Source organism: Hemiscyllium ocellatum, chromosome 45 (genome assembly GCF_020745735.1).
Source record: "Hemiscyllium ocellatum isolate sHemOce1 chromosome 45, sHemOce1.pat.X.cur, whole genome shotgun sequence".
Classification (NCBI taxonomy): domain Eukaryota; kingdom Metazoa; phylum Chordata; class Chondrichthyes; order Orectolobiformes; family Hemiscylliidae; genus Hemiscyllium; species Hemiscyllium ocellatum.
In genome coordinates, this window is record NC_083445.1 from 6,499,365 (window position 1) to 7,076,080 (window position 576,716).

General features: G+C 44.2%; 7 protein-coding genes across 7 annotated transcripts in view; 3 read left to right on the forward strand and 4 right to left on the reverse strand.

Annotated features, from left to right (window-relative positions):
• Positions 1-58,835: 58,835 nt before the first annotated feature.
• Positions 58,836-75,513, reverse strand: LOC132836023 (keratin, type I cytoskeletal 10-like). The gene is made up of 8 exons (XM_060855222.1): positions 74,891-75,513; positions 73,140-73,222; positions 71,865-72,021; positions 71,091-71,252; positions 67,024-67,149; positions 64,257-64,477; positions 62,804-62,865; positions 58,836-59,148 (listed from the first exon to the last, which is right to left on the reverse strand). Exons 1-8 carry the CDS (start codon positions 75,365-75,367, stop codon positions 59,123-59,125), a joined length of 1,314 nt encoding a protein of 437 aa, XP_060711205.1. The 5' UTR covers positions 75,368-75,513; the 3' UTR covers positions 58,836-59,122.
• A 67,212-nt stretch (positions 75,514-142,725) lies between these two features.
• Positions 142,726-196,296, forward strand: LOC132835852 (nuclear receptor subfamily 5 group A member 2-like). The gene is made up of 9 exons (XM_060854948.1): positions 142,726-142,777; positions 154,972-155,087; positions 160,761-160,902; positions 167,114-167,763; positions 185,249-185,368; positions 187,692-187,839; positions 188,080-188,314; positions 191,601-191,744; positions 196,254-196,296. Exons 1-9 carry the CDS (start codon positions 142,765-142,767, stop codon positions 196,294-196,296), a joined length of 1,611 nt encoding a protein of 536 aa, XP_060710931.1. The 5' UTR covers positions 142,726-142,764.
• A 2,868-nt stretch (positions 196,297-199,164) lies between these two features.
• Positions 199,165-341,699, reverse strand: LOC132835853 (complement C3-like). Its single transcript, XM_060854949.1, is given in 41 exon segments — positions 199,165-199,182; positions 202,618-202,714; positions 203,659-203,794; positions 209,340-209,423; positions 212,299-212,385; positions 213,774-213,863; positions 216,019-216,124; positions 217,703-217,792; positions 221,998-222,085; positions 224,745-224,796; positions 228,496-228,586; positions 231,658-231,717; positions 234,004-234,162; positions 237,018-237,187; positions 239,074-239,224; positions 240,662-240,751; positions 242,345-242,507; positions 245,100-245,175; positions 248,473-248,676; positions 250,438-250,524; positions 251,573-251,639; positions 263,133-263,345; positions 268,600-268,739; positions 271,004-271,089; positions 276,374-276,482; positions 278,792-279,043; positions 292,263-292,334; positions 292,697-292,826; positions 294,254-294,418; positions 298,768-298,971; positions 306,611-306,823; positions 313,193-313,339; positions 313,460-313,575; positions 316,667-316,787; positions 317,616-317,718; positions 317,802-317,889; positions 319,755-319,837; positions 323,927-324,002; positions 326,622-326,784; positions 329,986-330,175; positions 341,572-341,699. Coding segments are annotated over 41 exon segments (4,965 nt in total).
• A 10,632-nt stretch (positions 341,700-352,331) lies between these two features.
• LOC132835854 (complement C3-like) lies at positions 352,332-471,728 on the reverse strand. The gene is made up of 42 exons (XM_060854950.1): positions 471,700-471,728; positions 469,898-470,087; positions 461,747-461,909; positions 460,191-460,261; positions 458,026-458,120; positions 454,493-454,575; positions 451,552-451,639; positions 451,366-451,468; positions 450,279-450,399; positions 448,143-448,258; positions 447,902-448,048; positions 444,381-444,593; positions 441,139-441,342; positions 439,558-439,722; positions 437,998-438,127; positions 436,554-436,625; positions 434,083-434,280; positions 431,464-431,572; positions 427,718-427,803; positions 424,555-424,694; positions 421,747-421,959; positions 421,043-421,097; positions 420,504-420,512; positions 417,519-417,605; positions 412,861-413,064; positions 411,474-411,549; positions 408,599-408,758; positions 407,321-407,416; positions 403,565-403,715; positions 395,488-395,657; positions 391,838-391,996; positions 387,652-387,711; positions 385,214-385,304; positions 379,656-379,707; positions 377,547-377,634; positions 372,083-372,172; positions 369,743-369,848; positions 368,937-369,026; positions 361,802-361,888; positions 359,652-359,735; positions 355,243-355,378; positions 352,332-352,473 (listed from the first exon to the last, which is right to left on the reverse strand). The coding sequence occupies exons 1-42, from the start codon at positions 471,726-471,728 to the stop codon at positions 352,332-352,334; spliced, it is 4,929 nt and encodes a 1,642-aa protein (XP_060710933.1).
• Positions 471,729-486,432: 14,704 nt separating this feature from the next.
• LOC132835923 (retinol dehydrogenase 8-like) lies at positions 486,433-509,340 on the forward strand. Its single transcript, XM_060855034.1, has 6 exons — positions 486,433-486,562; positions 495,913-496,074; positions 501,977-502,156; positions 504,704-504,797; positions 505,441-505,624; positions 509,113-509,340. Exons 1-6 carry the CDS (start codon positions 486,457-486,459, stop codon positions 509,338-509,340), a joined length of 954 nt encoding a protein of 317 aa, XP_060711017.1. The 5' UTR covers positions 486,433-486,456.
• A 14,117-nt stretch (positions 509,341-523,457) lies between these two features.
• LOC132835856 (retinol dehydrogenase 8-like) lies at positions 523,458-536,176 on the forward strand. Its single transcript, XM_060854951.1, has 6 exons — positions 523,458-523,554; positions 528,831-528,992; positions 530,320-530,499; positions 530,641-530,734; positions 532,716-532,899; positions 535,949-536,176. The coding sequence occupies exons 1-6, from the start codon at positions 523,458-523,460 to the stop codon at positions 536,174-536,176; spliced, it is 945 nt and encodes a 314-aa protein (XP_060710934.1).
• A 7,060-nt stretch (positions 536,177-543,236) lies between these two features.
• The window catches only part of LOC132835959 (protein GPR108-like), a 48,299-nt gene continuing 14,819 nt past the window's right edge, over positions 543,237-576,716 (reverse strand). Inside the window, exons 6-18 of the mRNA XM_060855112.1 lie at positions 571,767-571,849; positions 570,089-570,154; positions 569,895-570,005; positions 568,748-568,881; positions 566,957-567,032; positions 565,440-565,513; positions 564,741-564,858; positions 560,466-560,596; positions 558,747-558,790; positions 556,644-556,693; positions 554,274-554,357; positions 550,940-551,061; positions 543,237-545,931 (exon numbers count right to left, since the gene is read on the reverse strand). Of these exons, the coding sequence (XP_060711095.1) occupies positions 545,844-545,931; positions 550,940-551,061; positions 554,274-554,357; positions 556,644-556,693; positions 558,747-558,790; positions 560,466-560,596; positions 564,741-564,858; positions 565,440-565,513; positions 566,957-567,032; positions 568,748-568,881; positions 569,895-570,005; positions 570,089-570,154; positions 571,767-571,849 (1,181 nt within the window). The 3' untranslated portion in view covers positions 543,237-545,843. The remainder of the gene's footprint in view (positions 545,932-550,939; positions 551,062-554,273; positions 554,358-556,643; positions 556,694-558,746; positions 558,791-560,465; positions 560,597-564,740; positions 564,859-565,439; positions 565,514-566,956; positions 567,033-568,747; positions 568,882-569,894; positions 570,006-570,088; positions 570,155-571,766; positions 571,850-576,716) is intronic.

Below are 576,716 nucleotides of genomic sequence, written 5' to 3' on the forward strand. Positions count from 1 at the left end.
CCAGACCCTGACCCTAACACCTACCTCAAACTTAATCCTGACTCTGACCCCAAACCTGACACTGACCCTTTCACTGAGGCTGTACCTAAACCTGACCCTAAGCTGAACCCTTATCCTAACCCTAACTCTGACCCTAATCCTGAACGTGACCCTAACTCTTACACTAACCCCAAAACTGACCCTGATTTTAACCCTGACTCCAACCTTAATCCTGACCCTGACCTTTACCCAACCCTTACCATCACCCTGACCCAACCCTAATGTTGACTCTGACCCAGACCCCTAAAGCTGGCCCATTAACTCTTAGCTTAACCCCAAAACTGACCCTGATTTTAACCCTTACCCTGAACCTAACCCCAATCCTGACGCTGATCCTGACCTCAACCCTAACTCTGACCCAGACACTGACAAACCCTGACCCGAAACCTGACCCTGACCCTGACTCTAATCTTAAGCCTAAACCTTACCCTAACCCTAAACCTAGCCCTAAGCCTATCCATAAACCTAACCCTAAACCTGATCCAGACTCTAGCCAAAAAATGGATTTATCAACCTAACCCCAAATTCAATTCTAATCCCTCACCCAAACCCCTTTCCCAACCTGACCCTAATGCTGACCCTGGAGATAAATAACCCTGACATTAAACATAAATCTGAGCCAGAACATGACACTACACTTGACCCCAACCCAAACCCTGACCCTGACCCTAACCCTAACCTTAAGCTTAAACCTATTCGTGGCCCTAAATGTAACTTTGACTCTGACCATCACACGAAACCCTATCCCAGCTTTAACCCTAACCCTAACACAAACCCTAATCCTAACCCTGACCTTGACCTTGACACTAACCCTAACCCTACCCTTGATCCTGACCCAGAACCTGACATGAACACCTACCTCAACCTTAATCCTGACCCTAACCCTGACACTAACCTGACCCTCACCCTTGCACTAACCCGATCCTGACCATGACCCCAACCCTAACCCTCACCCTAATTGTATCAACTCCAATGCTAACCCTTACCCCAACCCTAACCCTAAACCATAATCCTAACACTAGCCCTAATCCTAACCCTAAACCTAAACCTAACCCTAACTATGCAAAGATGTGCGGGTCAGGTGAATTGGCCATGCTAAATTGCCCGTAGTGTTAGGTAATGGGTAAATGTAGGGGTATGGGTGGGTTGCGCTTCGACGGGTCGGTGTAGACTTATTGGGCCGAAGGGCCTGTTTCCACACTGTAGGGAATCTAATCTAATCTAACGCAAACCCAAACCCTGACCACGGCCCTGACATTAACTCTCACCCTGACCCTGAACCAGACCTTAACCCTGACTCTAAATTAACCCTTACCCTCACCCCAAAACTGACCCTGATTTTAACCCTGAATCTGACTCTAAGCTTGACCCTGACCTTAACCCCTATCCTGACCCTGACCCTGACCCTGATTCCAACCCTAACCCTGACCCTAATCCTGGCCTTGATTCTAACCCTAACCTTAACCTTGACCCTGACCTTGATCTTAACCCTGACCCTAACCCTGGGCCCGACCAAATATTTGATGACCTGATGTATAAGACATCAACAATTGTAGTTGATTCACTTTGTCCAAAACCATGACTGATAAACGGAACTATTTGCTGACCAGTCAGTACCTCTCAGTTCAGAGCCCACATTTGAATTCTGCATTGGTGAAAATCAACAGCACGTTTGGCCTGTAACTTTGAACCAGACGACAGCGCAATAGGTGCAGCAGATACATGGGAACACCAGCCCCTGTAAGCTCCCCTCCAATCCACCCATCATCCGACTTGGAAATATATTGCCGTACCTTCAGTGTCATGATTGGATATCACTAAATATGAGTTCCCAGATTAGGGCTGGTAATCTGGTCCAATCAGGAAGTCCAGCCTGACAGATAGAAACATGAGTCTACGCGGGAGTCCTCCCCCTCTCTCTCGGGGATCTGGGCTGGAGGGTGCTGCACGCAGCAGTCCCCTGCAACCGCAGATTGCGGTGGTTCACGGACTCCCAGCCCAACTGCCTGTTCTGTGGCGCTGTGGAGTCCGTGGACCATGTGTATATTGGGTGTGGGCGTTTGCACTCCCTTTTTGATTTTCTGAAAAACCTCCTCCTCTGCTTTTGGTTGCACTTCAGTCCCACGCTCCTGATCTTCGGGCACCCGGTACGGAGGAGGGAGGGCAGGTCTGAAGACCTCCTCGTGGGTTTGCTCCTGGGCCTGGCCAAACTGGCCATAAATAGGTCCAGGCAGCGGGCCATGGAGGGGGTCATTAGGGCCGACTGCCTGCCCCTCTTACACGGTTACGTTAGGGCCCGGGTGTCCTTGGAGAAGGAGCACGCGGTGTCCACCAACGCCCTGGAGTTGTTCAGGGAGAGGTGGGCGCCACAGGGAGTGGAGTGCATCATTTCCCCCTCCAACTCTATTTTGATTTAATCCCTGCCCTCCCCTCCACTGTTTGATCACACAGCATTGCCCTTTGATGTGAAGGGCACTGCTTGTCACTGGCCACCCGGGTGCTTTCCTATCTTCCTGGTGGTGGAAATTGAATAAAGATTCGTGCACTTTGTGTCTCTCACTAAAAAGAAAAAAAAAGAAAAAAAAGAAAAAAGATAAAAAAAGAAACAGGAATCTCCAGGCTTCTTGTACGCAGATCGAGGAGGCTTGGATTCCAGCATCTGCGGTTTGTTTGTCTCTGTAAGCAAACCCAGGCAGTGGGCTATGGAGGAGGTCATCTCTGCTGGCTACCTGCCCCTCTTTCTGTGGTTACGTCCGTGCCTGGGTCTCCTTGGAGAAGGACCATGCAGTGTCCACCAACCCTCTCGACGTGGCTAGGGAGAGGTGGGCACTGTGGGGAGTTCAGTGGTGTATTTCCCCTCCAACTTTAGTTTGATTTAATCCCTAACCTTCCCGTTCGCTTTGATTTTTACATAAGCATTGCCCATTCTCGGTGGGCTTCGCTTGTTACTGGTTCCCTGGCCATGTGAGTGTTACCTCCTGGTGGTGGGAAGACAGGACACGAAAGAAAAATAAAATAAACAGGTTTCTCCTCACTCTAGGGACTGGCTCTGAACTGGCTGGCCAGGCTGTGAATGTGAAAATAAATGGTGACTTGAAATACTGGAGTTATTTCAGAAAATATTTGCCTCAATAAGCTGCACAACGTAGTTTGTAGATGATTCAACTTCGATTTCAAGAAAATGGAGCTGGGGGCAAAAATATGTTCAAGGAGTTTGGAAAGAGCTGTCAAGTTGGAGAGGGGGCTGTATTTTCAAAAGAGGGGGATCAGGGGTGAATTATTTTGAAGAATGCAGGTTGATGATGTTAAAGGGGACAATACCAGGCGAGAGAGCACCGTTTAGGTGCATGCAATGATCCCACAGCACGACTGCGAAGGAAAGCTGGTGTGTTTCCAAGGCAGGCTTGACCAATATCTCCCCATCAGCCCAGCGAGCGTCACTGACGCCGGTCACCTGCTCATTGTCACCTTGCTGCTTATGCACAGATTGGCTGCTGTGTTTTCCTGTGTCACATCAGTGGCCACATTTCAAGAGCGCTTCACTGTTGGAGAAAATGCCTGAGATCGGTAAGGGATTCTGGATCAGTGGTGCTGGAAGAGCAGCTGCTCCTCGGATGCTGCCTGAACTGCTGTGTTCTTCCAGCACCACTAATCCAGAATCTGGTTTCCAGCATCTGCAGTCGTTGTTTTTACCCCTTAGATCAGTAAGGTTTGAGTCAGCTGATAATCTGCACAAAACAGGCCAATTTGAAGATATAGTCTGTGAAGAAATGTGAGATTCTGCTGATTTCTGTCTGGAATTTCATTGTTTGCTGCTGTTGCTGCTGGTTTTCAGGCTTGTCAGGCCTGAGTTCTACTTGAGAGTCTTTTTGCTAATTTTTAAATGTAAATAAAACACCCATCACCCATTGTGTATTGCTACTATCTTGTTAATATGGATTCTGTTTACTTAAGCATCTCTGGTGGGTTTATTTTCAGCTGAATTAATATTTACAATGTCCAGTATTTCTGGGAACAGCCTGTGTTTGGAGCACTACAGTGCAGAAAGTCTGTGGTCATGTGACAGCATCCGTGTAATGATTGGAACAGGGTTGGCCAGGTGGACCTCATAGAATGTGAGTTCCATGATTGGGGCTGTCAACCAGTCCAATCAGGGAGCCCTGGCTGACAGATATTAACAGGAAATTCAGAGTCTCCTCAGTTTAGGGGACTGACTCTGTGCTGGCTGGTGCTATAGTCAGTGTGTTACTAGTAGTTTCTGCTTCCCTTTAGTTTTGGAAACCTGATTCCTGAACTGGCTGAATTATTTAGCCAGTTTGTTAACTGGCATTCCTATCAGTGAGGACTGATTGTTAAACTCCTGATGCACATAACGTGTTTCAGGTGTAACTCAGTTCTCATTAGGGGATTGTTGTTTCACTGGCTGGTTACAGCCTGTGTGTTTCTCATTTCACTCTTTTCGAGAAAAGGATAATGTTAGTTTTGTGGTAGGACTTAGCCCTTGGACTGTAGTTTTCTTTGTTTTTTGTATGTGTCTTCACTGTTTTATTGGTGTTTGGACTGAGCCTTGTGGAAGACATACATTTTACCAGAGGAGCTGTTCCTGTGGGGAGGCCTAGCCCTGGGACTGGGCCTCTGAAGACTGAACATCTGGGAAGTGAGCATTGCTGTAACCTGGAGTCTGGGAGAAGACCTTGCCTTCAGAAGTGGATCAAACCCCTGTGAGTTAACGGCACCTGTACTATGTACTGTGTTCCTGTGAGTGGGCCTGGCTCTCCAAGGCTGGGCCAGGACTCCATGGAGACTGAACACCTGTGGGGTGTGGGGTGTGCATTTGCTGCCTTCAGGAGTGGACTCTGCAGTTTGGAGTGGACTCCATTTTGGACAATGCACCTCAAAAACTGGAGTGGACTCCATTTTGGACAATGCACCTCAAAGACTGGAGTGGACTCCATTCCTGGGAATGGACTCTATATTTTGAAGACTCTATTTGGACTGTGTAGCAGAAAGGGCTGTGTGTTTTTTGGTAACTAACTGCGTATTGTGGTGTTTGTTGGGTCTATCACCTGCACTGTCTTGTGTGTCCCTGGGTCTGGCAGGCCTTACTGTGAGCTGCGAGGCTCATGGGTCGCCCTGAAAGCTGTCACCCCGAGAGCCAGAGGGTGGGTAGGCCATCCTGTGTACCTGAAGGTTGGTAGGCTGTCCCAAAAGCCAGAGGGGGTGTAGGCCACCCTGATGCCAGTCGCCCTGAGAGCCAGGTGGTGGGTAGGCCTTTCTGAGCGCTGTCATCCTGAGAAGGGGTAATCGGGATAGGCTGTCCTACAGATGGTTGGAAGGTGTCAGAGCAGCCGAGAGCCAGAAGGTGCCTAGGGGCAGGCTGAGATCCGGAAGGCTTGTGGGCTACCCTACATGCTGTCGTCCCAGAGAAGAGGACGGGCTGTCCTAGAGGTGGTCGAAAGGTGTGCCAGGATAGCCCACTGGCCAATGGCGCATCGGGGTGGGTGAGAGCCCAATGGTACATAGGGGCAGACCGAGAGCCAGAAGGCGGGTAGCCGTCCTCAGCGCTGTCACCCCGGGCAGGTACCGGGGCGGGCTGCCCCAGAGGTGGTCAAAAGGTGTGTCAGGGCAGACCGAGAACTGGAAGGGGCATGGGGTGGACCGAGAGCCGGAAGATGCATAGGGGCGGGCTGCCTTAGAATGACCGGAAGGTGGGAGGGACAGGAGCTTGCTGGGTCTGTATTGTCTGCACTTTCCAATGTAACAGGATTGTCTCATGTACAAATGTCATTGTCACTGTCTTTTCATATGTGGAACTGTCCCCATCTCCCTGTAAACTGGTGAACGGTAGGGTTTGGGGCCTGGCTTTGCTGTTCCTCTCCCTTGTAAAATTGCTGCTGTATACAGCTGTAAATGTTAAGTTTTCCTTTTTGTAAACTGTTTTGTAATAAAATAAAAACACATAAACTGGAACGTGGGGTAGTACAGTGGCTCAGTGGTTAGCACTGCTGCCTCACAGTGCTAGGGACCTGGAAAAAAAACAGGAAGGTCAGAGGTTCTGTTCACTCTGAGAGCTGGCTCTGTGTTGGCTGGGTCAGTGGAGATGACTTAGGGTGTGCAGTGAGAGAGGGGCTCACTGAAATCCTTGTAGAGGGAGGAAGAGAGTTTCTTCAAGGAAGGCATCCTTGCAAGAGGATTCGCAGTAGGTTAAAATCTTCGACGATAAATTTAACCTACTGCGAATCCTCTTGCAAGGATGCCTTCCTTGAAGAAGTTCTCTTCCTCCCTCTACAAGATCTGCAGTCCTCATTTTCTCCTTGGCTGGGTCAGTGTTGTGTACTACACATGTGTAAATAAGGGATGATCTAATGACTGGATATCAGCCTCTGTGGAGTTATGCCAACCTGGGGTACTTTACTCCTTGCTTGTTGAGCTTTTAAAGCGACTTATTCCAGCGATGGTCAAAACAACATCCACCTCTGAACCTGTCCCCACATGGAGGCAACAATTCAACCTCAAAATGTCCATAAGGACCTTCAACTTTTACAGATGCACCACTGGGAGCGTACAGTCTGCGTACATCACGGTCTGGTACAGTAACTGCTCTGCCCAGGATTGTAAGAAACTACAGAAGGTGGTGTACACAGCCCAGACCAACACAGAACCAACTCCCATCCACGGACTCTGCTTACACTGGAGAAGGCCTGCTAACATCACCAAAGACCCTTAGCAACCCGCTAATGCTCTCTTCCAACCTCTTCCGTCAGGCAGAAGATACAGAAGGAGAAAGTGAGGACTGCAGACGTTGGAGATCAGAATCTGGAATGTGGTGTTGGAAAAGCACAGCAGGAATGCTAATGCCCTAAACGTCGATTCTCCTGCTCCTCAGAAGAAACTGAAGTTTGAACACGTGCACCAACAGATTCAAGAACAGCTTCTTCCCCACTGTTTGTAGTCTACTGAATGGACTGTTCAACCTCAAATAATGTTAATCTTGCTTTGTACATGTCCTGAGCAGTGTAACCTTGAATGCCTTGCTCTGTCTAAGCTCCCTATATTGTTGTTTGCTATGTTCTGCCTGTAACGTTCACAAAACAAACAACGTTTTTCACTGTACTTAGGTACACGGGACTACAATAAGTCAAAACAAATCAAGTCGGAGACTGGTTCATGAAGGGTTAACCATCAGCTCCATGTAGAAAGCAGTTTGGAGTGTATCCACTTGAAGGTGGAGTGAGAGAGAGAGATTATCACTTAGCCAATCCATGGAGCTTTTAAGTTGCACGTGCAGCCTGAGGCCTACAGCCTGTGGGGCCATCAATAACCTGAGAAGGAACAGCAAGAAGGTACTTGTTGACATATTTGTTATCCTTATCCTTTTGTTCGAATGGGAATTCTTACCCTACCTTCAGGGAGTTCAAGGTTGTGAAGTTTGAAACATAATAGTTTACTAAGTGCAGCTGAATTACAGTTTTCACAGATAAATCCAATAAGTGTCTTTATTTCGTGAAGTAAAAAGGTCTTTGAACTATGGTCACTGCGATGTTAGCGAGGTTAGTAATCCAAAAGATGGATTGTCCCAATTTACTTTAGCCAGTTGTCAAGCTCAGTTGAATTGATCTGACTGGAAAAGGCATTTATTGTATGAAAACCTCTCCGGTTGACTTAAGGTGAAGTTGTCATTGTCCCATAGAGCTACTCTCCCATGAGAGAGAGCGCTGACTGGTGGTGGTTTAACCTGAAGGTCACTGCACCTGAGACATTGAGGCTCAGTATCCTCAGCTGTTAAATCAAACCCACGTATTACAAACCAGCTGTCCAATCACTCAGGAGCTTGGGAAGCTGTTAATTCCTAATTGTTTTCTGCAGGGCCAATCAGAGTCAACTTTCCAACCAATCAACGTCCTGTTCTCTTCCAGAATAATTTGGTTCGAACGTTGGTGCTTTTGCATTTGTTGTGAAGAGTACAAAGCATCAACTTCACCAAGATATCTCTATTTTTCAGCAAAGACATTAATGTGATAGTGAGCAGATGATCTGAATTTGTACAATGTGCTTTATAAATGGAAGTTTTTTTTCTTTTTGGGATGAGGGAAATTGGATGGTACACCAAGCTAACTCTGTATTTTATAATCATGTCCACAGTGCTCTTAACACTGAACAGCTCTGAGAGATAGCACCTTAGACAATGCAAGCAGGCTGGAGGACATAGAATTAAGGCTTAGGGAAAGGTGTATTAAGGCATTGTTTAGAAGCCTTTCACAACATGTGGTAATGTCTTGGGACTCCGTGTCTGAGGTTGATAGAAGCAGAGATGATTTATTTATTTAATCAAGCTGTTCAGAGATGTTATTACACACATTTGCATCAGGTGGAACTTGAACGTGGACCTCCTGGCTCAGAGATAGGGGCATTATCAGAAGAGGAAGTGAATGATTCAAAATGTGAATTAGATGGGCACGTGAAGGAGATAAAGTAACGGAGTGTGGAAATGGGACTGGCTGGAGTTTACTACTCCTCGTTTCGTAACATCCAGTGAGGTGGCAGGAGTTGGACAGTCGGGTGTTTGAGAATTAATTTTACTGGAATCGATGGGTGTTTTGCCTGTCTCACAACTTTGGCTCCAAGCCAACGGCAAATGTTTCCAAGCCAGCAGGAGGAACATGTTCGGACCCCGAGGAGGACTACCCACACCACCCTCTCTTACAGCTTCCCGGAACGATATTATTCCTCTGGTGAAGCCATTGTCCAATCCTGAGGGAATTTCTGGCCTGGATTCATGCCTTCGGGACATTACTTTAGAATGCACTCCTGAATAGAAATGGCCATAGGCTGGATCTTTCTTCTCGGAAAGGTGGACACGAAAGGATCATGTTGGTGTCAGGAGGAAAGGAAACTCTGATGGCGATGGCCACACTTGTGGGTGATTTTCCACCCAGAAGCCAGAGTGTGGGGCTAGCGTGCCCTAGTGTTCTGAAGCCTGATGGGCACAGACTCAGTGAAAACAAATATAATTTAAGAACCTTTTCAAGATACTTCTATTCATATTGTGGACTTTGAGTGAGTCAAGTACTTTTTAAAATTTTGTCGTCCTATGCTCAACTTTTTTTTAAATCCGTCTATTCTGTAACAAACACTTACTCAGTACTGGGTACCAGATATTTTATGATGTCAAAGCAGTGACATTACAAACTTTTCACTGCACTCGCTCGGGTGCACGTGACATTACAGGCTATTCTAATCTATACAGAAGCTGCTGAGAAATTCATATTCATTGATACACACTGTGTTTCTCTTGGAAGCATATGTTCTGTCCAGAGAGAGAAACAGACAGACCGACATTTGCACGTTTAGTAACCAAAGGCCCCGCTCCCTCTCTAGGGTGAGCGAGACATGGTTCAACTGGGAGTGCAGTTGTCTTGCAGGCTGGAGCTCGGCACCAAGGCTGTGATCCCAGAACAGTACTGAAAGAGTGCTACCTTGTCAGAGCATAAGGGTAAATCTTTAAACAGGTCTGATTTGGTTTCTCAAATGAACGTTGAAGACTCTATATCAGAAATCAAAGAGAAACTGGGGATATCACCTTAACTTTTATGTGACAGCCATTATCTGATGAAGGGTAATTGGACTTGAAACATTAAGTCTGCTTTTGTCTCTTGATAGATTCCCTATAGTGTGGAAACAGGCCCTTCTGCCCAACAAGTCCATACCGACCCTCCAAAGAGTAACCCATCCGGACCCATTTTACTCTGATTAATGCAGAGTAATTTAGCATGGCCAACCCACCCTAACCTGCACATCTTTGGACTGTGGGAGGAAACCAGAGCACCCAGAGGCAACCTACGCAGACACGGGGAGAATGTGCAAACTCCACACAGACAATCACCCGAGGCTGGAATCGAACCTGGGTCCCTGGTGCTGTGAGGCAGCAGTGCTAACTACTGAGCCACTGTGCCATCCCCAAGTGCCAGACCTGCTGAGTTTATCCAGCAGGTTCTGTTTCTGTCACTAAAACAAACAATCTGGTTAGTATCAGAATGTGACAGCTTGCTGAGCATGTATTGGCTCTGTCGTGTTTTGTGTATGACAATAGCAACTGCACTTAAAATGACTTCATTAGCTGTAAACTGAGATTGTAAAAGGATTTATATAAATGTGACACTTCCTCTTCACCCAATGCCACTAGAACATTATTTACTTCCTTTCTCTATTGCCCATTTATCCAGCTTTCCCTCCAATACATCGCCACTAATCACCTCAGTGGCACCTTGTGTTAACAAATTCCAAAGTCTCACCATTCTCAGGAAACAGAGATACTTCCTGAATCCCTTTTCAAATTTATCAGTGAGCTAAATTGCTAGCCCATGCTTTCAGCCCCACACAGAGTGGAAATGTGGGCAGGAGTTCTGTAACAAACACTTAAAGTATCTGGTACCCAGTACCGAGTATGATGTCAAAGTGGTGACATTACTCAGATATTGAGATGTTTCACTTGCATCACATTAGAGTAATGCCCCTAAGTTATCAGTTTAAATCTGAAGGGGAAGAAGCCAGCATTTTGAATCATCAACGTTATGATTCATATGAGAGTGCAACCAACTGACATATTATAATCAAGTATGGATTTACGATCCTTTGGAAAGGAACCAGGTTTTGAATGCAGCACGTGTTATGGTAATCAGGAATGCACTGCCTGGTGGATGCAGATGCAATTAGTAGCATTCACTAGGAATCGGATCTCATTCTGTCATGGGCCAGCATTTATTGCCAACGCCTAGTTGCCCAGAGAAGGTGGTGGTGATGTGCCTGGGTGAACCCATGCAGGCGATAAATAACTGGGCAGGAGAGATTCCCCTGATCAGAAGGAGAGAAACAGGAGGGTTATAGTGATTGGAACCAGATTAATCTTATTGGTCCAGGTTAACAACCCCATAGTCAATCAGGAAAGCCTTGCATGATCAATATTGAACAGGAGAGTTAGAAACCCCTCAGGTTTAAGGAGTGACTTCTGTGCTGAGTGGGCCACAGTCAGTGTTTTACTGCTGTTTTTTTTTGGGAGGGGGGAGAGAAATAAAGTTTATTAACTGTTTTGGACCCTGTTTTTGGCAATGGGCTCTGCATACTGGAGTGGATTTTATTTCTGACCATACACTTTGTATACTGGAGTGGACTCTGTTCCTGGGAATGGACCCTACATTTTGAAGACAACCATTTACGTTAATGGACTGTGTACCAGAAGGGATTCTGTTTGTCAATAATTGACTCTGTTTTGTTGGTTGTTGGATTTATCACCTGCACTGTCCTGTGTGTCAAACAGGACAGGCTCTCAGAGGTGACCGGAAGGTGGGTCAGGGCAGGCAGAGAACTGGAAGGGGTGTACAGGGTGGGCTACCTTAGAAGGTGGGAGAGATGGGTGGATTTCTGGGTGGTGTCTGTATTCTATACGCTATTTCTTAGCTGATTGGACTATCTTGTTTGTATGTATTTGTTTTTTGTTACTTTTGTGATGAGCTGAAAATGTGTTGCTGGTTAAAAGGCAGCAGGTCAGGCGGCATCCAAGGAACAGGGAATTCGACGTTTCGGGCATAAGCCCTTCATCAGGAACCATGCCTGAAACGTCGAATCTCCTGTTCCTTGGATGCTGCCTGACCTGCTGCGCTTTAACCAGCAACACATTTTCAGCTCTGATCTCCAGCATCTGCAGACCTCACTTTTTACTTTTGTGATGACTAAAGTGGGATTTGAGGCTTGTCCTCATTACTCAAATGGTTGAACAGTGGGTTTGGAATATGGCTTTGCTGCCCCTCCCTCTTGTAAATTGCTGTTATGCTGTATACAGCTATTTACATTAATTGTTTGTAAGCTGTACTGTTTAATAAAGTAAATATATATAACAAGAAAAATAACAACAGGAGAGTAGGAAAAAATATGTAACCAGGAGATTAGAATGGCCTCCGTTAAAGGAACAAGTATAACCAGAGGACTTAGAATCTTAGTTAAAGAATAAATATAAGAAGGAGATTTAGAACTTTCTTAGTTCAGAAAAATATATAAGCAGGAGATTGGGGTCAAACCTGAACTGAGATGGTTCCAAACTACCTGGCCACAGCTAATGTTCTGTGTGCTAGCAAATAAAGGGTGACTTGATGATGGGACCCAGCCTCTATGCAGTTGTCTCAAGGGATTGGCCTAGAAAATTGGCCAAATCGCCTCCTTCACCTCTAAGATTCCGTGAATGTGGGTTGGAGCAGAGAGCTCAGGGCAGACAGTCTTGGGCTGAAAGGCTTTTATTCTCTGTCCTGAGTCCGAAACTTGAAAGGATAACTAAAATCCGTGAATATTTTCTTCAACCAGTTGGAGGGAGTGATTTTGATACATAAGCTGAACCTGTCTTTTGATTCTCTAATGATGGCCAGAGGCATGACGCTTGTCTGTCATCAGCTTGCCTGAAGCTTGTGTAGTGTTGCAGATCTGCCCAAATTCAGCTGTCAGCTTTCCCCTTTTTATTGTGATTTATTTGGTTCAATGGTAACATCGCTCACAGGAACCTTCTATTATTCATTCATCCACACGTACAGATTTCACTAAAATGTTCAGGCACATTACCCACCTACAGGGAAAACAACAAGGTTACTATAAACTTTACAAAACTCAACGTCATTCAATACCCCAGGGAGACAATGAGAGGCATGCAATTTTCTGAGAGCATGATTAAGTTTGTTCATCTCAAAGAGAAATCATTTTAATTCCATTATCATTGGTAAAGGGTGTTACAACATTAGATACTTAGTTTGGAAACAGGCCCTTCGGCCCAACAAGTCCACACCAACCGCCAAAGCGCAACCCACCCAGATCCATTCCCCTACATTTATCCCGTCACCTAACACTACGGGCAATTTAGCATGGCCAATTCACCTAACCCACACATTTTTGGATTGTGGGAGGAAACCAGAGCACCTGGAGGAAACCCACGCAGACGCAGTCAGTCGCCTGAGGTGGGAATTGAACCTGGGTCTCTGATGCTGTGAGGCAGCAGTGCTAACCACTGTGCCACCGTGCTGCCCACATGGTGAGGGAGGATGAATTGGGTCCTTGCTTCTTCACCCTCTTGGTCAGGCATAACATTCTTTATAGTAGATAGCTACATCATTCTTTGATTAAAACATCCCACGAACCAAAATGAAATGGATACTTCTGGAAAGGTATCAACCAAACTTCAGAGACAGATTTCAGGGACTTATTTCAGTCATTTTGATGAACTTCAGTTCCATCTGCTCATTAGTCATTGACTTCATGAACTGGCTCAACCTATAGCTAGATAAGCACTTTGTAGCTCTCAAATCAGTGATTATTCCTCTTTTTTTGGGGGGGGGGAGATCCTTTTTCCGCTGTGACATTTCAAAGGTATTATAAACTGGATGATAGAAGCCAAAAAAACAAGGTTCCTTTTTCTTGTTTTTATTCTGTCACAGGATCTGGGCATTGCTGCTCATTCCTAATTGTCCTGAGGATAGTTCAAACCTTAAAAAAAATTCTATGGATCTTTATTTTAAGCTAATTGATTATTGTCTCATGTACCTAGTTACAGTGAAAAGTTTTGTTTTGTGGAGAGTACAGGCAGATCATACCATGCAAAGTGCATTAGGATAATAGAACAGAGCAAGGAATATAATGTTACAACTGCAGAAAGATGCACAAAAAACAAGATCGATATTAGACTTCTCATTTCAAGTCTAATAACAGCGGGGAGGAAGTTGTTCTATCTCTTGGCACACGTGTTTAAGCTTCTACATATTTGATCTGATGGAAGAGTGGGAGGGGGCTTTGATGTGAGCTGCCTTTTGAGGCAGTGGGTACTATTAGACTGAGCCAATGGATGAAAGGCTGTCTTATGTGGTGCACTGGACTGTATTCGCAACTCTCTGGAGTCACATGCCTGTCGGACCAGAGAAGGATGGCAGATTTCCTTACCTATAAGAAAATTAATGAAACACATTTCAAATTTCACCACCAGCTACAGTAAGATTCAAACCTCCAGCCCTAGATCATCAACCTAGCTTTCTACATTACAAGTCCAGTGACAACACCACTGCACCGGCACCATTGTAACCTGTTAGGCCAACAAGGGACTCTCTGTAATGTTCAGCAGCATTTCTCCCCATGACAGATTTTGAAGGCAACATTAGTGACGCTTTCAATTTTGTCTGATAAGTTTTGAATGATGGTTCCTGTATAATAGTTGGAGTATTATTTATAGTAGAATGAAGGGTATGTAGTTTAGTCTGATCTTGGAGTAGGAGAAAAAGCTGGTGCAACAGCGAGGGCCAAAGGGCCTGTTTTATTTTCCCAAGCATTGAAGTGTAACTAGGAATGCACTGTTATTGGAAGGAATATTGAATATATCTTATAAAGGATACAGTACAAGCAAAACAGGCTGATGCTGAAAGTTTCGCACATTTAAGAAGGTTCAAGTTTACAATATATATACTACCTCAAGGCTGAAGGGTTTAGATGAGTATAGGCTAACTACTGACCAAAGAGGACTAGATTAATTGAGGATATCTGGTCAGCATAGGTCATTTGGACTAAAGGGTCTGTTCCATGCGATACCACTTATTGACTCGCCAACTCTCTTACCTACAGTGGCTCAGTGGTTAGCACTGCTGCCTCACAGCACCAGGGACCTGGGTTCAACTGCCTCGGGCAACTGTCTGCGTGGAGTTTGCACAGTCTCACTGTGTCTGTGTGGGTTTGCTCTAGTTTCCTCCCACAGTCTAAAGATGTGCAGGTTAGGATGGATTGGCAATAATATTAGGTGCATTAGTCAGGGGTAAATGTAGGGGAATAGTTCTGGGTGGGTTGTTCTTTGGAGGGTTGGTGTGTGGATTTGTTGGGCTGAAGGGCTTGTTTCCACGCTGTAGGGAATCTAATCTAATCTACCGTCTAACTCAACCCTGCAAAATCTTTCACCTTAGTCGCAGTCTCCTCTGAGAGCTCCTATTGAACCTACATCTTCTACTGTCTGACAGTGATTTACAAACCCTGACTACTCAGCACATCAAGTAGATGTTTGTTGAGTCACCTCTGCTTCACTGGTCAAAGTCACCTTGCATCTGTGTCCTCCCTCCCTCACATTTTCAGCACTTCAGCCAGTTTCCTTATTGAGATCCTTCAATGATTTTAAACACCTCTGTCAAATCTCATGTCCCCCTCAGCTGTAGGGGAAATAAACCCAATCTATCCACATGACTGTGTCCCCAGTTCCATTTTAATTGCTATCTTCATCATGTTCACTTTACTTTTCAGACTTGCTATAAAATTACAGTCAGCGCTGAAAAATCTCCCACACCTCCTTCCTTGTCACACCATTATTCATGTTTGCAATAATTCTTTACTGGTACAGACATAGATGAAGATGGAGCCCTGATCAGATAAAATTGTAACACATTCTGTTTTTGATACACTTTATAAAGTGCTGATTGTGTGCTTGCTCTGCGATTAAAACAAGTCAAACTTCCTTGTCCTTTATCTCCCAGAATAAACACTTATTGCATATGTGACTCATGCCTCAGGCAGTTTGAGGGAAAACAATAGCTTTCCTGTTTCAATCTGCTTGGAACAGTAGACACTGGTTTCCTATCAGTGCTTTAAACTGGGCAGGATAGGCTGCAGATGCATATCCTTACAATGATGAGGAGGTCCCGGTGTTGGACTGGGGTGGATCAAGTTTAAGAAATCACACCACACCAGGTTATAGTCCAACAGGTTTATTTGGAAGCACTAGCTTTTGGAAAACTGCTCCTATGTCATTGGAAGAACCTGATGAAGGAGCGGCGCTCTGAAAGCTAGTGCTTCCAAATAAACCTGTTGGACTCTAAACTGGTGTTGTGGGATGTTTAACTTTATTTACAATGTTAAAGTCCAGTCCAGGTATGAGACATGACACTGGATGCTTGATGACTGGTCTGGATGCAAAGGGCTGAAGGGTCTCTTTTTCAGTGCTCTGTAATTGTAGTTGCTCATTCCATTAGTTAAGAACAAATGTATCTGTTGATTATTTTGGAGATTAATAAAAAGTTACTGTGGGTGATCTGTCAAAGTCAGCTGGACAAGTCTGCTTTGTTAAAACTTATTTTTGTGAAGCTTTAATCAGGAGACCCTGATGCCTTGATGTGATTTTGTTTTTTCAGGACTAATCATATTTTTTGGAATACCAATTGATTGTCACTTGTATTTATGAAAATACAGTGAGATGTGTATATGTCACTACAATTCGGTGCCATTTTAATTACAGAAATTATTTTAAAAATCAGTTCTATGACTAAATAATTTAAACAAAGTGAGGACAAAATTCATCATTTGTTTCCTGCACAGTAATCTGGGAGCAACTACGGGATTTAAATAAAAATTATTTCAATTTATTGACAGGTTGCGGGCATCACTGGTTAAGCTGCCATTATTGCCCGGAGGGCAGTTAACTGTTAACCATATTGCTGTGGGGTCTGGAGCCATGTGGATATCTAGACCAGGTAAGGATGGTAGTGTCCTTTCCTAAGGACCATTAGTGAAAGAGATGGGTTTTTTTTCCAATAATAGATTCATAGTCATTGTTAGACCCTCTAATTCCAGGTTTTCATTGGATTCCAATTCCACCACCTGGCCACAGTGGCCTTTGAAACCAGGCTCACAATGTGATGTGGGTCTCTAGATTAACAGTGCAGTGATAATACCACTAGGCCACGAAGGATGTCACTGCTGAAGGTGGTCCTGAGGCCATCTAAGGAAGGATTTCTGGATTGCACACTGCCACCACTCCAGCTGACACTGAAGTCACTGCACTGTCACCATAGCAAGGAAGGGCAGACTCAGACCCACCAAGTCACCGAAGTTGAAGCAGTCAAGTCACCGCCACATTGCTGCAAGGTCACGAGGAATCACCGTGTTGCCACCACTGAAACCGCCCCATCACCGTCAGGAGGAAAGGACCAGGCCCACTCACCATGGAGCCTTCCCTAAAGCTGCAGCCCACTATGGCCAAGAGGAATAGACATCCAGATCCATCAATTGGTAGATGGGACATGAGGAGAAGGCAGGAAAATTGGGGTGAGGGGCATATCAGCCACAATCGCATGGCAGAGTAATCTCAATGGGCCAAATGGCCTCTAACTCTGCTCCTATTTCTTAAGACCTCCCACTACCGCAGCCTCAGGAAAGAAAAAAGGGAGAACTTCAATACAAAAGAGAAATGGAAGAAGCAAAAGAAAAACAAGGAAGAATATGGCTGGCCAGGTAACTGGGAGCGTGTGGGCACAGAGCCCAAACACTTCCTACCCATGCCCCAACACCGCCATCTTACCTTGTGGCCATTCTCCAATTTTTTTTATTAAGGTGAGGCAAAAAGGGAGCGGATGTTGATGGATGTCACCCACCTCCTGTCCCTTCAGAGTCTACCCCAGACAGAACATGGCAGGACTGTCTTTGACTGTAAGTGCTCCCAGATTCTCTATGTCCCTTTCGATGATGTGAAGACATAAGAGATTGTAATTAATGAACCCTCGATACAGATTCCAAGACCATACATTGACCAGATGTACTCAGCTTGGGTGAACTCATAGGCAGTGTTTCATTCACAGATTTGTATGATGCACAATGGAGACTCTGGACCAGAGTATCCAAATTTTTCACCTTGACACTAAGGACACGCATGGCTAAATCTGTCCTTGAGTTCAAGCTGTGATTTTAAAGGAAGAAACCGAAATTAGGTGCCAAATTTGTTCCCCTTGAGCTAAAACAAATGACAATATTTCCACTGTTTTAATAAGTAGGTACACTCAAATTCCACTAACTTCTTTCACAGGATCTTGAGAAACATCCACACACTACTTAATGACTGGAGTGATAATCACAGACATGAATAAAACCCAAAATGGAATAATGTTGGTTGCGAAGGTCAACTCTGAACCATGAGCGGTCAGGCTTGAGTACTGCTGAGCTGTTGGGTAAATTGTGCTGGATTTACTTTGCAGTGTTACCTGAGGGTTGTATTTGGGAGTTCTGTCTGGTCTCTGCCTGGTGATCTCTCTCAGAAGATTCAATGTATGGGAGAAAGGGCCCTGATTAAAAGGCTCAGTGGGGAGTACCTAATTCTTCTGTGTTATTATGATAACACTGGCCCGATGGCAAGGTTTCAGTTTCAGGCCAGTTACATTCATTAATGACCAGATAATCTAGTGGCTTGTTTTTATTATTGCCATTGGAGTAACATGTTGGAAATCAATCCCCTGTTATTTCCTGGAGTTGTCGCAAATGTTAAAAATTTTATAAACAAATCCCTGTTCTCTCTATCTATCTATTAAACCTAGATTGATTTAAAAACTCAGACTAGGTTTCTGTACCAAACAAGAATTATTATTTCTTATGAAGCAATAAATTTCAGCTACAGGTAAACAATTTTGCTCTGTCCATCTGTAATGTTACTAGTTAAAACTCTAAATCTTTATAAGCTGTCCCTCTATACACACACACACACACTCACTCACACACACACACACACGTACTCACACACATATACATGCACACAGACACACACAGTCTAACATACACACAGACATATACACACTCTGACACATTCACATATACTCACGTGCTCTCGCGCAGGCTCTCACATTCTTGCTCTGTGTCTGTCCCTCTGTCACATTTGTGGAAGGGAAGACTGAGAAGGCATTTCAACGGTCTGTGTTCACTGGCTTCACTAAAGATGATTCCTTTGCCTGATCAGGACATGCTGTTTCTCAATCTTCTGTCTCCAGGTGTTTTGCCCTGTCTGCATGAAGCACAATGTTTGGTTCGCCTCTGACTTATTGACTAAGAGCAACTGCTGAGGGAAAATAAATTAATTTTCTTCATGCATTGTGGTGTTTTTTTTAACTGCAGAGACAGAGAGAAGGGACAATTCCTTCCCTTTCACAGGTTCCCCCAGCTTCTGCCTCATCCTTCACATCCACAAGCTATTCAGCTCCCTGCTGACCAATCACCTATTTGTTGGCAGGCAGAAGGCCTTTGTCATTAAAAACATTCACCAGACCAATTAGCTACTTGTTGCCAGCCGGATCTCTATTTCGACACATGGTTTGGGTCCAGCTCTTCTGCATGTAGACAGTTTGACAAACAGCAGTGTAAACAGCGCTGACAATGATGGCCAGGTAACTGGCCCCTTCTTCAAGGTACAACAACCTTTTCCACAATCCTCAGTCTTTAAAACAGTTGGTTTCTTATTTCAGTCTGCAATCAATAATGCAGAAATGTAAGAAAATTGCACAGTCTTCCTTGATAAACATTGACCAGGCCAGCAGAGCGAGCTCTCCCAGTTGATTAAACACATCGCCGTGGAATATTAAAGACCCTCAGGCCTCATAATAACCTCTCAGCTGAGGCCAGCACAGCTTCAGTTTAGGCACTGGGAGTGTCAGCCTGGACTTGATGTTCAATTTCACTCATTTTAGCCCAGATCATATAAACATTACATTTCAAAATAAAATGGCATGATCAATGGAGAACATGCATTAAACAGCATACAACCCTCAATGTACCAGGGCTCTTACCTAATCCTCAGGGTGCCTGGGCTGCTGGAGAACACACATTAGACTAAGGTTGGCACACAACCCTCAGTGCATTCAGGGGGCTGGTGGATAGACCTCAATATGCCAAGACATAGATCATACAGCATTACAGCACAATACAGGCCCTTCGAATCTCAATGTTGTGCCGACCTGTAAAGCCAATCTGAAGCCCATCTATCCTACACTATTCCATTATTATCCATAAGTTTATCCAATGACCATTTAAATGCCCTTAAAGTTGGCGAGTCTCCTACTGTTGCACACAGGTTGTTCCACATCCTTCCTACTCATCTGTCCTATATCTATCACCCCTCAGTTTAAAGCTATATCCCCTCGTGCTAGCCATCACCATCCAAGGAAAAAGGCCCTCACTCTTCTCCCTATCTAACCCTCTGATCATCATGTATGTCTCTGTTAAGTCACCTCTTAACCTTCTCTCTAACAAAAACAGCCTCAAATCCCTCAGCCTTTCCTCATAAGACCTTTCCTCTATAACGGACAACATTCTGGTAAATCTCTGAACCCTTTCCAAAGCTTCCACATCCTTCCTATAATGCTGTGACCAGAACTGTACGCAATACCCCAAGTGCGGCTGCACCAGAGTTTTGTACAGCTGCAGCATGACCTCATGTCTCTGAAACTCAATCCCTCTACCAATAAAATCTAGTACACTGTATGCCTTCTTAACAACCCTCTCAACCTGGGTGGCAGCTTTCAGGGATCTATGCATCTGGACACCAAGATCTCACTGCTCATCTACGCTACCAAGAATCTTACCAAAAATTAACCCAGCACCCTGTATTCCTGTTACTTCTTGCAAAGTGAGTCACCTCACTCTTTTCCAAATTAAACTCCATTTGCCACCCAGCTCTGCAGCTTATCTATGTCCCTCTTCAACCGGCAACATCCTTCAGCACTATCCACAACTCTACCGACCTTAGTGTCATCCGCAAATTTACCATCCTTCTATGCCCTCATCCAGGTCATTTATAAACATGACAAACAGCAGTGGCCCCAAAACAGATCCTTGCAGTACACCACTAGTAACTCAACACCAGGATGAACATTTCCCTTCAACCACCACACTCTGTCTTCTTTCAGCTAGCCAACTTCTGATCGAAACTACTAAATCACGCTGAATCCCATGCCTCCGTATTTTCCGCAAGAGCCTACCGTGGGGAACCTTATCAAATGCCTGACTGCAACTCATATACACCACATCAACCACTTTACCCTCATCCATCTGTTTGGTCACTTCCTCAAAGAACTCAATAAGGTTCGTGAGGCACAACCTACCCTTCACAAAACTGTGTTGACCATCCCTAATCAAATTATTCCTTTCAAGATGATTATAAATCCAACCTTTTATAATCCTTATAATAGGACCGGTATACAGTGCTCAATACACCAAGGCTGGTACACAGTCCTCAATGTGCCAAGGCTGGTAGACAACCCACAGTGTACCTAAACAGGTACATAACACTCCATGTGCCAATAAAAAAACTCATATTCTGCATTAAGACTTTGGCTTTCACGCAGGCTGTTCCATGCAAGAGTTTTGTATTTTCTCAAATTTGATGAGTGTACACATTGCTGGACCTCTGGATGAGATCATTCACATCTTTTTTTTAAGGTCCTGTCATAATAATATAAAGTGAAAAGGGATCAGTAAACCGAGCAAGAGGAGAGTGAGCACCACTGCTGCAACTCTCTGGAAGTGTTTCAAGAGGAGCCCTTTAAATTACAGTAGAACTCAAACGTCAAAACATGCAGTACACACTTTCCGAAAACAAGATTGTATCAAAAAGTTTGGCAAGAACCTTTTTAACACGACTTCAACTTGTATTTGCCTTCAGGCTGAATTGCTAAGTTCTAACCGACTTGCAGAATCGTGAAGTTTCTGTTCGACTGATTCAAAACATTCCCTAAACAATTGTCAGTGAGAAAGGCTGGCAACAGGTTCTCTGCAACCCCCTCCATTTGTAATGACCCCTTTGTCCTTTCCATGTCTCTGTGGTGGAGTTGTCTGTAAGTGGTTATGCATCGTTTCCCCTGAACTGGTTTGTTTCTGTGCCTGCGATACCACTCTTTTTAAGCATTTGTTTTGCAGGTTGCAAGGGAGTTCCCTCAGAAAGGGAAGGAACGGTATGGAACAAGGAACTGGAAATAGGTGCAGAAATACATCTAGTGGCTCGTTGGACTGGCTTCACTGTTAATTTTGCTTGGTTATGGATATGGGGACACAATAGGTACAGGCCATGATCAGCGTCAGGTGTACCTGCTGGAGAAAATTTTGTTATTTATTTGTTTTGTGGGATATGGGTGTGGCTGACTGGGAGCAGCATTTATTGCCCATCCCTAATTGCCCCTTGAGAAAGTGGGGGGTGAGCTGCCTTCTTGAACCATTGCAGTCCACCTGCTGTGGGTTGACCCACAATGCCCTTAGGGAGGGAATTCCAGGATTCTGACCCAGTGACACTGAAGGAGCAGCAATATATTTCCAAGTCAGGATGGTGAGGGGCTTGGAGGGGAACTTGCAGGGGGTGGTGCTCCCACATATCTGCTGCCCTCGTCCTTCTAGATGGAAATGGTTGTGGGTTTGGAAGGTGCTGTCTGAGTAGCCTTGGTGAATTTCTGCAGTGCATCTAGTACACACTGTTGTGACTGAGCGTGGGTGGGGGAGGGAGTGGGTGCTTGTGTCAATCAGGCGGGCTGCTTTGTCGATTGGATTGGTATTGGAAGATGCATGGAGTCACGCTGGTAAGTCACAGACTGACACCTGGATTCTGATAAGACAGGAGCTGAAGCAGAGGAGCAGCAACTGATAGATGTTGGTCGCAATGAAAGGAATTGTCAGTTTTGTAAATGGTTTGGCAAAATGAAGTACTTAGATGTGCCCTGGTGATGCCAAGGTACACAAGGCTGTGGGGAGAAAGTGAGGACTGCAAATGCTGGAGATCAGAGCTGAAAATGTGTTGCTGGAAAAGCGCAGCAGGTCAGGCAGCATCCAAGGAACAGGAGATTCGACGTTTCGGGCATAAGCCCTTCTTCAGGAAGGTCCACACAAGGCTGTGGATCAAGGGCGAGGAAACGGGACTAAGATAGTGAAGTTGTATTTGACTGGCACAGACGCAATGGGTTGAAGGGCTTTTTTTCTGTGTTGCATGACTCTATGATTCTAAAATTTCTGGCTAATTTGTCATCAGAGTATAAACCTCTCGGCAAGCTCACAGAGTCAAAGGGATGGGCAGCACGGAAACAGACCCTTCAGTCCAACTCGTCCCTGCTAATCAGATATTCCAACCTAATCTTGTCCCATTTGCCAGCATTTGGCCCATATCCCTCTAAACCCTTTCTATTCATATACCCATCCAGATGCCTTTTTAATGTTGCAACTATACCAGCCTCCATCTTGTCCTCAGCAGCTCATTCAATACATGCACCACCCTCTACATGAAAATGTTGCCCCTTAGATCCCTTTTATATCTTTCCCCTCTCACCATAAACCTACGCCCTCGAGTTCTGGGCTCCCCCACCCCAGGAAAACGATCTTGCCTATTCACCCTATCCATGCCTCTGATGATTTAATAAACCTCTATAAGATCACCACTCAGAGTCTCCAACTTTCCAGGGAAAACAGCCCCATTCAATACAGCCTTTCCTAGAGTATCAGAACGGATTAAAGAGCGGCTTTCTCTGGAATCAAACAACTGGGAATGACAACACTGGAGCTGAAGGGCCATGCTGTCAATGATGAAGTTACCTTGCAATGTGATACCAGTGAGAGAGGACTTGGTTTAACCCTTACCAAGGTGCATCCACACCTCCTCCCTTACTTCTCTCCAAGGCCCCAAGGGATCCTTCCATATCTGCCACAAATTCACCTGCACCTCCACACACATCATCTATTGCATCCGCTGCACCCGATGTGGCCTCCTCTATATTGGGGAGACGGGCCGCCTACTTGCGGAACGCTTCAGGGAACACCTCTGGGATGCCCGGACCAACCAACCCAACCACCCCGTGGCTCAACACTTTAACTCTCCCTCCCACTCCACCGAGGACATGCAGGTCCTTGGACTCCTCCATCGCCAGAATATAACAACACGACGGTTGAAGGAAGAGCGCCTCATCTTTCGCCTAGGAACCCTCCAACCACAAGGGATGAACTCAGATTTCTCCAGTTTCCTCATTCCCCCTCCCCCCACCTTGTCTCAGTCGATTCCCTCGAACTCAGCACCGCCCTCCTAACCTGCAAACTTCTTCCTGACCTCTCCGCCCCCACCCCACTCCGGCCTATCACCCTCACCTTGACCTCCTTCCACCTATCACATCTCCATCGCCCCTCCCCCAAGCCCCTCCTCCCTACCTTTTATCTTAGCCTGCTGGACACACTCCCCTCATTCCTGATGAAGGGCTCTGGCCCGAAACGTCGAATTTCCTGTTCCTTGGATGCTGCCTGACCTGCTGTGCTTTAACCAGCAACACATTTTCAGCTCTGATTTCCAGCATCTGCAGACCTCACTTTTTACCCTTAACCCTTACCAAGCCAGGACTTCCAGCTGTGTCTGTGGCTGGACTGAGAACACAAACTGAACAATTCAATTGGGTAAGCAGCTGGTGACTTTACTGGTGAGCGCTTTAACCAATACCTGCCTGGGAGCGACCAAGTCATGGCAGTGTCCAAACACAATCCTCTTCAAAGCATCTCCCCAGAGTTGCTGCAAGGCATCCTTTTTTCCCTTTATTCATCTACAGGATGCGGCTGTCACGGGTGAGGCAGCTTTTCCTGCCCCCATCCCTAATTGTGTTAAGGGTCAATCACATTTCTATGGGTCTGGAGTTACATGTAGGCCAGACCAGGTCAGGATGTCAGATTTCTTTCCCAAAAAGAGCAACCATCACTGTCTCTTAAATCCAAAATACTTTCAAATTCAACCATCTGCCATGGTGAGATTTGAACCCAGGTCCCCAAAACATTAGCTAGGTAATGGGATTAACAGTCCACTGATAACACCACTGGGCCGTTATCTCCCTCAGGCAAAATCAAGGACTGCAGATGCTGGAGCTCAGAGTTGAAGAGTGTGGTGCTGGAAAAGCACAGCAAGTCAGGCAGCATCCGAGGAGCAGGAGAGTCGACGTTTTGAGCATAAGCCCTTCATCAGGAACTTTGGAGACTGTGCTTTTCCAGCACTACACTCTTCGACTCATTATCATCCCTCACACTGCTTTATTCACAGAGATGTCGTCTGGGTATGACAGAGTGACAGAGTGCGAGAGAGAGTGAGAGAGAGAGATGCAAAATCTGCTAGTCTTTAGATTCGAATCGCAGCTTGACATGTTCTGGAAGTCATCAATCCAGTGCAGAAATGGAATCTGAAAGGCAAGTGTCTTTCTCAAATCAGGAAGACTGTGGGAAAAGCTTTGCTAACCCACGATAGGCCCATAAAAGCAAATTGGCCAAATAGTACAAGGACACCCAGAATTCCTGAGCAGCTCACGCATGGGTCAGACAGCACGCAGACAATGGAATACACTTTCAGCTCCCATGGACATGACAAGGGATCTCAAAGCCCTAAGGGCAGTTTCACCACCTAGCAACAGCAAAGCCACACAAAGAGCAGGACTGACAGACAGGCACCGCAGGACAATGGAAACACCTCACCACTTCAGAAAAGACTTTAACACCTACCTGTGAAGATGAATGGAACCATGATACTGTCAGGATGTTGCATTGTGTGAAGGAACAGGACTTTCATCCGATAAACTGGTTTCCAATTAGCATCCTTGCAACTAAATTATTCCATTTCTAGAAACACTGTATTTTCCCGTTTTTTAATCAGTGTCATTGTGCAGCATTACTATAAAACCAGTCTCATCCTCAGCTCTGGGAGGAGAAATCAAATTCTCTGTGCGGATTGTGAGTTCTGAGTCAGCTAGTCTGTTTTATCCTCCAGCGATATCACTTGCAATAAACTGTTTGTCAATTTCACTTGGAGCTGTGATTTGTGATCTCTAACGTACTGGGCAAATTTCTCTGACAAAGACTATGCAGCAAGGTGCAAATAGCCAAGTGTTGCAAGGAGAGGGGATGAAAGGAAGGGCAGAAAACCTCAAGGACACGTCTAGTCATTATGAGTATGGGACAGATACAGATGAAGTGATAGCCCAAGGTGGTATCTTGTACAGGGGTAATAGAGTCATTATCCCGAAGGGAGATGGAAGAAACAGATGCTGAGGCACATCCAGACCAGGCCCCGTGGCTCAACACTTTAACTCCCCCTCCCACTCCACCAAGGACATGCAGGTCCTTGGACTCCTCCATCGCCAGACCATAACAACACCACGGTTGGAGGAAGAGCGCCTCATCTTCCGCCTGGGAACCCTCCAACCACAAGGGATGAACTCAGATTTCTCCAGTTTCCTCATTTCCCCTCCCCCCACCTTGTCTCAGTCGATTCCCTTGAACTCAGCACTGCCCTCTTAACCTGCAATCTTCTTCCTGACCTCTCCGCCCCCACCCCACTCTGGCCTATCACCCTCACCTTGACCTCCTTCTACCTATCGCATGTCCATCACCCCTCCCCCAAGTCCTCCTCCCTACCTTTTATCTTAGCCTGCTGGACACACTTTCCTCATTCCTGAAGAAGGGCTTATGCCTGAAACGTCGATTCTCCTGTTCCTTGGATGCTGCCTGACCTGCTGAGCTTTTCCAGCAACACATTTTCAGCTCTGATCTCCAGCATCTGCAGTCCTCACTTTCTCCTTGAAGATTTTAACCTACTGCAAATCCTCTTGCAAGGATGCCTTCCTTGAAGAAGCTCTCTTCCTCCCTCTACAGGGATTTCAGTGAGTCCCTCTCTCACTGCACACCCCAGGTCATCTCCTCTGCCCAGAAGCTCTTCAGCCACGTTCTCAAACAGACTCGCTACCACAGCCATATCTCCTTCCTCAGCACCTGCCTGTGGAACCGACTGATCCCGCACAGACTCCGGACTACATTCCGACCAACAAAATTTGGACCAACCAGGACAACCAGTACCTACAACAAATCCGAAGCCTCCAGCAACAGACCTCCCTCCGGATCCTCCGCTCCACCCTTGCAGCCATGCGTCGCTACCTACATTCCCTGCAGTCAGCCCTACCCCAGCTCAGGACAACACTCTCACAAACTTGCAAAGGACCTCTACTGTTCTTCATCCACAGAAGAATCCATACACAAATTCACCTGCACCTCCACGCACATCATCTATTGCATCCGCTGCACCCGATGTGGCCTCCTCTATATTGAGGAGACTGGCCGCCTACTTGCGGAATGTTTCAGAGAACACCTCTGGGACACACGGACCAACCAACCCAACCACCCCGTGGCTCAATACTTTAACTCCCCCTCCCACTCCACCAAGGACATGCAGGTCCTTGGACTCCTCCATCGCCAGACCATAGCAACACGACGGTTGGAGGAAGAGCGCCTCATCTTCTGCCTAGGAACCCTCCAACCACAAGGGACGAACTCAGATTTCTCCAGTTTCCTTATTTCCCCTCCCCCCACCTTGTCTTAGTCGAATCCCTCGAACTCAGCACCGCCTTCCTAACCTGCAATCTTCTTCCTGACCTCTCCGCCCCCACCCCACTCCGGCCTATCACCCTCACCTCGACCTCCTTCCACCTATCACATCTCCATTGCCCCTCCCCCAAGTCCCTCCTCCCTACCTTTTATCTTAGCGTGCTGGACACACTTTCCTCATTCCTGAAGAAGGGCTTATGCCCGAAACATCGAATCTCCTGCTCCTTGGATGCTGCCTGACCTGCTGCGCTTTTCCAGCAACACATTTTCAGCACATCCAGACCAGTCAGGGAATCGAAAGATTCAGGTCTAGACTGAGGTGTGAGATGTACTCTGCTGGCAATGAGATTAAGGACCATACCAACCATGTTTGCGACAAATATCGAGCTCTGCAAGGTAAAAGGTGACGTCGCTGTAATAACTCAGGAAACTCAACTGCACAGGAATGTTGTTTCTTGGTGAACACTAAAACAACGCTACTACTCCTGCGTTAGCAGGTCCCAGCCGTGGGGCAGACACTTGTATGGATCCATCGCTGAGTCTGCCTTTTTTATTGTATCAGGAAGTACTCTTACACACACAACTGAGAGTTTCTTTCTCCCCATCTCCAAAACACCGTGACTTTTAAAAAAAGTTGTTAACTGTTCCCAGTAAATCACCACTGTAGCCAATTGGATATTTACCTGCAAAGCCCATTATGGATACTGTAAACCATTGGGGGCAGCATGGTGGCTCAGTGGTTGGCACTGCTGTCTCACAGCGCCAGGGACCGGGGTTCGATTCCAGCCACGGGTGACTGTCTGCATGGAGTTTGCACATTCTCTCTGTGTCTGCCTGGGTTTCCTCCCACAGTCCAAAGATGTGCAGGTTTGGGTGAATTGGCCATGTTCAATTGCCCATAGTGTTAGGTGTACTAGTCAGGGGTAAATGTAGGGAAATGAGTTTGGGTGGGTTACTCTTCAGAAGGTCGATGTGGACTTGTTGGGCTGAAGGGCATGTTTCCTCACTGTAGGTAATCTAATCTAATGAAAGTGAGGGAGGGAAGGGGGCTAAATCAAACTGGAGTTGGAGGGGAAGATAAAACACTGTATTCTGCTCCCCGACAAAGTTTGGTCTGCTTTATAAAGGTTTCAGGCAATGAGTTCCAGCAAGGCAAACCATTACCGGGGAACTCACACTCAATGATCTCCAGGAGGAGATTAATGAATAAATGTTTCCCCACAGGCCTTGTAAGGACCATAAAGCTGCCCTCTCATTAGAAAGCGATGACTGGTGGTGGTTTAACCTGAGGGTCACCATGCCTCAGACAAGGGGAGAGATGGGAAGAAGAGTCCTTCATGGTAATCTCAAGTCAGTGGGGGAATTGAACCAGAGCTGTTGACATTACTCTGCATCACAAACTAGCCAGCTAGGCCAGCCCATCCCCAAGCAACAGAAAGCATTGCCCATGACGTGCCAGTTTGGGGTGCACCTCTTCACTCTTACAGGAACTGATTAGGATTGGAACTTTGACCAATGGGCACCAAAGACTATCAGTGCACCTGTAGAAGGCCCAGTTCAGTTGCTATAGCATGAGTACTGCACACAGCATGGTATGTTCACTCTAACTATGGGGACAATGGTTCACTTGTTCAGTCATTGTGTGTGAGTGACAACAGTCCTCCGTTCACGAGTGAAGAATTCATAAGTAAATGATTAGGAAACTCAGCAGCACAACGCAGCGCCTCCACGCCATTTCCAGAGAAATGGAAAGGCAGAGGTGATTGCAAAAGAATCCTGAAAGAAAAACAAGCAAGTCTAGCACAGACTTGTACAAGGCAATCTTTGAGTGGAGGAAAGGCATGAGAAATAGACCTGTACGCTCCACACCCAAACCGCTCTTCAACGGCTAGTTAAACTAGATTAGATTACTTACAGTGTGGAAACAGGCCCTTTGGCCCAACAAGTCCACACCGACCCACCGAAGCGCAACCCACCCATACCCCTACATTTACCCCTTACCTAACACTACGGGCAATTTAGCATGGCCAATTCACCTGACCCGCACATCTTTGGACTGTGGGAGGAAACCGGAGCACCCGAAGGAAACCCACGCAGACACGGGGAGAACGTGCAAACTCCACACAGTCAGTCGCCTGAGGCGGGAATTGAACCCGGGTCTCAGGCCCTGTGAGGCAGCAGTGCTAACCACTGTGCCACCGTGCCGCCCACAACTACTTGGGCCATATATAATCCAAGCTGGGAGTAACAAAACAAAGCAGAAAGTCAAAGGTCAGTAAAACTGCCAAGTCACCGCTGGAGCTGAGCACTGGAGAGCCAGTTAAAGCACAAACATTCAATTGTCCCAACTAGAGTCAGTCCATGTGACAATGTGGGATGTGTGCTGAGCAGTGGGGTCACCACAATTGTATACGAGGGACATGATTGACCAGATATCTGTGGCCAGCAGCAAAAAACCAATGGTGGGTTGCCTCCCTCATGCTAGAGTCAAGGGTATACCAGACAGGGTGCAGGATGTTCGCAAGGGGAAGAAGGGCCAGCTGAAGGTCATTGTACACATTGGAACTAATGACATGGGAAAGGGAAAAGGATGAGATTCTGAAGGGAGAATATAGAAAGTTAGGCAGGAATTTAAATAGGAGGTCTTCGAGGGTAGTAATATCTGGTTTACTCCCAGTGCTCCAAGCTAGTGAGGGTAGGAATAGGAGGATAAAGCAGATGAATGTGTGACTGAGGAGCTGGTGTATGGGAGAAGGATTCACCATTTCTGGATCATTGGAATCTCTTCTGGAGTAGAAGTGACCAGTACAAAAAGGATGGATTGCACCTGAATTGGAAGGGGACTAATATATTGGCAGGGAGATTTGCTAGAGCTGCTCGGGAGGATTTAAAGTAGTAAGGTGGAGGGGGGGAGGCAGGGTGGGACCCAGGGAGATACTGAGGAAAGAGATCAATCTGAAACTGGTACAGTTGAGAAAAGAAACGACTCAAACAGTCAGGGCAGGCAGGTGCAAAACAGAGAACAAGGTAGGACTGATAAATTTAACTGCATTTATTTCAAATGCAAGGGGCCTAACGGAGAAGGCAGATTAACTCAGGGCATGGTTAGGAACATGGAACTGTATATCATAGCAATTACAGAAACATGGCTCAGAGATGGGCAGGACTGGCAGCTTAATGTTCCAGGATACAAATGCGACAGGAAGGACAGAAAGGGAGGCAAGAGAGGAGGGGGAGTGGCGTTTTTGATAAGGGATAGCATTACAGCTGTGCTGAGGGAGGATATTCCTGGAAATGCATCCAGGGAAGTTATTTGGGTGGAACTGAGAAATAAGAAAGGGAAGATCACCTAATAGTCAGCAGGAAATTGAGCAATAGATTTGTAAGGAGATTTCTGTAAGAATAATAGGGTGGTTATGGTAGGGGATTTTAACTTTCCAAGCATAGACTGGAACTGCCATAGTGTTAAGGGTATAGATGGAGAGGAATTTGTGTACAGGAAAATTTTCTGATTCAGTATGTGGATGTACCTTCTAAAGAAGGTGCAAATCTTGACCTACTCTTGGGAAATAAGGCAGGGCAGGTGACCGAGGTGTCAGTGGGGGGAGCATTTTGGGGCCAGTGACCATAATTCTATTCTTTTTAAAATAATGATGGAAAGGGATAGACCAGATCTAACAATTGAAGTTCTAAATTGGAGGACGGCTAATTTTGACGGCATCAGGCAAAAGCTGATTGGGGCCAGATGTTCCCGGGTAAAGGGATGGATGGAAAATGAGAAGCCTTAAGAAATGAGATAACGTGAGTCCAGAGACAGTATGTTCCCGTTAGGGTGAAAGGGAAGACTGGTAGGTATAGAGAATGCTGGATGATTGAAGAAATTGAGGGTTTGGTTAAGAAAAAGAAAGAAGCATATATCAGTTACAGACAGGAGAGATCGAGTGAATCCTTAGAAGAGTATAAAGGCAGTAGGAGTATACTTAAGAGGGAAATCAGGAGGGCAAAACGGGGACATGAGATAGCTTTGGCAAATAGGGTTAAGAAGAATCCAGAGGGTTTTTACAAATATATTAAGGACAAAAGGGTAACTAGGGAGAGAATAGGGCCCCTCAAAGATCAGCAAGGCCCACTTTGTGTGGAGCCACAGGAGATGGGGGAGATACTAAATGAGTATTTTGTATCAGTATTTACTGTGGAAAAGGATATGGAAGATACAGAAAGTGGGGAAATAGATGGTAACATCTTGAAAAGTGTCCACATTACAGAGGACGAAGTGCTGATGTCTTGAACCGCATAAAAGTGGATAAATCTCCGGGACCTGATCAGGTGTACCCTAGAACTCTGTGGGAAGCTAGGGGAGTGATTCCCGGGTCTCTTACTGGGATATTTGTATCATCGATAATCACAGGTGCAGTGCCAGAAGACTGCAGGTTGGCTAACGTGATGCCACTGTTTAAGAAAGGTGGTAAGGACAAGCCAGGAACTATAGACCGGTGAGCTTGACATTGGTGGTGAGCAAGTTGTTGGAGGGAATCCTGAGGGACAGCACATACATGTATTTGGAAAGGCAAGGATTGATTAGGGATAGTCAACATGGCTTTATGCGTGGGAAATCATGTCTCACAAACTTGATTGAATTTTTTGAAGAAGCAACAAGGAGGATTGATGAGGGCAGAGCATTAGACGTGATCTATATGGACTTCAGTAAGGCGTTCAACAATGTTTCTCATTGGAGTCTGGTCAGCAAGGTTAGATTTCATGGAATACAGGGAGAACTAGCCATTTGGACACAGACTGGCTCAAAGGTAGAAGACAGAGGGTGGTGGTGGAGGGTTGTTTTTCAAACTGGAGCCCTGTGACCAGTGGAGTGCCACAAGGATCGCTGCTGGGTCCAAATTATGTAAATGATTTGGATATGAACATTGGAGGTATAGTTAATAAGTTTGCAGATGACACCAAAATTGGAGGTGTAGTGGGCAGTGAAGAGGGTTACCTCAGATTACAATGGGATCTTGATCAGATGGGCCAATGGGCTGAGGAGTGGCAGATGGAGTTTAATTTAGATACATGCGAGGTGCTGCATTTTGGGAAAGCAAATCTTAGCAGGACTTATACACTTAATGGTAAGGTCCTGGGGAGAGTTGCTGAACAAAGAGACCTTGGAGTGCAGGTTCATAGTTCTTTGGAACTAGAGTCACATGTAGGTAGGATAGTGAAGAAGGCGTTTGGTATGCTTTCCTTTATTGATCAGAGTATTGAGTACGAGAATTGGGAGGTCATGTTGTGGCTGTACAGGACATTGGTTAGGTCACTTTTGGAATATTGTGTGCAATTCTTGTGAAACTTGAAAGGGTTCAGAAAAGATTTACAAAGATGTTGCCAGGATTGGAGGAATAGGCTGAACATGCTGGGGCTATTTTCCCTGGAGCATCGGAGGCTGAGGGGTGACCTTGTAGAGGTTTATAAAATCATGAGGGGGATGGATGGGGTAAATAGAGAAAGTCTTTTCCCTGTGGTGGGGGAGTCCAGAACTAGAGGCAGATTTAGCATGAGAGAGGAGATATGTAAAAGAGACCTAAGGGGCAACTTTTTCACACAGAGGGTGATGCTTGTATGGAATGGGCTGCCAGAGGAAGTGATGGAGGCGGGTACAATTGCAACATTTAAAAGGCACGTGGATGGGTATATGAATAGGAAGGGTTTGGAGGGATATGGGCTGGGTGCTGGCAGGTGGGACTAGATTGGGATAGGATATCTCGTTGGCATGGACGAGTGGGGGACCAAAGGGTTTGTTTCCGTGCAGTACATCTCTATGACTCTCTGGCTCTATATCCTCACACCCACAGGCCTCTACGTGCAACTAGCGAAACTGTGCCTTTACTGTGGGCAGCAGGGGACCAGGAGATGGGTTTCCGTGCTGGATATCTCTCTGACTATGGCCAGTGTGGTCTCACCACCTTGGTCAGGTAAGCGACAAGCATCAATCCCAGAGGTCCCTTGTCCCTCAGCAGCAACAACAAATCAGCAACTGTTCCCATGACAACAACAATCACCACGGGAGTGACAATCCCTTGAAAAGGAACCTCACTCCAGGAAGGAGCTGAGTTGAGCTTAAGAACCAGCGACAAACCGTTAGGAATTTATGTATATAATGCACGAACAGAGACTGATGAAAATGGAACTGATTAGAGTTAACATGCAGTGCTGGTAATGAATGATCAATTTCTTTCCCGCCTTGTATAACTTGTGTAACCACACATGGTGTGATTTCTCTTTAAAGTGAAAAGGCGGATATTTGGAGAAAGAGGACTGTACGTATGTTCTGCCTGGCTTGCCGTAGCCATGTGATCTCTACCTCTGCTGTAAGTGCCTTTTGTGTGCCACCCTTCAACAAAGGGTTTGTGAACAGACCAATCAGGAGCACAGGTAGGCCATTCAGCCCCTCGATCCTTGTCCATCATTCAATGAGATCAGAGTTGAACTGCATTTATAAGGCATCTGGATAGATATATGAATAGGAAGAGTTTAGAGGGATATGGATAAATGGGACTGGGTCAGATATCTGATCTGAGTTGGACTGAAGCATCTGTTTCTGTGCTGTATGACTCAATGATCCATATTCCTGGGTTCCCCTGATACCTTACACCCCTTGATTAACAAGAATCTATTCAGCACTGTCTTCAAAATATTCAAGGACTCTGTGGCTGTTAATTTTTCAGAGAGAGAATTCTAAAGCCTCATAACCCTCTGTGTGATTAAAGCGCTCCTCATCTCCATCTTCAATGGGCCACACCTAGTTCTGAATTCCTCCTTTAAAGTAATCTTCTTTCCATTTCCATTCCATCAAAACCCCTCAAGATGTATCGGTCACGTTGCCTGCTAAAAATCCAGGACATACGAGCCCAGTCTGTCCGACCTTGAAAGAAGGAATAATTTGGCAAGTGGAGTGATTTATTAAATTCCAACTGGATCAAGTAAAAGTTTGAGACTTGAACATAGAGTCTCAGGTAGACAGGGTAGTGAAGAAGTTATTTGGTACATTAGCCTTTATTGGTCAGCGCATTGAGTATAGGGGTTGGGAGGCAAAAGTTAGTACTGCAGATGCTGGAAATCAGAGTCTAGATTAGAGTGGTGCTGGAAAAGCACAGCAGGTCAGGCAGCAACCGAGGACCAGGAGAATCGACATTTCGGACAAAAGTCCTTCATCATTCCTGACCCGCTGTGCTTTTCCAGCACCACTCTAATCTTTTCGAGTTGGGAGGTCATGTTGTGGCTGTGCAGCACATTGCTTTGGCCACTTTTGGAATACTGCATGTAATTCTGGCTTCCCTGCTTTAGGAAGGATGTTTTTAACCACAAAATGGTGCAGAAAAGATTTACAAGGATACTTCCAGGATTGGAGGATTTGAGCTATAGGGAGAGGTTGAACAGGCTAGGGCTGTTTTCTCTGGAGCATCAGAGGCTGAGAGGTGACCTCATAGAGGTTTATAAAATCATGAGGGGCATGGATAGCGTAAATAGACAAGCTTTTTTCCCTGTGGTGGGTGAGTCCAGAACTGGAGGGCATAGGTTTAAGGTGAGGGGGAAAGATATAAAAGAGCTCTATTTTCTCACAGAGGGTGGTATGTATATGAAATGAACTGCCAGAGGAAATGGTGGAGGCTGGTAAAATTACACCATTTAAAAGGCATCTAGATGGGTACATGAATAGAGTTGAAGAGTGTGGAAAAGCTTATACTCAAAGCGTCGACCCTCCTGCTCCTCGGGCGCTGCCTGACCTGCTGTTCTTTTGCAGCACCACACTCTTCAACTCTGATCTCCAGCATCTTCAGTCCTCGCTTTCTCCAGGTACGTGAATAAGAAGGGTTTAGAGGGGTATGGGCCAAAGGCTGGCAAGTGGGACTAGATCAGTTTAAGATATCAAGTCGGCATGGACAAGTTGGGCCAATGTGTCTGTGTCCGTGCTAGACATCTCTATGACTCAAAATAAGAGACCGACTGTCAAGCTGAGGAGTAAGGGATTTGGTTTTGTTGTCAAAGGCTGAGTTATTTCGAGGAGTAGTCAGCAGAATTTTGAAGGTGAGGAGATGAGGGAGTGGAGAGGCGTGTGAGTTGCAATTAAACAAAAGAACCGAACCAAGTTGGCAACTGGAAAGGACTGCGTGCTGTCCTTTCATTGTCATCATTTACAAAGTAAATGACCCCTGAAGGTGTGTGGAAACCCACTGTAGTAAATGTGGATTGCCAACTCTATAACATTCCACCCAGGAGAAGCATCATTGTTAAACAAAAACATGGAAATGTCACAATGTTTCCTCCCTGTATCCCTCGAGTACCTTTATTGATTGTAAAGTTATCCAAATGTGCAGAGCCTTTGAAAGAAAGATGGAAACTCCCAAAACACTTTCATCCAGAGAGTTGACAATTCCAATTAAAATTTAATTTGAAAATTTCTTTTTCGATATGAAAAAGAAATAGACCTTTCAATTACATAGGTGGAGGTTTGTTCAATAAAGCCATCTTTATTAACCTCTCCCTTCAAGTTGGAGCCAAATTATATAATAGTCACTTGTTATCTAAATGTATCTTTGTCCTACAGTTTTAAACCGCACCTACTCAACACCCTTAGGAAATGTTAATAATTTGTCCAAATATTGACAGAGCTCCTGCCTGAAGCAATGTCAAGTCTTAACAGTTTTGTTGCAAAGTTTTTACAAGCTAAAAATTGCCTAAGTCTCTTCAAATTCAGTGTAGTGTTCCGATGGGAAAGCACATAGGTATGGAAATCCCGGTTAAATATTCTGAAAACTTCAATCACATCAAAGTTACAATACTACATTATTAATGCACTGCCTGGGAGAGTGATCGAGGCAGATTCCATCAGAGGTTTCAAAAAAGAGCTGGATATGTATTTGGAAAGGATGAAGATAAAGAGCTATGGAGATAGACTGTGAAATGGTGTGGCATGGTAATTCAGTGGTTAGCACTGCTGCCTCACAGTGTTGGGCACTTGGGTTTGATTCCAACCTTGGGCAACTGTTTATGTCGAGTTTGCATATTATCTGCAACAATGGAGCCCCCCAGGGCTGTGTACTCAGCCCATGACTGTGTCACGAAATACTAGACAATGCCATTTACAAGTTTGCTGTGACAACGCCATAGTTGGTTGAATCTCAGATGGCAATGAAACAGACAACAGACAAGAAGCGGAAGACCTGGAAAAATGGTGCACTGAGAACAACCTCGCTCTCAAAACCAAGGAACTCATTATTGACTCTCAGCGGGATGTTACTCATGCCCCCCGACACATTAACAGCACAGAGGTGGAATGAGTGGATAGTGTCAAGCTCCTGGGAGTGACCATCCACAACAAGCTTTCTTGGACTCTTCATGTGGACGCACTGGTTACAAAGGCCCAACAATATCTCTTCTTCATCTGGCAGCTGAGGGAATTTGACATGATGGCAAATACCCTTACCGACTTCTATAGGTATGCCATTGAGGGCATTCTGCTGGATGTATCACTATCTGGTTTGGCAACTGTACCATTCAAGATCGGGGATGGCTACAGAGAGTGGCGAACACAGCCTGGACAATCACAAAGGCCAACCTCCCATCTATAGAATCCATCTACCAGGCCCGCTGTCAAGGGAAGGTTGCCAGCATTCTCAAAGATCCACCCCACCCTGGTAATGCTTTTCTACAACCTCTACCATTGGGGAGAAGGTACAGAAGCCTGAACACACGCACCAGCCGGTTTCAAAACAGTTCCTACCCTACTGTTGTTAGAATACTGAATGGACTCACAAACTCTTAGCATTCACCTGTAGCTGTGTTTTTGTTTTTGCCGCTGTTTACCTATTATTTGTTTATCGATGCTACTTAACTCCGTGCTCTGCCCGTATTGCTCGCAAAACAAAGCTTTTCACTGTGCCTCAGTACACATGACAATAAATCCAATTCAATTCAATTCTGAGTGTTGAGAGGGATTTCCTTCTGCAATCCATAGCTGTGTAGGTTAGATGGATTGGCCTTGCTAAATTGCGTGTAGTATCAAGGGATATACAGGCTGGATGGGTTAGCCATGGGAAATGCAGGGATGGGTTGGGCCTGCGTGGGATACTTTTTGGGAAGTGGGGGCAAGTGTACTTGATGGGCCAAATGGCCTGCTTCCACACTATTGGGACTAGCTGGGTAGCTCTATTGGGAGCTGGAGTGAGTGTGAATTCATTATAGAGCCATGAACTAAAGTGTTATAATTAGGTGTTGCAGTAGGGAATATTTCCTCAGCTGCAGCTACAAGGTTGGTAAAGAGGAGGAGATGTGGGAGGAACTGGTCTTGTGCAGTCTGAACTGGGGTCCTCTTCCAAGCAAAATTAAATTAGATGGAGTTCTCCTTACTAGAAGCATAATTATTCAAATTATCACAGAACTCCTAACTACATATTTGAAAAGAAAGCAAGACCCCACCATTCGGTACCACTGGCCTGCACATGGTGGAGAGCCTACTGTGTGGTTCAAAATGGCTGCCATGGTTACTGAGCAACATGAGATAGACATTTGTGGTTCATCAATGGGGTCCATCCTTTGGGAAATGCTGAAGGTTTCCAGGCGGGAATTCAATTGGAAGAGATCGTGGTATGTATGTACAAGAACAGAATTGGTTATTGCTTCCAAGTTACAACATAAATCCCCTAGTGAGTTCAAGTACAAACATATCTTGGAGTCGAATTGCTTCCACAGAGTTGGCCACAATCCACAACAAGTGAGCACATTTCATTACGAGCGGTCAACTTGGTTTTGTTCCAGGTTTCCGTAAGGGAGGATAATTCAGAAGTATGTTTGTGTTTGACTTCAACACCTGACACATAAAATTGGCTAAATTGCAGATGAATAAATGTGAAGGTAACACAGAGGATATAAACCTTGAAGGATTTGTTTTTTATCAACTTTGGAGTGATGTCCTTTCAAGAGCTTGGAGGGAGTGAGAACTGCAGATGCTGGAGAGTCAGCAGGGATAAAGTGTGAAGCTGGAAAAGCATAGAAGGTCTGGCAGCATTGTAGAGTCATAGAGATGTACAGCATGGAAACAGACCCTTCAGTCCAACCCACCCATTCTGACCAGCACGTTTCAGGTCAGAATCTTTCATTAGGACTGGGGAGGGGGAAGGGGGCTGAGAAATAAATAGAAGGAGGGGGTAGGGGCTGGGTGAAAGGTGGTGGGATGGTGATAGTGGACACACGTAGGAGGCGATTGTGATTGGTCAGTGGGAAGGGTGGGACAGACAGGTGGGAAGGAAGATGGACAGGTAAGGTCAGGTTAAGGGGACGGTTGGAGAGGGAGGGCTGGGCCTGGGATGAGGTGGGGAAGGGGGGGTGTGCGGTTTGGGGAGGTTTGGAAACTGGTGAATTCAATGTTAAGGCCGTCCGGTTATAAACTCCTGAGGCGGAAGACGAGGTGTTCTTCCTGCAGTTTGTGTGTGGCCTTATGTTGACGGTGGAAGAAGCATTTTGAGATGGCATAAACTCTACTTTATCAGATTTCCAAGTCAGAAATAAGGGCTTATCATGAGGGATTATAGGAAACATCTTTCCACAGTGAGATGGTCTGGCATTGAACACAAACTGAGTATTCTGAGCTCTGATTGGGAGAAAGCGCCTGTCCATTATCTTTCTTTCTCAGCTTTTTGGAATCAATGTCCATTTGGGAGAGACAAAATGGCAATTGGATCTAACCACAAGCAACCCTAAAAGCATCTGTTTCAAACCACTTTTGCATGCTTCAGAACATCTGCAAGGGATGTTATTTCATTTCCCATCTGGAAGTGATGTGCAAGTGAGGGAAAAAGCTGTCTATCACTGACAGGCCTTTCAATAGTTGCAGAGCCTGTGATGAAGGCTGATACTCAAACAGAGCACGAAATCTTCCAGAGTCCACAAGAACGTAAAAGCCTGACACTCTCTGGAAGTCATCAAGGTGCATTTGCTGCGTGTTTATTGTTTTGAAGGTAAAGGTGTTGAGTCCGAAAGACTTACTCAAATCAACGAGCTGACGTCACACGTTGTAACTCACCATGTGCTGCAGGGGAGTGTTGGTGCAAGTGTGGTCTGAAAACATCAAGGACACCTTTATCACTGTAAGACTGTGATGGGCAGGCAGAGATGGCGGGATAGCCCAGGGTGGCATCTTGTACCAAGGAACGGAGAAGAGGTTGAAACACATAATTCAAGCTATCCAGATGTTGTATCTAGTCTGAGAAAGGCAAAAGAACTGGGCAGGCACATGAAATGAAGCTAATTTATATTACTTACAATGTGGAAACAGGCCCTTCAACCCAACAAGTCCACCCCCACATTTACCCCTGCACCTAACACTACAGGCAATTTAGCAAGGCCAATTCACCTCACCTGCATATTTTTGGACTGTGGGAGGAAACCCACTCAGACACAGGGAGAATGTGCAAACTCCACACAGACAGTTACCTGAGGGGGGAATTGAACCCAGGTCTCTGGCGCTGTGAGGTAGCAGTGCTAACCACCGTGCCGCCCACTAAGGCCAGTACTCATATGAATATCAAGTTAACAAACTGGAGAGCTGCTTCTGGTGTTTGTTACCCAAGATAGAGCCGTAGGCAAAGCCCAGAGTAGCCCTTTACACTCCCAGAGGAACTCATTACCTTGTCAGTTGAAGTCAATGATTACTCACAAGATCTTAGAGCACACTTTAAGTGCTGTGCTTTCCAGAAATTGTGGTGAGCCACAATAGCCCTCGATCCATGCGTGATTAATTCAGGCATATCATAACTCATTGGGTACTACGGCAGCATGCATTTCATCTCCACGTTATCCCCAAATCAAATCAAAAGGTGAAATTCCCAGAACTGCTCGAAAACAATAAAAGTTGAGCAAACGCAGCGCAGGCTTACACAAGGCAATCCTGGAGTGGGGAAAGGCATGTACTGAAAACCTGGAAAAGAATCTTGACTGACGGCTAATATAATGGCACACCCACACTGCTCATCAAATTGCTAAAAATTATGAGTGAAGCCAGTAGCGAACATGAGTAACAACATTAAGATAAAATGACAGGAGACCATATTTCACTCCAGATCATTGGCAGAGCTGGGAGTTAGAGAACCAATTAGCATACAGATATTCAATGTTCAGCACAGGAGTCAGCTTAAATGGGAATTTGGGACTTGTGCAGAGCAGTGATGTCCTCAACTGTAGCTGGTGAACATGATGACAAGCTATATTTGCAACCCACAGACATTTACATTGGGCTGGAAAAACAGTTCCTTCACTGCCGACAGACATGAGGAAGATGTGATATTGCCAACCGCACAGCGTATGGAGCAATCAATAGACCCTATGGTGCACCATTCCCCAACAAAGCCAACAAAGCAACAACAGTAGTTACAAAGGCAACAGCACTCACCACAGAGATGGATCATCATCCCTAGGAGTGATGAGTTACCAAAAGTGTTGCTAACAATAGCACAGAGGTGTACCATTGGAATTAAAATTACATATGCAACACAGAGACTGATGAAAGTGGGACTGTGTAGAATGGACACATGAATTTTGTTGGTGAATTGCAATTTTCATCATTGACTATGTATATTGGGTTCGTTTGAGCTGCATTTCATAACATGTGCATTTTTCTTTACAAAAAACAGGACATTTGAAGAATTGCATTCGTGGATTGTAGGGTATGGCTTGCCATAATCATTTAGTTTCTGCTGCAACTTGCTTTCATTGTAGTTTTGACGTTACGTAGGTCACATTAAACTTTCTGAATGGTTATAGTAAGACATGACTACATTTATTCTCTATTGTCCTTGCAATGAAAACCATGAATCCATTTTCCTTCCTAATTGCTTGTTGTACCTTCTCGCTAACGTGTAATACACATACAAGGATATATGGAAAGTGCATCAGGTCAACTGGTTTTCTTGATGTCAAGTCTGTTTTGTTGGATATTTGGTGTCCAGCTGCATTTCGTTTTGCAAGAACTGCTGCTGGGTTCTGTGGGAGTTCCTACAAGATCTCAAATTCTGTCAACATTTGGATTCTTAATTCTGCCACAGGTTGTAGGTACCGCTGTCGAAGTTAGCATTTATTGTCCAAGACTTGGTCAGCCATTGCACAGTCATAGAGTCATTGAGGTGTACACCATGAAGACAGGCCCTTCAGCCCAACTTGCCTATTTTGCACAGTTTGCACCCTTTAAACTAGTCCCATTTTCCTGCATTTGGTCCATATCCCTCCGTACCCATCCCATCCATATACCTGAGTATAGTGCTGGAAAAGCACAGCAGGTAAGGCAGCATCCAAGCAGCAGGAGAATCGATGTTTTGGGCATGAGCCCTTCTGATCTCCAGCACCTGCAGTCCTTATTTTCTCCATCCATGTACCTGTCTTACTGTTTCTTAAATGATGACATTGTACTCTTTTCCACTACTAACTCTCGAACCCATTCCAGACACTCACCACCCCCTGTGTGGAACAATTGCACCCTCTGGAGCCTTTTGTATCTTTCTCCTCTCCCCTCTCATCTTAAACCTATGCCCTCTAGTTTTAGTCTCCCCTACCCTGAGCAATAGCTGTTTGCTATCTGCCTGATCTATGGCCCTCATGAGTTTATAAACCTCTATAATGTCACCCCTCAGTCTCCTACGTTCCAGGGAAAAAAGTCCCAGCCTATCCAACCTATTCTTATTCAGCCACGTTGTTGTGGTCTGGAGTCATATGTATGCCTGACTGGGTAAAAGGAGCTTGGTTGATCAGATGGGTTTTTGTGACAATCAATGATCGCTATCGATTTTAAATTCGTTAATTGAACTAACACGCCACCAGCTGCAGTGAGGAGATTTGAACTTGCATCCCCAGGACAGTAGCCTGGATTACAAGCACCAATGGCATGACCCCTACACCACCAAGCGCTCAGCTTCAGCTCACTTCCATCGCTCTTTACTTAGTCATGTGACTATGGCATCAGTGTACTTTGTGAGTATCCATACTTCCATCATGATACAAAACTTTCATTATGGTGGAGGAGAGAATCAGATTGTTTTTAAGAACAGTGGGGTGACACAGTGGCACAGTGGTTAGCACTGCTGCCTCACAGGTTCGATTCCAGCCTCAGACAACTGTCTGTGTGGAGTTTGCACATTCTCCCCTGTGTTGTGTGGGTTTCCTCCCACAGTCCAAGGATGTGCAGGTTAGGTGGATTAGCCATGGTAAGCACAGGGTGACAGGGATTGGGTGGGATGCTCTTCAGAGGGTTGGTGTGGACCTGATAGGCTGAATGGCCAGCTTCCACACTTTTGGGATTCTCTAATTAATTGATAGGAAGCAGAGCTGGTTGATCAGATGCATAATGGGGGTCATTGCTGGCACCATTTATGTTCGAGAGCAAGTAATGCAATGTTCCCTTACACTGCAGTCACTGTGGGCCTAATGTTTCCTTCAAGCTACAGTGCAGTGTAAATTATCTCAATCTTTCCTCTGGGTAGTTTGAGATACTCGTGCTACCACTTTTAGTGATCTACCCAGAACAAGAGTACATCACTCATCACAAAAGAAGTAATTTAAAGGTCATTGTTAAAGCATTAGAAGCCTCCAGCATTACTGTAACACTTAGAAAAACTCTTCCACCCATGAAAGGAATGTATCTCTATTTATATATCACCTCTCAGGGCAGAAAACCATCCCAAAGCATTTTTACAGCTGTCAAGACAACTGTTGCTTATTGAGCCATGGCTCGTTGCATTATCAGAGCCACGAAAGACCTTAAATGTTGTCTTTAATATGTTTCTGGTAATCCTTTACCAGGCATGACATTATCCCATTTACAGTAATAGTTCATCCACTGCAAAGGCTAAGAAATTCTATTGACATTATTTCAAGGATATTGCAGTCACACTATACCCTGGATACTGTGTCCAAACCCCTTCAGAGTGACCATGATGGATAAATGGTGCACTAGTCCATCCCTTATCCACTTCTCAAGTCATAGAATCAGACAGCGCAGAAACAGACCCTTCGGTCCAACTCATCTACACTATCCAGATCCCAATCTGACCTAGTCCCATTTGCCAGCACTTGGCCCATATCCCTCTTAACCCTTCCTATTCGTCTATCCATTCAGATGCCTTTTAAATGTTGTCATTGTACCAGCCTCCACCACTTCCTCTGGCAGCTCATTCCATACACGCACCACTCTCTGTGTGAAAAAGTTACCCCTCAGGTCCTATTTAAATCTTTCCCCTGTCACCTTAAACCAACACCCTCTAGTTTTGGACTTTCCTACTCTGGGAAAAAGACCTTGTTTATTCATTCATCATTTTATAAACCTCTATAAGGTCATCCCCTGGCCTCTGATGCTCCAGGGAAAACAGTCCCAGCCTATGAAGCCTCTCCCTACCTGTCAAATCCACAAACCCTGGCAACATCTTTTCTGCACCCTTTCAAGTTTCACAACATCATGTCTATAGAAGGGTGACCAGAACTGTATGCAGTATTCTAAAAGTGGCCTAACCAATGACCTGTACAGCCACAACATGACCTCCCAACTCCTGTGCTCAATGCTCTGAACAATAAAGGCAAGTCTGCCAGAAGCTTGACGCATTTATCACTCTCCCTCTGTACAGATTCTCCCTTTCTCTGTCCTCTTTCTCTCTCTTTGTTCCTTTCTCTCTCTGTTTTTCTCTCTCTGTCTCTCTGACAGTTCAACCTCTGTCAACATCGAGCTTTGCAAAAATCGACAAGAGGAGCCATTAAGGAGCTGTGTACATGCCCTGAAGGTTACCACCTGTTCTTTTCCAGTTGCCAGGTAACCAGTATTTACAAACTTCAGTATAAAGCAATCTTCTACTTGTGTCCTACTGTTGAAAATGCTGAGAATGTGTTCGCAGTAGAACAACCCTTCGATGCAAAGGGCCAGGAACATAGCTTCTCTTTCAGTTCTTAATGAAGTTATTAATAACCAGTTCAACAAGGTGGTTAAGAAAGCACTTAGCGCACTTACCTTCAGTGCTCAGGCACTGAGTGTAGAAGTTTGGACGTCATGTTGAGGTTATACAGGACATCAGTGAGACCTTTTCTGAAATATTGTGCGCAGTTCTAGTCACTGTGTTATGGGAAGGATATTATGAAACTGGAGAGGGCTCAGGAAAGATTTAACAGGATGGTGGCCAGAATGGAGTTATAAAAGTAGACCAGATCTTTTTTACACTGGGACGTAGGAGGTTGAGGGGTGACCTTATTGAGGCCAGTAAAATCATGAGGGACATGGATAAGGTGAATGACAAGGGTCTTTTCCCTAGGGTGGGGGGTTTCAAAGCTTGGGGACATTATTTTTAAGGAGAAAGTGAGGACTGCAGATGCTGGAGATCAGAGCTGAAAATGTGTTGCTGGAAAAGTGCAGCAGGTCAGGCAGCATCCAAGGAACAGAAGAGTCGACGTTTCGGGCATGAGCCCGAAGAAGGGCTCCTGAAGAAGGGCTTATGCCCGAAACATCGACTCTCCTGCTCCTTGGATGCTGCCTGACCTGCTGTGCTTTTCCAGCAACACGTTTTCAGTGACGTTATTTTTAAGGTGAGAGAAGAAAGAATTAAAAAGGACATGTGGGGCAACCTTTTTATGCAGGGGGTGGTTTGTGTGTGGAATGAACTGCCAGAGGAAGCAGGTAGATTAGATTCCCTACACTATGGGAACAGGCTTGTCGGTCCAAGTAGGCCATACTAACCCTCCTAAGAGTAACCCAGGAAGCCCTGACTAATGCGCCTAACACTATGGGCAATTTAGCATGGCCAATCCACCCTAACCTCCACATCTTTTTGGACTTTGGGAAGAAACCCACACAGACACAGGGAGAATGTGCATACTTCACACAGACAGTCACCCGAGGCTAGAATTGAACCTGTGTCCCTGGCACTGTGAGGCAGTAGTGCTAACCACTGAGCCACCGTACCACCCAGTACAGTCACAAGGTTTAAAAGACATATGCATAAGGACACGAATAGGAAAGGTTTGGGGGGGCTATGGGCCAGGACCAGGCAGGTGGGACTAATTTAGTTTTGGATTATGTTCGGCATGGACTGGTTGGACCGGAGGGTCTGTTTCCATAAGACCATAAGACCATAAGACATAGGAGTGGAAGTAAGGCCATTCGGCCCATCGAGTCCACTCCGCCATTCAATCATGGCTGATGGGCATTTCAACTCCACTTACCCACATTCTCCCCGTAGCCCTTAATTCCTCGAGACAACAAGAATCTATCGATCTCTGCCTTGAAGACATTTAGCGTCCCGGCCTCCACTGCACTCTGCGGCAATGAATTCCACAGGCCCACTACTCTCTGGCTGAAGAAATGTCTCCGCATTTCTGTTCTGAATTTACCCCCTCTAATTCTAAGGCTGTGTCCACGGGTCCTATTCCCTGCTGGATGACTCTACAAAGGCATCACTAAGGCTAAAGGAAGCTGCCCACACCTCTTTCTAAAAGTAACACAGGAAATACAAAGTGATCCCATTCTCCCACAGCAACCGATGACAGGGATGAGCAGGGGATCAAGTGGAGAAGCCTGTGATTCAGAAGAATGAGACGTTGACTCATGAAATGGATAAAACGATGAGAGTCCAGTCGGGGAGAGGCCATTTTATTTTGCCCCAGTGTTCCAAACTAGGAGCCACCATCTTTAATGACAGGCTATTTAGGATTGAGATGAGAAGACCGTTCCTTACTCAATTGGTCGTAAATCTTTGGAATTCTCTGCAGCAAGTGGCTTTGAATTTTTCTTTCATTCACTCGTGGGATGTGGGTGTGGCTGGCTGGGCCTAGCATTTATTCCCCATTCCGTGAGAAGGTGGGGGGGGGTGAGCTGCCTTCTTGAATTCGTGCAGTTCCTTTGGTTTAATATAACCCACAATGCCGTTAGGGAAGGAGTTCCAGGATCTTGATCTAACTCCAGAATGCTCAATCCATGAGGAAATTCAAGACTGCGGTGGGTTTTGGTCACTAATGGAACCGAGGGATTGGGGATAAAGACAGGAGAGTGGGATTGTGTTGGAAGATTTTGAGGATCAAACAAATAGCCTACTGAATGCTTCCAATTCTGGCGTTCTTAAAATGAATCTTAGAATCACGTGGGGATAACTAATGGAAAGCTTTGCCTAACTGATGGCTGTCAATGGAGCAGGGCAACTTTTCGAAGTCCATTGGTCCGAACCCATTCTCAAGCTTTTATTGTTTTTTTTAACATTTATTGGTTTGATCTTGGGATGTGAGTAACAGCAGTGAGTTTATATTTGTTGCTCGCTAGTGGTCAGCCAATTTGTATGCAACTGAAAGTGTATTTTATCTCAGACAAGACTTGGGATTGTAGAATCCTTGACCTGGAGAAGATTAGTCAATCTGCTGAGTATTGGGCTTTTGCCCGAAACGTCGATTTTGCTGCTCGTTGGATGCTGCCTGAACTGCTGTGCTCTTCCAGCACCACTGATTCAGAATGAGTATTACTATGGCCTTGCAGCTTATTTTTCCAGTGCCTTTGAGAGGACTTTTGCCTTCAAGCCAGAGAAGCTCTGAAAAAGGAGCTGGAGGAGGCCATTCAGCCCTTCAAGCATGCTCTGCCATTCAATATGATCATGGCTGATCCTCCAACTCACCGTCGCCTTTCTACTTTCTGTCCATGCCTCTCGATGACTTTAAGACATTATCTACATCTCTGTCAAACGTATTCAGTGACTTGGCCACCACAGCCACCGTGGTAGAGAATTCTACAGGGTGACCCCGCTCTGAGTGAAAAAAATATTTCCTCAGCTCCATCCTAAATGGCTGACCCCATATCCAGAGACTCTGACCCCTGGTTCCAGACTCCCCGGCCAGGGGGAGAAACATCCTCCCTGCATCTTGTCTGCCCTTTTAGAATTGTATCCATTTCAGTCAGTCCGCCCTTATCCTTTTCCAACTCCAGCGAGTACAGACCTGATTGAAACAATCTCTCTTCATGGGATATTCCAGCCATCCCCCAGGTAGATTGTGGGTTCCATTCCAGAGGTCAGTTTCATCAGCCTTGTGACAAAATCCACAACTGATAAAACGTTCCTCGTGGAGCAAGCTGCAGGTAACACTGTTTGGCAGTTTTAGCTGATTCAAGGGCATGCCGAATTTGGCAACTGTAAACTTTCTCTCAAGGTTCACTGGTTTTTACTAAAATGGAAATGAGTGAGGAAATTGTATACTTTTCATCAAACAGGCAAAAACTCAATCATCATGAAAATCTCCACATGGAACATCACCCACGATACCTCATGGATATGTGTCTCCCTCCAAAAGATATTTCTTGCTTCACCACACTGACATTATCCTTCACCATCAGCTTCAAGAAGTCGAGTGGGATGGAATACTCCCCCTTCCCCTGGATGGGTGCAGCTCCAACAACACTCAAGAAGCTTGACACCATCCAACACAAAGCAACCCACTTGATTGGCGTCACATCCGCAAGCATCCACTCCCTCCACCACCGATGCTCAGTAGCAGCAGTGTGTCCCATCTACAAGATGCACTACAGAAATTCATTAAAAATCCTCAGACAGCACCTTCCAAACCCACGACCACTTCCCTCTAGAAGGACAAGGGCAGCAGATACATGGGAACATCAACCCCTGTGAGGATATGGGCCTCTGGGAGGTAGGACAAAATGGATAAAGGAGCTGCACAACATGGCTTCTGCATTGCTAAATTAGATTGCCCCAAATCCGACAGAAACAAGAAACCGCAGATTGATGTAATTCCAATTAAAAAAACAGAAATAATGGTTAATTCTAAATTACAGTTAGAGACAAAGTGGTTCCCTGTGCCTATGTGACCACCTGCAGCTAGTCTCTAAAGCAATATAAAAAACTAATCACACTTTACAAGCTGCGAATCTTTGTAAAGGTGACATAAACCATTATGACTTAATCAATATCATTGGTTCAAGCATCTACCCATGAAGTAATATCATATATTGATTGGCTGTACTATGTGATCATGCTCTATGTCATGATTAATAATGTATATAAACCTTATGCAAACTCTGTAGGGTTGTTGGATTCTTTTGATTGCCAAGAAGTTTTCCTACTTCTGGGTGAATCAGAGTCTGCCAACCTACCGCTGTAACATTCAATAAACGACTGGTTGCATGTTGGACGAAGAGTCGTTTACAGGTGTGTTCATTGACCGATCGCGGAACCCAGTGACCTACAGATCATCACCTGCAAGCTCCCATTCAAGCCACTCACCATCCCGACTTGGAAATATATTGTCGTTCCTTCATTGTCAAAATCCTGGAATTCCCTCCCTAAGGCCATTGTGAATTTCCTACAAATTGGAGTAGTTTAAGAAGGCAGCTTCATCACCCCCTTTTTCAAGACCAATGAGGGACAGGCAATAAATACTGCCCCAGTCACTAATGCCCGCAACATATGAATGAATGGAATTGGAGAATCCAACCTATGTACATTTCTATGCAGGAGACCTTGAGTTAGAGTATATTCTAAGTAATGTCCCGAAGGCATGAATCCAGGCTAGAAATCTCTTCAGAGTTGGACAATGGCTTCACCAGATGGATAATATCATTCTGAGAAACTGTAAGAGAGGGTGGCGTTAGTTTGGAACCAAAGTTCCAAACCACCCATTGATTCTACAAAAATTCATTCTCAAACGCCTAATTGTCCAACTCTGCCAACTCACTGGACGTTACTAAATGTGGAGTAGTAAACTCTGTCATAGGAGCACAACCTTTTGTCCCATGCGGGGCACCCTTGAAAGAGTTAACAACTACTCCAACACATCTTTCTCTAACCTCCCCTCAATCTCTGAGTCCCGCAAACCGTTAGAAGCATTCATTCAATTTCCATTGAAAAGTAAATATTGACTAACAATCCACCACCCTTCAGGGCAACACTTTTCCAATCATAACTACTCATCAAGTCATACAGCACAGAAACAGACAGTTCGGCCCAACCAGTCCATTCTGACCCTAATCCCAAACTAAACCTGTCCCACCTGCCTGCTCCTGGCCCATATCCTTCCAAGCCTTTCCTATTCATGTACTAATCCAAATATCTTTTAAACATTGTAACTGTACCCACATTCACCACTTCCTCAGGAAGTTTGTTCCACACATGAGCCACCCTCTGTACAAAAGATTTGTCTCTTATGTCTTTTTAAAATCCCTCTCCTCTCACCTTAAAAATGTGGCCCCTCGTCTTGAACTCCCCCAGCCAAGGGGAAAGACAACTACCATCAACTCTATCTGCACCTTTCTTATTTTATAAGCTTCACTCAAGTCATCTCTCAACCTCTTATGCTCCAATGAAGTAAGGTCCTAGCCTATCTAGCCTCTCCTTGTAACTCAAAAGCAACATCCTGGTAAATCTTCTCTGAAACTTCTCCAACTTAAATATTATCCCTATATTTCACTCTTCCATCTGTTGAGATTTGAATTTACGAACGACCCTGCTATTTCAGGTATTCTCCCAGGGATTCAGGCAATGTCTACAATTGCAAATGGAATCCTGTAACAAAAGTGGGAGTAGCTCAGCAGAGCTGGCAGCATCTGTGGAGAATCTGCATTTCAGATCTGGTTCAATCAGAACAGCGTGGAGCTGGGAAGTCTGTAGCTCCACCTACAATAACCTCATAGGGACTACAATGTAGGGGCAAGAGTGGGCCATTCAGCTCCTTGAGTCTATCCCCCCTTTCAATCAGCTCATGGCTGAGCCATGGCTGATTCCATACGGGTGGCACGGTGGCTCAGTGGTTAACACTGCTGCGTCACAGCACCAGGTTCCCAGGTTTGATTCCAGCCTCGGGTGACTGTCTGTGTGGAGTTTGCACATTCTCTCTGCATGGGTTTCCGCCGGGTGCTCCGGTTTCCTCCCACAGTCCAAAGATGTATAGGTCAGGTGAATTGGCCATGGGAAATTGCCTGCAGTGTTAGGTACATTAGTCAGAGGGAAATGGGTCTGGGTGGGTTACTCTTCGGCGGGTCGGTGTGGACTTGTTGGGCCAAAGGTCCTGTTTCCACACTGTAGGGAATCTAATCTAATATACTTGGTTAAAAATCACATACCAGGTTATAGTCCAACAGGTTTATTTGGAAGCACTAGCTTTCGGAGCGCTGCTCCTCAATCAGTCCAACACCAGCATCTCCAAATCATCCATGTACTTGCCTTTGCTTCACAAAAATTTACCTATCTCAGATTTAAAATTAACAACTGATCCAGCATCCACAGCTGTTTGTGCAAGAGAGTTCCAAACCTCTCCCACCCTTTTGTGTGTGGAAGTGCTTCCGAACATCTCTCCTGAACGGTCTGGCCCTAATTCTCAGACGATGCCCTTTCGTTCTAGAGTCTCCAACCATTGGAAGTAACTGCTGGTGCATATCTCAGGAGGTTATGGTGCTACCCTTAATTTTCCAATTCGCATTAATGTCACCTCAGCGCAGCGCCTCATGCCCTCAGGCCTGCTGTACGAACATGGTTTCCTTGTCTGCTGTCATCTTTCCCAACAAAGACGCCATAAGCACTGAGGCCTACTCTGCCTGCCAGATAGAGATGGGGATGTCCTGAGTTTGTTGTTTACTGAGAGAGAGAGAAAATGAGAGAGAGAGAGAGAGACAATGAGAGAGAGAGAGAGAGAGAGAGCTGTACTGCCTGCAGTAATCAGTCAGGGTATGGCTCACAGAGCATCACCATCCTCTTCCTCAATCACACACTCAGGCATGTTACAAAATCTCCCTGAGACTCGAACCAAGTAGCTGTGGGTGTGAGTAAACAAGTGTGTGCATGTGTGTGTACATGTGTGCACGGGTGCATGTGTGTGTGTGTGTGGTGCACCAACATCTGAATGAGGAGAAGCAGCAGGCCAGTCAGCCCGTCCAGCCGTCCCGTCATTCATTCAGATTGCGGTTAGACTTCTGATTCCACATTTCCCACCCACCCCTCGATAATCTTTCTTGCCCAACAACAGTCAATCCACCTCCACCTTAAAAGTACTCGATGATGGCGTGAGAGGGATTCCATGGGTGTAGGAATATATCTGTGAGTTTGAATTTTCAAACTCCTCTTGTGTTTTTAACTGCACCCCACCCCTCACCTCTTAAACCATGAAACTTCCTCTCTGTATGTCCACAGCCTTTCTCTATCTCCACACTGTCTCTCTATCTCCACAGCCTCACACAATCTCCATGGGCTCATTCTATCTCCATAGCCTCTATCTATCCCCACAGCGTCTCTCTCTATCCCCACAGCCTCTCTCTATCTCCACAGCCTCTGTCTATCTCCACAACCTCTCTCTATCCCCACAACCTCTCTCTATCTCCATAGACTCTCTCTCTCCCCACAGCCTCTCTCTATCTCCACAGCCTCTGTCTATCCCCACAGCCTCTCTCTATCCCCACAGCCTCTCTCTATCCCCACAACCTCTCTCTATCTCCACAGCCTCTCTCTATCTCCACAGCCTCTGTCTATCCCCACAGCCTCTGTCTATCCCCGCAGCCTCTCTCTATCTCCACAACCTCTCTCTATCCCCACAGCCTCTCTCTATCTCCACAGGCTCTGTCTATCCCCACAGCCTCTCTCTATCTCCACAACCTCTCTCTATCCCCACAACCTCTCTCTATCCCCACAGCCTCTCTCTATCTCCACAGCCTCTGTCTATCCCCACAGCCTCTGTCTATCCCCACAGCCTCTCTCTATCTCCACAGCCTCTCTCTCTATCTCCACAGCCTCTCTCTATCTCCGCAGCCTCTGTCTATCCCCACAGCCTCTCTCTATCCCCACAGCCTCTCTCTATCCCCACAGACTCTCTCTATCTCCACAGCCTCTCTCTATCCCCACAGCCTCTGTCTATCCCCACAGCCTCTGTCTATCCCCACAGCCTCTCTCTATCTCCACAGCCTCTCTCTCTATCTCCACAGACTCCATCTCCACAGCCTCTCTCTATCCCCACAGCCTCTCTCTATCCCCACAGACTCTCTCTATCTCCACAGCCTCTCCCTATCCCCACAGCCTCTGTCTATCCCCACAGCCTCTCTCTATCTCCACAGCCTCTCTCTATCCCCACAGCCTCTGTCTATCTCCCCGATCTCTCTCTCTATCTCCACAGCCTCTCTCTATCTCCACAGCCTTGCTCTATCTCCACAGCCTCTCTACCTCCATAGCCTCCTCCAACCCTGTATCCCACTGCTCCATTCTTGACCAGGTGGAGATTTCCCAATGCACCTTCCTATGGCTAGACTTCCAGATGGCCCAACCCCTGTGCTCCAGAACTCTCATCGCAAACCCGGCTCGTCCTTCCGGTCAATCCTTTCCCCTTTAAGGTGCTCTGTCCAACCTCATCTTTAGACAGGGTTTTGACCACCTGCCCTATCGCCTCCTTAACTAGTACGATGACGACCTACGACACTCGATGACACTCCCTTGAGTCATCTTGTGTTGCTCCAACGTGTTAAAGATACAGAGCAAATGTAAATTGATCCCTGCATGTGTAAACCTGCCTGTTTGTGCAAAACACATTTACTTAATGTATTGAAAGCTTCTGGGACAATTACCCTGTCAAATCATTTCTCAGGGTGAAGGGTATAAATCACTCCCAAAACAAAACATAGACAGGTTTGTGGAGAAAATAAATCATTTGCAGGGGTGTGCTGTGCAGGTGTGGGGTGGAGCTGAGACCAGTCCAAAGAAGGGATGGTCTTTCAGGGTGCAATTACTTATCCCTTTATTAAAACAGAGCTCTGCAATGACAGATATAATTGCTGAGTTTCAAAAGCAGGAGACAAGCAATTTAACTTGTTGGGCTTGTGTTTTGATCTCTTCACTTCAGGCTCTGTTTAAAAGCTACCAACAAGAACCTGACATTCCTTAACGTTCTTGAATTTTGAATCTTTCAGTGGAGTTGGAGGGGGGAACGTTCTATCGCTTATTTGGAGGGCAGAGGGCATTGAGGGTTGGCAAATAGTGGTTCAGTAACATGGCACAGCAAGAGACAACTCTTATCAGTGCACATATTGTCCACGTTTTAATCATGCTAGATTGAGAGTCCAAGGTCATCAACTTTATAAAAGCGCAAGGGGAGCACATGGATAGAATGAATAGCCAAGGTCTTTTCCCAAGGGCAGGTACTTTTAAACAAGAGAATGTTGGTTTAGGGTGAAAGGGAAAATATTTGAAAGGGACCTGAGGGACAATGTTTCACGCAGAGGGTGGTGCGTGTATGGAATGAGCTGCCAGAGGAAGTGGTGGAGGCTGGTACAGTTACAACATTTAAAAGGCATCTGGATGGGTATGTGAATAAGAAGGGTTTAGAGGGATATGGGCCAAATGCTGGTAAATGGGACTAGATGAATTTAGGATATCTGGTTGGCATGGACGGGTTGGAAAGAAGAGTCTGTTTCCATGCTGTAACCCTCTTAAGTTCCACGCTTTCTGTGAACTGTATTCTTTGTTGGATTCCTGATGAAGGGCTTATGCTCGAAACGTCGAATTCTCTATTCCTGAGATGCTGCCTAACCTGCTGTGCTTTGACCAGCAACACATTTGCAGCTGTGATCTCCAGCATCTGCAGACCTCATTTTTTACTCTCTCTCATACCCAGTCTAACAATGCGTCCCTATTAAAACTTTCAGCCAAATTTACAGAGCCCTGGCCTTAGATTTTTCTCAAATCTGAAATAAAAATAGAAATTGCTGGAGAAACGTAGCAGATACGGCAGCCTCCATGAAGAGAAAAACTGAGTTAACGTGGTGAAATTTCTTGTGAAGAAGACTTATACCGAACCCAAACTGTTCACTGTTTTTCCCTGTCTGCACAGATGCTGTCAGACCTGCCGAGTTTCTCCAGCACCTTCTGAGTTTGTTTCCCTATGTTGTCCGAGCCTCTGAGATCTCAGGTCTCCTCTGAATCTTATTTGTCTTGCCTCCCTAATGCCCGTCACTCCACCCTTGACCATTGAAGCTCTCTTGGCTCATTCCATTTTTAACAACAACATAAATCCACGTCATTCTTTGGTGCCCGTTTTAAAACAGGGTCATCATCCAGTCCAATTCATGAAATAAGGGTGAAGTTGATTATACACAGGATGTAAAACCCAGCCTGACAGCCAGGTGCAGTGCTGAGGGAGTGCTGCATTGGCAGAGGTGTTACCTTTGGGATGTGGCTGTAAATTCTGATTCTGTCTGCCTTCTCAGCATCACACCCCTTGGGAAGAAGAGGAGGAGGTTTCTCTCCAGCACAGTTGTGTCATTTATCCCTTCAATCAACATCGCAATGCAGCAGAATATCTGGTCAATATCGGCTTGAGGGAGTTTGCTGCCTGACAAAATGGCTGCCATGTTTCCTACATTACAGCAGAGACTAAGATACGTCGGACATAAGGTGCTTTAGAACATCCTCGGCTCATGCATTGAACCCTCCTTGGCATTGTTGGCCAGCACCAGGATTGAGCGGTGGAGGGCTGGGTATGAAACTGGCACGGGTACTGCCCACACTCCCCCACCCCCAGAAACCCCCCACCCCCAACATTCCTGAAGCTGGCGGAGAATCCAGTTCTGCCCCCCTGGGGACAGATTGTCACATGTGCTGAAGTGGCAAACCAGAACCACTGGGACAATCGCCAAGGGAACTGAGCGGAAACCTTTCCGACCAGAGACAGCAAGGTGTAGCTGAAACCAATAATATCGAGGCATTTAGGGGGAAGCAGCTGAGGGAGTAGGGAATAGGAACGTGTACACTGTAGTGAAATGAGGAAGGTTAAGAGGAACATTTAGCATTGGCATGAACGGGATAGAGTGGAGAGTGTGTCACTGGGAAAGCACAGCAGGTCAGGCAGCATCCGAGGAGCAGGAGAATCGACCTTTCAGGCCTCAGGAAGGGCTTAGCCCGGAATGCCAATTCTCCTGCTCCTCGGATGCTGCCTGACCTGCTGCGCTTTTCCAGCACCACACTCTCGACTCTGATCTCCAGTCCTCACTTTCTCCTGATGAACTGGATTGAGGTCTACATTCAAAGTAATCCTAACTTTGGAATTATTTAAAACGTGCTCTGGGAAATGGCGATCTACAATTGTCAATTTTACCACAACCATCTCATTTCTGGCAGCTCGTGACTTTAGCTTCATGCCTTTGCCAGGCGTAAGGATGATTCAGTGATCCAGATTAGACTGTGGTTAGCTACTCACACACATCTTCTCCATTATCTGATTGTAAATTCTGTAATTGTTGCCGCAATGTCACTTTGTAATGATGTGCCAGTTTATATTTATAGCCAGTTGGTTCTGTTAAAACATGCCTCACAGATAGTATACTCATCTGACAACGTGTCTGTTTTCATTGTCACTGTGCATAACCTAAACACTGATCACGTTAACAATGGCCAATCTTTTGCACTGTGTTGTTGGAAGTGTGCTACTTAACCTGTTGGTGCGAGTGCTTTAAACATTGTGCTTGGGTGAGTGAGGGGGTTGCTGTTTGGAACTGGTTTTGCCTTAAAGGCTCAACTTCAGCAGACACCGCACAAGACGATGCCAACATGTTCCTGACTATTGGCATCATCAGCATTCCTTAGATTCAAGATACACAGGGCCATGGGCTTTTAATGACAGATCTTTGTGACAAATTTTCAACCTGCAGATCTGTGAGCATATGAGGCAGGATTTCCCAGTGATCATGGGATCTGGAACGCAAGCTGTATATAGAAAATAAGGGCAGGAGTAGGCCATCCGGCCCTTCCAACCTGCCCCACCATTCAATATGATCATGGCTGCCTGTGCAATCTCAATATCCCACTCCCGCTTTCTCCCCATACCCCTTGATCCCTTTAGCTGCAATGGTTATGAACTGGCCCCAATGGCTTCCTGTGGGAGAGAATTCCACAAATTCCCAACTCTCCGCATGAAGAAATTCTTCCTCATCTCAGTGCTGAATGGCTTACCCCTTATTCTTAGACTGTGACCCCTAGTTCTGGACATTCCACAACATTCTTCCCACATCCAGCCTGTCCAGTCCCACCAGGATTTTATGTGCACACACCCAGGGAGCTTTTCCTCATTACAACCCAGATTGTGTGACAAATTATGAAACAGTGGGACAGACAGGGTCTAGACTTAGGGGGCCCTGGATGGTCGATTATTTTGAGGAATCCCGACAACAGCGTGGATTCAGCCAACTGAGTCCACACCAACCCTTCAAAGGGCACCCCACCACCTACCTACCTACCTACCTATTAACCCTGCATTTCCCATGGCTAACCCACCAAGTCTGTACATCCCTGAACACCATTGTCAATTTAGCATGGCCAATCCAGCCAGCTTGCACATCTTTGGACTGTGGGAGGAAACCCACGCAGACACGGGGAGGGTCGAATGTACAAATTCCACGCAGACAGTCACCCGAGGCTGGAATCGAACCCAGGTCCGCGGTGCTGTGAGGCAGCAGTGCTAACCGCTGAACCACTGTAAGCCACGTAAGAGGTTTTGATAGAGGGTAGGATTGGTATCTTCACACAGAGTAGCAGTTGTGGAATTCACTTCCAGAACTAGTTGGAGGCAGAAATGCCATCCATGTTCAAAATGAGATGACAAAAAGGTGTATGAAGAAAAATAGAGGAAAGAGTTTGGGAACACTATGTGAAACTGTAAAGCTCATTTGTATGCGCGGAAGTTAGAGGCACATGGTCCAGTTAAGCCAATAGTTTGTTACTGTGCTATAACTTTTATTTATTCATGTTGGAGAAATGGGAGCAAGAGGTGCTGCATTTTGGGAAAGCAAATCAGGGCATGTCTTTTTTTTAGATTACTTACAGTGTGGAAACAGGCCCTTCGGCCCAACAAGTCCACACCGACCCGCCAAAGCGCAACCCACCCATAGCCCTACCTAACACTACGGGCAATTTAGCATGGCCAATTCACCTGACCCGCACATCTTTGGGCTGTGGGAGGAAACCGGAGCACCCGAAGGAAACCCACGCAGACACGGGGAGAACGTGCAAACTCCACACAGTCAGTCGCCTGAGTCTTACACACTTAATGCTAAGGTCCTCGGGAGTGTTGCTGAACAAAGAGACCTTGGAGTGCAGGTTCATAGCTCCTTGAAAGTAGAGTCACAAGTAGATAATATAGTGAAGAAGGCATTTAGTATGCTTTCCTTGATTGATCAGAGTATTGAGTATTGGAGTTGGGAGGTTATATTGCAGCTGTATAGGACATTGGTAAGGCTACTTTTAGAATATTGTGTGCAATTCTGGTCTCCCACCTATTGGAAGGATGTTGTTAAACACGAAAGAGATCAGAAAAGATTTGTAATGATGTTGCCAGGGTTGGAGGATTTGAGCTACAGAGAAAGGCTAAAAAGGCTGGGGCTATTTTCCACAGAGCGTTGGAGGCTGAGGGGTGACCTTATAGGGATCTATAAAATCATGAGGGGCACAGATAGGATGAATAGACAAAGTCTTTTCTCCAGGTTTGATTAGTTTGATGCATTTCCCTACAGTGTGGGAAACCTTGGCTATTAATGAGTGGAGTCCAAAACTAAACTGAAACTAGATTTAAGGTGTGAGATTCAAAAGGGATCTGAGATCAACTTTTTCATGCAGAGGGTGACGGCTGTTTGGAATGAACTGCCAGCGAAAGAGGTGGAGGCTGGTACAATTGCAACATTTAAATGGCATTTGGATGGGTATATGAATAGTGAGGTATGGGCCAAATGCTGGCAGATGGGACTAATCAGTTTAGCATATCTGGTCTGCATGGATGAGTTGGACTGAAGGGTCTGTTTCTGTGCTGTACATCTCGATGACTCGAGAATCATGGCTGATCTTATCTGAACATTGACTCCATTGCCTGCCCATTCTGTATAATCTTTCCCCCCATCACTGATTGAAGATCTGTCTCCCCCTTACATTTGGTCAATGTCCCAACATCCACACACTCTGTGGGAGTGAATTCCAAAGGTTCGTGATCTTTTGAGAGATGCAGCTTCTCCTCATCTCTGTTTTAAACGTACTACCCCTAAAACTGTGGCCTCCCTTTCTAGATTGGCTCATGGGAGGAAGCATCCTGTCTATGCCTGTACAGAGGTTGTCTGACCCAGCGCTGAGTGAAATGAGGGCAAGGAGACATTGGAGGACTGGTGGGAATGTAAATTTAAGATATTGGATTGTGATATTCCCACAATGTCTCATTCTTGTTTTCAAATCCTGGCAATCTCTGCACCCTTTCCTTTCCCTCTCTTACCACCTCCAGCCCCATGATTCTCTGAAGTCTGCGTTTCCTAATCCCTGCCTCAAATGCATCTCCTTTGTTTCAACATGCCGTCACTGGGGACTGTCTTCAGTCACTTGGACTTCAAGCTCTGAAATATTGTCTCTAAGATCCACTTCTCTCTGCCCTCATTCAAACCAACCTGTCTGACACATTTCCATTCACTTCCTGTACTGTTTCCTGTGAGTGGGGCCTCAGTTTTGTTTCAGACCATGGCTGGATGTTTTATATCGAACATTAAAAAAAAAGGTATGGTTGAGAGAAGGTGGGTGTGTTGAAATAACGACGCTGACTCTGCCAAATGGGTTAAAGCCCGTTTTATTAATTCTTCCCCACCCTGTGCCATCAAGCGATTGCCCCACAGAGAGAACCACAGCGAAAGTAAAAACCCAAAATGGAAGATTCACATCCAAAGTGCGAGGGAAACACCGTTACAAAATACCGTTACATTTCCGAGCGGGTCAGTGGGTTTTGTCGAAACACCCAAAGACAAAAGTCAACAGTGCAATCCGTTATCCGAAATGGAAGAAAGGTTGAGTCATCAGAATTCCGGGAGAGTTGCCTTGGAATGGGCTGAAGCCTGGAGCTGTTAATACGATGTCACAGTGCGTGTTTCTGCAAAACAAGAAGAGGGAAACTCGTCAAAACTCCTCCCAGTCATGACTGGTAACTAGCTTGCAAACCGGGGCTGAATGAGGAAGGGATATCCTGGATGGTGGGGTCAAGAACCACTGGTGGTCAAGTCATCTCGCCTTTGCTTCTCCTCCCTTGTCAGCTCAATTACATGGATTTGGAGATGCCAGTGTTGGACTGGGGTGGACAAAGTTAAAAATCACACAACACCAGGTTATAGTCCAACAGGTTTAATTGGAAGCACTAGCTTTCGGAGCGACGCTCCTTCATCAGGTGATTGATCAGGCAATCACCTGATGAAGGAAGGTCGCTCCGAAAACTACGTGTGCTTCCAATTAAACCTGTTGGACTATTACCTGGTGTTGTGTGATTTTTAACAATTGCACGGAGACAGCTGGCAGTGCAAGAGGAGGGTTGAGATAGCGAGGACTTGCAGGTGCTGGAGAGTCAGAGTTGACAAAGAGTGGAGCTGGAAAAAGCGCAGCTTCCGAGGAGCAGGACAGTCGACGTTTCAAGCAGGACCTTTCATCAGGAAGGTATCCAGACCAGGCAATGCAGCAAACGGCTCTGACAACATTTCTCTCCCGTGTTTCCAAATCCCTCCAGAGTTTCATCAATCTATCCAATGTAATGTTGAATGCTAACATGGTATTGGGCCCGATTCTCATTCAGTTGAAATGCAGTGCACGACGGAGAGAAGAATTGTGCCCAGTGACTTTTTCCTCAACCACTAACCTCCAAAGAATAAATCTCCTTTACAGGATTGATGCTGTTTCTCTTGACCGTGTCACTTAAGGTTCTTATACGTGACAGATCTGTAACCATATGTCTATTATTATAAAAATACTGCTAATATTTATCCCTTTTGGTTCCACCTGAGTGGGAAAAACACTATTATTGCAATGATCTTGCATTGAAGAACTGCTTAATTGTGAAGCAAAATGAAAATATGGTGTAGAAGGCCATTGTTTGACCCAAGTGCTTGTGCCAGCACTATCAATCTAATGAGAACCACTTCCCTCACTGTTTCTCTATCACTTGTAACTCTAAGCCCAAGTGCCTTTTGTAAGTTATTGTTGTGTCTGTTCAGATAGAACAGTGCAGATCACAAGTGATTTAAAAAAAAACGGTCTCCTGTAATGTTCTTCTGAGGATCATTATCTTCATCTCTCAGCATCCTGGAAGGAGTTTCTCTCCACTTAATTTCTACAAACCCCTTCATGTTTCTTAAAAACTATGATTCAGCTCCCCCCGACGCCCCTCTTGCTCCAAAGAGAGAGACCTATTCCACTCAGGTTGACCGAGGTTGGCGTGGATTTCACTGGCAACCAGGCACCAGTGCATGCCATGCTCAGCTGACAGAGAAAAGGTGGGGGTTACAAGCTCCCCTTTTGTCAAGTGTCGAATCAACCTGAGACACTAACAACTCTCCAAGACCAGGGCCGCTGAGATAGAAGGGAGAATCAAAGCCAGGGTTTTCAACTAAAGAATGAGACCAGTTTGACGATACTGTTAATGAAGTTCCGACAATGAGTCATTGGACTCAAAGCGCTGATCTTTTGCCCCACAGATGCTGATAAACCCCACTGAGTTTCTCCAGCAATTTCTGTTTCCGATCTCCAGCATCCTCGGCTGTTACATTCCTGGAGCGATGTTTGAAGGATTGTTGATGATGGAAAACAAAGAAATGGCAGGTGAGTTGAGCAGGGATTTTTCATCAGTCTTCCAGTACCCGGGATACAGATAGCATCCCAGAGATAGGGATAATTCAGGAAATGGAAGGGAGATGGGAATTCAAGGAAAAATCACAAACCCCATGAACTTATATTCCTCAAGGGCTGGTGAAGTGACCTTATTGAGGTCATAGAGTCAGAGACTCATAGAGATGTACAGCACGGAAACAGACCCTTCGGTCCAACTTGTCTATGCCGACCAGATATCCCAACCCAATCTAGTCCCACCTGCCAGCACCCGGCCCATATCCCTCTAAACTTTCCTATTTATATGCCCATCCAGATGCCTTTTAAATGTTGCAATCATACCAGCCTCCGCCACTTCCTCTGGCAGCTCATTCCATACACGTACCACCCTCTGCATGAAAAAGTTGCCCCTTAGATCTCTTTTATATCTTTCCCCTCTCAACCTAAACCTATGCCCTAGTTTCCTTGCTTTATTTTATACTTGTTATCATATCCTCCCCTCCCCCATTCCACTCACTGTCCTTTCCAGTCCGGCAATGAGACACACCATTGTTCTGCCATTCTCACATTCCGATCACCTAATGTAAACTACTAACATCGTTTGTCCACCAGCACCCAACACCCACTACCCCCACCCTGACCACCACCACCCCACTGAACCAGAGCTCAAATGCTGTCCCTTCCACATGTCAGGTCAACTCTGATGAAGAGTCAGTTTCAACTCGAACCATTAGCTTGTTCTCTCTCCATGGATGCTGCCTGACTCCAGCATTTGTTGTTTCCACTAGCTGGTAACTAGGGATTGTAATTTCAAGATTGTCAGCGAGAGATCTAGGAGGAGAAACTGCTTTACTTAGGGCGTTGTTAGGATTTGCAAAGCAGTGCCAGGGAGAGTGGTGGAGGTGGATTCCGCAGGAGAGCAGGATATATTATAGAATCTCTACAGTGTGGAAGCAGGCCATTTGCCCCATCAGGTCCACACCAACCCTGTGAAGGATACCCACCCCCTCTACCCTATAACCCTGCATTTCTCTCTAACTTAGACACTATGGGCAATTTAGCATGGAGGAGAAAGTGAGGACTGCAGATGCTGGAGATCAGAGCTGAAAATGTGTTGCTGGAAAAGTGCAGCAGGTCAGGCAGCATCCAAGGAACAGGAGATTTGACGTTTCGGGCATAAGCCCTCCTTCTGAGAAGGACATTTTCAGGGCAATTTAGCATGACCAATGCAGGGAACCTGTGCACTGTGGGAGTAAACCCGCGCAGACACAGGACAATGTACAAACTCCACACAGGCAGCCACCCACGGCTGGAATTAAACCCAGGTCCCTAGCGCTGAGAGGCAGCAATGTTAACCACTGAGTCACCGTGCTGCCCAATGATATCAATGGGTTTTATGAAGGAATGAAATTTTCTGTTCAACTTACCTTCATTTCCACTGATTGTCCAGACCCACTTCGGAGACTGCAGCAGACCTACAAGTAATTGCCAGTCCCCCACTGACTGACTCATTCAACTAGTCTCATCATAGATCTGCTGTAATGTACACATTATCTTTGAGTCACCCTTCTATCTCAGCTGTTCTCGACTTGGAGAGGAGTTGTTCCTGTCTTCGGCTGCTCCTGCCCATTGCAAGAGGGAACAACTCTACTTCTTTGTTGGTGGGTTTGTAATCTGGATTGGTTTGGAGGGGTCGTTTTCTGGTGCACTGCAGTGGTGCTTTAGAGGGAGGGAGAGAGAACAACATCACCCTGTGATCTATACTTTGGAAAGAGGGAAGGCAATTTATTTAAAGGGGAGATCTTGAATCGGATTGATTCGTGTCTGTTTTTATACCTCAAATACAAATACAAGCCAGGCAAACCTTCCAAACAAGCATTTTCCATTCAGTATCACACCCAGTGTGTTATGGATGTTAATTTATAATGAGGACCTACCAGTTCTTATTGTTGTAGCTGTGGTGCCTCCTGATGTTTCTTTCGAGTCACTCCCGCTAAGACTGAAACAAAACCAGAAAATGGAACCAATTAGAAAATGTTGTGGCACTATTTTAAAGAGTAACACTTGTCACAGAATGCCAGAAGACTCCCAATTTATCATTCATCCATGTGAGAGCCATTGGAACTCAACTGTATAACATGGGGCTGGAGACTGTTACAGATCAGACTGTCAAGGAGGAGTGAGCCATCGAGTCTAGATAGCAGGAATCTACAGAACTTGGTGCTAAGGATCATTCACAAAGGACCATTCTACAGGAGGGTCTGAACATCTTGCAATCACAGGATGGAAGGTAACATCAGAAAGAATTGTGACATTTTTTAAACTGAGCGTCTGAGGCGATTGGATGGTGAAATGCATTTGATGTTATTTTTAAGTTCAATTAATTCACTCAAAGGATGAGGGCTGGACAGCATTCATTATTCATCCCAAATTGCCCGGAAGGCAGTTAAAATTACTGTCTGTCTGTGTCACACGTAGGCCAGACCAGGATAAGAACAGCAGATTTCCTTCCTTAAAGCATCAGCATACCAGATGGGCTTTTTTTTTGTAATTTGTGGTTTTATAGTCATCAACAGTGTATTAATTCCAGATTTTATTGTATTTATTTACTGTAATAGGATTTAAAGCCAGGTTTGCGATTTCTGAAAAGATTTGTAGCTCAGGTTGAGGTTCAGGTTGTAAGTTTGCTCACTGAGCTGGAAGGTTTGTTTTCAGACGTTTCGTCACCATACTAGGTAACATCATCAGTGAGCTTCCGGTGAAGCGCTGGTGTTATGTCTCACTTTTTATGCATGTGTCTCAGTCTTTTAAGACACATAAATAAAAAGTGGGACAAAACATCATCAGTGAGTCTCCGGTGAAGCGCTGATATTACGTCCCACTTTCTATTTGTGTGTCTTAACAGACCAAGACACATAAATAAAAAGAGGGCCATACCACCAGTGCTTCACCAGAGGCTGATTGATGATGTTACTTAGTATGATGACGAAACGTCTGAAAACAACCCTTCCAGCTCAGCGAGCTAACTTGTAACCTTAAAGCCAGGTCCCTGGATCATAACCTGGGCCCATGGTGGTAATGTCATTAAGTCACTGATTCCCCACATAGATTGGTCAGTCCAAAGATTTAGTGGGAGTGGCTTCTCTTTATTTGGAGAATACACCCGTTGGAATGAGGGAGAGAGGTGTGATCAGATAAAGGCATACGAATCTGGAATATGCCAGGTCACTCATTAAAAAGAAAGGTGCTAGGCCGCGTGGCAGAGTGGAACTTCTGTCTTCCATTCAGAGTCAGAGTAATATACACATTGCACCCCTGAGAGTTAACAAACAGCAAATCTATACACGAGCATTAGTGATGCCCCAGTGGACTTCAACACAGTGGCTTTACCAAACAGCTGATCCATCGAGGAGCTTCTTGTAATTCTCAATCTCAGCCTCAAGTCTCATCTTGATGTTCAGCAGAGTCGCATAATCTTTCACCTTCTGTTCGAGTTCAGACCTCAAGTTGGTCAGCTCCATCTCCGATCTGGAAACGGTCATCTTCAGGTTATCAAGTTTCCCACAATACGAATCATTGATATTCTGAATGTTGGCTTCCAAGAAAGCATTCTGCATATGGGGGTGGGGGGTGGGAAGATGGGGGGGAGAGGTGAGGTGGGGTAGGAAAGAGGCAAAATTGTGAATACTTTTTGAATGATATCCTCGAGGGTTCTGTCAGTCAAATACATTAATGTGGAGCCAAAGAGATTTCAATTCTCCAATAGCTTCCTGCCACCTCCCCCCTACCCTATCACCATCACCACCCTGTCTATGACCCATTGACAGTTTTGCAACTGACCCAACATACCTGTACCTCATGGAGGTGGGAGATGGGGGGATAGGTTGGACATTCAAGATCAGTGTCCAACACCACTCTTTCTCTGTTGGTCTTCAAAGAAGATGGAGGCACACAGAGTCTCGCACTTACAGTCGGAATGAAAATGTTCATGTCCATGCTGGGTTCATAACTCTCTGACTACATTAATCTCGCAGTCCTGGAGGCTACATAATTGCAAGTGAATATCTAAATGGGGCTTAAATGATAAGAGACCTTATCAAAACCCTTTCCAAAGTTCACGTGAAATATTTTGCCCTTGTCAACACTCTCGCATATCTCTGTCATAGATTCGCTACAGTGTGGCAGAAGGCCACTCGACCCATCAAATTCACACTAAACCTCTGAACAGCATCCCACCCACCCGCTCTATATTTCCCAAGGCTAGTCTATGTGGGCTGCACACTCTGGGCAACTTAACACAGCCAATCCACCCAAGCTGCACATCTTTGGATTCTTGGAGGAAACCCACACAGACTCAGGGAGAATGTACAAACTCCACACAGTCTGTCACCCGATGTAGGAATCGAACCTGGGTTCCTGGCGCTGTGAGGCAGCAGTGCTAGCCACTGAACCACTGCACCTCCTCAAGAAATTTTAATTGGTCAAGTATATTGTTCCTTGAATAAATCCCTGCTGACCGTCCCTTTTCAATCCATGGATTAATGGATTTCAAACCACATCAATAACACCCCTCCTTACAGTAAATAGACCATCCAGATATAAACTGCCCCTCAGAATTCTCTCTCACCACTTCCCACCACTGAGATCAGTCTAACTGTCCTGTGGTTTCTGGTTTATCCCTTCCTCCCTTTTCTCATAATGAGATGACATTGGCCATTCTCCCGCAACTAATCTTTGGCCAGAGATGGCTTGAACATTACTGCTAGGGTCTCTGTTCCGTCCTCCTTTACCTCTCTCAATAGCCCTCGCTCTTCCCTTCTTGAGTCCCTGCCATTTCACTCACACAATGATTTTAAGCAGTTGCTTGGCTCAGATAAAATTTGACTCGGCCCTTCTCCAGTTTAGAACTTTTATTCTCAGCCTAGACTTATCCATAACTATCCTAAGTCTAACTCGGTTATGATCACTGTCTCCAAAATGCTGCCCCACTGAAGTACGGTTAGAGACAATAGACAAACTGCAGACACTGGAATCCAAAATGGATAAGTAGGGGGCTGGAAGAACAGAGGAGAAAGTGAGGTCTGCAGATGCTGAGATCAGAGCTGAAATGTGTTGCTGGAAAAGCGCAGCAGGTCAGGCAGCATCCAAGGAACAGGAAATTCGACGTTTCGGTCATTCCTGAAGAAGGGCTTATGCCCGAAACATCGAATTTCCTGTTCCTTGGATGCTGCCTGACCTGCTGCGCTTTTCCAGCAACACATTTTCAGCGGCTGGAAGACCAGAGCAAGCCAACGTTTCAGGTGTAACCCTTCTTCAGGACTCGGGGTGGGTGAGGGATGAGTTACAGATAAAGAGAGAAGGAGGAAATGGAGGAGGGGGGAGAGTAGCAGAATGACGAGGTGGTGATAGGTGAACACAGGTAGTGGGTATGACCTGGTTGGTCAATGGGAGGGATGAATCCAGTTGGTATCACGGTGTGGAGGAGCCAGTGTTGGGCTGGGGTGGGCAAAGTCACTCGGCACAGCCTTATAGTCCAATGGGTTAATTTGAAATCACAAGCTTTTGGAAGAACTTCACCTGATGAAGGAGTAGCACGCCGAATGTTTGTGATTGCAAGTAAACCTGTTGGTCAGTGTTGTGTGACCTCTGACCTTGTTGGGCTTTCTGGGGATCTGAGAGCAAATATCTGCTTACTGTGTGACAATGGACCAACGAGCCTTCTCAGGAAGAGCGTGAGGACTGCAGATGCTGGTGATCAGAGTCAAAACGTGCAGCGCCAGAAGTTCGGATTCTAGTGTTTCGTCTCTCATCAGGTTTCAGTAAGGCAGCATTTTGGAGACAATGATCATAACTGAGGTAGACTGAGGATAGTTATGGACAAAGATAGGTTGGGAATATAAGTTCTAAATTGGAGAAGGGCCAATGCCCGAAACGTCGATTCTCCTGTTCCTCGGATGCTGCCTGACTGGCTGTGCTTTTCCAGAGCCATACTTTTTTGACAATGAGCCTTCGCAAAAGGCAAGAGGCTGCCTTCCGTCACAGTTCCAGGCATCCTGCTGTTTGGGTTAAATCTGAAGTCACAGCCGGCAACATCATGTACCAGTAGGTCGTCAGTTAAAATGAGAGGCACTGACTGAACCCTTCCATCCACACTTACCCCGCTGAGCAGAGAATTATACTCCGCCTCAAGGGCCTGAAGTTGCTTGTATAATTCCTTAATCTCAAGACTGGAGGCTTTCGCTGCCTCACTGACCTCTACAGTCTGCTTCGTCTGTGTTTCCACCTTGAAAACGGAGAAGAAAATTGTAGTCAAATACAGGCACAATGGTAGAGGTGAAATGAGATCTGAGGGGTGAATAGCTCATCCCCTGGGATTATATCCAGCCCCCAGGCTGCTGTGAAAACCCTGGTCTATTGACAATAACGTGGCTACATGGCTTTGAGTTGACGCCATCCAAGATCGAATGGAGACAGGGCATCAGCACAAAACAGCGGCTAAACTGGACAGTGCGTGCCTCACAGCAGAGATTAAATGCAACTTTAGAAATCAAAACAGCGAGACAGGTTTTGAGAGTGAAGGTTAATGTTTTCCAATGGCGGGATTTTCCCAATGACAGGACAGCAGTGACTGACAGAGATGGAATATAAGCGTTAAGTTGAGGTAAGGTCGCCATGGTCCTGCTCTCTCATTACGGAGAGATGACTCATGGGGTTTAACCTGAGGATCATTAAGCCTCAGGCTAGGCAAGAGGTTGAGTGTGTGCGTGTGAGTGTGTGCGTGTGAGTGTGTGAGTGTGTGTTTGTGTGTGTGTGAGAGTGTGTATGTGAGTGTGTGGGTGTGTAAGAGTGTGTGTGTCAGAGTGTGTGTGCGAGAGTGTGTGTGTATGTGTGTGTGTGAGAGTATGCGTGAGAGTGTATGTGTGAGTGTGTGTGTGTGTGTGTGAGAGTGAGTGTGTGTGTGAGTGTGTGTATGTGTGTGTGTGAGAGTATGTGTGAGACTATGTGTGAGTGTGTGTGTGTGAGTGTGTGTGTGAGAGTGTGTGTGTATGTTTGTGTGTGAGAGTATATGTGAGAGTATGCGTGAGAGTGTGTGTGAGTGTGTGCACGAGTGTGTGTGTGTGAGAGTGTGTGTGAGAGTGTGTGTGTGAGAGAGTGTGTGTGTGAGAGTGTATGTGTGAGAGTGTATGTGTGAGAGTGTGTGCGTGAGAGAGTGTGTGTGTGTGTGTGTGAGAGAGTGGGTGTGTGAGAGTGTGTGTGTATGTGTGTGTGTGAGAGTATGTGTGAGAGTATGTGCGAGAATATATGTGAGAATGTGTGTGTGAGAGAGTGTGTGTGTGAGAGTGTGTGTGTATGTGTGTGTGTGAGAGTATGTGCGAGAATATATGTGAGAGAGTGTGTGTGAGAGTGTGTGTGTGAGTGTGTGTGTGTGAGAGAGTGTGTGTGTGAGAGTGTGTGTGAGAGTGTGTGTATATGTGTGTGTGAGAGTATGTGTGAGAGTGTGTGTGTGAGAGTGTGTGTGTGTGTGAGAGGGTGTGTGTGTGAGAGTGTGTGTGTGAGAGTGTGTATGAAAGTTTGTGTGAGAGTGTGTGTATGTGTGTGAGTGTGAGAGAGAGTGTGAGTGAGTGTGACAAACAATCAAGGTGTTTTTAGTGTATAATTTCAGTTACATCACACTGTAAACTTTTGCTATAAATTCTGTATCTTACAATTGTGTCCTCCACAACCACCTGATGAAGGAGCAGCGCTCCGAAAGCTAGTGCTTCCAATTAAACCTGGTGTTGTGTGATTTTTAACTTTGTACACCCCAGTCCAACACCGGCATCTCTAAATCATGTGTGTGTGTGAGACAGAGTGTGTGGGTGTGTGTGTAAGACAGAGTGTAAGAGTGTGTTTGTGTGCATGTGTGATAGTGTGTGTGTGTGAGAGAGACAGTGTGTGTGAAAGAGAGAGTGTGTGAGAGGGTGTGTGCGTGACCCATTGTGTGAGTGAGTGTCCGTGTGTGTGTGTCCGTGTGTCCGTGTGTGTGTGTGTGTGTGTGTGTGTGTGTGTGTGTGTGTGTGTGAGAGAGAGAGTGTGTGTGTGAGACAGAATGTGTGTGTGTGAGACAGAGTGTGTGTGTGTGTGTGTGTGTGTGTGTGTGTGTGTGTGTTTCTTCTTAGGCATTAGTGGCTGTTGGGAGGTAAGCCCAACCCCAGCAAACTACAGCGAGGACCCCTTGGCAATTGGTAGACTCATCTCCAGACATCCCCAACAGTACCCTTCCACCGACACTCTCATTCGTTTGGTCGAACTGGTCCTCACCCTTAACAATTTCTCCTTTGAATCCTCCCACTTCCTCCAGACCAAAGGGGTAGCCATTGGCACACGTATGGGCCCCAGCTATGCCTTTCTCTTTGTTGGCTACGTAGAACAGTTGATCTTCCGTAATTATACCGGCACCACTCCCCACCTCTTCCTCCGCTACACAGATGACTGCATTGGCACCACCTCGTGCTCCCGCAAGGAGGTTGAGCAATTCATCAACTTCACCAACACTTTCCACCCTGACCTTAAATTTACCTGGACCATCCCTGACACTTCCCTCCCCTTCCTGGACCTCTCCATCTCCATTAATGACGACCGACTTGACACTGACATTTTTTACAAACCCACCGACTCCCACAGCTACCTGGATTACACCTCTTCCCGCCCTATCTCTTGCAAAAATGCCATCCCGTATTCCCAATTCCTCCGCCTCCGCCGTATCTGCTCCCAGGAGGACCAGTTCAACCATAGAACACACCTGAAGGCTTTCTTCTTTAGAGACCGCAATTTCCCTTCCCACGTGGTTAAAGATGTCCTCCAATGCATCTCGTCCACATCCCACACCTCCGCCCTCAGACCCCACCCTCCAACCGTAACGAGGACAGAACGCCCCTGGTGCTCACCTTCCACCCTACAAACCTTCGCATAAACAAATCATCGGCCGACATTTCCGCCTCCTCCAAAGAGACCCCACCACCAGGGATATATTTCCCTCCCCACCCCTTTCCGCCTTCCGCAAAGACCGTTCCCTGGTCCACGCCCCCCTACGACCCACCCTCCCATCCTGTCACTTTGCCGTGCCACCGCAAGAACTGTAAAACCTGTGCCCACACCTCCTCCCTCACCTCCATCCAAGGCCCCAAAGGAGCCTTCCACATCCATCAAAGTTTTACTTGAACATCCACTAATATCATTTATTGTATCCATTGCTCCCGATGCGGTCTCCTCTACATTGGGGAGACTTGGCGCCTCCTAGCAGAGTGCTTTAGGGAACATCTCCGGGATACCTGCACCAATCAACCACACCGCCCCGTGGCCCAACATTTCAACTCCTCCTCCCACTCTGCCGAGGACATGGAGGTCCTGGGCCTCCTTCACCGCCGCTCCCTCACCACCAGATGCCTGGAGGAAGAACGCCTCAACTTCCGCCTCGGAACACTGCAACCCCAGGGCATCAATGTGGACTTCAACAGCTTCCTAATTTCCCCTTCCCCCACCTCATCCTAGTTTCAAACTTCCAGCTCAGCACTGTTCCCATGACTTGTCCGGACTTGACCGACCTGCGTAGCTCCTTTTCCACCTATCCACTCCACCCTCTCCTCCCTGACCTATCACCTTCATCTCCTCCCCCACTCACCCATTGTACTCTATGCTACTCTCTCCCCACCCCCACCCTCCTCTAGCTTATCTCTCCACGCTTCAGGCTCACTGCCTTTATTCCTGATGAAGGGCTTTTGCCTGAAGCATCAATTTCACTGCTCGTTGGATGCTGCCTGAACTGCTGTGCTCTTCCAGCACCACTGATCCAGAATCTGGTTTCCAGCATCTGCAGTCATTGTTTTTACCTCAGCATTGACCATCCCGACGCTCGAATCCCCGGGCTAGCCTCACAAAAAGGAGCTCAACAGGCAGATTTACTGGAGTTGTTCACACCCTATTTCTGATCAGTCACTGGGAAAACCCATAGTGGCTGCAAATCCCTCCCAAATCCAATGGTCACTCTTTTCTGATAACCGTGGTCTCTAAAAGCGTGGTAAGATTCCCACCTTGAACTAACTTTGCAATTATTGGCTATCAAAATAAAACCTTCAACATTACATTGACCTAACTGTCTCCTCTCTCTGAGTTCAGTTTGGAAATGGAACTTGTCCCTTTCTGGATTCACGAGTTTACATGTACACTTTGTATGAAGATGCCCACCTGTAATTTGTACCAATCGTCAAGTTCACTTTGATTCTTCTTGCAGAGGGCATTATAGCTCTCCCTCATTTCATTCAGTTGCTTAGTAAGGTCAGCGCTGGCTTCAGCTGAAACATCCACAGTGACTGTACCAGCCACTTGCTTCCTCAGTTCAGCCATTTCCTAAAACCAAACACACACACCCATTAGGGACTTCTTCTCTTTGAGATATTTACGATGTTGATATCTATTGAAATCTTTCACACACACAATAAATCACATTTCAACGAGGGACTGAGCATGTGGCATCTTCCGTCAAGGAGACATTGTCCTCCATATTGAATGATCTCAAATTCATGGTTGGTCACTGACAGACCGAAGGGCAGCACGGTGGCTCAGTGGTTAGCACTGCTGACTCACAGCATCAGGGGCCTGGGTTCGATTCCAGCCTCGGGTGACTGTCTGTGTGGAGTTCTCCCCGTGTCTGTGTGGATTCCCTTGGGGTGCTCCAGTTTCCTCCCACAATCCAAAGTCATGCAGGGTAGGGTAAATGGCCCATAGTGTTCAGGAACGTGTTGGTTAGGTGCATTAGTCGGGGGGGGAATATAGAGTAATAGAGTAGGGGAATGCATCTGGATCGGTTATTCTTCAAAGGGTCAGTGTGGGCTTGTTGGGCCTAAGGGTCTGCTTCCACAGTGTAGGAATTCTAAGTTCAACTCTGTGACTCTTGGGCGTTGATGTTTGGGAGTGGACCCCTCAAGGAGTGAAAGAGATGGGTGATGGTGCCAAACTTACCTCTTCATGGTTCTTCTTCAGGTTCGCAAGGTCATCATTTGCTGCCGCTATATCACCTTCCAAAATGGAGTAATTCATTATATATTCCTCTTTCAGTGCCTTCAGGTCTGCAATGTCACATTCCACAGACTGCTTGATGCACAGCTCATTCTCAAATCTGGTTCGAAAATTAGGAAAGAAAAATAACTCGTGAACGTGATGGGTTCAATGGGCCGAAGGGCCTCTTCTGTATTGTATGATTCTGTGATGGATCCCACAAACAGCCAATCAGATCCATACGTGAGATATCAACACTGCCCACTCGTGGGAGCAGTACTGGCAAAACCTTGAGGCACTCGACCACGTTCAGAAGAAACAGTCACCAAGGCCTCCATGCTTTAAGAATGAACTGGCTGTTAATAATTCTGCTGGACCACTCTCTGAACACACGCCCACCTCCCATGCCCCTGCGGTTTGTTACTTTAATCGATTAAGATTGTGGATGAGCAGGCTCGGAGAAATCCTCAGTCCCTATGTGCAGTGAATAGGTAATACAGACCCAGTGATTGCTTTTGGTATGTTTCCAAATTGGAGGGAAAGCCACCGAGTTAAAACCCTGGACTGGCCTTGCTAACCATCATACGGACAGCACAGTGGCACAGTGGCTCAGTGGTTAGCACTGCTGCCTCACATCGCCAAGGACCTGGGTTCGATCCCAGCCTCGTTTGTGTGGAGCTTGCTCATTTGCCCCGTGTCTGCGTGGGGTTTCCTCCTACAGTCCAATAATGTGCAGGTCAGGTGGATTGGCCATGCTAAATTACCCATAGTGTTAGGTGCATTAGTCAGTGGGGAATGGGTCTGGGTGGGTTACTCTTCGGAGGTTCGGTGTGGCCTAGTTAGGCCAAGAGGCCTGTTTCCACCCTGTAAGGAATCTAATTTAATCAGTAAGTTAAAAATCACACAACACCAGGTTATAGTCCAACAGGTTTATTTGGAAGCACTAGCTTTCGGAGCGCTGCTCTTTCATCAGGTGATTGTGGAACAAGATTCTGCTCCGAAAGCTAGTGCTTCCAAATAAACCTGTTGGACTATGACCTGGTGTTGTGTGATGTTTAACTTTGTCCACCCCAGTCCGACACCAGCTCCTCCATATCGTAACCAACAGTAAGACACAGAAGGGACACCACAACCTTCTCAGAAGGCACAGAGGGTCGAACCACAAGTTGCCTGCAGAGCCGAGCTTTCTCTCCACATGGGTGCGACATTGTTCGATCGGTAGAAAACAGAGGTACGTACTTGGTTGTGAAGTCCTTTGCAGCCAGAGTTGCATTGTCAAGGTCGAGAGCCAGGCGAGCGTTCCCAAGGTGAAGTGCCAGTATCTAGAGTGAAGAGCACACAGGGTAGACCATGAGCACACAGGCATTCACCCAGGTACACTCAGATTGATGAATGAGTTGGATGCTGTTTTGATGGGTGTTTTGACGGGGCCTGTGTCCATTGAGACGGACTAGGCAGCCAGTTTTCCCACCTTCAAGCCTCAATGTGGCACCCGCGTTTTGGAAAAGCCCATTCCACCGTCCAGCGAAAGTGAAGAGGGCAGGCGCCAGAGACCAGAATCAAAAGTTGTGTTGCTGGAAAAGCACAGCAGGTCAGGCAGCATCCGAGGAGCAGGAGAGTCGACGTTTCAGGCATTAGCTCTTCACCAGGAATGAAGAGCTGGCGAAGGGCTTATGTCTGAAACATCGACTCTCCTGCTCCTCGGATGCTGCCTGACCGGCTGTGCTTTTCCAGCACCACACCTTTTTTGACTCCATTCTCCAGTGTCTCTGATGGTGCAATTGGGGGTTGGTTAGCTCAGGTGGCTGATTCACAGGGCTAAAGCAGCAGCAACCACCTGGGGTTCAATTCCCCCCACTGGCTGAGGTAACCATGAAGGACTGTCCTTCTCAACCCCTCCCCTCGCCTGAGGTGCAGTGACCCAGCTGTTTCTCCCAAATGGGAGGGAAGTCCCTTGGAACTTTAGCAACTGTAACTCATAGCTGAGTGAAACAACGTCCAGGAGTCTTGTCTATCACTATGTTCTTTCAAATGCTAATGTCAGCTTGAACACTGAGGTAGACAATACCTCTGAGATTTAGCTTTAATTTAGAGACGGATCGATAACATTATTACAAGCACTCATAATAATTAGCAAAACAGCTTCCAAATCAGGATAGGACACTCACAGTAAATTGGAATACTTTATCCCTTGAAGCTGTTGTTGATCAGGTTTCAACAGGATATCTCAACTGAACAGAATTTATAAGTTAATACTCTTAACTGAGTCCCTTATCCTGCCTGACAGCTCCCCAAGCCCAGTGTGAAAACAGGTTCCAGTTCCGCTGATGGTTATGTGACTCAAAACATTAACTCTGCTTTCTCTCTCCACAGATGCTGCCGCACCTGCTGAGTTTCTCCAGCGATTTCTCTGAAACGCAGCGCCAGGTCTTTTCAAGAGGTTTGCCTGTGGAACCGAATGAGTAAGGAAAGGCTTATGCCCGAAACGTTGAATCTCCTGCTCCTTGGATGCTGCCTGACCTGCTGCGCTTTTCCAGCAACACATTTTCAGAACCGAATGAGTTACAAGGCTCCTCAGCCATTGAGGGGAGTGGGAGGGGGGGGGTCACATACATTTAGACTGGCTCACGGTCCCACTACAATGACTGGTAGAGTGGGATTCAATTCCTGTTGCAGGAATCTAGAATGGCACTGTCTTTTACACTCGGTCTAGTTTCAATCCTGTTAGTTTCTCAGCAGGCAGGTGTGCCCCAAAAGTAGCTGAGGGGGGCATCCTTAACCTCATCACATTGGCATATTATCCTTCAGTGAAAACAGAGGGTCACATCCACTAACTGCACTGAGACTGAATCTGAATGACAGTGCACAGGCAGTACCGTTATCCACCTCTGCTGACCCTCCCCCACCCCCAGCATCTTCCGCGCTCAGCAAAGAATTAACGTGGTGGAAGATCGCACATCTCTGAACATGCAGCTCTGCTGTCCACTCACCTCCTCCCTCAGTGGCTTGATCACTGCATCGTAAGCAGCATAGTCAATGTCTGATATGGCCTTCCCAACTTGGAATTGTTTCAGCTGCATCTCTAGCTTGTTATTCTCCTCCTCCATATCCTTCACCTTCTGCAGGTACGTGCAAAGCCGGTCGTTTAATTTCATCATGGTCTCCTTCTCATTGCCAACGAGAACGCAGCCTGACATCCCTGAGGCTGACCTTCCTCCTGACCCTCCAAATGAACCTCCTGATGACCCCCCGAAGGAACCTCTTGCTAACCCTCCGGAGGAACCTCCTGCTAACCCTCCGGAGGAACCTCCTGCTAACCCCTCGAAGGAACTCATCCCCAGGCTCCTTCCTGCTCCAAAACGTTGGCTTGAACTTGTAAAGCTGGACCTAGAGACCATCTGACCCCCACCCACACCCTTTAAACCACCATGCGCTCCACCCAACGACATTGCTGATGGGCGAAACATGCTTAACTGCTTAAACCCGGGAAGTAAAACACTTATTGTCAACAGCACACAAACGTCTCCCCTCGTGACTTGCAGACTAGGCTACAACTTCACAAAAGTAGCTATGAGCCGGCTGGGAATAGCTCTGAGCATCCCATTCTCCAGCCTGTTGCTGCTGACTTTATAAGGCCAGTGTGTGTAACTGGCCCGCCCAGCTGAGCAAGTATTGGATTTTACTCATCTCCACCTCCATGATGATTGACACCAAAACGTTTAAACCTTCCCCCTTCTGTCAACCTAGCAACTGCTGACAGAGATAAATCCTTCCGTAGCAACAGTTCGTTTGAAATATTTACTGGAGTTTGGGGGAACAATCTCCTCTTGTTCAGAAATGAGAAGCACACTCTCTCCCTCCTGAACTGGGGAAGGGGAGCTGTAACTCCAGATGGAACATTACAGCGTGGTAATGTTCTGCCCTCGATAATCTGGGGAGGGGTGTCCCAGATGGAGTGCTGTGGATGTGGTTTCCAAATGGAATTAAACGGGGCGTTCGTTTCTAATGGTAACCTCAGCATTATGAGCCCCTAGAGGACGAGGTGGACTGCACCAGCAAGGGTGCAGAGGAGATTCGCCAGAATGTTACCCGGCCTGGAGGGATTCAGCCATAGAGAGAGGCCATTGGCTTTGCTGTCTGCAAAGCAGGGAAAGCTGGGGAGTGGGGGTAGAACCGAATTGGGACGTACAATTGGGACTTCTGAGGGATGTGGATAGGCTAGATAGGGAGACAGCATTTCTCTTAGTGGAAGAGTCAAAGATCACGGGTTATACTGTTCAGGTAAAAATCTGGAGGTTGAGAGGAGCTATCCAGAACTTACTTTATTCATTCATGGGCTGTAAGTATCGCTGACCATCAATTGCTCAACACTAATTTGCCCAGAGACAACTAAAGTTATAAAGTGACTGCATTGCTGTGGGTCTGGAGTCACAGACTGGTAAGGATAGCAGTTTCCTTCCCTGAAGGACATTAGTGAAACAGATGGGTTTTTCCGACAACTGACAACAGATTCATTAGATTCTTAATTCCATATTTTTAATTGGACGCAAATTCTACCATCTGATGCAACAGAGTTTGAACCCAGGTCTCCACTTACCTGGGTCTCTGGATTAACAGTCCAGCGATAATGCCGCAAGGCCATCACCTCCACCGTACGCTTAAAGGGGTGGTGGAGGTTCAAATGCTCGAGGTGTTCAGTACGGCACGGTGGCTCAGTGGTTAGCACTGCTGCCTCACAGCACCAGGGACCTGGGTTCGATTCCACCCTCGGGCGACTGTCTGTGTGGAGTTTGCACATTCTCCCCTTGTCTGCGTGGGTTTCCTCCCAGTCCAAAGATGTGCAGCTTAGGGTGGATTGGCCATGGGGATTACAGGGTAGAATGCTCTTTGGAGTGTTGGTGTGGACTTGAATGGGATGCAGTTGGGATTCTATGTATTCAGCTGAGAACCTAAAACTACATCACAAACAAGTCTGCAGGCCAAATGCTGGGAAATAAGGTTAGAATACCAGCACAGACATGATGGGCTGAGTAGCCTTTCTTCTGTGTTGTAAAGTGTCTGCGACTCTTATGAACAGTCATGATGTGGAGGTGCCGGTGTTGGAATGGGACGCATAAAGTTAAAAATCACACAACACCAGGTTATAGTCCAACAGGCTTATTTGGTTGCACCTGATGAAGAAGCAGTGCTCCGATAGCTAATGCTTCCAAACAAACCTGTTGGACTGTAACTTGGTGTTGTGGGATTTTTAATCTTATGACCAGCGCAGCTTCCTGCTGTCACTTGGACACTTGACTCAGGCTGAGGGTCACTGAAAGACAACAGGCTCAAGGTGAACTGAGCAAGACTCACAAGCCATCATAACAAACCCATCAACACTGCCCCCACTCTCCTCCTCTCTGAACTCAAGCCCACCTCATCTAACTTACTTGAACCCCTGTTCCTGGGCAGTTAAACTGCACAGGGGTTTGCAGACTCTATTTGCCTGTCCAAACTAGCTCCCTCTCCCCTTGTATCCTTCACCACTCCTCCATCCCTACTCAGAGCACGCCCAACTTCCTGGGTGGCCAAAAGCAGAGAGCTGAGAGAGAACGGGTGTTTGTTTTCACAGAAACTTTACAGCAGCTCATGCATAAGACTCCTCGGACCCACAGCTGTGTTCACTCCTTTTGCAATGTCCCAGCCCGCTCTGCAATCTGGTATTTCAGGTTATTCTGTTCCCCTTGCCGCTGCTGAAGGGGGAGCGTCTGTCTTGCACTCTTCCTCCAAGTTGTTCTTTCTCCTTCACCAGAACGGAGAGCTGAACCACCATGGAACAAGAAAAGTGCATTCCAAGCTGCTCTGCATTTGAAAGCAGAGAGCGCTGGAGAAACTCAGCAGATCTGGCAGCCTCTGTGGGGTAGAGAAACCGAGTTTCGAATCCAGTGACCCTTCTTTAGAACTGGAAGCAACTCGAATGTGGTGGTATTTGTGCTGTTGAAGGTGAGGTAGGGTAAGGTAGGGGATGAAGAAGTGCCCATTATATCGAGAGAGCAAGAATTGTAAAGCAATGGCCAACTGCTGTTGAAGATCACACCCTGAATGCTGAATGCATTCCTGGTTACAGTATTATTGAACAGATATAAAGGCATTGGAGAGGGTGCACAGAATACTTACGGTGATGTTCCCTAACTGATACGGAAAACGTGAGGGGCAATTCTTTTGCACAGAGAACGTTTTGTGTATGGAATGAACTTTCTGAGGAAGTGGTGGGAGTGGGTACAATTACAATGTTTAAAAGACATTTGGATAAGTACATGAATAGGAAAGGTCTGGAGGGGTATGGGCCAGGAGGAGGCAGTTGAGACTAGTTTAGTTTGGGATTAGGGTCAGCATGGGCTGTCTGGACCAAAGGGTCTGTTTCCATGCTGGATGACTCAATGACTATGACTTATTTGGAAGCCATGATGTGGAGGAGCCAGTGTTGGGCTGGGGTGGACAAAGTTAAAACTCACACAACACCAGGTCATAGTCCACTAGGTTTATTTGGAAGCACTAGCTTTTGGATTTTGTATTCACACACTCACGCATGCCCTCTCTCATACTCATGCTCTTTCTCAGACACACACCCACACACACCCACACCCACACTCACACACTCACACGCCCACCCTCTCACAGGCATATAGTTTGTCACAGTCATGCACACACACTCTCTCTCTCTGCCTCCCTCTGTCTCACACACACACACATATACACACTCTCTCTCTCCCTCCCTCCCTCATACACACACACACACACACACACACACACACACACACTCTCTCTCTCTCTCTCTCTCTCTCACTCCCTCACACACACACAACACACACGTACAAGTCTGTGGGATAAATTTGCATTTACAGATTTGTGTTTGCAGAAACATTCCATTTTGTTCAAAAAGCACACAATCTGCAGGCAGTCAGTCCACATGACATTTTATAAATTCCTACTTAGGAAATAGAACCTGTCTGACTCAAGGTTGGAATACAGACAGCGTCTAACCTTATACTTGGAATGCATTGTCTGAGTGGGAATGTCACCTTTTCTTTTATAAAACCTTAAATTATCTCAGGAATGTGAATTCAAAGAAGTTCTGAGATTTACATATTAATTAATCGAAACCTGCAGCCCCATTCTAAGTGATTAAAGACTGAGCAGCAATCTAGGTTTGTTCAATACATTGCCTCAGTTGTACGACACTTGAATCTTTTTCTATAAATTCTGTGTCCTGTGATCCTGCCCCACTAGCTACCTGATGAAGGAGCATGGCTCCGAAAGCTGGTACTTCCAAATGAACCTGTTGGACTATAACCCAGTGTTGTGTGATTTTTAACTTTTTGTGGAAGTGGTTCACTATCTGGGTCTTCTTTCTGCTTGTAAATCGAAGGCTGATGGAGTGACCTGTTAGAGGTCTTTGAAATAATGTAAGGTATTGACACGGTGGATAGAGAGAGAGAGAGAGAGAGAGAGAGAGAGAATATCTTCATTTGTGGGGATGCAGACAAAGAGAGATCTTCAACACAAGGTGGTCACCAGGAATTCTGGTCCAGAATTTGGGAGAAACGTCTTCATTCGGAGGGTGGTGAGGAGTGAAATCCACTCCCACTCCGAAGGGTTGAGGTGAATAGTTTCAAAAAAGAAAAAGAACTAAGAAAATGTACAGCCCAGGAACAGGCCCTTCGTCCCCTCCAAGCCTGTGCTGATCTAAATCCACTGTCTAAACCTAACGCCCAAATCCTAAGGATCTGTATCCCTCTGCTCCCCACCTACTCATTTACAACACACCGTAAATGAATCTACTGGGCCTGCCTCGACTACCTTTGTTGGCAATGTGTTCCAGGCGCCTACCACCCTGTGTGAAGTACTTGCCTTGTATACACCCCCTTAAACATTTCTCCTCTCACCTTGAATGCATGACCTCTCAATATTGAATCCTTCACCCTGGGAAAAACCTTGTCTCTATCCACACAGTCTATACCCTTCATGATATTGTAGACCTCAATCAGATCCCCCCCTCAATCTCCTTTTTTCTAATGAAAACAATCCTAACCTAGTCAACCTCTCTTCATAGCTAGCATCTTCCAAACCAGGCAACATCCTCATAAACCTTCTCCGCACCCTCTCCAAAGCGTCCACATCCTTTGGTAATGTGGCCATCAGAACTGTACACAGTATTCCAAATGCGGCTGAACCAAAGTCTTGTACAATTTTAACATGATCTGCCAGCTCCGATAATCAATACTCCATCCAATGAAGGCAAGCGTACCTTATGCCTTCTTGACCACTCTATTCACCTGTGCAGGTTTCAATAGATTTAAGGGAAAGCAAGGTAAGCTCATGAGGGTCAGAGGATTTCAGGAAAAAAAGACCAGGGTTGAAGGAGATAGAGAAAGATGGTAGATCTAAGTGAGGAAAGATGGGATGGACGAGTTCGGCTGCAATAGCCTGTCTCTGTCCTGTATATCCAATTAAATCTTATGTGAAAAATTGAATGTTAAAACAAACCATCAAATAAAGATTGACAGATTTCTAGAGGGGTATGTCGATTGTGTGGGAAAGTGGTGTTGAAGTTATGATCTACTTGCCTGGTGCAGCAGACTTGATGGGATGAATGGCCTTTCACTGTTCTGACCTTCCTGGGCTAAGGTGTACTGTTCATAGAGGGTAAGAACCCTCCATCAGCAAGCCCACACATCTGCATTGCCCAGTTGTCCCTGAGCCAATTTGCCCCTACACAGGGGAGGTTTAGTAGTGTTATTGCGAGATTATTAATCCAGAAACTCAAGTAATGTTCTGGGGACCGAGGTTCAAATTCAGACCTTGAGATTTAAATTAAAATTATCGGTGGAGGTGAGGAATAATCTGAAATTAAGAGATTACTAATGACCAGGAAATGATTTGCGAATGTTCTTTTGGGAAGGACACTGCCATCCTTACCTGGTCTAGCCTACATGTGACTCCCCACCCACAGCAACATGATTGACTCTTAACTGCCTTCTGGGCAATTAGGGATGGGCAATAAATGTGGCACCACAACTGTAAGAGCTGCATCCCCTCCTTGTCTTGTCTCTTCATGTGTCACGTTGCCGTATCCCCTGGCAGAAATCAGGACCAGGGAACCCTCAACTGGACCCAGCCCAAGGTGGGAATGGGAAATAACTACACAGCGGCTAATATCCTGTCACCAAGTTACCCTTTATTTACATGTGCATTACAGTACATGGGCTCTGACTGGCCAGCTCAGAGCCAGCCCGTAAAATAAGGAGAGTCGCTGAACCTTCTGTATTTTTTGTTGTTGTTTTTTTTATATTTAACCCCTGCACTACCGCCTAACTGCGGTAAGTGCTTATTTTTTCCCCAGCACCCACGGTGTGTGTGTGCAGGTGTGAGACACAGTGAGAGACACAAAGTGCACAAATCTTTATTTAATTTCCCCCACCAGAAGAAAGGAAACACCCGAGTGGCCTGTGACAAGCAGTGCCCTTCACATCAAAGGGCAATGCTGTGTGATCAAACCTTCTGTTCGTATCTGTCAACGGGGGCTCCCTAATTGGATCAGGTTAGAACATAGAACATAGAACATTAGAGCGCAGTACAGGCCCTTCTGCCCTTGATATTGTGCCGAATTGTGAAACCAATCTGAAACCCATCAATCCTACACTATTCCTTATTATCCATATGTTTACTCAATGACCATTTAAATATCCTTAAAGTTGGCGAGTCTACTGCTGGAGCAGATAGAGCCCTTACCACCCTCTGAGTAAAGAACCTACCTCTGACATCTGTCCTGTATCTATAACCCCTCAATTTTAACATTTTTTAGGTTAACAACCCTAATCTAGCATCTCATATAGTCAGAAAGACATAGAGACGTACAGCACAGAAATAGACCCTTCCGTCCAACTCGTCCATATACCCTAAATAAATCAGTCCCATTTGCCAGCATTTGGCCCATATCTGTCCAAACCCTTCCTATTCATATACCCATCCAGATGCCTTTTAAATGTTGTAACTGTACCAGCCTCCACCACTTCCTCAGGCAGCTCATTCCATACACATACTACCCTCTGCATGAAAAAGGTACCCCTTAGGTCCTTTTTATATCTTTCCCCTCTCAACTTAAACCTATGCCCTTCTAGTTCTGGACTCCCCCACCCCGGAGGAAAAGACATTGTCTATTTACCCTTTCACGCCCCTCATGATTTTATAAACCTCTATAAGGTCATCCCCTCAGCCTCCAATGCTCCAGGGAAAACAGTCCCAGCCTGCTCAGCCCCTCCCTGTCGCTCAAACATGGTCAAATGAGATCTCCCCCCCCCCAGAGGGGCAAAAAGATTGGGATTGAAGGGTATCCGCTAACCCAGAAGCAAAGCCTTAGAATTGAAGGTCAGGGGAGGGTTTGGCGGGATTGAAGGGGTTTGTCCATTGTTGGTTGGGAAGTAGCTAATTCTGCTTCAGGGTGTTACCTGATAAACAGCAAATCAAGTCTTGCCAAATGCCAATCACGTCCTGAGCCAAAAAGCTACCTACCAGAAGTGTTTGAAATGTTTACAAGCAACCAGCAAAACACTGCACTTGTATTCGTTAACACAGCAGTTTTTTTTGGAGCGAACGTCTTTCTCACGGCTGGTAATGTTGTTGAGAAATCTATCACTGGATTATCTTGCAAAAGTTTGGATCCAAATGGTTTGACTGAAGCCCAGAGAAGAAAAGCCCTTCAGGGTCGTTCAAACCTCCTTCCCTATCCCAGAGTAGTATCGAGCTGGATCACTGCATCAAGCTGCGGTGATTCAGTGGAAAACGTTCCCGGGGCATGGAGGGAGACACAACTTCCAATTTCCGCATGCAGGCAGAAGGTCCCAACACAATTTGCAACACCCTCTCGTTGAAGTGCACGCACTGCTGTCAACACCCAGCAGCCACATTGTGCACAGCAAGGTCCCACAGAGAGCCACATGATCTGTGCTGGCCATGTTGGCTGACGGATGGAAATTTTGGCCAGCAAGAATATTCCAGGCGCTCTCCTTCATGGTGGTGCTGTGGGATCTATCAGATGTGACGTTGGCTCAATCTCCTCATTGGGAAGGTCTCTGTGTGTGGGTCACTTGCCCACCCATCTGCATGTCAGCTGGGGGTGGGGTGTGAGCTGATTATGGTCTAGCTGTAACTCCCACCACACCCCTCCCTTTCAATGGAACCCTCTTCCCACAATTATGTGTGGTACAGTCAGACCAGAGCATTCATCATGTCAATGTGGTTTCCTTGACTAGCTTCACCCCACTCACAGTGGGCAGGGGTTGTTTTTCATTTTCCTAATACTGACCCCAGGAAAATTCACAAAAAACCTTCATCCAACGATATCTATTGACCACTGCTCTCATTTTTCTTTTGATCAGTTGATTTTAGAGTCATAGCGATGTCCAGCACAGAAACAGGCCCCTCAGTCCAACTCATCCATGCTGACCAGATGTTCCTAGGCTCAAGGATAGTCTATCCTTGATTTTTATCAGAGGTGTCATAAATGGGCCGGGGCTCTAATAAGTCTGGTCTGGTACAGAGAATAAAAGGATTTTGGGAGGTCTTTTGGTTATATGTAAACAGATGAGACTTCAGGCCAAAGTGGTCATGTTTTAGAAGTGACCTGTATAATGAAAAGGGGTCAGCTCTCTAGCTGAGCAGTTCAATCCAGAACTAGGTAGGAGTTCAACAGTGAGCTGTGCAGAAACACACTCTAGCTCTTTCTGCTCTTCAAGCTTCAACCTGTATACGTGTCCCACTTGTCCTGGTTTTTAAGGGGAGTTGCTTATTGGGACAGTTGTGTATATTCGGAACAGCGTAGTTAAGTCTAGTTTGGATAGACTGAGCTCCAAAGGGGTGCTTTATTCTGTTCTTTGTGTTACAGTGTGCAGTTTTATGAGTAAATTTTTGTCTGTTTTAACATCTAATAGTCAACCTAGCTACCTCACTCCAGGTAATTTTCACTGTATACTTACAAATAGCAAAGTATGGTCTCTGCCTGCTTTAAGAATGTTTTGAGTGGTCTGGCCTAGTCCATAACAACAGGTTGAAGAACATAGAATTGAAGAATATAGAATCCCTACAGTATGGAAACAGGCCATTTGGCCCATCAAATCCACACTGACCCTACAAAAAGTGTTCCACACAGACCCATTCCCCTACCCTATTACTCTACATTTCCCACAACTAACACACTGAAGTTTGATGAGGAAAACATCTGAAATTGAAAGCTTGCCTCGTGAAAGTTCAAACTGATTCTTGTAGCAATCCATCTGGTCAACTGTCCTTCCTTAGTGAGGGCAATCCACCAGCCTTGCCTGATCTGGCCGACACATGATTCTAGACCCACGTCAATAGCTCTCTGAAATAGCTGAGGAGTCCATACCGTTCCAGGGCAATTAGGGATAGGCAACAAGTCCTGGACTCAGCAGTGATACCATATCTCATGAAGGGATAAAGAAATAAATAACCTTCAACTCTTTTCCAAAACTATTCCTTTAGCTCTCTACACCTTCTCAATCTCCCTGAATGCATGCTTTCTGAATCACAGCTTCAGCCTAATTTTCTCCTCATTTCCTTTGGGTATGAACCATAAGATCCATAAGGCATAGGGGCAGAAATTAGGCCTTTCGGCCCATTGAGTCTGCTCCACCATTCAATCATGGCTGATAGGTTTTTCGACCACGTTCTCCCACTTTCATCCCACTCAAGAACCTATCTATCTACAGAATGATCCCTGGAATGGTAGGTCTAACATGCGAGGAACGGCTGAGGACCCTGGGATTGTATTCATTGCAGTTTAGAAGATTAAGGGGAGATTTAATAGAAACTTACAAGATAATACATTGCTTGGAAAGGGTGGACGCTAGGAAATTGTTTCCGTTAGGCGAGGAGACTAGGACCCATGGACACAGCTTTAGATTTAGAGGGGGTTCAATTCAGAACAGAAATACGGGGACATTTCTTCAGCCAGAGAGTAGCGGGCCTGTGGAATTCATTGCCGCAGAGTGCAGTGGAGGCCGGGACGCTAAATGTCTTCAAGGCAGAAATTGAAGATTCTTGTTGTCTCGAGGAATTAAGGGCTACGGAGAGGATGCGGGTAAGTGGAGTTGAAATGCCCATCAGCCATGATTGAATAGCGGAGTGGACTCGATGGGCCGAATGGCCTCACTTCCACTCCTATGTCTTACGGTCTTATGGTCTTATCTCTGTTTTACATATACTCAATGACCTGGTCTCCACAGCCCTCTGTAGCAACAAATCCCACAGATTCACCACACTGAACACACCACATTGAAGCACTGTCCTGTGATAAGTGGTTGTTTATCTTATTAGTACAGTAGCAGACACCAGCTGTAAATTCCTGTCCATCATGCTGACTTGGACTTGCCATGGGGCTCCTTCTCCTGCAGTTCTGTGGGAATACCTGCTCCAAATAGACTGCAGTAGTTCAAGAAAGCAGCTCACTGTCACCCTCTCAAGAACTATTGGGTCAATGGGCTGAAGAGTGGCAGATGGGATTTAGCTGGATTAATGCGAGGTATTGCATTTTGGTAAAACAAAGACAGGACTTACACAATTAAAAGTAAGGCCTTGGCTAGTGTTGTAGATCAGAGAGACCTTAGCGTTCAGGTGTAAATGACACCTGGATAAGGTACTTGAATAGGAAGGGTTTGGAGGGATATGGGCCAAGTGCTGGCAAATGGGACCAGATTAACTTAGGATATCTGATTGGTATGGACAAGTTGGACTGAACGGTCTGTTTCCGTGCTGTACTCTGTGACTCTGCACATCTTTGAAATTTCCATCGCATTTGCTTAGCATGGTTAAGAAGGCATTTGAGGCACTCTGAGTGCCTTCATTGCTCACTCCTTTGAGTGTAGGCATTGAGGTTGTACGGGATGTTGGTGTGGCCTCTTCTGGAGTATTATGTCCAGTTCTGTCTGCCCTGTTTTAGGAAAGATAATTTCAAGCTGGAGAGGGCTCAGAAAAGATTTACCAGGACGTTGCCGGGAATGGAGAGCTTGAGTTATCAGAAGAGGCTGAATAGGCTGGGACTTTTTCACTGAAGTGTAGAAGACTGAGGGCTGACCTTATAGAGATTTATAAAATCATGAGGGGTACAGATAAATTGAATATCAGGTGTCCTTTCCCTAGAAGGGGGGATTTCAAGACCTGGGGACATATTTTTAAAGGTGAGAGGAGAGGGATTTAAAAAAGACATGAGGGACAGGTTTTTTTTGTGCAGAGAGTGTGGTTCAGGAGTGGAGTGAGCTTCCAGAGGAAGGGGTTGGATGTGTCTGCAGTTGCAATATTTAAAAGACATCTAGATACGTACATGAACGTTTGGAGGGACATGGGCCAGGAATATGCAGGAGGGACTAGTTTAGTTTCAGGACATGGTCGGTGTGGACTGGCTGGTTTGTGGCCGTACTGCATGACTCCATGGCAATACAGATTAGGCAACAAAAAACCAGCTCAACCAGTGACACCCACATCTCAAGAAAGAACAACAAAAGCATGAGTATGCCCAATGGTTGACACTTCTCAAACCAAAATGCGATTAGAATCAATGACAGTTCAGTGCGGACATGTGCCAAATCCAAACACTGTTTAGCAAGGCAGGTAGAAACCTGGCCCGATATGTTAATGAATAAATTGGCTCTTACCCATTTTTTTTATCATAACAAATTTAGAATAACAGAGTTCTTCATAACCACAGCCTATTGATTGTATCAATCAAAGTCATGTCAGATTATAATAAGAAAGGAAGGGATAGGGTGGGGCACTCACTTATTGGCAGAACACCCTGGTGTTTGGTGACGGAGGGTGGGCTGACTCTGAGTGGGGACTAACTGTGAAAGGGCTGATAAACAAGGAACTACTTGGGTCCAAAAGGTTAAGTGAACGGTTAAATGATGCTGACCATGGAAACCTAACAGTGCAGGTAGAGGCCATTTGGCCCATCGAGTCTGCATCGACCCTCTAAAGAGCATCCCATGCAGACCAGACAACACCCCCTCCTCCACGCTATCCCTACATTTCCCATGGCTAACCCGCCTAGCCTATACATCCCTGGCCACTATGGACAAGTTAGTATGGCCAATCCACCGTCTTTGGACTGTAGGAGGAAACCGGAGCACACAGACATGGGAAGCATGTGCAAACTCCACACTGCTACACATAGAGTCATAGAGTCATAAAGTTATCCAGCACAAAAACAGCCCCTTTAGTCCAACTCATCCATGCTGATAAGATATCCTAAATTAATCTAGTCCCATTTGCCAGCATTTGGTCCATATCCCTCTAAACCCATCTAGATGCCTTTTAAATGCTGTAATTGTACCAGCCTCCACCACTTCCTCTTGTAGCTCAGTCCATACACGCAACACCATCTGTGTGAAAAAGTTGCCCCCTAGGTTCCTTTTAAATCTTTCCCCTCTCACTGTAGGACTATGCCCTCTAGTTTTAGATTTCCCTAATTTGGGGAAAGACCTCGTCTACTTACTCTATCCATTTTCCTCATGTGAAAAAGGACGTGCTCACTCAGCACGGGGTGTGATAATCTGGCCACATTGACGGGCAGGCGAATGGAGCATGCTCACTGAGTGGGTCCCTGCAGGTGTGAGACAGGAGTGGTGACGCCAGTCAGGTCTGGTCAGGTCTGAAAGGCTAAGGAAGTAGGTGAACATTGAAATGATTGAAAATGTGTTGCTGGTTAAAGCACAGCAGGTTAGGCAGCATCCAAGGAATAGATGCTGACCATAGGTCGCTGTATGGAATGCACTGCCAGCAGTGGTAGTAGAGTCAGATACATTAGGGACATTTAAGCAACTCTTGGATAGGCACATGGATGATAATAAAATGAAGTTCTTAGTTTGAACTTAGAGTAGGACAAAAGGTTGGCACAACATCAAGGGCCGAAGGGCCTGTACTGTGCTGTACTGTTCTGTGTTATATGTTCCACATCTAAAGCCATGTCCATTGTGGAGAGGAGGAATGGTAGAGGTGAAGCATGTGATTGTCATTCCCTCCAGAACATTGCAAACTGTGCTTTCTTTCAGTAGTTTCTTTTTCTGATAAGATTTATTTCTTTCTGAAGAAAGAGGTAGTGGGTAAAGATTATACCAGGCCATTGCAGCAAGCTCTGCGATTTAAAGTTACCTTCCTTCCAGAACAACATGAGTGAACTTTATCCTCCTGTGCAGTGTATGGTCAGTCTTCACCTCAGGTAACAGGAAAATGAAGCATCGGATATTGAGGAGCTGATTTACCTTCAATACCACTTCTGCCCCACATTGTGATCTCAAACTCTGAGGGTTCCTGTCCCCATCTCCCCACCCATTGGGGAACTGACATCTTGCCAAACTTGGCGTTTTGCTGTCATTCTTGTGTTCAGATGAGTCATCTATCTGGTTAGTTGTAATTGTATAAGAGTGAATCACAGAGACATCAAGTGCCAATGATAATCACTGCGATTAGACATTGCTGTTTAACCTACCCTATAATTTAATGTGTGTGGAAAATGAGGCAGGGGTATAATGTAACAGAGTCTGCTTTCAGCTCCATACATTGCCAAGAAAGCACTTTAATGGTCAGTGCAAACCCATTTATGAGAGTTTATATTTTCCTTCCTTCACAAAAGATTTGAATGTAACAGAGCTGGCCGTGCCCATCTGTGCCATTTATATGTTGCTTGTTTTGATTTCTTTCTATAAACAAATCTTAAGATGCTTTCACACATCAGAAATTAAAAGATACAGATGCGGTGAGGGTAGCCCAGTCATTGGACAGGCTCTTGTTGTATCAAGTAAGTTGATGGAAACCCTTCTAATAGCCATTTGAGTTGTAGAGTCATACAGCACAGACCCTTTGGCCCACTCATCCATGCCAACCAAGTTTCCCAAGTTAATCTGGTAGCATCCTCGTCAATCTTTTTTTTTTGCACCTTTTCCAATATAATAACATCCTTCCCTCAGTGGAGTTACTAGAGTGGTATGCAGTACTCCAAATGTGTCCTTACCGATATCTTGTACAGCCATAACATGATATCCCAACTCATGTACTCAATGTTCTGATCAATGAAAGCAAGTGTGTGCTAAACGCCTGATTCACTAACCTGTCTGCCTGCAGCGCCACTTTCGAGGCACTACATACATGTACCATGAGGTCTCTGTGTTTGACAACACTCCCCAGGGCCCGACCATTAATTGTGTAATCCTATCTTACTGTGCCGTACCAAAATGCAGCACTTTGCACTTCTCTAACTTAAACTCCATCAGCCATTCCTCGGCCCACTGACCCAGTTGATCAAGATTCCGTTGCACTTTTTGATAACCTTCTTCACTATACGCCATTCGCTAATTGTGGTGTCATCCACCAACTTACTAATCATGCCTCCTACATTCTTATCCAAATCGTTTATATAAATGACAAACAACGGTAGACCCAGCACCGATCGTTGAGGCACACCGCTGGTCACAAGCCTCTAATCTGAGAACCATCTTTCTACCACTGCCCTCTAACCCCTCCCGTCAAGTTGGGTGAACAAAGCCTGCCAAGAACCAGCCGTGTTGGAGGACAGCACGCCATGAACAAGCTGCCCAGCTGATCTCTCCAGTTTGGGAAAAGCGGACATGCTGCAGCAGTTCAGGGTGAAACCACTTGGTTTTTTTTAAAAGGAGTGATTGAAAGACATTTTCAGATTGCATTTCCTGAGCAAACTGTGTCAGAAGACTTTGAAGATAACTATGCCTAATTAGTGATTCGATCATACAGCCAGAAGTCTGAGTGAAAGATTCCGCAGCACTCAGCATTTTATTCTTTTGCCTTCAAGAATAAGCCATTGGCTGGAGTGTTTTTTTTTCTGGAGAAAAGCGATCTCTGCAAAGAAATCTGTTTTATTGTTGTCTTTTCATGAAGTGTGTGTGTGTGCGCGCGTGTGCATGTCTGTATGTGTGCATGTGTACATATGTATCTGTATGTGTGTGTGCAAGTCTGTATGTGTGCATGTGTACATATGTATCTGTATGTGTGTGTGCATGTGTGTAGGTGTGCATGTGTACATATGTATCTGTGTGTGTGAGGGTGCATGTGTGTGTGCATGTATGCACATGTGCATGCGTGCGTATGTATCTGTAAGAGTGTGCATGTAAGTGTGTGTACATATGCGTGAGGCTGCATGTGTGCGTGTGTGTGTACATGTGTGTATATGTGCATGTGTGCATATGTACCTGTATGTGTGTGTATGTATGCATGTTAGTACATGTCTGTGTGCATGTGTGAGCATGTATGTGCATGTGTGTCTGTGTGTATATGTGCATGTGTGTGTTCATACATGTGTGAAAACGCACACACATTGCAAACCCCAGTCATTAGAGTTTCTTTGAGTGATCAGATGGGCTGGTAGGCAGAGGAGTGGCAGAGGGAGTTTAATTTGTGTTGGCGGTGGACATGTGGCACTGTCGCTAGACTAGTGACCTCCTTCCACCTATCCCACCTCCATCGCCCCTCCCCCAAGTCCCTCCTCCCTACCTTTTATCTTAGCCTGCTTGGCTACTCTCTCTCATTCCTGATGAAGGGCTTATGCTCGAAACGTTGAATTCTCTATTCCTGAGATGCTGCCTGGCCTGCTGTGCTTTGACCAGCAACACATTTTCAGCTGTGATCTCCAGCATCTGCAGACCTCATTTTTTACTAGTAATCTAGAAACTCTGGTAATGTCCTGGGGACCCAGGTTCAAATACCCTCATGCAGATGGTGGAATTTGAATTCAATTTAAGAAATATATCTGGGGTTCAGAGTCTAATGATGAACATGAAACCATCGCCAACTGGAAAAATCCATCTGGTTCACTTTCGGGAAGGAAACTGCCATCCTTACCCGGTCTGACACCAGACCCACAGCAATGTGGTTGACTCTGAACTGCCCTCTGGGCAACTAGGGCTGGGCAATAAATATTGGGGCAGCCAGTGATGCACACATCCCATGAATCAATAAAAGAAAATTAGATAAATGTGAGTTGCTGCATTTTGGAAAGGCAAATCAGGATAGGACTTATACCCTTAATGGTAAGGTCCTGGAGAGTGTTGATGAACAAAGAGACCTTGTAGGACAGGTTCATAGCTCCTTGAAATTAGAGTCTCAGGTAGACAGGTTGGTGAAGCAGGTGTTTGGTACACTTACCCTTATTGGTCAGTCCATTGAGTATAAGGGTTGGAAGGTCATGTTGCCATTGGACGCAGTCCAGAGAAGGTTGACTCGGCTGATCCAGGGGATAGAGGGACTGTCTTGTAGGAGACGTTGAGTAGATTGGGGCCTGTACTCATCAGAGTTTAAGAGAATGAGAGGTGACCTCATTAATTCATGCAAGATTCTTGGGGGGGACGTAGGGTCGTGCGGAGCAAATGTTTCCCCTTGTGGGAGAGTCCAGGAGCACAGCTCATTATCTCATTTACAACAGAGATGAGGAGGAATTTCTACCTTCAGAGGGTGGTGAATGTGTGGAATTCTTTATCGTATGGGGGTCGGGAGAGCTCTCAAGACCGGGTCATTAGAGACTGAGAGAGAGAGAGCTTTTTAATCAGGAAGGGGAATCGGGGTTACGGGAGAAAGCAGAAATGTGAGGTTGAGGATTATCAGATCAGCCGTGCTCTCATTGAATGGCTGAGCAGTCTCGATGGGCTGAATGGCCCACACAACTCTAAAGTCTAATGTTCTCATAAAGTTATAGAGATGTACAGCAATGCAAACAGACCTTTCTGCAAAACTCATCCAAGCTGCCAGAGGAAGTGGTGGAGGCTGGTACAATTGCAACATTTAAAAGGCATTTAGATGAGTTTATGAATAGTAAGGGTTCGGAAGGATATGGGCCAAGTGCTGGCAAACGGGACTAGATTAATTCAGGCTATCTGATCGGCATGGAGTTCAATGAAAACTGTTTCCTTTTAAATATTTGAACACTTTTCTAACTCTGTAAACAATTGAACCCTTGGAGGGTGTGGAGGAGTGGAGAGAGAAAGGCTATTGGCACGGAGAGTTGAAAATCAGGAAGTAAAGATTTGAAAACTGGATAATAAAGAATCTCTTTGGATGTAGGATGACTGGGTGGGTCGAGGGTTGGAGCGACCCACAGCAAGAATGCAGGAGTTGGCTTAATCAATGGAGAAGTTAGAAGTGAGAGAAACACGCTAATAGCCACATAGACTATTGCCAAATAGTTTTACCAGCCATTCTCAAACTAACCTCGCACATGGCTAGCACTAGCCTGTCACTGAATTCACTTTTCACCAATGTTAAATTTATAGACTGTGAATGCCGTAATTAATTGTGGGCGGCACGGTGGCACAGTGGTTAGCACTGCTGCCTCACAGTGCCTGAGACCCGGGTTCAATTCCCGACTCAAGCGACTGACTGCGAGGAGTTTGCACGTTCTCCCCGTGTCTGCGTGGGTTTCCTCCGGGTGCTCTGGATTCCTCCTACAGTCCAAAGATGTGTGTGTCAGGTGAATTGGCCATGCTAAATTGCCCGGAGTGTTAGGTAAGGGGTAAATGTAGGGCTATGGGTGGGTTGCGCTTCGGCGGGTCGGGTGTGGACTTGTTGGGCCGAAGGGCCTGTTTCCACACTGTATGTCTAATCTAATCTAATTAAAGGACTGAGTTAAAAATCACACAACATCAGGTTATAGTCCAACAGGTTTATTTGGAAGCACTAGCTTTCTGAGCGCTGCTCCTTTGTCAGATGAAGGAGCAGCGCTCTGAAAGCTAGTGCTTTCAAATAAACCTGTTGAACTATAACCTGGTGTGGTGTGGTTTTTAACTCGGTCCATCCCAGTCCAACACCGGCACCTCCACATCTTAATTAAAGGAGATTTGTACCAACTGCAGATTCCAAACAAATAAATCCTGTTGGTGGCAAAGAATAGCAGGCATTACTGTTTGGTGTCAAATTAATGGGAGTCACAGAGTTATTTGGATAAAATTGTTTCATACTTTTTAATACAGAAGCAAATTGTTTGGCTCGTCTGCCTGGTGCTGACGTTTGTGTTATAACGGATATTGTGCGTACAAGATTTCTCATCTAACAGTGAGGTGAAAGAGGAATCACTGTCCTTAGGATGATTGTCTGATGATTGAGGGAAAAACAGTTGATCGCTCTTTACCTCACCTTATTAGTGTGGTAGCTCAGTGGTTAGCACTGCTGCCTCACAATGTCAGGGACCCAGGTTCGATTCCAGCCTCAGGCGACTGTCTATATGGAGTTTGCACATTCTCCCCTTCTCTGTGAGGGTTTGCTCTGGGTGCAGCAGTTTTCTCCCGCAATCCAAAAATGTGCAGGTTAGGGTGGATAGGCCACGATAAATTATCCATAGTGTCCTGGGATGTGCAGGTTAGGGGGTTGGCCATGGAAAATTGCCCATAGTGCCCAGGGATATGCAGATTTGGTGGGTTGGCCATGCTGAATTGAAGGGCTGTTCCTTGGATGCTGCCTGAATCTCCTGTTCCTTGGATGCTGCCTGACCTGCTGCACTTTTTCAGCAAAACATTTTCAGCTCTGATCTCCAGCATCTGCAGACCTCACTTTCTCCATGCTGAATTGTCCATAGTGTCCAGGGATTTACAGGTTAGGATGGATTGGCCATGCTAAATGGTCTGCCGTATCCAGGGATGTGCAGGTTAGGGTGGATTTGCCATGGGAAATTGTCCATAGTGTCCAGGGATATGCAGGTTAGGATGGATTAGCCATGCTAAATTGCAATAGTGTCCAGAGATGTGCAAGTTAGGGTAGATTGGCCATACTAAGTTACCCATAGTGTCCCTGGGATGTGCAGGTATGGATGGATTAGCCATGCTAAATTACCCATAGTGTCCTGGGATGTGCAGATTAGGGTGGGTTAGCCATGCTAAATTGTCCATACTGTCCAGGGGTGTGCAGGTTAGGAGGGTTGGCCATGCAAAATTGCCCTGCAGTGTCCAGGGGTGTGCAGGTTAGGATGGATTGGTCATGCTCCATGGTCTGCAGTATCCAGGGATATGCAGGTTAGGGTGGCATGGCCATGGGAAATTGTCCGTAGTGTCCAAGGATGTGCAGGTTAGTGTGGATTAGCCATACTAAATTGCAATAGCGTCCAGGGATGTGCAGGTTAGGGTAGATTGACCATGCTAAATGGTCTGCAGTGTCCAGGGATGTGCAGGTTAGGGTGGATTGGCCATGGGAAATTGTCTGTGGTGTCCAAGGATGTGCAGGCTGGATCGATTAGCCATGGTAAATGCAAGCTCAGGGTTGTGGATGAGATACTGGTCAGAGGGTTGGTGTGGACTCAATGGACCAAATGGCCTGCTTCCACACTGTAGGGATTCTCTAGCTTTCTCCTTCATGTGCTAATCCAGTTTTCCCTGAAATGCATCTCTGCTTCTTGCACCTCACGGTAGCGAGTTCTAAATTCTCTCCACTTAATGGGTGCTGAAGTGGTCACTGATAATTTTCTATTTATAGTCCCTTGTCCTGGTCTCGACCCAAGTGGCAACGTCTCCTCATTCGGGGTTGACATATTTTAAGGCTTCCTAAAGACCTGCTGCATCGTTAGTTGGTCAAATACATTTTTGTTGTAGTGAATACGCACCTCCAAAGTCCAGTGACTTGCTGGGTTTGATGTGATTATGCCTGAAGGAGGGGATGATCAGCACTGTTTCTGCCTCTCCTCAGTGTGTAGAGGTTGGCTGCACAGAAGTGCTGGCTTGTCCTAAACCCTTTTAACTAGGGCCACTCTTTCTGCATTATAAAGGTTCATCTCTTGACCAATACCATTACCTTGCATTTTATTGGCGGAACGTCCAGAAATGCGGAGGAGACAGGCCTGGAAGGGTTTGAGAATAAGGATTCTTGAAGTGACAGCCAAAGCCAGGCAGCGGGTTTAGTGTCAATATATGACTGGGCTCCACTGATCATTCACTAGTGTTACAACTGAGGTGGGACAATGTCCCATTGGGCTAAAGACTGTAACATAAAATTAAACTGGCTTTCCTAGTTACCAAGGTGACCTGGGTTTGAAACAAAAAAAAGATCTATCAGCTTGGTTTCTTAATAAATACTTTTAGGAAATATTACCAAAACTAAACTTAGTCAATCAATGTAGTTAAAAATCACACATCGGGTTATAGTCCAACAGGTTTATTTGGAATTACTAACTTTCGAAACACTGCTCCTTATCAGGTGATTGTGGAGCAGGATTATAAGACACAGAATTTATCACAAAATATTACAACGTCATGCAACTGAAATGATATATTAAATAAATCTAGATTGCTGTTTCACCTAGGTTTGTTCAATATATTATTTCAGTTGCATGACATTGTCATCTTTTTGCTGTAAAATTCTGTGTCTTATGATCCTGCTCCACAGCTACCTGATGAAGGAGCAGGACTCTGAAAGCCAATGCTTCCAAATAAACCTGTTGGACTATAACATGGTGTTGTGTGATTTTTAACTTTGTCCACCCCAGTCCAACACCAGCTCCTCCACATCATGTCAATCAATGTAATCCAAGATAATTCAATGTAATTTCAGTGATAGTCAGAAAGAAAAATATGTATCTTTCTAAATATCCCTAAAACACACACACGTGCAGACACACAAACACACACACACACACATATGCACATGCGCACACGCACAAACACACATACACGCACACACACGCACAAACACACACCCTCATATGCACATACACACGCATGCATATACACATGCAAATACAGAGACACCCACACTTCAGGAAGAGAGAACATTAAAACAGGTTGGTCTGCAGAGATTGTTATTCTGTGGAAAAACATCACTTTGTGTAGAGGAATGTCTCAGAGTATAACTGGACCTTGATCAGATGGGCCGATGGGCAGAGGAGTGGCAGATGGAGCTGAATATGGATAATTGCAAACTGTTGCATTTTGGTGAGAGAAACCAAGGCATGATTTCTATAGTTAAGGAAAGAGTCCTGGGGAGTATTTTCAAACAGAGAGACCTTGGGATGCAGGTACATAATAACTTGAAAGTGGCGTCACAAGTAGACAAGTTGGTGAAGAGGACATTTGGCACACTTATCTTCATTGATCAGAGCATTGATTATGACATTGGAATGTTATGTTATGGCTGTGCAAGACATTGGTAATGCCACATTTGGACTACAATTCTGATTGCCCTGTTATAGGAAGGAGGTTATTAAATTGGAAAGGGTGCGGAAAAGATTTACAAGGATGTTACCGAGACTGGAGCATTTGAGTTATAAGGAGAGTCTTTTCTGCCTGGAGCCTCGGAGGCTGAGGGGTGACCTTGAAGAGGTTGATAAAATCATGAGGGCATGGATAGGGTAAATAGGCAAGGTTTTCTTTTTTCAAGTGTAGGGGAGTCCCAAACGAAAGGACATAGGTTGAAGGTGAGAGACAACAAATTTAGAAGGGACCCGAGGAATAACATTTTCGCACAGAAGTTAGTGTGTGTATGGAAGAGCTGCCAGAGAAAGTGATGGATGCAGGTACATTTACAACATTTAAAAGACATTTGAAGGGGGATACATGAATAGGAAGAGGACTAAAGGGATATGGGGAAAGTACAGACGAAAGGAACAAGTTCAGTTTAGGAAACCTGGTTAGAATGGACGAGTCGGGCTGAAGGGTCTGTTCCTGTGTTGTTTGACTCTATGACTCTTGGACTCAAATGTTTATTGGAAGGGTTTGCTCCAAAGTAGATTGATAAAGCATCAACCTGTCCAACCCTGCTCAAAACCTAGCCTCAAAGCAAGGCGTTAACATCAGCGATGTGATTTCTTTGTGAATTTTCAAGGACCCCTGTAAAAGAAACCTCTCCAGGAATGTCAAAAAAACTCGAAATAGATTTCTTTTATTCCACAATCTTTTAAAACAGAGAGTAGAACTAGGGAAATGAGCCCTTCTCTTGCTTTTGAGCCCCTGCTGTAGATTTTTCCGCCTACTGAGGAATTCACGATGACTTCCACCAACACTCTGGTATTTCGTCCAGAGTGCCCCTGACTATCTTGCATTCCCACCTCTGTGTTAATTACAGGACAACTGCCCACCCAAGTGAACCAACAACCACAAAGCCTTATCTAGGCCTTAAACCCACAACACAAGCCTCGTGTCCAATGACTGGGCTACCCTCACCTCGTTTGTATCTTTTAATTTCTGATGTGTTCAAGCATCTTGAGATTTGTTTGTTCAAAACAAGCAACATATAAATGGCATGAATGGGCTCAGCCAGCTCGTTCTTTTGTCAAGGAAGGAAAATATAAACTCTCATAAATGGGTTTGCACTGACCATTAAAGTGCTTTCTTGGCAATGTGTAGAGCTGAAAGCAGAATCTGTTACATTATACCCCTGCCTCATTTTCCACACACATTAAATTATAGGGTAGGTTAAACAGCAATGTCTAATCGCAGTGATTATCATTGGCACTTGATGTCTCTGTGATTCACTCTTATACAATTACAACTAACCAGATTGATGACTCATCCGAACACTAGAATGACAACAAAACTCCAAGCTTGGCAAGATGTCAGTTCCCGATGGGTGGGGAGAGGGGACAGGAACCCTCAGAGTTTGAGATCACAATGTGGGGCAGAAGTGGTATTGAAGGTAAATCAGCTCCTCAATATCCGATGCTTCGTTTTCCTGTTACCTGAGGTGAAGACTGACCATACACTGCACAAGAAGATAAAATTCACTCATGTTATTCTGGAAGGAAGGTAACTTTAAATCGAAGAGCGTGCTGCAACGACCTGGTATAATGTTTACGCACTGCCTCTTTCTTCAGAAAGAAATAAATCTTATCAGAAAAAGTAACATTGAACTATCGAGTCATAAAGATGCACAGCATTGAAATATATTCTTCAGTCCAACTTGTCCATGCTGACCAGATAGTTTATATTATTCAAGTCCCACTTGCCAGCACCCGACCCACATCCCTTTAGATCCTCCTTATCCATATACCCAGCCTTTTAGGTGTTGTAACTGTAGCTGCTTCCACCACTTCCTCTGGCAGCTCATTCCATACACGTACCCCCCCTCTGCGTGAAAAAGTTGCCCTTTTAAATCTTTCCCCTTTCACCTTAAATCTCTGCCCTCTACTTTTGGACTCTTCTACCCTGATGAAAAGACCTTGTCTATTCACCCTATCCATGACCTTCATGATTTTATAAACCTCTATAAGGTCACCCCTCAGCCTCCAACACTCCAAGGAAAACAGCCCCAGCCTATTCAGCCTCTCCCCCTAGATCAGACCCTCCAACCCTGGCAGAGTTACAGTGATCCTTGGGGATTTCAATATGCAGATGGACAAGGAAAATCAGGTTGATGGTGTATTTCAAGAAAAGGAATTGGTGGAATGTCTACAAGATGCTTTTTGGAGCAACTTGTGGTGGAATCTACTTGGGAACAGGTAATACTGGATTTAGTGTTGTTCACTGAGGCAGACTTGATAAGGGAGCTTAAGGTGAAGGAACCCTTAGGAGGCAGTGATCATAATATGATTGAATTTACTGTGCAATGTGAGACGGAGGGAATAGTATCAGAGTTAACGGTATTACAGGCAACTACAGAAGCATGGGGGAGGACCTGGGTAGAATTGACTGGGAGAGGAACCCAGCAGGAAAGACAGTGGAACAGCAATGGCAGGAGTTTCTGGGAGTAATTCAGGAGACACAGCAGAGATTCATCCCGAGGAAAGAGAAGCATGATACAGGGAGGATGAGGCAACCATGGCTGCCTAGGGAAGTCAGGGATAGCATAAAGCAAAAAGAAAGCATATAATGTGGCAAAGGGCAATGGGTAACCAAAGGATTGGGAAGCTTACAAAGACCAACAGAGGGCAACAAAAAAAGAAATAAGGAGGGCAAAGATTAAGTATGAGGGTAAGCTAGTCAGTGATATAAAGGAAGACAGTAAGACTTTCTTTAGCTATATAAGGGACAAAAGAGAGGCAAACGTGGGCATTGGGCTGCTGCATAATGATGCTGGAAAGATAGTAGTGGGGAACAAAGAAATAGCTGAGGAACCGATTAATTACTTCAGGTCAGTCTTCACAGTGAAAGACACGAGTAATATCCAAAAACGTTCAGAGAGTGAGAGAGCAGAGCTGAGTAAGGTGGTCATCACCAAGGAGAAGGTGCTAGAAAAGCTGAATGGCCTGAATGCGGATAAATCACCTGGACCAGATGGACTACATCCTAGAGTTCTATGGGAGATAGTTGAGATAGTTGAGATAGTGGAGGTGTTAGTGGTCATTTTTCAGGAATCGCTCGAATCGGAGAGAGTCCCAGAGGACTGGAAAGTTGCAAAGTGACATCCCTGTTCAAAAAGGGAGTAAAGCAAAAGACGGAAACTTAGCGACAGATTAGGCTAACCTCGATATAATCTACCTGGATTTCAAGAAGGCCTTTAACAAGGTGCTGCACAGGAGGCTACTGAGTAAGTTAAGGGCCTGTGATGTTAGAGTTGAAAATGTGTTGCTGGTTAAAGCACAGCAGGTCAGGCAGCATCCAAGGAATAGGAAATTCGACGTTTCGGGCATAAGCCCTTCATCCTGATGAAGGGCTTATGCCCGAAACGTCGAATTTCCTATTCCTTGGATGCTGCCTGACCTGCTGTGCTTTAACCAGCAACACATTTTCAACTGTGATCTCCAGCATCTGCAGACCTCATTTTTTTACCCTGTGATGTTAGAGGCAAGGTGCTAGTGTGTACAGAAGCTTGGCTGTCTGGCAGAAAGCAGAGAGTGGGGATAAAAGGGTCTTTCTCAGGATGGCAGCCAGTGACAAGTGGTGTTCTGCAAGGCTCAGTGTTGGGACCACAACTTTTCACTTTATACATTAACAATCTAGATGAAGGAACTGAGGGCATTCTGACTAAGTTTGCAGATGATACAAAGATAGGTAGAGGGACAGGTAGGATTGAGGTGGTGGAGAGGTTGCAGAAGGATTTGGACAGGTTAGGAGAGTGGGCAAAGAAGTGACAGATGGAGTACAATGTGGGAAGGTGTGAGATCTTGCACTTTGGTAGAAAGAATAGAGACTCAAGGTAAACTTGCAGGTTGAGTCAGTAGTTAGGAAGGCAAATGTAATGATGGCATTTATTTTGAGAGGACTTGAATATAAAAGCAGGGATGTACTTCTGAGGATCAGTAAGGCCTTGGTCAGGCCACATTTGGAGTATCATGCACAGTTTTGGGCCCCATATCTCAGGAAGGATGCACCGGCCCTGGAGCGTGTTCAGAGAAGGTTCACAAGAATGGTCCGGGAATGAAAAGCTTAACATATGAGGAATGTCTGAGGACTCTGGGTTTAATACTTGATGGAGTTGAGAAGGATTAAGAGGGGATCTAACTGAAATACACACAATGCTGAATGGCCTGGACAGAGTGGATGTTGGGAAGATCTTTCCATTGGTAGGAGAGACTAGGACCTGAGGGCACAGCCTTAGAGTAAAGGGAAGACCCTTTAGAATGGAGATAAGGAGAAACTTCTTCAGCCAGAGAGTGGGGAATCAATGGACCTTATTGCCAGAGAGAGCTGTGCAGGCCAGGTCAGTGAGTATATTTAAGATGAGATAGATTGGTTCTGTGTATCAATGAGATCAAGGGCTTACGGAGAGAAAGTGGGAGAATGGGGTTGTGAAGCTTATAAGCTGTGATTAAATAGTGGAGCAGATTTGATGGGCTGAATGGCCTAATTTCTGTTTTGATGTCTTCTGGTCTTATGGCCTTACCCTTGTCAACCTTCTCTGAACCCTTTCGAGTTTCACAACATCCTTCCTATAGCAGGAAGGCCGGAACTGAACACAGTATTCCAAAAGTGGCCTCACCAATGTCCTGCACAGCTTTCCTGAGGTAAGGGTTAGAGTTAGGGTCTACTTCCTCCTGAGCGTTGTTTCCTGGCAATCGACGTTCACCTCCCGGGCATTCCAGTTCAGTTCGTTGCCTATTTAGCAACACGCGTTAAGTCCTGACGCACGTTATTTGCAATGTGACGCCATTGAGCTTGGCGAAGTGAGTGATGCTCAGCGTGAGGACTGGTCTGTAGGACGTGAAGGAATCCCCCACCACCTAGGCAAGCGCAACTCAACTCAAACAGCAGAGAGAAGGATCTACATTGGGGTCCAAACTCCAGAGCAGTAAACAAGTGCATACTTTGCTGTGGTGCTGAAGGAAGTCTGTCTGCAAACATGATTTGGAGATGCCGGTGTTGGACTGGGGTGTACAAAGTTAAAAATCACACAACACCAGGTTATAGTCCAACACGTTTAATTGGAAGCACACTAGCTTTCGGAGCGACGTTCCTTCATCACAATCACCTGATGAAGGAGTGTCGCTCTGAAAGTTAGTGCTTCCAATTAAACCTGTTGGACTATAACCTGGTGTTGTGTGATTTATAACCATCTGCAAACAGTGCAACTGATCTGTGAGTAACATTGCCCCTGCCCGCCATGGTGTGGTACAGCGCACAAGGTTTGAGAAGAACTTCCTTCTGAAATATTCAGCTCTGTTGCTCCCCTCCTGTCCCTGATACCTTTCCTCACTCAGTCAGTGCAACACCCACCCCCACCCCCCTCTAATTTAGCTGCTGTTGGGGTGCAAACACTAACAGAGCCTCATGTCAAAGCAGTTGTTCAAGATTCTTTTCACTTTATTGAGCGCGGATAAGGGAGTTCACCTGATGTTCTTGGTCAATTTTCCTTCCCTCGATCAACAGGCAATAGGACAAACGGGTCTGATGTGTCATACATCTCATTGTTTGGTACAAAGTTTTGTTATATGCAAAGTAGCTGTCACAACAAAACAGCCCTTCAAATGAATTCACTGTGTGTCAGGTATTCTGGAATGTTTCCAGAAAGATAGAAACAAGTAACCTCTTTGTCTCACCACCATGCGTTGTGAAACCACCCAGTTTCTCACAGAGAGGAGAAGGCCCAACCTCCACACTGTGAAAATGGCACTGACCCCAGTGGTCACCTGGGTCGGCTCTTGGGGCCCTGGTCTCCACTGGTTAAGGGGGTTAAGTCATCAGGTGTGAGGCACTCTCTCTGCTGTTATAGAGTCATAGAGTCATAAAGTCATGGGGATGTACAGCATGGAAACAGAACCTTCGGTCCAACCTGTCCATGCCGACCAGATATCCCAACCCAATCTAGTCCCACCTGCCAGCACCTGGCCCATATCCCTCCAAACCCTTTCTATTCATATACCCATTCAAATGCCTCTTAAGTGTTGCAATTGTACCAGCCTCCACCACATCCTCTGGCAGCTCATTCCATACACGTACCACAATCTGCGTGAAAAAGTTGCCCCTTAGGTCTCTTTTATATCTTTCCCCTCTCACCCGAAACCTATGCCCTCTAGTTCTGAACTCACCAATCCCAGGGAAAAGACTTTGTCTATTTATCCTATCCATGCCCCTCATAATTTTGTAAACCTCTATAAGGTCACCCCTCAGCCTCCAACGCTCCAGGGAAAACCTCCCCAGCACATTCAGCCCCTCCCTATAACTCTGGCAACATCCTTGTAAATCTTCTCTGAACCCTTTCAAGTTTCACAACATCTTTCTGATAGGAAGGAGACCAGAATTGCATGCAATATTCCAACAATGGCCTAACCAATGTCCTGTACAGCCGCAACATGACCTCCCGACTCCTGTACTCAGTACTCTGACCAATAAAGGAAAGCATACCATACGTCTTCTTCACTGTCCTATCTACCTGTGACTCCACTTTCAAGGAGCTATGAACCTGTACTCCAAGGTCTCCATGTTCAGCAACACTCCCTAGGACCTTACCATTAAGTGTATAAGTCCTGCTAAGATTTGCTTTCCCAAAATTCAGCACCTCACATTTATCTGAATTAAACTCCATCTGCCACTTCTCAGCCCATTGGCCCATCTGGTCCAGATCCTGTTGTAATCTGAGGTAACCTTCTTCGCTGTCCACTACACCTCCAATTTTGGTGTCATCTGCAAAGTTACTAACAGTACTCTTATGCTTGCATCCAAATCATTTATGACAAAACGTAAAGGACCCAGCACCGATCCTTGTGGCACTCCACTGGTCACAGGCCTCCAGTCTGTAAAACAACCTTTCACCACCACCTTCTGTCTTCTATCTTTGACCCAGTTCTGTATCCAAATGGCTAGTTTTCCCTTTATTCCATAAGATCTAACCTTGTTAATCAGTCTCCCATGGGAAACCTTGTCAAACGCCTTACTGAAGTCCATATAGATCACATCTACTGCTCTGCCCTCATCAATCTTCTTTGTTACTTCTTCAAAAAACTCAATCAAGTTTGTGAGACATGATTTTCCACACACACAGCCATGTTGACTACCCCTAATCAGTCCTTGCCTTTCCAAATATATGTACATCCTGTCCCTCAGGATTCCCTCCAACAACTTGCCCACCACCGAGGTTGGGCTCACTGGTCTATAGTTCCCTGGCTTGTCTTTACTACCTTTCTTAAACAGTGGCACCACGTTTGCCAACCTCCAGTCTTCCGGCACCTCACCTGTGACTATCGATGATACAAGTATCTCAGCAAGAGGCCCAGCAATCACTTCTGTTAGCTTCCCACAGAGTTCTCGGGTACACCTGATCAGATCCTGGGGATTTATCCACCTTTAACCATTTCAAGACATCCAGCACTTCCTCCTCTGTAATCTGGGCATTTTGCAAGATGTCACCATCTATTTCTCTACAGTCTATATCTTCCATATCCTTTTCCACAGTAAATACTGATGCAAAATATTTATTTAGTATCTCCCCCATTTTCTGTGGCTCCACACAAAGGCCGCCTTGCTGATCTTTGAGGGGCCCTATTCTCTCCCTAGTTACACTTTTGTCCTTAATATATTTGTAAAAACCCTTTGGATTCTCCTTAATCCTATTTGCCAAAGCTATCTCATGTTATACCTGGCTCTGGGCTGGCCCATTCCAGAACCTGCACTGTTGCAGTCACCCAAACCATCTTCCACTTCACCTGGAGGTGATAGAATCACAGAACCCCTACAGTGTAGAAACAGGCTATTTGGCCCATCAGGTCCACGCTGACCCTCTGAAGAGTATCCCACCCAGACCCATTGCCCTACAATTGCAACATTTAAAAGGCATCTGGATGAATAGGAAGGGTTTGGAGGGATATGGGCTGGGTGCTGGCAGGTGAGACTAGATTGAGTTGGGATATCTGGTTGGCATGGATGGGTTGGACCGAAGGGTGTGTTTCCATGCTGTACATCTCTATGTCTCTATTTGCCCCTGAGTACCGCACCTAACCTACACATCCCTGAACACTATGGGCAATTTAGCATGTCCAATCCACCCTAATCTGCACATCTTTGGACTCTGGGAGGAAACCTACGCAGACACAGGGAGAATGTACAAACTCCACACACACAGTTGCCTGAGGCTGGAATCGAACCTGGGTCCCTGGCGCTGTGAGGCAACAGTGCTAACCACTGAGACAACATACTGTCATAAGGTCAAGAATGGACTGTGCCTGCACCATGTACAAAGCTCCTGGATAAAGCAGGAGTGGGGGTGGTGAAGAAAGGACCCAACGTCACCCTCACCCTGATGGCCACCTTTGTGTGTGGCTGCATCAAGTTGTGCATCGAACCTCAGTACACAAACACCAAGTGTCTCTATGTACTGAGGTTCTACCTATCTCCGGTGTTGTGAAGGATGGGCCTGGCTTTGCTGTCGCGGAACACTCCAAGTTGTTGGCCGGTTATGTATCACCGTCCTTTGTAGAGACATTTCCAAAGGGAAACACCTTTGACTGCAGTCCATCAGGAAGTGGTCAGCACGTAGTGTCCTCAAGACCCTTTGGGAAAAGGATCCTGACGTGTGGTTCCCTGAGCAGACTGGCATATGGCATCGCCAGAACTTTCTAACAAGCACCAAGACGTCGTTCAACTGGTGGTGAGAAGGGCACTACTAGGGAGATCCTTCCCGGTCTGTTTGTGTCACCGCACGCTGCCCTCGAAGCGGCTGGATGGGGAGAATCTGTCACACATCTCCTGCAGGAATGTGCCTTTGCAATGGAACTCTAGAGGAATATACAATGGTTTGTGTCGAGGTTCGTCCCAAGCAGTTCTGTGACGCGGGACTCTGCGCTCTACGGTCTGTTTCCAGGGATGCACACCGAGACTAACTTGGACTGCTCCTGGAGGACCATCAACATGGTGAAAGATGCTCTTCGGTCTGTCCGAAACTTCCAGAGCAAGGCATTGACCCTGACCGAGTGTTTCAGACTGGCGCATTCCAAGGCCCAGGACTACGTGCTGAGGGATGCACTGAAGCTCAGGGCAGTTGCCGTCAAGGGACAGGTAGGAAAAACTATGGTCTGAGGTCTTCCTGCTGAAGGCAAATGGGGTCCGTTCAGTTATCAGACCCTCCTAGTACCTCAAATCCCTGTAAACAATATGCTGTATGAGTCAGAAATGCCTTCGTGTCTTTGGGAAAGTCAAACTCCAATGTGTGCTTGTTCTCAACATGCAAAGACTGCACAGAACTGAACTGCTCTAGTGACCGTGTGTGTCTATTTTATATCTGTTGGTGAGCAGATATTTCTTGTGGAATGCTGTCAAGGCTTGGTACATAGTTAATGAGGTAAGCTGTGCAGAATAGTGAATGCACAAATCCTACAAGAGCCCGGACAGTGAGAAAACATTCTTAAAACTCCCCGAAATTGACACTCTGCCGACATCCAGCAAATTTCAGCCCAATTTGTCTAACTTGCTGCTCGTTGGTCCTTGCTCTGAACAATTGGTTGTCATAACTCGCCATCATGATATTAACTAATTCAAAAGAAGGTCTTGGAACGTAAAGACACAGTTTTCCATCCTTCTGCACTATAACAGTCACCTTCACTAGATTCCTAACCACACCGGTTGGCGTTATGTATAAGGGAAATTGACCAATAGGCTTGTCTGTCAGCCCTTCTCGTTTTCCCATTGGTCAGATCCCATTAGTGAAACAGATCCTTCCTCCCACCCGGCCATCACAGCCAGGTGGGTGCCCAGGAAAGGCAGAACAAGGCTCGAAAAAATACACTGTCAAATTCTCCAACAGCCAACTCCAGCCTCATCCACATGGACTGAGTCTAATGAATAAAGGCACGCAACCCTCTGCACTGCCCACATCCCAAACTCTGCTCTTCAAACCTCGTATGGCCAGCCAGCCATTTCTTATCCCATTCCAACAAAACCACACACCAAGCGAGGAATCTTAGAGTCTTACAGCACAGTAACAGAGTCTTTGGCCCAACTCGCCCCTACCAGCTGCAGAGAAAACAGGCTCAGGCTTCACAATGGATGTCCGTCCTCTGCCCATTCACCGCAAGGCAAGCAGTGAGTCAATGTCGGCATCCACCTGGGGGAAAGCCCTACCATTACCCCCCCCCACTCCCTCTTCCAGCACCTTGACCTGCCCTGCCAACCATTTCCCTGAATGCCTCCAGTCGTACCACTGCCCAATGCTCACTCGTGTACCTCTGTGTGGAAGCTAAGCATTTGTACACAAGCCAGTTTGTGTGAGAGGTCCCTCTGTACCTGCCACCTCACTGTCTGCTGGCTTTGGTAACTGGAATACCCCCAACACTCAGAGAAACACATCGGTAGCTAGGAACTGCTCTGACAAGTGCTGTTGCAATCTGCCTGCTTTTACACAGTTCCAATGGACATTCTCACCATTATTTTGCTTATTTTCTACTCAAACTGTTCTGAAGTGTTATTATACCCCTCTAGAGCAGGTTTGGACTTCTGGCTCAGAGATTGGTACACTACCAGTGCACCACAAGACCACTCAGATACATCCCCCACATTGTCATTATTTGTTGCATCAACCTTTTCCATTATAGATATTTCCTAATTATTTTCTTATTGCACACGTCTGGAGCAGGTAGGACTCCTTCCTCAGAGATTCGGACACTGCACCACAAGACCACTCAGACACTTTTCCCTCCTCCACTATTATTTGTTGCATCAACCTTTTGCATTATAGATATTTTCTAATTATTTTCTTATTACACACCTTTGGGACAGGCAGGACTTGAACCCGGGCTTCCTGGTTCAGAGGTAGGGGCACTACCATTGTACTACAAGAACCCCTCCTCAAATTGTACTTTTTAAAAAAAAAATTAACTGGGTTCAAGTCCTATCTTGTCCAGAGTTGAAATAGACCCTTCGGTCCAACCAGTCCATGATGACAATAAGCTGGTCCCATCTGCTTGCTCCCAGCTGATATCGCTCCAAACCTTTCTCATTCATGAATTTACCCAAAAGTCTTTTAAATGTTGTAACTGTACCCGCACCCACACTTCCTCAGGAAGTTTATTTCACACACAAACCACTCTCTTGCGTGGTAAGGAAATTGCTCCTGCTGTCTTTTTTAAGTCTGACTCCTGTCACCTTAAAAATATTCCTCCTCATCTTGAAAACCACACCCTAGGGTAAAGGCGGTTGCCTCATCTGTATCCTGACGTTTCCTGATGAAGGGCTTTTTGCCCGAAACATCAATTTTACTGCTCCTCGGATGCTGCCTGAACTGCTGTGCTCTTCCAGCACCACTAATCCAGAATCATCTATGTCCCCTCATGATTATATAAACATCTATAACGTCACCCCCACCCTAAACCCTCCCAGTCTTCAGTGAAAACGTCCCAAACTATCTCTGATGTGGAAGTGCCGGTGTTGGCCTGGGATGTACAAAGTTAAAAATCACACAACACCAGGTTATAGTCCAACAGGTTTAATTGGAAGCATTAGCTTTCGGAGCGACGCTTCTTCATCAGGTGGTTGTGGAGGACACGATTGTAAGGCACAGAATATATAGCAAAAGTTTACAGTGTGATGTAACTGAAATTATACACTGAAAAATACCTTGGTTGTCTGTTGAGTCTTTCATCTGTTCGAATACCATGACAGTTTCACTTCTTTCATGTGTAAATCACAAAGTTTTTATAAAAGTCGCATTCTCAGATTAACTGTAACAATTGGTGATAGCTAGACAATATGTTGAAGGTGTTGGCCCCCTGTGTTCTCTGTCTGTGCCATGATGTTTAGATTGATTCTAATCTAAAAAGTGAGATAACAGAGTTTTACGTAAATTCATACAGTGTTTGAGCAAAGTACAATGTAACTCTGCAAGTACAAATTCACCCCACAAAATATATGCATATGTGTTCAGGTGTGTGTGTGTGTGTGTGTGTGTGTGTGTCTATCTGTCTGGGTTGAGGGGTTGTGAGCGTGAGAGAGAGTGTGTGTACGCGAGTGTAGAGTGTCTTAAGTCTGTGAGAGAGTGCATGTATGAGAGTGGGAGTGTGTATGTGTGTCTGGGGTGGAGGGTTGTGAGTGTCTGTGAGAGTGTGTGTGTGTGTGTGTGTGTGTGTGTGTGCGTGTGAGTGTAGAGTGGTCTAAGTCTCTGAGAGGATGCATATGTGAATGTGGGAGTGTGTGTGTATGTAAGGGTTTGTGTGAGTGTTTGTGTACGTCTTTGTGTAAGTAGCAATTTTCCTCCCAGCACCTCATCTCTGTCTGTCGCAGGGGTTCAAGAGGGTGACTGGCCCAGCACCATCTCGGGGGGGTCAAGGATACAAATCTGCAGATTTGAAAGCCTCAATCCCCCTCTGGCTATCATTCATTTTCAAAGATCATGGACAGTTCTTTCTATTTTATGGTTATATTTTTTGGATGTCAAACTATAAGCCACTCCTATTTGATTTGTTAATGTTCTTCTTTCAGATCTCTGTTATGACTTGTTCTGACACAACATTTGTCAATGAATCGTTCTCAATGTTACCTGTAGAGAGCCAAAAGCAAGATTTGTATCTTTTGGTCAGCCTGTATCAGGATTTAGTAAACACTCTGACGGTAATGAGCCTCAGAGTTAGCAATGGCTCACTGCACTCCTTTGCTGCCATAATAAACAGGATGCACCCAAGTGATTTAACTATCCGTAAAGAATTGTCAAACTGCTGTATACATTTTGAAAATTAACAGGACTTATCCACTTAATGGTAAGGTCCTAGGGAGTGTTGCTGAACAAAGAGACCTTGGAATGCAGGTTCACAGCTCCTTGAAAGTGGAGTTGCAGGTAGATAGGATAGTGAAGAAGGCGTTTAGTATGCTTTCCTCTATTGGTCAGAGAATTGAGTACAGGAGTTGGAAGGTCATGTTACGGCTGTACAGGATATTGTTAGGTCATTGTTGGAATATTGTGCGCAATTCTGGTCTCCTTCCTATCGGAAAGATGTTGCGAAACTTGAAAGGGTTCAGAAAAGATTCACAAGGATGTTGCCAGGGTTGGAGGATTTTAGCGACAGGGAGAGTTTGAATAGGCTGGGGCTGTTTTCCCTGGAGTGACAAGGCTGAGGGGTGACCTTGTAGAGGTTTATAAAGTCATGAGGGGCATGGATAGGGTAAATAGGCAATGTCATTTTCCTGGGGTGGGGGAGTCCAGAACTAAAGGGTATAGGTTTAGGGTGAGAGGGGAAAGATATAAAAGAGACCTAAAGGGGAACGTTTTCACGCAGAGGGTGGTACGTGTATGGAATGAGCTGCCAGAGGATGTGGTGGAGGCTGGTACAATTACAACATTTAAGAGGCATCTGGATGGGTATATGAATAGGAAGGGTTTGGTGGGATATGGGCCGGGTGCTGGCAGATGGGACTAGATTGGGTTGGGATATCTGGTCGGCATGGACAGATTGGACTGAAGGGTCTGTTTACGTGCTGTACGTCTCTATGACTCTATGACTCTACAACAGAAATTGCTGGAGAAACTCAGTTGGTCCATCTGCATTGGTGGAGAGAAAACAGAGTTAACATTTCCAGTCTGCTTACTCTTCATCTGTGCAGTTTTGAAGAAGGGTCACTGGACCCGAAATCCTAACTCTGCTTTCTCTCTCCACAGATACTCCCACACCTGCTGAGTTTCTCCAGCAATTTCTGTTCTTGTTCCAGATTACCAGCATCCATTTTAATTTACTTTACTGTACATGTTTAATGCATGACAATGCAGCTCTCTGATTCTATAAATACCAATTAACTCAAGAAAATCAAACAGCAGAATATAAGTTTAGCCTACTTTAAGAAAGCATTGGTCACTCTACCGAGACTATAGTTGTAGTCCTGTCTCCACGGTGATAGTAAAACATGGAGTAGTATGACTGAATATGGGGTGGAACTGATTCTGAACATGACTCTATTATTCTAAGCTTCTCAGAACTGTGAATCTCCTTTTCAACGGATTTCTTGGGATCTAGTGTTGAGAGACTCAACAGGGTGATGATCTGAAGGGTGATCCTTCCGCACTGTAAACGTTCCACGATTCTCCAATGTTACAATTAGATTCCCTGTTACCAACTCCGATCATGACAGCCCTATCCCAATAGCACCATCAGCATGAACGGTGAGTTAGTTAACAGGTTAGCTCTCATACCGTACTGTATCGGACTTAGAGTCAGCAGCATACAGCACGGAAGCAGACCCTTCAGTCCAACCAATCTATGCCGACCATAATCCAGAACTAAACGATTCCCACCGGCCTGCTCCTGGCCCATGTCCCTCCACAGCTTTCCTATTCATGTACTTATCCAAATGTCTTTTAAACATTGTAACTGTACCAAAGTCTACCACTTCCTCTGGAAGTTCATTCCACACACAAACCACCCCCCGAGTGAAATATTTACCCCATATCTTTTTTAAAGTTTTCTCCTCTCAACTTAAAAATATGCCTTCTAGTCTCTGAGGAAAAGACACCTGTCACTCGCCTTGTCTTTACCCCTAATAATTTTCTAAACTTCCATAAGGTCAACTCCCAAGCTCCAGTGAAAAAAGTCCCAGCCTATCCAGCCTCTCCTTATAACTCAAACCCTCCATACCCGGCAACATCCTGGTAAATCTCTCCTGAACCCTCTCCAGCTTGTTAATCTTCTTCCTGTAACTGGGTGACGAGAACTGGACATGGTATTCCAGAAGAGGCCTCACCATTGTCCTGTACCACCTCAACATAACATCCCAACTCTTATACTCAAAGGACTGAGCAATGGAGGCAAGTGTATTCTACACCTTCTTAACCACTCTGTCTATGTGTGGAAACTTCAAAGAATTATGTACTTGAACCCCAAGGTCTCTCTGTTCCACAGCACTACCCAAGGCCCTATTTTTAAGGTAGAGGTAGATAAATTGATAACAGTCTTGATGGGCTGAATGATCTGCTCCTGTTCTATTTTGTGAATAGAGTCATAGAGATGTGCAGCATGGAAACAGACCCTTCAGTCCAACTTGTCCATGCCGACCAGATATCCCAACCTAACTGAGGCACCATTTCCACTCAATTCCATCCAGCCCATAAAGGTTGTGGTGGCTCTGTATGGAATGATTCAGTCAGTCCCCATCTCCCATTCTAAACTTGTTTATATCCTTCAAATGCTTCAATTTTCTTTTGAGATTATGGATTTTCTCCACTTCCACCTCCCTGAGGTTGAATCACCCCCAGGTGATTTCCACTTCTGCCTAAAAATAATTCTTCCCATCGTCAGGTTCTGAAGAAGATAAAAATCACAGAACACCAGTTTGTAGTCTAACAGATTGACAGGTTATAGTCCTGGTGTTGTGTGAATTTTATCTCTTCACCCTTCAGGCTCTCTGCCTGTATTCCTGATGAAGGGCTTTTGCCTGAAATGTTGATTTTCCTGCTCCTCGGATGCTGCCTGAACTGCTGTGCTCTTCCAGCACCACTAATCCAGAAAATGGTTTCCAGCATCTGCAGGCATTGTTTTTACCGAGTTGATTTTTAACTTGGTGTCCAGGTCCAACAGCCTCACCTTCACATCTGAAAAAGAGGCAGATGGACTCAAAACATTAATTTTCTCTCTCTCTCTCTCTCTCTCTCTCTCTCTCTCTCTCCTGTTAAGGACCAGATGAAATCCTCTCAAAATATATGAAGAGGATAGTCTAATCCCTAACATTTTCTTCTCTTAAAGGTAATTGTAAGGTGCTGTGTGCCAGTTGCAATTTGATTGGTCAAACTATCAGGCTTGAAAAGAAACACTTTATTCATTAACTATATTTAAAACACAGCTAAAATAAAAACAAAAGAGAAGAATTGATTTAACTGTAACTCTGTTGAAATGCTTTACAAAATAATATATGTATTAACTACAACTAATTAACTGTTCCAATATAATAACATCCTATAAGCACACCCTTGGCAAAGGCATGGTCAGTAAAATACATTGTCTCACATGCAATTCTAACAACGGGAAGAGGACCCCAACTTTTAGCTATAGCAGAGAGAGGCATAAGAGCTTCCATATCCAGTTTGAAGCCTCCTGCAACTGCGGAAAGCTAAAACTAAATATCCTGCTTCTGTGGGAGCTTAGTCCCACCCACTCAGGCTGCTTCTATTGTTCCAACTTTGAAAAAACACCCCAAGGCCTCACAAACTGTTTATCTTATTGGCTTTGGAGCAGACTGCCCCACCCCTCTGTCTCAACCTCTCTTCGCAAAACAACCCAGATTAAAATATACTTCCTAAACCCATAGTATTGCCACACTCTGCGGATACTGCCAGACTGTGGGCGGCACGGTGGCACAGTGGTTAGCACTGCTGCCTCACAGCACCAGAGATGCGGGTTCAATTCCTGACTCAGGTGACAGACTGTGTGGAGTTTGCATGTTCTCCCCGTGTCTGCGTGGGTTTCCTCCGGGTGCTCCGGTTTCCTCCCACAATCCAAAGATATGCAGGTCAGGTGAATTGGCCAAGTTAAATTGCCTGTAGTGTTAGATAAGGGGTATATGTAGGGGTATGGGTGGGTTGCTCTTCGGCGGGTCAGTGTGGACTTGTTGGGCCGAAGGGCCTGTTTCCACACTGTAAGTAATCTAAAACCTGCAGAGTTTCTTCAGCAATCTCTGTTTTGGTGTTGGATATCCAATATCTGCAGTATTTTGTTTTTATTCCTCATATTGTCACTCTCCACCTGTTATTAAAGCTTTAAATCTGAGTCCTTGTAAGGAGAAAGTGAGGACTGCAGATGCTGGAGATCAGAGTTGAAAAGTGTGGCGCTGGAAAAGCACAGCAGGTCAGACAGCATCCGAGGAGCAGGAGTGTCGACGTTTTGAGCATAAGCTCTTCATCAGGAATGCGAGGGTGACACAAGGGGGCTGAGAGATAAATGGGAGGTGGGTGGGGCTGGGGGTTAGGTAGCTGGGAATGCTATAGGTAGATGAAGTGGGGGGTGATGGTAATAGATCGGAGAGGAGGGTGGAGCAGATAGGTGGGAAGGAAGATGGATAGGTAAGACAGGTTATAAAGCGGTGCTGTGTTGGAAGGTTGGATCTGGGGTAAGGTTGGGGAGGGGGGGTGGGAAATGAGGAAACTGGTGAAATCCACATTGATTTCGTGTGGGTGGAGGGTGCCAAGGTGGAAGATGAGGCGTTCTTCCTCCAAGCATCGGGTAGCTAGAGTTTGGTGGTGGAGGAGGCTCAGGACTTATATGCCCTTGGCGGAGTGGGAGGGGGAGTTGAAGTGTTCAGCCATGGGGTTGGTTTGTGTGGGTGTCCCAGAGATGTTCTCTGAAACATACCACAAGTTGGCGTCCTGTCTCCCCAATGTAGAGGAGACCACACCGAGAGCAACAGGCTTTGTATAATCCGCCAATCTTTGTCAGAACCAGCCGTGCTCCCAACTCCTCCCAAACAGCTCTCCCCTCCTTCAGTCTGAGGCTAACGCACCTCAGACAAATGCCTGTCAGTGTTTTGTGTGCCTCTGTCAAACCACTCTACAAAAAGAAGTGTTCCAAACTGAACTCCCACTGAATTCCGATCAACTTCCTTGACACCCTCTGAAGATGCTCAGATTCTTCCGAGCGTTTGGTGCCCAGGACTGAATGGAGCTCATAAAAATCCAGGAAAACTCCCCTTATCGGGTGCTCGACATCGCTTTACATAAACACACCATCCCGTAGCATTGTTTGTTTACGCTCTGAGTAAATCCCTGCCACCTTCAGAGCTCTATGCAAATAAACCAACAGAGCAGATTTCAACACATTTGTAAATCTGTGGTGATGGATAGGGACCATACCTATCCTTTGACAATCAAACAAAGAAAATAAAGTTTTTAGTGTCCACCCCCTGTCACTGTCTACTCCATTAAGTTAGTGCACATTTCATCCAACCTACTCTTGCCCAGGCATGCTGTTGAGTCACTGTCTTGAAATGTTCCTTTCATGAATATTTGGGATCTGGTTGTCGTGAGCAAGGCTAATATTTCTTGAACAATGGCATTGGCCAAGGCACCCAACGTGGAAGAGTTGAACAAGCAGATTTCTTCTTACTAATGGCTGGGGGTCTTGTCTCAGATTTGAGGGAACTGATTTTATTTCACTTCTCAGGTTACCCCAAGTCCTGTGCACACTGGCGTGGATTGTTTCGTTGGCTGAGGAATTGCAAGTGCTGCTGTACCCTGTATAGTGGTCCCCAAGCTTTACAATGGGAACGTCATTAATGAGGGAGCTGAGGGGAATTGGGCTTGCATTAACACAAGGGAGGTGCTCTTGCAGTGTGGTGCCCCTCCCTCTGAATCGGGAGTCCCATGCTGAAGAGATAGCATCTCTGAACCGGTTATTTAGGAACATATCTGCATCATCAAACCAACCTTGTGTCCCTCTCACTGTGAAAGCAGGTCAGGTATATGGTCCCAGGGATGTGTAGGCTAGCCGGATTCGCCAGAGAAAATGTGGGGTTAAAGGACTGAGGTTGGGATGCTCCTTGGAGGGTCGGTAGAGACTCAATGGGACGAATGGCCTCATTCTGCACTGTTAGGGATTCTCCCAGGATATCATTGTACAGCTTTACTCCTGGCCCATGATCAACTGGAATATAGAGTGCAGACAGTGGAGCTCCTTTGACCATATGTCATTGATGGTGTTGTCTCCCAGACACAGGGGAGATTTCCCCTGCTTATGGCCTCTCATGGTTAAGGAGCTTTGTTCTGACAGTCCAGCTGTGCGGACTCTCCTTCAGCACCGTTCCAGTCTCCCCTCCTGGCTCTCCAGCCCTCATCGGAGAGTTCCAGCTTCACACATGCCGCTCTCTCCACCTCACAACTGGCCAGAGACACAGACCCCATCAGGACCCAAAAGGACTAAATTCTCTCCTCCCTGTGCCTGTCACATGCTGTCAGAGGTCCCACCCCATTTCAGAAGCAGCTCAAAAGTGACCCCCTGCAGCAAACCTGTGGGCATCCGTCCTCATCAGGCAAGTGATGGATGGTGCTACCAACAACAGCACCTGCTCAGCGATAACCTGCTCAGTGAGGCCCAGTTTGGGTTCCGCACAGGGCCACTCAGCTCCTGACCTCATTCCAGCCTTGGTTCAAACGTGGACAGAAGAGCCGAATCCCAGAGGGGAGGGGAGAGGTTTGCAGATACAAGGCCGCTCAATTGATTGATTGAGTTATTGTTGTCATGTGCATGGAGTTACATTGAGAAGTATTGTTCAAAGTTTGTGAGAAGATTTGTAGCTCGGGTGCTCGTTGTTGTGGTTCTGTTCGCCGAGCTGGGAATTTGTGCTGCAGACGTTTCCTCCCCTGTCTTGGCTCCCAAGCACTGTGGATGTCACCTAGACTGGGGACGAAACGTCTGAGAAGTATTGTTTTGTATGCTACGCAGACATACAAAGTACATCAGGGCAGAGTGCACAATGCAGTGCTACAGCCGCAGAGAAAGCGCAGAGAGAGAGAGAGAGAGAGAGAGAGAGGGATCAGAATTAACATTCGGGAGTGTGATAACAGCAGGGAAGAAGCTGTTCTTGAATCTGTTGGTACGTGTTTTCAAATTTTTATATCATCCGCCCAACGGAAGAGAGTGTAACCGGAGTGGGAGGAGCCTTTGATGGTGTTGGTTGGTTTCCCGAGCCGGTGGGGAGTGTCGGTTTAATTTGAGAGGGTAAATTGCAGCTTGATTGAATTCCCCCCTGCCCAGCCAACACTCCAAGCAGCCTGACTGTTGTCAATGCTGGGGTGGGGGTACAGCTACTCAGCATGTCTGTTACTGGGACAGTCCTTACGATGACCAGCCACACATGTGCAAAATTCCACCACTCCACTGAGATCCTCAGACTGAAGTCTGCAGCCAGACTCCCAGCAGTCTTTAAATTCACAACACAAAACATGTCCTCGATACAGCGACATCTCATTTACAATGCTCAGCCTGGTCTAAGCAAGGGAGCAAATAATTCAGCTCAGTGTTTTCCCCTTTCTGAACAGCATGGCGGCTCAGTGGTTAGCACTGCTGCCTCTCAGCACCAGGGTCCCAGGTTCAATTCCAGCCTCAGGCGACTATCTGTGTGGAGTTTGCACATTCTCCCCGTGTCTGCGCGGGTTTGCTCCGGTTTCCTCCCACAGTCCGAAGATGTGCAGGTCAGGTGAATTGGTCATGCTAAAAAAAAATTGCCCATAGTGTTAGGTGCATTCGTCAGAGGGAGATGGGTCTGGGTGGGTTGCTCTTCGGAGGGTTGGTGTGGACTTGATGGGCTGAAGGGCCATGTTTCCACACTGTAGGGAATCTAATCTAATCAAAACAGCAGCAGTGCTGGTACAAACAGCAACAACACCATCTAGCTGTGCAGGAGAAATGGTGCAATGGAACAGGGAGCACCATTAGTACATCCACTTCAAGAAGGTAAACACACTGTCATAATTATAGACACCAGGGAGAGGAATTAGAACATACTGAGGAAGGGTCACTGGACCCAAAAAGTTAACTCTGATTTCTCTCCAGAGATGCTGCCAGACCTGCTGAGATTTCCCAGCAATTTCTGCCTTTGTTTCAGATTTCCAGCATCCACAATTCTTCTGTTTTTGATTGCCTGCTATGTTTCCTACGTTACATAGCGGCCACATTTCAAAAGTACTTTGTTGACTGCAGAATACTTTGAGACGTCCTGATGTTATGGGAGGTGCTACATCAATACAAATTCTACTCCCTTGAATTTTACTTCACCTTATAGAATTCACTACTCTCTTCCTCCCTTTCTCAACCATGCAAGAGTTATGTCCTGAGATTCTGCTTCCCTATAAATTGTGCTCCTTAGAATTTGTCCAAATGTTTCAATTGCATTTCACTTAGTTGTTTCAATAACTTCCATTCTGTTTACATGCTAACGGGACATGGGCATTGATGGCTGGGCCCAGAATTTATTGCCTGTCCCTAGTTGCCCCTTGGGAAGGTGTTCGTGAGCTGCCTTCTTGAACTGATGCAGTCTACCTGCTGTGGGTTGACCCACAGTGCCATTAGGGAGAGAGTTTCAGGATTTTGATCCAGAGACCGTGAAGGAACAGCGATACTTTTCCAAATCAGGATGGTAAGTGACTTGAAGGGGAACCTGAAGATCTTGCCTTGACTTTAATGTCAAACAACTTTTAAAAATAATATCTGATAGGTTGGAATTCAAAATAGCCCAAGAATCTTTTATTGGTCAGAGTACTGAGTACAGGAGTTGGGAGGTCATGTTGCGGCTGTACAGGACATTGGTTAGGCCACTGTTGGAATATTGCATGCAATTCTGGTCTCCTTCCTATTGGAAAGATTTTGTGAAACTTGAAAGGGTTCAGAAAAGATTTACAAGGATGTTGCCAGGGTTGAAGGATTAGAGTTATAGGGAGAGGCTGAACAGGCTGGAGATGTTTTCCCTGGAGCATCAGAGGCTGAGGGGTGACCTTATAGAGGTTTAAAAAATTATGAGGGGCATGGATAGAATTAAAAAGTCTTTTCCCTGGGGTGGGGGAGACCAGAACTAGAGGGCATAGGTTTAGGGTGAGAGGGGAAAGATATAAAAGAGATCAAAGGGGCAATTTTTTCATGCAGAGAGTGGTACGTGTATGGAATGAGCTGCCAGAGGATGTGGTGGAGGCTGGTACAATTGCAACATTTAAAAGGCATTTGGATGGGTATATGAATAGGAAGGGTTTGGAGGGATATGGGCCGGGTGCTGGCAGGTGGGACTAGATTGGGTTGGGATATCTGGTCGGCATGGACGGGTTGGACCAAAGGGTCTGTTTCCATGCTGCACATCTCCGTGACTCTATGACTCTACAATTTGATCATACCAATACTGAATTACAATACCATACAAAGCCAGTTGGTGCTACTGACAAGCAAGGGGTTGGAAACCTGTGTTATCCATTGTAAGAACGCAGATTGAGATCTTCAGGAGGGCAGTTAAAGTCTGGAGTCCCTTGTGGTGCAGTGGTAGTGTCCCTATCTCTTAGCCAGGAGATCGATTCTCAAGTCCCACCTTGTCTTGCACTGTGTAATAACAACAGCAAGTCGTGTAGAAAATATCTAGGAAAACTTTGTTCAAAAATTCACATTATGCAGTGAATTTACTTCCCTGATGCTAAATAAACACCATTATTGGTAATTTTTTTTGTTTCAAGTCTTAAAGTCGAGGCAATTGTTCCAAAATAAATGTAGGCTGCACCAATGCCATTTCTTCGCTTCAACACTGGTGTCATCTTGGCCTGGCAAATATCAGCACAATACGTGTCAGATCTAACCCTCACACTCGTGTCTTTACAGATGTTACTGTGTCCCCAACACATTCCAATGCTTTCAATCTGAATAAGATCCTTTCCTCTGATTTCCAGTCCAGGCCTATCCACATATGAGATTCCACTGATATCCAGTGGGAGCTGTACCAAATCCTTGACGGGACATTTTAATGGTTTAAAGGGGCATTTGCATCACATGTTAGGATGTATCAAGGACAAGCAGAATCTTCAATAAAGCGTTGACAGCACAGCTTCAATATTAAAGACACAATCCTGGTGAGATGGTGGTGTAGTGCATGGACCTAGTCACTTTAAATGAGTGAATGAATTAATTAATCAATCCATTAATTAATCAATCAATCAATTAATTAATGGTTTTATTGTCGTGTGTATTTTACCACAAGAAATACAATAAAATACAGTGAAAAGCTTTCATTTGTCACATGCAGAGGCACGGGCTAATGCACAGGGGACAGGGTCAAACTCCCACCTTTATAACTAGTCTCCAGTAACGGCGACTGTGAAACTATCCTCCAATGTTGCAAAGCCTACCTGGTTCACTCATAATCTTTAGGGAACAAGAACTCACCATTAGGGGTGGCATGGTGGCTCAGTGGTTAGCATTGCTGCCTCACAGCGTCAGGGGCCCAGGTTCGATTTCAGCCTTTCGTCTCCTAATTTAAACTATGAAAGACTTTACAAAGTGAACTATTACCTATTTCTTTGTTTTTCTACTATTCTATGAAGTAATGCTTAAGTTTTAAACTCTCATTTCTCCTGCTACTTTGTGTGTGAGCTTTCTTTGTACTGAGGTATCTAAGATGGCGCCACATGTGCGGATATTATACACTTTTCACTGCACTCCTCCACCTGAGTACATATGACAATAAAATCTAAAATCTAAAAATGTTGTAACATTGTCGAAATAAACTGCACAGTCAGGTAACTCACCTATGACATAGAACATAGAACATTACAAAGCAGTACAGGCCCTTCAGCCCTCGATGTTGCACTGACCAATCTGAAGCCCATCTAACCTACACGACTCCATTCTCTTCCATATGCCTTTCCAATGACCATTTAAATGCCTTTAAATTTGGTGAGTCTACTATCATTGCAGGCAATGCTTTCCACGCCCCTACAACTCTCTGAGTAAAGCAACTACCTCTGGCATCTGTCCTATATCTATCACTCGTCAATTTAAAGCTATGTCCTCTCGTGCTAGTCATCACCACATTAGGATAAAGGTTCTCACTGTCCAACCAATCTAACCCTCTGATTGCCTTATATGTCTCAATTAAGTCACCTCTCAACATTCCTCTCTTTAATGAAAACAGCCTCAGCTCCCTCAGCCTTTCCTCATAAGACCATCCCTCCATACCAGGCAACATCCCGGTAAATCTCCTTTGAATCCTTTCCAAAGCTTCCACGTCCTTCCTGTGATGCGGTGACCAGAATTGTACACAATACTCCAAGTGCAGCCGCACCAGAGTTTTGTACAGCTGCAGCATGACTCATGGCTCTGAAACACAAACCCTCTACCATCAAAAGCTAACACACCATATACCTTAGCAACCCTATCAACCTGGGTGACAACTTTGAGGGATCTATGTACATGGACACCGAGATCTCTCTGCTCATCTACACTATCAAGAATCTTCCCATTAGCCCAGTACTCCTCTTTCCTGTTACTATATACCGGCCACTGCAGCGGACAGCTACTGACAACCGGAAGCGGCAGATTCAAACCAGTATAAATGCCGGAGGAATCAGCACAGAAGCGCTTCACAGGAGGCTCCCAAGCACTGAAGATGTCACCTAGAAAGGGGACGAAACATTTGCAAGAAAAACTCCCAGCTCGGCGAACAGAACCACAACAACGAGCACCCGAGCTACAAATCTTCTCACAAACTTTCCTGTTACTCCTTCCAAGGTGAATCACCGCACACGTTTCCACGTTAAACTCCATTTGCCACCTCCCAGCCCAGCTCTGCAGCTTATCTATGTCCTCCTGTAGCCTGCAACAGCCTTTGGCACTATCCACAACTCCACCACCCTTACTGTCGTCCGCAAATTTACTAACCCATCTCTGTACGCCCTCATCCAGGCCGTTTATAAAAATGACAAATAGCAGTGGACCCAAAACAGACCCTTGCAGTACACCACTAGTAACTGAACTCCAAGATAAACATTTCCCATCAAACAGCACCCTCTGTCTTCCTTCAGCTAGCCAACTTCTAATCCAAACCATTAAATCGCTCTCAATTCCATGCCTCTCTGTTAAGGGGAACCTTATCAAACGCCTTCCTGAAATTGCCTTACAACTTGGCTGATCAGTCTTTGGAATGTATCTGGGACATTTGTAAACCCAAATGGTATCAGCCAACATTGACATTTGGTATCACAAAGCAGATATTTCTTTAGCTTTTGATGTTAGCAGTTCTCCCATTAAATTATCAAATTTAATAACAAATGAGGCAATGTGAGCTGTATTGTCTAACCAACAGGGAGCTGCTTTAGTGACTGCATTTGCCTTTCTGTAGGTAGGCTGTGCAAAATCTATCATCCATCACGGTTAGGAACTGACCCAATGCTTTGATTAGGTTCAGTAAAGAGGTTATCCCGAATGGTCCCGAATTTCTATTTCCACGGAGCTTGTTAGTCCGAGACGCAACCAATAAGGAGGTTGTTTCATGTGCTCTGGAGCTTGCACATCCACACTGTGCCCAGTTAAATTTTGTACATCAAGTGTATCATAGCAGATTTCCCCACACTCCCGAAGTCACCTTACCAGATCTTCTTGTTTTCGTTTCTCGAGATACAAGAACACCGTGTCCATCTGCTGCAGGTTTCCTGTATTAGTTGGTTCAAATTTGAGAAGCTAACTTTGTCTCCATCACCTTCTCCCTCACTCTTACTATCTCTGTCACCCCCTGGTACTGCCACCACCAGCCGCTCCTGCTCTCTCTCACCTCCTTCCCTGCGACAATGTCAGTTCAACACTTTGCCTTTTCCCTCCTCATTGTCCAAGGTCCCAAAGATACCTTTCAAGTGAAGCACCAATTACTTCCACGTCTTCCCATCTCATTGATTGGACTCGCTGTTGGCAGTGTGGTCTCCTCTCCATTAGTGAGACCAATCTGGACTGGGGTGTGCGTCTGTGTGGTGGTGGTACCTGTTTTGAGGAACATCCCCACCCTGTCCAGTTGCTTCTCAGTTCAATAAACCATTTTAAGATTAGATTACCCACAGAGTGGAAACAGGCCCTTCGATCCCACAAGACCACACCAACCCTCCAAAGAGTAACCCACCCAGACCAATTTACCCCTGACTAATGTATCTAACACGATGGGCAATTTAGCATGGCCAATTCACCTGACCCGCACATCTTTGGATTGTGGGAGGAAACCGGAGGAAACCCTCGCAGATACAGGGAGAATGTGCAAACTCCACATAGTCACCCGAGGCTGGAATTGAACCTGGGACCCTGATGCTGTGAGGCAGCAGTGCTAACCACTGAGCCACCATGCCACCCCATGCTGGTGTTTCACCCTGCTGGAATGTTCCAGTGAAGTTCACTGTGAGCTTAAGGGACAGTGTTTCATTTTACAGCCTTCAGGACTCAAGACCATAGATAGAGGACCAGAAATAGGCCATTTGGCCCATTAAGTTTGTTCCACCATATGATCATGGCTGATTTATTCCTCAATCCCGTTCTCCTGTCTTTTCCCATAACCCTTGCCCCCCTTACTGATCAAGAACTTGTCTATCTCTGTCTTAAACACACTCAATGACTTAACCTCTGTGGCAATGAGTTCCATAGAATCCCCACCCTCTGACTGAAGAAATTCCTCCTCATCTCAGTTCTAAAGGGTTGTCTCTTCACACTGAGGCTGTGCCCTCGGGTCCTGGTCTCTCCTACAAGCGGAAGCATCTTCTCCACGTCCACTCTCAGTATTCTGTTAGCTTCAATGAGATTCCCCTTCATCCTTCGAAAGTCCAGACCCAGAGTCCTCAACCCCTCCTCAAATGACAAGCTCTTTGTCCCCAGGACCATTCTTGTGGACCCCCTCTGACGTCAGTGCTTCATTCCTTAGATACGGGGCCCAGAACTGCTCGCAATATTCCAAATGCAGTCTGGCCTGAGCCTCGACATTGAACTGAGCAAGTGTAGAGGCACAACAGATAACACTCCCCCTTCCCCTCCCTCCACCTCAACCTCTTCTGAGAATGAGTTTGCTCTCAGCTATCCTCAGCTCTCATTGACACCTAGTTTCCATTGCGGTCACTCCTTCACCACCATCGGCACTCCCTTTGCCTTTTCCCTCTGGAGACCCTCACTCACTCCTCCTTCCCCTGCTGTTCACCACAAAAAAATGCACAAAACACGCACAGAACTTGTGGAGAGAAAGCAGAGTCAAGGTTTTGGGTCTGGGGTAAGTCTTCATCGGAACTGTTATTTCACAGAGGCCTATCCTGTCCCAGCCTGATTAGGAGGTGGCTCAAACTGCTCAGGACTGACAAGGCGCTGTTTTTATGTCTCTTCCCGCTGGTGAAGGGGCCTGGTCCCCAACTCAAATCCTCGAAAACATCGGTGTGAGGGGCTGAGGTGGGGGCAGAGGATTGGGGGTCGAAAACGGCTCTTGAATGATCTCACTTCAAACTTCATCCCTGAACAGAATCGTCACAGACATCTCCAGGAGCACCACCTCATTCCAAATGAAGTTCAAGGCCACGGGCTATTATGAAGTCGCTATCAACATGCGAACTTGGTTCAACTGGGAAGAAGTTGCTTTGTTGACCCTTATTGTCTGCTGTAAATCCTTCCAGATAACCGTGTCTGCACAGCCTGTCCTCCTGTCACTGATAAACTGAGGCAGCGACAAACTGCAATCCCTGGATGCTTATCCATGTCGTGATTCACCACAGGATGTAGTCTCTGGGTCATTGGGAAAGCAAAAACATCAGTGGCGAATACAAGGAAGGACTGCATTTTTTGAACCACAGGCAAAATGAGTGATGGAGAACGAGAGGCCAACTCATGACAGAATGGGTCAGCACCCTCAGTAATTAACGCACAGACTAACGGAGGGCATCGCATTTCTATAACTGTGGCATGGGCTATTGATATTGAAACACTCTGCTTTCACCTTGTTGGACGGAGCGACGTAGCATCTCCCTTGAGAAAAAAATGCCAGACTGTCTGTGTGGAGTTTACACATTCTCCCCGTGTCTGCGTGGGTTTCCTCCAGGTGCTCCAGTTTCCTCCCACAGTCCAAAAAATGTGCAGGTTAGAGTGGATTGGCCACACTAGATTGCCCACAGTGTTAGGTAAAGGGGTAAATGTAGGTGGATGGGTCTGGGTGGGTTATGCTTCGGTGGGTCGGTGTGACTTGTTGGGCTGAAGGGCCTGTTTCCACACTGTAAGTCATCTAATCTAAAAGAAAAATTCCCTGACAAAGGCCCACTTCCGTCAATGACCTGCCCCTGACATTCCTGATGAAGGGCTTATGCCCTAAACGTCGACTCTCCTGCTGCTCTGATGCTGCCTGACCCGCTGTGCTTTTCCAGCCCCACATTTTTCGACACTGTTTGTAAGTGGGCCCATTCTCTTACCCATTTCCCTTCTCGGGTAGCCCCTGAGGATTGAGGGGGCGACTGGCATCAACGTGGGTTCGATGTGGTCTGTATACCCTGCCACACGTGGAGTGGGAAGGGGTTCTGGAAGGGGTGGTTAGATGGCAAGGATGACAGGAGCAGTTCATATGCTTTTCTAACGACCCCTTGGCTACAGCTCTCAGTCCTCCTCAGTCCCAGGCCGGGAGTATCCCAGAATTGGTGAGCATGATCCGCTGGGAGTCTCCTGCAGGAGCCAACTTCTGGCCTGAGTTTACTGAGTCTGATGTCAGACAAAGGAATGACATGTAGTCCCTTCACAAAACAGGGTGCAGGTCTATGGCCAACATCAATGCTTTCCCAGCATGCTCTCTAAGTTGCTACCCTCTAGATGGATCTTGTGACCCATCCACGGTTGACGAGTGGTCTTTTCAGACACAAAGTTCCTCTTCATTGTCTCCTTAAATTCTTTCATTGCCTTCCCATTGTTGCTGTAAACATGGCCGATGAGATTCCCAGCATCCTCTGGGAAAAGAAGACAATGGCGGCCTATGCATCAGAATTTGCATCGGAAATAAGCTTTCCGTGATATTCCCAGTCCACTGGCCCAGAGAAATGCTGCAAGACATTTCTCCTCATCTTCGTCCTAAATAATCGACCCTTTTACCTTAAGCCCATGGCACGTCCTTTTGCACTCTCCAGCCTGGGAAGGCAGCCTCTTAGTGTTGAGCCCTCTCTCGATACAAAAGCAATTTTGAAGAAGGGTCACAGGATCTGAAACGTTAACTCTGCTTTCTCTCTTCGCAGATGCTGCCAGACCCACTGAGTTTCTCCAGCAATTTCTGTTTCTGTTTCTGATTTCCAGTGTCCACAGTTCTCCGTTCCTTTCTGTATATTAGGCAGGTGACCGTCACTTTACGTTCATGGAATCACGCAGTACAGAGGCGTCTGTACAAGTATGTACTGCTGGAAATACTCTAAATCTACACTTGTCCTGCACTCCCACACTAGGCCCATAACCTTGAGTGTTCGGCATTTCCAGTGTTCATCTTTGCACTCTGTCAAGGCTGTGAGATTACCCACCTCAACTACCCTCCTCAGGCAGATTCTGCCTCCTGTCTCACTTAGTTATCATGTTTCACGTGGACGTTGTTTTAAGTTGAGGGCCTGTTTCTTTGAAGAATATCACGTCCAGTTCAGTGGAGTTACCTTTCGGCCTGCCCAATCCTGCTTCCCTCCAGTGTTGCCTTCTCTGTCCCTTGCCCTCCCCTTGCCTCCCGCCTTCAGACATCTTACCTTGGACTCAGGGTCTGTCTTGAGGCCATTCCTTTCTCCTGGCGTCTGTTCTGTGCTGGGCACTGAGGGGATCCACCTAGTGACCACTGATAGTCACTGCAGGTGGAACCCAGCAGTGCCAACCAACATCTGCCACTAGATGGAGGTAGATCACAAGCTAAAAATAGAAGTACGTCTAAATTTAATTTAACCATTAGTAATGTGCCATTATTATGCAAGTTACAAGGGCCCAGTACTGTTCATATACAGTACAGCATTTTAACGTGTGATTTGCTTTAACCAGGATAGAAAATGTTTAAGGGAACCTAACTTCAGCTTTGACATTGATTCATATGGAAACCTCTGATTCATTTAAAGTTGTTACACTTAAAGTAGCAATTCTTAGACCGGGGGGACAATAGTGAGGAAAATAATTTTCAAGGCATCGCTTCACATTTCTTCTAAGCTGCACAGAGTGTAGACACATTTTACTCAATTTCTCCTCCTCTTTCATCCCTGGAACTAAGTTAATTTTTAATCTTTGTTTATCTCTTGCCCATGCTTTGCGACTGTCAGAATTCCAGAACTAACAGCCAGGAGGAATCAGCTGCTTGCGCACAATGATTGCTTTTAATTCCAAATAAGTATTTACCCATTCGACCAAAGGTTAATTAAGCAGATAGCGTTGGGAGCTAATCAACCCACTGCCTCTCAGTGGTGAATGATGGCTATTGTTCCACTGAGTGACGGGGGAAAAGTCAATACCTATCAGAACGATTATCTTGTGCTTAGCGAGATCACATCGCTGGTTAAAGACACCATCCAGCATCAGATGAGAACGTGCAACAGCAACTTGCATTTACATAGCACCTTTAAGACTGTGGAAGCGCCTGAAGGCACATCACAGGAGCCCCAGAGACAGATGAGCTTACCATACCCTCAACAGATCGTACAGCTGCTCTCTTCTTAAAGAGATTCGACCTGAGGGTCACCACGCCTCAGACGAGGGGGAGTATGAGAAGGAGAATCCTTCATGGTTAGCTCAGCCAGGGTGAGAATTGAACCCGTATTGTTGTCACCGTGTTGCATGGCAAACCTGCCATCCAGCCAACTGAGCTACCTGACGGCCAATGGGGGAAAAGCAGAAGGCACATCCTAAAGAAGGAGAGAGAGAAAGGTAGAAAGGCAGGGGCACACAGGGAGTTCCCAGTATAGGGCCTGGGCAGCTGAAACCATGGAGACTCACAGCAGATTTGGAATTAAACCAAAATTGGCAGAGGACAGATTTGATTTGATTTATTTACTATCAGGTGGATTCTTGTTGCAAAATACAGTGAAAAGTGTGGTGTAGTGTCAATACTGTCTGGCACCATCGGGAAACCAAACCAGAACATGGACTATAAAGGCAGAATAATGGAGAAACTGCCCACCTTTACAGTCTGCCTTGTTAGGTGCTCCATCCTGGGCCATGGGCCGAGTGGCCAGGCACAGTCCCCTTCGTCTCACCACTGTCTTTTGATGGAATGAAAATTGTGCACATCTTGCCTCCATCAGTGCCCTCTCCGCTCTGAGTCCTCAATGGCTCTGACCAATACAGACCCCATTGATGCCACCAGATACTGCACCAGCCCAAACCCAACTCTGCAGCCTCCGCCATGAGTTTGCTTCAGGCCCATCTCATTGGTGCAGCCCCTGGGTCCAAACAAACCTCCATCAATCTGCACTGAATACAGACACCACCAGGAATTCAAACTCACCTCTGACAATAACTCCAGTCCATGCTGCTGGGACCACTCCAACATATGCTGCTGGGCCCCACTCCAGTCCATGCTGCTGGGACCACTCCAACATATGCTGCTGGGCCCACTCCAGTCCATGCTGCTGGGACCATTCCAGTCCGTGCTGCTGGGCCCCACTCCAGTCCATGCTGCTGGGCCCACTCCAGTCCATGCTGCTGGGACCATTCCAGTCCATGCTGCTGGGCCCACTCCAGTCCGTGCTGCTGGGCCCCACTCCAGTCTGTGCTGCTGGGACCACTCCAGTCCGTGCTGCTGGGCCCACTCCAGTCTGTGCTGCTGGGCCCCACTCCAGTCTGTGCTGCTGGGCCCCACTCCAGTCCATGCTGCTGGGCCCACTCCAGTCCATGCTGTTGGGCCCACTCCAGTCTGTGCTGCTGGGCCCACTCCAGTCTGTGCTGCTGGGTCCACTCCAGTCTGTGCTGCTGGGCCCCACTCCAGTCTGTGCTGCTGGGCCCCACTCCAGTCCATGCTGCTGGGTCCACTCCAGTCCGTGCTGCTGGGCCCACTCCAGTCCATGCTGCTGGCCCCACTCCAGTCCGTGCTGCTGGGCCCACTCCAGTCCATGCTGCTGGCCCCACTCCAGTCCGTGCTGCTGGGCCCCACTCCAGTCCGTGCTGTTGGGCCCACTCCAGTCTGTGCTGCTGGGCCCACTCCAGTCTGTGCTGCTGGGACCACTCCAGTCCATGCTGTTGGGCCCACTCCAGTCCATGCTGCTGGGACCACTCCAGTCTGTGCTGCTGGGACCACTCCAGTCCATGCTGCTGGGTCCACTCCAGTCCATGCTGCTGGGCCCACTCCAGTCTATGCTGCTGGGCCCACTCCAGTCTATGCTGCTGGGCCCCACTCCAGTCCATGCTGCTGGGCCCACTCCAGTCCATGCTGCTGGGCCCACTCCAGTCTGAGCTGCTGGGCCCCACTCCAGTCCATGCTGCTGGGCCCACTCCACTCCGTGCTGCTGGGACCCACTCCAGTCTGTGCTGCTGGGCCCACTCCAGTCTATGCTGCTGGGCCCACTCCAGTCTGTGCTGCTGGGCCCACTCCAGTCCTTGCTGCTGGGCCCCACTCCAGTCCATGCTGTTGGGCCCACTCCAGTCCATGCTGCTGGGCCCACTCCAGTCTGTACTGCTGGGTCCACTCCAGTCTGTGCTGCTGGGCCCACTCCAGTCCATGCTGCTGGGCCCACTCCAGTCTGTACTGCTGGGCCCACTCCAGTCCATGCTGCTGGGCCCACTCCAGACCGTGCTGCTGGGCCCTCTCTAGTCTGTGTTGCTGGGCTCACTCCAGTGTAGTCTGCTGCTGGAGCCACTCCAGTCAGTCCTGCTGAGCCTACTCCAGTCAGTGCTGATGGGCCCATACAGTCCGTACTGCTGGACCCACCACAGTCTGTGCTGCTGGACTCACTATAGACCGTGCTGCTGGGCCTACTCCAATACGTGCTGCTGGGCCCCACTCCAGTCTGTGCTGCTGGGCCCCACTCCAGTCTGTGCTGCTGGGCCCCACTCCAGTCTGTGCTGCTGGGCCTACTCCAATACGTGCTGCTGGGCCCCACTCCAGTCCATGCTGCTGGGACCACTCCAGTCTGTGCTGCTGGGCCCACTCCAGTCTGTGCTGCTGGGCCCCACTCCAGTCTGTGCTGCTGGGCCCCACTCCAGTCTGTGTTGCTGGGCCCCACTCCAGTCCGTGCTGCTGGGTCCACTCCAGTCCATGCTGTTGGGCCCACTCCAGTCTGTGCTGCTGGGCCCACTCCAGTCTGTGTTGCTGGGCCCCACTCCAGTCCGTGCTGCTAGGACCACTCCAGTCCATGCTGCTGGCCCCACTCCAGTCTGTGCTGCTGGGTCCACTCCAGTCCGTGCTGCTGGGCCCACTCCAGTCCATGCTGCTGGGCCCACTCCAGTCCATGCTGCTGGGCCCACTCCAGTCCGTGCTGCTGGGCCCACTCCAGTCCGTGCTGCTGGGCCCACTCCAGTCCGTGCTGCTGGGCCCACTCCAGTCCGTGCTGCTGGGCCCCACTCCAGTCCGTGCTGCTGGGTCCCACTCTGGGTAACTGGGCACTTTCACCATCAGGTGTGTGAGTTACGGCCTGGAGTTTGATCGCTTTAGCTGAGAAACTCGATGAACCAGGACTCCATCACTCAGGTAGGCCTTCTATTTATCTGGGGATGGATAACTGTGACTTGTTGGATACTAGCTGGTGTTGAGGCAGAACGTGAAAATACAGTTGACACAGCCAACGATGTCTTCTGGAGATCTTTCCAGTGGCCCTGTCTGCTCTCCCAGCTCGATGTTACAGCTCCTGCCTCAGCTGGCAGATTGTTCAGGATGGCCTGGGCAATATCTATCCAAGCGATGGCACCAGTCCCATTTGCCTCATTGCTGCCTGTGGGATCTTGCTGTGCTGTGACAGCATTTCGAAACCACTTGGTTGGACGCAGAGCACTTCTTGTGACATCCTGGGGTGGGTGAAAGGCACCACCCACAAGTAAGTCCCTCCTTCCTTCTGTGGCAGTGACTGACGATCACTGGGGCTGGGGGCTGGTTTCTGTTCATCTCTCCCCTTCATTGGGACACACTCCCAACAATGAGTGGTCGCCACACTCTTGTGATAACAACCGGTGGAAAACCTGAAAAGGGAAACACTCATTTTATCAGAGAGTTTGTCCCCTCTTGCAATATTAATGCCCATCAACAAGATCTCCTTCATGGTCAAAGCCTTTTTCAGTCATATTTGTGCATATTTCAATCAAAGTCTTGAGCGTAGGTACTATATTCTTTCTGAATGCCCTCCCAGTGCTGTCTCCCTGCCTCTCTATTAGCTGTGTAGTATGGTGACGGTAAACTGACTGTAGCAATGGATGTTCCGATGAAGGAAGACAGAGGTCCCTCGTCCAATGAGGTTGCTATGCACTTACTAAACTAATGATTGGCTCTTTCTGCTCCTTTCAATATTACGGTGCTTCTAATGAATTTCCCCATCTTCAGAGGAATGGTATCTCCACTTGGTGCTGGGAGGTTACTCTCCCCTGACCTGCACCCTGAACAATCCCTATCATAGAAATCAAGAGTGGGGATGTGTGGACACTGAGACAGAACTGGCCAGGGTTCCCTACAATCCCCATTGAGAGCCCAGTGACGCCTGGCTGAAGTGACGGAGGGGTGCAGATTGAGGGTTAGACCTTACATCGGGCCAGGTGCCTGGCAGACTACCCTTCCATGAACATCAGCTAGCCACAAAACGACACGACCAGCTATCTCTAGTAGCCATACACTCAGACAACCAGCAACATGAATTTGACTGGGAAAACACCACTATCATAGGACAAGCCAGACAGAGAACAGCCAGAGAATTCCTAGAAGCATGGAATTCATCCCCAAACTCCATCAACAGACACATTGACCTGGACACCATATACAAACCACTACAGCTGAAACTGACACCCGGAAACGGCAAGAACATCCATCAACAGACACATCGATCTGGACCCCACATACAAATCACTGCAGCTGAAACTGACACCCGGAAGCGGCAAGAACAAACCAATACAAATACCGGAAGAAACATCAAAGCAGCGCTTCACACGAGGCTCCAACAGCACTGATGATGTTCCCTAGCCAGGGAACGAAACGTTTGCAGCAAAAACTTCCAGCTCGGCGAGCAGAACCACAACAGACTACCCTCTGTCACCATTTGGCGAACATCTGAGGAGACACCAACAATACAGACCAGTACCAAAACAGAATGGGACTTTCAAAGCTAATGAGGGCATTCTTAAAATCATAGATGAGTACAATTTGAAACTGTAGTTCAATGTTAACAATATGCTCAGGGGCACACATGTCCCTGTATAGAATCCCAGAAAATTAGCTCAATTATTCCAATTTCTTTGATTGCATTACAGGTGGATGTCCATAAAACTTCAGTAGCCGAGAGACTGGGTTTCATATTCATTAGCAAGTAAAGGCAAAGTCAGCAGAGTCCCTCAGCACCATATTCTCATCAGAGAAAGAGAGAGAGAGAGACCATGTGGTTTAACCTGAGGTGAGGAGAAAGGTTGAGGAAGACAGCCCTTCCTGATAACCTCTGACTGTGTGGGAATTGAACCTGCACTTTTGGTCTCACCCTCTGTAAACTGACTGGCCAGCCAACTGAGCGATCCAACTCCCTTTGGAAAATTGGGATCATGAGAATTAAGAACAGGGTAGGCCATTTGTCCCATCAGTAAGATCCTGGCTGATTTGGTTATGGCCTGAGGACACTTTCTATAACCTTGAACACAGTTATCAATTAAAAACCTATCTAACTTAGCCCTGAATAAAACAAAGGACCCAGTCTTCACCACCATTCAGGGGGAGAGAATTCAGCACGCGAATGATTCTTTGAGAGAGAAAAACACTCCTCATCTGTTTTTTCATAGAATTGCTATAACGTGGAAACAGGCCTTTTGTCCTAACAAGACCACACCAATGTTCCGAAGACTAACCCACCAACACCCATTCCCCTACCCTATTACTCTACATTTACTCCTGACTGATGCACCTAACCTGCACATCCTTGATCACTATGGACAATTTAGCATGGCCGATTCACCTACTATGCACCTTTTTGGACTGTGGGAGAAAACCAGAGCACCGTAAAAAGGGAAAGCACTTTAGCTATGTCTCACAGTTTGGACCTCCCCCCATAAGAGGAACCATCTACCCTTCCGGTCCCCTCCAGACTGAAATTATACAATGATTTAGAGTTTCTTGGATCAGCAGTTCAGAGGAGTTATGACATACCTCCGGAGCAGCTGGACACTTGAATCTGGGTCATCTGACTCAGAGGTAGTGGCGCTACCACCACACCTCATGTAGCCCTGTGTAATCGTGTAATTGTGAACAATCAATGAATGTGTACTTTCCACACTCTTCCCATGTTGGTGGAAGCTCTCACTGAATGAGCTAATAACCCCTGGCTTATGGCTAGTAGAAGCGTGTGAGAGAGAGAGAAAGAGTGAGAGAGAACAAGAGAGAGAGAGAAAGAGTGAGAGAGAATGAGTGAGACAGAGAACGAGATGGAGAGAAAGAGAAAGAGACAACGAGAGAGAAACAGACAGAAAGAGAGAGGGAGAGAAAGAGAGACAGATAGAGAGGGAGCAATAGAGAGATAGGAAAAGAGAGAGATTGAGAGAGAAAGAAAGAGAGAAAGACAGAAAGAGTGAGAAATAGAGAGAGAGAGAGTGAGAGAGCAAAAGAGACAGACAGAAGGAGAGAATGAGAGAGACAAACAGAGACAGATAGAGAGGGAGAGATAGAAAGACAGGGCGGGAGAGAAAGAGAGAAAGACAGAGAGTGAGAAATAGAGAGACAAAAAGAGACAGACAGAAAGAGAGAGGGCAAGAGAGAAAGAGAGATCGATAGAGAGGGAGAGATAGAGAGACAGGGAGAAAGATAGAGACAAAAAGAGGGAGAGAAATAGAGAGAGAGAGATAGAGTGAAAAAGATAGAGAGAGAGAGAGAGAGAGACAGGAACATTCAGGATACAAACACAAAGCAGTGGTATGCTATTATCACAACAAACTTTTTAAAGTATCTGACCACTCTAATTCATTGAGCAACTTAAGATGTGAGACGTAAAATGATATTCCGCCGCTCTCTCTGATCTACCTTGTAAAGGTAGAGTATCGATCTGTTGGGCAGTTGTACAGTTTCTACACAATGACTGATGACTGATCAAAGAATGTGGCCTTGGGTTTGTTAACTCAAGGCTGTTGGCCATTCCATTTCATTAGTGCAATAATCCAAAGTACAAATTTATAGTCAAGTGTTCTCATTGGTGCTTTGAAAATCATACTATAGCTTCAATTGGACTCCATCTGTGTTTTGTTCATTAGGGCTGGGGCATGTCATGTTTATCTTTCATTCCTATCATGTGTTAGGGTACATTATGACCAAAGAAAGCAGTTTCCTGCAACCACAGCTGAACAGCAGTTAGATCGATGGTGCAACGATAATTGTTAATATCTCAAACATAACATTAAACTATTACTGACCCAAGGTGGACAGAGGGGATATGGGGTGGGTGCTGGCTAAAATTAAATTGTCAGTGCATTCTTTCGATCTGAATTTGTTGTTTCCCCATGAGCTGCAAATTTACATTTATATCATGCCCATGGCTTCCTCAGGTGTATGAAGCAAAATTGCTTTCCAGTCCCAGAGGCAGTGGGTATGTGGTCAGGAAGGCAACTTCATTGGGGGGGGATGGTCATATCCCAAAACCATGCCTCCCTCACTCTCCACCCAAATGCAGCTCTGGCTGGGAAATGTCAAGCTTCTCACCTCATCCTCAATTGAGGTCCTTACGTAGTCAATCAATGACTATGTAAGAGTCTATTCCTCCCCCTCCCTGCCTCCCCAAACTGGAAATGTGGTTAACCCTAAACTGCTCTCTGGGCAATTAGGGATTGACAATAAAAACTGGCCTAGCCAGCAACGCCCATGTTCCTGTGAATGAATATTAAAATAAAAACCACCATAGCAACCATGTCAACCATAGCAACCATGACTGCGAGAGCCACTAAGCCTCTGATTGGCCAGTACCTGTGGCAAGGTGGGATTTCCACTGGCGGGAAGTTGATAAGAGAGAGCGAGTCCCATGCTACCTTCAATCTGCCTTTGATGTCCACAGTGGACCATATTTATCACCCGGGGTTGACCATGCCATCTGGGACTATGGTCTTGAGAGTTCTCGTGACCATCCAGCAGCCCCTCTGCCCACAGACTAACAGAATTGATTCTGCAGTTGGAGGGATTTGACTTTCCAATGATTCGGCTGTTACTCAAGTTCCTCTGTGGTGTAACCACTGCAGAAATATCCTCTGGAGTGGTGGGGAGAGGCGATACATACAACAAAGCACAAGATTAGGCCATTGGCCCTTTGAGCCTACACTAGCATTCAGCATGATCACGGCTGATTGTCTTATGGAACACCACATCCTGCTTTGTTCCCACACCCTTCCATGCCTTAACTCAAACAGTGTAGCTCTCTCCCTTTCTTGTCTTCTGTGGTGGACAATCCCTCAGGTTCACTAGCCTCTGAGTGAAGAAATGTTCACTCATCTCAGTCCAAAATGGCCCAACCCGTATCCTAAGAATGCGTCCCCTGGTTTTGGAGTCCCCAGTCAGGGAGGAAACTACATCCCCTTGCAAGCATTATGTCCTGACTTGTTAGAATTTGACATGTTTCAAACAGATAACCCTCTCACCTTTTTAATCTCTGGTCAGTACAGATCCAATTGAACCAATCTCACCTCATATGCCTGTCCCTCCCCAGTATTAGCCTGGTGAACCTACAGTGCACTCCCTCTGTGGCAAGGACATCTTCAATTAAGTAAAGAGACCAAAGATGCGCGCAGTACTCCAGGTGTGGTCTTGCCAGAGTCCTATAGAACTGTAGTAAGGCAACCCTACTTCTGAACTCAAGCACAACACTGACCCTACGGAACAACCATCAGTTGTAGAAAATCTGGTTTTCCAGAAATCTGCCATCAGTTAAGGCACAATGGATGGCACAGCAGATTCAATGGGCCGAATGGTCTATTACTGCTCTTGTGGTCTTATCTTTCCCCAGGCTGGCCTACTTGTGAATCCAGACCTATGCTTGATTCTTAGCTGCGTTCTGAAATAGGCCACGCTGCCCACTCAGTTCCAGGGCATAATAGGGATTACCAACAAGTGTTGGTCTCACCCAGTGATGCCCACATGCCATCAGAGAATAAAACAGTTCAAGCGTGGACAGGGATCATCCAACCCACCCAGTCACGGACTGCACCAAAGTTGTGCCACTCTTGCGCTAGGCAAAACAAAAACAAGGATATGAGACACTGAAAGTCTCTTCTTTAATCTCTAGTCAGTCACATTATTTATCTGTGGCGACCACTTTACAATCACCCAGGGCATCATCCACACCACCCACAGGGTCTCAATTTAGAACGGAAATGAGGACACATTCCTTCAGCCGGAGAGTGGCGGGCCTGTGGGATTCATTGCCACGGAGTGCAGTGGAGGCCGGGACGTTAAATGCAGAGATTGATAAATTCTTGATCTCGCAAGGAATTAAGGGTTAGGGGGAGAGCGCGGGTAAGTGGAGTTGAAATGCCCATCAACCATGATTGAATGGCAGAGTGGACTCGATGGGCCGAATGGCCTTACTTCCACTCCTATGTCTTATGGTCTTATGGCATCTCATTAACTGGAAATCTAATAATCTAACATTGGATAAGTCTTTAACTTGGGATGACCAAATCCCAATGAAAATGATTAGAACGCTCCAGAAATTGGCACTTTTTGCAACTCTCTGAGAAAGCCTGCCTAACTGGCTTTCAAGCCTGTTGTAAATTCAATGAGATGGGTATTTGGAAAAGACTTCAGCTCCGGTTTCTTGGAATCATCGAGTTAATAATTTTTCTTTCTCTTCACAATCGGTCAACAAAACCCTATCTCTTATTTGTCTTTGGTACAAACAGACACACACACACTTCAAATGAATGCTCGCTTGGCAGGTTTAGTTTTGTAAACTAGGCCTAACCCCAGGCGGCAGGCCTACGGTTCTCATCTGACTATCCAGCCTATCTTTAGGTGGAGTTTCAATTTATTGTATCTCAGCAATCAGGAGCTGGGCAAAGTCCAGTTTGCCCGATGTGTGATGGACGAGGGAAGCGTTCATTTACTTTTACTTTGATCATCAGTCGAATTTCTGCTCCCGTGAAGAGCGAGGATTAATTGTGAAGACTTTCTCACTGGACTGCTCTGTATAATGTGCAGCACAGACTGATAGACTATGTCAGTGAGCTGGACCGGAGATGCACAGCAGGCATTACACAGAGAGGAGTCGTTTGATTCGAGTGAGTATAGCCCTGTTCAGCTTCTCAGTCGGACGAGTGCGTCAGGATTTTTAAAAAACATTTAGCCTTCATGACAAGGGAAGGGCTGCTTTATGCAAGGGCCAAAGGTCATGAGTTCACGTCCCAGTCCTACACAGTGGTCAAACTCACCGATTTCAATTCTGATCGGTGAATGAGATCCCCCCTTGGGTCACTGGGGGCATCGTCAGCTGGTGTGACAGGCTCTCCTTTCATGTGGTGGGGAGGGCGAATGGGAGGCGGGACGGGGAGGGGGGGTTGAACAAGAGGAATAATCCCTCAGCAAATTGACAAAGCAAGAGCCAATACTGTGAAGCATCCTGGAGGACAAGAGTCATACAGATTAAGAAAGGCTCGTTCAAAGGTGTGGATTATACAGATATGAGATACCATTTCTAGTGCAGCCAGGATGGTTTGGTTTGAGCTGTTCCTCATTTAGCTGTCATCCGATTGGATTAGCTTGATCAGACTAAAATTAGGAATAGTTACAACACCAGATCAAAAACTTGTTTGGAATTTCTCTACAGGATGTTTTACATCCGATTTTCAAATTAATTGTAAACCATTTCCAACATTAACAGCTCTTCATTCCCCCATCCATGTCTTGGTTCCCTCCATGTTTCACACTTTAAGCTGGAAGACACAGGGCACTCAGTCCACTGCGTCAACTAATCATCCTCAATGAACCCTGAAGATCTGAACCGACAACAGAAATTGTTGGAGAAACACAGCAGGTCTGGCAGCATCTGTAGAGAGAGAGAGAGAGAGAGAGAGAGAGAGAGAGAGAGAGAGAAGTGGAGCTAATGGTTCGGGTCTGGTGACCAGTTTCGAAATGCTAACGTTGCTTCTGTCTCCACCAACGCTGGCAGACCTGCTGAGTTTCTCCAGCATTCTTCTGAGTGTGCACAATTCAGATATTGGTTATCTGAGGATAATCTCTCTCAATCGGGAAAGCAGCCAAGACATGTTTTATGCTTGTTACGAAGACCAGATACTTTGCAGCCCCAGGTTACCACATTGTATCTTGAATGCCCTGTTATGGTGCAATCAATAACCCATTGATGCCCACTTCAGAACCTCATCCTGTCACTGCTGGTGCGCGGCAAGTTACCAGTTTGTTAGGAAACAAGGGTGGGTAATGGGAAGGGGGTAATATTCCTGGGTCTGACTGAGGCATTTGGCATCAGGAAAGTAGGGACTCAATCATAACCCCCCTACACCAACCCCCACTCTATCCCCAACTCTAGCTGTCAACTCCCATTCTGCCCCCTGACCATGACTCACTAGCTCCTCCTCCTTCCCCACCATGGCCTGAGTCCCTCACTGACCCGGGACCCTTGGGTGGATGTGTGATCAGACCCCCTCTCCCAGATGCATGGACATGGATAAGGAGAGCTGCCTGCTTCTGATTGGCTGGAAGTTGTTGGGTATGGGCGTGGAGGTTTTTGTGGGTGGGTGGGGCAAACTTTTATGTATGTCCTGAGGAGAGTCTGTGTAAGTGTCTGACTGGCACATCTTTCCCATTGGCCTCCCAACAGCTGGTGAGGCAGAGCCACCTCTCATAGGCCTGAATGAGTGTAACGTCAATAAACTCAAGAGGCAAAGAGAAATAGAAGGTTATTGTAATAGGACGAGGTGAAGTATCATGGGGGGGGGGGTCTTGTATGATGAATAAGCATTGTCATTGATTGAATGGCTTGTCTGTAGTTATTTTAATCATCCACATACTATAATATCCGTGATGGGATTTGAAGTGGAAACATCATGCCCTGAGATAGGGACACTACCACTTGCACCACCAATGCCCAATAGCCAGCCCATATACTGCATTTCAGCTGTAATCAACATCATGAAATCCAATGGAGGGGGGAGTCAATAGATGTGAGCCTGGAAAAGCATAGCAGGTCAGACAGCATGTGGGGAGAGGGAAAGTCAACATTTCAGGCTGAAACATTGAACGTTGACTTTCCCGCTCCTTGGAAGCTGTCTGACCTGCTGTGCTTTTCCGGCTCCACATCTATTGATTCTTGCTTCCAGCATCTGCAGTCCTCACTGTCTCCAAATCGCTGAACCCGATGATCTGCTCATTGTCACATTGCTGCCTGTGGGACCTCACTGTGCAGAAACTAGCTGTCGGCTGGCCTCAGTTACAACAGTGACTATTCCTTGAAAATGACTCACTGGCCATAAGGACTTTGGGACAGTGGTTGTATCACTGGGAGGATGTGACGGTGAGGATAGTTCAGATGAATAATGCTGCTGTGCGTCTTAATGACTGGTGTGGTCTTGCTGGGCCGGAGCTGTTTCTGACCTGTGGGCATGTGGCCAATCTCCATCTTCCTACTTCCAAGTCAAGTTCATCTCACAGTTGGGTCAGAGCATGGTGGGCTAACTGACTGAGACTGGCCAACAATACCATCCCGACAGCCAACACCATCAAACAATAATTGTTCATCCAAGGAACATTTACCTGATTTATTTATTCTCTCACGGGATGTGGGCATCTTTGGCCACACCAACAGCTTTTGCCCATTGCTATCCAGTGGGTAAAACCATTAGAAGGCAGCATACTTGGAAATGAATATGTGGGACATATTGGAACCAGGTTCTTAAGGCAACAAGGCTTTCATTCATCAATTTTTACCGTTTTACCTTCCTGGTGATAGCTTTGGAAAAGGCGGTGGTAAGCTATGATCTTGAACAATGTGGGGTCAGATTGTCACAATGTCCTTAGGGAGGGAAATCCAGGATTTTCACTCAGCAACACTGATGGAACAGTGGTATTTTTCCAAATCAGGATAGAGGGGAACTTGCATGTGGTGATGTTCACACGTCTCTGCAGCCCTTGTCCATCGAGATGCTGGAGGTCAAGGGTTTGGAGCATTCTGTCCAGAAGCCTTGATGAGTTGTTAGGTTCATCTTGTGAATGACTTACACTGCTGCCTTTGTGTATCAGTGATGAGGAGAATGAAGGTTTAAGGTGATGGACGTTAATTTGCAGCTTACTTTGTTCTGGATGATGTCGAGCTTCTTGAGTGTTGTTGGAGCTACACTCAACAAGGCAAGCGAGGAATATTCCACCACACTCCAGACCTGGAGTCATAGAGTCATTAAGTCATACAGCAGGGAAAAGGCCATTCAGCCCAACCAGTCCATGCCAACCAAATTCCCAAACTAAACTAGTCCCACCTGCCTGCGCTTGGCCCATTTCCCTCCAAATGTTTCTTTTTTATGTACTTTCCTAATGTCTTTTGCCACTTCCTCAGGAAGTTCATCCCACACACGGACCACTCTCTGTGTAAAAACATTGTCCCTCACTTTAATAATATGCCCCCTAGTCTTGAAATCCCCCATCCTGGGGAAAAGGCTGTTGTCCTTCACCTTGCCCATGCCCCCTTATGATTTTGTAAACCTCTATAAGGTCACTCCCCAACCTCCTACACTCAAGTGAAAAAAGTCCCAGCCTATCTTGCCTTACCTGATAACTCAAACCAAGAGTATGGTGCTACAAAAGTACAGCAGGTCAGCAGCATCCAAAGAGCAGGAGAATCGACGTTTCAGGCATAAGCCCTTCATCAGTATTTCTGCTGAAGAGCTTTTGCCCAAAACATCAATTCTGCCCCTCCTCGGATGCTGCCTGACCTGCTGCGCTTTCCCAGCTCCACACTTTCACCTCTGATCTCCAGCATCTGCAGTCCTCACTTTCTCCTTACAACTCAAACCTTCCATTCCTGGTAAATCTTTCCTGAACTCTCTGCAATGTAATAGTATCCATCCTATAGCAGGCCCACCAGAACTGCACACAGTACCCCAGGAGAGGCCTCACCAACATCCTGGACAACCTCAACGCGATGTCCCAACTCCTACCTTCAAAGCTTTGAGTAATGAAGGCAAGTGTGCTAAATGCCTTCTTAACCACCCTGCCTACCTGTGATGCAAACTTCAAACAACCATGTACCTGAATCCCTCAGTCTCCGTGTTCCACAACACTACCCAGTACCCGGCCATTAACTGTGCAAGTCGTGCCATTGTTTGTTTTACCAAAATGCGATGTTTGTGCCTTTGCTCAGGGGTGGACAGGTTTTGGGGAGCTAGGAGGTGAGTTGCATGCTACAGAATCCCCAACTTCTGGCCAGTTCTTTTGTTGCATTGAAATGGTGAGCCCAGTTCAGTGGCTTGTCAGGAATGGCACCCACAGTGGGGGCATTCTGGGTTGGCAATGGCATGGCGCAATGGTTAGGTTCTATCTTGTCGCAGATGGTGTGGCATGAATGTTACCTGCCACTCATCACCCCGATGTTGTACAAGCCTTGCTTTATGCGGACACAGACTGCAGACGGCACGGTGGCACAGTGGTTAACACTGCTGCCTCACAGCGCCAGGGACCTGGGTTCAATTCCCGCCTCAGGCGACTGACTGTGTGGAGTTTGCACGTTCTCCCCGTGTCTGCGTGGGTTTCCTCCGGGTGCTCCGGTTTCCTCCCACAGTCCAAAGATGTGCGGGTTAGGTGAATTGGCCATGCTAAATTGCCCATAGTGTTAGGTAAGGGGTATATGTAGGGGTATGGGTGGGTTGTGCTTCGGCGGGTCGGTGTGGACTTGTTGGGCCGAAGGGCCTGTTTCCACACTGTAAGTAATCTAATCTAATTATCTGAGGAAGTTTGAATGGTGCTGAACACTGTGCAATCATCAGCGAGCATCCCCAGTTACTGAGCTTAGCATGGGACAGCAGCATGGTTAAATAGAGGAAGGAACACTCAATTGGCATGCATTGGGCATGATACCCCATCTCAAAGATAGGGCATCTAAATTCACACACCTAGTCCATGAAGCTGCCTTCCCTTCTAGTAATCGCTCAGCCTCCTGTGTTCTATAAAGTTATCACAAACAAATGCGAAGTTGCTGATAAGTTTGTAGACTTTAGATAACAGTCATCCTTTGAACTGTGCACAGCTGTAACCTTGTGCTCAGGAACAGTGTGGAGTTCAGGCTAAACCAGGAATCAATACGTGGCGCGTACAACAGATGGTTTGGTTGGAGCACCCTAACCCAGATAAGTCAGCATCCTTCCACAGACAGAATCCACAAGGGGTTTCCAAGACTCCAGGCGGAAGGGTCAAAAAGTGTGGAAAAGCACAGGCGGTCAGGCAGCATCTGAGGAGCAGGAAAGCCGACGTTTCGAGCGTAAGCTGCAGGCACCATTAGGTTGTAGCAACCACAGTCGCAGCAGTGGGGAAAGCATTGCCATCTCTGATCAGATGCAAAATGTGACGATTGATGTGCTTGACCTACCCATCACCAACCACGTGCCAAACAGTTCTCTACTTTCCCATCTCCAACCCTGTTATAACTCTGTAAAATAAAACAAAGGTAAAGTCCTACCAGGCTATATGGCTACTCTCTCATTAGACAGGGACGGTGGGAGTAGTTTAGCCTGAAGTTCACCGCGCCTCAGGTGAGGGGAGAGGTTGGGAAGGTGAGTCCTTCATGGTAACTTCAGCCGATGTGGGAATTGAACCCACACCCTGTTGGTATATTGTGAGACAGTCAAACCTGCAACTTTGTGCTTCCTCATTCGTGGAATGAGCAAGTCACTGTCTAGGCCGGAACTTATTACCCATTTCTAAGTGCCCAAGGAATAGTTAAGTGCTGGCTGCGTTGCTGATGAAGTCACATGTAGGCCAGACCCAGGCCCTGACAGATATTAAGTGGGGTTTTTGTGAGAATCGATAGTGGTTGCTATGAAGTCCCCTTTCACATTTACGCTCCAGAATTTCAATTTAAAATTGAATTCAGATTTGAGTCTTCAACCCATGCCCCAGAGTTGGGTTCCTGAGTTATAGCCCAGTAATGCTGCCATTACAATAGTAACTGCCCGACCAACTGAGAAAAAATGGTGAAAATAAGTGAGGAAAGAGGCTATTTATCTCACGCTCTGATGATTAATCTCCCAGATGTTGCTCACAGCAGTTTCCTGGAGATTAACCTTTAATCCCTGGAGAGACTGGGACAATCCTGAAGGACCTGACGGTATTGTGAACAACAGCCCAATTTGTAACTGGAAAACCTCTCTCATGTAGCACAATACTCTCGTTACAAGAATCGTCCCCACTTTACACTGTCCACTGTATACCCAGTTAATAGACCTTCCTTTTTCATTTTCATTCTTTTAGTCCTCCCTTTGCCATTTTACACTGCACTTCTGAGGGATAGTCAAGGAAGCAGTGTCCTAAATGACAATTCAGGGACATTGTGGGGTCTAGCTAATAGAGGTTGCATACACCCTTAGGATGAAAGAAGTAGCATCATATTGATGCCAAATGACTCAAGTGAGTACTGACAGGGTTAATATGTTGGTAGAAGGAACTGTTCCCTGACACATTGGATGATATGGGACAACCCACAAATGACCAGTCAGTCCACTCAGTGTCCATGCCCCTCCTCCTCTTCCTATGGAGAGGGTTTCACTGCACGGCCCATGTAGTCACCGTAGTCTGACTCAAAGCCCTTTTATGTTGTCAGTGCATCGTGCAGTCCTGTGCTTGAGTGTAACTGGAAATTTAGTGGGTCTGCTATGTTACCAAACCTGGACGCCGAATCCAACTTCAGGTTCACTCAGCGATCGGAATCAAACCAAATGTTGCTACAGAGTGAGTACAATTTACAGCAGCTCTTCTTTATCTTTGCGAAGCCAGCTTGCAGGTTTTAATTTCTCAAATGCGCTTTGTGCTGACGAACCGCAAATCTACTAATTCCTTGCCCTTGAGCTCTCTAAGGGGACAACTTTAAATCACAGCTGAACAAGTTGTGGGACTTTAGTTGGAACTCACAGAATGAGTCTGACACTAGATTCCAGGCAGCACTGACTTATTGTCACTTCATGCTGTAAACTCAAAGGTTTGAAGTTTCTGCGTTGGTATGGTTTTTTTCTCACTTTTTAGAAGTGAGACTGGTCATGGGAGAGTGTTAGGGTGCTTCTGGAAGAGTGTCAGTGATTACAGGAGTTGCTCATACGGTATTTGTATAGTATTGTCATGGTTCAGAAAAAGACCATTTGGTTCATGGTATCTGAGCATTTTAACTTAATGCCAATCTGCTGCCTTATCCCTGTAACCCTGTTTCGATTTAAATGATCATCCAACGCCACTCTTAAATGCATCTATTGAACCTGCCTCTACCACATTTCCAGGCAGTGCCCCTAACTACTCGCTATCTGATTCAACTTTCCCTCTCCTAGCAATCACTTCTTTTGTAAAACACTTTGTAAAAATCTGTTCCCACTCTGTTAGCGAATGGGAATGGTCTCTCCCCCTGTCCAGGTCCTTGGATCAATCTGCAGTGGTTTTCTCACGATGACAGTATCTGTCACTCCGAAATACAATCCCTTTATGTCTCAACATTCTGGCCCATTCTAAATATATTTGTACTTTTCAGGAGGAGTCTGATGCATTTGTTTCTTTAATTTGCTTCAGTCAAGAGTGCAGAGGGAGATTAGCCTCCAGCCCCATTCCCTTCTCCCTGTCCCTCTAGAAAGTCGTGTTTTATATCCATTTCTGCATTGTCAAAGTCAAGAGGGAATCATCCAGGGAGCTTTGCATGTTGCTTGTAGACATTGGATATTGAGTAACCTACTCACAGTACCATGTGTTGCTTCCTCTGTTTATCCCTCTGTTCCCACATACATGGAAGTTGAAAGTCCTCATAACATCAAGGTGGTGGTCAGACCAGGCATAATTACGCAGTGTATGACCTCTTTGACATAAGAATGTGATACCAATTCATAGTCGATTAATACTGATGCCACATGCATCTGCCAACTCTCCCGACACCCACATGGATCACATAATTGGCACCCAACCAATTCTCTGGCACTCTGGGCGGCTTCCTCTGAATGGCCTCAGCTCTCCGCGAACCCAGATGTTGTGATGAGCGCAAGTTCACTTCGGCAGGAAGAAAAGAGGAGCTGAATATTATTCAAATGCAGGGAGCCACAGAAAGGGTTCAGAAAGGATTTACAAAGACGTTGCAGGGATTGGAGGGTTTGTGCTACAGGGAGAGGCGGAATAGGCTAGGGCTATTTTCCCTGAACCATCAGAGGCTGAGGGGTGACCGTGTAGAAATTTATAACATCATGAGGAGCATGGATACGATGAATAGCCCCCAGAGTAGGGGAGTCCGAAACTAGAGGGCATAGGTGAGAGAGGAAAGATTTAAAAGAGGCAACTTTTACATGCAGAGGGTGGTACGTGTATGGAATGAGCTGCCAGAGGATGTGGTGGAGGCTGGTACAGTTATAACATTTACAAGGCATCTGGATGGGGGTATGAATAGGAAGGGTTTAGAGGGATATGGGCCAAATGCTGGCAAATGGGACTAGATGAATTCAGGATATCTGCTCAGCATGAACCAGTTGGCTCTATGACTGTATAACCTAAGGATTTGGGAGCATGAATGACAAAAAATTAGCATTCCAGTTCAGTGGGTGATAGGGAAGGCCAGTGGAATGTTGGCTTTCATTTCAAAGGGAATGGAGCGTAGAAGAATCAGGGAGGTTTATAAGACAGTCGTCAGGCAACAACTGGAATACCGTGGACAGTTTTAGCTCCCTTACCCAAGGAGAGATAGACTAGCATTGGAGGCAGACCAGAGAAAGTTCACTCAGTTGATGCTGGAGGGATAGTTTCATGAGGAGGGTTGAGTAGGTTGGGTCAGTACTTCAGGGAGTTTCGAAGAAAACTGGGTGGCACAGTGGCTCAGTGGTTAGCACTGCTGCCTCATAGCGCCAGAGACCCGGGTTCAATTCCTGCCTCGGGCAACTGACTGTGTGGAGTTTGCACATTCTCCCCTGGGTGTTCCAGTTTCCTCCCACAGTCCGAAAATGTGCAGGTTGGGTGAACTGGCCTTACTAAATTGCCTGTAGTGTTAGGTGTAGGGGAATGGGTCTGGGTGGGTTGCTCTTCTGAGGGTCGTTGTGGACTTGTTGGGCCGAAGAGCCTGTTTCCACACTGTAAGTAATCTAATCTAAAAGAATGAGAGGCAACATTATTGAAGCATACAGGAATTTTCAGGGCAAAAACAGAACATGCTGGAGAAACTCAGTAGGTCTGACAGTATCTGTAGAGAGAAAACACACAGTTAACCTCTGTGCTTGGTGGTTCTAATGAGGACTCAAGATGTTAACTCTTGTTATTCTCACCACAGATCTGCTGAGTTTCTCCAGCAATTTCTGTTTTTGTTTCAGTTTTCCAGCATTTTTCAGTTCTTTGTTTAGTTTAACATTGATGTGGAGGTGCCGGTGTTGAACTAGGGTGGACAAAGTTAAAAATCACACAACACCAGGTTATAGTCCAACAGGTTTATTTGGAAGCACTGGCTTTCTGAGCGCTGCTCCTTCATCAGGTGGCTAACTCATAGCTTCACCAGACTAGTTACCTAACAAAGGAGCAGCGCTCCGAAAGCTAGTGCTTCCACACAAACCTATGACCTGGTATTGTGTGATTTTTAACTTTGTTTAATATTCTTAGGGAACTTGACAGGATAGATGCAGGAAGCTTGTTTCCCCTTGTGGGAGAGTCTAGAGCCAGAGGGCATCATCTTGGAATAAGGGGGGTCACACATTTGAGGAAGAGTATCCTCTCTCAGAGCGTAGCGAATCGGTGGAATTCTTTATTGCAAAGGGCTGGGTAAGTAGGTATAGTGACGGCTGAGGTGGTTGATCAGGAAGGGAATCAGGGGAAAAAGCAGGAAACTGGAGTTGACATTCATCAGATCAGCCTTGATGTCATTGAATGGAGAAGCAGACCCGATGGGCTGAATGGCCTCATTTCTGTTCCAATGTCTGACTGTCTATCTGCTGTGTGCATTTGCAGGTTATCTCCTCCACCCCTAATGAAACAAGAAAGACTGCGACCATGACAATGCACAGGTCTGTTGCACAATAGATCTTAGAACTTAGAACAATACAGCGCAGAACAGGCCCTTCGGCCCTCGATGTTGTGCCAACCCGTGAACTAATGTAAGCTCATCCCCCTACACTATCCCACCATCATCCCCTTCGTTTCACAAGCCGGTCATTTTTAAAGGAAAAGCAGTTGGAAGCGAAGGATACTGGGCCCACAACCCAACGGTCAATGGAAGGCGGCACGGTGGCCCAGTGGCTAGCACTGCTGCCCTCACAGCGCCAGGAACCCAGGTTCGATTCCACCCTCGGGCGACTGCCTGTGTGGAGTTTGCACATTCTCCCCGTGTCTGCGTCGGTCTCCTCTGGGTGTTCTGGTTTTCTCCCACAGTCCAAATGTGTGCAGATTAGGTTGAATTGGCCATGGGAAATTGCCCATAGAGTTCAGGAATGTGGAGGTTAGGTGCATGAATCAGGGGTAAATGTAGAGTAATAGGGTAGGGGAATGGGTGTGGTTGGGTTACTCTTGGGAACATTGGTATGGTCTTGGGCCAAATGCCTGTTTCCACATTGTAGGAATTCTATGATTTGGATAGGGTAACTCATGACTGGATATTTCTTCTTGTGAAGGATCCAGCTCACCTGTGCAGTTGTGAGGGAGAGCCAGCTCATTCATGCCTAAATGAACGTAGACTGAGGAATTCCTCCTTCACCAAGGGCAACTGCATGAAGCAGCTAATAATGAGGGCCACAGGGTTAGCAAGAGGACATTCAATTCATCAGATCACGTTGATTTGCATCCTAACTTCATTTCTTTCCATTCATTCGGGGAGGTTAGTGCATCACTATTTCGGCTCTAACGTATCACCCCTCCCTAGCTGCCATCCTTCTGTGACTGTTAACATCCTTGCCCTGATAAAAATCTATCAGCCTCGATCTTGATATCTTCACTCGGTCTCACAAGCTTTCTTGGGGTGGTGGGGAGGGGTAAGAGTTCCAGGTTTTCACTGCATTCTGTGGGAACTATTATCTCAGAACATCTGCCTGCAATGTCCTGGTATGGATTTTCAGGTTCTGCCCCCTCTGTTCAGGACTCCTCCCACCAGAGGGGGCAGTCTCTCTCTCTCTCTTTATTCATGATCTATTGTCCTTAGTTTCATTAAACTGATGGAATGAAAGCTGAAGGAGTCAAAAGGGTTTACTGATGTTGCTGCAATCGTCCTAAGTGTTGGGGGGTGGGGGTGGAAATGATCTGTTTCAAGGAGCAGTTGGTTCTTTCCAGCCTGTTTATTTTCAGTTCAGTCATAGGATGTGGTCGTCGCTGGCTGGGTCAGTATTTACTGCCCATCCCTAGTTGCCCCTTGAGAAAGTGAGCTGCCTTCTTGAACTGCTGCAGTCCACGTGCTGTGGGTAGACCCACAATGCCCTTAGGGAGGGATTTCCAGGATTTGACCCAGCGACAGTGAAGGAACGGCGATATATTTCCAAGTCAGGATGGTGAGTGACTTGAAGGGGAGCTTGCTGGGGCTGGTGTTTCTACGTGTCCTGTTGCCCTTGTCCTTGTCTAGATGGGAGTGGTCATGGTTTAGGAAGGTGCTGTCTGAGGATCTTTGGTGAATTTCTGTAGTGCATCTTGTAGATGGTACGCACTGCTGCAACTGAGCATCGGTGCTGGGAGTGAATGTTTGTTGGTGCAGTATCAATCAAACAGGCTGCTTTGTTCTGGATGGTGTTAAACCTCTTGATTGATGTTGGAGCTGCACCCATCCAGGCCAGTGGGGAATATTCCACCACAATCCTGACTTTTGCCTTGTAGATAGTGGACAAGCTTTGGGGAGTTAGGAGGTAATTTACTTGCCACAGTATTCCTAGCCTCTAACCCTGCTGTTGTATTCAATGTGTTTATATGGCAAACTCAGTTCAGTTTCTGATCAATGGTAGCCCCCAGGATGTTGATAGTGGAGGATTTCATGATGGTAACACCATTGAGCATCAAGCAGTGATGATTAGATTCTCTCTTGTTGCCTGGCACTAGTGGGCGGCACGGTGGCTCAGTGGTTAGCACTGCTGCCTCACAGCACCAGGGACCAGGGCTCGGTTGACTGTCTGTGTGGAGTTTGCACATTCTCCCCGTGTCTGCATGGGTTTCCTCCCACAATCACAAAGATGTGCAGGTCAAGTGAATTGGTCATGTTAAATTACCCATAATGTTAGGTGCATTAGTCAGGGGTAAATATAGGGTAGGGGAATGGGTCTGGGTGGGTTACTCTTCAGAGAGTTGGTGTGAATATGTTGCTGGAAAAGCGCAGCAGGTCAGGCAGCATCCAAAGAGCAGGAGAATCAATGTTTCGGGCAGGAGCCCTTCTTCGGGGCTGCCTTCAGAAACGCAGCTGCCTGACCTGCTGCGCTTTTCCAGCAACACATTTTCAGCTCTGATCTCCAGCATCTGCAGTCCTCACTTTCTCCTCAGAGAGTCGGTGTGGACTTGGGCCAAATGGCCTGTTTCCACACTGTAGGGAATCTAATCTAATCCATGATGTGGCATAAATTTGCCATTTGCCACCTACCAACTCAGACACGATATTGTCCAGGTGTTGCTGTATTTGGGATGGGGCCATTTCAGTAACTGAGAAGTCATGAGTCATGTTGGACATTGTACAATCATTGGTGAACATCTTTGTGTTGGGGAAGGTAATTTCTAATTCTTGCTTATGTACAGTGAGGGGCACTCAAGCACGTCGAGGAGATTATCATCACTGTAAAGGAATTGTTTTGTCAGCCATTGTTTTGTCTTCCCTCTGTTCGTAAGATCTTACTGTGTACCAATGGGATGCCTGAACAGAGAACGCTCTTTTTATTTGATTGCAACGTGGGACATTCCTTGTAGTAATATGTTACGCAATTGAAAATTCTTTGTCTTGATTTAATCACTGCAATTGAGAACAGAAGAAGTGATAGTAAGACTGCAGGGTTGAATATTTCAAAAGGGACTATTATTCCTGATTTGTGAAGCTACGGTAAATGTATCCGAAAGAGCTTCTCTGTATCGAGTGTGAAGAACATTTGAGATGTGAAACGTTTTAATACTCAGCCCTCATGTGATAAAAGGCTTCTGAAACTCAATGAGATAAATAATTGGTTTAATTCAAAGAAACTCAAAAATTTTAAAATTGCAGAGTGTGGAGTTTTTTTTTATAAACCATCATTACCTCTGAATTCTAAATATCCAAACATTATGATTTAAATTTTTTAAATATATAAATAAGTAGAAATAATGGTAATATCATCTTTGTTTGCTCCCTAGCGTCTTTCTCTCTGAAACAATATCAAAATCATTATTAGTTTCATTGAGCCTTTGTCTGATAAAAGTTGCGAAGGATCAAGGCTGAGACGGAAAGACTTTTTAATCATTAAGGGAATTAAGGGATCATGAGGGAAAGACAGGCAAGTGGCTTGAAGGAAATATCAGATCGCATTGAATGGTGGAGCAGACTTGATGGGTTGAATGGCCTAATTCTGCTCCATAATGGTCTTATGGTGTATCTTAAGGAGTTGCAGCAAATCATTTTGAAACCGATAACTGCGATGTCATGTTAGAATGGCAGTCAGTGAAGATTAGATTACTTACAGTGTGGAAACAGGCCCTTCGGCCCAACAAGTCCACACCGTCCCGCCGAAGCGCAACCCACCCATACCCCTACATTCACCCCTTTACCTAATACTATGGGCAATTTAGCATGGCCAATTCACCTGACCCGCACATCTTTGGACTGTGGGAGGAAACCGGAGCACCCAGAGGAAACCCACACAGACACTGGGAAACTCCACACAGTCAGTCGCCTGAGTCGGGAATTGAACCCGGGTCTCTGGCGCTGTGAGGCAACAGTGCTAACCACTGTGCCACCACAAGCTATTCTGCACTGCCAGGATTCAAAGCTTGGGAAACTTGAGAAAGGATACTAGCACTAGAAAGGGTGCCGAAGACTTTCACCAGGTTGGTTCCGGAATTGAGAGGGTTGTGTTGTGAGGAGACATTGAGTAGGTTGGGACTATATTCATTGGAATTTAGAATAAATCTTACAAAAACATACAAAATTGGGAAGGGAATAGATAAGATGGAAGCAGGGAGGTTGTTTCCACTGGGGGGTGGAGCTAGAACTAAGGGGCATAGCCTCAAAATTAGAGGGAGCAGGTTTAGGACTGAGCTGAGGAGGAACGTCTTCACCCAGAGGATTGGGAATCTGTGGAATTCTCTGCCCTGTGAAGCAGTTGAGGCTACCTCGTTGAGTGTCTTTAAGGCAGATAGATAGATATTTGAACAATAATTAAAGGTTATGGTGAGCGGGCAGGTAAGTGGAGCTGAGTCCATGGTAAGATCAGCCATGATCTTATTGAATGGCGGAGCGGGCTCGAAGGGCCAGATGGCCTACTCCTGCTCTGAGTTCTGATGTTCTTATGTAAATGTAGAATAACAAAGGCACAATCCAGGCTGACGTTTTACTGCAATACCCGAGGGAATGCTGCACTGTTCAAGATACCAGCTTTTGAATGTGCTGATAAATCAGGCCCCATCTCCCATTACAATAGATCCCCCAGCACATTTCAGAAGGGGAACGCTCCAGTGTCCTGTCCAATATTTGGTCCCTAAACCAGATTAACATTGGAAAGTGCTGGAGGAACTCAGCAGGTCTGGCAACATTAGTGGAGAGAGAAGAAAGCATTAATGTTATGAATCCGGTAAGACTGTTCTTCAGGACTCGCTTTTACTATTAGATTAGATTACTTACAGGCCCTTCAGCCCAACAAGTCCACACTGACCCACTGAAGCGCAACCCACCCAGACCCATTTCCCTACATTTATCCTTGCGCCTAACACCACAGGCAATTTGCCACGGCCAATTCACCTAACCTGCACATTGTTGGACTGTGGGAGGAAACCGGAGCACCCAGAGGAAACCCACGCAGACACGGGGAGAATGTGCAAACTCCACACAGTCAGTCGCCTGAGGCAGAAATTGAACCCGGGTCTCTGGCGCTGTGAGGCAACAGTGCTAATCACTGTGCCACCGTGCCGCCTGTTACTGGGAGTTTACTGAGTGTAAACTGGGGGCCAGTTTTCCTACCATACAGCAGATTAATTGCTTTACAAAATAACATAGCTTTGAAAAACAATTGGGGTTGGTATTGAGCTGACTAATGTTGCTAGCTGTAATTTTAGACAGGCTTTGCCATAGTGTTTTCACTAACATACATTCCCTCGTTGTTGGAATTTCTGATAAAAGTTGCACAAAGCACAGATAACAAAAATAACTTTGAAATTGAAACTAGCAGGCATCCGAAGAGAAAAACAACATTAGTTTGAACTCATTAATCCAAACATTGAGCAGCTTTATAGAAACCAGCTCAGTGGTTAGAACTACTGTCTCACAGCGCCAAGGACCTGGGTTCGATTCCAGCCTGGGGTGACTGTTTGCGTGGAGTTTGCACATTCACCCCGTGTCCTCCGGGTGCTCTGGTTTCCTCCCACAGTCCAAAGATGTACAGGTGTAGGGTGGATTGGCCAAGCTAAATTACCCCATAGTGTGCAGGCTGGGTGGGTTGGCCATGGGAAATGCAGGATTACAGGGATGTGGTAGGAGATGAGTCTTGGTGGTAGGCCCTTCAGAGAGTTGGTGTACACCTGATGGGCCGAATGGTGTGCTGCCACACTGTAGAGGAATTCTGTGAGCAGAGACTTGTCCAAGTTACAGAAGGGATGAGATGATGAGGATGTGATGTTCTTGGAGCAGCATCTGGAGACACTGGTTAGCAGGACAGAAATGGGAGAGTGTCAAAGGTCAAGTGACTGGATTAGGGATGGATGGCACATGCTGCAATCGCTGGCACATGCTGGTATTCCGCACTGGGGTTTTGCACCTTAATCTGAGGTGGTGTGGCAGAATTGCTGGAAATGATCTGTCAGCTTCAGGTTAACAAGTTCCTTTCCATTGTCCCTGCATCTCTGTTAATTCCCCACAGTTCCCCTCCCTCCTCCCGTGTGAATCTTTCAACTCACCTGATAGCAACAGCACTGACTGAGGCCATTCTGGCTCTTGGAAAGATCTATCCAATTCTTTCAGATCCCACATCCCTGCCTTTAGGAATTGGCTTTGAAAAGCTCTTACTTTTGTAGTGTCGCTTTTGGTGCCTATCTATTTTCCGCGGTTATTGTGATGTATTGGTAGTGCTGAAAATGTGTTGCTGGAAAAGCGCAGCAGGTCAGGCAGCATCCAAGGAACAGGAAATTCGACGTTTCAGGCATAAGCCCTTCATCCTGATGAAACGTCGAATTTCCTGTTCCTTGGATGCTGCCTGACCTGCTGCGCTTTTCCAGCAACACATTTTCAACTCTGATCTCCAGCATCTGCAGACCTCACTTTCTCCTGTATTGGTAGTGCCCCTATCTCTGACCCAGGAGACCTGAATTCAAGTCCCACCTGCTCCTGAAGTGTGTTATGGCATCTCTGAACAGATTGAACAGAAAATATTTATAGTCTTCCTCTCTGTGCAATTAGACTTCACGCTGCACTTGTTCTCTACAATCATTGTACTGGGCCCATTGCTTCTCCTGTACAGTCTGAGGTTCTGACCAGCTTGACGTCTTGTTGAACCTTGTACATGTTAACTTGCTGAAATCCACTTGAAATTGCTCCAGCTTCTATTCCAATCTCTGTAAAAGGAAGGTTTTAAAATGTCTGTAAAATAGCAGACAAAGGAAGTTCCTACTAATCTACTTCTTCCTGACATTAGTCATTCCAGATGCGACCCATTGATTCGGGTCTATCTTGAGAAGGAGATAGAGAATGAGACGCTGAGAAAACTTTTACATAGAAGTCTCAATTCCATCTCAATGCTGTGCTCCTGACCAACTGCAGTCAGACTCTGACATTGACGTTGAGATGTGGTGATTGACTTTGCTTTAAAATGAATTGTTGAATAAGAGTGAATAAGATATTCTTTCTCTATCAGTTGTTCTCATTATGTGTGTGTGTGTGCCAAAACCAAGTTCAAAACTACTGGCAAACTATGCTCAGCTACCCAATTCCACGCCATAGCAATAAATAAAGGACAGAGTGGCTATCCAAGTCTAAAACCTTATACAGAGGAACATGCCCAATTCAGGGGGATGACTTTTGACCTTTCTCCATCTGGCCAATTGCCTTAAATTTGTTCCCCCCACTACCCCAGTACCCTCTCTTAATAAAGTCATAGCGCTCATTTCTAAAGCGAAGAGAACATAATGAGGCTTTGTCCAACGCAATACATTGTACGCCGTGAGGTGTGTGTGCATGTGAGTGTATACGTGAGTGTAGGTGTCTGGGTTTGTGAGTTCACATGTTCATGGATGCATATGTGAGCATGGGTGAGTTTGTGTCTTTGTGTGCATATACACTTTTGAGTATTTGCTGACATTTACACACATCTGTTTGTGTGTGTGTTTGTCTATGAGCACACATGCATGTATGTATGTCTGTGCATGTGTGTGTCAGTGTGTTTGTGTGTGCGCTTGGGTCTCTGTTTTTGTGTGTGTGTGTGCATGTGTCTGTGTGTATGTTTGCATGTTTGATCATATTTGTGTGTGTGTGTGTGTGTGTGTGTGTGTTCATGTGCATGTGTAACTATGCTTATGCCTGCATCCTTGCACATTTATGTGTTTGCATGTGTGAGTCTGTGTGAGGGCTGGAATCTCAATAGCAAAGGTCATTCAGTACCAGGGAGGTCCATGGGCAAATTGGGAACCAACATTGGAGGCTGGACCATGTGTGTCCATTCTCTGTCCATGCACATGTAAAATGGTTTATGTGTGAGCCAAAGTACCTTGGATCACGTATTTATTTTTCAAAAGAAGGTGTTAGTCTCAATCTCTGAGGGCTGTGGGGGTTAACCAGAAGATTATAGACCTTTCCTTGTGGTCATTAATAAGCCACTTGAGTTTTTAAACAGGAAAACACCAATTTTTCTAATCCTTCCTTTCTGATGCTCCCTTAGAGACTCTCTGATTTATTGAATTCAGTTTTGTGATGGATTATTGATGCTAATTATAAATGTATTGCATTCACTAAACTGTTACACCTTCACTAGAAATGACTACTGGTCAACTTTAGCATGATCTGAGCTTATCATAGAATCCTTACAGTGTGGAAGCAGGCCATTCAGCCCGTCAAGTCCAAGCCAACCCCTCTGAAGAGCATCCCACCCTGAACCAACCCTTCCCCTATCCATGTAAGTCTGCATTTCCTATTGCTAATCCACCTAGCCTGCACACTATGGAGCAATTCAGCATGGTCAATCCACCTAACCTAAAATAGACAGGCAGGAGGCTGGAAGAGCGCAGCACACCAGGCAGTATCAGGAGGTGGAGAAGTCGGTGTTTCGGAACATGGAATTCCCCACCTCCAGATGCTGCCTGGCTTGCTGTACTCTTCCAGCCTCCTGCTTGTCCATTTTGGATTCCAGCATTTCCAGTTGTTTTTGTCTCAATCCACCTAACCCGCTCTTGTTTGGACTATGGGAGGAATCCGGAGGACCAGGAGGGAACCCACGCAGATGTGGGAAGAGCACAGAAACTCCACATGTACAGTTGCCCAAGGGTCCTTGGCACTGGGAGGCAGCAGTGCTAACCACTGAACCACTGTGTTGCCCACCCCAGTTAGTGGGATTGGCAACATATAATGAAGCATCACTCAGGGAAAAGAGAGATCCAGGGACCGAAACTAGAGGCTAGTTGGTGACTGCAAATGTGAAATGTATAGAAGATGTCCCCAGCAATACAGGCTATACAAAACACCACACTGTCCAGTGTTTTCATTGGTTGTTCTGATAACCCACTGTTACTAGAAATATGATTGGGGTAAAATCCGGGGTCAAATAAGGACATCACTAACCTCCTGTTTCCTCGTGTCCTAGATCCTAAGATTAAGATGGAGTTCCCGTTTGAAACTGCCTATGAGGAATTGTGTCCGATTTGTGGAGACAAGGTATCGGGATATCACTATGGCCTTCTGACCTGTGAAAGTTGTAAGGTATGAAGTGTTTTCAGTCTTCATTGGAGGTTTACACTGAAGTCGAACTGTACGCAGAGTCTTGAAGGGACGCGAAGGTTCCAGGTTTAATCTCCCATTAGACTTAGCTAAAGAAGGTTGGAGTGTAAAAACAGTGATGTGCTACTGAGACTTTATAAAGCTCTAGTTAGGCCCCATTTAGAATACTGTTTTTGGGCCCCATGCCTCAGGAAGGACGTACTGGCACTGGAGCGTGTCCAGTGGAGATTCACACGGATGATCCCTGGAATGGTAGGCCTAACAAACGATGAATGGCTGAGGATCCTGAGATTTTTTTCATTAGAGTTTAGAAGGTTGAGGGGAGATCTAATAGAAACTTACAAGATAATGCATCGTTTAGAAAGGGTGGACGCTGGGAAATTGTTTCCATCAGGTGAGGATACTAGGATCCATGGGCACAGCCTTAGAATTAGAGATGGTCAATTTAGAATGGAAATGAGGAGGCATTTTTTCAGCCAGAGAGCGGTGGGCCTGTGGGATTCATCGCCATGGAGTGCAGTGGGGGCCGGGACGTTAAATGTCTTCAAGGCAGAGATTGATAAATTCTTAATCTTGCAAGGAATTAAAGGGTAAGGAAAGAGTGCGGGTAAGTGGCGTTGAAATGCCCATCAGCCATGATTGAATGGCAGAGTTGACTCGATGGGCCAAATGGCCTTACATCCACTCCTATGGTCTTATGGCCTTATACCTGGTAATGTCCCCTCGGTCTAAGGAACAGAGAAAACAGCTAAAGCTCCCACTCTCGGTCAATTTCGGGACTGACTGGTACACTCTCCAGGTTGAATAGCTCAGACTCGCCCCTTTGATAAGTGGGCACTTTGTTGTAAAAAAGCAATGCCCCCACCCCCAGCACCTCCCCCCAACATGGGCCGCTATAAATCAACCACCAGAACGCAGTGGAGAGACATTGTCATGGGATCAGCACGAAAAGTGAGGGCTGGAATCTCAATAGCAAAGGTCATTCAGGGCCAGGGAGGTCCATGGGCAAATTGGGAGCCAACATTGGAGGCTGAGAAGGTGAGAAAAGGTCAGCTTTGAGAATGCGGTGTCATCTTTCATGAAACAGTTAACAGATACAGAGTTCTGTAAAACAAAGGTCACTCACATTCAGTTGTTTTTTTTGTGAATCCTCAGCCCCTTGAACATCAAAGGCCCTTGTCACCTAACTCTCAATTCCATTCTGGAACTCAATGTTCTTTTGACTGGGTACAAAACACCACATTTTATGATTAACTACATATCTTGTAACTGTTACATTTTTGCATGGCAGTTGACACATGACAAATATTCTCTGTTGTTCTCGAATGTGTTAAAACTGTTAAGCAGAGCCTCTTTTATGGCTATATTGTAAATATGGGACAATTGGGTTCAAAGTTATAAAGGTAATTTTACATCTGATATCTGGAAATATTTCTTCACAATATAATTTCTAGACTAAGCAATTCTGGCTGCAATTAGATAGGACTTTGGTGAGACTGCATCGGGAATGCTGTGGATGGTTTTGGTCTCCTTATCTGATAAACCTCAACTTGGTTTGAGAGAGTACAGCAAATGTTCACTCGATTGATTATTGGTATGAGAAGGCTCCTGTCTAATGAGAATTCAGAGGAGTTGAGAGATCATCTCAGTGAAATTTTGAGGGAGCCAGTCTGGGTAGAGGTTGGAAAGTTAGGTTTACAGTCTCAGGCAAAGGGGTCAGCGCTCCAATGCCCGGTGGCTCAGTGGTTAGCAGAAAAAAAATTGCAGATGCTGGGATCCGAAGTCAACAAGCAGGAGGCTGGAAGAACACAGCAAGCCAGGCAGCATCAGGAGGTGGAGAAGTCAACGTTTCAGGTATAACCCTTCTTCAGATCAGCACTGCAGCCTCACAACACCAGGGGATCTAGGTTCGATCCCACCCTTGGGCGACTGTCTGTGTGGAGTTTGCACGTTCTCCCCGTGTCTGCATGGGTTTCCTGCGGGACCTCTGGTTTCTTCCCACATTCCAAAGGGAGGTTCGGTGGAGTGGCCATGGGAAATTGCCCTGTAGTGTCCAGAGATGTGCAGGCTAGGTGAGTGAAGCCTCTACAGAGGGTTGATGTGGACTAACTGGGTCAAATGGCCGGCTGTCGGGATTCTATGATGTTGGTTGAAGGATAAATATTAACTGGAAGAGCTTGTTTGCTCCTCATCAAAACAGGGTTTCAGCATCTTTTCCCAAAAGGCTCCTTGGTTTAATGGGTCTCTGAAAAGATAGCCCCCATGGAAGGGCAGCATTCCCCGCAGCACTGCATTGATGTGGTAGCCTAGACATTATACCAGCTAATGTTTGAATTCCATTTAGCAAATCCTCTCCAGTCTGGGCCACTGGGAGAGGCGTCGATTGCCTATCTAGTCACAATCTGCTTGAGAGGGTTAAAAAGTTTTATTCTGCGTCTAAATAGGATTTTGCTGAATGACAAGTCAGCGCCGAGGTTAGTGGGGGAAGGATGCAGCAGGAGAACTGATGGGTTTGAAAACAAATAAGCTTGTCAAACAATGCTCTTCATAAACAGGATGGTGCTTTCAACTGGGTGTTGACAATGAAAAGTCTTTATCAAATGAGCCTCTTAACATAGGAAGGGATTTTTTTTTGTTTTTTAAAAAAAATGTAGTTTGTATTAATTTAACCAATCATGCCCACTGCTAACAAGTGACCTGTCCCCCCTTACTGCCCTCCTACTGTCTATCTCAGGCCAGGAGCAACAATACTGTAAGAAACGCCCTCTCTTTGATTCATCCCAGCTCTGAGGACATATGCTCAGCAACAAAAGTTTAGCTTCTGCATCAAGTAGTCTTTTGTGTATTATAGCATCCCAAGTTGCTTAACGGTAGAGGATCTATCAAACAAAGTTTGAGAAGCAGCCCCACACAAGATGCTAAAAGGATAACTCTTAGGAGAAGGAGGTATGTTTTATGGATCTCAAAGGAGGTGACAGTGAGAGAGATAGACAGTGAGACTGGAGCCTGGGATTCAAGGTCTGAGGGATTCCAGGTGGGGACGACCTGTCCTGCTATTGGGGAAGAGTTGACATTCCTGATGAAGGGCTTTTGCCCGAAACGTCGATTTTCCTGCTCCTTGGATGCTGTCTGAACTGCTGTGCTTTTCCAGCACCACTCTAATCCAGAATCTGGTTTCCAGCATCTGCAGTCATTGTTTTTACCTTGAAGAGTTGACATTGCAGATGCCACCAAGGGAAGACTTACAGGAGCATTCAAAACAAACTTTGCATATCAACGGGGCCATTCCTGATCAAGAAACAAAGCAGGAGGGGTGGTTTCTGGTTCACTTCCCTGTGCGACGTTAATAATCGTCAATCACTAATTCAGAAAACACAGCTTCCATTAGGCCATGCAAATAACCAGTACATCCCACACCAGGAAAGAAGGAAGCTACAAGGATAGGCTTTACTCGGTAAAGATTAACAGAGTCATCTCCTGTAACATGGTGCCGTTAAACCATAAAACGGTGCGGTAGGCAGGCTGACTCACTGCTGCATGTTCATGACTTGGATGACACCCAAGTCTCCATTCAAAGCTGTGATTTCCATAATGAGAGAAATTCAACGGGCTTGTGTGTAATTACCTTGAGTATAATTTCACCAGAGATGCTGGAATAAATCCATCAGGAGCATGAGTAATCAGCACGTTGGCATCCCATTGACATCCTGGAGAGAGAAATGGGAGAGAGCGGGATGAGAAGTTGACCCACTGCCATTGTTGGGGCTTCCCACCTGGAGAGGAACTCTTATCTATCAGCAGGCACAAGGAGTCAATTGTGTAACTGTGTAAGGCAGACTGGCGAAGAACTGGCAGTTTCCCTTCCCTCAGTGAACCAGCTCTGGTTTTAGCTGGCATTAATCACTTTTACACAAGGTGTGACTTGTGCTCACAGTTTTGGCCTCCTGATTTAACGAGGGAAGACTATTATTATATCACAGCCACTTCAGAGAAACTCTCTTTCACAAATTTGAGCAGATTACGCCTTTGAAATCATAGAATCCCTACAGTGTGAAAACAGGCCCCTAGGCCAAACAAGTCCATAACAACCCTCTGCAGAGTATCCCATCAATTCCCCCAATCCTCTGCATTTCCCCAGACTCATGCACCTAGCCTACACATCCCTGAACAATTGGCCAGTTCGCCTGACCTGCACGTCTTTGGACTGTGGGAAGAAACCGGAGCACCTGGACGAATCCCACGTAGGCAAGAGGGAGAATGTGCAAACTCCACACGGACATTCATGCAAGGGTGGAATCGGACCTGGGTCCCTGGTGCTGTGAGGCAGCAGTGCTAACCACCGAGCCACCGTCCCGCCCCTGCACATTGGAATAAGAGGTGTTCTTATGACCACAACAATTAGACCAGAAGAGGTAGGAGCGGAGTTGGCCATTCGGCCTGACGAATCTGCTTGCCATTCGATGAGATCAGGCAGATCTGATTATCCTCAGCTCCACTTCCCTGCCTGTCCCCCACAGTTTGATGCCCGTACTGATTGAAAATCTGTCTCTCTCATCTTTGAGGATATTTAATGGCCCAGACTCGGCAGTCCTTTGCCATAATCAATTCCACAGACTCATTCCCCTCTGAGAGAAGAAATATCTCCTCATCTCTGACTTAAATGTGCAACTCCTTACTCTGAGATGATGCCCTTTGGTCCCAGACTCTCCCACAAGAGGAAAACCATCTTTCCACATCTAAACGTCAAGTCCCTGAAGAATCATGTTCAATAAGGCCTTCCCTCATTCTACTGAACTCCAATAATTAACAAGTCCAATCTACTCAACCTCTCCTCATTGGAAAGTTTGGGAATAACCTCATGAATTTCTTTGGATTTCTTTCCTTTCCTTAGATAAGGGTACCAAAGCCCTTCATAGCATTCCAATTATGGACTGACCACTTGGACATGTATTTGATTGTTAGAGAGCCTGACAGGGCAGGCACTATGAGGTCATTTCCTCTCGTGAGGGAGTCTGGAACAAGAGGTCACACTTTCAGAACAGGTGGCCTCTAATTCACCATGGAGGTGAGGAAGAATTCATGTTCCTAGAGGGTCATGAACCTTGCGACCCCTCTGCCTCAGACAGCAATAGGCACTGGTTAATTAGACATATACAAGTTCTTGAACTAGAAATGACGCAGGGGTACGGAGAAGAAAGTGAGGTAGAGGTCAAGATCAGATCTGCCATGTTCTCATTCAATGGTGGGGCAGGCTTGACTGCCTAAATGGTCTACTCCTGCACATATTCCTAACTTTGTTTTTGATATTAAGGTTATTCTTCCAACATATAATCTCATTGCAGTGTTGCATTGTACTTTGTACCTTCTCCAAAATCAACACGTCCAAAATATACCGCAGGGAATAGGGTTACTCTGAGTGGGCACGGACAAAGCTTAAACAGTCATGACATCATACCTCAAAGCAGCAATGTTACTCTAAACAGGCAAAAGGAAATAGTTGAAATCTCTGGCTGACTTCAGGCTGTGGAAGTAAGAGGTCAGAGCAGCATTTCCTAGTCTGGTATCTGCCTTGTATAGACAGCTGCCTGTCCACATCTCACAGGAAGTGTTATTGATTAACTAAATTAAGAAGCTGTGTGTATGCTTCTATTTCAGGGCTTTTTCAAACGCACAGTTCAGAATAACAAACGCTACACCTGTGTAGAAAACCAGTGCTGTCAAATCGACAAAACCCAGAGGAAACGATGCCCTTACTGTCGGTTCCAAAAATGTCTGACTGTCGGAATGAAGCTGGAAGGTAATTACCTCATTCGTATTCATTCTTTTCTGAACGAACACAGCACTGTGCATTTATGTGGTGCCTTTAGGTGTAAAGGCCACAGATCGAGGGCCTGGACGACTGTGTCACCCATGATGGAGCGGTGGGAATTAGGGATATTCAAGAGGCCTGAATCGGTACAAAGCAAGGATCTCAGAAGGTTTTAGGACCGTGGAAGGGAGACAAGAGGCCATGAAGGGATTGAGAAGGGGGTAAATATCCTCTCTGTCAAGAAGAAGTGCTCAGAACATGGGTAACAACACATTTGGTACCTGAAACCAAAATCTGACTAATGTCCAGCAGAAATGGAAAATGATACATTATTTTTCCCTCTGATGTTCTTCGACCTCGAGTTGTTGGGGAATTAATCTGTGGACATTGAACACCCCCTCGCCCCTGCCATCCTCCCAGAGAGGTTACAACTCGATATAGCTCATATGCGGACATAGACACTGAGCTCGGGCCAGTTAATCATACTGGGTCCAATTCTATCCTGACTCAGAATACAATACTGAGTAGAGTGGGTTCTTAATTGATTATATGTTTTTTATTGGGATCTGTCTCTTGATTAAATTTTAAAAATATAAGCCAAAAAACTCTATAGACATAATGCACATAGGGAACAAATGTCAACTTCATTTCACGGAAACTGGGTAATCTTGCAACAATGTCTTGGGTACACCAGTATCACCTAATTGCAAATGGACTGAGGTTGGTGTATGTACAGATAATGGACCCATGTCATATAATCTACCCTTTAACAAGGATTCTGGGTAACCCAAGATGGAGGACAGGAAAGATTTCTGGCTATAACAGGCTGCTCCTTTTTCGATGTATTTTAGGTGTTGGAGGAGATTTCCTCCGATTCCAGGAGCAGTAATTACTGTTTTATATGCCGTTGCAATTGTTTTGGAACTTTGAAAAAAAAAAGTCAAAACAACGGCACTTTTAAAAGGGAGAAAGACAGACAAAGGCAGCGAGCACATGGTCTGTAAGGTAGAGAGAGAGAGAAGAAATCTATACTGCTAACTGACACAGCAGTGAATCTGCTCAGTTACTGCCTTGGCTGTTTGAATTCATGTATCACTGGACATCGGGAGTGGGTGTAGGAAAACCTAACCAGTGAAATTCACAACTAATCTTGGAGGAACCTATTTGGGAGAAGTCACAGCACAGAAACAGAAAAATAAACAGTTTTATGTATAACCTTGCTGTAAATCTACAATACTGAGTAAAGTGGGTTCTTTCTTGATTATATGTTTTTTTATTGGGATCTGTCTCCTGATTAAATTTTAAAAATATAAGCCATAAGGATTAAGTTAGCCTGGAGCAGTGTTTTGTAGAGCAATAAGGTGGTGCTGTTTTCTGGGTCTGTAGATTGGAAGGAGCAACATGGGCGTGAGTAAAGTGATATGCTGTTTTTGTTGGATATGGGAATTTCAGGAGAGTTTGAGGGTTATTGTGGATTATATCTGCAATAAATGTCATTGGTTGCAAATCCTGTCAGATCGAATGGATTGGTTAGAGCAACAGTTAGAGGCAATGAGGAGTTTACAAGAACTAGGAAGCATGATGGATGGCAGTTATAGAAAGGGAGAAAAGCCACCGATACAGTCAGGTAGATGGGTTAGCTCCAAGAAAGGTAGGAGAGATGGGCAGGTAGTACAGGAGTCTTCTGTGGCTTTCCCTGTTTCAAGCAAGTATGCCCGTTTTGGAAAATGTAGGGAGTGATGGACTTTCAGGGGAATGTAGCATGAACAGCCAGGTTTCTGGTATCAAGACAGGCTCTAATGTAATGAGGGGTACATCGGGTTCCAAGCGTTCGATTGTGATAGGGGACTCTCTAGTCAGGGGGACAGACAGACGTTTCTGTGGCCAGCAGTGAGAAATTAGAATGGTGTGTTGCCTCCCTGGTGCCAGGATCAAGGATATCTCAGAGAGGGTGCAGAATGTTCTCAAAGGGGAGAGGGGCCAGCAGGAGGCCATTGTACACATTGGTACCAGCCATAGGAAGGGAAAAGGATGAGATTCTGAAGGGAAAACATAGAAAGTTAGGCAGGAATTTAAAAAGGAGGTCCTCAAGGGTAGTAATATCTGGATTATGCCCAGTGCCACAAGTTAGTGAGGGTAGGTATAGGAGGATAGAACAGATGAATGCATGGCTGAGGAGCTGGTGTATGGGAGAAGGATTCGCATTTTTGGATCGTTGGAACCTCCTCTGGGGTAGAAATTACCTGTTATAAGAAGGATAGATTTCACCTGAATTGGTAGGGGACTAATATACTGGCAGGGAGATATGCTAGAGCTCCTCGGGAGGATTTAAACGAGTAAGGGGAGGGGGGAATCCCAGGGAGATAGTGAGGAAAGAGATCAATCTGAGACTGGTACAGTTGTGAAAAGAAGTGAGTCAAACAGTCAGGGCAGGCAGGGACAAAGCAGAGCTCAAGGGAGCACTGATAAACTAAATTGCTTTTATTTCAATGCAAGAGGCCTAACAGGGAAGGCAGATGAACTCAGGGCAATGTTAGGAACATGGGACTGGGATATCATAGCAATTACAGAAACATGGCTCAGGGATGGGCAGGACTGGCAGCTTAATGTTCCAGGATACAAATGCTACAGGAAGGACAGAAAGGGAGACAAGAGAGGAGGGGGAGTGGTATTTTTGACAAGGGATAGCATTACAGCTGTGCTGAGGGAGGATATTCCTGGAAATACATCCAGGGAAGTTATTTGGGTGGAACTGAGAAATAGGAAAGAGATGATCACCTTATTGGGATTGAATTATAGATCCCTTAAAAGTCAGCGGGGAAATTGAGAAACAAAGTTTGTAAGAAGATTTCAGTTATCTGTAAGAATAATAGGGTCTTTATGGTAGAGGATTTTAACTTTCCAAGCATAGACTGGGACTGCCATAGTGTTAAAGGTTTGGATGGAGAGGAATTTGTTAAGAGTGTACAAGAAAACTTTCTGATTCAGTATGTGGATATACCTACTAGAGAAGGTGCAAAACGTGACTTACTCTTGGGAAATAACGCAGGGCAGGTAACTGAGGTATCAGTGGGGGAGCACTTTGGGGCCAGTGACCATAATTCTGTTACTTTTAAAATAGTGATGGAAAAGGATAGACCAGATCTAACAATTGAAGTTCTAAATTGGAGCAAGGCTAATTTTGACAGTTTTAGGCAAGAACTTTCAAAAGCTAATTGGGGGCAGATGTTCACAGGTAAAGGGAAGCCTTCAGAAATGAGATAACGAGAGTCTAAAGACAATATACAGTAGCGCCTCGACTTACGAACTTAATCCGTTCCGGGGCCCAGTTTGAGAACCAAAAAATTTGCGAACTGAAGCAACTTTTCCTATTGTTCGGATCGCATAAGAATGCTTGGACGTAGCAACGAACACTGTTCACAGCGCACACACCAAACATGAACTGAATGAGATCACACGGGACCCGAGAGCTTTTGTGTTCAACAAGCGCGTAGCAAAGCAGAACAATGAAACCACGTGGTCGCGCACGGGCTTTTTGCGTTCGTACCTTCGTTCGTACCTTGAATTTCGTAAGTACGTTGAAGCAAAATTTTACGTAATTCTGTTGGTAAACCGATCTGTTCGTGAACGGGGTCGTTCGGATGTCGAGGCGCTACTGTATTCCTGTCAGGGTGGAAGGGAAGGCTGGTAGGTATAGGGAATGCTGGATGGCTAAAGAAATTGAGGGTTTGATTAAGTAAACGAAGGAAGTATATGTCAGAAATAGACAGGAGAGATCGAGTGAATCCTTAGAAGAGCATAAAGGCAGTAGGAGTATACTTAAGAGGACAATCAGGAGGGCAAAACGGGGACATGAGATAGCTTTGGCAAATAGGGTTAAGGAGAATCCAAAGGATTTTTACAAATACATTAACGATAAAAGGGTAACTAGGGAGTGAATAGGGCCCCTCAAAGATCAGCAAGGCAGCCTTTGTGTGGAGCCACAGGAGATGGGGAAGATACTAAATGAGTATTTTGCATCAGTGTTTGGAAAAGGATATGGAAGATATAGAATGTAGGGAAACAGATGATGACATTTTGAAAAATGTCCCTATTACAGAGGGGAAAGTGCTGAATGTCGTGAAACGGTTAAAGGAGGATAAATCCCCAGGACCTGATCAGGTGTACCCTTGAATTCTGTGGGAAGCTAGGGAAGTGATTGCTGGGCCTCTTGCTGAGATATTTGTATCATCAATAGTCACAGGTGAGGTGCTGGAAGACTGGAGGTTGGCCAACGTGATACGATTATTTAAGAAAGGTGGTAAGTACAAGCCAGGGAATTATAGACCAGTGAGCCTGACGTTGGTGGTGGGCAAGTTGTTGGAGGGAATCATGGGGGACAGGATTTACACATATTTGGAAAGGCAAGGACTGATTAGGGATAGTCAACATGGATTTGTGCGTGGGAAATCATGTCACATGAACTTGATTCAGCTTTTTGAAAAAGTAACAAAGATGATTGATGAGGGCAGAGCGGTAGATGTGATCTATGTGGACTTCAGTAAGGTGTTTGACAAGGTTCCTCATGGTAGACTGGTTAACAAGGTTAGATCACAAGGAATACAGGGAGACTAGCCATTTGGGCACAGAACTGGCTCGAGGGTAGAAGACAGAGGGTGATAGTGGAGGGTTGTTTTTCTGACTGGAGGCCTGTGACCAGTGGAGTGCCACAAGGATCGGTGCTGGGTCCTCTACTTTATGTCATTTACATAAATGATTTGGATGCGAGCATAAGCGATACAGTTTGTAAGTTTGCAGATGACCCCAAAATTGGAGGTGTAGTGGACAACGAAGAAGGTTATCTCAGATTACAATGGGATCTTGACCAGATGGGCCAATGGGCTGAGGAGTGGCAGATGAAGTTAATTTAGATAAATGTAAGGTGCTGCATTTTGGGAAAGCAAATTTTAGCATCACTTATGCACTTAATGCTAAGGTCCTAGGGAGTGTTGCTCAACAAAGAGACCTTGGAGTGCAAGTTCATAGCTCCTTGAAAGTGGAGTCACAGGTAGATAGGATAGTGAAGAAGGTGTTTGGTATGCTTTCCTTTATTGGTCAGAGTATTGAGTACAGGAGTTGGGAGGTTATGTTGCGGCTGTACAGGACATTGGTTAGGCCACTGTTGGAATATTGCATGCAATTCTGGTCTCCTTCCTGTCGGAAAAGTGTTGTGAAACTTGAAAAGGTTCAGAACAGATTTACAAGGATGTTGCCAGGGTTGGAGGATTTGAGCTGTCGGAAGAGGCTGAACAGGCTGGGGCTGTTTTCCCTGGAGTGTCGGAGGCTGAGGGGTGACCTTATAGAGGTTTATAAAATCATGAGGGGCATGGATAGAGTAAACACAAAGTCTTTTTCCTGGGGTTGGGAGTCCAGAACTAGATGACATAGGTTTAGGGTGAGAGGGGAAAGATAAAAAAGAGACCTAAGGCGCAACTTTTTCACACAGAGGGTGGTACGTGTATGTAATGAGCTGCCAGAGGAAGTGGTGGAGGCTGATACAACAGCAACATTTAAAAGGCATCTGGATGGGTATGTGAATAGGAAGGGTTTGGAAGGATGGCATGTGGGACTAGATTGGGTTGGGATATCTGGTTGGCATGGACTAGCTGGACTGAAGGATCTGTTTCAGTGCTGTACATCTCTGTGACTCTCAGTGAGTTTCTGGTTCCATACCCCCCTCTCTCTCTCTCTCTCTCTCTCTCTTTCCCCCCCTCCTCTGTTCTGGCTCGAGATAGAAGGAAATGCTCTCATGCCTGGATTGCCTGTAGCCTCTCACTTTCTCCCTCACCGACCCCGATCCATTGAATCTCCTGATATCTCATCTCCCCGTCAGAATTGTGGAATTAGCGATGAGGTGCCAACGTAGTGTGGGTGACGACCCAAGTGGGTTCTGTCCCCAGTTGCCTCTCGCTATCCGTGGCTGGGTTTATGTACAACAAACAGCACGTGGTGTAAAACAGCAAACTCACCCTGAGCTGAACGGAACTGTGAGGACTGGGCTAGAGCAGGAACGGACAGCAAGTAAAGGAGGGTCAAGGAATATGAAAGTAATTTCCCTTTACGAGCATTAATGACACAATTTGCAAAAATGAATACACATTCGTGCTTATCTGCTGACAGATAAGTTATTCAGTAACTCAATGTTTTCTTTCCTCATCAGCTGTACGGGCAGATCGCATGAGAGGAGGTCGGAATAAGTTTGGGCCCTTGTATAAGCAAGACAGGGCGCTGAAGCAGCAGAAGAAGGCTCTCGTTCATGGCAGTGGAATCAAATTGGACCCTGCCCCCTACGTAATGCAAGGCGTACCAAAGGAGCTCAGTGCCCCCGTCCCCAGTGAGAGCCTACACTCTCCGTCCAAATGCCTTTCCTTCAGCTACCACGGCCTGTCAGCGGGGGATTGCGAGAGCGGTGTGGCGGGCACTATGCCAGTCAACGTCCCCCTGGCTGCAAACGGAACCCTGCCGGGTTACCACCTGTGCAACCCCTTCCTGAGCTGCCACGTCAAGTCGGAGCATGTGGACCCCAGATACCCGGGCTCACCCGAGCCGTTGCTCAGCAGCCCGTACCCAGAGGCCTACAGGCCCAGTCCCTCGGCCGCTGTGCCCCAGCTCATCCAAGAGCTGGTGAAGTGTGAACCAGATGAGGCACAGGTCCAGGCAAAGATCTTAAGCTACCTCCAGCAAGAGCAGACCGCCAGGGGGAAACACGAGAGGCTCAATACATTTGGAATCATGTGCAAGATGGCTGACCAAACCTTATTCTCCTTGGTGGAGTGGGCCAGAAGCAGTATATACTTCAAGGAGCTAAAGGTAATGTACAGAAAAGAATGGGCCTTTTTCACCTTCATTGGCCAATTGTTCATCAATTTTGATTGCTCATTAAAAATGTTCATAACCTAGCCTTATGGACCAGACTAACCCGTCACCCGACCAAAATATGTTAAAAAAGTAGCCTAGACCCTAACTTTTTCCTATATTAAAATTGATATGAAGTGTTGTGGTCCAAATATGGCACAATTGATCAAACTACTCGACGTTAAGCCAAACACAATTTATTTAAGTAAAAAATGAGGTCTATTTATTTAAACACTGTTGTTAAAATACAACCAAAACAAAAGAGGAAATCAGAATAATTTAACTCTATTGGAAAAACTTAACAGAATAATAGATACAGTAACTATTACTAATTAACGGTTCCAATGTGGTAACATTACCTAAACACACCCCTTGGCAAAAGGCAAATTCAGAAAAACAGATTTTGTCTCAAATGCAATTCAGCAGCCCAGGAAGAGAATCCCCAGCTTTTGACTGTAATTGAGAGAGGGAAAAACAGCTTCAAGACCCCAACAGCAACTGCTGAAAAATAAAAGCTAAACATCCCTGGTTCTGAGGGGGAGGTGAGTTTGATCACACCCAGTCAGGCTGCTTCTATTGTTCCAGTCACTTAAAAAAAAACTCTCAAGGCTTTACAAGTTATTTATCTTCTCAGAGACCGCTCATCACCTGTCCCACAAACTCTACCTAAATGTAACTAGGACAAGACATCTCTTAAAGCCACAACATCATCATGCTAGAAGTAACAAAATCTTCTCTCCTACTGCACCACCTTTGTAGGATAGTATTCAGGCTTCGGAGGTTATAAGTGTGCAATGTATCCTCAAACTCACAGCACCTTAAAATTTACCTGATAAATTACTAGAGTTAAGTCTAAGTTCTTTGACGATGCCATTGGGAAATCTATAAGATATTTCAAATAGAGCTCAAAGAAGGGATTTGGTATGTTCACTGTGACAAACATGTGGGATACGCAAGTCCATGTGTCAGGGTACATTCGACAGAACATATGTGACAGAGTGCAATTGACAGCATGTGTGTGGAACTGATTGATCTGACAAAACTCTGTGGTGACCATACTTTGGAATGGCTGCAGTAAATCATGGATAATGTCACTCCCAAATACCCTCCCAGCAGCATGACCCTTCATAGATTCCCTACTCTCCTGGCTCTCGGGGACATGGTATATCTACACTTGCACTCTGACCTTAACCCTAAACCTAGTGCTACTAGGCTGTTGCTGTTCCAAGTCCCTTCTCGAACTAATGCTTAACTTTATAAAACTCTCATTCTTAGTAATCCTGTATTTTTGTTATTTATGTATGTCCTACTGCATATCCATCTCACTGGTCCAGCATTTCTCTTCAGCTCCTCCTTGAGTCTTGCTCATGATTCTCCTTGCTGTTGTTTTCAGAGTAAGACCAGCATTTATTTTGTGGGCGGCACGGTGGCACAGTGGTTAGCACTGCTGCCTCACAGCGCCAAAGACCCGGGTTCAATTCCCGCCAAAGGTGACTGACTGTGTGGAGTTTGCACGTTCTCCCCATGTCTGCGTGGGTTTCCTCCAGGTGCTCTGGTTTCCTCCCACAGTCCAAAGATGTGCAGATCAGGTGAATTGGCCATGTTAAATTGCCTGGAGTGTCAGATAAGGGATAAATGTAGGGGTATGGGTGGGTTGCGCTTCAGCGGGTCGGTGTGGACTTGTTGGGCCAAAGGGCCTGTTTCCACATTGTAAGTAATCTATTTTCTCATAACTAGCACAATCACATCCCATTAACTGCACTGAGTGGCACTGACATCCATAATATATCACAGGTAGACAACATGAACAGGTAGCAGGCAATGGTATCGGGGTTCCATCATTAGGTTGTTAATCCAGGGGCCCAGGTAATATTCTGGGGACCTGGGTTTAAATCCCACCACAGCAGAGGGCAGAATTTGAATTCCATAATAATTATGAGTCTAATGGTGACCATGAATCTACTGATTGTCATGGGTGAGAGAAAAAAAACCCCAATCTGATTCACTAACGTCCTTTCGGTAAGGACACTGCCATCCTGACCTGGTCTGGCCTACATGTGACTCCAGACTCACGGCAATGTGGTTGACTCTGAACTGCCCCCTGGGAAATTAGGGATGGGCAATAAATGCTGGCCTAGCCAGTGACAGCCTCATCCTCTGAATGAACGACAAAAAAGATCTAGGGGATGCATTAATCCACACACCTTTCCTCCTAACACAAGTAAGAGCTCCGTGTAGTTTGAATGGCAATAATTCCATTGTTCTTATCGTCTAGTTTCTGCTCATTCAAGAGGCAGAGCCCCTGAAGTTGCTGGGTGAGAAAGAAACTCATCTTCCGAAAATACATTTTCTGTCCTCAGAATGTCTCGGAACTCTTCAAAACCAACACCATAATTTTGGAATTTGAGAGACCAGTGTTCTAGCGATCAAACGAAACGGCCAATTTGAGCACAGCAAGATCCCAGTAACAGCAATTCAGATTACCCGGTTAATCGCTGTTCGTTGATTGAGGGACATTCTGGCATTGCCCACCACTTTTACAGGTTTCTGTAACTGGCTCAACTCTGTGGAAATGGGGTGCACTCTGACAAAATGAAAACTTCCTGTTAAAATGTTTCCGATCTCAACATCAAGATGTTGTGGCCTGGCCACAGTCTGAGCAATTAGCTCATGCGACTGCCTGCAGTTTTCATGTTATGTCACAATACGAAGGTGAAATGTGCAATAGCTGACCAGCAGCGTTTCTGAGGCAGGAACACGGTCATCAGTGCCTCCATTTTCTTCAATGTGATTTGACGTTGTTAGGTTACAGGCCGCTCCAGGTATTGCTGGCTTGCAACTTTAGGAGAAAGTGAGGACTGCAGATGCTGGAGATCAGAGCTGAAAAATGTGTTGCTGGAAAGGTGCAGCAGGTCAGGCAGCATCCGAGGAGCAGGAGAATCGGGCATGAGCCCTTTCCTGAAGAAGGGCTCATGCCCGAAACGTCGATTCTCCTGCTCCTTGGATGCTGCCTGACCTGCTGCGCCTTTCCAGCAACACATTTTCAGCGGCTTGCAATTTTTACAAAAGGATCATCTTTGCTTTAGGTATTCCTCTCCAGCCTCAGCCCTCCCTATCCCGATAACCTATCGTACAAATTCTCCAGCATCTCTGCGCTTTTGCAAAGCCAACCTATGAAGGGATATGGACCAAAGGCAGCTGTATGGAGTTAGGTCACAGGTCAGCAATGATCTCACTGAATGGTAGAATATTCTGGAGGGGCTGAATGGCCTACTCCTCAACATGCATTCCTATATTCAATTCTCCCCTCTTCCACATCTCTGGGTTTTTTTGCTTCACCATTGGAGATTGCTCCTGGTGATGGATAGTGCCCTACATTCTGCTAAACCTTCCTGAAATGCTTTTACTTCTCTCTCAGTCCTTGAAAACATTCTTAAAATCCACTTCTCTGACCGAGCTTTTGGTCAATTCCCCTAAATATTTCCTCATTTGGCTGGATGTCCGGTGTTGTTGGGTGAAGGATCTTAGGCTATAATTTAACCCAGGAGGTGCCCACACACTTGCTGCTACAAGAGTCGAGAGTGTGGTGCTGGAAAAGCACAGCAGTTCAGGCAGCATCTGAGGAGCAGGAGAATCGACATTTCAGTAATAAACCCTTCCTGTTGAAGGGTTTATTACTCCCACAGCTACCTAGACTACACCTCCTCCCACCCTGCCCCCTGTAAAAACGCCATCCCATATTCCCAATTCCTTTGTCTCCGCCGCATCTGCTCCCAGGAGGACCAGTTCCAATACCATACAACCCAGATGGCCTCCTCCTTCAAAGACCGCAATTTCCCCCCAGACGTGGTCGACGATGCTCTCCACCGCCTCTCCTCCACTTCCCACTCCTCCGCCCTTGAGCCCCGCCCCTCCAATCGCCACCAGGACAGAACCCCACTGGTCCTCACCTACCATCCCACCAACCTCCACATACATCATATCATCTGTCATCATTTCCGCCACCTCCAAACGGACCCCACCACCAGAGATATATTTCCCTCCCTTCCCCTATTAGCGTTCTGAAAAGACGACTCCCTCCGTGACTCCCTCGTCAGGTCCACATTCCCCACCAATCCAACTTCCACTCCCGGCACCTTCCCCTGCAACAGCAAGAAATGCAAAACTTGCGCCCACACCTCCGCCCTCACCTCCCTCCAAGGCCCCAAGGGATCCCTCCATATCTGCCACAAATTCACCTGTGCCTCCACACACATCATTCACTGCATCCACTGCACCCGATGTGGCCTCCTCTATATTGGGGAGACAGGCCGCCTACTTGCGGAACGTTTCAGGGAACACCTCTGGGACACCCGGACCAACCAACCCAACTACCCCGTGGCTCAACATTTCAACTCCCCCTCCCATTCCACCAAGGACATGCTGGTCCTTGGACTCCTCCATCGCCAGACCATAGCAACACGACGGCTGGAGGAATAGCGCCTCATCTTCCGCCCAGGAACCCTCCAACCACAAGGGATGAACTCAGATTTCTCCAGTTTCCTCATTTCCCCTCCCCTTACCTTGTCTCAGTCAAATCCCTCGAACTCAGCACCGCTCTCCTAACCTGCAATCTTCTTCCTGACCTCTCCGCCCCACCCCCACTCCAGCCTATCACCCTCACCTTGACCTCCTTCCACCTATCGCATTTCCAACACCCCTCCCCCAAGTCCTTCCTCCCTACCTTTTATCTTAGCCTGCGGGACACACTTTCCTCATTCCTGAAGAAGGGCTCATGCCCGAAACATTGATTCTCCTGCTCTGTGGATGCTGCCTGACCTGCTGCACTTTTCCAGCAACACATTTTCAGCTCTGATCTCCAGCATCTGCAGTCCTCACTTTCTCCTTCCTGTTGAAGGGCTTATGCTCGAAACGTCGATTCTCCTGCTCCTCGGATGCTGCCTGGCCTGCTGCGCTTTTCCAGCACCACACTCTCGACTCTGATCTCCAGCGTCTGCAGTCCTCAAGTTCTCCTATTGCTGTTACAAGTTAGATATTCTCAACATCAATATCCTGAACAACACAAAGTCAGAAGCCAGTAGCCTGCGTGCGGTTGCTCAGTTTGGACTGGATGGAACAGCAGCTGTTGTGATGGAGGTGAGCGGTGGATGTGTTCTGTGACAGGAAGAAAGTGTTTTGTTTGCAGGTTCATCTGCTTACTCTGACATGATGGCACTTCTAGCCTCAGGAACTGCTCTGTAAACAGAATGGGTTCTGTCATCTCTCTCTCTGCCAGGGGAATCCCTTCAGCTCAGTTATCGCTGAGACACTTATCAGAGTACTTGTTTATTTTTTGTTTGCAAAGGGAAGTACAGACAGCTGACCCAGGCAGTAAGTTGTCATGGATATCGAAGCACCAAGAACTGAAAAAGTTTCTTTCTCTGATTCCCAGTTTCTTGCAAGCAGTCTGAACTAGGTCACCAACCCAGAACGAAGGGAGAGTTGGACAAACAGCCTAACCAACTGCTTGCATCTCAGTCACCTCTTCCCCCTTGAGCTCTGGTATTGTGGTCTCTTTATCAGAGGAAGGAAGTCCTTGCTATCGAGGGAGTGCAGCAAATGTTTATCAAATTGACTCCCAGGGTGCCGGCACTGACTTACGAGGGGAGACTCGGTCAGTGAGGATTGTATTCACTGGAGTTTAGAAATTAGGGGGATTTTATAGAAACCTGTAAAATTCAAACAGGACTAGACAGGGTGAATACAGAAAGGATGTTCATAATAATGGAGGCTGTCCAGAACCAGGAGCTTCAACTTAAGGATAAGGGGTAAACCTTTTAGGACTAAAATGAGGAGAAATGTCTTCACGCAGAGAGTGGGGATTAAGTTAGATTCCCCACAGTGTGGAAACAGGCCCTTTGGCCCAACAAGTCTATTGTCATAACCAGTCCACACCAACCCTCCAATCAGTAACCCACCCAGACCCATTTCCCTCTTGACTAATGAACCTAACACTATGGGCAATTTACCATGGCCAATTCACCTGACCCACACAAGTGTGGATTGTGGGAGGAAACCAGACCACCCAGAGCAAACCCACGCAGACACGGGGAGAATGTGCAAATTCCACACAGACAGTCACCCGAGGCTGGAATTGAACCCAGGTCCCTAAGGGCTGTGAGGTTGCAGTGCTGACCATTGAGCCACCGTGCCACCCCTTTTTTAATCTAATTTTTGTCTTCCTTTTCCTTTCACACTTTAGTCTTTTGCTCCCTCTCAATTCAGTATCCCCCCCCCCCCTTACATTTCATCAACTTCATCTTCATTCTGTTGATTAGATTACTTACAGTGTGGAAACAGGCCCTTCAGCCCAACAAGTCCACACCGACCCGCCGAAGCGCAACCCACCCATACCCCTACATTTGCCCCTTACCTAACACTACGGGCAATTTAGCACGGCCAATTCACCCTGACCCCACACATCTTTGGACTGTGGGAAGAAACCGGAGCACCCGGAGGAAACCCACGTAGACACAGGGAGTACGTGCAAACTCCACACAGTCAGTTGCCTGAGGCGGGAATTGAACCCGGGTCTCCGGCGCTGTGAGGCAGCAGTGCTAACCACTGTGCCACCGTGCCGCCCACTAAATCCTGAGGAATTCATTCCCACAGGAAGTTGTCGAGGCCAACACACTGCGTGTTTTCAGGAAGGAGTTAGATACAGCTCTGGGAGCTAAAGGGAGATGGAAGGAAGTTGGGGTTGGAGGGAGGAATAAGGGTATTAAACTCAATAGTCAGACATGACCATGTTGAGTGGCAGGGCACGCTCAAGGGGCTGAATGGCCTACTCCTACCTCCTGTCTTTATATGTTAGGCAGAGCACAGTTCATTGTCGATGTCTCTCATTATTTGTTAGCTCACCATTGCCACGAATTGACCATATGAATCATTCAGGGAACCATGCTCCCAACTCAGGGTGAAGATCTTCAACACAGGAGAGGAAGAAACAGAATTAGAGGAACATAGATATTCTCTCTGGCTTCATTCCCCCCCCTTCCCCCTCCCCCTCCTCCCCCCTCACCCCACCCCCCCCACCAAGGTTCCTGATTGTTTCCAAGCTTGTCATTAGTTCCAATAACTTGTTCAGATTCTTAAAGTATTTAATTGGTGCAATTCCCCTCACGGAATGCACCCTAACAGTTGGGCTGCCATATTGTAAAATGGCTGCTTTTCCATCACTAGCCGTGACCTTCTCTAGATATAATTCTGAAGGCTAAAGGGACCAAAGGCTTTGGGGAGAAAGTGGGAACAGGGGACTGAATTGGATGATCAATTGTGATCATATTGAGCAGGTTCGAAGGGCAGAATGGCCTCCTCCTGCTTCTATTTTCTATGTTCTCGCTTTTTCTGCCCTTCACCTTTACAACCCGTGTTCACCTTGGTTGAAATGGTTCCCTGAGGTGGAAAGGCTGGGCGGATTTTCTCCGAAACATTAGTAATGGCATCCAACTGCACAGGAAAAGTGGAGCTAACTGCCCTCTTTTCCCAAGCTAGGGGATGGCTCCTCACAACTGAAGGAATTTTTGGATTTCTCCCTAAAACCAATAGATAGGGATTGTAGACCCCAACCATATTCACATGGATTGCCAACGTTAATTGTCAATGTCTGTTTGTAATTTGGGTGGTACATGAAGATTTTATGAAGCATCTCATCTCTTGATGGGATTTCTTTCATGCACTCAATACTAACGGGAATTCCTGCTGCTGATGACACGACCACAATGTTCATATTTCCACATATCCCTAAATGCCCTTCACCACTGCCAGTTAGGAATTTAGCCAATGCCTCCAATCAACCCCTATCCATAACCTTATCCACTATTATTCTTTACGATACTACAGCTTTATATGAATGGAGTTGCAATGTCCATAAAGTGCAGGATGTTTTATCTTTCCACATCTCATGCCTTCAAATCCATTGCTACAATTGCATTAAAAAGTCCCTTGTTAATAGAGACTCTCAATGGACTCTGCAGGTGTCCTCCAATACCACTTACACATGGTATATTTATCTCTGATCTCTTCTGTGAGTTTAATGGGCTCATCATCTCTCACTCATGTACCCTACGGTCCACTTTTTAACTTGTGGGAAGATGGATGAACAAACCGCTGGTTCAGTTTAAAATAATTTGCCATTTTAATATTTTTTTGCGTATAGAGTTTATTAACTGCTCAGTCTTACAGCTCTTTTAACACTCCAGTCTGAGCTGTTCCCCAATCAATTAGCCCAATCACCCATATTAACAGGGAGATGGCTTAAAATCCAACAATGACGGCTGGTGAAAATTAAATTCATATGACTTAATTACTATTAGAGGGGACAGTGTACTGCGCATTATACTTGGTGAGGGGATCCAGTCTCTGTGCAGTTATTTCATCATGGAAGGATGTTTGTCCTTACCTGGACTGGTGACTCCAGACCCACAGCAACGTGCTAATCCTTAACTGGCCTCACGGGAGATTCAGGATGGGCCTGGCCAATGACAAACGCATCCCGTGAAAGAAAGTTTCTTTCAGGCAACAGAAGTTTGAAATTCCAGTTCGTAGGAGGCTGCAAACTAGTTCCGCTTCTGGCCTCTGGCTCAGAGATGGCTGTCACATTAGCAGACAAGTCACACTGGTCAAGAGGGAATGCTCGAGGGTATCTCTTTTGGTTTCTGGTGCAGGAAGTCAAATGTAAAGCCTGCGCACCCACTCAGGCCGATGTAGAAGTCTCTTGGCCATTATTCAAAGAGGAGAGGAACAGATTGATGTTTTTTCTCCCAACCGACACATCTGAGACAGACGAATAGGTCGTTCATCCATTTGTTATCTGTGGGATCTTCTGTGTGAAAATAGCCCCTCACTTGCGTTGGTCCAAAATGGACCCCACGTGTCAGGTCCTGAGTCAGCCCTGGTCAGAGGGAAGCCCAGGCAAATGAAAGTGTAAGGATAACCCTTGTGGGGCATAGCGCACTGCTCATTAGAACAGGAAGTGATGGCCTAGTGATATTATGACTGGGCTGTTAATCCAAAGACCCCAGGTAATGTTCTGGGGACCTGGGTTCGAATCCCAACACAGCAAGTGGTGGGATTTCAACTGAGGATTAATCCAGAATTAATAGTCTAATGATTGTCTGGGGTGGAGGGGAGAGACCCATCTGGTTTACCAATGACAACTGCATTCCTTAAGTGATCTGGCCTACATATGATTCCAGACCCACAGCAATGGAATTGACTCTGAACTCCCCTCTGGGATGGGCAATAAAGATTGGCCGAGCCAGTGACACCTTCATGAATTATTTAAAAAAAAACAAATTTGACCACAAGAATCCCTGTCCTTTCCTGAAAGAAATCCACGTGGCATTGGGGAAGTGTGCAACTATCGGGATTGTTCTTCCTTAGAGTTGAGAGGAGATTGGGTGGAGGTGCTTAACATCACAAAAGGATCTGGATAAAGTAAATGAAGACCCTCGATGGCTGGAGGATTGAGAACCAGATGTGCTGATTAGCAAAAGAACTGCAGGTGACAGGAGGAAGAGATCTTCCTGTTTGCACGATGATAGAGAAGGCACAGACTCAATGATGAGCCTTGAAACGGCATCAGTTAGTTGAAACAGGAAAAGATTAGTATCGGCAGTGCCCCTACCTCTGATCCGGGAGGTTTGGGCTCAGGTCTAACCTGCTCCAGAGGGTGTGTAATAACATCCTTGGATGGGGAGGGGGTTGATAAAAAGAATAAACGTAGGATTTAGAGGTCACTCTTTGAAAGAGCTGTGACACATTTAACGGGCTGAATGGCCTCTTGCTGTGCTATAATGAAGAATGGACTAAGTGCTGAGAGAGTCACGAGGGTCCACCCAGCATGTGACACACCAGTGGGAGCAGGAACAATCTGTCTGTTTAAAAAATGTGGGTGGCATGGTGGCTCAGTGGTTAGCTCTACTGCCTGACAGCGCTGGGTTCGATTCCACCCTTGGGTGTCTCTCTGTGTGGAGTTTGCACATTCTCCACATATCTGTATGGGCTTCCTCCCACAGTCCAAAGATGTGTAGGTTTGGGTGGATTGGCCGTGCTAAATTTCCCACAGTGTTCAGGGGTGTGTAGGTTAGGTGCGTTCGTCAGGGATAAATGGAGAGTAATGGGGGAATGGGTTTGGGTGGGGTACTCTTCGGAGGGTCGGTGTGGGCTTGTTGGGCCGAAGGGCCTGTCTCCACGCTGTAGGGATTCTATGATTCTAAGGAGCCCATGGTAAAGTAAGCTACTAGCCCTCACTGTCTGGATTAAAAGCCAGTTAGTGGGAAAACCTCCGGAGAAGTTGAGACACAAACAGCAGCAATTTCAGGAGTGAAATGTTCCGAGCCGAAAGAGTTGAGGCAAGAAAGCATAAGTCACTGTCAGCAACGTCCTGGACCCAATTCCCTGGATGGGACATCCTGGTTGGCAGCATTACATGGGTTGAATCAAAAGGTCAGTGCTTTGATCTGTCCTCAGATCTCTCCCCACCTTCCCCAGTTGCTGAAGTGAACCGTCCTGTTCCTGTAACAGAATGGGAGGAAACAGCACAGTTCCAGGTAACCTCAGCCTGCTCAAGGTTGAAGTGAGCTGGGGCACTGGCTGACTTTAGAACTGGGGGAGTTTCCCAATCCTCAGGGAATGCAGAAAGAGCATTTTTAAATGCGTTTCTCAAAACACTTGAGGAGTCTGTTGTTTACGTGAAACGGTGGGTGTGTTTTTCGATGAGCTGTTTTGATCACTTCTGCATGATGCACGTTCCGAACATCACACAGCAAAATCGCAGCAAAATTATTACTGCACTTGCTGTATCCTACATGTCATCAGGTAGTAATCTCACTACTGAGTTACAAAGGCTTGGTTTCAAGTCCCCATACCAAGGCTTGAAATCGAAACTGACCGTTCAGTAAAGCACAGAGGCAACAGTACGCTGTTGGAGATTGCTAACTTTCAGGTGAGCCATGCAGGTGGTGTCCAGGTGGATATAAAACAAACTTCCATGTTGCAGAGGAGCCCGGGACATTCTTCTCCGTGTCCTGGGGAGTATTTGTCCTTCAACCATTATCACAAGAAAAGAGTCAGATGAGCATATTGTTGCTTGTCAGAGCTCACTGTGCACAAACTCACTGTCATGTTTCTGGCATTACAACAAATGTGGGACTTCATTCCCTGTAAAGTGCTTGGAACAATCCAGTGGTTGCGCATAGAAGTTGCAGGTCAACAGGACAGTGAAGCAGGCACTTAGTACGCTTGCCTTCATTGGTCAGTGCATTGAGTATAGGAGTTGGGAGGTCATGTTGTAGCTGTATGTGACATTGGTTCGGCCACTTTTGGAGTACTGTGTGCAATTCTGGTCTCCCTCCTGTAGGAAGGATGTTGTGAAAGGGTTCAGAAAAGATTTACAAAGATGTTGCTAAGGTTGGAGGGTTTAAGCTGTAGGGAGATGCTGAATAGGCTGGGGCTGTTTTCCCTGGAGTGTTGGAGGCTGAGGGGTGACCTTATAGAGGTTTATAAAGTCATGAGGGGCACGATTGGGTAAATAGACAAGGTCTTTTCCCTGGGGTGAGGGAGTCCAAAACTGGAGGGCATAGGTTTAAGGTAGAGGGGAAAGATTTAAGAGACCTGAGGGGCAACATTTACATGTTGAGGGTGTTGTGTGTATGGAATGAGCTGCCAGAGGAATTGGTGGAGGCTGGTACAATTACAATATTTAAAAGGCATCTGGATGGGAAGGCTTTGGAGAGATATGGGCCAAGTGCTGGCAAATGGGACAGGATTAATCGAGGATATCTGGTCGGCATGAACAAGTTGGACTGAAGGGTCTGTTTCTCTATGGCTGTATGGTATAGAAGGAGGCCATCTGGCCCATCATGTCAGTACTGGGTCTCTGAGCAATTCATCCAGTGCCAAGCCCCTGTCTTCTCCTTCTCAGATTAATTGTCTCATTCCTTTGTAAATGTTTTGACTAAACCAGCAGACTCTCAAAGTGCGGTACAGACCTGCACCAGAAGTCACCGTAGTCTCATCAGGCCACAGGGCTCATCAGTGAGAGGGTCACCATGCTCCCATGGTGAAAAGGCTGAAATGGAGAGTCCTTCATGGTTCACCTCAGCTGAGGCAGAAATCGAACCCACGCTGTTAGTATCACTTTGTCTCAGAGAGATCAGCCACGTAGCCAACTGAGCTAAGCAAGCCCCTAATTGGGGGAAGAGGTTTTTCCTCGTGTTTTGTTTTCTCGGCTTCCTCGGCAATTACTTTCAACCTTTATCTTCTCTCTCAAAGAGTGGGCGCACAGATTTCCACCAGCTACCCTGTCCAGACCCATCATGTCAGCGAATGTCTCAATCAATTCACCTCTTATCCATCTCTCCTGCAAGGATGGCCGTCCTAACTTCCCCAGTCTGGCCCCATCACAATTCAAATGCTACTTTGTGGAGGCGAATCTTTCATTCCATGTGGTCATCAGAGAGAGAGAGAGAGAGCACCATGTGATCAGGATGGCCCAGCATATCTAAGAGAGCTCAATACCCAATGACCAATGTCCACATTGCTGCACAAGTTGATACTTAGTTTACCATTGTCACTTTCTGCATTGATAACTGATTCTTTAAACAGAATGTTAGCAAGTGGGGGAGAAACTGGACTCGATGTGGAATGGTTTTTGATCAACAATTTGAGCTGATGTTTGCTACAATTCCATGTTGTTTTCCAGCTAGGAAGTACTGCTGAACTGCCACATTTTAGCACATTCCTGCAATGTTTACAGGCAGTACCCTAGTAAGTCAGGCCAAACTATTTTAGTTCACTCTTATGCACCGAATGTGTTATCTAAGAGATTGTGTCAAACAGGATGGTGCAAACACCGCTGCGTCGAAAGCAGGAAATGACAGGAAAATGCCCACGTCTCCCCAGTTGGACTTTTTGTGTGTGTGTGTGTGTGTGTTTTGACGTGCGATCGCGGAGCTTACTTCCTCACTGTTCCGGAGAGAGTCATACAGGAAAGAGAACTCGCAATAAATCATTCAGCAGCTCCATCCTACTTCCTCAGCTCCTGACACTGCCTCCTGCTGCCTGGTCTCAAAGCACAGAGGGGGCAGAGGATTTGATGCTATCATTCGCTTCACCTCTCCTGAACGCGCTGATCTTTTCTGCTCGTATTTGATTCCATCACCAGGAGCCTGGTATGTCTGCCTTTGGGGTTGGGCTTCACAAGGAGGCCTTCCAATCAGGATATCCTAACCTAAAATTGTCCCATTTGCCAGCACTTGGCCCATGTCCCTCCAAACCCTTCTTATTCATATACCCATCCAGATACCTTTTAAATGTTGTAATTGTACCAGCCTCCCCCACTTCCTCAGGCAGCTCATTCCATACACATACCACCCTCTGTGTGAAAAAGTTGCCCCTTCAGTCCCTATGCCCTCTAGTTTTGGACTCCCCCACCCCAGGGGAAAAGAATTGGCTGTTCATACCCCTCATGGGCTATTGATTAGATTACAGTGTGGAAACAGGCCCTTTGGGCCAACTAGTCCACACCAACCCGCAACCCACCCATACATTTACCTAACACTATGGGCAATTTAGCGTGGCCAATTTACCTGACCTGCACATCTTTGGACTGTGGTAGGAAACTCACACAGACACGGGGAGAACATGCAAACTCCACACAGTCAGTCGCCTGAGTTGGGAATTGAATCCGGGTCTCTGGCGCTGTGAGGCAGCAGTGCTAACCACTGTGCCACCGTGCTGCCCACTATTGGTGTGCACATACCTGAGAGCTGAAAATGTGTTGCTGGAAAAGCGCAGCAGGTCAGGCAGCACCCAAAGAGCAGGAGAATCGAAGTTTCGGGCATGAGCCCTTCTTCAGGAATGAAGCTCTGATCTCCAGCATCTGCAGTCCTCACTTTTTCCGTGCACATACCTCAGACAGAGTTGATCTGAACTTCAGGTTTTGTTACCTTTTGGCTTGTTTGATCATGGTACGTGGGCTGAACGAGTCTCTGTTTGGCCCTAGGACTGGCTTGAGCCAGTTCAAAGGGCCATTAAGAGTCAGCCATTTCACCCGGGGTCTGGAGTCACGTGTAGGCCAGAGAGAGAAATTTCTTCAGCCGGAGGGTGGGAATCTGTGGAGCTCATTGCCACACAGGGCTGTGAAGGCCAAATCACTGAGTGGTGTTAAGACAGAGATAGACAGGTTCTTGATTCGTAAGGAGATCAGGGGATACAGGGAGAAGGCAGGAGAATGGGATTGAGAAAGATATCAGCCATGATCGAATGGCAGAGCAGACTCAATGGGCCGAATGGCCTAATTCTGTTCCTATATCTTATGGCATTAGGTATGGATGGCTATTTTTTTTCTCCTGAGGAGGAAGATTTGTGATAAGAGTTTCTCAGAGTTGTTACAGTCAGTTCTGCTAATAATGTGCGTCTCTTCAACGCAAAATGGCTAAAACACAATTTAGGAATTTAGACAGTTAGTTGTAGAATGCGAACTTTCCTTACCCGTATTGGCTATAACGCGACTCTGGCCCCGTTAGCTTAAACTGTGCTGCTGTTGCGCCATTTTCTTATAACGTGGGATTGCATGGGAAGGACACTATCGTGTTATGTCAGAACCGGCTGCATACATTATAGACCTGAATCTTGGTGTACAGGGCACAAGCTTGCATTTGACACAAATCTTGGACAATTGTAAACGGAGGAGGACAGTGTGGAACTCTAAAAGGACATGGACTAGTTGGTGGAGTGGGTGGGTAGGTTGCAGATCAAGTTCAATGCAGAGGAGTTTGAGGTGATACACTTTGGTTGGGAGAACATTGAAAGACAATGTGAAATAGTCGGGGTTGAATTCTAAAGGGGCTGCAGGAGCAGAGGGACCTGGGTGTATTTGTGCACAGATCAGTGAAGGTGGCAGGGCAGCTGGAGAGAGCAGTTAATAATGTGTCCCCAGTTTTATTAATAGGGGCATTGAGTACAAGAGGAGGAGGATGATGTTGAACTTGTACAAACCAAAGTGACACCAAAAATCAACTGGAATTTGGAGCTAATACGTCACAGTTGCCTTTAGTGTGCTCCATATTTCAACCCCATGAGCTGGCTATACAAGACAGAAGGAGGTCATTCAAGCCATCCTATCTGTGGAGCATTGCACGCGCTTGTGGGTGACGCATTAAGGCGGCACGGTGGCACAGTGGTTAGCACTGCTGCCTCACAGCGCCAGGGACCTGGGTTCAATTCCCGCCTCAGGCGACTGACTGTGTGGAGCTTGCACATTCTCCCCGTGTCTGCGTGGGTTTCCTCCCACAGTCCAAAGATGTGCGGGCCAGGTGAATTGGCCACGCTAAATTGCCCGTAGTGTTAGGTAAGGGGTATATGTAGGGGTATGGGTGGGTTGTGCTTCGGCGGGTCGGTGTGGACTTGTTGGGCCGAAGGGCCTGTTTCCACATGTAAGTAATCTAATCTAATCTAATGAACATTGTGGGAGAGATTGGACCGAGCACAGAAACGATTTACAATTCCTCAGGAAGTGAGAAACTGGGATAAATGAGGATAGGTTGAAGTGGTTGGGACTGTTCTCCCTCATCAGAAGAAGCCCGGGAGGAGATTTGACAGAGGTTTACAAAAACGTGAGTGAGTTGCATTGAGAAGGTCAGGAGAAAGCGTTCACCTCGCAAAACGATCACAGCCAAGAGGGCATCGATTTAAAGTTATTAGCAAAAGCCACAAGACTTGTGTAAGAAAAAAATTTTCACCCAGTGAGTATTTGGAAATGTAGTGGAGGCCAGCTCACTTTGAGTCATAAAGTGAATCATAGAGTCATGTAGCATGGAAACAGGCCCTTCAGTCCAAACTGCTCCATACTGACCATGGTGCCCACTTAGCTAGTTCCGATTGTCCAAATCTGCTTCATACCCCTCTAAAACTTTCCCATCCACGTACCTACCCAAATGATTTTTTAAAAATTGCTATTGTACCCGCCTCAACCACTTTCTTTGGTAGTCCATTCCAAATGCGAGAGAGTGAGGACTGCAGATGCTGGGGATCAGAGCTTAAAAATGTGTTGCTGGAAAAGCGCAGCAGGTCAGGCAGCATCAAAGGAGCAGGAGAATCGACGTTTCGGGCATAAGCCCTTACCCGCCACTCTGCATGAAGACGTTACTGCTCAGGCCCTTTGTAAATCTTTCCCCTCTCACCTTAAACCTATGCCCTCTAGTTTTCAATATTCCACCTCTGGGGGAAAAGATTATCTACATTCATCCTATGCCTACCCCTCATGATTTTATATATGCTCAATAAGGTCACCCCTCATCCTCCTACGTTCCAAGGGATAACACTGAGCATTCAGATGTTTATTTGGATAGAAATAACATGCAGGTGTATGGGGAGAAAGCAGAAGATTGGCACAAGGGTCATGATACATATTTGAAGAGCCAGTGCAGGGGACAATGGGCCAAATGGCCTTCTTTAGCTCCATAATGATCCTGTCATTAAAAAGGGCAGCTAAAGAAGGCCATTGGTCCTCACTTTCTCCCATTTGGAATGGTACACCATGATGGTTACCATCTTATCAGCATTTTTTGTTAATTCCGGATTTTTATTGATACAAGTTTCACCACCTCCCTCCATGGGATTTGAAATCACTGTCCCCAGAATATTGGCCTGGGTTCTACTGAATTACTAAGCCCTGAGACAATACCACTACTCCATCTACCTACAGTACTGCTAACGCTATGCTGGACTACGAAGTGGAAGCAGTTTACCTCAAATCATAGAATTATAGAATCCCTAAAGTGTGGAAAAGACCATTCAGCCCAACACGTCCACACCAACCCTCTGAAGAGTAGCCCACCCAGACCCATTCCCCTATCCTATTACTCTACATTTACCCCTGACTAATGCACCTAACCTACACATCCCTGACCACTACAGGCAATTTAGCATGGCCAATTCACCCTAACCTGCACATCTTTGAACTGTGGGAGGAAACCCACGCAGACACGGGGAGAATGTGCAAACCCCACACAGGGTAACCCCACATTAGGGAAATCAACAGAAAAGCTGAGCTAGCTGCTCAGAGCTGATTCCGAGAGCTCATTGATTCATAGAATCCCTACAGTGCGGAAGCAAGCCATTCAGCCCATTGAGTCCACACTGACCCTCTGATGAGTGTCCCATCCTGACCCACCCCTCTATCCTATCCCTTGTACTCTCGGAGGGTTGGTGTAGACTGGTTGGGCTAAATGGCCTGTTTCCACACTGTAGGGAATCTAATCTTTATATACTCCTGCATTTCCCAAGGCTAACCCGCCTAGTCTGCACATCCCTGGACACTACGGGGTAATTTAGCATGGCCAATCCACCTTAACCTGCACACCGTTGAACTCTCTGTGTGTTTGTGTTTTCACAGGTGGATGACCAGATGAAACTTCTCCAGAATTGCTGGAGTGAACTACTAGTCATGGACCATATCTACCGACAAGTGGCCCACGGGAAGGAGTCGAGTGTCCTCCTGGTAACAGGGCAACAGGTAAAGGTCCCTCGTTTTGATATAACAATTTACAGAAGGTACTGCCCAGAAACAGGCCACCCTCACCCAACTGGTCTGTACTTTGCTCAACATGCAAAAACTTGCATTCATATAGCGCCCTTAAAGCAGTAAAATATCGTGAGATGTTTCACAGGAGTAACACAGGGCAAACATTGGTAGTAGGGAACGTAAGGGATAATAGGGCAGGTGACCAAAAGTTTGGTTACATTACGATCCCAGATAATCCTTTTATTGGAGAAATCAGATTACAGATTTAATTTTTTTCAGCTTTAATGAGATAGTCCCTCATTGCATTTTAAAAACACAGTGTTGCAGATTTGATTTTAACAATAAAACAGAAGTTTATTACAGAAAATAAATAAAGACAAAATGAAATAACCCAGACTATTTACATATAACACAACTTTAAAGCAGCATAAGAGGTACAGTTAGTAAGTTTGCAGATGACACCAAAATTGGAGGTATAGTGGACAGTGAAGAGAGTTACCTCAGATTACAATAGGATCTGGACCAGATGGGCCAATGGGCTGAGAAGTGGCAGATGGAGTTGAATTCAGATAAATGTGAGGTGCTGCATTTTGGGAAAGCAAATCTTAGCAGGACTTATACACTTAATGGTAAGGTCCGAGGGAGTGTTGCTGAACAAAGAGACCTTGGAGTGCAGGTTCATGGCTCCTTGAAAGTGGAGTCGCAGGTAGATAGGATAGTGAAGAAGGCGTTTGGTATGCTTTCCTTTATTGGTCAGAGTATTGAGTACAGGAGTTGGGAGGTCATGTTGCGGCTGTACAGGACATTGGTTAGGCCACTGTTGGAATATTGCATGCAATTCTGGTCTCCTTCCTATCAGAAAGATGTTGTGAAACTTGAAAGGGTTCAGAAAAGATTTACAAGGATGTTGCCAGGGTTGGAGGATTTGAGCTACAGGGAGAGGCTGAACAGGCTGGGGCTTTTTCCCTGGAGCGTCAGAGGCTGAGGGGTGACTTTATCGGGGTTTACAAAATTATGAAGGGGCATGGATAGGATAAATAGACAAAGACTCTTCCCTGGGGTGGGGGAATCTAGAACTAGAGGGCATAGGTTTAGGGTGAGAGGGGAAAGATATAAAAGAGACCTAAGGGGCAACCTTTTCATGCAGAGGGTGATACGTGTATGGAATGAGCTGCCAGAGGATGTGGTGGAGGCTGGTACAATTGCAACATTTAAGAGGCATTTGGATGGGTATATGAATAGGAAGGGTTTGGAGGGATATGGGCCGGGTGCTGGCAGGTGGGACTAGATTGGGTTGGGATATCTGATCGGCGTGGACAGGTTGGACTGAAGGGTCTGTTTCCACGCTGTACGTCTCTATGACTATGACTATGACTCAACGTGTAATCCCATTAATCCAAAGAAACGCTACATTACAGACCTCAGAAACACCCAATACTCACGCCAAAGAAAAATCACCCTCCCAACCACCTCACAAGATTTAATTTAACTTTGACTTTCATTTCCTGTTTGGAAAATCTGATTGCCTCTTCCTGGAGTTTTCATACATCTGAGTTTAAACATTTTCAGCTTCAAATAATCTGTTAGGGTTTTTATCCTAACACACCTGCTAAGGCAGTGTTATTAAATTTTGAGGTCATGTATTGTTAATAAATCTAACAATCTTCCCTCTTTCTCAGGAACAACAGCTTTATACATCCATCTTCATCTAAACTTCAATACAAATGTCCCAACCTGAAACTAAACCTAAATCATCTTTTCCCCACTTTATAGGTGCTTTAAGCAAAGTCTAGAAACTTCCATTAGAAAGCTTACAGTGCTATTCTGCGTATCTTTCTCAGTCAAAAACTCTAATGTAAACAGAAAAACAATTTAGTCATGAAAGCTTCCTCTCTCAAGCTACTTTGAAAGAAATCACCATGGCTACAGAAATACTGACAAGTTAATCATTAAACTCTTCAGGTTCACAGAAAAACCCATATGCCACCATATCAAAAATCCAACCTTAAAACCAAGTTATATTAACATAACTGCAGTCACAGATTTTAAGGTGTGGAGGTGCTGGTGTTGGACTGGGGTGGACAAAGTTAAACATCACACAACACCAGGTTATAGTCCAACAGGTTTATTTGGCAGTACATGGTTTTGGAGGTAGATTATAAAAAGCATCTTAAAAGGTGAGAAGAATGTTACTTTTTTTTAGAGGTCTTGAGGGTGTGCGATAGCTGTCCCTTATAATTCAGGGATGTGTACCATTGAGGCTGCAACCCTGCAACAGTTCCTCATTGATTAATGAATGCTCTTCCTGTCTCAGATTGATCTATCAACCATCAGTTCGCAATCAGGAGCCACGCTGAATAACCTGGTGAGCCGTACGCAGGAGCTGGTCACGAAGCTCCGCGCTCTGCAGACTGACCGGCACGCGTTTGTCTGCCTGAAGTTCCTGGTGCTCTTCAGCCCTGGTAAGGCGCAAAACCATGACGGGGAGCGGGGGGAGGTTGTTTTGGTTCCCTTCAAGCTGGCCTCCGATGGCCTTGAGACCTGGGAGGGGGGTTGCCAACCCTCCAGGGTCGCCCTGGGGTCTTTGAGGATGAACATCCAGCGGCCGGTTGGCAACTGAACCGTCGGGAAGACACTCCGCCCATTGGCTTCGTGCGTGGGCGCTCGTCTTTATTGAGCCGTCTCCTTCTTCCCTCCCGCAGACGTGAAGAATCTGGAAAACCGACCCTTTGTAGAGAGCATCCAGGAGAAGGTCAACAGATCTCTGATGGAGTACACAATGTGCTTCCCACAGCAGGCTGACCAGTTCGGACAACTACTCCTGAGGCTCCCTGAAATCCGAGCCATCAGCATGCAGGCCGAAGAATACCTCTACCTCAAGCATTTAAACGGAGACATTCCTTGCAATAATCTGCTGATTGAAATGCTCCATGCCAAGCACGTCTAATCTGGAAAAAGACGGATCTTTCATAAGACAGAGACACTTGTTGCGATTCAAGATCGTCTGCTGATCTAGAAGAGATGGGGAGTGCCTCAAGTGAGTCGAGCACACTTACAACCAGAGAGAAAGTCCTCCAACGTTTTCTTGAATGGATTACACTTTCCTCTGGGGCCCTTTTTTGTTTTGTTTTAACAGACCCATTCCCAGGAGCGACGGAGAATGGGACACAATGGAATGTGTGACCCACACTTATTGCGCCCTCCCACTTCAGGCCGTTCAATCGCCTCTCAAAGGGACAGCCAAGTCAAAAGCAAGATCGTTGCAGCCCGGTTTGGCAAAATCATACTGCCGTTGGTGCCCCCTGAAGGTGGCAATTAGCAGAGGTGGAAGACGTGAGGGATTATAGCTCCACCTTTCTGATCAGTTACCAACCCCCTCCCTCCCATCGCAGCTGGCAATTTGTGAGGGGAGAGGGAACACGGAACCAAATGTGGTGTCAAAATGACGAAAGATCAGCCCTCCTACATCAAAAGACAACAGGCTATACATTATCCCCATTTGATGATGGGGGGTGAACTCACGTACTGCTTTCTGCTGCTGCTCACCAACCCTGGAGAGCAACTCCTAGATCTCAGACTTCTGACGTCCCAACCAAGTCAACACAGCTCCACATTGAGCAAGTTAATGAATGAGTCCTGGTCTCATTCTGATGGCTACTCTTTGATTGAGAAGAGTATTGAGCTGCTCACATACCTTGTATTCCCCACAGTCCCAGGAGAGAGTGCACTGGCAGAGATGACACTGTGGTACCCTAGATGTAGAAACTGTAAGAGGTAGCAACTTAAGAGGAAGGGAGGAGGAAATTATTAGCATCATACAGCACAGAAACAGACCTTTCCATAAGACCATAAGACGTAGGAGTGGAAGTAAGGCCATTCGGCCCATCGAGTCTACTCCTCCATTCAATCATGGCTAAAGGGCATTTCAATGCCACTTGTCTGCATTCTCCCCGTAGGCCTTAATTCCTTGCGAGATCAAGAATTTATCAATCTCTGCCTTGAAGACATTTAACGTCCCGGCCTCCATTGCGCTCCGTGGCAATAAATTCCACTTTGGTCCAACCAGTCCATGCTGACCCTAATCCCAAACTAAACGAGTCCCTCCTGCCTGCTCCTGGCCCATGTCCCTCCATGGACTTATCCAAATGTCGTCTAAACGCTGAAACTGTCCCACATCCATCACTTCTTCTGGAAGTTCATTCCATACACGAACCGCTCTTTAGTTGAAACACAAAGATCCCAACGCATTTGGAATCCAGTTTGGCCAACAGGAAACATTTGACAAAGCTGTGACTGTGAGGAACATCCTTAATACCTGCAATAAAATCAAGGACAGGATGATATCACATCTGACTCACATCAGCCCTGTCTGATTCAGGCTCCTTTGAGCGTCACTGTCCAAAGTGCAATATCAAAATAAAACATCACAAAACCGCTTTCGGTCAGTCCATTAGATGCAGATACTGTCAGCGATTCGCACTGCTGTGGGGTAAGTTTAAGGTATGGTTACAGGAGACAGATTTGCTATGTTGGAATCAATGAGTACCTGTCCTTGATGCTGTGCTTTGGAATGGACAACTCCACACTCATATTGTTTTAACTTATTCCTTACATGTGATTATCTCAGTCAATACCAGATTTTGTCACCTATCCCTAAGTGCCCTGGAAAAGGTTGAGTCATCTCTTTGAACCACTGTAGTCCTTGGGATTGTGGGTACACAGAGGGCCACAAAGAAATGGGGATGGAACAGGATAAATACTTTGAGGTTCTAGATGAAGACAGAGGTGAGTAGGAATTTCCTAACTCAGAGATTGTTAATCTGTGGAATTCTTTACTACAGAGGCCTTTGAAGGCAGAGATAGATTTTGAATTCCAAGATTTTAACCCAGTGATACTGAAGTCGCAGCGATATATTTCCATGTCAGGATGGTGAGTGGGCTTGGAGGGAAACTTGCAGGTCACAAGGTCCACCTATGAAGCTGCTACTCTTGTCTTTCCATTTCTCTTTACTTACCGTCCCCCAAAACACGACACAACAATCCTGCAAAATCAAACAAAGAACTGCAGTGCTCTGAAACATAGTGGGAAATGGCTGGAGAAACTCAGGCCGGTCTAGCAGCATCTGTGGGAAGAAAGCAGAACTTATGTTTTCAAGTCCAGGACTCCTTAACCTTGCTTTCTCCCCACTGGTGCTGACAGACCTGCTGAGTTTCGCCAGCAATCTCTGTCTGTGTACAATAATAACCCTGCCCGCAACAAATCACAATTGCCATTTTCAAAATGTTTACTTCATAAAGACCACCATGGAGTAGAGCAAACTTTTCCCATGGACGTCCTTTTACATCTGCAGATGACAAATCTCTCTCAACCAAACCCAGATTAACGTTTCTCATAGTCTCAGGTTTTACACGATTAACAGCATTTAAACCACAGAATGAGATTTACCAATTGGGAGCGGGTTGAGGAGGAATCTCTTCAATTAGAGACCAGTGAATCTTCACAATTTTCTACTCTGAAATGTTTCATCGCTGAAGGGGTCCGAGACAGAGATCGGTGGAGTTTGAGATATTTAAGAGATTAAGAGGATATGGAGATGGTGTGGGATAATGACATTGAGGTACTAGATGAGGAGGAATTTCCTCTCCCAGAAGGTCTGGGGAATTCTTTACCCCAGAGGGTTGTCAAGGCTGGGCCATTAAGTCTATTCAAGGATGAGATAGACAGACAGATTTTGAACGAGGAAAGGAATCATGGGTTATTGGGGAAAGGCAGGAAAGTGGAACTGAGGATTATCAGATCAGTCTTGACCTCATTGAATGGGGAAGCAGAGCTGATGGGCCGAATGGCCGATTTTTGCTCCTATCCCTTATGATCTGATCAGCCATGATCCGTTTGGATGGCACAGCAGGCTCGAGGGGCCAAATGGCCTCCTCCTGCTCCTAAAGCTCTGCCCTATGACAGGGACTAATTTGCTGCTGTTTAGTTTGTGAATTAATGTCTACTCAGCCTAGCTCCCATTAACATTCTGTGGCCTGAAAGGATACATCTGAGCAGGAAAGCAATACAGTATGGGTGGAAATTGTTTGCAGCCCATCACTGACTACCCACAATGGAACAGCAGGGCAACCCTTCACCTCCGACACTGAAAACTGGCGAGTAGGTGGGAAGGTTTCTGTTCTTTCCCCAACAACGTCTTCCTGTTCACTGGGAACAATACCACAGGAGGTCAACATCACTGAGGATGTCAAGGGCTGATATGGAATCGGCACTTCGTGAGAATCCAGGTTGGTCAGTGATGGAAAGGAGTGTTGTGCTTTCCCGATTCATGGTGGAGAGAATCAGCTCATCATTGCAATCCACACTGAGGTACCGAGTCCCCTCACCTCCCCCCCACCCTCCAACCTTTTTCCCTGCTGGCCTGAAAATCTTCTGGATGTAGGTTTGCTCGCTGAGCTGGAAGGTTCACTTCCAGATGTTTCGTCACCCTACTAGGCAACATCTTCAGTGGGCTTCTGGGAGATCTTACCTAGTAGGGTGACGAAACATCTGGAAATGAACCTTCCAGCTCAGCGATCAAACCTACGTCCAGACCCTCAACCTGAGCTACAAATCTTCTCAAGGCTTGCCTGAAAATCTTCTCAGACAATGATCCAGTGGATCTCCTTTCAAAGCCTCTGCCACCACCACAGGGCATCTGTTCTGGATCCCAACCATTCCCTGATTTCCCTCACGTCACCTCGGGGCCCTCACACTGCTCCCTCTCTACTTCACAACAGCTCCATCCATGGGAGCAGTATCACTCTGTCGAGTCTCACCCAGAGCTCTCCTGATTATGAATGTCCTCCGTCGTATCTTCTCTGAGCACACAAACAAGGAACAAAAGTAGGTCTCTCCTATGAGGAGAGGTCGATTCAGTGAGGAATGTATTCACTGGAGTTTAGAAGAATGAGAGAGAGCTCTCTCAGAAACCCATAAAATTCCAACAGGACTTCAACAGGGCTGATACAGGAAGGATGTTCCCGATGGTGACGGAATCCACAACAAGGGGTCATAGATCAGCCATGGCTGACTTGCAAACTCGCTGAGAAAGTGACTGGCCAAGAGTGACGAGAAACTGGTCTTAAAATGCCAATCTTCCCAGTAATGCACACAGTTAGGCCCAGCTGGAGAGGGAGGCCAGGAACCTGGTCAGCTCAATGTCCTCCCATCAGATAACCACTTGCTTCAGTCTCAGACCTGGGAATAAACTGCTGTGGGTCAGCACAGCGCTCCGGTCAGTCAGATTCACGAGACACACATCCAGCAGAAAAAGCTCTGAATAGATTAGACTCCCTACAGTGTGGAAACAGGCCCTTTGGCCCAACCAGTCCACAATGACCTTGAAAAGAGTAACCCATCCAGACCTATTTCCCTCTGACTAATGCATCTAACACTATGGGCAATTTAGCATGGCCAATTCACCTGACTTGCACATCTTTGGACTGTGGGAGGAAACCCATGTAGACACAGGGAGAATATGCAAACTCCACACAGACAGTCACCTGAGGCTGGAATTGAACCCAGATCCTTGGCAATGTGAGGTTGCAGTGCTAACCACTGAGCCACCGTGCCACCCCAAAGCAGCTTGTTGTGTTCAACACTGAACTTTCGATCTGCACAATGGCAGTAGTTAGATTTGAGCCCACACCTCCTTAAAGGCAGGAAACTTAACCCAGCAGCTTAGACCGCTTGGCCACGCTACCGAAGGCAAATAATTCTGCAGCCTAGGCTGAACAAGCTTCTTATTCAGAAGCAGAGCTCTCAGGTACTTGAAAGACTTTCTGGGCGAGAGTGTCAACACAGAGGAAGTTCTGACTTGCTCCAATAATCTTGTCCGTTCACAACAAAATATTTCTAAACGAATCCCAAGGCAAACGTGATCATTGTGGTATGTTGCTATGGTGTAGCCATTCCAAGATTGTGACCTGTAATTCATATTTGTGTAAATAAAGCAAAGTGTTACTATTTTCACCAGGGACTGCATCTTTGTCACATATATTGCTTGGTTACCTTCGAATGTTGGGTTCTGTGCCATAAACACACCTTGCACTATGCTGACTCATTGTTTGATTGATAAACGAACAGGTTTATTGAAGTTTATACACTGTCTCACAGAACCTCCTTCAACACCTCTGGCTGATTTACAAACTCTCACAGATGAACCTGACTTTAATCTGGATCTAATCTGGAGAGACAGACAGACAGACAGAGAGAGAGAGGAGCTATGGGCTGGTCTGAGAGAGAGAGAGACAGACAGACAGACAGACAGACAGAGAGGAGCTATGGGCTGGTCTGAGAGAGAGACAGACAGACAGACAGACAGAGAGGAGCTATAGGCTGGTCTGAGAGAGAGAGAGAGACAGACAGAGAGAGGGGCTATGGGCTGGTCTGAGAGAGAGAAAGAGAGACAGACAGACAGACAGAGAGAGGAGCTATGGGCTGCTCTGAGAGAGAGAGACAGACAGACAGACAGACAGAGGAGCTATGGGCTGCTCTGAGAGAGAGAGACAGAGACGGAGTGAGACAATGCGTGGTGTGCTGGATCACCATGACTCAGGAGAAAGGTGTGACTGAACGGGGTAACCTCAGCAGGTGTGCAAATTAAACCCACACTCTTGGTGTCCCTTTGCATTGCAAACCAGCCATCCAGCCAACTAAGCTAACTTAACCATTGATAAAGTGCAGATCGATGTAACAGCTATACCTGACAGAATTAACCAGTGCACCAAGCATTGTTTCCTCTTGCGAGTGCATTCTGTTGAAGGAGTCTATTTGCTGATTGCCCGTGTGTTCTATGGCTATGCCTGGCTGGATGGCATGCTCATTATTTAAAAGAATCTGGAGAAGAGAAGATTATGTTTTGGATAATTGTCTTTTTCTCATGTTACAACACACACATAAAAAATTGTCTGAAAAAGATCAAGCAAACAGATTGCCACATTTCAAGAAGGCAGCTCACCATCACCACCTCCAGGGGGGCAACTAGGGACAGGCAATAAATGCTGGGCCCAGCCTGCCACACTCACATCCCATGACTGAATACAGCAAAAGTGCTGGAGAACTGGTATGATTTCTATATTTAAATAGGCAGAACATATGGAGTCACACAACACAGAAACAGACCCTTCGGCCCAACACGTCCATGCCGACCCAGTTTACGAAACTGAACTCGTCCCATTTGCCTGATTTGACCCATATCCCTCTAAACATTTCCTATCCACTTACCCATCCAGATGCCTTTTAAATGTTGTAACTGTACCAGCCTCCACCACTTCCTCTGGCAGCTCATTCCATACATGCACCACCCTCTGCGTGAAAACATTGTCCCTTAGGTCCCTATTCAATCTTTCCCCTCTCACCTTAAACCTATGACCTCTAGTTCTGGACTCCCCCACCCTGGGGAAAAGACCTTGTCTATTTATCCTATCCATGCCCCTCATGGTTTTATAAACCTCTATAAGGTCACCTGTCAGCCTCCGACGCTCCAGGGAAAACAGCCCCAGCCTCTCCTTTATAACTCAACGTCTTTCTAAGTTTTTTTTGCACCTTTTGCAGTTTAATAAATATTCATGGAATTAAGAACCAGTCAGCTTAGGGGTAAGCGCTTAATTAAATTACTATAGTGTAACATGTATAATTAAGTCATAGACTAACCACTGATTCAATATTAATAATCTGACTGGAAAGAAAGACAGAGACCCCTTAGAGTGTTATAGAGGTTTACAGCATGGAAACAGGCCCTTCGGCCCAATGCCGCCCAGTTTTCATTATTAATCTAGCCCCATTTGCCTGCATTTGGTCCATATCCCTCCATACCTATCCCATCCATGTCCCTGTTTAAATGATTCTTAAATGATTAAATTGTACTCACCTCCACCACTACCTCTAGCAGCCTGTTCCAGACACTCGCCATCCTCTGTGTGAAAGAGTTGTCTCTCTGGATCCTTTTGTATCTCTCCCCTCCTGTTTTAACCCTACACCCTCTAGTTTCAGAATCCCCTACCATGAGGAAACGCTGTTGGCAATCTACCTTATCTATGACCCCCCCCCTCATGATTTTCGTCAGTAGCACACATTGTGATGGTATCTATAAGTCTTAAAGGGGCAGTACCTTTTGTATAATATGTTGAGACAGAGATAAGGAGGAATTTACTCTGCCAGAGGGCAGTGAATTCTTTATCGCAGAGCACAGTTAAGACGGGGCCATTAAATATCTTTAAGACTGATCAGTGAGGGAATCAAGGGTTGTGGGGAAACAGCAAAAAAATAGAGTTGAGGATTATCAAATGAGGTCTGATCTCATTGAATAGTGGAGCATATTCGATGGGCTGAATGGCCAATTTCTGCTCCTATAATACATAGGGCGGCACGGTGGCACAGTGGTTAGCACTGCTGCCTCACAGCGCCAGAGACCCGGGTTCAATTCCCACCTCAGGCAACTGACTGTGTGGAGTTTGCACGTTCTCCCCGTGTCTGCGTGGGTTTCCTCCGGGTGCTCCGGTTTCCTCCCACAGTCCAAAGATGTGCGGGTCAGGTGAATTGGCCATACTAAATTGCCCGTAGTGTTAGGTAAGGGGTAAACGTAGGGGTATGGGTGGGTTGCGCTTCGGCGGGTCGGTGTGGACTTGTTGGGCCGAAGGGCCTGTTTCCACTACTGTAAGTAATCTAAAAAAAAATACAACAGGTATAGCCCAATACATAACACAGCTGGAAAAACAACAGGCAGATCCAAGTACAGAGATTAATTCTATTCAGCCAAATCTATTTGCTAAATAAATGCGAGGTCCAATGTGCATCCATAAAACACTCCCGCTTTTTATGGCCATTTTTTTCCAGTTTGACCGTGCACCATGAATTCCTGTGGTTGTTCGCCACCTAGTGGCTAAAACTGCACTACAGCAGAAATCCAAGGTTCCCATATCGGCACTCCCAGATACACACCGAAGCCATGACATGGAGTGATCGCCTTTGTGACTCCTAAATTAAATGCACATCACCATCATGTCTTTGATGATAATCCACACATTACGCAAGAGGTTTGCTCCCTGGTCTAAATATTTCTAGTCTATCTGTTCTGAGATGTTATGCCTGGAGCAGGTGGGATTCAAACACACCTCCTGGCCCCGAGGTAGGGCTGGTCCCTGGCCTGAGATAGCTGATCATTGAAATTATAACTTAGCTGAGGGAGAAGATCGATGAGGCTTGCTGCTTTTAAATACTGTCTTGTAAGAAAGAGGCCAGGGGTTTCAAAAATGGTGAAGTCTAGACCCTTAGACAACGTCAATAACTGGAATACTTGGACAATATTTCCTTCACTTTTCTCATCACTATGACACGAAAAAGGAATTGGTTTAGCTCAGTTGGCTGGATTGTTGATTTACAGAGCAGTGTGACGCCAATTCCCATCACCGGATTGAGGTTACCATGAAGGACAATCCTTCTCAACCTCTTCCCTCATCTGAGGTCTAGTGACCCTCAGGTTAAATCGCCACCAGTTGCTTCCCTGCAATAAGAGGGCAGCCCCTATGGTCTGGTAAGATTATGGCGACACACACACAGACACCCATGATATGAAGAGGAACAAAGAGCAGAGTGTTGGAAATGAGTCAGGGAAACCAGCAGGGATCTCACGTCAGGGGCTCTGCTGGAGTGAGACACTAATCATGTACTTGACTGGTTAGTGGTGGATCTCTGCTGGCATTGAGGACCCATGGTGCAGAACTCCCACTCCTGAGAACCACTGGACAGTCAGAGACTGGCGATGAAGGGCTTTTGCCCGAAACGTCGATTTTAATGCTCCTCGGACGCTGCCTGAACTGCTGTGCTCTTCCAGCACCACTCTAATCTAGAATCTGGTTTCCAGCATCTGCAGCCATTGTTATTACCCCGTCAGAGATTGGCTGTCAATTCCTCACTGGCTCCAGTGGGAGTAGTGTGGCTGCTGCCGGTAAAACACCCATCAGAGATGGGACGAGACCACAGGGGACAACACACTGTCCATTATGTGGAGGTGGTCATTTAGGTCAGTGATTCTCAACTGTTTTTTGGCCAAGGTCCCCCTTGGGACTCTTCTCAGGTCCCAGGGTGCCCCTTTCAAACAGGGTAAGCATTCCACTGAATACTGTCGACCCTTTGTTATTGCCAAGGAACTCATGGGTAGAACTATTTCTGAAAATAATAAAAATAATCATGAGGCTCTTCCTGCAAGGAAAATGGATGCAAGAACCTTTGATTGAATACATTGACATGATGTAGTCTGACTCTGAAGTGATGTTTTATGGGAGGAGCTTAAGCAATTAATTCACCAGATGCGCCAAATTCAAACCTTGTGTTGGAAAGATATGACAAATAGGAGGGAAACTATTGACTTCAATGAAGGTTGTTGCTTGGTCTTTCATTGGTTCAGTCATAGAAGCCCTTGGGGCTCCCATTCTCACAGTTTTCAGTCTGTAGCCCCCTTCAAATGTGCCAGGGCCCCTGGGGGGCATTGAGAATAGCTGATTTAGATCGTTTGCGACACAGAGTGAAACCATTCTGAAAGCGTACATTCAATTCCTACACCGGCTGCGGTTACAATGAAGGTCCCACTTTCCCAGCCTTTCTCCTTCCCTGAGGCATAGTCACCCTCGAGTTAAACTCACCACCTACTGTCTCCCTCGCACGACAGAACAGTCTCTGGAACTACAATTACTTCCCATTATTCGGCACTTCTTTATGCATAAATGTCCCTGCTCTGACCTTGTGTCTGTGCTTTATTTTGTCTCTCGGTGTAGCCCCAAGTTTAACTATTGTTACATGAGGCATCACACAACAGAGGATATACCATGGACTGATGTCTGTGTTGAGAGCCTTCTGCAGGGAAGAGGAACCAGGTGCACTACAGGCTGATGGGGTTCTGCTGACACCATTGCCCCCTCATCCTAAAATGTCCCCTTCTTCTCCCAGCCTCTGTGGCCAAAAGAGCTGGTGTGAATGAGGTGCTCAGTAAGGACTGGGGCAGGTGTAAAATGGGCCAGTGCAGTCAGGATGAGGAACTCCGCAGGTCTATGTCTTGCATGGGTCTGTGTGTAATGCTGTTATCTTTTTAAATGTCCTCACGCTGGTGGGCCCTGCAGCTCCTCTCCCATGGGTCCAGACACTTGCCATGGCCACTGTGTGGTGGGGTGGTCACAGGCATTTCCCTTCCTGTTGCAGACCTTCAATTTCCAGCACGATTAGATTAGATTACTTACAGTGTGGAAACAGGCCCTTCGGCCCAACAAGTCCACACCGACCCGCCGAAGCGACAACCCACCCATACCCCTACATATACCCCTTACCTGACACTACGGACAATTTAGCATGGCCAATTCACCTGGCCCGCACATCTTTGGACTGTGGGAGGAAACCAGAGCACCCGGAGGAAACCCACGCAGACACGGGGAGAACGTGCAAACTCCACACAGTCAGTCACCTGAGGCGGGAATTGAACCCAGGTCCCTGGCGCTGTGAGGCAGCAGTGCTAACCACTGTGCCACCGTGCCGCCCCAAAACACATCAGCTGACACTTCTCAGCCAATGGCTTCTAACCTCCAGTAGTGTGTGTCAGTAAGGTCCTGAACATCCAGATGACCTTCCTGATAACTCATAGCTTTGCACCTCTCCAGATCCCCACTGTTATGAAGGTGTAGAAGTACCTTTAAGAGAGTGAAGGACTGAGCAGGCACAGAGTGCTGGAGAATTTACAATGTAACATTTGATCCAGCAGCTAGCACTGGCTGAGTTGCTATGAAACAAAAAAAAAACAAATTCAAATATGGCCAATCGATTTAAATTATATCCCAAAATACCAATCTCTAATCAAGTTTGAATTTAGTCTATTGACAATATTAAAAACCAATGAAACAATCCAATGCTTTGGGGTATAGGATCAGGAAAAATTGAACAGTTGGGAGGGGAACTGCCAAGCCACCAACATATGCAGACTGCCCAGAGAAGAGCTCTCTTAAAGGTACCTTAATCGATCAGTGACCTGTGAAACAGAAATCTCTAAGAAGAAGAAAAGAAGACAGAGAAACATACAAAGAGAAAATTCGACAGCTGTTTCGAAATACAAATTTTTTTTTGGTAAATCTTAATTGGGGGTTTATCAGACTAGTATTACAGAGGGGAAGGTAAAAGATAGGTTAGAGAAAGTGGTTGTAAACAATTGCTAATTCATTATTCTCTTTCCGACGTTTAAAAATAAAGTTGTTAATTTTTACTTTAAACAGTGACCTCTGGATAGTTTTTGGCCTCTTGAATTTTAACAGTTGACAGCACAAATTAAATCATTTCTGTGTTGCTGGTTTAAATTAGTGGGGTGGGGGGCTTACCCTGTGTCGTAACACCACTCAGACTGATGTCATACTGCACTGACCCACCATCTCCTCATAGCCCCTGGCCCATGAAGGTGTGATCGTACCCTGTACCTTCCTCCTGTGACCCCCTTCCTCACCCTATCCAGGGGGGTCCTGACCGTGTATGGATGCATATGACCTTCCCACATGACCTACACCCCCCCCCCATCCATACTTTACCATATTACAAATGTTATTGGCCCTCTTCAAAACTGCCATCTCCCTCCCCTGCAGCAACCCCCACTTCCAAGGAACACAGCCCATACACTGGAAAATGGGATTAGAATTGATGATTAGAATGGGAAGTGGGCTACATCACCAGTGTCTCATTCAGAGGCTCACTGAAGATGTTAGCCAGTGTGGTGACGAAACGTCTGAAAATGAACCTTCCAGCTCAGCGAGCAAACCTACATCCAGAATAGGTGATTGCTTATTTTTGACTGGTGCAGACTTGATGGGCTGATGCTGGAGACCACTCCGACACCATTTTTCGAGATTTTCAAATTGGTTGCTGAGTTTCTTTCCAATGGCAGTGGACCCCTTGATCCCCCACCCGATCCTGCCCCGTCGGTGACTTGACCAACACACACCTTCCGCCCACCACCCCAACTCCCTCCAATCACAGCTGGCCACTATGGGACCATATGACTGCGCGAGCCACTCCCTGGACTGCAGAGACATCCCTTCATTGATGTAGTGCATGGTGATAAAGCAATGCAGGCTGCCTCATGGTGTGGCTGTGTCCAATTAGCATGGCAAGGCAAGGCATGGATGGGGCAAGCAAGCAGGAAGGCACTCAATGACTGAGCGCCGAGAGAGCAAGCCAACAGCCCAGACATGCAGCTTGTCCAGTCGGTGAACTGGCTCCTTGTCTGTAGATGCAAAGTGTTCCTGCAGCAGCCTTTCAATGTGAGTGGCTGGTACCCCCTGTAACAAGGTGTGTGCCTCCTGAACTCACTGCCAATACATCCCAGCAGTGATTGACATCTGGCATTTTCCAATTCTTAGCACTGTCCACTGCTGAGGGGTTATGGAATCATAGAATCCCTACAGTGTGGAAACAGGCCCTTCAGCTCGACATATCCAGGCTGACCCTCCGAAGAGTAACCTAACCAGACTCTACCTTTACCCCTGACTAATGCACCTTACCTAACATCCCTGAACACTATGGGCAATTCACCTAACCTGCATGTCTTTGGACTGTGGGAGGAAACTGGAGCACCCAAAGGAAACCCACGCAGACACGGGGAGAATGTGCAAACTCCACACAGACACTCGCCCAAGGCTGGAATTGAACCCATGTCCCTGGCGCTGTGAGGCAGCAGTGCTAACCACTGTGCCACAGTGTTGCCCCAAGGTGCTTGGTGCCGTGGATCGTGCCCTGAGATGTTGTCGTGTCCTTCAGAGCAAACAGCAATCTGAAGATGCCAACCTCCTGCTCTAGGGTCTTTGTCAGGTTTTTCCAATGTCTAGCTGGCTTGGCGCATTCGATGAAAGAAGGGAATCCTAATGTTGCTAATGAGGTAGATTGGACTGTTCACGAGACTTTTATCAAGCTATAATGGCAACTCGCCACTGCCCAGCGAGAAACTGACCCCGTCACTGGTCAAAACCATAACAGGTGGAGTGAGATGCTCCAGGCATCACAATGGACTTCACTGGATTTCTCACTCGATTCTGCTACAAATTTCCACAAGTCGCTGAGACCCCAAGAAGATTCCAAATGAGTGCTTGTGCGTTGACATCCAAAGTGTCAAAAAAAACAATCAATTTGCATGAAGAGTGTATAAAATTTATAACATAGTCAATGCTGCACACAGAATATCAGTGTAAGGATGAGATAAAGACGGTTGCATGGGTATATGAACAGGAAGAGTTCAGAGGGATATGGGCCAAGCGCTGGCAAATGGGACGAAATTGGGTTCGGGTATGTGGTCGGCATGGACGAGTTGGACCAAAGGGTCTGTTTCCATACTGGACAGCTCTATGATCCTAAAATACTAGACATATTAAAAAGAAAAGTCTTATAATTCCCTTTGCAATTCAATTTCTGCGTCCTTTATTTCATCAAATGTCACAGGGTCAGCTTTTACAGCAAGCTCTCTGGCTTAACATTGCCCCTGTAATATTTTGCATAACTTGAACTGAAGCTATTTCCACGTCATTTGATATGTGATTAGAAGGCTTGATTTATTCTGGATGACCGGATGCAAACAATATTTGTTACAAACATCATTTTAAAAAAAATTAATAATCACAGCCGTTAACCATTAAAGTTTCACGGAATTCCTCTAGGTCCTGACAGAGTCGAGCATTTTGTCGATTTTGGCACTGACCATTATTTGGCCACCATTCTATCCACGATCCATGTCCAACCACATAACGTACCCTGCAATCAAGAGAACCAATAATTATGAGGAAGAAGTCTCACCGCCCCACACTGATATTGTACACTTTCTAAATACAAAAGAACTTGCAACAAATACACGCAGTACTGTAGAAAACATCTGTGGTGAGAGAAACAGAGTTAATGGTTTCATGATCATTAATACCAGATTTTTTAGTTAGACGGACTTTAAGTTTCACTATCTGCCTTGGCAGGATTTGAATCCCTGCGCCCAGAACATTTCTTGGGTTGTTAGATTAATACTCTAGCAATCACATCATTGAGGCATCATTTAGTCCCTTAGTATGTGGGTGTTGGGATGCGTAAATGTCTTGCACTGTATGTGAAGTGTCTGTGTCTACGTGTATATGTGAGCAGGAACTTCATTGGAAAATTGGGAAACTTGCAGTTTTGACATATCAATGTGTGTGACTACCCTGAAAAGCTGAACTATTTTTCGAAGGCTCGGACGCCGGTTAATTTCAATCTGAACTGAAGACGTTCCACCAATGTATGGCGTCACCAATTTGATTCTGTTAACAAGAAATCATGACGAATCATCAAAACCCATCAAATTCTGAGGAAGAGTCACTGGATCCAAAACGTTAACTCTGATTTCTCTCCACAGATGCTGCTGAGCTTTTCCAACAATTTCTGTTTTTATGTCAAGTTCTATCTTTTATTTTGAGATCCTCAGTTAACAGGGACGCTATCCCTTTCATCCTTTGCTTAGAAAAACATCCTGTCTGCAGAAGCTGTTATGCGAGTGTGTCTCTGTTTGGGATTAAGGACGTGTAGTTCTAATTCTGGATTATGTCAATCGCCACTTGTCACTTGTTAGAAGTTTAATGTTATAAGAAGCAGATCATTTCGAGTTCATTAAAATGAAGCTTTCAGATTCAGAGGAGTGGCACAAAATAGAAACATTCCTATTTTGATGACTGAGTCGGCACAGCTAACACTGATGGGACACAGGTTCGTTCCCAGCCTCGGGCGACACACTGTGTGGAGTTTGCACATTCTCCCCGTGTCTGTGTGGGTTTCCTCCGGGTTCTCTGGTTTCTTCCCACAGTCCAAAGATGTGCAGGTTAGGTGAATTGGCCATGCTAAATTGCCTATAGTGTTAGGTGCATTCATCACGGGTAAATATAGGGCAGGGGAATGGATCTGGGTAGGTTACTCTTCAGAGGGCCGGTGTGGACTTGCTGGACTGAAGGGCCTGTTTCCATACTGTAGGGATACTAAAGAGATCTAACACTGATGGGGTCAGGGGGCTTGATTACTGGCATCTCAGTCATAACAACAATGTGCATCTCACTTTTCGTCTCTCATCAAGAATTAGAAAATCACATGTTTTAGGATACAATATCACAGACCAGAGACAATTCACTTTCCAAAATTAATTGATGTGGCTTATTAATAATTGTAGAAGGGAATAATACAAAACAATCACGTTAATTCAGAATTTCCAGCTTACCTTTCACCATCTTTCCACAAATCTGATAACTGTCCCATCAGTAGATAGTCATTTTCCAATTCCACATTAAATATTTCCTCACAATTGGCATGAGTGATTAGCTCTCTATCTTGTTCTGCCACAACATCATCAGTGCCTAAAAACAAAATGCATGATGTCAAACAAAAGGTTATTATGATTGACCAGATCTCCAATGCATGAGGGCTTGGTTGCATGTGCTTAACTGGCAATCCAGATGTGGCCGGTGCCATTTGCAATTATTAAATATTAGTTGATAAAATTACATACTGGAACACCCACTACCTTCAAGTTCCCCTCCAAGCCACTCATCATCCTGACTTGGAAACATATCACCGTTCTTTCACTGTCAAGATCTTGGAATTCCCTCCCCAAGGGCATTGTGGGTCAACCCACAGCAGGTGGACTGCTGCGGCTCAAGAAGGCAGCTCACCCCCCCACCTTCTCAAGGGGCAACTAGGGATGGGTAATAAATGCTGGGCCCAGCCAGTGACACCCACTTCCCACAAAAGTGAACAAAAATAATTGCCATTGACCACATATAGAGTCATAGAATGCTTACATGGGAACATTGGAACAGGAGTAAGATATTCAGGAGCCCAATACATTGCAGAAAGAGGCTATTTGGTCCATCCTTTCTGCATTCATTTTCTGCAAGAACAATTCAGCCAGTCCCTGTCGCCTGCCATTTCCTTGCAACTATGTTTTTTTGTTCTCCCTTCTGACACGATTACCCAATTCTCTTTTGAAAACCACGTTAGAATCTGCTTCTGCACTCTTAAGACAGTGCAGTCAACACTCTGACCGTACCCTGGGTCTAACATTCCTTCTCATGTCACTGTTAGTTCTTTTCTATTCCCCTTATATCAGAGTGCCTGCAATCTTGACTCTTTCGTTGACAAGCGCACCTTGTTTCCATCCACACCGCCTGGCCCTTTATGATTTTCAAACCCCATCAAACCTCCTCACCACTTGCACTTCTCTCATGCGACAATATGTGCCTCGAAGAGGGATTTGTTCTGTCTTGGTTCTGCTGTAGGGGTGTGTTGTAAACATGTGTTTGCTCCATGCAAAGCAGAGTAAATAGTTTTGAGTTCTTTTAATTCGACAAAAGGAACAACAGTCAGGTTCATTCAGATCCTAGACTCACACAGCACGGAAACAAACCTTTCAGCCCAACCAGTCCATACTGACCATAATCCCGAACTAAACTAGTCCCACCTGCCTGTCCTTGGCCCCAATCCCTCTAAACATTTCTTATTCAGGAACTTATCTAAATGTCTTATAAACTTTGCAACCATAGCCACATCCATTACTTTCTCAGTAGGTTTATTTTGTACACATACAACTATCTGTGTAAAAAAGGTCCCCTTGTGTCTTTTTTTCAAAATCTTTCTCTCTCACCTTAAAAATATGACCCCTTGAAATCTCCCAACCTAGGGAAAACATACCTGCCATTTGTGTTATCTATACCCCTTATGATTTCATAAACTTCTTTAAGGTCACCCCTCAACCTCCTACACTCCAGTGTAAGAGATCCCAGCCTATCCAGCCTCTCCTTATAACACAAGCCCTGTATTCCCAGCAACATCATGGAAATTCTCTTCTCAACCCTCTCCAGCTTAATCATGTCCTTTTTATAACAGGAAGGCCAGACTGGGCACAGTACTCCAGAAGAGGCCACACCAATGTCTTGCACAACCTCAGCATGACATCCCAACTCCTACACTAAGCAATGAAGGCCAGCGTGCTACATGCCTTCTTAACCAGCCTATCTATACGTGTTGCAAATTTCAACGAATTATGTACCTAAACCCCTAGGTTTCTCTGATTCTACAACACTACCCAAGGCTCTGTTTTTAACTGTATAGGTCATGCCTTAGTTTGCTTTACCACAATGGAATATCTCACATTTACTGAAATTATCTGCCAATTAGATTAGATTACTTACAGTGTGGAAACAGGCCCTTCGGCCCAACAAGTCCACACCGACCCACCGAAGCGCAACCCACCCATACCCCTACATATACCCCTTACCTAACACTAGGGGCAATTTAGCATGGCCCATTGACCTGACCCGCACATCTTTGGACTGTGGGAGGAAACCGGAGCACCCGGAGGAAACCCACGCAGACACCGGGAGAACGTGCAAACTCCACACAGTCAGTTGCCCGAGGCGGGAATTGAACCCAGGTCCCTGGCGCTGTGAGGCAGCAATGCTAACCACTGTGCCACCGTGCCGCCCAATCTTTACCCCATTGACCATTGATCAAGATCTCTTGCAACTTTAGGTAACCTTCTTCACTGTCCACTACACCACCAATCTTGGTGTCATCTGCCTTCTATATTCTCATCTAAATCATTGATATTTCAGTTGCTGAAGTTGGCCAGTTTGGAGTCGAAGCTGCTAGATATAACTCTCTCTCTGCTGCTCGATTCACTCTTTCAGTTTCTCCTTTCTCCTGGACTAGAGGAGATAGCAAGTGTTGCACTGAATTTGAGCTTTATCAAGGGTGTGTTAATAGAATGCTGCTACATTGCAACAGTTGATGAGTAGCAGTTAAATATCTTAGTTTGTTAAGTATAGCAATAGAGTTATGCTGAGGAAGGGTGACTCGACCCAAAACGTTAACTCTGATTTCTCTTCTCAGATGCTGCCAGACCTGCTGAGCTTCTCCAGCAACTTCTGTTTTTATCTCTGATGTACAGCATCACAACTCTTTCAGTTTTTTTAATTTCCTCTTCTGGTTGGCTCGTTGTATATTCTGGAACTTTCTCCATATCGTTACTGTTCCTGGTATCTTCAAAAAGCTTCCTCAGACTTGCTTTCCAATCATGCTTTTGAATCTGTTCATTGAACACTTTAGAAAAATGGCCTTAAAAAGCAAGCTGTATGCCAAAGACATATGAGGCAGGCAGCAAAATCTATCCTTTGTCATTGCATTTCATTCTGGTAATGTTTTTCCTAACCCTCAAGTTAATTCCAATCATTCAAACTATGATCTTGGATCAAGAAAAGACTGAAAATGTGTTGTTGGTTAAAGCACAGCAGGTCAGGCAGCATCCAAGGAACAGGAAATTCGACGTTTCGGGCCAGATGAAGGGCTCTGGCCCGAAACGTTGAATTTCCTGTTCCTTGGATGCTGCCTGACCTGCTGCGCTTTTCCAGCAACACATTTTCAGCTCTGATCTCCAGCATCTGCAGACCTCACTTTTTACTCAAGAAAAGACTGATTTATCTTGTCATGACAGTCATGAAAACATGTACATCATGACAGTCTTGGGTTTGACTCGGTAGAAGAAGAGTCTAGTCTTCCACAAAGGAAATTCTTTCCTGTACTCTATTTGGTTGACCATGACAATAAAGAATGTTTCTAGTGCAGGAGGCCATTCAACCCAATGTACTCTACAAGGGAAGCTCTGGTGGAGTAACTCTCTCCTGTTCTTTTCCCCATAGTTCCGCCAATCTTTTCTCTTCAGACAATTGCCCAATTTCATTTCAACAGCTCCAATTGATAGTGCTCCCATGGGTAATTAAGGATAGGCAGCAAATGCTGATATTATCCAGCAGCGCTCACATCTCAAGATGCCTCCTTACTTCAGAAAAGATATTATTGCCATGGACAGAGTGCCACAAAGGTTCACCAGACTTGCTCCCAGGATGGTGGGACTGCCCTTGGAAGCGAGGTGAAGGTGAGGGCTGCAGATGCTGGAGGTTAGAGTCGAGATTGTGGTGCTGCAAAAGCACAGCAGGTTCAGGCGGCATCCGGGGAGCAGGCGAATCGACGTTTCGGGCAAAAAAACCATTCATCAGAAATGAGGAAGGACTTCCTGATGAGGGGGTTTGACCGAAACGTCGACTCTTCTGCTGCTCAGACACTGCCTGACCTGCTGTGTTTTTTCAGCACCACACTCTCGACTGCTGTATGAAGAGAGATTGGGCAAACTGGACCTATATCCTCTGGAGTTTCAAAGAATGAGAGGTGATCTCATTGAAAGTGACAAAATACTTAGAGGGATGGGCACGATAGATCCAGGTAAGCTGTTTCCAACTGTTGGGGAGTCTAGAACTGGGGGAGCAATTTGAAAATAAATTGTGCAAGATGAGGAAATTTTGCTTTGTACTGAGAGTTGTGAAGTTTAGAGTTTATTGCCACTGAAGCCTGTGGAACTTCAGTCTTTGAACCCCTTCATAGTAGAGATTGATAGGTTTCTGATTACCAGTAATGTACAGGATTGTGGGTTGGATTTGAAGATGCCGGTGTTGGACTGGGGTGTATAAAGTTAAAAATCACACAATACCAGGTTACAGTCCAACAGGTTTAGATTAGATTAGATTAGATTACTTACAGTGTGGAAACAGGCCCTTCGGCCCAACAAGTCCACACTGTCCCGCCGAAGCACAACCCACCCATACCCCTGCATTTACCACCTACCTAACACTACGGGCAATTTAGCATGGCCAATTCACCTGACCCGCACATCTTTGGACTGTGGGAGAAAACCAGAGCACCCGGAGGAAACCCACGCAGACACGGGGAGAACGTGCAAACTCCACACAGTCAGTCGCCTGAGTCGGGAATTGAACCCAGGTCCCTGGTGCTGTGAGCCAGCAGTGCTAACCACTGTGCCACCGTACCGCCCACTAATTTATTTGGAAGCACTAGCTTTCGGAGCACTGCTCCTTCATCAGGTGGATTATGGGGACGGGGTAGGTAAAAGAAATCGTATTGAATGGCAGGACAGATAAGATGGGCTGAGTGGCCAACTCGTGTCCCCATGTTTCAAAAGAATGGAAAAAGTGTAAAAATAAAGGAAGGTTTTTTCCTCTCATTTTGACTCATCTTTCCATGAGCAACTGAATTAACTGAAATCGTAAATTTAAATTGTGTTCTGACTCTTTAGAAAGTTTTTGCTTCCATTATTTGAAGGTTGCTTTCTTTGATCATTTTCGTTACCAAATAATCCCTCCTTCTGTTAAACTCTTGACCACATTCCTTCTCCTCCCACTCTCAATGACCGCTCACGTCACGGCTGGCTCCCTCTCCTCTGGTGCTGCTCCCCACTCCCTCTCAAATCTGCCAGCATCACATCACGCATCTGTCCTTGCAAACGAACACCACTTTCTCTTTCATAGTCAAAGAGCATGTGGTCGCCTCCAAAATCAACGTTGTTTCTTCCAAAGCGTGGAAATGACCCTTCTCAAGGTCACCAATGACATTTCATGAGATGGTGACAGCGATGGACTCTCCCCCTTCATCTTCTTGACGTGTTTTCAGCCTTTGATACAGCCAATGACACCATCCTTCTCCCCAACATCTTGTGCCCACTCTCAGTTGAGTGGGATTCTGTGCCTCAACAGTCCTTATCTATCGCATCATCGGTACAGACTCATCTATCAACTTTTGACTGATCCCATTCCTGTGATGTACTTTGGGAGGTTTCACTCTTGAAGGTGTTAAATTAATGTTTTTGGATGCATTCGTTTCCATTCAATTTTCCATATCTATAGTGGAATAGCTACAACTAAAGGTCCAATGTTCTGTGCCTTATTGTACTGCCTGGATTAAAGTTATGGATGTCCCTAGTATCAATGCACATGGACATTGTTTACTTAGAATGTGCTTTCTTTTTTTGAGTTGACAAACATGAAAATAACTCACCTTGTTTTATCACAAGCAAAACTGTAATTTCGTAGATTATGTAATTGTCCCTCTTTTCCTTTTTGTGGAATCTTATTTTGTAAACTAAAAGAGATAAAACAGAATTTAAAAGAAATGCTTTACGTTTTGACCTGTGTATTATTATACTGGTGAAGCTGAGGTTGCGCTCATGTGTGGTCAAGATTACAATGTTTAGGCACACACACCCCCTTTCCCCCTTCAATTAGACATATGACGTTAATCCCCTGTTCTAAATCAGCAAGCTTGGATCTGGACAATCAGAGGGTGATTTCAATTGTTTTGGCTTCCTCCAGTAAGGAGCGGATCATTCCGAATGCATTCCGGGAGAAGTCAGACTGAGACTTTAATGAATTTTTCTTCCCCATTCAGCACAGAACATGTGACACATCACTTCGGGGGTGACACATTTCAATGCCACACACATTTACCGAGTGGCTTGGCTGTCATTACTTCACAAGAGTTCCTCCTGTGTCACTGACTGAGTTACCGGACATTCCGAGATAATCCAGAACAGTCATGGCCCAATCTCTGATGGGGAGGGAGGGGGGTGATATCATACAGTAATAACATTGTCACATGAGCATGGAGGGGTAATGAAAGCCAGCCAGCTCTATGGCCACCCACCCATATAGTAAATCATAGAATCCCTACAGTTTGGAAACAGACCCTTCAGCCCAACAGGTCCACACCAACCCTCCTAAGACTAACCCACCCAGACCCTTTCCCCAACCTCTATTCCTCTACATTTCCCTGGACTAATGCACCTAGCCTACACATAGAAATCATAGAACAGTACAGCACAGAACAGGCCCTTCAGCCCATGATGGTGTGCCGACCACTGAACACTATGGGCAATTTAGCGTGGCCAATTCTGCCTAACCTTTGGATTGTGGGAGGAAAGCAGAGCACCCGGAGGAAAACCCACACAGACACGGGGAGACTGTGCAAAGTCCACACAGACAGTTGGAGGCTGGAATTGAACCTGGGTCCCTGGCACTGTGAGGCAGCAGTGCTAACCACTGAGCCACTGTGCCACCCCTTGTGGGCTTCAATATCAGCCATCCTGTGACAGGTACAGATTAGACATCATTTATTTCCCAGCAGGGTCACCTCATTTCTTGTTAAACTGGCAATTTCTGGGACAGCAGGGATGGGCAGTAAGGGTTGGCCTGACCAATGAATCCCCACAGCCTGTGAATGAGTAACAAAAGAAGAAGTTGCAATTAGGTGGTCACTCACACTCTTGAGGGATCTTAAGGTGATTGATCAGGATTTGAGCTATAGGGAGAGGTTGAATAGGCTGTGGCTGTTTTCTCTGGAGTATTGGAGGCTGAAGGGTGACCTTATAGAGGTTTATAAAATCATGAGGGACATGGATAGGGTAAATAGAAAAAAGTCTCTTCCCTGGGCTGGGGGAGTCCAGAACTAAAGGGCATAGGTTTAGGGTGAGAGGGGAAAGATATAAAAGGGACCTGAGGGAAAACTTTTCTCACTCAGATGATGGCACGTGTATGGAATGAGCTGCCAGAGGAAATGGTGGAGGCTGATACAATTGCATCATTTAAGAGGCATCTGGATGGTGTATGATAGGAAGGATAAAGGAATATGGGGTTGGTGCAGGCAGGTGGGACTAGATTGGGTTGGGATATCTGGTCGACATAGACAAGTTGGACCGAAGGGTCTGTTTCCTTGCTGTACATGTCTATGACTCTGTGAGAAGGAACCCAAAATGACCTTTCGGTATTATCATTAGACTACTAACCAAATGACCCAGGTAATGTCCTACCCAGATTTGAATCTGAGTTGGCGGAATTTGAATAGAATTTTTTTTAAAAAGTTAGGAATTACAAGTCTAGTGATGAGATTTGCTGTTTACCAGGTGAAACCGATTGACGCACTAATACATGGTAGGGAAGGAAACATCTGGCCTTACCTGGTCTGACCCGACACGTGCCTCCAGTTGACTCTCAATTTAAGGTGGGGGGGGGGGGAATCTCATTGAAACATGTAGGATTCTGAAGGGGCTTGACAGGGTAAATGTCTGGAGGGTGTTTCCCCTCATGGGAAAGTCTAGGTCCATAGTCCCACAGTGGTTAACACTGCTGCCTCACAGCGCCAGAGACCTGGATTCAATTCCTGCCTCGGGCAACTGGCTGTGTGGAGTTTGCACATTGTCCCTGTGTGTGCGTGGATTTCCACCGGGTGCTCCGGTTTCCTCCCACAGTCAAAAAAAATGTGCAGGTCAGGTGAATTGGCCATGGTAAATTGCCCATAGTGTTAGGTGAATGGGATAAACGTAGGGGAGTGGGTCTGGGTAGGTTGCTCTTCGGAGCGTCGGTGTGGACTTGTGCGGCCGAAGAGCCTGTTTCCACACTGTAAGTAATCTAATATAATCTAGTAAAGGGGTGCTGATTTAAGATTGAGATCAGGAGGAATTCCTTCCCTCAGTGGGTTTGAGTGTCTTTGGAACTCCTTGTCACAGACAGCTGTGTGAGCATGAGTCCTTGGGCAGTTTTAAGGCTGAGTTTGATAGATTCACGAGGAATCAAGGGTGGCAGGAAAAAGGCTGGAAAGTAGACATGAGGAGTATCGGGTCAGCCATGATAGTATTATAAGGCAGAGTCAGCTTGAGGGGCCAAGCAATCACTTCCTGCTCCAACTTCTGATTGCTTCTGATGGTCTCTTAACTGCCCTCTGGGTAATTAAGGATGGGTAACAAATTCTGGCCCAGCCAATGATGCCACGTCCCGTGAATAAAACTAACAGAATAATCTTCAGCCTTACAAGTGTCAGTATTCCAACCTAACCATAAACTTGTCTCTATTGATCTAATATTTGATCAAATTCCTTTGACCATTACAGATACAATACCATCTGAAAGAATGTGTCGAAAAGACTGGTCAGATTTACGAAGCAGAGTGCTGAATGATGAACTTACCATAATCGATCTCATGTTGACATGATTTTTCACTACGGTCTCTGTGACTGACTCGATGGGACGGCATTTTAACTGACAAACAACTTCCTACAAATGGAAAAGAATTAGAAAGTGTGATTTGTGAACTACTGCGATGTTCCAGTTCAAAGTTTGCAAGTAACAGATTGAAATGAAAGTGGAAAACTTTGAGTGGTCAGCTTCCTTCCCTGTTTGTTTAACACTATGGTACTTCTAATCTTACTGACAAATGCCACACCTGTGATATCTGCTCTAGATATAATCTTTTTTTTTAATTGCCTTGCCAAAACATCATAGCATGATTTCCCAATAAAGTAGTGAGGATGTTGGAAATATGAAGCAAACATTGGGAAATGCTGGAGAAACTCAGCAGGACTTGCAGCATGTGCGGAGGAAGAAACAGAGTTAATGTTTCAAAACATAGAAAATAGCAACAACATAAGGCCTTTTGGCCCCTCCAGCATGCTCCACCATTCAATACCATGTTTCTGCTTTTGTCCCATAATCTTTCATCCCTATAGCCTGAAGAACTGTATCTATCTCCTTCTCGAGTACAATATTATTCTTCTATTATTATTTTTGGTCACACTGGACATAAAACAAGAGAGTTTTCTCTCTCCACAGAAGTTGCAAGAGTTATTGAGTTGTTCCCATATTCCTCAGTGTTTGCTTCATGTTTCTAATATCTGCAATGTTTAGCTTCTCATGGGAATCTTTCCAAGATGTTTGGGAAGGGAATAAAGAGAGAGATTGTATCTAAACCAAATACTGTAAGTGTGCTATTTGCCTGCAAAATTAGGGTGCGTGGATTGATGCACTATTAAGGTCAGAGCTTTGTGAACTGCCTTTAAGCACCCCTGCAATGCAGGTAATGAAAAGGGTAAAGTTAGTGCCTCACTCTGAGTGCTTGAAGCTAACAACCACTGCCAAAATTAATCAGGACAAAAGTGCTTCAATCAACCTCCAAAGCCAAATATCTTGAAGTTGACCATTCAATATCAGTTTTAACATTACTGATGACACCCTCTCCAACAGTCAGAGGATTCAACTAGCGACTCTTCAATTCAGAGACTGATCCATACGTCTTTGTTTTAATTTTAAGCTTTTTGGATTAACCTCTTTTTTCCCATCTGGGGGCTTGTGTGCTACATTGCTAATTCTTCCCATGTTCGTACTTCTTTTGTTAATTCAAGACAATCTGGTTAAACTGGATCCTTTCAAAACATACGTTCATTGGGGTCTGGGAGAAAGGCATCACCATGGGGAAGCATCTTTCTTAAATTAACCTTGTAGCAGCCATCTGAGAAGCTGAGTAAACAAACCCTGGGGAGGTAGTTCATCCCTCGTCACTCGGGACCTGAATAATTTTAGGCATCCCATCTGAAAATACAACAAGTTACAGAACCTTGACCAGGGATTGGTCACAATGCAGTATAAAACTAATAATTGAACCTTACCTTCTACACATTTGCAAACATCACCTTCACAGATTTTGCTCAGCATGGCACTGCTTTCATTGACATTGTAGAATTTACTGCAACTATTCTCTGCATGTAAGTAATGAAATGGGCATGAATATAGTGTAGATGCATTGAGTAAAAGTTACATCGGCAATTCATTCACCATTGATCAGAACACTGAAAATTGTTTCCCTCAATGACGCCTTACATTTTTTAATCAAATATTCGAGAACACAAGCACTTCTAATATTAACTCCGGATTTACTTTCAGATATGCAAATTGACCTGAGCGGAAAACAATGATCAAATTCTGACGAACTCATTTTGATGATGGTTACATGAAGATCCCCGACTTTGTTATTCTCTCTCTGAGCATTGAGTGATGTGTTAACGCGCCAGCAGGTCAACAACGATTTTAAAGCTTTGCAGTTGGATGCGATTTTAAAAATAGGTAATTGCTATCTTTTGCGACACCACCCTGCGTTCGTTGCTCTCTTGCCCTCATGATACACAGAGTGGAATCTTACAGGACTCTGAGCAATGTGGGCTGTGAAGAGATTGATGGCAGACAGGCCCATGCCATCCTCACAAACACCTCGCTCCATCTTTTCACAAGCAACATGGTAGGATTCTCGCTGGGCAGTGGCAAGATGACAACTGAAGCTTATTATGGATCACGAAACACTTTCTTAAACAGCCCAACTCACCTCATTAATATTCCCAAATTCATGCTGTCAAGAAAACACAGCAGGAAGTGGGGCCTGGTTGATTCAGCTCGTCATTTACATCAAATTACTTGTTTTTATTATTCACAGGACCAGCATTTATTGCCCATCCCTAATTGCCCAGAGGGCAGTTAAGAGTCATCCACATTGCTGTGGTTGTAGGCCAGTTGAGGTAAAGATGGCAGAATTCCTTCCTTGTTGGGCACCAGTGAACCAGGTGAGTTTTCCCCTAACAGTCCTCATTAGAGTCCTGAATTTTATTCAGTTCAAATTCCACAAGCTGCCATAGCAGGATCTGAACCCAGCTCCCTGGAACATTACCTCGGTGTCTTCACAGCCCAATGATAATCCCAGACAGTTACTACCTCCCCTCAAATGACAAGCAGCACATCTCCAGTGGACAGATTGACACTGACTGAGGGTGTGGATTAGAGTGGTGCTGGAAAAGCACAGCAGGTCAGGCAGCATCCGAGGAGCAGGAAAATTGACGTGTCGGGCAAAAGCCCTTCGTCAGGAGGGGACAGTACAGTGTGTGGTGACCAGGGTGAGAGAATGGGGCTGGATGTGCAAGACAGTGTCAATCATCCCACCTCTGTGTCATGGGCAGTCTGGCTGCTGTGCCATCAGTTGTCAACAAGGGCAATACTATATTGAAAGATGGCATAGGAACAGTATTGTAGCAGATATCTGAGATATGTTTAGGGAAACGGCATGTGATCTGATTGGATTTTAAAATTATTAATGGCAATGTTTTGTGTGCTAACCTGACAAATAATAAGTACATCAGGGTAATAAAACAGAACACAGAATATGGTGGTACAGCTACAGAGAAGGTGCAGAGAAAGATCAACTCTAATGTATGAGAGGTCCGTTCATACGTCAGATAACAGTGGGGAAGAAGCTGTTCTTAAATCTGTTGGTATGTGTTTTCAAAATTGCATATCTTCTGCCCAATGGAAGAAGGTGGAAGAGAGTATATCCGGGGTGAGAGGGGTCTGTGATTATGTTGACTGCAGTGGGAAGTGTAGATGGAATCAATGGATGGCTTGTGTGATAGACTGGGCTGTGTTCACAACTCTCTGTAATTTCTTGTGATCTTGGGCAGAGCAGCAGGGGTGATGCATCTGGATTGGATGCCTTCTATGGTAGACCTGTGAGAATTGGTTAGGAGACATTGTGGACATGCTGAGTATTCTTAGCCTTGTGAGGAAGGAGAGGTGTTGGTGTGCTTTCTTGACTGTAGCGTCGAAGAGGATGGACCAAATCAAATTGTTGGTTATATTTACTCCTCGGGGCCTGAAGCTCTGGTAAGATGGGGCAGAGATTGAACATGATGGATGCCATGGGGCAGATGGTAATTAATGAGGTGACTTTGGTAAGATAGGATGAGAAAACTCAATAGAGGTCTTGGCGAGAAACCCTTCTTCTGTGGTTTTCAAGTACTTCACCTTTTTCTACATATCATCTGAATTCCTATTCAAGAGAAAACAATTTGAATCAGTCCTGCAAATACTCACCATCATTATAATATTCATAAACTTTGACAGAAGCTGGTTGAATAAGTCCAACTCTGTAGAACTGATGTACTTTAAATCCCAACTGAGTGTCTTCTGTGTGTGAAACCTAATGTAATTTAAGAGAGGGTATCTGAACACATTTGATCAATTAAATATTAACCTGAAGGATTAATCATGTGAAATGAAGGAAATACTGCAGCAATATTGGGAACATAATTCACCTAAAAATCATCGATAAGGCATTGCTTCAGAACTGGTAAAAGGCTTTATGCAAGTATGATTGAAATTTGCAGCACCATTAATTATTAACACAGTCATTATTAAATTCTAATTTGATCAGAATACCTTCTAATTTCCAAAACCTAGTGATAAACTAAAATTAATATTCATCCAGTTGATGCCTTAGGTGCTAAAACTCTCAACATTTTCACTTGGAGGTTGGGATCGAATTTAACAAATACTGCAGATTCGAAGGTACCTTTCCTGAATGTGTTATACAGTAAATGATTCAATAAGGAGCGCAGTTAACTCAGTTGGCTAGTTTGCGATACAGAGTGATTCCAACAGCGTGAGCCCAATTCCCACATTGGCTGAGGTTATCATGAAGGATTCTCCATCTCGGTCTCTCCCCTTGTCTTAGGCATAGTGACCCTTAGGTTAAACCACCAGCAGTTGTCTCTCTCCAATCAGAATGCAGACATTCGGTCTGGTAGGACAATGGTGATGTTATCTTCACCTGATTCAATAAGCTTGGCTCATTTCTAATAAGTAAACAGTCACAATTTGGCTAAACAAACATCCTTTCTCAGCACAGCCGGTCAGGCAGCACCCAAGGAGCAGGAGAATCGACGTTTCAGGCATAAGCCCTTCCTCATTCAAGATGAAGGGCGAATGCCTGAAACATTGATTCTCCTGCTCCTCGGATGCTGCCTGCCCTGCTGTGCTTTTCCAGCACCACTCTAATCTTTGACTCTGATCTCCAGCATCTACAGTCCTCATTTCCTCCTATTCTTGCTCCCAGGATGTGAAGGGAAATGAAGTCAGGGTATTTTTCTGAGGTTTTTGGAGGGCGCATGTTTGCTCAAAATTTACAAAGGCTGTTCAGGGATCTCTTGGAAGTGGACACCCAAAGCATCTTGTTGGCAAATAGCAAAACCATTTGCATCAAATACTTCCGAAGGAATGAACAGTGTTTACATATTATTGCTATCCAAAATTATGTCTTTCATCACAGTCCAAAATAAACGGCCACTTGGATTCTATACCCAAGTTTGAATTACACAGTGAGAGGCATTGTTAAGGTCTCTAAACTCTGGATCAGTGGTGCTGGAAGAGCACGACAGTTCAGGCAGCATCCAACGAGCAACAAAATCGACGATCCCTGATGAAGGGCTTTTGCCCGAAATATCGATTTCTCTGCTCGTTGGATGCTGCCTGAACTGCTGTGCTCTTCCAGCACCACTGATCCAGAATCTGGTTTCCAGTATCTGCAGTCATTGTTTTTACCAAGGTCTCTAAACTGCCCAACTGGATGAAAACCAGATGGGTCAGCAACTAAAATAGAGTGTGTTACCTGCCAATCCCCTCCCACCACAGCAACAGTCTCTGATTCGTCAAAACTATTAACACCCTGAGGCTATCCTCCTTCATTCTCATAATGATCAAGTTATGAATGGCCTTTTACCGAATTCAGATAAATGATCAGAGATCCTTGTGTTGATAATGACTTGTCCAGCTCGTAACTTGATATATATCTGTCAACTCCATTCTGAAGCTGGAAATAAACAGGCTAAATGTCAGTACATTATCGTTTGCAATACATGCACCAAGGAGAGAGTATACTTGTACATAATTTGCACATGAAGTTTTAAGACAGGTGCAGAAATCCAACGTCATTCCCAAAAGCCTCAAACCAACTTCTGATTTTTGAAAAGAATTCTTTCACGGGATGTGGGCTGGCATTTTTCATTCATCCCGAACCATCCTTGAACTGAGCAGAATTGCTCAGCCATTTCAGAGGACAGTTCAGAGTCAACCACGTTTGAGAGTCGGGAGTCATTTGTAGGTCAGGCTGTGCAAGAATGGCAGCTCAGAGGTTAGCACTGCTGCCTCACAGCGTCAGGGACCTAGGTTCGATTCCAGCCTCGGGTGACTGTCTGTGTGGAGTTTGCACATTCTCCCCGTGTCTGTGGGGGTTTCCTCTGGGTGCTCTGATTTCCTCCCACAATCCAAGGATGTGCAAGTTAAGGTGGATTAGCCCTAGGAAGCGCAGAGTTACAGGGATTAAGTAGGGGGATGGGTCTGAGTGAATTGCTCTTTGTAGGGTTAGTGTGGACTTGGTGGGCTGAATGGTCTGCCCCCACACTGTAGGGATGCTATGATTTCCTTCCTCGCCATCAATGCCAGCTTCATGGTAATCAGTACTGAGGCTAACTTCCTTTTCCAGACTTAGTAATTGAATTTAAATTGAACCCGTGCTCTCTGAGTATTAGCAAGTATCTCTGGATTAATGCTCCAGGAACTGAACACTACAATCTCCAATTGGTAGAATTCTGACTGTGGAACATGAATTGATAGTAGCCCTGACCCTAAGAAAGTCGGAAAGGAACACTAGACTGAACAACAGGCACAAAGGGGAATGATGGGAGCAGCACTATCTGGGGCTGGAGAGTAGCCTGATATGAGGGCCAATAAGAAGAGGAAGAGCATTGATATGGGGTGAGCCTGAAGGGCAAGTGAGAAAGCAACAGCTACAACATTTACAATTGTTGATTCTTTCATGTTCAATTCCACTTCATGTCCCATGGATGTTGCTTCTCACCTGGTCTTTCACCAGGAGGAGAAAGAGAATGCTTAACTGCAGGTCAAACATCTATCTTCAAATTGCACATCATTCAACTGAGATCGAATTAATTGTGGCTATTTGGACAACAGGCAGAAAATTGTTTGGTGCACTTTCAACATTCACTTATCATTGCAAAAACAGTTTCTATTCGGATTTTAATACTAGATCAGAATACATGCTATAAATGGAAGTATACAGATCTAGAATGAAATGATCGAGAAATGCAGGCACTGCTGCAATGCTGTTCTATTTTAATGGATAATGTTGAAGGGTGTTTCGGTCTGTGAAATTCATTTCCATCGGATGACTTAAACACAGTTCAGTTAGAAATTAAATAATTTATTCAGTCATGCATTGGTTTTTGTGATTAAATCCACATTCTAATTTCAGTCAACACAGAATCACAAAGGTGTTATGGAGGCCATTTGGCCCTTAGTGTTTGTACTGGCTCTCCAAGTGAACATCATACTTTCATGCCATTCCCCTGGCATAGTCTTGCACATTATTTATGTGTAAATAATCATCACAGTCTTCCAGGATGCCTCTTTTAAACTATATGACTCTCCATGATCTTTGCCTGACGCTGTTATTCCTTCATTCGGCCCACACTAATTGAGATGCCAAATTTATAAGCTTAGATTAGATTACTTAATGTGGAAACAGGCCCTTCGGCCCAACAAGCCCACACCGACCCGCCGAAGCACAACCCACCCAGACCCCTACATTTACCCCTTATCTAACACTATGGGCAATTTAGCATGGCCAATTTACCTGACCCGCACATCTTTGTGACTGTGGGAGGAAACCGGAGCACCCGGAGGAAACCCACGCAGACACGGGGAGAATGTGCAAACTCCACACAGTCAGTCGCCTGAGGTGGGAAATGAACCCGGGTCTCTGGCGCTGTGAGGCAGCAGTGCTAACCACTGTGCCACCGTGCCGCCTCACTACTGCATTGACCACATCCATTATTGCTTGGATCACCCCTCCCTTTCCCATTTTACTCAACATTTTACCAAAGACAAGGTTCTCCTCACTTCTCTCAATCTGCAACCACAGGTGAAATCCTGCACCCTCCCCATGGTAGACTGGCAGTGTTTGGGGGCTGCAGTTAGTTTGGCAGAAAAATAATGGACAGGAACCACTAAAGACCTTCCAGCTCAGTTCAGATTTAATCCAGCCACCGCTGATATATAAAAACATATGAACTAGGAGCAAATGTTGGCCATTTAGCCCCTCAATCCTGCTCCGCCATTTGATATCCATCATCATCTCCAAGTTTACTATATCAATCTTCTTTAGCATCTAACTTATCCTCACTTAGCAAGTATAAGCCTCAACTGCTCAATCTCTCATCTCATCATCTGCAGAATTAATCTCATGTATCTTCTGTATATTGTCTCCAATACAACTCCATCTTCCTCCAGTGAGGGGACCAGAATTGTGTGCAGGTTTGATATTGCTACTGACTTAGCATCAAACAGGAGACTGGTACATTTGTTAGTGGGTGCCTGGTTTAATGACATTCCGTGTCTGGTTAAGGAAGCTGGCAGGAGGGGATTGGTGAGACTCATTGCCACCATCACCCCCTCCCGTGAAAAATCTGCTGTCGTCTCCACCACCCCCCAACCATTCCCAGACTTTCCATTTCGCTTCTGCAAACCCTTTCCCACCTTCGCTCACCTCTGTCTGTGTTCCCTCCTCGAGCTGATGTTCTAGGTGGCTACCAAACTAGCAGCAGCCTCTGAATCCCAACTTCGCTCATGAAATAGACTCGGCAACCTTTCACTGACTAACCAGCACTCAGTGGCGTCCTAGACCTCAGGCCTGTTGTGACCCATTGGCCTGAATAACAGATGCTGCAGCTCTCCAGATGATAGGTAAGATCCCAATGGTTCCATAGAATTCTGCCAGATTCTGAATTCTGAAAGATTTCATCTTTGTTATGCCACTAGTGATGGTGTGATGAAACCTCCTAAGTTTGGATGTAACCGTTTTTTTTTAACTTTTGATTCAGTCTTGTTTGTGGCATATATAAAGTCATAGAGTTATACAGCACAGAAACAGAACCTTTGATTCAACTCATCTATGCTGATCAAATATCCTAAATTAATCTCGTCCCATTTGCAAACATTTGATCCACCTCCCTCCAAATCCTTCCTATGCATGCAGAGAAGCACAGGGGTGACATGGTAGTTCAGTGGTTAGCACTGCTGCCTCACAGCGCCAGGGACCTGGGTTCAATTCCTGCTTCAGGTGTCTGCCTGTGTGGAGTTTGCACATTCTCCCTGTGTCTGCGTGAGTTTCCTCCGGGTGCTCTGGTTTCCTCCCACAGTCCAAAGATGTGCAGGTCAGGTGAATTGGCCATGCTAAATTGTCCATAGTGTTAGGTGTATTAGTCATGGGTAAATGTAAGGTAGGGGAATAGGTCTGGGTGGGATACTCTTTGGAGGGTCAGTGTGGACTTGTTGGGCTGAAGGGCCTGTTTCCACATAGTAGGGATTCTAATCCACTCATCCAGATGCCTTTTAAATGTCATAATTGTACCAGCCTTCACCCTTTCTTTTGGCAGTTTATTCCACACATGCATGAAAAGTTGTCCCTTAGGTCCCTTGTATATCTTTCCCCTCTCACCCTAAACCTACCCTCTAGTTCTGGACTCCCTACCCCAAGGAAAAGACCTTGCCTATTTATCCTATCCATGCTCCTCATGATTTTATAAACCTCTATAAGGTCACCCCTTAGCTCCAGGGAAAATAGCCCCTGCTCATTTCTGTCCAGGAGAAATGCATGACCCCTTACTCTGAGATGATGTCTTCCACCCCTAGCATCTCCCAAATATTCAAACATCCCCTTGCATCCACCCTATCAAGCCCCTAATTATCTTGTATGCTTCACTGAGTGGCCTCTCCCTATAGCTCAAACCCTATTCTAAAAGTGAGCTAACCAATGTCATGTAAAGCCACAATACAACATCCCAACTCCTATACTCAATGCACTGACCAATGAAGGCAAGCGTACCAAACAACTTCTTTACCGCCCTTCTGCCTAGGACTCCACTTTCAAGGAACTATGCATTTACAACTCTAAGTCCTTCTGTTAGCTTTTCCTTATAAATAATAACAATGTCTTACCGAATTAAGATCGTCCACATCTGGAGTAAATCCTGTCAGCATGGAAATGTCAATAATGGCCATTGTGGAATCGGAGTCACCAAGAAATCTTTAAAGTGCAAGTTATTACAACTTTACTGACAAAGTTAACAAAAGAACAACATGATAACCATTGCCACAACTGTCTGACAAAATAAGCAGAAGAACAGCATGATAATCATTGCCTTTTATCAACAGAAATTGTAGTTTTTAGATCAAAGTCTCTGAACCTTAAAGCCAGCGTCCAAGTTCATTAGGTAATTGGGAAGATAAAAGGAAGGTTTGCCTTTACAAAGGGAATAAGTATAAAAATAGGCAGGTTTTGTTAAAACTCTATTACGCACTAGTCCATCGCTGGAAATCGGTGAACAGTTTTGGTTTCCTCACCAAAGGAAAGATACATTGGCAGTCCAGAGAAGATTAATTAGCTGATTTCAGGTATCGAGGGAGTGTTTTTTGAGGAAAGGTTGAGTAGTCTGGGCTTGTACTCATTGGAGTTTCGAAGAACGACAGAGAGATCCATTCAGTGAAGCATACAAGATAATTAGGGGCTTGATAGGGTGGATGCAAGGGGCTGTTTGAATATGTGGGAGATGCGAGGGGTGGTGGAAGACATCATCTCAGAGTAAGGGGTCACGTATTTCTCCTGGACAGAAATGAGCAGGAATGTCTTCTCTCAGAAGGGAATGAATCTGTGAAATTCTTTACCTCAGAGGGCTGTTGAGGTTGGATTATTAATTACACGGAAGGCTGAGATAGAATTCAAGTGAGCAAGGGAATCAAAGGTTAAGGGTAAAATACAGGTAAGTGGAGTTGAAGATGATCAGACAGTCAAGAGCAGAGTCAGTGGCCTGCTTCTGCATCTGTGTCTTACAATCTCAAAAAGATTCCTCTTGGTTACACTCTTGCTTTAATTCTTTGAAGTTGCATAATGCAATAATCTTATACTTACATTTCTGTTCAGAAACTGCTGGACTAAAATAACCTTTATTAAGAGATGAAGAGACTAAGAAGAAAAAATTGTATTTGATGGGCTCAGGACAGGCAGAATTATCCCCATCGATATCAGACAAGCATAACTCAGAAGTGTGGTAGAATACGCTCGCCTTGCCCTGAGGGGAACAGCACAAAGACTCTTGTCACTATCCCAGATAAAGCAGCCTATTTGATGAGCACTATATTCACCTCTCTGAGTATTCACCAACTCCATCATAGTATGTTTTCTGCTACATACATAGAGCATGTCACCTGGGCTGTTCCAAACTCAGGCCTCTACCATCTAGAAGAGAGAGACTAGCAATAGTGCAGGGACACCATTAGCTACAGGTTCCACTCTAAGTACACATAATCCTGACTCAGAACAATGATGCCATTCCTTGTTGCCAACAGGTCAAAGTCCTGCGACTGCCTCTTAAACAGCACTGTGGGTGTACACCAGACAGACTGAAGGATTCTAGAGAGAGATGGGGGCTGAGGATACCACCTGTGACTTTAGTTAGTTTTGTCAATGCTATAGCTGGGTTGGTACCCTAACTTTGAGTTCAAATGCACAGTTGCACTTAAGGTGAGGTCAAATTTCAGAGGTGAGACAGAGGGGTTAAGAGCTGGAGGTTTGGTGATAGTAATTGTAATGGTCTATGACAATTGTGTTAAAGAAGGTGACGATTGACAATGGCAGCCATTGACAATTGTCAAGTTAACACTGAATCAAGGAATGCAGCATGTGAACGCAGAGGGGATGCTTCATCGTATCAGTCTAAAACGGTAGGTCAGATTTTAGAGTAAGGGGTAGCAGACTTAAAATAGAGATCAAGAGGAATTATTGTGGATCTCAAAAAGATTCCTCTTGGTTACAATATTACTTTAATTCTTTGAAGTTGCATAATGCAATAATCTTATACTTACATTTCTGTTCAGAAACTGCTGGAATGAAATAACCTTTATTAAGAGATGAAGAGTCTAAGTAGAAAAAATTGTATTTGATGGGCTCAGGACAGGCAGAATTATCCCCATCGATATCAGACAGGCACAACACAGGAGTGTGGTAGAATACGCTCTCTTTGCCTTGAGGGGAACATGTGGAATGGCACTACTAATGGCATGGTGGATGCAGGACCATTGGAGGAGATAGACAGATAGATTTTCAGTTAGTAACAGGTTAAAAGGTGATTGGAGGGGCCAGGAAAGTGGAACTGAGGCTGACATGTGAGCAGTCATGATCCTGTTGAATGGTGGAGCAGGCTTGTTGGCCTGCATAGCCCACTCCTGCTCAAAGTTCTTCAGTTCTAAGATGAATGAGAATACTGGGGCACAGAAGGTGGACAAGTTATACTTGGATCATCGGTGAAAAGACAAGGAAAGGAAACTAGAGGACGTTCAGGGTTTGGGCAATGGAAGGTTTGCTTTGATGAGCAACAAGGAAGGAAATGGATCCAGCTAGCTCAGTGGATGGTTTCATTATTAATAACAGTATGAGCTCCTCACACATGTTGGGGACGATAGTGCAGGAGCAGACAATTTGATCTCAGTTAGATATTCTTTGACTTCATGTTCAAAGACTGATTGTTGATTTATATTCAATTGACAACACAAAAGGTTAACCCAATGTTAATGCAACGTTTCAAGTCTGTGAGTCAATTAATTTTCACCTTGGAAACTTGTCCCACCAATTTCCTTGACAATATCAGGTCTCAAAACTAAACGAAGTTCTTGAAATCTGTATTTCTTACCTTGTAAAGATATTTATTTCCAGAGAATTCAGAGCATGCTGGGGTCGCTTTGCTGTCAATGCAAAACAAAAATGGTTATTTTGATTGAGAGCATTTTAATTCACAATTTTACATTTAAAATTGGGTAAAGGATAAATTAAATTGCATTTATTTGCTCTTTTCATGATCTAAAACCATCCTTTATCTGAAGTGCTCAGGACCAGCCGGCTTTCGGAATTCAGAATGTTTTGGATTTCAGAATAAGTGACAGTTTGATGCTGAAATTTTTAAAAATCTTACTGGAGGAGCATGACTCACTGAGTAAAATGGGCCTTGAGACAGAATCAAGGCCTGCCATGGTCATGCCCCCTACCCCTGCAGGTCGCATCTGAGTGACACGCATCAAGTGGGTGGCGACCTGGGTTAACCGTTTGCATGCCAAACAACCTTGTTAATGAGAAAAAGAACTTCACAAAAAAAAACCTTCAGACTTCGAAGCTTTTCAGATTTTGGAGTTATAGGTCGTCTACCTGTATTTTGAGAGGGTTGTAATTCAGTATGGTCCCACAAACACCAATGGTATAAAAGTCCAAGTCAGCTGATCTTCAGTGTTATTTCCAGATAACTGTTAACCAGGAAACTGGGAGAACGGGACTGTTCCTCTTTAAAGTGTGCGATACAATTATATCTGCTAGAGTGTGATGACAAGACCCTGATTCAAGATCTATTTGCCATCTACAAAGAACAAGTTAGCACTGTAATGAATAATCTTCTTTTGCCTGAAGGTGTGCAGTGCCCACAATGTTTTAGTGCATTCTTCCAGTCAGAGCTGTTCACTTTTTCAGCACCTCATTAACCACCTTAACCTTTTACTTTCACCATTAGCGACACATAATAGCAGCAAAATGATTCCCTCCAGTGTGGAAACTGGCCCTTCGGCCCAACCAGTCCACACTGACCCTCCGAAGAGTAACCCACCCAGACCCATTTCCCTCTGACTAACGCACCTAACACTATGGGCAATTTAGCATGGCCCATTCACCTGACCTACACATCTTTGGACTGTGGGAGGAAGCTGGAGCACCCGGAGGAAACCCATGCAGACACAGGGAGAACGTGCAAACTCCACACAGACAGTCGCCCGAGGCTGGAATTGAACTTGGGACTGTGGTGCTGCAGTCCTAACCACTGAGCCACCATGCCACCCATTTCCAAGGTAGCAGGCTCACTCAACTACATCTTCTAAACCCATGACCTATTCCATCTGAACAGACACGTGGGAACAGCAGCAACTTCAAGTTTAGCTTCCAGCCATCCGCCATCTTGACTTGGAATATATGTTGCAATTCCTTCGCGGGAACAGAGTCAAAGTCCTCAGCGTGTACCAACCACGGGATCCACAGCTTAACCACAGCTTACTACCATCTTCTTCACATGATCAGCATTTGAACACACAGTCAGCCCAAAAATCATGAAGTAGGGATTCTATAGTCCTCTGGCATCAGGTCATTACTAACAGAAAGGCCAATTATGGATAAAGAATTAACTATTTACAGGCTTACTTGAAGTGAGCCAATGGGTTATCCTGGGCTGAGGAACTCCTTTGCCTGTTCTTCCTTCCCATTTGCCTTCTTTCCATCAAAAGTATCTCCAGCGAGAGACCATTCAACTGTCCCAGCCACCCTCTGTCACCATTGCCAACTGCTGCTGGAGATCGCATTACATTCTCAAAAGCAATTAAGGAGTGGGCATCACACACTGGTCAACTTGCTCACACTTACACTGCATCTAAGAATAAATGAAAAATGCCTCTGCTTCCCAACCAGAGTAAAGTCATACCAACATCTAATCTGTCAAAGGCTTGTAGGTATTTCACTGAGATAATGGTTTTCCATTCTAACTTCCATGAAATATAGACTGCAAACTATTAAAGGGGCTATGGTAGAGTACTGCTCGCCATTAACATAAGGACAAGTGCAAACAGGGTGTGAGGGGCCTTCAGAAAGTGCAGTAGAGGCTTACCAGGATAGCTCCAGAGTTGGGGGATTTTAGTCACTAACATTGGATGAAAGAAACTGGAGCATAAAGTGGATATTTTCTCATCAACCAGTTCAGAGATGCTGTTACTCACCCCTGTAGCAGGTGAGACTTGAACCTGGGTCACCTGGTTGAGAGGGAGGGACATTATCACTGCACCACAAGAACCTCTTAGAGTAAAAGGCATTGAGTGAGGGGATATTTGATAGAATGTGAGAAATAATGATACATTTCGATCAAGTAGCCAATGAAAACCATGTCCATGAACCTATGGTACAAGGACTACAGGACTGCGTGAGGACAAGTGCAAGGGGTCAGATGTTCAATGCAGTTTTGGGAAACCAACACCTGACCCATGCCTCAACTGTGTCACTCAAATAGTGGTTCCAGGAGGCAAGGACTGACTGCCTGGCACCAGTGAGAAAGGTATGCAGCAGCCATGATGGAGCCCATCACTAACTTGGTGAGTAGAGCAGGCAGCTCCCCAGAGGGGCAGCACCATTAGTCAGGGGTGGGGGAGGGGGCAGGAAGTGGCCATGTTGCAGCACTTGACACAGCTCAAACAGCTGATGAAACAGCAGCTTTCAACAAATATATGGAAGCTTCCTTGTGTTCTCACAGTGAACACAATATGCACTCGGGTTTTCTGGGTTAATTTATTTGATCTTTGAAAATGTCAGTACTTATTGCCATCCTGAATTGCCCTTAAAGTAGCAGCTAATTCGACGCAAAAGATGACAATCTGGTGTCAAATGTTCATAACATATTGCCAACAGTTTAGATTCACACATAGGTCAGGCTCAAATAAAGACAGCAGATTTACTGCACAACCAGAAAGGTTTTCCAATGACTATCTGGTCAGGGAGTCAATCGGGGAGACTAGGACCTGTGCGAATAGCTTTATAATTAGAGGGGGCAATTTAGAATGGAAATGAGGAGACATTTCTTCAGCCAGAGAGTGGTGGGCCTGTGGAATTCATTGCCACGGAGCGCAGTCGTGACCGGGACATTAAATGTCTCCAAGGCAGAGATTGATAAATTCTTGATCTCGCAAGGAATTAAAGGCTAGGGGGAGAGTACGGGTCAGTGGTGTTGAAATGCCCAAATGGCCTTACTTCCACTCTTCTGTCTTATCGTCGTTTGATAGTCACCCTTATTAACAATTATGCACTAAATTTATTTTGTTAACTGTTGAAATATCATTCAGGCCTCAAGTTTGCATATCCAATAACGTGACCATGAATATTACCAATTCATTAGCTACCTCTCATCATTTAGATTGGATTCCAATGTTACACAGCAAACAGAAGTATCTCATCATATTTTTTGATTGGGGGACAAGAGTGGCACAGTGGTTAGCACTGCTGCCTCACAGCACCAGGGACCTGGGTTCAATTCCCGCCTCAGGCGACTGACTGTGTGGAGTTTGCACATTCTCCCCGTGTCTGTGTGGGTTTCCTCCGGGTGCTCCGGTTTCCTCCCACAGTCCAAAGATGTGCGGGTCAGGTGAATTGGCCATGCTAAATTGCCCGTAGTGTTAGGTAAGGGGTAAATGTAAGGGTATGGGTGGGTTTCGCTTCGGCGGGTCGGTGTGGACTTGTTGGGCCGAAGGGCCTGTTTCCACACTGTAAGTCTAGTCTAATCTAAAGAGATGCTAGAATGTTTCTTCTTGTGAACAATATTACCAGGTAAGTTCCCTGTGAGAAATAACAAGCACGGGACAGCTTGTACTCACCTTGAGGCACCTCTCCCACAGTAATGTGTAAATCAAAGTTCTTGCATTCTTTGGCGACCTTCGATAATTGAGCATAGTAACGAGTTAAAACCTATACAGCAAAAGAAAAATGGTGGTCATTTAGGAAGGCATTACATGCAAAATATTAACATCAGTCAAATCTTCTCATGTCCAGGGTAGAGGAATCAGCAGGAGTATCTGTGTTGCATATCGGGATACAGTGGGATCCCTGCATAGCCAAATGCGTGGGTCATTCAAATGGGTAATGGGCAGATTTGTACTGCCCAGAATCCTCCATCCATGTCTCCAACACTAAGCTAAGGGTTGGAGATTTAGGTCACGTGGAGTCATGTGGGAAATCAAGCAGGGAGATGTTAAGCTGATTGGAACTTAGGTCAGAGGGATTAGCCAGTGCAACTGAATTGAACACCGCTATCAATTCCCTTAACCACACCCTCGTAAACCAACTGAAATCCAATCAAACACTGACCTGATTTCCCAACTTGAACTGACTGTCCAACAGCCCCAACACCCTCCCCTCTCCCTTTTGTAAATGAGTGCCGTTTGTGCCTTTACTGTAAAGGTTTTAACAGGCCCCATACCTATTTTCGCACTCCACTCACCCTCTCGTAGTCCTGCCCATTCACTCACCCGCTCCTCATTCACTCATTAACCACTCATTGGCCACCCATTCACTTGCATACCAGCGAATCTATCGACAAACTCGCAATCATTCTTTGAAAAGCATGAGACCTCTAATAATTTGAATGTAGCAGCTCATGGTGTGAAAAGAGAGCACTGCTCTTTCCTACCCTCCATCATCACCCTGGATAGGTTGTACTGCACCTTATCTGCTTCAGGCAAGATTGGAAATCCCAGCTGAAAACAGGCAGGAAACTTTGCTGCCAATGGCAATTCACTCTGAGTGGAAATCTGGGGGACTATCGTTTGCACAATCCCTCCCAAGTCACCCTAATTTGGAATGTTATTAATTGTCACTGGTTCAAAATCTGGAATCTGCAATGCATGGACATAAAATTACAGAGTTGTTACAGCACAGAGGAATGTTGTCTCGAGGAATTAAGGGCTACGGCTGATAAGTGGAGTTGAAATGCCCATCAGCCATGATTGAATGGCGGAGTGGCCTCGATGGGCCGAATGGCCTTACTTCCACTCCTATGTCTTATGGTCTTATAGAAGGAGGTCACTGTGCCTGCACTGGTTCTATTATCGAGGACCAATCTCCTCCATTTCCCCATAATCCTGCACTAAGACTGTGGTGCTGGAAAAGTACAGCAGGTCAGGCAGCATCCGAGGAGCAGGAGAATCGACGTTTCGGGCATAAGCCCTTTATCAGGAATGAGTATCATTCAAGCCTTCATTCCCGTTGAACGGTTTATGCCCGAAACGTCGATTCTCCTGCTCCGCAGACGCTGCCTGACCTGCTGTGCTTTACCAGCACCACACTCTCGACTCTGATCTCCAGCGTCTGCAGTCCTCAGTTTCTCCCATAATCCTGTGCACCATCTCTCTCCAAATAATCATCCAATGCCTTCCAGAATGCCGTAACTGAATCGAATCTGCCTCCACTACATTTCCAAGCAATGCACCCTAATTACTCGCTGCACAGAAGGGCTTATTTTTCTGACAAAACCCTTTCTATGCTTGCTCATCCCTAACAGGGTCGGAGTGACATCTCACATCATCTCAAGGGCAACTTGGGAAGGTCAATCCAAATTGCCAGTCAAACTGCTGCCCACATCCCAAGAATAAATTAGAAAGCTGCTCACTTGGTCTGTAGAAGCATTTTCAGATTAGATTCCCTCCAGTATGGAAACAGACCATTCGGCCCAACAAGTCCAAACTGACCCTCCGAAGACTATCCCACCCAGACCCATCCCCTTACCTTTACCCCTAATTAATGCACCTAACACTGTGGGCAATTTAGCATGGTCAAATTCACCTGATCTGCACATCTTTGGACTGTGGGAGGAAACCGGAGCACCCAGAGGAAACCCACGCAGACACAGGGGAGAATGTGCAAACTCCACACAGACAGTTGCCCGAGGCTGGAATGCAGTGCTAACCACTGAGCCACCGTGCCACCCCGACCATGTGTGATACAAAAAGACAACAACCATTTCTGAAACAAATGCAACTTATTTCAACTGAAATCTTCCAAAAGCTGGAATTATCTGTTGAAGGAGTTTGTTCCTGTTTTGCAAAGGAGACCGGGTGGTTTTCCGTACTACCACAGCCCAGTTTGGCCTGAATTTACGTTTGATTGATGCTTTAATAGTACAATGCAACTATTTTCTGTTAGACGCAGAATAGTTTAGGTGTTCTAGTCTCAATGCAGGTAAGATGGATTCAAGGCAGTAGGGAGAAGATGCAACAGCAATTCACCAGAGTTATCCCAGAGCTGAGTGGAGGTACTATTCTTGAAAAGGGAAGGTTACTGGGTGACCTGCTTGAGGCGTTTCACAGAGGCGATGGGGCACAGAGAGAACCCTTTATTTCTGCACTCGCTCTCTGAGCATTTTAACTTTGTGCTAAGCTGCTGCTCTTTCCCCATACTGCCTCTGCTTAAAATAACCACCCAATGGTTTCACCGGTGCCTCAGCTGAAAATGCCTCCACTGTATTTCCAAGCAGTGCGTTCCAACCTTAACACTGTTTGAAATAGCTTTTCTCTCACCCCACACTTGCATCTTTCGCTGTCCTTTCCGGGAACACTTTCTCACTATCCAATCTGCCCAGGTTTCCCATGATTTTGTTCCAGCAGAACTCTTCCCAGCCTTTTCTCCAGTCTCACCTTCTCCAACCTTTCCTCATGACATTCCTCATTCCTGGAACATTGCTTGCAAACCTCTTCCACACTCTCTCCAATGCATTCACCCCCTGCCCTATAGTACGGTACTCGGAACTGTACAAAACTCCAGCTGAAATTGAGCCAGCATCTTCGACAATTTCAGCATAATCTCCTTGCTGTTGTACTCTATTCCCCATTTGTGAAATCCCTTCCTGCCCTGTACTACCAAGTGACTACTTGGATACCATTTAACATACCATCCTCAGCGATGAAGGGATCACTACAACATGAACTAAAATCTGCTGGCAATACAGAGCTCTCAAATAATCAGCGCTTGGAACCAACACCCACCTTCAACGTTCCTTGTCCTTTTCCTTTCGCTTTCACTGTAAACTTCCCAATGTTCTTCATCTGAAACGTGGATGACGCAGATTAGCCATTTACCCAGATATCATGTCAACTTAACACAACAAAAACTGTAAAGGAACAAATCATTCCTTTGATTTGTCAATGAGAATGGCTTCATTTTTTAGTGCTGAAAATGTGTTGCTGGAAAAGCGCAGCAGGTCAGGCAGCATTCAAGGAACAGGAAATTCGACGTTTCGGGCATAAGCCCTTCATCAGACCATCAATTTTTAATGGTCAGTAAACTGGGAATGACAATAAAAAATGGAAAGGCTGTCTGTTGGTTTTCAATCTTTGTTCTCAGGATGACATGGCCTTGGGAATTAAAGGGAGCCTTCTTTTACATTCCTGTAATTTTTGAAGTGATGGTGGTCTCACCGTGGTACCATTAGATTAGATTACTTACAGTGTGGAAACAGGCCCTTCAGCCCAACAAGTCCACACTGACCCGCCACCCACCCATTCCCCTACATTTGCCCCTTTACCTAACACTACGGGCAATTTAGCTTGGCCAATTCACCTGCCCTACACATCTTTGGACTGTGGGAGGAAACCGGAGCATCCGGAGGGAACCCACACAGACACGGGGAGAATGTGCAAACTCCACACAGACAGTCACCTGAGTCAGGAATTGAACCCGGGTCTCTGGCGCTGTGAGGTAGCAGTGCTAACCACTGTGCCACCGTGCTGCCCATTACATTAGGATTGAAGTGCAAATTAAGATGGTCCAACTCTTCTCATTCATCACACTGGGTGGTTGTTTACCAGGGTGAGCGTTACCGTTCAGGCAAATACAGTGAATTGCTGCGACACAACATTTACTTCATATACCTCAGTTCATGTGAAGGTTGAGGAGTTCAATCTAAAGTCTGAGTGCCAAACAAGCAAACTGCTTTCTCTCAGACGCTCAGTTTCTTGAGTGATGCGTGGTTCCACACATAAAGCTGCACAAAGGTGCTGCACCCAACGTGAGTGTCTTGGATGTTGGAGAGATTTTGGGGAATCAGCAACAGAACCAGTTAAGATGGAATGCAGTCTCAGACCTGCTCTGAATAATGGTCAGCGAGTCCAAAACATTAGTTCTGTTTTCTCTCTCCACAGACGCTGCCAGGCTTGTTGGGTTTCTCCAGGAGTTCCTGTTTCAGGTTTCCAGCACCCACAGTTCATTGCTCTACATTACGTTAATCTCTCTGGTCTGGTTGTAAGGTTTGGTCCACTTTTAGCCTCATCATGTATCAATGATGGGAACTGAATAATACTCAGTTCATGGAGGACCGACAGGGGTATACTGAGATTTTTCTTGTTAGAGACGTTCATTGCCTTACATTTGTGGCAGCAATGTTTGTTGGCTGCAGCCTTGAGGTTCCTGGGGAACAGGTCCTGCTCCTCGGATGCTGCCTGACCGGCTGTGCTTTTCCAGCGCCACACTTTTCAACTCTGAGCCCAGCATCTGCAGTGCTCACTCTCTCCCCACAGCTTTGTGGTTGTAGGGTACGGGTGTATGTTGTTGGGGGCAGCTTCAAACATTCCAGGAACTGTGAATGGGGTGAAACACTTGCGAAACTGTCAGCAAAAAGACTCCACCTTCTGACTACTTTTCAGTTCATATTACCATAAGTTGAGGAAACATCACAGACCAGACTCAAGAGGCTGAATGGCCTATTCCTGTTCCTATGCCCCTGTGAAACAGTATTTGCTTCTCATTCTACAGGTGCTGCCGGATCTACTGAATATTTCTCACATTTTGCCATTTTTATTTCATCAAGTCAGCACTTTCAGAATGTGGTTTTTGAAGGTGCTGCTGCAGGGATCCAGAAGCCTGGACAAAACAAACTTGACAGACAAGTTCAAATACCTGCTCCAGGAGATATGAGATGCTTTGTGAAGATTTCCGCTCCACTACGGTGACCTCGCCATGCAGAACTGCCAACTCCTGAGATAGCCGACACTGAAATTGTCGGCTGAGCAAAACATGATTTAAGCATCATAGCGACTGGAAACATGTCTGCAGTGCATGTTCATGAGGTCAGATGAATGAAGATGCTGTGAAACATGAATGCAGGCGCAGACCAGGAGGAATGAATGACCCAATTCTCCACAGCCAACTCACCGCAACATAATGCAAAGTGAGTTAATACACTGGAGAGAGCAATATTATTACACTGAGAAACAGGTGCAAATGCAAAAATTCCAATGTATATGCTCAAAACAACAGGAGGCACAAATGCCCATTTAGGGTAGGTCAAACATAATTGTGTTAAAATAAACTTTCAACATTATCCAATAACTAACCTCTTCTGTTTTGGTGACATATCTATTTGCTGAGCTAAAACGCCATGGAACAGGAAGTGCCCGACCAGGAATGCTTACGACAACATCCAAATCAATTTCCTTCTCCTGAGGGACATTTGCCTGGTAATCGGTCAGAGCTTGTAAAACAACCATTGTCACCTTCATTTGGAAGGAGGATGGTGAAAAGAGGGAAAAAAATATCGTCAAATATATTTAAGTAAGTGAAAGTTGAAAATGTCTTGTTAAAGCAATAAGACTGAATAATCAATTTCTTTTTGAGCTTCAATTACAAGTCTTGGAGAAAAATTAAGAGGTTCCAGGAGAAATCTTCAAAAATGGCAAAACTTATGACCCCACCTGACATTATATTTTTACAAGTCAGATCAGAAGTTTATCGCACAAAAGAAAATCAAGTAAAATAATTACATAAAACACAAGTTTCAAAGTTTGGAAAAATACAGTAAAGTTATAATGACATTAAATCCAAAGGCACCTCTTCACTTCCAGATCGAATTCCCTTCGAGAAAATATCCATAGCACTTACTTTAACTCCAACTTCACCTCAAATCTTGAGAATCTAATAACCTTTTCCTAGAGTCCAAAAACTTTCTGAGCTCCAAATAATCCCTTCAGGATTTTAACCAAATATCTCTGGTCTGGAATTTTGCCTAGATCCTTTCCTCTGAGATAATCAACTTCTTAACAGTTCTAACTAACTCCCCTCCTCAGGAGTAACTGCTTAGCACACCTGGCTTCATTCAGGTCCACAGAGCTGCCAAACCAAATCATGAATAACATGTTTTTCTTCAAGTTATGGGTATTTTCTTTAACCAAAAGGGAAAAAAAGTCAATTTTTAAACTGAAGCCAAAAGCATAACTATTTACATCGCTTACTCATAAAGCCTTCTATACAAACACATTCCCATTAGCTCTTTGGGACTATCTTTGTCAATGTTCTTTCTGTTAAAAGTCATAATGGCTATAGGAAAACGTACAAGTTAATCATTAAACCCTTCAGACACAGAAAACCCACTTGCCCTTGGAAATTGGTGGTGAGCTGCCTTCATAAACCACTGCAGTCCATGTAGTGCATATACACCCAAAGTACTGTGGAGTGGGAATTCTGGGCTTAGTGTCATTTCAAATCAGGGTGGCGTGTGACAAGGAAGGAACTTGTAGGTGTGATACTCCAATGGACCTCCTGCCCTTTATCTTCTCGGAGCTAGATCACAAATCTGCAACTTTTGCAAGTGATAGAATAATAATTTTACGCTGTTTCATATGAATGATCACTTTTGATGCGTTTTGACCTTCCAATCATTTTCGCCTCTGATTAGAGGGAAACTTATAGGTGAGTGACCATTCTTACAAGCTACAGTGGATACCTACTGGGGAAGTGAAATGCTGACAAATAAAACTGGATTGTATTGTCAAGTTAAGGGGTAATAATTCTTTACATTTATGAAATGATGGTATGTATCAATTAGTCACTGAAAACTGTGTCAGCTTGACTCAGGTAGATGCATTTTTTTTAATGTGTAGGTTGACCAAGTACTGAATTAGACTGATCAGTGCAGCACTGTAAGAGGTGGCTGCATTATCAGGAATCCATCCCTTCTGGAATAAATAAAATTAGCTTGAGTCAAATATACTAGTTTCATTGTGTTTGAAAGACTAGGTGAAAGATTTCCATTGAAATTCAGTAAAAGAGAATCACTGCTAAATCTCATTTCAACATTGCAATTCCCATCAACATTTTGGGTGTGCAGAAATCTGGGCAGAGGTTCTTGAACATTTTGAAATTGGTGGAAGTACGTTATTCAGTCCAGTTGCTGTCACTTGACCTCAGTGACCATGGATACAAGGTTTAACAGTCTGCCAACATTGCAGAAGCAGGTGGAGTGTGTCAAGAGTAAATGATTATGTGGGCCAATATTTCACTAGTTAGGCCACCTTTGGAACACTGCATTCAATTCTGGTCTCCGTGCTTTAGGAAGGATGTTGTAAAACTTGAAAGGGTTCAGAAAAGATTTACAAGAATATTGCCAACATTGGAGGGTTTGAGCTATAGGGCGAGGCTGAATAGGCTAGGGCTACTTTCCCTGGAGGGGTAACCTTATAGAAGTTTATAAAGTCATGAGGGCATGGATAGGGTGAATAGACATGGTCTTTTTCCCAGGGTAAGGGAGTCTAAAAGTAGAGGGCATAGGTTTAGGGTGAGAGGGGAAAGATTTAAAAGGGACATAAGGGGCAACTTTTCACATAGAGGGTGATGCATGTATGGAATGAGCTGCCAGAGGAAGTGGTGGAGGCTGGTACAATGACAACATTTAAAAGGTTTCTGGATGGGTATATGAATAGGAAGGATTTGGAGGGATATGGGCAAGGGCTGGCAGGTGGGATAGATTAGGTTGGGATATCTTGGACAAGTTGAACGGAAGGGTCTGTTTCCATGCTGTACATCTCTATGACTCTTTCCTTTCACGACAATCTGAGAAAACACTAGCTGGGTGTTCATTGCAACAGGCTCTGTTGCAGTTAGGTGATGACCATGCTTTCTCCAGGTGAGCCTCCCAAATAGAATTATTAAAGTGAACCTGATGTATGTAAACATCCCAGATCAAGAACACATCGTTATAGTGAGGGGAAGCCCACGCACTCTTTCACAGCAGTGTGCAAGTGTCCTTCTGTACTGTACTTTGGGATTCTCTGGGCATTCTAGTTAACTCTGCTCTACAATCAACATCCAAAAAACAAACACCAAATCATGATTTTGCTCAGGTTTATCAGATCTTGTGGCTCTTATGCACCACAATAGTTTGAAAACACTGCCCAATGAACTCCCTTAGCTGTCTGAAAGATGGGCTGAACATCTATAAAAAGCTTTCTTCTTTAGAAGCCTTTGGTGATTTCTTGTTTGATAGCAACACAACAGACAGGTTTAACATCTCACTCTCCAAGACTCCTGCTAAACATTGCTAATTTTCCCAAGAGTTTATGACAAATGTTGCAACCTGTGTGCTTCTGTAGCCACCTTCAAACTCGCTCCTACGAGACAACCATTTTACTAATTTGCCAGCTTTGTCAAATTCCTTAAACTGCACAAGTGTGAGAAGGGAATATCCTGTAGTCTCAACTGTGTAGAAAAAGTTGTCTTTACTGGTATCTGTCCAGTACGATTGTTCTAAAAGGTACAGAGAAAGAAGAAGTTAAAATGGTGATCATTCAAAGTAAGTGTGTCAATCATTTCAAATTTGATTTTATTGTCATGTGTACTCAAGTTCAAAAGTACCAAACATAGCAGCATCTTAGGTACAAGTATGTAAATACAGAATCTTAAAAACAATGTAGAAAGAAGGGACAGTTAAAAGTTAATGTTGCAGTAATTATGGGATAGCATAAAACATATGAACAAAGGTTGAAAATTACACATTGAGGAGAAAGTGAGGACTGCAGATGCTGGGGATCAGAGCTGAAAATGTGTCGCTGGAAAAGCGCAGCAGGTCAGGCAGCATCCAAGGAGCAGGAGAATCGCCATTTCGGGCATGAGCCCTTCTTCATTCCTGAAGATGCTGCAGATCAGATGACGGTATTCTGAAGAAGGGCTCATGCCCGAAACGTCGATTCTCCTGCTCCTTGGATGCTGCCTGACCTGCTGCGCTTTTCCGGCAACACATTTTCAGCTCTGAAAGTTACACATTGCAGACCTTCTTGGTTTTGAAGAGAAAATAAAAAAATTAAACTTAAAGTTCAAACACTACAGTCTTTCTTAAGTCTTTGGCTGGCAATAAACTGGTCAAGAGTATGGTACTGGAAAAGCACAGCAGGTCAGACAGCATCTGAGGAGGAGGAGAGTCGACGTTCTGGGCATAAGCCCTTCATCAGAATACCTTCATCTGATCTGCAGCATCTGCAATCCTTACTTTCTCCTGGTGATAAACTGGTGTATGGTTCTCTTCCAAAAACAAACTTCCTTGGAGCAAATGTTTTGTCTTGTTCAGGCAGATTGGTACTTTACCTCCTTTTAAGTGCATTCTCAAGGAGACTGGGATTAGAATTCCAGGGGCAAGGCACTCCTGGGGAATTCCTCATCCCCTCTGAACAAGTGGAAGAGAGCAGGAGAAACAAAATCAACAGCCTCCTGTTTTGGAGCTTCGAAAAATTAGGCACAAATAATCCATTGGACAACGAACAGTAGGCATTCACTTTAAAATGAAATTTTGTTGATTTTGTTTTTTCTTCAGCCAACACAAAAAGCAACAGAAAGGGTTTCCCCACTGAAATGTTCCAGCAACACCTTCAGGATTCCTGCTAAGTTTCAAAACAATCTACAATAAGGGACAATTATTTTGCCTTTCTCCTCTGCTTATGGAGGTTCTGGTTAGACACACGAATGAAGAAATATTATATTTGCAATCATTAACACAGCCAAAGGGCAGATTCAATCTCCTCCTCTTCCTCCATCTCATTAGTCAGAACATATAGGCTTCCTAAACCAATAACAGTGCTGGAACTGAAATTACCATCTACTGACATCGCGGTAAATGTCTAAAAAGACTTACTGGTACTATTTTCTGTTCAAGCCTCCCAGTCTGAGCACAACTGATGCTGGGAGCTGTAGCATGGATGTTCCAGTGTTGGTGACCCAGAAAACAATATTTCACAGACATGAAACAGAATGGACTGAAACTGACTATCAGGTGTATTGCCAAATACGGTGATCACCCAGTCAACTCTGACTCAGTGGAATACAAACTGGGACCATGGAGTAAACCAGGCTGCTGCTTTGTCATGAGCCACTTTCACAATACTAAATAAACCAACTTCACTCCTGAACCTTCAATTACTGATCAGTTAAAGAGACAACGGTCACTATTTCATCAGTGCAGTGATTTCAGAACTTGAGTTCAGGTTACAGGATTGTAGCTTGCCTTTTTTCATCCTCAGCTTTCATTAACTGTAACGTTCATTTACTGAAAGATTCCCCAGATATACACAGCTAAACAAAATGTCAATACAAAGATTTGGAACTCTGGGAAAAATGTGTACACTGCTATGAATCAGACTTACCTCCTGAAGCAAATCTCATCAGGGTGTTCAGTTTGTTGATATTCAATAATGAGAGAGCATAGGCTGTTATCGCCACAGAATATGCTCTCTTCAGATTATCAATGCGGTTTTTCAGGTATTCTGCTGCTTTTGTGATACTGTCTTTATAATTCTGAAATTAACAAATCAAAATTGAATCAGAAAACTTTCCAATGAAATTTCATCAATTGTTACCAACTGGTGTATTGAGAAAATCTTTATGTTGGCAATATTAATTAAAACGCAAAATCAATTCTAACCTTGTTATTTCTCAGTATCTTGTTGGATTTTGAATAAGATATGAAAAGTTGAAAATAATAAATTTCCCTATATGTTTTTTTTAATTTATATGGAGTCCATCACAATTAAAAAGTATTGTAGGAAGATCTACTACATAGAGGCATAGAATGGACACTAAGGAAGAGTGAAGAATTTGTAGATGGAATTTAGAAAATCTTAGCACTTTATGCAATACTATACGAGAAAATAATCTCGTAGTGACGCCTTTATACTCACATCAAGACAGCAAGTGGGGCAGGCTATAAAACAGCTGTTTATAAGAACTATAGAAATCAACTATGCTCAACATCTCAGGATCACCAAATCCTACAGTATCATTCTTCATAATGCAGAAACAGCTTTACAAAACCAACATTGAATGAATGTGGAGTGCTGTTCTTCTCACCCACCTTTATCACTCTCAATGACCTAACTTTCAGTGTCACCCATACCCTCCCATTTATCCCCAGCCATCAATTCCACTTCTCCCTCTACACACCCTTCCCCACCTCCAGCCTACTGCTCCCAATCCCTTCTGCTACCGATTTACCTCCCTTATTCTATTGCCCATCCTCCTTATACAGCTCTGCACCACTCTTCCCCTGGGCTCCAATCTCTCTTTTGATCTTTAGCGTCCGTCATCAGTTACACTTTTCCCTGCATCCTTCAGGCTGAACATTAACTGTTCACGAAGTGTTGAATAGGCAAAGTGATAGTATCTCAGCATGGGCATTCGGACATGTGCCCTGTTCGCTCAGATCTCTGTAGGCAGGGTCACATTTACCAATAGTTCCTTGAGTCGAGTACTTAGCAATTATTTCCAAAGTTTATGTGCCGAATAATTGCCACTTAGGTGACATTACCAATGTCCCCAGGGCAGGATTGACTGGTACGAGAAGTCATAAGTTTGAAGATATTAGGAGGAAGGTATAAAGGAGACATCGGAGGTAGGTTCTTTATGCAGAGAGTTGTGAATGCATGGAATGCATTGTCATTGGGGACATTTAAGCGACTGCTGGACATGCACATGGATAGCAGTGAGTTGAGGGGTGCACAGGTTAAGTTACTATATTTTACATTAGGATGAAGTCTCAGCACAACATCGTGGGCCAAAGGGTCTGTTCTGTGCTGTACTTTTCTATGTTCTATGTTCTATGGTTGACTGCAGTGGACTTAAGAAAGAATTAAATTTTCAGTAGAGATAGTAGGAAATTGAAGATAAATTCAGTAATATTGCCTTGGAGACCACCATGTTATCTTACACGAACAAACGAGGCTCCTTTACCTCGACAAAAGGTGAACAAATAGCATCAGCCTTAAACATTGCAATGAGTACAAATGCAGTTAAGGAAGCATCATTTTCAGATCCACCAAGTTCCCCCTAAAGAAAACAAACACACAAGACATAAAACATATCAGTCAGGCACTTCCTCACATTAGAATTAGTCCTAATGTGTAAGCAGTGAAATGGATTGCTCGGCAAAGATTTGATTTAAAAGTCCAAAAAAAAAACTGACACAGAAATGTCTGACAATTAAGATCATAAATTAAAATGTAAAGCCTCAAATACATCTGAGGGAGCAACGTGGGCTATTTAGAACATCTAATTTAACATTTCAGGTCCAGTGACCCTGCTTTAAAAGTTCTGTTAAAAGTTCAGAGAGCTAAAAGGTCTTTTAACTCTGCTTTCTCTCTCCACAGATGCTGCCAGGCCTGCTGAGTTTCTGCAGCAATTTCAGTTTTTGTTTCTGATTTCCAGCCCCTGTAGTTCTTTGGGGTTATTTTTAAGAACAACTGAGTAAATCCAACAAAAATGTGAATTTTACATGACAAACATTTTAGAACCAAAGTCCTTACCAAGAAACTTATACCTTGACATTTACTTCTCTTGTTCGATTTTTGAACAAAGCATAAAGAGGCCGAACATTATAAATTTACCAAATAGCCCAAGAATTTTTTAGCATGATTTACAATGGAGCCCAGTCTAAATGCACTCCATTCGATGGTAGAGCCTCTTCTGTACTGTATGAGTCTATGATTTGGTGAACAAAGAATATGATGACAGATTTTGGAGAGGGAGTAGGAATGAAAGCAGAAAGATTTAGACACCAGGTCCAGAAGACCAGTGGGACAATGGTTAAAAGCATGTTCATCAGTGGTGGAGGGTGAAAGCAGGATGTACAAGTTATGGTGGGATAAGGCAGTCCTTAGCTGGAAAAGGATGAAAGGGGCAGTTAAAGGAAGTTTTGATGAAGGTGTTCAAAATCTTTCAGAGTATGGGTAGATTAAAAATGAATAAAGTGTTTCCAATGCCTTGAGCATCATTAAACAGAGGACTCAGTTTAAAGTTTGGCAAGTCAAAGAGGATTTTCATTATTAAATATAGTGAGTCACTTTGATCTGGAATGCACTACCTGGTGGATTGAGGGGAGCAGGTTTAACAGGAAATATCAGAAGAGAATTAGGGGATTCAGTGAAGGGGAGAAATTTGGGGTAAAAACAAAGAGCAGAGAGCAACTGGATAAATCTTTCAAAGAGGGTGGCACGGTGGCTCAGTGGTTAGCACTGCTGCCACACAGCGCCAGGGACCCGTGTTCGATTCCAGCCTCAGGTGCCCGTCCGTGTGGAGTTTGCACGTTCTTGCTGTGCCTGCGTGAGTTTCCTCCCGGTGCTCCGGTTTCCTCCCACGACCCAAAGATGTGCAGGTTAGGCGAATTGGCCATGCTAAATCGCCCGTAGTGGTCAGGGATGTGTAGGGTCAGGGGTAAATATCGAGTAAGGGGTCTGGGTGGGTTACTGTTCGGGGGGGTGGGGGGGGTTGAGGGGCCTGTTTCCACACTGTAGGGGTTCTATGAACTGGCACTGATGTGAGAGGCTGAATGGTCTCATTCTATGATTACATCTATTCATTCTATGATTGTCTTAATCCAGCCAGCCAGAATAATAGAGAATAAAAAAGAAACATGTAACATACAGTCATGGTTTTCAAATACAAAACAGGAGCATCTTCTTTGAAGTGACCGTCAAGAAGCTGTTTATTGTATATCAGCCACTTAGCAGCCTCACAAACACGTCTTGCATCAATTGTGATCAAATCTTGCGCCATCGCAACCACTTTCAGCACATATGCAGTCAGCCTGCAAAGGAAGGAAGTGAAAAAGAAGCTCACTATGAAACATTTCCTGGAGCAAAGTAATCGAAAGAAGCTTTTCCCACTGAAAAGGCCACTCTACGAAAATGATTCAGTGTTGAAATCCAAACAAATACTTTTTCCACCTAAATCTGGAGGACAACAGAAATTTTTTTTTTGGCCCAAATTCAACCTTTTGGTTTCCTGTCCAAATATCGGAAAAGGTAAGAGGTAAGGTCATCATAGTCCTGCTCTCTCACAAGAAAGAGAGACAATTGAAAGTCAATTACCTAGTGGTATTATCGTTAGGCTATTAGTCCAGAAATTCAGCTAATAACCTGGGGGACTGGACAGATGGCAGAATTCAAATGCCTTAAAACATATAGAATTAAGGGTCTAATGATAACCATGAGACGATTATTGGAATATCCCATCTGGTTCACTAATGTCCTTTAGGGAAGGAAACTGTCATCCTTATCTGGTCTGGCCTACACGTGACTCCAGACCACAGCAACATGGTTGACTCTTAACTGTCCTCTGGGACAATTAGTGATGGGCAACAAATGCTGGCCAAGAGACACTGACATCCCATGAGTGAATAAAAAAAACTGGTAATAGTTTAACCTGGGGGCTACCATGCCTCATGTGAGGGAAGACATTGGGAAGTAGAGTCCTTATGTTAACTTCAGGCTGGATGGGGCTGTTGGTATCATTGTGTATCATAAACCAGCTGTCCCGATAATGTTAATGGATAAAATATTTATACTGTTGAGTCTATGACAGAAAGAGTAAACACATTAAGGCAATTAGTTTTGATTTGACTCAGAGCAATAGAATTAAGATTTTTAAAAATTTATTCATTTTGTGAGATGTGGACATCGCTGGCTGGGCCTAGCATTTACTACCTGTCTCTAGTTGCCTCCCTGAGACAGTGGGGGTGAGCTGTCTTCTTGAACTGCTGGAGTCTACCTGCTGTGGGTTGACCCACAAAGCTGTTAGGGAGGGAATTCCAGGATTTTGATCCAGCAACAGTGAAGGAACAGCGATACATTTCCAAGTCAAGATGGTGAGTGGCTTGAAGGTGGTGGTGTTCCCATATATCTGCTGCCTTTGTCCTTCAAGGTGGAAGTGGTTATGGGTTCTGAAGGTGCTGTCTAAGGTGAATTCCTACAGTACATCTTATAGATAGTACACACTGTAGCTACTGAGTTCAGAAGTGAATTGTTGTCTATTAGAAGGAGAATGAACTTAATTTCTGTGGGGAGCAAATTGCCTTAGTAGAGTGCTTTCTTTTATGAGAAGTTTCCAACTCAGAAGAGTTGTGTAGAAGCTTTCAAGCTGTTAGAATGGACAGAGTTTGACCCTCTGAATTGTTAAAAATTTACTTCTGCAGTTCAAGGATAAGAGACTGGGAGGAGTTATCTGAAGAACATGTCATGTCACATTACAGCACAGTACAGGCCCTTCGGCCCTCGATGTTGTGCTGACCTGTGGAACCAATCTGAAGCCCATCTAACCGACACTATTCCATTCTCCTCCATACATCTATCCAATGACCATTTAAATCCCCTTCAAGTTGGTGAGTCTCCTCCTGCTGCAGGCAGGGTGTTCCATGCCCCTACTACTCTCTGAGTAAAGAAATGACCTCTGACATCTGTCCTGTATCTATCACCCCACAATTTAAAGCTCTGTCCCTTTGTCCCATCACCATCCAAGGAAAAAGGCTCTCACTGTCCATCCTCTGTAACCCTCTGATTATCTTATATTTCTCAGTTAAGTCACCTCTCAACCCAGTACTCTGCATTCCTGTTACTCCTTCCAAAGTGAATCACCTCACACTTTTCCACATTAAACTCCATTTGCCACCTCTGAGCCCAGCTCTGCAGCTTATCTATGTCCCTCTGTAACCTACAACATCCTTCCACACTATCCACAACTCCACCAAAGTTCGCGTCAGCCGCACATTTACTAACCCATCCTTCTAGGCCCTCAGTCAGGTCATTTATAAAAATGAGAAACGGCAGTGGCCCCAGAACAGATCCTTGTGGTACATCACTGGGAACTGAACACCAGGATAAATATTTCCCATCAACCACCACCCTCTGTCTTTTGTCAGTGAGCCAATTTCTGATCCAAACCGTGATCTCACCCTCAATCCCATGCCTCTGTATTTTGTGCAGTATCCTATCGTGGGGAACCTTATCAAACACCGAAGAGTTCAGAAAGGCGTATCGTTTCACTGGGATTGAATGTTTGTGATAGACCAAATTGGAAACCAGGTTGAAACTGTTTTGATGTTTATGCTCGGGTTGTTTTAAACTGCCTTGTGCATCCATATAGCTTGATTCATTTTTTTGTTGTTGTTTTTTGTTGATAAATGCATTTCATGCAATCTAGTGACGCACCATGTGCATCATTATTATTGGTCAGAATTATTGGTCAGAAGACAAAATCAGAAATGCAAAACTTTATTTGTTTAGCACCTGTAACATGGTGAAACATCCCAAGACATTTGATGGAAGCGAGATTCTATGAGATATGGCGAGACAAGATGACCAGAGAGAGAGAGAAAGGCAACATTTTATTTCATTGTACATACCATGTGCTAGATGGTTCACTCAGATAAGCTGCATAGGAACCATCAGTTTTACGATATGTGAGTTGCCGAGCATAACCTGAGTGGGAAACAAATTAAATGAAAATCAAAAGTTAACTAACTCTGCACATACAAAATGAAATAGATAAGAAGCTGGGGGAAAGTGATTTTTTTTTGAGATATTGGTGAGCTGGATGGTTTTTCCTAATAGTTTCAGGATCATCATTTGACTTTTAACTCTAGATTTTTATTGGATTCAAATACCACCATTTGATGTGGCAGGATTCAGATATTACCTGGGTTGCTGGATAAATAGTCCAGCAATAATACCATTATGCCATCATCTCCCCTTGCATGCTCTTTTCTTGATTTGCATACTAATCTTTCTTGACTTGTACATTCTTTCCTTCCTTTTATCAGATTATAACTAGGGTACTGTCTCCTCCACTATGATGTCCTATGTATCTGTTCCACTGGCTATCTGAAGAAAGAGCAGCGCTCCAAAAGCTAGTACTTCCAAACAAACCTATTGGACTATGACCTGGCATTATATGATTTTTAACCTTCCCCTCTACTGTGACATTGTAAACTGAATTCTACTTCCATTCACATGTGCAAAGGGGAAGGTGTGACCTATTGGCATTATCGTTAGACTATTAATGCAGAAACTGTGGTAACATTCTGGGGACCTGGGTTCAAGTCCTACCATGGCAGATGGGGGAATTTGAATTCAACAAATAACTGGAAATAAGAGTCTAATGATGACGACGAAGCCATTGCTGATTGTCAGGGAAAAGCCCATCTGGTTCACTACGGAGAAGGAAACTGTTGTCCTTATCTGGTCTGACCTACATGTGACTCCAGACCCTCAACAATGTGGTTGACACTGTTATGGGTAATAAGAGCTGGCCTAGCCAACGACACCCATATCTGAGAGTGGTGAACTTAGCCCGAACAATCACAAAGGCCAACTTCCGATCTATAGAATCTATCTATCAGGCCCGCTGTCAAGGAAAGGCCACCAGCATTCTCAAAGATCCATCCCACCCTGGCAATGCTTTTCTACAATCTCTACCATCGGGGAGACGGTACAGAAGCCTGAACACACAAACCAGGCCAGGCTCTGATGGGTACACAAACCTGCTCCTGTCCAGAGCGCCTCTTAAACTTCCTTCAGCTCTCCCTCTCCCAGATCAACACTGTCGGTCCCCCATCACTATCTCCAAGAGAGTACACTAGACATTGTCAATGTCTTCTTACAAGCAACAATTTCCAATGCCCCATTTTTGTAGCTCATGGTCTAGACCACTCATTGAGATTTATTTTGCCAAACTTTGTGACCTATCACTTTTTCACCAGGCAACAATTACTGCCTGCCTACTCCACATTACTGACATATCCGTACACCTGCAAGACCTCTGCCATTGCCACTTCATTACCACTAGATTGCATTAACATTCTAGCCTGATAGAACTTAGCTTATGAGATATTATTGCCATTATAATATATCATTACTAATGGTCTCCATGTACAACAACATATAAAATTCATTTTCTAAAACATGACATTCGTTAACTTAACAAATGTTACCATAATTCCAAACCACCTTATCTCTAAACTCCAAGACCTAGGTCTCAGCTCCTCCCTCTGTAACTGGATCCAAGACTTCCTGAAGCATAGACCACAATCAGTAAGGATAGGTGACAATACCTCCTCCGTGGTAATCCTCAACACCAGTGTCCCACAAGGCTGCGTACTCAGGCCCCTACTGTACTGCTTATACCCGCACATCTGTGTGGGCAGATTCTGCCACAACTCTACTTACAAGTTTGCTGATGTAGTTTACAAAATCCCATGCAAGGACTGCACAAAACACTACATAGGACAAACAGGAAGACAGCTAACAACCCACATCCATGAACACCAACTGGCCACGAAACGACACGACCAGCTATCCCTAGTAGCCATACATTCAGATGACAAACAACATGAATTCGATTGGGACAACACCACTAATATAGGGCAGGCCAAACAGAGAACAGCCAGGGAATTCCTAGAAGCATGGCACTCATCCACGAATTCGATCAACAGACACATCGACCTAGACCCTATATATCGGCCACTGCAGCGGACAGCAACTGACAACCGGAAGCGGCAGATTCAAACCAGTATAAATGCCGGAGGAGTCAGCACAGAAGCGCTTCACAGGAGGCTCCCAAGCACTGAAGATGTCACCTAGAAAGGGGATGAAACATTTGCAAGAAAAACTCCCAGCTTGGCGAACAGAACCACAACAACGAGCACCCAAGCTACAAATCTTCACACAAACTTTGCTGATTGTACCACCATTGTAGCTCAGATCTCAAAAAACGACAGAATACTGGAAAGGGATTAAGAGTTTAGCAGCGTGGTGTAAATGCAACAATCTCTCCATTAATGGCACCAAAACAAAGGAGCTGGGTCATTGACTTCAGGAAGCAGAGTGGAGGGCACACCCCTGTCTGTATCAATGGTGCTGAGGTGGAGATGGTCCAGACTGTCAGGTTCCTGGGAGTGACGATTACTAACAATCTGTCCTGGTCCACCCACATTGTCGCAATGGTCAAGAAAGTATGTCCTTCTTCAGGAGGCTAAGGAAATATGGCGTGTGCACAAGGACTCCAATCAGTTTGTATCGCTGCACCATAGAAATCATCCAATCTGATGCATCACAGTGTGGTTTGGCAACTGCTTCCCCAGACCGCAAGAAACTACCGAGAGTTGTGAACACAGCCCTATCCATCACACAAACCAACCTCCCACCCACTGACTCCATCTACACTTCCCGCTGCCTTGGAAAAGCAACCAACATAATCAAAGACCCCTCCCACTCCAGTTTTACTCTCCTCCACCCTCGTGTTGGGCAGAAGATATGAAATTTTGAATGCACGTACAAAGAACAGCATCTTAAGCGCTGTTATGCGATGTTTAAACGAACCTTTGAAATGTTAATTCTGATCTCTCTCTCTCTGAACCTTCTCTGTGGCTGACACTGTAAAACTGTATTTTGCACCCTGTTCTGATTCCCTGATGCACTTTGTATGGTATAATCTAGCTACATTTTCACTAAATCTCAGTACAGTCAGTTCTGATATAATGCAGTGGTTCCATTCTCATGCAAACCCGTGTTATAAGAAAATCGAGTCATAGTGGCGCCACTTAAACTAATAGGGCTGGAATTGTGTTATAGCCAATACACACGTTAGAAACGGTGGCCCCAATTGTTCAATCATGTTATGACAATTTTGCATCAATGAAATGCGCATTATAGCAGAATAACCTGTGCATGTGACAGCAATAAATCTAACAACATGAGTGCAAAAAGAGTGAAATGTACCTTGTTCAATGTAATTCAATGAAATCCCTCGTTTGTCAATTCCCACTCTTTCCCATTGCATCGTTTTGTCCAGAAATTTGGTGACGAGCACTCCTGGGGTTAAATTTATCATGTTCTGCTCTCCACAGCCCCAAGGAGCACTAATTAGATGCCTCAGCTTGGCTCCATCAATGGAATTTTCAATTGTTTGGGCTAAGATGTCTCCTGTTTCGTTAACAAAAATACGTTGTGAAGTACAAAAGTGAAATGACGCAGACTCTAGAGTTCATGTTTCAGGTTATTGATCCGAACTGAAAAAAGTTATAAACCTTTTTTTTAAAGAAGATGAAAGGGATGGTGGCACCAAAGCATCAGGGATTGTCGCTTAAAAAGGGGAATTACATTCCTTCATCTTTTGACTAGATACATTGTATGCATCCATATTCAACAATTAGATCAAGGATTGGAGTCTATAATTTCTACCCCCATATTAGTTCCTCCTCTTTACATGTTTCTGTCACGTTTTTTTCTGCCCTGTTTTTCTTCCAGATGGCAACTGTTCATTGTTCTGCCATTCGCACCTCATCCAGTCACATCTTCTCCAGTTAGGAAGGCAAATGCAATGTTGGAATTCCATTCAAGAGGGCTGGAATACAAGACTAAAGATGTACTGCTGAGGCTATGTGAAGCTGTGGTCAGACACTATTTGGAATATTGTGAGAAGGTGTGGGCCCCGTATCTAAGGGAAGATGTGCTGCCCTTGGAGGGGGTCCAGAGGAAGTTGACAAGAATGATCCCGGGGATGAATGCCTTGTTATACCAGGAGTGGGTGAGACTCTGTGTGACTAGGACCCAAGGACAGAGCTGAAGAGCGAAGGGACAACCCTTTAACACAAAGACGAGGAGGAATTTCTTCACACAGAGGATGGTTAGTATGTGAAACTCATTACCACAGAGGGCTGTGGAGGCTGAGTCATTGGGTGTGTTTAAAATAGAGACAGCTGGACCGGTTCTTGATCAGTAAGCGGATCGGGGATTAGGGGGAGAAAGCAGAAGAATGGGCTTGAGAAACATTAGCCACAATGGAGTGGTGGAGCAGAGTGGATGGGCTGAATGGCCTAATTCTGCTCCAATATCTTATGGATTTGTTGGGAAAGGGCAGGAAAGTGGACGTGAAGAGTGGTTGTATGGCAGACCATGCTCAAGGGACTGACAGCTTACTCCTGCCTTTAATTCTTATGCTTTTATACACCTATTTGGTGGAAATATCTACTTATCCCCATTTTCCACACTTTACTCATAATCCTTCAAATTTGTCCTCAAGTTTTTGTTCATATATTAACATTTATTTATAAGATCCTTTACATTTAATATTGCTGAAATAACTTAAGTTTTGAAAAAAAAGTTTGAAGAAACACAAAATACAAATTTTGGGGACCTGCCTGGAATGGTTTCTTTAAAACATGTCATTGAATGCTCACTGTAGTAATTGGCAGATTTTTTTTAAAGCATATGACTGAGAAAGCATATGACTGGTTGCTTTGCTGCAGACCCTGCTGGGGCTGTTTTTGTTTTAACACAGTATCTAGATTGGCGTGATTCTTGTTTTGTCTGGTTCAGTTGGATGAAAGCCTACTGAGAAAAGGCCATGTTAGAGGGAGATCCACTAAGAACAAGCAGAGTTGAAGGAAAGCTTGCTATGAACAAGTTGCCCAGCTGGTCTCTCCAGTTTCTTAACCGAGAAACTGTGACATCAGTTCAGTGTGAAACCCATTCACTTCTGAAAGAGTGATTGAAAGAGCGTCTCAAGATTGTATTTCCTGTTTCTGCAAGACTTCAGAGGTAAGCAGGCATGATTTAAGCAACAGATTCTGGAACATTTTTCTTTCGGCTTCTGACACTGAAGATGTGCTTGCCCCTTCAGCCTCTATAAGAAAACAACATGAGATTTTGTGAAGAAGCAATCCTTTATCCATTACAATGTACCTTGGACACTGATGAATGTGTTAACCTCTGTTTTTGGAAGAATGTCACTTGGAGACTTGATATCAACCTCAAGTTTTTGTTCACTACCTGAAGCGAAGAATGAATATATTTAGTTAAATAAAACAAATCTTTTCACCAATTCTTTGATTTTCATAACAACTATTTATTTGGGTTTATGTCACATTTTTGTCCTTACTAGACTCACTCCTGTAATTGATTAGATATTTCAATCTAGTTCCTTCCAAGGTTTCATAAATGGAAATGAAATTTTCTATTGTTATGGACTAGGCCACACCTCTCAAAACCTCTAAACATGTCGCCAAAATGTAACTTTGCTATTTATTTAACTCGGTGTATAATGGATCTTCCCAGAGTAAATTAGCTGGGTCGACTGCCAAATTTTAAACAAACAAAGTTTATTTACAATATTATGGAATGAAACAAAGAACAGAAAAAAGAATATCCAATAACTTATCCAATTCAAATCTGACTTAATGATGCTGTTCCAAAACATATACGTCTCTTAACACAACCAGTAAAACATGGCACAAGCTTACAGTTTGTAAGGAGAGAGAGAGAGGTCCAGCACCTTGTTTCACACATCCCCTCCTGTACCTGAACCAAAAACCCTCAGCTGCCAGGACTGGCCACTGCCCTTTCATTACAGAAGTTATTTCTAAAACATGAAAGCCTTTGGCCTGAAAAATCATCTGTTTAGAGGTAAACAAAAAGGGCTCCAATAAACCATTCATCTCTGCACCAACTCAGCCATTTCGGAGCCTGGGCTGTTTTATGACCCCTCTGAAAACAGTAACTTTGAGAAAAGCAACCAGCTTTGTGACACTACATGAATAAATGCAGACCAACTGAAGCCTTATTTGACTTGAGTCTTCAGACTGAGAAATTCATGTTCAAGTATGTGAAATGACTAGTGACCTTAAAACGTTGGCCTTGTTTTGGTTGCATTTTGTTCAAGTGATAGAATTGAGAGACCAAAATGTCACTTTAAACATCTCTTGGGCGTTAGTTGGATCATTACTAGAGTATTGTGCAAAATTCTGGTCTTCATGGATGTAGGTTTGCTCATTGAGCTGGAAGGTTAATTTCCAGACGTTTCGTCACCCTACTAGGTAACATCTTCAGTGCGCTTCCGGGTGAAGTACTGTTCATGAGTCCTGCTTTCTATTGATATGTTTGGGTTTCTTTGGGTTGGTGATGTAATTTCCTGTGGTGATGTAATTTCCTGTGGTGATGTTTTTCTTGTTCTTTTTCTCAGGGGTGGTAGATGAGGTCTAACTCAACGTGTTTGTTGATAGAGTTCCGGTTGGAATGCCACACTTCTAGGTATTCTCATGCGTGTCTTTGTTTGGCTTGTCCTAGGATGGTTGTGTTGTCTGCCAGACTACTCAGACCTCTTGGCAACATGGTAGCCCACAAACCTACCAACACACTAAAACAGCAGTTTTATGAACTTGAAAGACCCTATACAGACAAGAAGCAAAACTAACGTCATTTACAAAATACAGTGCAAGAACTGTAACACTACACTGGACAAACAGGCAGAAAACTAGCCACCAGGATACATGAACATCAACTAGCCACCAAACGGCATGACCCTCTCTCCCTAGTATCCTTACATACAGATTAGGAAGGACACCACTTCGACTGGGACAACACATCCATCCTAGGACAAGCCAAACAGAGACACGCTCGAGAATTCCTAGAAGCATGGCATTCCAACCAGAACTCTATCAACAAACACATTGAGTTAGACCCCATCTACCACCACTTGAGAAAAATAACGGGAAATGACGTCACCACAGGAAATTATATCATCAACCCAAAGAAACCCAAACATATAAATAGAAAGCAGGACTCATGAACAGTGCTTCGCCCGGAGGCCTACTGAAGATGCTATCTATTAAGGTGACGAAACGTCTGAAAATGAGCCTTCTAGCTCAGCGAGCAAACCCAATCAAGAACCTCAACCTGAGCTACAAGTCTTTTCAAAACTTGCTCTGGTCTTCATGTTACTAAGGAAAAGATATAGAAGATGCAAAAAGAACAGGTGTGTAAGGATGATGGCAGAACCAAGGAGTTCTGTCAACTGGAGAAGATTGAACAGGTCAGAACTCTCTTCTGTAGAAAGCAGAAAGCTGAGAGCAGGCCAATGGGAAAGCATAATAAAGGTGTTCCCATTGGGGGAGGGGAGACCAAAACCAAGGACCATAAAAATAAGAGAATCTCCAGTAAATCAAGGAACAAATTTAGAAGAAATTTGTGTCGCCAGGAAAAGGTGACAACATGAAGCTCATTGTCTCAAGGCAAGCTTGAGGCAATGAGCTTAGCTGGATAACAAAAGCTAGAAGAGGTTTATATTGATTGAGTGAGACGAAGATGGTTGGAACAGGTCATGTGGATCGTAAGTACTAGTACAGACCAATTGAGCTGAATGCCCTATTTCTGTTCGATGAATTAATTTTTCTTTTAAAGCCACAAAACTTTGATTTGTAAATCTTCTCTTTTTTTATACTTTTGATGACTCAATTTGAGTGCACATTTCGACACAATTAATCCAACTCACGTTCAGAAAACCCATTTTCCAATTATTCTGAAAGTTACTTGAAGTAAAGAGGCAAGCTGTCATTTTCTCATTTACTAATCTCAGGATCAGGTCCAGAACAGATCCAAATACAGGCTCCAGATGCCTTTATTCTATAAGACCATAAGACATCGGAGCAGAAATTAAGCCATTCAGCCCATCTGCTCCACCATTCAATCAGGGCTGATAAGTTTTGCAACTCCCTTCTCCCACTTGCTCCCTGTAACCCTTGATCCCCTTGATACATAAGAATTTATCTTTCTCAGTCTCAAATGTACTCAATGGCCTGGCCTCCACAAACTTCTCTGGCTATAAGGTCCATAGATTTACCACCCTCTGAAGAGGTTTGTCCGTATCTCTGTTCTAAAAGGTCTCCCTTTTACTCTAAGGCCACAACCTCAGGTCCTAGTCTCTCCTACCAATGGAAACATTTTCGCAACATCCACTCTGTTCAGACTTTTCGGTATTCCATGTGCTTCAATTAGATCCCCCCTCATCCTTCTAAACCCCATCAAGTATAAACCCAGAGTCCTCAAAACGTTCCTCATATGTTAAGTTTTTCATTCCTGGGACCATTCTCGTGAACCTCCTCTGAACGTGCTCTCAGGACAGCACGTCCTTCCTGAGATATGGGGCCAAGACTGTGCATGATACTCCAAATGTGGTCTGACCAGGGCCTTACTGATCCTCAGGAGTACATCCTGGCTTTTTATATGCAAGCCCTCTCAAAATAAATGCCATCATTGCTTTTGCCTTCCTAGCTACTGACTCAACCTGCAAGTTTACCTTGAGAGAATCCTGGACTAGAACTCCCAAGTCTCTTTGCACTTCAGACTTCTGAATTTTCTCCCTATTTAGAAAATAGTCCATGCCTCTATTCTTCCAGCCAAAGTGCATGACCTCACACCTTCCCACATTGTACTCGATCTGCCACTTCTTGGCCACTCTCCTAACCTGTCCATATCCTTCTGCAGCCTCCCTGCCACCTGTCCCTCTACCAATCTCTGTATCATCTACACACTTAGTCAGAATGGCCTCAGTTCCTTCAACTAGATTGTTAATGTATGAAGTGAAAAGTTGTGGTCCCAACACTGAGCCTTGCAGAACACCACTTGTCACCGGCTGTGATCCTGAGAAAGACCCTTTTATCCACACTCTCTGCTCTCTGCCAGACAGCCAAGCTTCTATCCAGGCTAGCACCTTGCCTCTAACACCATGGGCCCTTATCTTACTCAGTAGCCTCCTGTGCGGCACCCTGTCAAAGGCCTTCTTGAAGTCCATCCATTGGCTCTCCTTGGTCTAACTCACGTGTTACTTCATCAAAGAATTCTAGCAGATTTATCAGGCATGACCTCCCCTTGATGAAACCATGCTGACTTTGCCTTATTTTACCATACACTTCCAAGTATTCAGAAATCTCAAAGTTCACAATGGATTCCAGGATCTTATCTACGACTGAAGCTGGGCTAATCAGTTTGTAATTTTCGTCTTTTGCCTTACTCCCTTTTTAAACAGGGATGTCTCGCGAGCAATTTTCCAGTCCTCTGGGACCCTTCCTGATTCTAGCAATTCTTGAAAGATCATCACCAACACCTTCACTATCTCTTCAGCTATTTCCCTTAGAACTCTGGGATGTAGTCCATCTGGTCCAGGTGATGTATCCACCTTCAGGTCATTAAGTTATTCTCCCTGAACAATGCTTCCCAACCAATAATAACAATGCATTTCTTCCAAATAAATCATCTATTTCAAGCGTTTATTCAACTTCTGGTTACAATATTCTATTAAATATTTAGATGTGTTTACTTCAGGTTTGTGCAAGAGATCACTGCCATTGCAAACATTATATTTGGCATTACTGAACTTGTTGAAAGACAGATGTGTTTTGCAAGGTAAAAACAAGGGCTGCAGATGCTGGAAACCAGAGTCTGACCTGTTGTGTTTTTCCAGCACCACTCTAATCTAGGTGTGTTTTTGCACTGATCAGGATAATCACAAGCATGCCAAATTCCAAACCATCACAACAACTTATACAAAAGGGGAAAACAGTGCTGATTGGTTCATATGCCAACACTGTCTGAGCCAGGTATTAACATGGACAAAGCAATGGGCAACTCTAGGCCTCCCAAGCATCATAGAAAGTCGACAGTGTGGAAGCAAGTTATTTAGCCCATTGTGTACACACTGACTCTCCAAACTGTATCCCACTAGACCTACCCCCCTATCCTATAAACCCGCACTTCCCAGGGCTAATCCACCTAACCTGGACATCCTTGCACACTATGGGGTAATCCATCCATGGCCAATCCATCCTTATCTGGACATCTTTGGACTGTTGAAGGACGCCCGGACCAACCAACCCAACCACCCCGTGGCTCAACACTTTAACTCTCCCTCCCACTCCACCGAGGACATGCAGGTCCTTGAACTCCTCCATCGCCAGACCATAGCAACACGACGGTCGGAGGAAGAGCGCCTCATCTTCCGCCTGGGAACCCTCCAACCACAAGGGATGAACTCAGATTTCTCCAGTTTCCTCATTTCCCCTCCCCCCACCTTGTCTCAGTCGATTCCCTCGAACTCAGCACCGCCCTCCTAACCTGCAATCTTCTTCCTGACCTCTTCGCCCCCACCCCACTCCAGCCTATCACCCTCACCTTGACCTCCTTCCACCTATCACATCTCCATCGCGCCTCCCCCAAGTCCCTCCTCCCTATCTTTTATCTTAGCCTGCCTGGCACACTCTCCTCATTCCTGATGAAGGGCTCTGGCCCAAAACATCAAATTTCCTGTTCCTTGGATGCTACCTAACCTGCTGTGCTTTAACCAGCAACACATTTTCATCTCTGATCTCCAGCATCTGCAGACCTCATTTTTTACTCGAAGATCTTAACCTACTGCGAATCCTCTTGCAAGGATGCCTTCCTTGAAGAAGCTCTCTTCCTCCCTCTACAAGGATTTCAGTGAGTCTCTCTCTCACTGCACCCCCCAGGTCATCTCCTCTGCACAGAAGCTCTTCAGCCACGTTCTCAAACAGACTCGCTACCACAGCCAGATCTCCTTCCTCAGCACCTGCCTATGGAACCGATCGATCCTGCACAGACTCCGGACTACATTCCAACCAACAAAATTTGGACCCAACCAGGACAACCTGTACCTACAACAAATCCGAAGCCTCCAGCAACAGACCTCCCTCCGGATCCTCCGCTCCACCCTTGCAGCCATGCGTCGCCACCTACATTTTCTGCAGTCAGCCCTACCCCAGCTCAGGACAACACTCTCACAGACCTGCAAAGGACCTCTACTGTTCTTCATCTACAGAAGAATCCATACACTAAACAAACAGTCCTTCCTAGCCATATCAGAAATTAAAGACAGTAAGTACCAAAAACTTTCATGTACTTACCCCCACACTCGTGGTTCCTCAACTGTTCCAGAATCTTCTATTGGCCTCCACAATATGTCGGACGCCATTACATACGCGGCCGCTACAACGCCCGCGGCACCAACGGCCGCCGACCGTGACGTCACTTCCACCGCCACCCAAACAACCGCTTCCACGATCGCCAAGGGACTCGCGACCCCCGCAGCTACTGGGAATGACAACGGTTCTTTTGTCGCCACAACCATTTCCGCCCCTTCAGTTGCCGTCGCCGCAGCCACTTCCGCTCCCACTGACATCACTAACATCACTAACCTGCACAACCCTACGTCGATCTCTGTCCCCGCCCCTAACCCCGCCCCCACCCCAGCTCCATTCCCACACCAGGTCCTAGCTCCCAGCCTTGCCAGAACTTCACCATCCCTCCAGACCTCCCCCTCTCTGAGGATGAAAGATCAGTCCTCAGCAGAGGTCTCACCTTCATTCCCCCACGCCCTCGGATTAATGAGTTCATCAAGCGGCGAGATATTGAACAATTCTTCCGCCGCCTTCGCCTCCATGCCGACTTTTACAACCAAGACTCCCGCCCACCCTCTGACGACCCCTTCTCCCGCCTCCAACACACCCCATCCACCTGGACACCCCGTGCTGGCCTCTCACCTGCCCTCGATCTATTTATAGCCAACTGCCGTCGCGACATTAACCGACTCAACCTGTCCACCCCTCTCACCCACTCCAACCTCTCACCCTCAGAACGTGCAGCCCTCCACTCCCTCCGCTCCAACCCCAACCTCACCATCAAACCGGCAGACAAGGAAGGCGCGGTAGTAGTTTGGCGCACCCACCTTTATACCGCTGAGGCCAAACGCCAGCTCGCGGACGCCTCCTCTAATTGCCCCCTTGACCATGACCCCACCTCCCACCACCAAACCATCATCTCCCAGACCATCCATAACTTCATCACCTCAGGGGATCTCCCATCCTCCGCCTCCAACCTCATAGTCCCACAACCCCGCACCGCCCGTTTCTACCTCCTGCCCAAAATCCACAAACCTGACTGCCCCGGCCGACCCATTGTCTCAGCCTGCTCCTGCCCCACCGAACTCATCTCCCAATACCTCGACAAGGTTCTGTCCCCTTTAGTCCAAGAACTCCCCACCTACGTTCGGGACACCACCCACGCCCTCCACCTCCTCCATGATTTTCGCTTCCCCGGTCCCCAACGCCTTATCTTCACGATGGACATCCAGTCCCTGTACACCTCTATCCCCCATCACGAAGGACTCAAAGCCCTCCGCTACTTCCTTTCCCGCCGCACCAACTAGTACCCTTCCACTGACACCCTCCTTCGACTAACTGAACTGGTCCTCACCCTGAATAACTTCTCTTTCCAATCCTCCCACTTCCTCCAAACTAAAGGAGTTGCCATGGGCACCCGCATGGGCCCCAGCTATGCCTGTCTCTTCGTAGGATATGTGGAACAGTCCATCTTCCGCAACTACACTGGCACCACCCCCCACCTTTTCCTCTGCTACATCGATGACTGTATCGGCGCTGCCTCGTGCTCCCATGAGGAGGTTGAACAGTTCATCAATTTTACCAACACCTTCCATCCCGACCTCAAATTCACCTGGACGTCTCAGACTCCTCCCTCCCCTTCCTAGACCTTTCCATTTCTATCTCGGGCGACCGACTCAACACAGACATCTACTATAAACTGACTGACTCCCACAGCTACCTGGACTACACCTCCTCCCACCCTGCCCCCTGTAAAAACGCCATCCCATATTCCCAATTCCTTCGTCTCCGCCGCATCTGCTCCCAGGAGGACCAGTTCCAATACCGTACAGCCCAGATGGCCTCCTTCTTCAAGGACCGCAGATTCCCCCCAGACATGATCGACGATGCCCTCCACCGCATCTCCTCCACTTCCCACTCCTCCGCCATTGAGCCCCGCCCCTCCAACCGCCACCAAGACAGAACCCCACTGGTTCTCACCTACCACCCCACCAACTTCCGTATACAGCGTATCATCCGCCGTCATTTCCGCCACCTCCAAACGGACCCCACCACCAGGGATATATTTCCCTCCCCTCCCCTATCAGCATTCCACAAAGACCACTCCCTTCGTGACTCCCTCGTCAGGTCCACACCCCCCACCAACCCAACTTCCACTCCCGGCACTTTCCCCTGCAACCGCAGGAAATGCAAAACTTGCGCCCACACCTCCTCCCTTACTTCTCTCCAAGGCCCCAAGGGATCCTTCCATATCCGCCACAAATTCACCTGCACCTCCACACACATCATCTATTGCATCCGCTGCACCCGATGTGGCTTTCTCTATATTGGGGAGACGGGCCGCCTACTTGCGGAACGCTTCAGGGAACACCTCTGGGACGCCCGGACCAACCAACCCACCATCCCGTGGCTCAACACTTTAACTCTCCCTCCCACTCCACCGAGGACATGCAGGTCCTTGGACTCCTCCATCGCCAGAACATAGCAACACGACGGTTGGAGGAAGAACGCCTCATCTTCCGTCTGGGAACCCTCCAACCACAAGGGATGAACTCAGATGTCTCCAGTTTCCTCATTTCCCCTCCCCCACCTTGTCTCAGTCGATTCCCTCGAACTCAGCACCGCCCTCCTAACTTGCAATCTTCTTCCTGACCTCTCCGCCCCCACCCCACTCCAGCCTATCACCCTCACCTTGACCTCCTTCCACCTATCACATCTCCATCGCCCCTCCCCCAAGTCCCTCCTCCCTACCTTTTATCTTAGCCTGCCTGGCACACTCCCCTCATTCCTGATGAAGGGCTCTGGCCCGAAACGTCAAATTTCCTGTTCCTTGGATGCTGCCTGACCTGCTGTGCTTTAACCAGCAACACATTTTCAGCTCTGATCTCCAGCATCTGCAGACCTCACTTTTTACTGTGGAAGGAAACCGGAGCATCTGGAGGAAATCCATGCAGACATAGGGAGAATGTGAAAGCTTCACACAGATAGTTGCCTGAGGATGGGATTGAGCCTGGGTCCCTAGTGCTGAGAGATAGCAGTGCTACCCACTGAAGCCACCATGCCTAGCTCATTGACAATTCAATAAAGGTGTAACATTGTGTTTGCAGCGAATGCATACCTGAGTATACTTCCAGCAATTGTAACTGGCACATATTGAAGAGTACAGCCTAGATACCTGACATAGCACCAGCGCACCAAATCCATTCAGCAGGTCAGTGACTGTACTGACCAAAGTCATCATATTCTGTACATCATGGAGACTCGCAAATGGGGCAAACCTCCCTCAGATTCCTTGGAAAGGCCAAGTAACTCAACAATTTGAGCAGATTAAGCAAACTGTTTTGAGTTGCTGATGTACAGCAGTGAGACAAATGATACTGTGCACTAGTAGGAAGCAGACACCAAAAGGTGTTCTGTCGGTCAGACAACTGAACAATGTCGTGCATGAATTTCGAACCTGATGAGTTGCTCAGCATGTCGGCTTAAGGCCTACACAATTGGTTTATCAAATCCAGCAACATGTTTGTTTAGCTGGTTGTCAAGGCAACATATAGGCCATACTCAAACAGGCCCTGTAGTTGTAAAGTCAAAACAAGACAGCCTACAGTTTTGCTGTGAATTCACAATCCTAACAGTCAATTAATTGAAAACCAATTTGAAATATTCAGTCGAGTTTGTAATTTGGCTCACATTTACATTTAAAGGCAGGGAGTTATTCCACACGAATAAAGAATCTGTTCAAGTTTCTCATAACTTTTGACGAACCCAAAGGTTTGGCAAGCTAATATTTCCCATTATTTTCTGCATGGCAACATGTCAGCCAATCAGTGTCAGTTTACCGACCAAGAGAAACAGAGCATTTCAGCATGAGGTCTCCATTTTCAGCAAGAACACTGGTGACAAATTGAAGACCAATCTTTTACCTTGAGGATCCAACTCATAACTTTGCAACGGCAAATCAATTTCTTTCCCGTCGGGCTACAAGAGAAGAGAATGAAATGAGTTTGAAACAGCCTGGTTTCTTTCATGGACATACATATGCATTAGGAAGAGGCGTAAATTATTCATCTATTCCAGCCAGATCCCACTTTGCTGATCTAATCCTATCTTCCTCACTTATCTTTCACTCCTTTCACCATTAAGAATTCATTTACCTCTGCCTTAAAAATAATGAGGGATTCTGCTTCTACATTCTTTCGATGAAGAGAGCGCCGAAGATTCATAGAGTCATAGAGATGTACAGCATGGAATCAGACCCTTCAGTCCAACCCATCCATGCCGGCCAGATATCCCAACCCAATCTAGTCCCACCTGCCAGCGCCCAGCCCATATCCCTCCAAACCCTTCCTATTCATATACCCATCCAGATGCCTCTTAAATGTTGCAATTGTACCAGCCTCCACCACCTCCTCTGGCAGCTCATTCCATACACCCACCCTCTGTGTGAAAACGCTGTCCCTTAGGTCTCTTTTATATCTTCCCCCTCTCACCCTAAACCTATACCCTCTAGTTCTGGACTCCCCGACGCCAGGGAAAAGGTTTTGTCTATTTATCCTATCCATGCCCCTAATAATTTTGTAAACTCTACAAGGTCACCCCTCAGCCTCCGATGCTCCAGGGAAAAAGCCCCAGCTTGTTCAGCCTCTCCTTGTAGTTCAAACCCTCCAACCCTGGCAACATCCTTGTAAATCTTTTCTGAACCCTTTCACATTTCACAACATCTTTCCGATAGGAAGGAGACCAGAATTGCATGCAATTATGCAACAGTGGCCTAACCAATGTCCTGTACAGCCGCAACATGACCTCCCAACTCCTGTACTCAATACTCTGGCCAATAAAGGAAAACATACCAAACACCTTCTTCACTATCCTGTCTACCTGCGACTCCACTTTCAAGGAGCTATGAACTTGCACTCCAAGGTCTCTTTGTTCAGCAACACTCCCTAGGACCTTCCCATTAAGTGTATAAGTCCTGCTAAGATTTGCTTTCCCAAAATGCAGCACTTCGCATTTATCCTCTGAGAAAGAGTTTATTTTCCTCATCTTCATTCTAAATGAATGACCTATTTTGAAACAGCGACACCCTGGTTCTGGAGTGTTCCTCAAGAATAAACATCCTTCCACAATTTACCCCAACAAGACCCTCAATGTATGCTTCAATCAAATTGCCTGTCAGTCTTCTAAACTCCTGTGGACACAAGCCTAATCTGTCCAACCTTTCTTAAGGTAACCTGCCTGTTCTGTTCCCAAAACAGGAATTGTTGGAGAAGTTCAGTGGGTCTGAGCCCAGTTCAAAAGGAGGGTCACTGGATTTGAAACATTGGTTCTGCTTTCAGTCCACAGATGCACCTGTTGAGTTTCTCCAGCAATTTCTGTTTTGGTTTCAGATCTTCAGTATCCTCAGTTCTTCATGTTACTTTACCGCCTATTCTAAATCTCGTACACCTTCTCTGAATCATTTCCAATGAATTTATATCTCTATTTGAATAAGAGGACCAATGCAGTAGTCCAGGTGTGTCTCACCAATGCTCACTCTAGCTGAAGCATAACCTGTATAATTGTGTAGCTCCAAAGAGTTTGCGGTCTAAGACCTTCTGATGAGGATGCTGTGATTTCCAAGCTTAATATGTTCTGACCAAGGCAATCCCCTGAGATTTCCTTGCACCACTCTCATTATTATTCATGCTAAATATGATCCACCCCTATATTTAGGTGAACGTTTTCAGAATTTTCCTAAACTCTGAGAAAAATCCTGGAAAATGATCATGATTGACAAGATTCTAGAATATCTTCCTGCCTAATTTTCTACTTCCCATTTGTCCCCAGTCATTTTGTAATGATTTCTAACCAATGCCAGTGTGTTGCACATGGCGATGTCAAGTGTCCGCTATCTAAATGATTAGGGTTCCGAAGAGTCTGTTTTCAAAGTTTTGAATTCCAACTAAAAGTGTAATCTAGGATGAGCTGGTTTATTATAAAGCGAAAGGATTCACTGGAATTATTTCAGGGATGGGGGACTTCAGGATTGTAAGGAAGTGAAAGAAGCTGTGTTCAAAGCCAAGTTTGAGAGTGGGTTGAATAGATGTGTTCAAACTCATGAAGGCTCTGGGCAGAATAGATAAAGAGAAACTGTCCCTCGCTGATGGAGGGACGAAACAGCAAAAGCTGCAAGCAAGAGGTGATTGAGAACGCACCAAAGGATAGAAATACCTTTCTCTTTTCAAAAGGTTACAATCGCAAATCCACTTCCTGAGAGATTGCAGTAGCGTGTTAATTATAATAAATATAATGGTATATATAATGCCAAGATGAATGGAATTGTTTAATTAAGTACCTAGAGCATGTATTCTGATCAAGGCTATCTCCTGAATAGCATCCCTGTCATTATCACTCATGCTAAATAAGTCCCACCCCTATATATAGATGGGCATATTCTACATTTTCCTAAACTCTCGGTGAAATATCCAGGAAATGATCATGACCAATAAGTTCCCAGAATACCTTCTTGCCTAATTTTCTACTTCCCATTTGTCTCCAATCAATTCGGAATGATTTCTAACCAATGCCAGTGTGTTGCACATGGTGATGTCAAGTGTCCACTATCCAATCAATTCGACAGATAAAGACAGACTGCTAAGGATATCAACTCGTCTGGCCATGCATGCACTCAACATCCAGAGGTTTCATACTTACCAGCACACGGAGGGGTTTGTTCACACCATCAGTAACAAGTCTGTCATAGACTGAGGCTTTGACTTCAACATTGATTTGCCCAATTTCCAATGGAACTATGATGTAAGGTATAGCTGTTGACCCTTTTGCAGGGATATCAACATATTGCCTGAATCTCTGTGACGGTTTTGCAGAACTACAGAACTTTTCATTATATGGAAATTCCACGCGCACCTAGAATTCAAAATACAATTAGGTGATGAAATAAATCTCCACTTATTAATATAAATCTGTCTTATGTTAGAAATTAGAACTGAACTAATTCACTTCAGCACAGCAATTCAGATTGGCAACTGCTTTCGAGATAACTATTCTCCCTGGCAATATTTCCTGTATGATTAAACTAGGATTGAATGTATGGCCCCCAATTTCATGCCTCAGCGGCCTCCTGACCATAAAACCATAGAAATAGGAACAGGAATAGGCCATTCAGCCTCCATGTGGATGTTCCAACATGTAATAGGATCATGGGTCATCCAACATTCCTCACATTGACTCCCTTGCTCTTGTCCTCTAACCGTCGAGTCCCTGATTGATCAAGAATCTATCTATCTCAGCCTTAAACAGGGACTCTACCCCCACAGCTCTCTGCGACAAGGAGTTCCAAAGTCTCACAAACCTCCTAGAGAAGGGATTCCTCCTCACCTCCTGCTAAAAGGACGGGGACCCTCTGAACTGCATGTGGGTCACCAACTCAAAATAGCTGCAGGCAATTAACATGCGGGACCTGGAAGGACATCAGTGATGCAGTAGCAATAATTTTCCTCTCTCATTGAAAACTTTCAACCAAATCCTGAACAATCTATAATGGTCACCAGTGGCATCATTTTGTTATCAGTGCTACAGAAGACTTGTTACCATTGGCTAAAATATAGCATCTCTTAAAAATTAACATTTATAATCATAATCAGCTCCAGTTTCATTCCAAACATTACATTCCCTTCTGCAGATCTTGAAAATTTTAATGGGAGTCACAAATAACTTCACGCTGTGACTGTGAAAATGGGCTCTCCCACCTGTCACCAACCTTTAACACAATCCTCAGTATCATCATACACCAAAATCCCTCCTCTATTCTTCGGAGAATGGAGCTGCCTATCTAATTAATTACAGCCAAAACAACGGTTTCCAAACCTGCGGTGAATTCCACGTATACCTCTCCACCAGCTTCCGTGACCTCCATATATTACAGTCATCAGACAACTCACCAGATAGCAAATTCTGGGTCAGTAATGACCATAAGGTGTAATAGAAGAAGAGGACCATTCAGCCCATCCACCACTCAATGAAATCATACCTGATCTGATAATCATCAACTTTACATTCTGACCTTTGTCCCATAACTCTTGATTCCCTTATTGGTTAAAAATCTATAGCTGCATTAACATATTCAATATCCCAGTCTTGGCAGCCCTCAATGAAGGATTCCACTGACTGAGTACTCCCTGAGGGAACAAACACCTCCTCACTTCTGCCTTAAATGCTCGACCATTTATGATGAAATATATACCCTCTATACCCTCTAGTCCCAGACTGCCCCATAAGGGGAAACAACTCTTTGCTTCCATCCCATTAAAAAAAAACCTTCTGCGCCATAAAATAATCTGGATTCTGAAGAAGGATCCCAAAAGGGAAACTAAATATTAACTCTGTTTCTCCTCCACAGATATTGAGTTTGAGTTTCTCCAGCAATTTTTTTTTCAGATTTCCAACATCCACAGTTCTTTGAGTATTCCTTTTTTAAAGAATTTTATGTGTTTAAATACTGATATAATTTTGGGCTGGTTTTCATTATAAGTACAACAGCTTGGAATTTATGTTCTTTACACTTTGTTAAAAGGAGGCACAAAGTTAGCATTTTTTTGTCTCATACTGATCAGAATTTGAATGCAAGAAACAGAGTTCAAGACGGGAGCACCAATCTATGCAGCATGAAAAAGAGTGCGAATTGATTGAGTCATTATGGGTATGGAGTTACCAGCAGAAGCAGTTAACTGTCAATCTTCAGTCTGAGACCAAGCATTCTGACCAATCAGGGCCTACTATCTGCTCTGAGAACACAGATGGATAGTTAATGGGATCTCTAGGCCAATGATGGCCCAATCAAACAGCAGTCAAGAGAGTGGTGCTGGAAATGCTTAGCAAGTCAGGCAGCATCCGAGGAGCAGGAGAGCCGACGTTTCGGGCTTAAACCCTTCAAGCTCCTCAGATGCTGCGGTGCTTTTTCAGCACCACACTCTCAACTCTGATCTCCAGCATTCTCCCGACCAAAAAGCACCCAATTCTCATGCTGCCTATACTGATGTCCCTATTCTCAAATCTATCGCTTCTGCTTTGGTTCTGATGAGTAAAAGATGATAAAGTTCTGTCATTGTATATTCTTTTAAGTTCTTTTCAGGACTGTATTTATGGTCCTGATATAGAAAGTGAGAGGCTTCGGTCACTGATCCAGTGATATATAAACCTGGCAGCCAGATAATTTCTATTCAATTCATTTAATAAATCTGGAATGAAAAGCTGTTTTCAGTATTGCGGACTGTAAATCAACCAGACTATCATGGAGTCACAGGGTCATACAGCATGTAAACGGACCCTTCAATCCAACCAGTCCATGATCCTAAACAAAACTAGTCCCAGCTTCCAGCTCCTGGCCCATATTCCTCTAAACCTTTACTATTCAGGTCTTTATCCAAATGTCTTTTACATGTTGCAATTATACCCACCTCCACCACTTCCTCAGGAAGTTCATTCCACATGCAAATCACCCTCTCTTTAAAAACTTTGTCCCTCATGTCTTTTTCACGTCTCTCTCCTCTCAACTTAAAAATACTACCCCCTGTCTTGAAATTCCCCCATCCTAGGGAAAAGACAACTACCATTAACTCTATCTACACTCCTGATCTGGTCTGACCTATTTGATTACAAATCCTAGAAAAGTGGTTGACTCTAAACAGCCCTTGGCAGCCACTGAGCTGTGTTCAAGGTGATTCAATATGCAGCCACGGTATAATTAAAAAACGAGATGTGGTCCTGAAAGCAGAATTCAGTGAGCAAAGAGAGAAGTTAAAAAGGAGGACCTCAAAGGTAGTGATCTCGGGATTACTACCAGTGCCACGTGCTAGCCAGGGTAGAGGGATGGTGTAGGAGGGAGGGGGTTCAGATTTTCTGGACATTGGAACCAGTTCTGGGAAGGTAGGACTATTCCAAATTGGACGGTCTACACCTGAACCAGACTGGAACTAATGTCCTTGGGGGAGTTTTTGCTACTGCTGTTGGGGAGGTTTTAAACTAATGTGGCAGGGGGCTGGGAACCAGAAGATAAGACTAGTAGACAGTGAGGTGGAAACTGGAGACTATAAGAATCATGAAGTGAGCATTACCAAGGGGAAGAGTAGGCAGAGAGCAGATGAATGCAAAAGAACTGGCGGCCTGAAGTGCATATGCTTTAATGCAAGGAGTATAGTGTGTAAGGCAGATGAACTTAGGGCTTGGATTGGTGGCTGGGAGTATGATGCTATTGCAATCACAGAGACTTGGTTGAAGGAAGGGCATGATTGGTAACTAAATGCTCCAGGATATAGTCACTTCAGACAGGACAGGGAGGGAAGTAAAATGGGGAGAGGAGTTGTATTGCTGGTCAGGGATGATATCATTGCTGTGCTAAAGGAGGGCTTGAGTAGTGAAGCATTATGGGTAGAGCTGAGAAATAAGAAGGGTGCAGTTACATTGTTGGGGCTGTATTACAGACCTCCCAACTGCGAACGTGAGGTAGAAGAACAAATAGGTAAATAGATTATGAAAAGAGGCAACAAGGTGCTGATGATGGGTGATTTTAATTTTCCCAACATTGACTGGGATACACTTGGCGTCAGAGGTCTGGATGGGGTAGAATCTGTATGAAGCATCCAGGAAAGTTTTCCAGAGCAGTATGTTAATTGCCCAACGAGGGAAGGAGCCATATTGGACCTGGTACTGGAGAACGAAACAGGACAAGTGGTAGAAGTTGCAGTGGGGGATTTCTTTGGGAACAGTGACCACAATTCTGTAAGTTTTAGAATACTCTTAGACAAAGATGAAAGTGGTCCTAAGGAAAGCTTACTAAACTGGGCCAAGGCCAATTATAAAAAAATTAGGCAGGAGCTGGGAAATGTGGATTGGAGACAGCTATTTGAAGGGAAGTCCACATTTGATATGTGGGAGGTTTTCAAAGACAGGTTGAAGATAGTGCAGGATAGGCATGTCCCGTCGAAGGCAAAGGATAGGAAGGGCAAGATTTGTGAAGTGTGGATGACGGGAGAAATTGCACGACTAGCCAAGAGGAAAAGGGAAGCGTACATGAGGTCTAGGCAGCTAGGAACAGAACAGGCCCTGGAAGAATATCGGAAGAGTAGGACCAGTCCTAAATGAGGAATCAAGTGGGCTAAAAGGGATCATGAAATAGCTTTAGCGAGCAGAATTAAGGAGAATCACAAAGTCTTTTATTCTTATATAAGAAGCAAGCGGGTAACTAGAGAAAGGATTGGTCCACTAAAGGATAACGAAGGAAGGTTGTGTGTCAAACCTGAGAAAATGGATGCGATTCTGAATGATTAGTTTGCATCAGTGTTCACTGAGGAGAGGGACCGGATGGGATCGATCCCGGGTTGCTGAGGGAACAAGAGAGGAAATAGCTGGGGTCCTGACAGATATCTTTGTAACATCCCTAAATACAGGTGAGGTGCCTGAGGACTGGGAGGTTGCTCATGTTGTCCTCCTGTACAAGGGTAGTAGGGATATTCCAGGTAACTACAGACCAGTGAGCCTGACGTCAGTAGTGGGAAGATTGCTGGACAAGGTACTGAGGGATAAAACCTATTTATATTTGGAAAAGAATGGGCTTCTCAGTGATAAGCAACTTGGTTTTGTGTGATTGAAGTCTACAAAATCCTGGAAGGGTATAGACAGGGTAGATAGAGATAAGCTTTTTCCCAGGGTGAAGGATTCAATAACAAGAGGTCATGCTTTCAAGGTGAGGCGTGAAAGTTTAAGGGGGACACATGTGGCACTTACTTTACACAGAGGGTAGTGGGTGCCTGGAACGCATTGCCAGCAGATGTAATAGAGGCAGGCACAGTAAGTTCATTTAAGGTGAGTCTGGACAGATGCGTGAGTAGGTGGGGAGCAGAGGGATACAGATGCTGAGGAATTGGGCGACAGCTTAAGACAATGGATTTGGATCAGCACAGACTTGGAGGGCCGAAGGGTCTGTTCCTGGGCTGTAAATTTTCTTTGTTCTTTGTTTGCACTCCACCAGCATCTCTTAGAGATGAGTAACAATTGTTGGGCTTGCCCCCAAAGCACAGGTTCGGTGATCAGATGAAATCAATCTCACCCTGTAAAATTGGCAAGTAAGGCCATAATAGCGAGGTGAATGCATTGCAGGACTGACCTTAATGTCCTCTGTACCATAATTGTACAGGATTGCTCGAATTTCCACTTGTTCATTGCGAACAACAGAGTATGGGAGTCGAAGGTCAATGAAAAATTCCTTCTGCACTACCAGTTTATAAGGTTCAGCAACACATATTCCTGGAGGAAGGCATTATTATAAGTCAGAAAGTGTGGCACAATCTTTATTTTAAAACTGTGTTCGCTTCGCATTTCATAAACAGAGACAATTACATCCAAAGCACCAACGGTCAAGGTAAAATAAAAATTCCGTCTCTAATAAATATGATTGCTTCTGTCATCAAGTTTACCTTTGAATGGAGTTACTGTCATCATCACCAAACATATGTAACTGCATGTCTTTACATGGTCAGCTGTGACACACAATATAAGAATGTAGATCCTTGAAGCTAAAAGAATCGATTTTATTTCTAAACCATACCAGTCCTGTCAATCACATCAGTTTAAGAGCAGATGAGATTTTATTTCTCCATGCGATAAATGAAGTCTGTTTTTTTTATTTCAGTTCATAAGAACTTTGGAATTTTAAATAATTTCAGATCACTACTTTGGAGATCGCAAGCAGTATTTTATCTTGTTTTAAACGCATAAGAGCTCACTTAACATGCAGGTGCACACTTCTAATCGATGTACCCTTCCAAGCCAGAGCCCCATCATGAATCACCCCAGTAATCTTACTGAAAATGCAGCATTTAACTCATGAAAGTGAAAGTACTAATTTTTTTCTTGAAATTCAAAACTCTTCCTTAAAAAGGATTTCATGAGCAACTGACTATTTTGATTAGATTACTCACAATGTGAAAACAGGCCCAACCAGTCCACACCGACCCCCACCCCCCCCACACCTAACACTACAGGCAATGTAGCATGGTCAATTCACCTAACCTGCACATTTTCTTTTGGATGACAGAAGGAAACGCACACAGACATGGGGAGAATGTGCAAACTCCACACAGACAGTCGCCTGAGGCGCGAATTGAACCCAGGTCTCTGGCACTGTAAGGCAACAGTGCTAATCACCGTGCCACCGTGCCACCTGCGATCAACTGGTAATTATTTCATTTGCCAGAAAGTGGTTTCTTTTAATAAAGAGTCTGGCCGATATGGCACATGGGAATTAGTTTATATTGGAAGAGTTTTGAACAAACAATGTAAACAGCAGAGTACATGAAGATTTCTGATAGAAGGTTCTGGATTATTCTGTGGAAGAACCCCCTTAATTTTAAACTCACTTGGGATTCAGGTTTCACATGATTCATCACTTATCCAAGGTAGGTGGTGTGTCCATGGAATGTTGGTGGTGCAGGTTATACCAATACTCATTGCTCATACCTACTTGCTCAGGATAATCGAGTGTTAACGTGTATTAATGGGAAAAGTGAATGCACAACAGCCAGGTTTGGAGATGACACAAGAGTAAATAGGAAGGCAAGGATGGTTCAGGGAGAGCTTGCCAATTGTTTTGAGGAAGTAACCAAAAATATTAATGAGGGAGGAGTGGTAGATGTTGTCTACATGGACTTTATTAAAGCCTTTCACAAAATTCCACATGGTAGACTAATTAGTAAAGTTAGATCAAGTGGGTGAACTTGCCAATTGGATACAAAATTGGCTTGAAAATAGTGGTGGTGGAGGGGTTTTTTTCGGATTGAAGGTCTGCGACCAGCGGTGTTCCACAGGGATGAATACTAGATCCACTTTTGTTTGCCATTTATACAAACGATTTGGATGAGAATTTATGAGGCATGGTTGGTAAGTTTGTGGATGACAGCAAAATTGTTGGCATAGCTGACAGTGGTGAAGGTTATCTAAGATTACAAAGAGATCTTGATCAACTGGGTCAATGGGCTGTGGAGTGGCGGATGAAGATTCATTTGGATGAATAAAAAGTTTTGCATTTTGGTTAAACAAACAAGGGGACAGTTAATGGTTGGGTCTGAGGTAATGTGAAAATGTGTTGCTGGTTAAAGCGCAGCAAGTCAGGCAGCATCCAAGGAACAGGAAATTCAACGTTTCGGGCAAAAGTCCTTCATCAGGAATCTTGTCAAACACAGAGACCTTGGGATTCAGGTGCATAGTTCTTTGAAAGTTGTATCACAGGTAGAGAGAGTGGTTAAGGATGCATTTAGCACATTGCTTAGACTATTGAGTATAGAAGATAGGACATCACATTGAGGTTGTACAGGGGCACAAATAAAGTGAATAGCAAAGGTCTTTTCCCCAGCATTGGTGAGTTCAGACCTTGGGGGCACATTTTTAGGGTGAGAGGAGAACGTTTTAAAAAGACTTGAGGGGCAACTTTTTAACACCCACCTCCATTACAGCACAGATACAGGCATGAAAAGCTGGCTCTATGACTCTTCACTAAATTAAAAACAACTCACCCTTCGTTGGAGACACACTGACAGCTTGTATTTCCCAAGTCGTGATCGAATCCTTAAGGATACCAGGTACAATAATTGAATCAACTCTGGTTATGAAAGATAAAAATATATTGCTACTGAGTATCTCTTGGTCTGCACCATTACTACCTTGGCTTTTGGTTATGTCAACCCTGCGCTTGTCTATGAAGTCAAATATTGGACTAGATACATCAATAGTCATTATTCTGAGGTTTGCTAATCTTTGTTCACCTTCTACCTACGAAGGAAGACCATTTGGCCATTTCCAACATGATGCTGAGATTTCCCTTGGATCCCCTTTCAGCATTTCTCTGCACAACAGGGTGGCCGATTCCTCAACCACACCCAACAACTCTTCCCTTTCCTATGGCATCTTCCCATGCAAGAGCCGGAGATGAAACTTGAGCCATCCTACTTTCTCCCATAAATACTGGTCGGGTCATACGAAAGCAAAGGGGGCAGCATGGTGGCTCAGTGGTTAGCACTGCTGCCTCACAATGTCAGGGAGCCAGATTTGATTCCAGCCTCGGGCGACTGTGTGGAGTTTATACACTCTCCCCGGCTCTGTGCAGGTTTCCTCACACAGTCCAGAGATGTGCAGGTTAGGGTGGGTTGGCCATGCTAAATTGTGTAGTGTTCAGGTATGTGGTAGTAATAGGCTTGGGTGGGATACTTGTCAGAGTGGACTTGTTGGGCCGAAGGGCCTGTTTCCACACTGTAGGGATTCTAAAACAAAATACTGCACATGCTGGAAATCTGACAAAAAAGCTGCAAATACAGGTATCCCCCACTTTTCGAATGTTCACTTAAGGCTAATTTGTTTTAACGAAAGACTTACCTTAGTACTTGTTTTCTGGAAGAAATCCTAAGAGGATTTTCACTTCTGAGAAAAAAATACTTCTTCGCTTTTCGCCATTTCGGCTGACGAATAGTTTCAGAAGAATGCTCTACTTTCAGATAGCGGGGGGGAGGCCTGTACACAGTTCACTTTCCCTGGCCCCCAGTAATGCAGTGCTTAATATTCAACTTTTTAAAAATTTAGCAATAAGTATGTGCTCATCAGAATGAGATCTTATCCAGTCGGCGGACACCAAACACAGCCTGAGTGACTGCTCCCAGTATGCACACGTAATCTTGAGCTATCTGTTAAATGTTACTTTAATTCTTTGTTTTGCTTTCACTCTGACCTCTCTGTCCTTGGCCTGCTACTGTGTTACAATGCACAAACTCAAGCAATAGGACGCCATCTTTCAAATGGGAACTTTGCAGCAGTTTGAACTCACCATTGAGATCTACTATTGCAAATCACAATCTCTACCCCTATCTTGTTTTTTATTTCTTTACTTTCTCTCCCCCTCTCTCTCTGGGTTTCTTTATAATTTGCACGTGGAGAACAGCTAACGTGCTATTCACACTTCCTCTCATCACAGCATTTGTTCCTTTGTTTATCCCTTTGGCTTCTCATATGCAAAATCTTTTTGTCATTTAATCTGCTCTGCATTCCATTTGACAAAGGCCTTGGTTTCTCTTTTGCTGTTCATCTCTCCCTTTCATTTTAAACATAGGGGAATGATTCTCAATTTGGGTGCGAGAGGTCCTGGATTCAAATCCCAGACGAGCCCCCAAACTGGTATAACCCAATACCACCCTAGTAATTTAAACCAGCAACACAGAAAACATTTTTCCCATGTGGTAATCTGTGAAAATTCGAGAGGCCAAGAACTAGCTATAGTAAAAAGTAACACTTTTATTTCTTAAAGTATAAAACAGAATGATTAACTCACAACTATTTACAACTCCTTCCTCTAACCTATCATTTATTTTGCCTTCTATAATACTAGTCCAATAAAGCCCCCAGTTATTATTTACACAATTTCAAAACCAGACAGCTGTCCAATCTTCTCTTGGTATCTTCCTCTGTAGATTTTCTTCTCCTTAGGGATTTCTATTTCACAGGTCACTACTCAATAAAGGTACCTTTAAGAGAGCTATTTTTCTGGGAAATCTGCAGATGCTAGTGGCTTGGCAGTACTCTTCTAACTGTTCAATTTGTTTCTGGTTTTATACCTCAAAGCATCGAATTATTTCATTGGTGTTAATTTTGTCAAAATACTAAATTTCAACTTAATTGGAGGTTGGTATTTTATGGTATAATTTAAACTGATTGGCCGAATTCAAATTTGTTCTTTTTGTCTCTAGGCAGCCTAGCTAAACTAGTTGTTCAACCAGTTGTTACATTGTTACCTTGTTTAGAATACTTGGTGCTGTGTCAGGTAGTTCTGCTAGCTTTTAACTCTCTTAAAGGTTCAGCACCCTTTACACCTACATAACATTATACATTTCTGAAACACAGGGTGGTGTATCTGTGCAACTCATTGCTGCAGAGGGCTGTGGAATCCAAGTCATTGAGGGTATTTAAGACAGAGGTAAATAGGTTCTTGATTAGTAAGGGGCTGTTATGGAGAGAAAGCAGGAGAATAGATTTGTGAAATACATCAACCATGAACAGACAATGGAGCAGATTGAAAGGGTCAAATGGCCCAATTCTGCTCCTATGTCTGATGGCTTTGTATCTTAACATTTCTCAATTCTGCTGAAAGGTCACAGATCTGGAACATAAACACTGATTGTCTCTCTACAGCTGTTGCCTGAGGAGTATTTCTGGTATCTGCAGTATTTTGCTTTATCATTACCATACTATATTATTTGTGGGAGCGTGCTGTGGACAAATTAGCTGCTGCCTGTTTCCTTAATTGCAAACATTGACCTTCAGATGCTCTCCATGACAGTCCATCACAAAACGTTTATTTGGACATAGAACCACTGGGGAATTACTTGAGCAACCAAGTGCTAGAGGACTTTTATTCTTGTACTCCATCACCAGGGTAATAGAGTCCAGGACTTTGGTGAGGCCACTTTTGGAGTACTGTGCACAGTTCTGGTCACCTTGCTCAAGGCAGAATATTATTAAAATGCAAAAAGGTTCAGGAAAGATCTACAAAGATGTTGCATAATGTCTAAGTATCATCTGCACATTTACTAACCCATCCTTCTTCGCCCTCATCTAGGTCATTTATGAAAATGACAAACAGCAGTGGCCCCAAAACAGATCCTTGTGGTACCTACTAGTAACTGAATTCCAGGATGAACGATTTCCCTCAGTCTTCTTTCAGCTAGCCAATTTCTGGTCCAAACTGATAAATCGCCCTCAATCCCATGCGTCCGTTTTTGTGCAATAGCCCACCATGTGGAACCTTAGCAAACATCTTACTGAAATCCATATACACCACATCAACCACTTTAGCAAGGGTTTGAGATATTAGGAAAAGCTGGATAGGCTGGAGAATAGGAAGTTGCAAGGTGACTTTATACAGTTTTATAAAATCATGAGGGACATAGATTAAGTGAAAAGCAAAGGTCTTTTCCCCAGGGTGGGGGAGTTCAAAACTAGAGGGCATAAGTTTAAGGTGAAGGGAGAAAGATTTAAAAGGGACTTAAGGGACAGCCTTTTCACACAGAGAGTTCTGTACATGTGGAATGCGCTGCCAAAGGTAAGTGCAGATACAGTTCAAACACATCTGGACAGGTCCATGAATAAGAAAGGTTCAGAGAGATATAGTTTGTGACCGCATCCATGCTGTATGACTCTGAAAAAGACAATGTTGTCGAGGAGAATACTGAGACAAGACGGGACTGAGGTTCACAAGGAGGAGGTGCTAGCAATTCTGGAGAGTGTGAAAATAGATAAGTCCCCTGAGCCAGATGGGATTTATCCAAAGATTCTTGGGGAAGCCAGGGAGGAGATTTTCAGAGCCTTTGGCTTTGATCTTTATGTCAGCATTGTCTGCAGGAATAGTGCCAGAAGAGTGAAAGATCGCAAATGTCGTACACTTGTTCAAGAAGGGGAATAGAGACAACCCTGGCAATTATAGACCAATGAGCCTTACTTCAGTTGTAGGTTAAGTATTGGCAAAGGTTATAAGAGAAAGGATTTATAGTCATCTAGTCAGGTATAAGTTGATTAAGGATAGTCAACACAATTTTGGGAAGGATAGGTCATGCTTCACAAACCTTATTCCATTCTTTGAGATGGTGACCAAACAGGTGGACGAGGGTAAAGCAGTTGATGTGGTGTATATGGATTTCAATAAGATGTTTGCTAAGGTTCCACATGGTGGGCTATTGCACAAAATACGGATGCATGGGATTGAGGGCGATTTATCAGTTTGGACCAGAAATTGGCTAGCTGAAAGAAGACTGAGGGAAATCGTTCATCCTGGAATTCAGTTACTAGTAGGTACCACAAGGATCTGTTTTGGGGCCACTGCTGTTTGTCATTTTTATAAATGACCTAGATGAAGGCGAAGAAGGATTGGTTAGTAAATGTACAGATGATACTTAGATCGTTAGAATTGTGGATAGTGCTGAAGGATGTTGCAGGTTACAGAGGGACAAGGGTAATCTGCAGAGCTAGGCTGAAAGGTGGCAAATGGAGTTTAATGTGGAAAAGTGTGAGGTGATTCACTTTGGAAGGAGTAACAGGAATGCAGATTACTGGGCTAATGGTAAGAATCTTGGTAGTATAGAAGAGCAGAGAAGTCTCAGTGTCCATGTGCATCGATCTCTGAAAGTTGCCACCCAGGTTTAAAGGGGTGTTAAGGCATACGGTGAGTTAGCTTTTATTGGTAGAGGGATTGAGTTTCAAAGCCAAGAGGTCATGCTGCAGCTGTATAAAACTCTGGTGCGGCCGCACTTGGAGTATTGTGTACAGTTCTGGTCACCGCATTATAGGAAAGATGTGGAAGCTTTGGAAAGCATTCAGAGAAGATTTACGATGATGTTGCCTAGTATGGAGGGAAGGTCTTATGAGGAAAGGCTGAGGGACATGAGGTTGTTTTTGTTAGAGAGAAGAAGGTTGAGAGGTAACTTAATTAAGATATACAAGGTAATCAGAGGGTTAGATAGAGTGGTCAGTGAGAGCCTTTTTCTTCAGAGGGAGATGGCTAGCGTGAGAGGACATAGCTTTAAATTAAGGGATGATAGATACAGGACAGATGTCGGAGGTAGTTTCTTTATTCATAGAGTAGTAGAGGTGTGGAATGCTACAGTAGTGGACTTGTCAAATTTAAGGGCATTTAAATGGTCATTGGATAAACATATGGATGAAAATGGAACAGTGTAGGATAGATGAGCTTCTGATTGGTTCCACAGGTAGGCGCAACTTCGAGGGCCGAAGGGCCTGTACTCTGCTGTAATGTTCTAGTCCCTTTAAATTACAGTTTTATGCACTAAACCAGACAGAAACAGCACAAATACGCCACTTTCTTAAAATGGAACAAAAATAATTAATACCCTGTTTGGTCATTTGTGGGCAGAGTCCTCTGTATCCAGAGCCAGGTTTCTGGGAAATCAGTTCTTGCTATTATCTCGTCATAGGGAGAATAGTAGTCATCGTCATCACCTAAGCAAAACATAAATGATTTTAATGCAGTTTCATTGTCTCTCAGAATAAGGATATTCCAATAATATCAGAATATTTAACCATTGGACATAGGGCTGCGTGTAAGCAAGTTACCCCTACGGGCCTGTTCCACCATGCAACCACATCACGTCTGACCTTCTACACTGACACATTTTTCACAGACAATCTGGAGACCATTCAATTTCTAGAAATCTATCGATCTCTGTCTTGAGCACACTGAATAATTCATCTTTCACAGCCCCCTGGGGTCAAGATTACCAAGGTTTCAACAACCTACAAGTGAAGAAACTCCTTCTCAACTCAGTGTTAAATAGCCACCTCTTACTCTGAGTGCAGTTTACTTTGCTGTAGGTTCCAACCCACTCCATCACTTCACCCTCCAACCCAGTCACATCCCCAAGCCAAGGGAAACATCCTTCTTGCATGGACGTTGGCAATCAAAGAGCATCAGTGCACTGAATACCTTTTGCACAAGTCACCGTATTCTGCAAAGAGCCAGCCTCCTAAATGGATGAGTGGGGGTGAAAGCGTAGGCCAGAGTATTGACAAGCAAGGGAGAAATTGAGTAGGTGGGTGGATAAATGAGGTGGGAGTAGGAAGGTAAGTCAGTCGGGTGAGTGAGTGGAAGCTGAGTCGAGGGGTAGTAGGGTGATTCAGAGAGCGGTGAGTACTATTTGGGAGGGAGGCCAGGTGGATCATGGGGGATTGTGACAGTAGCCACAGGACATGACGGTTAGTTGATTGGGTGGGCTGGGAAGTGGTTGGAGAGCAATTAGGTTGGATCAGGGAGGCATGGCCTCGGGGTGGAATAGGTTGGTGAGTGGGCAGGCTGGGACAGGCAGGTAGATGAGAAGTGGTCAGATCGGGGAATCGTTGGCTGGAGGGATAGCCCTAGGGGTTAGTTATGTTGTGGGTGTAACCAGCTGGTTGAGAGGGTTGCTAGTCATCAGTTGTGGAGCTACCCAGGTATTAGACCAGGTACTAGACCAGGTTTTAACCGGTCTTGCATTTCTGGCTAACCGTCCTGTAAAGTTGGGCGGATCTATCCCAAAGTCTCCAACTCTAGCTCAGAGAGCGACCCACGGAGCTCTGGGTAACAAGGAAGTTGTCCATTGAAAATGTAAACTCCCCAGGTTACTGCCACGTAGGTCAGGAAGGTCGAAACTTGCACAAAGTCATAATCTGCCTATTTGGTTGGATGAGGTAAAAATGGCTTTTGCCAGAAACGTCAATTTCGCTGCTCGTTGGATGCTGCCTGAACTGCTGTGCTCTTCCAGCACCACTGATCCAGAATCTTTGGTTGAATGTCCAGCCTCAGACTTGGGCCTTCTATTTATATTTTCCATTCTGAACAGTAGATTGAAACCACAATGTTGTTCACTGTCGTACGACAAGTAGTCAGCTGGCAGTACCGGAGCTTTTGAGAACAGCCTGCGTAAGATATTGAATCCCTTTCTATCACTATCCTGAAAGTCCCCACTCATCAGCAATTTAGCTAGACAGGCTGCGAAAACACAATGCTTCCAACAGCACAGGGCCTGGGAATTCTGTATTGAATAACTCACCCCATGATTCCCAAATCATGTCTACCATTCCCAAATAATATCAGGTGTCCTCAACTAACTTTTCTGGAGCTGCATGCCCTCTTTAGGATAATAGGGTAGGGGAATGAGTCTGGGTGGGTTAGTCTTTGGAGGGTCGGTGTGGATATGTTGGGCCGAAAGGCCTGTTTCCATACTGTAGGGAATCTATGATTCTTCAACATTTGTTGGTTGTTACTCTTTATCTTCAAAATATTTTACTTGACTATTAGATTAGTTACTACCTTTCAACCATCTCTATGCATCCTAAGAATAGTAGGTCCCTCTGGGGTGGTAGTGCTGTAGCATATTCCACTGGTACTTGTACCACTTCACATTGAGGTCCATCGGCGTCAATGGAGCAGTGGGCCAGCACACATGAAAAAGCTCCACCGCTCCATCCCTCCTCTGCCTGGAAAGATTTTTTGTTTCACGGTCATGATTTGGAGTCACCGGTGTTGGACTGGGGTGTACAAAGCTAAAATTCACACAACTCCAGGTTATAGTCCAACAGGTTTAATTGGAAGCTGGTGCTATAGACTATAACCTGGTGTTGAGTGATTTTTAACTCTGTTTACAGAGTGTGGACCAATGTTCGAAACGAAGCGAGTTTAACATGAAAAATAAAACATTCACCTCCCATATTACTTCAAAGGTAAACAAGATATATCAGTTGATTCTGGGACACCTCTCACCAAATTTATTGACACTTACTTCTTGCTAAAGTCAATTGACTTCTTCTCTGTAGATCCTTAAACGCTTGGATGCGGTTACAGCAATCTAGGAAAACAGCTTTACACTCTTCACTCAGTGTTATCTTCTTAGCTCTCCTGTCACACGAAAATCCCATGGGATTTGACATCATTCCATCTTTACAGCATATCCTCTGTGTTTGGGAACTGTACTGTTGTACTAGAATGTAAAGGTGCAATGGTTGAAACAGGAAACATGTAGAAAATACTAAAGAGAATCAACATTCGTGAGAGTTAAACATAACCACTGAAATAGGAGCAATCATCTTTTAAGAAGTGGACCAGACATAATAATTAGATTAGATGCCCTACAGTGTGGAAACAGGCCCTTCGGCCCAACAAGTCCACACCAACCCTCTGAAGAGTAACCCACCCCCCTCTGACTAATGTGCCAAACATCTATGGACAATTTAGCATGGCCAATTCTCCTGACTTGCACATCTTTGGACTGTGGGAGGAAACCAGAGCAAATTCACACAGACACGGGGAGAACGTGCAAACTCCACACAGAGGGTCCCCCCCAGGCTAGAATCAAACCTGGGACCCTAGCGCTGCGAGGTAGCAGTGCTAGCCACTGAGCCACCGTGCCACCCAAATGTCGAGAACGTGTTGCTGGAAAAGTCAGGCAGCATCCGAGGAGCAGGAAAATCAATGTTTTGGGTTGGAGCCCTTCATCAGGAATGAGGCTGGAAGCGATAAATGGGAGTGGCGGGGGGGGGGGGGGGGGGCGGTGTGGTTCGGCTAGGGAGTGTAACAGCAAGGGCTTTTTCTTATGTTTACAAATTAACCTGCTCAAGGATTCTACTATGCACCTCTGTAGCAGATGGGACTGAACACATACCTGCTGGCTTAGAGGTAGGAACACTACCAGTGTGCCACAAGAACTCCTACAGGGTGGGAGCTTTTGTATGAATTACAGATAAACAATTTTCTTTGAAACTTGAATTGTTAAGTACAACAATGTGTATGGTAGAGATTCCCTCGGTTTTCCATTATAATTGAAGAGGTTCAAAGTCCAAGTGAAACACAGTGTCAGTCATTTAGGATTTCACAGCCTTTTGAGTCTGGTCTTCCATTATTCCACACTTCCCTTCACCTTATACCCCTTCACATTTAAAAATCCAATGACCCTCAATCCTAACGTTACCTTGCGTGTGCTCAATCGCCAAAGTTCTCCACTTGCTCAAAGATTCCCAATCCTCTGAAGGAAGCATAAAGCCCCTTCATATTTAAGGATGACATCAAGCCCAGCAGTGAGAGATGATATAAGTTCCACAGAGAAAAAGGTTGAATCAATGTGAGTGGAGATTAGAAATGGTAAACAGAAAAAGTTACTGACAGGTGTAATCCAAAGGCCACCAAATAACAACATCACGGTGAGACAGGCAACCAGCAAAGAAATAACTGATACATGTGGAAATAGTTTGGCAATTATCACAGTGGATTCTAATCTATATTTTGATTGGTCAAACAAAGTTGGTCAAAGCAGCCTCAAGGAGGTGTTCAAAGAATGTATTCGTAATAGTTTCCTCAAACAGTATGTAATGGAACCTACAATGGAGCAAGCTACGTTAGATCTGGTCCTGTGTAATGAGAAAGGAATAATTGATCACCTTATAGTTTGGGATCCTCTCAGAAGGACCAATCACAGTGTGGTTTAAAATACAGATGGAAGGTGAGAAGGTAAAATCCAATACCAGCGTTTCCTGTTTAAACAAAGGAGACTGCAGTGGGATAAGGGAGGAGCTGGCTAAGGTAGACTGAGAACAGTAGGGGAAAATTGAGGAGCAATGGAAGACTTGCAAAGCAACTTTTCACGGTGCTCAGCAAAAGTATATACCAGTGAGAAGGAAGGACTGTAGGAAAAGGGATAATCAGTCATGGATAACTAAATAGAAAAAGAGTATCAAATTGAAAACAAAATTCACACAAAGTGGCAAAGATTAGTGGGAAGCTAGGGGATTGGAAAATCTTTTAAAATCAACAGAAAGTCATGAAAAACACTATGAAGCAAAGTAAGCTGAATAATGGGAGTGAATCAGCTTAGAATATAAAAACACAGCAAAAGTTCTACAAATATATAAAATGACAAAGAGTGACTAAGGTAAACATTAGTCCTTTACGGGATGAGGAGACAGATTTAATAATGGGAAATGAGGAAATGGCCAAGGTATTGAACTGGGATTTTGTGTCGGTTTTGGAAGACACAAATAACGTGCCAATAGTTGATGGCAGATGAGGACCTAGAAGCTATCGTTATCACAGAAGTGGAAGTGTTGGGAAAATTAATGGGGCTAAAGGTAGACAGTTCTCTTGACCCTGATGGAAAGCATCCCAGGCTACGAAAAGAGATGGTGGGATAAGTAGCAAATATGTTTATGGCAATTTGTCAAAATTTGGTGGACTGTGGGGCGGTTCTAGCAGATTGGAAAACAGTAAATGGGATGCCTCTGTTTAAAAAAAGGAGGAAGCCAGAAAGCAGGTAACTATAAGACTGTTAGCTTCACTTCTGTAGTGGTGAAAATGCTTGAACTTATAATCAAGGAAGAAATAGCAAGGCAGCTGGATATAAATTGTCCCATGGGACAGACGCAGTATGGGTTATGAGAGGGAGGTTGTGTTTAATCAATTTACTGGAATTCTTTGAGGACATTGTAAATGCAGTGGAGAATGGGGACCTAGTAGATGTGGTATATCTGGATTTCCAGAAGGCATTCAACAAGGAGCTACACAAAAGGCTGCTGCATAAGATAAAGGTTCACATATTACAGGTGTAGTCTTAGCATGGATAGAGGATTGGTCAACTAACAGAAAATAAAGAGCGGGGATCAATGGATGCCTAGTTGGCCCTCAGTGGCTAGTGGTGTGCCTCAGGGATCAGTGCTGGGACTACATTTGTTTAGAATTTATAAAGATGATTTAGAATTGGGGACCAAGGGTATTGTGTCAAACTTTGCAGATGACACTAAAATGAATATTAGAGCAATGTGTGCAGAGGACACTGAAAGTCTGCAGAGAGATATAGATAGGTTAAGGAGTTGGCAAGGGTCTAGCAGGTAGAGTACAATGCTGGTAAATGTGAGGCCATCAATTTTGACAGGAATAACAGCAAAATGGGCTATTATTTAAATGGTGAAAAACTGCAGCACACTGCGGTGTAGAGGGACCTGGGTTCCTTGTGCATGAATCACAAAAAGTTGGTTTGCAGGTGCAGCAGGGAATTAAAAAGGCAAATGGAATATTGTCCTTCATTGCTAGAGAGGTGGAGTTTAAAAACAGGGAGGTTATGCTACAGTTACATTGGGTGCTGGTGAAACCACCCTTGGAGTCTGTTTACATTTTTGGTTTCCTTATTTGACAAAAGATATATTGGCACTGGAGGGGGTGCAGGGGAGGTTCCTGAGATTCATTCTGGAATTGAGAGGATTATCTTATGATGAGAGATTGAGGAGTCTGGGACTGTACTCATTGGAATTTAGAAGAATAAGGAGGCATTTTATAGAAACATATAAAATTAGGAAGGGAACAGATAAGATGGAGGTTGTTTCCACTGTGGGGTGAAACTAGAACTAGAGGGCATAGCCTTAAAATAAGAGGGGGGAGCAGGTTTAGGACTGAGTTGAGGAGGAACTGCTTCACCCAAAGGGTTGTGAATCTGTGGAATTCCCTGCCCAGTAAAGCAGTTGAGGCTAGCTCGTTGAGTGTTTTTAAGGCAGAGATAGATTTTTGAACAGTAAAGGAATTAAGATTTATGGTGAGAGGGTGGGTAAGTGGAGCTGAGTCCATGAGAAAGATTAGCCACTTCAGAGCAACAAGAGGTGGGAGCCGGGAGGAGGGTGACGTTGGTGCGAGGTGATTGTCAGGAAGGCCAGTCAGTATATTTAAACTTCTTGGCTTCAGGTCAGCAAGGGAGGAGCGAGCAAAGGACTTCTGGGAAGGGTAAGTAGAACAGTTTATATTGGCGTGGTAGCGTTACCCGAGACACTACTCAGGTCATGTCTCCCACCCATCCTCCTCGTCTAACCCACAAAAAATATTTGTGGGAGCCAGATTGACAAGGTAAGGTAACTTTGTTTCCAATCCTTTTTTTTTTAGTCGTCACTTTGGGAGTTGGAATAGTGGGAATGGAGTGCGGGGCAGTGGAATGTTCCTCCTGCAGAATTTGGGAAGTAAGGGTCACCACTAGTGTCGCTGCTGACTACATTTGTGGGAAGTGCACCCAACACCAGCTCCTCGAAAACCGCATTGGGGAACTGGAGCTGGAGTTGGATGAACCTCGGATCATTCGGGAGGCAGAGGGGGTTATTGACAGGACTTACAGAGAGGTAGTCACTCCCCAGGTTAAAGAAAAAGACAGATGGGTGACAGTTAGGAGACAGAAAGGGAACTGGCAGGCAGTGCAGGGATCCCCTGTGGCCATTTCCCTCAACAATAAGTGTACCGTTTTGGATCCTGTAGGGGGGGGGGGGAATGACTTACCAGGGGAAAGCAGTGGGGCACCTGCTGCTCAGAAGGGAAGGGGGAAGAGGAGCAGAGCAGTAGTCATTGGGGACTCCATAGTTAGGGGGACAGATAGGAGGTTCTGTGGGGACGAGAGAGACTCACGGTTGGTGTGTTACCTCCCGGGTGCCAGGGTCCGTGATATCTCTGATTGTGTTTTGGGATCCTTCGGGGGGAGGGAGAGCAGCCCCAAGTCGTGGTCCACATTGGCACCAATGACATAGATCGGAAGAGAAATGGAGACTTGAGGCAGACATTCAGGGAGCTAGGATGGAAGTTTAGAGCTAGCACAAACAGAGTTGTTTTCTCTGATTTGCTGCCTGTGCCACGTGCTAGTGAGGTGAGGAATAGGGAGAGAAAGGAGTTGAACACGTGGCTACAGGGATGGTGCAAGAGGGAGGGTTTCGGGTTTTTGCATAATTGGAGCTCTTTCTGGGGTAGGTGGGACCTCTACAAGCAGGATGGTCTTCATCTAAACCAGAGGGGTACCAATATCCTGGGGTGGGGGGGAATTCACTAAAGCTATTAAGGTGGATTAAATTAATACAGCAGGGGGATGGGAAACAAAATTGCCAGACGGATACAGAAAAGGATGAGAGTAGGGAGTTCCAAAATCAAGTATCTGACACTGGCAAGCGAGAACCTGGTTTGAAGTGTGTGTACTTCAATGCGAGGAGCATCCAAAATAAAGTGGGTGAACTGGCAGCATGGGTTGGTACCTGGGACTTCAATGTTGTGGCCATTACAGAGACACGGATAGAGCAGGGACAGGAATGGCTGTTGCAGATTCTGGGATTCAGATGTTTCAGTAAGAACAGAGAAGATGGTAAAAGAGGGGGAGGTGTGGCATTGTTGATCAGGGACAATATTACAGTTGTAGAAAGGATGTTCAGGGACTCGTTAACTGAGGTAGTATGGGCTGAGGTTAGAAACAGGAAAGGAGAGGTTCACCATGCTGGGAGTTTTCTATAAGCCTCCAAATAGTCCCAGAGATGTAGAGGAAAGGATAGCAAAGATGATTCTCGATAGGAGTGAGAAAGGCAGGGTAGTTGTCATGGGGGACTTCAACTATCCAAATATTGATTGGGATCACTACAGTACGGGTACTATAGATGGGTCAGTTTTTGTCCAGTGTGTGCAGGAGGGCTTCCTGACATAGTATGTACACAGGCCTACAAGGGGCGAAGCCACTTTAGATTTAGTACTGGGTAACGAGCCTGGCCAGGTATTAGATTTGGAAGTAGGTGAGCACTTTGGAGACAGCGATCACAATTCTGTCAGGTTTACTTTAGTGATGGAAAGGGATAGGTGTACTCCACCGAGCAAGGGTTACAGCTGGGGGAAGGGAAATTACGATGCAATTAGGAAAGATTTAGGAAGCGTAGAATGGGGAAGGAAACTGCAGGGGATGAGCACATTAAAAATGTGGAACTTATTCAAGGAAAAGCTCCTATGTGTCCTAGATAAGTATGTACCTGTCAGGCAGGAAGGAATATATAGAACACGTGAGCCGTGATTTACTAAGGAAGTGGAATCCCTGGTCAAGAAGAAGAAGGCGGCTTATGTTAGGACAAAATGTGAAAACTCAGTTAGGGCACTTGAGGGTTATAAGGAAGTCAGGAAAGACCTAAAAAGAGAGCTCAGAAGAGCCAGGAGGAGACATGAGACGTTGTTGGTGGATAGGATCAGGGTTAACTCTAAGGCTTTCCATAGGTATGTCAGGAATAAAAGAATGACGAGAGTTAAATTAGGGCCAATCAAGGATAGTAGGTGGGAAGCTGTGTGTGGAGTCAGAGGAGATAGGCGAAGCACTAAATAAATATTTTTCGACAGTGTTCATTATAGAAAATGAAAATGTTGGCGAGAAAGATACGGAGATACTTGCATCTAGACTAGAAGAGATTGAGGTTCACAAGGAAGAGGTATTAGAAACACTGCAGAGTGTGAAAATAGACAAATCCCCTGGGCCGGATGGGATCTATCCTCGGATCCTCTGGGAAGCAAGGGAATAGATTACCAAGCCTTTGGCATTAATCTTCAAATCATCATTGTCTACAGGAATAGTGCCTGAGGACTGGAGGATAGTAAATGTGGTTCCCTTGTTCAGAAAGGGTAGTAGAGACAACCCTGGTAATTACAGACCAGTGAGTCTCACTTCAGTTGTTGGTAAAGTGTTGGAAAAGGTTATAAGAGATAGGATTTATAACCATCTAGAGAAGAATAATCTGATCAGGGACAGTCAGCACGGTTTTGTGAAGGGTAGGTCGTGCCTAATGGATCTTATTGAGTTTTTTGACAAAGTGACCAAACAGATAGATGAGAGTAAACCGTTGATGTGGTGTATATGGATTTCAGCAAGGTGCTCGATAAGGTTCCTTACAGTAGGCTATTATACAAAATGCAGAGGAATGGGATTGTGGGAGACATAGCAGTTTAGATCAGTAATTGGCTTGCTGAAAGAAAACAGAGGGTTGTAGTTGATGGAACATGTTCATCTTGGTGTCCAGTTATGAGTGGCGTACCACAAGGGTCGGTGTTGGGTCCACTGCTGTTCGTCATTTTTATAAATGACCTGGATGAGGGCTTAGAAGGGTAGGTTAGTAAATTTGCAGATGACACTAAGGTCGGTAGAGTTGTGGATAATGACGAAGGATGTAGAAGGTTACAGAGAGACATAGATCAGCTGCAGAGCTGGGCTGAGAGGTGGCAGATGGAGTTTAATGTGGACAAGTGTGAGGTAATACACTTTGGACGGAGTAATCGGAATGCAAAGTACTGGGCTAATGGTAAGATTCTTGGGAGTGCAAATGAGCAGAGAGATCTCGGTGTCCATGTACACAGATCCCTGAAAGTTGCCACCCAGATTGACAGGGTTGTTAAGAAGGCATACAGTGTTTTGGCCTTTATTAATAGAGGGATTGAGTTCTGGAACCAGGAGGTTATGCTGCAGCTGTACAAAGCTCTGATACGGCCACACTTGGAGTATTGTGTACAGTTCTGGTCACCGTATTATAAGAAGGATGTGGAAGCTTTGGAAAAGATGCAGAGGAGATTTACCAGGATGTTGCCTGGTATGGAGGGAATGTCTTACAAAGAAGGTTGAGAGGTGACTTAATAGAGACATACAAGATAATCAGAGGGTTAGATAGGGTGGACAGGGAGAGCCTTTTTCCAAGTATGGCAATGGCAACATGAGGGGACACAACTTTAAAGTGAGGGGTGATAGATATAGGACAGATATCAGAGATAGTTTCCTTACTCAGAGAGCAGTAAGGGTATGGATTGCTTTGCCTGCAACGGTAGTAGATTCGCCAAGTTTAAGTGCATTTAAGTCGTCATTGGACAGGCATATGGACGTACATGGAATAGTGCAGTTGGGATGGGCTTCAGATTAATATGATAGGGCGGCGCAACATCGAGGGCCTATACTGCGCTGTAATGTTCTATGTTCTATATGTTCTATTATTGAATGGTGGAGCAGGTTTGAAGGGCCGGACAGCCTACTCCTGCTCCTGGTTCTCATCTGAGTCCTAAGGGGCCAACCCCTTGTACTGAGTCTGTGATTTCTGAGGATAACTTTGCTGTTGGGAACAAATGACTCGTACAAGAGTTACTTTTATATACTTAGGAAGACCAACTCGCATTTCCATAAAGCGCTTGACATAATAAAACGTCCTGTGGCATCTAACAGGAGCGACTATCCAACAAAATGTGGCAGGGAGCCACACATTAGCATCGGGCAAAGATCACAGACACAGGCTCTAAGCAGCATCTCTGTGGAGCAGGAAGAGAAGCAGAAAGCTAGAGGAAGGAAGTTGCTTTGTTGTTCACTCATAGGACAAGGGCGCTGCTGGCTGGACTTGTACTTATTGCCTGCTCCTCGTTGTCCTTGAGAAAGTGACGGTGATCTACCTTCTTTGAATTGTTGCTAAATTTGTTAAACCCAGGGCTGAGGGAGCTGAATCGTGGGTGTAAATTTAAGTGAACCATCGAATTATTCTTTTCAAAGCCTTGTTGGTTAGCTCAATTGGCTGGATGGCTGTTCTGTCAGACAGAGTGACAGAAACAGTGTGGGCTCAATGCCTGTCACTGGCTGAGGTTACTACGAAGGACTCTCCATCTCAACTTTGCTCCTTACCTGAGCTGTGGTGACACTCAGGTTAAACCACTATCAGTCCTCTCTCTCTCTCTCTCTCATTCACTCACATGAGAGAGCAGCCCTGTGTTATGGTGAAACTATGGTGATGTTATGCACATGGAATACCATTCAGCTCTTCAAGTCCATTTGGGTCTTTCAGGAGTAATCAGTCAGCCCTGATCAATCCCTGTAGCCCAATAGATTTATTTCCTTTCGAAATCATTAATTTACATCCTCTTCCAGCTACCTGCAGCAAAACCTCCGTCATTCCCATGTATAAAGTATTCCTCCTCACATAACTCCTGTGTCTCTTGCTCATTAAATCTTTGTTTCTTCACCCTAACCCTATTCATTGCTGGGATTAGTTGTGACTTGACTACCTTATACAAAGCTGCCATAACCTTGCACACTGACAACAAATCACTGTTGTGCTGTTTATTTTTCTGAATTTCAATCACTAAATGTCCATTTACACCAATACTTTCAAATTAAGTTCAGTTTCTGGAGGCTTTACTGTTGAATTCTTGTGCACCTTTGACCATCCAACTTAAAATGGCCGACCACCTGATCGTGGATGCCTTAATCTGAAACAAGGAATGGGGCAGAACTAAAACAAAGACAGTAATTGCTGGACAGACTCAGCCAACCTGGCAGCACCTGTGGGGCAAAAGCAGAGTTCACATTTCAAGCCCATGTGACCTTCATCAGAACCAGGAGCAGCTAAGAAAAAGTGGTGCTCATTGTGAAGATTGAGTTGGGTGTGTTGAGTGAATTGGTGGAATGGAGCCCAGAGAATGAAAGAGAGAGATATATGAAAGGGATATGATTGGTTTAGATTACTTACCGTGTGGAAACAGGCCCTTCGGCCCAACAAATCCACACCGACCCGCCAAAGCGCAACCCACCCATACCCCTACATTTACCCCTTACCTAACACTACAGGCAATTTAGCATGGCCAATTCACCTGACCCGCACATCTTTGGACTGTGGGAGGAAACCGAAGCACCCGGAGGAAACCCACGCAGACACGGGGAGAACGTGCAAACTCCACACAGTCAGTCGCCTGAGTCGGGAATTGAACCCGGGTCTCAGGCGCTGTGAGACAGCAGTGCTAACCACTGTGCCACCGTGCCGCCCAGAAAGGATATGCAGGCAAGGATATTATTGACACTTAAGCAGGACAGAAGAGAAGCTGAATAAATGATAAATGGAGCTCAGAGTGGGAGAAATGTGTTGAAAGCAAACTGTGCAATGTGATAATAAGACTGATGACACTTCACCTGACCAAGGGGCAGTGCTCCAAAAGCTTGTGATTTCAAATAAACCCATTGGACTATAATCCGGTGCTGTGTGACTTCTGACATAATAGGTCTGAGGGTTGGGTAAGTTTGGATTGGCTGCGTTAAAAGCAACTCATGTCATAACAGGCCCAGGTGTGGGCCTGGGCAAAAGCACAGAAGGTTGGAATCAAGGTCTAAAGTTATTGAACTTGATGGTGAGTCTCAGAGGCTACAGGGTCTCCAAGTAGAACATGAAATGTTGCTCTTTGAGTTTGCGCTAAGGCTCGCTGGAACGTGCCAACACACCTGAGACAAGGACGTTAGCATGGTAACGTGGTCGCATGTTGAAGTGACAGGCGACTGGAATCTCAGGGTCGTTTTTGTGGACAGGTTGCAGGTGTTCCCCGAAGCAGTCACCCAGTCTGCATTACCTCTCCCCAGTACAGAGGAGACCACGTTGTGAACAGCAAATACAGCAGACTACATTGAGTGCAATGCAGTTAAATCGCACTGTCACTTGGAAGGTATGTCTGGATAGTGAGGAGGGAGCAGGCAGCTTTCTCTGTGAAAGAAGGCCTCAAAAGTGTCCATCTTTTTTCCTCAATCGTGGAATCTCTGCTATCCTGCTTGACAGGGCTTTGACCAATCCAACTTCCCTCACTCCTTCTCTTCCCCCACCCACACCATACAACAGTGATTGGGTGCCCCTGTCCTCACCTACCATCCCACCAAAATCCACATCCAAAAGATCATAAGCTGCCATTTACACCACCTCCACCAACAGACACATATTCCCCTCCCTTCCCGCGTCAGCCTTCCGCAGGGACCATTCCCTGCAGGTCATCTTGGTCCAATCCTCCTCCGTTCCCAGCACTCCCCCAAGCCCCCATGGCAGCTTCTCCTGCAATCGCTGAAGGTGTAACTTCTATCTGTTTACTCCCTCCCTCCTCTCTATCCAAGATTCTAGATACACCTTCCAGGTGAAGCAGCAATTTACCTGTACACGCAGCCCGAACATATTACAGGGAACATTCCAGAACCAGGGAGCTGCTGGGAAGGTAAATTTCCCATTGAAATGAATGGGTTGCTCCTATCCGTGGTTTCAGGCTTCCGTTGTAGGTCTTGTAACGCATTCCCCTGTGGGTATGGGGTGGGGGGGAGGTGGTACGACTGTACTACATAATATCAAACAATCTCTAATGGTGCAGGCAAAGGCGATTCAGGCCCACCAAGTCTGCAATAATCCTCTGAACAGCATCCACCCAAAACCCATTCCCCATCTGATCCCACATTCTCTCCCTAACTCTAGAACTTATTATACTGTAAAAGGAAGAGCCTTGGGAAAAGTTGATGAGCAGAGAGATCTGGGAGTTCAGGTCCACTGTACCCTGAAGGTGGCTGCACAGGTGGATAGAGTGGTCAAGAAGGCATGTGGCCTGCTTGCCTTCATCGGACGGGATATTGAGTATGAGAGCTGGCAGAGCTGAAAATGTGTTGCTGGAATGACTCTCCTCATTCCTGAAGAAGGACTCATGCCCGAAACGTCGATTCTCCTGCTCCTTGGATGTTGCCTGACCTGCTGTGCTTTTCCAGCAACACAATTTCAGCTCTGATCTCCAGCATCTGCAGTCCTCACTTTCTCCTGTGAGAGCTGGCAGGTCATGTTAAAATTGTACAAGACATTGCTTCAGCACATTTAGAATACTGTGTACAGTTCTGGTCGCCATATTACCAAAAGGATGTGGACGCTTTGGAGAGGGTGAGGAGAAGATTTATGAGGGTGTTGCCTGGTCTGGAAGGTGCTAGCTATGAAGAAAGGTTGACTAGGTTAGGATTGTTTTCATTAAAAAAAAGGAGATGGGGGGGAACCTGATTGAGGTTTACAAAGTCATGAAGGGTATAGACAGGGTGGATAGAGATAAGGGTGAGGGATTCATTAACAAGAGGTCATGCTTTCAAAGTGAGAGGAGAAACATTTAAGGGGGATACACGCTGTAAGTACTTCACACAGAGGGTGGTGGGCGTCTGGAACGTGTTACCAGCAGAGGTGGTAGAGGCAGGCACGATAGATTCATTGAGAACATAGAACATAGAACATAGAACAATACAGCACAGAACAGGCCCTTCGGCCCACGATGTTGTGCCGAACATCTATCCTAGATTAAGCACCCATCCATGTACCTATCCAATTGCCGCTTAAAGGTCGTCAATGATTCTGACTCTACCACTCCCACGGGCAGCGCATTCCGTAACCCCACCACTCTCTGGATAAAGAACCCACCCCTGACATCTCCCCTATACCTTCCACCCTTCACCTTAAATTTATGTCCCCTTGTAATACTTTCCCCGGGGAAAAAGTTTCTGACTGTCTACTCTATCTATTCCTCTGATCATCTTATAAACCTCTATCAAGTCACCCCTCATCCTTCGCCGTTCCAACGAAAAAAGGCCGAGAACTCTCAACCTATCCTCATACGACCTATTCTCCATTCCAGGCAACATCCTGGTAAATCTTCTCTGCACCCTCTCTAAAGCTTCCACATCCTTCCTAAAGATGCGTCTGGACAGATGCATGAGCTGATGGGGAGCAGAGGGATACAGATCCTTAGGAATTGACCGACAAGTTTAGACAGTAGATTTGGATCGGCTCAGGCTTGGAGGGCCGAAGGGTCTGTTCCAGGGCTGTAAATTTTCTTTGTTCTTTGTTGTATTTATCATCACTAATCCATCTAGCCTGCACATCCCTGGACACGACAACAAAGTTTTCACATTTGCCCTGTGTCTGCATGGGTTTCCTCCAAAAATTAGTTGAATTGGCCATGCTAAATTGCCCCACAGTCTGCAGATTAATTGGGTTGATTTGCCATGTTAACTGTGGGCATAAGACCCTTCGGAGGGTCAGGGAAGACTTGATAGACTCCTCACAGTGCAGATAGAGGCCATTTGGTCCAACAAGTCTACACCAACCCTCCAAAGAGTATCCCACTCTATCCCTAAAAACCAACATTTACTAACACCTAGCGTGCACACTACAGGTCAATTTAGCATGGCCAATCCATCTCATGTGCACATCTTTAGGCTTTGGAAAGAAACCAGTGCACCTACAGGAAACCCATGCAGACGCTGGGAGAGTACAGGAGCTGGGACGTCATGCTGTGCCTGTACAGGACACTGGCTGGGCCATTTTTAGAATATTGTGTGCAATTCTGGTCTCCCTCCAGACCGGCAGTCACCCATGGTTGGAATTGAACACAGACCCCTGGTGTTGTGAGCCAACATGTCTCTTCACTTGATGGGCTGAATGACTTTCATGTGCACTATGATGAGTTAATGTAGATTTGTTTTACAGAGGAAAAAAATTCTTACACCAATTATTTCTACAGCTGCACCAGGGTAACATTTTAGTTGCGGGACATAACATGTTTAAAACAAAAATCTGCCGTGTAAATGACCCTTTTATAAATGCGATTTATCAAAGTGTAATTTCTTTTCAAACACAATCACATACATTTAGCTGCTTTAACGTCCATTAATCTCGTCGAACGGCGTTTGCGCTTCGTTGGCTGTTGGCACTTCAGCTCTGTAATAGATGTTTGAGAAAAATGCACGTTAGAATAAAAGTTATAGTCCTGCAGTTTTGAACTTATTCACATTATGAACTTCCAAGTAAAATTGCATGTCATGGCCTAGGGAATTAAGAGGAGGATTTATCAAAGGAAAATAACTGCAAATTAAAGTTGCAATCATGATGGAATAAATGCAGCATAGATGTGTACCATCAAACTGAACTAGACTTCAGCATAGATCCAGAACTGTGCACTGAACTAGTATTTCATTCATTCTCAAACACAAGTTATCTCTGCAAATAGAATTTCAACATTGCCAGAATCTCCTTTATATATTGCAGAAATTAATTCAATGAGTGCTTCTCGAAACCAGTACCTGTCCTTGTAGGTGTCTTGAGGTCAGTGCTTGTTACAATTGTTAGTCCCGCATCTATGAAAACGCCAAGAACATCACTACCACTTCCAGGCGTGCATCCAATGTCATTCTTCTCGACAACGTCCCAGATCTGTATGAAATACACACAAAGCTGCTACGTGAATCAAAGAAGGATTGACAACGTGACGCTGTTACTGCCTCACTTTCTCTCTGGCGAGAGTGTCAGTGGTGCAATGAAAATACAACCTGTGCCCATCCGCTTTCATTTCCCCAAAAAGAGAAAAAAATGCAGCAGATACTGGAAATCTAAACCAACCAGTGAAAATATTCTGATGGCAGACGATATACAGTGACTGCAGGATGTGACAGAGGGAGCCGATCCCACCATGACCTCAATAACCTGCCACAATAAATCTTGAGGGGAGGTCTGCTTTGGACCATCATAGGCATCACATGCAACAAAGACCTTTGACCCCCCTCATACCCCTGTCATTTTGAACACATAAAAATGGGATTGCCTTCGGGAAGCTTAACATGAAGACCTCAGAGGTTATGTCTCTGTGAACGTATGAATGTATAAAGTATAAGCTGCCACCCCACCAACTTCCCCCAACACACAAACCCGCCCACACCCTCCATTCCAACATCTTCCACCCCAGTGAAAACAACAGTTTTGGTGCCTGGTTACTCCAATTCCAATCTCTGGCGCCATGTTGGTTAGGCCATAGGCCCGGTCTGTTGTGGACAATATTCAGACCCATGTCTTTCAGACTGTAGCTGAACATTTCCTCAATGGAACTATGAGAAGGAGCTGAACCTACAGTGAACTACAGTACAATGAATTTTAGCTCAGTCATATCATCCACTTGGTCGATTAATAGCCCCACGTAAATTGCACCATTTAAACTTGTAGAACATTCCCATTTCCCAATGGAAACACTGGAACATATCATTCCCTCCTGAAACCCTCTATACTTCTCAAAAGGGTGCATCGCAGAGCTTTGGCATCCAACCGTTCTGCCTAGAGCCAAAACAAATTTGTTAAATTTTGATTTGGAGATGCCGGTGTTGGACTGGGATGGACCAAAGTTAAAGATCACACAACACCAGGTTATAGTCCAACAGGTTTAATTGGAAGCACTAGCTTTTGAAGCACTGCTCACAATCTCCTGATAAAGGAGCAGCGCTCTGAAAGCTAGTGCTTCCAAATAAACCCGTTGGACTATACCCTGGGATTGTGTGATTTTTAGCATTAAAGCTTGACTTCTTCCCTCACACGTTTTCACTCAACACCAGAATGCTCACTCTAGTGTGGTTTTACCCATCCCAACCCCAGGTCCTGTTATTTTCTGCTCTCTACTGAAATCCACTGCTCTGGTTGTGACCCCAAAACCACCCACATGAATTTCTGTCCGTTTGCCAACCACTTTCTTTCAAATAAATGGTTTTTAAACCAGGTAGCCGAGAAACAAAAATACATCCAGTTTTCACCCAGTATTAGCTCCTACCAGACCTTTCTCAATCTTAAAGCTTAGAAAAACATGAGAAATTACTTGCCTTACTCTGTGTTAGCTTATGTTTCTTATTCAATACGAACACAGCTTTATCTACAGCACCTAAGCCGACAGTTGCCCCAGAGTCGCCTGTGATTTTCAGTCTAAACTGATTGCGAGGTTTGTAAATCTTATTTTCTTCGTCCTCATTTGCATTAGACACGATTAACTGTGAAGAAATATATGTCAGTCGAAAATAGCCATAAACATTAAATTGCTTTTTGAGTGGTGCAGCTCATTGCTGCTGAAGTAAGAGATGTGGAACAGTAAAATTATAGAGGCAAGGGATGAAATAGCATAGAAGGAGATCGTTAGGCTTTATTCATTTGCAAGAATTATCCAATTCACCTCACTCTAACCCCTAGCCTTTCAAACATTTGCCATCAAGTATTTATCATATTCTGCCACGAAACTTACCACGTTCATTGTGTTTTGGGGCAACATCACGGAATAATACGTAGTAATAATGTCAGGACTTATAACACTATAGTCTACTCTGCCATTCAATAAGGTCACAAGATGGTGGCAGATTCACACTCTGGAGCAAAAGCTCACCTGTTTCTATTCTATATTTTCTCTTTTTTGATTTTTTTTTCTTTTACCTCCCATTTTTCAGATGACATCTGTGAAATCCAGGACTAAAGCCAGCATCAACTGCCGGCCTCAGTGTGGACACAGACTCTCAGCCTCAATATGGACACAGACTCCTGGCCTCATTGATGACTCAGACTCCCGGCCTAGGTGTGGACCCAGACTCCCGGCCTAGGTGTGGACTCAGACTCCTGGCCTCAGTGTGGACTCTAACTCCCAACCACAGCGTGGATTCTAACTCCCGGCCTTAGTGTGGACTCAGACTCCCGGCCTCAGTATGGTCTCTAATTCCCGGCCTCAGTGTGGACTCTAACTCCTGACCTCAGCATGGACTCAGACTTCCAGACTCAGCATGGATTCTAACTCCTGGACTCAGTATGGATTCTAACTCCCGGGCTCAGTGTGGACTCTAACTCCGGACTCAGTGTGGATTCTAACTCCTGGACTCAGTATGGATCCTAACTCCCGGCCTCAGTGTGGATTCTAACTCCTGGACTCAGTATGGATTCTAACTCCCGGGCTCAGTATGGATTCTAACTCCCGGCCTAAGTGTGGACTCAGACTCCCGGCCTCAGTGTGGATTCTAACTCCCGGCCTCAGTGTGCATTTAACTCCCGGCCTCAGTGTGGATTTAACTCCCGGCCTCAGCGTGGATTTAACTCCCTGCCTCAGCGTGGATTTAACTCCCAGCCTCAGTGTGGATTTTACTCCTGGCCTCAGTATGGATTTAACTCCCGGCCTCAGTGTGGATTTAACTCCCAGCCTCAGTGTGGTCTCTAACTCCCAGCCTCAGTGGGGATTTAACTCCCGGCCTCAGTGGGGATTTAACTCCCTGCCTCAGCGTGGATTTAACTCCCGGCCTCAGTGGGGATTTTACTCCTGGCCTCAGTATGGATTTAACTCCCGGCCTCAGTGTGGATTTTACTCCCAGCCTCAGTGTGGATTCTAACTCCCGACCTCAGTATGGATTTAACTCCCAGCCTCAGTGTGGATTTAACTCCCAACCTCAGCGTGAATTTAACTTCCAGCCTCAGCGTGGATTTAACTCCCGGCCTCAGTGTAGATTTTACTCCTGGCCTCAGCATGAATTTAACTCTCGGCCTCAGTGTGGATTTAACTCCCGGCCTCAGTATGGATTTTATTCCCAGCCTCAGTGTGGATTTAACTCCTAGCCTCAGTGTGGATTTAACTCCAGGCCTCAGTGTGGATTTAACCCCTGGCCTCAGCATGAATTTAATTCCTGGCCTCAGTGTGGATTTAACTCCCGGCCTCAGTGTGGATTTAACTCCCAGCCTCAGTGTGGATTTAACTCCCGGCCTCAGTGTGGTCTCTAACTCCCGGCCTCAGTGTGGATTTTATTCCCAGCCTCAGTGGGAATTTAACTCCCGGCCTCAGCATGAATTTAACTCCCAGCCTCAGTGTGGATTTAACCCCTGGCCTCAGCATGAATTTAATTCCCGGCCTCAGTGTGGATTTAACTCCCGGCCTCAGCATGAATTTAACTCCAGGCCTCAGCATGAATTTAACCCCAGTCCTCAGCATGAATTTAACCCCAGGCCTCAGCGTGAATTTAACTCCCAGCTTCAGCGTGAATTTAACTCCAGGCCTCAGCGTGAATTTAACTCCAGGCCTCAGCATGAATTTAACTCCAGGCCTCAGCGTGAATTTAACTCCAGGCCTCAGCATGAATTTAACTCCAGGACTCAGCATGAATTTAACCCCAGGCCTCAGTGTGAATTTAACTCCCAGCTTCAGCGTGAATTTAACTCCCGGCCTCAGCGTGAATATAACTCCAGGCCTCAGTGTGAATTTAACTCCCGGCCTCAGTGTGGACTCTAACTCCCGGCCTCAGCGTGGATTTAACTCCCGGCCTCAGTGTGGATTTAACTCCCAACTTCAGTGTCGACTCTAACTCCCGGCCTCAGTGTGAATTTAACTCCCGGCCTCAGTGTGGATTTTACTCCCGGCCTCAGTCTGGATTTTACTACCGGCCTCAGTGTGAATTTAACTCCCGGCCTCAGTGTGAATTTAACTCCCGGCCTCAGTGTGGATTTAACTCCCGGCCTCAGTGTGGATTTAATTCCCGGCCTCAGTGTGGATTTAATTCCCGGCCTCAGTGTGGATTTAACTCCCGGCCTCAGTGTGAATTTAACTCCCGGCCTCAGTGTGGATTTAACTCCCAGCCTCAGTGTGGATTTAATTCCCGGCCTCAGTGTGGATTTAACTCCCAGCCTCAGTGTGGATTTTACTACCGGCGTCAGTGTGAATTTAACTCCCGGCCTCAGTGAGGATTTAACTCCCAGCCTCAGTGTGAATTTAACTCCCAGCCTCAGTGAGGATTTAATTCCCGGCCTCAGTGTGGATTTAATTCCCGGCCTCAGCTTGAATTTAATTCCCGGCCTCAGCGTGAATTTAACTCCCTGCCTTAGCGTGGATGGTGGTAGGTATACTTTTCAGTCAGTCACTGAAGGCTAACACACAGGTGCAAAAATCTATTAGGAAGGCAAATGAACTGTTCCCTTTATCACAAGAGAGTTTGGGTACAGAAGTAGTGATTTGCAGTCAATTGTATAGGAGCTTGGTTTGACCACACCTGGAATACTGTGTGCAGTTTTGATCTCCTTGTCTAAGGAAAGATATCATTGCCAATGAAGGTTCACCAGACTTAGTTTGTGGGACTGCCCTCTATAGAGAGATTGGGAAACCGGGTCTGTATCCTTTGGGGTTCCGTAGAATAACAGGTGATTTTATTGAAACTTACAAAATACATAATGGGATATAATGTGGAGGTGTTAGTGTTGGAATAGGGTGGACAAAATCATATGAGACCAGGTTATGGTCCAGCATGTTTATTTAACATCACAACCTTTGGAGCACTGCTCCTTTATCAGGTGAAATGGAGGGAAGCGCACAGGTACAGAATATATCGACAGAGAGGTAATGGCAAGATAATTTCAGGTAATTAAGAGTGTCAATAGATAAGTTTAAACAAGTGTAAGTGGGGTGTCGACAGGCTGAATAATAAGTGAAGGGATGACCTATGAACCAATTAATTGAGGCAGAGAGGTAAATAACAGGAGAGACATGGCAGATACAGGTAAGCTGTATCTCCTGGCTGGGGAGTCTAGAACTAGGGGATACAATTTTCAAATAAATAAGTACAAGATGAGGAGAATGTGTTTCCTCAAAAGGTTGCAAACCTTTGGAATTCTCTATCACCAAGTATTGTGGAATCTCAGCCTTTGAGTATGTTTAAGGTGGAGATTAATAGTTTCTGATGAGCAATGGCATATAGGATTATGGGAGTGGAGCGGGTTAGCATTCAGTCAGCCATGATCGTACTGAGTGGTGGGGCAGGATCAATAGACTGAACAGCCAACTCTTCTGCCCCTTTGTTCTTACATCTACTGGTCCCACTTTTTCCACCTTGCTTACTATAATTTCAGCAAAGACCTAATAAATTTGACCTACACAATTCCTTCTTCATAAAACCACGATGACTCTGTCGGTTTGCTTTATGAGTGACTAAAAATTCTGCTACCACTTCCATAATAATAGATTCAGTAATTTTCCCACTAACACGTGTCCAGCTAGCTAGTCTATTGTTTCCTATTCAGCAGGCCTGGGGCAGCATCTGTGGAGAGAGCGCGGAGTTATTTATCCCCTCCAATATGACTCTTCTTTAGAACTGAAGTAAAGAAGGCTCATAGGACTCAAAATGTCAACTCTGTTTCTCTCTCCACAGATGCTGCCAGACCTGCTGAGTTTCCTCAGCCAGCTCTGTTTCTGGTTCAGAACGTGAGCACCTGCTGGTCTTTGTTTTATATTATAATTTCCTATTTTCTTAATAGGAAACACTGGAGTTTAGAGTAAAATTGTTGAAGCCTCCTACATGAAATAAATCACATATGAAACAGGAATACTTACTGTTCCCATGCACGTGTCTTTCACATCAACCCATATAGAATCTGCAACCATTTCTGTTGCTGATCCCCTTGACAAATAGTAATAGACTAGCAGTCTGAAGGATGGAATTAAATCGGGGGTGACTAGAATTTTCATAATCGTTATGATTTGATCTTGCTGTCTTGGTTGCTGTCCAACTTTCACTATTTTGCCTTTGCTTATTATCTGGTCAAAGAGAGTGAAAAAGAAAACATAAAATAACTCAAGGAATTAACTCCAACAAACAGAAGATTTATCAATACATACACGAAAGAAAGGGCCTTGGATAAATTTTGATGACCACAGCTCATGTAACAATTGAGAAAGGACATAGTACATTCACCAGTAAAATATCTGAATCAAAGCGATAAACATTATATTACTATTTTTAATAAATTCCAAATGTCAACAGAAGGTTAATGTGTTACTACCTGAGCCATGAGCTAATAGGTACAGGGTCAATAAAATTAAGCAGGTAAATGGGTGGCTTAAAGATTGGTGTGGGATTAATAGGTTTGAATTTGTGGGACATTGGCACCAGTACCAGGGAAGAAGAGATCTAGTGGGTGTCATATGTAGACGCATAAGCCCCAGTGGTGATATTGGGAATGGCATTATTAGGAAATTAGAGGTGCATGTGATAAGGGAATTTTGGCAATCATGGGTGGTTTTAATCATGGAATGGGCAAATCAAATTATCTGCAATGCTATGGAGGAGGAATTTCTGGAGTGTATATGGGATGGTTTTCTTGACCAATATGTGATGACACAGTCTTCATCTGAACCGCGCTGGAACCAGAGTCCTAATGAATTGCATAACTAGGGCTATAGGCAGGACTTTAAACTAAATGCCTGGGGTGGGTGGGAGTGTGCGAGGAGGAGGGGAAGGGGAGAGGAAGAGATCAGTTAGAGGGGGAAATTAGAAAACACGAATTAAAGGTGGAGGCAAGAGGGTAGGTTAGCAATGTGGTGGATTGTTACCAGACAGAAAAGATGAGGGACAGAAGAGGTGAATATCTTTTATGCACCAAAGAATTACAAAGATGTAGAGATATTTACCAGTGGAACAAATTTAAAGGCTTTGTAGCTAAATCCATGAAGCATTCGAAATAAAGTGGATGAACAAATCACACAGATAGATGTAAATGGGTATGATGTGATTGGGATTACAGAGACATGGCTACTTGGTGACCAGGGATGGGAACTGAATGTCCCAGGATATTCAGGAGGTAGGAAGGACAGACATAGAGGAAAAGGTGGGGGAGTGGCATTGCTGGTTCAAGAGGAAATTAAACACAATAGTGAGAAAGGATATGAGCCCTGGCAATGGAGTTGAGAAATAAGTAAAAACAATGATTGCAGATGCTGGAAAATCTTCCTAATGAAGGGCTTATGCCCGAAACGTCGATTTTCCTGCTCCTTGGATGCTGCCTGAACTGCTGTGCTTTTCCAGCACCACTCTAATCCAGAATAGAGTTGAAAAATACCAAAGGGCAAAAAACATTAGTGGGTGACATATGTAAACCCACAAGCCGCAGTGGTGATATTCGGAATGGCGTTATTAGAAAATTAGAGGTGCATGTGGTAAGGTAATATTGGCAATCATGGTTGATTTTAATCTGTACATGGAATGGGCAAATCAAATTAGCTGCAGTGCTATGGAGGAGGAATTCCTGGAGTGTATATGGGATGGTTTTCTTGACCAATATGCAGAGGAACCCCAACTAAAGAGCAGGTCATTTTGGTCTGGGTACTGTGTAATGAGAAGGGAATCTTTGCCAATCCAGTTCTGTGAGACCCCTTGGGGATGAGCGACCAGAAACATGACAGAATTTTATATCAAGATGGAGGTAGTTGATTTGGAAACTACAGTGCTGAATCTTAATACAGGAAACCATGAAGATATGAGGCGTGAGTTGGCCTTGACAGATTGGGGAGAGTTACTTGAAGGGATGACAGTGGACAGGCAATTGCAAACATTCAAGGAATACATTTGGGAAAACTACAACAACTGTTTATTCCTATCCAGCACAAAAGCAAAATGGGTAAGGGGACTAATCCATGGATTACAAAGGAAATGAGAGATACAGTCTGATCCAAGGAAGATGCATAAAGATTGGCCAAGAAAAATAATACATCTGAGTTTAAAATTCAGACCTAGGGGTCTGATTAAGAAGGGGAAAATACAGTACAAAAGTAAGCTTGCAGGAAACAAAATGACTGACAATAAGAGTTTCCATACATACATGAAGAGAAAGAGATTAGAGAAGACAAATGTAAGTCCCCTACAAATAGAAACAGGAGAGTGTGTATTACACAGGACAAAGAAATGGCTGAGCAGCTCAATACATACTTTGGTTCTGCCTTCACAAAAGAGGACACAATTCAGACACAAGAAATGTTGGAGAATGCAAAACTTAGTGAGAGGGAAGAACTGAGGGAGATCAATATTAGTAGAGAAATGATCCTGGGAAGATTGAGGGGATTGAAGGCGGATTAATCCCCAGGGCCTGATGATCTACATACCAGAGGAATTGGCTCCAATAATAGTGGATGCATTGATGGTCATCTTCCAGGATTCTACAGACTCTGGAAGAATCCCTGCAGATTGGTGAGTAGCTAATATCACTCCGATATTCAAAAAGGGAAGTAGAGAAAAACCAGGGAATTATAGATCAGTAGTGGGGAGAATTCTCAAATCCATTAATAAGGACTTTATAGTGGAGGATTTAGAAAGCAATGGCAGAATCAGACAGAGTTGGCATGGATTTAAGAAGGGGAAATTATGTTTGACAAATCTATTGGAATTCTATGAAGATGTAACTAGTAGAGTTGACAAGGGGAGCCAGTCGATTTGATATATTTAGACTTTCATGAAGTGTTTGACAAAATCCCACTTAAGAGATGATTGTGCAAGATTAAAGCACACAGGACTGGGGGAAGTTTATTGAGATGGATAGAAAACTGGTTTGCAGAGGGGAAACATAGAGCAGGAATTAATGGATCCTTTTCAAATTGGCAGGCAGTAACTAGTGGGGTGTTACAGGGATCAGTGCTAGAACCCCAGCTATTCACAATATATAGAAATGACTTGGACCAGGGAACAAAATGTAATATCTCAAAGTTTGCAGATGATACCAAGTTGGGTGGGAGGGTGAGGTGTGATGAGAATGCAGAGATCCTTCAGCATGATCTGGACAGGTTTGGTGAGTGAACAAATCAATGAAAGATGCAGTACAATTTGGATAAATCTGAGGTTGTTCACTTTGGAAGCAAAAGCAAGAAGACAGATTACTACCTGAATGGGTGCAAATTGGGAGAGGTGAGGGTGCAGCGGGACCTGGTTGTCCTTGTACACCAGTTGCTGAAGGTATATATTCAGGTGAGACAGGCGGTAAAGAGGGAAATGGTATGTTGGCCTTCATTGCGGGAGGTTTCGAGTCCAGGAGCAGGGCTGTGTTGTTGCAGTTATACAAGGCCTTGGTGAGGCCACCCCTAGAATATTGCGTGCAGCTTTATTGTCCTTTTCTGAGGAAGAATGCTCTTGCTCTTGCGGGAGTGGAGCAAAAGGTTTATCGGTCTAATTCCGGGGATGGTGGGACAGACGTATGAGGAAGGATTGACTAGGTTAAGATTGTTTCCACTGGAATTCAGAAGGGGGAAATCTCATAGAGACTTATAAAAGTCTAACAGGACTATACAGGCTAGATGGAGGGAGGATGTTCCCAATGGTGGGTGTGTCCAGAACCAGGGGTCGCAGTCTGACGTTTCAGGGTGGACCATTTAGGATGGAGATGAGGAGACATTTCTTCACCCAAAGAGTGGTGAGCCTGTGGAATTCATTACCACAGGAAGGAGTTGATGCCAAAACATTGAATGTATTCAAGAGGTGGCTGGATATAGCACTTAGGGAGAATGGGATCAAAGGTTATAGGGAGAAAGCAGGATTGGGCTATTGGGTTGGTTGATTAGCCATGATCATGATGAATGGCAGAGCAAGCTCGAAGGGCCGAATGGTCTCCCCCTGCCCCTATCCTCTATGTTTCAATGGATGCCTGTTGCAACAGAGAACTGAGGACAGGCAGGTCAACTTAGGGATGTAACTACTTTTTCTTAAAATCAAAGCAAAGATTTTGCAAATGTTGAGGAGTTGACACCAAAGTATTTATGTGCCTATGATATTCCCTGCAAAATGTCAGAATTCCAAATGATCCTGTCTGACATAATGTATTCAATCCACAAGCTTCTTTACTAGGAAGTCCCAGGCTGACTCAGAAAGAAAAACAGTCAGTGCTGGAAAATTAGGAAGGTGGGCATCATCTGAAGAATGTTATGACTGGCCTCCAGATAAAGGTCTCCAATTAGTTACAATTCCAGACAGAAACCATTCCACCCCAGATGGTAAAGCTCCTGGGTGAGACGAGATGAACTTCTTTATTCATCCCCTTCCTCGGTGTGTCACAACAAGCTTAATTTGAAAAAGACCCCTTGGCACACCTTTCCAAATGTATTTATGTTGGAAAAGGAACCAAATTTAACCAGGTTTTTGTAAGGTAAGGAAGAGTGAGCTTATCAGCTTCTAAATATGAGAAAAGGTAATGAAATGTGACACACACCCACATGCGCACAAACGTACACACACGTACACACACATGCATGTATACACACACGCACACACACATGCACATACACGCACACACACCCCTGTGCACACACATGCATGCATGCGCACACGCACTCACACACAACCCCACACACACCCACACACACACACACATGCATACAACACATGTGCACACACACATTCACACATGTGCAGACATACACACATGCACGCACACACACATGCCAACACACAGACACACGCAGACACAGATAGAGAGAGAGAAATGCAGTTGAGTAAAATGATCACAATTAAAATAACATGATTCAGTCTCTGGGTTCAGTGACAATTGGAGGTGGTTTGTTGCAGCTGTTATACTAGTAACACTAATGCTGATAGTGAAGCAATTGATTTTGAGATTCTGCAAGTTAGCGAACAGGCTGATGCTCTGTTTTCTGCTTCATGGTAACTTACTTAACTGACCTGGCATTAGGAACTCAGAGTGAAACACTGTTTCTTTCCCAAAGTGTAGGAATATCTCAAGGCTGTCCTCCAAGACTTCAGGAGTTAGATTAGGAGGAGAGATCATACAAATTAGGCCTGTTTTTCTCTAGAATTTAAAACATTAAAGGGTGATCTAACCGAAGTCTTCACAATATTAACTGGAAAAGGTTTGTGGATAAAGATGAACTATTTCCACTCACTGAGGCTTCTAGAACTGGAGGGCATAGTCTGAGAATTCAGACCAAACTATTCGGGAGAGATGTTAGGAAGCATTTCTACACACAAAGGGTGCTAGATATTTGGAATTCTCATCCTCAAAAGACAGTCAATGTTAGATCAGTTAATTTTAAATCCCAAGTAGATAATTTTTCGTTAAGCAAAGCTATGGGACAAAGGCAGGTATATGGAGTGGCGCCACAGACCAGTCATGGTCTCATTGAATGGTAGAACAGTCTTGAGGGGCTGAATGGCCTATATCCTGATCCTATGAATGGCTTCATGTGGTCCATGTGCCGATGGCTGAAGAAGCCAGTCAATGACAGCCAGACTCACAGATGTTCAATATGAAATGGTTGTGTTTCATTGTGAATCTGCTGTTTTCAGTGTTGGTGCCTGTTGACAAGCATAATGATGCACACTGGCCCGTGCCATTTTCCTCTGTCATCAATCCTTGTCTCTCAATGAGGAGAATCAATGTTTGAGGCCTTCCTGTCACACTGACAGACATCCCTGTTGGGAGCACTGAGCATCTTATTGGCTTTCTGGCTCTGATTAACCTTGCTATCTAGAGGCTTGTTTGGAATGTGACGGTCTTCCAACCTGTGAGTGCACCGCAAAGTGACATCGAGTGAGAAAGCTTTGGCAAACAGGGTTAAGGAGAATCCAAAGTGATTCTACAAACACATTAAGGACAAAAGTGTAACTAGGTAGAGAATAAGACTCCTTAAAGGCAGCCTATGTATGGAACGGCAGGAGATGGGTCAGATACTTGTTATGGACCAGGCTTGACCCCCTCAAAACATTTCAAAAAAGTAGCCCAGACCCTAACTTTGCCAGTTGGTTTAAGCAGGTGTGACGTGGATATTCCAGGAGGGAGCTAGCTGGTCAAACCATATAGTTTTAACCAAAACAGAAATGATTTACAAGATTACCGAATGAAACACAAACAAAAGAGGACATAATACTGAATAGCTTAACCTATCGGAAAACCCAACAGATCATACCAACATAATGATGCTGTTCCAAATGCATGCAACAATCCCCAAAAACAGACCTTGGCAGAAAAGGTAAAATCAAACACAGGGTCTTACAGGAGAGAAGTCAAAGAGAGAGTACCAGCCTGGATCTGCTTCTTTAGATCCAGCAACTAAAAAAAACAAACCAGAGAAAAGCTGAGCTGAGAGAACTGGCCACTCCCCTTTCATTGTACAAGTTGTTTTTTTTATTTGAAAGCCTGTTGCCGAAAGCAATATTCATTAGCTATAATAAAACCAGCCCTAAAACCTTTCAACTCAGACTTTTCGGAGTCTGTGTCTGTTACGACCTCTCTGACAAAAATAAAGGGCAACATGATCTTGTTAAAGGAGCAGCATGTTTACAAATGTTTTACATCAATGGGCACTGGGGAGAAGGATATGGAAGATAAAGAACTTGGAGAAATACATAGCAATATCATGAAAAGTACATATCACAGAGGAGGAGATGCTGAGTATCTTAAAATGCATAAAAGCGGATAAATCCCCAGGACCTGATCAGGTGTATCCTAGCCACTTTGTGGGAAGCTAGGGAAGTGATTGTTGGGCCCATTGATGAGATATTTGTATCATTAATGCCACGAGTTAGGAGGCAGAAGACTGGAGGTTGGCTAACATGGTGTCATTATTTAAGAAAGGTGGTAAGGAAAAGCCAAAGAATTATACACCAGTGAGCCTGACATCAATGGCAGGCAAGTTGTTCAAGGAGATCCTCAGGGACAAGATTTACATGTATTTGGAAAGGCAAGGACTAATTAGGGATAGTCAACACTGCTTTGTGCATGGGAAATCATGTCTCACCATTCTAATTGCATTTTTTGAGGAAGTGTCAAAGAGGATTTATGAAGGCTGGGTGGTGGATATGGTCTATATTGACTTCAGTAAGGCATTGAACATGGTTCCACACAATAGACTGATTACCAAGGTTAGATCACATGGATTACAGGGAGATCTAGCCATTCAGCTGCATAACTGGCTCTGTTGCTCTGTTCTGATGTCCCATGCACTCTGTGCTTGGTTAAGTCCTAGAATAGTAAATGGGGTCTGAAATGTTTACCTTTGGATCCCAACCGGGCCAAAATGTGCACTGACTCTGTCACTTTCTGATGCAGCCAAGGGTGTTAATCTCCCAGCCTAGACCATTTTAAAGATTGTGTCATCTGTGCTATGGAGATGATGAGAGGAATAATCGTTCTTCTGCCAAGGGTGTTACTGCTGAGTTGATGGGTGGAGGTTGATTAGCTCCATTGGCCAGAACAGACAGGTTCCAATGCAGTGTCACCAACAGTATGGGTTCAATTCCACACCAACTGAGAGAAGGGGGCTTAACAAAAGGGGGAGAATGGCCTCATTGGGCAGAGTAGCATCTGCTCCTTCCACCCTAGATTACTGAGGATCCCTGAAATGCCCTTTATTTAATAAATGTTAAACAAGATAATACGACTTGGCACAACAGAGAACGTACCATGTAAGTGAAGTACTTTATCTGGTTCTGGGTTGCAGCATCATCATTTCGGAGATTGAGTTGAACTGGCAGATCTTTTCCGGGATCGAGCTCTGTTTGTTGAATGCTGATATGTAAGTAGTTCTTTGAACCATACTGTGTCCTGTATGGTTGTGCCATCATACTTGCAGAGGCCTGACGGTCTTTGGGGATATTGGCAACGTTTGTTACAACCTGTATGCAATGGGATTGGTGGAGGGGAATAACAAACAACATAGTGAGAAATTTAAACTGAGGCAGTCAAGCAACTTTGCAATCTCTTCACTGTTTCACAAGTCAAAATTATTCGCATCAGAATATTAGCAAACATTTATTAGAGCAAACGCAATTTGCCACATCAGGTACAAGATCAGGAGGAGGTTCGGTTGACACCCAGTCAGATTCCCCTGATTCTGATCATCCTGCTTTTAACCTCACAGAATCACCAATGTGTTCTGGTGCAAAAGGAAGCTATCCACCTCACTGTGGGGCGGCACAGTGGCTCAGTGGTTAGCACTGCTGCCTCACAGCGCCAGGGACCCAGGTTCGATTCCAGCCTCGGGCTGTGTGGCGTTTGTACGTTCTCACTGTGTCTGCGTGGATTTCCTCCGGGTGCTCTGGTTTCCTCCCACAATCCAAAGATGTGCAAGTCAGGTGAATTGGCCATGCTAAATTACCCATAGTGTTAGGGATAAATGTGGGGAATGGGTCTGGGTGGGTTACTCTTTGGAGGGTCAGTATGGACTTGTTGGGCCGAATTGCCTGTTTCCATACTGTGGGGTATCTAATCCAATCTGTGACTGCACCAGCTTGTTGAATGAGCATTATCATCATGTGGCAGTCTCTTCCCTTTCCCATGTATCCTTACACATCATTCTTATTTTTGAGTGCTTCCATTGAACCTGCCCCCACCACATTTCCAGCCAGTACATTGGTTGTTTAAAAAATAATTCCTCACTTTATCCCCTGCGTCTTTTGCAGGTCATTTTAAATGGACTCCCTCATCCTTGTTGCTTTTACCAAGTGGGAACAGCATCACCCTCCCTTCTCTCTCCACCCCACTCATAATTTTGAAAGCCTCTATCAGATCCCCTCTCAGCCTTTTCTCACCAAGGAGAATAGTCACAACTTCTTCAATCTATTCACTATTGCTCACCACACCTGAGGTGTCAAGGTTAGAGCTCTGCGGTGCCTTCTCTTGAGAATTCTCTCACTCCTTTAAGATTTTGCCCCTCTGTTCCCCTGTGGCACAACAGGTGGCCAGAGTCTGCCATCAACACCCAATGTTTGTTTGCCTCAACCCCTATGGTGTGGCTTGCTCTTGAAGAAACTCATAAAAAGTACTCCAGCACAGTGTCTTCAGCTGTGTTGCAGTTGAGGAGGGGTGAATCAGCTCCCCTCTTTCTCACCCCACCTCAGTCGACTCTCAGTCCTGTATCATTGCCATAGAATGAAGTTGGTTCTGTGCAGACATGTAGAATCCAAACTTCACGGCCATCGAGCTTGAAGACCAAAGCTGCGTTGCTGACTCTTGTGTGGACTTGGAGCCTTCCATCACTCTCCTTGGAGGTGTTGCTTCTGAGATATGGTAATGGTCAACATCCTTGACATTGTCACCTGATAGTGATGGTGTGACCATGACTTTGTTACCATGCAATCATTACTGTCCTGCTCTCCTTGCAGAAGAACATAGACCAACGTTGGCATTGCTCAAGTTTGATATCTGCCCTACAGCACATAATACTTCAACCAACAGGGGGAGGTCATCTTCAAAGTCCAGGTCTGCCAAATGGTGATGGTATTACAGGATTCCAATCTTGGATTCCATCATTACCTTCCTCATGATGAAAGCAACAACATGTGAACAAGAGTCAGCCACATGACCCTTTGAGCCCTGCTCCACCATTCAATAAGACCATGGCTGACCTGATTTTAACTTCAACTCTACATTCCTGCCTGCCCCCAAATATCTTTCATTCCCCCTTGGCAACCGAGAGTCTATCTTCCTGTGCCTTAAAAAATAATTCAAAGATTCAGCATCCATTGCCTTTTAAGAAAGGAAATTCCAAAGACTCATAACCCTGTCAGAGGAAAAAAGGTTTCCTGAACTTTATCAGAAATGGATGGCTCCTTACTTTTAAACAATGACCCCTCCTTCTAGATTCTCTGATAAGAGGATGCATTCTTTCCACATCCACCTCATCAAGCCCCCTCAGGATCTTATATCCAGAAGTCTCTCCAGTTTTCATGCCAGCCCGCTGAAGTCCATGTGTTTTAGTGACTTCAGGAACCAGAAGATCAATGCCATACCAAGATCAATCACCATGGGCAGCTGTGTGCACGCACCTTAGAAGGGACGCTGTTTTTAAGATCATACTTAGTCCAACCTGACTCTTCTAAACTCCAGAGGATGCAGGGTCTTACTTGTGCATCACAAGGGACAAAGCCTTGGGGAATATATCCAGCCTTCTGGAATGATCCTGAAGGAGTTGGTGGTACCCATGCTGGACTTCACCGCTGCAGTTGGAGCTGTGATGTGAAAAGGTTAATAGACCACTCTGGGAAGCAGCATTGCTGTGTCAGAGTGGCTGCCAATGAATGCTTTTGAAAGCCTTCCAAGAATCAATGAATTGGACCCCAAGTGACTTCTGATGGTGTAGGTTCTGTTATGCGATACTCCCGAACATGAATATCTGCTCACCACATGATCCACAGCCCTGGAAATGTTCTATTCTTCACGAAGAGTATCGTCCGCAATGGCTTCCAGTCTGTTGAGGAACACCGTGCTGAAGACCTTGACAAGTAATGGACAGCAGTATGATGCCTGTCCATTTGTGACAATCATTGAAACTCTTCACCTTTGGCAGCTTAATGATTACCCCTCCAGTCTTCAGGGATATCCTCCACAGTCCAGGTCTTGTTGAACTGTGAGCTCAGTTGTATTTTTTTCATACAGCAACAGATCTGCTGGTGTCTCAATGATCACCTGCACCTTGTAAATATTCAGGCTCTCAAAAACTCTGACCTAGCAATTTCTCCCGACTTGGTGCTCAGCTGCTGAGTTATGGCATTGTCATTAGACTCCAAACATGCAGTGGAGACCATGGTGACAAAGAACCTCCAACAACTTTGTCCTCCCCTGAAAAACAACAAAATAAGTTCCGTGCATTCGGAATGAAGAAGGAACCTACATGCACTTATGAGTCAAGAGTGTGGCGCTGGAAAAGCACAGCAGGTCAGGCAGTATCTGAGGAGCAGGAGAATCGACAATTCCGACATAAGCCCTTCATCAGGAATGAGGGTCAGGAATAAGTGTATTTATGACATGCTATCTTTTAAAAGAACAACATTATGCAAAGTTAAAAATCACACAGCACCAGGTTATAGTTCAACAGGTTTAATCAGAAGCGCACTAGCTTTCGGAGCGATGCTCCTTCATCAGGTGATTGTAGAGGGCTCAATCGTAACACAGAATTTATAGCAAAAATTTGCAGTGTGATGTAACTGAAATTATAGTTAGAATACAGTGATAGTTTCACTTCTTTCATGTGTAAATCACAAAACCTTTTTTTTAAAGTTGCATTCTCGGGTTAGCTGTTAACAATGGTGATAGCTAGACAATATGTTGAAGGTAAAAACAATGACTGCAGACGCTGGAAACCAGATTCTGGTCAGTGGTGCTGGAAGAGCACAGCAGTTCAGGCAGCATCCAATGAGCAGTGAAATCGGGCAAAAAACATGCTGCCTGATCCAGAATATGTTGAAGGTGTTGGCCCCCTGTGTTCTCTGTCTATGACCTGATGTTTAGATTGATTCCAATCTAAAAAGTGAGATAACAGAGTTTTACATAAATTCATGCAGTTTTTGAGCTCAGAGTTCTACATGAATGTATGCAGTTTTTGAGCAAAGTGCAATGTAACTCTGCAAGTACAAATTCACCCCACAAAATAAATGTTTGTATGTGGGTCTTTGTCTGTCTGTGTGTGTCTGTCTGTCTGGGGTGGGGGTTGTGAGTGTGAGAAAGTGTGTTTATGTGTGCGTGTGTAGTGAGTGCAGTGTGTCTTACGTCTGTGAGGGGGTGCATGCTTGAGTGTTGGAGTGTGTGTGTCTATAAGGGTGTGTATGGGTGTCTGTGTGCGCATCAGCTGCAACTGACAGGGTACCATTCGTTGTTCAGTACTTCCCAGGGGCTGAAAAATTACGCCATGTTCTTTGTGACCTGCAACACATTATCAATGAGGATGAGCACCTCACCAAGACCCTCCCCACACCTCCACTACTTGCCTTTAAACGACCGCCAAACCTCAAACGGATCATTGTTTGTAGCAAACTGCCCGGCTGTCAGGACAACTCCATACAACCCTGTCACGGTGGATGCTGCAAGACGTGTCAGATTGTGGACATAGATACCACTATTACGCATGGGAATACCTCCCACCTTGTACATGGCAGGTACTCATGTGACTCAGCCAACGTTGTCTATCTTATACATTGCAGGCAAGGATGCCCGGAGGCATGGTACATTGGGGAAACCGAGCAAAGGCTACGACAACGGATGAATGGGCACCACACAACAATCAACAGACAGGAGGGTTCCCTCCCAGTTGGGAAACACTTCAGTGGTCCAGGACATTCAGCCTCGGACCTTCGGGTGACCATCCTCCAAGGTGGACTTCGGGACAGGCAGCAGAGGAAAGTGGCTGAGCAGAGGCTGATAGCTAAGTTCGGTACTCATAGGGAGGGCCTCAATCGGGACCTTGGGTTCATGTCGCATTACAGGTGATCACCATTGCACTACACACACACACACACACACACACACACACACACACACACACACACACACACACACACACACACACACACACACTCTCACATACACACAGATACAGGTACACACAGACGCGCACACAGACACCCACACACACCCTTATAGACACACACACTCCCACACTCACACATGCACCCCCTCACAAACTTAAGACACTCTGTACTCACTACACGCACACACAACACACACACTTTCTCACACTCACAACCCCCACCCCAGACAGACACACACAGACTGACAGACAAAGGCCCACATACACACATATATTTTGTGGGGTGAACTTGTACTTGCAGAGTTACATTGCATTTTGCTCAAAAACTGCATACATTCATGTAGAACTCTGAGCTCAAAAACTGCATGAATTTATGTAAAATCCTATTATCTCCCTTTTTAAGATTAGAATCAATCTAAACATCAGGTCATAGACAGAGAACACAGGGGGCCAACACCTTCAACATATTGTCTAGCTATCACCATTGTTAACAGCTAACCTGAGAATGCAGCTTTTAAAAAAAGGTTTTGTGATTTACACATGAAAGAAGTGAAACTATCACTGTATTCTAACAGATGAAAGGCTTAAAAGACAATCAATTTTTCGATGTATAATTTCAGTTGCATCACACTGCAAATTTTTGCTATAAATTCTGTGTTTCGATCGAGCCCTCCACTATCACCTGATGAAGGAGCGTCGCTCCGAAAGCTAGTGTGCTTCCAATTAAACCTGTTGGACTATAACCTGGTGTTGTGTGATTTTTAACTTTGTACACCCCTGTCCAACACCGGCATCTCCAAATCAACATTATGCAATGTTCTGACGAAGGGTCAACAGATGTGAAATGTTAACTCTGCTTTCTTCCCACAGATACTGCCAGACTCGCTGAGTTTCTCCAATAATTTTTGCTTCTTGTTATACAATGTAGGTGTAACATACTAAAATCTTTAAAATAAATCTGCATTGTAAGAGTGATGTTGAATGTAATAAAGTTTTGAATAATCTCTTTTGACCAGAGAAAGATTAGCAGAAATTAAATAGATGTGTTCAAATCATGAAGGATTTTGATAGTGAATAATGAAGATAGTTTCCACTGGCAGAATTTAGTATGATACTAAGATTTTAGTATGTTACACCTACATTACATAACAAAAAATAAACATTGCTGGAGAAACTCAGTGAGTCTGGCAGCATCTGTGGGAAGAAAGCAAAGTTAACGTATCATGTTTGTTGACCCTTCATCAGAACATTGCATCATATTGATCTTTCAAAAAACAGCATGTCAGAAATGCACTTATCCCTGAGCCTCATTCCTGATGAAGGGTTCATGTCCGAACCCTCAATTCTCCTGCTCCTCGGATGCTGCTAACCAGAGGACATAGTGAGGACTGCAGATGCTGGAGAGTTAGAGTCGATGGAAATGCACAGCAGGTCAAGCAGCATCCGAGGAACAGGAGAATCGCCATTTTGGGTAGGACACGTCATCACAGGGTTTATCAAACCGGAGGACTCAGGATTGAGGTGCTTGCTGAAGGCAGCAGAGTCGAGCTGAGACCTTTCCACCATGCTGTGGGGAGTGCATTGCATTTTACAAAAGACAGGTGGAATCAGAGTCCGGGGCACCATTTAAAAGTACATGCAGTATGTGACAGGAAATAACTTGCAGCACCAGGTAATGGGATAAATTGGGTGTCTTTTAATTGAGCTGGTCCATTTGGCGAATCTCTATTAAGGCACTCACTTCTATTGGTATGTTGCTTGCTTGTCCACCTGTGTTTATTGACACCCTGGCATGACCATTAGCTTCTGTCCTGGAAGTATACTTTCCATCCTTGGTCATCATTGGGATTCCACTGGCTGGTGAACCATCAGGATTTGTTACTTGGACCTCAGATAAAAAAGGAAGAGATAAATTAAAGAGAAAAAAAACACCTTTATTCTATTCCTATGTAAAGATATATAGTTAGGGTTTAGAAAGAAAGGATGAGGTGAATGGGGAGGTTTGTACCACTAAATCAAATGGCATTCCAGGCTTGTAATACTTGGAAGTCTTGGTGAATGATATGGTGTACGGGGAGGTGACTATTTTTATTCCTGTTTTTTCTGCTTCGACCATGTCACTACCTAAATCAGAAAGCAAAAAGGAAATTTTAAAAATTGTACACGGTGTTTCACAAAATACCAGAAGTCAAATGCTGCTGCTATGGGCTTACCAAAACAGAACACAGTTACTTCCACCAATGTTCTGCTCTCACAGGAAATAAACAGAGAATACAATCGATGAGGACAAGTTAGACAGAAGGGTCTGTTTCCATGCTGTACATCTCTATGACTCTGTGACAACTTGGTCATAAATGACTAAAATTACTTAAGGAACTGCGTGGGCAGCACGGTGGCACAGTGGTTAGCACTGCTGCCTCACAGCGCCTGAGACCCAGGTTCAGTTCCTGACTCAGGCGACTGACTGTGTGGAGTTTGCATGTTCTCCCCGTGTCTGCGTGGGTTTCCTCCGGGTGCTCCGGTTTCCTCCCACAGTCCAAAAATGTGCGGGTCAGGTGAATTGGCCATGCTAAATTGCCCGTAGTGTTAGGTAAGGGGCAAATATAGGGGTATGGGTGGGTTTCGCTTCGGCGGGTCGGTGTGGACTTGTTGGGCCGAAGGGCCTGTTTCCACACTGTAAGTAATCTAATCTAATTCGAACCTAGCTGGCCCTATTTAAAACATACACTAACTGGCTTCTTGCAAATTCAATATTTTATGATAAAAAACATTCCCTCCTTTGCTGCGAATGGTGACACAATGGGAATAATCAACTAGGCAGAAGTGGGTACTGCAGATGCTGGAGATTGGAGTCTAGATTAGAGTGGTGCTGGAAAAGCACAGCAGGTCAGGCAACATCCGAGTTGCAGGAAAATCGACGTTTCGGGCAAAAGCAGATTCCTGACGAAGGGCTTTTGCCCGAAACATCAATTTTCCTGCTCCTCAGATGCTGCCTGACTTGCTGTGCTTTTTCAGCACCACTATAATCTTGACTCAATTGAAGTAGACGAGTAATCGAGGGGCACACATTCATTCTCCAAAGGCAGGAGTTCAAAGGCTGCCTTCGCAGCTGGGGAACTTAAAGTTGGTGAGTGAATAAATGTGAAATAAAGATGCTTGTCCCATTAGTTGGAAAGGTTCTTTACAGGGTGATATGTGACACCAGTTCTGTAACAGTGTGGTGACTCTTAACTCCTGCTGAAGCACTTGATCTGTATTAAAACCCTGACGCTCCAGTTGAAGCCCCACAGGGACTGGCAATAGTTCAAAACAATAACGCACCAATTGATTTTCAAAGTCCTTTTGGGAAAGCGAAGAAATGCTAGCCATGACCAGCTGAGCTCACATCCCAAGAACAAATAACTTAAAAAGCTTTCTTTTAAATATGACTTCTTGCCTGGAGGAATGTAGCACAATTTGTAGACCATTTGCAATCAGGAGAACCTTGTAACTTTGTTCTGAGAGCGTGGTTAGTTCTGTGAGCCAAACCTGATCTACATGAATCAGTTCGGGATTGACAGGTATCAAAACTATCGGCTGTCGGGGAGGACCTCTCAATGAAGTTTATATTTCCCTAATCTTTTGCGCTGGTCCATCGGTTATAATCAGACTGTATGGACATTAGGAGGATCGACAAGTAGTGAGTTACAAATCACCAAAAAAAAGGCTTGCTCTGTGCAGGAGACAGTAAGGGCTGCAGACAGTAAGGGTTTCACCTGGGGAGCTGACAGCAGATTGGCCTCCATCTTGACTTCACCGGCTTCAAAATACCTCCACATCCAGTCTCTCCCATGTCCACACACCACCCCCCCGACCTCACCTAACCTGCCCATCTTCCTACTCACCTACCCACTCCACCCCTCCCATTAACCAATCACAATAACCCCCTACCTGTATCTACCTATCACCATCATACCTACTTTTCCTCCAGCCCCACCCCTTCCCTTAATGTACGTCAGGGCTCCCTCCTGCTCCCCATTCCTGATGAAGGGTTTCAGCCTGAAACATTGACTTTCCCGCTCCTCGGATGCTGTCTGACCAGCTGTGCCTTTCCAGCCTCATATCTATAGAGTCATTGCTCTTTGGAGAGATTGTGTAGCTTTCTACTCCCTAGAATTTCAAGAAGGGTTGGCACGGTGGCTGAGTGATTAGCCCTGCTGCCTCACAGTGTCAGGGACCCGGGTTTGATTCCAGCCTCGAGCGACTGTCTGTGTGGAGTTGACACGTTCTCTCCATGTCTGCATGTGTTTCCAAAGGCTGCTCCAGTTTCATCCCATGGTCCAAAGATGTGTAAGTTGGATGGATTGGCCATGCTAGGTTGCCTTGTAGTGTCCAGGGATGTGTAAATTTGGTGGATTAACAATACAGACTCGCATGGATAGATTGGGATGTTCTTTGGAGAATCAATGCAGACTTGATGGGCCAAATGGCCTCTATCTGTGTTGTAACGGATTAATGAATGAAGGATGTTCTCCAGCTGAGGCATATAAAGTCCTTTTTCCAGGAATGCAAGAACCAGGGTCTATCTTTTTACTTCAGATTTAGTAATTAAACTGGAACAGAATAATAGCTTTGCCACTTAGAATTGAAATGAAGTTAAATTTCTTCATTTCCAAAGATAAGAGTTTTTGGAATTGCCCCAGTGCAATCAGCAGTTTCTATATCCATGGTGGCTCAGTGGTTAGTGCTGCTGCCTCACAGCGCCAGGGACCCACGTTTGATTCCAGCCTCAGACAACTGTCTGCTTGGGTTTCCTCCCGTCCAAAGATGTGTAGGTCTGGTGAATTGGAAATAGTGTTCAGGGATGTGTAGGTTAGGTGCATTAGACAGAGGTAAATTTAGGGGAATGAGTCTGAGTGAGGTAGTCTTCGGAGGATTGGTGTGGACTTGTTGGGCCAAATGGCCTGTTTCAACACTAGGGAATTCTATGAAAGAGATCAGATAAACGTGAAGAGGGAATTCAGCTGAGGCAGGTCAATCACGAAGGGATTGAATGGCGGACTTAGTTACAAGGATTAAGACCCATGCCAGCTCCTGTTTGTTTGGCTCTTACAAAGTTATGACAGATGTATATGGAATGATGTATACATTAGCAGAGATATTAATGACTCAATCATGCTTAGATATCTTCATCGCATGTACAAGAACCGTAGTAAGCTGCATGAAGCCTACATACCTGAATGTGTTATGACACTAACAGCAATATAGATTGAGCATCCCACAAATTCATAAATGTTGGGAAAGCTGGCATTCAAATCTCTGCTCGTCAGGGAAGCAGCTCCTCGGCCATCTGTAATCTGATATTAAATACTTTAGATCAGGAAAGAGCCCAACAATTAGTGCAGAACCTTATCAAATACATTATTCAATAGCTTTCTAATGTTCTGATGTGTGCCCAGTGTACCTGTTGAAAAGTTCACTCCACACTAGGTCCAGGATATTTAGAGTCTGAAAGCATTGCACAGTGTGATTGACTTTTTACCCTGGTTTTAAATCCTGTACAATGGGTCCCCAATTCACAAATGTCTGACTTACAAATGTTCACACTTACCATTGTGGTCGCACTTAGGGGTGTAATTTTAAAGATTTGACTTAGAACATAGAACAATACAGCGCAGAACAGCCCTCGATGTTGCGCCGACCTGTGAACTATTCTCAATTCGTCCCCCTACACTATCCCAAAATCATCCATGTGCATATCTAAGGATTACTTAAATTTCCCTAATGTGGATGAGTTGACTACATTAGCAGGTAAGGTATTCCACGCCCTTACCACTCTCTGTGTAAAGAACCTGCCTCTGACATCTGTCTTAAATCTATCAGCCCTCAATTTGTAGTTATGCCCCTTTGTACAAGCAAACACTTCTCGTATTTATGAATGATTATTCTACATTGTCCTGCACATACAAACTGACTTGTGAATGGACTAAAGTATGGAACCTGTTCACAACCCAGAGACTGTCAGTAGTCCTTCAATATAAGTATCCTTTACCATTGCAATGTTTCCTCATGAAGTGAAGTTACCTACTTAGTTAATTCTTCAAACCCCTGAGGTTTTTTATTTGTATTAGTTGGGTAAATCCCACATTTGTAATATTCCAGTAATCTTTTGCTTTTTCACTTACAGCGACTGATTGAAGTGATGATGGAATGGCTATCCTTTCACCATCCTTCATTATTCCAAACATAACGAATGCACGACCCTCAACAGGCTTTCCATAAGTGAATCTAAAGATGAGAAAATAGAACTGTTAAAATGGTCACTGGAACCAGCTTGCTGGAAAGCTGGTCTCTGAAGGAAAAATACTAACCTTGCAGTGATTGAAACATCCAATTTCGTATCATCAACATAAAAAAACTTTTGTTTCGACTCCAGGGCAACTTCAAAACTCGGTAACACTATCAAAACAAACCAAGTCAAAACAATATTTAAAATATGACAATTACTGACTGATTCTCATGCTCTCATAACTTCAGACATGGCATGTCAATTTTGAACAGATGATACCCAGTAAAATTTTACCACAGTCAGAATTTGTGTGCTCCTTGTTTACTGATTATGGTCACTACGCTGGTATGTAGATACATGGCAACACTTCCATATGTAAGGTCTTATCAAAGCCTACTCACCATCCTGATTTATAATTATTATATGTGATTTGGTATATAAATGTCACTTTTTATTTATTTATTATAATTTTTTTTAATATATATATAATATAATATTATAATATAAATATTTATTAATGTCACTTATTTTAGAACCTGCTGTTTAAACTAGTGGCATATGGGTTTGAACTGCTCTTCTGAAGGGGTTTAATAATCTTAGATTACTTACAATGTGGATTCAGGCCCTTCCGACCAACAAGTCTCCACCGATCCTCCAAAGAGCAACCCACCCAGACCCATTCCCCTACCTTTACCCCTTCACCTAACACTACAGGCAATTTAGCATGACCAGTTCACTTAACTTGCACATTTTTGGACTGTGGGAGGAAACCAGAGGAAACCCACGCAGACACGGGGAGAATGTGCAAACTCCACACAGACAGTTGCCTGAGGCAGTAATTGAACCCGGGTCTCTGGCGCTGTGAGACAGCAGTGCTAACCACTGTGCCACCGTGCCACCTGTAATCAACTTGTAACTATTTAATTTGCCAGAAAGTGACTTCTTTTAATAAAAGTCTAGCCGATATGGCGAATGAGAATTAGTTTATATCGGAAGAGTTTTGGACGAACAATGTAAACAGCAGAGTACATGAAGATTCTGGATTATTCTGTGGAAGAACCCTCTTATTTTTAAACTATGACTCTTGTTATTGACCTGACACTATGGGCTGGATTTAATGGAAGCAATCAGTATGTAGTTTGTCTCGGGACATAGTTTGACAGCAGAGGGACCCCAGGGGCAGATGTTTCACCTGCTGGGAGAGGTTGACTGGAGGTAGCAGTGGTATCAAGCAGCAGTGCCACTGGGAGGGCAGTGGCTGCTGCTGGTATGGCAGTCATTGCCCAATCATTATCATGTGCTGGGCATGGATGTGTGTTGGCAGGGGGTTAGAATGCCAGGGCTGAAGCTGTGGGAGCAGGAAGATGAGGGTCATCAGAAAGAGCAGAGTATGGACATCCCTCCTTTTGATACTGGCTCTCTCGATCAGGCACTGAGCACCTTCGAATGGGAGACTGCCCTGGGAAACCATCAGCAAACCTGCCACATTTGTTTATCATGCTTCCATGATGCTTGGGGTGGGGGTGGGGGAGGGGGGGCGGGGGCTCTGCTGCTGAGAAATGACAACCTTACACAAACATTATTTAAGGCTTTTTGACTAGTGGGAGACCAACCATAGGCCTTCCAGACAGAGTCTACATCAAGCAGAGACAGGGGAATGGCTAGTACCCTTTCCAAATACCACCTTCTTATCGAAGTCAATGTCTCCCAGTCACCAAACTTAGCCGGAGGGAGCCAATTCAATAAACCTGAACTGTGAACATCATCATTGAGGGAAATATCTAAGTACTTTCAGCCAAGGTCTTGACTTTAACCTAAAAATCATTGCAAATTGACTCAGCATCGTACACTGAAATACTCCGCACTAAGTTTTGCGCAAACACAGCTGGGCAAGCCAAAATGGACAGGTTAGGTTTTCCACCTGCAATCTTATTCTAGGTTTGTTCAAACCAATGCCTAGCAATGTTTTGATTTAAACCAGCCAGAACAGAGAAATAACAGACCAGTACCTTAAATAATAGACCAATTTACTCACCATATTCCTTAACTTCAAATTCAGTGGTGTAGTTTACATGGCTGACCTCTTTGAAGCTCACAGCAATCTTCCATATTCCAATACTGGAAATTATATCAGTTAAGCAATTATCAACCATGATTATAATGAATGACACAGCAGGCTTGAATCACAGAATCTCTACAGTGAAGGAAGAGATCATTTGGTCCATTGAAACTGCACTGACCCACCACCCCCCATCCTATTCCCATTATCCCACATTTACCATGAGTAACCCACTGAACCTGTACATTCCTTGGCACTATGGGGCAATTTAGCCAGGCCAATCCATCTAATATTCACATCTTTGGATTGTGGGAGGAGACTGGAACACCTAGCAGAAACACATGCAGACATGGGGAGAAGGTGTAAACTTCAAATAGACAGTCACCTAAGGCTGGAATCAAACCAGGGTTCTCAATGCCTTCATTTTTGAAGGTCAATATCCCACACACTTTGCTAACCATTCTCTCAGTGTGTCCTGCCACATTCAACAGGTCAATCCATATTTACCCCTCAGATGGCGACTAGACAGACTACAGATGGAAAGACCTGGAAAATGGTGCACTGAGAAAAACCTAGCTCTCAAGGAACTCATTATTGATTTTCGGCAGGATGTTACTCATGCCCCCTACACATTAACAGCACAGAGATGGAACAAGTGGAGAGTGTCAAGCTCCTGGGAGTGGTCATCAAAAACATGGACTCTTCATGTGGAGGTACTGGTTATAAAGGCTCAACAATGTCTCTTCTTCCTCAGGTAGCTGAGAAAATTTGGTATGATGGCGAATACCCTTGCCAACTTTTATAGGTGCGCCATCAAGAGCGTTCTGTCTGGATGTATCACTACCTGGTATGGCGACTGTACCATTGAAGATCGGAGATGGTCACAGAAAGTGATGGACTCGGCCCAGACAATCACAAAGGCCAACCTCTCATCCATAGAATCCATCTACCAGGCCCATTGTCAAGGAAAGGCCGCCAGCATTCTCAAAGATCCATCCCACCCTGGCAATGCTTTTCTACAACCTCTAACCTCTACCATCGGGGAGAAGGTACAGAAGCCTGAACACGCACCAGCCGGTTTCAAAATAGTTTCTACCCTACTGTTTTTAGGATACTGAATGGACTCACAAACTCTTAGCATTCGCCTGTACCTGGGTTTTTGTTTTTGCCTATTATTTGTTTATCGATGCTACTTAACTCCGTGATCTGCTTATATTGCTCACAAGACATAGCTTTTCACTGAACCTCGGGACACATGACAATAAATTCAATTCAATTCAACGCCTCAGTTCCTACATTCACTTTGTTCTTTCATTGTTCTTTTCACCTACATCCAGTCTCCCTAATCCTTCCACCAAATACACCACCTCACACTTTTCTGTGTTAAATCCCATCTGAAACTTGTCCCCATATTCTGCTAGCCTAGGTCCCGCCACAGGCATTTCATTGTATTTCACTGTCAGTCACACCACTAAGTTTGGTATCACTGACATTTCAATATTTGCCTCTTCTGTATCCCACAGTCCTAGATGTTTCTCTGCAACAATAAAAGCTCTGGAGCGCCCAGTCAAGGTCAGAGTACTGTGGCAATGTCACTGAGTTCCAGTGCTTCAAGCTAATGCTCAAATCCCACCACAACAGCTGGCGACATTTAAATGCAATTGATTAATTTAGAATGGGGGTCTCAATCAGGGTGATCAGAAAATTATTGTTGTAAAAACCCACCTGGTTCACAACTATACTTTAGGCAAAGGAATCTATTGACATCCTTATCTATCTGGCCAACATATGACTCCAAACCATGTTGGAAATGGGGTTGATCCTTCCCTAATCTCTGAAATAGTTCAGAAAGCAACTCAGTTGCATTTAACTATTACAGAATCAAAGAGAAATGAAACAGGGAGACCACCAAACATGGACATGGGGAGTTATATTTACATCTACTCACTCCTGCTCACTCAGACTCAGATTAATGGCCACTCATTGCTCCCTCACGTCCACATTGGTATTCTCCCATCACTCTCACACCTGCTCCCCTTGTTCTTGGATTGGTTGTCATAAGTCACTTTCTGAACTCTTCTTAATAATTTCAGAAAAATCAAAATTGAAGACAATGTTTTTTGATACTACGTTCAATTCTGAACAGATGATGTCCAGTATGTCAGTAAAATATTATCACAGTCAGAATTTGTGTGTTCCTTATTTACTGATTATGATCACGACATTGATATGTAAATACATGGCAACACCTCCACATATAAGGTCTCCTCCAAGCCCTCTCACCATCCTGACCTGGAAATATATCACCATTCCTTTCGTGTCACTGGGTCAAAATCCTGGAACTCCCTACACCAAAATCCTGCAACTCACTGTCACCTTCTCCAGGGCAAATAGAATTGGGCAAATACTCACACCTGATGAGTGAATTAACAAAAATGTTTATTTTACCAAACTCCCATATGCACCTTTTACACTTACTTTGTAATCTTGGGAATTGGAAAGGTCTGTCCGATTATGCCAGAAGTTCTGCCAATTGCTGGAGTCCTCTTCACAATAACACCTTGTGGATTCTGAATGAAAGATTTGTAGTGAAAAACGTTTTCTGTCCTGACTAGAAGAAATAATTAATGGCTATGGCAACCAATTGCTTTCTTTAAACACTCTACTAGAGTACACATCCAAACACTTCACCAACATATTTGTTTCTTTCAGACACAGAATGCAATTCTAACACTCGGCTGTATGGTCAACTAACAGTGATACCCATGAATACCAGTTCATCCGAAAGGAAGTTTCAGGTGCTAAAGAAGGAGGTTTTCTTCCACTCACCGTTTTGTGGGAATTCACATGTACAATCTTTAAAGTTTCATTTGCAATATTGTCTTAAGCAGTGACAAAAAAAGCTAATCCTTCCCTCCTGGGATTCAACAAAACCAGAATTATGAACAGAGCAATCCTTGTGCTTCACTTGATTAGATTAGATTACTTACAGTGTCGAAACAGGCCCTTCGGCCCAACAAGTCCACACCGACCCGCCGAAGCGCAACCCACCCATACCCCTACATATACCCCTTACCTAACACTACAGGCAATTTAGCAAGGCCAATTCACCTGACCCGCACATCTTTGGACTGTGGGAGGAAACCAGAGCACCCGGAGGAAACCCACGCAGACATGGGGAGAACGTGCAAACTCCACACAGTCAGTCGCCTGAGGTGGGAATTGAACCCAGGTCCCTGGTGCTGTGAGGCAGCATGCTAACCACTATGCCACCGTGCCGCCCGGTAAATCCATTGAACCAGTCAATCTGCATCCACAGCATTGTCTGTCACTGCAGCAGTTACCACAAGTCCTCCAGCAATGCCTGCTTTTGTGCTGCAAATACTCCTGGCAGCATTATGGTGGGAGAAACAGAGATCATGTTTTGACTCTGATATGACTCTTCAGAACATATATTGGATTGGAAGTGTTAACTCTGTCCCTCTCTTTTCTAAAGATGCTGCCAGATTTGCTCAGTATTTCCACCACTTCCTGTTTTCATCCTGAACACTGGCTCAGCTGGATTTTAAGCATGTTTCATTTTATAAAATTCCTGTGAAATTCTAAGGGTCCAGAAAGGTACAACATAAATGTATGTTGTTACTGTAATAGAATCCCTAGGGTGTGGAAACAGGCCATTTGGCCCAACAAATCCACATTGACCCTCCAAAGAGTAGCCCACCCAGACCCATTCCCCTACCCTCTTACTCTACATTTACTAGCGCACCTAACCTACACATCGCTGAACATTACGGGCAATTCACCCCCAACCTGCACACCTTTGGACTGTGGGAGGAATCGAGAGCACCCAGAGAAAGCCCAGTCAGACATGGGGAGAATGTGCAAACTCCACACAGACAGTTACCTGAGGCTGGAACCAAACCCGGGCCCTGCCGCCGTGAGGCAGCTGTGCTAACCACTGAGCCACCACACTGCCCAGCTGCAATCCTAAATGGGATCAGGTAACCCTGCTCTGTCCAGAGGTTTGAGCAGATACCTATCTGGTTCAGCCCCAACTTCACAGACCGAGATATCGAGGAGCTCCAAATCTCACTGTGTGAGGCGTGAGCCAAACAGATTTAGATTTGTCGTTACGCATGATAATATACATTACCACAAAATCAACCAGGGCGCTTGTTCTGATAGGTTTCATGTCATTGTCCACAGTAAGCAAACGGTAATTAACTAGAGAAAAAGGGAATAACAATTCATTTACATTGTATGCTTTCACAATGAACTGAAATGCAGGTTTTTTTCGTTAATAACAGTGTTGTGAATGAATAAATATTATGATGATTTGTTCCGTCCATATACAGGCATCCCACTGGCCTCCCTGTCAGTGCCTCAATTTTTGGAGGATTTTTATTTGTGTGACTGTAACTGCTGAACGTTCACATTACTGAAGACCTGCCCTGTTTCTCATCTTGCCCTCACAGACTCACTGGAACCTTTCCCAAAGGGTATAAATGCATCTGCTGCACTAAAATGGTGGGATAGTGGTTAGCATTGCTGCCTCGCAGATCCTGGACCTGACTTCAATACCATTCTCAGCTGTTGTGTTTGCTCATTCTCACTGTACCTGCATGGCTGTGGTCCGGTTTCCACTCACAGCCCACAGATGTGCAGGTTAGGGTAGAGAGTGGCCATGCTAAATTTCTCCACAGCGTCCAGGGATGTGCAGTTTTGGTGGGTAGCCATGGGAATGGGGTCGGGGGCGGGTTTGGTTGGGATGTTTGTCAGAGAACCGACATGAGTTCGAAGGGCTGAACGACGTGCTTCCACATTCCACACGACTGGATAAGGAACGGATGTGTCTGGGAGTCCGGGACCAGGCAGCCACCTCCTAATGTGGGGCTTAAAGCGGGGCGAGACTACGGGGTGGGGTGAGGATATGAGAGAGTGGCAGTCACTCAATCTCCATGGAGATGTGACAAGCGCAGAGACACTGCAATCTGTCCACAGGGAATAAAGTCCGGCCTATTGGAAATGCAACAAATTCTCCCATCAGGACTGATGAGGATCAGTAGAAGTCTCCTCCCCAGGTTACTTGACCTACTACCTTCCAGATAAAGGATAATGCTTATTCCTTGAAATCTTGGGCAAATGGAGGATGTACTGAGGCTGGGTGATGGGGATCCCTGAGAGCTGCAGCATTGTGTTGAGTTAAAAGCATCCTGTGTTCAGACAGAGCAATAACCTCTGCATCCTGCAGTGCAGCAGCAATGCAGGCGGGACTCATGGGGAACCTCCTTCAATAGACCTGATTGTGGGGTGGTGGGGGGAGGGGGTTAGAGTGAGTGAGGGAGGACACTGCAACCAATAGTGTCAGTGATCCTCCGCAGGAGGTAAATGCAGTAACAGGGATAGAGTCATAGAGAGGTACAGCACGCAACAGACCCTTCGGTCAAACTCATCCATGCCGACCAGATATCCCAACCTAATCTCAGCCCATCTTAGCCCATATCCCTCTAAACCCTTCCTATTCATAAAACCATCCAGATGCCTTTTAAATGCTGTCATTGTACCAGCCACCACCACTTCCTCTGGCAGCTCATTCCATACACGCACCACCCTCTGTGTGAAAGATTTGCCTCTTAAGTCACTTTTATATCTTTCCCCTCTCACCCCAAACCTATGCCCTCTAGTTCTAGATGGCAGAAGATCACAAATCCTCTCCCTTCATCGCTGTCCCAGGCCACGGATACCACACTGATCTGAGGGGCACCTTCAGACCAGGTTGACTGGGTCTGTTGCCATGGTCTCCTCTGACCATCCTGAGGAAATAGGCTGGTGCTCCTATGCACAGCCCCACTCACCAGGACCTCCACCTTACGCTGTTCTGTTTCCAAGTCACTGTCAGTAAACCGGATGCCACAAAAAGGGAGGGCAGTTTGCAGCTGGCACCAATTAACCTGGCGCAATGCTGGCCTTTAAACGGGGTGCTGCCAGTGGGTGGGATTGCTACGAGGTTCTGTGAGCGCCTCATGGTGAAGGCCCAGTGCTTACATCATGAAGATCACGTGCTAGAGCTCATTGAGAGCAACCCTCCACAACATTGACACTCTGCTGACCTCTGGGTAAATTCAGTGCGCAGTATAACTCAGATAACCTAATGGAAAGGAAACACAACACTGCTGTAAAAGAGATCACTGTTCTGAAGTTGGCCTGCCTTATGCTGATGAGGTAATGGTGAGAATTTGGCTGTATGTTTGGCAGAGGAAGAGGTCATTTAGGCTCTCCAGCCTGTTTCAATGTTGAAGGAGATCACAGCTGACCTGTGACCTAACTCCTTACACCTGCCTTGAACCCATAATACAGACAATTGTTGATGCTCCATCACTTAACATGTTAAAGTAGATTTTTTTTATCTCTAGGTAAACCAGTGGATGTGGGGCAGGCTAGAAAGTAGAAGGTAAGGCACAATATCAGCTACGATTGTTGGAATAATATAGTGAGTTTGAGAAGCAATGTGACCTACTCCTGACCCTTCCTCTTATATTTTAGTGTTTATTAGCACTTGGTGATCAAAACTCTACCAATCTCAGTTTTAAATTTAACAAATTATTTTACATCGGTTGCTATTTGAGAAAGTAAATTCCAAATTTCTGCAACTGTTTCTGTAAAGAGGTGGCTAAATACTTGTCTTCAGTGGTTTTAATGCAGACATTTTTATCCCTGAAATGGCAAGAGTTCTATCCTCCATTTCCAACACCCCTCAACTTGCTGTCACCTCCTTACCCCATTTCTCACACCCACGCATTCAAACTTCATTCATGCATTTGAGAGATATCAAGTCGTAATTACCAGTCTGAGTTGGTGTGTAGATTGGTTTATCAGTCTGGATAAATATGTGTCCTAATTGATATGAAATAAGGATAACTCGCTCCAAGTGAAACACTGATGATTGTGCTTCCAACAGCACATACTGGGGCAAGGAAGATTCTTGTCTAACTTTTTCCCTAGGTATCTGGAAAGGAAACATAGAGAGAAATAATAATTGAATAAAATGTAGTTATTTCGCAATAAATGTGCAGGGGTGGTTTTGTGCATGTGGTATATGTTGTGTGCCTGTGTTTTTACATGTGTGTGTGTTTAGTGTGTGTTACATGTGTATGCGTATGGTGTGTGTTTTATGTTTACTTAGTGTGATGTTTGTGTGTTTTTTGTACATGTGTTGTGTGTGTTTAATGTATCTTGTGTGTCTTTTTTTGTGTGCGTATCGTGTGTGGTGTTTAGTATATCTGTTTCTGTTTGTGTGCATGTGTATCTGTGTGAGTGCATTTGTGTCTATGTGTGTGTGTGCATGTGTGTATGTATGTGTCTCTATGTGTGTGTATGTGTGTGTGTGTGTGTATGCGTGTCTATGTGTGTGGGTGTGTGTGTGTGTGTGTGTGTGTGTGTGTCTGTATGTGTCTGTGTGTGTGTGTGTGTGTGTGTGTGTGTGTGTGTGTGTGTGTGTATGTTTGTGTGTGCACCAAAGTTTCATTGCTTACATCCAGAAATGGACACAGAGAAATTCAGGATGGAAAAGCAAGGGTCTCCAGGTGAGGATGAGAGAAGGGTAGAAATTCAAAATAGAAATCACTGAAGATTTCTAATTCATGAGAGCGCAGGAGGCAACATTGAAAGTCACCAACGTACCACAGAAGAGATGGAGGACATGGCCTGACTAGCACTAGAATAATGGCATTTCACATCTCCCACAAAAAGATGGGCATGACTGGGACCTCTGTGAGGATCCATAGCAACAACTTTCATTTGGAGCAGGTGAGCCATGTTGAAGGATAAGTTGGGGAAGATATTGTAGGAAGTTAGGGAAGAAATTACAAGGCCCCTATCAGAAATATATGTATATATAACCACAGGTGAAGGGTCAGGGGACTGGAGGGTGGCTAATGTTGTGTCTTTATTCAGGAAAGGGTCGTAAAGAAGGCATTTAGCACCCTTGCCTTCATTGCTCAGACTATTGAGTGTAGGAGTTGGGATGTCATGGTGGGGTTGTACAGGATGTTGGTGAGGCCTCTTCTGGAGTACAGTGTGCAGTTCTGGTCATCCTACTATAGGAAGGATATCATTAAATTGGAGAGGGCTCAGAAAAAAAGATTTACCAGGATGCTACAGGGCTGGAGGGCTTGAGTTATAAGAAGAGACTGAAAAGGCTCAAACTTATTTTACTGGGGTGGAGGAGGTTGAGGGGCATCTTTATGGAGGTTTATAAAATCATGAGGTTCCAAGATAAGTTGAAAAATAAGGGTCTTTTCTTGAGTGTGCGGAAGTTCAAAACTAGAGGATATATTTTTAAGGTGAGAGGAGAAGGTTTTAAAAAGGACATCAGAGGCAACTTTTTTTACACAGAGAGTAGTTCATGTGTGACTGCCTGAGGAAATTTTATAGCTAGAACCTTCAAAAGATATTTGGACAGATATACGAATAGAAACATTTGGAAGGATATGGGCCAAATGCAGGTAAGTGGGACTAGTTTAAGTTTGGGAACACTGTAAGCATGGACTATTTGGAGTGAAGGAGGAGAAACTGAGGACTGCAGATGCTGGAGATCGGAGCTGAAAAATGTGCTGCCGGAAAAGCGCAGCAGGTCAGGCAGCATCCAAGGAGCAGGAAAAGAAGGGCTTCCTGAAGAAGGGCTTATGCCCGAAACGTTGATTCTTCTGCTCCTCGTATTTGGAGTGAAGGGTCTGTTTCCGTGGTGCATGACTCTAAAACACTAAGCTGTTCAGAGTGAGAACAAATTCAAACAGGTGAAAGAAGATGGGTTGGGTGTTCATTCGAGGAAGAAGCAGCAAGCTCTGACACTATAGAACATAGAACATAGAACATAGAACAATACAGCACAGAACAGGCCCTTCAGCCCACGATGTTGTGCCGAACATCTATCCTAGATTAAGCACCCATCCATGTACCTATCCAATTGCACCTTAAAGGTCATCAATGATTCTGACTCTACCACTGCCACGGGCAGCGCATTCCATGCCCCCACCACTCTCTGGGTAAAGAACCCACCCCTGACATCTCCCCTATACCTTCCACCCTTCACCTTAAATTTATGTCCCCTTGTAATACTCTGTTGTACCCGGGGAAAAAGTTTCTGACTGTCTACTGTATCTATTCCTCTGATCATCTTATAAACCTCTATCAAGTCACCCCTCATCCTTCGCCGTTCCAACGAGAAAAGGCTGAGAACTCTCAACCTGTCCTCGTACGACCTATTCTCCATTCCAGGCAACATCCTGGTAAATCTTCTCTGCACCGTCTCCAAAGCTTCCACATCTTTCCTAAAGTGAGGCGACCAGAACTGCACACAATACTCCAAATGTGGCCTAACCAAAGTCCTGTACAGCTGCAACATCACTTCACGACTCTTGAATTTAATCCCTCTGCTAATGAACGCTAATACACCATAGGCCTTCTTACAAGCTCTATCCACCTGAGTGGCAACTTTCAAAGATCTATGTACATAGACCCCAAGATCCCTCTGTTCCTCCACCTGACTAAGAACTCTACCGTTAACCCTGTATTCCGCATTCTTATTTGTTCTTCCAAAATGGACAACCTCACACTTGGCAGGGTTGAACTCCATCTGCCACTCCTCAGCCCAGCTCTGCATCATATCATATCTATCTTATTGGAAGATGGAGGTGGGAGAGAAATTGAAAGTCTATTGTTCAGGAGAGGTGATTAGGGCCAGAAATCTGGGAACTGGGGGCATTGGAAGAGTCACTGACTTAGGGAAAGTGATATTGTCTAAGAGGAGAACAACGATTGATTCAAGATGTGAAGAAGGAATTTCGATGGGGTTGGAGCAGGCTGGAACAAAGCAGACAGTCTTGGCTATGGATTTTAGGAAGGAGGTAGAATGGGTTAATCTGAACTGAAAGACGATGAGAATGAAGGCTGTGAAGGGGCGATCCCCAGAGGAGATCATTATGTTGACCCAGACCAGTGTTTATTAAGGTATTCTAAATAAAGCCTGTTACCTTGTGAAGCTACAAGATAACTGAACAAAATTATTTAAACATTTCTATTCTGAAGAAGGATCGCTGAACCCAAAATATTAATACAGCTTTCTCTCCACAGATATTGCCTGACCTGCAGAGTTTTTACAGCAATTTACAGGTTTGCTTTGAAGTTTTAATGCTTTCAGTTCACCTACCTGAACTGGTACTGAAATTAGGTAATTATTAGTTGATGATAATCGGCCTTCAGTTCTAAAAATTGTGTAAGTTTTAGTGAAAAATGATAAACGAATTTCAACATTTAAGTCTTGGTTGCTGTGGTAGCTTTCCACAACGATATTTTCTTCATTTTCGACTCGCAGAATATTTGGGGCAGTCAGTACGAATCTGTCAGAATAAATAAAGAAATTACCATTTCCTCAACTGCAGTTATATTTAGCAAACCCAAAACTAATCGGTCCTCTAACCATTACAGAGCAGAAATCGCCTTTACCTCCATTGATTGAAATAAAACAAATCGCAATAAATGGGCCAGAAACAGAAATAGCTGGAGAATCTCAGCGGGTCTGGCAGCAACCGTGGAGAGAGAAACAGAATTAACCTTTCCAATCTGGGATGGCTCTTTCTCAGAGTTCCTTCCTCTGCAGAGGTCAGGCCAGACTCCAAACATTAACTTGGTTTCTCTCTTTGCAGATGCTGTCAGACCCGCTGAGTTTCTCCAGCAATTTCTGTGTTTGTTTCAGATTTCTAACGTACACAGCACGTTGTTTTATTTCAGCGTAAAAATGGAACGTTGTTATCAACTGTAACCGCAATCTGGATGATTTATTCAATGTTTGGCACCATCACTTCTAAGCTCCAATAACAGGATCCTCTCCCTCTCAGCTGAAAGGCTTCACTCTTAAAGCTCCCAAAGCTAATCACATGTTTGGGATCTGCATAACGTAAGAGTCCAAGTCCACTGTGATTCAGTTCATGGCCGACTATATCTCAACATCATTCACAGGACTATTTTCCAAACCCCTCACACCCTAACTCAACCCAATGTCTGTGGAGAAAGTGAGGACTGCAGATGCTGGAGATCAGAGTCAAAAGTGTGGTGCCAGAAAATCACAGCAGGGCAGGCAGCATCTGAGGAGCAAGAGAATTGACGTTCTGGCACAAGCTCTTCATCCAGAATGTCTGAAGTTCCAGTTGCCCACATTTGGTCCACATCCCTCTCAACATTCCTGATGAAGAGCTTGTGCTCGAAACGTCGACTGGTTTTGAAAAGTTGAACAGGACCCAATTCAGACTTGGAACCAGGAACGATCCTGATCAGTCCAGGATGAGCAAGTGGTGTCCTCTTCTGAGTTCAGGACAAAGAACCTGCTCATTATTTCACTGCTTTCCTTTCACACCAGTTTGGAATGTCAGGATTTGTATCCACAGCAACGATGTCCCAATGACTCATGAATGCAGCCTATCATTCAGTCATGGCTGGGACATGGAGTCACAGAGTAATACAGCATGGAAACAGGCCCTTCGGTCCAAACTGGTCCATGCTGACCACGGTGCCCACCCAGCTAGTTCCAATTGTCCGCATTTGGTCCTTACCCCTCTAAAACCTTCACATTCCAAGTACTTACACAAGAAATGTTGCTATTGTACCTACCTCAACCACTTTCTTTGGCAGCCCCTTCCAAATCTGCACCACGCTCTGCGTGACGAAGTCACCTCTCAGGTCCTTCTTAAATCTTTCCCCTCTCACCTTAAACCTAGTTTTCATTTCCCCAACCCTGGAAAAAAAACCATCTGCATTCAACCTATCAATGCCCCTTATGATTTTTCATGCCTCAGTCAGGTCACCTCTCATTCTCCAACGTGCCAAGGAATAAAGTCCTATCCTGGCCAACCTCTCCCCATCACCCAGGCCTAATGGTCCTGCCAATGCCCTCACAAATCCTCTTTGCACTTCTTCCAGTTTAACTATGTCTTTCCTACAACAGGGTGACCAAAACTGGAAAGAATACTCCAAGTGCAGCCTTACCAATGACTTATACAACTGTAACATCCCAACTCCTGTACTCAATGCCTAGCGAAATAGATTGAGGTTCATCCATTGCAAACAATCGGACCCAGAAGGGCCCTCGCTGCCAAGATGTAGCCCACCCAGCATTAGTTGACTGCAAAATCTCAGTGAGACTGCTCCCAGAAACACAGAAGAGGCAGTCAGACAACTACCAGGAGAAAAAAAAAACCCTTCAAGTTCCGAATATTGGCTTGCTTGTGGACTTCCACAAAAAAAAGGTAAGCAGAGTTCTGAATGGAAAAATAACCTGGAGTTGTCACTACAGTTTCCCAGCATTTGCTATTACCCTCTCCAACAGGAAAGCCCAGGTGGGCTAAACCTGTATCCTCTGTAAGATCTGGGGGCACTTGACTGGGTGGATGTGGAAGGAGTGTTTCCTCATGTAGAGGCATCTGGAACTATGGGTCGCAGTTTAACAATAAGGGGGCACCCATTTAAAACTGAGATAAGGAAATAGTTTTATTTTCTCTCAGAAGGTTGTGAGCTTTTGGAATTCTCTTCCTCAAAAGGCAGCGGATGCAGTATCTTTAACGTTTTTTTTGGCAGGTAGAGACAGGTAGATTCTTATTGGGATGGAATATTGTCGGGGAAATGTGGGAATACAGAGTTGAGGTTAAAATCAGATCAGCCACCAACTTATTGAATGTCGGAGCAGGTTGGAGGGGCCGAATGGCCTACTCTTATCGCTTTGTTCGTACGATCCCAGTAAACCTTGGTAACTGGGCCATACTGAAGTAATTTCTTCCAAAAAGACCACTCCCATGCTGCCGCTCTGTGTACACGTAACAGGTAGGACAGGTAGGATAACACTAATCCCTGAAAGAGTATGTAAGGAAGGAGGCCGATCTCTCCTGGATGCAGTGAAGCAATAATTTTCTATCTTTTGTTACAATCCCTCTTGGTTCCAGACAGAATGGTGGAGGACAGTTCAAGGCACAGTGTCAATGTCAAACAATGAATGACCCCAAGACTGCACCCATAGCTCATAATATTTCTAAACTACGATAGAGACAGGCCTTAAATCAGATCTGAAACTGGAAAGTGGCTATTCAAGTTTTTCCATTGAAGTTGAGGCATAATCATGGCACTTAATGCTTTGCTATAGCTGAGACACAAATTGCTTAGCCTTTCTCGGAACAGATTGTACCTGCAGAAGTGATCACAGATATCTACTTTTCCTTGGATGTTGTTGGTAACTTCCCTAAATTGATGCACCTTCCCTGCAGCGATGCAGAAAATATCCGTCAGTGGGAAGGTGAGCCTGTGATGCGCATAATGTCAGAATTCTGAGGGAATAGTTATTGAATGACCAAGTTCAGAGAGAAACTGTATGGACTACTGAACATAGGAGTATAAGAAATAATCCTCCTCAAGCATGCTTCACCATGCAGTAGGATTGATAGGACGCATACACTCTCCTGTGATTTCCCTGTAACCAGGATCTTTTTCCAGCCTGAAATATGCACAAGGGCTCTGCATACCCCCACAGCTCTCTGTAACAAGGAGTTCCAATGATCCACTCTGAGGGACTGGTGCTGTGACCTGCTCACTGAAAGGGCGATCAAATCAGTACTGCAAATGAAGGTATCTTGAGAAACAGTCGGATCCCTTAAACTGATCAAAAAAGGTAATTATGATATAAAGGATGCTTAAGAGATGACAAAATATCCCAATGCTTCCGACGCCTCCCCTTCTCACTCAAACCCCAGCCAGCAAACGTCTCATTCACAGGATCACATCACAGAAGCTGTCCGATCTGCCAAATTTTCTAATATGGTTGGTTATTTATGAAACGGAAAGAGTCCATAATACTTACAGTGGGCTACAGTGGAACAGTGCTGGAAGAAAGGCCAACAGAGCAAGTAACAAAAAGGCTCCCCTCATGTCTGCAGGCCACCTGACTAGCACAAACCTCTCCCAAACATCTGGTTAGGTTGTATGGAGAAACGCACAAACATCAATGAATATTTAAGTTGGTAAATTGTGCTCATGTTTGCCCTGAGAAAAAAAAAGGTCAAATATTTACTTGTTTACTTTCAGGTTAATTTAAACCTAATGCTAGCTGGAAATCCGGGAATCAGATATTTCCTAACTTTGTAGCTTCAGAAATTAAAGTTTACATCATAAATTACGTAAACAGTCATGTTATTTATTGCAAAGCCATATGTTTTTTGAAATCAGAAATGACTTTATTTATTGCTGATTAAACTTAAAAAGGATTTAAACAGTAGTTTCCAAGAGGCAGACATTGGGATGGCCCTTTCAGAAATATGCAAATCTAAGATATTATAAAATGTAAGAGAACGTTGGGGCAGGAAAGAAATGAAGGTGATTGATAAGGTCTGTAGCTATCTACTGTTAAGTTGACAGTGTTTTTAAGTTAATAAAAAGTGTGTCACACTCCAATCAAACAGATGTTACCATCAGGTTTTGCTTGTGGCTATATTGAGATGTTAAGAAACGATTGATGGCATGAAAAAAGAATTTGCTGCCTTTGGAAAAAGATTGTCAACATTATAAAGTGTTCCACGTTAAAAGCAAAGCAGTGAAGGATAGAAATTAAGCCAATCTTTGAACACATTTAAATAGGTTTGTGTACAGAAATATTTGTTGCAAACGTACAGATCATGACCAAACGACTGAAATTTCAAATAGAAGTAAACTACAACAGATGAAGGAGATTTGAAATAAAAACAAAGAAAAGAAGAAACTCAGTAGGTCTCCAAAGAAGAGTCATGGGATGTGAAATGTTAACTCTGTTTCTCTCTCTCAATCGATGCTGCCAAGTTTTTCCTGCAATTTTGACTTTTGAGAACTGAAATTTCACTTCCTCCCTCCTTGCAGCATGTTTCACAGCTCCCTAATCACCTGAAAGCACTTTCAGCTCAGAAAGGATTTCTGAAATGTAGTCACTGTTGTAGGAAAAGCAGCTGCTCGCTTCCACAAAACAAAGACCCAGAAATCTTAATGTGCTGATGAACGGACAATTTGGTTTACTTCAGAGATTAATATTGGTCACAACATCAGGAATAACTCCCCCACAGGTACGTAGCTCTTTGAAATTTGGTCCCAGGTAAACAGGGTGGTTAAAAACGCATTGAGAATACTTGCCTTCATTGCTCAAACTACTGAGTATGGGAGTTGAGGCGTCATGTTGAATTGTACAGAACATTGGTGAAGCCACTTTTGGAGTTCTGTGTACAATTCTGGAAGGAAGGATAAATTAAATTGGAGAAGGTTCAGAAAAGATTTACCAGGAAATTGCTGGGAATGGATATTTTAAGTTATAAGGATAGGCTGGGACTTTTTTCACGGTGGCACGGTGGCACAGTGGTTAGCACTGCTGCCTCACAGCGCCTGAGACCTGGGTTCAATTCCCGACTCAGACTGTGTGGAGTTTGCACGTTCTCCCCGTGTCTGTGTGGGTTTCCTCCGGGTGCTCCGGTTTCCTCCCACAGTCCAAAGATGTGCGGGTCAGGTGAATTGGCCATGCTAAATTGACCGTAGTGTTAGGTAAGGGGTAAATGTAGGGGTATGGGTGGGTTGCGCTTCGGCGGGTCGGTGTGGACTTGTTGGGCCGAAGGGCCTGTTTCCACACTGTAAGTCTAATAAAATAAAAAAAGTTGAGTTGTAACCTTACTGAGTTTTATAAAATCATGAGGGGCATAGATAAGATGAATAGCAAAGGTTTTTTCCCCTCTAGAATGGAGGAGTTTAAACCTAGCGGGCATATTTTTAAGGTGAAAGGAGAAAGATTTAAAAGGGAACTGAGAGACAACTTTTTCGCACAGAGAGTGGCTCGTATGTGGAATGAGCTGCCAGAGGAACTGGCAGATGCAGGTACAACACTTAAAAGACATTTAGATTGGTATATGGATAGGAATGGTTTAGAGGAATATGGGCCAAATGCAGGCAAGTGGAACTAGTTCAGTTTGGGAAACTTGTTCAGCATGGACGAGTTGGACCCAAGGGTCTGTTTTCATGCTGCATGGCTCTATGACTCTATGACTGGACGGCACGGTGGCACAGTGGTTAGCACTGCTGCCTCACAGTGCCAGAGACCCTGGCTCAATTCCCGCCTCAGGCGACTGACTGTATGGAGTTTGCACATTCTCCCTGTGTCTGCATGGGTTTCCTCTGGGTGCAGGTTAGGTGAATTGGCCATGCTAAATTGCCCATAGTGTTAGGTGTAGGGGAATAGGTCTGGGTGAGTTGCGCTTCGGTTGGACTTGTTGGGCTGAAGGGCCTGTTTCCACACTGTAAGTAATCTAATTCAGAAGAAGGCCAGTTAACCCATCATAACCAGGCTGGCCCTCCGAAGGAGTAATTTGCATTTGCGCCAGGAATACTCTATCCGAAAAGCTCAAAAATAATTGGTTTTTCAGGAAAGGACCTTTTGGTTTCTGCATCCAGTGTGTTTCATTCAGGCCCTTCAGAAATGAACTGTGTTTATCCTGAATGGGTGGACAAGTTAAATAAAGCCATAAACTTTACCTAGTCTGGTGAAACAAATTGCATCAAAAAATGTCCAACAGGGCATGTTTAACTGGCACTAAACTAGATAACATGACCTTGCAAGCTATGATCTGGCACTTGCAAGCTAAACATTGAGGGATACTCCCCTTCAACGTTATGATCACCAGCTTCAGATACAATTTTTGCAAAGAACTAAAGGCTAATAGGACATCAATTAAAAGACTAAAATGGACCATTGATTTCTCGTGCACTCTGAGAGGCTGCATTTTCCACTGAGACTGCTACTGCTGTAAGTGTCTCTCATCTCTAGCTTGTTCTTAATTCCAAGTAAGGCTTTCTTACTCTCAGTAATCCTGAAAGCACTTTATTTCATTGAGCTCTGTTGCATCAAGATGGAGGTTTGGTTGATTTGATATACAGGGTGATGCCAATTGCATGATTTCAATTCCCACACAGGCTGAGGTTACCACAATAGACTCTCCTTCTTAACCTCTTCCCTCGTCTGGAGCATGGGAACCCCCAAGCGTTACGACATGACAGTGAACCCCTCTGTTAATTAAACACCCAGAAAACCTCACCTCACTGCGTATTATGTTAAAGTATGAGTGACAGAGAACTCCCAAATTCCACTTTTTAAAGAAAATATCATCAATTTATTCTTTAACTCTAAAAGTGAACATTAAACAACAACTATTCACAACTCTAAGCCCCTTTTTTCCTTAGCTGCTTATTAGCTGCCTCCAACGCAACTGGATTTGATTCCTCACTCTGCAGGGCAGTAACTAACTAACACTCCCATTCCTCCATTTCCCTGTCTCAATTATAATAAGGCTTCAACATATTCACATGACATATCTGATACAAGTTTATCCTATCTGGCATCTCTACCAGACTTAGCTTTCTCTCAATTTGATAAGTTTTGAAGGGATCTCCTATCACTGATAACAATACGTCAACCCCACGGGAAAACGTCCGAATTTCAGAATTTTTACCTGCCACCTGCTTCATTCTATGCTGTACCCTCTTCAGGTGCTGCTTAGCTAACTCACCACCCGATTTAATCTCTCCCCCACCTCCGATGCATAATCCGCGAGTGAGCTCTCTGACTTTGGTCCTGTCAATTTGTCTTTACTTAATTTCAAAGGTCCTGTCACTTCATGTCACGAATATTAACTCAAAGGGAGTAAACTGAGTAGTTTCATTTGTGGTATTTCTAATATCAAACAACACGAATGGGATAACTTTATCCCAGTCATTCGGGTAATCCTGAGAGTACACTTTTAACATGGTCTTCAGGGTCTGATGCCACCTTTCCAAAGCTCCATGGGACTCAGGATAGTACACACTTAAGTGCTGCATACCTAAGCTCCTTAAAGAGCCCAGCAGTAAAATTAGACCCTTGGTCTGACTCAATCTCTCTGGGTAGCCCATACGCGTGAAGAAAGCTTCTAACTCCTGTACTACCCTTTTTGCCTTAATATCCCATCATGGAATTGCCTCCAGAAATCTGGTGTACACATCCATTATGGTTAGCAAGTACTGGTTCTCACTTTTAGTTTTAAGGAGGGAACGTACACAATCAACTTTAAACCATGTGAAAGGTTCTTCGAATGCGGGAATTGGCAACAAAGGGGCTGATTTTATTACTACCTGTGGCTTTACCTACCACTTGTATGACGTGTGGCAAAAGCTAACCACATCCTCATGTAGTCCAGGCCAACAGAAGTGCTTAACCTGAGTTTTCCTTACCTCCTAGGTGACCTCCTACAGGTAGTTCGTGTGCTACCAGTAACACCTCCGGTCTATACACTGCGAGCAACACAATCTGATGCACTTCTGCCCATTTCTCCTTTGCACTAACTTGCTGTGGTCTCCATTTTTGTCTTAAAATTCTATCTTTAAAATAATAACCCTCAGGAATACATTCTGATTCCTTTGCTGAGTATGCATCAATACATATTATCTTTTGTTGCCTCGTCTTTCTGTTGTAAGTCTATTAGCATTTCAGGACTAAATACTTCTGTCTGACCCTCTGCATGTTCAGGTTTTCCTGCACCATTACATCAAAAATGGTATCTGCTAACTGAACCTCAACTCCTTCGTCTTTCTGTTTAGTTTTTGCATCTTACTGTGACTTATGATTGTGGGATCTTCTTACTACACAGTCTGGAAAAATTTCAAGGTATTCTTCTTTTCACTCCTCAGTTCCCTGGTCTTCCTTGGGCTTCTCCACAACAAGAGGTGTCTCTCCCGCCTTGGATCCTGCTAAACTATTCCCAAGAACAAGCTGAATTCCTGGAACTGACATTCTGTCAATCACCCCCAATGTTACTTCCCCAGTCTTGAGTTGGCACTCCAACCCAACCTTACATAGGGGAACGCTACATTTCTGTCTGTATATGCCACAAATTACCACTCTCTTGGGTAACAGATCAGAAAGAGTGCTAATATGGTCATCTTTTACTATTAGAAAATGATTAGATCTCGTAGCTCTCAAATTTTATAACATCTTTCCATTCTCCTCTGTTCATTCTGAGTAAACTTTAAAATCTGATTGAAGATTTGTAGCTCGGGTATCCGTTGTTGTGGTTCTGCTCGCCGAGCTGGAAGTTTTTGCTGCAAACGTTTCGTTCCCTGGCTAGGGAACATCATCAGTGCTGTTGGAGCCTCGTGTGAAGCGCTGCTTTGATGTTTCTTCTGGTATTTATATTGGTTTGTTCTTGCCGCTTCCGGGTGTCAGTTTCAGCTGTAGTGGTTTGTATATGGTGTCCAGGTCAATGTGTCTGTTGATGGAGTTTGGGGATGAATGCCATGCTTCTAGGAATTCTCTGGCTGTTCTCTGTCTGGCTTGTCCTATGATAGTGGTGTTTTCCCAGTCAAATTCATGTTGCTGGTTGTCTGAGTGTATGGCTACTAGAGATAGCTGGTCGTGTCGTTTTGTGGCTAGCTGATGTTCATGGATGCGGATTGTTAGCTGTCTTCCTGTTTGTCCTATATAGCGTTTTGTGCAGTCCTTGCTTGGTATTTTGTAAACTACGTTAGTTTGGCTCATGCTGGGTATTGGGTCCTTTGTTCTAGTGAGTTGTTGTCTGAGCGTGGATGTTGGCTTGTGTGCTGTTATGAGTCCTAAGGGTCGCAGTAGTCTGGCTGTCAGTTCTGAGACGCTCCTGACGTATGGTAGAGTGGCTAGTCCTTTTGGTTGTGGCATGTCCTCGTTCCTCGGTCTATCTCTTAGGCATCTGGTGATAAAGTTGCGTGGGTATCCGTTTTTGGCGAATACCTTGTATAGATGTTCCTCTTCCTCTTTTCGCAGTTCTGGTGTACTGCAGTGTGTTGTGGCCCTTTTGAATAGTGTCCTGATGCAGCTTCGTTTGTGTGTGTTGGGGTGGTTACTTTCATAGTTTAAGACTTGGTCTGTGTGTGTTGGTTTCCTGTGTACCCTTGTGGTGAATTCTCCGTTGGGTGTTCTCTCTACTAATACGTCTAGGAATGGGAGTTGGCTATCCTTTTCTTCTTCTCGTGTGAATCGGATTCCTGTGAGTGTGGCGTTGATGATTCGGTGTGTTTTTTCTATATCTGTGTTTTTGATGATTACAAAGGTGTCATCAACATATCTGATCCAGAGTTTGGGTTGGATTTGTGGTATGGCTGTATGTTCTAACCTTTGCATAACTGCCTCTGCTATGAGTCCCGAGATTGGTGATCCCATGGGTGTTCCGTTGATTTGTTCGTATATCTGATTGTTGAATGTAAAGTGTGTGGTGAGGCACAGGTCCAGTAGTTTAAGTATGCCGTCCTTATTGATAGGTTCGGCCTCCTGTGTTCTGTTATGTATGTCCAGTAGGTTGGCTATTGTTTCTCTGGCTAGGGTTTTGTCAATTGAAGTGAACAGTGCCGTCACGTCGAATGATACCATGGTTTCTTCTTTGTCTATGTGTGTATTCCTGATGACGTCCAAGAATTCCTGTGTTGATTGTATGGAGTGTTTGGATCCGCTGACTAGGTGTTTCAGTTTTCGTTGTAGTTCTTTGGCCAGTTTGTATGCTGGTGTCCCTGGTAGTGATACTATGGGTCTGAGTGGGATGTCTGGTTTGTGTACTTTGGGTAGTCCATAGAATCTGGGGGTGTTGTTGCTTTCAGGTTTCATTCTTTGCTGGTCCGCTTTGGTTATCTGTCCGTTTTTTTGTAGATTCCTTAGTGTGTTGTTTATTCTATTGGTGAGTTGTGGTGTGGGGTCGGAATCCTTCATTTGGTAGGTGTTGGTGTCTGCGAGTAGTTGTTGTGCTTTACTGATGTAGTCTGATTTATCTAGGACACCATATACAAACCACTACAGCTGAAACTGACACCCGGAAACGGCAAGAACATCCATCAACAGACACATCGACCTGGACCCCACATACAAATCACTGCAGCTAAAACTGACACCCGGAAGCGGCAAGAACAAACCAATATAAATACCGGAAGAAACATCAAAGCAGCGCTTCACACGAGGCTCCAACAGCACTGATGATGTTCCCTAGCCAGGGAACGAAACGTTTGCAGCAAAAACTTCCAGCTCGGCAAGCAGAACCACAACAATGAGTAAACTTTATCCACAGAGGCAAAGTTTTAATAGAGATCAGGCACTAACTCAATACCCAGCCCCTGCCTAGTCTGTGCACTATACTGAAAGCCCTCAACTCATCTTGGGGTTTCCTTTACAACTTTCATTAATGCCACTGGCTCAGCCTCTTTTACCATACCTTTACCCACAATGCCTTTCTTTAACAACCAGCGCTGTGATTTTACGTGTCTCACTTTACCACAGTGGAAACACCTGAGGCCTTTCATCCCTTTTTCACCCGCTCAGTTTTCTTTTTTAACCTGTGGTAAACAGTATGCTCTACTCTTTGTTTTGTAGAATAGGATCTCCCATTCTCCCAATTTCTATCCCTCACAGGATGAATTCTTGCCGGAAGCTAAATTTTGCTTTATGCACCAATTGTGTATTCATCTGCCATCTCGGCCACTTTTCTCACTTCTTGAACTTTCTGTTCATCCACATGAACTCTTATCATCTCCTGAAGTGAGTTTTTAAACTCCTCCAACAAAATAACCTCTCCCCGAGACTCATAGATCAAATCTATTTTTAAGGCCCGCACCCATCTATCAAAATTACTATGTTTAAATTCTTTCAAACTCAACATTTGTCTGATCTGGTTCTTTCTTTGTGTTTCTGAACCACTGTCCGTACACTGCTGGTACCAATTCATAAGCACTCAAAGTAGCCTTTTTGACATCGGCATAATCTCTTGATCCCGCATCTGACAGCGCTGCAAATACCTCACTAGCTTTGCCTGCCAGCTTAGTCTGAATTAGCATTACTACAAGTTCTCTGGCCAATTTTTCAAATGAAATAAAGAAGGCTTCAACATCTTGCTCATCAAACTATGGCAGAGTTTTGACATGTTTGTATATATATCACTACTTTCTCTTTTCATTTCCATTCTGTTAACTTGACCTTCCTGACTAATTTGCAACTTTGGAAGTTCAAATTCTCTCTCTCTTTCTCTTTCTTCTCTCTCTCTTTGCTCAAGGTAAGAACCTTCTCTCTCTTTCTTTTTCCTCTATCCCTCTTTCTCTCCCTCTCTCTCTCTTTCATCTCTCATGGCTCTTCTTTCCCCTACTTTATCTTCTAGCTCAATTTGCCTCAGTTGTAATTCAAGTTTTTCTAAATCTACTCTACCTGAGTGCTTTTCTGATACACCTAAGCGCTTGATCAACTCCATTACAATTTCAGCTTTCCTTTAGTCACTGGTTAAACCCAAATCTAATCTATTTGCTAACTCTAAAAGTATGTCCTTTTACTGTCTTGGCAAATTTCAAACCCCAGAACCTCTTTAGCAATCTTAAAAGCCATTTCTCTCACTTCTAATGTGACCAAGCACAAGTAACTGAAAATAAACAAATTGTCTCACCTACATTTTATTTAAACACATAGGACATTAATCAGCAAAAGTTTAAGTCTGCTGGGGTCTTTCATACCCCAAATCTGTTCAAACCTGTCCAAATCACGGACCTGGTACAATAGTGAACCCTTCTGCTAACTAAACCAAACACCCAGAAAAGCTCAGCTCACCTCATAATCTGTTAAAATGTGAATGACAGAGAACTCCCAAATTTCACTATTTGAAGAAAATAATATCAATTTATTCTTTAATTCAAAAGGTGAACATTAAACAACACCTATTTACAACTCTAAGCCTCTCTTTCTCTTAACTGCTTATTAACTGCCTCGAACTCTATAACAATATATGGTCCCAATAAAAAACTTATTAAAATTGCATCAAATTAAATTCAAAAATGGCGTCTTCAGTGTCTTTCTTCATCCAGCTGATGTTCTCCCTGGGTCGTCTTCTTTCTTTTTACTGTGAAGGTGTTTCATATAAAAAGGTACCTTTCATTTAGAGTGTTTTTTGAATGGCGGTTGCTCTGTCTGACTTTCAAAATGTCTGTCTTTTTTATACCCCCAACATTGGATCGTCTTATTGGTTCAATGTTGGCAAAACAATAAATTCAAAGTTAATTGTATTTTAGTATCCTGGGGCATACTTTAAACTAATTTGTTAAATTTGAATTATTGTCAAAACAGCAACCAACTCAGGTATCTATTTCACGGCCAAAAGTTACATATTTTCAATTTTCCAGTATACATTGGGAGTGCTAGTTAGTCATATGACAGGTGCTTGTAAGCTCTCAGTGAAAAACAGCATTCACTCTCTCTTAAAGTACATACCTTCAATTTCATAACACTCCGAAGAAAAAAAATGAACCATCAATAATGAAAAAATGTATTTTTTCTTCTTAATCCCATTACATTGAAATACATAGATCATTTATCTAAATTTGTATTAATTTCTGCACACACACACATATAATCTTATTTCTATATTATCCTTTAAACCAGGGATAATGTATCTGCTATCACATATTTATGACCCACAGCATGTATAATTGGTAAATTAAAAGTCTGTAACATAAGACTCCAATGGAATAGTCTCATATTCCTGTCTTTAAAGCACTCTAAGGATGTAAGAGGATGGTGGTCTGTGTACGCAGCTGTCTCTGACACATTGTTTGTCATATAAACATTTAAACATCTTAAGGCCAGTACAAAACTCAATAATTCTTTCTTGATGGTAGAGTATTTTCTTTGATGGGTGTTGAGCTTCATTGAAACATAGTCAATTGGCTGTTCAAGTTCATCATCATTTTCCTATAACAGTACAACTGCAACTCATAGGTTTAATATCCTGGGGCATAATTTTTACTGATTGGTTAAATTTGAATTGTTGTTAAAACAGCAACCAACTCAGGTATCTATTTCACGGCCAAATGTTATATATTTTCAATTTTCCAGTACACTCTGGGACTGTTAGTTAGTCTTTTGACAGGTGCTGGAAAACCCTCAATACAAAACAGCATTCACCCTCTGTTAAAGGTACAGCACATGTTTTCAACTTCATAACCACCTGAACCAGTTCTCTCTCTCTGGTGGGAGAGCGGCCCTAAAGTCTGCCAGCACTGTAGTGACTTCACCTTTATATCATACGCCCTATGACCAAAGACATGGAGAGAAGGGGAAGGTGAATGGCATTCACTGCAAGTGTTTCCTCCTCAAAATTATCCATCAAAAAAACCAATGTCCCTAATGCCTATACCATCTTTAAAAACTTCAACAACAATCTCATGGTACATTAGGCACAAACACCCAGTGCCCATGGCATTGAGTTAGAATGGCTGACACTCTTTCACACAAGTAAGCACATTCTCTCACCCTAGTCACTGCATAACCAAGAGCCAGTCCACTTTACCTGGTCCTTGGTTGCATCCCAAGGACCAGCTACTCTGTCACTCTGCCATTCATCAAAACTTGATTGATATCTGTTGAGATTCACGGGGCCAAATGGAGTGTTTTGTTCTTGAAAACAAAAAGAAGAAGGCTTGGGATATTCTGACGACTGTCATTCTAGTGCTTGGGCCTGTGAAAATGAGTGTGACCAATCATTGATATTTGTCTCAAGTGTCTTACCAATACAGCACTCTCATGAAGCACTATGTCAAGGGTTCTCCTGGATACATAGCAGCAGGATGAGCAGGGTTTGGACTGGACCAGGGCTCCATATACTGCACTGGACCCACAAGAAGAGATTTTTCAGTCACAGGAAAGTTGGGTTGGGCAACTCCTTTCCTTTCCAAGGCTATCCAGTAAGTGAAAACTCCAAACAAACGATCTCCAAAGCAGAAACCTCAAGCTGACAGTCACAAACCACGCAGGAGGTCTACAGCAGGCAACACCATGAGACAGGAAGCTTTCAAGAAATGCCTTGAGGAAAAAGAAAAGGTTTTACTGCCATTTCATTGATTAGGAGATGGGTAATCTGTACCCCAACCTGAATTAGTTTAGGGTCAGCTGGTTTACAGTGTCCTCCATCTCCTCTAACCAAAACAGAAGACCGTGTGTGGAGGCTTGGTAAGGTACGGCTTTTTTGTTTGTTTTTTCATTTACTCAATCTCTCTTGGTAATTTAGAGCAGAGGGCATGGAGGCTAGAGTAGTTGCATACTTCTCTTGCAAGATGTGGGAGGTAAGGGTCACCACTGGTGTCATAGAATCCCGACTGTGTGGAAACAGCCTTAAGCCCAGTAAGTCCACACTGACTCTACAAAGAATAACCCACCCAGAACCATTTCCCCTACCCTACATTTCTCCTGACTAATGCACCTAACCTACACATCCCTGAACACAATGAGCAATGTAGTTTGGCCAATCCACCCTAACCTGCACATCTTTGTGACTGTGGGAGGAAACCAGAGCACCTGGAGGAAACCCACGCAGACACGGGGAGAATGTGCAAACTCCACACAGTCACCCGAGGATGGAATCGAACCTGGGTCCCTGGCACTGTGAGGCAGCAGTGCTAACCACCGAGCCACCGTGTCACTGCTGATTTCGCCTGCGAGAAGTGCACCCAACTCCAGCTCCTCGCAGACCGCCTTAGTGAACTGGAGCTAGAGCTGGATGAACTTCAGATTATTCGGGAGGCTGAGGGGGTGATAGAGAGGAGTTATAAGGAGGCCATCACCACCTAAGTTACAAGATAAAGATAGCTGGGTGACTGTCAGGAGAGGGAAAGGGAATAGACATCCCGTGGCTGTCCCCCTCAACATAAGTATACCACTTTGGATACTGTTGTGGGGGAAACGACCTACCGGGGGAAAGCCGCAGCCGCCAGGTTTCTGGCACTGAGCCTGCTCTGTGGCTCAGGAGGGAAATAGGAGAGTGATAGTGATGGGAGATTCAATTGTGAGAGGAACAGACAGGAGATTCAGTGGTCACAAGCGAGATTCCTGGATGGTGTGTTGCCTCCCTGTGCCAGGGTCAGGGATGTCTTAGGTCAAGTCTCCAGGATTCGTGGGCAGCACGATGGCACAGTGGTTAGCACTGCCGCCTCACAGCACCAGAGACCTGGGTTGAATCCCCGCCTCAGGTGACTGACTGTGTGGAGTTTGCACGTTCTCCCCGTGTCTGCGTGGGTTTCCTCCGGGTGCTCCGGTTTCCTCCCACAGTCCAAAGATGTGCGGGTCAGGTGAATTGGCCATGCTAAATTGCCCGTAGTGTTAGATAAGGGATAAATGTAGGGGCATGGGTGGGTTGCACTTCGGCAGGTCGGTGTGGACTTGTTGGGCCAAAGGGCCTGTTGCCACACTGTAAGTAATGTAATCTTAAGGGGGTTGGAGAGCAGCTAGAAGTTGTGGTACACATCGGTACCAATGACATAGCTAGGATAGGGGAGGAGGATCTGAACAGAGAATACAGGGAGTTAGATTGGAAGCTAGAAAGCAGGGCAAGTAGAATAGTAACTTCAGGATTGCTACCGGTGCCACGCGTTAGTGAGGCTAGGAACAGACAGCAAACATAGCTGAACACGTGACTGCAGGGCTGGTGTAGAAGGGAGATATGTGAATCATTGGGATACCTTCTGGGGAAGGTGGGATCTGTATAAGGAGGTCAGGTTGTACCTAAACTGGAGGGGCACCAATGGAAGGTTTGCTCAAACTCTTCGGGAATGTTTAAATTAGTTTGGCAAGGGGGTGGGAATTAGAGCTACGGATCAGAGGATGGGGTAGCTGGTCAACATGCAGAGAGTCTGTGAGGAGGCACTTAACAGGGCAAAGGTGCAGTGTGATGGGTTGAAGTGTGTCTATTTTAATGCAAGATGTATTAGGAATAAGAATGACAAACACAGAGCATGGATCAGTACTTGGAACTATGATGTTGTGGTTATTACGGAGAGTTGGATATCACAAGGGCAGGAATGGTTGTTTGATATTCCAGGGTTTAGATGTTTCAAAAGGAATACAGGGTAAGGTAAAAGAGGTGGGGGAGTGGCATTGCTAATCAGCGGTAGTATCACAGCTGCTGAAAGGGAGGTCGTCGAGGAGGGTTTGTCTACAGAGTCAGTCTGGGTGGATGTCAGAAACAGGATAAGAGCAGTCACTTTATTGGGAGTTTTATTGGAACAGTTTTTGTCAAGTGCATCCTGATGAAATATTTAGATAGGCCGACTAGAGGGGAGGCCATATTGGATTTGGTGCTTGGCAATGAACCATATCAGGTGTCAGATCTCTCTGTGGGGGAGCATTTCAGTGATAGTGATCACGTCTCCATGAACTTTACTATACTCATGGAGAGGAGTAGGAGCAGATGATATGGGAAAGTATTTAATTAGGGGAGGGGGAATTCCGATGCTATTAGGTAGGAACTGGGGCGCCTAGATTTGGAACAGGTGTTCTCAGGTAAATGCACGACAGAAATATGGAGGTTGTTTAGGGAGCACTTGCTGATAGTGCAGGATAGGTTTATCCCACTGAAGGAAGGAAGGGATGTTAGGGTGAAGGAACCTTGGGTGGCAGGGATGTGGGAATTTAGTCAAGAGGAAGAAGAAGCTTACTTAAGGTTGAGGAGGCAAGGATCAGACAGAGCTCTAAAAGGTTACAAGGTAGCCAGGAAAGAACGGAAGAAGGGACTGAGGAGACCTGGTGGGTGGGGGTGGGGGTGAGGGGGTGCACGAAAAAGCTTTAGCGGGTAGGATTAAGGAAAACCCCAAGGCATTCTACACTTATGTGAGGAACAAGAGGATGGTCAGAGTGAGGGTAGGGCCAATCAGGGATAGTGGAGGGAACTTGTGCCTGGAGTCTAAGGAAGTAGGGGAGATCCTTAATGAATACTTTGCTTCTGTATTCACTAGTGAGAGGGACCTTGTCTTTTCTGAAGACAACGTGAAACAGACTTATTTGCTCAAACAGGTTGATGTTAAGAAGGTGGATATGCTGAAAATTTTGAAAAACATAAGGATAAATGAATCTTCTGGGATATTCCCAAAGTTACTACAGGAAGCAAGGGAAGAGATTGCTGTGCCTTTGGCGATGATCTTTACGTCCTAACTGTCCAGAGTCAAGAGTGTGGTGCTGGAAAAGCACAGCAGGTCAGGCAGCATCTGAGGAGCAGAAGAGTCAATGGTTCAGGCAAAACCCCTTTATCAGGGGTTTCTCCTGCTCCTCGGATGCTGCCCAACCTGCTGTGCTTTTCCAGCACCACACTCTCGACTCTGATATCCAGCATCTGCAGTCCTCACTTTCTCCTCACTTGCTACTAGAGTAATACCAGATGATTGGAGGATAGTGAATGGTATTCCCTTGTTCAAGAAAGGGAATAGGGATAACCCTGGGAATTACAGACCAGTCAGTCTTACGGCAGTGGTGGGCAAATATTGGAGAGGATTCTAAGAGACAGGATTTATGGTAATTTTGGAAAAGCATAGTTTGATTAGAAGTAGTCTGCATGGCTTTGTGAGGGGCAAGTCATGCCTCACAAACCTTATTAAATTCTTTGAGGATGTGACAAAACACGTTGATGAAGGTAGAGCAGTGGATGTGGTGTAGGTGGATTTTAGCAAAGCGTTTGATAAGGTTCCCCATGGTAGGCTCATTCAGAAAGTAAGGAATCATGGGATGCAGGGAAACCTGTCTGTCTGGATGCTGAATTGGCTGGCCCACAGAAGACAGAGGGTGGTGGTAGGTGGAAAGTATTCAGCCTGGAGCTTGGTGACCAGTGGTGTTCCTCAGGGATCAGTTGTAGGACCTCTGTTCTTTGTGATTTTTATAAATGACTTGGATGAGGAGATAGAAGGGTGAGTAAGGGGTTCACAGATGACACAAAGGTGCACTTCATCTGTAGAAATTTACTAAAGATCTTAAACATTCCAAGCCCATGACCACTTCAGAATACTGTGTCCAGTTCTGGTTGCCCAGATATAGGAAGGATATTATGAAGTTGGAGAGCATTCAGAAGGGATTTATCAGGATGGTGCTGGGGATGGAAGGTTGGAGTTATAAGGAAAGGTTAGATAGGCTGGGACTTCTTTCATTGTAGTGTGAGAGGTTGAGAGGTGTCCTTATTGAAGTTCAAGACATTCATCATCCTGATTTGGAAATATATCGTTATTCCTTCAGTGACCCTGGGTCAAAATTCTCCCTGAGGCCATTGTAGGTCTACATGCAACACATGGACTGCAGCAGTTCAAGAAGGCAGCGCACCACCATCCTTAAATATACACAAGGATTCTGCCCTCAACAGCTCTGAGGCAAAGAGTTCTAAAGACTCAGCCCTCAAAAAAGGTCAAAAACCACACCTCACCAGGTTATAGTCCAACAGGTTTATTTGAAAACACAAACTTTCGCAGCCTCACTCCTCCTTCAGTTGTTAGTGTTTTGAAATAAACCTGCTGGACTATAACCTGGTGTAGTGTGATTTTGACCCTATCCAAACCAATCCAACATCAGCACCTCAAAGAATGAAATTCCTCCTCAACATAGTCTTATCCTGAGGTCTATGCCTGCTGGTCCATGAGGGGAAGCATCCCTATCAGCATTTAATCTGTCAAACTCCTTAAGAATTCTATATGCTTCAACTAGATCACCTCTCATTATTCTAAACTCCAGAAAGTAGAGTCCCAACCTGTTCAGCTTTTGGTCATAAGGCAAGTCTTGCAGATCAGAAATCATCCTAATGAACTTACTCTGAACTGTCCCCAGTGAAATAATCTATCACCTGAAATAAGGGGACCAGAACTGCTCAGAAGGTGTGGTCTCAATAGAACTTTGTACATCTACAACAACATTTGTCCAGTCTCCAACCCCTGGAAATAAGTGCCAATCATTGATGATCGTGAACCTCAAAAACTGAACCATCTATTTCCCTCGCCCCATAGATTTGAGGAGGAGTGAAAGGAGAACAGCATTAGGAAGGACCGTAGGTAGGGTAACAAAGAGATAGATGGAAATGTAGTGCAGGTGGTTGAGAGGCGACCTTACGGAAGTTTGTAAAGTAATGGGAGGTCTAAATAGAGTTAATGGCAGTTGTCTTTTCCTTAAGGTTGGGAATTTCAAGACTAGGGAGGACATTTTTAAGATGAGAGGAGCGAGATTTTAAAAAGTCTTAAGAGGCAACTTTTTTTTAAACACAGAGGGTGCTTCCTGTGTGGAATGAATAAGTACATGAACAGAAAAGGATTGGAGGGACATGGGCCAGGAGCAAGCAGGTGGGACTAGTAGCCATACACTCAGATGACAAACAACATGAATTCGATAGGGACAACACCATTATTATAGGGCAGGCCATACAGAGAACAGCCAGGGAATTCCTAGAGGCATGGCACTCATCCACAAATTCTATCAACAGACACATCGAACTAGACCCTATGTACCGGCCACTGCAGCGGACAGCAACTGACAACCGGAAGCGGCAGATTCAAACCAGTATAAATGCCGGAGGAATCAGCACAGAAGCGCTTCACAGGAGGCTCCCAAGCACTATACATGTCACCTAGAAAGGGGACGACACGTTTGCAACAAAAACTCCCAGCTCGGTGAACAGAACCACAACAACGAGCACCCGAGCTTCAAATCTTCTCACCATCTTTGAGGTGGCACTAATTTAGTTTGGGATTATGATCGGCGTAGACTGGGTGAACCAAAGGGTTTGTTTGTGTTTGACTTTTTTGTCAAACTGGAAAGTTAGGAGCCAAGGGTGGAGGCGAAAACCAAAAGCCAAGGTGTTTCCATTTTCCAAAAGTAGGACCCTTTTGTTCATGATGGTGGCAGTTGCAAGGGAAGCCACGCTCCTTATTGGAGTTTGCAAATCTGAAAAAGGAACCCAGAAGGATCAAGTTGCAGTGAACCCATGTTGTGAATAAGGTAGTTGAGACATATGAAAGATTTTTGTCAAAGGAAAGATAATTCCTTTCTTTTTAGGAATTGCTAAACCCACAACGATATTCAGGGACAAGTCTGAGGACAAGTCTTTGCTCAGAGGTCCTGGCACAGTATATGGAAGGGTAGCTTCCATGACTAGGCCCCGGCCTGCTCAGGGCAGTAAGAGTCAGTACCGTTTACAGATAAAAGTTAAAGAGTGATGTCGGACAGGCCATTGCATTGACTCTTTCTGCCCTACAGTGAACTGCTTTCCCTCTGGAATGAGAGGGAGCCAGGTACTGCAGGAGATGAAATTGGGTGGCACAGCTGTTACTTCTGGTGCACATTCAGCGGTATTCCAGGCAAGTCAGTAGGCCGCACAGAGAGTATGGTCTGGATGGAAGGTCTCATAGGGAAAGGCTCAGAGACTTGAACCTGTTCCCATTGGCAAGAAGAAGGTTAAGAGTGGAATTGATAGAGACATACAGGAGGATCAGAGGATTAGATAGGGTGGACAGTGAAAGTCTTCTTCCTAGGATGATGACATCAGCGTGTACAAGGGGGCGTAACTACAAATTGAGGGGTGATAGATTTAAGACAGATGACAGACAGATGTCATGTTCTTTACTCAGAGAATGGTAAGGGTGTGGAATGCCCTGCCTGCCAATGTAGTCAACTCAGCCACATTAGGGAGATTTAAACAATCCTTAGATAAGCACATAGATGGTGATGGGATAGTGTAGGGAGACGAGCTGAGAATAGTTCACAGGTCGGCACAACATCGAGGGCCGAAGGGCCTGTTCTGTGCTGTATTGTTGTATGTTCGATGAGTATGTGAAAAAGCGGTGACACATACACTGGTGAAGTGGAGAACATTGACCTATACTCTGGGAATTCTCCCAGATGTTCAGACTCTGTTAATCTAGGTGGCAACCCCAGATCAGAGTAGGCAAGGCCTCTACTACCAGTCCTGGGAGAAGAGGACATAATGCCTCCAGAATTCACATAGAGGGGCATTGATTTCCCCCTCTCATGTCCGGGGCAAATCTCAGGAACCGTGCAGGGCAGCTCTGTATAGAAAGGGGTTGCCTGGATGCACAATGCACTTTCCAAGATGGAGCAGGTAGAAGGGATGCCAGTGAATTTGGGGATACTGGTGAGTTGCAAATTTCTGCTGTAAGACTGAGCTGGAATCAGACTTGAAGTACAACAGATGATTAAAGTGACATGATTCCAGTAAGTTAGGGTAAGAGAATTTATTAGGCTTTGTAGAGAGTACCAAGAAACTCCACTAACCCCGATATTAGCCATACAAATCACGGGATTCAACCCTTTGTGTTTTGTTACCACAAACATGTCAGAAAAATATCATTCAATCTGAATGACAACTGACTATGCTACAAATTTCATACAAGTAATTAGAGTTCAATACTTTTTATTGTTGGTAATCTCACCATGATATTAACATAAAGCCAACATAAAGTAAATAACCACACATATTGGTCAATAAACACATTTCTAAGAACTGTTGTTGAAATTCAACTTTTATGTCTTTCGCTCATCCAATGTCACACGCAGGACCTTACCGTAACACTTTACACATGTAAGATAAATCAGTTTCCATGTTATTTGATACAAAACCATTATTTATTTTGGATTATTAGCTGCAAATAATACTGATTATTTATGAAACAAAAATACTAAGTGGGGCAGCCATTAATCATTAAGATTTCAGAAAACTCTGCCAGGCTCTGACAGAGGCTGCGATATCGATTATTTTGGCACTGCTCTTCTGTTGGCCACATTTCCAACCAGGTTGTATCTCCAATCAGATAGCTGATCCTGAAACCAAAAAGGTACTGATTATGAGGAAGAAAACTCTCAGTTGCACATTGATAATGAACACTTCTGAAGTGAACAATACCTTGTCAAAAATGGTGGCTACTATGACTTTAAGAGCCGTATTTTGTCGTGACTTTTTTTTTAAGAAGAAAGGGGTACAGAGGTGCAAAGTAGTCTGCTTCAAAGCCAACAGAGTAAACAGCTTGTGAGGCCTTGGGATGTTTTCTTTAAAGTTGAAACAATAGAAGCAGCCTGAATGGGTGGGGTCAAGTTCCCACAGAACCACTTTTTGTTTAGTTTTAGCTTTCAGTTGCCAGGATCTTGAAGTTGTATGTGGAAGTTTTTATTCCTCTCTCTCTGCTCCAGCTGAAGGCTGGAGTTGTTTTTCCAATTGCTAGAATCGTGTGTGAGATAATCTATTTTAATGAATTTGGCTTTGCCAGAAGTGTGCTTACGGGATGTTACAGTATTCAAACAATTAACTAGTAGTAATTAATATACATACTATTTTGTTAAGTATTGAAATAGAGTTACAGTTAAGTCAATTCTTTTCTTTTATTATATTGTCTGATTTTAATTATAATGTGTGAATGAAGTGTGGCTTTTTTTGAAACCTGGTTGTTTGACTAATGAATGTAACATAAAATCTGACATTTACCTTTAAAATAAGAAAAGGTTCTGTCTAGACTATCTTCTTAATATATTCTGAGGGGGTTTACACTATTTACATTATTTACATGCACTGGTGAACTCAGAGTTGACCTGTACAAACTGCTGAATGACGTGGGCACAGGTGGATCAGTTTGGAAAACTTGATGAGCATAAAAACAAATGAGATTCTCCATTCCAAACAAACCTAATCTAATTGTGCACTTAAGGTTTTAGCAAATAGAAGAGAAAATTTCGGCGGGAATCTCACTCCTGAGTGGTGAGGGGAATAATTGCAGACACTCGCACCTCTTTGCTATCTGACCTCACCTCATCTCTGCGCAGGTCACCATTTTTCTGGGTACAAGAGAGAAAGTAGATAGCTCGAGTCCCAAATTGGAAGTGAGTGGTAAAGCTAAAAGTGCTTCTCTGGGCCCTCTACTTAGCCAGTATTTCCAAAAGGCTTATTTACAATGACTGCCTGCACCCCTCCACTCATGAAATTTAGCATTAACAAAACACCAGCCGCACCACATTGGGGCTACACAGTGGCTCAGTGGTTAGCACTGCTGCATCACAGCACCAGGGCCCCAGGTTCGATTCCAGCCTCAGGCGACTGCCTGTGTAGAGTTTGCACATTCTCCCTGTGTCTATGTGGGTTTCCTCCGGGTGCTCCGGTTTCCTCCCACACTCCAAAGATGTGCAGGTCAGGTGAATTGGCCATGCTAAAATACCTGTAGTGTTAGGTACATTAGTCAGAGGGAAATGGGTCTGGGAGGGTTACTCTTCGGACAGTTGGTGTGGACTTGTTGGGCCGAAGGGCCTGTTTCCACATTGTAGGGAATCTAATCTAATCTAATCATCATGGCAGCATATCCCTGGGTAAAGCATAATAGAGTTCAGCACTTCAGTACTGTCCTTGCAAGCTCAGAGAAGAGTGTGGTCAGGAATGTTCTACCCTGAAGTTCAGTTTGTCGATTCTTCTTTGTGTCAAGAATTTGAAAGGCAGTTTGGTGACAGTAAAATGTCAGAATACTTTTAAACAGAGCTCATTCATTTTCCAATCGACTTGTACAGAGATGTTATGACGCACCTCTAAAACAAGTGGAACTTGATACACAGACCTCCTGGTTCAAAGCTATGAACACTATATTGTACCACAACAGCCCCAACAAGGCAGCAGAATCATCAAATCCCTGCAGGAGGGGAAGAAGCCATTCAGCCAATGCACCGACCCTCAGAACAGCATCCTATCAAGACCCAGCCGCTACCCCCTTCCAACACCCACACTTTCCCTGTGACACCACATTTCCCATGGTTATTCCACCTAGACTACACATCCCTGGACACTGAAGGCAATTTAGCATGGCCAATCCATCTAACCTGCACATCTTTGGACTGTGGGAGATAAAAAATCTTCAAGGAGAAAGTGAGGTCTGCAGATGCTGGAGATCAGAGCTGAAAATGTGATGCTGAAAAAGAGCAGCAGGTCAGGTAACATCCAAGGAGCAGGAGATTCGACGTTTCGGGCATAAGCCCTTCTTCAGGGCTTATGCCCGAAACGTCGAATCTCCTGTTCCTTGGATGCTGCCTGAACTGCTGCGCTTTTTCAGCAACACATTTTCAACCGTGGGAGATAACCACAGCACCCATAGGAAACCCATGCACACTCAGGGAGACATGCAAACTCTACACAGACGGTTACCTGGACGTGAACCTGGGTCCCTGACACTGTGAGGCAGCAGTGTTAATCACTGAGCCACCATGGCACCCATGAAAAAAGAATTGATCAGACACTTGGCTAGGATCAGGCAACGATGAGGAAAAGAATCCTCAGGGCCTGAACCAGTAGAATGAACCCATCACCTTTACGACTTGGCTACAATACTAGCCTACTGCACCCAGTATTCCCAGACAGACTCTCACCCAAGTCTGGTCAAGGCCTGAGTCTGATTAACATCCCTGATGGGATGATATTTGGTGTTTTCAGATGATTATGGATGTAGGCATGACTGTTGCTGTGACACGTTATTTCATATAGACTATCAATTAAATGCTAAATGTGGGAGCATATAGCAAATTATACAAAAGAGCAAATTTGCTTCAGAATTTGCAGTTTACCTTTTACCGTCACTCCACAAGTCTGATCCCTGCCCCATCAGGAGGTAATCATTTTCCAGGTCCACGATAAATGTTTCTTCACAGCTGGCATGTGTGATGAGTTCTCTGACTTGTCCTTCAATTACATCATCGCTTCCTAAATACAGAATGCATGATCCAGATGGGAGATTATTCTGACCACAGTTCAACACATTAGCTGTTAGCTACAGGTGGCTAGTGCCATGTGTGATTATAAGGTGTCAATTAAACTACCATTTCAAGGTTAAGTCAACACAATCCCAATCCATCATAAGAGGGAGCTGACTGGAGGTGTAATCTCAGAGTCACTACACCTCAGGTGAGGTTGAGAAGGAGTGAATTCTTGGTATGGAAATGGAAATTGCAGTGTCATTGTTACTCTATTATAAAGTAGCCATCCAGCCAACTGAGCTAACAAATCCTTTACTAAATGACACACTCGGCATTTGCCATTGAGGACATGTACCATCACAGACTGCTTACAGTGTAGAAGGAGGCCATTCGGTCTGTCATGTCTGTGTCAGCCCTTTGCCGAGAATAGAATCACAGAATTATGGACATGAAGAAGGAGACCATTCAGCCCATTGTGTTTTCACCAGCTCTCTAAACATTTTGACGTTGCGTCAACCTCCTGCTATTTCTCCTTAACCCTGCGTTTTACTTCAATTTAAATAATCGCCTAATGCACGTTTGACCCTGGCTCCATCACCCTTCCAGGCACTTTCAGATCCTAGTTGCTTTTTATGTGGAAAAATGTTTTCTCACCTCCCATTTGCAAAACACTTTAAACTGATGTGCTGTAGTTTTTAATCCTCTTCGGAGTGCAAACAGCTTCTCACAATCTCTGTTGTCCAGGCCCCTCGTGATTTTGGAAACACCTATTAGTTCTCCTCTTAGCCTTCATCTCTCGAAGGAAAACAGTCCCAAAATGACCAATCTATCCTTAGAACTGCGGTTTCTCATCCCTGCAACTGTTCTAAACCACTCCTACACTCGCACTAATTAATTCATATCCTTCTTAAAGTGCAGTGCTGAGAACTGTCTGATATAATCACATCGCAACCTCCCTGCTCTTTACTCTGTGCCTCTATTAATAACATCTGGAATACAGTACGTTTTATTAATTGCACTCTCGTTCTGTCCTGTGGCTAGTAATCACTGTCAAACATATCTGCCCAGGTTTCTCTGCTCCTGCTCCTTGAGAACAGATCCCTTTCTTTTGTTCTGACTCTCTGTCTGCTTTGTACTAGTGTATTATCAAATTCTTCTCCACATTGAACTTCATTTGCACCTACTCCAGCAACTTGTCAATGTCCTTTCAAAGTTCTATACAGTGTCCCAGTTTGCAACTCTTCCAAGATAGCTTTGTGTCCCCTGCACAACAAAACCGAGATTATATATATTTATAAGAGATAAGGCTCCCAATACTGACTCCTGGGGAACTCTGCTACAAACCTCTCTCCTGCTCAAAAATAACCCATTAAAAGCCTCACTGTGTTTCCTATCCCTCAGCTAATTTTGATGCCCATGTTCTCCTCTCCTTCTTATCCATGAACTGACATTGTGGGTATTCCTACAGCACAGTACTGCAGTGGTTCAGGAAGGCAACTCTCCACCACCTCCTCAAGGGCAATTAGAGATGGACAATAAATGCTGACCCAGCCAGTCACACTCATATCCCTCGATTACTTGTTTCAAACCTAATAGCATTAAAACCTCCAGCAAAGCAGTGTAAGGATTTCCTGTCTTCTTCAAGAGTGTGTTTATACTACCACTGACTTAATGCAGATCAAGGACAGCTGGATTAATCATGTTTTAAAGTTGTTAACATTTTGCCTATAAATGTAGAACAACCTCGGTTATCTGAACATCAATTATCCAAATTTTGGACAATTCGAAAAAGATTTCAAGGTCCCGGAGAAACATTATCCATTACCCAATCAATCAGTTATCCGAACAAAATACTCCCCCCCCCCCCGGCCCGTCTCTTTTGGATAATCGAGGTTGTTTTGTACTATGCCCTATACCTACCTATCATACTATGTCTGAGGAAAGAGCAGACCTCCGAAAGCTTGCAACTTCAAATAAATGTGCTGGATTATAACCTGATGTTGTTTGATTTTTGACCTTATCCACTCCAGTCCAACTCTGGCATCTCCACTTCATTGTATGGTACAGTATTGTTGATAATACATTCCCTGCATTATTACAACCACATGCCCATGTGGAAAAGGATGGATTGGTAATTCCTTTGGATAGTGTACAATTTCCAGTGTTATGTGTACTCAAATCTATATTTATGACTTTTCTTATTTAATAGTCAAAACAAAAAGCTATAGCCTTTTTCACAAGTTTACTGGGATACTATTTTGAGGTGTCTTTTGGAAGTCCATGTACACCAACTCAACATCACTACCCTCATCAATTGCAACCTCTTCATAAAACTACAGCAGGACAGTTAGACATGATCTTCCTTTGATAAATCCCCATTGGCTCTTAGAAATTTAAACATATTTTTACATCCCACTATTAATACGATCCAAATAATAGTTTCTAGAAGTTACCCTGTGACCAACATTAAACTGACCTGTCGGTATTTGATCTGGTTATCTTTACAATCTTTTTTCGGACAAGGCTGTAAGGTTTGCAAATTCTAATGGCCTCTGGCCGCATCCAAGAGCCGCAGGGAAGTCACTGCCAATGTCTCTTGCAGTTCCCGTTCTCACTTCTTTCAATATCCTCGGATGCATCTCATCCGGTCCCAATGCCCGATCAACTTTGATTATTGACAACTTATCCAAAACGCCGCCTTCATCAATCTTAAATCCTTCTAGTGATTGAGTTGTCTCCTTGGTCATGGCCCAGGCTGCATCTGCCTCTATTTAATAATTCTGTCATGCCCATTACCTTCCTGCATAAATCAGCCATACTTCTTTTTTACCGTTTACATACTTATAGAAGGCCTTGGAATTTTCCTGGAAGTCCGTGGCTCGCCTTTTTTTAATCTAATTTCTCTTTGGCTTCTCCTATTTGCTTCCCCACCTCGCTTCTGACCCTGCCAATAGTTAGCTTTCATTCCCAATTTTATTTCCTACAACACAGCTTTTTCCTTTCAACTGGATTTTTAGCTTCTCCATCACCAACAGAGCTCTGAATTTGTTTGCCCTTCCTTTCTCTTTTGAGGAAATATCCTTGTAATGGATCTTATGCATCTCTTCTTAGAAGGAAGCCCATTACTCAGCCACAGTTTGTCCTACCAACCTTTCTTCCTATCTATCCAACTTGGTTCCATTCTTGCGCTATTGAAGTCCTTTCTCTGTCAGTCAATTACTCTGAGCCTGGATTGCTTATTAGCGTCTTCCACATGGTCCTCAAACTTATGAAGCAATGCATTCTGCACCCTAAGTGATCACTAATGGACAATTACTCTACTTGGCCCACCTCATTTCCAAGATTCCGGTCTGGCAGCGTCTCCTTTCTTTCTGGATTTACACATACTGCCGTAGGAAATTCTCCCGAGCACAATCTCAGAATCAAGAGCGCAGCGCTGGAAAAGCACAGTAGGACAGGCAGCATCCGAGGAGCAGGAAAATCGGCATTCCCAATGAAGGGCTGTTGCCCGAAACGTCGACTCTCCTGCACCTCGGATGCTGCCTAACCTGCTGTGCTTTTCCAGCACTATGCTCTCAACTCTGATCTCCAGTCCTCACTTTTAGATAGATAGATAGATCACTTACAGTGTGGAACCGGCCCTTCAACCCAACAAGTCCACACCGACCCTCCGAACAGCAAACCACCCAGACCCATTCCCCTACATTTACCCTTTCACCTGACACTACGGGCAATTTAGTGTGGCCAATTCACCTGACCTGCACATCTTTGGACTGTGGGAGGAAACCAGAGGAAACCCACGCAGACACAGGGAGAACGTGCAAACTCCACACAGTTGCCTGAGGCGGGATTCGAACCCAGGTCTCTGGCACTGTGAGGCAGCAGTGCTCACCGCTGTGCCACCGTTTGACACTACCATTATTCCACTGGTAATTAATAAGAGCTGCTCCATTTTTCACAACTATCTGTAAGTTCTTTGAAGATTTGTGTCTCGACTTTGTTCCCACCCAGTGAGTGCTCTACAGATTGTACCAGACAATATAATTGCATCACCTTTGTTCATTAGCCAAGTTGGTTCCAAAGAAACAAAGAAAGAAACAAAGAAAATTTACAGCCCAGGAACAGACCCTTCGGCCCTCCAAGCCTGAGCCAATCCAAATCTACTGTCTAAACCTGCTGGTTGCTGAACCCTGTGGGACAACATTTTCCAGTGCTGTCATCATGTCCTAAACCAAAAACGCGATTTCCTCTCCATTCTCATGAACATGAAAATAACTCACCTTGTTTTATGACAGACTTAACTTCCATTTCATAATAGATGTAACTGTCTCTCTTTTCCTTCTTTTTGAACGCTATTTTGTATACTAAAAGGGATGAAACAGATTTAAAAAGAAAAATGTTAAAGGCTGTTTTTTTTATCATAGCCAAGCTGAGACATCAGAAATAACTGTAGAGCATGCTATTGATGGCTGGAATTATAGAATCCCTACAGTGGAGAAAGAGGCCTTTCAGCCCATTGAGTCAGCACTGACCCTCTGAAGATATCCCACCCAGACCCAGACACCTACCTTATTGCCACAGCTATGGGTTTGCCAAGGCTAATCCACCTTTCCAAGCAGTCCTGGACGCAATGGACAATTTAGCATGGCTAATCCATCTTGGACAATGGGTGGAAACCAATGTTGACACTGGGAGAACACACTAACTCCACACAGACAGATACCCAAGGCTAGAATCGAACCCAGCTTCCTGGTGCTGTGAGGCAGTAGTGCCAACCACTGAGGCAACATGCCTCTTTAGTTTAGAAATGTCCAAACAGTGGGGATGACCCCACTGTTGGGAGTTACGGAACAAGAGTTTTGGGGTCATGAGCATGCAGCTTCAACTGCCCAGCTGGTAGCTAGACATCTTCGAAGCTTGTATTCGTGTTGGTGGACGTATGACCTCATCAATTGTTCCCCAATCTCTGACTCCTGCAGCAAAACAAACACCTGTAAAGAGGTAGGTTTGGTTGAAGGTGCCCTGCTTAACAACTCTAGGCTCCCATTCCCCGCCTCCTCCGACCCATCAACACTTTAGCAGCCTCTTTCACATACGTCTGAAACATTAAAATGTGGTCACAACAGAAGAGTGTTAGAGAAGCACTGGCTGACCTATTACAGGTATTCCCCCACTATCTGAAAGTAGAGTGCTCCTATGAAAAGGCAATGGTACAAAGCAAAGAAGCACTAACTTAAAATGGGAAAAAAAAATCACCTTTTCTCGTGAAGGTGGAAATCCTCTTCGGATTTCTTTCAGTTAGCGAGACGAGGTACTAATGTAGGTCTTTCATAAAAATGAAGTGGCTTAAAGCGAACTTCCGAAAAGCAGGGGATACCTGTAATCGGGTGTGTGTCCTCCAAACACTGCCCGAAATCTGCAAGCTACAGTCTGGACAATCAGGGATCGATTTCAATTGTTTTGGCTTCCTCAAGTTAGAAGCAGATTGCTCCAAATGCATTCTGGGAGAAGTTAGACTGAGACTTTGCCGAGCACAGAATGTGTGACACATCAATTTGGAGAGATACGTTTCAATGCTGAACGCATGCAACAAACTTGGCACTAACGGCTTCTCTGTCATTAACTTGGCAAGTTTTCTTCCCATGTTACTCACTGCTGTGTCCAGGAGTTTGATCCTCAGTTATGGGAGACTCCCAGACAATCAGGATAGTGATGGTGGCCGGGGGAGGGGGTGGGGTGGACAGTCATATCACAATAACATGAGCCTGGATCAGGGTAACAAAAGCTAACCAACACTATGACTACCTTCCAATACAGTGGCCTCCATTGTCATCCTGTGATGGACACTGATGAAGTATCACTTATTTCCTGACAGGGAAAGCATATTTCTTATGAAGCAAACAAAAAATGGCAATTTCAAATACTTAGCAATTGGGTAGATTTAATACTCTTTGGTTGGGTTTGGTACCCTGAGATGGTGAAAGGGAAGGAACTGGAACAAAACCTTTGCATTCTTAAGAGACTATTTGACAAGAATCAAGAGGGCTTTTTTTGATCTTTTGGATTGTAAGCAGAAACTTGTTTCTATTGATTTAACATCTCATTAAATGTGTATAAATAATACACATGAACCAATACCATGAGTCATAACCATTACAGTCACAATGATCAACTGCATATTCAATGTTTTGACTCCACAGAGCCTTCTTCAGAACAATTCTGATGAAGGGTCACTGGATCCAAAATGTTAACTGTTTTCTCTCTAGAGATGCTGCAGGACCTGCTGAGTTTCTCCAGCACTTTGTGTTTGTTTCAGACCTCCAGCATCTGTTGTTCTTTGGTTTTCAATTAAATATGCATGGTTTATAACAAGCCATTTAGAGATTAGACACAAGCATTTTTAATGCAGTGTGTGGAATGATGCGTTTACCATAATCCGTTCCATGTTCACATGCTTTATCTTCACGAACAACTGGAGAGATACGTTGTTCAGGCAATTTAGCTGTTATACAACTGCCTGCAAAACAAAAGCAGAATTTAACTGACATAGAACTGCCTGAAAGAAAACAGAATTTAACTTATGTGCAACAGCCTACAAAAAAAAAACAGAATTTAATTAATATACAACAGCCTACAAAAAAAACAGAATTTAGCTGATATACAACTACCTACAAAAAAAAGAATTTATCTGATATACAATTGCCTGCCAAAAAAAACAGAATTTAACTGATATACAACAGCCTACAAAAAAACCCAGAATTCAATTGATATACAACAGTCTGAAAAAAAGAATGTAACTGTTATCCAGCGGTCTACAAAATAAACAGAAAGTAAAATTTGCATAATTTCTGCGTTCCAGTTCAGTTGTTTCAGATAATGCATTAAAATGAAAGTGCAAGGCTTTGAATAGTTAGCTGTCTTCACTCTTAAAGAGCTATCATTAACAGGCAGGTATTCATAACTGTTATATACATAATTCTTAGGTTTGAAACAAAAGCCGAAATTGCTGGAGAAAGTCTGCAGCATATATGAAGACAGAAAGCACAGTTATTGTTTCATTTGGACTCCAAACATTAACTTTGTTTTTCTTTCACCATAGATGCTGCCAGACCTGCTGAGTTTCTCTAGCTATTTCTGTTTTTGTTTCAGATTTCTAACATTCAGGGTTCTCTTTTTTTTATTTTATAGTAATAGTTAGGTTTAGTTGATTACTGTTTTAATTTGTTAGGGCTGAGATGGGAAGAGTGCACTTCCTATTCTAATCCCATTAGTCCACAATGCGATAATAAATATTTTACTTGGTTCCTCATATGGTCAGTTGTATGCTTTCCCCATATCAAACTTAAAATAGAAAGGTCCACTAATGAAGCTTCTTGAATACATTCAAAATTTATTTCAAGACTTATTCAATAACAAATATAAATCTATAACAAATGATATCATAAATATACAGAAATATGCATCAATATTAATGAAATAACTCAACATAAGCATATTCAGACATAACACATAAAGAAGGTAAGAGTAAATAAAGTGGATTTCTCTCCTCAGAAATTCACCATGGAGAGGAAAATACTTTGGCCAATAAATCTTAGTTCTTGAAGTGAAAAAGGTTGAGATTGAGATGGTCAGATAGCTGTTGTTTTGACATTCTGCCATGTATAGACAGGTATCAACAAATACAGACAGCCATCTCTGGGATCTGGGCAAATGCAGTTTGCTCAAAAATCATAGTATTGAGATGTCTTCCACTTCCCCTTCTAGAGGACAAACCGAGTTCCCAATGACAGATCATTTTTCAGAAACTGAATTGGATGCATTTACCTTCACCAGGCTGGTCACCACTGAAAATCCAAAGTTCTTTACTGAAAAACAGCTATAAAACTCAGTCATAAAAAACAGCTAGATGTTCTCCCTGCAATGAGCTCAAGTAACCAAGATACACAGTTATCTGGAATTATGTGGGGCTGAATCCCGTGTTCTTTTGGCTAAGTCCAAACTACGTTGAGTTTTTGGAGGAATTTTTGTTTGAAGCATAGCAGGTCTTCACACCTTACTGTACAAAACTTGCTACGTTAATTATTTACCCACATCGCATGCTGTCTCTCATGTCTGATTTCCACCCCACCTTATCACACACCATCCCCAGAATGATTCAGCACTCAGCGGATACCTCTTGTGCCTGCCCCATGTCTGAAAGGCAACTGAGCATATGGACAAATGTTAACAAGTTGCTCGTCCCTGGCAAAATCATAGAGTCAGAGAGAGGTACAACACGGAAACAGACCCTTAGGTCTAACTCGTCCATGTCGATCAGATATCTTGAATAAATCTAGTCCCATTTGCCAGCACATGGCCTATATTCCTCTAAACCCTTCTTATTCACAAACCCATCCAGATGCCTTTTAAATTTTACAATTGTACCCACCTCCACCACTTCCTATGGAAGTTCCTTCCTTACATGCACCACCCTGTGTGTGAAAAAGTCCCCCTTTAGGTTGTTTTTAAGTTTTTCCCCTCTCACCGTAAACCTATGCCCTCTAGTTTTGACTCCAATACCTGGGGAAAAGACCTTCACCATTCACCTTATCCATGCCCCTCATGATTTTATAAACCTCTATAAGGTCACCCCTCAGACTCTGACGCTCCAGGGAAAACAGCCCCAGCCTATTCAGCCTCTCTCTATAGCTCAAACCAACATTCTTGTACATCTTTTCTGAACCCTTTCAAGTTTCACAACATTCTTCCAATAATCATAGCACAACAGCCAAGAGACCATGCTACCCTTGGCACATTGTACTGTGACTGATGCTCCCTTGCATGCACTATTGTCACTCTCTCACACAAATTGCTCACACCAGTGCAGATACCTCACCTTCCTATGGCTACGTTCTGTGTAAAATAGCCCCTTGGTCAGCACAATCCTGTATCCAATAACCATTGTAGATCCATATTGTATTATTGTCCAGTCAGAGAACATCACATACAGCTAATCAATCGTATACTTTCAAATACAAAATTGAGCTTTTATTTCCAGACAGCTTATTAGAGATACACTGGGGAGGTTATGGCCTAGCATATTTTCACTTGACTGTTAATCCAGAGACCCAGGCAATGTTACAGCTTCAAATCCCACCAGAACACATACTGGAGATTGAACTCAACAAAAATCTGGAATTAAGAATCTAATAAAGACATTGTTGAAGGTCAGGGAAAGCCCATCTTGTTCTTCAATTTTCTTTTAGGGAAGGAAACTGCCTTCCTGGTCTGGCCTGTGACCATATAGAGGTTGACAAAATTATGAGTGCATGGATAGGATAAATAGACAAAGTCTTTTCCCTGGGATGGGGGAATCCAGAACTAGAGGGGAAGAGGGGAAGGATATAAAAGAGACCTAAGGGACGACTTTTTCATGAAAATGGTGGTACATGTATGGAATGAGTTGCCAGAGGAAGTGGTGGAGGCTGGTACAATTGCAACATTTAAAAGGCATTTGGATGGGTATATGAATAGGAAGGGTTTGGAGGGATATGGGCCGGATGCTGGCAGATGGGACTAGATTGGGTTGGGATGTCTGGTCAGCATAGATGGGTTAGACCGAAGAGTCTGTTTCTGTGCTGTACATCTCTATGACTCTTAACTGCCCTCTGGGATGGACAATAAAACTGCCTCAGCCAGTGATATCTTCATCCCATGACTGAATTTTTTAAAAATGTCATGACCGTTGTGATGATTTGGCAGATATTTGATGCCAATGTCAATGGACGTGTGTGTGTGTGTGATTAGTGCCCATGGGATAATGCCCTGAGATGTTGTCCAGTGTCCATCATGGGGGTGGCTCAGAGAAAACAGCAAGCTGGATTTGCCAGGTAGACAATCTGGTTTTCCTTTTTGGGTTTTCCCCATCATCGAGTTTGTTTGGCAAGTTTGCTAAGAAGGGAGTGTGAACAACAATGAGCCGCACTGTGGCATTAACAGTGTGTTTCACAAGCATTAATTCCAGTCAACTGGCATCTTGAGTCAGAATCTCGCCATGCTATTCTGACAAGCAGAAAAAAATGGTGCAAGATGGTCTAGACGTCATGCCCGATTCTGCCATCCATCTCGCCAAAACCTACTTTGCTCAAAGCCCTATTAGGTTCCATTTATAATTTTCAATTGTGTTCAAGAGTTTCACTTTCCCTTAAAAATCCATAATCCTTCAAACTAAGTGAACAGAAATTGTTAAATATAAAGACATCATAAGTTACAATATCCAATTTTTTTTTCATATCCAAATCATGTCAAAAAGATTGCAGCAATATTTTCTTCTGGGAAAGATTTATTATGCTGATCAAAGTACTTTACCATTCCTCTTATCCTTCAACTACAATTTGCCTAAAATTGCAACAGGTCCATGGTAGAGCCATCTCCCAGGCCCTAGAGTGCTCCCTGGATCATCTGGATAACAAGAAGACCTATGTCAGACTCCTATTGAGTGATTTGTGCTCTGCTTTCAACACCATAATTCTAACCAAGCTCATCTCCTAACTCTGAGATTAAGGACTGTATTCCCCTCTCTGCAACTATACCCTTGACTTCCAGACCCACAGACTGTAATCAGTAAGGACAAGAACTCGCCCTTAAGACTGGTGCCCTTCATGCTTATGTACTCAACCCCTCACTCCTTACACACTCACAACCATGTGGCCAAATTCTGCTCTAACTCTATTTACAAGTTTGCTGACCACTGTAGTGGGTCGGATCTTAAACAATGATGAGATAGAGTACAGAAAAGAGACAGAGAGCTTAAGGGCATGTGCAAAGAGAACTATCTCTCCCTCAATGTCAGCAAAATGAAGGAGCTGGTCATCACCTTCAGGAAGTGGTGTAGAGGACACGCCCCTGTCTGTATCAATGGAGCTGAGGTGAAGATGGTCAACAGCTTTCACGTTCCCAGGGGGGACGATCACCAACAATCTCCAACAATCTGTCCTGGTACATCCATGCTGGTTAAGAAAGCACACCAATGCCTCTCCTTCCTCAGGAGGATAAGGAAATCTAGCATGTCCACAAGGACTCTTACCAATTTTCACAGACGTACCACAGAAAGTATCCTATCTGGATGCATCACAGCTTGGTGTGGCAACTGCTCTGCCCAAGACAGCGAGAAACTACAGAGAGTTGTGAACACAGCCCTGTCCATCATACAAACCAGCCTCCCATCCATTGACTCCATCTACACTTACCACTTCCTCGGGAAAGCAGCCGCCATCATCAAAGACCCCTCCCACCCCAGTTATTGTCCCTTCCACCCTCTTCTGTTGGGCAGAAGATAAAATAGTTTGAAAACACACACCAACAGATTCAAGAACAGCCTCTTCCCTTTTACTATCAGACTTTTGAACAGACCTCTCATATATTAGAGTTGATCATCCTCTGCACCTTCTCTGTAGCTGTAACACACAATTCTGCATTCTGTTCGACTACCCTGATGTACTTATGGAAGGTATGATTTGTCTGGATAGCACGCAAAACTCTTCCCTGTATCACGGTACATGGCAATAATAAATTAAAATCCTTCTTCAAAATCTCTATTTTGATATAAAGTAGACTTTTGCAACCCTGCCTTCATTCTGGAATGATTTGGAGATGCCGGTGTTGGACTGAGGTATACAAAGTTAAAAATCACACACAAGGTTACAGTCCAACAAGTTTAATTGGATTTCAGTTACATCACACTGCAAACCTTTGCTATAAATTCTGTGCTACGATCGAGCCCTCCACTATCACCTGATGAAGGAGTGTCGCTCCGAAAGCTAGTGCTTCCAATTAAACCTGTTGGACTATAACCTGGTGTTGTGTGATTTTTAACTTCATTCTGGAAGAAGTGGTTCTTGATGCAATTAGAGTACAGGGACAGCAGCAAAGTGGGCCATTCAGCCCTTCAAGTTGAATTACTTCTTCACTTGGAAGGTCTTGATCTTCTTCCTCAGAAGACGGCAACTGTTCTCTCAGTCCTGCAGTATCGGTCACATCCCCTCCATATCTGCTCCAGTTGTGCAGACCACAACATGAAAGGATTGTGTAGCACACTCTGGATCACCTACTATATACGCCCCAAACTGATCCAAGCACTGGAGAGTCACCTTCAGGAGTTATCATCTGCTTCACAATACCCAGGATGGAAGAATAGCTGCTTTTCCAAACTATTTCATTAAATGCATTTTAAAACATGTCAAAGAATGATATATGCAAAGAGAAAATGTGGCTTTTTTATAGCTTTCGGGTGACCTACAATCACCAGAAGTTGAATACTTAGAGATGACCTTACTGAAACATAGAATTCTTACGGGGCTTGACAATTTGGAACATTGCATGCAATTCTGGTCCCCTTCCTATCGGAAGGATGTTGTGAAACTTGAAAGAGTTCAGAAAAGATTCGCAGGGATGTTGCCAGGGTTGGAGGGTTTGAGCTTTAGTTGGACTCCAGTAAGAATTCTGCCCATCAACTAATACTCCTGTGTTAGACATTGTTGTCATTCATGTATGTATGGCTCTACTTCATATTCATAAAACAGGCTGGGGCTATTTTCCCCGGAGCGTCGGAGGCTGAGGGGTGACCTTATAGAGATTTTAAAAATCATGAGGGGCGTGGATCAGGTAAAGAGACAAAATCTTTTCCCTGCAGTAGAGCAGTCCAGAACTAAAGGGGAAAGGTTTACTGTGAGAAGGGAAAGATAGAAAAGGGTCCTAAGGGGCAACTTTTTCTCACAGAGCGTGGTAGGTGTATGGAATGAGCTGCCAGAGGAAGTGGTGGAGGCTGGTACAAATGCAACATTTAAAAGGCATCTAGATGCGTATATGAATAGGAAGGGTTTGGAGGGATATGGGCCAAGTGCTGGCAAATGGGACTAGATTGGGATGGGATATCTGGTCAGCATGAACAAGTTGGACCGAAGGGTCTGTTTCCATGCTGTACATCTCTATGACTTTAAACTTGATGCTGAGGGGTTTTTTCTCTGCTGGTGGAGAGCATAGCCTGAGAATGAAAGGCTGGTAATTTAGGACTTAAATACGGAGATATTGCTACCCTGGTCATGCTCCTGTTTTATGAAGATGAAGTATAGCCATACATACATGAGTGACGACCATGTCTAACACAGGAGTGTCAGGGTGATGGACAGAATACAGGCTGGGGTCAATGGCTTTCTATTACACAGTGACGATGCTCAAAGGAAAGAGCTACACTCACAGAGAGTGCAGGTTAAAGAAATTTAACAACAATGGAAGTGGAATCCAGCATAAGGACAGGATCTAAGTAGATTGGCTACAACCTATGTACACAATTACTAAAATGCTCTGCATTCTCTGGGGTATTAAAACTGATGTAAGTAAAGTTTGCACTAGAAACCAAGGCATCACAAATAGTATCTCTACATCAATTGATGAAAGAAAATATCATCCAACAACAATTGCATTCCTGGGAATAATAACACCACATGAAACTTTTAACGCAGATTACATCCTGAACATAATTAAATGAAAAAAAATACCCATATAAATCTAATAAAACTGAATCTTACCTTCCGCACATCTGCAAACGTCACCTTGACAGATTTTGCTCAGCATGGAACTCCTTTCATTGACATTGTAGAATTTAGTGCAACTGTTCTCTGTATGAAGGTAATGAAATTGACATAAATACAGTGTAGCTGTATTAAGACAAGCAATATGAACTACTCACCCTCAATGTAAAGCACGAAAACTGATTTCCTAATAAAGCCTCTCTGAAAATCATGAATGGAACACCTTGATTATGAACCCAGAATTTACTGTGTGCAAGAATAATCATGTAAATTTTCTTTGTCCTGAGATAGAAAACAATTATCAAATTTAGATAAATTAATTTCACAATTAATACTTAGAGATTCCTAACTTTAGCATGCCTCCTTTTTTGAGAAGTGAACTGAATTTTATCATTTTGTCAAGTCAACAAATATTTTAATCTCCACAATTGAGTCTATTTCAAAAACCTTTAATTGTTTTATATAGAGCTGTCCGGTGTTCATTGGAGAAAGTGAGGACTGCAGATGCTGGAGACCAGAGCTGAAAATGTGTTGCTGGAAAAGCGCAGCAGGTCAGGCAGCAGCCAAGGAGCAGGAGAAGGGCTCCTGAAGAAGGGCTCATGCCCAAAACGTCGATTCTCCTGCTCCTTGGATGCTGCCTGACCTGCTGCGCTTTTCCAGCAACACATTTTCAGTCCTGTGTTCATTGTCCTCCTTTTCTTTTGACATGCAGCTTTTCAAGCAACTTTACATTTTCTTTCATTCTTATATTAACTTGATTTCCCTTGGGTGGAAATCAGTAATGTAGTCTTGCAAATACTTACCTGTGTCATAATATTCGTAAATCTTAACAGAAGCTGGTTGTATAAGTCCAACTTTGAAGAACTGATGTACACTAAACCCGAAACAAGTTTCTTCTAAGTGTGAAACCTGTTTGTGATTTGGAAGAGAAAATCAGAACACAATTGATCAATTAAATAAAGTCCCAAAAAGCTACTCTCTCATTAGACTGGTAGCAGTTTAATCCGAGGGTCACCATAACTCAGGCAAGAGATAAAGTTGAACACAGAAACATAAAGGATAGGAGCAGAAGGAGGCCATTTGGCCCTTTGAACCTGCTCTGCCATTCATCACCATAATTGGTTGATGTCCAACCCAACAGCCCAATCCTGCTTTCTCCCCATAACCTTTGATCCCATTCCCCCCAAATGCTATATCCAGCCACCTCTTGAACACATTCAATGTTTTGGCATCAACTCCTTCCTGTGGTAATGGATTCCACAGGCTCCCCACTCTTTGGGTGAAGAAATGTCTCCTCAACTCCACCTTAAATGGTCCACCCCGAATCCTCAGAGTGTGACCCCTGGTTCCGGATGCACCTTCCATCAGGAATATCCTCCCTGCATCTACCCTGTCTAGTCCTGTTAGAATTTTATAAGTCTCTGTGAGATCTTCCCTCACATGTCTGCGCTCCAGTGAAAACAATCCTAAACTAGTCAATCCCTCCTCAAACGTCAGTCCCACCATCCCCGGAAACAACTCAGTAAACTTTAGCTCCACTCCCTTGAGAGCAAGAGCATCCTTCCTCAGAAAAGAAGACCAAAACTTCACACAATATTCTAGGTGTGGCCTCACCAGGGTCCTGTACAACTGCAACAACACATCCCTGCTCCTGGACTCGAAACCTCTTGCAATGAAGGCCAACATACCATTTCCCTCTTTACCACCTGCTGCACCTGAATACATACCTTCAGCAACAGGTGTACAAGGACAACCAGGTACCACTGCACACTCCCTCTCCCAATTTATACCCATTCAGGTAGTAATCTGCCTTCTCGTTTTTGTTTCCAAAGTGAATAACCTCCCATTTATCCAAATTATACTGCATCTGCCATTGATTGGCCCATTCACCCAACCTGTCCAGATCATGCTGAAGGACTTCTGCATCTTCATTACAATTCACCTTCCACCCAACTTGGTATCATCTGCAAACTTTAAGATGTTACACTTTGTTCCCTCATCCACGTAATTAATATATATTGTTGAGAAAGAGCATCCTACATGATAATCTTAGCCTGTGAGGGAATTGGACCTACATTGTTGGTATCAATGTTGCATCTCAAATCAGACATCCAGCCAACAGAGCTAACCAACCCACAATTAATAAAATTTAGCGAAATGGATTAGTTCAAATCTGTGAAATGAAGGAAATGGTGCAGCAATATTGGAAACGCAATTCACCTGAAGAGTGTTTCAGAAGTGTTAAAGATAGACAAAACGTTGACAAAACCTTATACTATGCATGCATGGTTGAAATGTTCAACACCATTAAAGCTCAATTGTTAACACAATCCGAATTAAATTCTAATTTGATCAGAATAGCTTCTAACTTCTGAAACCTAGTGACAAAAAAAATAAAATCCAACTCATTGGTATGGTAGGTGGTAAAGTTCTCATTTTTTTCATTTTGAGTTTCAGTTTAAATTGAGCAAATACTTAAGGTGTGGGGCTGACTATGTTGTACAAGAGATGACATCAATAAGGGAGTGATGTGGTTAGCTCAGCTGGATGGATGGTTGCTTCAGAACGCAGAGTGATGCCAACAGTGTAGATTATTCCCCACACTAGCTGAGGGTACCATGAAGGACTTACCTTCTCAATCTCTCCCTTTGCCTGAGAGATGGTGAGTATACAATCAGAATTTGGTGAAATAGATATTCTTCCTCAGCAAGGTGTGCAAAGGGAGTAGAACCAGAGTGTTTTTCTTGGCTTGCTGGAGCAGGCTGTTCATTGATCATTTGTCACAGACACTCAAAGTATCTGACTGACAAACAGTGGAGTCTTTTGTACCAAACAGGTTAATAGAAATGAACAATGCTTACAAATCATTGTTGTTAAAATGATGTTGCTCACCTCAATGCAAAATACATAGTTTGTTGGATGATGTTCCAAAGTTAGAGCACGGATCAGATTAGGGTCAATTTTTTTAAGCTTTCCCAATCTGGGAGCAACTAAGCTGGTTAACAACTAAATGGAGCTGGGTGGGTTTCCTTACCGGGAGTACGCCAGCTTAGAAAAATTCAAAATGACCAACACAGCTACAAGCATTTCGGGACCAAGTGCCAACATCTTTCTTTTTTGTGGAAATGTAAGTAGTTTCTTACCGAATCCAAATAAATAATCAATGATCCTTGATCTGATAACACTTTGTCTAGTTCAAATCTTGATATATATTTATCGACTCCATTTTGAAGCTGAAAATAAAGGTTAATAAATTATTGGATAGAAACATATTGCAACAATGTTAAGGATATAGAACTAGATTTGAATGTTCAAGGGATGATGTGATTGTTAGATCACTTGCTCCATTTTTATATGTAATCAGGTTGACAGCTCCTATCTCTGCAGAGGACGTAGAAATTCTTAAGATCAATGATCTCCAAGAGAATATTCAAACTGAGTTCAGTCATAAATGAAAATATTGTCCCAGTCATGGCTGCCACCATCAGATACATTCCTACCTCAACCAACAGCATTTATATCTTCTTCAACTTGTGGGCCCACTCAGGAAATTAAGGGACATGGAGATCACGAGAGGACCCCAAGTCAAGCTCAGCTGTGACCTTATTGAATGGCAGCATAACGTTGACATTTCAAATGGCTGACACCAGCCTCTCTTCTTAAGTTCGTCAAAGACAAATTGGTCATTTGTTGGGCTGGTTGCAAGAGATCCTGCTGTGAACGAGTTAAATGATAGCTTTCCATTGTTTGAAGCGATGCAGTTAAGTGAAACACTTTGAGATATTTCTCAAAGGTCATGAGGTTGCGAAACTAAGAATTAGGAGCTTGAATAGGATGAAAAGACCCTATGGCCTGTTCTGTCAGACAACATGATCATGAACATCTCCTTAAACTGTACCTTCCCTCATTGTCTTCTTACGTATAATTCTCTCAATGCCTAAATTTCACTCTTGAATCCCTCCCAAATAAATGGCCATCCACAGCTGTTTGGGAGGATATTTCCAAACATTCACAACTCTCGAGCAAAGAAATTTCTCCCCAACTCAGGCATCTGAATGGCTAACCACTTATCTGAAGACAATGCTCTTCATTCAGGGGGACGGCCTCTCCACATTTACCCCACCAGCGACTCAAACAAGGTGACACACTACAATGAGATCATCTCTCACACTTCCAAAGCTATAGGCCATTCTACTCAATCTCTCATCACAGGATAGCCCTGTCATCCCAAGAATCAATGAACATTATGGCTTTGTTCATAAGGACACTGGAAGTCTACAGAATTGTACACCAGGGCGTAGACTCACCAAAGCTCAGAACATGAGCCACAAAACTACCTTTCTCTCATCGTTTAAACTCTTTGGAATAAATGCCAAGTTATTAGCTCCCTTTATAACTTTTTTGCTGCATCGCCACTCACCGCTTTGTGCACAAGGAGAACCGAATCTCCTCAAATATCAACATTTATTAGCTTGTCATCTCTTTTAAAAATATGTATTCTGGTTTCCTTTCTTCCTATCAGTGTGGTTAATCCACGTTTACCCATTCACTTCCAAAATACATTCAATGAACAGTTTCTCCAAGTTTCTTTTTGATATGAAAATTGGAATCCCAATAGTAACTCCAAACCTTTGACACAAGGTGCCCCCATTTTGGGTTTTACACTCTGATTATTGTTAGGGAGACCATAACTATTCTTCCAATTGCTACAGAGAATGCTGAGGAAACTCAGCAGGTCAGGTATCATCTGTGGAGCGAGAAACATTCAATGCCTCAAGTCCCATATGACCTTTTTTCATGACGGACTCAAAATGTCAACTGTGTTTTTTAAAATCTCTTCATAGATGCTGCTGGACCAGATGAGTTTCTCCAGCATTCTCTGTATTTCACACTTCCAGCATCAGGAGTGTTTTGCTTTTATAACTACACCTAGATTTGTTGTTCTACATTATTTCTCAGCTCCACCCATACTGATTCAGCACGGAGGCGGTGATCATAATATGGTTGAATTTACTCTGCAAGTTGAGAGGAAGAAGATAGAATCAGAGGTAACAGCATTACAGTTGAATACAGGCTACTGCAGAGGCATGAGGGAAGAGTTGGGTAGAATTGACTGGGAGAGGAGCCCAACAGGAAAGACAGTGGAACAGCAATGGTAGGGGTTTCTGGGAGTAATTCAGGAGACACAGCAGAGATTCATCCCGAGGAAAGAGAAGCATGGTACAGGGAGGATGAGGCAACCATGGCTGCCTAGGGAAGTCAGGGATAGCATAAAGCAACAGAGAAAGCATATAATGTGGCAAAGAGCAATGGGAAGCCAGAGAATTTGGAAGCTTACAAAGACCAACGGAGGGCAACAAAAAAAGAAATAAGGAGGGCAAAGATTAAGTATGAGGGTAAGCTAGTCAATGATATAAAGGAAGATAGTAAGAGTTTCTTTAGCTATACAAGGGGCAAAAGAGAGGCAAAAGTGGACATTGGGCTGCTGCATAATGATGCTGGTGAGATAGTAGTGGGGAACAAGGAAATGGCTGAATGGGCGGCACGGTGGCACAGTGGTTAGCACTGCTGCCTCACAGCGTCACAGACCTGGGTTCAATTCCCACCTCAGGTGACTGACTGTGTGGAGTTTGCACATTCTCCCCGTGTCTGCGTGGGTTTCCTCCGGGTGCTCCGGTTTCCTCCCACAGTCCAAAGATGTGCGGGTCAGGTGAATTGGCCATGCTAAATTGCCTTGAGTGTTAGGTAAGGGGTATATGTAGGGGTATGGGTGGGTTGCGCTTCGGCGGGTCGGTGTGGACTTGTTGGGCCAAAGGGCCTGTTTCCACACTGTAAGTAATCTAATAAAAAAAGTAATCTAATCTAATAAACTGATTCATTACTTCGGGTCAGTCTTCACAGTGGAAGACACGAGTAATATCCCAAAAAGTTCAGACAGTAGGTGGGCAAAGCAAAGTATGGTGGTGATCACCAAGGAGAAGGTGCTAGAAAAACTGAATGGCGTGAAGATGGATAGGTCACCTGTACCAGATGGACTACACCCCAGAGTTCTAAGGGAGATAGCTGAAGAGATAATGGAGGCTTTAGTGGTCATCTTTCAGGAATCACTAGAATCAGGGAGGGTCCTAGAGGAGTGGAAAATTGCTAACATGATACCCCTGTTTAAAAAGGGAGTAAGGCAAAAGATGAAAAATTATAGACTGATTAGCCCAACATCGGTCGTGGGTAAGATCCTGGAATCCATTGGAAGGATTCCTGGAAGGATGAGATTTCTGAAGACTTGGAAGTATATGGTAAAATAGGGCAAAGTCAGTATGGATTCATCAAGGGGAGGTCCTGTCTGACAAATCTTCTGGAATTCTTTGAGGAAGTAATGAGGAGGTTAGACCAAGGAGAGCTAATGGATGTAATCTACCAGGACTTCAAAAAGGACTTTGACACGGTGCCACACAGGAGACTACTGAGTAAGATAAGGGCCCATGGTGTCAGAGGCAAGGTGCTAGCCTGGATAGAAGCTTGGTTGTCTGGCAGAAAGCAGAGAGTGGGGATAAAAGGGTCCTTCTCAGGATGGCAACCAGTGACAAGTGGTGTTCTGCAAGGCTCAGTGTTGGGACCACAACTTTTCGCTTTATACATTAACAATCTAGATGAAGGAACTGAGGGCGTTCTGACTAAGTTTGCTGATGATACAAAGATAGGTAGAGGGACAGGTAGGATTGAGGAGGCAGGTAGGCTGCAGAAGGATTTGGACAAGTTAGGAGAGTGGGCAAAGAAGTGGCAGATGGAGTACAATGTGGGAAAATATGAGGTCATGCACTTTGGTTGGAAGAACAGAGGCATGGACTATTTTCTAAATAGGAAGAAAATTCAGAAGTCTGAAGTGCAAAGAGACTTCGGGTTTCTAGTCCAGGATTCTGTCAAGATAAACTTGCAGGTTGAGTCAGTAATTAGGAAAGCAAATGCAATGATGGCATTTATTTTGAGGGGATTTGAATATAAAAGCAGGATGTACTTCTGAGGATCTATAAGGCTCTGGTCAGATCATATTTGGAGAATTGTGCACAGTTTTGGGCCCCATATCTCAGGAAGGATGTACTGGCCCTGGTGTGTGTTCAGAGGAGATTCGCAAGAATGGTCCCAGGACTGAAAAACTTAACATATGAGGAATGTTGAGGACTCTAGGTCTCTACTCACTAAGGTTTAGAAGGATGAGGGAGGGGATCTAATTGAAACATACAGAATACTGAATGGCCTGGACAGAGTGGATGTTGGGAAGATGTTTCCATTGGTAGCAGAGACTAGAACCTGAGGACACAGCCTTAGAGTAAAGGGAAGACCTTTTAGAATGGAGATAAAGAGAAACTTCTTCAGCCAGAGAGTGGGGAATCTATGGAATGAATTGTCACAGAGGGCTGTGGAGGCCAGGTCATTGAGTGTGTTTAAGACTGAGATAGATTGGTTCCTGATTGTCAAGGGAATCAAAGGTTATGGGGAGAAAGTGGGAGCATAGGGTTGAGAAACTCATCAGCCATGACTGAATGGTGAAGCAGACCCGATGGGCTGAATGGCCTAATTCCTATGTCTTATGGTCTTATGTCAATTTTTCAGATTAAGATCCTCTCTAACCTACTGTTTTGATCTCATGCTTTATCACCACAGTTATTCCATGTGCTTTTCCACATTGTATTATTGCTTTCAACGGCTAAAATACCTGGCAAATGTCATCCCCAGTCTTAGTTACTCTGCAATCACGTCAGTAATAGCTACTGGGTCAAAACATTTTAGCTCTATTTTTGTAATTAATGCACTCTTTTTTTACTCATTCACAGAATTAGGGCATCGCTGGCTAGCTAAAATCTCTGAGGAGGTGCTGGAGATCAGATTTGAGAGTGTGTTGCTGGAAAAGCACAGCAGGTCAGGCAGCATCCGAGGAGCAGGAGAATCGACGTTTCGGGAAAAAGCCCTTCATCAGAAATGAGGCCTACTCCTCAGATGCTGCCTGACCTGTTGTGCTTTTCCAGCACCACACTCTCGACTCAGCTAGCATTTATTGCCCATCCCTAATTGCCCAGCGGGAAGTTAAGAGTCAACCCCATTGCTGTGGATCTGAAGTCATGTGTAGGCGAGACCAGGTAAGTACAGTAGTTTCCTTCCCTAAAGGACATTAGTGAACCAGATGGGTTTTTCCGACAATCGACTCATGGCCATCATTAGATTCTTAATTTCAGATTTTAATTGAAATAAAATTCCGCCTTCTGCCGTGACCTGGGTCACCAGAGTGTTATATGGGTCTCTGGTTTAACAGTGTTGAGCATGCATTGCTGGAAAAGCACAGCAGGTCAGGCAGTATCCGAGGAGCAGGCAAAATCGACGTTTCGGGCCGGAGCCCTTCATCAGGATGCTGCCTGACCTGCTGTGCTTTTCCAGCAACACACTCTCAACTCTGATCTCCAGCATCTGCAGACCTCACTGTCTCCTCTCTGGTTTAACAGTCCAGTGATATTACCACTCGGTCATTACTTCCCCAGCATTCAGATAAAGCGACATTAGTGTTGATTATGATATAACGTAAGCTTTTCCTGTTAAATAATAATGATTTTTTTTTACCAAATCAAGGTCTGACAAATCTGGAGAAAATCCTGTCAGCATGGAGATGTCTGCAATGGCCATCGAGGAATCTGCATCACCACGATACCTTGCAAGAGCACATTATTACAATTTTATTTACAAGCTTAGCATCTTTAAAAAGTGACAATTGTCAGAAATCAGCAACTTTTATCAAGAGGGTTTGAAGATCGTCGAACATTCTTTTTTCTGATTTTAAAAATATTCCTTTTGGCAATAATATATCCATAAAGACATTGTTTTTCAGAATTGTAAAGGCTACAACATTAGATATTACATTTTCATTTTAAAGAAAAATATCGTTAAAAAAAAGCTTCTATTTGAAGATAAAAAGATACCAAGAAGTAAGAAATTGATTTCATAGAAGGTAGGAGGTCAACCCAGGCAGTCTTACCCACTATATCTATTACCAGACAAGTAGCCTAAAACTCTAGAGGAGTCAAGAAAGATGGTGACTTGAGGTATCATATATGTGGAATCTAAGTCCATGGGGAAATGTTGGTTTCAGTTAGACTAGCTTAAGGACAAGGGAGAGCTAACTATCTCCGCCTCATTGTCAATGGCATTACCATCAGTGAATCAACACCATCATCATCACACAAGTCTTATCAACGACCACAAATGTAGATTGTAATTCATTCGCAGCATTAGGGCATCACTGACTGGCCAGCATTTATGAAGAGAAAGTGAGGACCCCAGGCACAGCCTTATCTGGTTACAAGAGCAGGACAGAGATTGAGAATTCCGTTGATGGCCTCATGACTCCTGAAAGTCTGCCCACTGTATACAAGGCACAAGTCAGAGGTGTGCTGGAATACTGTTCACTTGCTTGGATGAATGCCTCTCCAGCAAGACTGAAGACGTTCATCACCTCCGAGAGAAAGCAATGTGCTTGATGGCAGTCCATCCACCACCTTCAATGCTCACTCATTCCATCATCGGCCCAAGTAGAAACAATGCGTACCAACTATAAATCGACAAGAGCAAATCACCAAGGCTCTTTTGACCTCATCTTCTAACTCCAAAACACATGGACGAGAATGGAATAGTGCAGGTTAGATGGGCTTCAGATTGGTTCTGCAGGTCAGTGCAACATTGGGGGCTGAAGGGCCTGTACTGCACTGTAATGTTCTATGTTCTATGTAAAACCACTAAAGGCTCAAGAGAAAGGGCAACAGAGACAGGGGTACACAATTGGCTACAGGTTTCCCTCCAAGGTAAACACCATCCAGACACATGACTATATTGCAGTTCCAATATTGCCAGGGCATCAAAATCCTGAACTCTCTCCCCAACAGCACAATGATTACACTACCATTACACCAATCTGAATGCAGCAGTTCAAGAAAGCAGCTAATATGAGGGCTAGGTACTAAGGACGCCACCTGTATCTTAAGTTAGAACAGTTTCACTGTTATGGAGGAGTGGAATCCTGACTGGAGAAATCGAAACATGGAATCAAGACAGCACCCTGACTAAAAGCAGGTTTTGGAGATGAGGTGTAAGTGTGTAAGGGTAGAGGGGCTCAATTGCAAATGTATTAAACAAGTTGACGAAACACCCAAGGACAGTGAACATTTTACAACGTCATCTAGCATGGAAATCAGGAAAGCAACTTGTATGGTCAGCAGATGAATGAGAATGGCGTGATGGGTCACAGAAGATGGGTCTAGTGGACAAATTATATTTGAATCATCAGTGAAAAGAGAAAGAAGAGAAACTAAACTAAAAGTTCAGAGATCGGTCAATGGAAGGTTTGCTTTGATGAGCAACAAGGAAGGAAATGAGCACAGCCAGGTCAGTGGATGGCTTCACTGTTAGTGACAGTAGTCTATGAGCTCCTCATACATAATTGAGTGATGGAGCAGGAGCAGGGAGTTTGATTGTCATTAGGTATTCTTTAACTTCAAGTGCAAAGATTGTTAATTTTATAAAGAGTGGTTCAATTGACAATGCAAGACTGAACCAATGTTAATACAAGCTTTTAAATATGTGCATTGATTATTTTCCATCCTGAAACTTGCCCAACTAATTTCTTTGACAATATCAGGTCTCAAATGTAATCAATTTATTGAAATCAGCGTTTCTTACTGTGCACAGATGTTTATCAGCAGAGAATTCAGAGCGTCTTGGGGTCGATGTGCTGTACCAATGGAAAAGAAAAAGTTATTGCAATTGGGAACACTTCAATTCACAATTATCTCCTCAAGTGTGGATAAAGGATCAATTAAATTGCACTTATGTTACTCTTTTCCTGATCTAAGGTCATTCTGACAGCCAATCCAGTATTTTTAAGGATTAGCCGCTATTGTAATAAACACAGTCGCCAGTGAAACCTAATGAGCAAACATCAAAGACATAAATATCAGATCAGCAGAACTCAGTAATAATTTGGGAATAATATTCACCAGAAAACCAGTATCATTGGGCCGAATTCCTGGAACTCCCTCCCCAAATAGCATATCAACTGCAGCAGTTAAGGAAAGCAGATCACCATCATTTTCTCAACAGCAATTGCAAGTAGGCAATGGACTACAGCATCATCATCAAGGTTATATCTCGGAAGAGACTTTAAATAATAAAGCTGTCGGCTTCCTGGTAAGGGTAAAGATTCTCCCACATCTATCCTGTCAAGCTTCTTAAAAGAAATCAATTCTCACCCTTCCAAAGACTAAGGAATGTACGACTAGTCATGTAAACAAAATGCTACAATAGTATACAGGTTGTCATTAATGCAATGGAAGTCTAATGGAATAAAGAATTTGCACATACTCGTGATCAGACTTAAAGGTCATTGAGAAGAAACAAGGACTGTAGGGTTGAGGGACATTAACTACAAAGTCCCGGTTGGAGAAGTTTTTGGCCTTGGGGCCAATGAGTGGTAATGATAGATTTAGATAAATCAAAGAAAGGAGAAAGTGAGGACTGCCGATGCTGGAGATCCGAGCTGAAAATGTGTTGCTGGAAAAGCGAAGCAGGTCAGGCAGCATCCAAGGAACAGGAGATTCGATGTTTCGGGCATAAGCCCTTCTTCAGGAAGCCCTGAAGAAGAGCTTATGCCTGAAACGTCGAATCTCCTGTTCCTTGGATGCTGCCTGACCTGCTGCGCTTTTCCAGCAACACATTTTCAGCATAAATCAAAGAAATCCTTTACATTGTAGCTAATGGTACAAGCCTCGAGGGCACAAATTAAAGGGGCCAAATCCTCAAATGCTTCACTTCATGAGTGGTGCTGAGTTCCTTCAGGGTCAAGAACTGGCTGCTGGGCTCCAGTGGGGAGCTTGGGAACTGCACTATCTTACCAAAACACACAGCTCCTCAGAAGACGTGCAGTCTACATGCTGGTACAAATGGCTAAACAGACAAAATAAAAGCTCATCAGCCAATACGGCTCGATTTTCACCAAATCCCAAGAAGCTTTTTGATGTTCTTACAATGAATCGTTGCCAAATTGCATATTGAAAGTTCAATTCTTCCCAGCCAAATACCAAGCTCCTAACAGGACTCAATGGACCATTTATTGGTATTGAAGAGGTCCCCTGTTCCTAAACCCCAAAAAATATGTTGAAAATCTCATACTGTCCCAGAAATCTCAGAATCCCAAGACAATCTTGGGGTCATGATTTTGAAATCATGACCATATTGGCATTTGAAACTCCAGAGTCAAAAAAGTACGGCACTGGAAAAGTACAGCCGGTCAGGCAGCATCTGAGGAGCAGGAGAGTCGACGTTTCGGGCATAAGCTCTTCATCAGGAATAAAGGGGTGGTCCAAGGGGGCTGAGAGATAAATGGGAGGAGGGGTGTGAGGCTGGAGGAAAGGTAGGTGGGGATGCAATAGGTAGGTGAAGGCGGGGATTGATGGTTATAGGTCGGAGAGCAGGGTGGAGTGGATACATGGGAAGGAAAATAGACGGGTAGGATCGTTCAAGGGTGCAGTGCTGAGTTGGAAGGCTGGATCTGGGACAAGGTGGGGGGAGGGGAAGTGAGGAAACTGACATTGAATCCAAATCAAGGGACTGGACAGAATTGCTGAAAAGTTGCGTAAGGAAGGACATTTTCTTCACAGCCTACAAACAGGCAGCAGAATTAGGCCATTCAGTCCTTTTGAGATTATTCTAACATTCAGCAAGACCCACTGAGCTGCGCGAGTTTCGGAATCCATGTTCTCATTTGCTCCCAATAAGGTTTGATTCCTTTGCCTGACAAGAATCTATCCATCTCTACCTTAAAAGTATTCAACGGTTGTGACTCAAACACCTTCTGAGCCACAGAGTCCCAAAATTAAACAGTCATAGAAAAAATTCTCTTCATTTCTGTCTTAAAAGGTCAATGCCTTGCAATCCCTTCCAAAAAAAACCTTGCAAGAACTGTAACAAACACTACATTGGACAAACAGGCAGAAAACTAGCCACCAGGATACATGAACATCAACTAGCCACAAAAAGATATGACCCACTCTCATTAGTATCTTTACATACAGATGATAAAGGACACCACTTCGACTGGGACAACACATCCATCCTAGGACAAGCCAAACAGAGACATGTGCGATAATTCCTAGAAGCATGGCATTCCAAGCAGAACTCTATCAACAAACACATTGACTTGGATCCCATTTACCACCCCCTGAGAAAAAGAACAGGAAAAAGCATCACCCCAGGAAATGACATCACCAACCCAAGGAAACCTAAATACATAAATAGAGATCAGGCCATACCACCAGTGCTTCATCTGGAGGCTCACTGATGATGTTACCTAGTACGGTGACGAAATGTCTGAAAATGAATCTTCCAGCTCAGTGAGCAAACTTACATCCAGGCCAATCCCTAATTTTTCAACAGTGTTCCTTCGTTCTTTCCATGTCCATGTTGTGAAGGCTATTCAAGATATTTTAAACATCTATCAAGTCACCTCACTTTTCAAAATGAAAGCAAGCCTACTCTCTCCAAGCTTTCCTCAAAAAACAACCCACTCATTCCAGGTGTCAATCTAAACCTCACCTGAACTGCCCTCCACACACTTACATCCTTAAGGAAAGAAGGAGACACGGTATTTGAGAGTCTCTACATTGCCCCATATAATCTGAAATGTAACATGCTTACTTTACGTTCAAACTTTTTCGTAACAAATGATAGCATTTCATTACCCTTCTTCATTACTTACTGCACTTGCATTCGAACTTTTAGTGACTCATGCATGAAAAACCTAGATCACGCTACATTTCAGAATTTTCCATTCATTGTATTATTTGCTTTCTGCATGCTAAAGTGAACAACTGCCAGACTTTGGCCAGCTCATTCACCCTATCTGTACCCACCTGCAACCTCAAGTCTAAACTACCAACATCCCACTGTCTCCATCACTGATGCTCTGGAGCAGCAGTGTGTACTATCTACAAGATAGACTGCAGAAATTCACCTAAACTCCTTAGGCCGCACCTTCCAAACCCAAAACCACTTCCATACAGATGGATAAGGGCAGCAGACACTTGGAAACCCCACCTCCTGCAAGTTCCCCTACAAGCCACTCACCATCCTGCCTTGGAAATATGTTATTATTCCTTCAGTGTCACTGGGTCAACATCCTAGAATTCTCTTCCTAACAGTGTGCCTGGATACTACACAGACTGCAGTGGTTCAAGAAGGCAGCTCACTGTCAACTTCTCAAGGGCCACAAGACAATAAATGTAGGGTCAGCCAACACATTGAGGGTGGCACGGTGGCTCAGTGGTTAGCCCTGCTGCCTCACTGCGCCAGGGTCCCAGGTTTGATTCTAGACTCGGGCGACTGTCTGTGTGAGTTTGCACATTCTCCCCGTGTCTGCGTGGGTTTCCTCCAGGTCCTCCCACAGTCCAAAGATGTGCCGGTCAGGTGAATTGACCATGCTAAGTTGCCCGTAGTGTTCGGTGCATTAGTCAGAGGGAAATGGAACAGGGTGGGTTACTCTTCAGAGGGTCGGTGTGGACTTGTTGGGCTGAAGGGCCTGTTTCCACACTGTAGGGAATCTAATCATCAATGAATTTTGTTCTTTAAAGTCCTCTTCACTACAGACTTTCCTACCTTTCTTCATGTCATCTACAACTTTAGCTATTGTCCTTTAGATCTCTTCATCTCAGTCATTGTGTTGAAGCTGAGGTCCTCGCACAAACTTCTGTGGTACTCCATTTGAATCATAAAACCCCTACAGTGTGGAAACAGGCCCTTCAGCCCAACAAGTCCACACCAACCCTCTGAAGTGCATCCCATCCAGACCCATCCCCCTACCCTATTACTCTACATTTCCCCAAATGCACCTAACCTGGACAACACTATGGGACAATTTAGCATGGCCAATTCACCTAACCTTCACATCTTTGGACTGTGGGAGGGAACCAGAGAACCTGGAGGAAAACCACACAGAAATTGGGAAAATGTGCAAACTTCACACAGTCGCCGGAATCGAACCTGGGTCCCGGTGCTGGAAGGCAGCAGTGCTAACCACTGAGCAGCCCATGCCTCCCACTCGTCAAATCAAAGCAGTGCTGGCATTTGTGATAGAGAAGGGTAAGGAAATGGACAGTACTGCTCCTCAGACAGCTGCAACAGACTGGCTCCCTCTATGCCTCAGCAACCCTTACGCTTTAATAATTGTCTGTCAAAGCATTATACAAGATGAAATCTACTCTTCCTTGGAGGGACATTGTTCTCTCAAAGGTTTTATAATTGATTACATCTATCATTCAGCTTCGAAAGTTATTCCCAGAGACAAGTAATTCTTTACTGAATCTCTCAAACCATTATGTCCCCCTCTTTTTCATTTGTCCACAGTCAAACCTTTCTCTGACCATGAGGTTCCTTTGCTTTTCTGAAAACGTTTACCACTCCTGGAATTATTGTACTTCATTGAGGAGATCTTCAACTGCCTCATTCTAGTGACAACTGGGCAGAACTGATGGCTAAATCCTTCTGGGACATTCACCATTTACCTCTTACCCTGAAATTATTTCAACATCACTTTGTTTTGCAAAGGCTCAACTGTGAGACAAACCCAGGCAGGAACACTGCTCGTTTTTCCAATTCCTTTATGGGATGTGGGGAAGCCAGTATTTATCACCCACGCTGAATTGTGCTTCAGCTAAACCCGCTGGTGTCTCAGAGGATAAACATAATACTGTGTGCATGTAAGCAACACCAGATTTTTCCCACATTAATGTACCAGATGTCTTTTAGATATGGTGGTATCAAGGTCACGATCATTTTCTCTAGCTTTTCAATTCAAATTCATTTCATGAATTGAACTTAACTCTCCACTCTGTTCAGGTTATTGTCTGGATTACTCCCAGAACACAACAACTATAGATATTTTCTGCATCAACCCATTCAGAGATGGTATTCTGGAACAGGTGGGACTTAAACCTGAATCTTCTGGCTCAGAGGTAGGGACGTTACCACAGTGCACACATAGGCCCTCAATTATAGCTATTACATATCAATTAATTGACAAAGTCATATCCCTGAGACTAGGATCCAATCTATTTTAACTATTAAGCAAGCAAAAATATCACGTATTTCTCAACGGATGTAAGGATGACTTTTACCATTGCTCATTTGCTTCTGCTGCAGTTAGCTGTGGGAAGTAATGATCTTAAGATCGTCAGCACACAGCTCACCTTGAGGTATCTCTTCCACAGTTACTCTCACATCGAATTTCTTGCATTCTTTTACTTGCTTGGACAACAGAGCGTGATAGCTAGTTAGAACCTGCAGAGTAAAAGCAGAAACAATGGCCATTCATAAAGCAGTAAAGTCATTGAATCACAAAGGTCTATTGCACAGAAAAAGCCCTTCAGCCCATCACATCCATACCAGTCAATATTGTAATCCCATTTTTCAGCATGTATCTTGTGGGCGGCACGGTGGCACAGTGGTTAGCACTGCTGCCTCACAGTGCCGGAGACCTGGGTTCAATTCCCTACTCAGGCGACTGACTGTGTTGAGTTTGCACGTTCTCCCTGTGTCTGCGTGGGTTTCCTCCCACAGGTTAGGTGAATTAGCCAGGATAAATTGCCTGTAGTGTTAGGTAAAGGGGTAAACGTAGGGGTGTTGGTGGGCCGAAGGGCCTGTTTCCACACTAAGTATAATCTAATCCCATAGCTTGGTTCCAGATTCCCACCAACCTCTGGGTGAAAATGCTTTTCATTCACATGTCCTTTCAACCTGTTGCCTCTTGATTATTGATCCCTCCACCAAGGGGAATGTTTCCTTTCTGTTTAGACATGTGAATTAATAAAATCAATCCATGGACAGCATGGCAGCTCAATGGTTAGCACTACTACCTCACAGTGCCAGGGACCTGGGTTTGATTCCAGCCCTGGGTCACTCTCTCTGTGGGTTTGCTCTGACTTCCTCCCACAGTTCAAAGATGTGCAGGTCAGGTGGAGTGGCCATTGGAAATTGCCCTATAGTGTCCAGGAATGTTTAGGTTACGTGGCTAGATTGGCTCTGGGAAATCCAGGGTTGGGTGGGTCTGGGTGGGATGCTCTTCAGAATGACAGCATTGACTCACTTGGCTGATTCTACAAATCAACTTTCTTATGTGTTGCCCATCAGGGTCTGGCTAAAGTCATTTGCTGGTGTATATGCCCTGCAATTGTCCAGGAAGTTTAACCTTCTGATGGATTGATTGACATTTCCTGAATCTCGCTACAATTTTTTTATGCATTCGGGGGTGTGGGCGTCGCTGACTAGACCATCATTTATTGTCCATCCCTAATTGTCCACATGGTAATTAAGAACCAACCACATTGCTGTGGGTCTGGAGTCACATGTAGGCCAGACCAGGTAAGGATGGCAGTTTCCTTCCCTAAAGGACATTAGTGAACCGGTTGGGATTTGGTCATCAATAGATTATTTAATTCCAGATTTTTATTGAATTCAAATTCCATCACCTGCCAAATGTGAACCTGGATTGCCAGGACATTACCTGAGTCTCTGGATTAACAGTCCAGTGATAATACCACTGGGCCATTCTCTCTCTCTCTCTCTCTCCCTCTAAGCTAAGCATAGGAGACTGAAGGGGCCAAATATTATTATCCAAATGCTTACAAGAAATGTTATGCTGGTTAATGCCTCATTTAAATCAGAGATAAGTCGCTACAACTGAAGTGAGTACCATAAACCAGTCACCATCACTCCCCTGAGCTATGTTGACAATGTGCAGGGGAAGCAGTGGCCTCTTTGATGCATCCACAGATGCTTCCTGCCGCCTGCCTTGTCAGAGGTTTTGTCTACATGTACCAGTGACCGTGTTTAGCCTTATGGGTGAACCAAAGGAAAGTGAGGACGGCAGATGCTGCACGTTCAGAGTTGAAAAGCATGGCGCTGGAAAAACACAGGGGGTCAGGCAACATCCCAAGTGCAGGAGAATCAACATTTCAAGCATAAGCCCTTCATCAGGAATGTGGAGGGGTAAGGGGCCTGAGAGATAAATGGGGGGCGAGGGGAGGGTACAGGTGGGACTGAGAGGGAGGTGGGTGGGAGGGCAATAAGTGGACGCAATTGAGAGGTGATGGTGATAGGTCGTGGGGAAGGTGGAGTGGAGAGGTGGGAAGGAAGATGGACAGGTAGGACAGGTCAAGAAGGTTGTGCTGAGTTGGAGGGTTGGGTGTGACATAAGATGGGAGAAGGGGAGACTTGAAGTGGATGTTGATGCTGTGCTTATGGGATGTAGGGACCCAAGGCAGAAGATGAAGCATTCTTCCTCCAGTTGGCGGGGCGGTTTTGATTTGGCGGTGGAAGAGTTCCAGGACTTGCATGTCCTTGGGGGTGTGGGGGGGGGGAGTTGCAGTGGTTGGCCACAGGGCGGTGGGGTTTTGGTGTCAGTCTGTTTAGTCATACAATTGTTCTCTGTAGGAAGTGAGATGACACAAGAGCTCCGGTCTCAATGCTGTAAAAAGGGTGAATGTGTAAAAAGGATTTATGAGCTTGTCAAGAAAGATGGTAAACCTTTTCCCTCAAAAAGGCAGGGTGGGGGGGTGACCTGAATGATACCTGCATGATGGACTACTCTATTAAAGGCACTGCATTTACAAAAATGAGACATACTTACTTTTACTGTTCCTTGACCTTTTCCATTTGCTTGTATTGTGAATTTTTCAAGGGCACTCATCTGAAATATGAAGAGTGTAGATTAGCCATTCAATCTGACATTGCACTTATTTAACATTTAAAAAGGGAGCAGGAGGAGGCCACTCAGCCCTTTGAGCCTGTTTCAGCATTCAATATGATCATGGCCATTCATCCAACTCAGTCCTCTGCTACCTGTGTTATAGCCCTGGGTTATAACCCACAAATGTTCAATATCTTGGTGTCCAATATGTTCTGTGGTAGAGAATTCTACAGGGTCATCACTCTCTGAGTGAAGAGACATTCCAAAAGGGTTAACGTAATAAAATCGAAGGAGGAAACCACACGATAAAGTGACGTAACACTTTAATTCAATCTATGATTGGCCAAATTAGAAATGAAAAGAAAATTATTGAAAAGCTGCCTGGTGCCCTTCTGTTCTTTGTCCTCAGAATGTGACTGAATGGTAAGGGCTGAAAAATGGAGGTGGTGAGGGGGTCCTTTTCATGACCTGAAGTGGTGGTGAATATGTGTGACCAAGAATCCAGATTGCAAGTTAAGAATCATATAATCACTGCAGTGTGGAAGGAGGCCCTTCGGCCCAACAATTCCAAACTGACCCTCCAAACAGTAACCCAGCCAGACCCATTCCCCTACTTGACTAATGCACCTAACTTACACATCCCTGAATGCTATGGACAGTTTAGCATGGCCAATTTACCCTAACCCGCACGTAGAGTCATAGAGTCATAGAGATGTACAACGTGGAAACAGAACCTTCAGTCCAACCCATCCATGCCGACCAGATATCCCAACCCAATCTAGTCCCACCTGCCAGCACCAGGCCCATATCCCTCCAAACCCTTCCTATTCATATACCCATCCAGATGCCACTTAAATTTTGCAATTATACCAGCCTCCACCACTTCCTCTGGCAGCTCATTCCATACACGCACCACCCTCTGTGTTAAAAAGTTGCCCTTTAGGTCTCTTTTATATCTTTCCCCTCTCACCCTAAATCTATGCCCTCTAGTTCTGGACTCCCTGACCCAAGGAAAAAGACTTTGCCTATTTACCCTATCCATGCCCCTCATAATTTTGTAAACCTCTATAAGGTCACCCCTCAGCCATCTTTGGGTTGTAGGAGGAAACCCACACACCCAGGTGGAATGTGCAAACTCCACACAGGCAGTTGCCCAAGGCTGTAATTGAACCCAGGCCCCTGGCACTGCAAGGCAGCAGTGCTAACCACTATGCCACCCCTGGTTAAGGTGAAGCATTGGAGAGAATGGAGTTCTTGTCCATCTCATTGGTAGCTGTTACAATATTGGGAATCACAGTCAAAATAACTCTAATGAAATGTATCTTGCAGATAATGCACAATTCATTCTCAGTGCAATCGCGGTTGTGGACAAATTTCCCTCTCTTTATACTTTCCCCCTGCACAGATCTCTGAAGTCTATGCATGGCAGTGACTTCCAGAACCTGTCAAAATGCATCAGCACACCAACTGGGGTGAGCAAAGACTCTGAGATCTGGTTGCAATGTTGGTTTGCTGGGATTGATACTGAGCCTGAAGTCCACCGAGTGCCAAACAAGCAAGCTGCTTTGTCTCTGGCACTCAGCGCTGAAGTGATGCACAGTTCAGGTGTACTCATGTGCTGGCATACCACTTGAGCCTCATGAATGCTGGAGAGGCCTTGAATGAGCTAGCAGGTGAATTAAGTCAGGCAGGGTCTTATCCAGTCTTAGCTAAGACATTGCAGCCAAAGCGATAATCTAGTTCTGGTCTTGTTATAAGATTACTGGACTAATGGTAGGCTACTTGGTAGTGTGGATGAGCAGAGGGATCTTGGGGTCCATGTACACAGATCTCTGAAAGTTGCCACCCAGGTAAATAGTGCTGTGAAGAAGGCATATGGAATACTGGGCTTTATTGGTAGAGGAATTGAGTTCCGGAGTCCTGAGGTCATGTTGCAGTTGTATAAGACTCTGGTGCGGCCTCATCTGGAGTATTGTGTGCAGTTTTGGTCGCCATACTATAGGAAGGATGTGGGGGCAGTGGAACGGGTGCAGAGGAGGTTTACCAGGATGTTGCCTGGCATGGTAGGAAGATCGTATGAGGAAAGGCTGAGGCACTTGGGGCTGTTCTCATTGGAGAAAAGAAGGTTTAGGGGAGATTTGATAGAGGTGTACAAGATGATTAGGGGTTTAGATAGGGTTGACAGTGAGAACCTTTTTCCGCTAATGGAGTCAGCTGTTACTAGGGGACACAGATTTAAATTAAGGGGTGGTAGGTATAGGACAGATGTTAGGGGTAGATTCTTTACTCAGCGGTTGTGAGTTCATGGAATGCCCTGCCAGTAGCAGTGGTGGACTCTCCCTCTTTATGGTCATTTAAGCGGGCATTTGATAAGCATATGGAGGTTATTGGGCTAGTGTAGGTTAGGTAGGCTTCGGTCAGCGCAACATCGAGGGCCGAAGGGCCTGTACTGCGCTGTATTTTTCTATGTTCTATGTTCTATTAAGGCTAATTCTACCAAATGTAAGGTTTCATGGTGTCAAATCAGCAATTGCAGTATCACAGAAGGTCAGCATGAGATCATAAGAAACAGGAGCAGGATTAAGTCACTGAGATCACAGCTGATCATCTCTTCAGTACCATTTTCCTGCATTCTCCCTGTTTCTCTCAATGTAGTTAACAGGGAGGGATCTACCATCTCAGTCTTGCTGACTCAGTCGAATCTCTGGGACAGGGCATTTGGAAGCTCCATCACCTCTGAATGAAGGAATTCCACCTCATTAATTGCCTGCTTTTATTCTGCCAAGGAGGAAGTACTGGGAATTAGAGGTAGTCATTGCTAAGTATTCATAGCATCATAGAAGCCGTGCAGTGTAAAAGAGGCCATTTGGCTCATCAAGTCTGCACTGATTCTCCGAAGAGCATCCCACCAAGACCAAGCCCTTACCCCCTGCATTTCCCGTGGCTAATCCACCCAGCCTGCACATTCCTGGATGCAATGGGGCAATTTAACCATGGCCAATCCACCTAACCAACACACCTTTGGACACGGTGGCACAGTGGTTAGCACTGCTGCCTCACAGTGCCAGAGACCCGGGTTCATTTCCCGCCTCAGGCGACTGTGTGGAGTTTGCACGTTCTCCCTGTGTCTGCGTGGGTTTCCTTCGACAGTCCAAAGATGTGCAGGTCAGGTGAATTGGCCATGCTAAATTGCCCATAGTGTTAGGTAAGGGGTAAATGTAGGGGTATGGGTGGGTTGTGGGTCGGTGTGGACTTGTTGGGCTGAAGGGCCTGTTTCCACACTGTAAGTAATCTAATTATTCATTGCAGAAATATGACATTCTGTTTGTTGGTCAGCAGTAAAGAGACTGAGTCACCTGACAAAGTTAAAAGTTGAAACATTATATTATCCTAAGACCACACACCTGAAACACACTCAAGGAACTGAATGGCCCATTCCTACTTCTGTGAAACATAAATAATTACTTTCTCCAGTCTTGCCAGACCTATCTCTCACATTTCACGGTTTTTATTTCAAAAATCCAACATTTTCAGAATGGGGTTTTTGAAGGTACTATTGTAGGAATTCAGAGGCCTGGCCAAATGACCACGAGAGATGAGTCCATTTCTTGCTGTAGGAAATATATGAGATGCTTTGTGAAGGTTTCCACTCCCCTACAGTGACAAACCTGGTACCTCACCACGCAGTTGGCTGGCTGAAAATTGTACATCCGTTACATGCCATCGGAATTTGACAAGAATTCCTTTTCTGTCCACAATAAAACTATCAACTCCTGAGCCAGTCAACACAAAATTATTGAGCAAAACAGGTTTTAAACATCATAGCTTCTGAAAACATATATGCAATGCACTTTCATGAAGTGGGATGAATGAAGATGCAGTGAAGCATAAATACAGGCGCAGACCAGGAGGAACGAATGACCCATATCGTTACTGCCCACTCAATGCAATGTAACGCAAAGTTAGTAAATACACTTCTATAGTTTGGAAACAAAAATACTATATTGAGAAACAGGCGCAAAAGCAAAATTACAATACTTATGCTCAAACCAACAACAAGCACAAATCCCCAGTTAGGGTGCATCAAAAAGAACTGCTTTAAAATAGATTTCATGTAATAACTCACCCTTTCTGATTTTGCCACGTATTTACTTGTTGAGTCAAAATGCCAGCTAACTGGTCTGTTCCTGCCGGGAATGAGCACCTTCACGTCCAAGTCAATTTCTTTCACTTCGGGAATATCCATCTGATATTTGGCAAGAGCTTGTAAAGCAACCATTGTCGCCTAAGGCAGGGTGGAAAGAAAAAAAAATGTTAGAGGAAATTGAGAAGTAAAAAATTTTAAATTGCTTGCTTAAGAAATATTTTATCGCTTGGGTTCAATTTAACTCCTCAAGAAATTTCAGAACAGACAGCGTAAGCTGTGTTCCAATTCCCGTTTGGGAGTGCAGGAGATAAAGGCATTAAATCTTAAAATCTCATAGAATCACATGAATCCAAAATCAATGGATGAGTCTGCACATTACAAACAATAGACAATAGGTGCAGGAGCAGGCCATTCGGCCCTTCGAGCCAGCACCACCATTCATTATGGTCATGTCTGATCACCCACAATCAGTATCCTGTTCCTGCCATGTGCCCATAACCCTTGATTCCACTATCTCTAAGAGCTCCATCCATTAGCTTTCTATTATTCCTTAATGGGCTGGAGGTATCACTGGCAAAGTCAGTCTTTGTTACCAAAAGACAGCTCGGCTTCAGAATCTGTGGTGAACCACCTTCTTGAACCATGTGATGAAGGGAGATCCACAAAGCTGTCAGAAAGGGAGCCCCAGGATTTTGACTCAGCCACAATGGTGGATATATTTCTGAGTACGTTAGGGTGTACCACTGGGTAAAGAATTTACAAATGTGGTGCCCCTTTGCACTTCCTGACTTTGTTCTCGGAGGTACTAAAGGTTGCAGGTTTTAAATAAGCAATGTAGTGACAACTTAAAGTCATTTTAAGCAACTTCGCACTTTGAAAAAGCTCCGAACTAAATCATTTCTTCATCATAAGGATGCCATGAACTTGCTCAAAGGGACACTCATCAGCTAACACAGCGTGATAGAGTTACAGAGTCATACACATGTACAGCAAGGAAATGGACCCTTCGGTCCAACTTGTCCATGCTGACCAGATATCCTAAATTAATCTAGTCCCATTTGCCAGTAGTTGGCCAATATCCCTCTCAACCCTTCCTAATCATGTACCTATCCAGATGCCTTTTAAAAGTTGCAATTGTACCAGACCCCACCACTTCCTCTATTAACTCATTCCATACACGCACAACCCTCTGAATGAAAAGCTTGCCCTTTAGGTCTCTTTTAAATCTTTCCCCTCGCACCCTAAACCTATGCCCTCGCATTCTGGACTCCCCAGTCCTGGGGAAAAGACCCTGGCTCCCACACTCCTGATGAAGAGCTTATGCTAGAAACATTGACTCCCCTGCTCCTCAGATTCTGCCTGACCAGCTGTGCTTTTCCAGCACCACACATTTTGACCCTGGCTATTCACCCTATCCATGCACCTCCTGATTTTATAAACCTCTATAAGGTCACCCCTCAGTCTCCAACGCTCCAGGGAAAATAGCCCCAGCCTATTCAACCTGTCCCAATAGCACAAACCCTGCAATCTTCGCAACATCCTTGTAAATCTTTTCTGAGTCTTATCAAGTTTCACAACATCCTTCCGATAGCAGGGAGACCAGAATTGAACGCAGTATTCCAAAAGTGGCTGAACCAATGTCCTGTACAGCTGCAACATGACTTCCCAACTCATATAGTCAATGCACTGACCCACAAAAGCAAGCACACCAAACACCTTCTTCACTTCTTATCCACCCACATTTAAGGAGCTATGAACCTGCACTCCAAGGTCTCTTTGTTCAGCAACACTCCCAAGTCTTTACCATTAAGTATATATGTCCTGCTCTGATTTGCCTTTCCAAAATGCAGCACCTCACATTTATCTAAATTAAACTCCATCTGCCAAACCTCAACCAACCGACCTATCTTATCAAGATCACATTGTTCTCTGAGGTAACCTTCTTGACTGCTCACTACACCAGCAATTTTGGGGTCATCTGCAAACTTACGAACTATCCCTCCTATGTTCACATCCAAATCACTTATATAAATGACCAAACACAGTGGGCCCAGCAGTGATGCTTGTAATAGACTGCTGGTAACAGGCCTTCAGTCTGAAAAGCGACTCTCTAGCACTAACTGGTTTTTATTTGCTTATTTAATAAAACCTGGTAGTAATAAACAAAAAAAAAGCTCCTAACAAATAAAACTGAGTTTCATCATTCAGTATAAGCAGATCAAATTCTTACTTGTTCAGTACAGTATATCAGCAACATGAAATGGTGACGGTTATTGAATCCAAATCGAGAGTGTGGTGCTGGAAAAGCACAGCGGGTCAGGCAGCATCCGAGGAGCAGGAGATTTCTGGCATAAGCCTTTCATCAGGGATGAGGTTTGTGAGCTGAGGGGGTGGAGAGATAAATGGGAAGGGGGGGGTGGGCCTGGGGGGTGGGAAGGTAGCTGAGAGTGCAATAGGAAGTGAAGGTGTCCTCACTTTCTCCTTACTGAATCCTATATCAATTTGCCAAATCAGATGCTCGCACTTTGCACATTTGGAGGACCGAATATCTTAGTTAGATTGCTGATCTGACAGCATTGAGGAGCTGCTACAGCATCAGAAAATTCATTCTTTTTGAAATAGAATATGATTGCGACCATGTGCACTGGTTTATAGAACATAGAAAAATACAGCACAGTACAGGCCCTTTGGCCCTCAATGTTGCGCCAATCCAAGCCCACCTAACCTACACTAGTCCACTATCCTCCATAAAGAGGGAGGGTCCACCACTGCTACTGGCAGGGCATTCCATGAACTCACGACTCACTGAGTAAAGAATCTACCCCTAACATCTGTCCTATACCTACCACCCCTTAATTTAAAGCTATGCCTCCTCATAATAGCTGACTCCATACGTGGAAAAAGGTTCTCATTGTCATGGTAGAAACTTTAATTGTAAAGTTTCCATTGGAATTCAACGAGGGAGATGAGCTGAGTGTAGGCATTTCTGCCAACTCTCATTTCAACTTTGCAATTCCCAACAACATGTTTGGGGTGTAGAATTATACCACCTCAAATCTGGGCAGAGGTGCTCCAACCCTTTGCAAATGGTGGAAATATGTTACTCACTACTATCGCTATCACTTGTACCACAGCAACCATGGAGAAAAGGGCTAACTGACAACACTGCAGAGGTGGGTGGAGTGTGTCAAGAGTAAGTGATTGTGCAGGTCAATATGTAATGTCTTTTAATGAGCGGCTCAGAAAACACTAGCTGGACATTCATTGCTGTTCATAGGCTCTACTGCAGTTAGGTAATGACCCTGCTTTCTCCGGGTGACAGAATCATTGTAAACCTCCCAGATCGTGGACATGTCTTTGAGATGAGAGCAAGCCCATGCATCCATCCACAGCAGTGTGAGACTGTCCCCTTTCGCCACACTTTGGGATTCTCTGGGAGTTCTGGTTAACCCTGCCCCACAACCAACATCAACAAAAACAAACACCAAATCGTGATTTTGTTCAAGTCCATCAGATCTGGTGGGTCTTATGTGCCACAATACTTTGAAAACTCTGTTCTCCAAGATTCTTGCTAGACGTTGCTAATTTTCCAAAGAGGTTGTTACAAATGTAAAGCTGTATTGAGCAACCTGTGTAGTGCTGTAGCCACCTCCATATTCACTCCTTCGAGACAACCATTTCACTAGTTTGCCGGCTTTGTCGAATTCCTTCAACTGCACAAGAGTGAGAAGGGAATATCCTGTGGCCTCAATCGTGTACAATGAGTTAGCACCATTAGTGTCGGCCCAGTATGATTGGTCTAGAAGGTGTAAGAGAAAGAAGTAGTTAAAATGGTGATCTTTTGGTATTCTTTCCTTTATTGGTCAGAGGATTGGAGTTGGGAAGTCATGTTGCGGCTTATAGGACATCGTTTAGGGCACTTTTGGAATACTGCGTGCAATTCTAGTCTCCTTTCTATTGGGAAGATGTTGTAAAACTTGAAAGGGTTCAGAAAAGATTTAAAAGGATGTTGCCAGGGTTGGAGGATTTGAGCTATAGGGAGAGGTTGAACAGGCTGGTGCTGTTTTCCCTGGAGCGTCAGAGGCTGAGGGGGTGACCGTATAGAGGTTTATAAAATCATGAGGGGCATGGATAGGATAAATAGACCAAGTCTTTTCTCTGGGGTGGGGGAGTCCAGAACTAGATGGCATAGGTTTAGGGTGAGAGGAGAAAGATATAAAAGATTCCTAAGGGGCAACTATTTCACAAAGCGAGTGGTATGTGTATGGAATGAGCTGCCAGAGGAAGTGGTGGAGGCTGGTACAATTACAACATTTAAGAGGCATTTGGATGGGTATATGAATAGGAAGGGTTTGGAGGGATATGAGCCAGGTGCTGGCAGGTGGGACTAGTTTGGGTTGGGATATCTGGCCGGCATGGACGAGTTGGACCGGAGGGTCTGTTTCCGTGCTGTCCATCTCTATGACTCTATGACTATGACCTCCACCAAATAGAGCGGTCTATACTTTTCTTCTGTCATCCCACTGGTAACAATGAGTCTTTAAATTCTTCACCCACAGTTGTCAATATTAGCAATTATACATAATCTACAGAGATGTGATTGCACAATCTGGAGAAAATGAGACTTGAAATGAGGCTTCCTGGCTCAGAGGTAGGGACACTACCACCCCACTACAGATCAAAATCGGCAGGTATGATGTAGTGTGTATCACAAAGACATGGTTGCAAAGGGGATCAGCGTTGGGAGCTGAATATTCAAGGATATACATCTTATCAAAAAGATAATACAGGTGGGCAGAGGGGGTGAGGTTGCCTTTTCAGTAAGAAATGAAATTAAATCAATAGAAAGAAATGAAGCAGGGTCAGGTGGTGTAGAATCTGTATGGGTAGAACAAAGGTTAAAAAAAAATGGAGTTGGAGTTATGTACAGGCCTCTAAACAGTAGTCAGGAGCTAGGGCACAGGATACACCAGGAGATAGAAAGGATGTGTGGGAAAGACAAAGTTACAGTGATCATGGGGGATTTCAATATGGAGACTGGGAAAATCAGTATGGAAAAGGATTGCGAGAAAAAGAATTTGTGGAATGTATCCAAGTTGGCTTTTTGGAGCAGCTTGTGGTGGAGCCGACTAGGGAACAGGCAATACTGGATTTAGTGTTGTGCACTGAGGCAGCCTTGATAAGGGAGCTTAAGGTGAAGAATGGCTCAGAAATAAGTGATCATAATATGGTTGAATTTTGTCTGCAATTTGAGAGGGACGCGGTAGAATCAGAGGTAAAAGTATTACAGCTGAACAAAGGCAACTACAGAGGCATGAGGGAGGATCTGGGTAGAATTGACTGGGAGAGGAGCCCAACAGGAAAGACAGTGGAACAGCAATGGCAGGGGTTTCTGGGAGTAATTCAGGAGACACAGCAGAGATTCATCCCGAGGAAAGAGAAGCATGGTACAGGGAGGATGAGGCAACCATGGCTGCCTAGGGAAGTCAGGGATAGCATAAAGCAAAAGGGAAAGCATATACTGTGGCAAAGGGCAATGGGTAACCAGAGGGTTGGGAAGCTTACAAAGACCAACAGAGGGCAACAAAAAAAGAATTATGGAGGGAGAAAATTAAATATGAGGGTAAGCTTGCCAGTAATATAAAGGAAGATTGTAAGAGTTTCTTTAGATAGCAAAGCGCAAAAGAGAGGCAAAAACGGATAATGGGCTGCTGGGAAACGATGCTGGAGAGATAGTGGGGAGCAAGGAAATGGCTAAGGAACTGAATAATTACTTTTCATCAGCCTTCATGGTGGAAGACAGGCGTAGTAGCCCAAAAACTCAAGAGAGTGAGGGTGCAGAGCTGAGTATGGTGGTCATCACCAAGGAGAAGGTGCTAGAGAAACTGAATGGCCTGAAGGTGGATAAATCACCTGGACCAGATGGACTACACCCCAGAGTTCTAAGGGAGATAGCTGAAGAGATAGTGGAGGCGTTAGTAATCATCTTTCAGGAATCGCTCGAATCAGGAAGGGTCTCAGAGGACTGAAAAATCGCTAACATAGCACCCCTGTTTAAAAAGTGACTAAGGTAAAAGACAGAAAATTACAGACTGATTAGCCCAACCTCAGTCATGGGTAAGATCCTGAAATCCATTGTGAAAGATGAGATTTCTGAATACTTGGAAGTGTATGGTAAAATAGGGCAGAGTCAGCATGGTTTCATCAAGGGGAGGTCATGCCCGACAAATCTGCTAGAATTCTTTGAGGAAGTAACAAGCAGGTTAGACCAAGGAGAGCCAGTAGATGTAATCTACCTGGACTTCAAGAAGGCCTTTGACACGGTGCCGCACAGGAGGCTACTGAGTCAGATAAGGGCCCATGGTGCTAGCATGGCTAGCAAGGTGCTAGCATGGATAGAAGTTTGGCTGTCTGGCAGAGAGCAGACAGTGGAGATAAAAGCGTCCTTCTCAGGATGGTAGCCAGTGACAAGTGGTGTTCTGCAAGGCTCAGTGTTGGGACCACAACTTTTCACTTCATACATTAACAATCTAGATGAAGGAACTGGGGACATTCTGGCTAGGTTTGCAGATGATGTAAAGATAGGTAGAGGGACAGGTAGGATTGAGGAGGTAGAGAGGCTGCAGAAGGATTTGGACAGGTTGGGAGAGTGGGCAAAGAAGTGGCAGATGGAGTACAGAATGGGAAGGTGTGAGGTCATGTACTTTGGTAGGAAGAATAGAGACATGGACTATTTTCTAAATGGGGAGAAAATTCGGAATTCTGAAGTGCAAAGAGACTTGGGAGTTCTAGTCCAGGATTCTCTCAAGGTAAACTTGCAGGTTGAGTCAGTTGTGAAGAAAGTAAATGCAATGATGGCATTTATTTTGAGAGGACTTGAATATAAAAGCAGGGGTGTACTTCAGAGGCTCTACAAGTCTCTGGTCAGGCCACATTTGGAGTATCATGCACAGTTTTGGGCCCCATATCTCAAGAAGGATGCACCGGCCCTGGAGCGTGTTCAGAGGAGATTCACGAGAATGGTCCAGGAATGAAAAGCTTAACATATGAGGAGTGTTTGAGGACTCTGGGTTGATACTCAACTGAGTTTAGAAGGATGGGCGGGGGGGAGATCTAATTGAAAGATACAGAATACTGAACAGCCTGGACAGAGTGGATGTTGGGAAGATGTTTCCATTAGGAGAAAAGACAAGTACCCAAGGGCACAGACTTTGGGATGGAGATAAGGAGGAACGTCTTTGGAACAGAGATAAGGAGAAACGTCTTCAGCCAGAGAGTGGGAATCTATGGAATTCATTGCCACAGAAGGTCTGGAGGCCAGGTCACTGAGTATATTTAAGACTGAGATAGATGGGTTCTTGAGTATCAAGGGGATCAAGGGTTATGGGGAGAAAGCAGGAGAATAGGTTGAAAAACGTATCAGCCATGATTGAATGGTGGAGCAACACAATAGGCTGAATGGCCTAATTCCTGCTTCTATGTCTTATGATCTCTAGTCTTATATACTTTATCTAAATTAAGTTTAGAATAAGAAGCTCAATCAATTAAATTTCTGTAATAACCAACAAAATTATTGATTTATTATAAAATCAAGACTTATTCCAAAAGGCATAGTGTTGATAAACACATAATTTGAAATGTGAAAAACTGGATTTTAGCTCTTTTAAATAACCAGTGAACATATACCTAACAATGGAAGGAAAAATAAATACACTTTATTTGCAGAGATTAACTTTTTAAAAGTAGGCACTTTGGCAAAATAATTATTTATGCTCAGAGGTTGAAAGGGTGCAATATGAAATATTTCAGATTGCTTTTCATCTACTGTTTTAAAGAAGGGTTATTGGACCCAAAATGTTAACTCTGCTTTCTCTCCACATGTGCTTCCAGCCCTGTTGAATGTTTCCAACAATTTCTGTTTTTGTTTCTGACTTCTAGCAATTGTAGTTCCTTATTTCGTCTGGTGTCCTGGCACAGGCAAATGGGCATCACCAGAAACATGTCGCCACCTCAAAGCTCTTCTCAGAAGTGGTGTGTTCAGGAGATGTCAATGAGAGGTTTCCTTCAGAACTCTTTGGGACAAGAATTGCTTCAATTTTTCAGCTGTCATATGAGCTCCTCAGAACAGTTCCTCAAAAGATGGCAAAGGCTAATCCCAATCTGAACTCTAAACCACAACCCCTGAAAGCCATAAACCCACGCATGTGACTTCGAGAAAAACCAAGCAATTCGATAGCCAAGAGGGCAGCACGGTGGCTCAGTGGTTAGCACTGCTGCCTCACAGTAACAAGGGCCTGGGTTCGATTCCAGCCTCTGGTGATTGCCTGTGTGGAGTGTGCACATTCTCCCTGTGTCTGTGTGAGTTTCCTCCGGGTGCTCCGGTTTCCTCCCACAATCCAAAGATGTGCTGGGTAGGCGGATTGACCATGCTGAATTGCCCATAGTGTTCAGGGATAGTTGGAGTTAGGTGCATAGGTCAGGGGTAAATGTAGGGGAATGGGTTTGGCTGGGTTACTTTGTGGAGGGTCAGTGTGGACTTGTTAGGCCGAAGGGCCTGTTTCCACACTGTAGGGATTATATGAATAATCTTTCAACTTGGACAGTTCACTTAGCTCATAACATTTCATTTCCACAAAGTGGTTTTGAAAGACAACTGTCCAATAGTGCCCTTTCAATGAACTTCATATAAAAATATAAGAACAAGGAGCAGGAGTAGGCCGTCTGGCCCAACAAGCCTGCTCCGCCATTCAATAAGATCATGGCTGATCTTTTCGTAGACTATGATCTACTTACACGCCCTCTCACCATAACCCTTAATTCCTTTACTGATCAAAAAATGATCTAGCCTAGCTTTAAATACGTTTACTGGGGAAGCCTCAGCTGCTTCCCTGGGCAGGGAATTCCACAGATTCCCAACCCTCTGGGTGAAGAACTTCCTCCTCAATTCAGTCCTAAATCTGCTCCCCTTAATTTTAAGGCTATTCCCTCTTGTCCTAGCTTCACCTGCCAGTGAAAACAATCTCTCTGCATCTATCTTCTCTATTCCCTTCATAATTTTATATGTTTCGACATGATCTCCCCTCATTCTTCCAAATTCCAATAAATATAATCCCAGTCTACTCAGTCACTCCTCACAAGCCAACCCCCTCAACTCCAGAATATAATGAACCTCCTCTGCACCCCTTTAATAAAAAGGTCTGGTTTCATCTCACTATGTCAGGCAGCATCCAAGGAGCAGGAGAGTCAACGTTTCGGGCATGAGCCCTTCTTCAGGAATCATGACCGAAACGTCGATTCTCCTGCTCCTTGGATGCTGCCTGACCTGCTGCGCTTTTCCAGCAACACATTTTCAGCTCCGATCTCCAGCATCTGCAGTCCTCACTTTCTCCTTTCATCTCAGTATGTCAAGTGAACCAATTTTAATAATCATTTGGACACAAGCCCTTAAGAAGTATTAATAATGAAAGCACATTCATAGAAAATGTGATTGAGTCATCCGTTTCAAACAAATTAGGTTTTCATCGTTTTCTCATGAGAAAAAGCCCCATGAAACATAACTTTATAGAAAAAGTTAAAAATCACACAACACCAGGTTGTTGTCCAACAGATTTATTTGGAAGCACTAGCTTTCGCAGCCCCCCTTCTACATCAGGGGCAGTATTCTGAAAGCTAGTGCTTCCAATGAAACCATTGGACAATAACCTGGTGTTGTGTGATTTTTAACTTTGTCCACCCCAGTCCAACATCGGCACCTCCACATCATTTTTAGAAAAATGTACACTAGCAACATTCAAATGTATTGTAAAAGAGATTGTTGCCTGCAAAATGTAAAAATCACTATTAGAATTCCATCAGAAAAATGCTGCTGCTGATTTCTCCTTTTGCACTAGAGTTAAAGATTCTGGAAAAACAAATCAATAGCCTCCTGGATTGGCCTTTTTAAAAATTAGGAAGAAGGATTTCAGTGAACAACGAATACTGACTTAAAAATGAAATTTGGTTTTGCTCTCCTCTAACCAACTGCCTTGGACACAAAAGCAACAGATGGACCATGCTCAAGATTCCTACTCAGCTGTATTCCAAAATGAACAATTATAAACCATTATCCTGCTACTAACACACCAAAGTTGCATTCCTGACTGGTCCCACAAAGTTAAAATGTCATATTCCTTGTCACTAATAAAGCCCAGGAACATCCTCCCTCTCCATCTCCTCCCTGTCATCGGGAAGAATGTCACATACAACATTAGTCCTACAACAGCAAGAACTCTAAGGTTTCTAGGATCCAGGAGAGGGTCTTTAAGAGACTTGCCATTCTAACTTCAACTTATTTCTCTCAAGCACTGCCCTCTAGCCTGATAGCAGGGTGTCTCTAGTTACAGACTAACCTAGTGGGATGTCCAGGGCTGGGTGCCTAGCATATAAATGAAGTATAAGAATAGGGAAGTCTTACTGCAACTGCACAAGGAGCTGGGGAAACCACATCTGGAGTTCTGTCAGTGGCTTGGTCCCCTTATTTCAGGAAAGATATCATTTCATTGAAGGCAGTTCTGAGAAGATTCACCAGTATGATCCCTGGTGTGGAGGGAATGTATTATGAGAAAAGCTTAAACAGATTTGAATTTGACTCACTGGAGTTTAGAAGAATGACAGGTAATCTCACTGAAACATCTCGGATTCATCAGAAACTTGACAGGATAAATTTTGGGAGGATGTTACTCCTCATGGGAGAGTATGGGATAGAGGGCATAGTCTCAGAATAAAAAGGTGCCACGTTAAGACTGAAATGAGGAGGAATTTCTTCTCATAGTGGGTTGAGAGTCTATGGAACTCCTTGACAGAGAGCTGTGTGGACAAAGTTCTTCTGTATATTTGAGAGACAGACAGACAGACAGATACATGATCAATCGGGTAATCAAGGGTCATGGGTAAAGGACTGGAAAAGGGACATGAGGAAAGACCAATCAACCATGATCCTATTGAATGGTGGAGCAGGCTTGATGGGCTGAATGGTCGACTCCTGCACCTATTAGTTATAGTGTAATGGTCTTATAAACAATGCAATATGAAAATGAAACAGAAAGGACTGGACCTGAATTTCACCTGTGGTCCCATTTAGGCGTAACGCCAGTGTCACTCAATGGGATGGAATTTGGATAAAATAAACTAATAATTTCTTACACTGTCCTCCCATTTTGTATTGCTAATTAAAACAACTTCACTGCGGTGGCACGGTGACTCACAATACCTTCGGGTGTCTGTGTGGCGTTTGCACATTTTCCCCGTGTCTGCATGGGTTTCCTCCGGGTGCTCCGGTTTCCTCCCACAGTCCAAAGATGTGCAGGTCAGGGTGGATTGGCCGTGCTAAATTGCCTCATAGTGCTAGGTGCATTAGTCAGGGAGAAATGGGTCTGGGTGGTTTACTCTTCAGAGGGTCGGTGTGGACTTGTTGGGCCGAAAGGCCTGTTTCCACACTGTAGGGAATCGAATATAATCTAAAAAAACTCCCCAGCCTTTAATTCATGGTTTTATATATAAGGGAAATTATCATTACTTCAGAGGTGCAATCAAACCAGAATTTTCAAATTACCTTTATTTCCGTAAATATTTCACTTCCTCCCGATGTGCAGAGATGGACAGAATAACAAAAGGAAGGTTCTTCAGACAGGGAGAAGAAATATGCAAGCAGCTACCAATCAGGCTTACCAGGTGAAGCAAATCTCATCAGGGTGTTCAGTTTGTTGATTTTCAATAATGAGAGAGCATAGGCTGTTATCGCCACAGAATATGCCCTCTTCAGATTTTCAAAGCGTAGGTTCAGGTAGTCTCCTGCTCTTTGGATGCTGTCTTCATAACCCTGAAATTAATACATCAAAATTAAACCAAAAAGTTTTCAAATGATGTTTCATCAAGTGTCATCTGCTGCCATGTACTGAGCATAACGCAATAGGTATTAAATACGTAAAATCAGTGCCATCTTTTATCCAGGTTAAAATCTCAAAAGCATCAATTTTCCCCCAATAATAGAGTTCTTCATCTCTGAAAATGGATACTGCAGTGATCAGGCCACTGGGGACCTCATAGAAACCACATTCCCTGATTGGGACTGTTAACCTAGTCCAATTAGGGAGCCCTGGCTGACAGATAGAGGTCAGAGGTTCTGTTCACTCTGAGAGCTGGCTCTGAGGGAGTCGGAGCAGTATCAAGGACTCTCCATGTGTCAATGAAGGTTAACTTGATGATGGCATAACAGCCTGTGTGGAGTTATTTCAGACACCAAGCAAGGATGGAAAATATGTCAATTGAAGTTGGACAGCACGACTGTTTTTTTGGGAGTACAACTTCAAAATAATCTCTTACCTTTGGGTTCATGTGGCTGTAGCATAGAAGGCAAATAATATATAGTTTTTCAGCAGTACTGTACGAATCATATACATTGGACAGTGTAGGATTGCCAAAACTTCAGTTCGTGTTTTGCAAGGCTGCATTGTCCCACCATGGATGATGTTTTTTTCCGGTTTGACTTCTGCCAATCCAAATGATCCATCCTTTCAGTTTTGCTAGCATTCCATAATCTATCCACTGCGACTAATCGCAGTCCTTTCTCTGACTTCCCCCCCCCCCCCGACTGCCAATCTTTGGACTTGCTGCTAGCCCTCAAATCACTCCAGCTGCTGATTGCTCCAGCCAGGCACCTTGTGTGGCATTGAGCTACATCAATCTCACCCCAGCTCCATGCGCCAGCAGCGTCTGCAGCAAATCCACTGCTTCAACCAAAATGGCTACTTCTCAGAGTCGAACGAGATTACTCCTCAGTCAGATCAAGAGAGACAGCCTTCAGTAAGGGGGTCCTAGCGGAGTTAGTCAAGGGGAGGATCTGCTATTGGGACCAGGGCTTGAAATTTAATTTAGATGAACGTGAGGTGCTGCATTTTGGAAAGGCAAATCAGGGCAGGACTTATACATTTAATGGTAAGGTCCTGGGGACTGTTGCTAAACAAAGAGACCTTGAGTGTCAGTTCATAGCTCCTTCAAAGTAGAGTCACAGGTAGACAGGAGAGTGAAGAAGGCATTTGGTATGCTTTCCTTTATTGGTCAGAGCATTGAGTATAGGAGTCTGCTTGGGGTGCTGAGAGTCAAGGGGTCAGTGCCTTATATAGTTCAGGGATTGAGCCCCAGTGAGTCCTGCAGGCACAGTGTGGGGGTGAGAGAACACAAGATATAAAGGCGGTAGTGGAGGGGAGATGGTAATGCATTGGAAGGCATGCAGCAGGTTGCTCACTGACAGTCACAACCACCTAGCTTTGTCAGTGAGACAGTGCAACATGGTGGTTAGCATGGCTTAGCTATAGCCTACACTGGGCAATTGGGGGAACAGTGACACTCCGTCAGGTAGACCTCTGAGATGGAATGATGCCAAGGACGCGTAGCCTATGCAGTTTGTTTCTGAAACATCAATGCATTTACAAATGGGCTTTAATATTTGTAATGAGGCAACAGCAAATGAAGTTTAATTTAGATGAATATGAGGTGCTGCATTTGGAAAGGCAAATCAGGGCAGGAGTTATACGCATAATGGTAAGTCCTGGAGAGTGTCGCTGAACATAGAGACTTTGGAGCGTAGATTCATAACTCCTGGAAAGTAAAGTCACAGGTAGATAGGATAGTGAGGAAGGCGTTTGGTATGCTTTCCTTTATTGGTCAGTGCAATGAGTATAGGAGCTGGGAGATCATAATGCAACTTTACTGGACATTGGTGAGGCCACTTTTGCAATACTGTGTTCAATTCTGGTCTCCTTCCTATCGGAAGAATGTTGCGAAACTTGAAAGGGTCAGAAAAGATCTATAAGGATGTATGGAAAATAAATAGCATGAAAGCATGGGAAGGGTTAAAACATGAAGACCACTGGGGACCTATGGTCTGTGGAAGGCAGGATGGGATAAGAATAGTGGAATTCTCTTACACCATTGAGCAGAGTAAGGTTAAGGCTGAAAGGTCACTATGGCAAGATGAGATAACAGTTAGTAAAGGTAGTCTCCCTGTCTGGGTCCATAAATATTTGGGACATGATATTAAATATCTAATTAATAGTTAGTAGAATCAGCTTGAGACAGAAGACTATTGTAATAGATGGAATAGCTAAATATCTAATCATGAACAGGTTAGTCTGGAATGGAAGATCACTGTAGCAGAGGTGATAATAAATATCAAACCATGACATTAGAATAACATTAAGTAGAATGTACAACGAAATAGATAGTGGGAACTAACGTCACTGGTTTATTGTGTAGCTAGAGTGAGGTACTTTGATTAATATAGTTGGACATGCTGATAAGCTAACAGAAACATGATAAAAAAAATATAAAAAACTAAGGACCCTGAGGTTCGGGGGTATTCAAGAATCTGCTTTCTCACTGTCACAGTTTTTTGTTTCCAATAAAAGATCTACTTCTTGAAGAACTCTCTGCATCTCCTGGTGATTTTCTATATTTTCTCCACAACAGATGTTGCCAGGGTTGGAAGGTTTGAATTCTGGGGAAAGGCTGAATAGGCTAGGGCTGTTTTTCCTGGAGCATCGGAGGCTGAGGGGTGATCTAAAAGAAGTGTATAAAACATGAGGGGCACAGATAGGGTGAATAACCAATATCTTATTCCCAGGATTACAGGAGTCCAAAACTAGGGAGCGCAGGTTTAAGGTGATAGAGGAAAGATTTAAAAAGGATGTAAAGGGTAACTTTTTCACGCAGAGGGTGGTGCATGTATGGAATGAGCTGCCAGAGGAAGTAGTGGAGACTGGTACAATTACAACATGTAAATGGTATCTGGATGGATATATGAAAAGGAAGGGTTTAGAGGGATATGGGCCAAATGTTAGCAAATGGGACTAGATTAGGTTAGGATATCTGGTCAGCATGGATGAGTTGGACCGAAGGGTCTGTTTCCGTGCTGTACTGTCTGAGAGCACTTGGCCTGGTGTTCCGCTGGTCTTCAAAAATGGTACAAGTGCTGGGAGTTCTGGGAGGTCCCCACGCTATCTTCTACCCAAGTGGGATGGTAGGATTAGCAAAACACCTTGGTGATACTGTGCTTTGGTAATGAGGTGAGCTTCAGAGAAAAACACTGGGGAACACAGAGAAACCTTCCATGAAACTTGCCAAAATTAACACCAATCTCTCAACCCAAATGCTCTGAATCAAAATACTGCCTTGACACCTTGTGTACTAAAAGGTAAAATCGTCATAGCTTACCAGATTATAGGGTTGCTGCCTGATTAGAGAAAGCAATGACTGGTGATGGTTTAACCTGAGGTTCACCATGCCTTAGTCAAGGGGAGAGGTTGAGAAGGAGAGTCCATCATGGTTACCTCAGCCACTGTAGGAATTGTGTTGGCAGCACCAGCCAACTGAGCCAACCAACTCTCGCCTTGAATGCTATCTTACATTAAAAAAGGATCTCTTTACCTCTATGTAAGGTGAACAAACACTCTGAGCTTCAGCAAGGGCGATGAGAACAAATGCAGTCAGTGAAGAATCACTTTCTGATCCCTTGACTCCTCCCTAAAGGAAATCAATATGCAAAAACAACAATTAGATATTGACACCAAAGTATCCGTAACTAAGGCCTTCATAATACTTCAAGGCCTCAAATTCGTCTCATGGAACAACATGCCCATTTTAGAATATCAGACATGCTGTATGAATCCAAGAATTGAACAATTTAAAACAAAAACTCTGGAAGAAAATTGTCGCCTTGGCATTTATCTTGGTTTATGAACAAGCCGTTAAAAGGCTACAAGTTAAATGCCTTCCTAAAAACTTGCATTTACAAACACAGAAACCGTCACATTTGAAAAATATTGTTGGAGGATTTGCAACATAGAGGGGAATGGAACAGACATCAAGGAAGAGCAAAGAATGTAATGATGGAATTTAAAGTGGGAAAAGGAATGTAATTCCTCAAGGTTGCAAAGGTCCAGGAGGCAGAAGCTCATAGGAATGTAGGAACAAGGAAGGAATTAAGGGATATGGGGGATGTGCAGGTAAGTGGCATTGAAATGCCCATCAGCCATGATTGAATAGCAGAGAGAACTCGATGGGTTGAATGGCCTTACTTCCACTCCTGTGCTTTGTGGTCTTAGGAACAGTCGTAGGTCTTTCAGCCCCTCAATCCTATTCGACCATTCAGTGGGATCATGGTTGACCTGAATGTTTAGAGGACGTTGTTCGATGGTGAAGGGCAAATGATAAAGGGGTGGCAATGAAACATAGGAGTTAGAGTGAGGTATGTCCAAGGAGGCATTCACGAGGTGGAGAAGGGTAAAGGAAAGGATTAAGAAAAGTTTTAAGAAAGGTGCCCAAAATCTTTAAAAGTTTTGATAGAGTCAATAAAGAGATGTTTCCAGTGCCAAGAAGGCCCACTGCAGAGTATTTGAAATAAGAACCAGCATTAAACAGAATTTTGTTAACGTAATGAGACTTCATGATCATGGAATGCTCTACTCATGGAAGTAGATTCAACTGTAATAACCAAAAGAGGATTGGAGGAATAGTTGACAAGGAGATAAATGTGGGAAAGAGCTATGGACTAGAACGAAGTGTATAGTTTTTTTAATGTGCAAGCATTGGTATGATGCACCAAATGGCCTCATTTATTGCTTTATGATTCCATGACTTAATGACTTAGTTTCTTCAATGTAACCGTCTAGAATGATGCAGAATGAAAAGAAACACATTGCGTACAATCATCTCTCCATGAATTACAGGACCATCTTCTTTGAAGGAACCATCAGGCTTCTGTTTATTTAATATCAGCCACTTTGCAGCTCCACACAAAATATCAGGCTGAACCATGATCAAATTATACGACATTGCAAATACTTTCACCACATAAGCAGTCAACCTACAGTGAAAGAAAGGCAACATTTAAAGGAAGATTCTGACAAGAAACAAGTTTTCCAGAGTAAATTGAACTGAAGAATCGTTTCTCACTGAACAGTTATCATTGCCACAGTAATCACGATCCAGGGAATAGATACTGAATAAATATTATTTAATCCAACTCTGTATTCTTTCATGGAAATCCGCTTTTTAATGAGAATAGAATACTTGCAGAACATTTTCCCAGAAGCCTTCCTCTCTTTCCTCTCCAGCACTCTCTAAACGCTAAGTCTGACTAAGATTTTGGATGTAGGTTTACTCGCTGAGCTGGAAGGTTCATTTTCAAACGTAGGTTCATTTGATGTAACAGCCCTGTTCACATCCACCAACATCAACCTGGCCAAGTGAAAATGAACCTTCCAGCTCAGTGAGCAAACCTATACCCAGAACCTCAACCTGAGCTACAAATCTTCTCAAAACTCTCTGACTAAAATTTTGCTTGGGAGCAAATTACTGCAAATGCTGGAATCTGTATTGAAATCGAAAAGGCTTGAGGACACAACGGTTTAGACAGTATCTGTGAAGAGAGGGGGTGGCATAGTGGCTCAGTGGTTAGCACTGCCACCTCACAGCACCAGGGACCCAGGTTCAATTCCAGCCTTGGTGACTGTCTGCTTGGAGTTTACACATTCACCCTGTGTCTGTGTGGGCCTCCTCCCACAATCCAAAGATGAGCAGGTTAGGGTGAATTGGCCATGCTAAATTGCCCATAGTGTTAGGTGGATTAGTCAGAGGGAAATGGGTCTTGGTGAGTTACTGTTCAGAGGGTCAGTGTGGACTTGTTGGGCTGAAGGGCCTGCCCTTACACTGTAGGGAATCTAATCTAAAATATCAATGGGTGGCACAGTGGTTAGCACTGCTGCCTCTCAGCGCTAGAGACCTGGGTTCAATTCCTCACCTTGGGCAACTGTCTGTGTGGAGTTTGCACATTCTCCCCGTGTCTGCATGGCTTTCCTCCGGGTGCTCTGTTTCCCTCCCACAGTCCAAAAATGTGCAGGTTAGGTGAATTGGCCAAGCTAAATTGCCGGTAGTGTTAGGTGAAGGGGTAAATGTAGGGGAATGGATCTGGGTGGGTTGCTCTTCGGCGGGTTGGTGTGGACTTGTTGGGCTAAGGACCTGTTTCCACACTGTAAGGAATTTAATCAGAAAGCAAGCTAACATTTTGAGTCTAAATGAACCTTCGCCATCTCAGTTCTAGACTTGAAACATTAGCTAAGATTTTGGTCACCCAACCTGGTAATCTCTCATATGAATGAGTTTGGGAGGTTTCATTATGTTCAGCAGATATAGAAAGTATCACTTACATTGGTTCAAAAGAGGTTAACTGTTTCAGAAGGGACAAATTGTGGGAGGTGGGGTTGTAATGCAAATAAATCTGTACTAGCAATCCAGAACCCCAGACCAATGTTAAGGGGGCATAGATATAAATCCAATCAAAGCAGATGGTGAAATTTGAATTCAGTAAAACTCTCAGCTAATGCAACTGCTGTGAAAACCCATCTAGTTCATGAATATTCTTTCGGGAAGGGAAATGCGCCAAACTTCCTGATGAAGGGCTTATGCCCGAAACGTCGGCTCTACTGCTCCCCGATGCTGCCTGACCTGCTGTGCTTTTCCAGCCCCACCACTCTCGACTCTGATCTCCAGCATCTGCAGTCCTCATTTTCTCCCACACTTACCCAGTCTGGCATGCATGTGACTCCAGACCCATAGCAATGTGGTTGACTCTTAACTGCCCCCTGGGCAATTAGGGATGGGCAATAAATGCTGGCCTAGCCAGTGACAGCCTCATCTCATGAACAAATCAAAAAAGATTGCATGGGAGATTGACAAAGAATGTGTATATCCTATACGGCTGGTAATACATTGCAGTTTTTTTTGACAGCAGTATTATTAGCTGGTAGAGAGAAGCAGGAACATGAAGTTAAACTAAAGTGTTCATATCAGGAATGAGCTGCCAGAGGAAGTGGTAGATGCAGGTACAGTTGCAACATTTAAAAGATATTTGAACAAGTGCATGATGGTGACAGGTTTAGAGGGATATGGGTCAAACACAGGTAAATGGGAATACATAGTTTGATAAACTTGGACAAGGATCTGTTCCTGTGCTGTCTGACTCTATGACTCAATAACTGCAGATGCTGGAGATCAGAAACAAAAACAGAAATTGCTACACTCAGCAAGTCTGGCAATAGCTGTGGGCACAGAAATAGAGTTGATGTTTCAGGTCATAGATCACAGAATCCCTACAGTGCAGATAGAGGCCATTCGGCCCATCAGATCTGCGGCAACCCTTTCACGAGCATTCCGTCAGATCCCTGTATCCCACATTTACCATGGCCAATCCACCTAACCTGCATATCTTTGGACCGTGAGAGGATACCTGAGGAACTGGAGGAAACCCGCGCAGACACAGTGAAAAAGTACAAGCTCCACTTAGACTGTCATCCAAAGCTGGAATGGCACCCGGGTGCTGTGAGGCGGTGACCCTCCTTTCAGAAGAGACTTTTTTCGTTGTTGTTTTAGAAGCAGTTTCAAAACACTTTTTGTCCAGTGTCTTAAAATCCCACAGCATTTCTGAGGAGTATCTAGGGTATTGTCATTGTCAAGGATAACACTACAGGATTACCAGAAAGAGAAAGGTAACAGTTAATTTATTAATTTAACTATAACATACCATGTGCTAGGCTCTCGAGATGTAAATGCGGCAAAGGCACCACTGTTTTGGCGATAAGCCAATTGCTGAGCATAACCTAATGGAATACAAATAATGTCAGAAGAAGTTAAACTCTACCAATACTGGAAATATGAAATATGAAAACACAACATGTTGGGGGAAAAAAGAGTAATCCAGTACAGAATCACAGAAACCTGAAAATATTAGAAGACAGCACGCCTCCAGAAAAAAAACAGACCAATTAAAGCCAATTCCAAGCAGAAAATGAAGAATTTTATCAACTCCCTCAAAAGGCTCCTTTAATCCATGAAATAAAAGCAAACTACTGTGGAGACCGATAATCTGAAACAAACACAGAAATTGCGAGAGAAACTCAGCAGGTCTAGCAGCATCAGTGGAGAGAGAAACAGGATTAGTGTTTCGAGTTTGATATGACCGTTCTGCAGTGCTGAAGAAGGAACTCTGAAGAAGGGTCACTGGACACAACATATTAACTCTATTTCTCTGCAGACCTGCTGAGTTTCTCCAGCAATTTCAATGTTTGTTTCTTCATCCACTTCTTCCAAGATCCTAAGAGGCTACCTAATCCTAAAATAGGTTAGTAATAAAGGTTTCCATGGGATTCCAGCAATGTGTGCAAAAGACATAAAACATCCCGCTTGTTCTACACCCATCCCCCACCACCCCTCATTCTTGATGTTCCATCCATGCCACTATAGCCATCTCATTGTCCCTCATAAACCAGTGTTGGTCAATGTTCATGCTCTCACCTCATACACTTGTGTCAAACAACTTCCCCATAGTCCCCCACAAATCCCAAGTCAACCTATACCCATCTACCCATCTCCAACTCCCACATCAGGAATTCTTCACGTCCATTTGGCACATGTTAATATTTGAATCTGCAACATTGAATGAAGTGTGATTAGACTCTAATGAGGGTAACATTGAGCAGTAAGCCCAGTTAATGAACATCTCCCCATTCTCCTGTGGAAATTTCACCAGAAAATATGACTTGTTGGTCTTGAAATCGAAAAAGGCTTTGTTCAACTGCTCATTCACAGAGTCAAAGAGATGTACACCACTGAAACAGACCCTTCAATCCAACTCGTCAATGCCGACCAGATATCCCAACTTAATCTAGTCCCACTTGCAAGCACCCGACCTCTATCCCTCCAAACCCTTCCTATTCATATACACATCCAGACGCCTTTTAAATGGTGCAATTGTCACTCACCTGCCCCAATTTTCTCACCATGATGGGTTTTCCCCTATTTTGCCTTTGATATCTGCTGGAGCAACACTGATAATCTCGACATGCAACAATTTCCAAAACATGACACTCCTTACCTTTATCAAACTTGAAATTAAAAAGAGTGAGACTTACCTCTTTGAATGTTGCGCACTGAAATTTCTCGATTATCCATTCCCACTCTTTCCCATTGCATCGTTTTGTCCAGAAAGTTGGTGACAATCACCCCTGGGGTTATCGATGCCATGTTCTGCTCTCCACAGCCAGTGGGAACTCGAATTAGATGTTTCAGCTTCGCTCCATCAATGGAATTTTCAATGGTTTGGGCTAAAACATCTCCTGTTTTGGAAGAAAATATATTCAGAATTCTAAAATAAAAACGAAAACTGCTGGAAATATTCAGCAAGTCAGGCAAAATACATGGGTGAGAAAATCATTTTGATTTTGCATTAGAAATCAGTCTACTTGCTTTTATGTATGTGAAAGGATCAGTAAAAAAAAAATAACATAAGGGAAAACCTGTCAAAAGGGAAATCAAATTAAAGCAATTCATCTTTTGATTCAATATGTCGTATCCTTTCAATAATTAAGCCAAGGATTGGTAGTTCCACCCCCACTTTATTTCCATCTCTTAATGCATTTCTAACTTGTTCCTCTCCTGTTTTTGCTTCTGTTTATTATTCTGCATGGTGACAACTTGTGGGGGTAAGAATAAACCACTCTGCCTGCCCACTACTTAGTCACAGAAGCCATGCCTGTTCTTGGCAAAACAGATCCTATCCATAATACCACAACATGACCACAACCAGCTCAGGAACTAAACAGCAAAACAAGACATGATCCAACCAGCTTCCAGACTGAAGGTATACACTCCTCAGGTGATCTGATAACAAACTTCCTACATCACAATAGCATCACTGCTCCTGCAGTTCCGAGGGCATCCTCGGTGTCGTCAGATACTGAAACCCCACAAAGCCCCACAAAGACTGACTAGCACCCAGATATCTGACATGAATGCACACCATCCTGCAAACCCATTGGAACCAGGATACTGGACATTAGCACCTGCTCTAGCAGAGGAATGGAACCTCCTGTTACAATTATTACCTGATTGCTACTATTGGACAACCAGTTGTTTTCCATTGAGAGTAATTTAGTTCATATTGTCTTGTAATTAAAGCTACACTACTGTAGCACGATAAAAACTGTCTGTATCTACAGTGCAGGGAAGAGAATCCTTGAGTTAACTGTGCACAGCGTCCGTTCTGTATCAGTCCTGACAATTTCTCTCCACGATGTCATGAGAAATAAACCAGTATTTGTCAACTTCACAAGATCTCTGTGTGGCCTCTATTTGTAATTGGAGATTCTCTGACGCATCTTTTCTTTAATTATTAAGTAATCTCTTCCTTTGGGTTTATTATCATTCACCGTTACCCATCTATCACAGACTTCCCTATCCCCACTCGATTTCATCTTCTTAAAAACCAGTAACATCTTTAACCTTTCCCAGGTCTGATGAAAGACAATTAACCTGCAATGTTAACGCTGTTTTCATCTCCATACATGCTGCCTGACCTGCTGAAAATTTCTGAACATTTTCTGCATTTAGATTTATATCAAACATAAACATAACCAAAATCAGGTTACAGTCACAAAAGTGTTGCATTAAATACCAGAAAATAATTCTCCTCATTTACATCCACCAATCTTTGATTTCTTTCACTTTTTCGCATAGAGGGTGATGCGTGTGTGGGGTGATTTGCCACAGGAGGTGGTGGAAACTGGTAGGGTTGCACCATTTGAAGGGCATCTGGTTAGGTGTATGAAGGGGGAGGTTTGGAGGGATATGAGCTGGATGCTGGCAAATGGGACTAGATTGGTTTGGGATATCTGGTCAGCATGGACAGTTGGACCAGAGGGTCTGTTTCTATGCTGTACATCTCTATGACTCTATGACTCTCTTGGAAGAAATCTACAGGCAGTCCCCAGGTTACAAACAGGTTCTGTGTCTGAGTACATCTGCAAATTGATTTTTACACGATTCTGTATTACAACATAAAAATGGGACATCAAGCAAATGTTCCCATGTTGAATCTTTCAAACTAATATTAATATACCTCTGTGTGAGATTGCATTGAATGTTCAGCGACTGCCTGTATTGCCAAAATGCACTTTGAAAATAATTCCTATAGCTTGTAAAAAATAAAAAGTATAAAATTGCAAATGATTATTTGCAAAATCTAACCCCAGTAAGACAATAAACTCATAAACCCTATTTTTAAACAGAGGACTTTTCACCTTATTTGCAGAGGATTTATAGAATCTAACAGAACTAGATAAGAACATCCATCCAGATAAGCCTCTGTCAGCTCGTAGGTAGAGGTACAGGTATCCCCTGTTAACTGAAAGTACAGTGTTCCCAGGAAACCTCTTGTAAGCTGAAAATAGGGTAAGGCGAAGGAGCATGATTTATATGGGAATAAGTATTGCCATTTTTCGTAAAAGTGAAATCCTCTTCAGATTAGCGAAAACAAGTGCTAATGGGGGTCCTTTGTAAAAGCTAATTGGCATAAAGTGAACATTCAAAAAGCAGGGGATACCTTGATCTACAAGGTCTCATGTCCCTCTTTGTTCATTGCCCCTTTCATTTTCTCCCTGTCCTGTCATCTTAATCTCTTCTACTGTTGCTAAATGCATCTGCTTCTACCATTCTGACATGCAAATAAATCCAGCTCACACCAACGTGAAAAATTTATCTTCTTGGCTCTTCTGTGGGAATCTGGAATGTGTTGCCTGGGAAAGTAGTTGAGGCAAGAAACTTCACAACCTTTAACAAGCGCTTGGAAGACCAAATGACATTTAGGGTTGCGGGTGTAGAGTGGGGAAGTGAGATGGGTGTAAGTGGTATATTTTTGTCAGTACAGACTTGATGGACTGCAGGGCCTTTTCTGTAGTTGAAAATGCGTTGCTGGTTAAAGCACAGCAGGTCAGGCAGCATCCAAGGAATAGGAAATCTGACGTTTCGGGCATAAGCCCTTCATCAGGAATGAGGAGAGGGTGGCAGGCAGGTTAAGATAAAAGGTAGGGAGGAGGGACTTGGGGGAGGGGCGATGGAGATGTGATAGGTGGAAGGAGGTCAAGGTGAGGGTGATAGGCCGGAGTGGGGTGGGGGCGGAGAGGTTAGGAAGAAGATTGCAGGTTAGGAGGGCGGTGCTGAGTTGAGGGAACCGACTGAGACAAGGTGGGGGGAGGGGAAATGAGGAAACTGGAGAAATCCGAGTTCATCCCTTGTGGTTGGAGGGTTCCCAGGCGGAAGATGAGGCATTCTTCCTCCAACCGTCGTGTTGTTATGTTTTGCCGGTGGAGGAGTCCAAGGACCTGCATGTCCCCGGTGGAGTGGGAGGGAGAGTTAAAGTGTTGAGTCACAGGGTGGTTGGGTTGGTTGGTCCGGGCGTCCCTGAGGTGTTCTCTGAAGGTGTTATCTTAAATCCATGTCCTTCAGTTACTGACTTCTCAATCAGGGGAAGGAAACAGTTATTCCTTCCTGACACTGTCAAAATTTTATTTTTTTATACAACAGCTAGAAACATTAGTCAGAAATTATAAGAAGGATCATAATGTGTACAAATTAAAATGGATTTTCACAAATTCATAACATAAAGCAGATTTCACATAATTTATTTTTGTCAACTGTTTCGATCTCATGAGTTTTGTCCTGAGTAGATTCACAAATTTTTAATCTCAAAAAGGAGTCCCACCTTGCAATTGAAGGCAATAAAAAAAGTACAGAAAGAAAATTTTTTACAGCTTAAAATTACGGGGTAGACCATTTAGGACAGAGATGAGGAGAAACTTCTTCACCCAGAGAGTGGTGGCTGTGTGGAATGCTCTGCCCCAGAGGGCAGTGGAGGCCCAGTCTCTGGATTCATTTAAGAAAGAGTTGGATAGAGCTCTCAAAGATAGTGGAATCAAGGGTTGTGGAGATAAGGGGGGAAGCGGATACTGATTAGGAATGATCAGCCATGATCATATTGAATGGCGGTGCAGGCTCGAAGGGCTGAATGGCCTACTCCTGCACCTATTGTCTATTGTCTATTGTCTAAAATGGCCTCCTTCTGCACTGAAACTGTTCATGATTATGACTTAGATGTGGTGGGACCCAAAATCAAAACCACACATTATCTTCTGACATTGGAAAATATGTTTTATCAATGAGAAGAGAGCCATAAAATATCACTAAACCATGTTACCCAAAGTTAAAAGTAAAAGGAATGAAATACTGTCAAACGTTTGCACTATGTATGTAAGAAATATCATGTTTTACATGATAAGAAGGAGCTCTAAGATCCTGAGATAGCCCTACAAAGGTTCAATCAAATAAATTTAACTTTCTATCCAAGTCTAATTTCCGCAGTTTGGTCCGTGATTAGGAGTGGGAAACAATTAACTACATTAGACACTTGGTAATGTTTTGCTTAAATTTTGTTACAAAGATAAACTGATGAGCAGAAAAGTTATCATACTCACGTAGAACATTATCTAGAGCATACTAAAGAGTACTGTACAAGGTTCTAGTCTTCATGAATTTCCATCACTTTCAACTTCTGCTCAATACATCAAAAACCAAACTGAATAATAATTGTAAAGATGGAAAACTCATGTTCTGCCATTTTAATATTACAAATATTCATGTGCCAGGTAAATTCAAGTAATGTGCTTGCTCTTTAAGCTCCAATGAAAACTGCCTTGGATTGTTTGATATGATATAACCATAATCACAATCAACGTACCTTGAACACTGATGAATGACAGTGGCTCCGTATTTGGAACAACATCATCTGGGATTTTGATGTTAATATCAATTGTTTGTTGCCTACCTAAATTGAAGGAAGAATATATTGAGTTATCAAAAGCAAATCTTTCAGTTAAATCATTGTTTTACTCTGCAACCATTGGTTGGCATTTGTTTCCTATCAGGGCTTGTGAGGAAGGGAGGTTGAGACCAAAAGGAGTTGCTGCAATTCTAAGAGTGGAAGTCTAAAAATCATGCAAACTGAACCAGTAAATCAAAATAGGAATTTGGATGTATGTGGATCTTCATAGGCAAACTTGAGGCAACTACCTTAGGAGATTTAAAGAAAAACTTGCTGGGTTTCTGAGAAAGAAAGGTACAGAACATGGGGCTGACAGAATGAAATGAAGAAAGACAAGATCCGAACACATGGAGAATAAATACTTGTACGGACCAGTTCGGCTGGGTGCCCAGTTTCTGCTATCTCACCCTGCTGCCGCAAGACTTTTGACTTATAGAACATAGAACATAGAAGGATACAGCGCAGTACAGGCCCTTCGGCCCTCGATGTTGCGCCGACCGAATCCTACCTAACCTATACTAGCCCAATAACTTCCAAATGCCTATCCAATGCCCGCTTAAATGACCATAAAGAAGGAGAGTTCACCACTGATACGGGCAGGGCATTCCATGAACTCACAACCCGCTGTGTGAAGAATCTACCCCTAACATCTGTCCTATACCTACCACCCCTTAATTTAAAGCTATGTCCCCTAGTAACACCTGACTCCATTAGCGGTAAAACTTCACTTGTAAACCTTCACTTCTTTTGTTCCCTTATTTGATACAAGATACCACTGGATTGTGCACTATTGATTAAGTTAATACTAAAAATACTCATCTTCCAATTCGTTACTTCACTAAGTTATTTCTACGGCAAGATGCTGTTGTTCAGAATCATACTTTTTTTTCACCTCTACTGATCTCAGAGGTACTTGTGCTATCCACCTCAATAGTGAGCATCTGGCCCTGTATTTCTGAAAGCAACTATCCTCAATGTGACAACATGAAAAATCATTTTCTGATTTTGCACACTCAGTTGTGACTCTTACCAGTGATGCATAAACAGGTATGCCATCTGTGTAATGTTTCAGAATTTTCTTTGCATCTATGACATGGTTCCAAATGCTAATTTATAATCCCTCCCCTCTCCCCATTTGAGAATGTTGCTTAGCAGGTTATGTTTGTCCCTTTGTTCTAAGGAACTGCATGTGTTATCTCAAGTTAATTCATGACATTGGCTCAGTGGTTAGCACTGCTACCTTACAGCACCAGGGAGCTGGGTTCAAATCTCACCTTGGGGCAACTGGCTGTGTGGAGTTTGCACATTCTCCCCGTGTCAGCGTAAGTTTCCTCTGGGTGCTCCGGTTTCCTCCCACAGTCCAAAGATGTGCGGGTCAGGTGAATTGGCCATGCTAAATTGCTCATAGTGTTCAGGAATATGTAGGTTAGTCAGGGGAAAATGTAATGGAATGGGTCTGGGTGGGTTACTCCTCTTCGGAGGGTCAGTGTGGACTTGTTGGGCTGAAGGCTCTGTTTCCACGCTGTAGTGAGTCTATAGATCCTTTGCAGGTAAAAAGCTATGTTTCAGCATAACTGCATTGAATGCCAGAGACTGCCGCAGGCTACTCATAGCCTTGGCATGCTCTTTTAGCTCTTAGTTATGCATCCAACACTGCACCCTCTCTATCACCAAAGTCACTCTATAATACATGTCTATCTCTGTCTTGTCTTCAACTCATCTGCTGCTGAACCCCTCATCCATCCATGCATCTAGATTCCAACTGTTGGAATGGTACGTAGGCCAGCCTCCCATTTTGTACCCTCCATATCATTAAATTCATCCATACTTCTGCTGTCCATATCTGAACACACACAGAAGTTGCATTCACCAAAGAGTCGCTGACATGAACTCCTCAACTGTCAACACCCCAAGTCACTACAGCTTCGGTGCTCCTTATCCTTGTAATTTTCTCCAGTCCTGAGACCCCCCCCGGGTTTGTCCAATTGAGTGCAGAGTGAAATGTGTATCTCTGTTTTTAGAAATAACACTAGACCATAGGAACAGGAATTAGGCCATTCAGCCCATCAAGTCTGCTCCACCATTCAATCATGGCTGATAGGTTTCTCAATCCCATTCTCCTGCTTTCTCCCTGTAACCTTTGATCCCCTTAACAATCAAGAACCTATCTGTCTCTGTCTGAGATATACTCAATGACCTGACCTCCACAGCCTTCTGTGGCAATGAATTCCACAGATTCCCCACTCTAGCTAAAAAGGTTCCTCCTTATCTCCATTCTAAAAGGTCTTCCCTTTACTCTAAGGCTGTGCCCTCGGGTTCAAGTCTCTCTTCCCAATCGAAACATCTTCCCAACATCCACTCTGTCCAGGCCATTCAGTATTCTGTAAGTTTCAATTATATCCCACCCACCCCCATTCTTCTAAACTCATCAAATATAGTCCTCAAATGTTCCTTCTATCTCAAGCCTTTCATTCCTGCATCATTCTTGTGAACCTCCTCTGAACACACTCCAGCGCCAGTACATCCTTCCTAAGATATGGGGCCCAAAACTGTTCACAAAACTTCAAATGTGGTCTGACCAGAGCTTTCTAAAGTCTCAGAAGTACACTCCTGCTTTTACATGCTTGTCCTCTAGAGATGAATGACAACATTGTATTTGCCTTTCTAATTACCGATTCAACCTGCAAGTTCCCCTTCAGAGAATCCTGGGCTAGGATTCCCAAGTCCCTTGTATTCCAGATTTCTGAATTTTCTCTCCATTTAGAAAATAGTCCATGCCTCTATTCTTCCTATCAAAGTGCTTGATCTCACACTTGCCCACATTGTATTTCACCTGCCACTTCTTATCACACTCTCCTAACCTGTCTAAAACTTTCAGCAGCCTCCCTGCCTCCTCAATACTACCTGCTCCTCCACCTATCTTTGTATCATCTGCAAACTTAGTCAGAATGTCCCCAGTTCCTTCATCTAGATCGTTAATATATAAAATGAAAAGTTGTGGTCCCAACACTGATCCTTGAAGAACACCACACCAAGTGAGCGGCTGCCTCACAGCACCAGAGACCAGGGTTCAAATCCCACCTCGGGCGACTCTCTGTGTGGAGTTTGCACGTCCTCCCCGTGTCTGCGTGGGTTTCCTCCGGGTGCTCCGGTTTCCTCCCACAGTCCAAAGGTGTGCGGGTTAGGTGAATTGGCCACGCTAAATTGCCCGTAGTGTTTGGTGAAGGGGTAAATGTAGGGGAATGGGTGCAGGTCGGTGTGGACTTGTTGGGCCGAAGGGCCTGTTTCCACACTGTAAATAATCTAATCTAAACCACTATTCATTGGCTTCCATCCTGAGAAGGACTCTTTTATCACCACTCTCTGCCTTCTGCCAGACAGCTCCTATTGTTTTGACAACTGCTTGTCATTAAGACATAAGCAATGCAGAAGAATCTAACCTTTGGGATCCAATTCAAAAGTTTGCACAGGACAGTCAATTTTCTTTCCCTCTGGCTACAGGAAAGAAAAAACAGAATGAAATGCGTTAGTCTGCTTCTTAGTTTAAGTTTAAACTATCATGCTTCGTTAGCTTAAAACATTTCACAAGACAATCCCTCCACCTGCCCCAACATTCTGTGCATCAGTGTCATTATCATCCACTTTGAATCATGCCATTCCCCCCAGTCAGGAAACGCATACACCTTTTCGTCTATTCTACTGATAGAATCCCTGAAATCGACAGGGCTAGAATATTTCCCAACCTAATCTTACAACTCCCATTTGTCTAAAATGAAAGTGTGTTCACTGTGTTATCCATCTGACATCAGAGTGATATCAGATGTCCACCACTAAAATCTTTTAGATTCTTTATAATCAAAGATACTGCCATAAGTATTCAATTCCAATTGCAGTTTCCACTATGCGAGGGTGTGGTGAGGGCAGATTCAAACATGACTTTCCAAAGGGAATTGGATATACCACCTAAAGGGGGGGATAACTGCAGGAGAACAGAGAAAAGGCAGGAGGTCGGACTTTCTCAAAGAGTCAACATAGACCTGTGGGTCTGAACAGCTTCTTGTATTGTAAGCATTCAATGATTCCAATCCATTAATTAGTGTGTGATTACAAATGCTACAAAAACATCTAAAGGTTTTGTACCTACCACCACACGAAGGGATTTTCTCACAGCATCAGCCACAAGTTTGTCAAAGACTGAAGCTTTAACTTCGATATCAATTTGTCCAATTATTAGTGGAACTATGACATAAGGCACAGCAATGGACCCTTTCCCAGGGATATTAACTATTCTTTTAAATCGCTCTGTCGGTTTTGCACCACTGCAGATATTTTCATTGTATGGAATCTCTACACGCACCTAGAATTTAAAATGCAATGAAAATTTCTTAAAATCATGAAACAATCACAAAGAATTTACATCAAAACCTGCAACATTAAGCTTCTGACTCATTTGCACTGGATCTGCCGCCTGTGATGGAAAAAGTGATTGTCCATTGGAATTATACAATCAAACTGTGATTGATTGCGCTGTCTGTGTGTACATTCAATGGTTTATATTCAAATAGCAACATCTCATCAGCAAGATTCGTGCATTGTGCACAGGAAGTATCTCAGTTTCAGACCAAGGGCCAGAGACTAATTGCAATGGTCCCTGAGACCTGCAGCTTTGAAATGAAAAGACATCAGAGCTGCTCGAAAAGCATGCTGGCTGAGTTTTCCAGCGACAACTTAAAACAAAACACAAGCAACTAACACCAGAGAGATGGAAAACACTTGCAGTTCCACATTTGAGGCAGCGGGGGGCAGTGGTTCTCCCCTCTCTGTCAAACATTTTCAAATAAATTCAGTATAGAATATACAGCACGGAAACAGACTCTTCGGTCCAGCCAGTCCACACCGAACATAACCCCAAACTAATCTAGTCCCACCTGCCTGCTCCTGGTCCATATCCCTCCAAACCTTTCCTATTATATTTTCAACATTGTAACTCTACCCACATCCAACACTTGCTCAGGAAGTTCATTCCACATGTGAACCACCTTCTGTGTAAAACATTTCCCCCACATGTCTTTTTTAAAATCTCTCTGCTCTCACCCTTAAAATATGCCCCCTTGTCTTGAAATCCCACATCTTCAGGAATAAAAACACCTTCCATTAACTGCATCTATACCCTGCATTATTTTATAAACTTCTATCAGGACACTTCTCAACCTCCTACGCTCCAGTGAAAAATGTCCCAGTCTATCCAGTCTTTCTTTATAACTCAAATCTTCCATACCCAGCAATATCCTGGTAAATCTCTTCTGAACCCTCATTAGCTTAGCAATGTCCTTCCATGGTCAACAGCTGACATTGTTATCAGTGCTACAAGGGATTTGATATTGATGATAGCATTTAGCATTTTCATTTCTCACTGGTTGTGCACTTAATCCAGCTGTAAGATTCAAAGTGTTCGGTTATTTTTGGTGTAACTTTATTGCAATGGATAAAAAAATCTACACATTGACACTAATATCCGTGATCCAGTACTGATGTCAGATCATAATGTCCAACAACAATCCTAACACTAAACTATCATCCAACTCCAACAAAAACAGAAAGTTTTAGGGCAATTTAGCAGATCTGGCAGTCTCTGTGGAGAGAAAGTGGAATAAAAATTTCAAGTTCAGTGACTATTCTTCTGAATCCTGATCTCCCTTGACTCTCTAAAGTCCTTAAAAATATTATCTCCCAAAATCTATATTTGTTTTTCTCACACAATATCATAATTGAATCTTTCCAACCAGCTATATTTCTCTCCCATAGATTGGAAATCCCAATTAGAAGTCAGCCTAATATTCCCTGTGACTTTACAGATGGCACATTCACCCTTGCTGCTTTCATCAATCTCTATCATTACTTTTATTACAATCCATCATATCATCCTCTTTCACTGCAGCAATTCCCAAACTCTCCCAAACCCGTTTCAATGCCTTGGGCTTCATGTAATCCCAGGTGGAAATTTGGAAGTGAAGAGTTTCATGGGCAGACCAGGAGGGGCTTCTGTTGCACAGACAGGTCTGAAAGGAGTTGAGCATCCCCAAAACATTCCATTTCCTTCATCTCTCATCATTCCCACTTCCCCCTTCACCTCAATCTGACCTTTCTTTACCACCTCCCCCATCCACCCATTCTTCAATCTCACCCTCCACCCTGTTCATGCCCAATCTTCCGTTTTTGCACTCCTATCTCTCCCTTCTTAAACCTGCATCCCCACAACCACCACATCCAAATCATCCCCTATTTTCCTTTCTTTCACACATTCCACTTCTCCTTATCTCCCCTTCTTTTGCTTCCTCTCTCACACTCATTAACACCTTCTTTAACCCCTGGTAGATAACTCATCCCTCATAGATAGTTTGGAATGTCTCCTTCTCGCCCACCTAAATACCCGTCCCTTTAACCATATCTCCTATCTCCCACTTCCACCCACCTTTACCAATTTGCCTGTCCTTTGGACTCAAATTTCTCTCTCTTTCACCACTTCCTTAATTTTTCCCTTCTCCTTTACCCCAGTTACCCTTCTTCCATTGGTGATATACAGATTCTTTCATCTTACTATCCTTCAATCCTCATATCTACTTCCTTCATCCCTCCCTGTCTTCCCCTCCTTCAACCCCCATTTTCTTTCTTTCATTGCTCATATACAGTGTCCTTCACCCCCTCAACCCTCATCTCTTCTCCCTTCATCGGCCATCTCCCTACTCCTTTAACCACTTCATGTCCCACCTCATTCCCCCCAGCCCTCCCACACCCCACCATCAATCTCCCACTTGGAGAAATTCCTGGTAACCTCAGCAGGTATGGCAATTGAGTGCATGCCATTGGCATTAAGCTGCATTGCAAACCACTTGTCCACCAATTCAGTGAACCAACACCACCATCAGGAAGATGAATGCGTTACAAAACTTACTTTAATATCATTCTCATCATAATTGTACAGGATTGCTCTAATTTCCACTTGTTCATTGCGGATGACAGAATATGGAAGTCGAAGATCAATGAAAAAATCCTTCTGCACTGTCAGCTCATAAGGTTGAGCAATACATATTCCTAGACCAAAGAAATAAATTTTAATAAGAATTCAGGAAAGGAGGTGCAATTCTCATTTTAAAAACAGTGTTCACTTTGTATTGCAGGTACACCGAAAGCTGCAAATAGTGAACAGGAAATGACAACTGTTACTTTTAATTTCATTACCTTTGTCACCATGATTAACATTGACTGAACCCTATCACCATAACCATGCATTTGGAATTGGATGTTTACATGTGTGGCCATCACTTCAGAGGGTGTTTCCAAAAATCACTGATCTCCTCACTCTGCTAATATTTTCTCACAATGCTACACTATCCACAAGGCATGTCGCAACAGCCAAAGAGTGTGGAGCAGCACTTTACATAACCATGGTCTCTATCACATAGAAAGAAAGGTAGATACCAATTGTAAGTTCCCCTCCAAAACACAGGTCAAGGTGAGACTTTCTCAATTTGTACTTTGTTTGTAGTTTCCTAAAGAAATGCCAATACTGACAAACTACCAAAGATCTGGAGGGAAGGAATGGTGAGCTATTTGATAAGAAGTATGTCCTGGAAAAGTTGGGTGGGAGGTCTCAGAGGATTGGAGAGTAGAAATTCACGCCCTGAATCAAAAGCGTTTGTGAGGCTTCTTCGAAACGATGACAGTCAGTTGACATCGGTGCTGGATACGAAACAATAATTAGGGGTAAAGTAATCAAAAGACACTGGGAGAGTTACAGGGAAATAATGACAGCTGGTATAAACTGGCTTAAGACTAATTATGTTTGACAAACCTAATTGGTTTTTCCTGTGAGAACAGAAATGAATGTTGCTTCTGTGGATTTTAAGAAAATCTTTGACAGTGTGCCACATAAAAGGCTGGTGAACAAAATCATGGCTCAGGGATGAGGAAAGTCAGTGTCTTAAGAACTGAAAACCTTAATGCATGGTTAATGTTTAATTTAATGCAGAGAAGTAGGAACTGATATAGTCTACAGAAAGAATAGGGACAAGCAAGAGATTAACTGGAACATACTAGGGCTGAGGTGGCTGAGGGTTCATGCTATACATCTTCAAAGGTGGCAGTATGTATCATGAGAGTGGTCAATTAGTTCTTGGGCTTCATGAATAGAAATGTTGAGTGCAAAATTAGGAAGTTATGCTGAATCTCTCTAAAGCTGTGGTTAAACTACAAGTAGAGTACAGCGCCTAGATCTAGGGCCCTTCAAAGGGTACACTGGAGATTTAACAGAATGGTTCCATCATGGGGGGACTACGCTTGGAGCAATTGGAATGGTTTCCTTGGAGAAATGACGATTCAGGTGATATTTGATAAAGGTTTAAAAGATTATGACATGCCCATGTCTGTGCAGATGTGGATAACACTATCAAGAATCTAAGAGTTAGGTCCTTTATCGTGGAAAAACTGAAGCACTGCAGCTGGTTTCAGTTGACCTGGAAACCCTCCTGCTCTAAGCACCTCCCATGGATGGTGCAATGGCTCAGTGGTTAGCACTGCTGCCTCACAGCGCCAGGGACCCAGGTTCAATTCTGGCCTCGGGCGACTGTCTGTGTGGAGTTTGCACATTCTCCCCGTGTCTGCGTGGATTTCCTCCCACAGACAAAGATGGGCAGGATAGGCGAATTGGCTGTGCTCAATTGCTCATAGTGTTCAAGGATGTATAGGTTAGTGGGTGTTTCCAATAATCACTGATCTCCTCATTCTTCTAATATTCTCTCATGACCACAACCCATCTATAACATCATCCATAAGCCCTTCTTCAGGAATTTAATGAAGGGCTTATGCCCGAAACATTGATTCTTGGATGTTGCCTGTCCTGTTGTGCTTTTCTAGCACCACATTCTCAAGTTTAAATTATGCCCCAGGATACTAAAATCCAATCACGTTTGATTTTATTGTTTTGCCAAGATTGAACCAATGAGATGATCTGATATTGGGGATATAAAAATGCAGGCAGTTTGGAAATTGCAGACAGAGCAACTGCTATCAACACAGATCCAGGATATTAGGAAACAGTCTCTATCAAACACTGTCTTTTCATATGAAATATGTTAGCAATAAAAGAAAGAAGACGACCCAGGGAGATCTTTAGATGAAGAAGTAAGACACTGAGGATGACAGCAGCTGCATGCTTTTGAAATTAAGTTGATGTAATTTTAATAGGTGTGTTATTAAAATAGCACCTTGTTATAGAGTTGGAGGCGGGTAATAAGCAGTTAAGTGATATTGGGAGGGGGGTGCTTAGTGTTGTGAATAGTTGTTGTTTAATGTTCACTTTCAACGTTAAAGAATAAATTGTTATTATTTTCATTAAATCTTGGAATTTGGGAATTCTCTGTCACTCTTATTCTAACAGATTATAATGTGTGGTGAGATTTTCTGCATGTTTGGTTTAATTAACAGAAGGGTGCACCACTGTGTCAAAACATATCTTAGTACTTAATGAAGATCAATGTACCTTTATAAAAGGAGCGCAATAATTAACAATGCAGTAAAAATACATTTAACTGATAATACAAAATGTATTTATTGAAATTGAAAGCATAGTTTTCTTTTCTGTATTCTAAAGTCTGACAAGAGAAAAACTCCTGGAACATGTGGCTTTTAATTGGATACTGCACTTGGGATTGGGATCTCTGTGTGGATAATGACTCATCTTGAGATGCTATAAATCACAACTCCCAAACACTTCATGAATATAACAGAGAGTCTAAAATGCTGCAGTGGTGATGACAAGGGTGGAGTTGCTCAATGGAGATTTGGTCCCTGCACTTTAATGCAAGGGCTATGAAAAAATTCCATTCAATGGAAATGAGGTTAAAATGCTGGAATCTGATCCGACATTTTTAAATTCCTCCTCCTCCACTAGCTACCTGATGAAGGAGCAGCCTTCCAAAAGTTCATATTTTCAAATAAGCCTGTTGGACTATAACCTGATGTTGTGTGATTTTTAACTTTGTCCATCTACGTTAGCATGGATAGAGATGTGCAAGTTGAGGTCTATGATTCTACCCACTAAATCAAAAATGATTTACCTTTGTGTGGAGACACACTAACAGCTTGTATTTCCCAAGTAGTAATTGAGTCTTTAAGGTAACCAGATATTTCCTTTGTCACAACTCTGATGAAGGAAAATAAAAACAATGAACACATCTTGACTCGTATTATTAACACTTACTTAGCTTTCAGATCAAATCTATGTTTTGTTTCCAAAATCAACTTCTAGACAAATTTTTTTTCTTACTGTGATGATGCTGCTCCTTATTCTGTCATTGTTTTTTTCTCAGAGGGGTTATAAAGGCAGAGGTTCTGATATGTCTAGCAATATCACCTTGAAAAATCTCTTTAGTGTTTTTTTCTTAATAAACACCCATACAATGAAAGGGGTGCGCCCAGTTCTTCCAGTTCAGGATTAGTTTGGTTGGGCTTTAGCAAGATGTTTTGTTTGTGGCTGCTGGTCACGTTTTAACTGGGAACCCAGAGAAACTGCTGGGCCCAAAGAAACACCTACAGGCTGACTCTCTATCTCCCTCTCTCTGACATCTCTCCTATAAGAACCTGTGTTTGATTTTTACCTTTTTTTTAAACACCAAGAAGGTGTTTATGAATATTTAGAACAGCATCATTAAGTTGCGCAAAAGTAGATTCGGTTTTCAGATAGGTTGTTATTCTAAATTCGGTTCTCGTTTGTTCATGTATTATTCAGTAGTTTGCACACAAATTCCGTTTTGTTTAAAACTGAGTGGTTGGGCCAGCTGTACCACTCCTGGAATTTCCACTTGACACCTGCTTTACAAAACGAGAAAGTTTAGGGTCTGGGCTACCTTCTGGAAATGTTTTGAGCGGGCCCGGCCTATCCATAATGTTCTGTAAGCTGCTACTCTTTGTTTGACCCTTTGCCATGAAGGACAGAAACAGTGCTGGATGTTTAAGACCACACGCATCATCTGTGAGTAACCCAAAGCATTCCAGGTGTGCTCTGCTGAAGGCTATTGGTTACTGATACTTCACCCTGAGCCATTTCTCTTTATCACAGGTGGGTTTGACATTGCTTTGTTACAGTCAAGGAGGCCTGTCTGAAATGTACCTCAGCAGAAACTGGTACTGAACCTGCACTGTTGGTGTAATTCTGATTCACATTTCAGACCAGAAATGGACATTTGCTTGGTAGAATCATTTGATAAGAGTCTCAGAGATAGTGGTCCGACTGTGTAATCTCTGAGTCAGATAGTGGTAGTTCAAGTGTAACTACCACTTTCTGACTCAGAGGTCATACAGCTATCAACCAGACCACTATCCCTGAGATACTTATCAAATGATTCCACCAATCAAATGCCCATTTCTGGTCTGAAGTGTGGATCAGAATAACACCAACAGCGCAGGTTCAGTACCAGTTTCTGCTGAGGTACATTTCAGACAGGCCTCCTTGACTGTAACAAAGCAATGTCAAACCCACCTGTGATAAAGAGAAATAGCTCCCTCTTTGGTACTTGGTCACAGAAATCAAGGCAGAGTTTCCAATCGAGGGTACCGAAGGAGTGCTGCTATGTCAGAGATGTCATCTTTCGAGCGACACGTTAAGCTAAGTTACCTGTCCTCTCAGCTGGATGCAAAAAAAATCTCACAGCCACTATTTCTAAGAAGCGGGGGATTTCTCTGGTTGTCCTGGCCTTTGGGTGGCACGGTGGCACAGTGGTTAGCACTGCTGCCTCACAGCGCCAGAGACCCGGGTTCAATTCCCGCCTCAGGCGACTGACTGTGTGGAGTTTGCACGTTCTCCCCGTGTCTGCGTGGGTTTCCTCCGGGTGCTCCGGTTTCCTCCCACAGGCCAAAGATGTGCGGGTCAGGTGAATTGGCCATGCTAAATTGCCCGCAGTGTTAGGTAGGTGGTAAATGTAGGGGTATGGGTGGGTTGCGCTTCGGCGGGTCGGTGTGGACGTGTTGGGCCAAAGGGCCTGTTTCCACACTGTAAGTAATCTAATCTAATCTAATCTATAGTAACTCCTCTGCAAACATTACAAAACAATATAATTAACGTATCACTTTCACATTCTGATGATGTCTAAGCTATATCCTGCTCTCACCCTAAACTGGAAAATCTCAGTGGCTTTGTTTCCAATTTCTCTCCTTTCATCACCCGTACATGGTTCATCTCTACCTCTTCCCTCCCCTTCCCTGGTTTTCATCTCTCCGTTTCTGAGATTAGGATACTAGCCGATATATGTTACAAGTCAATCCATTCCCACAACTACCTCGACTGTACCACTTCACATCCTGCTTTGTGCAATGTTAGCTACTGCATCGAGGTCATATCTGATTGGCTAATACAACCTTTAGCCAGTACTTATCCTTTCTTTAAATTGTGGGGTTGATAGGGACTTCAACTGTGTTTATTCGATGTCAGTTACCTGTGCTGTCACCCCATCCCAGAGTTATGATACTTTAAGCAACAGATAATTCTCAGTTACTTCCAACATGATGGGACCCTTTCACTGTCTCCCCTTTCAGTATCCCAAAGGGAGTTTTCCATTCATGACAACCTGGTCCACTCCTCTCTCACTCCCAGCAACCTCTCCCTTTCCTGCAAAACCTTTCCATGCAAGAACAGGAGATTCAACTCATGCCTTCGTAACCTCTTGCTTTCTTTAAATTCAGCGCTGTGTAGTCGCTGCTCAGAACGCAGCCTTCGCTGTACTGGGGAGACCAGACACAAACTGAGTGATTTCAACTTTCAATTCGCGAGCATGGCCCTGTCAATTCAATGCTTCACTTTGCCCTGACTCTCAACCTATCTGTCCTTGGCCAGCGATAATGTTCCAGCGAAGCTTAACATGAACTCGAGGAGCAAGACCTCAACCTTCACCTGGGAACTCCACAGAGAACCAGCGTTCAGCAATTTTAGATCATAACCTCTGACGTTTTCTTTCTCTTTTTCATTTCCTATCATGACTTTGAATTTTGGACAGCAGTTATGCCTGCCATTTACAGCTCCTATGGAACACGCATTTTGCTTTTTCATTTGTTCCATTGCTATTCCCTCAACATACCTTCAGTCATTTAATCGCTCCTTCCTCCACCTTATCAAAGGCCCCCTCACCTTTTGCTCATTTCTGCCCCTTTCGCACCATTAAACTCCATTACATTTCCAGTTCTGACAAAATGTCACAGCCCTGAAACGTCGCCTCTGAATCTCTCTCTCTCTCCACAGATGCTACCTAACCTGTCTAGTATTTCCAGCACTTCACAGTGAAGTCTAGATGCAGTATTCTGCATATTAACTGTCTGTGGGAGATTGCTATAGGCAAATTGACTGCTGTGTTTCCTAAATCACAAATGTCACCCTTCGAGTTACACTCTGCAAAACCCTCTGATAAAAGGAAGTGCTTAATTGAGTGTAAAAGGTAAAATTGCCACCGTCCTACTGGACGTAGGGCTGTTCTTTCAGGTGGTGGTTTAACCTAAAGGTCATGGTACGTCAGGCAAGAGCGGTTGAGAAAGCAGCTGGGTGCCAGAACTGATGCCACCTGTTGGTGTTTCTTTGCATTGCAGATCAGCCATCTTAGCTAAACGACCCCCCCTCCCCCCTTCACATTCAAAATTCATTGTCTGTAAAGATGCCCGGAACATTCATAAGTCGATAAAGGTGTTGCTGAAAGTCTTTCACTTCCACAAACCTTCAGACTTGGGGGGAAAAGAAGTCCTGCTGAGTACACTTTCAGGCATTAAAGCACTTCAGAAACATTGCAAAAATTCCTCACAGATACATAGCAATAATTAATACCCTTGTCTGTCATTTGTGGGCAGAGTCTTCACTATCCAGAGCCAACTCTCTGGGAAGTCACTCCTAGACATTATATCCTCATAGGGAATATAGTAGTCATCATCGTCACCTAGAGAAAAGAGCAAATGGTAAACTGAGGATTTTGATGCAGAGTTTCATTGTCGCTAAGTTAAAAGATATTGGTTTACATTTTTCGTTCCAAACAGAAAAGTGATACAGCATGAGTAGGATTGTGTCACATAAGGAGTGAGCTGTCCCTGTCCTATCCCTGTTTGAGTGAAGTCCTTTTCAACACATTTAATCCATTGCTATCTTGAAGACCAGAATACAAAGCACTGGTGTGGCCGCACTTGGAATATTGTGTACAGTTCCGGTCGCCCCATGACAGGAAGGATGTGGAAGCATTGGGAAAGGTGCAGAGGAGACTTACCAGGATGTTGCCTGGTCTGGAGGGAAGATCTTATGAGGAAAGGCTGAGAGACTTGGGTCTGTTCTCATTGGAAAGAAGAAGGCTAAGGGGGGGATTTGATAGAGACATACAAGATGATCAGAGGATTAGATAGGGTAGACAGTGAAATGCTTTTTTCTAGGATGATGATGTCAGCTTGTACGAGAGGGCATAACTACAAATTCAGGGGTGAAAGATTTAAAACAGATGTCAGAGGCAGGTTCTTTACTCAGAGAGTGGTAAGGGTGTGGAATGCCCTACCTGCTAATATAGTCAACTCAGCCACATTAGGGAGATTTAAACAATCCTTGGATAAGCACATGGATGATTTTGGGATAGTGTAGGGGGACGAGCTGAGAATAGTTCACAGGTCAGCACAACATTGAGGGCCGAAGGGCCTGTCCTGCTCTGTATTGTTCTATGTTCTAATTTCCAGTTGGACCGGCCACATAAATAGTGCTTACAAAAGCAAGTCAACGAAAATTTGGAAACTCTGCAGTGAGTGACTCACCTTCTGATTACTCTGACCTGTCAAGCGATTACAAGGCACAAGTCAGGAGGGAGATGGAACACTGCCGACTTTCCCAGAGCTCCGACAACACTCAAAAAGCTCGATACCATGCTAAACAAAGCTGCCCTGACTGAATCCCACTTTAAACATTTGCCCCCTTCGCCATCAGTGGACAGCACCATCTACAAGGTGCTCGCAAAAGCTCCTTGAACCAGGTCCTCCCAATTCCCAACATCCCAGGACACTTGAAAGTGTATCAAGCACTTCTTTGCTGTGATTAGATCAAATTTATGGAAATCCCTCCCTAAGAGTACCCTGGATAATTATATGCCATACATACTGCAGGAGTTCAAAAAAGATACTCACTAATGGGTCATGCTCATGGATAATTAAGGGTGGGCTATAAATATGACCTTTCCTGTTACATCCCCTCACAGAGGGCAGCACAATGGCTAGCACTGCTACCTCACAGTATCAGGGACCTGGGTTCAATTCCTGCCTTGGGTGACTGTCTGTGTGAAGTTTGCACATTCTCTTGTCTGCATGGGTTTCCTCCCACAGTCCAAACATGTGCAAGTTAGGTGAACATAATAATAGATGCATTTGTCAGAGGGAAATGGATCTGGGTGGGTTACTCTTTGGAGGTGTGGATTTGTTGGGCTAAATGGCCTGTTTCCGCACTATAGGGAATCTAATCAATCCATAGCATGCATGAATTTATTAAAATGTCTTTAACTATTTCACCAGTGCATAGACAACTGTTGCTATCTCTGATTTACTGTTCTACCTTTTCTAAAAATGCTTTGTACACTCAACTAACTTTTCTACAGTTTCCAATCCTCAAGGATATTTATTGTTTTGTATTTTCAAAAGATTTTGTTTGAACTTTTATGATATGTTCTTATAAGGCAATGTGATTGGAATATATTCCAGAAAGAGATTTCTTGAAAAATTTAAAGGCATCACGGGGCATAGGGGGAACATGGGAACATGGTATTGAGATAGAGGATTGACCATGAGCATATTGAACGATGGACCAGGCTCAAAAGGGCTGAAAGGTCTACTCCCGGTCCTACAGTTAGTTCTGATATAGTGGGATAGCTCTGTTCTTGTCAACCTCGCATTGTTAGGAAATCGTGCAATAGCCGCGCCATGTAAACCAACAGGGCCAGAATCACGTTATAGCCAATTCAGGCAAGGAAAGTTTGCCTTCTATAACTAATAGTCTAAGTTCTTCAATCACGTTAAAGACAATTTGTACTGAAGGAACACACGTTGTAGCAGAACTGATTGGATTTTCTAAATTGCCAGATTTGAAATTTAATGCAAAACGCTGAAAGTTCTTCTTCGCCGAGGGTCCCGAATGGGCGGTACTGGCTTAGCCACATCACATTCAGTCCTAGTGCAGTTGTTGAAGCCAAATATGGGGCAGGGGAACACGGCAGCGGCTTGATTACCTTCCCAAAGTGCAGACAGACAAAATCCTCACCCCCACGCCCGTCCTTTGCAAGAAAGGAAACAGTTTCTCTTCACCTCAAAACGTGCTCAAAGCTGCACGTTTTCAAAGACGATTAAAATATTAACTTGGAATATTACACAAGGAGAGAAAAAAAAATTGTTTCGATTTTGGTTACTACGTCCAGAAATAAGTGGAGCTTACTTCTTGCTAAAGTCATTTGAGTTGACCTCTGCAGGTCTTTAAATTGTTGGATGCTGTTGCAACAATCTAGGAAGGCAGCTCGACATTCTTCCCCACGCACTCTCCGTGCCCTGCTCTTACATGATAACTTCATCGGGTTCGTTTTCATCCCACCTTTGCAACAGTTCTCTGTAAGCTTATTCGCCTTGTGCCGATTCACTAGAGTGGAGAGACACAATGATTCAATTAGAAAAGGGAATGACAGTAAATCCTCAAAGTTGTAACTGAGGGCCTGAAAATCGCAACTTCAATTGAAATAATTAAGAGCTAAATCTTAAGCTCAGTCCGAATTGCATCGGTTTCCTGGACAATGTTTCACCAGGAAGCCTGGAACGTTCACTGGTCAAATGTTACCAAACTCGCCTCACGAACGACGCTGGGAGAAAGTGAGGACTGCAGATGCTGGAGATCAGAGTCGAGAGTGTGGTGCTGGGAAAGCACAGCAGGTCAGGCAGCATCCGAGGAGCAGGAGAATCGACGTTTTTGAGCTTGAGCTCTTCATCAGGAATGACATGCCTGATCCAGAATCCCATTCTTAATGAAGAGCTTAGGCCCGAAACGTCAATTCTCCTGCTCCTCGGATGCTGCTTGACCAGCTGTGCTTTTCCAGCACCACGCTCTCGCTTCATTAACTACACCGCTCGGTGGTGTCTGTTGTTTCAGTTTCTGCCCTCTCTTACCATGCGCCAATCCCTTGAGGAAGGTGGTTAGCTCAGTAGGCTGGATAGCTAGTGCAGGGTAATACCAATTCACCCTGATCCTTTCCCCTCACCTGATGGTAAAGTGACCGTCAGATTGAGGCACCACCACCATCACATCTCTATCCAATGAGATAGAATGTACCAATGCAACAACGGCAGTTTTACCTTCACTTACAATAATTCGTCACCCGGTGGTTATCGGCAAAGACACCAGGGTCCCTCTCATCCGTGCCATCTTTAGAAGCATGTTGTGCACCTGGATGGGCACTGGCAATCTGAAGCCATCCTACTCAGTCAAGGATGGAGTCTGAGCATGGCAGAGAAGCGATAGATTTCACTGTGATCGTCTGACAGGGACTTGCATGTTCTGATAGACAGGGAGCTACCAGAGGAGAAACCATACCACCAGACCCTGACAACCCAGTCTGAGGTCACCACCCAGGTCAGTGCCACTGTCTTGGTTTAGTTGAGTGGGCAGAAATGCAGAAAGAAGGTGGTGAGATTCTCAGCTAGAGCGAAGTGCCACACTCTTCCCTCTGCAGCCTCACATTGACTTTATCTCTGCTAATGCACCTGCTTCCCACCCAATCTGCCACTCTCACTATGGCATGCAGCACCTCTACTAGCCCCTATCCTGACAGTTATTGTGGGGATGAACTGGCACTCGTTTCATCCCCTGTCTCGGTGACATCACGGAGTCTCCTGTGAAGCGCTGCCGTACTGTGTTGAGTGGAATTTATTTGGTTATCTTCCCACTGCATCCAGTTGCCAGTTTTGGTTGCTCATTGCGGTGGACGCTACATTGGGTCTAGATCAACGTGTTTGTTGTGGAGTCCGTGGATGAGTGCCACGCTTCTAGAAATTCTCTGGCTGTCCTCTGTTTGGCTTGCCCTATTATTGTTGTGCTGTTCCATTTGAATTTGTGGGCGTTGTTGTCTGTGTGTATAGATACTCGGGACGATTGGTCATGAGGTTTGGTTGATGTTCATTGTAAGCAGATTGCTAGTGGTCTGCCTGTTTGTCCTATATAGTGTTTCATGCAGCCCCTTCCCAGGCATTTTTCTCATTTTGCTATCCTGCTGCACTCCCCCATCCTTTACAATCGCATTGCACCCTACCGATGGGAAGACTAACATGCCGACATCTCCACCAACACCTGGTGTCAGTGTGGTACTGATCCAGCACAACAAGATGTGCAGTCCCTTTGGCTTGGGACTTCTGACCCTCAAGCCAAGCTGCCTGCATTTGTGACTGTGCTAATAAGGTGGTCCAAGCCAGTTATCAAACGTCAATCAACTCTAATCCCGTTTTCTAACATGTGACCCACGGAGAGAGAAAATATGAAGTGTCCAAAACAGTGTCCACAACATGCACTGCTAACTCATTGAAACCAAATTTTAGTTGGGTTATATTATAGGTTGAAACTGTGTTGCTGGAAAGGCACAGCAGGTCAGGCAGCATCCAAGGAGCAGGAGAATTGACATTTCGGGCATAAGCCCTTTTTCAGGAACGATTCCTGAAGAAGGGCTCATGCCCGAAATGTCGATTCTCCTGCTCCTTGGACGCTGCCTGACCTGCTGTGCTTTTCCAGCAACACATTTTCAGCTCTGATCTCCAGCATCCGCAGTCCTCACTTTCTCTTAATATTATAGGTTAAAAAGCTCCCACCAGAATGACCCTTACAAAGACGATTAATCGTAAAGCATTCTCTACTCAATCAAAGACACGTACAGTTAGCCATTTTAACATCCATAAGTCTCGTTGCACGACGTCTGCGTTTCATTGGCTGTTTGCATTTGCGTTCTGTAATAAAGTTTGGAGATAGATGTTAAAGAATGAGTTACAGTCCAACGGTTTAGAACCAAGTTGATGCACAGTATGCTTTTTACAAACACAATTGCCTTCACCTTATTCACTTCATGCCTTCATCATACATGGGAGACTGGTGAGCAAGGTTAGATCTCATGGAATACAGGGAGAACTAGACATTTGGATACAGAACTGGCTCGAAGATGGAAGACAGAGGGTGGTGGTGGAGGGTTGTTTTTCAGACTGGAGGCCTGTGGCCAGTGGAGTGCCACAAGGATCGGTGCTGGGTCCTCTACTTTTTGTCATTTACATCAATGATTTAGATGTGAGCACAAGACGTATAGTAAGTAAGTTTGCAGATGACACCAAAATTGGAGGTGTAGTGGACAGCGAAGAGGATTACCTCAGATTACAACAGGATCTGGACCAGATGGGCCAATGGGCTGAGAAGTGGCAGATGGAGATTAATTCAGATAAATGTGAGGTGCTGCATTTTGGGAAAGCAAATCTTAGCAGGACTTATACACTTAATGGTAAGGTCCTAGGGAGTGTTTCTGAACAAAGAGACCTTGGAGTGCAGGTTCATAGCTCCTTGAAAGTGGAGTCGCAGGTAGATAAGATAGTGAAGAAGGCATTTGATATGCTTTCTTTTAATGGTCAGAGTATTGAGTACAGGAGTTGGGAGGTCATGTTGCGGCTGTACAGGACATTAGTTAGGCCACTGTTGGAATATTGCGTGCAATTCTGGTCTCCTTTCTATCGGAAATATGTTGTGAAACTTGAAAGGGTTCAGAAAAGATTTACAAGGATGTTGTCAGGGTTGGAGGATTTGCGCTACAGGGAGAGGCTGAACAGGCTGGGGCTGTTTTCCCTGGAGCGTCAGAGGCTGAGGGGTGACCATATTGAGGTTTATAAATCATGAGGGGCATTGATAGGATAAATATACAAAGTGTTTTCCCTGGGGTCGGGGAGTCCAGATCTATGACTCTGTACAGATTATCTAAGGGAGTTAACAGGAGAGTTATTGAGGAGCAAAAACTGCAGATGCAGAAAAACCACATAAGACAGAAAAGGAGGCAGTAAGTGGCTCAAGCTTGGATCATAAAAGGTGATAGCAATAGTTTTTGGCATGTTAAGTGTCAGGAATATCAATTTTGGGGGATGGGTTTAAGTTGGAATAAGTGCAATTTAGATGCTTATCGACAATCTGAACTAGACTTCAGCACAGATCCAACGCTGTGCATTAAACTAGTATCTCATTCATTCTCAAACACAAGTTATCACTGCAAATAGAATTTCAACATCGCCAGAATCTCCTTTATATGTTGCAGAAGTTAATTCAATGAGTGCTTCTAGAAACCAGTACCTGTCCTTGTAGGTGTCTTGAGGTCAGTGCTTGTTACAATTGTTAGTCCTGCATCTGTGAAAACGCCAAGAACATCACTGCCACTTCCAGGCGTGCATCCAATGTCATTCTTCTCGACAACGTCCCAGATCTGTATGAAATACACACAAAGCTGCTACGTGAATCAAAGAAGGATTGACAACGTGACGCTGTTCCTGCCTCACTTTCTCTCTGGCGAGAGTGTCAGTGGTGCAGCGAAAATGTTCCCAACGTGAGCAAAGAACACAACAGATAGTGGAAACCTGAAAAAAGCTGGAAATACTGAGTCAGCATTGAGCACAGTGTCTGAATGGATTAACAGATGTACCACCTCAAAATCTGCCAAAGAGCAGTTCAATAACCTTAACGATATATTTCAGGCAGATGGAGACAACTTAGCGAATTAAGATCACTGTTCCCTTTCCTTTCAACATTTTGCCAAGTGTGATTGTTAGTACAAAGCCCAGTGTGGAGCCCTCAGATATTATCCTAATATCTGTACTGAAATATTGCAAAGCAGAGGAACAGGTTTCTGAGTGTGACTCGAGAAAGTGTCTCATTGGCAGTGAGCTCCAGTACACAGAAGGAAGGTCCATAATCCTTTACTCAGTCACGTTCCTCTGCTGGTTTTTTAATGAATGGGCTTCAGAAAACTGCTTCATCCAAGCTGTTCACATTCTTAAGGGCGGGTGGGGGTGATTTTTATTTTTATTCTCTTGTGGGACATAGTCTTTGCTGGTTGCACCGGTATTTATTGCCTGTCCCTCGTGGTGAGCTGCCTTCTTGAACTGCTGCAGTCTGTGTGCTACAGATTAAACCATAATCCACTTAATTATGGAGGAAATTTCAGGATTTTGAACCAGTGACACTGCCGGAATGGCAATATACTTTCAAGTCAGGATGCCGAGTGGCTCGGGGGGAACTTGCAGGTGGTGTTGCTGCTATGTATCTGCTGCCTTTGTCCTTCTAGATAAAAGTGGTTGTGGTTTTGGAAGGTGTTGTTGAAAGATCTTTGGCAAATTTTTGCAGTGTTCCTGTAGATAGTACACACTGCAACTACTGAGCATTGGTGGTGGAGCGAATGGAGTAAATTAAATACTTGCCATTTTCTTTTGATGCTCAATATGATTTGTTAAAGAGTGTACCTTATTGAAGGATGCATCTGCAACATAGCCACCACTTTCATCAGCTCTATTGGAAATCAAAATGAATTGCTTTAAATATTGGCTTCTTCCTTCACCCCTTTTCATCCAACTGTTGGTCTGACCAGAATCTTCATTTCCAGTCTATTTTCACCTAAGACCCGACATCCCAAAGTACTGCCTGCTGATTTCCTTTCTACAACACCCTCTACATCCCTTCAGCTCTTCTAAGCATCTGTGTCCATCTCTTGACAACTACTGCCCATTTTGCTTTCAAATAAACAAAATAACTTTAAAAAGTTGGCCAAGAAACATCACACAAGTTAAGTGTTCCCCCTTATTAATCACTAACAGCACCTCCTTAACTTAAAAGCTTAGAAAAATGTCAGGAATTACTTGCCTTGCTCTGCGTTATCTTATTTTTCTTATTCAACACAAACACGGCTTTATCCACAGCAACTAGACCAACTGTTGCCCCCGAGTCGCCTGTGATTTTCAGTTGAAACTGTTTGCCAGGTTTGTAGATCTTGTTTTCATGGTGTCGGTTTGCAGCAGACACTACTAACTGTGAAGAAATGTATGTCAGTCTGAAATCGTCACAAAAACGTGATAACTTTTGATTGGTGCAACTCATCACTGCTGAAATTAGAGAAACAGAATACTAAAGTTATAGAATTAAAGAATGAAACAGAAGAGAGAGAGGTCAGTCAGCTTTATTCATTTGTAAGAATTATCCAATTCCTAGCCCTATAAACTTTCCCCTTCAAGTATTCACAAATTCTCTTTGAATTTGAGACTTGCACCGTCAGAGGCTTTGCCTTTAAGAGATTTTACTTGGAAGAATTTTTTTTACTTTTTTATGGCTTCCAACACTGTAGCAACTCTACCAACTACTAAACAGTTGGCTAAAATGCAACTCGCATATGTAGGAATAAGTACTCAAGGTGTTCAAAAGTCTGAGGGGTTTTGAGTACAGGTTTTGTGTCAGCAAGAGGGATAGCGATTGCAGGACACAGATTTAATATAAATTGCAATTCGTTATGAGGAATATTCAAAGCAGTTCAGTCCATTTGGCCCCTCAAGCCAGTTCTCCCATTTAACAAGACTATGGCTTCCATTTCTAATCCCTGTTTCCATTCCAATAATCTTTGACTGTTCGATGGATCAAAAACCTAACTGAGCCTTGAATATAATCAATGAGCCAAACTCCACTGCTATTAGTGGAAAAGAAGTAGTCAATTAAATTGTTATGTTGTTTCATTTTGCTCTGTTAAAGTTACAACAACTGTTAATAAATAATTAAATCCTTTCTTTAAGATACAAGCCCTGGATCAGGATAAGTCACAGAGTCTGGAATTGGTCATTTTAAAGTCTGTTTAAACATAATTTTTGAGGGTCTTTGAAGGTTTTAATCGTATTGCAAATACAGAGGTAGGAAGGTTGGTTTGATTTGATTGAGAGTGTGGTGCTGAAAATGCACAGCAGGTCAGGCAGCATCCGAGGAGCAGGAGAACTGACGTTTCAGGCATCAGCTGCCGGACCTGCTGTGCTTTTCCAGCGCCACACTCTTGACTCTGATCTCCAGCATCTGCAGTCCTCATTTTCTCCTAGTTGATTTGATTTGGTCATCTGTCTCATGTTGTAACATACTGCAGAGTAACCTTTTATGTGGCACCATATCAAATGCTTTTTGGAAATCCAAATACACTACTCCTAGATTGTCTCCTTTACCCAGCTCACTCGAAAACTCCTCAGAGAACTTTAATGATATCATAGTAACTCTATCTGATATTATCATGATTGTCAAAATGTCCTGCTACTATTGCTGTAGTAACCCATTTCATTTTAACACTGAAAGATGATGTGCTAACTCGTGTAGTTTTGTGCTTTCATTCTCCCTCATCTCTCAGCACTGGGGCTGGGTGTGAAAACATTACAGATTCCTAACTGAAACAAATCATTAGAAAACAGGAATGCTTACTGTTCCCATGCATGTGTCTTTCACATCAATCCAGACAGAATCAGCAACCATTTCTATATTTGATCCCTTTGTCACGTAGTAATAGACCAGTAGTCTGAAGGATGGTATTAAGTTAGAGGTGATTGGAATGAGCATGTTCACCACAATTTGGCCAATCTCCCTTGGCTGTCGTCCAACGCTCACAATCTTCCCTTTGTTTATCAGCTGATTAAAAGGAAGTGAAAATAAGTAGGTTAAAATACAATTGATCATTTTGAAACAAACTAAAACAGAGAGAAACGTCAGCAGATCATGCAACATCTAAGGAGAGAGGAACAGAAATAGCATTTCACATCTGATGGGTCACTGGATTTGAAATGTTCCTGACGAAGAGCTTATGTCCGAAATATCGATTCTCCTGCTCCTTGGATGCTGCCTGACTTGCTGTGCTTTTCCAGCACCACACTCTCGACTCTGATCTCCAGCAGTTCTCACTTTCACCCACTGTTTCACTCCCCACAGACGCTGCTAGACCTGCTGAGTTTCTCCATAATTCTCCATTTTGGTTTGCAGATCTCCACAGTTCTCTGTTTTATTTGAGACAATTTTGAAGAAAGGGCCTTCATTGCATTTCAAAAACATGAAGTAATTGAGAAAGTAAAGCAGCTTAATATAAACTATAAACATATTTTTGAACAATTGAATTCTTACAATTCCAAACGCACATTAATAAATAGCTATGCCTGTCTTAGCATAGTGGAAACAGGTCAAATTTTGAAGTACCCAAAGGCTTTGTGTGCTTTGAGAGGCCCGGCAGAAATTATTTATCGGGTTGAATGTGTTATAGTGTTGCTCTCAGAATGCCGTAACCTGCTGTCGATCCACGGCTAACATGGATCCCATAAAAGATCGCTCCTTGATCCTACAACCAGCCACCAAGGATATCAAACCTTTCCTTGTAACTGTCGTAGGCTGAGCCAGAAATGAAAGCAAACTGATGGAAATGCTCAGGATGTCAGGCAGCGTTTGCAGAGAGATACAACATTAAGATATCCTCGAGACAGGAAGACCATGAGAGGAGATCTGATTGAGGTTTTTAACATCAGGAATGGGGAGGCAACGGCCGAGTGGTATTATTGCTCGACTATTAACCCAGAATAATGTTCTGGGGACCTGGTTTTGAATCCTGCCATGGGGCAGATGATGGAATTTGAATTCAATCAAAATAAATCTGGAATTAAGAGTCTAATGATGACCATGAAGCAATTATCAGAAAAGCCCTCTGGTTCACTAATGCCCTTTACGGAAGGGAAATCTGCCATCCTTACCTGGTCTGGCCTACATGTGACTCCAATGTGGTTGACTCTCAACTGCCGTCTGAAATGGCCTAGCAAGCCACTCCATTGTATCAATTGCTGGAAAGTCACAGCAAATGGACTGCAGTGATTCAAGAAGGCAGCTCACCACCACCTTCTCACGGGCAAATAGGGATGGCCAGCCAGCGACGCCCAAGTCCCACAAATGATTTTTTTTAAAAAATGAGTGGATGGGATAGGACAGATAGCGTGAAGCTGGTTCTACTTGCAAAAGAAGCAAGAGTGAAAGGGATTTTAATGGTTTAAAGTAAATAAAGCAAGGGTGAAGTAGGAAAAAGAACTTCTTCACACGGTGAGTAGTTAGGGAATGCAATGGTCTGATGGAAATATGATGGAGGCAGGATCGACGGAGGCATTTCAGAGGGCATTACTGGGATTGCAAAGGTGCGTAAGGATTTGAGGGAAAATGCAGGAGATGGTTACTGAGTGCCGATCAGGCCCAATGGGCTGAATGGCCTCCTTCCGCACTGTAACAACTCTGTGATTTGAGGCTGATCTTAATGAAGGGCCAACAGCTTGAAACATTCTCTCCACAGAGGCTGCCCAGTCTGCTGAATGTTTCCCAATGTGCTCTCTTTATTTCAGATTTCACCGTTTCCAACATTGTGTTTTTGTATCAGACTTAACCAGACATGGCAACTTTGACTGCTCTTGGTTCAATTCCCGCCTCAGGCGACTGACTGTGTGGAGTTTGCACGTTCTCCCCGTGTCTGCGTGGGTTTCCTCCGGGTGCTCCGGTTTCCTCCCACAGTCCAAAAAAAATGTGCAGGTTAGGTGAATTGGCCATGATGAATTGCCCGTTGTGTTAGGTGAAGTGATAAATGTAGGGGAATGGGTCTGGGTAGGTTGCACTTCGAGCGGGTCGGTGTGGACTTGTTGGGCCGAAGGGCCTGTTTCCACACTGTAAGTAATCTATTCTAATCTAATCTAATCTATACCCTGAGATAATCTTCCAAGCAATATTCTTTCTCAAAAAAGAGCCCTACTTCCTATGTTGTAATATAGAGAGGAGACGGTATTGGAATTTAAATACCATTTATCAAGCACCCAGGACATTCTAAACTAATGAATTAATGCAGAGTTTTTGTATTGTAATCACTGTTGTAATGCAGAAGGAATATTATTACTGATTTGCAGACATGAAGACCATAACCATGACAATAAATATCTGAACGGATAGTGCTCTTTTGCAATGTTAAGTGAGATATAAATGTTATCCATATCACTTCTGCTTTCATCTAACTATAGGATGGTGCACCTTCCACCCCACAGGATGATGAACAGACAAGGCCTGGGATAAACACCATCCCAAATCTACGTCATGAATTTCAGTTCCACCATTCCTCTCATGCAGAATAAGGATTCAGCCCTTGTTCCAGCATCCAATTCTGACTCATACGATGGCGCCAGAGTGTGGTGACACTGTACAACACAACATTTTTGACTGTATTTTATGACAAAATACACATTACAATAAATAAATAAAATTAAATAAATCGGTTCATTCAAGGCTGATGGATTTCCACCTCTTGTTCTAACGTTACATAACCTTTAATCCCTTTAATTCCACAAGAAAGCTTGCTTGTGGAAACTACAGTAGTAACTGGAAAGCATAAGGATCTCACAAATGGGAGGAACTTGCATAGTGTGTGCAAGTGCAAGTGCAGACTCTTAACTACCCTCTGGGGCAATTAGGGATGGGCAATAAATGCTGGACTAGCCAGTGATGCCCACATCCTCTGAATGAATTTTAAAAATATATAATCCGTGAGTTAAAATGATACGCAACCCAATGGACAGAATGGCCTCAGTGATATCTCTTCCCTCCACAAGTGATTGCTTTTTAAACCGAAGACCCGCTAACCGCCGGTGAAACAGAAAACATACCATATAGGAAAAGTACTTTATCTGGTTCTGGATTCCTGCATTGTCATTTCGGAGACTGAGATGAACGACCAAATTACTTCCAGGACTTAGTTCTGCTGGCTGAATGCCAATGTGCAGGTAGTTCATCGAGCCAGCCTGTGTCTGATATGGCTGTGCCACCATACTTGCAGAGGCCTGCCGTGCTTTAGGAGTGTCGGGAACGTTAGTCTCAACCTGTAAATAGGGAAATGAACAATCCAGAAGCAAACTGCTGTCAATTAGTCACGTGCAAATGGCAAACATTTACTAAAGTGAGATTAATCTTCCATATCAGGGATAAAATCGGCAGGAAGAAGGTTGGTACACCGAGACACATGTTCCTCCAATGTTGGCCTGACAATCATCCCAGCTTTAATCACACCACTACTACTGGGCATGTCTTAGGTCGAAAGGAGGGACTGGATTCCCTCCCTCTGGAATTCCTTCCTTCCCTGAAACAAGGGAAGTTCTGTTTTCAGGAAATTAATCTGGAGCCCAAATGCATTTTTTTTTAAGATCAATAAAACAAAAAGTAGATCTGACATTCTGTAATCTTCAATTCAAACCACATTGCAATTGTTCATTGAATTGTTCACCATCATAAAGTAAAGAATATTCTCTTTGTTGGTAAAAAAAAGGTCATGGGAGAATTTAATAGATGCATTTTAAATTATGAAGGGTTGTGATTGAGTAAGAAATAAAAGATTGCTTCCATTTGTGGGTCTAGAGGACGTAAATTTAAGAAAGTTGTAAAGAAACGAAATGAGACCGTTCGCTATCTTGTGAATGATTGCAGTACGAAATGAATTCCCTGAAAGTAGATGGTGGAAGTAGATTCAATATGTGACACTACTATGACTTTGAGGATTGTATTTTCTCCTGGTTCGTTTATGAAGAAAGGTCAAGGCAGAGGAGTTAAGCAGTCCACTCGGAGCCAATAAACAAAACAATTGGAGAGGCTTTGGGTTTCTTTTTAAATGGTTGGAATGTGTTGTTGCTGTGCCACCATAGTCTTACAAGACCATCGGGGTTGCTCATTCATTCGAGAGAAGTAACTGGTTGTGATTTAACCTGAGGGCCGCCAGACCTCAAGCAAGAGGTTGAGAAAGAGAGTCATTTGTGGTAAACTCAAACCGGTAAGGGGGATTGAACCCACCCTGTTGGCATCAGACTACCCTGTAAACAATCCAGCCAGCTGAGCTAAACAGATTCCCAACTGGAATATAGAAGCAGCCTGAATGGGTGGGAGTCAAGCTCCCGGGTTTTTAACTTTGGTTTTCAGTAACAGTTGCTCCTGGGGTCTTGGAGTTGGATATGGAAGTTGTTTTTCATCTCTGTATTACCACTAAAAGCTGGGGTTCTCTGCCTGCTGCTAGAATTGCATGTGAGACAATCTCTTTTACTGAATTTGCCTTTGCCAAGGGTGTGTTTATGGGAATCATCAGGGTTTGTGACATAAAGCTCAGATAAAGAAGAAATGGACAAAACAATATTTATCTTACTTCTCATATAGCAAAGATGTTGTACCAAACATGATGCCATGAAAATAAACGCAGCCTATCCAGGCCTTTCTCTATAACCCAAACCTTCCATACCTGGCAACATCCTGGTAAATCTGTTCTGAACCCTCTCCATTTAATAACATCCCCCCTATAACTGAGCAACCAGAACTGGACACCAATCTATAGTTCCTGGGCTTTTCATTGCCACCTGTCATGAATACTGGCACTATGCTAGCCAACCTCCAATCTTCTGGCATCTCACTTGTGGCTATCAATGATACAAATACCTCAGCAAACGGTTCAGCAATCTCTTCCCTCTCTTCCCACAGAGTTCTAGGAGACACCTGATCCAATGTTAGGGATTTATCCACCTTTATGCTTTCTAAGACATCCGACATTTCCTCCTTTGAAAAATGGACATTCTTCAAGATGTTGCTATTTACTTCCCCACATTCTCTATCTTCTAAATCCCCCTCCACAGTAAATGCTGATGCAAAATACTCATCTAGTATCGCCTGCAGTTCCATACATAGGTGCCCTATTTTCTCTTTAGTTACCTTTCTGTCCTTAATATATTCATTGAGGCATAGAGATGTACAGCACGGAAACAGACCCTCCGGTCCAACCCGTCCATGCCGACCAGATATCCATAAGACCATAAGACTATAAGACATAGGAGTGGAAGTAAGGCCATTCGGCCCATCGAGTCCACTCCGCCATTCAATCATGGCTGATGGGCATTTCAACTCCACTTACCAGCGTTCTCCCCATAGCCCTCAATTCCTCGAGACAACAAGAATCTATCGATCTCTGCCTTGAAGACATTTAGCGTCCCGGCCTCCACTGCACCCTGTGGCAATGAATTCCACAGGCCCACCACTCTCTGGCTGAAGAAATGTCTCCGCATTTCTGTTTTGAATTGACCCCCTCTAATTCTAAGGCTGTTTCCACGTGTCCTAGCCTAATGGAAACAATTTCCTAGCGTCCACCCTTTCCAAGCCATGTATTATCTTGTATGTCTCTATTAACCCAATCCCAACCCAATCTAGTCCCACCTTCCAGAAGCCGGCCCATATCCCTCCAAACCCTTCCTATTCATATATCCATCCTAATGCCCTTTAAATGTTGCAAATGTACCAACCTCCACCACTTCCTCTGGCAGCTCATTCCATACACGAATCTTTTCAGATTCTCCTCAATCCTATTTGCCAAGGCTGACTTATGCCCCCTTTTCAATTTCCTGTTCTCCCTCTCAAGTGTACTCCATATAATTGGCTCAATGGCAAAAGACAGAGAGTAGTTAAATAACCTATTATTCTGTTCTGTTTTCCAATAGAGTTAAGTCATTCCAATTCTTTCTTTTGTTGTATTTTAACTGCAATGTGTGAATAAAGTGTGTTTTGCTTCAAGACTGTAGTTTGACTGATCCGGAACACAACGCAAGGCAATTACCTTTAAAAAAGAAAAAATTAGGATCTAGGCTATTTTTTTTTTAAATATATTTTGAGGGGGTTTGGTCTGATCCTTGACAAATAGTAACATTCAGAAAGGACATTGGATATATATGTGAAAGGCTGTGACATGCAGGGTTAGGAAAAAGAGCAGAAAGGTTGTACCAAGTTAGGTGGCTGTAGAGCGAGCAAGGCCTCCTCTGTGCCTCATTAGATTACTTACAGTGTGGAAACAGGCCCTTCGGCCCAACAAGTCCACACCGACCCGCCGAAGCGCAACCCACCCATACCCTTATATTTACCCCTTACCTAACCCTACGGGCAATTTAGCATGGCCAATTCACCTGACACGCACATCTTTGGACTGTGGGAGGAAACCGGAGCACCCGGAGGAAACCCACGCAGACACGGGGAGAATGTGCAAACTCCACACAGTCAGTCGCCTGAGTCGGGAATTGAACCCGGGTCTTCAGGCACTGTGAGGCAGCAGTGCTAACCACTGTGCCACCGTGCCACCCATGGTCTATAGCTCTCTATTTATTGTACTCACCTTTACTTGTAGAGCTTGTGGCTGTCCAACAGTATTTAATGTCAACCTGGCAACACCATCACTTTGGGTTTTTGAGTGACTTTTTCCTCCATTGACCATCACGGGGATTCCACTGGCTGGTGAACCATCTGGGTTTGTTACGTAGACCTCAGATAAAGAAGAAAGATAAAATTTCTCATGGAACAAAGATACGTATGTAAGGTTTAGAAAGGAAGGATGAAGTAAATGGAGAGGTTTGTACCATTAAATCAAATGGCATTCCAGGCTTGTAATACTTGGAAGTCTTGGTAAATAATATGGTGTACGGGGAGGTGACTATTTTTATTCCTGATTTTTCTGCTTCAACCATGTCACTGCCTAAATCATAAGGCAAAGAGAAACATGAGTAAATGTACAGTGTTTTAGCAAATACCAGAAGTGAAACATTTCTGCCAAAGGCTTATTAAATGAAACACTGTCACTGCCTCTAATGCGCTGTTTTAACAGAAAATAAACCGAGAACACAATTAACCAAACCTAGATTAACGATTCATTGGATTTTCACTAATTGGTTTTGCAGTGAATTCACTACTTTTTAAAATGATAAATCTTTTAACTTTCACTGAGGGACAGTTGCACAACAACGATGGACAAACATTGACTCTCCTGCTCCTCGGACGCTGCCTGACCTGCTGTGCTTTTCCAGCACCATCTAATCTTGACTCTAATCTCCAGCATCTGCAGTCCTCACTTTCGCCTAAGTAACCTAGGGGCACAAACAAATGCTTCAAAGGCTCAATTTCAAATCCCATTGTCGAGGGGAATTTAAGTTTGATTAGTTAATGAATCTGGAATAAATATACTCATTACAAAGAATAAACAGTCTCATTAGGATTGACCACGATATGATCAGATATGTTGGAGAGATCTTGTGGCGCGATGGTAGTGTCCTACCTCTGAGACAGCTTACCCAGGTTCAAATGGGCGGCACGGTGGCACAGTGGTTAGCACTGCTGCCTCACAGCGCCTGAGACCCGGGTTCAATTCCCGACTCAGGCGACAGACTGTGTGGAGTTTGCACGTTCTCCCCGTGTCTGCGTGGGTTTCCTCCGGGTGCTCCGGTTTCCTCCCACAGTCCAAAGATGTGCGTGTCAGGTGAATTGGCCATGCTAAATTGCCCGTAGTGTTAGGTAAAAGGGTAAATGTAGGGGTATGGGTGGGTTGCGCTTCGGCAGGTCGGTGTGGACTTGTTGGGCCGAAGGGCCTGTTTCCACACTGTAAGTAATCTAATCTAATCTAAAATCTCACCTACTTCAGACATAACATCTTTGACCAGGTTGATTAAAAAAAATTACTTTTTTAGAAGTCAGATGGTTATGAAAAACTCGGCAAGTTTATTTAGTTCTTTCAGGGAAAATAATTTATCACCCTTAGCTGAGCTGTTCATCCTGTGACACCAGATACACAACAGTGTGCAGCTGCTGGTCTGAAGTAACTGGTTTGTATCAAAACTGATCTATATCAGTTAAACATTACTGACATACTTTCTTGGATGAGGCAGTATTGTAAATGACAATGTTCTGGGGACTTAGGTTGAAATCCTACCATAACAGCTGGGGGAATTTGGATTCAATGGATAAATATGGAATAAAAATGATAGCTGAAGGGGGAACATACCGCCTCTATCAATTGTTGTAAAACACCTGCTGGTTCACTACTCTCTGAAGCACCATCGTTAGCTAGCTTGGTCTAAATATGATTCCAGACCCACAGGCAGCATCCGAGGAACAATAGAATCAGGCATAAGCCCTTCATCAGGAATGAGGCTTGTGGGTTGGGGGCTGAGAGATGGACGGCCCTGGCTTTTTCAAGCAATGCATCTATTCAAGAAAGAGATCAATAGATTTTTGGATCTAACGTCATGTAGGGATAGGATAGGGTGGAATCGAGGCAAAAGGTCAATAAAGCTGTTATGGAATGGTCTATTCTGCTGTCACAAAATTAACACTGCTCTGGGACATTTATAGGGATTCCCTATTTGTAAATATAAATAGTAAAAGCAGAAATCAATCCTTGTTTTCACATCTTTATCTCACATACAAGATGGCCCTTTAACCATATTATGCACAATGAAATATACAGTTGAACATGTGTTGCTGGTCAAAGCACAGCGGGCCAGGCAGCATCTCAGGAATAGGGAATTCGATGTTTCGAGCATAAGCCCTTCATCAGGAATGGCTTCATCAATCCATTCCTGATGAAGGGCTTATGCTCGAAACGTCGAATTCCCTATTCCTGAGATGCTGCCTGGCCTGCTGTGCTTTAACCAGCAACACATGTTCAACTGTGATCTCCAGCATCTGCAGACCTCATTTTTTATACAATGAAATATACATACCTGTATGTGTTATGACACTGGCAGTAATATAGATTGAGCACCCTACAAGTTCATAAATGTCAGGAAAGCTGGTCTTGAAAACTTCACTTGTCAAAGAAGCATCTCCTTGTCCATCTACAATCTGAAATTAAATACTTTAGATCAGGCCAGAGTCCTACAATAACTGCAGGACCCTATTGAATAAATTATCCAATAATTTTCTAATGTTCTGCTTGTGTATCCTCTGTGAGTTTTGAGAAGATTTGTAGCTCAGGTTGAGGTTCTGGATGTAGGTTTGCTCGCTGAGCTGGAAGTTTCATTTTCAGACATTTCATCGCCATACTCGATAACATCAAGGGTGAGCCTCCTAATGAAACCATACTAGGTGACATCATCATGATGGCAGCGAAACATCTGAAAACAAACCTTCCAGCTCAACGGGCAAACCTACGTCCAGTGTGTCCTCTGTATCTGTAATGAAGTCCAGTCCACATTGGGCACTGGATATTTAGAATCTGAAAGCACTGGACAGTGTGATTGATTACTATCCCTGATTTTAAACCCGTAAGGGCCAAGAACATTAAATGACTTTGTTTTGTTGATAGCTGTCAGTTTTGTACGACAATGTAAGTATTTTTCAGTGTGAAAATGTTTCCTCATCAAGAGAACAGTTTTTTTCCAACTTAGTTAATTCTTCAAACTCTTAAACTTTTCCACTTATCATTGTGATGCGAATCCAGACGAACATGTCAATACAAAAACAGACCTTCCTCAGATCATTGGACCCGAAACATTAACAATGATTTTGCTCCGCACATGCTACCAGACTTGCTGAGCGTTTCCAGCAACTTTTGTTTTCAATTTACAGCATCCAAGTTCTTTCAGTATTTATCAGATTTGTCAATCCAGATGAATATGCCGGCAGTTGGGTGAATCCCACATTTAGATTAGATTAGATTACACATTTAGAACATAGAACAATACAGCGCAGAACAGGCCCTTTGTCCCTCAATGTCGCGCCGACCTGTGAACTATTCTCAGCTTGCTCCTCTACACTATCCCAAAATCATCCAGTAATATTCCAGTAATCTTTTGCTTTTTCACTTACAGCGACTGATTGAAGTGATGATGGAATGCCTATCCTTTCACCATCCTTCATTATTCCAAACATAACGAATGCACGACCCTCAACAGGCTTTCCATAAGTGAATCTAAAGATGAGAAAATAGGACTGTTAAAATGGTCACTGGAACCAGCTTGCTGGAATGCTGGTCTCTGAAGGAAAAATACTAACCTTGCACTGATTGAAACATCCAGTCTATTATCATCAACATAGAAAAAATGCTTTTCTGCTTCAAGGGTAACTTCAAAACTCGGTAACACTATCAAAACAAGTCAAGTCAAAACAGCATTTAAAATATTACAATTACTGACTGATTCCTTTGTTGCTTTACATTCAAATTTAGACACACACTAAAGTATCACAGTCAAATGAATCACAAGACAATGACTTTTATGCTGCTCATTGAGAAACAAGTCCTAGAGTGAAAACCAAAAATAGTTTCATGAACTTTTTCAACTCGTTCTAATGCATGAAAGCACAGGTTGGTCACGTGAAACAAAATGATTGAGGAAGCTGTATCCATCACCTCACAGCGCAGCTCCTTTATAAATATTGAATCAAGCAAACGTCCCGTGAAGAGGTTAATCTCCCTTACCAACAGAAATAGATTTTTTTTGAGAATAGACTCCCTACAGTGTGGAAACAGGCCCTGCAGCCCAACCCGACCCCTCCAAAGAGTAGAAAATGTGTTGCTGGAAAAGCTCAGCAGGTTAGGCAGCATCCAAGGAACAGGAAATTCGACGTTTCGGGCATAAGCCCTTCATCAGGGCTTATGTTGATGAAGGGCTTTCCTGTTCCTTGGATGCTGCCTGACCTGCTGTGTTTTTCCAGCAACACATTTTCAGCTCTGATACTCCAGCATCTGCAGACCTCACTTTCTCCCCTCCAAAGAGTAACCTACCCAGACCAGCTCCCCATTGCTCTACACTTACCCCGACTAATGCACCTAACCTACACACCCCTGAATACAATGGACAATTTAGTATGGTCAACTCACAGAACCTAAACATCTTTGGATTGTTGGGGATACCAGAGCACCTGAGGGAAACCCATGCAGACACGGGGAGAATGTGCAAACTCCACGCAGTCACCTGAGGCTGGTCCCTGCCACTGTGAGGCAACAGTGCTAACCACTGAGCCACTGTGCCACAAGGGATACATTAATCAATGGAAATCTTTGGGGATTAAAGATCCTAATTTGATGTTACACACTTGGCACAATAATAGCATAGGACTAGAATGGGAATAAACTAAATCTTTTGGTTTTTATTTTGAAGAACATTTTTTGTAACATAACTGTGCCATCTTGAGCTGAGTAGGTTATCTGTCAATGTCAACAGGCTTGCTATTGACCTGGCATGATGGTGATGTTAATGAAGGCAAGGATGGCTCTTGGAGGGCGCTGGTCACGTCTGTTGTGGAAGACTTGCCAAGTGGTATTCACTAATGAATATTGTTAGATATTATAATAATTCTTCCAGGGTGTAAAATCCTTGCTGGATTCTACGTCACAGACAAGTGGTGACTGAGGTTGGGTTGGTCAATGGATGCAACTGATAGTGGGTGAACGGGCGGTGTAAGTTGTGCTATTGCAATGGTTTTTGCCACCAGATGTTAAGATCACTGAAAGTTTTGGGATCTATTATGAAAATGCCACTAAGTCCTTCCTTATGAGAAACAGCAAGGCATGGCTCTCAGCATGTCCTGCACCCACCTTGTCCATTCCAAGGATTGGTTATCATCCTATCAGATGGCTTTTGAAGAAAGGATCCAAATGTTGCAGCATCTCTCACAGGATTGCTCGTCATGGTTTCCACACTCAAGCATCCTGTATGCTGCAAGATGTGGACCTTCATTTGGTGTCGATTAAAGGCCTCAATGATCAATGCACCATCCAGAGACCTGCCTGCTGCAGACTTAATCAGGGCACATTGACAGGGTGCCCGTTCAACCAACCACTACCAGCTATGAGCATATCAGGTAACATCGAACCCCTAGAGCATAGGTATAGGCCATTCGAGTATACACTGCCTCCCTGAAGAGCATCCCACACCCACATCCTATCCCCGTAACCTCGCATTTGTGATGGCTAACTCATCTACCCTGAACGCTGCAGGACATTTGAGAACGGCCAATCAACCTAACCTGTACTGTGGAAGGAAACTGGAGAGCCCAGAGTAAATCCACGGAGAATGTGCAACCTCCACACAGTCACCTCACGCTGGAATCAAACCCAGGTCTCTGGTGCTGAGGCAGCAGTGCCAACCAATCATGCAGAAGGGGGGATCCACTGGCAGCTGAAGAATAGATCCTACAACTCAAGAGAGTGATCTTGCAAAATCACAACAAGACATTCCTCAATAGCACGATAGTTGCATTCTTGTGCAACCCTGTGTTATAGAAAAATTGGACTTTACAATGTTTAAAATGTTCCTGCTGTAGTCACGTTACAGCCAACACACATTTTAAAAGATTGTTCTTTCGAAACTGCGTCCCCACTTCCTCAATCACGTTACAGCGAGTTTGCATTCACAAAACGCACATAATAACAGAACAACCTGTGCACTGAAATGTTTTGTTTTATAGGTTTTGTACAATTTCTATTTTAGTTGTTGATGGGATGGAAGTGCCACTGCCCACAGGCCAACAATTATTGCCCATCTCTAGTTGCCCAGAGGGCAGTTGAGAATCACCGACAATGCTGTGGGTCTGGAGTCACATGTCAGCCAGACCAGGTAAGAATGGCAGATGGCCTTCCCTGGAGGACAGCAGTGGCACAGTAGGGTTTTTTCCTATGACATCTGGCAGTGCTAGTGTGGTTATCATTAGACTGGCTTTGAATTCCAGATTTGACTTCAGATCTCCCCAACTGCCATGGTGGGACACCATGCTCCCGGGAGAACAGCCTGGGGAATCTGAATTACTCGTCAAGTGACAGCATCACTCTGCCACCACCTTGCCAAATGTAACAAAACAAAAAGCTAGGTTTCCAAACTGTAACATTTATGCTGGTTTATTAAACCTATACCTTGAGTTGTCTTCCTTTCAGTATCTGTTTTAATACAACAAGGCAGGGCATAGAAGAAAGTAGACATTAGTTCAAGTTACCCACCATATTCCTTAACTTCAAATTCAGTTGTGTAATTGACATAGCTGGCCTCTTTATAGCTTGCAGCAATCTTCCACACTCCAATGCTGGAAAATACATCAGTTAAGCAATTTCAGCTTTATTCGCTATAAAGAATGGCAAATCTATGAGTCTCTACTATTTTAAAATCTATTTAATTTAATCAAAATACATTCCCCAAATACCAAAGCATAATTAACTCTTGTTAGCTTTTGTTTAAAGGACACACTGAACAATAAAGTTCAAATTCAACAAAGCACTTTGAATTATTAGGTTAGATTACTTACAGTGTGGAAACAGGCCCTTCAGCCCAACAAGTCCACACTGACCCTCCAAAGAGCAACCCACCCAGACCCATTCCCCTACATTTACCCCTTCACCTAATACTACGGGCAATGTAGCATGGCCAATTCACCTAGCCTGCACATTTTTGGACTGTGGGAGGAAACGGGAGCACCTGGAGGAAACCCACGCAAACACGGGGAAAATGTGCAAACTCCACACAGACGGTTGCCTGAGGTGGGAATTGAACCAGGTCTCTGGCTCTGTGAGGCAGCAGTACTTGCCACTGTGCCGCCCATAATTAATTAAAGAAATAAGTCTGACTGGGGGGGTGGCATGGTGGCTCAGTGGTTAGCACTGCTGCCACACAGCACCAAGGTCCCAGGTTCAATTCTAGCCTGGGGTGACTGTCTGTCTTTGTACATTCTCCCTGAGTCTGCGTGGGTTTGCTCCGGTTTCCTCCCGCAGGCCAGGTAAATAGGCCATGCTAAATTGCCCATAGCGCTAGGTGCATTAGTCTGAGGGAAATGGGTCTGAGTGGGTTACTCCTTGGAGGGTCAGTGTGGACTGGTTGGGCCTGTTCCCACACTGTGGGGAATCTATTCTAATGGAATGAAGGGTCTGTATTTAATGAGAGGTTTCACACCTCCCTTTTGTACCTTAACATCTGTGAGCAGTTCAGTGACACGACAATAAACCAAGTGGGGATAAATTGACTGAGATTTCAACTCTGCGACACCCCTCCTTGACCTGCAGGAAAACTGTACAATTTTGTTTTAAGCTCTGGACCAAATGAGCAGGCAACGGAAGCTGCATGAAGTAACTACCTGGTAGTTTGGAAAACTCCAAGTGGAATTGAGCTCAGAGTGTGTTTTTGGGAGATCTGATGTTCAGAAAGCCAGAGGGTCAGCTGGGAAGGCATCGAGCAAAATGTGAATTGATTTGGAGTTACCATGTAATGCAAGGAATTGGCCTCAGGTGCTAGTCCACTATGTCAAAAACAAAATTGTGTTGCTAAGGTAGTGCTTGCTAAAACTCTTCATTTTAATGTGTAACTCTCAACTTCTTAATTCACTGACTGTTAAATTAACCCCAATTGAAAATGTTTAATTTCTAAACTCCTAATGTCTGGTTGAGTCACAGAAAAGGCCTAAGTCTGCATCAATTGACTCTTCCCTTCTGAGACCATGCTCTTATTTTCTCAAGAGCACCAGGTCTTGAAATGTCAACTCTGATTTCTCTCCACAGATGCTGCTACACTTGCAGAGCATTCCCAGAAATTTCAGTTTTTGTTTCTAATTACAGCATCCACAGTTCTTTCAGTTTTTATTTTGTATATATACCCACTTGCACTTCCCACTGCTCCCTCTTAGACTGGTATTTATATCGACTCACAGTGTGATCACTGTTTTTTTATGACTGGTTTTTACACCTACTCACAGTGTTAAGTATGTAAGTTAGCTCACTGAGCAGGAAGGTTTGATTTCAGGTGTTTTGTCACTATGACTAGGTAATATCCAGATTAAGAGTCTCCGGTGAAGTGCTGGTGGTATGTCCCGTCTCTCTGTGCTCACTGCTCCCTCTCAGACTGATATTTACAGGTACATAAGGTCTAGAAATTTCTAACAGAAACTTTGCACCATATTTGCTAAGTTGTGTTATACAATGAAGGAGTGTACTGTACCTTTAAGAGAGAGTGAAAGCTGTTTTGCACTGAGAGCTAATAGGAGGCATCTGTCGTGTGACTAGCTAGCAGTCTTAATGTATACTGTAGAATTGAAAATACCTAATATTTGGCTGTGAGACAAATACCTGAGTTTTGGTTGCTGTTTTGACAACCATTCGAATTTAGCCAATCTGCTTAACTTATGCCCCAGGATACTAAAACTCAGTCTTGAGTTTTAGTTTTTATTGTTTTTGCCAACATCAAACCAATGAGACAATCCAATTTTTGGGGAATAAAGAAGCAGACATTTTGAGAGTCAGATAGATAGTAACTACCATCAGCAGTGTAACTGCTAGCACTCTCTATCAAAGGTAACATCTTTGTAGCAAAAGATCAAAAACAACCCAGGGAAATCTTCAGCCAGAGATTTTGAAATTAAGTTGATGCAATTTTAATTTGGGCTTTTATGGAACAGAATCTCATTATAGAGTTGGAGGTAGATAAGAAGTATTTAAGAGAAATGGGGCTTAGATTTGTAAATTGTTGCTATTTAATGTTCACTTTTACAGTTAAAGAATAAATTGATTTTTTTTCTTTAAATAGTGGAATTTGGGAGTTCTCTTTAACAGATCGAGGCAAGGTGAACTTTTGGTTTAATTAGCAGAAGAGCTCACTGTCCTGTTGTAACACTTATAAAAGTTCCTACGGTAAAGAAACCCTTAAAAAGGAGTCATAGAATCATCATAATCCTAAAAATAAAGTCCTTAAAAACTGTTTTTAAAAATTACCATGGTTACAAAAACACTTACAAGTTAATTAACTTTTTCAGACAGACAGAAAACTCCATATACCATTACTTTGAGATTCAAAAATTCGAACTTTACAAATGATATAAAATATAAATACAAATTCACGCATTGCCACATTACATTTGTTGTTGATGTGCAAATTGAAGATGCTGTTTGCATGACTTCAATTAAGTTGTAGCTTGAGTGAGGTTATCTAGAGTAAATCAAATTATTTTCTTCTGCAAATCAAATTGTTTCGTATTGCTGTCCGTTATACACAAAATGAAGGCTCTCACATTTTAAGCATCAGAATCACTTCAAGAACAATAATCTTTCGTTATGTCAATCTCCAGGAGAACTTAACACAAGTATCTAAAGTTTAGATCCTATGACTGTAACATTCCTACTGCGACTAGTCTTTGCAAAGAGTTAGAGCAGAGTGAAGCTGGAAAAGCACAGCAACTCAGGCAGCATCCAAGGAGCAAAAAAATCGACAGTTCGGGCAAAAGCCCTTCATCAGCCCTCTGCAAAGAATTAGTCATGAGTGTCACATGATGATCAATTAACATTTATCAATATATATGTAATCTTATTAAAATTAGCTAAGAGCTTAATTTGTCTACAGTTTGACAAGCTGTGGTATCATTTAATAGTTTCCGTATAAGTTATGATTGTGAAAAGACATTAAACTGTGAACTTGCCAAGTCAATGAACAATTTAAGAACATTTATTCACTATGCCTTGACACCAAGGTGCTTGTACTTTACACTTTTTCTACTTACTTCACAATCTCGGGTACTTTAAATGTGCTTCCAGTAATACCACTGGCATCTTTGGCAAATACCTCGTCCCTCCTCACAATAACACCTTGTGGATTCTGAGAGAAAGATATGCAGTGAGAACATATTCTGTCTGGATGTAGGTTTGCTACATCTCGCTAACATATTCCGTCCTAACCAAAATGAAATACTCAATAACTACGGCAACCAACAAGTTCCAATATTGATATGGCAAACCCAAAGTTTGGGAATCACTAGTAACTTTGTTTCTTTAAGACAAAAGAATTGCTCAAAAAGGCTCAAGACTATCAGCTGATCCCAATCTAAGTTTTTGGTGCTTAAGAAAAATGGGGATCTCTGCAAGAGAAAGTATGTTTGAGTTAATCTTTAGAATTCATGGAGGAACATAGACAAAGGGGAACCTGTAGATGTGGCGTACTGAGATTTCCAAAAGGCCATGAAATGTCAAATCAAAAGTTACTGCACCAAATAAGGGCTTGTGTTGTAATGAGAAACAGAGTAGCATGGACAGAGGATTTGGTAGTTAACAAGAAGCAAAGAATAGAGATAAATTTGTCATTTTCAGATAGGCCCAGCTGTAATTTATGAGGTGCGACAGGAATCAATGCTCAAATCTTCACCATTCAGAACCGATGTCAATGACTTACATGAAGGGACTAAAATGTATGTTGCTAAATCTGCTGAAAACACAAATATAGGTGGGAGAGTAGGTTGTGAAGTGGATAGAAGAAGGCTGCACTGAGGAGGTTAGTTGAGGTGGGAAACCTCACAACCTTTAAAAGGTTCTTGGATAAGCACTTGAAATGTCATAACATTCAAGACAATGGGTAGAGTGAGGGAATGTGAGACCGGTATCAATTGCAGTATATTTTTGGTGTAGAGACTTGATGGGCCGAAGGGCATCTTCTGTGCTGATTGATTCTATACAGTTAGGTTAAGTAAGCAGCCAAAGCATTGGCCACTGGAGCATAATGTGGGAAAATGTGAACTGGTCCACCTAGACAGGACGGATGGAAAAGCAAGATAGCATTTTAGGATAGTATCCTTCGAGAGAAGAAGGCTGAGTGGCCATCTGATTAAGGTTTCCAAAATCATGAGCTGGTTGGACAGAGTAGATAGGGAGAAGCCGGCCCCACTTATAAAAGAAGAGAGAACAAGAGGGAAAGGATTTAAAGTCATGTGCAAACAAAGCAAGAGTGACATATGAAAAAAATAGGTGCACCCAGTGAGCAGTTAGGGTCTGGTATGCACTGTCTGGAAATGTGGTGGGGACAGGTTCAACTGAGACATTCATGAGTGGCACTCAAATATTATTTTGAAAAAAAAAGGTGTGCGGGTTTTTGGAGCAATTCTTTCCTGATGAAGGGCTCATGCCCGAAACGTCAATTCTCCTGCTCCTTGGATGCTGCCTGGCCTGCTGTGCTTTTCCAGCAACACATTTTCAGCTCTGATCTCCAGCATCTGCAGGCCTCACTTTCTCCTATTTGGAACAAAGGCGAGAGATTGGCACTAGGGAACCCAGGCATGATGGGCCAAATGGCCTCCTTCCGCACCATACTTCTGGGATTAAAAGAGGTAAAGGAACTCTGTAGTACAAAGGGATCTGAGTCACTCAGTGGATGAATAGTGTAATGATCATCTTCTGTATTTTTGATTGTTGACAAAAATAACACTGGTTTTGTACAGAACTGCCTTGGTGGGATTTGAAGACAGGTGCCCAGAACATTAGCCTGAGGCTCTGGTTGGCTCACCCAGTGACATTATCACTGCACCACTGCTTGTTGCTTCCCCACCCACGTTAGCTGCTGAAGGCTTCACACGATCGCAAGCCTATTGGCAGAAGCATTGGGAGAGAACCAGTCTCTGACTGGAGGAGCTGTTTCTCACTAATTCTTTCCAATCTATTTATAGGGTCGGCTCCTCTCTCAATGGTTGTCACCCTGGGTGGATTTGCTTGGGGGATTTGGGGTCTTCAGATACTGTGATCGAGGTTGAGCCTAGCTCTGTCCAGAGATTTAACCAGACACCTATCTAGTTCAGCTCCACCCTTTACAAACTGAGATACTGAGGAGCTCCGAATTTCACTGTCCTCTGAATGAGACAAAAAGGTCTTGTGCAGCTCTATGATATATAAGAAGATACATTACCACAAAATCAACAAGAGCAGTTTTTTTGATGGGCTTCATGTCGTTGTTCACAGTAAGTAACCGGTAAAGAACTGAGGAAAAATTAAACAAACAGCAATTAATTCACATTGTGTGTTCTTGCAGTGAACTATAAATAAATAAAGCTTTGTGTGCGATAAAAGACATAATATTAAAAAGCAGATAAAAATCATACAATGAATTATACTATTGTATATAAAAGTAGCGAAGCATGTTGCCATTGACAACTTTAGATTGACAAAGGAAAGCAAGTTTTTTTGAAATATATAGGATGGACATTGAATGTTATAGTGAGCTAAGCATTGACTTTTGAGATCTGGGTGCAAACTCCAAACACATGGTAAATATACCAGATTCGTCCTCACAAAAGCTGACCTTGGATGTAAGGAGCTAATAATGTTGTATTTCTATTTCTTTTTTCCTTTTTTTCAAATAGGAGATTCTAATAAGCAGTAGTGTTTATATTCCCCAGCACCCATGTTGAATGCTGCATTTCTATGACCAAGTGAGTCCAAAACATTTCATACTAGATCAAGAATTTCCCCAATGTAGCCACAGTTATAATTCAGTAAACCTGACAGCTAATTCAAAATTCAACATGGTTAATGACCAATGCAGCTGTCTATTTTTTAGTAATGCTGATCCAGGGATAAATACTAGGAAGGACATCATTTCTGTGCTCTAGTCCTGGAGTGGGATTTGAAGTCACAAGCTTCTAACTTAGAGATAAGAGCACTAACAACTGACCCATGACAAATATCCCACAATGCCACCTCAAGTGAAAGATCTCTCTATCCAGGTTGGACAGCTATTACAGATTACATTCAGAAACAATGTTATTTTACAAACAAAAAAATCCATCATCATTTTGTTCATGGTGATTGGACTGAATTTTAAGATGCTTGCCCTGGAGCTCCACTTATATGTTTGAAACATAGAATTTAGGAAGTCATTTAGGCTCTCCAGCCTGTTACATCATCCAAGGGGATCATGGATACCTTGTGACCTACTCCTTCTACCTGTCTTGAGCCCGTTAGCAAAAAGTTGCTGATACTCCATCACTGAGTGAGTTAAAGGTTGAGAAAGTAGGGTTTTTTTTGGCCTCTCGGTGAATCAATGGATGTGGGGGCAAGGTGAAAAGTAGGAGGTCTTGCACAATATCAGCTATGATTAGTTTGAGTAATGGAGCAGACTTGGAAAGCAATGTGACCTACACCTACCCTTATCTCTTATATTCATGCGTTGATAAATTTGGTTAACAAAATTCTACTAATCTCGGTTTTAAATGTAATAATTGATCCAGGATCCATTGCATTTAGGGAAAAGAATAGCAAACATCTCCCACCCTTCAAGAGAATAAATGCATCTGTGTGTGGCTTCCATGCAAACACCTTTAATCCCAAAAGAAGAATCCTACTCTCCCCAACCCAATACCACTCAAATTGACATGTCACTCCATTTCTTTGAAAATAATCCCATCAACTTAGTTCTTTACTTCTATATTAAAGAGATATCAGGAGAAATGCAGCCGTAGTTACCAGTCTGAGTTGGTGTGTAGATTGGTTTATCAGTCTGGATAAATATGTGTCCTGTTTGATATGAAATAAGGATGACTCGCTCCAACTGAAATGCTGTTGATATTGCTTCCAACACCACATATTCGGGTAATTTTGTATCTTTGGGAATTCTATCACTGGGTATCTACAAAAGAAACATAGAGAGAAGTTCCAATCAAAATAAACGCAGTTGTTATGTAACTATTGCCCCCAGCAGTTTCTTTTTAGCCTAGATATTTCCTAGGGTTTCACCTGCACTGAGTGAATAGCTTTGATTATAGTAAGGCCCAATTACAGAGTTATGGTTCTGGCATCCCATTGCAGTACTATGTAGGGGTCTTTCCTTGCTCAATGCTTCTTAGTTGTGGTCCTCTAACATTGCAACTTCTGTCCTTTTTATCAAATGGGATGGTGGAATTCAGTACGTCTGTGAGATCCATGAGGCAGGGAGGCCATGTCACACAGGGTGTGCTGTAGTGACTTAAGTTAACAAAGGAGGACTGTGCAGATGTTGGACTTCTGAAATCAGACATTCTGGCGAAGGGTCAGAATGTTAAGTTTCTCCAATACACACTGTTTTGCATACAGCAGTCACGCCCCATCATGTTGGGCCCTGAGTCAATCAGTGTGCTCAGGTATGGATGGTGAGAGGAGCTGCAGCTTCAAATAATCATGTCAGCAATGAACAAACCGATACAGCGCAGACATGAAATGTTTAAGTAACTGCAAAGCCCAATGAAGAAGACCTGCCTCTGGACTCTGCCATTCCTCACAGGGTCAGCCTGCAGAGATTCGCAGAGAAATGACAGGCAACTGTACCCAAGGCTCTCAAAGACCAATAGCAAAAAGGGGAAGGGTCTATCCAAGGTCTCACTGCTGTGCTGGCTTCAGTACATCAGCACTTGGTGCTTCAATAGAATGGGTGGTATACAATGTTGTTTCTCATTAAATAATGTTGGTCTTATTAACATTGATCTACCCTAGTGCTCGCCCTGTGCAATGTAACCTGCATACCTCTGTCTAAGTCTGTTTGAACTCTACATGCTTGCTTCCATTCCTGAAGAAGGGCTTATGCCCGAAACATCGAATTTCCTGTTCCTTGGATGCTGCCTGACCTGCTGCACTTTTCCAGCAACACATTTTCAGCTCCTATGATCTGCCTGTATCTCTCGTAACCAAAGCTTTTCACTGTACTTCAGTACACGAGACAATAAATCAACCAATAACTACTGTGGTACCTGTGCAGCCTTCTGAGTGGTCTGAGTAGAATACTTAAATCAGAGTATCCAAAATGATAATGTTTTATTTGCTGTGCCTCCATCAAAGCACTTGGGAAAAGGAGTGAGTCAAAGGGTCAGGGCAGGCAGGAGCAAAGCAGAAAATGAGGTAGGACTGACAAATAAAACTGCACTTATTTCAATGCAAGAGGCTCCACAGATGAACTCAGGGCACAGTTGGAAACATGGAACTGGGAAGTCATCGCAATTACAGAGACTTGACTCAGAGATAGACAGAACTGACAGCTTAATGTTCCAAGGTGTAGATGCTATAGGAAGGATAGAAAGGGGGCAAGAGAGGAGAGAGTGTGGGGATAACAGTAAGGCTGTACTTAAGGAGGATATTCCTGGGAGCATGTCTAGGGAGGTTATTTGGTGGAACTGAGAAATAAGAAAAGGATGATCACCTTATCGGGATTGCACTGTGGACCCCACAATAGTCAGCAGGAAATTGAGTAACAAATTTGCGAGGAGATCTCAGTTATCTGCAAGAATAATAGGGCAGTTATAGTAAGGGATTTAACTTTCCAAGCATAGACTGGGACTGCCATAGTGTTATGGAGATGAATTTGTTAATAGACAATAGGTGCAGGAGTAGGCCATTCAGCCCTTCAAGCCTGCACCGCCATTCAATATGATCGTGGCTGATCATTCCTAATCAGTATCTGCTCCCTGCCTTATCTCCATAACCCTTGATTCCACTATCTTTGAGAGCTCTATCCAACTCTTTCTTAAATGAATCCAGAGACTGGGCCTCCACTGCCCTCTGGGGCAGAGCATTCCACACAGCCACCACTCTCTGGGTGAAGACATTTCTCCTCATCTCTGTCCTAAATGGTCTACCCCATATTTTTAAGCTGTGTCCTCTGGTTCGGCACTCACCCATCAGCGGAAACATGTTTCCTGCTGCCAGAGTGTCCTTTATGGAGACGAATTTGTTAAGTGTGCACAAGAACATTTTCTGATTCAGTATGTGGATGTATCTACCAGAGAAGGTGCAAAAGTTGACCTACTCTTGGGAAATGAGGCAGGGCAGATAACTGAGGTGTCAGTGGGGTAGCATTCTGGGGCCAGTGACCCTAATTCTCTAAGGTGAAAAAGGATAGACAGGATCTAAACGTTGAAGTTTTAAATCAGAGGAAGGCCAATTTTGAAGGTATTAGGCAAGGACGTTTAAAGTTGATTGGAATAGATAATCCCAGGTAAAGGGATGGCTAGAAATGGGAAGCCTTCAAAAATGAGATAAAGAGTCCAAAAACAGTATGTTCCTGTTCGGGTGAAAGGAATGGCTGGTAGGTGTAGGGAATGCTGGATGACTCAAGATGCTGAGGTTTTGGTCAAGAACACAAAGAAAGTACAGTACATGTCAGATATAGACAGCAGGGATCACGTGAATCACTAGAAGAGTAAAAATACATTAGAAGTATACTTAAAAGGGACATCAGGAAATCTAATGGGGTTTTCTATTAAGTACAAAAGAATAAGTAGGGAGAAAATAGGGCCCCTTAAAGATCACCAAGGCAGCCCATGTGTGGGACTGCAGGAGATGGGGGATACTAAACTAGTATTTTACTGTGGAGAAGGAAGAGAGAGAATTTGGGGAAATAAAATACCCATACTACAGAGAAGGTGGTGCTGGACATCTTAAGATGCATTAAGGTAGATAATTCCCTGAGTCGTGATCAGGCATATCCTAGAACTCTATGGGAGGCTAAGGAAGTGATTGCTGGGCCTCTTGCTGAGATAGTTGTATCATCAATAACCACAGGTTAGGTGCCAGAAGACTGGAGGTTGGCAAACGTGGTGTCACTATTTCAGAAAGGTGGTAAGGACAAGCCAAGGAACTATAGACCGGTGAGCCTGACATCAGTGTTGGGCAAGTTGTTGGAGGGGATCCTGAAGGACATGTATTTGGAAAGGCAAGGACTGATTAGGGATAATCAACATAGCTTTGTGTGTGGGAAAGCATGTCTCACTAACTTGATTGAATTTTTTTGAAGAAGTAACAAAGAGGATTGATGAAGGCAGAGTGGTTGACGTGATCTATGTGGAAGTCAGTAAGGTGTTTGACAAGATTCTGCATGGTTGACTGGCTAGTAAGGTTAGATCAAATGGAATACAGGAAGAATTGCCATTTGGATACAGAACTGGCTCAAAGTTAGGAGACAGAGAGTGGTGGAGAAGGGTTGCTCTTCATACTGGAGGCCTGTGAACAGTGGAGTGCCACAGAGATTGGTGCTGGGTTCACTGTTTTTCATTATTTACATAAATGATTTGGATGTGAACATAGGGGATATAGTTCGTAAGTTTACAGATGATGCCAAAGTGATGGTGTAGTGGATAGCAAAGAAGAGTACCTCAGAGTACAATGGGACTTGATCAGATGGGACAATGGGCCAAGGAGTGGCTGATGAAATTTAATTTAGATAAATGTGAGGTGCTGCATTTTGGAAAGGCAAATCAGGGCAGGATTTAGACACTTACTGGTAAGGTCCTGGGGAGTTTGCTGAACAAAGAGACGTTGGAGTGCAGGTTCATAGTTCCTTGAAAGTGGAGTGTCAGGTCCCAAGATAGTGAAGAAGGCATGTGGTATGCTTGCTTTTATTGGTTAGTGCATTGATTGAATGAGTTGGGAGATCATGTTGCAGCTGTACAGGATATTGATCAGGCCACTTTGGAATATTGCAAGCAATTCTGGTCTCCTTCCTATTGGAAGGATGTTGTGAAACTTGAAAGGGTTCAGAAAAGATTTAAAAGGATATTACCAGGAGTTGGAGGGTTTGAGCTATAGAGGGAGGCTGAATAGTCTGGGACTATTTTCCCAGGAGCGTCAGAGGCTGAGGGGTGACCTTCTAGAGGTTTATAAAATCATGAGGGGCACAGATAGGGTGAACAGCCAAGGTGAGGGAGTCCAGAACTGGAGGGAATAGATTTAAGGCGACAGTGGAAAAATTTAAAAGGAACCTAAGGGGTAACGTTTTCACACAGAGGGTGGTACGTGTATGGAATGAGCTGCCAGAGGAAGTGGTGGAGGCTGGTACAATTATAACATTTAAAAGACATCTGGATGGGTGTATGAATAGGGTGGGTTTAGGGGGATATAGACCAAATACTGGCAAATGAGACTAGATTAATTTTGGATAAGTGGTCGGCATGGACAATTTGGACCCAAGGCTGTGTTTCTGTGCTGTACAACTCTATGACTCTATGATAATCTTATTTTACAGAGCCAAGTATCCTACTGACTAAAATAACCAAAAATGTTTGGTTGGGTCTGAAGTCTTTGATCTAGCCCAGTGGTGGCTTTATGCATAATGTGTATAACAAGATGACACGAACAATTTCTTCAATCCCTTGTTAGCGGCTTTGTGCACCGCAGTTGACTTTCTGCCCAAGCATTGTATACTGCATCCAGATTGATCCATTCTCTTGATGAAATGTACAATTCAAGTCGCATCAAATTGCGATCTATTTTGAATTGATTTCTAGATTTACACATAATCAAATTCATCAGGATAAATTTGTGTTCGCAGTCAAGACTTGATGCTGGAAAAGGTTTGCATTAATTTCCAGAAGAATGGGCATTTCTTGAAACAGGTCATTTTTTAGGGCACGGTTTATCCAACACCTGAATTGAAATAATTTTGATGTTTTCCACAAAAAAAACAATGCGCAATCGCAGTTTGTTCACATTTTTTGTGGCCATAATTTCTTTGTCGTTTTTGTTTTAGGAATGAAATATTTGGATATCAAAAACACCATATTTTCTGTTCCAAATTCATAACCAGTTGCCTTGGAGATTACAGCTTTACCAAATGTAGGTCACTCCACTTATTCCTACTATACAGGTGGTCACATAGGAGCTGAATAAGTTAAGGGAATGCTACAGTGTCCACTTCACTGTTTGGGACTTGCTGAACCTTCTTAACTTCATCACTCATTCCCCTCAATATTGACTCATCAGTTTGGCCTCGGCATTACATCAATTCAATCATTACCTCACAACTTCTCCGACACAAGTTACACAGTGATGCCAGTTCACTGACAGCATCAATCAGAGCTGTCAATACAACAAGATATTGTGGCTTTGCAAGTTTATTGGATCATTGCACTTATTCACTTGCTCTGTGCTGCACTTGATCAAGACATTATAGCTTTGCATTAATGCACTCACTGTGAAGTGTTTTGACAGTCTCCTCACTTTATTCAGAGATCTAAATGCCATAGCATCACACTCTGTGATTTTGGCATTTCCTCAAATTTTCTAGATTCTGAACATTACATACACTGTTCTGAGAAGTGTTTCAATATCTTGCATCATTGACAGCTGTGTCCAAGCATCATCTACTCCCAGATCTTCTCAATAAACAACGCTGTGCTATTCTGTCATGTTTGATTTCACGTTAAAATACCGGTGCGGCTCCATATTTCTTTCCCAGCATAACAAAAGCTCAGTTTAAAGGAAGCATCATCTTCTGTAAACCAAGGTAATCATGAATATAAGATTGCTTGACTTCTATCAGACGGAGACTTTGCCGGTTTCAAAATTCCTGCAATGACAGTCCTGTGAAGAACTTCCAATAATCTTCTTGCATCAAAATGCCCATCTATGATAAATGTATGAAAACATCCATGAACTGTTTGGCAGAGTTGATGCACTCCATAATTTCAGAGGTGTAATCCCTGCTCTGTCAGCTCTCATTGATTACTGTCTATGCCAGTCAGAGATATTTCGTTGACAGCAGATGTGACATTATCTTTGATGGATGAAGCTCTCATGTAACCACACGTACATCAGTTGGACATTACAGTCTGGATTATCCTCGAGGACATGAGGGTGAATGGTAACATTTATGGGAGGAATCAGGGTCGGTGACATGTTCCTAAAAATTCCAGGAATCTTAGAATCATTACAGTTCAGGAGGAGGCCATTTAGCTAATCATGCCCTACACTAGGTCTGATGCCTTGTGCCAACCTCCTGCTTTTTCTCCATGTCCCTACACATCATAATGAGCCAAATAATCATCTACTGCCTTCTAGAATGCCTCAGTTGAATCTGCCCCCACTACAGTTCCAGACAGTACCTTCCAGACCCTAGCTCTCACTGTGTGAAAAACTCTTTTCTCACATCACCCCCATCACTTTCAAATCTATGACCTGTCCTTCCTTCATCTTTCACAAGTGGGAGCAGCTTCTCCCTATCTACTCTGTCCAGACAGCTGGCAGAAACCTCAATCAGATCTTCGCTCAGCTTTCTTCTCTCTAAGAAAACTATCCAAAACACTATCCTGCTTTTCTATCCTTCCTGCCTGAGTGGACAAGTTCGCATTTTCCCAAATTATGCTCCAGCTGCCAATGTTTTGCCTGCTTACTCAATGAAACTGTAAGGAATCATAGAATTAAACAGAAGAGGCCCTTTGGCCCATCTATCTCTACCGCCAAAAATACACTGCTACTGACACCAGTCTCGCTTTCCTGAACTAGAGCCTTGAACATTATGGCATTTCAAGTGCTCATCCAAAGTACCTTTTAAAGGTTGTGAGATTTCCCATCTCAACTATCCTCCTCTGTGCAGGCTCTCACCTTCTCTTCACAATTGACTATCCTACCAATACATATTTTCTGCATCACCCTTGCTTTATTTTGCACATCACTATAAATCTGTGCCCTCCCATCCCTTTTCCATGTACGAGCTAGAACAGCTTCTCCCCAGCCACTGTGTTCATCGCTTCGACAATGTGCCCCCCTTCCCTGATGTCCAGCTCTAATCAGTGTTTCGTACAAGTTCAACTAATCAGTGAGATCTAATCAGTGTTTCGTACAAGTTCAGCTTCCCCTCCTAGTTCTTGGACTCGATGCCCCTATTAATGACATGAGGAAGCAAAGGTCAATTATGTGCCATGCTGGAAAAACAAGGCAATGAGATTGAAAATGGCTACCTCAGATATCTCAGTTTATTGTGCAACTGAATGGAGAGAACATCTAAAACTTCATACCCCACACTAGTGGGTACATCACTAAGTAGAGTCAGGCAGTGCAAGGGTACAGTGGAGATTCAGGCATAGTGATGGACTAAGTCATATGAAGAGCAGTCTCAGCATGTCAATGTGCTCAAAATTTATGACCAGGGAGACTTTCTGATTGGGCGAGTTCCACTTTAATATAAGTAATGCAAAACTCTAAGAGCATGCAGCCACAGATGAGATCACTGTATTAGAGCTGTTGTAACCTTAAGGCTATCCTGGAACATGGTGTGTGCCCATCTCAGGCTTTTACAGAGATGAGATCAGAAGGAGAGTGAAGACGAGAAGTCACCATTTTATTGCATAACCTAAGCAAACAGATATCCATTCCAAGCAATGACTAATGTTGAGGTCAAAGGCCTGAGAGCTGACTGTGTATATTAAAGCATTGCATCTGCAGAAGATGTCTCTGAGCAGAACAGTCATCTTGGTAGCAGGTGACTCTAAGGCTGTTTCTGATTTCTCTGCTCAACTAAACCATGCCCTGCCCTGTTCATCTGGTTGACGACTATCTTGTGCCACCTCATGATCTTCACCCTCATCTTCCTCCTCATAGGTTTCCTATCACTCCTGCAATTCCTCCTCTTCTTTGGTGATGCTGGAGATGGAGAGTACAGGAAAGCAATATGAGGCAAGACACTCTGAGATACATTGCACTAATCTTTAAGGGAATCAAGGGTAAGAGGGACAAGGGATTGAGGGAGTATGAGTTTGAAGGCTGTGGAAGGAAGATCTCCAGACCATAATGTTGATAACAAAGCCCCTAGTTTGCTAAGTAAAGACTGCTAAAGCCACAAACCCGTTTAAACATTTAATTTTTCAGTTCACTTACCTTAACAGGCACTGAGATTTGGTTATTATTTTTTGATAAAACAGCATTAGCTCTAAATATTATGATACCATTTTTTGGGAAAAATTGTAAACGAAATTCAACATCAAAGTCGTTGTTGCTATTGTGGCCTTCCACAACTACATTTTCCTCGCTTTCAACTCGCAGAACATTCGGGGCAGTCAGTATGTATCTGTCAGGAAAAACAAAGCAATTACCATTTCCTCAACAGCAATTATTAGGATGCTCTCGTAACAATGTCCCTCGTTGATTTCAGAAATGGCTTAAGTGGACCGATGTAGTTCTCGTTTAAGTTTGCAAACTGAAAACTAATCGGCCTTCTAACCATTACTGAACAGAAGGCACCATTACCTCAACTGATCGACATAAATAAATTTGCAAGAAGGAACACTCTTATAAACTCTTACAATAATCCATGTAGAACATCGGGTATAATTGAAGTGAATAGTGTAGGTCCATCAAAGGGGAAGTTGGACAAACATATAAAAAAGAAGAGGAAGGAGGATTATAATAAATTAAGATATGGAGATCAAATGAAGCAGAAATAATACTTACAGAGGAGAACATTGACACAGTGCAGGAAAAAAGACTAACACAACAAGTAACAGTGAGGTCCTCATGTTGACCAACTGCTCCACCAGGACAAACTTTTGCAAGTAATTTTACTGACTTATATAAAATCCTAGCGGAGGTTGGTTAATTTTTAACAATTGGGAAATTTGTACCACTGTTTGCTCTTAAAACATCCAAACATTTGTTGCCCGGGCTGTTTGTTTAAGGGTTAATTAAAACCCAACAGTCTGGTAAAAATCCGGGAATAGCGAACAGTTCCTGACATTCGATGGCTTTCTGCCTAGGAGTTAGAGTTTGACCTCAGCAACATAAGAACAAACATACCTTCCGAAAAGCTGTTCTCAAATCTTCAGAATGTATGCGCCAATGACCATTATTCTGAATGCTTAGTGTCAATGCAATGTGAAGATTTCAATGTATCCACGATGCATTCACCACATGATTAACTGCAAAGAAACCAAATCTCACTCCTGGTGAAGAGCTGATGCCCAAAGCGTCAATTCTCCTGCTCCCCGGATGCTGCCTGACCGGCTGTACTTTTCCAGCACAACACTCTTTGACTCTGAGCTCCAGTATCTGCAGTCCTCACTTTCTCTGTCCCGACAAGCCAGATTCATATTTTGTATCAGGTACGAGGCAAATTGACATGCAACACAAACTATGACAAATTCAAATGCAAAAAAAGTACAGACAAGCCATTGGATTGCTTTAAAAACTTCAGTGTCTCAGTAGGAACAGCTGAATTGAACCAGCCCTACTCTACTGCAACCTGTACTGATGTCGTGAGTGAACTTAACTGGACACAATCTGCTTTAACAGGTGGAGGGAAAATATGTTCAAAAACAAATCAGGCAAGATTTGCATTCTCGCTAGGAACCCAGTCATAGTTTTAACATGCTGCTGGTCAAAGCACAGCAGGCCAGGCAGCATCTCAGGAATAGAGAATTCGACGTTTCGAGCATAAGCCCTTCATCGGGGCTTATGCTCGAAACGTCGAATTCTCTATTCCTGAGATGCTGCCTGGCCTGCTGTGCTTTGACCAGCAACACATTTGCAGCTGTGATCTCCAGCATCTGCAGACCTCATTTTTTACTCGATAGTTTTAACATGCCTCAATTCTCATGTTGGTGCGATTGTAGCTCTTCACAAGATATAAAGTAGACGGTGACATGAGCAGTAACCACAGCTATTCCACATAGTTCATCACAGACCTTCCATGGGTGAAGTTTGGATTTGTCATTGTGGCTGTGTGACCTACACCCACCTCACGTTTGAAGCCTAATGTTCCTGATAGACGGGCAGGAGGCTGGAAGGACACAGCAGGCCAGGTCAGGAGGTGGAGAAGTCAACATTTCAAGTGTAGCCCCTCATCAGGACCCGATCGGAGCCTGTAATTTGTGCAGAAGGGCAATTTAAAAATTGAGGTATAAAAAAACCAGCTTTAGATTGGGATGGAAGATCTATTCTCTGTATATTGTCTTGTTCGAAGATGATGACAATAATTAGCGAAGTCGCCAAATGAATCTCCAATTGATGCCTGCACAAAATTGGGAAAGCCACCATACTGCAAGAAAATATTGGAGGAACACATGCTGAGCTGGTGTTCAATGCAGTCACAAAAATTGTGCTGAGGATCTCAATCAAACCAAAGTAAAACACTATCCAACTGATTAGTTCAAAATGACAGGTTAAAAATTGAATTAAAAATTTACCATGGCAAATTCTTAAATGTGCAGCCTTAGATTTTCTGTTTAACTCTTGAAAAGGTAGGCAAAACAATATCACAAGATTTGCTCATGACCTTTATTTCTTTGAAGATCAGTTCTCATCGGTTAAGAAATCAAGATATTAACACCTATTTTAAATCTCCACTTCTCCTTCACCACCATTAGAATCCCGACAGTGTGGAAGCAGACCATTCAGCCCAACAATATCCAACCCAGATTTTCCTGTTACTCTATGTTTCCCCTGACTAATGCATTGAACCTACACATCCCTGAACACTATTGGCAATTCACCCGACCTGCACATCTTTGGATTGTGGGAGGAACCCCATACAGACACAGGGAGAATGTGCAAACTCCACACAGACAGCCACCCAAAGCTGGAAGTGAACCCAGGTCCCTGGCACGGTGAGGCAGCAGTGCTAACCACTGAGCCACAGTGCCACCTCTTGCCTTTAGCACTCCCTTTGGACACTTTCTCCTCCTCCCCCTGTGTCACTAGCATAAAATCCACCATTTTTCAGTCTCCTTCACAGCTGAAATGTTAACTCTGTTTTTCACTCACCACAAATGCTGCCAGCATATTGAGATTCTCCAACACTTTCTGTCTTTATTTCAGGTTTCCAGCTTCAGCAATATTTTACATTTATAACATAGAACAGTACAGGCCTTTCAGCCCTCCAGCTTTTATCCTACTCTAAGATCAAACAAACCCACACACCCTCCATTTTACTGTCACCCACGTGCCTATCCAAGAGTCACTTAAATGTCCCTAACGCATCTGACTCTACTTCCATCGCTGCCAGTGCATTCCACACAGTCACCACTCTGTGTGTAAAGAACCTACCTCTGATATCTCCCCTAAACCTTCCTCCACCTTAAAATTATATCCACTCATGATAGCCATTTCCACCCTGGGAAAAAGTCTCTGGCTATCCACTCTATTTATGCTTCTCAACATCTTGTACACCTCTATCAAGTCACCTCTCATCCTTCTTCACTCCAATGAAAAATACCCTCGGTCCCTCAACCTTTCTTCTTAAGACATGCCCTCCAGTCCAGGCAGCATCCTGGTACATCTCCTCCGCACCCTCTCTAAAGCTTCCACATCCTTCCTATGATGACATGATCTGAACTGAACACGATATTCCCAGTGTGGCCTAACCAAGGCTTTATAGAACTACAGCATAACCTTGTAACTCTTAAACTCAATCCCTCTGCTAATGAAAGCCAACACACCATACGCCCTCTTAACAACCCTATCAACTTGAGTGGCAACTTTGAGGGATCTATCAATATGGACCCCTAGATCCCTCCATTCCTCCACACTTCCAAGAATCCTGCCTTGAACCCTGTGTTCTGCATACAAATTCAACCTTCCAAAACGAATCACTTCACACTTTTCCAGGTTGAATCCATCTGCCACTTCTCAGCCTAGATCTGCATCCTGTCAATGTCCTGTTGCAGCCTCCACACTATCCACAACTCCACCAACCTTCATGTCATCTGCAAACTTACTAACCAGCCCTTCCGCTTCCTCATCCAAGTCATGTATGAAAATCAGAAAGAGAAGAGGTCTCAGGTGAGCTCCCTGCAGAGACCACTGGTCAACAAGCTTCAGACTGAATACTTTCCATCTACTATGACCCTCTGTATTTCATGGGTCAGCCAATTCTGTATCTAGAAAGGCGCAGCAGGTTAGGCAGCATCCAAGGAACAGGAGATTCGACATTTCGGGCATAAGCCCTTGTTATGCCCGAAACGTCGAATCTCCTGTTCCTTGGATGCTGCCTGACCTGCTGCGCCTTTCCAGCAACACATTTTCAGCTCTGATCTCCAGCATCTGCAGACCTCACTTTCTCCTCAATTCTGTATCTAGACAGACAGGTTTCACTGTATCCTATGCCTCCTTACTGACCAAATGAACCTACCATGGGAAATCTTATCAAACGCCTTGCTAAAATCCACGTACATGGCATCCTCTGCTCTACCTCATCAATGTGTTTTGCCACATCTTAAAATTCAATAAGGCTAGTGAAGCCTGCCCCTCACAAAGCCATGCTGGCTGTCTCTCATCAAACTTTGCTTTTCCAAGTAATCATAAATCCTGTCTCTCATATTCCCCTCCAATAATTTTCCCAGCCTTATCAATGTAAGACTGACTGGTCTGTAATTCTCAGGATTACCCCATTCCCTTTCTTGAACAAGGAAATAGCATTTGCCACCCTCCAATCATCTGGTACTACTCCAGTGGAGTCAGCATGGCTTTGTGAGGGGCAGGTCATGCCTCACAAGCTTCATTGAATTATTTGAGGGTATGACAAAACACGTTGTTCACAAAATTGTTAACAAATGTTGTCACTTAGCTGGGCAAGATACAAAAGACGCAAACTAAGGTTGAGGCCTAGTATCTAATGAACTACAATGTACAAATGCAACAGAATGAAGGAAATTAAAATACAATGTCCAACTAATTTTGAAATCAAAGGAGTAGGATGATGTGTAATTCCCCAACAGTAATCCATTAACTAAGGTAGGTGAGGAGAGAGGGGCAATGTTGGTGAGTGGGCATGACCTGGTACAAAAGCCAGATCTGCTGTTACAGTAAAACAATGGACATTTATTAAGAAGCATAATGAAAAAAAAACCAATAAACTTTGAAATTAAATGCAACTTAGAAAATGTTCTCAGTCTTATGAACAGTAAGTCATTACTACAACGTATGCAAACAGTGAATGAAATCATAAACTCTATCCTGTCTGATAAAACAAACTACATCAAAAATACGCAACAGAACATGTTTATCTTGTCATGAACGAGATAAAATGACCTTGCAATTCATCAGCAGCTGCTTCCAACATAAACACTGTCCCTCCTTAAATATTAAAAGGTCATTGGTTTTAGGCATAATTATGAAGATTTTTACAAAGCAGGGCAATGGGAGCTTCTGTTCAAATGCTAGATTTATCAATTGACTAACTGGTGCAGGTCTAAAATACAGCATACAGCAAGACTTCGAACTGTGACAATCCTCCTCCTTCTGGGAAGCTGTTCATCCAGGGTGAGAGTCAGGAATGGGCATGCCATATTTGGATCAATCATACGGGGAAGGATGAACAGCAAGTCACCTTGGCAACGGCACACTGTATAATTATTGGAGCTTCTGAACTCAGGGCCACTTAATATGCAGTGCCAGTGGTAGCTCTGAGGTGGAGCTGCCCGTGTTGGACTGGGATGAACAAGACACTTCAGTTGATGAAGGAGCAGCACTCCAAAAGCTTCTGATTTCAAATAAGCCCGTTGAACCATAACCTGGTATCATGTGACTTCTGACTTAATATGTGAAAGGAAGTTGGGCGGTGATGAAGACAAGTTGAGTCTGGTCTAACAGATTACGAAAGAAAGAGGACTTGCTGCACGTGATAGTCACAAACCTTTTAACAACACAGTTCCTTCAGCCCATCTGCTAATCAAACATCTATCTTTTTTAATGGCATTTTCCAGCATGGTCAGTATTGTTGCATAGTATTGCATTTCAAGTGTTTATCTCAATACCTTTTAAATGTCTTGAAGGTTGCCTCCTCCACCAACATTTTTTAGCCATAAGTTACAAATGTCCACCACCTTCAGAATGAAAATGTCTTTTTCTCTCAAATCCCCTCTCACCCTCCTACTTCTTACCTGGTGCCCCTGGTAATAACATCTCTATTGAGGGGAAAGGTATCTCCCAAACCACCTTGTCTATAGCCTACTGAATTTTGTACATTGCAGTCAGATTGCCTCCTCAGCATTCCTTGTTCTAAGGAAAACAACCCCAGCCTATCTAGCTTCTGATCATAGCTGAATGGTTCCAGCCCAGGGAACATCCATTGCACCCTCTCTAGTGCAATCACACCTTTCCCTTAGTGTGGTGACCAGAACTGCACCCAGTACTCCAGCAGGAATGAACTACGCATTCCACCTGTGAGCTGATTGACATTATATCCAGTTCCATCATAGAATCCCTACAGTGTGGAAACAGGCCCTCCAGTCCAACAATTCCACACCGACGCTCCGAAGAGTAACCTTCCCAGACCCATTCCTCTACTACTCTACATTTACCCCAGACTAATGCAAATAACCTACACATCAATTTTCCATGGCCAATTCACCTGACCTGCGCATCTTTGGATTGTGGGAGGAAACCAGAGCACCCAGAGGAAACCCAAGTAGACACGGGGAGAATGTGCAAACTCCACACAGACAGTCATCCAAGGTGGGAATTGAACCAGGGTCCCTGGTGCTGTGAGGCAGCAGTGCTAACCATTGAGCCACCATGCTGCCCCTCAGCTTAAACAAACTTTAAATTAGTAGAATTCTGTAATTTTCGAAGGGTTAAGGTAGGTCCAGAGCTTTACCCATCATGCTGTGCCATTCCAGTTTGTTGTCATCAGGTTTCAGAATTGACAGATTGCTTCAAATACCATTGTGAACTCTTCATTAAGTACAGTGAAACAAGATAAAGACTTCTAGATTTTCTGCCTTGATCAGCAGGGGATTCCCTGGGAAACAATTTGCAGACCGTTCATCACCTCCAACTTGCCATAAAAACCCATTGCTCTTACATTCTGTCCAACCTTCCCACAGCCTTGTCTAGTTTGCAAAGACCAAAAGACTTGCGGATGCTGTAAGTCAGAAACAAAAACAGAAGTTGCTGGGAAAGCTCAGAAACTTTGGCAGCATCTGTGGAGATTTCAGGTCAAGTGACCCTTCCTCTGTAGTGATGGTAGTAAGGAAAATGTTGACTTATATGCAGAAGGTAGGGTAGAGGGAGGGGGTAAGGAGGAAATGAGACGTGGGGATAGAGCCCAAAGACAGAGAAAGGATTGGATAACGGTGACTCAGTGGTTAGCACTGCTGCCTCACAGTGCCAGAGGCCCGGGTTCAATTCCCACCTCAGGCAACTGTCTGTGTGGAGTTTGTACATTCTCCCAGTGTCTGCGTGGGTTTCCTCCGGGTGCTCCGGTTTCCTCCCACAGTCCAAAAATGTGCAGGTTAGGTGAATTGGCCATGCTAAATTGCCCGTTGTGTTAGGTGAAGGGGTAAATGTAGAGGACTGAGTCTGGATGGGTTGCTCTTTGGAGGGTCGGTATGGGCTTGTTGGGCTGAAGGGCCAGTTTCCACACTGTAAGTAATCTAATCTAATCTAATAACGATCTGATTTGGAGGGCGAATAGCTGTTAATGGCTAACAGTAGAAAGTGTGTAATGGCAGACTATGTGTTAACAATGAATGTAATGCTGTTGATGTGAGCATGGACCTTCAGATGGTGTCTGATAAAGCTCCATACAACAGACTTGTGATGAAACCTATTAGTCATGGCATAAAAGGAATAGCAGCAAAATTGACTGAGTGATTGGGAACAGAGAGTAATGGCAACGGATATTTTTCAGGCTGAGGCAAAGGGTCAAAAGGTGTGGCACTGGAAAATTACAGCTGGTCAGGCAGCATCCACGGAGCAGGAGAGTCGACGTTTCGAGCATAAGCTCTTCATCAGGAAGAAGAGCAACACACATTTTGACTCTGATCTCCAACATCTGCAGTCCTCACTTTCAGTAGCACCGCTGCGTCACAACGCCAGGGACCCAGGTTTGATTCGGGCAGCTGTCTGTGTGGAGTTAGTACATTCTCCCCATGTCTGCGTGAGTTTCTTCCCACAATCCGAAGATGCGCAGGTCAGGTGAATTGGCTATACTAAATTGCTCATAGTGATAGGTGCATTAGTCAGGGGTAAATATAGGGTAGGGAAATGGGTTTGGCTGTGTTACTCTTCAGAGGGTTGGTATGAACTTGTTGGGCCGAAGGGTCTGTTTCCATACTGTAGGGAATGTAATCTATTCTTTCTCCCAGGCTGGGGGAAGGGTTGTAATTGACATCCCCAGAGTTTGGTATTGGTACCTTTGCTTTCCTGATATATAGTACTCTCCCTCCCACTCCACTGAGGACATGCAGGTCCTTGGACTCCTCCATCGCTAGAACATAACAACACGACGGTTGGAGGAAGAGCACCTCATCTTCCGCCTGGGAACCCTCCAACCACAAGGGATGAACTCAGATTTCTCCAGTTTCCTCATTTCCCCTCCCCCCACCTTGTCTCAGTCGATTCCCTCGAACTCAGCACCGCCCTCCTAACCTGCAATCTTCTTCCTGACCTCTCCGCCCCCACCCCACTCCAGCCTATCACCCTCACCTCGACCTCCTTCCACCTATCACATCTCCATCGCCCCTCCCCCAAGTCCCTCCTCCCTACCTTTTATCTTAGCCTGCCTGGCACCCTCTCCTCATTCCTGATGAAGGGCTTTGGCCCGAAACGTCGAATTTCCTGTTCCTTGGATGCTGCCTGACCTGCTGCGCTTTAACCAGCAACACATTTTCAGCTCTTTCCTGATAAAGATTCATGATTTGAATCTTGGTGTGCAGGGGACAATTTCAAAGTTTTCAGATGATATGAAACTGGGAAAAATAGCAAACCTGAGGAGAACAATTTGGAACTACAAAAGGACATGGATGGGTGGATAGGTTGCAGATCAAGTTCAATGCAGAGGAGTTTGAGGTGATGCACTTTGGTTGAAAGAACATTGAAAGACAATGTGAAATAGTCAGGGTTGAATTCTAAAGGGGCTGCAGGAGCAGAGGGACCTGGGTATATTTGTGTACAGATCAGTGAAGGTGGCAGGGCAGCTGGAGAGAGCAGTTAATAATGTGTCCCCAGTTTTATTAATAGGGGCATTGAGTACAAGAGGAGGAGGATGATGTTGGGCTTGTACAAGATTTGGAGACACCGGTATTGGACTGGTTTGGACAAAGTTAAAAATCACACAACACCAGGTTATAGTCCAACAGGTTTATTTGGAAGCACTGGCTTTTGGAGCACTGCTCCTTTATCAAATAGTTATCAGGAGCAGTGCTCTGAAAGCTAGTGCTTCCAAATCAACCTGTTGGAGTCTAACCTGGTGTTGTGTGACCTTTGAGCTTGTACAAGATACTTGACACACCTCAGCTAGAGTACTGCATACAGTCTAAGCACCACATTATGAGAAAGATGTAAATGCATTGCAGAAAGCACAGAAGTGGTGTACAAGAATGGTCCCAGTGATGAGGAACTGCAGTTATGAAGACTGATTGAAGACATTGGGACCATCCCCCTTGAAGAGAAGAAGGCTGAGAAGAGTTCTGATTGAGATTTGCGAAATTATGAGTGGGCTGGGACAGAGCAGCTGATGAGAACCCATTCCCACTTTTGAAAGGAACAAGAAAGAGAGGATCCAAGATGACAGCGATCTAGGATAATCACGTTGCGGCGCTCCGCACTGCAGCGCAAGTGGGACAAACAATTAACCCACCCTACCCACACCACTGCGATATCCTGGGACTCTGAAAAGATCGTGGAGTCTCATAAAACTGTTAAAAATCAGCTTTCCTTGGTTTCCGCCATCCAGGGATGCTGAAGAAGGGAGGAGGAGCATCTGAGGCCAGGCCTGTGGCCTATCCTGCAGGATCCTTGAACTTGATTATTTACCAGGCCCTGGTGAAGGAGCTCGCAAAATCTCGCGAGATGTTGGGTAAGTAGATAGAGGAGAAGCTGGCCCTGATCTCTACCATGCTGCAGAAGCATGAACAGCAGCTGGGAGACCTGGAAAAAAGGATGGATGAGGTAGAACACAATGTCACAGTGGTGGGACCTGATACTGGTTCCTCCAAGGATAGGGTCCAAGCCCTGGGTACGCAGGTCCATAATTTGCTTGACAAAGTTGAAGACCTCAAGAACAGGGGTAGGAGAAAAAATATTCGGATCATCGGGCTGTTGGAGGGTAAAGAAGGTGAGTGGTCAGCAGAATATATTGAGGACTGGTTGCTGATAGTCCTTAACTTGGAGGCCGGAATGAGGTGCTTGAAAATCGAGTGGGCTCACCGGGTCATGGCGCAGAGGTCAGGTCTAGATCAATGTCCTCATTCTATCTTGGTGTGGTTTCATCATCATAGAGATAAAGAGAGAGCCATGGAAGCTTCCAGAATCCATGGGAAGGAGCCTAAGGCCCTAGTTTATGAGGGCTCTAAGATCATGTTCTTCCAGGATTTCTCAGCAGTGGGGATCCAGAGAAGAAAATCCAGAGAAGACTGAGGGATCTCAGGATCCAGTACTCTCTGAGGTATCCGGCAGTACTTTGGATCACCTTAGATTGATCCGTACATCTCTTAGACACATCGGAGAAGGCCAGAGACTTTGTGGACAAATTAACGTAATCTGAACAATTCAATATGTACAAATAGTAGTGTTGTTTGGGTATGTCTTTGTTTTTTCTTTTAAAAAAAAGAGGAAGTCAGGTTGGGGATTTCTTTTCTTATCTTTATCATTCATAATGATCTGGCCTAAACTACATTTGGAGGCAGTTGGGATGTATACTTTCACATGAACGTTATATCAAAAGATGGGTGGGGCATTTACTCATTTTTTTTTCAAAATTTCTTTATTCACATTGCTTTTCCATAGTGTACTTTCTTTTCTGCTCATGTTTGCAGTGCAGCTCTAGCTAGGAGAAGGGAAAATGGTTGGGATGGCCAGATGCCTATCTCCGGGCAGTGTTGGCAGCAGGATAAGAAATTGAGTTTTGAGATGGGTAGTTGCCCCCTATTCAATGCCATTGGCACTTTATATGTTGGTTTGTTTTTTGGTTTTTGTTTTATATAGTCTTTGATAACTTTGGGGGTTTGTTAACTGTAGTGGATTTAGTTTAAGTAGTTTTTTTTATGTTTGATGGATTTGCGATACTAAGGCTTAGCAATCTGTAATTCGAGTTCCTCCTGTCCGGAATTTAAACGTTACTGTAGAAGGTTATGGCTAATGACTTGATTAAATGGTGTACCTGAAACATCAAGGGGAGTCACTCACCAATTAAAAGGAAGAAAGTACTTTTGAGTCTTAAAAAGGAAAAGATGGATATTGCTTTGTTACAGGAGACACATTTGGATGATAGGGAGCATTTGAAACTATAGTAGAATGTCTTTGATAGGGTTTACTTTGCATCTTTTAATACCAGAATTAGGGGAGTGGGCTATATTGGTTAGGAGGAATCTCCCATTTCAGTTACTAGAGTGTGTTAAAGACATACACGGGGGGCTTGTGATCCTCAAAGCCCTGATAAACGGGGAAGAATATGGTGTTTTTAATGTTATTGCCCTCCGGCCCATCCCCTCAAATTTCTGGTAGATGCATTCTCTAAATTGTTCAGTCTGGAGTCCCGGCATATCATTATAGGGGGATATTTTAACTGTCTCAAGGATTCTACAGTAGACAGTTGCCCAAAGGCCCATCGATACCCTCTGTAGACAATGAACAATTAGTGGTTCTGTGTGTGGAGTTAGAGTTGGTAAAAGTCTGGAGGTGTCTCCACCCTACAGGCAGGGATTTTACATTCTTTTCCGATCTGTGCAGATGTCACACCAGGATTGATTTTTTTTTTCCTGACTCCTGTGGCAACCTTGGACCTGGTGGCATCTTGTACGATTGGTAATAGTCCCATCTCCGATCATGCTCCAGTGCACCTGTTGGTTAATATTAAGAACGTCACAGTGGATCCAAGGCAAACAAGACCTTCAAAGATGGGAGGCGTTTCCGGTCTCATAAGCATTTGTTAAGGTGAATATTCTCCCTCGTTTGTTGTTCCCTATGATTTTCGAGAAGCAAATGTTCAGGAGACTGAACGGCTGGTTCAGCTCTCTTATTTGGCATCATAAATGGCCCCTTATTAAATTAGCTAAACTGCAATTGTCTCACAGACTGAGGGGGAGTGGATCACCCAGACATTAAAAACTACCAACTAAGCTCGCTTTTATCTTACATGAGTGATTGGGCTTGTGGGGACCCTCTTTCAATGTGGTTAGATATCGAAACCTCTCAGGCAGGGTGCCCCCTTACTAGTTTGCTGTCTTTTGACAAAATGAGGACAGTTAGGGAATATTGCCATAACCCAATAGTTATCAATACTGTTAAAGCATGGAGGGTAATTCAGCAGAGGGAAGATAATATTGGCAAAACATCTTCTCTTATACCTATGGTGGGTATGCAGGATTTCCAATCGGTGATGATAGATTCAGGATTCAAACATTGGACAGCTAGGGGTGTCCTGCATGGGCGATTTATTTGAGGGAGACACAATGATGTCCTTTGATCAGTTATGATCTATCTAACAGGGACCTTCTCTCGTTTTTTTCAAGTTAGGGGTCTTAAAAAAAGACTATACTTTTGACTGATCCCTACAAATCTGACATAGAGAGGAGGGCACTCAGGGCTAAGAGTACACTTTCTGTCAGCACTTCATACAATCAATTGTGGGGGCGCTGGGGCACCCCTTCAGATGAGTTCAATCGACTCTGCAGGGGAGAGAGAGCTAGGCGTTGAGGTCTCAAAATGATACCTGGGAAAACTCAAGAAAGATATCAATTTACAATAGCATCCATGTTTTACAGTTGAAGATTCTCCACAGGGGTCCAGATCATTTGTCAAGATTTAAATCAGGGTATTTTCAACATGTCCCAAGTGTAAGGTTGGGATGGGCACTCTTATCCATTGTCTCGAGTCCTGTGGTAGGCTTCAAATGTACTGGAACGCTGTGGCAGGCGCAATGGCGGAGATTTTGGGGGTAAGGGTGAAGAAGGACCCGATCTCTCTTCTTGACCTGCCCAGTGTGTACCCTGTAGATGAGCATTAGATAAAAACTTTCCAACATTGTACATTTTCTGCGCAAGAAAAAATATCTTGTTAGGTTGGGCATCCGAAAATCCCCCCAGCCTGCTGGGTTGACAGAGAATTGTTATGGAGCATATCTCCTTGGATTTTCTCACAAGTACAGTGCACCCCAAGACTGAGAATTTCTATAAGACATGGTGGCCCTTTTTGGAATACCTGGGCACAGATTTGTCTGCCACACTAACAAGGGTTTCTATATCGCTGTAACGATTGTGTTTGGCGAGTTCAATATCCAGAGAGGGGGAACTGCAAGGGTATGAACATGTGAAAACTAATGCTCTCGACATTCGAGAGTGAGTGTTTGCTTTGGCTGAGTTGAGTTATTATTATTTATTAGTTTATGTTGGCTATATTTATTTAGTTAAATAGTTAGAGTTGTTATATATATATTTCTATACATAATTATATATTTGTACATGAGGGCCGTTTGGGAATTTTCCTTTTTTTTTGGTGTTCTTTCTTTGTATTGTTTCGAATTGTATTGTTTTGTATTTGTTGTAATATTTAAAAATTCTATTTTTCAATAAAAATGTTTTTGAGAAAGGAACAAGAACGAGAGGGCATAGATTAAAAGTGAAGGCAAAAATTGGTGGAGATCACAGCAGGTCTGGCAGCAACGTTTTCATCAGAGTTATCTAGACTCGAAACAGTAACTTGCTTTCCCTCCATGGATGCTGCTGGCCTATTGTGATCTCCAGCAGTTACTGTTTTCTGTTCAGATTCCAGCATCGCCCAACTATTTGCCTCCTACATATCTGAGTGATGTGCACAGGTAGCAAGAGTGATACGTTTTCCAACAGCAAGTAATTAAGGTATGCAGTAGTCTGCTCGAAATGCATTGGATAGTGACAAAAAAAAACTGCAGATGCTGGAATCCAAAATGGTCAGGCAGGAGGCTGGAAGAACACAGCAAGCCAGGAGGTGGAGTAGTCGACATTTCGGGAGTAACCCTTCTTCAGGACTGGGACTGAGTTAAGGCAGAGTTGCAGATAAAGGGGATGGTGGGTGCAGGGTGGTGAGGTGGGGTTATGTGAACACAGCTGGAAGAAGGGTTACACCCGAAATGTCGACTTCTCCACCTCCTGATGCTGCCTGCCTTGTGTTCTCCCAGCCTCCTGCCTGTCCCTCCTGATGCTGCCTGGCTTGCTGTGTTCTCCCAGCTCCCTGCCTGTTCCTCCTGATGCTGCCTGCCTTGCTGTGTTCCCCGAGCCTCCTGCCTGTCCCTCCTGACACTGCCTGCCTAGCTGTGTACTCCAAGCTCCCTGCCTGTCCCTCCTGTTGCTGCCTGGCTTGCTGTGTTCTCCCAGCTCCCTGCCTGTCCCTCCTGTTGCTGCCTGGCTTGCTGTGTTCCCCCAGCCTCCTGCCTGTCCCTCCTGACGCTGCCTGGCTTGCTGTGTTCTCCCAGCTCCCTGCCTATCCCTCCTGATGCTGCCTAGCTTGCTGTGTTCCCCGAGCCTCCTGCCTGTCCCTCCTGACGCTGCCTGCCTTGCTGTGTTCTCCCAGCTCCCTGCCTGTCCCTCCTGATGCTGCCTGGCTTGCTGTGTTCCCCGAGCCTCCTGCCTGTACCTCCTGATGCTGCCTGCCTTGTATGTTCTCCCAGCCTCCCTGCCTGTACCTCCTGATGCTGCCTGGCTTGCTGTGTTCCCCCAGCCTCCTGCCTGTCCCTCCTGACGCTGCCTGGCTTGTTGTGTTCCCCATGCTCCCTGCCTGTCCCTCCTGATGCTGCCTGCCTTGCTGTGTTCTCCCAGCTCCCTGCCTGTCCCTCCTGATGCTGCCTGGCTTGCAGTGTCCCCCCAGCCTCCTGCCTGTCCCTCTTGACGCTGCCTGCCTTGCTGTGTTCCTCCAGCCTCCTGCCTGTCCCTCCTGACGCTGCCTGCCTTGCTGTGTTCCCCCAGCCTCCTGCCTGTCCCTCCTGACGCTGCCTGCGTTGCTGTGTTCTTCCAGCCTCCTGCCTGTCCCTCCTGACGCTGCCTGCCTTGCTGTGTTCCCCCAGCCTCCTGCCTGTCCCTCCTGACGCTGCCTGCCTTGCTGTGTTCTCCCAGCCTCCTGCCTGTCCCTCCTAATGCTACCTGCCTTGCTGTGTTCCCCCAGCCTCCTGCCTGTCCCTCCTGACGCTGCCTGCCTTGCTGTGTTCTCCCAGCCTCCTGCCTGTCCCTCCTGATGCTGCCTGCCTTGCTGTGTTCTCCCAGCCTCCTGCCTGTCCCTCCTGATGCTGCCTGCCTTGCTGTGTTCTCCCAGCCTCCTGCCTGTTCCTCCTGATGCTGCCTGCCTTGTGTGTTCTCCCAGCCTCCTGCCTGTACCTCCTGATGCTGCCTGGCTTGCTGTGTTCCTTCTGCTCCCTGCCTGTCTCTCTTGACGCTGCTTGCCTTGCTGTGTTCTCCCAGCCTCCTGCCTGTCCCTCCTAATGCTGCCTGCCTTGCTGTGTTCCCCCAGCCTCCTGCCTGTCCCTCCTGACGCTGCCTGCCTTGCTGTGTTCTCCCAGCCTCGTGCCTGTCCCTCCTGACGCTGCCTGCCTTGCTGTGTTCTCCCAGCCTCCTGCCTGTCCCTCCTGACGCTGCCTGCCTTGCTGTGTTCTCCCAGCCTCCTGCCTGTCCCTCCTGACGCTGCCTGCCTTGCTGTGTTCTCCCAGCCTCCTGCCTGTCCCTCCTGACGCTGCCTGCCTTGCTGTGTTCTTCCAGCTTCCTGCCTGTCCCTCCTGATGCTGCCTGGTTCTTTCCAGTCTACTTCGGAAATGTATGCGAGACAGGTTCAGTTGAGGCATTCAAGTGGGCATTGGATGATTATTTAAATAGGAAAGGTATGCAGGGGTTTGGGAAGAAAGCGAGTGATTGGCATTGGTTAACATTGTTCAATTGAAGAATCAGTGCCGGCACGATGGGCCAAATGGCCTCTTTCTGTGCTGCAGCAATTCAGTGATTGTATTTCTTACAGTGCAGGACATAATCAGCATAGGGTAACTGCATGGATATAATTGTATTTCTCCTTCAAACTCAAGCCATTTATCCTTTTGTTTTGCTATTTCACTACAAATTTATCATCCGTATTCACATGTGAACTTGCCTGTCAAAAGGATTGCGTGTATGTTTTAAACACATATATTAAGAGATGTTTTACAGAAATTCATCTGCGCACAAAGACTTACTTAGAAAATAAAATTACTGACCATTAATTTTAAGAAATTACATACGCACAATCACAAAAGAATATTTCACTACTTTATACTTATAATGTCCATTATAGTTCCAAATTTTATCTCATACTCTGTGAATCACACAAAACTGTCTTCATGATGCTCCAGCTCATACTGTTGGGATATATGTACAACACTGGAGCATAAGGTTTCACAAGGTTTATCAAGAGATCCCTGATCCAGTCATGTGACTGCTCTACTTTTATCTTAAGTATTAATCCTCTTCAAATTCTCTCTCCGACTCTCCATCAGAAGGGGGAAAAAAAACATGGCAAACGACAGGCAAAAGGTTGTCCTGATTACAGGATGCTCCTCTGGAATTGGTTTGAAGCTTGCTATTCATCTTGCAAACGATACCAAGAAACAGTTTTATGGTAGGTGTTCTGTTTACTAGGGGCTAACTCAAAGGAAATGATTTAGTAATGCCTGAATATGGGTGCCTCATGTCAATCTTCGCAAGGGAAACGAATGTTAGCCTTACTGTTCATGTCCCAGGGACAAATAAGGACAGAACATTGGTAAGATGGCTACTTAAGCAAACAGAATTTTTTAAACCAGTAAAAGGTGTAGAATTTCATCTTAACCGTTTGCCTTAATATATTTTGTGAGATCTCTGTTCCATACTGATGTTCCTGAAGCATTAATTGTAATTCATCACAAATGTCTGGTCGAATGCAAGTACAAATCCCACTACAATATAATGAGGAATTTTAATAGAAGTATTTGGATTTGAAAAGAAGGAGGTGTAGGAACAGAATTAGTGACTTTTAAACTGTAGGATTATTATATGGAAGCATGTATGGTTCACTCATGTCCCTTTCATGGCAACGATCTATTGTTCTTACCTAGTTTAGCTGGCACGTATTTCTAGACCCACAGCAATGCAGTTAACTCTTAATTGACCACATTTTACTCATTGACAGGATATCAGCATTGCTATCTGGGCTAGCATTTATTTCCTATCCCTTACTGCCTCTGATAAGGTGGTGCTGAGCTGTTTTCTTAATCCGTCAGAGTATGGAATGCTGTTAGAAGGGAGTACACAGTTTTGCCCCAACGACAAATAGCCGAGAATAACACTCCATTGTATTCGAGAAGGAAGCTCATTATCCCCTTCTCAGGTGTAATAATTGCCAGTGACACCCTCACTCATGAATCAATCATAAAAAGTGACCAATATTTTCATGAGCAGCACCTTAAATAAATTTTCTCCTCGTATCATTGGTAAATCTAATTCTGAATTTAAATGTAGGTTTGCTCACTGGACTGGAAGGTTCGGTTTCAGACGTTTTGTCACCATACTAGGTAACATCATCAATGAGTCTCTGGAAGCTCACTGAAGATGTTACCTAGTATGGTGGTGAAATGTCTGAAACTGAACCTTCCAGCTCAGTGAGCAAACCTACATCCAGAACCTCAACCTGAGCTACAAATCTTCTCTAAACTCGCTAATTCTGAATTTAATTGTAACAATTCATAATCTAGATTAGGCTACAAATTGTTACAAATATAGGAATGGTGGGATAGCATATTGGTTTTAATGTACTATCTAAACTTCTTTGCTTAATTGGTGCCATCTAAAGACTTCTAGATAACTAGGGTGGCACAGTGGTTCGGTAGTTAGCACTGCTGTCTCACGGCGCCAGGGACCCGGGTTCACTTCCAACCTTGGGCGACTGTCTGTGTGGAGTTTGCACAGTCTCCCCGTGTCTGCGTGGGTGTCTTCTGGGTGCTCCAGTTTCCTCCCACAAGCCAAAGATGTGCAAGTCAGGTGAATTGGCCATGCTAAATTGTCCATAATGTTAGGCGCGTTAGTCAGAAGGAGTTGGATTTGGTTGGGTTACTCTTCGGAGGGTCGGTGTGGACTGGTTGGGCCAAAGGGCCTGTTTCCACACTGTAGGGAATCTAATCTATTATTCTCTTCATAAAGGCACACCTCTTTGCACATTCATGTTCAGAACATTATTATATGAAAAAGTGCCAAAGGATTTGAATGGTCATTTTTGTGAGTAAAACTATAATTTTACATTTTAATTGCTATCAGTTTCTTAGTTGAAACTGATATTCCATTTCTATTTCATTTTCTGAACTTATTTGAAAAATTTACAATACTTGCTGATGACCATGATACAGCTCATGAGTAACCTGAGCTGCGAAAAGACTTCTACTTTTTTGTTGTTGTCAGGAATTTGTAAAATGATTCCCACCTCGGTCAAAAACTGAGCCTGTGATGCCTATCTGCTCACCTACGCCATTCTGTAAGGCTAGTATTTGTGTAATCTCTGTGAAACAGACAGGCAATCACAAGCATTTTTACACATAGTGATAGATTGCAATACACAGACACATTACACCTTCAAATAAAATGGAATTTAAAAAGGTACACATTGCCATTGAGCTGAACTCTTCAAACAATTAAACTTCTACTCTGATTCATTTGAATATATCAGCAGCTACAATTACCTGACACAAAGATTTTATCATAAAATAATATATTCTGTAAATTAGATTTTGAAGGATACAACTGCATACAGTCAGAACAGCGTGAAAACAATTTTCAACCTGATCGTGAGTTTTTAAGAAGATTTGTAGCTCAGGTTGAGGTCCGGATGTAGATGAGCTTGCTATGAGCTGGAAGGTTCATTTTTTCATCACTGAAGATGTTACCTAGTATGGTGACGAAACGTCTGAAACCGAACCTTCCAACTCAGCGAGCAAACCTACCTCCAGATCCAACACCTGATTTTACACTCTTCAGAGTGTCCAGAGATCACTATGGTTTTAAAAGGACAAACAGTGATCTACAATGACAGTCACAATCACCTGACTACAGTTTGAGACACACTCAGGAAAACAACAAAGAATGAACAAACCCAGATGAACTGAAATGACTATGTTATCTAAAGATATTGAACCCAACCTTCAACAAACTGGCACCTCCCATTTCAATTTGCATGCGCTCAGGTACACATTGGATGTGAAGGTTTGCCTGTAGATTGTCCAACTTGCATTTAAAGACATAGACACTGTTCTCTGTGACCAGTAACCTGCCTGGTGCTTGGGTTCAGGATGTCTCTTCTGGGCTGTAGAGGAACTTGGAGTGAGAGGGTAAAGATCCAGTGGTCATGGCCCATGCAAGTACCAATGACATCGATAAAACTCGGCAGAGGTTCTGCTAAGGGAGTATGAGCAGCTAAAGTGAAATTAAGAAGCAGAGCCTAAAGGTAATTATCTCTGGATTACTACCTGAGCCATGAGCTAATTGGCACAGGGTCAGTAAGATTAAGCAGGGAAATACGTGGCTCAAAGATTGATGTGGGAGGAATGAGTTTGAATTCATCAGACATTGGATGTGATCCACAGGGCAGCATGAATGGCTCAGTGGTTAGTACTGCTGCCTCACAGCGGCAGGGAGCTGGGTTCGATTCCAGCCTCAGGCGACTGTGTAGAGTTTGCATGTTCTCCCCATGTCTGCATGGGTTTCCCCCGGGTGCTCCAGTTTCCTCCCACAATCCAAAGATGTGCAGGTTAGGGTGGATTGGCCGCGCTTAATTGCCCATAGTGTTCAGGGACGTGTAAGTTAGGTGCATTAGTCAGGGGTAAACAGAGGGTATGGGAATGGGTCTGGGTGGTTTACTCTTCAGAGGGTCGGTGTGGACTTGTTAGGCCAAAGGGCCGGTTTCCACACTGCAGGGATTCTAATTCTAAAGAACATTGGCACCAGTACTGGGGAAGAAGGGGCCTGTCCCAATGGGATGGTCTTCATGTGAACCATGCTGGGACCGGAGTCCAAGTGAATCGCAAAATTAGGGCTGTAGACAGGGTTTTCAACTAAATGGGAGCAGGGTTCAGTTATAGGGACGGAGGGCAAAAGTGGACATTGGGCTGCTGGAAAACAATGCTGGTGAGATAACAATGGGGAACAAGAAAATGGCTGAAGACCCGAATAATTACTTCGTGTCAGTCTTCACGATGGAAGACACAAGTAATATCCCAGAAACTTCAGAGAGTAAGTGGGCAGAGCTGAGTATGTTGGCAATCACAAGAAGAAGGTGCTAGAAAGACTGAATGGTGTGAATGTGGATAAATCAGATGGACTACACCCCAGAGTTCTAAGGGAGATAACTGAAGAGAGTGTGGAGGCTTTAGTGGTGATCTTTCAGGAATCGCTAGAATCAGGAGGGGTCCCAGAGGACTGGAAAATTGCTAAAGTGACACACCTGTTTATAAAGGGAGTAAGGCAAAAGACAGAAAATTACTGATTAGCTTAACCTCAGTCGTGAGTAAGATCCTGGAATCCATCATGAAGGTTGAGATTTCTGAATACTTGGAAGTGTATGGTAAAATAGGGCAGAGTCAGCATGGTTTCATCAAGGGGAGGTCCTGTCTGACAAATCTGCTAGAATTCTTTGAGGAAGTAACAAGCAAGTTAGACCAAGGAGAGCCAGTGAATGTAATCTACCTGGACTTCAAGAAGGCCTTTGACAAGGTGCTGCATAGGAGGCTACTGAGTCAGATAAGGGCCCATGGTGTCAGAGGCAAGGTGCTAGCCTGGATAGAAGCTTGGCTGTCTGGCAAAAAGCAGAGAGTGGGGATAAAAGGGTCTTTCTCAGTGTGGCAGCCGGTGACAAGTGGTGTTCTGCAAGGTTCAGTTTTGGAACCACAACTTTTCACTTCATACATTAACAATCTAGATGAAGGAACTTGAGGGCGTTCTGGCTAAGTTTGCAGACGATACAAAGATTGGTAGAGGGACAGGTGGCATTGAGGAGGCAGGGAAGCTGCGGAAGGATTTGGACAGGTTAGAGAATGGGCAAAGACATGGCAGATGAAATACAATGTGGGAAAATATGAGGTCATGCACTTTGGTCAGAAGAATAGAGGCATAGACTATTTTCTAAATGGGGAGAAAATTCAGAATTCTGAAGTGCAAAGAGACTTGGGGTTTCTAGTCCAGAATTCTCTCAAGGTAAACTTGTAGGTTGAGTCAGTAGTTAGGAAGGCAAAAGCAATGATGGTATTTAGTTTGACAGGACTTGAATATAAAAGCAGGGGTATACTTCTGGGCTCTATATGGCTATATTTGGAGTATTGTGCACAGTTTTGAGCCCTGTATCTCAGGAACGATATATTGGAGCGAATTCAGAGGAGGTTCACGAGAATGGTCCCAGGAATGTAAAGCTTAACATATCAGGAACATTTGAGGACTTGGGATGAGGGGGGATCTGATTGAAACATACACACCACTGAATGGCCTGGACAGAGTGGACATTGGGGCGATGTTTCCATTGGTAGGAGAGACTAGGACCTTAGGACACAACCTCACAGTAAAGGGAAGACCTTTTAGAACAGAAATAAGGAGAAACTTCTTCAGCCAGAGAGTGGGGAATCTATGGAATTCATTGCCGCAGAAGACCGTGGAAGCCAGACCATTGAGTATATTTAAGACTGAGGTAGATACGTTCTTGAGTATCAAGGGGGTCAAGGGTTACAGGGAGAAAGTGGGAGAAGAAGGTTGTGAAACATATCAGCCATGATTCAATGGAGCAGCAGACCCAATGGGCTGAATAGCCTAATTTTTTGCTCTATAAAGGGCCTGGTGAAAAAGCAAATTGAAGAAGCAACCATTTACTGACAATTCGAAGATCTCGGCAGGATGCACTAAAGCTGAGGATAGAAGTTAACCATAAAACAATGGTGGTCTCAGTTTATAACCTAACATTTTGAAAATTCTAAGGACTCTCAACCTGTCGCTTTTATTCTTCCAGTCTGTACGAGACAATCTCTCTCACTCCTTTTAAAATGTTATAGCTGCTTTTGTGTGTTTGCTGTTACTTTTCATCATTTTTCTTGGGGCGAGTGAGTAATCAAACTCCTCTTTCTTTCACTCCAGGTGTAATATCAATGGTTTTTTAAATTTTGACGAATCCTAGATTTTCACTGAGGTGTGAGATACTTGCTAACTAACTCAAATTTAAAGACGTTTGCTACACTTAGCCATGATGGTTAAAAAGAGGTCAAACTTGCACTGGTCCTATTATTTTCAGTAAACTTTTTATCATTATTTTTGAACCTTTTTTTCATGTCAATAAAGTTTCTGGACAGGTACAGATACATTTACTGTTAAAAAACATCATTTATATCATTGTCTAAAAAAGTTGTGATCTGCTAATGACAATGATTTCTACTGGACCTATCTCGTAAATTTCTACCCTCTTTATCTATCAGTTAACATTTCACATAACTGCAAAATTATTGCTTTGTTAATTAACAAAGTTTTACTGTAATTCAAAGTGACTTGTTCATTTCAAATGTACAATATAGTCATTGCAAACATGAAACGAAGAACTAATTATCGCAAGAGGATTTGTCTGTGTGGGTTACTCTTCGGAGGGCCAGTGTTCGATTGGGCCGAAGGGCCTGTTTCCACACTGTAGGGAATCTAATCTAATCTAATCTTTTACAGAAGCATATGCTGCTCTTGCACTGAAGGCAAATCTTTTGATTGTGATTAATGTACGGGAAACCCCCAACCCTAGAATTAAGCCTGGCTGGTGAGTTGCAGCGTCACAGAGCGTGGTGCTGGAAAAGCACAGCCAGTCAGGCAGCATCCAAGGAACAGGAGAATCGACATTTTGAGCATAAGCCCTTCATCAGGAATGAGGTTTATGATGAAGGGCTTGTGCCCGAAATGTCGATCCTCCTGCTCCTCGGATGCTGCCTGACCTGCTGGGCTTTTCCAGCACCACAGTCTCGACTCTGAGTTCCAGCATCCTCACTTTCTCCTGATGAGCTGCAGAGAATCATATAAACCTAAACTCAAGATAATAGCCATCCAGTTCACCTGCATCAGCGATAAAAGGTCTGACCTTACATTTCATTTCTCGTACAATCTTAATGATATTCTTACCACTATAGGATATAGCAGCTAAACAATTCATAACATTCTAAAACAAACCCATATTCAAAATTAAACATTGAAGACAAACTAAATTCATCCTATCTCCCTAAGTTAGTAGATTATTTAAGAATTCCGGGATTCACAAGCATATCTTTCCATAATTCTGATCCATTCTTACTTGGGGTGTACACTATTTGAGTCCCAAGTTTCACTGAAATCCTTCAGTGACGGAGGTAAATGTAACCTTTAAATTGTCGACAAATGGAGGGAAATCTCAACGTTCCTGCCTGACCAGCTTAATATGCTTTTAATTCACATTTTGTAACTTTAAAGTAAACATGAACATGAGCATTTAAGGCCCTTGTTGTAAAAAGAAAAGCAATACTGTAACTGAGCATATTTTAATGAAAAACATACAACAGTTCAATCCAAAGTTCTTCTCCCCATTCTGTATTTTTAAAAGAGATTAGTACTATTTGGGGGCTGAATTTTTATACCCCACGCCAGGGGTGGCCTACCAGGGCAAATGATGGGGGAAATCAGACACAAAGTTAGGGGCAAGTTGCTAGTTGCCTACACTCTTGGTGTTTTAGCAGCAGGGAGGACAGAAGGCAGTGGGGTGGGAAATATGTGGATATGTCAGGTGTCCCACTAGCCTCTGGGTGAATTGAGACCCTAAGTGACAAATTATGGCCACTTAAGGGCATCCCTTAAGTGGGGTGGCACAGTGGCTAGCATGGCTGCCTCACAGTGCCAGGGACCAGGGTTCGATCCCTGTCTCGGGCGACTGTGTGGAGTTTTCATGTTCTCCCTGTGTCTGCATGGGTTTCCTCCAACAATCCAAAGATGTGCAAGTCAGGTGAATTGGCCATGCTAAATTGCCCGTAGTGTTAGGTGCATTAGTCAGGGATAAAGAGAGGGTAGGGGAAAATAATGGGTCTGGGTGGGTTACTCTTCGAAGGGTCGGTTTGGGCTGAAGGGCCTATTCCCATTCTGTAGGGAGTCTAAGCGAATCCTGTTATTTTGCCCAGTGGTGAACAGCTCTGCGACCTGTGGCGAGATCACCAGAGTGTGTGGATTTGGTGGGGATTTGGGAAGGGACTGTTCACACTGGCTCACTCCTTGTTGCTTCCCAATGACCACACTCCTCGCATGTTGACTAGGCCAGCTGGATAAAAGTGAGGGAGAAAGGAATGGACGAATACTCCGATATAGGGAGATGCAGTAGATTAGGAGGTGGCTCACATGAGGCAGAAACACCAGCAATGGCCAGTTGGGCTGAATGTCCCCTTTGTGCTGTGAAGGTTCTGTAATCTTGCTTAAATCTATACATTAAACTACACACAGTAGGCGTGCAGGCAAAATCTCCTTCCAAAGATAATTATAACTGACTGCTAGATCATGTACTGCTTCACAGTTAGACTTGTCACTATAGTGTGTTGTTATTAATATCGAATAAAAGCTACAATTGACATTTGGATCTGGATTATAACAGCTTGCACTGCAGGACTAATTGAATAACGCTATCAAACCAACGTCCTGTGCGGCCACTCAGTTGGGTGTGAAAGCTCCCATGGTTCTATTCAAAAAGGTTAGAGACAAAAAAAAACTGCAGATGTTGGAATCCAAAATAGGCAGGCAGGAGGCTGGGAGAACACAGCAAGCCAGGCAGCATCACAGGGTGGAGAAATCAACGTTTCAGGTGAAACCCTTCTTCATTCCTGGGAGAAGGAAAGTTCCCCACAGCATCCATTACTACTGTCCCTCAGCTAACATCACAAACAAAACAGAAATTGCTGGAGAAACCCAGCAAGTCTGGTAGCATCTGTGGAGAGAGAACAGAGTTAACGTTTCAAGTCCAGTGATCACGTTCTGAAGGAGGGTCACCGAATTCAAAACATTAACTCTGGCTCTTTCCCCGCAGATGCTGTCAGACCTGTTGTTTCTCCAGCATTTCCTGCTTCAAATCACCAGCATCCAACAGTTCTTGGTTTTATTTTAGTGCTGAGTTCATTACCATGGTTTGTCAAAGGGTAAAAGTGAGGTCTGCAGATGCTGGAGATCAGAGCTGAAAATGTGTTGCTGGAAAAGCGCAGCAGGTCAGGTTGCATCCAAGGAACAGGAAATTCGACGTTTCGGGCATAAGCCCGAATTCGGATTCCTGATGAAGGGCTTATGCCCGAAACGTCGAATTTCCTGTTCCTTGGATGCTGCCTGACCTGCTGCGCTTTTCCAGCAACACATTTTCAGCTTTGTCAAAGGGTAAGCAGGCACAGCTGATCTGGAGTTGGATCTCCTCATTGATTCAGCATTTCAACCAAACAATGAGGTGGCTACCAAGGTGTGGGAACTGCTCACCATATTTCAGAGCCTTCCTTCCAACGTTTGTGGGTGATGGAATATTTGACTGCCTAGATCTGTTTGATATGAGTTTTGGATTTGGCCCACTCAAGGACACCATTCTTATCTGTAGAATTGAAGAGATCAAGAACTCAGCCATGATCCTATTAAATGGGAGACCAGGCTGGAGGGGCCAAACAGCCAACTCATGTCTATGTTTCTTATAGTCTTAAGAGCAGCTTGCGAATGAGATGCAGAATGGGCTTTGAAATCCTCCTGGTGTAGCTCATCAATGTTAACCTTACTTGGCTATAAAGTGTTTTAGGACAACTGATGCACGTGAAAAAACACTGTAGAAATGCAAACCTTTCTTTCTGATTTGCTGGCGAAATCAAGGTTTGGTTAAGAAGTGCAAGTGAAAAGGTAGATGATAGTGAAATACATGGTTACTTTTTCTGTTATTCGTTTTTCTATTCAAAATAGTTATTGCTACCATGAGAAATTTAAACAAGAAAGAACAGCTGGAAGCAGCCGCTGGAGATACTCTGAACAAGACATTACACGTCAGGCAGCTTGATGTCTGCAGTGATGAGTCAGTGACAGAATGCCTCAACAGTATTCAAGATAAAAGAGTTGACATACTGGGTAAGAAATTCAATTATAACATCCTACATTGTAACATATTTGCTTCATTAATAAGATCAGCTGGACATACATGGAATAGCGTAGGTTAGATGGGCTTCAGATTGGTATGACAGGTCGGTTCAACATCGAGGGCCGAAGGGCCTGTACTACGCTGTAATGTTCTATGTTCTATAATTTGTGGTCAGGGTTTTGGAAAATGCTTGCCAATTGAGTTTTGGTGAATTTCTGCAGTGCATCTTATACTTGTTACCACTGCTGCTGAGTACGGTGGTGGAGGGAATGGATTAGATTCCATTCCTTGTGGAAACAGGCCCTTCAGCCCAACACCGATCCTCCAAAGAGTAACCCACTCAGACCCATTTCCCTCTCACTAATGCACCTAACACTATGGGCAATTTAGCATGGCCAATTCTCCTGATCTGCACAGTGGGAGGAAACCAGAGCACCCGGAGGAAACCCATGCAGACACGGGAAGAATGTACAAACTCCACACAGACAGCCACCTGAGGCTGGAATCGAACCTGGGACCCTGGTGCCATGAGGCAGCAGTGCTAACCACTGAGCCACCATGCGGTCCCAATCAGCTTTGTCCTGGATAGTGTCAAGCTTCATTAAAGGAGCCGCACTCATGGCTACAATGAAGGGGGAGAAGCCAAGAGGTTACTTCAATGTTTTAAAGGTACAAAAGCAGCCAGGTTCACATATAGCAGAGGATGGGGTGGATTACAATTTTTGTACAGGGTGGTCTCGAGCTACACGCACCCCTGGGTAGGCAGGGACAGTGTTTGGAATACACAATGTGGAGATGGAACTTGGTCTCCACAAGGACTAGAAGGTGGTCATTCCAACCAATACGGGTCATGGACAGATGCATCTGTCGCAGGGAATTTGGCAAATACAAGGGCAGTTATATTTTCGCTCTTTTTGGTTCCTTCATCACTTACCATAGATTCAGTCGAGCAACAATGTCCTTTAGAAAGAAAACCCAATTTGGTCTGTAGTGCAGCTGCTACTCCTAGTCCAATTCTCAAGCTTGAACAGATTCCTTGATGATTCCTTCGAGTTATACTCATCATGGAGGAATTTTTTTTTGTTATTCATTTACAGGACAGGAACTTTGGGCTGGTTTTTATTGCCAGTCCTTAAGTGCACAGAGGACGTAAGAGTCAACTGCATTGCCGTGGGTTTGGAGTCCCATCATAGAATCCCTACAGTGTAGGGACAGGCGCTTTCACCCAACAAGTCCACACTGACCCTCCAAAGAGTAACCCACGCATTCCCCTTCCCCTATATTTACACCTGCCTAATGCACCTAACCTACACATCCCTGAACACTACGGGCAATTTTAGCATGGCCAATTCACCCTGACCTGCACATCTTTGGATTATTGGAGGAAACCGGAGCACCCAGTGAAAACCCATGCAGACACAGGGAGAATGTGCAAACTCCACACAGACAGTCGCCCGAGGCTAAATCGAACCCAAGTCCCTGGTGCTGTGAGGCAGCTGTGCTAACCACCTAGCCACCATGCCACCCCACTTGTAGGCCAAACCTGATAAAGGTGGTAATTTCATTTGTGAAAAGGACATTAGTGAACCAGGTGGGTGTTTCCAACAATCAACAATGGATTCGTGCTCATCATTAGACTGTTAATACCAGATTTTAATTGAATTTAAATTCCAATGGCTGCTTTGGTGGGATTCAAACCCAGGCCCTCAGAGCATTACCTGGGTCTCTGAATTAAGAGTCAAGTGATAACACTAGTAGGCAGTCTCCTTCATCACCAGCTGGGGTGGTACATGCTAATCAGCAAGAGGCTCCCTTGCTCATGTTTGACCTGATGCCATGAGACATCATGGAGTCCAGAGTCAATATTGAAGATTCCTGGGCAACTCCTTCTGGATTGTATACCTCTGTGCCACTTCTGCTGCTGGGTCTATCCCACCTGCAACCCGTGAGATGTCATGAACAGTAAAGTATGATCCTGAGAGTATGACTGTCAGGCTGTTACTCGATTAGTCTATGAGATAGCTCCGGAGATGTTGGTAAGAAGGACTTTGCAGAGTAAATATGGCTGGATTTGTTGTCTTTTTTTTGAGACTTTTTCAAAGTTTGATATAATCACACCATTTGAGAAGGCAATTAAGACTCAACCATATAGAAGCTGGAGTCACACAACAGCGAGACCAGGGAAGGACAGCAGTTTTCATTAATGTTGTGAACCATGTTGGTTTTATCTTCAATTCAGACTTTCAGGTTCTCAATTTCAGACTTTTTTTTTTGTAAAAGTCAAATTCCATCATTGTGGGTCCCCAGATCACTACCAGGGTGTCTGGATCACTAGGTCCAACAACAATATCACTATACCATCGCCTCCCCTTACAGAGTGCACGACCATACAAAGAGGTGAGGCATCCTCAGTGAGTGAGTGTGAAGTGCAGAGTGCAGGAGGGTAGCTCATAATTTGAGAGGATAAGGTGGCTGTAAGCCTGGTAATTAGCACCAGGGATGTGCTACTGAAGTTTACAGTCCACCAACCTTTAGTGAGCTCCACGTGCAGTGGCACTGTTCAACTGAATGAGAGATCACAAAGAGAAAATGGTGCCACTTACCCCTGCAAATGTCAGCGCATCAGTGGGGGACCAATAGCACTGAGTTGGGCTACTATCCATGCTTGGGCTGATGCCTCTGTCCTTTAGATACAGCCAGATTGGAAGGTAATGGACCTGGTCCCCATTCTTCCCAGTCCAGCAGGATGTAGAGGACACAACCAGTGAACCAGGGAGCAACCCCCAAATGCTTTGAGGAAGCATTTCTGTTCTCATGACATTGATGGAGAAGCTCTGAGCCTGCAGCACCTGAAGTGATGTCCTAATTTCCTTTAAATGCACTGCCTTTCAAATGAAAGACAATCCCAGAAGTGCAAGCACAAACTTCCAGCCGACCTGCCACACAATATGCCGAGTAACGCACACACATCGCACCTCCTGAAATAATGCACTGAAAACCAAATGATAGTGCGAGATAACTCACCCCATGTGTTGGCAGATATGAATCCATTCAACACAATCATCACCAGAGGTTAATTTCTGCATGGAAAATTCTGCTTCTTTCGTTAACTTCAGATACCCAGCCAACTCTTTAACAATCTACTTTCTTAGGTCCTGATTTTCTCTGCAAAATTGTCTTTGATTCGTTATTCGAACCCCTAAGAGGTATCTAAGATAAGGGACAGGAAGTTAGAGGGAATATGAGGAAAAACCTTTTCATTCAGAGGGATTTTGGAATCTGGAACCCACTATCTGTAAGAGGTAGAAACCCAATTAGCATTGAGGAAGTATTTAGATGTGTATTTGTGATTACAAGGCTTGGGGCTAACTGTTGGAAAATGGGATGAGAATACTTTATTGGTTGCTTTTGAGTTGCACAGACTTGATGGGCTGAACGACCTTTTTTCTGTGCTGTACACCTCTATGATTCTGTTAGATGCAAATCTTCACTCTCTACAAAGTACTGAGCCATTAAAGCTATTCCTGTTAATTCCCCAATAAATGCAGCAGAAATAACTGCAAAATCCCATTTATACAAATTCTAGAAAGCTCCAAAAAACTCTTTTCAAAGCCTAATTCAGATCACTCTTGGCTAAACTCCAATTTCGTGCGATCCATGTGGAGATCAATGAACAAAAGGAACCAAAGTGGTCAAATTCACGCAATGAGACCAGGTTTCACGTATTATACCTTTTAATGAAAGTGAAATAAATCCACAGAGGTTGGTATCCCATCACCAAGTCACCCATTATTGACACATAATTGTCCTTGACTATAGTATTGCCTCATTCAGAGTCAGGCTCCAGAGTGTCAGTAACTTTGAAAGTGTCACCCTTTTGATATGTCAACCAGGGTTCCCTGATTGGACCAAATTAACTGCTCCAATCAGCGACCTCATATCTTATGATGTCCAGCTGGCTGATCTCGTTACAGTCAGAGCAGAAACAATCAAATCAAACACAAATTAACAGTCAATATAAACTCTACTGTCCACATAAAACAACAAATATAACAAAGATCGATAACATGAATTGACGCTTCGATTCTCCTGCTCCTCGGACGGCTATGCTTTTCCAGTCTCGACTGATCTCCAGCATCTGCAGTCCTCACTTTCTCCACGTGAATCGATTCGGCAGTCACTTGGAAAGATTGAACTCATTTCAACCAAAAAAGCTCTGAACTTTTCTCAGTCAGAAATGCAAACACTTCATTCGTCATTCTCACCTGACAGCAGCTCCCTCCCTCCCTACCCAGGTTTCAAGGAAATAGTCTTCACCAAAAAGTTGATTTATATAAATTCCCTCAGTTCCATTCATGGAGTCTTGATGGCATGGATGTTCTCAGAGTCATTTTTATCTGAATCGTTAGTATTCCAGGCTAAGCAAAGACATGCCAGAGAATTCCTAGAGGCCTGGCACTCCAACCACAATGCCATAAGCAAGCACATAGATCTAGATGCCGTCTATCAACCCCTCAGAAAACAAACAGGAAATGACATCACCACAAACCCCAGGAACCCCATCCAGGAGAAAGATATAAATCGAAAGCAGGAGACAACAGCTTCGCTTCACTTGGAGGTCGACACTGATGATGTTACCTAGCCAGGTCATGAAACGTCTGGATATCAAACCTACAGCTCAGCGAGCAAACCTACACCCTAGTATTACAGTTGTGCCAGTCCATTGATCAACTCTTTCAGAATAACTAAAGCAGTAACAATCAACATTTTTAAAAAATCTTCATTCCTACACCCAACCTCTGTGCCCTGCTCGCTGCTCACTTCAGTATGTGGCTGAGCTAGACCCCCAACTGCCTTCAGTCAATTGGCTCACGCCAATGCCATAGACCCATTTGTGCCAAATCCATCGCACGCATGTCCTTTTATCGCAAACCATGGATTCCAATCTCAGAACTTGCCTTGATATTATCTAGATCTTGAATACAATATAAACTGACACTCCCTACACAGTATTGAAGAAGCACTATATGTTTTTTAAGTCACTTGTAGGTCATGGATGTTGCTAGCCGGGCCAACATTTATTGCCAATCCCTAATTGTGAGCTGCCTTCCTGAACCACTGCAGTCTGTACGCTGTGGGTATACCAGCATTGCCTGTTAGAAAGGGAGTTCCAGGATTTTGACCCAGCAACAGTTAAGGAACGACAATATATTGCCAAGTCAGGATGGTGAGTGGCTTGGAGGAGAACTTGCTAGTGGTGTTCCCATGTATCTGCTGCCCTTGTTCTTCTAGACAGAAGTGGTTGTGTTTGATGTTACTGAACTATGGTGAATTTCTGCAGTGCATCTTGTCGACGGTAGATACTGCTGCTACTGAGTGTCAGTGGTGAAGGGACTGGATTTTTGTTGATGCTGTGCCAAACAATGAGCTGCTTTGTCCTGGCTGGTTTCGAGTATCTTGAGTGCTGTTGGAGCTACATCCGTCCAGGCAAGCAGGGAATATTCCATCAAATTCCTGACTTGTGCCTTCTGGGTGGTGGACAGGCTTTGGGATGTCAGGAGATAGGTTACTCACTGCAGGATTCCTAACGTCTAATCTATTCTTGTAACCACTGTGTTTACATGGCAAGTCCAGTTGAGATAACACACCCCCAGGATATCATTAGTGGGGGATTCAATGATGGTAATGCCATTGTATGTCAAGGAATGGTGATTAAGTTCTCTGTTCTTGGAAATGGCCATTACCTAGCAGTTGTGTGGTGCACATGTGACATCATCTGAAATCATTCAGAGGAACCATTAGTCTGTTTGCTGTAAGGGGATGTGCATTTACCCTTTATGATAATACTGACCATTTCAAAGCCTTTCTTTTATGTCTTATAAATTTGCCCAGTAAATAATGCAGGTATTGGAAAGATTGGCCCAATAGAAAGTCTCGACATCCAGGAAATGAAGAGTATATTTGACACAAACTTTTTTGGAGCTGTTCGAATGATCAAGGCCATGCTACCAGATATGAAGAGGAGAAGGAGTGGGCACATTGTTATGATGAGCAGTGTGATGGGACTACAAGGTACCCAAACACCTTAAGTTCAATTCCGAAATAATTTTTGTTACATAGTATACTGAACATTCTAAAGAAAATATGGGTTATCTGTGCTGATTTTAGTTTCAGAATTAAAATAGCTGTACTCCGTTGCCTTCTGCTATAGCAAAACAACATGCTTTCCACAAGGTGCTCCTACCTTCTAAGTTTCCATATTAGAAATAAAATTTGGTGAGATTTTCAATGCTGGTCAAAGTCAAGGTCATTAGGAAATGAACGAGGTGCAGTTGCCAGAGATTAGTGTAAAAACTAAATAAATATTTTGTCCCTTTCTGATTCTCCATGACATGTGAGTTGCACTGGTTGGCCAGTGTTAATGGCCAATCCCGAACTTTTTTTAAATTCAATTGTGGGACATGGGTGTCGCTGGCTCAGCCAGCACTTCCTGTTCATCCCTGGATGACCATGAGAAGAGTCAGAGTTGTAGAAGATGGTGGTGAACTGCCTTTTTAAACTACTGTGGTCCAAGTGCTGTGGGGTACGCTCACAATGCCCTTAGGGAGTTAGATTAGATAGATTACTTACAGTGTGAAAACAGGCCCTTCAGCCCAACAAGTGGGTGGGTGGGTTGCGCTTCGGCGGGTTGGTGTGGACTTGTTGGGCCGAAGGGCCTGTTTCCACACTGTATCTAATCTAAAAGTCCACACCGACCCGCCAAAGCGCAATCCACCCAGACCCATTCCCCTACATTTACCCCTTCGCCTAACACTACGGGCAATTTAGCATGGCCAATTCACCTAACCTGCACATCTTTGGACTGTGGGAGGAAACCGGAGCACCCGGAGGCAACCCACGCAGAATGTGCAAACTTCACACAGTCAGTCACCTGAGGCAGGAATTGAACCCGGGTCTTTGGCGCTATGCTAACCACTGTGCCAACGTGCCACCCACAGTTAGTTCCTGGATTTTGAGCTGGTGACACTAAAGGAACAGTGATACGTGTCTAAGTCAGGATGGTGTGTGGGGTTGGTGTTTTATTTAGGAATATCAGTCAAAAAATTAACTAGCCTCAAAGATCAAAATGTTTTGATCTCCGCGACCTTTCGGCAAGGTGGCTCTCAAATCTACACGAATCTGTTTGCAACCTATACATGCAACTACCTAAGTAAAATTTCCCCAGAGAAGATTCAGAGAAGGCACCATAAAGGTCCAATCCCAAATCCTGTATCTTCGTGCTTCTGGGATGAGGGGAGAAAAAGGTATGCCATCAATATTGTGGAAACCAGGGAATCTTGGGGCAATATTATAGAATTGCAACATCTTTGCCTCTCCATGTGCGATCTGAGCATTATCATGTCATCGAAGAATTGTAATACTGCATTTTATTCTTGTGATTATCTTGCAAATCTTTCAACGCCTTGAAATTGTAATTTTAAATGTATTAACGCATCCTCTGTCTCACTTTTATTTCCAAAGTCAGAATACATCGCAAAATAGATCAACTGAGGGTGGACGAGTCCTCTTGGAACTCCCACATCGATTCCAGTAATTCGAATTAGAATTCCTACAGTGTGGAAACAGACCCTTCATCCCAACCTGACCCTCCGAAAAGTATCCCTCTCAGACCCATTCCGCCAACCTACATTTAGATTAGATTACTTACAGTGTGGAAACAGACCCTTCATCCCAATCTGACCCTCCGAAGAACAACCCACCCCTCTACATTTACACCTTCACCTAACACTAATTTAGCATGGCCAATTCACTTGGGAGGAAACCAGAATATCTGAAGGAAACCCACACAGACACAGGGAGAATGTGCAAACACACCAAGGCGGGAATTGAACCTAGGTCTCTCGCATGGGTAAGGTAGTAGTGCTAACCACTGAGCCACCATGACACTCCTAACTTAGAGGCAACTTAAAGCTAACAATAAAATGATTAGCTGAGCTAAACCCAGTATGACTTTATCAGTAAAGGATAGGAAAAGAAGACGGTCTCACATTAGCCTGAGGAATTATCAATGTCAAAGAAGGATGCGGTAGAATTATCAGCATTTTTCTTGTTGATAAAGCTGAAGTAAATTATGGCTGAATAGAAACAATATGCTCTGTTGAGGATCTATGTAAACTACTGATAATTAGTGAGCAAATTCTAATGAAGCAAAATAAAAGTGAACCCTTCTAGACCGGGAATTTAATGTTGCAGTATAAATTAGAAACAACAGTGGGATCTAACGAGAGGTAGACTACCTTTAACTATCAGAGTGACAACAGCAATAGGAGAAAAGGACTTAGCTATTAACAAGACAAAATTGGAATCAATGTGTATATAATAAAAGATGGCAAAGGACACTAATAGATGACCATCTCCAATAATAGACAATCTATCCATTACCCATGATGTTCAACAGCGTTAGCATCACTGAATCCCCCACCATCAACATCCTGGGGATTATCATTGACCAGAAACTAAACTTGACTAATCATTTAGGAGCAACAGGAAACTAGAATGCTAGAATATACACAAAAACAAGAATCTAATTCTCAAAACATGATGCTTTCTTTTGCTCAGGTGTTATATTCAATGATGTCTATGCCGCCTCGAAGTTTGCCATGGAAGGATTTTGTGAAAGTCTTGCAGTCCAGCTTCTTAAGTTCAATATATAGTAAGTAAATATATTTACAGGGGTACACTGACATACCCGGCTTGGTTTGCAACAAGATGAGGGAGTGACCAGGTTAAGGATGCTTATGCACATTTTTATCTTCAAAAGAAAATTCAACGTGGATTAGTCTTGCAGACAGACAGTGTCTGAGTTCTGAAATTTGAGACACACGAGAGAGGCACAATTATGCCTACACCATCTCTTGGTGCTTACAGGTTTGCTGTTACCCTGGGACATCTCCCATTTGTAGACATTATTCCAGATATAACAGATAAAAGGAACAAAAAAATCTAAATACCGTACGAATGAAAGTTTTAAGTCAGTCCAATCAGTGGAATAAGTCTATGAACTATAAACTACTTCCTAATTGAGTTAATGGCATGGATTCTCCTATTAAGAAAGAGTTTGCCCAGTCCCTAACCTCTTCCCATCTCTGCATTTCCAAAAATCCTCCATGTAATGCATTTTGACCCCATCATGCTGTATATCTCCTCATAACATCAATGTTTCCTTCCTCTACTGTCAACAGAGCTCTGTATGAAGTAGAGTCCCTACAGCCCCTTCCCCAACCCCTAGAAACATACGATCTCTTAAAGAACACCCAAATTCTGTATTATCAAATGCATTTTACTGCTCTCTATAGTGTTTCAATGATAGAACCTGGTCCAGTAAACACCGAATTTGAAATGAAGCTCATGGACGAGGTGTCACATTCTACATTCCCAGGAACAGACTCAGAGACAGTCCAGTTTTTCAAAGATGTCTACCTACCTGCTTCACGTGACATCTTTGCTACAATGGGACAGACTCCGGATACAATTGCTGAGGTAATCTGTTTTGAATTTTTTTTAATAGTTAGTCATTCATGGAATGTAGGTATCATTGCCAAGGCCAGCCTGTATTATCCATCCCCAATTTCCCTTGTACTGAGTGGGCTTGCCAGATCATTTCAGAGAGTAGTCATATGGGTAGGCCCAGAGTCACATGGAGGCCGGAACAGGGAAGGGCACTAAATCTACTTCCCTTAAAGGCATTAGTGAACCACTTGGAGTTTTTATGACAATGAACAATAGTTACATAGTTGCCATAGTCTTTTAAGTCCAAATAATTATAGAATTCAAATTCGACTGTGGTGAGATTTGAACCCTAGACCCAGAACATCTCAGCAAGAGATTCTGGAATACCAGTCCATTGGAAATACCACTATTGCCCCCACATCCCCTTAAACCATAAACTCAAATTACACAATATAAAAATTACCAAAGACATAATAAGCAAATGGTAGCTTCAAGTTTTCTTGAGACACTCTTCTGCTGACTATTTCAATATTGGTATTTGTTAATTTATATTAAATGGTTCTCCACTTACACCACAAATGGAAGAAAACTATGCAACCACTTTATGCAAACATACCTTCATGGAGGTTGGTTAGCTCAGTTGGTTGGATGGCTGGTTTGCTATGCAGAGTGTCACCAACATTGTGGTTCACTTCCTGTACTGGCAGAGGATACTGTGAGAGACTCTCCTTTTACCTGAGGGTGTATTTGAACATGGGCTGTTTCAGTATCTGAATTGGCGTGAATGGGGCTGGACATTGCAAAACCATCCGTGATCTTCCCCAATTCTGACCTTATGATGGAGGGAGGATCATTGCTGAAGATGATTTGCCAAAAGACACCACCCTGGGGAACTCCCACGGAGATGTCCTGGAGCTGAGCTGATTGACCTCCAACAACCACAACCATCTTCCTTTGCGTCATGTATGATTCCAAATACTGGAGAGTTTGCTCCCTGATATCCATTGATTCCAGTTTTGTTCGGGCTTTTTGTTGCCACACTCAGTCAAATGCAGCCTTGACGTCAAGGGCTGTCCTTCTCCACTCCCCTCTGGAATTTAGTTTTGACCATATCTGAACCAAGGCTGTAGTGACATCTGGAGCTGAGTGGCCCTGTCACCCTCGGACCATCTCAGACACAGACTGTCTGAAGAGTAACCCACCCAGACCTATTTCCCTACCCTATATTTACCCCTGACTGATGCACTTAACCTACACATCCCTGAACACTATGGGCAATTTAACATGGCCAATTCACCCTAACCTGCACATCTTTGTGATTGTGGGAGGAAACCCACACAGACACAAGGAGAACATGCAAACCCCACACAGACAGTCACCTGAGACTGGAATTGAACCTGGGTCCCTGGCACAATGAGGTAGCGGTGCTAACCGCTGAGCCACCATGCCACCCCACACGGGATGGAAGACCAAGCAGTCTTTTAATGTCTGGGCAGCAAATCCCTACTGCCTCAGAGAAACTGGATAAACACATTGATGTGCAAGTGATGATCAATGAATGACTTTTGCTTTTCCTTCAGTCATTAGGAACAAGGAGTAGCATGCATCCATTTTGTACCTGTCCATTCTGTCCCATGAGCTTTCTGCCTCACTGCCTCACTACCTGCCAATGCTTCAGCCTGATGTGGTTAAGTGACAGCTTTCTGTTTGTGGAGCAAAAACAGAAAATGCTGGAGAAGTTCAGTAAATCTGGCAGCATCTGTGGAGAAAACAAAACAGAGTTAATGTTTTGAATCCAGCCCGAGTTGTTTGTCAATGTCTACCACTCAGAGTAGGAGGGGGAGGCAGGTCCCAAGTCTGACTCAGCTCGAACAAGAGTTGAACTTGCATTACTCTGAAGTACATACCAGGCAACTGAGTTAACTGGTCTCTATTCAGCACCCTGACTAAAACTGAAGCAAATACTTACAAAATATGTATCAAAAGGGGGGGAAAAAAGGTCATCTTTGATTCATCTTGCCTCCTGCCTTTGTCATTTCCTTGAGCATACCCATCCCACCCCCAAAAAGCATTGGTATTCTTCCAATTCTAAATTCTTCAGCCATGATTTTAAATCACTTCACCATTATGCTTTCAGCCAGCCCAAGAACTACTCTCTGGAATAGAACATAGAAAAGTACAGCACAGAACAGGCCCTTGGGCCCACGATGTTGTGCCGAGATTTAATCCGAATGTAAAATAAAATAACCTAACCTACACACCCCTCAACTCACTGCCATCCATGTGCATGTCCAGCAGTCGCTTAAATGTCCCCAGTGACTCTGCTTCCACCACCACAGCTGGCAACGCATTCATGCATTCACGACTCTCTGTGTAAAGAACCTACCTCTGTCGTTTCCTTTATATCTTTCCCTTTATATCTTCAAACTATGACTTCTCGTACCAGTCAATCCTGCCCTGGGGAAAAGTCTCTGGCTTTTGACTCTATCTATTCCTCTCATTATTTTGTACACCTCGATCAGGTCTCCTCTCTTCCTCCTTCTCTCCAGAGAGAAAAGTCCAAGCTTATTTAACCTTTCATCATAAGGCAAGCCCTCCAGTCCAGGCAGCATCCTGGTAAACTTTATTTGCACCCTCTCCAAAGCCTCTGAATCTTTCCTACTGTAGGGCGACCAGAACTGGACACAATATTCCAAGTGTGGTCTCACCGGGGACATGTAGAGCTGCAGCAAAACCTCGCGGCTCTTAAACTCGATCCCCCTGTTAATGAAAGCCAAAACACCATATGCTTTCTTAACAACCCTATCCACTTGGATGGCAACTTTGTGTGTACTTGCACACCCAGATCCCTCTGCTCCTCCACACTGCCAAGAATCCTGTCTTTAATCCCATATTCAGCATTTGAGTTTGACCTTCCAAAATGCATCACTTCGCATTTACCCAGGTTGAACTCCATCTGCCATTTCTCAGCCCAGCTCTGCATCCTGTCTATGTCACGCTGCAGCCTGTAGTAGCCCTCTATACTATCGATGACACCTCCAACCTTTGTGTCATCTGCAAATTTACTAACCCACCCCTCAAACTCCTCATCCAAGTCATTTATAAAAACTACAAAGAGCAGAGGCCCAAGAACAGAGCCCTGCGGGACCCCACTGTACACTGTCCACCAGGCAGAATAATCACTAAATAACCTCACTAAATCTCTATAAACCTATTTTAAGACACACTTTAACACCCATATCTTATGATCAAAAGCCTTTGGTCATCTGGCCTAATATGGACTCCAATTAGATAGTTATCCTATGAACTGTCTTGGATTTGTTTTAAATCATGTTAAAGGAGCTATGAAAATGCACGGTGTTATTGTTCACAGTAGCACCTCAGTGTGTAGCAGATGCCAGGACAAATTTAAACTGTTTCCAATATGAAAATTCCCACAAACAGGGATACAAGTGATTTTTTGATATAATTGATCATCAGTTTGCATTTCACCAATTATAATTTTTACTTACCTCAAGGCGACCATCAAAGTGATAAAAATGGAACGGCCAGTATTTCGGTACCAAACCAATATACTTTATACACCACTGACGGCAATGAAGTACGCTGACGACACAGGAAATATGTCAATCCGAATGTTTTACAACTTACTTTTTAACCATGGAACTTGCTTTAAAATAAGCTTAAGCTGCCTCAGAATTGTAACATGCAGCTGGTTCCGTAGTGGAGCTGTTTCACCAAACTGACTGGGATGATGAAGAATTGGCTTTTCTAAGCGTCAATATCTTATTTGCAATATCCGTTGCTTTTCAGTACCTAACCATCAGAAACGTACTCAAAGCAACAAAATTTGCTTTGCAAACAATCTGAAAATCAAGCATATGCAGAGAAGACAAGAAAGACAATTATAGATAATGAAAGTAATAAAATAATAAAAATAGACAAGACATTACAATTATGTTCAAGATGTCCTGGGCCATGATCATGGATAATGACATTAAACGGTTTTCTGCAAAACCTGAAGGACTTTAATTAACATATGTTGTTGTAATTACACATTTCCTAAAACTTACAATTACATTTCTTAGCTATTGTAACAATCCAATTACAGCACTAAACATTCATTAGTTCGACTGTCAATTTTCATTTTTTTCCTGTGATTTGTTATCACAGTTGGCTGAACTATTCTACAAGAATTAATTATAAAACTATAATTCAAAGAGTTTAGATCAAATAGGGATACACTTCAGTTGCATGGGACTGGAACATTACCTACGCTTTCAATTAGCTACAAGCAAAAGTAACTCAATTTGTGACTCTTACAAGTACTAGTCTTAACCAGCAAGTCCTACAATCTAGACTAAGCATCCCACCAATGGCCAGGACAGGGTCTTATATCTGTTCCAACGCAGAGATGAGTACTAAAGCTGTAAGTGCTCCCCTATAATCCTATTATTAGCCTCTTGATCAGATCAAGGACACTAGCTTTAAAAAGACATCAATAGTGGGTGTCTTGAAAGATAGTTCAGCGGGGATTGATTCAGCAGCGGAAACAGTGTCCACACTCATTAGAAGAGATAATCAAACAAACAGCACAAGATCACCGACCAGATGTGGTTAGTTGTGGAAATACTGGAGAAGGAGAAGTTGGAGGTTTCAGGAGTCAATCAGAAATTGTTACATTGCAGTGGAGGCCATTCAACCCATCATACCTGCACACGTTCTGTTATCTGGTGCCAATCTCCAGTCTTCTCCCCATATTTCTGAACACCATTTCTATCCAAATGTTCATCCAACATCCTCTTGAATGTCTCTGCAAGTAATGAGGACAATCAATTACCTGTCAGCTGGGTACACATCAGTGTTGATGATAAGGCTCCATTGTCCTGTACAATGTCCAGTGATAACAACAGCTTGGGTTCAGTTTCCACACTGAGTGAGATCGCGATGAAGGACTCTCATTCTCAACCTCTCCACTCCCCCGAAGTGTGGTAACCCTCAGGTTAAAACGCCACCATCCACCTTCCCTCGAATGAGAGAGCAGCCCTATGGTTTGGTAAGACTAAGGCGACTTTACCATTACGATACTAAAAGGAAAAGAACAATCATTTCTCAATACTCACAGCAATTTGAGCTCCAGGAGGAACTGGATGACTAACTCCATCTCCCACCTCACGTTCAGAAGCTTCCAGGGAAATAAAATCATTTGAAAATAAAAGAAATTCTAATGATAAATAGTTGTAACTGCTTGATATATGCTGTATAAGACTTGCCTTGCAAATAAATTCTGAAAATATGCTGTTGCTAGTCATGTTATTTAAGCGATAGACTGATCATTTGTAACATTTGATATAAGTGCTTTTTGTGGGACAATGATATTCTTCTACTTGCGAGATGTGTCTTCTGGCTCATGATTTTTCCAACTCACAGACCACAGCTCCCCACATCCCCACTATATCCCAACACATAAAAAAACCTTATGACCCCTGGAATTTACGGCCGGGGCACTTTACAGAAACCATAAATGAAATTCGCGGAACATCCAACAATGATAAGGGTTGGGTTTCATTGCATGACAAGGACACATTCTGGTACTGCCGTTGCTGCCTGGCACAGGGATTCCACTTTAAGGGCATCTGCGGGTCTTGAAGACCAGGGTGGCACAGTGGCTTAGTGGATAGCACTGCTGCCTCACAGCGCCAGGGACCCAGGTTCAATTTCGGGCGACTGCCTGTATGGACTTTGCATGTTTTCCCTGTGTCTGTGTGGAATTCCTCTGGTTTCTTCCCACAATCCAAAGATGTGCAGGTTGGATGATTTGGCTATACTAAATTGCCCATTGTATTCAGGGATGTGTAGGTTAGGGGTAAATGTAGAGTAATGGGTCTGGGTGGGTTACTTCTTGGAGGCTCAGTGTGGGCTGAAGGGCCCGTTTCCACTCTGTAGGGATTCTATGATTACGGCTAGTTACATTTAAAGGACCAATTCTCAGGGTCCTAATATTTCAATCGAGATTTCTAAGGCCAGAGCAGCTTCATTGATTCCTTGGCCAAGCTGAATTGCTAATGGCCAATTCTGTCCAAAGTCATAGAATGATCCAGTCCAGACTGTCAGGAAGATTATTGGGAACCACTCCCTCATGTACATACCTGCAGCATTGTGAAACTATCTTCTTCAAACAGCTGGCAAGCGTGGGCCAGAGTGGACAGGACAACTCAGACTGATCAGATTTTTCACATAAAAGCAAAGTATTGCAGATACTGGTAATCTGAGTTATTAGATTAGATTCCCTACAGTGTGGAAACAGGCCCTTCGGCCCAACAAGTCCACACCAACCCTCCGGAGAGTAACCCACCAAACCCATTCCCCTACCCTATATATACCACTGATTAATGCACCTAACACTAAGGGCAATTTAGCATGGCCATCTCACCTAACATCTTTGGATTGTGGGAGGAAGCCAGAGCACCCAATGGAAACCCACGCAGATACGGGGAGAATGTGCAAACTCCACACTGACAGTCGCCTGAGGCTGGAGTCAAACCCGGATCCCTAGCGCTGTGAGGCAGCAGTGTTAACCACTGATCCACCATGCCACCTATAAGTTAAGAACAGAAATTGCTCGAGTGGCCTTGCAGGTCGGGCAGCACCTTTAGATCTTAAGGCACAGGTGCGGATGTGGGTCATTCACCCCATCGAGACTGCTCCGCCATTCAATCAGCTCATTGTTGGTCGGACAATACTAACTCCACTTTCTGCCCAGAGGAGCCCAGTAAGTCGGACAGCGACTGTGGGGAGAGAAGCAGAGTTCATGTTTTGAGTCAGATATGATCTACTTCAGCTGTGTGCTTAGGTTAATGCAGGCTTCCGAGGAAGCACAACACGAATTTACCAAATTAATCCTGAGGCTAAAAGGATCCAATGGAAAGATCAATTTCTTCAGAGAAAGGCACCATCCAGTAACAGGAACAAAATGACAACAAATGGAGTGGGCCCAGAGGTTAACATTATTGCCTTACAGTGCCAGGGACCCGTGTCCGATTCTAGCCTTAGGCGACTGTCTGTTTGGAGCTTGCACGTTCTCCCGGCGTCTGCGTGGGTGTCCTCTCACAATCCAAAGATGTGCAGGTTAAGATGGATTGTCCATGCTAAACTGCCCATAGTGTTCAGGCATATGTGAGTTCGGTGCATTAGTCAGGGCTAAGTATAGAGTAATAGGGGAATGGGTCTGGGTGGGATATCCTTCGGAGGGTCAGTGTGGACTTGCTGGGCTGAAGGGCCTGTTTCCACACTTGAGGGACTCTGTGCTTCTAACCAATTCCTGCTCTCTGAGGCATTCTGTACCACAGAGGGCAGTCAAGGCTGGGTTATTAAGTATATTCAATTCAGCTGAGATAGATTTTTTAATCAACATGGGAATCAAAGATTATGGGGATAAAGCAGAAATTGGAGTTGAGGATTCTCAGATCATAGAGTCATAGAGATGTGCACCACAGAAACACAACTCATTCATGCCAACCAGATATCCCAACCTAATCTAATCCCATTGGCCAGCACTTGGCCCTATCCCTCTAAACCCTCCCTATTCATATACCCAACCAGATGCCTTTTAAATGTTGTATTTTGTACCAGCCTCCACCACTTCCCTCTGGTAGCTCATCCCATACACACACCACCCGCTGCGTGAAAAAGTTGCCCCTTAGGTCCCTTTTATATCTTTCCTCTCTCACCCTAAACCCACTATGATCTCATTGAATAGTGAAGTAGATTTGATGGGCTGAAAGGCCTACTGCTGCTCCTATGTTTCCTGGTCTAAAGGTTGGCTCATATTCCCTTGTGCACAGGAGATTAAGGACTAACATTAAGACGTACCAAAAGAAACAGTATCAAGAATGTGCCTTTCAGCTGTCCTACAGTCCAAAGACGTGCAGATTAGGTGGGTTGGCCATTGGAAATGCAGGGTTACAGGATAGGATAGGTGGGATGCTCTTTGGAGAGTCAGTGTGGACTTGTTGGGTTGAATAGCCTGTTTCCACATTGTAGGGAATTTATAAACAATAAATAATTGGTTAAATAGAACCAGCGTAGCGAAAAGGGGACATGAAGTTGAAGTTTTTTGTCTTTCACCCATCAGAACAAAATACAAGAAACAAACTTGACAACAGATGCTCAAATTAAAAACAAAATACTTCAGATGAGGGGAATCCAAATTAAAGAGAGAGAGGATGCTGGTAGTATGTCTGGAGAGAAACAGTTGGTCTTGTGTGTCTAGTATAACCTTTCTTCAGAACTGAAAGGAGCTGGAAAATGCTGGTGATATGGCATCTAGTTTCCATTTCTATCCCTTTTTTACTAATCATTATTACTCCTTTTGCGTTTTGCTCTGTACACCCTCACCATCTGTTCCACTCATCTCCTCCCCTCAATCAGTTAACAGACACTGACTGTCCGTCACTCCGAGATCAGGTAACAGGGTAATAAAAGGACTCTCTCACCCTGACTGCTGGAATCAAATGCAGTCGGAAGGAATTAAAACTCAACCAATCTGCAAAATGAAGGATTATGAAACCTTCTTTGCCAACAGTAACCTCATTAGAACAACTTTTAATGATTAATTCTTTGTCAACAACACAGAGGCAAATCCATCTATCTGTGCACTTTGAGCGTTTAGAACTTTGGACTTGTTTCATTTGTAATTTTTAAGTAGGTAGAAAGCTAATGCTTCTCACTTTTAATAATTAAAAACTTTCCCTCTTTGTTGGGACGAAAGATGGTCAAATTTACTCCCTCTTAAAGTGCAAGTTCAAAAAGATATCCACAAGGCAAAGAGAACTTACTAACTTCAATTTATGATCAGTGTAGTGCTGGAAAAGCACAGCAGCTCAGGCAGCATCCGAGGAGCAGGAAAATCGACATTTCGGGCAAAATCAGCCCTACCTGTCCATCTTCCTTCCCACCTATCCACTCCACCTTCCCCTCTGACCTATCACCATTAACCCCCACCTCCATTCACCTATTGCACTCTCAGCTACCTTCACCCCCAGCCCCAGCCCCCTCCTATTTATCTCTCCATCCCCTCGTCACACAAGCCTCATTCTTGATGAAGGGCTCTTGCCTAAAACGTCAATTCTCCTGTTCCTCGGATGCTGCCTGACCTGCTGTGTTTTTCTAGCACCCCACTCTAGACTTATATATGGCCAAGATTAGGAGAGTAAGTGGCAAATTGAGTCAAGCATAAAGTCCTCAGAGGTGTTGGCCGGGTGGATGAGGGGAGGATGTTTCCTCTTGTGAATGAACCTTGGACGAGGAGTCTAAACAAGGCATTGAAGGCAGAAATAAGGGGAACGCTTTCTCACAAGGTTTGCAAACACTTTCTTGAAAGGTATTGGAGGTGCCAGTGTTGGACTGGGTTGGACAAGGTCAAAAATCACACGACACCAGGTTATAGTCCAACTTTTTATTTGAAAACGCTAGCTTTCGGAGCGCTGCTCCTTCATGAGCTCACAAGCACCCGATGAAGGAGCAGAGCACCAAAGAACGCACAGACACCTGGTGTCTGCTGACTTTTGTAATAAAGGCATTGGAAGCAAAGTCCTTGAATATTTTTAAGGCAAAGGAAGAGAGACTCTTGCTCAGCAAGGGGTGTGAAAGGCTGTTGGCGTTAGGCAGGGACATCAATGCAACCAGATTAGCCATGAGCTGATTGAATGTCAATGGATCAGCGGCTCAGTGGTTAGCACTGCTACCTCACTGCAACAGCAACCTGGGCTCAATCCCAGCCTTGGGTGACTGTCTGTGTGGAGTTTGCAAATTCCTCCTGTGTCCGTATGGGTTTCTTCCCTTGAGATATGCAGGTTAGGTGGATTGGCTGTGCTAAATTGCCCATAGTAGTCATGGGAAATGCAGGGGGATAGAGTAGGTGGGATTCTCCTCAGAGAGATGTGTGGATTTGATTGGCCTAATAGCCTCCTTCCACGTTTCAGGGATTCTACCATGTCCATCTGAAGCAGAAAAACAGACTTGATTGACCGAATGAAAATGTGGAGTCTTTTTGTTTAATATTCAGTTCAAGATAAATCAAAGTGCATTTGGTAGGTTCTGGTTAAAAATTACACTTGGCAGACAACATCACACTTATAATCGCTTAAGTTATTCAACAAAAGAGGTACAAAAACTAATGAAAACTCCGAACACGCACAGCCCCTACGTGTGTCCGTGTGGGAAGCTGTTGCTAGGGATTACAGTAAGCAGATCTATTCTGACTAGAGTTTAGTTCTCTGTTGCTGATGGTCAGACTGCACTCAATTAAAAGGTAATGTGCTGTTATCCTGCGCAATAATTTAAAATTGCTGCCTTTGTATTAGTCCTTGTGTATGCATTTATGTTATCTAATAATTTCTACAAACATGCTAAAAAGCACATTTATTGAAAAAAATTACATTGGTGCATATAATAGGAAGAAAGGGAGGGAACTGTGTAAATAGGGTGCCTGCTTTTTGGTGAAACTCTGAATAAGCACCATCTTAACTGTAATTAAAAATGTTCACTCATCCTTGTTCAAATTAAGGCAATGTTTCTCTTGAACATTTGCAACGTTACTCATTTCTGTTTTATCTCAATTGCCATCCAAATTTCCATATTCTCATAAACTATGTTCAACACTGCGATCGCTGTTGCAGCAAATTCAAACTAGAAATAGCTCTCAGCTATTAGAACAGAATGCAAAATAACTGGGTCACCTGAAATTGAGCACCATTTAGCCTTGAGAAATTGTCACGTTTCCAGTCCATCTGTGTCCACAAATTGCTTAATTTGCTCCATAGAAACTAGTGGAAATATGCTGTGACAGTTTTTATGCATGCAAGAGTTGCAATGCATTGAGCAATCGTCCAAATCAGTATGACCATTTCCCCGTCAATTGTCCGGTGAAGAGGACAAAACATTAACACTTCAGCCCTGTGCTGTTACTGATTGCGGGCATTGTACATCAACAGCTACAAAATATAAGCAATTTTCAGGACTCTTGTGACAAAGTGGTAGTGACCCTTCCTCTGAGCCAGGAGACCCAGGTTCAAGTTGCACTTGCTCCAGAGGTGTACAATAAAAGGTTTTAACAGGGTGACTGGAAAATATCTGTCAGCAATTTATGTTGACAGACTGTCCAAGGTGGGATTGTTCTCCTTGGGAGCAGAAAAATGGTTGAGGGTGGATTTATTCAAAACATTTAATATTACGTTGGCATTGAATATAAATTAGGTCGGGAGAAATTGTTTCCAGAGGTGATTAAAAGAACAGACATGAAATAACTAGCAAAAGGTAAAGGTGGATCGGTAATTTTTTACTCAGCGGGTTATGATCTGGAATGCAGTGTCTAACAAAAGATTCCACAGTAACTTTCAAAAAGGCAATTGGAATAATATTCAGAAAATAAAATAGCTCCAAGTCTGTTGCCAAAGAATGGAGAAACAGGAATAATTGACAACTTTGTCAAGGTTCCTCAGGGCAGACTGGTACAAAAGATGAAGTCACATGGTATCAGGAGTGAGTTGGTAATTGGATACAGAGCTGGCTTAGTCATAGGAGACAGGGGAGCGGTGGAGGGATGCTTCTTCGGAATGGAGGACTGTGACTATTGGTATTCCACAGGGATCAGTGATGGGACCTCTGCCGCTAATGATCTACATCAATGATTTGGAGGAAAATGGGGCTGGTATAATTAGTAAATCCGCGGACAATACAAAGATTGGTGGAGTTGCTGATAGTGAGGAGGACTGTCAGATAGCACAGCACGAGGTAGATCAGTTGGAGGCATGGGCAGAAAAATGGCAAATGGAGCTTAATATGGACAAACTGTGTTCGGGAGACCGTGTTTAGGGAGGTGAAATTGGAGCTGGATGTACTCAGGATCTTCCGAGATGCTGAGCGTGTCACAGATAAGTGTTTTAGTGAGATGATATAGCTGAAGAGTCATTCAGTGAGGCTTTGTGGGTAGAGCTAAGAAATAAGGGGATAGTGACATCATTGAGGTTGTACTATAGGTCCCCAAATAGTTAACGGGAATTCGAAGAACAAATATATAGGGAGATTGGGGAGACTTGCAGGAGCAATAGGATTGTCATTGACTCCTAACATAGACTGGGTCTCCAAATTGTTGAGGGCTTAGATGGGATGGAATTTGTTAAATGGACTCAGGAAAGTGTCCTCAAGCAGTATATAGAGGGTCCCACTTGGTAAGGGGCAAAACCCGACCTACTCTTGGGAAATAGGGTGGGACAGGTGACAGCGGGGGAGCACTTAGAGACTAGTGACCATAATTCTATCAATTTTTAAATAGTTCTGGAGAGGGACAAAATTAGTCTACACGTTCAAGTTCTAAATTGGGGCGAGGCAAATTTTGATGGAATTAGACAGGAGCGTGTGGGGGGTGATTGGAGTATTTGGTTTACAGGCAAAGGAGCCTCTGGCAAGTAGGAGGCCTTCATAAGTGAGATAGCGAGAATTCAAGGTCTATGCGTTCCTGTGAGGGTAAAAGGCAAGGTTGGCAGGAATAGGGAACGCTGGATGACAAGAAAAAAGGAGGTATGGCTCAGCTGGGATCAAGGGAATTCCTGGAGGTATACGGGGGATAGAGGAGTTTACTGAAGAAGGAAATCAGGAGGGCGAAAAGGGGGCACGAAATAGCCTTGGCTGAGTAGAAGATGATAAATCCAAAGAGATTCTTTAAGTATAGTAAAGGAAAAAGAACAACTATAGAGACAATAGGGCCCCTCAAGGGCTAAAGTGGACATGTATGTATTGAACCTAAGGAGATGGGCAAGATTCTCAATGAATATTTCTCCTCTGTGTTCACTGCAGAGAAAGACAAGAAGACTTAGGAACTTGGCGAAGTTAGTGGTGATATCTTGGGAACAGTCTATATCACAGTAGAGGTGGTGTTGGATGTATTAGAATGTATGAAGGTGGATAAATCTCATGATCCTGACCAAATATACTCAAGAACACTGCAAAGAGGCTAGAGAAGAAATTGTGAGGGCCCTGACTGATATTTTTGCATCATCGTTAGCCATGGGTGAGGTCCCGGAAGACTGGAGGGTAGCAAATGTTGTGCCCTTATTCAAGAAGGACTACAAAGAAAAACCAGGGAACTATAGACCAGTAAGCTTAACATCTGTGGTAGGTAAGTTACTTGAGAAAATTCTGAGGGATAATATATACATGCATCTGGAAAGACAGGGTTTAATTAGGAGTAGTTGAAAATGTGTTGCTGGTTAAAGCACAGCAGGTCAGGCAGCATCCAAGGAATAGGAAATTTGACGTTTCGGACATAAGCCCTTCAATTAGGAGTAGTCAGCATGGCTTTGTGAGTGAGAGATCATGGCTCAGACATTTGTGAGAGTCCTTTGATGAAGTGACCAGGAAGATTGACGAGGGCAATATGGATATATGGATTTCAGTAAGGCCTTTGATATGGTTCCACATGGCAGGCTGCTATGGAAAGTTAGATCACACTGGAATCCAGGGGGAGCTGGCAAACTGGATTTAAAATTGGCTTGATGGTAGGAAACAGAGGGTAATAGTGGAAGGATGCTTGTCAAAATGGAGGCCTGTGACTAGTGGAGTGCCTCATGGGTTGGTGCTGGGCCCATTATTATTTATTATCTATATCAATGATTTGGATAGGAATGTACAAGACATGATTAGTAGGTTTGCAGATGACAATAAATAGGCAGTATCATGGATAGTGAGGAAGGTTATCAGAAATTGCAGAGGGACCTTGATCAGCTGGGGAAGTATGCCGAGAAATGGCAAATGGAGTTTAATATAGATAAGAGTGAGGTCTTGCATTTTGTAAAGTCATATCAAGGTAGGAGTTTCATGGTGAATGGTAGGGCCTTAAGGAGCGTAGTGGAACTGAGGGACTTTGGCATTCAGGTGCAGGGTTCTCTGAAAGTGGAGTCACAGGTAGACAGGGGAGTGAAGAAGGCTTTTGGCACACTGGCCTTCATCAGTCAGGGCACTGAGTATAGAAGTTGGGAAGTTATGTTGCAGTTCTACAAGACATTTGGACGACTGCACTTGGAATATTGTGTTCAGTTTTGGTCACCTAGCTATGGGAAGGATGTTATTAAACTGGAAAGAGTGCAGGAGAAATTTACAAGGATGTTGCCCAGGACTTAACAGCCTGAGTTATAGGGAGAGGTTGGTCAAACTAGGACATCTTCCTTTAGCGTGTAGGAGACTGAGGGGGGATCTTATAGAAGTGTATAAGATCACAAGAGGTCTGGAGAGGGTGAATGCACTCAGTCTTTTTGCCAGGTTTGGGGAATCAAGGACTAGAGGGAATCAGTTTAAGGTTAGAGAGGAAAGAATAAAAGGGAACCTGAGGGGCAACTTTTTTACACAGAGGGTGGTACACATATGGAATGAGCTGTCAGCGGAAGTGGTTGAGGCAGGTATTAACAGCATTTAAAAGGCAGTTAGACAAATACATGGATAGGAAATGTTTAGAAGGATATGGGCCAAGTGTAGGGAAATGGGGTTAGCGTGGATGGATATTTTGGTCGGCATGGACCAGTTTGGGACAAAGGGCCTGTCTCGGTTCTGTGTGACTCTTTGACTCTAAATGTGAGGTGATGCATTTTGCAAGGTCATTTACACATGGAAATTATACAGTGATATGCAGAGGGATCTGGGGTGTGCAGGTCCACAGGTCACTGAAGGTGGCAGCGCAGGTAGATATGGGAGTAAACAAGGCCTGTGGCCTGCTTGCCTTCATTGGAAGGGACATTGAGTGTAAGGACAGGCTCGTTATGTTGCATCTTTATAGAACCTTAGTTAGACCGCACTTGGATGTTACCTACTGTTCTGGTCTCCAGATTAGCAGAGGGATATGGATGCTTTGGAACAGTTACAGGAAAGGTTTACCAGGACGTTGCCTGGCATGGGGGATTTTAGCTATGAAGAAAGGGGTGGATAGACTGGGTTTGTTTTCACTGGAACGCAGGAGGTTGGGGGGCAGCCAGATAGATGTTTATAAGATTGTGAATGGCATGGACAGAGTGGGAAGTATGAGACGTTTTCCTAGGGTGAAGAGGTCAATTACTCAAGTTCAAGTTTCAAGGGGCAGGGCAGGTGGGAGTTAAAAGAGATGTGCAAGGCAGGATTTTCACACAAAGGGTGGTGGGTGCCTGGAACACGCTACCAGAGGAGGTGGTGGAAGCAGAGACTATATCAGTGTTCAAGAAGCGCCTGGACAAATACAGGAATAGGAAGGGGAACAGAGGGATATGGATCCTGTAAGGGAAGACAGTTTTAGTATGGAAGGGCAGAATGTGTTGGTGCAGGCCTGAAGGGCCGAAGGGCCTGCTCCTATTGGTGTATTATTCTTTGATCTTTGTCAGTGAGCTATCACAAGCATGATGGGCTGAAAGAAAACAGGAAGTGCTGGAGAAATTCAGCGGGTCTGGTAGCATCCGTGGAGAGAGAAACAGAGTTCATGTTTCAAGTTCAGTCTGATTTTTTTTTAGAACTGAACTGTGCAACCTTCTTCTGTGTTCTAACATCAAAGGGTTATCTGGTTCAAACAAAAGAGTCGGTGTCTGGTTTCCAAGATGTATATAAGTACAATAGCACCTCGACATACGAACGACCCCGTTCACAAACAAATCAGTTTACCAACAGGATTGTACGTAAAATTTTGCTTCAACGTACGTACAACATTTAAGATACGAACGAAGGTACAAACTCAAAAAGCCCGTGTGCGACCACGTGGTTTCATTGTTCTGCTTTGCTATGCGCAAGTTGAACGCAAAAGCTCTCGGGCCCCGCATGATCTCATTCAGTTCATCTTTGGCGTGTGCAATGTGAACAGCGTTTGTTGCTATGTCCAAGCATTCTTACGCTATCCGAGCAATGGGAAAAATTGATTCAGTTTGCAAACCTTTTGGTTCGCGAACCGGATCCCGGAACGGATTAAGTTCGTAAGTCGAGGCGCTACTGTACATCCTCCGAAAGTAACCCCATGTCAGAGCCTGAGGTTGGGTATTAGCATGTGACTGAAGAGAATTTCCAAAAGGGAAAGATCTATAATTTAGGCAAGTAACCTCATTACCTGTAAATCAAGCATTATGCTCAGGTACATGGGAATTCTCATGCATTTATTTACAGTACACATATAGATTAGATTAGATTAGATTACTTACAGTGTGGAAACAGGCCCTTCGGCCCAACAAGTCCACACCGACCCGCCGAAGCGCAATCCACCCATTCTCCTACATTTACCCATTTACCTAACACTACAGGCAATTTAGCATGGCCAATTCACCTGACCTGCACATCTTTGGGCTGTGGGAGGAAACCGGAGCACCCGGAGGAAACCCACGCAGACACGGGGAGAACGTGCAAACTCCACACAGTCAGTCGCCTGAGTCGGGAATTGAACCCAGGTCTCTGGTGCTGTGAGGCAGCAGTGCTAACCACTGTGCCACCGTGCCGCCCAAACTTTAACTATGCTTCTGGTCATCGACCAGAATATTTCCTTATGCAGCTTGGTGTCAAAGTGTGCTTTATATTATTTCGTTAGATGTTTATATACTTAAAGGTGCTACATAAATGCAGGATGTTGTCATGTGGATCACCCAGGCTTAAGGTCATTGAAGAGACAGATGGATATATTTATAAAGGGACTGTATCTGTTCTTTTTTAGCTTCTTTACTTATCACCATGGAAAACAAAACAGCTCAGTCGCCTGGTTTATGATGCAAAATAATGTCAACAGCGTGGGTTCCATTCTCTCACTGGCTGAGGTTATCATGAAGGACTTTGCTTCTCAACCCCTCCCCTCACCTGAGGCGCAGTGACCCTCAGGTTAAACTATCACTAGTTGTCTCTCTCTAATGGAAAATGGCAACTTGCCCTTTTAACTTATTACTATGAAATCTATCCCTGGCATGGCAGCTATAGTATGTTATAGATCAGGCTAGAGCCCCTCAAAACATTTCAAGACAGTAGCCCAGACCCTAACTCTGAGAGTTGTTTTAAGCAGGTGTAATACGAATATCCCAGGAGTAATGCAGTTGGTTAAACTATTTAGTTTTAAACAAAACACAATTTATTTACGAGATTACTGAATGAAACACAAACAAAAGAGAACAGAATATGGGATAACTTAACATATCCAAAAACCCAACAGATTATCCCAATTTAATGATGCCATTCCCAATAGTTGCAACAATCCCCATAAACATCCCTTGGCACAAAAGATAAAATCAAACACAGTACCTTACAGGAGAGAGAGAGAGAGATGGCAGAGAGAGATTCAGCGTGGAACACTTTTTTCCATGTAGCTGTATCTTAGAGCAGCAGCCTCAAAACTGACTGCCTGCTTTCAGTCAACAGCCAGACTGTTAAAACTAAACCAAACCAGAGAAAAGCTGAGCTGGGAGAACTGGGCACTCCCCTTTCATTGTGCAAGTGTTTTTTTTAAATTTGAAAGCCTTTTTCCTGAGGCAGTATCTGTTAGCTATAATCAAATTGGCCCTAAAACCCTTCAAACCCAGACTTTTCAGAATCACTGCTTCATGACCTCTCCGAAAACAAAAGCCCAAGGACAGTAAACCTTGTTAAATCATCACAAGTAACAAAAAAGGTCTGAGAGCTTTTTTTAGAAAAGTTAAATAATCACCATAACCAATTATTAAACTTGCAAATGGATTTATGAAGAGCCCTGAATTTCTCAGGACCAAATGCAAGTTTTTCTGTTTAACAGATGAAGATTGTTTAGCTCAGAATCAAAATGCAGAATCTTACGCACCCTGCTATCTTTTTCTGTGTCTGAAATAGCACACAAACAGGAAAACCCACCATGTCTCCAAGAACTGTTGTAATCACAGGCTGCTCCTCTGGTATTGGCTTGGCGTTGGCAGTCAAACTAGCAAAAGATCAGTTGAAACGATTCAAAGGTAAGACAGCGTCTGCTGTGTTCTAATCAAGAGTTAATATTGAAGCAAGATCTTTAGGTTATGTTGTGAAAATGTACATAAATATGTACATAAATGTACATTAAAAATTCCATCACAGAAAGACATCATTGTGACCACCATGTCTGTACCAGGAGATGGGCGTTCCAATTTAGTTGTATTTTCTAGCTCTTTCTATGTCCATACTTCTTGACTGACAGTTCCATAACCTCCAGGCAGGGGGGTTAACAAGGTAGGACGATACTGCACAGGAACAGGCCCTTCAGCCCACTATGTTGTGCCGAACATGACACCAAATTAAACTAATCCCTTCCACCTATCCTTGGTCCATATCCCTCCATTCCTTGCATATTCATGTGCTTAGCTAAAAGTCCCTGAAACGCTCCTACCATATCTGCCTCCACCTGACAGCACATTCCAGACTCCTAAAGATGCTTGGCAGAAGTGGATACTGCAGATGCTGGAGATTAGAGTGGCGCTGGAAAAGCACAGCAGGTCAGGCAGCATCCGAGGAGCAGGAAAATCGGTGTTTCGGGCAAAAGCCCTTCACCAGCCCTCCTAAAAAAACTTGCTCCTCACATCTCCTTTGAACTTTCACCCCCCTCACCTTAAATGCAGTATTAGACATTTCAACTCCGGGAAAAAGATCTTGACCGTCAACCCTATCTATGCATCTTATAATTTTATAGATTTCCATCAGGTCACCTCTCAGCCTTCACCACACCAGAGAAAACAACCCAAATCCTTCTAGTCTCTCCTTATTGTCATACCCTCTAATCCAGGCAGCATCCTGGTAAACCTCTTCTGTGCCCTCTCCAAAGCCTCCACATCCTTGCTGTAACGTGGCAACTAGAATTGAATGCAATACTGTAAATGCTGTGTAACCAAAATCTTATAAAGCCGCAACATAACATCCTGACCATAATTCCCCGACCAATAAAGGCAAGCCTTCTTTACCACCCTATCTACTTGAGTGGCCACATTGCAGGGAGCTACGGACTTGAACCCCAAGATCTCTCTGTACATCAATGCTGTTCACGGTCCTCCCACATCGTGAAACAAAATTTGAAGGGAGATCTCTTGACTCAGTTGGATTGCAGTTCTGAAACTCTCAGTCTGAAAGTGTGATAGAGACAGGAACCCCCACAGCATCTAAAAAGAAAAGGAGGCCACCCCTGGGTTCTGAACGGGTGCAGATTTACTCGCAAGGTCAGGACACAGTGCAGGATAATGTAAAGCAGCCATTCAGAAAAGCCCCTATCTCTGATCTTTAAAACTGCAACCTGTATGAGATCGCATGCACTAGTATAAGTGTTCATAAGTCAGATGTTTGTAAATCAGGTTTCTCCCATACATGGACATGCATTCAAAATGGAATAATTTATAAGACAATGGAAGAAGAGCTTAATTTGAGATTATGCTGAATAGCTATTTGTCAGTCAGCATGGACACAATGGGCTGAATGGCCTCATTGAACTATACATTTTTAAGATACTACTATTTGCCCTTACAGACGATCAGTTAAAACCGGTGTTAATACAGAACTTGCTTTTAGAGCTCTGGTGCACATTACTATTAGTAAGAGGGTCAACCCTTCATTACTGACATTGGACCTGCCTTCACACAGTAAAACATCAAAAGCTGTTTGACAATTTGGTGAAAGAACCAAATTGGGATTTGGAGTCAGTGCGGGGGGAGTTTGGATGATCAAGGAGATAAGTTTTATAAAAGTGATGATTGAAGGTTGGGAGAGATGTAATAATGTAAGTGAAATTGTTGTTCAATTCATTTGGATGTAACTGCCTATATCTCACTAAACATGGGAAATATAAGCAGGAGTAAACCCAATGTCCCATTCCAGTCTTTGGCATGATCATCACTGATCCTCTACCTCAAAAGTCCTACTCCCCCCAACCCCTGCCACCATACCTCTTGACACCCATAGATTCTAAAAATCTATCTCTTGAAATATATTCAACTACTTAATGGAGTTCAATCTGGATAAATGCAAGATGTTGCATTTTGGTACAATAAGCAATGCTAGATCCTTGGGTAGTGTTGTAGAACAGAAGGACCTGGGGGTGCACGTACATAATTCTTTAAAGTTTGCATCACATATAGAGAGGATAGCTAAAAAGGCAGACTTGCCTTCATTGCTCAGTCCTTTGAGTACAGGAGTTTGGATCTTATATTGAGGTTGTACAGGACATTGGTGAGGTCTCTTCTGGAGAACTGTGTCCAGCTCTGGTCCCTCTGTTATAGGAAGGATATTATCAAGCTGGAGAGAGTTTTAAAGGGATTTGGCACGATGTTGCTGGGTATGAAAAGTTTGAGTTATAAAGAAAGCTGGATAGGCTGGGGGGTGTTTTTCACTGAAGTGTAGAAGGTTGAGAGGTGGCCTGATAGGAGTTTATAAAGTAATGAGAGGTACAGATAGGGCTAATGGTAGTTGTCTTTTCCCCAAGAAGGGGAATTTCAAGACTAGGGGGACATTTTTAAGATGAGAGGAAATACATTTAAAAAAGACAAAGTAAACTTTTTACACAAAGGATGTGTGGAATGAACTTCCTGAGGAAGTGGTGGATGTGGGGACAGTTACAACGTTTAAAAGACATTTGGATGAATACATAAATAGGAAAGGTTGGAGGGATATGGGCCCGGAGCAGGCAGGTGGGACTCGTTTAGTTTGGGATTATATTCAGTGTGGATTGGTTGCACCGCAGGGTCTGTTTCGGTACTGTATGATTTAATGACTTGGCGTCCACTGCCTTCTGTGGCAGAGAATTCCACAGATTCAACACCTGACTGAAGCAATTTATTCCAATTATCTCATTCGGAAATGGTTTACTGTGTGTTGTTCCTGCACAGAATTCTGAGTTGCCTGCACGCTATATTTAAATCAAAGCAAAGGTTATATGCACAGAGTGTCAGAATCATAGAGTTGTACAGCACAGAAACAGACCCTTCAGTCTAACTCGTCCATGCTGACCAGATATGCTAAATTAATCTAGTCTCATTTGCCAGCATTTGGCCCATATCCCTCTAAACCCTTCCTATTCATATACCCAACCAGATGCCTTTTAAATGTAGTAATTGTACCAGCCTGCACTACTTCCTCTGGCAGCTCAATCCATACACGCATCACCCTCTGCATGAGAAATGTTGCCCTTAAGATCCCTTTTAAATCTTTCCCCTTTCACTTAAACCTACACCCTCTAGTTTTAGACTATTCACCCTATCAATGCCCCTCATGATTTTATAAATCTCTATAAGGTCACCCCTCAGCCTCCCGACGCTCCAGGGAAAATAGCCCCAGCCTGTTCAGCCTCTCCCTGTAGCTCAAATCCTCCAACCCTGCCAACATCCTTGTAAATCTTTTCTGAACCCCTTCAAGTTTCGCAACATCCTTCCCACAGAAGGAAGGTCAAAATTGCACAGAGTTTAATTTCGATAATAGTGAAGTGCTACATTTCGGAAAGGCAAATCAGGGTGGGATTTAATGCTAACGTCCTAGGGAGTGTTGCTGAACGAAGAGACCTTGGAGTGGAGGTTCATAGCTCCTTGAAAGTGGAGTCACAGGTAGATAGAATAGTGAAGGTGGTGTTTGGAATGCTTTCCTTTATTGGCCAGAGTATTGAGTACAGGAGTTGGGAGGTCAGGTTGCAGCTGTACAGGCCATTGGTTAGGCCACTGTTGGAATATTGCATGCAATTCAGGTCTCCCAGCTATAAGAAGGATATTCTGAGGAAGGCTAATTGGACCCAACCTTTAACTTTGACTTCTCTTCCCAGATGCTGCCAGACTTGCTGAGCTTTTTCCAGCAATCTCTGTTTTTGTTTCTGATTTACAGCATCCATTTCTTACAGCTTCATTTTTATTTTCCCAGAACATTACCTGGCTCTTCAGATTAATAATATCGCGATAATACCTCTGGGCCATTACTTCCCACATGATGCTTTGAAGGCGGGGTGTTGAATTGAATTTCCGACTGTTCACCTCAGGTGGTTGGAAAACACCTTATGACACTCTTTTAAGGACCATAACATCGCCTTGACCAATATTTATCTGTCAATAGACAACAGTCAAGCAGATTATCTGGTGTTATTCCATTGCTGTTTGTGGGAGCTGGCTGTGCATGAATTGACAGCCCTGTTTCCTCAAAAAAGATTTCATTGCTGACAAGGCACTTTAGAATATTCTGAGGTTACTAAAGGTGAGATAGAAAAATGAGCCTTTAATAAGCAAAGCTGGTTTGATGGACTGACTACATCTGTGTTCAGTTACTAAAAAAGATGATCGCAGAGAAAAGTACACACATTTGAGAAATAAGCTGGAATGGTAACATGGATTAAACTGATATTCAGCTAAGGTGAGACAAAATAGTTCACAGTACAGCTCATGCTGCAACTGTACAAAACGCCGGTGCGGCCACACTTGGAAATATTGTGTACAATTCCGGTCGCCCCATTACAGGAAGGATGTGGAAGCATTGGAAAAGGTGCAGAGGAGATTTACCAGGATGTTGCCTGGTCTGGAGGGAAGGTCTTACGAGGAAAGGCTGAGGGACTTGGGTCTGTTCTCATTGGAAAGAAGGCGGCTAAGGGGGGGATTTGATAGAGACATACAAGATGATCAGAGGATTAGATAGGGTAGACAGTGAAATGTTGTTTCCTAGCACGATGAGGGGGGCATAGCTACAATTTGAGGGGTGATGGATGTAAGACAGATATCAGAGGCAGGTTTGTTACTCAAAGAGTGGTAAGGGCGTGGAATGCCCTGCCTGCCAATGTAGTTAACACAGCCACATTAGGGAGATTTAAACCATCCTTAGATAAGCCTATGGATGATGATGGGATAGTATAGGGGGATGGACTTAGATTAGTTCACAGGTCAGCGTAACATTGAGGGCCAAAGGGCCTGTTCTGCGCTGTACTGTTCTATGTTCTATGTTCTATAACTTCATCTAAATCTTATCTTGTGAATGGATATGACTTGAACTCCCTCTATGTACTTTACAACATGGATTCTACTGTTAAATTGCATTGGTGACTATTATTGCACTATTAAACTGGGTCAACTGATCACTTTTTAAGCTCAATACTCATTCCAACTCTGTATTGATATAAAATGAAAACAATATAAACTATTATTTACGTTTAGAATATGAAATATGTTCTGTGTACACCAAGTGGCTCTATTATACATCAAAAAGAATTGCCACAAGTAAGATGCCACAGTTTAACTTTATCTTGTTGGAGTTATTGCAACAATGCGAGATTTAGGCAAGAAGAAACAATTGGAAGACGCAGCACGCGAGACATTGGGCAACATGCTGGAAATTAAAGAACTTGATGTTTGCAGTGAAGATTCCATCAGCAAATGTGTGAACAGTATTCCAGGAAAAAAAGTGGACATTCTGGGTGAGGTTTATAAAACAAAAAGAAAGAAACACAAGATGAATTCATTTTTAAAGTTTCCTCATTGAAATAATAAAAAAAGTAATTGAATAGAATCAAGTCACCCTTGAACGTAATTAGCTGTATCCTAACTTCAACCCTGGAAATCAGATCAGCTCAGTTGCTGGTTTAAAGAGCAGTGTGATGCCAACAGCGTGGGTTCGATTCCCATCATTGGTTTGAGGTTCAGTGAAGGGCAGTCCTTCTCAATCTTCCTTCCCTCCCCTTGCCTGAAGTCTGGTGGCCCTCAGGTTAAATCACCACCAATTGCTTCTCTCTCTAATGAGAGAGCAGCCCCTATGGTCTAGTAGGATAATGGTGACATAATACAACTCCAATCCTCGTTCTAAACCTAAAGCCCAGCTTCATGGTGAAGCTAACTATAACCATATCCGAACCTCAAGCAATTCAGACTAATTTGAAACCCACTCTAGCTCTTAACCCAGCCAAACCCTAATTTGACTTCAAATTCTTGAACACAGTTCTATTCTACAGATTATTCTCAGAGTGGGAACAAAGCAAATTAGGACATGGGATTCGCTGCAGCAAGTTTATTGCTTCAATTCCACTGCTATGGAAGGCAGCGGAGGCCAGCTACTTTTCAACAGGGGCTTTTTTTCAGAAAAAAACACAGCATAATACAGCATAGGAGGATGGTGCCTCTACAGGTTCAATCATAGAACTATCTAATTATTCCCACTGACCTGATCTTTGCCTCATAGCTCTGTTAAAGTTTCCTAAACACATCATAACCAGTGCTATGGGCTGCATGGTGGCTCAGTGGTTAGCAGCACCAGAGACCCAGGTTTGATTCCAGCCTCGGGTGACTGTCTGTACGGAATCTGCCTGAGTTTCCTCTGGGTGCTCCGGTTTCCTCCCACAGTCCAAGAATGTGCAGGTTAGATAGATTAGCCATGCTAAAATTGCCCTGTAGTGTCTAGGTGCGGTGAATTCACTATGGTAAAAATACAGGGTTGCAGGGATAGATTGGGGGTACTGCATCAGGGAGGGATGCTCTTGGAGGATTGGCGCAGATGCGATGGGCTGAATGGCTGCTTTCCACACTGCAGGGTTTCCATGGTAGCGTTAGTTCACCTTCATTCACGGGTAACTAGGAAGAACAAGTTCACAAAGGTAGTCAGCATTATGAAAACTTGATTTCTTTTGAGTCTTCTAAGTCTTAATCATTTCCACACTTTGGGATATAACATTTTACATTTGTTTCTGGTTCATGATAACATCTATTTGAGCAAAATCATTAAATTGCTCTTGATTGTTCTCTTTGTTTCAGTAAGTAATGCTGGAATGGGACTCATCGGACCAGTTGAGTGCCAAAGCTTAGACACCATGAAAATGGTGTTTGACACAAACTTCTTTGGTCTGACTCGCTTGGTGAAGGAGATTTTACCTGACATGAAAAGAAGGCAGAAGGGCCACATTGTTGTCATGAGTAGCGTTATGGGAATCCACGGTAGGTTGAAGATTTTGATGTCCCATCAGCTCAGTGACATTTAATGTGTCTGTAGTGTGGAACGCGTAACATTTTATTATCAAACTTAAACTTCGCTTTCATTGGGCTGGGAATAACATCATTTTTTCTTCATATTTCCAGGTCTTCTCTTCAACGATGTCTATTCAGCATCAAAATTTGCTGTGGAGGGTTTCTGTGAAAGTTTGGCAATTCAAGCCTTAAAATTCAATATAAAGTAAGAGCATTGAAGATTTTAGAGCCAGAAGTTTAAAAAGAAATTCAGAAATCCATCCTTTTAAAAGGCTGAGGCTTCACTTACATCTGGTGTGTTCAATAAACTTATATTTTCTTCACCTCCCTAGTTGCACGACACTGATCTGATATGTAGCATATGCAGGTATCACTTTGCTTAGCCAAGATCACCTTATCTCAAAATAGCCCATAAGCTTGCTAGCCCTATAGAATTCAGTGTCACAAATCATAGGTGTAGTTTATACACTTGTTGAACTATCAGAGGAACTTTGGGATTCTTGTGTGTGAGGAGTGATGTTTCCATCTCTGAGCTCGGAGAGGTGAGTTCAAGTCAACCTGCATGCAAATGGTTCAGTTAGAAAATACACCTGATTTACTGATTAGATTAGATTAGATTAGATTAGATTACTTACAGTGCGGAAACAGGCCCTTCGGCCCAACAAGTCCATACCAACCCGCCGAAGCGCAACCCACCCAGACCCAGTCCCCTACATTTACCCCTTCACCTAACACTAGGGCAATTTAGCGCGGCCAATTCACCTAACCTGCACAAATTTGGATGGTGGGACGAAACCGGAGCACCCGGAGGAAACCCATGCAGACACGGGGAGAATGTGCAAACTCCACACAGTCAGTTGCCTGAGGCGGGAATTGAACCCGGGTCTCTAGCGCTGTGAAGCAGCAGTGCTATTTACTGATGGTGTTTAATAGATGAAACAACAATACTCCAGGTATTTGAGTGATTTAATGACACATTCAGATTTGTGGAAGAACATTTCTGAATATTAGCTGCTAAAGAAAGACCAGGGGAGCTCTTAGGGACTCTTGTGGTGTCCTTACCTCTGAAGCTAGGAGACCTGGATTTAAGTCATACCTCCTTCAGAGGTACGTAATGATATCTTTGAACAGGTTGGGTAAGGAACAATAATCTAGGGAGCTAGAAGGGTTCTTGTGGAGCAGTGCTAGTGGCCCTATCTCTGATCCAGGAGACCTGTGTTCAAGCCCCACCTGCTCCAAAGGTGTGTAGTAGCATCTCTGAACAGGTTTATTCAAAAATACAAAGAGAAAATTCAGGTGAGCTACATTTAGAGAGAGGTGAGCACCACAGGGGTTAGAGTGCATTGTTTCTCTCTCTAATTAACTTTAAAAAAAATTAGTATGCAGCTCTGAGGGCTCTTGTAATGCAGTGGCAGTGTCTCTGCCTCCAAGCCAGGAGACCCAGGTTCAAATCCTACCTGCTCCACATTGAGGTTGATTGAATAAACATTTTTTCAAAGAAATCAGGTGAGCTACGATGCTTATACTGCCACTGCTTCATGTTGTATTGAGATAATAACTTGAGGCCATTTTAAGATGGAGTGTCTTGGAGCTATCCAGGCATGCTGGTAATTGGGCATTCATAAGGAATGTATTTGGAAGTCAGAGCTGTACAGCAGGGAAGCAGACCCTTCAGTTCAACTCGGCCGTGCTGACCAGATATCCTCAATTAATCTATTACCCAACACCAGGTTATAGTCCAACAGGTTGAACTGGAAGCACTAGCTTTCGGAGACAACCACCTGAGGAAGGAGCGTCGCTCTGAAAGCTAGTGCTTCCATTTAAACCTGATGGACTATAGCCTGATGTTGTGTGATTTTTTAACTTTGTACACCCCAGTCCAACACTGGCTCCTCCAAATCATAATCTATTACCATTTGCCAGCACTTGGCCCATATCCCCCTAAACCCTTCCTATTCGTGTTCCCATCCAGATGCCTTTTAAATGTTGTAATTATGCCAGCCTCCACCAATTCCTCTGGCAACTTATTCCGTCAATCTCCTTCAGGACAAAATGTGCCTTTGTATTCTAGAGGTATTCCAATGATGAAAGGTATGTTGTATACTTTAGTATTTCTGTTGACATACCCTTCCATTATTTCTCCATAGTTGGCCTTGCTGATGCACTGTTCTTGCCTTTTCCTTTAGCATCAGTCTCATTGAGCCAGGACCAGTCATCACTGAGTTTGAAGCCAAATTGTATGAGGATGCTGCTAAAATGGACCTCTCCAGTACGGATGAAGAAACAGCAAAAATGTTTCGGCAACTTTACCTTCCCTATTCCAAGAAAGTCTTCCATAGTCTTGGACAAACAGCAGAAGATGTAGCCGAGGTATTCTTAAAAAACCAGTGGCCTTGAGCAAATCGTATTTGTAATTTTTACTGGTTTGTTACAGTTTCTTTTTCCTGCATAGAACGTGGGTATTGCTGGCCAGCCCAGTATTTATTGCCCACAGTTTGAGCGAAGAGTTGTAGCTCGGGTGCTCGTTGTTGTGGTTCTGTTCGCCGAGCTGGAAGTTTTTGTTGCAAACGTTTCGTCCCCTGGCTAGGTGACATCATCAGTGCTCGGGAGCCTCCTGCGAAGCGCTTCTTTGATGTTTCCTCCGGCATTTATAGTGGTCTGTCCTTGCCGCTTCCGGGTGTCAGTTTCAGCTGTCCGCTGTAGTGGTTGGTATATTGGGTCCAGGTACAACAACTCACTAGAACAAAGGAGCCAATACCCAACATGAGCAAAACTAATGTAGTTTATAAAATACCATGCAAGGACTGCACAAAACACTATATAGAACAAACAGGAAGACACCTAACAATCCGCATACATGAACACCAACTAGCCACGAAACGACACGACCAGCTATCCCTAGTAGCCACACACTCAGACAACAAGCAACATGAATTCGACTGGGAAAACACTACTATCATAGGGCAAGCCAGACAGAGAACAGCCAGGGAATTCCTAGAGGCATGGCATTCATCCACAAACTCCATCAACAGACACATCGACCTGGACCCAATATACCAACCACTACAGCGGACAGCTGAAACTGACACCCGGAAGCGGCAAGGACAGACCACTATAAATGCCGGAAGAAACATCAAAGAAGCGCTTCGCAGGAGGCTCCAGAGCACTGATGATGTCTCCTAGCCAGGGGACGAAACGTTTGCAACAAAAACTTCCAGCTCGGCAAACAGAACCACTACATTTATTGCCCACTCTAAAAGCCCAGGGGCCAGTTATGAATCAATTACATTGCTGTGGGTTTAGAGTTACATGGAAGTGAGACCATATGAGGACTGCAGTTTTCAGAGAATCCCTAACTGTGGAAACAGGCCTTTTGGCCCAACAAGTCCACACTAACCCTCCGCAGAGTAGCCCACCCAGACCCATAGCACCCTACATTTACCCCTGACTAATGCACCTAACCCACACATCCCTGAACACTATGGGTAATTAAGCACGGCCAAATTGTATATCTTTGGGTTGTGGGAGGAAACCAGAGCACCTGGATGTAAACCCCGCAGACACGGGGAGAATGTGCAAATGTACACAGATAGTCGCCTGAGGCAGGAATTGAACCGGGTCCCTGATGCTGTGAGGCAGCAGTGCTAACCACTGAACTACCCGGCTGTGCCACCCCACTGGTGGCAGAAAAAGAATGGCAAAACTTCTATACATGAGAGCCTAGTATTCATTACTTCAGTAGTTAAAATGAGTGACATAAATGGGAAGTTAGGTAGCTATGGGTGGGATAGGAAAGATGTATTGATGGGAGGGGTTTGGTTTTCTCAGTTGGCAAGACTGGTGGTTTGCAATGCAGAGCGATTCCAACAGCACAGGTTCAATACCCACACCAGCCGAGGTTACCATGTACGCCCCACCTTCTCATCCTCTCCCCTCGCCAGAGATGCGGTGACCCTTGGACCACCAGCAGTCATCCCTCCTAATAACAGAGCAGCCCTCCAGGACCCAGGCACCTTTACCTTCATTCACTCAGCAAGGAAGTTGGGAGGAAGCTTGATTAAAGCTTGGATCTATGGGGCTAAATGTCTTGTTTCTGTGGAATTAATATATCGTAATACTTTGTAAACTCTCGGGGGGTGAAGGCGTGCGCAGGGGAGAAGTGAATTCCTTTATATGGAGACTGGTTATAATCTGAAATGCATTGCCTGAAATGAGAATTGAATTGAGGCGTTCGTGACTTGGATAATTCTTTGAGAGGAAGAAAGATTTGCACAGTTCAAAGAAATGCAGGTTAAGGGGACTAGCCATCATCAAGATTAGAGTGGTGCTGGAAAAGCACAGCAGGTCAGGCAGCATCAAAGGAGCAGGAAAATCAATGTTTTCCTGCTCCTCAGATGCTGCCTGACCTGCTGTGCTTTTCCAGCACTACTCTAATCTTGACTCTAATCTCCAGCATCTGCAGTACCCACTTTTGCCAGACTGGCCATAGTGTTCAGGAATGTATAGGATAGGTGCATTAGTCAGAGGTAAATATAGGAGAGGTAAATGGGTCTGGGTGGGTTACTCTTCGGAAGGTCAGTGTGAACCTGCTGAACCAGAGGCCTGGTTCCACACTGTTGGGGGTTCTATGACCACATACCCTTAACTAGATGGGCCTTTTTCAATGGCAGCAGATAAACTAAAAGATTTAGCAGTGTGGTCCCCCATTCCTGATCAGGTATGGATATTGCCAAAGGAAAGGGATTCTTTGCCTGTGATGCGCATCCACCCATGGTGAGGAGTCTGAGGCAAATCACTAGAGAGTGCTGAATGTCCACTGAGCTCTATTGATGTCTCCAAGAGGAAACGGGACAAGGATTGACAACACAGGAGCAAAGACATGTCCATTTCACATGAAAACATTCAGAGAGATGAGCAAATTTGGCTCAGATACTTTGTCGACTGATGCACATTCATTCCATAAAGACTAAAAAGACTATGAAATCATAAAATATAGGAGCAGAATGAGGGTATTTGGTCCTTTGAGTCTGCACTACCATTTGGGCTTATCTGATCGGTTTCTTAATCCCATTCTTCTGCCTTCTCCCAGTATCCCTTGACCCCCTCATTAATCATGCTTATCCATCTCTGTCTTAAAGACACTCAGTGACTTAGCCTCAACAGCCTTCTGCCACAGATTGACCACCCTCTGATGGAAGAAATTTCACTTCATCTCAGTAAAAAGGAGTCCCTCTTGCATCAATTCAACATATGTTCAGCTGAGCCAACGAGCGTTGGGTTTGAGTTCAATAAGACTGTTCACATTTGTAAAGTTGCAGTGGGGGAAGTGGGGCAGGGGAAGGCAGTGGGAATGCAGATTAATTGAGTTTGTGAATTATGAAAATCTTGGCTTATGTCATTTTTCTGATCCTGTTAACAGCATACAGTGAAGGTGATTACATCCGAAAAGCCTCCGTTCCGTTACCAGACCAACAGTCTGTACACTCCACTCACGACACTGAAATTTGCTGACCCAACTGGGAACCTGCACCTTGACACTTACTACAAAATGATCTTCCAACATGACAGAATATTCAATGCAAGCCTCAGCCTTATCAAATTCTTAAGGGGAAGAAGTGGAAACCAGCCGGGAAAAAAACACTCTTGATTTCAATCCAGCTCCAATATTTGAGTATTTCCTCTGGGCTTTTGCCCGAAACATCGATTTTCCTGCTCCTCGGATGCTGCCTGACCTGCTGCACTTTGAGTAAAAAATGAGGTCTGCAGATGCTGGAGATCACAGCTGCAAATGTGTTGCTGGTCAAAGCACAGCAGGCCAGGCAGCATCTCAGGAATAGAGAATTCGACGTTTCGAGCATAAGCCCTTCATCAGGAATGCTCGAAACATCGAATTCTCTATTCCTGAGATGCTGCCTGGCCTGCTGTGCTTTGACCAGCAACACATTTGCAGCTGCTGCGCTTTTCCAACACCACTCTAATCTTGACTCTATTCCTTCTACAGTCTGATTCAGATAATATCTGTGTTTGTCACAAAGTTGTTTAGTTTACCCTTATTCGGGGAAATAGGGATAACATTCAAAGTAACTACCAATGCTTGGTTGATTTTGGGAGAAAGTGAGGTCTGCAGATGCTGGAGTATCAGAGCTGAAAATGTGTTGCTGGAAAAGCGCAGCAGGGCAGGCAGCATCCAAGGAACAGGAAATTTGACGTTTCGGACATAAGCCCTTCATCAGGAAATCTGGTTGATTCTGGGTTACAACAATGATTGGAATTCCAAAGTGGTTCATTGGCCATAAAAATGCTTTGGGAAGTCCTGAAGGGGGTGAAAAACTCAAAACCTTTCTTTCACTGTTCTAAAATGAGCCCAGACAATGATTGTTAAATGTCTCTAAGATAAGGAGCAATAAAGATGTTTTGAAACAATAACTGCTGGAGCTCACAGTGGGTCCTTAGCACATTGCAATGGCGCAGTGAATCAGGTGAAAACTGAACTAACAACATCTCATCCTGTAACCCGGCAACTTTATATTCTTCTGGGCTCAATGTAGAGTTCAACATCTTCAAATTGTGAACCCACTCCCAATTCTTCCCTTTTGTTTAGCTGTGTTTGTTACATTCTCTGTCAACATGCCCTCTCACCTCTTCCCACTTCAGTAGGACTGGGTGTTCTTTCCAGACCAAAAAAAATGCAGATGCTGGAGAAGGGTTACAGAAACATTAACTTCCCTACCTGCAGATATTGCCTGAGTTGCTGAGTTCTTTCAGCCTTCTGTTTGCCGACTGTGTCCTTTCCAGTCTGGCTGAACTGTGGTATTGAAGAGTGTGGCACTGGAAAAGCACAGCAGGTCAGGCAGCATCCGGGGAATATCGATTTGCCTGCTCCTCGGATGCTGGAGGAGCATCTGCTGCGCTTTTCCAGCACCATTCTAATCTCCAGCATCTGCAGTACCCACTTCTGCTTAGAATGGGGGAATAGCAGAGTCGACATTTCGGGCATAATCCCTTTATCAGGGATGAGGCTGGGGGGCTGAGAGATAAATGGTGGGGGAGGGGGGCAACTGAGAATGCAATAGGTCAATGGAGATGGGGGAGAAGGTGATAGGTCGGAGAGGAGGGTGGAGTGGTTAGATGGGAAAGACGATGGACAGGTCAAAACAGCGATGCCAATTTGGAGGCTTAGGACTGGAGATAACATGGGTGGAGGGGAAATGAGGAAGCTGTTGAAGTCCACATTGATCCCATGTGGTTGCAGGGTCCCAAGGCAGAAGATGAGGCATTCTTCCTCCAGGTGGGTGGTTAGGGTTTGGTGATGGAGGCGGCCCAGGGCCCTCATGTCCTTAGTGGAGTGAGAGGGGGAGTTGAAGTGTTCAGCCATAGGGCAGTGTGGTCGATTGGTTGGTTGGTATGGGTGTCCCAGAGATGTTCTCTGAAACGATCTACAAGTTGGTGCCTTGTCTCCCCACTGTAGGGAAAACCACATCAGGTGCAACGGATACAGTATGGAGGTGCAGGTAAATTTCTGGTCAGATGTGGAAGGATCCTTTGGGGCCTTGGATGAAGGTGATGGGGAGGTGTAGGCCCAGGTTTTGCATTTGCTGCAGTGATGGGGAAGGTGCGGGCAGTGGATCTGACAAGGGAGTCACGGAGGCAATGATCTCTCTGAAACTAGGGGTGGGGAGGGAAAATGGTAGTGGAGGGAGCCAATATTTAATATGGGTGCCAACTAAGCAGGCTACTTTGTGCTGGATGGTGGTAAGCTTCTTGAGTATTGTTGGTGTTGTGGTCAACCAGACAAGTGCGGTGTATTCAATCACACTCCTCACATAGAGGAAGTGGTGGAGGCTGGTACAATGACAACATTAAAAGGCATTTGAATAGGTATATGAATAATGGATTTAGAGGGATATAGGCCAAATGCTGGCAAATGGGTCAAGGTTAATTTAGAATATCTGGTCAGGATGGATTGGACAGAAGGGTCTGTTTCCATGTTGTACAGCTTTATAACTCTATACTTTGTAAGTGGTGGGAAAGGCTTTGGGGAGTTAGCAGAAGAGTTATTTTCCACAGAATTTCCACCCTCTGGCCTGCTTCAAGAGCCATAGTATTTGCATGATTCATCTAATTTAGCTTCTGGCCATAATAGCTTGCTCCTTTTAAGACATTCACTTCCTTACTGTTGTGTACCAGCATGTGTCCCGGATACTGTCTCTCCAGCCTGGCCACTTCAGTAACACCCAAAAAAAAGCAGCGACCAAAATTACACATGATATACAACCATTAACAGGGCCTCCAGCTCTTAAAGTACTAGAAGTAGACAGCACTTTTGATGTACAAGGTTGTGAAAGATGCACAACTTCAAGTAATTCTAGTTATAAGAGGAATTAAACAGAAATATAGAGCTTTCATCAATTTACTTTAATTAAAAGGAGGCCATTTTTAAAAAGTCTTACTTTTGGGGCAATAGCTGACAGGCTAAATGGTTTCCTTTTCCGTGATCCCAATTGTTCCCATAATGAAAGCTGTGAAACAAACCAGACTTTGATTACTTCTGTGAAGGAGAAGATAAATAGAAGCTGGAGTCTTCAGTAGGTGAGAAGTATTTGGGAAAGGCAGCTTAACGTTTTAGATTACAAATCAATTAAAATAAAAACATCCCTCGGAAATTGTGAATGCAAATCCTTGTTCTCCATTTACTTTAACAAATTGCAACTGTCAAGGTAGACAACTTACTCTCTGTGGTAGGAACAAGTCATACTTCATTATTCCTTTAAGAAGCACTTTCCTTCAGAAGGCCTGGACATTGTCTTACTCACTGAATAAAAGATGTATTTAGTGTTGCATGTATTTCACGTGCAACAGGGTTGTGGTGAGACAGCGTCTGGAGTACTGTGCCCAGTACAGAAGGGTGTTAATGCTTTGGAAGCAGTTCAAAGAAGGTTTACTAGACTAATACCTGGAATGAGTGGATTGCTTATGAGTAAAGGCTAGACAGGCTAGGCCTGTATCCTCTGGAGTTTAACAGAGTCAGAGGTGAATTAAATGTTACATGTGAGATTGAGGGGACTCGACCAGGTGGATCCTGGGACTGCATTCATTGGAGTTTAGAAGATTAAGGGGAGATCTAATAGAAACTTACAAGATAATGCCTGGCTTGGAAAGGGTGGACGCTAGGAAATGGTTTCCATTAGGCGATGAGACTAGGACCCGTGGACACAGCCTGAGAATTAGAGGGGGTAAATTCAGAACAGAAATGCGGAGACATTTCTTCAGCCAGAGAGTGGTGGACCTGTGGAATTCATTGCCGCAGAGTGCAGTGGAGGACGGGACGCTAAATGTCTTCAAGGCAGAAATTGATTAAATTCTTGATGTCACAAGGAATTAAGGGCTACAGGGAGAATGTGGGTAAATGGAGTTGAAATGCCCACCAGCCACGATTGAATGGGGGAGTGGACTCGATGGTCCGAATGGCCTTACTTCCACTCCTATGTCTTATGGATGATGAAAAGATGCTTCCACTTGTGGAAGAATCTAGAACGAAGGGTCAAAATGAGGGAGCGCCCATTTAAAACAGAGATGAGGAAACATGTTTTCCTCTCAGAGAAATAATGTCATTGGAATTCCCTGCAAAAGATGCCGAATCTTTAATTTCTTTTCAAGACACATGCAGATAGACGATCAAGAGGATGAAAGATTATCAGGGAAATGCAGGAATGTACAGTGGACGTTAAAATCAGATCAGCCATGAACGTACTGACTGATGCAGTGGGCTGGAGGGACTGAATGGCCTATTGTTGTTCCTTCTTTGTATGTTTATGCCAGAAGAAAATGGCCTTGGGTGCTTTTGGAAACAAAATTGCAACTGCGAAAAACTGAATCATGGTTTCTGGTGTCAACCAGTCTTTGCTGAAAGGATTTGTCTGTTCCGATACAACTTGGGTGTGTTTGTTTTCGAATGGGGAAAAGGAGGCAGCTTCAAATTGTCTAAACATGGCAGTGAAGTGGATGCCAGATGTGGCAAAATATTTTCACTCTATGCTTTAATATCGCCCTGATGTAGGTTTTTTAAAGTAATCAAATAATTTGTGAAAATGATGCTACACAGCTTCATAGTGTGATCAGACAGAAGTTAACATCAGGCTAAAGGCAGAAGCCTGAGAACAGGCAATCAAAAGCCTGATTAATGATGCAAGTTTTCAGAAGGATTTTAAAAAAGAAAAGTGGAGAGGTTTGGGGTGTAATGCCCAGTGCTTTGGACTTGGAGGCACAGTAGCCAATGGCAAGATGAAGGACGCGCAGAAACTGCAGATAATCAAAAAGGGAAATAGACTCTTCCCTTTCACAGCCAGTCTGCGCCACTGTGCTGCGTGGAAGGCTCCCACACTCTGTTACTTTCTCTTGAGAGATAGAGAACATGATGTTGAAAGCTACAACTCTCCAAGAAACTACAACCAAGCAAAAGATTGTAGAGATAGAAGTACATTACTTGACAATAAAACAATTAAAAAGGGGCCCCACCAACTACATCAAGGACATCAATGTAGGTTTACAAACATCACTTCAGTCCTACAGCATGTTCAAGGCGAAGATATTACAACTGTAATACACAACTGAAAACATAAGTTGCTGGATGTGGAAAGGTTAATGAACAAAAACATAACTGAGTATTCCAAATCAAATTAGACAGAGGTGGCAGTATACAAGAGGTTATAGGAGTTCAAAGAGAGTGAGGACTGCAGATGCTGGAGATCAGAGCTGAAAATGTGTTGCTGGAAAAGCGCAGCAGGTCAGGCAGCATCCAAGGAGCAGGAGAATTGACATTTCGGGCATGGGCCCTTCTTCAGATTCCTGAAGGGCTCATGCCTGCAACGTCGATTCTCCTGCTCTTTGGATGCTGCCTGACCTGCTGCGCTTTTCCAGCAACACATTTTCAGTTATAGGAGTTCAGGCAGCACACAATACAACCCATTCGGTCTATGCTGGCTTGTGTTCTGCTCACCTCTCTTCATCTCAACCTATAACCAACTCCAGCTTGCCTTTCTCCCACGTGTGCTTATCCAGCCACCCTTTAAATACACTTGTACCACAGGGGGCCCCCAATTTATGGGCATTGGGCTTACGAAGACTTGCACTTATGAACACAATGCAAAAAAAAGGGTGCAAGTTTGAAGGAATGACATATAATCATTTCCTCTACTTACAAAACAGTCATTTTATATTGCCCTGCATTATTTTCTGACTAGTGTACAAATCAACCTGTGAACAGACCACCTATATCTGCCTCAACCAATCCTGGCTACAGCATGTCATTGGGGAAAGCTATGGGATAAAGCCAACCTTGGGGCAAACAGATGGTCACCCAGGTGACAATAGTGAACATGAACAACCAGGTTTTATGTTACACTTGGATAAACCAAAGTTTTCAAACTCTCAAAATGAGTCTCCAGCACAGCAAGGACCTTGAAAGAGCGCGAGTAAGTAAGACTGCTCTCTATTAAAAATCCAACAAAGTAATCAGATTTGAGATGCAAACAAAGCCCCAGATGATTTAATACTCAGCCTGTTGCTTGGCAACCATGCGTCATTACAAAAGCAGATCCAGCACCTGTAATGGAAGTGATAATCAACGACCGGCTGTCCTTCAGATAAATTAGTACTCTGCAACACAGCAGAAGATTCAATACTTTGAACAAAATAGGTTACTCACACAGCACATGGTTTGCTGATAAAGGATCTGCCATATATTGACTAACCTGCTTTCTCTCAGATACGGATGTCCCAGTGTTTCCAGCATCTGTTTAGTACAGGCTTGTCCATAGTTCACCAGGGCTCCAGAATGTGGCTTTTAGAGACTGGGTAAGAAGCCTGTCAGACCTTGTCTGAGGTAGACAGAGGAACAGGGGAGTAGCCTCTTTGCTGTTGATCATTAAAATCCAACTGGCTCATTTGAGAAAGAACCCCTATGGCACTTACCGGGTCTGGGATTACACATACCAGGCCATTCCGGGGATGGTGAGACTGACGTAGGAGGAGAGATTGAAGAGGTCAAGATGGTTGCTGCTGGAATTCAGACGAATGAGGGGAGATCTCAGAGACTTACAGAATTCGGACAGGGCTAGGTGGGGTAGATGCAGTGAGGATGTTCCTGATAGTGGGGGCATCTAGAACCAGGGGGTCACACTGAGGATTTGGGGTGGACAATTTAGGACAGAGATGAGGAGACATTTCTTCACCCAAACAGTGGCGAGTCTGTGAAATCAATTCCAGTCACTGGTGCCAAAACTGAATGTATTCAAGAGGTGGCTAGTTATAGCACTTGGGGCGAATGGGATCTAAGGTTATGGGGAGGAAGCAGGACTAGGCTATTGGGTTGGACAATCAGACAATGATTGTGATGAATTGTGGAGCAGGCTCAAAGGGGCCAATGGCCTCCTCCTGCTCCTAGGTTTCTAAACATCACTTCTGAACTGCTGTTTGATGCAGCTCTAGTAATCAGTTACCGTATTTTTCCTGAGAGAAGGTTAGGGCAGTGACATTCAGACAATCATGTTAAAAAGACAACTAAAAAAAAAGTACATTTGTGGCCACTTGAAGGAGACAATGGGTCAGAAAGAATTGCTCTTTAATGATGAGATATGTAAAAATCAATTCACACAGCCAAAGTTTTAAAAGTTGATAATTTGTAACCTTAAGATTTATTTTCAGGGGTAAAGAGGATTAAATTACAGAAGCAGGATGCTTAACACAGCAAAGAAAATCCATTGCCACATCAAAATTTGTGTTTTTAAAAGATCACACAATTGTACATTTCAAAACTGGCGAGAGTCTAGAAAATAAACTGGTGTTCAGGTGTTGGAATTAAATAAATTTATTAAATATTTTTTAAAAATTAAGCAGCTTCTAGACCAGCACTTAAAATGCCACAGTATAACAAGCTATGGATTGGGGTAGTTGAGTGTTTGCTGGTCAGCATAGATACAATGGGCCTGTATCTATGCTGTATGACGCTATGGAAAGCCAGGTACAGGTGTCTCTGAAAGTGAAGCCTATTGTTTAGGTATATTTGGGCAGACAAGGGGAGGGTAGATTTTCCAACTTGATCAGAAGTGATCCCAGGTCTCTGAATCCACTGGCTGTTACACAAGTGGACATCACTTCTTTCCATAGGATACAACGGATTGGATGAATCAGGTCTCTGAAACTGTAAACCAATCCATAAAGTAGAGTCTTGCCCTGGCTCATGAAGGAACATGATACAACATTAAATGCATTTCTTCACTCCAGGCTTCTGGAAATTTCCAGTGTTGCAGCAACGACACAGGGTCTTAATCTGGTGATTTAGAGCAGAGTTTAATCTTGCTTAAAATTAAAAACTGGTTGCAGCAACAGTGAACCATTTTAAAGCATGAACTTATTTATAAAGAAGGAAATAAATATACAGCTGGTGTCTCACAATTTTGGGCTTCGAAAAGAATAATTATTTTCCAAGATCAACAGCAAATATGTACAAGCATGTCTGATTAGAAACTGCAGATAACCACACCACTGATTATTGCTTTGACATTGTCTCTACAATTCTGCACTGGCTGTTATATAAAGTAAATTGCACCACGGGGTCATCACTGTTCCAGATGGGTATGAGACAGGTGTAACAATGCTAGCCATAGACAATAGCCAGCAAGTAACCATCAGGCCAAACTGCTGGAAAAGGCACTCATGGGATGTTATTTTGTTGAGAACAGGATCTAGTTTGATGGTGACGACCTCTCTTCAACACTGTCCACCCCACAGTCAGACAAACTGCTCAGTCATTCTCTTGTTTTGAACAAGACTGACCACTCTGAAAGCTCAGCCTGTGGGACAGGAGCCCAACAATTAACCATAGAACGAGTGGGGGGGGGGCAAAGGTAAAAACAAAACTGGTCCTGAATTGTCTATTTTTTTTTTAATGCTCGAGAGGGAGACAGTGTCATTCAAACAAAGACAGGCAGAATGAGGAGAGACAGAAAATGAAACTAGAGAAAGAAAGTACAAAAATGAAATAGCTGATTTGAATAACTCTTCAAGAGTCCCATAATTTGAGCACTGGGAATGCAAATTCAAAAGCATAAAAGCTCTTTTTTAAATATATATCATACATAGGCTTGTAAGAAAATTATACAACTCTCTATACCCACAATTTCTTTTTTATAAAGATCAATTTTTATACAAATTATTATTATTTCCTCATCAAGTTGGTTCAAACCTTTTAAAGCAGGAAACCCAAAATCAGGAGTTCTCCACGATACAGCACTGAAGTTATCGAAAAAGTAAACGCACTACAAAACTGGCCACCTTGAAACCACGCTCTGGAAAAATCGGGAATGAAGCAGAATTCGTACCAATCCAAGGGCTCAGTAAAATGTCCCTGCCAAACCAAAATCATCTGCATTTCACACACAAAAACACAAAAAAAAAACAGGTTCTATTCCATTGCAGCGACCCAACTGATTTTCATACATTCTCCAGCAAATGCATTGGAAAGTTGAAATTCTTGCACAGACACCATCTTCCCAAAAAAGGACTTACATTTTATGGAAAATACCAACAAAAATAGAGTAATAGGGAAAATGGTTGATGTGTTCTGGCTTGTCTTCCCTACTCCCAGCCACAGAGAGTTGTCACAAATCACGTGCACTCTCACATGAGGCAATGGTGTGTTTCAGTAGAACATAGGCTCTCCACACAGGAATCGTGCCCGCAGATTTGGGTTGGGAGACCAACAAGCCACAGTTCACAGTTCTTCTGAACCAGTCGAGAGCGCTTGGTAACATTATCTGCTCTTGGAAAAAGGGGACAGGACTGACTGGACAGGCCATGGGGGAAGATTATACCACTGCATATTGTGTGTATCTGCAAACTGACTGTAGGTAGAGTGGGCACACAAGCAGTTCATATTTACAAGGTAATTGGAGCAGGAGGACAGTCGCATGGGAAAGCAAACCACAATTTAAAAGGGAAAACTAGTTCCCCAAGAATCTGCCTAATCAGAGTCAAAAAACTGCTTTCCACCAAAACCAAGAATTCGGTTTTAAAGATTCAGGCAGATATACTCCAGTTTGCCATGTTATATAAAGATATACCTTTGTGTATGACATATATACAGATCAGTCAGTCAGATGGCTTTGCCTAACAGTTTTATAACAGGAATTTCCAATTGGTTGCCAATCCATTTTATCCGTTTGGAATTCCTGCGTTCGTTCCTTCTCCCAATGTCCGTGTGGAGATCCGAGTGGGCCTCTTTTCCTTGGTAATTGTCAATCCTAAATTGCAAGTGTTCATACTGAGGAATCCCGGATTTGCTCCCGTTCAAAGTTGCTTTTCTTCACTCTGGTCACACTTGCCAGCAAACCCGACTCAGTCACTCTTCAAGAAAGCACATATCAATGAGTGAACACATCATCCAACCAGTTTGTTGACCTACCACTAGAAAGGCTTAAGCGTGGTTTGCAGATTAACGTTGACATATTGTTTTTAAGACTTTAACACCATACTTTCAATTTTCAAAGCAGTATAAATATATAGCTACCTGCAGCTGTTAAAAACGCAAAGTCACTCCGATAATACGAGGCAGCATTGAAAGGAAAGGTCGCAAAGTAGAGTCTGCACATGGACCAACACCACATCTTCAGATGATGTGGCAGCATGTAAACAGTAGGAGACAAAGGATAGATCTTTGGGTAGCTGGTGACAATGGTGCAGGAAGAGAACTCATTGCAAACTGCAACTTAAGACCACGCTAGGGAGATCCCACAGAGTTCAGGGGAACGGAAGAGAACGGCACCATCAACTGCTGCAGAAAGGCATGGAGAGAGATAGTGCGTGATGGTGACAGTCGGATGTGGGAGTTTCAGGAGAGTTTAAAGGTTATTGAGTATTATATCTGTTATAAATGTTATTGGTTGCAAATCCTATCAGATCGGATGGATCGGTTGGAGCGACAGGTAGAGACAGAGACAATGAGGAATTTACAAGAGCTAGGGGGTGTAATGAATGGCAGTTATAGGAAGGAAAAAGACGCAGGTACAGTCAGGTAGATGGGTTAACTCCAGGAAAGGTAGGAGGGTACAGGAGTCTTCTGTGGCTATCCCCATTTGAAACATGTATGCGGTTTTGGAAAATGTAGGGCGTGATGGACTCTCAGGGGAATGTACCATGAACAGCCAGGTTTCTGGTATCAAGACTGGCTCTAATGTAATGAGGGGTACATCGGGTTCCAAGTGATCAATTGTGATAGGGGACTCTACCCCAAGGTACAGATGCTTCGGTGTCCAGCAGTGAAAAAGCAGAATGGTGTGTTGCTTCCCTGGTGCCAGGATCAAGGACGTCTCAGAGAAGGTGCAGGATGTTATCAAAAGGGGAGATGGGTCAGCAGGAGGTCATTGTACACATTGGTACTAATGACATAGGAAGGGAAAAGATGAGATTCTGAAGGGAGAACATGGAAAAAGTTAGGCAGGAATTTTAAAAGGAGGTCCTCAAGGGGAATATAATTTGGATTACACCTGGTACTATGAGCTGGTCAGGGTAGAATAAGAGGATGGAGCAGATGAATGTGTGGCTAAACAGCTTGTGTATGGGAATAGTATTCACATTTTTGAAACATTGAAATCTCTTCTGGGGTAGAAGGATGGATTGCACCTGAATTGGAAGGGGACTAATATACTGGCAGGAAGATTTGTCAGAGCTGCTCAGGAGGATTTAAACTAGGAAGGAGGGGAGAGTTGGGACCCAGGGAGGTACGGACGAAAGATCAATCTGAGACTGGAATAGTTGAGAAAAGACGCTAGACAAACATCCAGGGCAGGCAGGAACAACGCAGAGAACAAGGTAGGGCTGATAAATTAAACTACATTTATTTCATTGCAAAAGGGATGACAGATGAACTCAGGGCATGGTTAGGAACATGGGACTGGGATATCATAGCAATTACAGAAACATGGCTCAGGGATGGACAGGACTGGCAGCTTAATGTTCCAGGGTACAAATGCTACAGGAAGGATAGGAAGGGATGGCGAGAGAGGAAGAGGAGTGGCATTTTTGATAAGGGATAGCATTACAGCTGTGCTGAGGGAGGATATTCCCGGAAATATATCCAAGGAAGTTATTTGGGTGGAACTGAGAAATAAAAAATGGGATGATCACCTTATTGGGATTGTATTATAGACCCCACTAAAAGTCAGAGGGAAATTGAGAAACAAATTTGTAAGGAGATCTGGTGGTTATGGTAAGGGATTTTAACTTTCCAAACATAGACTAGGACTGCCATACTGTTAAGAGTTTAGATGGAGAGGAATTTGTTCAGAGTGCACAAGAAACTTTGAGTCAGTGTGTGGATGTACCTACTAGAGAAGGTGCAAAAACCTGACCTACTCTTGGGAAATAAGGCAGGGCAGGTGACGGAGGTGTGAGTGAGGGAGCACTTTGGGGCCAGCAACCATAATTCTATTCGTTTTTAAAATAGTGATGAAAAAGAATAGACCAGATTGAACAGTTGAAGTTCTAAATTGGAGGAAGATTAAAATTAACAGTATGAGGCTAGTGTTTACTGTGGAGAGGGACGTGGAAGATATAGAAAGTGGGGAAATAGATGGTGACATCTTGAAAAATGTCCATATTACAGAGAAGGAAGTGCTGGATGTCTTAAAACGCATTAAGGTGGATAAATCCTCAGGACCTGATCAGGTGTACCCTAGAGCTCTGTGGGAAACTCGGGAAGTGATTGCTTGGCCCCTTGCTAAGATATTTGCATTATTGATAGTTACGGTTGAGGTGCCAGAAGACTGGCAGTTGGCTAACGTGGTACCATTATTTCAGAAAGGTGGTAAGGACAAGCCAGGGAACTATAGACTTGATGGGGCAGGATGTACATGTATTTGAAAAGGCAAGGACTGGTTCAGGATAGTCAACATGGCTTTGTGCGTGGGAAATCATGTCTCATGAATTGGATTGAGTTTTTGATAAAGTAACAGAGGATTGATAAGGGCAGAGCTGTAGATGTGATCTATATGGACTTCAGTAAGGCGTTCGACAAGGTTCCCCATGGGAGACTGATTAGCAAGGTTAGATCTCATGGAATACAGGGAGAACTAGTCATTTTGAGTCAGTTCTGCAGCCAAAGGTAGAAGACAGAGGGTGGGGTGGAGGGTTGTTTTTCCAGACTTGAGGCCCATGACCAGTGAAATACCACAAGGATCAGCGCTGGGTCCTCTACTTTTTGTCATTTATATAAATGATTTGGATGTGAACATAGGAAGTACAGTAAGCAAGTTTGCAGATGACGCCAAAATTGGCAGTGTAGTGAATAATGAAGAAAATTACCTGAGATTACAACAGGATCTTGATCACATGGGCCAATGCGCTGAGGAGTGGCAGATGGAATTTAATTCAAATAAATGCAATGTGCTGCATTTTGGGAAAGCAAATCTTAGCAGGATTTATACATACAGGGAGTGTCGCTGAACAAAGACTTTGGAGTGCAGGTTCATAGCGCCTTGGAAGTAGAGTCACAGGTAGGTAGGATAGTGAAGGCAGCCTTTGGTATGCTTTCCTTTATTGGTCAGAGCATTGAGTATAGGAGTTGGGAGGTCATGTTGTGGATGTTCAAGATGTTGGATAGGCCATTTTTGGAATATTGCATGCAATTCTGGTCTCCTTCCTATTGGAAGGATGTTGTGAAACTTGAAAACATTCAGATAAGATTAAGGATGTTGCCAGTGTTGGAGGATTTGAGCTATAGGGAGAGGCTGAACAGGCTGGAGTTATTTTCCCTGGAGCAAAGGCTGAGGGGTGACCTTATAGAGGTTTATAAAATCATGAGTGGCGTGGATAGAGTAAATAGACAAAATCTTTTCCCTGGGTTGGGGGAATCCAGAACTTGGGGGTATAGGTTTAGGGTGAGAGGGGAAAAATATAAAAAAAAAGGGACCTCGAGGCAACTTTTCCACGCAGATGGTGGTGCGTGTATGGAATGTGCTGCCAGAGGAAGTAGTGGAGGCTGGTACAATTGTAAAATTTAAAAGGCATCTGGATGGATATATGAATAGCAAGGGTTTAGAGGGATATGGGCCAAAAGCTGGCAAATGGGACTAGATTAGGTTGGGATATCTAGTCAGCATGGACAAGTTGGACCAAAGGGTCTGTTTCCGTGCTGTACATCTCTATGATACCGGAAGAAACATCAAAGCAGCGCTTCACAGGAGGCTCCAATAGCACTGATGATGTTCCCCAGCCAGGGAACGAAACGTTTGCAGCAAAAACTTCCAGCTCGGCGAACAGAACCACAACTACATCTCTATGACTCTAAGTAGGCTATTCAATCAGGGATGTAATATATCTTTGAAAAAGTTATCCAACTTCAGCCTACCTCCCTGCTCTTTCTATCTCACCCTGCAAATATTTCCCCTTTAAGCATTTACCAAATTCAGCAATATCTTTCAGATTGGAATCTGCTTCCATTACCCTTTCAGGATGTGCATTCCAGAATCTTAGTTTTCTTAAATTTCAGTTCGGATTAACCATTTATCTAAAGGGATGTTAAAATGTGGCTAAGTGCTGGATGTAGAGAGAAAAAGAAACAGTTCTCATCATGGGTCACTGGAGTATCTTGATTTAAAACTGATTACAGGAATCACACTAATATGTAAGACAGCCAGCTTCTGTTTTGGAAAGGTGGTCACAGTGATAATGTCACTGAGGTAGCAATCAAGTAGCCCAGGCTAATGCTATGAGGACATGGGTTCAAATCTCACTGTGGCAGTGCATGGAATTTACTTAAATTCAATTAATAAAATCTAGAGTGTAAAGCCAATCAGAGTCGGTGCAACACTGAGGGCCGAAGGGCCTGTTCTGCGCTATACTGGTCTATGTTTGATAAGGTGACCAAAACTATCAATGGTTGCAAAAAACATCTTGTGCATTACTGTCCCTCAGGGAAGGAAATCTGCTATCCTTTATTTGCCCATCATCTATTTAGTAGGATGAGGTAGTAAGTAGAATAAAGGAGTTTGTAAGAAACTTTCCAAGCAGCATTGACTGTATGTTGGGAACAGGTTTACCGTCTGATCGGTTTGGTCACCAACATGCAATATCTGCCATCCTTCACCTGCTCTGACCTACACAGGATAGAGACACAATGTGGTTCACTCTAAACTGGCACAACATGCCACTTCTCTCAAGGGCATTTCGAGATCGGTAATAAATGTGGACTTTGACAGCAACATCCGATGGCAGAATAAATAAACAATTTGTCCATATGCTATTTGTGTAAAAAGAAATGTTAATTCTTTTGTCCTCCTGGAATGCCCAGCTGTTGCTACTGATGCAGCCAACGATGTTAGATCAGTTGTTACTGAGAATGCGTCCGGTTACTTACACTTCATCCATCGTGACATCCTCCTCATCCTGAGGGAGCTGTAAGTAGGGGTTGTTGGAGGCTGGCCGAAACTTGTACCCAGTCAGCACAAAGAACACCAGTGTTGACGCCTCTACTAGAAACTGGAATGTTGAAAATAAAACAAAGTCAGAAAATAAAAAGGGCAAGACATAAAATGCTAAACAAATGAGGTTACAGCTCCTGCCTGTGTAACCAGTAACATTTGACTGAAATCACTCAGACTGGCACAATAAATTGAAGACATTCAAGATGTCGGGTGGGAATCGAGTTTCTGTCTTCCCTGTTCAATAACAGCAAACTACAAAGCATCCCTGCTTTAAATATTAAAAAAAAGAGCACAGCAATTGTCCACAGACTGCACTGTTTCAGAAGACTATCAAAACGAAAAACTGGGATTTTTTATTCAATGAAAAAAAGGTACATGAGCAGGTACAGTCTAAAACATTTAATGTTCTCCAATAAAATGGCTACTGCACAACAGAAATCTTGTACGGTGTTCAGCACGGTTTTCTATGGTATAAAATTAGGATTAAACACTCCAATAAGAATGCCTCTTAATTAACTATTTCCAGTTGTACTAATAAAACTGAACCAGATTTTCAGTCAAATATCAAGAAATCATTAATGCAAGGAAGAAAAATAATGACCCTCTATTACGATGCCCATTTGCAGTGACTCAAAAAAGATATTTACACTTACGAAATGAATTAGAGAAACTTGAACTAATTTCACTTTGGGTAAATGGTGCTATTTCTGAAACGACTTACACCAGTTTGCCAACTATCCCTAGCTTTTAGTGTAGGGCATTTAGGAATCAAACCATTCGTCAAGGTGTTTCAATAAAACATTGACGCAGAATGCAAAAGACCATTTGCCCCACAAAAGCACGTCTTCCCAACACCCCAATGCTCGCAAACTGCCCTATCTGACAGATTTTATTAAAATGCTTATTCCTTGCACAGAGAGAGGTTGCTCCTAATACCCAATTTAAATGCAATTCTCAGACATATATGTGCTTAGTTTCTAGTGCTACAGTCCCACAAATTTTAAAGTGATATGCTGGGTTCAACTTATTTCATATTTGAACTTCAGTAAAAAGGCCTTTGATAAGGTTCCATGTGGTTGCTCTTGAAAGAGAGATCGCATAGAATCCGGGATGAGCTGGCAAATTGGATACAAAACTGGCTTGCTGTTCGGAAACAGAGGGTAATAGTGGAAGGATGCTTGTTGGACTGGAAGCCTGTGACTAGTAAAGTGCCTCAGGGATCGGTGCTGGGCCCATTGCTGTTTGTTATCCATAATCAAATGATTTGGACGAGAGCGTACAAGACATGATTAGTAAGTTTGCTGATGACACTAAAATAGGCGGGATCATGGATAGTGAGGAAGGTTATCAGAAATTGCAGCAGGACCTTGATCAGGTGAGGGAGTGGGCTGACAAATGGGAGTTTAATATAGATAAGCGTGAGGTCTTGTATTTTGGAAAGTCAAGGTGGGAGTTTCATAGTGAATGGTAGGGCCTTAAGGAGGATAGTGGGCCAAAGATCTTGGAGTTCAGGTTCACAGTTCTCTGAAAGTGGAGTCACAGGTAGACAGGGCACTGAAGGCGGCTTTTGGCACACTAGCCTTCATCAGTCAGGACACTAAGTTCTGTTGCAGTTGGACAGAATGCTAGGAAGGCTGCACTTGGGAGTATGGTGTTGAGTTTTGGTCACCTTGTTATGAGTAGTGATTTACAGGGATGTTGCCAGGACTCAATGGCTGGAGTTAAATGGAGAGGTTGGACAAGCTAGGACTTTTTTTTTAAAGAGCGTAGGAGGCTGAGGCGCGGGTTTGGGGAGGGGGGGGTGGAGTCTTAAAGAAGTGTATAAGATCATGAGAGGCATGGATAGGGTGAATGCACTCAGTCTTTTTCCCAGTTTTGGGGAATCGAGGACTAGAAGGCATCAGTTTAAGGTTCAAGGAGCAAGAATAAAAGGGAACCTGAGGGGGCAACTGCTGTACACAGAGGGTGGTACACATTTGCAATGAGCTGCCAGTGGAAGTGGTTGAATATTTAAAAGGCATTTGGTCAAATACAGAGGGGAGGATTAGAAGGACATGGGCCACGTGCTGGGAAGTGAGGTGAGCACGGATGAACATTTTGGTCAGCATGGACCAACTGGGGTCAATGAGCCTGTCTCTGTGCTGCAGGACTCTATTTAAAATACAAGGTCACCCATGAAAACCTCTTCGAATCTTGCTAAGCTTTCTCCTGCCATTTCTAACAAACTCTTTAGTTCTGAGTGGCACGGTGGCTCAGTGGTTAGCACTGCTGCCTCACAGCACCAGGGTCCCAGGTTCGTTTCCAACCAAGGGGGAACTGTCTGTTTGGAGTTTGCACATTCTCCCAGTGTCTGTGTGGGTTTCCTCCGGGTGCTCCAGTTTCCTCCCACAGTCCAAAGATGTGCACGTTAGGTGAATTGGCCATGCTAAATTGCCCTAGTCCTAGGTGCATTAGACAGAGGGAAATAGGTCTGGGTGGGTTACTCTTCAGAGGGTCAGTGTGGACTGGCTGGGCGAAAGAGCCTGTTTCCACACTGTAGGGAATCTAATCTATGACACCATAGACCCGTTCCTGACTTGAGCTTTTCATATATCTCTATCAGCAATCGTGGCTACATCCCTTCACATAAACTTTGAACATCCCTTCAGCTAACTGGATCCCAGATTTGCTACTCTCTTGCTGAACCGGTTTCCTTTCTCCATCTTTTGGACACTCCTTAATATTCAATTCTTTTCAAACCTCCTAAACATCAGTTTCATCCATTCCTTTTGGGATATTTAAAAGGCACTGGAGTTGCATGCTATTGTTAATCATCTTTTCTCGCTGATGTAAATTTCCAATGTATTTCCTTTGTATTAGAGACATGGTTGATTACCTTAATAAAAAGCCCCAATAAGTGACCACAGCTCTATGTACATTATTCAATAGTTAGAAGTATTCAAAAAGTTCAAAAATATCTAAACCTTCGAGTAATTCCCACATACACCATTATTTTAATAACACAATACAAGCACCACTTACATTTCAGATCTATACTGAAAACATCCATATGGCATTAACTTGTTTTTCAACAGTTGCCAAGATTTGGAACTTTTGGTTTTAGCTGTTCCAATCTCCATCAGCTTAAGGAGATCAACAGCCCTTATCAATCTTCCTTCATCTGTCAGATTAAACGGGAAATTCCCTCATTTTGCTGTTACAGTTCACTTATCACAAACGCACAATTCTGTGCTGATCACAACAGTTAGATAATTGGTCCTTACTTACGTTGTACATCCACTGCCACTGAAACGGGACAGTGAATTTAAGAAGAATAGCAATGATTCTGGTGAAATATATATAACAAACAATCTGTGGAAAGACAAATTAGCAATTAGTAGAGACATTTTTATCTTCATCCCAAAATTGTCAATTCCTTGCCCTGGGAGTATGATTGCCCCTAGCTCGAGGCTCCTCAGGGAAGGGAAACATTCTGTCTGCCTTACCAAGGCCGCTGACGAATTTTATGGATTACAGCAAAGCCTTTGACAAGATCTCATATGGCATCTCTGATGGAGAAGGTAACGCACATGGATCCAGGAAAACTTAGCAAGTTGGAGCCAGAATTGGCATTGTGGCAGAAAACTGAGAGACTGGGAGCCAGTGTCCAGCGGTATACTATAGGGATCAGTGGAGGGTCCCTTTTTGATGATTATATATCAATGATCTCGATGAAAACATTGGCGGAAGAATTGGATGAGTAATTTTGTGAAAGTTTGTCCGGATGGTTGAGTAGATGAAAAAGCTCCTGGGTTACAGGAGGACATAAATGAATCGACAGATGGAATTTAACTCTTAAAAGGTGAGACATGATACACTCAAAGTAACAAGACAGGAAGTACTCAATGAATGGCAGGAAATTCAGAGTAACAAAGGGATCTGAGGATACTTGTCTTACCACCATCAGGGATCGTTAGACAAGTTAGTAGAGTAGTTATATATGAGTAGGTATATGGGACACTTACTGTCATCAGTCAAGACATAGATTACAAGATTATAGGGAGGTTATGTTAGAGTTCCACAGAACTATGGGTAGTCCACAGCTGCAGTAGCATGTGCAGTTCTGGTCACAACAATATAGGATATATGTGTGCAGAGGAGATTCACCAGAATGTTACCTGGCATGCAGCATTTTAGATATAAAGGGAACTGGATAAGCTCACGTTGCTTTCTTCAGAGCAGAGAAGGCCAAGAGAGAACCTGACTGAGGTGTATAAGATTATGAGGAACATGTACAGGGTGGATAAGAAGGAGCTGTTCAACTTAGTCAAAGGGTCACCAATGAGGAGGTATAATCTTAAAGGGAAAAAGGCAGGAAGCTTTGAGGAACGTTGTTTTCACTCAGAGGGCTGTGGGAATCTGGAATGCACTGCCTGGGAGGGTGGTTGAGGTGGCAAACCTCACTACCTTTCAAAAGTACTTGGTGAACACTGGAAATGTCATAACATTCAAGGCTATGGCCAAATACTGGGAAGTGGGACTGGTGTCGATTTAAAGGGACTTGGTCAGTGCAGACACCATGGACCAAAAGGGCCTGTTCTGCACTATATGATTCCATGATTTTTATAAAACTTAAGTTTGTAATAAACATAGCAGGTCTCTGTCCTCCAATGCTACATTCCATTTACTTTTGAAACCATAACAGAAATAGAAAAAGGTGTCAAGAACATGGGCTGTGCTCCAACACTGAACAAAATTATGGTTGATCTTCACTTTTCTGCCAGTCCCATAACCTGACATTTCCTCAGTCCAAAACCTGCCAATTTCACTCAAACACACTCTAATGAAACATACACGGGACCATGGGAAATAGCAGCATTCGGCCACTTCATCCAATCGAGCCTACTCCACCACTGAACTGGACCATAGCCGATCGCCCACCTTATCACCTAACCTGCACTATCACCACAATCTCTCGATAGCTTTAAAATCCAGGAATCCATCAATCTCGGACTTGAACAACCCAAGAAAGTACAGATTTCGGAGATTCAAAGAATGGAGAATTTTTTCAACTGTCTCAAAATGGTAAACTCCCCATCCCGAAACTGCAAGACTCCTAGTTTCAGGCTCCCTCGTGATGTACCTACCCTGTCAAGCCCTCTTTAGAATTTTATACACTTCACTCGGAACAGCATCTACAAAACGGGAAAAGTCTTGTTCCTAAGGTTTGGAGGGAAATGGGCCAGGAACAGCCAGCTGGGACTAGTTTAGCTTGGAATTATGCTCAGCATAGACAAGTTGGACTGCAGGGTTAATTTCAGTGCTGAATGACTAACTGTATAACCTCTCACTGGTAAGGTAGATCACTCCTCATCCCTGATGTGGTTAGCCTCACCATTTGTAGCAATCTCAAAATGCACCACAAAACCTGCTTTCCAAAAGGCTGGATTGACGTTTGTGGCAATTCTTGGCCTAGCCCTTCACTAACTTTTTATAAAGCCAAAGTCTGCCCGTGAGGGATTTGAACACTACTGTCACGCACGGCAATGTTTAAGCAGCTCTCTCACTGATCCGAGCGGGATCCAGGGGGAGAAAAACAAAAGCCATGTGTTAAACAAACATTTACACCTCACACAGTAACAGGGCGCATATACCCACCATGACATAAAAGTGCCTGAAGAGTTTCAATTTGGCCAGATTCATTGCAGCTGCAGATAAAAATCAGGAAGAAAGTAGAATTAGTGATGAAAGTCAGGACTGCACCTTCCAGTTTGATCATTTTCTCATATGCGTGAAATTCCACGTTCTCTCCCTTTCACCAGTTTCTCCCTGCAAGGACAAAGGAACTGCAGTCGGAGTTGTTGTCATGAGTAGTACACAGTGTGTATTATGGGTAGTAGCCCAATATTCAAGCATTCGCCATCACAAACCACCCCAAAACCAACCTGTTCACACTTTGAATAAGTGATTTTCATTGAGATTTATATAGAGGTATAACGAGAAGTGTTGCACTATGTGCTCTACATGCACATCATTAAAAGTGCACCAGGGTGACAGAACAGACTGCATGATAGTGTCAGAGACAGACTCACAGAGACAGATCCACAGAGAGTCGGGGGTTCTTTATCTTGGCTGCTTTTCCAAGGCAGCAGATAGCATACTTGGAGTCAATGGATGGCAGGCTGGTTCGTGAGATGGACTGGGCTGTGCTCACAACTCTGTAGTTTCTCACTGTCCTGTGAAGAGCAATTGCCACACCATCCTGTGATGCATCAAGATAGTTTCTACAGTGCATCCATGAAAATTTGAGAGCCTTATGAACATGCCGAATGTCATCAGCCTCCTGAGGAAGGAGGGACGTTGCTATCATCTCTTGACTGTCGCATCGACGTGGGTGGACCCGGACAGATTGTTGGTGATTGCCACTCCCAGGAACGTGATGCACTCGATCATTTCCACCTCAGCACCATCGATACAGTCAGAGGCGTGCCCTCCACTCTGCTTCCTGAAGTCAATGACCAGCTCCTTCATTTTGCTGATGTTGAAGACGACGGTGTCTTTACATCACAGTCATGCATTTGATGTCCTTATATGCCATCTTGTCATTGTTTGAGATTTGATCTACAATGATGGTGTTGTCAGCAAAGTTTTAACTGGAGGTGATGCAGAATTTGGTCAGACAGCAGAGGGTGTGGAAGGAGTTTCAGTAGAGGGTTGAGTACGCAGCCCTCTGAGGTACCAATGTCAAGGATCATAATGGAGAAGGCGCTGTTGCCTATCCTTACTGGCTGCAGTCTGGTCAGGAAGTCAAGATCCAGTGAGGGTGGGGGGGAAGCAAGAAGAGTCTCAGCTTCTGGAGTTTAGAGATGAGTTTGTTTGGAACATACTAAGAAATCTCAATCAAGAGCAAGAACACGGGCTGATATTTTCCCTCCCTATCTAGGGTTAGAAATAATTGCACCAAAAATGTTACTATCTTAGGGTCATGAAGAAGATTGAGAGTGTGATAGTAGATAGCAAGAGGTATTTACCCTTGGATGGAGAGTCTAGTACTTGGGGATCAGAGCCTTTGGACAAAGTGTCAGCCACTTAAGACCGGTGACATTTTTCTCTTTGGAGAATTACGATCTTGGGTCTGAGTCCAGAGAGATGTGGATGTTCAGCTGTTGCATACATTCATGTCAAACAAACCAGAGACATGGGGATGCAGCAATTGACCAAAATAGTCTTATATTAGATTACTTACAGTGTGGAAACAGGCCCTTCAGCCCAACAAGTCCACACCGACCCACCGAAGCACGACCCACCCATACATTTACCCCTTACCTAACTCTACGGGCAATTTAGCATGGCCAATTCACCTGACCCGCACATCTTTGGACTGTGGGAGGAAACCGGAGCACCCGGAGGAAACCCACACAGACACGGGGAGAACGTGCAAACTCCACACAGTCAGTCGCCTGAGGCGGGAATTGAACCCAGGTCTCTGGTGCTGTGAGGCAACAGTGCTAACCACTGTGCCACCGTGCCGCCCAAGTCAAAATGGATGTAGAAGATCAGCCAGGATTGTAATGAACACCACACACAGTACACACAAGGGGCACAATGGCCTACTCCTACAGACAAACTGCAAGTTGCTAACAATACTGCAGCATCTGACAGTTCATGGAGTATATTCCAATTGAGCTTTAAAAACAAATTGAACTGATCAATGATAACTTACTGCCGCCTTCCACGTAGCTATTAGGCTATCAAACTTACCCTTACCATCTGTGCTTGAAGCCTCTTGCAAGTGCCTAATTGACCTGAAAAATACAGAAGGTCGAAATCAAATTGAATTAATGATGTTCCCTCCTATCATTTTAAAATAAGTCAACAATCTGAATCAGTCAAAAACTAAAACAAAAAAAATTTGTGGATGCTGGAGATGTGAAACAACAACAAAAATTGTTGGAGAAACTCAGTAGGTCTGGCAGCAACTGTGGAGAGAAAGCACACAAATAACATTTAAGGTCCAGTGACCCTTCTTCAGAACTGAAGTGAAGTGAACACTGTGCGCATGCCGCATGCATCAGATCCACACAACCTAACCTATGGGCCCATCACAAAGTACTCTGAGCAACTCCTTGAACACTTCCCAGATGCCCAGTCTGAATTTGAGAGCAGACAGAGAAAATATCAAAATGAAGTTTCTGAAGAAACCAATGAAAATGTATCAGAGAACTGCAGTGTTGCATTATCCACGTCCTACCAAGTAGAGCAAGGGGACAAGATTAAATTCAACCCTAACTACCCTTCGCATACCACAGAAGAAACAGCTGATTCAGACCAGGCAGCACCAAGACATCCATGTCACTGTTTAACTTCCACCAGAGTCTCTGCCTGCTCCTGGTCATCAGAATGTGCTTTGATTTCAACTTAGGTTTCCCCTTAGATTCTATTCGCTCTTCACCAAGTCATACTCTCACAACTCTCTCTGTAAAGAAGTTTCCCTGACCTTCTTTATGAATTTACCTTGCAGCTGCTAGTTTTGGACTCTCCCCACAAGCAAATACAGCTTCTCCAACAACATCTACCAAAAGCAAACTTTTCTCAATCTTGAGGACATCCAGGAGGTTGCACCTCGGTCTCTTGCAAGGGGACAAACCTTCGCTGATATTTAATTCCACCTAATTTTGGTTAAGTTCAAAGCTTATAAACTCGAGGCTCTGGGTCCACAAGTGGAGTGTAAGCATGATGGGAAAATCAAAGTCAACTTCAGCTGCACAAATGATCTGTTTTGTAATGTTTCATCCAGACCAGGACTTCACCCAGTCTGGGCGATAACATTTCCTGAAGTGTTTTTTTTTACAAATAATGAGTCGGAATTTTAATTGGCAGGTACGTCTAGTGGCTAGAAAAGAGAAGGCTAAGGAGCTCTTGTCAAAGTTTAAGACACTCGCAGTAATTAAAACAAGGTCAATTCCTGATGAAGGGCTTATGCCTGAAACGCCGAATTTCCTGTTCCTTGGATGCTGCCTGACCTGCTGCGCTTTAACCAGCAACACATTTTCAGCAAGGTGACTGTCACAGAATAGGAGCTCTCTGATTGGAGCTGTTAAATCTGGCCCAATCAGGGAGCCCAGACTGACACATAGCAAACAGGACGCCTGACACTCCTGTTTCGAGAGCTACCTCTGAGCTGGATCAGTGTCAAGGACTGTAAAGAAAGGGTGACTCTAACAGGATTCCAGCCTCTGTAGAGTTATTGCAATATTAAAAAGGATCTGATAGGAAAGATCGAGAGAAATTATTTTTGCTGGTTGGGGAGTCTAGCAGTAAAAGAACATGACCCATAAAGTGAAGGTAGATCTTTCAGAACTGAAAGTAGGAAACACTTCAACATGCAAAGAGCAAAGGATGGCAACACATGAAAATAGAAACGTAAGGGAGAAGACTTCTTTTTTACATGCATTTCATAGCTTTGCAAAGAATACTTACCAAACAACAGGAAACAGAATCGCTCCACAGCAAATAAGATCCACTAGGAACAGAATCTCCTTCCACAAAGCGTACTCACTCGTCCCCTCTTCAGTCGATTCAATGATGATAAAGGCTGTATTTGCTAACACCTTAAGTGACAACAGAAAAAGGAATTTAACTTTTCTGCCCCCCCAACAGTATTTTTAATTTAACAAAAAATGGAGAATTGATAATTGCACAGCACTTTGTCTGAAATAGGCTTTACACAGTCAGTTGGCTTTCCTGTTACCTCATCCTAACACTGTCGAAACGCAGTCCAAGCACTGCTGAATTGAGCTGCCCCCGTTACTCAGGAATTAAATCCTTCCCAGATAATTGCAATTTTTTTTTAGATTAGATTACTTATGGTGTGGAAACAGGCCCTTCGGCCCAACAAGTCCACACCGACACGCCGAAGCGCAACCCACCCATACCCCTACATTTACCCCTTACCTAACACTACAGGCAATTTAACATGGCCAATTCACCTGACCCGCACATCTTTGGACTGTGGGAGGAAACCAGAGCACCCGGAGGAAACCCACGCAGACATGGGGAGAATGTGCAAACTCCACACAGTCAGTCGCCTGAGTGGGGAATTGAACCTGGGTCTCAGGCGCTGTGAGGCAGCAGTGCTAACCACTGTGCCACCATGCCGCCCACCATTTCTTCAATTGCCCAACTTCCTTTGCCATCATCGGCAAATATGGTGCTCTGCCATACGTAGTCTGCAAAGCCAGGATTCTAACATATTATACTGTGCAAGAAAAATTCCATTTCCTGCAGGCCTTATGTAATTTTTAAAATCACTAAAAAAGAACAAAACTGTGGATGCTGGTGATGTACAACAACAAAAAACAGAAATTGCTGGAGAAAATCTAGGTCTGGTAGTATCTGCAGATAAATCGAGTTAACGCTTGAGTTCAACAATCCTTCTGCCTGATGTGCCAAGTTTCTCCAGCAATTTGTTTACTTCTTTTTTGTTAAACAAATACTTTCAACCCACTTTTACACTTTACCTCAAGTCTGGTCTGCCATTGAGGAGGCAGTGTAGAAACCAATGTGAAAATGTTTGATTTTGACAATATATTGCTGTCACTTATGGTTACTATGGAGGCAAGCTAGACAATCATCCTGAACCAGAGGACACCTGTCAGAATACTGTTCAGGACACAAAAATACATCCAATTTCTTTGGTGTGGTCATATCATAGGGTTCTCAAAGTTCACCTGAAAGGTTAAGCAACTCTGGGTTCAACACCACTCCCTGGAGATAATCAGGACTGGTAGCCAGATTCATACAGCATGGAAACAAACCCTTTAGTCCAACCAATTCATGCCAAGCATAATCCCAAACTAAACTAGTCCCACCTGCCCGTGCTTGGCCCATCTCCTCCCCAAACACTTATTCATGTACTTACTTAAATGTCTTTGAAATGTAGCCCCATATCCACCAGTTGCTCTGGAAGTTCATTCTACACACAACCCACTAAAAAAATTGTCCCTCATGTTTTTTTTTAAATCTTCCTCCTCATCTTAAAAATCTGCCCCCTAGTCTTGAAACCCCCCATCCAAGGGAAAGATACCTGCCAATCTATACTCATTATTTTATAAACCTCTAATGTCACCCCTCAACCTCTGACACTCCAGTGAAAAACATGCCAGCCAATTCAACCTCTCCTTTAACTCAAACCCTCCATTCTGGTAACATCCTGAAAAACCTTTGCTGAGTCCTTGCCAGCTCAATAATATCCTTCCTCTAACGCAGTGACCAGACTAGAGACAGTACTCCAGAAGAGGCCTCAAAAAGAGTACACTTTCTATAACATGTCAAAAACTTCTCAAAACTGGCAAACATGTCATTTGAAGAAAATTGCTAACCACTCAAAGTAGAGCAACCCACATCCTGACTGTCTATTTTAGGAAGTTCCTCTCAACTCTGGAAGACATTTTCAATGATCTAACATTCCACCATGAATATTAGCCATGCTTGTTATGAGTTTAACCTTAGATTTGAACCGTATAAGGAGGGGAGAGTATCTGATTATGAAGGACTGCCCACAAATTGGTCATGTCCACAATCTTGTCTTCCCACGCCCCACTGCCTCCAAAGTACAAACTATCCAACTGATGAGCACCAGCAGACAATATTGTTGCTGCACAGTCAACAGGCCAGCGTGTCATATACTGCACAACGTCAAAATTACAACTTGACAGAACAGAAGGAGGCCAATCAGCCCATCGTGTCTGTACCAGCTCTCAAAAGAGCCACCCAACTAGTTGCACTCTCCATCCCTATCTCTGTGGCCCTCTAACTTCATCCCTTTCAAATATATATCCAGCTCTCTTTTAAGCCCTCCTATGGAGTCCACCTTCACCACCTCCCAGGCTGCTCATTCCAAATCCTAACAACCGAGTAGAGAAGTTTCTCCTCCTCCCACTCCCAGTTCTCTCGCTGACAATCTTGAAATGGTGACCCTTATTTACTGACACACTAACCAGTGGGGATAGAATATGCTACCCTACCCTGTCAAAATTGTTCATAATTTTGAGCACATCAGTAAGGTCACCTCTTAATCTTCTCTGCTCCAAGGAGAACAAGCCCAATCTCTCTGGTCTTGTATTATATCTAAAATCCCTCACTCCAGGTATCATTCTAGTAAATCTCCTTTGAATTCTCCAGGACTTTAATATCCTTTCCTTAAATAAGTGCCCAGAACTGAACACAATGCACCAAATGTAGTCTGACCAATGATCTGTAGAGGTGTAGCATTACTTCCTTGCTTTTGTATTCTATGCTACTATTTTTGAACCCAAGGATCCAACAAGCCTTAACTGTTTCAAATTGCCTGGCCATCTTCAGAAAATCATGTGTGAAACCCAAGTTCCCTTTGCTCTGTACTCCCCTCGAAGTTGTACCATTGAGTCTGTTTTTTCTCTCCATGTTTCTTTTACCAAGATGCATTGCCTCACATTACATGGCATTGGAATTTCATTTGCCAGGTGTCTGCTTGTTTGGCCAACTTGTCGATGCCCCTCTGAATTTGCTCAGCATCACCCTCACAGTTCACTACTCTCCCTAGCTTAGGATCATCTGCAAACTTAGAAATCTTGCCCTCAACTCCTATCTCCAAATCACTTGTATACATGAGAAAAGGCAAGGGTTCCAACAGTAGTCCCGGGGAACACCATTTTCAAATAGTCTCCAGTTTGGGAATTTCCCATCTATACCTAACCTCTGTTTCCTAACCCACACCGTCAAGGACCAATCCTAAACATTTCCAAATTGCTCACCAACCTGGCACATGGCACTGTATCAAATGCTTTCTGCAAGTCCAAATATACAACATCCATAGCACTACCCTCCCCCACTCCCTGAGTCATCTTGTCAAAGAACTGAAATGCCAAAATAATTATATTTTAACACTGCTGGCTGCTCCTTCATTTCCACAGTCCTAGGCCTCTGCTGTGCGTCTTCGTGTTTTACATGAACATATTAAATTGATTAATTAAAGTATTTTACAACTATTCTTGGAACAAGAGAGGGATCAAGGGGCTTTGCAACATTTTTAGTCCTGGACACCAGTGGCTTGTTCTGAAATGGCTTTAGTGATACGTAACTTGCGTAATTTGTTCAAACTACTGACATTAAAAAGGTGAAGCGCACCTTGACTTAAAGGGACACAGTGTTACAGAGCAGCAATGCCTCAGCTCAATTCCATGTAATGAATTACTAGATTCAGGAAGAGTAATGGTTTAAAGACGCTGAGGAAATTTTTCTGACTTCTTGGCAGGTTAAGAGATGAGAAGCAGAAGTACTGTGCGGTGGGGAAAAAATAAGGCACCTCACACTCTCGCAGCTGCTGTCTAACCCATGAGCCCCTCTGAAAAAAGATGACGGGACAAGATTAATATCTTGGATGACTTCACCCTCCTCCGCACAGAGAGATGTCCTACTGATACTTTGTTGGAACTTAAGCAAAAAGGCCAAATTGACAACTTCCAAGATAGCCCAGTGACAGTGGAATCTGGAGAATGGAAATAAGGGGAAGAAAAGTAGTGTTTGAACAGAAAAGTCACAATGGAACTGGAAGCCAGTTTCTTTGTGAACTGTAAAAACTAAAGCATCAAAATGTTTGCTGACATAATTACTTTTAAAGTCATCTACTTGGTAATGCAAAACTCCCTGCAGTTCTCAAATCCTTACACATTAAACAGATGAATTTCAGTCCAGAGTTTTTGAAATCTTCTTTACCTGAAGAGGAATCACGATCATAAAGATCTTTTTGTCTTTATCTGACAGGATATATTTTATAAAAGCCCATCCTGTGCCGATCAAAGCCAAAGTAATAAACAGCAAGGCACCCTTCAACCTGCAGAACAAGGTGGGACATGAAGTTCAAATTGTTACCATCACTTGAAAAGAAGCATTCTTGTCAAAAATATTTTGCACATGGCTTTTAAACTTGATTCAAGGAAAGATTTCCATTTGTACATTACATCTTCCACAATCTCGTGAGCTCTCAAGCCACTCTCTACCCTCTTACAATGTTAAGGAACACTGCAGAATTTCTGCACACGACAAGTGAGCTAGCATAGCAATGATCAGATGATGCGTTTCGGTCATATATTTTAGATGGTAAATACTGGTAAAGGCAACAAGTGCCTTGGGATTTTTGAAGTCTATCCACTTGTGCGGACAGGGCTTTGATTTAATATCTCTTAAAAAAGACAGCAGTTCCAACAGTGTGACACTCCATTAGGACTTACACTTGTGACTTGCTGACTCAGAGGAGAATGCAACTCAAAGAGCCACAATAAACACCAAGACTATTGTAGGAACAGAGACCAAAAGGGAGTTAGTGTTCAATGGTCAGCTGAAGCTTTGAGTGGAAGCCCAGAAGTCCCCCGCAATTCAAACCACACCCTCTCCTTCAAACATCCAAGTACTTACAGATGAGTAATGTAGTACATGACAGCCCAACCTTCAATCGCTGATCCTTTAACAGCAATGAAATAGTAGTTTATCTGGAAAAGAATAAATGAATAAGAATTGGAAATAGAACTGGAACATTAGACAAACATTAATTCAAACAGTTACAGCCACTGTACATCATGGCATAATGGTAATGTCACTGGATCAGTAACTCAGAGTCCAAGGATGTTACTCTGGGGACAAAGACAGAATTTGCTGAGAAACCCATGTGAGCATCTAGAGTCAACGAGCCGTACAGCATGTAAACAGATCCCTCAGTCCAAATAGTCCACGCCGACCAGATATCCTAATCTAATCTAGTCCCAATTGCCATCATTTCACCCATATCCCTCTAAACCCTTCCTATTCTCATACCCATCCAGATGCCTTTTAAATGTGGTAATTGTACCAGCCTCCACCACTTCCTCTGGCAGCTCATTCCATACACACACCACCCTCTGCGTGGAAAAGTTGCCCCTTAGGTTCCTTTTAAATCTTCCCCCTCTCACCTTAAACCTATGCCTCCTAGAATTGGGCTCCCCCATTGTAGGGAAGAGACTTTGTCTATTTACCCTATCTGTGCCCTTCACGATCTTATTAACCTCTGTAAGGTCGCCCCTCAGCCTCTGACACTCCCGGGAAAATATCCTCAGCCTATTCAGCCTCTCCCTGTAGATCAAACCCTCCAAGCTCAGTAACATCCTTGTACATCTTTACTGCACCCTTTCAAGTTTCACAACATCTTTCCCACAGCAAGGAGATCAGAACTGAACACTGTTTTCCAAAAGTTGCCTAATCAGTGGCCTGTGTAGCTGCATCATGACCTGCCAACTCCATTGTCAATGGCTATCTGTGGAGAGAAAGCAGAGTTACGTCACTGAAAGGTCACTGCACCCGAAACATGAATTGTGTTTTGTCTCTCCACAGATGCTGCTGAGTTTCTCCAGCAATTTCTCTTTATTTTTTTGGATTTCCAGTGTCCACAGTTCTTCGTTTTATTGGCCTGAAGACAGGGTTCAAATCCCACTAAAGCAGCCAGAAGTTAAATTGGTTAACAAATCCAGAATGTAAGCAGCTAGTTTCAGTAACAGTAACCATGAAATTATTGGCAAACATCAAAATAACGACACCTGGTTCACTAATACCTTTTAGGGAGGAAATCGGCCAAGGTTTCCTGGTCTGGCCTACTGCCCTCATAGCTGAGCAGGTTACTCATTTAAATGGTAATCAGCAATGGACAATAAATACTGGGTTTTCCAATCGTGCCCACAGACCATGAAAGAATTTTTGAAAAGGCTGGATACCGCACAAAGTAGTCTAGTGCATCATTTTGGAACACAGTTATTTTTATTCTGTTCTTATTTCATCCAGTTTTTTTTAAAAAAGGGTGGGACTGGGAGCAGTAGGAAATTTTAAAGACCAGCTTTGTCTTTAAAGTGGGAACTGAAAGCAAGTTGCTGATTTTGAAGATTTGCCACTAGTTGAATAATACTTACAGCGTGGAACAGTATGGAGATGGATTTGGTGAACGCCAATGCAGCCATCAACCAATGGATTTTAAACACACTGCTCCTGGGAGAAACAAGTACCATTAGGGTGGCATAGGAACTGATCGCAACAAAATCAAATAAACACTGAAATGGAGATCAGGTAGCATTGGCACAAAGAAACACTTTCATATTGTCCAGCAGAGCGGAATACCGCCCTCATTTCCTTACACCAGCCCGCTTAGTGTCTGCTACAATCTTCAGAAAACTTACTTTTGATAGGTGTGCGCAGTTTCAGTTTTCCTTTCTTATTTGGAGTGCAGTATTAAATAAAATCCATTCCCATCCTCATTAATCTGCATCTCATTACACTGAAGCACTGAGGATTAATCTTGATGAGCGAACTTTCTTCATTGGGGCAGCACAGTGGCTAGCACGGCTGCCTCATAGCGCCAGATACCCAAGTTCAACTACAGCCTTGGGCGACTGTGCAGAGTTTGCACATTCTTCCAGTATCTGCATGGGTTTTTCCCAGGGTGCTTCAGTGTCCTTGCACAGCCCAAAGAGGTCTAGGTTAGGTAATTTGGCCATGCCAAATTGACCCATAATAAACAAGAACATGCAAGCTAGGTGGATGAGCCAATGCTAAATACAAGGTGATGGGAAGGAGCTAAATCTGGACAGGATGTCCTTCAGAGGGTTGGGACAATCCATTGCAGAAAGAGGCCACTTGGCCCAATCAGGTGAAAGTGAGGACTACAGATGCTGGATACCAGAGTTGAAAAAATGCGGTGCTAAAAAAACACAGCAGGCCAGGCAGCATCCGAGGAGCAGGAGAATTGACGTTTCTGAAGAAGGGCTTATGCCCGAAACGTCGATTCTCCTACTCCTCGGATGCTGCCGCACCTGCTGTGGTTTTCCAGCACCACATTTTTCAACTCTTTCTGCAATCATACAAATCTGGGGACGACGTGGTGGCTCAGTGGTTAGCATTGCTGCCTCAGAACACCAGGGACCTGGATCCAATTCCAGCCTCGGACAACCGTCTGTGTGGAGTTTCACGTTCTCCCTGTGTCTGTACGGGTTTTCTCCGAGGTTCTGGTTCCTTCCCATCATCCAAAGATAGGCAGGTTAGGTGGATTGGCCATGCTAAATTGCCCGCTAGTGTTCAGGGATATGCTGGCTAGGTGGACTCGCCTTGGTAAATGTATGGTTACAGGGAGAGTGTTTTTTGGGGGGTGAGATGCTTTGTGGAGGGATGGTATAGAATCTATGGGCTGAATGGCCTGCTTCCACACTATAGGGATTCGAGGATTCTAACAGCAGATCACACCTTACAGCTCTACACCACCCGTTCCAAACAATTCACGCCACCCTTTCCTTTCAGTTTTGGTTAGTGCAGTGACAACAGGATAAACGGAAAATATTTCAAATGTAATTGGTAAAGACAGAAAGAAGCGAGAATGTGCTTACTAAAACATGCAAATTAATTGTTCTAAAATATACAAAGTGTTTGAGAGGACTAAAACAGCAGACACTGGCTAGATTAAGGGTAACTCAAATTTCCCTAATCCTACATTTTTATTGGTTCACAGCTTGGGCAGCTCAAAGATCAAATCTTTGAAAGGAATAAAACTAAAATCGTTTCTGTCACCATAAGACAGATTACCCAGCTCACCCTCATCAACACAGAACAGTTGTTAAACAGCTCACTGGTACTCTACAAAGCATCGAGTCACTCACATACTTCATTGTAATAAAACAAAATAACTTGAAGAGTGGATACTGAAGGAGCATTACCTGTGTTTTAGGAGCAGGGAAACCCAGAATAAGGCTGCCACAAAGAAAAACCCAGACATCACTAGATACAGCAGAGGCAGGGGGAACTCGCCAGCTGAAAGGTAGGTCCTCGGATTCCTCGCCGTTATGTCAATCTGTGAAGGAAAGTCTGAAGTGCTAAAGTACAGACTGTTGACTTTAAGGAAAAAAAATGAATGACAATAGCAAATAATAAGAACCATCTGAGCTCCACTTATGCGCTGCCCGGTGTGTACCCAAGCTGGAATATAGTAGGTTTGAGCTTTTCAGGAAGTTACTTTGATTAGCATGCCATCTGGACTTTGACACACTATCCTCACAACAGTACTTCATCTCATCTCAACTCACTAGTTTTTCAGCCCCAATACCTCCTATGTATTTCTGTTACAAATACAAATAACAAGTTATTTTCAAACAAGATTATATAGGTCATTCAGAGTTAGAGTGTAGTTTCATTACAGATCACCCAGGGAGTCAGAGTTGCTGTATTTGACATGTATATGTAGTCTGGGGGATGGAGAGATCTAAAAATGTTCCTTTACCTCTACCTCTCTCCCCCCGCCACAACGTGGATAACCAGGAATCTCTCTGGTCTTACCACCTGCTGTTGGAGTGTTGGAAGAATTTGCAGACTGATACTCAACATGTTCGGCACGTTATATGTGGACCATCCTTGGCCATCATGGTTGGGCTTGGACTTGAGCTCCAAAAGGCTCGAGCTCAAGGGCACTACCACTTATCCACACAACCCTGCGTAGCTGGCACCAACAATTAAGAGTCAACCTTCGGAAAACTAAGATTACCTGATGTTGGCACCTGTCACAGTGAGAAGCCAATTAAGCGTGTTTTATTTAACATGCACATTCCAATTTGCATGAACTGCAAAGACACTAACTAGGAATTGAGCAAAAAATTTTATGGAACACAAGAGGCAATGGTGGGATCATAGGCAGCCGCTCAACCCCCCCCCCCTTGAGCTTACTCCTGTATTCAACCCGACCAGAACTGATCCGTATTTTAATTCTATCTACCTTCCTTGGTTTGTTGGAAAGCTAGAAATTTAAAGGCAATTGAGGAGAAATCGATCTCCCATTTCCCCTTCCCCGTGACCTTCAACAAACATACTTACTGTCATGTCAAATGCAACAGCGTGTTTTTTCTCTGAAGGGATCTTATGACAGTTGTGGAAGCTGAGTGTATAAAGACCTTCCTCTGCTGGGCTTAGAACCTTCACGAAGAACTGCGTGGAAGAATTACAAAATGGTACTAAGATCGATACATATCTCTGGAAGCAATCAAGTTTTGTGAAGAAAAGATTCTTACATTGAAGGTGTAGCTTGCATTTACGTAGAGCAGTTCAAAAACTTCCTCGTTCTTTTCAGCTTTGCTCTGCAGAAGAAACAAATTTGATATAAGATACTGCAAAACACTTAATCCAGCACAGAAACTGACAGAACCACCATCCTAACTTTGTTACTGAAGCAAATAATCAGGGAGCAAACGGGTGACTGCACTATGGACAACTGCCACACACCCAACTTAAGGGTAAAAAGTGAGGTCTGCAGATGCTGGAGATCAGAGCTGAAAATGTGTTGCTGGAAAAGCGCAGCAGGTCAGGCAGCATCCAAGGAACAGGAAATTCGCCGTTTCGGGCATAAGCCCTTCATCAGGCTTATGCCCGAAATGTCGAATTTCCTGTTCCTTGGATGCTGCCTGAGCTGCTGCGCTTTTCCAGCAACACATTTTCAGCACACACCCAACTTAAACCTAGCCAAGCCCTTCGAACAGAAAGGTCACCCACTTCACCAGCTTTAGAGACTAACATTCAAAATGCATCAACAAGAAAACTGATGATCTACTGTTTACCTCAGCGCTGCTTTTGGTATCTTGCCTTATGCAATATCCCTACATTATGAAGCAATTGCATTTCGAGACACACAGTATTTTATTGAACTATAGTGAACTTCATAGATTTCAAAGAAGTCTAAGAGGGGAGTTTGTTTCTACAGCTCAGGATCCCCCAGGTTCTCATCATTAATTAAAAGGAGTTATGTATTACACCTACACCACACCAATAAAGTTCAACCTGGTATTAATAAAAAAACTGCACTGACAATTTCAATCTGTACTCCCTACTAGAATGCTAATTAGGCTCCACTGCTACTCCCTTCAAAGCTTTCTTGTTCTGCTCTGGCTCCAGCTCTCCACATCCTGAGAGAGGGTGAGATTGTAAAGGAGAGAGCAAGGGAGCACTTTCACAAACCAGACGAATGCATACATACTCAACTCAACTATTGTCACTTTGTGGGTCAAAAGGCCTCCTCCAGTGCCGTACATTTTTATAACTCAAGGACCTAGTCACAGCTATGCCCATGCAAATGAATCTGACCCGCTCACTTCCTTCAGCTTGGAAATACTCATCCACAGAGACAATTCCCAGCTCCACTGCCAGACGAGGAGACGTACCAACCCAAAACATTTCCAAGTCTGGAGGCGGTAAAACGAGGCTAGTAATTCCACACAGTGTCTCTGTGACTCCCCTCTCCTGCCTTTCTCTGACACATCAGAACAACCCTGCTCCCCCATCCTCACCCACCACCATATTTTCCACAAATGGTAACTTTAAATATCTGGTCAGTGCCATCTTTCCCAGGCAACCCCTTCCAATAACAGCACCCATATATAATCTGCAGACAACCATCAAATTTGACCAAGGACCTCATGAAAACATTGATTTGACTTAATCAGTCACAACAAAATCAAGAAACCCCAAGAACTATTTCATACAACAGGACAGATTCTCAGATACAAATGAACAGTTGGTTAGGAAAAGCTATCTCCCTAATCTGGTAGGTGTCAGGGTCACTAGTTTGAGTCCAACTGCATTCTCTGGTTAGATAGAAGGTAACCATGCCAGTGCTGATACTCAGAGTAACCATTTTCTCTGAAGTAGAATTTGAACCTAAACATTTGATGCAATTGTAACGCTGCAGAGACCAACCTCTTTAACCGGCTGCACTTTTCCTTTTGACGCTTCTTTGGCCTTGCTTTGATCGGTTTCTCTTTTCCGTCTCGTCTTTGAACCTAGTGAAACACAATTTCAGCATGATGCCATACCTCAAACATGAGCAAGGTGACAAGGAGAATAGCTAGGCCAGGCCTAACCAGCAACTTTAAATCTGGACGCTAGCAAGCGATAGAAAAGCTAACCAGCAAACTCCTCCAGCTTCTTCGGGCGCCAGGTACACAGAGACAGCGTGGAAACAAACCCTTGGCTCCAACTTGCCCATGCCAAACAAATATCCTACATTAATCTCACCCCATTTACCAGCATTTGATGAGAACTCATTGACTGAGGTAAAAAAAAAAGGAAAATAGAGGTCCCCTTGTTGGGAGTTTTCTATAGGCCTCTGAATAGTTCCGGAAACGGAGAGAGAGGAGAGGATTCTGGTTAAGAGTAAAAGAAACAGGGTAGCTGTTAGAGGCCCAACTTTCCAAATATGGACTGGAAATGCTACGGTTAGACTACTTTAGATGGGTCAGTTTTTGTCCAAGGTGTGCAGGAGGGTTTCCTGACTCAGTATATAGACAAGCCAAAAATAGGCGTAGCCACATTACCCAGTACCAAATCCAACGAACCAGGCCAGGTGTTAGATTTGGATGTAGGTGAGCACTTCGGTGATAGTCACTACAATTCAGTTATGTTTAGTGATGGAAAGGGATAGGTACATAACGCAGGGAAAGATAATTATGATTAAATTAGGCAAGTTTTGGGATGCACAAGATGGGGAAGGAAACCCAGGGGATGGGCACAACAGAAATACGGAGCTTGTTCCAGGAACAGCTGCTGCGTGTCCTTGATAAGTCAGGCAGAGAGGAAGTGGCCGAGAGAGTGAGCTGTGGTTTACTAAAGTTGTGGAATCTCTTGGCAAGAGGAAGGAGGCGGCTTATGTAGAGAAGAGGTGTGAAGGCTCAGCTAGGCCACTTGAAAAGTTACAGGTTAGCCAGGAAAAAGAGTGCCAAGAAGAGCCAGACGGGGACATGAGAAATCTTTTGCAGGTAAGATCACGGAAAATCCTAAAGCTTTGTATAGGTATGTCAGGAATAAAAGAGTGACTAGATTAAGATTAGGGCCAGTCAAGGACAGCAGTGGGAAGTTGTGCGTGGAGTCCTAAGAGATAGGAGAGGCGGTAAATAAATATTTTTTGCCGTTTTCACACAGGAAAAAGACAATGATGCCGAGGAGAATACGGAGATACAGGCTACTAGACTAGACAGAATTGAGGTTGATAAGGAGGTGGTGTTAGCAATTCTGGAGAGTATGAAATAGATCAGTCCCCTAGGATTTATCAAAGGATTCTTTGGGAAGCTAGGCAGGAGATTGCAGAGTCTTTAGCTTTGATCTTTATGTTGTGGTTGTCTACAGGAATGGTACCAGATGACTGCAGAATAGCAAATGTTGTCCCTTGTTCAAGAAGGGGAGTAGAGACAACCCTGGCAATTATAGACCAGTGAATCTTACTTCGGTTGTGGGTGAAATATTGGAAAGGATTATGAGGGGATTTATCATCTAGAAAGGAATAAGTTGACTATGGATAGTCAACATGGTTTTGTGAAGGGTAGATTTTGCCTCGAGTTCTTTGAGATGGTGACCAAACAGGTGAATGAGGATAAAGTGGTTGATGTGGTGTATATGGATTTCAGTAAGGCGTTTGACAAGGTTCCCCATAATAGGATATTGCAGAAAATACAGAGTCATGGGATTGAGGATGATTTAGCAGTTTAGATCAGAAATTGGCGAGCTGAAGGAATACAGAGGGTAGTAGTTGATAGGAAATGTTCACCCTGGAGTTCAATTACTCATTGTGTACTGTTTTGGGGCCACTGCTATTTGTCATGTTTATAAATGACCTAGATGAGGACTTAGATAGGTTAGTACATTGCAGATGACAAAATTGGTGCAGTGGTGGACAACGCGGAAGGATGTTACAGAGAAACAAAGATAAGCTGCATAGCTGGGCGGAGAGATGGCAAATGGAGTTTAATGCCAAGAAGGGAAGGGTTTCTCTTTGGAAGTAGTAACAGGGGTAAAGAGTCCTAGGCTAATGACAGGATTCTTGGTAGTGTGGATGAGCAGAGAGATCGGTGTCCATGTGCATAGATGCCTGAAAGTTGCCAATCTAGTTGATACGCTTTCTTAACAATCTTATTGTGTGTTAGCTTTTATTGGTAGAGGGATAAGTTTCAGGGCCATGAGGCCATGTTGCAGTTGTACAAAACTCTGGTCCGGCCACACTTGGGAGTATTGCGTACAGTTCTGGTCACCGCATTATAGAAAGGATGCAGAAACATTGGTAAGGGTGCAGAGGATATTTACCAGGATGTTGCCTGGTATGGAGGGAAGGTCTGGAGGAAAGGCTGAGGAACTGGAGGTGACTTAATTAAGACACAGAAAATGATCTGAGGATTAGATCGGGTGGACAGTGAGTGCCTTCTTCCTTGGATGGTGATGGCTATCACGAGGGCTGATAGAGAAAGGACAGAACGGTGTCACAGTGGTTAGCACTGCTGCCTCACAGCGCCAGGGACCTGGGTTCAATTCCTGACTCAGGCGACTGACTGTGTGGAGTTTGCACGTTCTCCCCGTGTCTGCGTGGGTTTCCTCCGGGTGCTCCGGTTTCCTCCCACAGTCCAAAAATGTGCGGGTCAGGTGAATTGGCCATGCTAAATTGTCCGTAGTGTCAGGTAAAGGGTATATGTAGGGGTATGGGTGGGTTGTCGCTTCGGCGGGTCGGTGTGGACTTGTTGGGCTGAAGGGCCTGTTTCCACACTGTAAGTAATCTAATAAAGGGCAGCACGGTAGCACAGTGGTTAGCACTGCTGTCTCACAGCGCCTGAGACCCGGGTTCAATTCCCGACTCAGGCGACTGACTGTGTGGAGTTTGCACATTCTCCCCGTGTCTGCGTGGGTTTCCTCCGGGTGCTCCGGTTTCCTCCCACAGTCCAAAGATGTGCAGACCAGGTGAATTGGCCATGCTAAATTGCCCGTAGTGTCAGGTAAGGGGTAAATGTAGGGGAATGGGTCTGGGTGGGTTGCGCTTCGGCGGGTCGGTGTGGACTTGTTGGGCCGAAGGGCCTGTTTCCACACTGTAAGTAATCTAATCTAGATGGCAGAGGTAGGTTCTTCAGAGAGCAGTAAGGGCGGGGAATCTCCGGCCTGTAACAATAGTAGACTCAACAACTTTGGGAATCGACATTTCAAGCATAAGCTCTTCATCAGGAATTCCTCATTCCTGATAAAGAGCTGATGCTTGAAACATCGATTCTCCTCCTCCTTGAGCAGCTGGGCTTTTCCAGCACCACACACTCTACTCTGATCTGCAGTCCTCACTTTCTCCCTCACCAAATGTAAGGGCATTTAAATGGTCATTGGATAAACATATGGATGATAATGGAACAACGTAGGTTAGATGGGCTTCAGATTGGTTTCACAGTTGACAACATTGAGGGCTGATGGGCCTGTATTGCACTGTAATGTCCCGTGTTCTATTTGGCCCATATCCCTCTCACCCCTTCCTGTCCAAGTACCCATCCAGATGCCTTGTAAATTGTATCCACCACTCCCTCTGGCACCTCATTCCACACAAACACCACCATCTGCATGAGTAGACTGGCCATTAAGTCCCTTTTAACTCTTTCTCCTCTCACTTTAAAACTTGTCCCTCTAGTTTTGGATTCCCCAGCTTTGCAAAAACGACCTTGACTATTCACCCTATCCATGCCCCTCACGATTTTATATACCTCTATAGAAGTCATCCCTGGCCTCCAGTACTTCAGGTTAGGTGTTAGCGAGGTTCAGGTATCAATCTCTCATCAGTGTTCAGAATTACTAAAATTGCTACAGTGTGGAAACAGGCCAGTCGGTCCATCCTGTCCATACCTAGAACCACTCCCTTCCCTTCTCTCCATAGCCATGTGTATTGTGTTCTTTCGGATAAAACAAATCCCTTGGAGTTGAGACCCCTATTTCTTAACTTGTACTAAGTCCTGGTCCTCGATCGCTGCTGGGTGCTGGTCTTGATTTTAAAAATTCTCAACCTCGCTTTCAAATCCCTGTGTGGTTTTGTGCCTCCCTAATCTCCTCCAGCACCACAACCCTTCACGACATAATCATTCCTCTAAAGCAGAGGTGTTGTGTATCCCTGAACGTAATCGTTTTACCATTGGTGGTCATGTCATCTGATTAGACTCCAAGCCCTGGAATTCCCTTCCATCGCATCTCCACCCCCACCTTATTTGCCTCCTTTTAAACATTCCTCAAAAAACTACTTATTCAAGCTTTATCTCCTCACAAGGTTTGTTTTATAATGCTCCTGTGAGCACCTTCAGACCTATCGGTATGTTAAATTTGCTATATAGATTCTTGCAGCCACGGTAAATGCCTCAGTAGAGTATTGTGGGACACAGCCTGGGTACCATCTTCTACAAAACATTCAATAGCAGTCCATCTATGGTGGACATGAGAGACTTCGTGCACTGCCCCTTGTCCTCCTTGAACAGTCTCTCAATATCATGGCAAAACATTAGCCAACACTACCAAAATGAATTAGGTGGTCACTGATTCACCTTGCTGTGGGCAGGAACTTCCAGTGTACAATTTGGTCACTATGTCCCTGCAGTAGCACATGTCAAAAGTATCATACTGCCTATGAAAACATTGAGACATCCTGAGAACATGAAAGACATGAATAAAGATGCAAACTATCTCTTCCCTTTTACACCTAGTATGAAGTAAATGTTATCCAGTGAACTATTGTTGAAGGACAAGAGCAAAGTCAGTATTTTCTGCTCATAAATTAGGATCAGCCATTCACATTAACACAATTGCATGACCACAGTAACTGCTAGACATTCTTTGTAATATTCACAACAACAGTGGATTACTGCTCGT

Coding starts and splice junctions, on each gene's coding strand:
- LOC132836023 (XM_060855222.1), bottom strand. CDS start 75,367: ATGTTTCGCCCATCAGCAATGTCGTTGGGTGGAGCGCATGGTGGTTTA. Junction 62,866..64,256: donor CTCGATGGATCAGCTGTTTG/GTAAAGCCACTG, acceptor GTTTTGTTTCAG/TCTTAGCGGGAGTGACTCGA. Junction 59,149..62,803: donor AGCTACAACAATAAGAACTG/GTAGGTCCTCAT, acceptor CTTGTTTTGCAG/AAACACGCACTGTGACATCG.
- LOC132835852 (XM_060854948.1), top strand. Junction 167,764..185,248: donor TATACTTCAAGGAGCTAAAG/GTAATGTACAGA, acceptor GTGTTTTCACAG/GTGGATGACCAGATGAAACT. Junction 187,840..188,079: donor CCTGGTGCTCTTCAGCCCTG/GTAAGGCGCAAA, acceptor TCCCTCCCGCAG/ACGTGAAGAATCTGGAAAAC.
- LOC132835854 (XM_060854950.1), bottom strand. CDS start 471,728: ATGACAAATCCAAACTTCACCCATGGAAG. Junction 460,262..461,746: donor CTACACACCAACTCAGACTG/GTAACTACGGCT, acceptor ATTTTTCCTCAG/TTCTTTACCGGTTACTTACT. Junction 450,400..451,365: donor CATCACTTCAATCAGTCGCT/GTAAGTGAAAAA, acceptor ATTTAATTTCAG/ATTGTAGATGGACAAGGAGA.
- LOC132835923 (XM_060855034.1), top strand. CDS start 486,457: ATGGCAAACGACAGGCAAAAGGTTGTCCTGATTACAGGATGCTCCTCT. Junction 486,563..495,912: donor TACCAAGAAACAGTTTTATG/GTAGGTGTTCTG, acceptor TATTCAAAATAG/TTATTGCTACCATGAGAAAT. Junction 505,625..509,112: donor CTCCGGATACAATTGCTGAG/GTAATCTGTTTT, acceptor ACTTACCTCAAG/GCGACCATCAAAGTGATAAA.
- LOC132835856 (XM_060854951.1), top strand. CDS start 523,458: ATGTCTCCAAGAACTGTTGTAATCACAGGCTGCTCCTCTGGTATTGGC. Junction 523,555..528,830: donor TCAGTTGAAACGATTCAAAG/GTAAGACAGCGT, acceptor ATCTTGTTGGAG/TTATTGCAACAATGCGAGAT. Junction 532,900..535,948: donor CAGCAGAAGATGTAGCCGAG/GTATTCTTAAAA, acceptor TCCTGTTAACAG/CATACAGTGAAGGTGATTAC.